Source organism: Chrysoperla carnea, chromosome 2 (genome assembly GCF_905475395.1).
Source record: "Chrysoperla carnea chromosome 2, inChrCarn1.1, whole genome shotgun sequence".
Classification (NCBI taxonomy): Eukaryota; Metazoa; Arthropoda; class Insecta; order Neuroptera; family Chrysopidae; genus Chrysoperla; species Chrysoperla carnea.
Genome location: NC_058338.1, coordinates 56330091 through 56762444, shown reverse-complemented (window position 1 = coordinate 56762444; position 432354 = coordinate 56330091). Strand labels below are relative to the sequence as shown.

The 432354-nt window shown below is 28.5% G+C and overlaps 4 protein-coding genes and 1 non-coding gene across 5 annotated transcripts; 3 read left to right on the top strand and 2 right to left on the bottom strand.

Moving 5' to 3' along the window:
- Positions 1–3942: 3942 nt before the first annotated feature.
- Positions 3943–253725, bottom strand: LOC123292797 (neuropeptide SIFamide receptor-like). The gene is made up of 3 exons (XM_044873512.1): positions 253296–253725; positions 134460–134559; positions 3943–5020 (listed from the first exon to the last, which is right to left on the bottom strand). The coding sequence occupies exons 1-3, from the start codon at positions 253723–253725 to the stop codon at positions 4219–4221; spliced, it is 1332 nt and encodes a 443-aa protein (XP_044729447.1). The 3' UTR covers positions 3943–4218.
- LOC123291996 (larval/pupal cuticle protein H1C) lies at positions 94863–95892 on the top strand. The gene is made up of 2 exons (XM_044872493.1): positions 94863–94904; positions 95387–95892. The coding sequence occupies exons 1-2, from the start codon at positions 94893–94895 to the stop codon at positions 95702–95704; spliced, it is 330 nt and encodes a 109-aa protein (XP_044728428.1). The 5' UTR covers positions 94863–94892; the 3' UTR covers positions 95705–95892.
- An 18629-nt stretch (positions 253726–272354) lies between the features above and the next one.
- On the top strand, positions 272355–273425 carry LOC123293714 (radial spoke head 1 homolog). Its single transcript, XM_044874616.1, has 2 exons — positions 272355–272451; positions 272508–273425. The coding sequence occupies exons 1-2, from the start codon at positions 272401–272403 to the stop codon at positions 273399–273401; spliced, it is 945 nt and encodes a 314-aa protein (XP_044730551.1). The 5' UTR covers positions 272355–272400; the 3' UTR covers positions 273402–273425.
- A 5832-nt stretch (positions 273426–279257) lies between these two features.
- On the bottom strand, positions 279258–352729 carry LOC123292796 (cadherin-89D). Its single transcript, XM_044873511.1, has 19 exons — positions 352682–352729; positions 343514–343608; positions 323001–323131; positions 322776–322931; positions 321304–321412; positions 320150–320352; positions 318317–318445; positions 299432–299905; positions 294664–295300; positions 294340–294517; positions 292577–292856; positions 289954–291859; positions 289451–289806; positions 289165–289253; positions 288438–288521; positions 288291–288359; positions 286744–286956; positions 280089–280655; positions 279258–279576 (listed from the first exon to the last, which is right to left on the bottom strand). The coding sequence occupies exons 2-19, from the start codon at positions 343572–343574 to the stop codon at positions 279258–279260; spliced, it is 5961 nt and encodes a 1986-aa protein (XP_044729446.1). The 5' UTR covers positions 343575–343608; positions 352682–352729.
- On the top strand, positions 298999–299071 carry Trnaa-agc. The gene has a single exon. It is a non-coding gene; the product is annotated as a tRNA-Ala (tRNA).
- Positions 352730–432354: the final 79625 nt, after the last annotated feature.

Below are 432354 nucleotides of genomic sequence, written 5' to 3'. Positions count from 1 at the left end.
GTGCAGTAAACTTTTAGAATAAAGTTCAGTTATTTTGTTTCGTTACAGTTAATACTCAGGCGTTTTTTTAACTTTCAAGATTATTAATTTTTATTTACTTAGAAACGATTCATTTATAAATTAAAATCCAAGTATTTACGTACATTCGAATCGAAAAATATTGAGCAACTCTCGATAACACTATCCCTTAAGATTCAAATATTTGAAACGGACAGATCCAGTCATGTCGAGCAGAGATCAGCTTTAAATTTTGTCTTGGGAACAATTTACTTTAGAATGAAAAAATTACTTTAGAAAAAAATTGTTGAATATGTGTAGAGTAATAACACATATTTATTTCTTTTAGTGTCATCATTACTTTTTATAACCTATCTACAATTTGATTAATTTAATTATTTTGCAAATCTCAATTCCATTAGGTGCGCGTTGCCGAAAAATTTGTTTTAGTAAAGTTATTTGAAAAAAATTTATTTTAAAATTATTATTTATTTTTTTGATACATTTATAATAATATATGAACAAATATCTCTGTAGAGTTAGCCGTTGGAAAGCAGTGAAAGATAAATATTATATAATATAGCATTTTAACTAATTCCAACATTATTTCAAAGAACTTTTCACAGTTAGAATTTCTTATCTAGCGAAGACCGTGGGACTTAATAGATTGTATGAAGTCATTTGAATTAAGCTTTAAAGTTTTATTTAATACTAGCTGATGGTATCCACTTCGATGGGTTTAAAAGGAAAGACTGGTAAAGACCTACGTGTTACAGCCTTCACTTTCCTTGCTCTCATTTGTCCTCCTTCCATAATACTCGAAATAAGATTGTTTTACACAGGTAGGTATATATACCGTTTTTACATTTTTACGTTTACCGTTTTTACAGATATACTTAATTTATGGTTCAAATGATGCCCATAGATGGCGAAGTGAAATATCAGACTAAATTTAATTATTTTATTTTTCTTAAAATAAATATAAATAAATTGTAGCTCATGTGTTCGTCTGTTGTATGAGCTATTTTACAAACAAACAAACAACCTTATTTTCACATGGTATATAAGAATGATTTGCAGAAGTTCTGAAGTAATGTGACCCAGTAAATTTGCTACAATTTGCTTATAAATGAAAAGTAAACCAAATAGGTTGATAAACGAAAGTTAGGAAAAAATTTGATTAATAAAAAACATAATATTATATATTTTATTCAACCTATAAGATATGCAGTATTACGGGAAAAATGTTTAAATTTCCGTACATTTCATGTTTTATACATTTTCTTTAAGTTAACCTACACTAATGGCTCAGAGGACATTATATTTTGATAATAATTTTCCAAATATATAAAAATTTAAATCTAAAATCACTATAAATGTAGTATGAAAAAACTATATTATCTTTCAAACATGGAAATTTAAACAATTTTTGTCAAATTTCCACAAGTTGAATTTATTGAGTAATGGAAATTATCATATAATGTACAAGTAATTTCATGGTATTTCCTGACAATTATTTCAAGAGATATTTGTCCAAAATATGTTAATGAGATAAAATATTTTTAAAAATTGTGTGTACTTTCTTTTGATATGTTTTTGTAATATAAATGGAATCGGGATTTTAAATAAATAAATTAAATTTTTATTTTCAACATTGAATAAGTACTTTGACTGGATTGATAAAAATATATAAATTATTTTTCTCGATAGTATTTTCGAATAAAATGGTAAGTTGAAACATCACTTTGACATTATTAATGTTAAATTAACACAGTTTAACATCTGGTTGGACATTTTTGACAAGATGTTTGTCAATATCTGTAAAGTATTTATTGGTGACAAATTGATATCATCGAAGTCAAATTACTTTATCAATTGAAAATACTGAGTGATAAGTGTGGCATTATGTGGTTATTGTAAAAATATTTAAGCTTTATTTGGAATTATTTTGTTTTTTTTTTTATTAAATGTTGTTTAATTATTTTTCTACTAAAGTGCTAAATATTTTGTATTTTCTTTTAAAATTTAAGAGCAATAATACAAAAATACTTTTTCAAAGAACATTTTTTTGTTTGTTCAAGACACGCATAGGTGATGCATCAAAGGATTCTAGGGAAATTAATCAAGTAATAAAATATTTCGTATATTGTTTTATAAACTTTCTTCTATTTTTTTGTGTGATGTGTTTAAAAATTTTATTTCGATGATATATTTGGATGGTCCAAAGTGTATTTTTATTTTTTGTTTCTTAAAATTAAAAGAAAAAAAAGTTTATGATAGTGACTAAATTTACCATTATGAATTTTATCTATAACTATTCTTAAAATTGGATGGTTTTATTATTAATATACTGTTATTGAAAATGAATACTTACTTCTTAAAACATTACAAAGCATTATATTTTTATATTGAAAGGTGAAAAAATAGTGTATTTTAATTATTTTAATATTGGCAGCAATCATATTTTTCATTTGCTGTTATATTTAAATAGGTACTTGTAATTATTTAGCTAAATTGAATTACAAATTTTAGTTCCTGATCTCTATCCAGAGGTTTTTTTTTTGTATATATCAAAATATTCTAACAAATATAAAAACTATGAAACAGAATTCAAATAAATTTTTCATCAACCCGAAATGTTGCTCAATGAAAAGAAAAGTGCTCGTTTATTTAGGTTTTGTTTTTCACAGCCAAATATTTCATTTATAGAAAAAGATATAATACATTTATGTGTCTTTCTGAAGAAGATAATATCATAGAAAAAAAAACCTATATACAGTTTGTACAATTTTACAAATGCAAGTGTTTTTATACAATAATTAGTATGTATGGCTTAAAAGCTTCACATCCAAACATGAAACGAAAAATCATACTAAAAAAAATTAAAATCACAATCTACTAATACGCAAACCCGAAGCGGAATCATGAAAACGATTAAGGGCAACATTTACGAAATAAAAACTAACTGTGTACACAGATAATTGAGCTAACATGAATATTTTTTAATTACATCTACCAATCACTAATTTATTATATTTTTTAAACCGAATTATCTTGATGTTTTTTTTAATTAAAAGTGAATTTATTTTTTTTCAGTGAGCAGCATCTTTTTTAAGTTGTTTAACAATACTCGACTACTTAAATGACTCAATTTATACCTTCGTTTTTTTGTTTTACACTTGTGGGGGAATGTAATTTTTAATTAAAGCTTTCTGTTACCAGCCGTTTAAACTCAAAATCATTACACGTACATTAGATAAATGATTTTTTTTTTATTATTATTTTATTATTTTCATAAAAATTTAATTAAACGGAAAAGAAAATTTATCTGAATTCTCTATAGTTTTTTTTTTTTTTTTTTAAATTTTTTAAAAATATTTTTTATTTTATTTATTTATTAACTCAACAAATTTTAACCTATTTTTTTAAATTCTATTTATTTTAATTTCCAAATTACATATATATTAACAAGAATATTTATTAATATGCAAAAATATTTATTTTTGATTAAGAATAATATTTTTATTTGATATTTTGTGCCATAAATGTGCGCTTCTGTATTCTCTTAAATTGGAGATATTATTTTTTATATGGTTCCAATTTTTTTATTGTTCCAAAATATGACATATATGTTTTGTAGGAGGCAATTTTAAAAAGGGGAAGAAAAGCCTACCTTCCAAAAATTTCAAAAAGTTACTTACTGTGGCACTATTTAAATATTACTTTTTTTCTAAAATTAGTCTAGTTATTAATGCAACAAAAGACGTATATTTTAATTAATTTATATAAGCGGAATGATCATGCAATTTAATAATTAATAAATATATGCTGCTCTATTCATATGAATTAATAATATTGATTATAATTGTTGAATATTCTTTTTAAAAATATGTAGGTATTTGTTTTTACTTATCGATCGTGTGGGTCCTTAATTCCACCAGCAAGTTCCTAAAATAATGCTTTCTAAAATGACGATACGAGATGGTTTTTGTGTTGATACAAAGCCAAAATACATAACAATTAATATTGCACTACCAAAACGTGCGCATGATCCATAGTGTAATTGTTATGTAATATATATAATCACGGCCGTGTTCTCTACCATGAAGACTTGAATAATTAAGTCTTCTACAAATTTTAAAAATTATGGCCGGAGTTTAAAAAATATTTTAATGACAACCCCACATTATATGATGTGGTTCACAAATCCCTTCCAAGGATTTACACCCCCGTATTGTTACAAATATATGATACAGCACTGTCATGTATGGTTGTACAAGCTGTCACTGTGAGAGGGGGTTGTGGTGGGGGAATACGTCGTGTCGATGATGTATTGTTGTTATAATAATGTGATGATTTACGCATGGATGTTGATGAAGACATCATAGCAACTGTTTCGTAATAACGTAAGCGGCCACAGCAACGACGTGATTTAATGATAGCCATAAATCCACGACGATATTTCTTATTAAAGAATGCGTATAAAATTGGATTTATACAAGAGTTTGATGCACCCAACCATTGTGCAATCGGTGTGGCAATTGGTAAAATTTCTTCTTCCCATATTTCAATATCACCTCCAAACTTAATTCGAGCAAATATTACATACAATGGTAACCATGATAAAACAAATAATATAACAACAGCCACTAACATTTTAACAACTTTTACTTTGGATTTTTGTTGCATACGTTCCATTTGGGCATCTTTAGTATCGGATGGTATATGCCGTTTCCAGACTTTAATCCATATTAATATGTAACACATTGTTATTAAAATCATTGGTAAAATATAACATAATACTAAATTTGCAATTAGAAAGTATAATGCACCATTTAATGAATCAGGCCATACTTCTAAACATAATTGTATTTCAGGTGCATCACTAAATATTACCACTAAATCAAAAAATAATGCCCATGGTATTGTTGTAATGAATGATATTAGCCATATCATGATAATTATGTTCCGAGCGCGACGTTTTGTGATTTGGCACTTTAATGGCCACCATATTGCAATGAATCTGCAACAAAAAGAAAAATGAATATTAATTTATTATTTTAAATTCCATTTTTAAGAAACATCTTGGGAAGGGGTAAATTTATATTAACAAGTTTGGAATCATCGAACATCGTCAAGTTTTCATCTACTTTAGTGCGAAATATGATATGAAATAAAAAATTGAATGGTGGAGATCACGGAATGACATATGTTTGGCTAGTCTGAGCGGTAATTTTAAGTCATAAATTTAAAATATTGTTCAAAAAAATTAAAAAACACACTATGTAACTATAATTTTAAAATAAGGTTTATTTCTATGGAGTATAGGGGGATCGATATATAAAAAATGAATAATTAAAGGGGAGAGAAAACACCTCACGCTTTGTAACATTGAAAGCCTGTGATTGCTCAGAAAGAATAGCTTTTTTATTTTATGACTTATCTAGTGAAACAGGACTTTTTTCGAATATATTTTTTTTTGAATCTCAGCCAATTTTGATATTAGGAAGTCCGATAAAAAACGGAATGGTACAGAATTATATCAGGTAAAACTTTTAACATTTAACGCTTTTTATTTAATGAACGACTTTCAAGTTCTATGAGGAAAAATGTTTATAATTTTCCATACCCCAATTTTCTAAAAGATTAACGTAGAAACTTTGACATGCTTTTTAACATCCTATCAAATACCAGTCAAAATCGGTTTTAATGACATCAGTTTCAACGACGAACAGATAATAATAACACAAATGAAAGGGCCATCCAATCCTTATAGAAAAACATACATTAATATATCGGCTGTAGCGATCAATATTCATTTACATTATGAGCAAATATATCACTTATAACGCTCAACAGTGAAACAAAATACCATCGTAAAATTATTTTGAACTGTATAAATTTTATTTTGAATCTTTTAAACTTTATTTTGGATCTCATTAACTCATATATCGTTTATAACGACCAATAGTTATTAGAATTAGTCAGAAATAACGAGCAACATGTGTCCATATACACATAATTTCACTTTAATATAAATATATTATATATGAGTTAATAAGGTCGTTATAACAAGTTAAGTTAAGACTGTTATTACAGCCAAGTTTTCAACAAGTTACTAAAAATTTGAAGGTATTTCTTGCAATAAAAAATGTGCATCAAAATTAATGCATGTATAATGCAAGTATTTTAAAATCAGGGACTTCCTGTTCAAATGATGGTTTAGAGTAGCACACTCAATACAATATTTATATTTTTTGAACATTTGTAAACTTATTTACATAAAATCAATAGATTAATTTTGATAAATAACAAAAAAATTGATTGTCTTTTTATTTGACTTTGTATGTAGGTGAAATGAATGTAGGTAAGCTGTAGGCTATATTATGTAAATGGGTTCCGTAACAATACTTTTATGATAAAATCATGCATTTAAACTCATTTTAGAATACTATTGAGCCCGAATAATGGAATTCTCGATCCTGATTTGGACACCTCATGTATCAATTGTTAGAATCCGTCAATAAACATTTCAAAATCTATTCTGATAATTTTCATATACATTTATTTCGAAATGTAACGATTAATAATCTTTTTTCTGAAATTTGAGCACCATGTATGCTCAAATATACAAAACCAAAAGCCCTTGATTAACTCCAAAAGGTTAGTTTTAAACATAAATTTAAGTTTATATACCTACATAGATTTTTGCTGAATAGTATGTCTCACTCTAAAATATGTAACATTACCATATTCTTTATAAAAATTTAATAGTAGTTTTACAAAACTAATAACAAAACAAATAAAATAAATTATAATTGCTCTATTAATTATTTTGTAAATTAATAATAAAAATTGTATTTCAGTAGTAAATACCTCTATTATTTTCTATGGCCACTTCCGAGGTCTATCCCTATATATATTATAAATGTGAAAGAAAGGATTTTTTTTTTTTTGTTACGCTTTCACGCAAAAACTATTGAATGGATTTAAATGATACTTAACAATAATAAAGCTCATACATCAGAATAACACATGAGCTATAATATTTATAAAGATATACTTAACAAAATTAAATTTAACCTGTCATTTTACTGCTCCATCTATAATTGTTATTTTAAACCATAAATGAAAGATTTCTGTAAAAATGGTAAACAAGATACAATTCATGGCCATCTGTTCTGATATATTCAATGAATAATGACTATTTTACATTTAAAATAACATTAAAAACTGTACATATATTTTACCTGTGAAAAAAATCCCTACCTCTATTTCGTATGTTATGGAAGAGGGGTAAGTGAGAGCAAGAGAGGCGAAAGCTATAACACGGTGGTTTTTACGAGTCTTGACTTTTAATCCCAGCGAAGCGGGTGGGTATCAAGCTAGTTTTTATATACGTTTGTGATATAAACAAACTCATAATAGACGAAACAAAATTAGATTCATCAACAAAAATCTTTATTTATGTCAATTATTTGGAAATTATTTTGATTCGTACGAACAATATAAGGATGATTCCCACTTGTTTTTATAAAAGAATGTATTAGTAAATGTTAAAAATATTATAAGATTGCGTGCTAAGTTTAAATAAGAAGAAATGAATGTACATTATCGCGGTCAATACGTTGTCCTGGTGGTCAATATCAGACATTTTATTCCTATAGCAACTATTTATTTCAATTTTATATAAAAAAAACTCAAGATTTCATTTAAATTATTTTTATTTTTTACGTGACCTCAAATATTGCCAGATGAAGTTGTAAATAAGAACGAAAAGTTGCAATATTTGACAATTTAACATTTGTTTTTATTCACTGCCCAAGTTCCTGATAAAGCCCCATCACAATTATTTATTATCATGGATGAAAGTAATTTTTCCAGTTGTTTCAATGTAGATTAAAAGAAAAGAACAAAATTAAAAAAATATTTTCCTCAAAAAATAGTATTGAAACTTAACAATTTTTGAAACATATTTAAATCCTTTTAATATTTTCGGTTTGAAATTATGAAAATAGCGCTCGACACTAAATGGCATATATTAAGACTCTATTTTTGAGTTGTTTTATCGAAGCCAACCTTTAAAAAACAAAGTACATTTTTATAGCACACAATTTAATTTAAGTAGTTCGATCTTTTAATTCTAATTTAAAATAATTTATATTTAGCAAAAATATAAAGTCGAATCAATTAAATTGTACCTTCTATTAGATTCGAAAACACACTTTAAAGTTAAAAAAGTTGGCCTCGATAAAACAACTCAAGTATAGCAAAAATCGAAGAAGTTGTGACTTATATTGGCATTATAGATATGTCACCAAAATATGTTAATTAAAATGAAGAGAGTAAGCAAGACATATTTTTTTTAAATTTTTGAATTCTACGTTCTTTGCAATCCAAAATGGCAATTTTTTAGGACAGTTCAGTCTTTTTTACGGGACAAGCTGGATTAGTTTTTTATCTTTTTTTACACAAACGGCACTGCTAAATGAAAATATCTTCTATCAAAATCATATAAATATTAACAAAAACGGTACTTTATTATATCATTCATTTGGATAAACATTAAATTTTGATTTATTTCAACTTTTTTACACAGTATAAAAGTTTACTATTAGTTTTAATAAAAAAGCCAGCCAGAATATTGTTTGGTAAAAAGTTTTTCTATATAAAATATTAATCCAATTTTTAATTTAAAATATCTTTATTTGTTTATATTTCTTGAAGATAACAAGAAACAGGTGTAATAATTTTCCACATTTATAAAGTATAATCTGATTCCAACGACATTCAAATTATTCATTTTTATATAAACTCTGCACTTCCGATTTTATATAAACTAATTAAACTTGAAATTTCTTCGAAGAAATCCACTTTCCCCCGGTGAAATATGCTTCGTTGATGAATATTGACATTAATTTTTAATGTCTATTTTATCATAGAGTTCTAAAAAATTGAAAGTCTAACATTAAGTTTTGAACTTCCATTACTAAATTTTTTTTTCCAAATATTACACTAATTTCGGTCGTGGTATTAGCAACGACAAAATTGTTAGGCAATTATATATTATAATACTAAAAGGGCATGAAAATGATTAAAAAATTACTTAAAATGATTATAAAATCTGAAAATTTCACAGATTTTGTCGGGAATGCGTGCTAGTAAACGCAGTTAACGCAAATTCTCTCATATGCCAGACCTACTTCATCCTTTTTATATCAAAATTTTAAATATTAAGAATCCAGCTGTTTTAAATCCAACTTGTTCGTGACGTTGTTAGCTCTTATACCGTAAAGCATTTTTATTGACCAAAAGTATCACCAAATCAATACATAATATATTTATTAAAAATGACGGTGCTATCTTTACATAGATTTAAAAACAGGTACAAAACATAATTTTTAAGAAGAATGCTTGGCATTAAAGGAAGTATTTACTATAATAATAAATATATAAACAGAACTTAGTAACAAGCCAGCAATGCATGTGAATATTACCGTATATAAAGGTGTACTATATGGAAAACGCAGGTGATATAGCATTCGTAGAGACATACATACATAACGGAAAACTAGGACAATTGAGGTTGTATATGCTGTTTCCAGGTTGTTGTGCTGCAAGATCGACGACCGGGTCAGGGCCGAACGTACGTTCATTGTAAATAGACTGTGTCTCAGACCACACTTACCACCCATTTTAAAACTGGAAAAGTGATTATCTCAAAAAGTACTAATATTTATTTAAAATAATCGGATACGATCTATTGAATGGCTTTTTTTCAACTTCAAGATGTATCCCGAGTTTCAGATCGGAAATCTTTTTTTAAGTATTTTTTATTGCAGTATTTGATTTACGAAAATTGCACGCATTTCTTACCATCTGTGTCACACAAAACTGGAGATATATGTATATATATTTTTTTTAATGTGTGATCTGAGACATAGTATATATAGGGTAACCTATTTTAATCGATGGACCCAAATATCTTCTAAAATATTAACACTACAAAAAAATGTTTCTAACAGAAATTATTCAAATTAAAGTGGGACATCATATTTTGGCGATTGATGTGATCGGCGTCTTCTGGGTCCTTTAATAGTTAACTCAGATTCTTAACAGTATGAGATAGAATAACACTTTAAATTAGAAAGTTGATCCTTATAAAAAAACTAACATTTTTCATGTAAAATATTTATTTTGAAAAATCGTTGGCTTTCGGAGCTCGCTCCGTTTCTAAAAATAGAATCCTCTTGACTTTGACCCCTGGCTACAACAATAAAGCCAAATTTAATGTAAAAATTTAATTGTAAGATCAAGACGATTCTATTTTTTAGAAACGGAGCTAGCTCTAGAAGCTAACGATTTTCGAAAAAATGTTTGAAATAAAAAATGTTAGTTTTTTATTAGTCTCAACTTTCTAATTTAAAGTTGATTGTGATGAAAGTGGGTTAAATTTCGAAAAATTTACAAAAGAATTTGCTATTTTATGAGGAATACATTTCTATTTTAAGTTACTTCTGGTCAGAAGTTAAAACATGTCCAATCGATCCAGGATGGGTGATTTACTAATAAGAGATTTCAAATTTCATATTCCATGATATATTTTGGAGTTAAGAGGGTGGGAGAACGTACGGGTGGATTGAGACACCCGATATAAATAAATATTATAACAAACCGAAAAGTGAAGTACTAGAATAGGAATGCATGCATCATCATCATCATAATCAGCTAACAACAGTGGAAAGAGAAGAGATAGACGACGAAGGAGAGTGAGAGAGTAATAAGTTCACCAGGTGAATTGTTGTAGTCGGTAGTACTACTAATGGTGGTAGTGTTTATGTGTGTATGTGTGTGTGTGACCTGCGACCTCGTGACCTAACTCTGACCTCATTACAGGTGCATCGTATGGTTTCTTCACCGATCGGTTCTGTGAGTGACTGAGGAACAATGGTATTGGTATGGGATAGAGAGAGTGGTTTAAATCAGATGGATGGAGTTGCTTATGTGTTTCTTGTGTTTTAGCTTTCTGTTTTATAATTATCTTACTTTTTTTTTTGTTAAATGTTATTTTTCACATATTCTTAAAAATATAATTTTTTTCTTTAAGATTACTTCCTATAAAGAACTTGCACTATTTTCTTAAAGTATATTTAGGTAATTTTTTTTAAAATTAATAATATCATTTTTTTTATTAATTATTAATGAAAAATAGTTATATTTTTGAATAAAAGAAACGGTAGTGACGTATTTACATCCGTTGAGGCATTGAACCAATCGGAATCACGCAAAATTCACATTTTTCAGCTTATTTCTATTACATTACAATATATTGAAAGCAAGTTAAGAAACAAATCATTTGTCATTCTGCATATTATTTATCATTTCTCCATGCGGTGGCGTTACAAAAACCGTTTTTTTGAATTGTATTACATGAAAAAACATTTAAAAAATACTTTTATACATGTTCTCTATTAAATCGAGAATACCGATTAGAAACTGACTTTGACTACTTTTCTTACATATCTAGATACAGAGATGGGAGATTTCCTAGATACAGAGATGGGCATAATTCGAATAAACAATAATTCACGAATAATTTATTCGCAAGTAGTATCCGCGAGTAAATTGCTCGACCACTTTTAAAATGACGGATTTATTCGGATAAATCCACGTAAAATATTTCAGGTTTTGTTTTTTTTTTTGTTGATACAAACAAAAGTCTTTTGTAATTATTATTTTTTGAGAAAGTTTAATAGGGTATCAATTCATTCATTACAAATTAATATATTTTAACTATGTCATTTTCAATACAAATTAAAGAATTCCAAAGAAAAGTCCAACTATTAAAAGTTTTGTAGTTTAGTATATATATTTAAACTGTACTGCTTGACGCTTACCAGGTAAGTTTTCTAGAAAATGTTATCATATTTTCCAAAATAATTCTTTGAATGCATACTTTTATTGTCATATCGTTTGAATGGAAAAGTTTATCTAAGTCATGTGGTGGACGACCCGATCATAGTTTTTGAATATTTTCGGACTCCGATGATTTGGCTTTCCAGATGAAAATATAAGCGATGAAACCACTATAAACCCCAGAATAGGTAAAATTTCCGTAAATGCCTACAAACAATTTAAATTACCGTTGACAGATTTTTATACTTTCGTATGATTAAAATAAAAAAATGTCAAGAACAAATTTTGTAATAAATAAAAGAAATAAAAAAAATTTCTGCCATTAAATTTGTATTCGTACTTATACAGAATGTTCCATTCATGCATTCTGTAATACGACGTATACAGGATAAATAAAATATTGAATAAATTTTCAAATAACAGTTGTTAATTTAAATTTTATTTTGGACTTTCGATGTTATCTAAAAATCAACTCGAGCTCGTAAATGTAAGAGATAAGCGATTAAAGATCACTTTAAGATAGAAAGTTGTTTCTCATAAAACAGCAAATAACGAAGAACTTTCTAGTAAATGAAGTAATCTTCTATCTTTAATTATTTACGGACTTGAGCTGTCATGTTAAGGGATTCCCTTTGAGTTCAACAACATTTGTTTGAAACATTTTTCAAATCAAACTTAACCCACAAAATATTGCTTATAAAAAGGCGGCTACGAACTTTTGGAACATACTGTATAAATTTCATATTTTGTGTATAGTACTTTTGTATACAATTTTTCGTATATATTTTTTAATATTTTTTTGTGACATAAACATTCTTTATCATACAAATAACACTCAACAAAAATAAACTTACTTGGCCTAAGATTTGTACATTTTTGTTGTCCTGAAAATACGAGAGTTAAATGTTATATATGAACTACGTTTTATAATAATTTGTCACTTTAAAGTTATTCACTATGCGTTTGTACCTGTACAAGATTTACATATAGTTTCTAAAAATAATATCATGTCGTACGTACGCATAATAGTAGAAAATAGTTTTTCTTATAAGTCACTCATACTAGACTATTTGTACAAACTGTAGGTGCTCAACCGACAGGTGAAACTAAATAAAAGCTTTTAAAGTATTAAAAAAATTATGTCATTATTCTTAGATAATTACTACAAAACTACAAAAAAAGTAATTAATATTTTAAACAACTCGCTGAAGGCACCATTAAAACATAAGCTTAAGTACTAAGTCTTATTTTAAGTTAAAAAACCAAGAAACAGATTTATTTTACACTGTTTCGACAAGCGAATACTTGACTAAATAATTTTTTGATTCTGTTATTTTCTTTAAGAATATAATTTTTAAGAATAAGAATTGCTGTTTGGGGAAAAACATTTTTTTGTTAGTTTTGTACTAATAACTTCGATGTAAATGTATTTGAAAGGGGCGCGTCCTCGGTATACGGAAGGGAACGGGTAAATTGAGAACAACGCCAAAGCTTGACAATATAATAATTTTAGTAAAATTATCAATCATTTTGAATTCCACAATGATTTACCAACCAATAATACAAGCTTGTATAAACGGCATTAGTATTCCTAGAATACGAATGTAGGTATACAAAAAAAAAAAAATATCTGTAATTGAGAAAACACACTTGAACATATAATAAAGAAATAAATAAAAAGAATTCGTAATCAAATGAAAATCAATTTTCCAATACCTTTATCTTCTCACACATATAAACCATTTTCATTTTCTTCAGAATTGTAGTAAAATCATTTGTAATATGATTTAAAAAAAAAAGAAAATGAATTTATTCATTTGCAAATGAAAATAATAATAATAATAAAAAAATCCAAAAGTGATTGGCGCGCGAGATAGAAAAATGTAATAAATTCAAAGTTATTTTCCTGTTGTTAACGGAAATTGATAGAAGAAAAAGATGGAAATGAACATCCGACCAAACTTAATTTTATATTGATTACATTTTTTTTATCTTATTGCTTGAGAAAGTCATTGCCATAACTAGCTTATAATATTGACATCTGTATTTGAAGATTGTGGTTTGTTAGTTATTAAGATGTATGAGCCAAAGCATGGATATATTTTATGACATATCACTGATATTTGTTTAGTCCTTATTACCTTATTATCCGTCTTCCAAATATTTATATAAATTAAAAAAGTAAAAATTTGTACCTTTCTAGTATTCATTCGTCTCTTTTGAAAAATTCTTTTAGATTAATACATTATAATGAACTGATTCTGGTTTAATGAGAAATAATAGGATAGAGGAGGAATAATAAAAACAGAAAAAGAGCGATAAGTGTCGTTGGACACCTGGCGATAATGTACCTTGGTACATTGTAAATGTAGCGCTTACTTTTTCAATTTACAAGATATTGCCTGAAAAATTTAAGATATCAATTTTGGAAGTCAAATACTTCTTGGATTCCTTAAAGAATTTAATAATGTAGCTACTTTTAGTTTTTACTGTATGAATTCATTGTAATATTAATTTAAACAAGTGAAAACAAACCATTGACTGACTTAATTGACCATGTACAGGCAGTGTTGATTACACATTCTTTTGTTTTATACGCCATGTAAGTAAAGAAAGATAAACAAAAAAACAAAAACATGTATAGAGGTACTGTCGTGTTGGATGGCTTGTATGATCGATAAATTGTACTTTATCAATCTTTTACCATTCGAAAATCAGGAAAACTGACACCAGTACTTTAATTATATATATTAAATGCACGCGTATTTATTGACAGGATATTGCGAAATATTTTATTGAAATTATGAATTAATATTCGATTGGATCAATATTGTATTCTTAATTATAAATGACGGAAATTTTATATTATATATTTAAGGGATAATAATTTTAAGGGAATGGTTGATGGCCTAACATTTTAAGGGCACAACCGTACCTGTATATACAGATACATATAAGGTTTCAAGCCCTAATTTGCGCCCTCACTGATTAGCATTGATGTGAACGAAAAAATGTTCCAAGCAAAAGTTGTTTATTTTTTTTATAAGGAACATTTTGTATATTTAAACTTTTGTTCTATCTCTAACGGTTTACCCAAGGGCCTATATTGCTCATTAACACCCAATTGGCCTATATTAGCTTATTTATGAACTCGACCTCACTTTTTACGTCCTGAGCACGCAATGAAAATTTCAGCTCGATATCTTTTTTCGATTTCGAGTTATCGTGTTCACAGACGGACAGGCGGACAATCGAAAATGAACTAATTAGGTGATTTTATGAACACCTATACCAAAATTTTGTTCATAGCATCAATATTTTTAAGCGTTACAAACTTCGGACTAAACTTAGTTTACCTTGATATATATTTAACATATATACATGGTTTAAAAAGACATACTTCTTTAGACGTTTTTTAGTATACTTTTTTTTAAAACGATATAGATTTTTTTAGGATAATTTTCTGAAGCCAGCGCAAACAACTGCAAAGTACACCCAACAATTGGCTCTTAAGAATCAATAAATTCTAGGTTCATTTATCGTGGCTTTTATTAACAATACTTAACAAAAATTTCACCTTTAGGCTGTAACATTGAAGATAGATTCAATAATTTGGATATTTATTTGTACATATCGTGCACCATTTAGATATAATAAATTTTGTGTGAAATTACATTCATTGATACTAACAGATTGTTGATTTATTGGAATGTGATGCGAACTAAAATTGTATCCTGTTAATTTTGATAACGTATTTTTTTCATATGAAGAGAACCTATTTTTTTATTGTTCATAACATTCAACAAATATGGGGTAAAATGTTATACCTTCAAAATAATATAGGTACTCTGGATCAAGTCCGTCAGCATTATGTATATTATGCTAGATTTTAAACTTAATAAAAAAAAAGAAAGAGAAGGTAGTTTTAACGTTTAAGGTAGAAAAAAATGTTTCCTAAATTCTTTGCACATCGACCTCAACAACGTGATGAATATTGAGAGAAGCTAAACCATTCAGCCGATCTTCTGACATTGTGTCGCTTTGATATATGATTTGAGACGACGTAAAGTTGAAAAGAATAGTTCCTTCGTCACTGTTGTCATAGGCAATCTGCCAGAACGCATTTGGAAGAAGTATTTGGTAGACATTTGGAAACATGCATTGTTAATATCGAGTACTTCGAAAGACGTAAACAACAAATTTATAGGTACATAACAAAAACATGTAATATAACTATATATATTAATTATACGATGTACATTACTTATAACAAACAGGTCAGGAGCAATCCAAAACCAGGCATAGTAGTTCAGCCCTAGGGTACAGGTTCCTCGTCTATAATCAGGCTTTACACTCCGTTCCTATCTATTTTTTAAATCTATGGGGGAAAAGGTTGTAAGTGCGTTTTATCAATGCCACTTAGAAGAAATTTAAAACAACAAAAAGAGCTAAAGCTGTTGTGGGACTACGTTCTTTTCGCTATAATTTATGTTTTTTAATTAACCTATGAATTATAATTGAAAATTTAAAAAAAATGTATTGTTGAGGATGGGTTTTGACCTGACAGCCTTTCGCATTCTGCCGAATGCGCGATAAGGAACACAGTTGTTGAAATATGAATTTCAAGTAATTTTAACTATTTTAGTTAGGACTGTATTTTTAGTAAGAATCTATGTAACCAGATCTTCAATGAATTTTAGCGCTTAGTCGCCAAATCTAAGAAGCAGTAGCTCCGTTTCTTTAGGAGGAAATTCGCCAGAACCAGTAAATGTACATTGCGATCCAAGGTACGAAACGCTCTCATATAATAAGAATACAATGATTTATGTTATCTTTCGATGTAATTTTTATATGTATTTAATTTTTGGTATATTATATATGGCTAGTTCATCCCTAAATAACCACTGCTGTCTGTGTTGTTTGGACACTGATAACACAAAAACTTTTTTTTTAGTGCGTATGGTCATATTCATTCATTGGCTTCGGTACATTTTCGTTGTTGAATTGAAACCAAAATGATAGTAAATTAAAGAATTAGGTGAATGACATTTTTTTATTTATTACCTGGCAGTGCCCGGATAAGTTTCATTATTTGTCATTACTGGAGAAAATTCATGTTTTTCAAAAAAATGAAATATGTCGCACCAATGTTAGGCTTTGGGATATTTTTTTTTTGATCGGAAAATTCAAGTTCAATTCGTATGATAGTTTCATAACTTTCTAGAACATTATTGAATATTTTAAAAATTTAAATATATACTTTGACTAGTACGCTTTGCTTATCAAATCGTGAATCTGTTTTAAAATATTCTACAACACTTGAGGCTTATTACAAAACTAACACATTGAAGAGATATCCCCAAATCGAACCAGTTATTGTCCCTATCCCTATATATATTATAAATGTGAAAAGTAAGGTTGTTTGTTTGTTTGCTTGCTACGCTTTCACGCAACAACTACTGAATCAATTTGAATGAAATTTGATAATAATATAGCTCATACATCAGAATGACACATAGCTAGCTATAATTTATAAATAACTTTTATAAAAAATTTATATTTATTGTTTTGAAATTTCATAAAACGGATGACGGAGATAAAATTTATGGAGATCCGTTCAATCAAGGTTATCAAACATGCTTTTTAGATTTAGAAACGAAAATTGAAAACTGATTTGATATATATATGCTTTTATCTATGTAAAACAATCGAAGAAGTGTGCTTTTGATTATTGCACATCATTGAAAAGAAGTAGTTCAAAAGAAATAATCATTTTTAAATAATCCAAAAAAAATTATTTGTTTGACGGTTAGTTTTAATCCTATTTACTCTTTATGAATTTCCATTTTTTAAGGAATAGTTAATATGTTTCTATACAAATTAGTTTTTTGAAAGAAGTATCTCTGACACCCTTGGTTAAACATATGTCCATAAATTGTATCTCCTTCACCTTGTTTATTTGATAGTATTTTATTTCATTTTTAATAGCCAGTTATTTAAGGGCAAAAAGCGGGGGAAGCTGGAGATAAAAGTACCCCATATACAGGTTAAGAACCTTTTTTTTTGGTTGAATGGCTGGTCGAAAGTTAAATATTTCAACTTGTCTTGTCCTCGTTAAATAATTTCATTTTTTTTTCTAATATCTCTCAAATATTTTTATTGAAACTAATATAATTTTTATGAAATATAAAATTACCATAAAAATAATACCTTTTGTTCTTCCAAAAACTAGCTTTGACAGAAAACTATATTTATGAAGGTCAAACTTAAAACGTCCATATTAAAACGATATATAAACAAGTATATTTCGTATGTATGTAAATGAAGTATTTATTATAAATAAATTTTTACAATATTTAATATTAAAATATTATATTTCATATTTTTCTTTGAAACGAAAAATTGAGGAAACCTTCAAATATTTCAAGTATATTATCCTATTCACATATTATTTCTATCTCCTTCGTTCATATATCTGTATCTCTATCGTTGTAGCAAGCTCAAACAGCTTTTTTTAAACAAAGACTATTAGTCAACAAAAGAATAAAGCCTGAAAGACGGTATGTTATAGATCGGTAATGTAAATTTCATCTAAATTATGTCGTAATTGTCTGGAGACATGAACCATTTGTTATCCAAAAACCAAATTTCATTTTCTTTTTTTTTCTTTTCATATATAATAATGAATATAGTAAAAGGTATGTATAATGCTTTGTATAATATATGTATTACTAAGTAGAAATTATCATTTGCTGTAATATATGGTTTGGTGTTCATAACAGGTATTAGCGAATTTCCTTCGAAGGAAATGGAAGCTATTGATTTTGTACTGATTTTGGAATTTAATGGACGTCAATAATGACCATCGTTAAAATTTATATGTAAATACATTTGTATTTATACGTTTTAAATGCTTTTAAATAATTAAATTTCAATATCCGTTATCGTAGTAGCTTATTGAAGAATCCGAAGGGTGTTCAGAAAACTTAATAAGAAGTCATAATATGAAGACATCCAAATCAAATTGGAGAAGGACTAATCCCATTTTAGGAGCAATGTTATTTTAGCTATAATTTAAGTATTTTTAATTTAAAACAAGTGAAAACAAACAATTGACTGAGTTAATTCTTGAAATACCTTGTATAGACAGTGATATTCCCATAAAATACATGCTATACAATTTGCGCATAAATTGCGCTCTCACGGGTAAACAGTGATGTTTACGAAAAAATGTTTCAAACAAATATTGTTTATTTTTACATTTAAACATTTTTACATAAGGAACTTTTTTTTACATTTAAACTTTTGTTCTATCTCTAACGGTTTACAAGATGGGTCCTATGGACCCAAGAACCAATTGACTTATGTTGCTCATTTACGAACTCGACCTCACTTTTTACGTCCTAAGCACGCTATAAAAGCTTGATATCTCTTTTCGTTTTTGAGTTATCGTGACGACAGGCGGACAGACAGACAACTGGAAATGGACGAATTAAGTGATTTTATGAACACCTATACCAAAATTTTGTTCATAGTATCAATATTTTTAAGCGTTACAAATTTGGGACTAAACTTATAACGTATACCTTGGTGTATTTCATATACATGGTATAAAAATTTAAATTTCTTTAAAATAAGAAATAAAAAAAATCTTTTGACGTGAATAACTTTTGACTTGACAATCTCCCACAAGAGGAGCGGGCGGCACCATAGCCAAAATACCATGGTCTCATTGAGAATACTATTAATATTTCAAGATAATGAACAATAAAAATGTATGGGTCGGTGCCGGATAATATTTTTTCTAGCCCCCATCCACCAATAACGCGTGTCAAGGAACATAGTTCCAAAATACATCACTTTGTATTTATACTTTGCTATTATTTATCTGGATGTTAATTCCACTGTAAGATTGTGTTACTATGAGCCGTATTTGAAAAATAGAAATATTGCATAGAAACAAAATAAATTTTACTGTAAATCATTCATGAACATAATAAGTCACTGGATCAGAAATTTACTGATAAGGCCATACAGACCCCGGCTGTTCATTATTTACTGGGTGAATATTCATCATTATATACATAAATTGTGTTAAATAATGGTATGAAATAGGTTCAACGTACGTTTAAAAAAAGCTTTCGAGTAGAAAAAAATGGAATAAGGGTATTTTTACGTTAGATACTATTATAATGTTGACAATATCTAGAGTTTTCTTAAAGCCTCTTCATGTACAATTTCTGCTTATCTATTCTTTGTCATATTTTTATGAAAATATAGACATATGCACTTTATCGTAGGTCGGAAAAAAATAATTTATGGCATCCCCAGCGGCCTACTTTAGTTCAAATAAGCAAAAATTCGGTATGTAGGGTTGTTTACTTGGAGAGTGGATGTCATAATATTATAATTGGGGAATGGTTTTACACTTTTGAGGGAATTCCTAAGGGGCAACCCCTTTTCTTGACGATTTTAAGACTTTAAATTTTAGTACAACCTTATCAAATTAAGCAAGAGTGTTGATAAACGGTATATAGTTTAGATTATTATCAAGGGTGTGCCTTGTGTAAGTGCAAATCCAGTTCTCCTTTTTTATGTCAAAATATTATGATTTTTCTCAGTTTATATGGATTTAAACTTTAGTTCAGCCTTCCCAAATTGAGCTAAAGGGTTGAAAATCGGTACGATTTTGAAGGGTTGATTTAGACGATGTACTTACCTTTTGTAGGTTTTAACTTTAAAGCCCTCGTTAGCGCTATTCTATGTAGATAGATTAAATATCTAAATAAAACAGGAAAAGCAATGGAATATTCTATTTTACCAAAACAAAAGCATCTTTAAATCAGAAGAAAAGTTCGAGAAGTGTCGTGGGACACGAGGTAGGGACTATTTTCCTTTCTTACTTTGGTACATTATAAATGTAGCGCTTATCATTTTAATTTACAAGGTATTTTTCTGAAAATTCAATGTATTAATTTTAGAAGTCAAATACTTGTTTGATTCTTTAAATAATTAAATTTGTTTGCTACTTTCAGTTTTTATTGTATGAAATAATTGTAGTATTAGTTAAAAAAAGACATACTTCTGATTTAGTTGTCAACCCAATATGTGAGTACATTACTTTGGTCTGATCAGAATATTTATTATGACATAACATAAAAATTCCATTGTACTTTAAATTATCTCTGTTTTCTTTAATTTCTGATAACTTTCACAACTTAATTTTTTTAAATGATACAACAAAAAATACAAATTTACATTTTCAAAAACATTTTTGCAATTGTCAAAATTCATGGCAATCTGAATCGATTTTAGTTTCCTAGGTAACTTAGATGTCGGATTTTAGTGTCTGTTACAGTTTTTTTGGGTTTTAACTCCCAACCAGCAAACGTAATCGTGCAAATAACCAACAGAACCAGCAAAATATCGTGCGATAAGGAACATAGTTTCAGTATGTAATGCGGGGTTATATGACTTTAGGATGGAGCTCCGCTGCTCACAATTTTTTTTATTTTGTATTATGTCAGTCAATTCCGCGGCGTTTGTTGTAGGTATATTGTATATAGTTGTTATACATATCATCTTCCTGTCAAGATGTTATTTCTTTCACCCCAAAAGCAAAATCGAAAATTTTATGGTCTCTGTACAGTTTGAAAAATCTATAATGTATACAAAATGATTACTTTTAAATTTTCTCATTGCTACAATCTTCTTCTTACATGTTGATGCTTTGATTTTTTCCAATAGTTTTAGTATCTAAAATATTATAATTCAATATTTAGAATATTCAGAATTTATTGGTCTACGCTCTCTAAAGGTTGTATAAAAAAAACGGTATAATTTATGATAATAACGTTATACGTAGTACCTATATTAAAGGTGTACATCAGGCATGGGCAAATGTGACTTAGAGAAGTTCATAACACTTCTGTAACTAAATAACGAGCAAGACAGCGACAACCTAACCAGTTTCAACCAATAATACGAATAAGACAGAGACGAAATTTTTTTTTATCTATCTCATTACTATTGAGGTAGGTAGAAGAGTCGTATAACCGTCTCGCTTCCCCCTCTATGAGCAATGCGGTCTTGCATAAAGAGACACACAATAAAGTTTATGGCACTTAACAAAGTTATAACAATGGTGACTTTGACTTAAAATATCTCGCCTATGTTTCATTGAAATTTTGAAATTTTTTGTTAGGTTTTAGTATTCCTTGTGTCCATTTTACATGAGTTTAAGAAAACAAGGTGTTTATATTATAATCTCACCCGGACGGTCTCAGATAATAAACATTAATATTAATTAAATTATATAACAAAGCCGCGTATCTTAGAAGCTAAATATTTCGGTTGAATAAAAAAAAAAGATAAAACCTTAAATTACCTTAAGGTTTTTTTTGAGAATACCTCGATTAATCTTAGTCTAATTAAAATTTCTAAAATCAGCGAAGTTTTAGAAAGTAAAATTTACCATAATTTGTCTTCATAGCTTTCTTATCCAAAACATTGCATTTTCATTATTAAAAAACATTTTTATGAAAATAAAATAGTTTCAAAACTTACAATATCTCTAATTTCATTCAAAAAGTTTTTTTTCTTGAAAGGAAATGGAATAAAATAAAATTCTTTAAAAAAATATTTAGATTGTTTTTTAAAAATTGTCTGGTGGTTTGACTCCTCACTGATATTTTTTATCACATTTTTATAAAGAAAAAAATGTACATTTTTTATAATATTAAATAAATATCACGTATTTTCAATTTAATTCAATTCGTGGTGTATAAAGATAAAAAAGAGAATTTCGTTTCGTATAACGTAGTGTATTTTCAGGTGAAAAATGGCATATGAATTTAAATTTAATTTTGTGAAACTTCCGACACAGTGAATATCTTTTTATAATATACTTACATGATGCTTATGTGTGTAGGTACAAGATGATTTCACTTCCTTGAATATTCTAGGTATTAATAGAACGAATGCATTTAATTTTTGGTTTGTTTAAAATTTAGGTGAAAATGATACTGATACAGTTACTAACCACAACAAACAATTTATATGCTTCTATTTATAAGTACAATAAAAGCCCAATTGTTATTACGTCCCATTATTGCGAAGATTTGAGTGAGTCTAAATTTTTAATATGTCCCGACTGTTAAAGTCGCTTTGAAAACTAATGGGCTTGTTTTTTTCTTTTCAGTTTTTATGTAACGTGGTCGGATTTTTTTATTTAACACTTTTTAGCTAGGATTTTCAATGATTAACGTAGTTCGTCGACTTGCATTTTCAATTTTTGTATGTATGTTTGATTTTTTGTGGTGCTCTAGGGACTAAACGCGTGAGCCTTTTTTAGTGATTCTGATGTATATCGATTTAAGGTATTTCAATTCCAAAATATGGAATTTGAGATTTTATTTATCCATTTGTCATCCTTTAATACGTCTTTTGTGGATTCATGTCAATTTTTTGAACGAGTTAGGAGAAATTGACTACCAAAGCCAGTTTTTTTTAACCATAAAAGGGCACATTTCTCATAAACCGTACAGAGAATCGATATGAATTTTTACCAAAAGACCTATACAAGGGTGATTAATTGATAAAATTTTATTATAATTTTCATTTCAACTCTTTAAGGTATTTTGATTAAAAAATAACCCATGATATGAAATTTTATTTACCAAATAATCATTATTTTATACGTCTTTTGTGAAAAAATCATGTTTATTCTCTGTAAGGTTTAGGAGAAATTAATTATCAAAGAAAAAATTTTTCATTTTTATGCACAGTTCTTAATTTTTGTATGATTTTAAAGCTTAAAACTTGAGGAATATTGATAAAAGATTTTTATGTATATGGTAAAATATTTTTAAAAGCATACACCGTCATGTAAAAAGGGCAGTTTTAAAAAAATAATTTATCGTAAGCCGTATAGAGAATCAAATTGAAATTTATGCAGAAAGCGTATTAAATACTCATTAATTGCCACACAAAATTCAGTTTCGTAACACTTTCGTTTTGGTATCGAAACATCTCTGTAGCCGAGCGTTTTTTGACATAAAGTATACATACAGACATAAATACATGAGATGATAAAAATATTACCACTCTTTTGTGTCAAACGGTTTAAAAAAAGGATAGTTATTTCTAAACATTTGTACTGTGTTTTTGAATTTTGAAAGAAATAAAATTCAATTTTCTAATTTTTTTTTTCAAAACAATCAATTTCAATTTAACGTAAAAATTTTACAAAAAACATTTGATTTAAACTGATGCCTATTTCCTAAAACTTTAGCAGTGCCAAGTTTTGTTTGAAAACATAGCACCGGTTGAATCACCTATCAACTAGAACTCATAGTGTAACTTTCTCTATCGAATATCATACCTAAATCTATATGAATGCCTAAATCTATGTAAATCATCTTATCTAATTCCGTTTACACCTTTATGATAATAATATGTGATGAAAATGTATATAAAATATGAAAATGGGTTAAAAAAGCACAATCGACTTCGTCTAATTATTAGTATAAGGGAAAACTTTATAAGCATTATTATAATATGTATACTAAAAAGAAAACAAACACTTCATCATATTATTATAGAATTATGGGAACAGAAATACTAACACAGTTGCAAAGCCCTGTTCAGGGACGTATTATCACCATAAAATACATGATACATTTTTGGTAGCTAAAGGAGTATCATGTTCAAAGTGTAGTTTTTTTCGAAAATATTATTTTAACTTAATTTTTAGTATCTTTAATATACTGCTTAACATCTCATTCGCTAGACAATTCGAACTTTCTAAACAAATACTATCACAAATCATAGTCTCTTAATCACTTTATAGGAAAGGAGCGGATTAGCAATGGCTCGCTTTGCACATAATATAGGTGTATTACACTTAAATCACTTAAAAAATAAAGGAGCTGTTTGACTTGACCAGCTTGACAGAAATAAAAGGTGCAGCTGACGCTCCGCCCTTTGATTTAAGAGATCAATTCTCTTCTCACGTTATAAAACAAAATATCACGGGAAAAATGTTCAAAATACGTCCCTGTATTACATACTCTTATATTATGAATATATTTTTAAAAATTTACAACTTTTTTGGTAGAAACATAAAGGTAGTTTCATATTTGCATATGAAAATAGTATTCGTTAGGGGCAGAATAGAGCTGCCGCCAAAAGAAACAAAATATTAAACTAAATATTGAATGGTTTTTGTGAAATAATATATGCAATACATTTAGATATGTGATATAACTTTTTTTTATGCGAAACACAAAAATGTTACTTGATTAGAAAATTGACAAAAAAAATTGGGGAATAATTTTGATTCCGATTTGGATAAAAATCTATTTCTGCAGCAATTTTGATCCCAAAATTGGATACGAAAGTTTCTATGTATCCCAGAGATATCATTAAACAGTTATTTGAAAATCTTAACAAAAAAATTAAACTTTAAATTAAAAATCGAAAAATCAAACTCCGTATAGGACTAATTTGAACAAGAACAAAGCAAGTCTACCTGGCAACATTACAGGCAAGACCTATTATTGGAAAGATTTCAACCGATTTATATTTTGAATGGTCCCGACTGTTAAAGTCGTTATATGTGTAGACTACTGGACTTGTTTTTTCCTTTCAGTTTTAGAACTATGTTTCTTATCACGCGTTTAGCAATTGTTGCCTAGATCAATAAAAACGACCAAAACTTTTTTCAATAGTATATTATCTTTCCCAATATTATCTATAGTGACCATGAGCAACGGTCCTCAAGGAAGATTCTCAGGTCAAAACCCATACAAGTAAGTAGGTATTTTTTTAAAAATATTTTATATACATAATTAATAAGGAAAGGAATATAGTTTTTTTACAAATACTATTTTTTTATTTACATACCATCCTCAAGAAATATTCATTAATGTTATGGAGGTATCTATAAAAAGTTTCTTAGAAGAAAAACCTATTGGACGCGACTTGACAGCCAAGTCTCATATTTCCAATCCTTTTGAAATGGCTGTCAAAAAGGCATAAGCCAGACGTGGGCTCCAGGTCTATAATTTGTTAACATAATTAATTATAAAGTATTTTCCTGCACACCAGATATAAAAAAAATAATTTTTCTTAGGGTGAGCACTGCTAATAGATATTAATAGACATCAATGAATTTTATTTAATGTTTTATTTCAATGGCCACAATTTAGGATCAAATATCACCCCCAAATTTATTATTTAACAGATAATTACGATGAATAACAAAGACAAAAGTAACACTAAACCATATAAATCGTATGAAATAGGAATAAATTTGCAATAAACAAATCGTTATAATATTTTATCTTAATTTTATAGAATTTTTTTATGATGCCGTAAAAAGGTTGTAAAAATCAAATAACTTACAATACCATGGGAAAATAAAAGTAATGTATATATACCGATGACTTTTGTTTTTAATAACAATTTTATGGAAAATTTAATTTCATACTATTGTAGTATCTAAGATATAAATAAATTAATTTTGAGTAGTCTGATACACAGGTTAAGAGTAGTCTGATACACATTTTAATTCTTTTAACACTCTTCTTAAATATTAATTGGTGGGAACAAATATTTATAAAGCGAAGCGGTTTTCCAGATAAGAATGCTTAAAGTGACAATTTAATTTCAAGCCCTGCCCTGGTTACTTTTATTTTTCGAAAATCCTGTTAATTTGCGCAATTTTTATTGCTCACACTTAGGTACTTTTTCGTATTCCACTATACCTGGGTGTAAACAATGAAAATTGGGAAAATTAACATGATTTTCGAAAAATAAAAGTAATCAGGGAAGATAGAATTTTAGTACCTGTAACGCATACAAATTTTAAATAGACAAAGTAAAGGGTATAATCGCAGTGCTTGAAATTCAAATGTAACTTTAACCATTCTAATCTGGAAAACCACTTTTCTTTATAAATATTTTTTCCACCAGTGATTATTTAAGAGTGTATAGAACCGTCTTAAAGGTACTTTTTAGCTTGTCACCACCGCTTAAAAATTGCCAGTGTTTGCCGTGGCGATAGAACAAAATCTAAATTTATAATTAATTATTCGAAGGGAGGTAATAACTTATCGCATGACTCTACTGTCGCGAAAAACAACTATATCATTAAGCTAAGCAAATAAAACTGGTTTATGTGCACTTTATTCATCTTGTAATTTTTGCTTAATTCGATGTTTTCTCTAAATAGAGGCTGTACTTCAAATATAGTTTGGGAGAGCTATGACGGCGGAATAAATCAGGAGGTTCTTGGGATATTGCAGTTTTAAGTTTCAATAAACTTTCCACTTTTCTAAAAAGGGCCTAGTAGTTTATGAGCTAGTGACTTTAAAATTATATATGCCTCAAATTCATTTGAGATATTAATCAAAATAAAATTTAAAGAATTATATGGTAATGAAGCTGCTTGGGAAAAATCGAACGAAATAACTATGTGTAAATTTTAATTAGAAATGATGCCCTACTCTTCATTTTGCGCCAACATTAGATTGGATAAGATCATGGCCGTTGCACAATTGGCCGAGGTGAGAAAATCCCCACAATTATAATTTTTGGAAGATTTTTTGGAATGCATGGACACCCATCATCATTCAGTGGGAAGATATACATCCCCAACGACATGACGAGGAAAAGGATTATCTATTTGACAATATTTTGCAATAAAATCATGTCGAAAAATTCTTAAATTATTATTCCAATTTATTGAGATTAAATCTCTATTGCGAAATTATTCCAATTTATTGAGATTAAATCTCTTCTTTGATTGGGTTTCAAGCTGCCCTCCATAACAAAGTATACATAACAAAATCATTGAGGAGGTATCATCTTTGAGATATCTAGGGACACTAGTGTGAAATAGTTGCGACTCGCCGAAGGAGGTACTATCAAGAATTGAACAGGCCAGAAGGACGTTTATCGACACGAAGAACTTTTTTATAAGACGTGAACTAGACTAAGGTTTTAGAATTCGAATGCCACTTTGTATTCTCCACCCTCCTGAACGGCTGCGAAAGCGGGACCCTCAACCCCTCGCTAGAAAAGCGCATTGAAGCTTTCGAAATGTATGTTTATAGGAGAATACTACGGATAGGCTGAGTAGTATTCGAAAGAGTAAGAAACACCGTTCTCAAACAAGTTCTTAATAGAATGTAGAAAAACAAGGAGCTGATGCAAACAATCAAAGACCGTAAGCTAAGGTATATTGGACATATAATGAGAGGAGATAGATATGAAATACTTCATTTGACCATCGAGGGAATGATTCAGGGGAAAAGGTCAATGGAGAGAAGGCAGAATTCCTGGCTCAAGGACCGATGGCTCAGTAAAACATCATCCGAAATCTTCAGAGCAGCTGTGTCACGACTGACTACTGCCAGTTGGATCGCCAACGTTCGAATATAGACGGTGCAATAAGAAGAAGATTGGGTTTACGAGACCAATATACAATTATTCGTGGACCAATATGTTTGAGAACCTATAAAATCTCTTTACTTCCTTTAATGACATCTGATCGAATAAAAACATATTAAGTGAAAACATGCGTAATATACCGACACGGTATAGAATTAGGAACAGTTAAATTAACAATTTTATTGTGGTTCGTTCCACTTAAAACGTACCAATTCACTGTACAAAACCATTCATTGATTTGATATAAAAGTCAAACAGACATGTATTAGACATTAAATTATAGTTTAAATAACTGAAGTAAATTAATTAAACTTAATTGTTTGTCAAGTTTCATGATTACTTTGTGTGATAAACTACTTACTTAGACAAAGTGGTTCATCGAAACGAAAACAAGAATCAAGCAATCCAAATTCTCATATTGAAAGAACCTAAGGATAAAATATACCTACGAACATTTTAGATCGTGACTTGAGTGTCCATTAGATCGTGACTTGAGTGTTTATGGAAATCATGCTTTTCGATTTTCGAGTTTTCTACGATTTTTAAAAAGCCATATATCTGCTACCTAAGTAGAAAAGATGTTATACGTAACAAAAATTGGCGATCAAATGGAACGAAGTTTGCATCCCTTGAAAGGTTTCAAAATTGTAGTGAAATTGTAAAAAAACCGTCTGAAATAGTAATTTTTAAACTTGCCGTTAGTTGCAAACCATCTGTGCTTTTTTGTTGTTATACAGCAGAGAAAAAAAATTGTAGAAGCACATGAGGACCGAAAAAAAAACTGAATTTTCGTTATTCCAAAGTTAATATTGTGAACTCTCAAAAGACAAAAAAATGATGATGTAAATTTCGCTATATTATGGAATTATGATTTATTAATGATTAACCGTATGGGCACGCTGAATCTAAAGAAAGCACCGCACTCGAATATTTAGCTATGCATAACATATATTTAAGAATTTAAAATTAAATTATGCCAGTAAATGCTCGAGCTTCCGGTATATAAAATTTAATTTTTGATTTTTTAGCTACAGAAGAAAATTTTTTAGTACTTCAGATATTCACTTCTATTCGATCCACACGATTATTATCAATTTGTTTTTGGTAATATTATCCATTATTGTTTCAAAATAAAGAACTTTTTTGTGAAATATGGTTTTGAACAAAAATTTATTGTTGAAATAAGTTTTTTTTATTAAGCATCAATAAATTTTTGTAAATTTAACTAAGAAGAAAGCTTTTAAACCTTAAATTAAGGTGGGGTGATTACGTGTACATTTTGAGTGAACCATCTTGTGTGGATTGTACAGAAGTGCGTACGTATATCCTGTGAGTAAGATAAAGAGGCAACTATCCACATATTTTATGATTTCAAAATAACGTTTTGATAATCTATATCTACACTTAAATTAAATAATTTGGTTAATTAATTTGGTTTTAGCGGAGAACATCACATAAATAATTTAAATGCATCGTACAGAATGTATCATTTATTAAAATGTTATATATTATACTTACTTGCTTTTATTTGAATCCAGAAAACGGTATATGAGATAAGAGTAAGGTTGTATTCTATGAATGAACTTTTTGTGGATTAATTATGGAGAATTGCAGTAAGAAGTTTTTTGTTGTTCTAATCTAAAAGAAGTTCTAGGTCATCTAAGGTTAAATATATGTATTTTCCATATACAGATTATTTCATCATTTAATTAAGGCTATTTGCCTTTTGCAGGTCAAGTGCATATTTTCTACTGAGCACCCTAGGAAAGCGCCCAAGGCCTCGCGTTGGACGAGGAACCCGATCTGTCCTCTATTTAATCGTTTTTTGCAACGGTCGCGGTCGTTCCATTCTACGCATACCTGTGAATGCTAAGAGTACTTTTCCGAATCATATTACAATTATCTATAGATAATTTTAAAATATTAATTAATATATTAATGATTTTATTAATCACCCAGAACAGGAACAGGAGAACAGCAGCCCTATGATCTTTATGTGTCCGAGGACTCTTAAAGGTTTCTCTACTTGTAATGATTTGTTTTCTTCGTATGTAGGGTAGACCGAGGCTAGTTGAGTTAGTTTTTACTTTTACGGTTATAGCTCCTTAATTAACGACAAATCATATTTATTTGATGCATATATCAAACAATTCCGATATCTATTATAATTTTGGAACAAGCTAGCTTTAAGTGACGATTGTCACAGATACTCAATTGACCTAGGACTAGGAGGAACTAGGGGGTTAGTTGAAATAAAAGATTTACACTCAATAACACAATATACAGTAAAAGATGTACACTCAGTCTTTCAACTTTAATGTAGGTTTGGATTAATCAGCAATAATGTATCCAAATGTAATAAAAAATTACCTTTCTTTAAATAACAAATATACACTCACTGTCAGAAAAAGTGCCACAGTTAAAACATTCTAAGCGTACGCATCATATGTTATGTTATAATAGTAACACTTAGAATGTTTTAAAACGAGCATTTTTTGTGACATTGAGTATACGTTTCTCATAAGATACAATTCCATAACGAATAGATATTAGATATAAACTGTACAATACATTTTACAAGTGAACAAAGTACCGTATAACAATAATAAATTATTTCTGTAAGTAATCAGAGAGTGAATTACGGTATTAATCAACAGATTTATTATTTTGACCTTGAAACTGAAATTTGTAAATTTCAATCTAATTTATAACTAACAATAAACCATACATACATACATACATACATACATACATACAATCTAAACAAAATCTTTATATATGTATTTAATTAATGTAAAAGTTAATATAATGATACTCAAATACTAATACTCGGTACTGCCTCTATAGAATTACTTTGAGGCTTCAAGTACATAACCTTTATTTTAATACAAATCTTTGGTTGTTTTTACAACAATACTATTCTGTTTTAATATCATAATGGATTAATAAGCTCTTTATTTGGAGATGTATGTGAGTATACACTATGTTCAAAAATGACCAGATCAAATGAAGACTTTTTAGAGAAATAATTTAAATTTAATAGAATTTCTCGAAAAATTTTAAGCTTAGTTGAACATTTATGGTTATTTTAATTACAATGTCTTGGCTGAAGAAGTCCTTGATTTAAATAATAGATTTTTGGTAAATTTATCGTATTTACGTAAAGATAAGAAATAGTTACGTAAACGTTTGCAAAAATTTACGTCCTTTGTATATAAGAAAAGTATTCGGGCTGCTTATTAATAATAATGATGAAAAACAGCAAAAAATTTAGAGAAAAAGGGTATGTATCGCCGAAAAACATATGTATTAGTACAAAAATTTATTTTTGATTTGTCTTTTATTTTTGAATTTCGCATGCTGTTAATACAAAAAAAATCTTGGCGGATATTTTTTTTTAAATTTCATTTCTTTATTATGGCGATAAAAATACTTAGTTGATTTCAACTTTAAAAATACTTAGTTGATTTCAACTTTATGAAATTGTTAACAGGTGAAATTTACAAAATTTAAAAAACCCCTGATAAAATTTCGGGTACGGAACCCACAACGAATATTTGAAACAAATTTAAGAACTCTTTCTCCATAAAATTAAGTTTTTCCTTGGAGACTTCTCTAAACTGAACCGATTTTGAAGATCTTCGCCTATTTTTTTCATTGTTCCGGGTACGGAATCCTAAACTCGCACCTAAAACATCGCTAGGAATACTCTCAAATAAATTACCTTTCAAACTTGCTTCATCCGTTTAGACGCTAGCATACTACAGACAGGCAGACTTGCAGACAGACAGATAGACACATACACACATAGCGATCAAACTTATACCACCTGTTTTTTGGACCTGGGGTTAAAAATATAGACTTCCAAGTAGTACGGGAAAGTTATTTTTCCATCAAAATTTCAGAACCCCAGGTTTACTGGCGTAAAAATGCTACGTGAGAGTCGCTATTGATTAACAATTCATGGATTTTGTTTGTCAAATTCAATAAATTGGAATGAAAATAGAGTATTGCTTAAGAAAATGATAATTGGTTGAATCAATTTTGATACACGTTGCACCTAAATTGCAAGTGTACTTATAATCTAAGGTTTGTTATAATATATATCGAGCAACGCAATGGTCGTTTATAATATGCTAGATATACTTTTTATCACCAAATGTAAATGAAAAAGGATCTAGAATTAATGTCCTATGTATGTACATAAAATTACTTTTTGTTTTTTTTTTTTTCAAGGTTTTCAAGAACTTAGTTTTTATCGATTTAAACAACCTTACCGGAAAATTTTCGAATTTTATTGAGTAAAACTAATCTTAATACTTTGAGCTCTGTATTACCGTAAGTACTTTTGCAAAAGCTTAGCAGCTAAAACGAAATGATTGTAATTTAAATACGATTTTAGTCAAACTCTCCCAATATAGGAGTTCAATTTTTGTATTTTCTGGGTTAAATTACTCTAAAGTGTAATGAAAAAAAATTTTTGTCGATTTTTCTGGAGATATCTCGAAACAAATTCATCAAATTATCTGAACGTCGTAATTCCTCTGAATAATAGAGACACGAAAATCTGGTAAATTTGGAGACTGAATGACATCTGTCTGAGTTATCGAATTGATAATTTGCTCCAGGGAATATTCTTCCAATCGTTATAGGGACTCAATGTTTGTATTTTAAGGGTTCAAATTTTTCTAGAAAACGATTTTTATTCAAATATGGGAGAAAATTTATTAATCGATTTTTTGATAAGAACTTATAGACCTGTAAGAGATCCTTACATCTGAGAATGCAATGTCGACTCTTGAGAAAAAATAACGAATCTTTTTTTTTTGGAATATGCTGAAACTTAATAAAGTAAGTGTATAAGATAATTTTGATCTAAAAAATAGAAAAATCAAGTTCATAGACTGGATGAGTAGTTTTTGAAATATCCTTCAAAATCCTGTATGAAAAGTTTTATTCCGAACTGGTTCTGGTAATTTCTTGAAAAAAAAAACTTTTTGAGTTATCGCCTAGATTAGTTCCGGCAAGAACCGAACCGCTCTGGGATGTCACTCCTCTTGATCGATGTTAGCAAATCTCAGAAGCTATTTTTTTTTATTTAGAGAAATTTACCTTAAAAAACGTTTTATCGAAAATCTGTTAACAAATTTGCAAGGAACTTAAAAATCGGAAAACATTTAACAAATTTTTTATTTTTTTGTAGGGGGTAATTACAACAATTTCCCTCTCTGGGTACGCAGTTGGATGCTATTTCTTGAATTTATCTTCAAGGCAACCAAAAAACTTACAAAACAAAAGTGACATTGATGAAGTAAGACCTGTCAATATTAATTAAACGTTTTAGGTCAATGGGCTAGTTGTTTATCTAAATACCATTTATTAATTATTAATATTTCTTGTATTATGTACCTACCCATGAAATATTACTTTATGTTGCATCATCGTCATTCGATTAAAAACAATTGAAAGTAAATTTTTTTTATGGACCTTAATGTAAAAAACTCTTGAAAGTGAACATATGTTGTGACATTTCAGGGTAAGGATAACAAGCTTGAACGTACAAAAAATACTTACACGCAGTATTTGTTCAATGATTTCCGTAAACAGATGAGCATACTAATACAGCATAATAGATTACGAATGATCATTAAATGATTGAACAATAGTTTATGTATTTTTTATGTATCTTATGGAGATTCAATTAATATATAAAAAATAATTAATTGAATATCAAGATAGCTAGTGATTTAAATTTGGTGATGCAAGGCAATATAATTAATTTTAATGCGTACGCTAAGATGTAAGCAGACTTATGAAGCTATTTTTTTAATATTTCTTATTTGTTATTCAGTAATAGGTACATTCAAAGATGCAAAACTAAGGTTTTTAAATATAGACTAGCATGATACCTGCCCGCTTCGCTGGGTTTAAAAGTAAAGAGTGTTAAAAGCCGCCGTATTAAAGCCTTCAACTCCCATGCTCTCAGCAATCCCCCCTCAATAATTCTCGAAATAGGGGTAAGGATTGTTTTACACAGGTAAAATACATGTACAGTTTTCAATTAAAAAAATGTAAATTAGTCAGAATTCATTGAGTTTATCAAAACAGATGGCCATGAAGTAATTTTGTGAACACCTATACCTAGTTTTTTTGAAGCATCAATATTTCTAAGCGTTACAAATTTGGGACAAACTCATATACTCTTTCATATATAGGGTATCCTAATAAAATTGGAAATAAATTAATCACAGTAACAATAATTTTAATTGTGAAAATTATTTCTATTGAAATTAACTTACCACAACCGTAAGTTTTCCAAAAGACGTCAAATCAAATCAAATCAAATTAAAACATTTGACAATTTATCGTTACAGACAGTTAACAATTTAGAAATAAAATACTATTTAATTTATAGAGCTTTTCTACATTGTATTTTGATTTACAAAGTTTTCCCTGAGTTGGTCCTTCGAATGTAATGACAATTTTACTTATCATCACAATTTCAGATGAGAATACTTTTCTTTTCTGGGATCATACTTTTGCACGTAATTTTGTTGTAGTCGAGTTTTTGTTTTTGAACTTTATTTTATTAAATAATTATTTTTTTCCTGTAAAAATATACTAAGTAAAAGTGACAATTTTTACACAAAATACACAACTGTTCCTTATAGCACTACCATTCAGTTTGTTTGGAGTAACCAATAAATAAATAAACATAATAAATAAAAACACTCTTAAGATTTAGGTCGGTGATTTTGTGTTCTACATTCATTTTATTCTTGAATTTGCAAAAAAAAAAAGATCGTTAGAAAAGAAACTGTTGCAATTGAGTCAGACAAAAAAGGTAGTAGAAAAACCCTATTACAAAAAATATAATATTTAGATATTCGAAACACTTACGATTCGAAAATTCAAACAAAAAATTATTTCCAGAGGCTTCGAGTTGTTGATAAATTCTGCCTAATTACGTATAAATCCTATCCAATAAGGCTAATGTGGTTAAAACAAAGGGAAAAAACTAATCTCAAAAAATGATACGATCGTAACGGAAATAAATAAGAGAATATCCCTGTAAATCTCATTTTCGCTGATTCACAAACGATTAAATCTTTTAGGTTACGTGTTTCAGGATTGTGGTGACAAATATCGCATCAGCCCTTCTGATAATCGGGGGTAAAAATAGTAAAACTACAACATGGAAAATACTCAAAAGTAATATTTCAAAATAGATAAATCTTCTAATCCGCATGTTTTGAAAATAATTTTTATGTTCTTATACAATTTTTGGTATCGGAATGTAAATTTTTTATGCTAGCAACGAGAATACCAGTTCTAGCATCCTAAATGAGAATACCAGTTCTAGTGAAATCATTCGCTGTGTTTTTTTTATCATATTGTTTTTATTATGTTATAGTTTTTCTATCTCCAGATGTAGGACGGAATTTGTAGAATGTATGATAGATAATCATTTGGTGTTTATTTTCTCAGTTTCCTCTCTACTTGGCTGAATAAAATTTGTACCAATGTGTGTCGTTTACTACTATGTAACATACAGAATACAATTCTTCAATCACAGCAACAACACATCGTAAAATATCTCTGAGCTCAGAAAAATTACATATTTTGACAGTTCTTATCTCTCAAATTAAAAACAATTTCTTTTTTTATGTTCAAAAACTAACACATCAGTATCAAAACTATCAAGAGATGTCGACTTCTGCGGATTTTTGAACTCTTTTTAACTGGATTCAAGGTTCGAAATTCTGGTCATACTAAAAAATCCAAACTTAAGTCTACAAGAAATTTGTCCCTCTCCTTTCTGGCAACTCGGTTACTGGTATTGTGCTGAGACACTACAAAGTCTAAAATTAAATAAAAAAAAAATTATAAAATTAAACTCGACTGCATTAAATAGAAACTGAAAAGGAGGAAACAAGTCCAGTAGTTTACATAGCGACTTTAACAGTCGGGGCCCATTAAATAAAGACTAACTCAAATCTTCCCAATAATGGGCCCCGACTGCAAAGTCACTTTGTAAATTATTGGACTTGTTTCTTTCTTTTCCGTTTTTATTTAATGCAGTCGGGTATTTTATTTAATAATAATTTATTTTATCTTTGAATATTTTGCTACTTAGGATTCTACGCTTGGCATGTTTTTAGATAGGATTATTGACAAGGCAAAGCAAAACCAAGTAACGTACTTACATAAAGTCACTCAGAAAAATCTATTTAAGTTGACAGTCACACACAAAACAGCACAATAGAGAAGAAAAGGAAATAGAAAAGTCCACAAGTTCAAGGTCACCAGATTTTTCGAATGAATAAAGATTTAGGGAGACACTATAAGAATTATTTGATTCGTCGTATATATTATATGTTTCGGGTAAACTGTCATACCTTGGATCATCACTTGTATATTTTTTAAACCATTTTTCAAATTATAAGTACTAGCGGAAATAGTCTCCTCTGATAATATCATTAGTCCTACACACAATGTATTTTCTTTTAGAATTTCAATTTAAAAGGTTATCGGCATAAACTTTATTTTATATTAATAAGAGAACTTTGATTTTACTTATTAAAATCATAATGTACCATAAATTAATTAAACAAGATTGTACCTTAAAAAACTCTCTTTGACACGTGACTCGTACAGTTCACTCTAGAGAAGAGCATCGTAGAACGCATATGATTTGGTTCATTTTTTCATTTCATGCTTAACACAGAATAAAGCATAAAAAATTCCAACAGTGAACAAATGCACATGGGTAATCAATCACATGGTATCTTTTTTTCTGATACGTAAACTTTATCTTTTTAAAATTTCTGTCATCTTCAGGGTCGAATTTAGAACGGGGCCAGCGCGGTCATGACCCCAGAGCCCTCAATTCAAAGGTTGTCTAGTGTCGTTCTAAATAAGGATCTCCATCAAACTTTGGCCTACAAAATCTAAATACAGTCCTGGATGTCTTTATATAATTACAATATCTTTCAATAAACTCGATAATGATTCAAGATACAATTCCCTCAAGGCACAACACCATACCCCGCTATACAAATGCTTTTGTTTCTTAATCTAAGTACGAAATCCAAGTTTACTATGTCACGATATGTTCAATTTGATTCACCTACATTTAAAGCTTGAATGTTCATTCTTAAATTGAAATGGGCATAAGTTTAAACAATGTTTTATAATCACGACTGAATTAGCTAATTAAGAATAGAGTTTGCACTTGTTATATTTACTGGTTTATATATTGGATTTATAGCATAGCAAATAAATCACAGGAGGTTATAGTTTTTTCTTAAAATGTCTCTACAATTGTCTAAAGCAGTTCGACTGGCAGAGATTTTCTTGTAAATGAGAGAAGTGCCGTACGTTATCTAACTTGAGATGTGCGTTAGTAAAATCTGAATATTCTATAATTAAAAAACTAAATTTTTGTTAAAATTACGGCCTACCTAAATTATTTAAATGGGCCAAACTGTGTAGTATTAATAATTTATTCATAAAATATGAAAAATGATTGTTTTAAAGTAATGTCAAAATCAGTAGTTTTTGAAACTTTTTTCGGGAATGTACACTAATAAACGCAAAGAACATAAACGCTCTTAGATTCCAAACGTACTTACCTACTTGATGAAAAGTGTAAACTTGATGAATTTTGAAAGCCCTACTTAATTTCAAAAAGGAAGAGAAAGATTAAAAATTTTGCCGTCCTAAAACCAACTTTCCCGATACGTTGCTAGGCTGTAATAGCATTAGTCAAAGAAGAAAGGAGAAGATGTGGATTTTAGAATTAAGAGTGGAACATAAGACTCGCCAATCCGACGTCTTGGGCTTAGAAAAGGAAAAATACAATAGAAAATTTATTTCTCAACTTTAGTATCTCATGTCCTAAAGTTGAGTAACGTTCACGGAGTTTAGCTACCGAGTTCCCAACATTTCTTACAGTAACCTTAATACTTGTTAGTTTAAGTGTATGTACAAAACCCCAACTCGTCAAGTTCAAATTGAGGTTTTATGTTTAACTTACCTCCTAAATAAAAAGAAAGAATGGCACGAAAACAGACTTATAAGAATTCATTTATACATAAAAGATATACAACTAACCAAACCCAGTTATTTATTGTCCAACTTAGATAAAATACATTTTGTTTAATAACATTTGTCGTATTAATATAATACTCTTGTGATTATAGGTATCACTGTTTGACATCGCCTTAGAAAATATACTAACTGGTAATTGGCATCAGAGTGAGAACCACCTCTCCAAGATGATTGAGAAGGATACTAAATGGCGATACATGATTATTAATGCGCATGTGTTAATATACAATATAATATCCTGGCGCGTATTTACAACATAATAACTGCCATATAATAAATATTATTTAATAATAAAATTTTACTAACCTGTGATACATTTCTACTTTAAAATATTACTTCCAAATAAAACAATTTCTAACCATTTTTTAGAACTTTCATAGAAAATTAATTAAACAAACAGTAATTATTGAAGCAGCTGACTTCCGTCAATACGATCATGCGCATTGAATACCATGCTCTGTTATTCACTTTCTCTGCCAGGCGTTTGAATATTGCGTTGTTGTCTTTGTTAATCTTCTCTGTGAAGCAAAGATGTACATACTTGGTACACGATGGGTCTATCCTAGTAATAGATGATCTAAGGACATCAATACACACAATACGTATAGTTCTTATATTTATTTGTGCGTATACAGAACGAATTACTGTTCTTGTTTATTATATCTATTATTAAGAATTTATATGAAATAACCTAAACCCAAAAACTGTAATAACTGTTATCATTCATGTCAAAGAGGGTCGCCATTTGAATAAATTTATATGAAAAAAAAATTAAAGCTAGAAAGTTATTATATTTTTAGTGAGTTACAATTTATTAATGATATCTCATATACGAAAGCTTTATGATACTAATAAGAATTTGAATGGGCTTTTTAGCCTTGACCGATTATGATTTCACATAAATATTTCTAATCCAAAAGAATTTCAAATTAGGAAAAAGTTACTCATTTGATTTAGCCCTTGTAATTAACTTCTATTTTTCCAAAATGGTATATGTGGTAGAAATTTTGTTTTCATATAATTTTATCCTTTCGAAATTCTTTAAACTTGTCCAATATATCTTTCTAAAGTTTTTTAAATATATTTTATTGTAGTCCCACAAAAATTGTGAGAATTTCTCTCATTACGAGAAAGATGTAAACAAAAGAAAATTTTCGAATCTGTTCGTGTTCTATAGGTAGGTATGTCGCTATTCAATAACAGATGCGAACTAAACCACCATGTGTGTGTGCCTCCACTACGAAACAGAGATAAATGAAAAAGATAATTTTATAATCATCGATTGAGCTAATCATCGATTCTATTTTACAAGTTCATTCTTCTCTCTCTATGTAAATATCTACCTATATCTTTCACAGAGAATTGACAAATCAATTATTTTGGTATTATACCGGGTGATTCAAATTTTCACGGTACTATTTTAGGCGTGTGATCTCTATCCAATCATAAAAAAAAAGGTTACCATCAAAGGGAGGGAGGGTTAAATACATTAATTCAACAATCGTTGTGACATTCAGAGTGACTGTTGCTTCATGTTTGTTGATTCGGTTCCTAATTTCTTCCAAACCCTCACAATATAACCCCAACGACGATACATTGAACAATTGTGATGATCATTTAACGAATCCAGAGACTGAATTTTATGAAATTCTTCTTTAAAAAAATTCAAGCTGGACAAGTGCCAACTGCAAATTTGAAACATTCTGTATTTATAAAATTTGTATGTATTTCAACATTAAATTATAGAAAAAGGTTTTCATACCTGATTGAATCAATTATTGATTGTGTATTTGAAATATATTTGCAGTTTTTTAGTTAAAAGCATATTATATTGAAAATTGTTAAACAATATCATTAAAAATACAATTTTATTTTAACAAAGTTAAAAGTGCACGAAATACATATTTTAAGAACAAAAAATTTTACGTGCTGAAAGTTTAGTTATAGAGAGTTGCACGGATGTAAAATAATATGTCAAGTTGACATTCAAGATTAGGAAATGGAAAATAAAAATTTAAAGAACCCCATACAAATATTATTTTGAGGTTGGTGCATTAAGAAAACATCCTTGCTTAATTGGCATTCATGTTTTTTTTTCACACTTCCAAACCAATCAAGCATTAATTCAAAAAATATTATGTGTATTATTTTGTTTATTTTGTAATTCGCTAGTTTTATATGGTATTCTAAAGATTGTATGTATTATATAGGTATTAGCTTTATACCCGCCCGCTTCACTGGACTTAAAAGTAAAACCACCGCTTTATAGCCTCCATCATTCTTGATCTCGATTATCCTCCTTCCATAACACTTTAAGAGATTGTTTTACGCAGGTAAAAGTACTTATTAAATTGTAAAGGAGTCATACTTCATGGAGAATATCAGAAAAGGTGGCCATGAATTGTTTGACATTTACTATTTTAAATTACAGAAATTTACATTTACAAAAATCATTAGTTTATTATCATCATTTTGAACCATAAATTAAAGATTTCTGTAAAAATTTTAAATAGTAAATAACAAATTAAATTTATTTATTTTTATTTTTTTTAATATAGCTGTATAAAGTAGAGCTCATGTGTTATTGTATAGAGCTCATGAGTTATATTGCCGTACAGTTATATTAAAAACCATTCGCTAGTTTTTGAGTGAAAGCGTAACAAGATAACAAAAAAACAAACAAACAAACAAACATCCTTACTTTCACATTTATAATATATAGGAATAGAGATAGGGATGAACGTATTTTTAAGATGATTATTTTTTATTTTTTCACTTATTTTGAAAGGCCTGACGTTCTATAAATGCTATGTTTAATAGCATTTATGGCTTTTGTTAATGTCGGTAAAAATAAATTGATGAAATAAAAAAGATATTTTTTAATACGGCAGATTTAACAGAAACCAATGTAGAAATTATTAATTAAAATTACTTACTGTTTCGAAGACATAATTAAGTAATGGACTCTTACCTAGAAAGAAAAATAAAATTATTTGAGTTTTTATTAAGATAACTATAATTTAAGGTAATTCTAATAGAAAATCTGTAAATATAATTTTTCGAGCAAAATTTGTAGAGGATATTCTTTCCTATAATTAAAATTAATCGCTTACCAACTATAAGAGAGAGAGAGACTGAGAAGTAGAACGGACAAACAAGATTTCAAAAATTCGGTTTTTCTTCATTTTCTCAAAATCTACCGTTGAAACAAGAAAATACCCACTTATGTTAGTCAAAATTTTAAATGTAAATTGAATGAACAAAAACATACTAAATTTGGTCCAGTTACCTCGATAATTTTCTTAAACTAAATAAAGATTGCTTAAATTTGCAGGTATTTTTGTTCTTTTAAGACTTTTTCTTTTATTTCTTTATTGTGTAAACAATTTAAATAATGCAAATGTTTAAATTAACGACTATAAAGATTGAAAACGAATGGTTTTGTCTTATTCTGTATTCCAAGTCAGTATCTATTACACCCGTTTTGAAATATCATTGTGTTGGTAATGGTAATACTCATACATGGTATATTCATTATAATTAAGAATTATTACACTAAAACAAATTTTATTTTGATTACAGTAATAACAAGTCACTAAAAAAGGTAATAAAACAAAATCATACACCCATAAAATTTCAACAAAAAGAACTCATTATTTTACGATGAAGAAAATAATTCGTTTACGCGCACATACAGAAGATGTAATACCTACTACACATAATATAGCCTTGATCAAATAAACTGTGCCTATCTATAAAATAGGTAAAATTTTTCGAGTGTAAAATAAACTAGGGGAAATATAATAAAAAAATTTCGACTTGAATGCACAAATTTGATAAATTTGCTGATATGGTAGGCTTAAATTTTAGGCTTTTATATATGAAAATTACCTTAAGAAAAGACTATGGACCATCTAATCTTTTGTTTTCACCGTGTTTCACCGCCAATTTGTAAGGTACTAATTCAGGTATTAATTCTTAACGTGTCATTACATTTTTGTAGAAAACAGAAATATAAGTAAAACAAGTGAAAACAACCAACTGACTAAAATTAATTCTTGAAATACCATGTATAGAAAGTGTTGATTACTCTGTCACATTACGCATACATACATGTCACACATAAATAACTGATATTCCCATATAACACATACTATACGATTTGCGCATAATTTGCGCTCTCACGGGTAAAAAGTGATGTTTACGGAAAAATGTTTCAAACAAAAGTTGTTTATTTTTATATACGAAACATTTTTTATATTTAAACTTTTGTTCTATCTCTAACGATTAACAAGATGGGTCCTACGGACCCAAGACCCAATTCACCTATGTTGCTCATTTACGAACTCGACCTCACTTTTTATGTCCTGAGCACGCTATAAAAATTTCAGTTTGATATCTTTTTTCGTTTTTGAGCTATCGTGGTGACAGGCGGACAGACGACAGACAGACTACAGACGACAGACTGACAGACATACAACCGGAAATGGACTAATTAGGTGATTTTATGACCACCTATACCAAAATTTTGTTCATAGCATCAATATTTTTAAGCGTTACAAACTTGAGACTAAACTTAGTATACCTGGTATATGTCATATACATGGTATAACAATTTCTGTTTGAATTTGAATGATATAAACTTGTATTACTCTAAAAAGTAAATTATATTTTTATCTTATATCCTAAAGGCCCATGCTAAAATTTTTCCAGTGAGTACAGGTGAGAATATGAATGTCACACCCCTTGTTATCTGATCCCTGCACCAGCAAATATGCAAAGCGTTTCTGGATACTAGCTCTAAATAAGCATTCTCTGCGAATTACATAAATGCCCTACAGAAATAAATCCGGTAACTTCGGTACCGAAAGTTAAAAAGACTGACGCCATAGTACATAAACTTACTTTTACATATCTTTTTCAACATAATTGCTGGTGGGTCAATTTATCCGAAAAATTTTATGATTTGCTTGTAGTCTATTAGTCCCATGAGTAAATCTGTAAAAGCTTTAAGCTTTAAGGACATTTTAAATTGAGCGTCTCAAGCTTTTACGAGAAACTATTAATGACTATTTTTTACGATCAATTAAATATTCTTGAAAAAAATGCACACATCAAAATACGGTTTAAGCCATCGACAAAATAGTAAGCGTTACACTATTTCTATTATTTATGTCTTAATATTGTGTAATCATTCGGTTTACACATGCCACGATTTCCAAATAGAAGATTTTAATTAAGAGACCAGACATACAAACTGAAAGATCAGTTAGTTTTTTTAAATAGTCATGAAGAAGGAATGCATGCTCACAGAAAATCGAAAAACTAGACCAGTATTTCTCCAATCATTTGGAAATCTTTTCAATTTGTTTTATTTCGACAGTACTAATAAATTACATATTATTTATGTATGTCAACAAATAATTGATATTTTAAATTCAACGAAAAAACGAAAAAAAATTGAGATAAAAAAAAACTAATTTTATTTTTTCCTTACACACAAATAAACGAGACGAACGGAACGAAGAAAAAATCATTTAAATTAAAAGACCAGTTTTTTTTTTGTATATATACCCATCTTTTTAAATGTGTTAAACAAGAAAATGATATTTTCATGTTGAGCATTTATGTAAGCAAGTCATGTACATATGTTAACAAACAATAGTATATATAGTAGTGTAGTAGGCCAGGCAAGTGAAATGTTTAAGGACTAGTTCAAGGCTATATGGTTTATTTTTTGTGTTTGTGAATGTGTGAGTTTTTAAGGATCCATAGTGGAAAACACAATCTTTGTGTAAAACATACTGAACACAATATTCGCATTGAAATCTTATATATCATTACTCTAGCATTTTTTTTTCCTGTCCAATCCTTATTTTCCTTATTTATTTATCAAATTCCTTGATTCACTCCTGATTTTCAAGCTTATTATGTCTAGGTATGACGAAAAATTTACTCTCGGTCTAAAAATGTAATACTTAAGAAAAAACACGCTAGACAAATCATTCATAAATTTATGAAATAAATTAAAATAACAAGTTTATTAGGCAAACATGTTAGTTTTTACAGATGTTCTCTTAATACTCTAGACATGATAGAGATGATAAACAGATAGAGAACGCTAGCCTGTAAGTGGATGCGATATGCGTAGTGAGAGAGAAGGCTACTAGTGAGTTCCCCTGTGTCTTTGTTATAATCATATGTACATTGTATACTTATTATACACGATAGTCAGTATATTACGTATAAGTATACATATTAGACAAGGACCCAGGGGAACTCACTGAGAGTCTTCTCTCTCGCTACGCATATTGCATCCACTTACAGTCTAACACACTTCTGGCGTTCTCCATCTGTATTATCTGCTATGCGAGACATATATTACTCAAAATATTACTAGGCAAACATGTTAGTTTTTACACATTCTCTCCTAATACTCAAGAAATATAGGTAATTACAATTTTGAATAATTGTTCTTCTACTAATAATTTAAGAACTTTTGACTTATTTCACCACTTTTCTACTAAATTAGTTGTTTGTTCTTCTTAGTGGAATTCGGCACGGGTCGAGTTAGTGTATATATAACAAAAGAATTGCTCATATGTGCAGGTTTTTGTGTGTAAATAGAATCTTTAAGAATTAAAAAAAAAATGAATTTGTTACTATATGCTCCAAAATTTGTTTCCGAATTCACTAATTATAATGTATACAATGAGTGTATAAAGTAAAGTTTTATGATGAGCTGTAAAGATAAATGAGCTAATGATTGCCCAGTGTTTATGCGAGTAGGCGAGTCTAATAATCCACAAGATTTACATAAATTAAAAATTCCCACTTACTCTTTTTGATCACGATTGAAATACATTATTTTTTTTATATTATCCACATTAAAAGTTTGATTTTAACTTTTTGTTGCATCCTAGTTCGAAGGGAGCTGGTTTTCATTGTTATTTACATTTGAAAGCTTGCTGGGGAAAAACTGGTAAGTAACTAGTTGCAGATTACTACGTTGTTGATTTTATTAACGCGTAAGCTGGAAATTCAATTTTTAATCACTTTATTGAGCATATAATAACAATTACACGTTGGAAGCTCGATTTTAGTTTAATTTAGGTCTATGCCAATGTTGACTAGCAACTTCACATCTCCGCCTTGATATGCGATCATAAACGTCTGCACAATTTGGAAGCGTTGTAACAGCACAAGTATATTTATGATAAAATGGTATAAATCATCTGCCAGTTGCCTGCGACTGGAACGAGTATTGCCAGGGGTGTTTTAGTTAAATATAAACTATAGAAAACGAAAACATCAGATGTTTTCTAGTTCGATCTCTCTTGTGGCTCAGTTGCATAAAGCGTAACCAAATCCCTTCACGGTATGCCTAGGGTAGCGGGTTCGATTCACGCCGTCACAATAAAAATTAATTAAATTAATAGTTGTAGTGCATGAAGGAAAAGCCTCTAAAAATAATTGAGGAGCTGATAAATGAAATTATCATTTGATTTTTGGGGTACCCAAGCACTCGGGAGCTCTGTGCTTGTGACAAGTCGAGTCCATGCCTACATCCAGTCCCGATCACAATGGTCCTTATGGCCTAAGCGGGTTTCTTGTGGACAGCTAATATAACGTAGCCTAACCTAGTTCCTTTGATTAGGCATTAGCTGTGAGCCTCAAATCGTATGTAATTGGCCTTTTCGTTTTAATGGAATACTGTGAATGAATTACATTCAAATTTAAACAGGATAATTATGAGCTAAATTACAAAAGTCATTTTAAAAATCTATAACCAATTAAATATTATAATTAGATAATACGAGGTTGACACGACACAAAATTAGATGAATCCTAAATAATTAGTTTATTCTAAATAAACCATTTACAAATTGAGAGAAACTATGTGTATATTAATTTTAATTAGAATAATGTATACTAACACAGAACAGTGTATTAACATGTGGCGTATATAGGGAACTAATCGACTAATATTGTTATAGGTACCTACATAAATAATGTAATGTAAAATTTTATTACATCAATAACAGTGCTTTACCTATCTAGTCCCAGCATCAGTGGCGTGCATTACAGATAGACAGAAAGACACTGCCTACTCTACATAATTCACACAAATATGTATAATCTGGTTCTGATATCTAATATTATTTATCTACTATCGACAAACACAAACTCTGAACGGGTATCATCTATAATTCTATAAGGCATACAGATTATGCCAACTTGTTCATTGAATTTTAAGTAACATCGCATTGCGCTGCACTAGCGCTGCGGAGTGCCTCCAGGGTAAGACACGAACTAAATATGTGTGTTACCATTCATAGGCATACGTGTCAACGTTCGTATAAATATAATATAATGCTACGCATTTCAACGCATAAATAGACATTGTCTTTTACAACACGACAAATTACGACATTTCCAAAGTAGCGTCGTTTCTTATTCATTTAAATACACCTATATTAAAAATTTGATTGATCAGTTCGTCTTATTATTTTTACACTGATTCGAGACGAATGTTAATAATTTTGATTTGTTTTTGGATATATTATCAGGTGCTTAAGAATTTAATGTTGATAATAGAGAAAAATGTATAATATTCATTGAAAAACTTGTTCATATTTTGTGTGCACAGAAAAAAACATTATGCATTTTTAAAACTATCCTTCGATAAAGTCAATCGTAAATTCAACAAAAAATAATCTTAGTCATATTATTGGCTGACAGATTGCAAACACAGCAATCGGTTGTTTTGTTTCCTTTGTCTACTAAGTAAGAAAAAGACTTAGAAGTTTCCCTTAAATATCGCATCATTGGAAAAAATCAGTATACTCACACCACCATATTTTCACTGCTATTATTTAATTCTAATCTTTAAAGTCAATAAAATGAGCTAATCTATGGATATTTGTGGTTACAAATACCTATATCATTATTTACTCGATGAACAAAAACCAACATGTAGTATTTTTTATTATATATTATAGTAGCTTTTAAAAATTTCTGTCTCCCCTGTCTTAAATCTTTGTGCACGCCACTGCTAACCACATTCGTCGAAAAAAGACCAATTAAAAAAAATACATTTCTATCGAAATCTTTTTATCTTAAAGTATTTATTGAAATCCCTAGAATTGAATTAGACTATTGCTATTTTTATTAGTCTATCGTTTTTTGGTGTCTTTGATCTTACTCTTAGATATACACATAAATAAAGTTCTAAAATCACTCGGGTTATGTTTATTATAGTTAAAATATTATTTATTTTAAGCCCTTACTAGTTTTGTATGTCCTCTTAAACTTAATAAAATGATTATAAAATTTAGTATCTTAAAGTGTTAAACCTGATAAAACTATATTACTTATGAAAATGTAATTTGTTATCTGAGTTTAGAATTTTGAGACTATATTTTTTTAACCATTCAGCACGGAAGTCTTCATATAGACAAATTGAGAGTTCGGAAGTACTTTTATAAGAACTTTTTTTGAGTATATGTGGCAAGTAAAAATTATATATATGTGCCCATCTCAGAAGTCTTGGTTTTTCAGCTAACTTCAATAAAGTTTCTCTTTTAGGTGCTTCAAATTTTATAGGCTTCTCCTTTCAGCCAAAATGAGTGTGCGGGGAACTTAACCAACCCTTTTAATAGAAAGTATGAGCTTTTAAATATACTAACATTTTGTATGATGCGGAGAGACAGAAGTATTATTGTATTATTGTCTACAAAAAATATTGAGGAAAAAAGGCCATAAGTTCCTAAATGTTAAAAATAGATTTGAGTGGACTATTTAAAATTCGGACGAAGTGGAGACGATAAACCGAAAATTGATTTTTGTATTGGCAAAATGTGAAAAACGTAAAAAATTAGTAAACCTAATTGTAATTAAGAAGGATTTACTTCCTCATCCTATATACATGGATCAAAGCTCGAACCTACATATCAAACTTTTTAAATACAATGTATAAAAAATACACATTTTATATGTCTATGAAAAGTGAAAGAGCTATTTAGGAGATAGAATCCAATTCATATAATCACTCTTTTTTGTATCTTACTTTATCATCGCCAGTCAAACCAAGCATTCGAGGTCGATAGAATGACCATGAAATGTGATGTGATACATACACGAAAAAAAGCATTGTAAATTATCTTTTTATTCGATGATAACAGTTGTACAATGTCCAAAGTGGACACATGTGTTATGGACATATAAACAAAAATAAAATCATCAAGGAAATATCTTCATCAAACAAATGTTTGAAAAACGGAAAACTACTACAAGTTTTGTTGTAATTCTACATCATTGGTTCATTAAGTAGTGAGAGTGGAGAGAAAATCTACAGAATTTCGTGTGGAAGTAGTAAACATATAATTTTGAAGTAGGTACCGATTCCAATCGTTAATTCCCTTGGGAGTTATTACACAATTATTGGAATTGGAGTTACTTTTATTTTTAATTTTGTTGTGTGCATTTTTCGTGGGTTTTAATTTTTACACGAAATTATTTTGGGCTTTCTAGTGCGCTTACGTTTCCCTACCTTCATAAGTAATAAACAAAGTCAGTTACACGTATGAGTTCATAAATCGCTGAATTATTGAATATAAGAATCGGTTCACATATAAAAGCTATGTGTGGTCATACATTTTGCCTGAGCTTGCAATAAAATATTGCCACATCGGAATCAATTGCTGTTTAAGAATAGCAGCCGAAATGCCGACTAATTTAACTTTATGAGGTCGTCAAGAGAAGCCAATCCGAGTATGTCGATATTCTTATTGTAAGAGCTGAACAGTGGAGGCTCATCGTTTCTTCCTCTTCTTCAATTTGACAGTTTCTGTAGAAGTCGTGATAACACTGCTTGGTCCAAATACTGGTTACTGTAGTAGTACTGCAAGGCCCAAGCGTTTAGCATACTTGCCTTTAAGCCAGTGTTCTGGGTAGTCGATACAAGGATTATGATATTTTCGGATTATGATATTTTTTATATCTCCGGATGTCCCCTGATCATAACTGCCTTGTAGTAACACAAGTACGCTTTTTTCACCGCCTAATATTTCTGTTTCTCAGGGTGAATCACTCAGAAAAAGCTTGCAGTTCTTAAAAGATACTGTTCTTACATATGATCTCTCTCTTACATAAGATCTTGCTCTTACATATGAAAATGCTGAAACTTAAAACAGAAATAGAAACTAAATAATTATATTCCGCAATGATGGAATACAAGTAACAAGCTTTGATTAAATAATACTTTTTGACAAAGCAAAGTCGTATGCATGTATGTACATTAGTTAGAAACGCAATCGCAATTATTGTACTTTAGTGAGAGCTCACCCAAAGCGGGATTTCAGTATTATTTTGAAGGACAAGTAGATTGATCTTAAGTATTTTTATGTCACTTGAGATTGTCAAAAAGGGAAATTTTATTGTTTCACGTTTGGGGGCTAATAATTTCAGACATCATACGGAAGTACAAATGTCCAGTAACGAGGTATAAACCATGATAAAAGATAATCTACTATAATATCAATTACATAAAAACAGATCAATCGTTTTTTTATCGATATTTACATTGCTCTTGAGGCCGTATAATCTTAATTGAATAAAAAAAGTTCCGTAACCACATAATTGATATTTTTAATGGTTATAGTCGACTATTTGTGGGAACACAAAATGTTACATTTTATACTTTAAATGTCTATATTTGTGGTTAAAAATAAACCATATCCATTGTGAATTTATTGGGGGTGAATAGCATTTGAATTTATTACAAATTATACAACTGATAAGTAACAACAGTATGGTAGAGATATATACGATATAGTAATGAAATTTAAACATAACAATAAACCATTTATTTCTCCATATAATATTATTGGAAAGGAAAAGTTTTTTTATTGAAATGTTTTCACTATTATTCGTATCCGTGGACCACAAGAATTTCCTTGAATACTTGTAATGTATGCATAATATTAAATTTACAAATATATAATAATTATTTAACGATTTGGAAAAATAAAATTGTATAACATTGATTATATCCTGTTAGGCCGATTGAATAACATTATGTACGGAATGAAGATAATACATGATGAATATATAAAATGATTTTTGGAAAGGAGTCCAGTGACGTGAACTTGGATAACTGAGAAAACCCTGAAGTAGAATAAAAAAAAAAAAAAAAACTAAATATTCACAGCCGCGTGTTGAAAAGTATTTTTTTTTTATGAAAGCACTGGAAATTTAGATATTTTACTCTTTCTAGCGTCGCTACATTTTTGATATTGTGGTGCTTTCAGGTTCTTACACAAATATGCAAACGTGTAATGATTTTCGAAAAGATAATGGTGACTAATTGTCTCTAGGCACTCAAAAATGACATGCAAAGTTCCATTCTGTTTTGTTAAAGAAAACAGTGCAATGTTTCAAGATTAAACTTAGTTTTAACCTCCTTTATTTTATATTTCGATTTTCTTAAAATTAATATTTCAAAATGTCTCCAAAAAAAGAAAATTGGAATCCAATCTAAAACTAACAAAACAGCCAGCATTTTGGCCTCTACTCACACAAAGAATTATATGTATATTGTAGAATAATGTAGAAGGAATAATGTCTCAATTAAATCGACCATGGCCTTTTATGTTTCATATTTATGAACTTAAAACTGTTAAAAGAAAATTTACAAACAAATGAAATTTACAAAATATAAAAAATCCCCGTCAAATTTTTGGAACCCTAAACTGGCACTTAAAACATATCTTAGAAGACTCTTTATTAAATTACCGTTTTCTCAAAAGTTTTTTCTAAACTGAGCCAATTTTGAAGATCATCGCCAATTTTTTAGTTTTTTCGGGCACGCAACCCAAATTTGCATGTGAAACATAGCTAAGATCACTCTCCATTAAATTACTTTTTAAACGAAACCAAAATAATCAAAATCGGCTATCCGCTACGATGCCACAAACAGGCAGACACACACACATAGCGATCATACTTATAACACCCCCTTTTTTTAGTTCGGGGGTTAAAAATCACAGTTTTCATATGATATGAAGGTCAAATCCAGACTTGTTCAAGTATTATTTAAAGCTTTTTGCCACTGAGTGTGAATAAAAAAAAAAGTGTTATTGGATTTTAAAAAACGATTCTTTATAGTATATAATTAGTGTAGTACCGCAGGATATAAAAAGCAAGTAATATAATTTTTCAATTTAATGTTCATCCATTTTTCGAGACCTATGCTATTTGATACCTGTGGAACCAAATATCCTGGAGCTATTTAGTTACTATCAAAGAGAATCAATATACGTTCTAGAAATTCGTTGTAGTCTGCTATTAGTTTACCCTACAGATATTGAGTAGGCCTTTTAAATATGCAATACAATAATTATGCATACATTTTTTTCTAGAGAGATACCCACCCGCTTCGCTGGGTTTAAAAGTAAAGATTGGTAAAGATTGCTCTCGCTTATTCCCTTTCTATTACACTCGAAATAATGGTAAGGATTGTTTATTTTTTTAAATGTATAATATTCGTAATTATTCATTGAGTATATCAGAAAAGATGGCCGTGAAGTATTTTATATTGACTATTTTTACAGAAATCTGTACTTTATAGTAATGTAAAATGAAATTAATTTTAAATTTTTTATTTTTATTTTGTATTAATATATCTTTATAAATTATATCTCATGTGTTATTCTGATATATGAGCTATATTGCTGTACAATTTCATTAAAAACCATTCGCTAGTTTTAGCGTGAAAGCGTAACAAACAAACAAACATGCTTACTTTCGCATTTATAATATATAGAGGTAGAGATTTCCATGTCAAAGAATAATAATAGTACTTAATTTAAAAAATAAATTTTTTTTATTTTTTATACCACATTTCGATAAAGCTCGTTCTCTCAATATTTTATAACTATATTTTTTATCAGACGATTATTTGGAATTCGCCAGTTGCCACCCCGTGTAATATAATTATTATTCAAAAACCAAAAAAAAAAAAAAAAACATTTCCCACTAACATTGAAATTTTTCATGGCAAACAAAACCAGACATAAGAAAAAGTCTAAAATAATATTATATTGTCTTTGTTGAAAACAACAAATTCAATAAACAACACACAGACTATTAAATTTATTAAATAATAATTTTTATCAATAAAGTGTGAAAAACCTGTGAATTGACAGCTGTTCTATTTTTATATAAATATACGGTCATAATAGTAATAATAATAATAATAATAATAATAATGATAATAATAATAATAATAATAATACAGCCACATTCTGAATATATTTATCTATTTGAATCGGATCACGGTCATGGTCGATTGTTTGTGTCAATGTGAAATCGGCAGACAAAAAGACGTCAACAATGGATCCTTTTTGTATATACTTAATATTTACATTGTGCGCTCTTTCTCATAGTTATTATTCATTTTCTATGTAAATGCGTTTTTACAATCAATTTTCCTCAAATATTTTCTAAGCAAAAAGTAAACAGTTTTTTAATCGAAATTTTCTTGTTCAAGTTATAGTTTTGTGTGTTTTACAAAACGTCTCGCATTTAAAATATACAAATTTTAATTCGTCAATATTGCTAGTTATTTTTTCATCAAATTCACCAATTGGTATTTGTCTCCAGTTAGTATCTGGTTTTTGGCTAGAGAAATGGTAGTGGAAGAGTTAGAGCTAGTGCTACGAGGCAGTCTCGTCTCGCAATGAGGAACCAGACGAGGTAAATTATTCCAAAAACCGAGGTGAGAGGAGGGGAACTGTCCCAAAAACCTCGCAATTCACTTCCCCAAAATTTTATTGAATATTTCAGGAAAAATATTTATTTATTAAAAATGATATTGAATACTAAATAAATGATATACAAATTAATAAATACTCCAGAAAATTTTTTAATTATATTTTTGTTTATTATAAATATTATCGAAGATAATAAATGAGAACTCTAGGATATGTCGAAATAAATTTCGATTTTTGTGCAGTCCGCCACCAAATTAGCAAAGAGTAACATTCACTAGCTAATTCTTACTGATGATGACTACTTGGTAGTCGAAAATACGTATTTTAAAAATACAAAAAACTGATCTAGGAATTGGGGCAAAAATCGAAATTTATTTTATATTTTTGTTGTATAATTATATAAAAAAATATAATAGGTATAACTTAAGTAAATAGAAATTAGAATTGTTGTTTATTTTCATAATCTCAATATCTCATTCAAAAGATATCCTATCATTTTAGTATTGAGATTTTATAATTAAAACATACAATGCGACGGAAGGAGAGAGTTTGATCTAAATACCACAGTCGTGTGCACGACGGTGCATAATAATTTTATTTTGTTACCAAATTTTTTTTTTTAATTCATTCACTGTTTTTATTCCAGGAGTCATAAAAATTTAAAGAATAAGCAACTTATATTCCGTGTTTTAAAAATTTTTATTTCCTTACTTCGTATCGTATTCTGTACAAATTAAATCAAAGATTTTAAAAATTTTACCTGGGCTGAGGCGAAGCACTGAGATTGATAAACTGTGAAATTCGAATGATTGAAAATAATGATGAAAAGATTTCGATGCGCTGGGTCAACTGGGCCAAACACAAAAATTATAAAGGAAAAATGGAAACTGATCGACTTGAATTTCCCTGTTTGAACCAAACAAGACTTTGAGGAGGAAATAGCCTTGTTGAGAAATTTGACTAAATGGCACTGTAAATAGATTGATTCCTGTCACAGCGGCCGTGAATACTAAGTATAACTGCAAATGTTAGGCCTTGTATAAGTATTTTATATCAAAGTTTTCACCCAAATAAACTTAATTCATGAAAATAAGTCATATGTGTTTCTTAATTGAAGTTTGAATCATGAAATGACTAAGTATTAATTTAACAACTATACTAGAAAAAATTATAACGGTGAAAAATTCTCTTACTCGTTTATTTAATAAAAGTGATGTCGCGTCTTTCGATGTTTTGTTAAAGGCGCCTGTCTTACTAGCCGTAAATATACTTACCATGAATGGGTATGTTGTACAAGCTATGTATGTATGTACAGCAGATCAGAATACAGATTTGTGAAGTATTCAAAACAGAAATGTGTATAAAGAATGCTGATATTCTTCACTCTTTGTAAAAGCTATACTTATATATTTTAACAAATCTTGTTTATTATACATATGCTACCGGTAAAGTATATATTGCTGGCATTTCATAGAATGTCTAGCCATTCTATGTAATAATTGGTCCAAGTATAAAATAATCTATTTTTAACCCCCGAATTGAAAAAAGGGGTGTTATAAGTTTGACCGTTATGTGTGTGTGTCTGTGTGTTTGTGTGTCTGTGGCATCGTAGCGCCTAAACGGATCAACCGATTTTAATTTTTTTGGTTTCATTCGAAAGGGAATTTAACGGAGAGTGATTTTGCTATTGCGAGCTTAGGTATCTATATTCGAAAAAAAGTAAAAATAGGCAAAGATCTTCAAAATCAATTCAGTTTGGAAAAGGCACGAAATATAAATAATTACTATGAAATAAAAGGTCAAATAAACCTGGTTCAGTTTATTTCGAAAAGTGAAATGGTAAAATAATTAGGTAATTTAAAACAATAATTCAAAAGAACAAAGTCGACTCAAATATTTCAATTTTAATTAAAATATTTCCAAAATTTTGTCTCCAAAAATTGTAGCTCTCTAAGTATCTTTTTCATTTCATGTGATGATCCTTGCCCATCACTTTGATATTAATTTAAGAAGGAGTCGTAGCCCCTAACGGTCGAATCGACTCGAATGAGACCATTTTATAACGTTTAATATAAAGTTTCCAAAAATCGGTTTGCAAGGAATAAATCGCATTTGTCGGGCGTTTTTTAAATTTTGTAAATTTTACTTGTTATACGACTATCAAGTATCTTGTCTGAAGATGAAAGACCACAGATTTGTGATCAGCCACCCAGTAAACCCCTGGGTCAGATTCTTACAGCAAAATGTTTATATTATAATTTTAGCTCAAGTATAAAATACCTAGATTTTCTGTAGAATGTCATTAAGAAAACAGGTTTCTAGAGTATAAAAAAAGAGACATGAATTGCAGATCATAGATCATGGGATTTAACAGTGTTATATTTTTTAATTCGGAATTTTTGAAATCCAAAACTTATGTCAACAAGTCCGAATCCTTGAAGCAGGCAATTAAGAGCTGTATCAACGAAATTAAGTTACATTTATGCAAAATATTATAAATAAAGTATGACAAAAAGTTTATGTGTATCGGAGAAGCCCTGGAGTTTTATCCGATAGACTGCCAATTTTACCAGATATGCTATTCTACATTTGCTATAGCTCTATACTGTATACTTATAATTAAGCTTTAAAACTTTTAATTAAGGTATATTGTAATATGCATTTTCAGAAGACCCAAACTTCAAAAAAAAATTTTCTTTCAGCTATGTGCTCATTAAATTAATTCTGATACCTTATACCTTAATATCAGAACTACTTCTTTCGTTAATTTTGGATCAGAATTTATTTGCATTTCTCAATCGAATAGATTATCAAATCTTACAAAATGGACATGCAAAAAAAAAAAAGAAAAGAAAACTCATGTTCACTTAACCGCCTTTTTATAAAATACCCAAGGCTTCTATAGATTACCTTATTATGTATATTGTCGGCAACACAAACGTATATCAAAATATGTTCTTTGGAATCCTTTTTACATAACTCGCTTAACGTTAGTAATATAAAAAGACAAAAATTGTTAAAATATTTCTTATCATAACATAAAATTACTTTTTACATAAACAATTGTGAAATGTGTTATTTTATTATTTCTACAATTTTTTTTATTATAATAAAAAAACTTTTAACAAAAAAAAACCGACTACTATTCAAAACAATTTAATATGCACTAGCTACAATTATTTTTATTTTTGGAGTCGGTGTCAACCAAGGAAAAAACTGTGACAGAACAGTTTGTTACATTAACTTGATTGACATTGACTCCAAAAATAACAATAATTGTAACTACATTATTTTTGTTACTTTTTAGTACATATTAATTTTTTTTGAATAGTTTTTTTTGAAGTCGGTTTTTTTTTATAAAAGTTTTTTTATTTTGTGATTTTTAGTGAATACAAAGTACACAAACTAATTTGTCACTAAAAAAGAACCATCGAAATCGGTTGGTGTGATATTGAGTTATTCGTTCATTTGTCGCGCACATACTTAATACACATTTAAGACTTATATGGTTTTCTAATTAATGCCATTGCCAAAACTGGACATTGCATACATTGAATGATTGGGCCACATGATAAATAAAAGGAGTGAATTTTTCAAATGGTTGTGCTCGTAATTTATTATTGATCCATATATTGTAAAGCTTAAATGAAAAAAATTCAAATTGCTAGTGGTATCCAGTTAAAATATATTTTGTTTGATTCAACAGTTAATTTTTATTTATCATCTACTAACGAAAAATATACTAATTCATCGAAAACAATTAACTTTACAAAGAATTAACTGAAAGTAGAAACAATTGTTTATTAATGATAAAATAATTAATTTCAAAAATAAATTTGTTACTTAGAAGAAAAAGAAAATAATAATAATTGAAAAAAAATTTTTAATAGCTTCTTATAATAAATTATTGTTTCAATCTTCTCTTTTATTTCGATTGTTAATGATATATAAATGAATACATATAACCTGAAAAATAAAAATAATACAGAAAAAGAACCATCTTCTTTTTCTCTTGGTAGCACAGCATTTCCTTTTAAAAAACAATCCAGAGAGATAAATAAAAAAACCTTCATTCATGAATACGTCTAGTGATAACCTACATTTCTCACTAATATAAACGTTTTATAAAAATATACACAAAAGTCTAGAGAAAATCAATGTCACGTCATTGAAATAATGCCTTTCACATTTATACGTAAAACAGAGCAAATAGTTGATATGAAAGAAAACGAAAAAATAAATAAAAAATAAGACAGAAAAAAATTGACAAAGAAAAAGAAAAAATATATCGAAGAAACAATGAATATATCAAAATCTTTTGTATTATTTGCATGTTGAAATTATTTATGTGTGATTATTTTCACTGTTCATTTAAACTTTGTGTATAAAGAGCGGGCGCTGGATGGGCTTGAGTGTGCAAAATATGAGTACCGCATTTTGTCAATTGATTCTTGATCAGAAAAGCTCATAGATTTATATTCTGCATACCCCCCCCCCTCCACAGAAACAGTTAAATGACATTTTTTTGAATAAAGTAAAAGTTACTCTAGGTTCTATGGGTCATTAAACGTCAAAAAGACTCTTTTGTGATTTTTAAGTAAACTTCTTCGTTTTCGAGATATTTAATTTCGAGATAGTTTAATGTTTGAAAAACTCCAAAAAAGCCACTTTAAAAGCTGAAAAACTGTTAATATCTCGAAAACGAAGAAGTTTACTAAAAAATCACAAGAGAGTGTTTTTGACGTTAAATGACCCATAGAACTTAGAGTAACTTTTACTTGATTCAAAAAAATGTTATTTAACTATTTCTGTGGAGGGGGGGGGGTATGAAAAAATTGGACCAATGGGGTTTCTGGCAGGATCCAGAATATTAATCCATAAGCTTTTCTGGTCAAGAATCAATTGACAAAATGCGATACTCATATTTTGCACACTCAACCCCATCCAGAGCCTGCACTAAGAACTGCTTGAATGGATTTCACATAAAAATACATAGTATTTTCAAAATATAAACAATTCGTTCATATATAAGTGCAACTGCATAATTCCACCATCTAAATGTTGTTTTTCATAATAATAGGTATAGTATCCTGTAATTTTTAATTTTCTATCTCGATAATTTTAAAAAGATCTTATAATAGTTTCGAACTGACAGACAGCGAGGAGAAAGCGAAGTAACCAACACGTAATATCAATCTCTCGATGAAAAACTACGAACTTGTGTTAAAAACCAATGTATAAAACAGATGCATTTATAAAAAGGCGTTTAATTGATTTTGTATATGACCATCTAAATTTCACAAATCATACGCTAATTACCAAATTGTTTATGTACAAAGAAATTGCGTTTCATTGGAAAATTCCCATGTTTACTATATAAAATGATGAATGAAGTGAAGGATGTAACATATCTTCACCAATGTGTTCATCAATTTTACTAATTTTGATACATTCACATATAAACGTTTCGAGAATAGAATCATATTTCAGAAATTCCAAATATTCATATTTGTTTACAACATTAATTTTAAGGCTCTTTTACACGATTCATTTGAAATTACTATCGTGTATTCAATATTATACGAGGTAATATTTATTTGGCATGAAGTGTTTGAAACGATATGTTGCTCTTTCGAAGGTCCCTTACAGAATAATTTTCGTTTTATTTACTAAGACGTACTGTAATAAAAAAGTTTCATTGCTTAGTTTAACATTTTTAACACGTTAATTTTCTGAAGCACAATAGCTTTAAAAGAAAATAAACAACTCAAACACGAGCCCCCAGAATTGAAAAAAGGCCATGTGCTTGAACAACGGGACACCCAGCTTTGGGACATCTATATTGGCCCATGCTTGGATCATAACTGGGCAATTGACTTCGGCTATTTCTATGTTTAGCCAACCTTGGACCAAGAAAAGTTAACCCAGGCTCGACCATTGCTATGATTTGCACAGATTGGTTCAAGGCTGGGTGTATCAATTTTGGACTGAGAGATCAAGATCAAGACTGGGAGATCCAGCCTTGGGCCAACCAATGAGTCAGGATTGGCCCAAAAGTTGGCGACCCAACTTTGGTCATATCTGTGGTTTGATTATATTGATCAAAGACTAAGCAGCCCACCTTTTCTCGTACCTGTGATTGTCCACTAGTAGTGCAAAGATTCGACCATTCCTATGAATTTGAAGAGGAAGAAAGAAATATTCTTGGAGAGAGTTGGAATTGGTAAGTGCCAAGAAAGTTTAAGCACCCTTAGATATTTTTTAGTAGTGCAAACAAGTCTTTATCAATGATACTACGATCACGTCTATTTTAGACAAATATTATTATTCAATGCACAATAATATACAATCATAGTCGACATATTTGAACGCCACAGATATTATGAATGTATAATGAATGAAACCTCACATGAAACGAATTAACTTTAGGAATTCATAAAATTGAATTCATTTAGGCTAATTTATATTACGTGACATGTATTATTTCTAAGTCATTTTGGAAATACAAAAACCTATGTCACAGTTTAGTATATCCAGCTTTAAAATTTGGTAATGGAAAAATTGAGCTTTTAACAGGGGATAGATTCATGAATTTATGGAAATTGAGGTTTATTTGGAGTCTCTATGGCTAATCATAGAAGTCACATCGTTATTAATATTTTTTCCTTGTTTAAATGCCTTTTCTTTCCTGTATCTGTTTGGTCTAAAATTCGTCAACTGAAACTTTTTCTCTGTTTTGTATAAAAAACATTACTAAAATCTCTTTTCAAACATACCAAACTTGAATTAGTTGATGCACCAAACATGAATGAAATCGTTTCAATAATTGTGAACTGGCAGGTCAATCAGAAACAAATACTAATTGAAAATAAATTTTTTCATCCGCGTTTATGTGTTTTTACAGAATTTTGTATTATTTGTGTGCTAATAGTCTTAAATTTCTCCATCATCTTTTAAAATTTAGCTACCCGTTTTGTATTAATAATCTTAGGGAATTAATGATATTGATGCTTGCCGTTGACAAATCAGCGTTCAAAATTCTTTGTGCCAAATTTTCTAAATTATCTAGGAAAAGCAGTGATAACGACGGTTTTTAACACGATTTAATTAGCTATAGTATGTATTTATATATCTATGCATTTACGAATCTATTTACCAATGTACCTATGTAACGGGATCTTTGAATGTGATTTTCACCCACTTCAAAACGTTGGATTGAATTGAATCTTCGAAAATTATCAATGCTCTATGAAAATGCAATAATTTACTCGATTATCTTGACCAGCACCTTCAGTATTAAAGATTGAATTAGAAAATCTTTCAAAAATTTGATGGTGGGAGCGCAGATAAAAGTAGAAAATAAATAATAGTATAAAAAACACGTTTTGGTAACTAGCTGAATTGAAAATAGAAAATATTTTTTATAATTTAAAAAAATATATATAATTATTAAGAAAACAATCATTTATCGTTAAAAAGTGTAGGGTGCTTTTGAAGATATTTTAGAAAGACTTTACTTTTACCTGTATCTGTCAATAAAATATTTACAATAATTTAAATCTAGCACCCACCCTACTCTTATTTAGTGTAGTTACAAAAGCGTGTTTTTTTTTTTTTTTTTTTTTTTTTTTTACTTTTATTTATTATTTTAAACAGGGAAAAAATGAGTCTCAAGCTTTCAAATAACTGTCGGTACGGCCGTACCACTTCTTTAGTTCTTTTACTTACATAGAGTAGTGAAGTTGAAATTTTTTCCGGTTTGATATGTAACTTCATAATACGTTGATATAAAACCATGTCATTCTAAATTTATTAATAATTTATGCAAACAAGATTATTTTTCATAATACTTAGGTACTTATAGATTACCTAGTCATGGAAACACTTTTTTACATTGTGCTGAATTGTTTTTAACTATTAATTTCAATCAACTTTAAGTAAAATCAATTAATATTGTATTACATAAATTGAACTATTTTATTGAATATAGGGAATAATGAAATATAAACTGCTAACTTTTTATCTCATAAACTGATGGATTTGAAACTGAAAATTTGGTCTATTGTTAGAAAGGATTAATTTAAAATTTTATAATAGAAAGCAAAATTTTAAGGGGGTACATTCTATTCTCATTAATAATAAAGTTTTAAGAATATCGATAGATAAATCATCAAAGACAGTTGATGCTTTTTACATTGCTGTTTTCTTCAAATATGAGATATAAATATTTCTATTCACATATGTTTTTTGTCAGTCTATAATATCTCTCCCATAGCCGCCTGATTTTGACTTCCTTTCCACTGCTGCTGCTACTACAACTCTTCAATATTCCTTTATTCTTCTTCAATTTTTGGCAATATTCTATCGTTCTGAATGAATTGTGACCTTAATTCTTCGTAGCCGTACGTTAATTTGAAACAACTTTCCAAAGAAACAGGGTCAGAATTCATTCAGATCGACAAAATATTGCGGAGTTCGGAAAAAATTATAAACTCTGAAATACTTTATCTCTGAAACTATTGGATCTACAGCGACATCGTGAATCATCGTGAAAGGCGTTCAAGTTCACAAACTTGACTTATTCATTGGGCCAACATCATAAAAAAGTCTGCTAAAAATCAGAACTACCAGATTTGGCGTAAGCTCTGATATATAAAGTTATGTTGATAAACTTGAAAGGCTTTACTATTTACGGAAACTATTTATTCTACAGAGACAATTCTAGTCTCATATTAAAGTAAATTTAGTTTCCTTGAAAAACGTCCCAAAAAGTATAATCAAAAACTAGTTCTTTCAGGTTATAATCGCCACAATGTTTCTAAAATCGTTTTGAAAATTGTTTGGCGCTCGAGATCATAAATTTGAATTATTCATTAGGCCAACATCATAAGAAAGTCTGCAAAAAAAACCGAACTACCGGATTTGAAGCAAACTACCCCGTACTTTCAGACACGCTTGAAAATTTCAGAGTCTATTGTTAGAGTCGTTAGGTCTGTTGTTAGGCTAACAAATTTTGCTCTGCAAAACTTTTCAAAGCCAGGGGCAATATTATTTTTCATTTTTTATTCAATTATCTTTATAGATAACTCTATTCGCTCCGAGCGTGAATTTCGTTTCCATGACAACGATACACTACTTTAATTATAGAATTAATGGATGCATATATAATTGTGTGGATTGCATTGAAAACTTACATTTAAAATTTAATATTCTTGTTTCACAAATTTAAATAAATAATTACGATAATTAACATTTGAAAAATAATATTTGTACAATTTGATTTCTTATTTTCACAATTTTTAATGCATTAAGTTTAATTAATTAGTGTTTTTCAATCATTTTAATTTGACAGTTTCTATATCATTAACATGTAAAGAATTGCAAATTAGTCATAACAGCCCACTTTATCTCCAAAATTTTTCACTTAAAGCGCTGGCATCGATTTTATTATCCCTACCATGACTACGCACACAACGAATAGAAAAATTTGCATTTTTGTTACTGAATAGGGTTATAACCATTCTAATAACACTTAATACATCATGCGATTCATATATTATGCCGGAAATGAATAAAAAGGAGTATATTATTATTTTGTGTAACTTCGTGTGCTATTTATAATAATTTTTTTTTATGATTTGACGTCTCTACGAACCCAACTGTTGTAACGGTCGTATACTTACTTATGTTGTCCCATTATTACTGCCATTATATTGATTAAAATAAAAATATAAACATATTTTTATTAATGATGTGGATAGAGCAAAGTTTCGTGAAGGTTACCAAAATATGAAAATATGTTTCAAGGTTTTCCTTAAAATATTCGTATATGTATATGTGGTGATTTGGTGAATGTGTGTGAATAATAAGACGGGTGAATTTTATGTTTTAAGAAAATGTAGTTGTTGTTGTTGTCCGATGAAAAGATTTAGTAAAAATTTTTTTCTTTAATCTCTTGCTAGCCCTTGTTAAAAGTGATCACAAATTTTATGGCGGCTATAATTTTAAATCGATTGAAATGAATGATGCGTCGACTTTTTTAAGACCATGAATGTTGATAGGGACAACATCGGAGGAAAAATGAAAATATTTACCAAAAACAAAAATAATAGTCAATTTAAAGTCATACAAATTATATCCTGCTTAGCTGTTTACGGTTAAGATTTTACAGCTCTACACCCGTCCTTAAAATATTGGAATTATTCAAACGTCAAAAATCAGAAAACAATAAGTTCGTAAGTTTTTCTCTCGTTCGATTATTTAGGTAATAAAGTACATTCAGCTGAGACAAATTCTCTAAGCCAACGCAGCTTCATTTGTTGGGGATTTTTTTTCCCCATTTAAAAGATGAAAAATATTACCAAAAATTGAATTATGATTATTCTATAACTAAACCCATATTGCTTTCATTATTATTTTGGCATATGTTCATTTTTTTTTTCTTTTTGACATTTTATTTATAATAAATCACAAAAAGTTACTTTACTTTGAAAGAAAAAAAAATTGTACAAGTGTTGTTAGTAAATTTTCTTGTATTTAATTATTTATGAAGAGTTGTTTTAAAAACTTTTTTTGCAGAAACATTTTTTAATTTTTCTAATTCAATTAAAACCATTTATAATTTAAAAAAAAAAACAGTATTGTTTTTGCAATACTATTTTTTAAGTTATTGATAGTTCCACGCTTGAAGAAATGAAGTGAGTTAGTATAGCCCAAAAAATCTATTGCGGCATCCAAGTTTTAACTAGTTCTAGTATATTAATAGTTTGTGTTAATATATCTAGAAACAGTTATCTAAAAAGAAAATTTTATTTAGCTATTTATACTTGGTTATTTCAAAATTGGCGCAGCTCAAAATTTTTTAACGACATATATTTAAATGCTTCTTACTGGATTTCATTATGGCATACTTATTTATTACCTCTGTGTTTTTATTGCAAGGAAGCTTCTTACTACTTTAAATTCAACGTCCCTGCCAAATCAATAAAACATTTCTATTTCCTAGCATTATTTATTAAATAACTCAAAAACTTATTTACAAAATAAAACATTTCCATTTAAAACAAATTTCGTAAAAATCCATTAAATAGACTTTATTTTTACCTCTTCAATTATTCTATTAAAGTTATTTAAGTGATTAAAAAAACTAGTAGAATTAAAATCAAACTATTTCTTTGAAAAAAGAAATTGATTTTTTAAAACTTTCATATAATCTACCACTTGTGGAATCATTTTTCAAAAATTTGAAATCTAATAGAATAAACTCGCGTTTAATTTTATTCGATTTCCTGCATAAAAAACAAAAGTTTTCCTACTGTGTTAAATATAAAATGAAAGTTTTGTGTCTATTGTAATTTAAATTAATAGATAATTTTCCATATATATATTTCCTCGTCAAATTATTACCTCATCATATTTTCGTTTCCACAGTGTGCTAAAAGATAACTGATGATGAATGGATTTGAATAAAAAATCATTTTACTATACAATTTTTCAATACGGTTATAACAAAGGATTGAACTAAAAAAAACATCAACTTTTTTAAGACCATGAACGCCATGTAACTACAATATACAGGCTCAAAGTGTTTCGAGATCGTGTTTAGGATCAATATAGATATTTTATGAAACACTAGCTGTGAACCACCCGCTTCTCTGGACAACTTTAATTTTAAATACAAAGATTATTGTGTAAAAATCTTCACTTCATATGCCACCACTTACCCTCCTTTAGTTCACAATTTTGTTTTACCTGTAAAAATATCAGTGTTTCTCTACTACATGTGTAATACATAAAAGTTATCATCTTGAATCACTCTATCTACATCAAAATCCGTTGCGTAGTTTTAAATAATAAAGCATACATAGAAACATAGGGACTGACAGCGGAAAGCGATTTTTTATACTGTTATGGCAGCATCGTGCACAAAATATTTAAAAATGAACCGTGGTTTGACAAAATAAAAATGGTCATAATGATAAAAAAAGCATAAAAACTTGTTGTTTATCCGACAGTTGCTTGTATATTTAGAAGGCTTACCCTTGTCATTATGTATCGAATCGAATGAAGATTGTATTTGTTTTGTTACTCGTTATTTTTAGAAGGCTGCAAAAATTTAAAAGAGAAGGTTATGTCATACATATATCGTCCGTAATAAAAAACTTTTTCGCTTTTTTGTGCTTTACTATAAGGAGTAAGAAGAAAAAACGACATAGTATTTTTGTTTCCAATTTCCATAAAACTCAGAAGGTAACTTTATCCCAAAAACAAAAAATCAGAGATCGACATAATGTAAAAGCAAAATATCGATGTATTCCATTTTTCTACTTTGAATCTGAAATGCTAGATAAATTTTGGAAGCCAGTAAGTAAATTTTTGGAAGCCAATTGGGTCATATCAGATTTTATGCAAGTCGAATTCATGCAAGAGTCATCATCAACTTTTGTAGCTGTTCACGTATTTTACAAATTACGTATAATCGAGCTTGTTTGGTTTTCAATAGTTAGATACTACGTATTAATCTGTACATAGAGGCCGAAAAAGGTATAAAAGAATGAGTTTGAACCTCTGTTTTCTAGAGATTTAAATCCAAAAAGAAAACTAAAACTTAAAATAGTGTTTTTATCAGTTTGAACCTCTGTTATCACAAGAATAAACCTGTCCTTTTATGTATTTTGTAACATATGTGTCATTGAAAATATGGTCCAACAAATTTTCTTTTTATTTATTTGTATGACTCGGCTTTTGTAATAAACTTTTCATTCACAATTGTTGTTGTCTATATGATCTTTTTTTATGACGGTGTTATAGCCGATAATGAAAAGAATCGTTATCCAGCACACAGGCGTCGTTTTAAAATATTATTGTCACAAAATCGGGATAGGGCAAATCAATTGATACTTTTTGTGTCTTCAATGGGAATTGATTTTTGTTGTTGTCGAGATAAGAAGCATTGAAGAGTCGGAAAGTAAAGAGTTTTATAGAAAACATAGTGATATTCATCAGCTTAAAGTTTAAGAGGTCGTTCATGTGCCACTAGAGGGAAATAGTATGTCAATTTTAAATGAATTTAAATGAAAATTTTATGAAATCCTGTAAATTTAGATAATAGTTATTTAAGATACAAGTGAGCAAAGAACATTATTAACGCAACCATGCGAAATTTGCATAATGAATGTGTAGTTCCAGAAAACTGGAATATTAAAAAAGTGGCTATAGAAACTTGTTATTAGTTTTGATTTTGACAATAATTTAGCTAATTTTATTGGTTGAAAACGCATGTGGTAATTTACTATTTATCCCACGCAAAAGAGCAGGCTAAGTGGTTATCTCATTATCTCATGGACGCTGATAATAATTGTTTACTTGACCAGAGGGACCAGGATATAGGACAGATATAATTTATAGTTGTAAAATTTACAATATAAAAGTTTTTAAAATAGAAAAATCATACAATTCAAATTCAATCGAATTGTTCTTACGACGTTCCAATCTAGTTGTAATACATGACAAAGTCTTGTGTTTTTGTGATTAACACGCTGTCATGGCTAAGTCACTGAAATGTTATTCGAAATTAATGGGAATCTAATACTACTATTGCATTTATTTGGACACTTAAACAAGTGAATTTAGTTATTTGAATTAGTGTGAGGCATCAGATGAGGAATATGTGAATAATATGTTGTATTCTTAAGACCTGTCAAAATAATCGATCAATATTTGATATAGATCAAATTTTAAATGTGAAAGCCCTAGACAACTTATGTTAACATTCTGTATTACATAATTCGTAAAAACTTATCAAATATATCAATTATACAATTTAAAAATCCTTGAATAATCTAGGTCACGAATTAAAAGTAAATATAAATAAGTTTCTTAATCATTAATCATTTCAACAGATCAATGAGTATAGTTGCCATTGTAAATAATAATAATTCATTTTTTCTTTAAAAAATATTCTTAAAAAAAATATTATATTTTAAAGTAAATATTATATGTAACAGATGAAAAAGAAATAAGAAAGAAAGTAAAAACATGAATTTTTGTAATTTGACCTTTATCAGATTAACTTGTTCATAATTCAAACATCTCTAAAAAATATATTTAAAGGTGGTATATTGTGCGTAAGCTATAAAATGATATGACAGTGGTTCCCGCCCACATCTAAACAAAAAGCAAAGAAAACAAAAAACTTGTTTATTATTATATATTTTGGTATTATATTTCTTTTATATTTGCTGCCTACGATTTTTCTTGTTGTTCCACCAAATTTTTCTTTTCATCCTTAAGTTTATAGGTATAGGATCAGGCGTAATTATTTGACAGGCATTTCAAAACTGTTGAAAATTTGAAAGCCTGTTGTCAAGTTCGTGCCTTATAACTTTTTATTCTAGGAGAAACTTCTCCATCAGGGGACATACAAAGTTAATAATTGTGCAGAAGCTTAAAATTTATCAATAGCCTCCTGAAAAACAAATCTGAAAATTTTACAACAACCCCTTTGGCGTCCAACCGTAGTGAATAAAATCGAGAGATGCCGTGGGAAACTTGGTAGGTAATATGTTCTTTACGCAGTAATTTTTGCATTTTTAATTTTAATTTTTTTTCTAAACTAAAATTTTTTTTAAAATTGATGAGTTTTGACCTCACAACCTTCCGCATGAGAAGGTGGCATCATAAGCAATACACCACGACCTCATTAAGAATCCAGTTAATATTGCTAAAAGATAATAAACTATAAAAAAAAGTGTCGGAGTACTTCCAATAACTGCCAGAAAATGCTCCATGCCCTGGACCTATTATATAATGTTTTCTGTTTTTAAGTGAATGATCTTCCAGAGACAGAGAATGTAAAAAGACATTTGTGAGTATAAAAACCAAGCTGGAAACTCTGAATGTCTTAAACACTCACATAACTGTCAGAGTTATGTAAATAATATTCCTGTAATTTAAATATTGATATTAATGAATATTTTTTAAATTATATTAAAAGTATATTATAGTTTGTATTTACAACTGACATCATAAATCAATTTTCTATTTTTTTACAGCAAATAGTGTCTATTTAATTTAAACATTACTCGTCACAGATAGGTATTAAATTAAGGTAGAATAATATTGGACTTTATATGAAGATTTCAACCCACTAATGTCACAAGTATCAAACATCACCTTCGATAAAATAGCTGATTTTTGTGTATCTTTGTTGGCGCCTGACCAATTAATTCATTTTTATCGAATTAATTTGATTTAAAATCAGTTTTTAAAACAAAACAACAAAAATTTAAAATTGTTTTTTATTTGTGTTTTTTCCCAATTTTTGACAAATCATAACGTCTCTTTTCTTATTTTTAAAATTTTTTTACAAATATTTAGATAATAAAAAAAATACATCTTGATTCCTTGAGAGACAAAAAAATCAAACATTGTAATTTTTTTTTTGTACAAATCGATAAATACAGGTGATAAGTGAAAAATATGAAAAGTATTAATAGGTTCATAAAACTTTTTCAAGTTATATATCATTCTCGTTAAATTTCGTTTTTGGTCATAGTTTTTTCTCTCATTTGAAAAAAAACTGTCCATGAACTCGAATATAATTTTTTTTGTTTTGTTTGTTTTTAATAACAATTTTTTCATCAATCTATTATTTTCTTAATATATTACAAACCTTTTTAATAGGGGTTTGCGTGTACTGAACTGTTAATAATCTTAACAAAAAAAAAAGTTCTTTTAGTAATCTTTTGTTTTTGAATATGTGAGGTAGCTTTCCTGTGTTGCTTTCGTTTCAAAAGAACATACAAATATCACTATATATTTTACCAGTTTTATTTTGGATTTAACATAAGGCATTTTCTGGTTATCTATTTAAGTTTGTATTCATATGGAAAAATTGAAAAATGTACCAAAGTATCAATATTTTTTAAAATTTTCCAAACGACAATTAAAATTAACAAAAACTTGTTCTGTCCCTAAAATTGTACAAATTATAAAAAATAAAAGAAATAATTATCAAGGGTTTTTCCCGTTTATCTAAAAGAAACAGGAAGTGTTGATCCTGGGAATCCTCAGAAAGTGGTGTCGTTAAAAGCAGGTTCTATATCCAAATGAAATTATAGATTACGTTATATAACACTATACGTCTTTCTCAGGAAACCCAACCTTTAATGCTCAACAGAAAATGAGGTATTTTAAGTTGGGGGGTACAAATGTAAGCTCTGTGAGCAGTTTTTTTTTATATGTCTCGAAAGTCCTTAGCAACTTTTTTGCTGAAATATTTCTTCATCGTCAGATACAGAAAAATTTTTCAAAGAAAATTGTATCAAGGGTCTTATGGGTACCTTGGGTTGGGCCTTAACCTTGAAGGTCCAATAAAAAAGATAAAGTATAGCTCTTTGTCGTTACAAGAAAGAACATGATTTTTTCGAAACAAGAATGCAATAGAAATTAAGTGTATAAATCTTTCTTTGCATCAAAATTGCTTGAATGTTTTCAAATCATTACATAGTTACTTTGGAGAGCTCTTTAAGATACCCTTAATGAGCTTTTTATCTAAAACTTTCTCAAAATCCAAAATTGGACCTAAACTTCATAATTTTGTTAGAACTTTACATTCAATTTCTGTCGAACCTAAATGGTCGACTGTTTATAAGGAACAACTTTGGCCATTATTCCCATCTCAAACCAGTAACGAAAACTTTTAATTAGTTAGAGATAATCTCTCACTTATCTTGGAGGTGAAGGTCCAATTGAAGATAGCTATGAGATGCCCCGTTTGATACGAGCAATTTTTACTTGAAACATTTTTTCGGTCTATCTTTACTGAAAAGGAAGACCTCACTACAACACAGTGGCTAAGGCTTCTGAAAAAATACAGTATAAAAGCTGCATATACCAAAACCAAATTCCATTGTCTTCTTTGAAATTAATAGTAATTCTTGATAATTTTAACATGGGATCTGCACTAATAAGTTGTAAAACCATCTTAAACTTATTTACAACATAATATTATTATATTATGTAGTTAATTATAAAATTGTAATTATACGTAGCAGGTACTTGCACTACCTACATATACCAAGTAGGTATATACATAGTAGATAGGTAGTAGCTAGGTATATAAACATATTAGAGTACACCTTAACGTAAATTAAGTAGTCATATGTGAATATTTCCATTAAACTATTTTATGTGGGATTTATTTAGGATAGTTAACTATTCATATCACCTAAGAATATACTCATATCATGAACCACTATATGGAATCCTCCTCTAAGTTGTTTTCCTAATAAATTATTAGTCAGTCAAATGTGACCAAAATAATTTGTGCTAAATACTTAACGTTTAATAATTCGTATACAAAATTGTTTAAATGAATCATTTCATGTACCCATGATGCTGATGTTTGTTTAATTTTTGCAATAATTGTTTAATTTTTGTAATTGTTGGTATATATTTCGCCCAAGTTTGCATAACTGTTGGAACTATGACAGGTGCTGTCATAATCAACTTTTCTCTCGTTATCAACCTTAAAAAATTGGGGATAAAAATGGCAACTTTTGCAGGGAATTCGCCGAGGAAGAAAATCGATAGATTTTCAATGTTGATGCATATCACTGGAAAGCTAGCGTTCTAAACTTTTGAACGGCTTAGGTCTTCTTAAAGAGTTGGCGGAAATGTACATCAAGATAATAATGAGCTCCACAAGAAGCTGTAGATGCTTCAAAGTGAAGATTTAGTTGTGTGTTTTCTTACACAGTATAAAACGATGGACTTCAGACTCCAAATGAATATTGGAATGGTCGACCAAGGCATTGTACTATAAATATTAGTTTAAAAATCTGTTAATATTATAAATGAGACTTTAACTCCAGAAATTTTTCAGTATTTATACCATTACATTAATAAATTTTAAGAAAGTAAAGATACAAAGAGTAAAAACTAGAAATAAAAAGATGTGTGCAGTTATACCACTTTTAATGCAAGTTTACAGTCGTCTTTAATTTCAATAATTTTAGTAAAATACTAAAATAAAATAATTCTTTTATTCATCAACATAATTTTTTACTGACTTGACATTAGCTCCTTAGGTACCGATTCTTTTTTTTGAATTGGATACTCTTTTATTCTTTAGTGTAGAACTTGGAAGATTTTGTCTGCTAAAAACCACATGATTCTAACAAAAGATAAAGATAGAGTATTTTGGGACAGTTTTGATTGCAAAATTGTAATTTCTCCCTCAATATTCAAACTAAACACTCTCGAATGCAAACTATTGCATCTTTTTAATTACTGTGGGCATTTAAAAAAGTTTGGGTTGGTGGCTCTTTCCGTTAAAATTAAGGTTTTCTGGGAGTGAAGTTATTCCGCGTAACACAAAAGGGGTTGTTTGCAGTATTCAGAAGTCAGTTGATTTCCTATAATATTCAATGCTTACATACTTAATCTTATAATTGAATGGTCGGACGCATAACTTAGGATTTGGAATCGTCTTACAACAAAAACCCCGCCATAAATATAATGTCTACATTTATATATATATAGCTCTGTGAGCATTATACATGTGTGTCGTATATTTGTATTTTATTAGGTGAACAACAATGTGAAAAACGTTTTCAATAAATGCTGATCACGTAACAAGATTTGTTCGTAAAAGTACACCATAAACTTACTTATATAAGTATTTGTTAAGAACAACACCACCAGAAGTACCAACTAATAATATAAATAAAATCTCCTATACTTCTCTTAATTCTACTAGCAATGTTTAAAGACTATAGTTGGAATCTTGTTAAAAATTCATAGAAGAATTAATGACATTCTTCAAGTATGGGAACTCTTTTTTTACGGGTTTTGAATCAGTCTGAATGTATACCTAGTTACGGTAAGTAAGTAACAACGGTAGAACCATAGTTATTCAAATGTCATTTTCCTTAAAATAAAGATTTTGCCATGCTTATTCAAGTGGCATTTCTCGTTTTCTTTAAGAAATTCCAACAACAATTTAAATAAATTTTATGATTAAATTAGTAAAAATCATTAATTTTCTTAAAACTTAAAAGCTTATTTTCATTATTTTCTAACAAATATAAAAAAAATGTTTATTGAATCACTATGGTTCTACCGTCTGCAACTTACTAAAATTAGTATGTTTAATCAGTATGAAGTTCGTAACATGTGAAATTTGCAAAGTATAAAAGTCTTGAACTTAAAAAACTTACGTGTTTAAATCAGAATAAAGATAAATTTTTTTTGTAGAAGAGCGGAAATTTTTTACTGTTATGTACGCAAAATTTAAATATAATAAATTTATTATCCATGAAAAAATGTTTTTTTTTGTATGCTTTCTAGAGGATTGATGAAGGTAAGTATGGTAATAAAGAAAATTGAGTTCTCGGTCTTGGCTCCGTTAACGTCGCGGTGAAAATCTTCTTTTTGGATATTTGTGTTATTTTGTCTATCATATATGACATCATTATAAGACCATTTTTTATGATAAAAGACCAATAATTATATGTAAAAATGTATCAGGAGGCCTCCAAATGTTGAAATGCTGAAGAGCTTACTTATGTTTACTGTACCCTACATATATTTTGATCCATTGACATAAATGGCTTACTTAAGCGTTTTCCACCTATATCACTTAATCCAACCTCAAAAATAAATACCAATATCGAAAAAGTTGATAATATGGTATAGAAGAATTTTGAATAAAGAATACAAATTTTATTGTGGATAAAAAAATTAATTGGTATAATTTACATATCTATGGTATTAAATAAGGATTTTGGAATAATTGGGTAACCTTTTAAAGCATAATTTCATTTAACCAAAAATTATACAAGTATTATTATTTTATTTAATGTTGCTCTTTTGTTCTTTGCTATTTGGACAGAAGTTAACAAACAGCAAATAGAAAACAGTCTTTTGAACTGAAAACAGTATGTGAATTATAAACCAAACTTTTTATTTTTACCCAAATAAGAGAATTTTATACTCTTTAAAATTTTTTTTTTTATCTGAAATATTTTTTGATATGTTGAAGCCGAATCGACAAGTTCATTGAATCGGTTTTAAAACAAAAGTGATTCAATGTTAAATCTATTAAAGCATGAAATATATTTTTTTAAATATTTCGTGCATATATCATAAAGGGTAAAGACGGAAAAATTTATTTTCTTATAAATAGGATGTAGGAATGAAATTCGTCTTTCAACAGTGGCCAGTTGTGATGATTAATACGGGGAGTCTTTCGTTCAAAATCACAGCCATTGTAAAACGATTTGCAAACTTTTTAACTGTAAAACATCTGGCGTGGTTTTAGTAACACAAAAACTGTCTGACAATCCTAATTTATATATTGGTAAAAGGACATGAAAAATGATTTTAAAAAATTTTCTTAAATGATTGACATTTAGGCAGTTTTTTTGAGATTGCATACTGGTAAAGGTAGTCGGCACAACCACGCTTTATTCCTACCCCAATTCAATACTAAAAAAAAAATAAATAAAATAAAATCTAACCACCTTGAAATCAATGTTACTAGCGCTTATACCACTACATCGGACATTCAAAACAGTTTTATAAAATTTTTGTAAGATTAGTGTTTTGTTGGTAAAACATTATTTATTAGCTAAATACGAAGGAAATAAAATCAATGAGTTCGTTAGTTGAATTTATGTCTAATTTTATTTTGTATTCGTTAATTCAATATATTTTTATATTTCAAGTGTAAATGAACTTTTTTCCTTTCATTTCTATCATAATTTAATAAGGTTTTTATGGTCAATGATAATTTGTAATATTGTTATTTTTGGAGTCGGTGTCAGCCAAGGAAACAACTCTGACAGAACTGTTTGCTACATTTTCTTGGCTGACAACGAATCCAAAAATAACAATAATTTTAACTACATTATATTATTGTAATTTTTTTACTTTTTAGTGCATTTTAATTTGTTTTGGAAAGTTTTTCTTTTGAAGTAGGTTTTCTTTTTGTTCAAAGTTTTTTATATTTTGTGATTTTTAGTGAATATGAAGTACAATAAGTAATTTTTCATTAAAAAATGAAGCATCAGAATCGGTTCGCCCAGTCAAAAGTTCTGAGGTAACACACATAAAAAAATATAGTCGAATTGATAACCGCCTCCTTTTTTCTTTGAAGTCGGTTAAAAAAAACATAGTTTTCTTACAACTTAAACATTCAAAATTTAAGATATGAAACAATGGAACATAATTTCTTCGTCTTATATGTATAATTTTATCAACACGTAATAAGTACAATACAATCGTTGAATAAAACTCTTATAGATGGTACTTAACCTAACCTTGATCAACACACACTGATGAAGAAGGTTAAGAATTTAATTCTTGTTTATGTGACTTTGCTCCAATTTTATAAATATATTACATGGCTACTTGTAAATATATTGTAGGTACTTAAATAATACTAATAAAAAGATATTTTTTAATGATTACTATTAATTATTATTATTTTCTATTACTTATTAATAATTGAAAATAATAATAATTTAATAAAATTTATTCATTTTTCATTAAAATTATTATTCACGAGATATTAATAATTCAAATTAAACAATTACCTACATCAAAATTATGTGTTTTTAACGCATTTTTAAAAAATGTCACAATGTTGATTAATATTTACCTACTCTATTTATAGCACTGTTATGCCTTATCATTATGCAATTTTTTATAAATATTAAACTACTATCGATAAAAACGTGTTGACCATGGTACATGAAGGTTGTTCCATAGAACAATATCATAATTTACCACCATAGGGCACACCTTAATATACTCAGAATCACCAAAATGGTAAAGGTATACCCATAAAGTTTCTGTGACGGAACGTCTGATATGATCTGTACTTCCGGAGAATAATCCTGGAGATGAAAGTTAAAATGTATATAGAGTGGTTTGTTCTTTTATATAAAATAGCGTTCTTACGCTTTTGATCAGAACGATTCAAAGAAGATTTTGGGACTGGTTTGAAAAAGTTTCACAGAAGCCATTTTTCTAGTCATATTGGCACTATAAATATAATATATGTGAAGGTTTGATCGCCCGTAGCTCGAAAACTACTCGTTAAAAAGTTTTGTGGCCGTGAGAGTTTTTGATCAAAATGATCAGAAGAACATTTTGGCGACAGTTTGAAAAAGTTTCAGAGAAAGCCATTTTCCCAGTCATATAATAAAACTATAATATATATTGTAACTAGCGGCCCCGACGGACGTTGTCCCGTAAAAACGTAACTCCAATTCATGAATACCTATACTACGTTTAGCCTGTCCGCTAAACCCATCCCGCTAAACCCCAATTTAACTCCTATTTATTGGAGTGGCCTCACCTTCTACCTTTTGCCTGACCTTTGATAGTAGAGCTCGCTGCGCTCGCATATGGCTCTAATAAATGCCTATTGACAATACCTGAATACTATTAAAAATACATAGTACACATAGTATACATAATGTGATATGATTTATATGCGCTCCCACCATTTAATGAAATTTCATTTTTTTGGTACGGAGCCCTCAAAAACAGTTGTACTGGACCAAATTGTAAATCTAAACCATTCTCTAATCTCCACGAACACACACAAAAAATTTCATCAAAATCGGTCCAGCTGTCTAGGAGGAGTTCAATTACATACACACGCACACAAGAAATATATATATTAAGATTTTGATCCGTTAAAAATTTTTGTGGTCGTGACAAACAAGAACTTTTTAGGGTGGGTTAGAAAAAGTTTCACAGAAAGCCATTTTCCCATGTAATATTGCGGGGACCTTTGTCACTGTCTCTTATGTAACAATACAGTTCCATATATGAGGTATTTCAAGCTTTCAGCATTATGTAAAATGTACGACCGCATAAAATTTCGCCTTCCACATTTTGAACTATCTCTATTTTGTTTGAGTATTTAAAACGACAGACTATATTCTGCTATTTCATTATTTCAGAATCATCCCACCCCATGTGATATAAGCTAATTGGTTTTTTTTTGAAATTATACTTACAATTTCCAACCGAAATTTATAATAAAGTATGTCTACCTAATTAACATTGAAGCGTACTTTATTATTGGATTTCATCAAATGAAGTTGTCAACAGTACACTTAAAGTGTCCGACTAAGGTTTTGATCAATACCTGTAGTTTGAATTCTTGCTCAGATAAATTATAGTTAAATGTATGATACCTTCCAAATTTTATCAATAATTTTTTTTCTATTAGATGTTTTTTTAACTTTTTAAAAAAGGTACAAAAAATGAGCAATACCAATCAAAACTTCATTATTACGGTACTAAAACTCGTGCAATTTACTCCTGACTTTCTTTACTGTTGTTTATATCTACCCATACCCTAATAACTGTATATTATATTTCAAGAATAATTTCTTAATTTTTATAATGACATGTTGTCTGGTGTATTACTTTCATTTATAGCATGGAAACGACAGGTAGGCAATTTAATTAATTAATATTAGTAAGAAGGGAATATTCGAATGGTGAAATTTATCATCTTAAATGAAAATTATTACAATGAAATCCTGAACAAAATATAATATTTCATTAATAATATTATGTTAGTTTTACGAAAAGAAGTTCACCTTTACCGAAACATTAAACGCGTAAACTATAGGGATACTGACTTCAAGGATACCTACTAATATACATTGTTATAAATAATATATTATTCGAATTTTTTTTTGCTAATAAATTATATTCGATGGCGCTGATGGTGCTTATCACCTTTACACTTTACGTTCGTAGTAATCATTGCAAAATAACATCAAGATTTGTTGCAAAAAAGGCAAAACCTATGAAAGAAAGTTTAACTTCTTTATATATACATTTTTATAAAATTTACTAATAAAAAATTTTAGGATTTGCGTTTAGGTATTAAGAAAACCTAAACGAAATGATAGAAACTTTAAATATACATAGTATTTAGAATTTTTCTCCGCAATTTTAAACTTGTTTCGGTGAGAAAGGAGCAGATTGTCAATTTCCATAAACAATTTCTTAAACATTCTAACTTACCTCCTGAAACTAGTCTCTTTATCAGAACTCAATTGTACATACCATTTATTCGTGATTAGCTCACTAAATTCCATATAAGTACCAAATTTCAAGCAGATTCGGAGAAAGTAGACTGTTACAGTCGAGCCGACAGACAGGCAGAAACATAAGTGATTCTATTATGGTTCCTTTTTTTCATGTTTGATTTTAAATTGAGATGTCGGTGGATTTATCTTTGATGATAAATTGAGATACAGTATACTTAATATTGAGAACTTGAAACATCTGGTAAGTTGATAACGCGGAAAATAAAAGTGGAACTGTTTTGAACTGCCTGTTTGGTTAATATTTTGTCAGAAGTAGGGTGATGGTAATTTCATTAATAATTTTTTATGTTTTTCTTTTGTTTTGATCAAAAATAATATGTATTTAATAATAAGTGGTGGAAAGCGTGGGTATTACCTTCCTTCTGTATTAGATCCATTCCCATTTCCACGTTTGTATAAAAAACCATTATAATATCATAAAAACAATGATGGATGTCTTTTTATTAATGTTATAATAATGTAAAAGGTTTTTTTTTTGTGCCGTTTTGATAGAAAGTTATAATTTTCAACCCGAATTTTTTTTTCTTATTTCTGGGTTGAAAAGGTTGGAAATGAAATTTGAGATATTCTTAACTTGCTCCCGTTGTATGTATACTAATTTTTTCTCGACGGAGGCGGAAAGCGGCAACTTCGTTTAGCACAGTGGAAGAAAAGTGGACGCTTTGGACCCGAAAAGGAGATCGAATTAATTTCTATATGAATCATACCAAAAGTTTTCTGTAAGTCTACTATTAACCCATAAACTGACAGCTTCGAGGAAACTGAAAAAAACCTATAAAGTAATATGCTTATTAGACTAGGAGATGATGACAGAACACGTTCTCCCATTTTCTTCTGCATGCCTTTTTAAGAATTAATAATTAACTCTAAAATATGAAAGATAGAGGGGTTATTGGCAGCTGCACGCAAGATTCGTTTTTTTGATAAAAAATGGTAAGAACCGTTTTCGAGATATGTAGAAAAGTACCTTTTTTATACATTTATTAAGTAATCTTATATTTTAATTTTATTAAAATTTTTAAGAAAAGCTGTGTGTGCACCTACTGAATATTTGATTTGAGTAATTTTGCACTGTCGTTGTGGAAAATAAATTTTATTCTAATTCCCTGAATCAACAAGATATTGATCGGTCTTTAGAGATCATTCCACTACGATTCGTTTTTCTTTAAATATACATAATTTTATTAAAAGTAAATTGAATATTATAGGTATTTTTATAAACATAGGGTAATGTTTAGTACCAAGAGATGCAGATTTGAATCACATTCGACTTTTAATCACTACTAATAAATAGAGTAGTTGAACAAATGGTTTTGTTTTTGACAAAATGAAAAGACTGCATATAAGTACAAAGCTTTTTTTATTTTGCATAATAATTTGAAAGTTACATAAAGTTTTAAAAAACTTTTCAAAAGAGAAACGAAAACGCTCGAAGAAAAAATTTTCGTAAAATATCGTGTGACGTAATAATTTTAATTATGAATAGATATATTTGTACACAGGCATTTGTATTTTAACATTTCTACGCTACGAACATAGCACACTATATCTTAATAACGTTTGTAATCCGTGAATTCTTTTGTAAATTTTATTCATTTTAATTTACTTATATTTAATTATAAATAGTTTTCTTGACGAAGAACTACTTCGGATCAAGGAACGTTCTTTGCTGTATCACGGATACATGATAATAGATAGGTACCAAATTTTATAATTTTTTTCCCTTTTATTTAAAGAAGAGGATGCAAGTAAAAGGTACTCGTAATATTTTCAATCACGTACATTGCACGATGGTTATATCGATTATAAGTACATCAGAGTATGTAAATTTGATTCCAGGTACTACACCTTCACTTACATTATATGAGGGCTTTTAATATAATAATATGATCTCATACTCCTTACAAAGTTACATGTTGTGAGAAAAGAAATAGTTATGTTGTATTATAATATGCAAATATTTTTTAAGGAATTTTATTAATTAAAAATTATTCTAATGATTATACAAGTTTTTACTTTACAGGCTATGTAATAAATAAGATTCAAAAGGGAACCACAGTAGTAAGTTGCTGTAGCCTGTGGTATACTCTTTCTAACATTAATTAAGTTTTAAAAAATAGAATTTTTGGAATCAGAGAACCTTGAATCGAAAATATTGGTACAAAATTATTTATCACTTCAGGATGAAAATATTATACTTGTTTATCTATATTAAATTCTATACTTGTACGTATATCCTATTGATTAATTTTTTTAAATTATGATTTCAGCGCCATGACGTCACAAATATCCAACATCATCGTCGATAAAACAGCTACAAAGTTTTTTCCTAAGAAATTCTTTTGCGTCTGGCTAAGTGAATCTATTTTATCGAATTCAATTGATGTAAGATAAAATAGCAGTCTTTTGTCAAAATATATTTTTAACACAATAGAAACAAAATAACAAAAATTGACATGTATTTCAAAATATATAGAAAATTAAAAAAATTATACAATTTTAATTCCTTGAACACAAAAATTAACATACATTAAAAATTTTTTTAATTTATTCATAATGTGAGTATGTACAATTTTAACTACTGTCTATTGATGTTGTTGTAAATAACAGGTTGTTTAAAACAACCAGTGGGTTCTTATTAAAGACGCTTATTAAAATCTCTTTGCTGGAAAACCCAAGATCAATCAAAAATTTTTATTTAGTTATGCAGCATGCCATCAGAATGTTCTCCAAAATCACAAACTAATGAATGAACAAGTGATTTATATTTTTTTTATCAGGCTGACATAATAAAAAAAATACATATATAACTTTGTAGGTCAGATTATTATAACAACCCACCAACAAATACATATAGCAGCGGCGTTTGCGTTGCTGCAATTTATTAATGTTGTAGAGAAATCATCTTTTATAATCATAATAAAAAAGTAGGGTAGTGATATTATTATTATGAATTGTCTGATAAAAAGTCGTTATGAAAATAGTGATATTATTATTATGAAAATCGAAATAAGAAATTTTATCAATATACTTGTTGCATTTTGGGATATTTCAATATTTTAGGACCGATTTTAGTGTGTCAGAGGCAAAATTGTTTTCGCATGAAACAGAATGAAGTGTTTTCATGATTATACAATATTCCGCGAGACTTCGCTACTATTATATTTTGAGTTAACCAGAGGCACCACCTTCAGAAGAAACCCCAAATTTTGTTAACCTCGCTCAGTTCTTTGAGTGAACAGTAGAATAAGATAAAACTCAATATATTAATTTATGCCCATATACTTTATTCTTTTAATAATTAATTTAATTGCCAATGTGATGGGACTAACGAATAATATTTGATGTAGGTTTCTTCATAAATGGAAGAAAATATGTCATGTAATATTTTTTCATAGGTTCACAAGTTTTAATTTATAAAATTCCAAAAATATTGTTAATCTAATTTTAAGGGTTATGGTGGTAATTTGGTGCTGCAACCTTTGTATAAGTAATTAAACGTTCGGGTAGACAATGATGTGTTAAAATACGAAATGGAACTGTCAATTTATTTATCTTGCTTTTGCTTATATGTCATTTCAGCAGAAAATACAAAATCTGGAATTTCTCGGTTGATATAAATTAAATGGAAATATTTATCAAAAGCAAAGATGTAGAAAATAAACAATATACTACAATTCATCATCCAATTATATTTACTGTTTAACAATTAAAAAGATTTTTAGAACTTTTTTTTCTTAACAACCTTGAAAATTTTATGGATTGTGTCAGTATACAAGTGAAATTTACAAAATTTAAAAAATCCCCGACATATTTTTCGGCTACGGAATCCTAAACTCACATTTGAAACTTATCTAAGAACACACTCTATTAAATTTCCTTTTTCCTTAAAGCCTTTTCCAAACTGAGCCGAATTGGAAGATCATCGCCAATTTTTTGTTTTTCGGGTACGGAACAATGAATTCGAATTTGAAACAGAGCTAAGAACACTTTCCATTTATTAACTTTCAAAAAAAATTTAAAAAATCAAAATCGGGTCATTCGTTCAGGCGCTACAATGCCACAGACAGACAGACACACATACATAGCGAGCAAACTTATAACACCTCTTTTCTAGTTCGGGGGTTAAAAATAGAAATATTTTTCAGAAACCAAGAACTACAAAATAAATTTTAAATTTATTGATAAATAATATTCATATATGTATATAATCCAATTAAATCAGAAAAATATTGATCTCGTCTATAAAGGTCACATTTACCATGGTTTGTTATTATTATTATTATTATTATTATAGTGATATGATATCGTGACATTTCCAGGTATGTCAGCCAGACAGCCAGATGGATGTATCGTTGAAATGTTTTATACCATAATATACTAGGTACTCTATATTTTATATTATAATTTTCATTCAAACGTGATTTGTTTGTAACTAAATCAATAATTATAACCTACCTCTATATGTATTTTTCTAAATCTACATATATATAGGTGGAATACCACTTACTTTGGGAAATTTGGAAATTTAACGGATTTTTGGAAGTTTAACTCCTAAGGTGGATAAAAAGGGGATGCAAGTTTTCATATGGAAACCCCATAAAAATAATTTTATAGAAAAATATAGATCAACGTTTGCTATAATGTCCATGTTAGTAAGGTTTTTTTAACTTTATCATTCATATTTTAAGCCATAATGAATTTTTCTCCCAGGTAAACATTTCAGCGAAATATAACTTTTGTAATGTTCGAACTGGAAATTAGAGGGAGACAAATTTGTAGTTTTATTAATAAATCTCTAAACGATTTATATTTAGCACACAAAATTAATAATTATTACATAAGTACAATATTTAAAATACAACTGATAATTATGTTTGTGTATATAATTAAAAAATTATATTTAGAGCCCAAATATTTATTATAAATATGGAGCCAAGTGTCGTATTTGACAGTCATTTCAAACTAGCTGGAAATTCAAGAAACTATTGGAAAGGTCGTGCCTTATATCTTTTTTCTTTAGGAACTTTCGTTTACACTTTCAATCTTTCAAGGTGCTTGAAAAATAAGTAATTGCTTAGAGGATGATCTTATAAAAAGAAAATCATTGAATACAAATTTTCATTTGATCTGACACTCGAAATCCCCCATGTTGCATTTCAAATTTAATTGCAGAATTGATGAGCACTTATAACTTTTTAAAAGAGAAGTAAAATTTCTAGTCGTTTTGAAATGACTGCCAAATGCGACGCTTGGACCCAGATCTATTATGATTTATTATTTTTATTATAATAATAAGTCTTTTGCATTCACATCAATCAATAAAAAAATGAAATGGACATATCAATAGTAGCTATATTTACAAGTTCCAATGTTAAGATTTATTTATTTCGGACATAATTAGTTTTAAAAACTGGGGGCAATGATTCAATTAAAGGTAATTACTTTTTTAATGACTGTTATCTTCTATAAATAAATTTGAATAACTAAATATTTTGATATTAATTTTATTTAATTTTTCTGGGCTGAATGTAATGTAATAGTTAAAGGTGCTTATTTTTCAAACGAAGATAAGCGCCACTGAAACGAATTATACATATGATTCTTATTTTAGTCAATTATTTGAGGTAGATAAGCAAGAAGCGACCCGTCCTGGCTTAGCACCGTTGAAATGCTCTAAAATTATCACTGTTTCTCTACTATATTATGCATGTATTATACATATAAACCTTCCTCTTGAATCACTCTATCTATTAAAAAAAAATCGCTTAAAAATTCGTTGCGTAGTTTTAAAGATCTATGTATACACCGGGACAGAGCATACAGCGGTGAACAACTTTGTTTTATAATATTTAGTGATTACTGTGATAAGTCTGGTATCGTGGCCGACTGTAAATATATTTTCTAAAAATATATTTTCAAACGTTTGCCTAGTGCAAAAAATAAAATATGACTAAATAAGAAATTTTCACCGCGGATCAATTAATAATTAATAGCGGTAAATAATGAATCATTTGTTATTTTTAAAAAAATATTTGTTTTAATACTTGAGGACAATACATTCGTCACGATTGATTACTGGTGAATGCATAAAATAGCCTCTGATTATTTAAAAATCACGACTAAAGTTAAATAATTTACAACATGAAATTATTTGCTTAATCATCATAATTTCATACCTGTAAAAAATAATTGTGAGCTGTATGACCTCTGTCAAAACATTTTAATTTATCTGATAGTTTCAATAAAATTAAAGTTTGTTACTAGTAATTAGTTGTTAATCAAATTCTTCTTAAAATCTATCAAGAAACAACCAATGCTTCAACAAATGCCTTTCAAAATATTCTGACAACTAGTTGGCTACTTGGATAAGATGTATTAGCCAGGACACAATGTAACTTGAATAATTCTATTATTTTTAGGCAAATATCACTATATTCGATTTCAACGCTAAGATGCCAGCGACACGAGTAAAAAAAACTTATTTTTAGTGTTTCATAGGACTTAAAATTTGTTTTTATTATTCATTTATAATGATACAAGTTGACTATTCTGTTTTATATTCACATTCCATCTAAATCATTGCTTAATGGTGCGTATTTTGTTTGGCTGTAAGTAGGTTTTAAGCATAATCTAAATTGTTAATGAGATAAGGTTAGAAAAGACTCATGTACATTCAATCATCAACATAATGTGCTACGATACCACGGGTAATTTGTAACGCGAACGCACTGAATTTTATATTTATTTTCGCCTTTTTATGGGTATAAAAGTATAGGTTGCGGTAATATAAGTGGGAAAAAGAAGTCTCATTGATCCCGAGCCTTAAAAATATCAGTTTAAGCTGATTCTGGAGGCTCAGAGAAAATGACGCCTGGAATGCAGTTTCCTAGAGAGGACGGTATATATTAATTGTTAAAGAGAGTTCCATTCAGTACAATCGGTGCAAATATTCCTATGAACATGAAGGTCTGATCTATACTACATAAGGATCTTGTACCATGAAGCAAACTTGTGTCATGGTAAAGACGTATCGATAGTTGTTTAATATTTATCATATCATATTTTAAAAAATGGTTTCAAGACACATAAATGTAAAGTTTTATCATTGTTATTATAACCTTTTTGGTTTTTTTTAGTGTGAAACTGCGGATTGTTCTTTATTACCAGTACAGAAAGTAAAATAAAAACAAGAAAATTTAATAAATAGAAATTAGGTACTAATTAATTATTAATTATACATAATATTAATTTATAGGTATTCTCTAATTTTTATGAACTAGAAAGAATCTTTTTAGTAAAATTTAAGTAGATAAGAGTATTAATCCCTGATCAGGGACAACCTTGTTGTGAATTGAGTATCCCCAACTCCAGGCTACTCTTGATTGTATTATGATATACATTGAATTAAATACATCACTTAACTTCCTATCAATATAATTAATTACATTGATAGTATTTAAAAGCATGCTAATTATAAAACCACCAATATTTTAAATTAAACAATATTATTTTATACGCCACATTTTATTATCTCTAATATAAAACCAAAAATATTGATTGCTGTTTATAATTTATTTACGCGTAATTTATTTTTCATTATCATTGATGATCAATATTGTTAGATAATATTCCAATCATCTCTATATATTATAAATGCCAAAGTAAGCATGTTTGTCTGTTTGTTTGTTTGTTACGCTTTCACGCTAAAACTATCAAATGGTATTTAATGAAACTGTACAGAAAATATAGATTATACTTCAGAATAACACATGAGATATAATTTATAAAGATGTATTAATAAAAAAATAAAAAAATTTAAAAATTAATTTAATTTGATATTACCATAAATTACAAATTTCTGTAAAAGTAGTCAATATAAAATATTTCACGGCCATCTTTCTGATATACTCAATGAATAATTACTATTTCATACATTCAAAAAAATAGAAAACCATATATATATTTTACCTATGTAAAACAATCCTAACCATAATTTCGAGTGTTATAGAGAGAGGATAAGCGAGAGCTATCTTTATCAATCTTTACTTTTAAACCCAGCGAAGCGGGTGGATATCACTCTAGTTTTTAATAAATTGATTTTGCAATGACATATTAAAAAAGATTTTATTTAGATTGTAATTAAAATAAAAAACCCGAATGCTTTGAATAAAATCTGAAAAGAAAAAACAAGTCCAATATTTTACATAGCGGCGTTAACAGTCGGGGCCCTTCAAAATCTTGGCCGGCTCAAATCTTTCCAATTATCAGTCCCGACTGATAAAATCGCTATATAGACTATTGAATTTGTTTCTTTCTTTTCAGATTTTATTTAACGCATTCGAGCTTTTGATTTTTTAATTTTATTTTAAACTTTTTAGTGTCCCTGCACTATAAAAAATCCTCTTTTTATACTATATTAAAATTTTAAAACTAATTTATCATTCCTAATTAAATTTAAACATATAACTTATATATATATATATATTTATTTTTGTAATCTTTTTTAATTTCCTTTATTTTGACACTCTGCTCAATAGGTTTTGTTAATTTTTTTTTATTAACGTATTATTATTTCGCACCATCACTTTGTTTTGTTTTTTCATACACCTGTCTAAGAACACTTGGTTTTTGAGACAAATATAATGATATCTTAAATGTTGAAATCCATTGAGCTGTTTAGAGGATACGAGGTAATAAAGAAATTTACAAACAAATAGACATACGTTCATACATACATACATGCAATATACGCCAATAAAAGCACGTGCGTCCAATGGTGGCATGCAAAAATTTGTCACCATCACCACAGTTTTTACTATTGCAGAATTATTGAAATTATAATCGAATCTCTGTTTAGTATGTCATTATAGTTATAATTGTGTAGGTCTAGCCTTCATATTGTTAGCTGGATAAGTAAAACGGTAAAATAGACGGAATTGTACCTAAAACAATGTAATCTGTTTATAAAATATAAGATATAAAGAATTTATTCATATGAATACTTCAAAAGGTGATGTAGGAATTCAAAGTATCCTTGTTACAATTTTCAAGAGGTATTAAAATTTTCTTAATCATAATTATATTATATATCATTTACATTTTACTGCAAAAACAACACTTATCTTTTCATAATCTTTATTTAAAATAATTGATTTTAATAAATAAAACTATGATTTTACGCCCACTTATACTAAATCATTGTATATATTCTTCAATGTACAAAATGATAAATGAAATTAATTTTTTCATTTGATATATAAAAAACACCAATTTTTAACACTGTATGCTATGCAAGTGCCAATAATACCTAGAAGACAAGGTACCTACCTTGAACATTCTGTAGTTTCTGAAAATTTACTGGATAGTATTTGTATTGAATTGTCCTGCTCCATTTCCTACTTATTGCTTTATTGTTTCATGATTTACACTACAATTTTAATGTTGCTGCTGCATATGAAAAGTCTTAGTAAAAACAGACTCCCTAGTAAGTCTGAAATTTTTATTATCTGAGATTTATTATTTGCTTTTCAATTTTGCTAACTTTTTTCTAAAGTGAAACAGATCTTTAGTTCTAAGATCTTTTATATCAAATTAAAATGTAGGATAAAATTCAATTTACTTCACTGTTTTTAAAAATTTATCAAAGTCGGTCGCATTTCTTAAATGGTAAGCGAATGTAGGACTTATCAAACAAATTTACTGATTCATTTTGTACATCGCTGGCACGGATTTTGTATGGTAAGGTATTACTGAAAATTAGAAAAAAAATACAAATAGTCTGTGATATGAGATATATATCTTGATAATATGATTAATGTCGAATAATGAATATGTAAATATGATTTGCAAATACATGTTTTTTTTCAAACTTTTGTTTTTATTTGATCTAGTTTTCTCTACAATTTTAATATTTTATTATTTTACCGGTCACACTTTTTTACACCAAGAAACAGGCTTGCTAAATTTCCGGTGGCCATAAGGAGACACTTTCCGGTGGCCATAAAGGCACAAAACATTCATTTTTTACAATACTTATCTCTCTTAATAATTATGAAGAAACAAAGGATTCTACCAAAGTAAAATAATATAAATACCATTTGACCGAACTTGCCTTCTCCGAATAAGTTGTCCATTGAACTATTTTATAAAAATATATTCAAAAAAGCGTTATATATCAGGTAATAGTTACTAAGATTTTCTGGGCTAGTGAACATTATCCCTTGACGATTTCATTCCAATTTAATAATAACATTATTCATCTGTATACTCTCTACCAAATGTTTACCTAATACAAAATCGATGGATGTTAAAATGATTGTTTCCTTTGCAACACTAACACATTAAAGGTTAAAAAAAAACAACGTGGAATTTTCAGGATACAGGTTTTTAAAACCATTTTCTTATAGTATCTATATGTATCTATGTATCCATGTGTGTACCAGCCGCAAAATAACAATAATTCCACATAAATAGCATGTTGTAGTAAAGCGTGATCAGATAAAGAGTAAAAAACCGATAGAAGATATCAATTTTTAATTTTGAAAAAGTAGATATACCATCATTGCATTTACCACCAGCTGGCGTGATTGATTTGTGTCGATTGAGGATTCTTTAAAATAGAGGTTAAGAGAGTTTGTCCCTCTTATGTGTCTGATTATGAGTTAGAAAGTTAATAGCTGGTGGTATTCCATTCGGTAGTAGTAGGTTTCCCAATATGTGAATGCAATACGTTTGGTTTGATCAGGATATTTATTACAACATAACACAAAAATTGCATTGTACTTACTTTAAATTATCTCTGTTTTCTTTAACTTCTGATAACTTTCACAACTCCATTTATTAAAATGACCAAACATAAAATGTTGCCAGAAAATACAAATTGACAGTTATAAGAAGATTTTTGTATTTTCTCAAAATTAGTGGCTAGCTGAATCGATTGACAAAGTTTTAGTTTTCTAAGTAACCTAGATGTCGGTTTTTTGTGTCTGTTGCAGTTTTTTTCGTTTTAACTCCCAAACAGCAAACAAATATCTTGCGATAAGGAACATAGTTCCAAAAATAGTGTCTAGGCTTAAATAAATCTTATAAATCTTATGTCTAGGCTTGAATAGTTATAAGAGACCCATTCGGTTCATGATTTAAAATTAGAAGTATACTCTGTTGAAAAAGTGTTAGGTTACACTTGTATCACTCATTACTGGTACATATTTTATCTCGTTACGATAAAACCACTTCTAACAATAATTCTCACAATGTGGATTTACACGTTGATACTTTTATATCTGCTTATCCGTTATTAACTAAATATCTACACTTTATCCGTTCTAAACTAAATATCTATAACAAAGCCAAGATAAAGACCGTCATAGTAGACAAGAGATGCAAGTAAAGCTGGTGTCGAGGGGGTTTGATAAGTATTAATGGTTTTATAAGAATATTATGCGGTTATATTTATTTTTAAAGCTGGAATTTTTCCAGGTTAGCGATATCATACATACAAATGAATTAAAATAAATTTAATTTACACAAAATATCAAATGATTTTAATCATTTTATTTATATTCCATTAAGTTTGTGTTTCGGTCGGATTAAAATCAACAGATAATATTGACCTCTTACCACTAATTTTAACAATCCAATGAAATTTTTGTAGTGTTTCAAAATATCTTTATTGAATAAAAATGGAGTATAATATGGTTTCAGGCTTTTTTTTGTTGTTAAATAATTAACAATAATTTTTATATTGTTTTTTGAAAAAAAGGAAAAATTTGTATTAAAATTTTAATTATACCAATAAATTAAAAATAGCAGTTACGAAAGATTAAGATATAATCACTTTCTTCCAATTGTCTTACTTCTGTGTACAATCAGACGAGATCTTCAAAAATTATCTTTACTAAATTGTCTCTGTTCAATTTCTTTATTGGAATTAGTATAAGTTGGATAGCTTTAGATGGCTGTATATACTTTTTCCTATAATTTAATATAAGTAGGTACTATTTGACAACGATAACGATTTTTGTATTTAAGGTTTTGTAAATATTTTTTTTTACCTACATGTTATAGAGACAGACATTATTTAATTGTAAAAGGTAATCCGCCAGAAGTATTGTGGGTATCGCCAAACAGTATAGACCTGACGCCCATATTGCATTGGCTCGTCCCCCATAACTATTGCTAATGTAACTATTCTCTCAATTCAGTATGCAGTATGGCGTTCTAAACAAAAATATAAGTACTAAATATAAGTAGGTACTATTTGACATCGATAACGATTTTTGTTTTTAGAGTTTTGTTATTCCTTTTTTTTACCTACACGATAAGACACGATAAGAAATGCATAGCATTTATTACAATGCATAAGGGTAATCCATCAGAAGTATTGTGGGTATCGCCAAACAGTATAGTTCAGTACACAGTATGACGTTCTAAACGATACTAACATAGTAACATCCACAAAAACTTCCAAAATATTTGTATTACCGTTTGTAGAAAAGAGTATCAGTGGTATGCTTAATTTTACAGAAAGTTCTAGATTTTGCAGGAATGTTTCAAAATTGTTTAAATATTCTAAATTGCAATTCAAAATATTCAATTATATCAGAGAATGTTGTTGAGCATTCCAAAATGATCTGGGATTTTCAGGAATGTACTAGAATGTTCAAAACTCCTAAGAATGATTTGGAACGTTTGATGTTAACGTTCTATGAAAATATTAAATGTTCGAACATGATCTTGATAGGGTGCAGTCGCTGATAGTTTATATACAGATGTCATATGGAGTTCATATCAGTTTGCAAAAGTGACAAAAACCTTTATTTTTTAACAAAAAGAATATTATGTAAAAAAAAAATAACAAAAAAAAGTTATATACGCTAAATTAATAAGTTATTAAAAATTGTTTCTTTTACAAAATTATAATAATTATTAATTTTTCTTAAGGAGGTCATCTGGTGATATATATGATATTATGTATTAAATATATCCACTTAAAATGATAAATATTTTGTTATGTCTTGATGATGGTCATTACCTATTTTTCGAAGTTTGGTAATGATGAAACATAACAGCCAACATATACAACACACAGACTCCCAGACAATCATTTTGTACCTATAATTATTTTTAAGGTATATCATGTTAAATATGTGTACATTTTTGTTGAAATTATTGAAGGTTTTTATTTGAAATAAACAAGTTTATATACAAACCATGTATTCAAAAAGTTTATTATTTATAGAATGAAAAATTATTATTGACAATTAAAAATATAACTCATTTTTTTCATTTCCTAATATTAATTTAATTATCAATAAAGTTTAATATTAGTAGGTAAATTACCATGTTTTTATTATTTAAAACTAGTTAAATTTGGGTGTAAACTTTAAAAAATCAAAGATGTATATTATTGCCTATATAAATAAGTATGTTTTAATAAAGGTTAATACGAAATTTTTAGTTAATACTCAAAGTAGTTTCTTACCTATTTAAAACAAAAAACTATTAAAAAAAATGAGACTGATTATTCATAAAGCGTCTATTTACACGTATTTTTTTTTTTTTTTTGGAACATTGAAATTGACGAAAATATGAACAACTTAAGATAACAGAATGCTGTAATACAATTAAAAATGGGTAAGCAACTTATAAAATTCTTAAATTTCTTTTTCATCTTACTAAAAAATTATCCGAGACAGCTACATTTTAGGCAAATCAGAATTCGAAATAATTAATTTTCAAACGTAGGTATAATTTTTCAAGATTAAAAATAGCCATCCTAGAAATATTTTAAATGAGCTTTTTGATATAGTGAATTCAAATCAAACTTTGTATCTTTAAGAACAGTCGCATACCACGAATATCGGTTTACCGACGTTTATATGAGACAGCTATTTAAACTAGCTGTCAAAAAACAGAATAACTTAGACAACTTGCGTTATAACATCTTCTACACTCATCTCACTTGATTGCTTAAACTTTGTTGCTCTAAATTTCAGCTACTTAGAGCAATTATATTTTTCCTTAAAATAAAATTAATATAAAATTATTACCCCACCGATTTAATAATGAAAGGAAAATAAACGTCTTTGTTCTAATTATACACTGAGGGTAAACTAAGTAGCATTTACTTAGTTTTGGTATTAAGCTGTTGAAGTTAGTCATTGGAAAAATCGGATTTAATTCGCTTAGTTAGAGCTGCCGATTAAGCTGGCAAAACAAGCACTAAAAAATAATAATAAACAATTTACCAAAAACAATGTTTTGCATTAATCTAAAAATAAATTATAATTGAAGGTCGATAAATCTCTCTAATTATATGACGTGTGTTATAACTTATTTGAATATACTAACAAATGTAAATTTTATATATTTTTGTTGACTACTGTAATAATAAATACACAAACAAACAATGATCTATCAATGGAGATTTTATGAGATAATATTAATAATAATTATTATAGTATTTTATTCTATAGGCCAAGTAAATCATGTGTGTAGTATTTTATATAGTAGGGGAAAGTGTAATACCTATAATAAAAATTTACAATTATGCGTTTCTAACAGTTTTTTTTAAATATCGTAATGGGCTATAAACTAACTATCGATTAAAAATTGTTCATATATATGAACCATATATGGCTCACACTATAATGTACCATGCCTCACACCCTTATGTAACTAGAATCACCTCCAGCCATTGTACTTGAAGGTGTTCTCTTCAACATGCGATCGTTACAATTCATTCTAAGGAACAGCTTGATAGAATGTTTATTATTAAAACATTGAAAACCCCCATAAAGCATAATATCAGTTGTTAGTTTCAAGGAAGTACATACCTGTGCGTATTTGAAACTTTACATGCTCAAATTAAAGCGTGATGTTTAAAACTGAAATATGGAATAAAACCTTACTCTCTTTACTCCCCACTAACCAGTAAGTTACGTTGAGTATGATTTATAAAACAATATGCATTGACAGCTTTTAAATAGCTAATAGAATCAAAATTATTTACTTTTTATTGTTCATTTAAAAAAATTGAGTTGTGAAAGTTATCAGAAGTTAAAGAAAACAAAGATAATTTAAAGTAAGTACAATGCAATTTTTATGTTATGCCGTAATAAATATCCTGATGAAACCAAACGTATTGTATTCACATATTGGGATGCCTACTAAATCAGAAGTATGTCTTTTTTAAGCTTATACTACAATTATTTCATACAATATAAACATAAAGTAATTAGCTATAAAGTTAAATTCGTTAAAGAATCAATATAATTTACTATTTATATTGTGATAAAATACTCTTTTTCCCTCATGACTCAATGTATGCAACGCTAGGTACTACATCTTACCCTATATATAAAGCATGTGTGAATATAACAGTAAACTATAGATTATATCAGATGGCAAATATCACCATTGCAATTCATAACTATAATAAGTAGAAGTTGATCGGATTGAATTGATGGATTCAAAACAAAGCGAAAAAAACTATTAATTGACAAGTACACGGGATAACTGACCCTTGAAAAATGAAAAAAAAACTCGATAAAAACAGGCAATAAAATTCGTGGAAAACCATAATTAGTAATTCGTGAATAAATATTCCAAGAAAAATTGCAGTCTCCTAATGTAAACTATCAATCCTTGTTAACAGGTATTTAATCTCTCGCGTTCCTTATTTTCACGCCTTTCATGGGATATTTTTCTTAATATAATTTGAAGGCAAGATTACTTTAATAAGAAAAATCTTGAAGTCTCTTTTCTTATACTCTGTATGTATGAAATACAATACCAAGGTGTTCTAATTTAAATCCCAAGTTTTGGCGCTCAGAAATATTGATGCTACAAACAACATTTAGGTATGTGTTCATAAAACAACTTAAGTAGTCCATCTCTATTTGTCCGTCCGTCTAACCTAATGTTCGTTCATGATCATCATAACTCTAAAACGAAACAGATATCAAGCTAAAATTAGCGTACTCAAGACGTAAAAAGTAAGTTGGATTTCGTAAGTGAGCAACATAGGTCAATTGGGTCTTAGGTCCGAAGGACTCATGTAGTTAACTGTTTAAAATAGAACAAAAATTTAAATATAAAAAATGTTCTTTATAAAAGAAAAGGACAATCTTTGGCTTGACATATTTACGTGAAAATAAGACCAAATTTTGGGTGTCTATTTTCTACAAAACTGTAAAACATGGGAGTTAATAATTTGCAGGTAGTTTCTGGTATTGAGAAAGATTCTCAAAAAGAAAACCTAGAAAAACTTTCGAAACTTTCGAAAATCAAAACCATAGTTGTTGGTTTTTCAAATCTTTTAATTTATTAAAAGAAATGCAAGCATTGATATTCCACACTGTCTATACAAGGTATTTCAACAATTAACTAAGTCAATTGTTTGTTTTCTCTTGTTATTAATTAAATTTCGCTTCATATCTGTGTCACAAGCTTCTTCTGTTTCTGTTTCTTTTTTTTTTTTTAGATTGTTCTGAAAGTAGTTTTCGTCTCATGATATTATAGAGAGAATCGTTAGTAAATTGGATTTTGGCAGAGAACTTAACTAAATTCTACCTACTTGTAAGGAAAAACTTTGAATTTTTTAACAGAAAAACTTTAAGCTTGCATTTCCGTATATAAAAACTAAGCCGATTAGGATATTATATTTCCATTTCCCTTTACAAACTCTATACAAGTGCGGGTATAATTCTCTTCACAAATTGTAGCGGTTGTAATCGCACCGCGTACTTATTTACCTATAATTTTCTAGTTTTTTCTTAATTTATTTATTTGATAAAAATAGATCACTTTCAATAAAGTTTTAAAAATTTGAAACGAAAAGGAACTTTATACAAATAGAGTTCTTGAAAAACTATTTAAGATAACGATCAATGTGAATAATTATTGTCTAATCGATACAAGGTCGTAAATATTAGGTGTTAAAACAAACCTAAAACCATTTATTAATCGTAATTCATTTCCAATATATATATTACTTCGATCATTCTGTAAGGTTATGTAAAGTGAGACCACATTTCACTCTTATTATAGTAAAGAGCAAGTGAAATAAAATATTTTGATTTTGAAGTGGCAAGGGTTTTTGATGTTATTATTTATAATAACAATAACAATAAATTAATAAAACATAAATAATTCTTAATAAATAATCTCTTAAAAATATCTATCTATTACAATCTATCTGAATTCAATTCAAAGCTATAAGAAAGAGTAAATAAATATATAAATTTACTTTATTTATTTTATGGGAGTAAACAAAATGCAAATTATTGAAATGAAATCCTCCAGACATCTTTGGTAACAGCCTTCCTTGAAATAAGAAAAAATTATATCAATTTGTAATATGGTAGGGATATTCAAATTTTGTATATAAACGTTGGTCTAATTATTGTTAAATCATACTAATTTACAACTTTGTAATAATAATTTCATCTTGAAATTTCAACAAAAAAACCCAATTTTCAAAATGTTCAAACTTGTAAGTACCTAATTAATTATTTCGTATTTTCATATTTCAAATTTTATAAATTTTTCCTTTCGGTAAAAATTTAAATTACGGAATTCTTAAAATTTTGCTTTATTTTATGATATTTTTTCGAGTATAACCAACTTATCTGTCTTTGACTTAAAACTAAAAACAGATAAGCTGATATATTTTTTAAACGAGCGTTAATATTTCACATTTTGAACACTTAAGGTTCAGAGTGAGTAGGTTAGATTGATACAACATTGATTTTTTCTGAGGATGTTTTCTGAGGATGAATTTTTCGGATTTTTGAAGCTAATAAGTTGAACAAAATCGATTTTAAAGTCTTAAATTTAAAAAAGAGAACGCACTTAGCGATAATATAACCTCTACTATCACGAAAACTTCATTCAAGAATATATGCCAGATCATAAATTAACTAATATGAACGCAATTATTTTTAAGTATTTCTAATTTGTATTGTTTATTTTCAGATCGTAATTGCCGCTATCTTCGGTTTGGCTGCTGCCGCTCCACAACCAGGTTTTGTTGCTGCCGCTCCAGTTGCTGTAGCTCCAGTTGCTGTGGCCCACTCAGTCAGTAGCCATGGAACCGTTGTCCACCACCCATCTCCAGCTGTAGCTGTACATGCTGTACATGCCCCAGTTGTTGCTCGTGTTGCCCATCCAGTAGCAGTAGCACACCCAGTAGCTGTAGCTCACCCAGTAGCTGTAGCTCATACTCCAGTTGTAGCCGCTGTACGCACACACCATGTTGTCGCCGCACCAGCTGTTGTTGCTGTCCATCATTAGGGCCTAACCATGAAAATTTGAGACGTCATATTGTACCTTGATTTTTTATACACTACTGACATCAATTACAATGTAATTGATGTAAAATATTTAAAACATCGCTAAAACTGTTGAAATCGACATTGATATTATCGATAACGATTTTAAATGCCATAAAAAACCATAAAATATAATTTATTTCAAATTAATTGTTCAATTTTGTTATTTGATACCGTTCCTATTAGCTATTTATTTCTCTTTCAGAAACTCTTCACAAAATATACTCAAAATTATGTCCGAACTCGAAGATTTGTAATAGAAAATGGAAATTTTGACGAGATACTAGTGAAAAGTGCTCAGAATAACATATTGGTCAGGGATTGTTTGACGAACGTGAAATAAGTGGTGTTCCTCGGGTTACCTGTTAAACAATCATGAGATAATAATCAGTTGAAATTTTCCATATAGGAACATACCGCAACTGCAAAAGTGAAATTTCTTTTCCAATAAGATTTTTAACGTTTCGAAGGCGGTTTCGCTTAGTTAAAGTGATGAAAGGATAGTTTCTTAATTGAATTTAATGTTTAAAATTCGCAATATAAAAAATTATAATGTGTTTTCAGCAATATAAAAATATTTCCTGTGTTTTTAATTTTGCTTGGCTTTTGGTGTGTCAAAACTTACTTTCTTGTAATGATGTCAAAAGAGTTTTAAAAATTTTCAATTTATTATTACAATAATTATTTAAATTAATAGATTTCCATACAGTTTCAACCTTGTACATTTGGCTAGACATACTAGACATACATAAGTACGTACAGATTTTATATACGATTGAAACTTGGGTTTGGTTTTATTTTGGAGAACTTGATACAATATTTACTTGGGGAAATTTTTTAAAATGTTAATTTACTGAAAATGTTTCTGTTTTCTCTTACAAAAATTTAAAGTTGCAATACAAGATCAAAATTGATTAATATACTTTTTTTGTCGGCTTAATTGTAATGTAAATTGAATAGCAAATGTAAAGTTGGAACCCTTTGAACAAAAACAACTTTTTTGAAATTGTTTGATTGCCATAACGAATTGTGGCCTTTTTATAGCCATCATTTTAAGTCAGGTATAATAAATGCTCATTTGCAGCATATTTTTTTGCATTTTCTATCATGACGATTTGAGGCGTGTATTGTATTGCGCTACGATGCCACAGACAGACATACACACACAAAAAGCGATCAAACGTTTTATAAGTTTGATCGCTATGTGTCGCCTTTTTTTAGTTCGAGGGCTAAAAATGAGGCTTGATTGAAGTCCGTATATTTTCTTCCACCAGCTTATTGGTCAAGTATGTTGCAAATAACGCGTAACATAATATCATTCAATATTTTTATTGGGTAAACAAACACCCTATATATATGGTAAAACTCAATAAGAATATATAAATAGTCGTGAATACACATAAAAATAAAAACACATAAATATTTAAAAAGCTAAGAAAGGAATGTGTCTAAACAATAAAAAGTAATGGGAATGCGGAAAATTTCCAAATATAGAAATAAAATGCTAGACACACATTCCCCAAATACACTTATATTATTGTTATATGGTAACAAAACTAAGAACTATTATAATATAGAAAAACTGTTCATAAATTTCAACAACTCTTTGTGCACTATAACAGTTGTGTAGACAAATAAAATCCTATTACAAATGTAAAAAGACGTGGTGGATACAGTACTTAGATTCCATAGATTCGGGACATAACTTTTTGATTTAGGGGTGGCAGTCTTTTCGAGGATAAGTTCATAGAATATTATATATAGAGAACGCGTGGGATCTACCAGCCTGTAAGTGGATGCAATATGATAAATGAGAGGGGCGACTGTCAGTGAGTTCCCCTGTGCCCCCGTCATAATCATATATATATTTTATTTGAAGTAGCGTTGACTTTTTTATATCTCTATGGTTAGCTTAGATTTTAGCACAAGTTTGAGTAGCACACACTTAGAGTAAAGATCACAATACAGTAATCACTCCTTCAAACCTTGATAGGTCGTCAAAATATAGATTATTCAAGTGGGACACTTTTGAGCAAAAATTCGACTATGTTTGGTCTACCATTAAACAAGCCGAATGAATTCTCTTATAATATGTTATATATTTATTCTTGAATAGTTTTTTTTCTCATGGTTGTTTTCTTATTAAACACTAGCTGTACCCCGTCACACTTCGCTGTTGGGTATTATGGTTACATGGAAATAAATGAGAAGTATCTAGTAAATTTGATTGAAATTCGAACCCCCGATAAAATAGTTTACAGCTTCTAAATTGAACTGATTTTCATGTAACTTACAGTTTTTAATATACACACAAGCCCTTTGGCATCCGCGCAAGATCTTCTGCTTACGATTTAAAAGATGGGCGTCTCAGTTAAATAAAGTTACAAAACTTAGCCGGTTATTAATGAATGGCTGAGAAAAATAGCGCTTCTCGAAAATTCAAATATTAATAAATTTATATTTTTCCAACTTATGTCTAAAATTTAAGATTTATGTCACATACAAACACATATAATTTTAGGAAAAGTTAATAAAAGGTTTTTGTACACTTTATAATGTACAGTTTTCATTAAAGTTTTGATTTCGATTTTCAAATCGAAAACAATAACTTTCTACCAGAAAGTGAATATAATAAATACATTGGGTGTCGTTTACAGTATTTTTGTTCACAGTGTGTTTTCTTCGATCTTATCAAATGGGGACATTGAACTTGAAAAATATTTTCAAAAACGAAATTCGCATTATTTTCTCTGTTAAAGAAGATAACACGAAAAACTTCAAAGACATATAAACTATAGTATTTTCTACTCCTTTTAATAAATTTTGTTTATTTCTGGGAGGAAAAAAACAATAACATATATAATTTTGTGCATATAAATAAAGCTATAACTTGAAAATTCAAAGAATATCCCGTAGATAAATCTTGAGATATAAAAACCGAGCATAAGTTCCCTGAACAATTTTTGTAGTATTTTTTCTATAAATCATTTTGAAAGAATTGTACTCATCCTAATTTTCCGTTATTAGAATCGTTTCCTAAAATTTTTCTTTTTTTTCAATAAATCTAAAAACAAATGTTTAAAAAATGTAATTTTAGATACTTATTACCTCGATTATAAAAACATTTACTGTAGATTTTTAGTCATATTTTTTCCGAAAATATAAACATTTGCATTGTATCGAATTCCAACTGTGAGGTATAAGTGTGTTTAATAAATCCGTTTCATGAGCCCCAGATCACGATTTATAGGTTAGTATATGGTGGCCGAGCATTGCTGGTAATTTTTTGCTTTTTTGATAAATTGTGTTTTTTTTCGATATTAAAGTTTCCGAGATAAAACGACGTTTTCTAATAATGAAACCTAGCTAGATAGATTTTTCACCCCCAAAATCCCCAGCATACTAAATTTCATAAGAGCATCTTTTTCAATATGATTCCTGGTGGGTGATTTACTGAAAATTGCACGTTCTTATGTGTGCTACGTATTTTAATAAATACACATATTTTAATACTAGTTGAAAATAATTAAATACAGTCCGTTTTCATAGGAAGTTTATCAAAAAATCATGTGGGTGAGATGTGTTAGAGTTGGGCATTCCATTCTTGGTGAGATAGTATGGAATGTTGATCATTGGTGGTAGATTATGTAATGTGCTACAATTCGTAAAAAATGTTGAATGGTGATGTAATAAATTGAGCTGTGCTACTCTTCGATGTTGTAATGAATTCTTTAATTTCAAAAGTTGATTTTTCTACAGGTTTCACCTATAATTCAAATAATCGATTACTTGAACTTTACATAAAATTTTTTTTATAAAAAATAAGTTTAACAAATAATTATTGAGTATAGGAAGCTATAATAGTTCTTTTGTTTTTTGGATGAAATCGACACCAAAGTTCGAAATATATAAACAGACGTGTGGGTGTAAATATCATAGTAATAATTCGTTACATTTTGATTATACTTGCGTGATAAACAACTCATTAGGGAAACCATTTTCATAGTCCATTCAGACCAGTTAGGTATTAAAACAGTGATAATGAAACTTTTTATGTTTTTCATAAATATATATACGTCTTGGTGGAAAAAAGTAGAGATCGATTTCCAAACAAACAGTACCCTCGAATACACGCGGACTATTCAAAAGACGATTTTGTCGATGAAATTATCGGATGAAAAATTTTTTATGTTTCACCCGATTGAGAGGGCTATAAATATGCCCTTGAGATTAGTATAAAATTGAATATACGCTCTCTAAAGCGTTTCAGGTTTGAACTCTTATAAGTTTTTAAAACTTATAGTTCTTTTGTATCTGTGGTTCTATATAATCATTAAGAACTATCGAATTCATAGTTTTAGAAATTTGAACTATATAAGAAATATTAGGTTTTTTCTAGCATTATATCATCGAAAGAACTGAGGCTTTATAGCAGGTCTAGCTGTATTTGATAGAATGAACAGAATTGACCGATTATCATAGTGGCTATGTAAGAATTAATTTAAGAAGTAAATTAGGGATGGAAAATTTTTTCTGATCTACAGTTTTAGAACTGCTGTATCCTAACTTTTAACGTACGAAATGAATAGAAAATATAAACAAGCTCACAATATGAATAGAAGTAACTCCCAGTGGAAAGAAATTTATCTAAAAGTATATGGCAGAAGTGTAAATGAAATTCATTTAATACAAACAAATTCTCGTTGCGTTGCGCATTACAACAGTGATACGCATATGCGGTATTTTTTGAACGTCTTTATTTTAGCTTTCTCGGTCATACTTCTTGTATTAATTTTATTGTATATAATAAGCCTAAAAATATAATTCTACCGAAGTATTTAAATTTTCGATTTAGTACGAAAGAAATTGATATATCCTTGATGTTGAAAGAGAACACAGAATCAGTTGATGTCTTTAGACTTTAGGAGATCCCTGAAGAAAGAGAGGATCCCTACAGAATAAAAATTAATTCAGTTAATAAAAAAATGTAATAATTGTCATTTATGGATAATTGGAAGTTGTGCTTACAAAACATTTTGATTTATGATGCTAAAAATGTTTAGCAATTTTTTTCAGCTGTTAGTTATTTTAAAAGTAAAAGCACTCATTTATTGGTATTAAATCCAATCCTATTTGTGAAGGGTTTTGATTAATAATTAAAGGATAAAAGTATGGAAGCTTTGTAAATTGATAAATTTTACTTGAAAGAATAAAAATAATAAGTAATCTCGATGCACCAATATTACTTGGGATAATTTAAATTTTGCACTTGCAATGAAATTTGTATGAACATATGAAATTTATCGACAGTATTAGTTTAAGAGCCGTATTAATATAGACCTTCAGCCATCTGCTTAGCGAAAAAAGTTATTTTTTATGAAATATAAATTAACCAATATCCCTGCAATGGGTTGCCTAAAAAAATCTGGTTCAGACTACCTTTAGTAAAAATACCAAGAGTAAAATTTTTTGAAACTTTACGCTAACTGGCTAGACTACTTCTCGATAGTAAAAAGCATAAAGAATATGCAGCAGTTGAGCTTTGTGCCTCTTTTGTTAATTCATTGAATCGCATTTCAAAATAAAGATAGTTATATTACAAATAGGGTGGTATTTGATTATCTGCGAAATGTTGATAAAAAACGACGTTTGAAGGTCTTTGAAGTTTTGATATTTTTATTAAAAGTAGTCTAGACCATATTTTTGAAGTAACTCATTGCAGGGTACTATTCGTACTTCCGTTTCTAATTTACACTTTATATTCGTTGAAAACAAGCATGATAAAAATAGTTTTTATTCCCGTGTAGCGAGAAGCATAAGTATCTGAACTTTTCATGATTGCTGTTGTTATGTTATATTTCTCATAGAATTATATAATTTTCAACGACAAATTATTTTGTATGCATGTTGAAAGTATACTGTACAGGAGAAAGAGTTGTAACGATCAAGCCACTGCCTAGGTACGTCTGGCGCAATTCTTTAGTTTTCCGACCACCTATATGTTCAATTTGTTATCTTTCAAGCATAGAAAATTTCTCATATCTTTTCATTCCATCGTAAGAACAATTTACTGAAACCACATTGACGTCTCTCTGTAAGCGTGTTCGGCAACATTTTATCGTTCACGTTTTGTCACGAAGGAAAGGTAATAGAGATCTCGAATTTGCGTCAAGTTACGTTGCGTAATATTATCAAGATTTATTTAAAAGATTGCAAAAAAATAAACGTAAAACTTGCATTTTTCTGTTCATATTAAGAAACTGGAAATTTTAATAGCTAGTAAAGTTGTTTCACTGAAATAATAATCTATTCCGTAAAACTTATATTTATAAAAATCATTACGAATAAAATTTATGAATTTGTGTAACGTTACAAAAATAATTTTCGCAGTGCCGGGTCTTGTTCTCAGTACCTTCATCATATATTACACTATAATAATTTATATTGCAGTGTAAAAGGCAGTTATGAAAAGTTATTTTCAGCAGCTAGGAAGTTGTAAGTGTGGACCAGCACTTGTTTGTTTTAAATTTTCTTAAGTCATAATTATTATGCAGTTCTCATGTGGAACTGCAATTCCGAATAATAACGCAATAAAATCAACAAAATTAAGATTTTTATTTCATTCAATCCTTTTTCTACATTATTTCAGCAAATATTTCACAAATTTTAAACCAGAGGCTATTTTACGTGGTAATTACCTTGATAAGTAAATTTCTTAAACGGTTTTTTTGTCTTCTTTCTAATAAATTTGCAATGAGTGTATGTATGATAATGTATGAGAAAAATACTTATTTTTCCATGCATTTGCAGCAAAGTCCTCATAATTTCACTAATAAGGTATTATCGTTAATCTAAAATAAATTATGAAATTTAAAAAAAGCTAAAATTTATGTTAAAATAGACTTAAATATTCTGATTTCGAGTCATAAAAGCACATTTTTCTTTTAAAATATTAAAATTAAAAATCGTAATTTTTAAACTGTATATCACGTGACCTAAAACGCGGGCAAGCCTTGCTGTGATGTCATATCGGTATGAGCCATAGACCATCAATTAGTTCAGTGTAGGCTGGGTATAATATATCCATGGATAATAAGTATTTATATTTATTATAATCAGATGTCTATGAATATATCTGTCAAACTTATTTGTGTTATTTCGTAAAATGATACCGGTATTACGTCATCAAATTGGATGCCCGCGTTTTTGACAGTTTAAAAAAGGTTTAAAATTTAATTTAAGTTTTTGGCAAGAAAGCGTGTGTATTTTTCCGAAATAAAGTTTTTGTGGCTTTTTATTAGCAAAATCAACATTTTCAGGTACTTTTTCAAAAATAGTAGAATACCCTATTTCTCAGAATTTCACTTATTATTTTAAAAAAAGGTCTGGATGTAAGCCAAAAGTATGGCAAACCCTGACAACTTTCCATATAGCATTTTGTAGACATAATACTCAACAAAACTATATACTCATACATTATAAGACAATAAGAATAAACATAAATATATGATGAAATTACTTGAACTGTTGTTTATTTTAATATGTGAATTGAGTAAGTATTATGTATATGCTTTGATGTGTGGCGGATGGTATTTGTACGAGTACAAAGTATACACACAATATTTGAGACTCATTGAGAGCATATAAATGTTTTGAATATTATTAAACATATTCTAAATCTATATTGTGTTGGAAAACAGAAATTTGGTGTATAAAATTGTTAGGTATACGCTGTTCAAAGTGAAATGAGCCCGAATAAGAGAGACAAGATGCATGTATGCACACAAATCTACATTCTCACTCAAATAGTCTCATTTTGTTTGGAACCATCTATATATTTATACTGCTTCAATCAGCAAGAAGTAAAACAATTAATATCAAAATTTTTGTTCAAAAAGGTAGGCTTAAAAATTAGGAAAGAAATGGTTGCATAATGGTTTCTCCTATTAAAATTGGTAACTATATATTTTATAGCAACACGGTTTTATCTCACATTCGTACATTTATTCAAATTTGTTTTCTTCAATGCTTGCGAAAACGGGAACTGAATAAATTAATGATAGTAATATGCTTGTTAAAGGTTTTTCTAGACTCCCCTAAAAATTGATATCAGACCAAGTCACAGCAAAAAGTGGCCTGGTTTAGATAGAATGATAATAATTTCAAATTGTGACTTTTAATTATTCATACTATAATTAATTTAAAAATTAAAAAAAAATAAAATAAAATAAAACAATTACTCCAAAGTTTTTAGCTTTCAGTTCTGTCGGCAGTCCCCATGACTGACTGCTCAACATATTTTTTTGAAAATTTTCTGTGCTTTGAATTGATTGATTTCCTGTATGTTTGGTATCTGTGTTTTGTGGTATCAGTGAAGAATCAGTTAAAAATTAGACTAACATTGTAACCAAGAGTCTGTTATAAATCTTATTTTACAGTGTTGATACTTGGGCAAAATAAGCTCTGTAACACTCATGCCTTAGACGAAATCGATAGAAGATAATTTTTTATGAATTGGTATAAGTACACAAACAAAATATGTATAAATAATGGTGTAGTGTAAGGGCCGAGGCCGAGATCTTCTTTTTTTTGTATGATACTCGTTAAGGATCTGTTTGATTTTATTATTTCGTTTCAAATTTGCAACGTTTACCTGCGATTGTATATTTATCTAGAGAAAATTTTTAGAAAACTTTTCCTATAAACATGAATTAAATCCTATATCTAGTAGTAGTATTAAATGCACGAGTATGTGTGTATACTTTTGAAAGATATAAAATATTGATGAGTACACAAGCTATATAAATATACGGTTTTAATGTTTCATTTTTCTTTTTTCACTCACTAAAATATGTATAAGTTTGTAAAGCTTTAGACGATTTCAATACGAAAAGATAATCTACATTTACCTGTATACGTTTCAATGTCTGGCATACTCATTCATCCTTTAGGTGGAGAGTACTCTAATATTTCCACAATGTAGAGACTAAGTATTTTTCTATGCAATAAATTTTTCAAAACTTATTACTTTTTCTTGTAAAATAGGATCTTTTAATCGCAGGTCAGTACTAAAACTAAAATTATTTCATTCATTTCACGCAAAAAATTTATAAATTATTTAACATTAAAGTCTTAATATACCTATGTTAACACAAGATTAGTACTCCGAGACTCTCTTATATAAACGCAATCTCCGTAGCATCTGACGCTTAACTATTCATTCAGTAGCTCAAAGAGTAACTACGAAAAAGTACCCCCCCCCCACACACACATTTAGTATAGCATTTGGATTTTGGTTAAAATTTGTTGACTGTTTACACAGGACGTTAATATCATCCCGATCAAAAGTACAATCGAGCGGATTCCGTAATCAAAAATTAATTTGTCAAATTGACCCGAGAAAATTATTATTATCTAACTCGGAGAAAAATTTATCGAATTTTTGGAAGGGATTTTATCTGTAACTTTACTGCCGCATTAAAAAAAAAAAACGTCTTTTTTGACTAATTAATTTTGGATTTTGTTAACAAAATATATGTAAATTGAAACTCAGTAACAACACGAGACGTTAAGCAAATGCTAGAGAGTTTGAAAGTAGTTATCAAAAAATTGAGATGTAAATGACTTTCTTTTGATATAAACGACAATATAAACGACAAACAAAAATAATCGTTGATAAATACGACAATCGAAAACCTCGATTTCTATTAACCTGGTACTTTGACCGTTACGCTTTAAACCACAACTATCTTAATGAACAAACCAACCTTCATCAATTCTTCAAAAGGCAGGTAAATTGTTCCTTCATTTGGTAAAAAATAAACCTATATCAAGTCATTCGATGTAATATTCATTCAATTTAAGTGGGCATTGAAAAGTTTGGTAAACTTTTATAACTATTATTTTCCCTGGAAATATAAACCTAAAAACTGTTTCGAAGGTCAATGGAGCGATTTATAGAGAATGTCTGTTATATATATATCATATATATATATATGTATTTGTATTCCCAACGTTTGACCTTCTATACCGGCCAACTTTTCTTCAAATGAGCTGAAAATCGATATGTATAAATTTATATAAGGTGGATTGATGTTATTATGGAGTCTCGTTTTTGCAATTTGAAGGAGGTTTATAGGAGTAAAATAGCTTTTTCGATATGTTTATAACTTCGCACACCTGTAAAGTTTCTTTAAATTTAGGTAGTGGGTTTTAAATTGGTGTTTAGATTCGGCTAGTTTCAAGGAAGTGCTCTTTGGTATCAAATTTGGTATCGTAGTTTTCTACGGACGGATAGACGTGCAGCTGGAAATGGACTAATTAGATGATTTTATGGATACCTATACCAAAATTTTATTCGTAGCATAAATATTCCTAGCCGTTACAAACTTAGGACTAAACTTAGTATACCTTGATATATATATTTCATATATACCCTGTATGTAAATATATATTGAGGGGGAAATATGACTTTAGTGATGGAGCTCGTGCTGCCCACGTGTTTTTTTGTAAGTGGTTGTTGTAACTATGAGAAGTAAATACAAACTAAAGTATAAATGTGGAAAGAAACACAAACACAAACACAAATAGATAGATAATTTCACGGTATCTAACACAAACAGTTAGACAAACGAGTCCAAATGAAGTTAAAATTACTTTTAATTACGTACATAATAAAAATGATGTCAAGTGCGTATACAGAATAATGAATGTAGTTAATACTGCTATAGTAGCAGTGTACCTTTTGCTATAGTTCTTAATATTAAATGTATCTATCTATTATAGTACGGAGGCCAGTTGCGATTCGAAACGTTTTCGTATTCCTTCGTATTGATCTCAAAGTTTGAGAATGAAAAAAGTTAACATTAATTATTTATATCAATTTTTTATAAAAAAAATTGAATTTCTTTATATTAACAATTTGGATTATATGTATTGATTGATATTTTGTTAACGAACAAGTCCACTTTTCCGCTCAAATCGTATCTTCTAAAAAAGTAAGTTTTAACAATTCAAACATTGGTCGATTTATCTAAATTTCAATTTTCTATAAACTTCAATTTATTTTTTAAATTATCCTTATTTGCTAACTTTTTAATGTTCGTAGGTAGCTTTTATAGGAAGGAGCGTGTTTTTCGAATTTTTCGTATATTTGTAAAAAACTTAAGCTTTGGTTATTTTCACTAATGCGAATCTTTCATATTGTTTATTCTGCTTGATACAATTCGGTAAACAATTTCGATAGATTATTCAATTAGGAACCAGAATCATTTCGAAAAATATTGTGTAAAATTATCCTACAATCATATCATCAAAACCGAAAATTTTATAGTAAGCAAGAAAAATAAATTTATATATATATAACAATCAAACATCTGCACCAAATTTAGATTTTTTCCAAATGCTTTTCTATGTACAAAATTGGTTTTGGTGCCCAAAACATTGTGTTAATGTTAATGTAATTAATTTCTAATTTATTCAAAAAAGCATTAAGAAATTTGTTGGGTTAGTGCCGTTTAGCTTTCGACACATTGTTTTAGTATGGCGCAAAACCTACTATAATATTTAAATATAGTTTATAAATATAATAGCCTGTTTTTTTCCGTCTGCATGATATCTTCCTCAATCCAATTTACCTCTCATTTTATAGCTTATCGTGCTGGCTAATAACGAAAAATATACTGACGGTGTAAAAATGTACTGCTTAGGAAAAAAGGCTAGAGAAACAATACTAAGATGTAATTATGTGAGTAATTAGTAATATTAGATCTATTAGATCTGTAGAGCCACCCGGGTCGAGCTAGTTTCATGAATTTCGTTAATCCCATTACGTTGGATTTCTAATGAAAGTTAGAAAGTTGTAGTACATGTATAAAGTATAAAACTATATTTTTTTTCGCCATAACTTTGTACTTATATTCTTCATTCATTAGTCGTTTTGAACATTTTGTTCTCCAAATTCGGAGTCAGCTGGTCGACAAAATACCATTGTTGGCCGTCGTACTATTAGCGTAATGGCCACCGTCTGTCTGTAGTGTAACTCTATTATATATTATGTAATAAAATGAATCTTTCCACTTTTTCTTTCTTTTAACTAGTTTTTATAATTATTTTATACTATTATCGTTGTAATACAGTTAAGTTAGTTCACTGTCTTACCTTTATTATCACAACTTTAATGTGTGTAAAGGTAACACCACAAATGATTAAAATTGTTTTTTACATTATATTATTTTGTGCAGACCTGAACACAAAAAAATTCGGTTTCAAAAAAAAAAAGAACTATTCCAAAACAAATTATTATGCAATAAAAAGTAAAAAATGACGATAATATAATGACGTTACAATTATTGCTATTTTTGGAGTCGGTGTCAGCCAAGGAAAGAACAGTGACAGAACAGTTTGCTACATTGACTTGACTGAAACCGACTCCAAAAATAGCAATAATTGTAACGACGTTATATTATCTTTTTTTTTATACTTTTAGTGCATATTAATTTGTTTTGGAATAGTGTTTTTTTTTTGTTAAAAGTTTGTATTTTGTGATTTTGAGTGAATCTGAAGTACACTAACTAATTTGTCACTAAAGAATAATCGAAATCGGTTGCCGTGATATTGAGTTATTGGTCCATTTGTTGCGCACAAACTTAATGCAAATTTAAGGCTTATATGGTTTTCTCATGGATGCCATTGTCAGAACTGGACCAAATTAAAATGGGACCACATGGGAAGCATCAGGTTTCAAATAAAAGAATAATAAAAATCAGTACACCCAGTCGAAAGTTCTGAGGTAACAAAAAAAACAACTAATTGAGAAGTTTCTCCTTTTTGAAGTTGGTTGAAAATCATTTCGCTTTGTATAAAGACACAGATTTTGATAGTTGTATGATGACAGCGAACAAAACGTTTTGTGTAAATAAAGCTAGGTATATGTATAGCTTATTTTCCAGAGAAAACGGTGATATAAAATAATGGCCGTAACAGGCTATGAAGGTAAAAGCAGGTAATAGTAAGTCATTGAATATAAAGGACAACAATTTCAAGATTTTCAAGGTTATAATTTACAACAAACATTGAAATGAATAATTGAAAGTTATTTTGGGCCTTGAAGGGCTTGAAAGTGTATATGGTCGATATTTTTTATGTACCGAATGTGTTTGTCATCAAATTTCAAATTATAAGGAGCCATAAAAAGAAAGTTTTAGGTAGTATAATGCAAAATAGTTTTAAATAGCCAATAACCAACAAAATATAGATCAAAAATTAGCTATATAGCTCAAAAATTAAATTAGTTTCATAGCTCAAAAATTATACTTCAACAAAAAACAAACTAGTTTAACAGTTCTCAACAGTTTCATTATCCTGATATACATTTTTCACCAAAAATATTCCTTTTTTTTAACTTCCAAATATGCCAATGTCTATAAAGTTAAAATAAAAGCGAGATGATCTCAATCTACTGAGGAAAAATATTATCCCTTTCAACAAATTTTTATTCCCCATCCCAAAAAAACAACAACACGAATATAAACGATTTTCATCGAACAATTGAAATATTAAATAGTCAATTAATAAACATTACTTACGTCAACCAAATTTATACTCCTAGCTGTAGGCCAAATATAAATACACAATGATGCATATGATCCTTAGAAGTGAGATCCAAAATTTTCTGATTCAATTTATTATTTCATACAGCGTAATATTTGTTGAAGTTTTACCCACATGAAACGAAAAAATTGTAGACATTCTTTTGGAGGAAATTATTTCAATTATCCTAAGGTTCTCATTAATTACATTTCAAAATCCTTTTGAGGAATCAAAACAAAACAAGGATTTTTCCGAATAATTCGTTTGATACAAGTGACATTTACAAAATTTAAAAAACCTCCGACAAATTTTCGGTACGGAACCCTAAACTTGCTTTTGAAACATATCTAAGAACATAATCCAACAAAGTACCTTTTTTTTAACCCTTTTCCAAACTGAGCCGGGTTTGAAGAACATCGCTAATCTTTTAGTTTTTTTTACGCTCTCCATTAAATTACGAAACAAAAAAAATCAAAATCGGCTCATCCGTTTAAGCACTACGATGCCACAGACAGGTAAACAGACAGACAGATACACACACATAGCAGTCAAACTTATAACACCCCTTTTTTTAGTTCAGGGGTTAAAAATAGCGATAGACAAACAGCCTTGAATAATAAAAAAACACATACTTATTCAAAAAGTATAACCGAACATAGTCGCTATAAATAAATAATATCTGCTTTTTTTATATAACCTTGTTTTGGGACTAAAAAAATCAGTTTCAAAAATTTTCTAATCCTATAAAAACAGATTTTTAGTTTACTTTTAAATTAATGTTAAGTTAACATGTTTTCTTCGGTCTGACTCCGTTTGTTCCAAATTTTAAAGTGCACAGCTAATTTCAGAGAATCAGATAATTTTGATTTTGATTTTCTCATTGCAAGCAACGGTTTTCAACGAGAAAGCTCATAAATCTAGATATAAATATCCGAAAACTAAGTGTCGAGTAGGTAAACCAAAAATTCAAAAATGTATATGCCAATATAATAAATGATAAACCTGTCTTCATTCATGTGAAAATACATTTCTAAAATTTTATAAAATAAATTAATATTATATTTTATCAATTATAATTTGTTAAAGGATTTTATGGAAAGGCTTTTGTGAAAATAAATTGTTACATTTTAAATTCATTTTAGTTACATCGTTTATAAATAGTACTAATTAAATTTAATAATGAGATAGATATATTTTAGTGATCCATTTTATGTTACCATTAACTATTTTCCCAATGACTAACTATATTCTGAAGCTTTAAAAAATCATTTTGAATTGTAATATGTACTTTTAATACCTACCATGTGTTACAAAAATAATACGATAATCCATTATACGAAATTTTGAGTTCAGTTCTTTGATAGTCATTAATTTTAATCATGTAACAGCTACAATGCATTTGAAACATCACATACGCTTTCGGCTGCTTATAATAAAATTGCCTATTTCTAAACGAAGGTCTTTCTAAAATGCATTCATTCAACGTGATCAAAACTTTCGCAAAACGAACTTTTGATTTAGAGTCCACACATACTTCCATCCATTAGTTCTCTTCAGACTTTTTTGTGTGCCACATTGTATTGTAACTAGCTTTACATTAAATCGTGGTATGAAAAGATCGAAAGGACTGACTCATTAATGATTTTTCGTGAATATGTTTCAAGGGGAAAGATATTTATCTGTAAAATTTGATCAATATATTCAATCATCTGCGCTAAGATTAATGGCAAGTTCCACTATTGTATTTGAAATTATCATGAATATATTTTCGTCTATGAGTAGTCCTATCTGCTTACCGTACCCACCAGCAAAAATTAAGTTTCTTAATGATCAAATCGTCAATCCTAATAACAGTTTTTCCAAGGTTTGTAAGAGAAAAATATTATCTTCATTAAAACCGCATTAAACAATTTCAATGATATAGATTCTCTTATATATTCCTTGTTTTTTCTCATGATTATTTTGTCTTCGAATAAAAAGGAGAAATAATTTTTTTTTAGTTCATCCAAAATAAAAAGAAGCAGATAGAAGTTACTAATACGTTGTTGGAGATAAGAGCAGATAGAAGCTTCCAAAACTTTATGTTTTGAACTGCAGAGTTTTATTTAAAATTAAAACATTTATAGAAACTACTTGGAAAAAAGTTTAAGACCTGTTAAAGTTTGGACAGAATTTGCAATTTTTTGAACAGAATTTGCAACATTTTTTACGCTCAGATATAAAAACTTCTCAAGGGTCTCATCTTGAAGTCAAACAAAATACGTTATTGATTCACTTTCAATTTAGTTTTTGTGTATAAAAACAAATAGTGAGAAGCTGGCTTTACACTTTTATTGCCAAGGAACAAATTGTATAATAAACAATGAGAAGATGGCTTTACAATGTACTTTCGCATGTCAAGGAACAAATTGTATAAGAAAATATAATACTGAAGTATTAACGTAAAATTGCTAGTCCCATTTATATTGTAAATGTAACTCATTTTTAAAACAAATGTACAACGACCACAGTTAATAATCCTGATTAAATCCTTATGCTCAAGAATATATAACAAGCCTAATTTTTCCTACTACATATTAAGTTCAACGAACTTTTTCCTTTCCAATTTTTCCATTTTCGGTTTTTTCGTATACACACAACAAAATAAATGAAATATTGTTTAAGTTGTGGTTATTTGATAGCTAAAGCTAGTCGCAAATGATTAAAATCTCACTAATTTAATTTTCATGTTTATATGAAGAGAAAAAAAATCACAAAAAATAATTGATTGAAGAAAAGTAGATGGTTAGTAACCATCGCGCTAATCAAATTAATACATTTATTTTGTGAGATTCATTAATTTTTTTTCAATTTTCTCTATACCATATTGTCAGCCATGTAATAAATTGAGATTTTTATGATTTTTAAGGTTATTGCCATGATGATTTTATCTAGTTGGTTTTTATAATTTTGCTAATCATGCAAGAAAAAGGGCTTCTAAAAATATAAAAGTTTAGGAAACATGAGCAATTACGAAATTTTCATTACTTCGTGCAACCCAAGAATTCGAATCTCTAACGTTCGGTGAAAATTGATTTTTTGGGTTTGGAAGAGAGGCAATTTAGAAAAATGTTTTTTTTCTTGAAATTGTATTCAAGGGTAAATATTCAATTTTGAATAAAACGGTAACATTTTGTCTAGTCTGTGATATTAAGATTAAGTTTTTTTTTATATAAAGATGTTTTTATTCGACGCATGAAAAATGCAAATTGAATTACTATCCGATAGTTCGATTTAAAAAAAATGGCTCCCGAAAAGCCGAATACCACCTCTTCAAGCGATTCGATCCTCATTATTAACCGCATAAAAGGGTTTACAAAAGGTTTTTCTCTAGTATTTTTAAGACAAAAACCAATTTTCAAAAGTAGTAAATAGTATTCAGTTATCGACGAAGCGTAGGTTTTAGAAGAATTTTCAAGGTAAAGGAATCGGTTTCGTGTATAAGAATTTATTTTATACAATTGCTTTCGGATATCAATTATTCTGACTTTTAAAGTTATTTATACAATCATTAGCATGTTCCAATATTCGTGCACTATTTGTGACGACAGTGTAAAATACTGAGACATTGTATCTACTACATATTATTAATACACACACACACACACACACACCTGCATATTTAAGTTGTTTTTTTTATATTTATCTTAGTAACAACAAGATCAAAAATCGTTTTCGTGGTACCAATTCTCCATAAAATGATATTTAAATACATTATTTTTGAAAAAAATTCCAAGAATCGTTTTTGAGATTCTATATAGACAAGTATCGTTTTTTCGGGAAGTATATTCAATGTCTACTACATCCAATTTTTGACAGGAAAGTATGCATGAAAAGTCAAATAAAGAAGAATCAAGATTGAAGATTGTCAGATTATTTGCCGTTTTCACTTTTGTTTCTCTTCATTTTTTCGGAACAGAAGAGTACATGACAAATTGAACTTACTACTACCGCTAAATGTATAAATAATGTTATTAAAATTATTTTCAAATATATTCATAAATTATAATTCTTCATACAACATACAATGCTTACATATACAGAGTGAGTCAACAGAAAAGCAAGTCTCGTAATTTACGCATTTAATTTTAAAAATTCCAAATGTTGTGTTAAATATAGATTGCGTAATTTACTTTTTTTATACAACTATATATGTCGTCATAGCTTCCAAATAGATTGAGCAGGCTAAATGGTTTTCAAGCATTAGTTTTATTTTTTGGTAAGAAAACACGTAATCCCCATTACCATTTACCAAGAAGTAATCAAGTTTTTTACATGGCCAACATTGTGTTATCATACTTACTGAGGTTTGTTTTATTCTTGACTACTCGAGCTCCGCCTAGGCAAAGTAGTAAAATTACAACTATGTCAAATTATGGCCAGTGAATATAGATCAGATTATTTTTATTTATTATTTAAATAGAAAAATTGATGAATGTCGCGGGACACCAGGTATAAACCTTGGTACATTATAAATGTAGCGCTTACTTTTTTTATTTACAAGATATTTTTCTGATAATTTAACGTAATAGTTTTGGAAGTCAGATACTTGTTTGAAAGAATTAAATTTTATAGCTACTTTTAAATTTTACTGTAAGAATTAATTGTAGTATTAGTTGAAAAAAAAAAACAACTTTTGATTTAGTAGTCAACTCAATAAGTGCGTACGTTGCGGTCGGTTTGATCAGAATATTTATTATGACATAACATAAAAATTTCTAATCTCTATTAGCTTTAACTTCTGATAACTTTCACAACTCAATTTTTTTAAATGATAAAAAATACAATTTTGACAAAAAATACAAATTGACAGTTATACAAATATTTTTGAATTTGCTCCAAATTCATGACCAGCTAAATCGATTGAAAAAAATTTAGTTTCCAAGGTAATTTACATGTCGGCTTTTGGTGTCGTTTTTTTGTTGCCTTTTTTCAAGTTTTACCTCTCAATCAGCAAAAAAATCAGAACGATAACGTGCTATAAGGAACATAGTTCCAAAAACATTTTTAAGCTTTTTTTTTAATGTGCTTCCTTTGTGTTCGCATAATTTCACAGCCCACCTTGTAGAATGTCAATGAACTCAATTGTTTATTTATTATGGTGGAAAGGTTTGGGTTTTGTATATTATAATGCTAAACTGTCAGTTAGATTGGTTTTATATAATACGCTTTTGTGTGACATGTATCAGACATACATTTTGCCAATGTGAATGTATAGGAAAATGGAATTTTTGACGTACATAATACGCCTATTTTGGATATAGGTATTTATTATGATTGTACAGTCACGAAAGCAGAGCTAATTCCACAATGTATTATATAATTATTGTTATGATAATATATTAGGAATATTGAGATGAATTTTATTTCTTTGTTAAAATTTTCTACAGCAGTAGTGTACAAATTTTATCAAATATTTAAGGGTTTAAAGAGCGATCCCCACATATATGGGGAAGTTTGTAGGTTTCTCGACATATTTTTTTTATGAATTACCATATATTCACATAACAGGGAGTTTGGGCCCGTTTGATAGTCAGCAATTATTATAAGTATTATTTTTAGATTATTATCATAGCTGTTATGCGCCAACCTTCGAATTTTACGCGCAACTCTAAAACAATACAACTTACCGAAAAGCGATATCACTATAAAGGTCATAAAATAGCAAAAAGATCACGGAAAAAGTGCTAGAGACAAAATTTTGTAGACTCGCCAAAAGGAAGCCACCATCGAGTTTCAAGTATGAGTTGATTATTTAACAAACAGGCTGCTGTCACGCGGACTATTTCATGTTTTTTGAAAAAAATATTTTTAACTTCCCAGTTTAGGAAGTTATTGTAATGGTTCCGTTTTCGAATTGGAAATTTTCAACATATCTTTACGTTTCATGGTCAGGACAAGGCATTTTAATGCGTGTGTGTGTACGGACATATGTATGTATGTTCGGTGTCTTTTTTTCCGGATCGATAACTCACGAACAAAAAATGATACCGACTTCGTTGAGGTGTTGATCGAAGCCATTAACGGCATAATGATAGATTATCATAACATTCAATCGAGTTGTTTCTAGTCGGACGAAATTTTTATTTTTTATTTTTGTATAACTCTTTGCTTTACTGGAAAGTTAATCGTGTGGTCCTCAATATTCGCACCCGACCCACCCTTTTAAGAAAAAAAATTTTAAGCTCTAAGCTAATTAATTCTCTATTGCTTGTTTAATAATCATTTGTACTAGTTTTGGAATTTTTTTTGTGGATTCGTCATTGTACTGTTCCACCGTAAAACATGATTTATTATTTCGAAAAAAATTTAAATAAAAAATACTTAAATAAGAACAAGCTTTTATTTTACTTTTCTTTTAAGAAGTAGAAAAATTATTTTTTTTAGGGGTCACTCATGCATGACTATTTGTAAGAGCTTGAGGTGCTCAATATAAAGATCAACAATGATTTGGAGCACCTCAATGTTTGTATGTAACTATGTTTTTTTCGGGTGGAATCTTGTAAGTCAATTTTTATATTGAGCGCCTTAAGCTTTTACAAATAGTCATGTATGAGTGACTCTTACAAAAAATTATTATCTACTTATTAGTACAATAAAAGCTTGTCCTTATAAAGTATTTTTTATAAAAATTTTTAATTAACGACTAAAAAAGGCATGTATATAAAATATGGTGGAAGATATGAGAAAATTAGGTCGCTACTTACCTTACCATGCATTGTCATCCAAACTAAGCGTGCATGCAAAATTTCAGATCAACCGAAAACTTGGAAGTCAATCAAATTTGACTTGCAAGATTTGATTACAGACAGACAACAGGACAGGTAAAACTAAATAAAAGCTTGTAAATTATACAATTTATAAGAACCGTATACACTGACATGAACTCAATAATGAATATATCACTATATATTATAAATGTGAAAGTAAGCATTTTGTTTTGTTTTTTGTTTGACTATCTAACTTTGCCTATTAACATAGAACACATGAGGTTAATAGTCCAACTTCGCCTAATGGGAAATTTACACATCAGGCTCCTATTAAGAGGAGTGGTTTACAAGTGGAGCAGCCAGGAGGAGTGTAAAATCTGTAATACCAGGGAAAATGAGACGCTAGAACATTTTATCCTGAAGTGTCCAGTTTTAGCACATTTGAGATGCGCATATTTGGGAGAGGTAGTCAACAAACAATCATTGAATCCACTAGCCGAATTGCTTTCCCACTCTGGACCTAATGAAGTCAACAGATTGTTCTTTTTTTGTATAAATGCCTTAAAGCTTCGAGCTTTTTTTCTAGAAGAATAAGAAACTAGCATCTGTGTTGTTTCAATTGACTTTGTGTTTAATCAGGGTACACGGTGCTGTGATTGTGATAGTGTCTTTTATTGTTATCATTGCTATTATTATTATTATTATTATTTTTATTATTATTATTATTGTTATTGTTGTTATTGTTGTTAATGTTATTATTGCTATTATTGTTATTTTTACTGTTATTTTTGCTGTTATTGTTATTATTATTATTGTTATTGGTATTATTATTATGTTTTTTTTTCTCGGATGATATTCCTTGAATTTAACTTTATACTTGTTATGTTTTATTTTCTTATCAAACTCATAATTCAATAATTCATAATTCAATTCAATCAAATTTTATATTTATTTTTCTATTTAATTTTTAAGATTAATATATGATTGTGTTTATCTTTTTTTTCTTTTTGCTGGTCTTTTTAATCAAGCAATAATAGATCTTTTTTGTATAATAAATGTCATCCCCTGTAATAATCTAATGGATTTAAATACAGTAATTTATTATTATTATTATTATTATTATTATTGTTTTTTGTTTGTATGTTACGCTTTCATGCTAAAACTAGCGAGTGGTTTTTTATGAAACTTTACAGCAATATAGCTGATATATCAGAATAACACATTTACTATCATTTATAAAGATATATTTTAAAATGTTGATTTATGGTTAAAATGCTGATTATAGATGGAGCAGAACTGTGATCATCACTTTTAACCATAAATTAAAAAATTCTGTAAAATTTAAAATTGTAAATATCAAACAAATCATGGCCAACCATATTGATATACTCAATGAATTATAGCTATAACATTTAACAAAATTAAAAACTGTGTATATCAAGAGTGTATGGAGGCTATAAAACGGTGGTTTTTACTTTTAAGGCCAGTGAAGCGGGCGAAGCGGGCGGAATCAATTTAGTATTATATAAAACAAATTGTACTTCAGACAGGTGTCTATTTTCTATTCAAACTAATTTTATTTACAACAATAATAATACCTACTATGTTTACAACAATGCATTGTGAAATGATTTATAAGGCATTTGTAACGAAAATTAGTTTTTATTCTTATAGAAGAATAAAAACTAATTTCGTTTTTCATCATGTATCACGTTCGTAAACAGAGATATGGAATTGTACATATTACAAAATGAAATTAAAAGTTTTATTTACCCATTTTAATTGGAAATAAATATTAAAAAAATCAGATATATCAAAATCGATTCGAAAATGTTATTTAGTAGTAACCATGTAGTTCTGAAATTTTCTTTTTGTAATAGACCGTAAGCCTATAATGAGGAAAAATTTCGAGTCTCTTTGCATGGCAGTTGCAAGATTCATGAAAGTAGTTCTGTTTGTCGAATTTATGGAAATAAATTTCAACAAATTTTTGTAATGTTTTTGATTAGTTTTTGACATTACAAAGCACAGAAACAAATGATAGAAAATTTAAAACTGTCGGAAAGTGTTTCAAAAAAAAAATTGCACTCAATTTTTCAATCCCTACGACGAATTTCGGAAAAAATAGCAACGGAAAAAATAGACCGAAAAAAGTACCCAACTGACAAAAATGCATTCAAGATTACATTATTAAACATTAATAAAATCGTAAATTTCTTTCATTAGATTCGAATTTTTATTCATGAACATATAAATAACTAGCTGGGAACTACCCGCTTTGCTGGGCAATATCCCCACTTGCACCCCTCCCTCCACATTTCCTTGCGTTGGATAATAGTTTTGCAATGTACACGTCATGCTCTTTTATTTGATACCCCACTTAGGTATATTTGTAAATATTCGATATTTCCTTCCCACTTTCTCGCTACACCTTTCTACCCTCCGAAGGTTAAAAAAATCTTCTAAATGTAATTTAAAACATTCTGACCAATTTTTGAACTATTAAAAGCCATAATTGAAAAATATGAATTTTTTATTCATGAACACCCCCGCAACCCTCCTTGTGGGTGGAATTTCGTAAAATCCGTTCTTAGCTGACCTCTACTTGGCAAAAGGAATATTCCTGCCAAATTTCAAGTCTCTAGGTCTTATAGTTCCAGAGATATCGTGATGAGTGACTATCTATCTATATCTATAGAAAGTCTCCTATATATATAAGATTAGCATTTTCATCCAATGAAACTATTTTTCATTTTAACAAAGAAAATATCGGGTGGATATCGTTTACGATAATATCGCCGTTTTTTGTAATAGTGGGATAATTTTTGAACGCAAGGGGTAAAAACTTCAGAATCCAGCCAACCTCTCTATAGTCGACAAACTCAACCCTATCAACTCGTAATTTCAACAATACATAGTTATCAAAAAAAATTTTATTACTCAGATGTGTTTAGTATATATACTTCCGGATCTATTTTTCCGGGTCAATTTTTTTCGTCGCTAGTTTTTACGATCTTTTTTTGGATCTTTTTTTGTCGCTATTTTTCCGGGAATATTTTTTTTGGATTATATCTCCTACGTCATTTTCAAACTTCCTTCCATGTGTTTCAACGAATTATATTGTCAATTGAGTGCAATCTTAACATAAATGAATAAAACAAAAACAAAAATATATTAGAAAAGCACAAATTAAGAAAAAGAAAAAGCAAATTTCTCTCATCTTATTTTTTCATCTCAAAATCTCATTTATTCGTTTTTATTGGACTTAAATAATTAATTTCGCTTCATTATCAACTCACGGTCTATATTCACTTGCAAAAATGATGTTATAAGTTTGAAACTTACCTAATACGACTGTATGATTTATCTGTGGCATAATTTCTCCCAGAATGTTAGTTTCTATATTTTGATTGTTAGGCGTATTTAGCTTTCTAAAAACCTTTACAAAACTTGAAGAATCATAATTTCTATTTATTTTCCCGAAAAGTTTATAGATTTATAGATTGTCTGATACACAGCTATATCTACTGTCAAGATTTTTAATCTTTTTAATATTACCGAAGTGTATAGAATCAATATGTGAGTAAAAGTAAATAAACAATTCGAAGCTGTCCCCAAATTTGCAAGCCTAGTTTTAGTCTTTTGTAATTTAGGAAAGATCTCTAAAAACATAAATTTGAGTAAAGTCGATTCACTTGTTCCAATTTTGAATTCTACGACTTTTGGAATGCAACCAATTAACTTTTATACTGCGATCGGGGTACTGCGAATGAAATTTTTATCGTGTACATATTGGATTAAATAACTTTACGAATTTCTTTTGAAACCTGTATTGCTTTGAATTCGAGTTACAGTTTTTTAAATTCATCCTATAGAAAACAAAAAATGAAACAAAAATGTTATAAATAAAAACTTCCATCTATCCCGTCTGTGGGTATAACCTAACCCGTTTCTACCCAGGGATAGAGTAGATAGATAAATGTGTATATAACATAAAACTGAATCATTATATGAGCATAAATAAATCACGTTTCATTTTTCATTTTGTAGGTTTTTATTTGATCCAGAGTACATATAGTTTTGGGTAGTAAACGGTAGTATTTTTTACTTACTAGTGATATATCTTACAAACCGAAAACATTTAAATTTACTACAAATTTTAAAAGTTAAATATTCCTATTATGTACTATTAGTTTCCTGATAGAAAATCATTATATTCACCTTGAAAATGAATTAAAAATTTATTATTTCTTAACGTTTTGAGATCTAACTGTTGGGCTGATTCAGCCAGCATTTTGAAATATGAGAATATAATCATCTTTGTAATCTTGAAATGTTTAAAATCTGATAATATTATCAGCATAGGCTAATTTTTATCTCGAAAAATGCACGGCTCCTATGGAATAGCATGCAGGAATCGTTTTTTATAGGGTTTGTAATAGTTCGTGAAATGAATTTTAAGCGAATTTTTCTCAAGAAGGGTTGATTATTTTACACAGTAACGATAAAATCTCTCAAAATCTCTTTTAATCGCAAGTAACACCACTCTCTTTTAATCACGGGTAACACCACGGGACTTAGCTAGTTTTATATTATTTTAAATGAATAGAAAATTGTAAAATTTTGTGAAATTCTGCTAAAAATTTAAATACACCATATTATTTTTTAGAAATATCGATTTATATTGCCATCGATGGCCCATGTATAACCGTGCTTTCACATATAACCGTCACTTTTTAAACTTTAAATATTCAACAAAATTAATTCGTCAAGAGTTAGTATTTTTTTAAAATTTCATGGTCAGGATAAGGCATTTACTTCAATTTGGAGAATAAGTATGTACTCAATAGATTGAAGTCATTCCAATTGCCATAAAAAAACCATAACTAATATTTACGATAATTAATTTTATAAATTTTCATATTTTTCCTAGTGTCGGGTATTGATCCTAGAACCTCTTGCATAGAAAGGACGCATTTATTCTCTAAGCTACACATCGATGTTAAAATATTAACTACCGACTGCAGTGGTTTAGGCAGTTATGGAAAGTTACTTTTAACATGTTGGAAGTTGAATGTATAAACAAGGGGTCGTACTTACACGAACGGCCTGTTTGTGTTGCATTTAGACTCAAAAATTGTCTAAATAAATTAAAAATCCTTCCTTGACCTATATTTGTTGACTGTGGTGTAGACATACATCGTTTATAAACTAATTTTGTTTGATAAGTTAAGGTGATATCTCCTACAATAGCAATATGTCGCTGATATATAGTAGCAACCATATCAATCACATTATATAGACAATAATAATAAACTTAGTTCACTAACAACAAACTTCACCAATTATACTAAAATATCTAATAAATCTTATTTCATTGTCTTATTATACGTAGTAGAAGTTTGTATAGGGTAATGGGTAGTACCTCAGTCATTTATATCTAGATACTATTAGATTAGATTTGAGTTAGGAGTGAGTCCTAGAATATCTATTCTACTGCGATCAGTTCGATCTTGTTTACTTTCTTTGATTCGAAGAAGCTCCACAAACCCTACTTCTTATTCCTATTACTGGGCGGCACTTCATTTATTTCACTTGAGAGAAGATCAGTCCATTCCAAAGGACGGTGTCGTTTGAGAGACTTTAGCATTCACACAGAATGTGTATTCAAGTTTCTTCCTCATCCTAATAAAATTTTCAAAAATCGCTCCCAGTAAGAAGACCTGTAAGTATTCTTTGTACGCTTTGAAGTCGTATTCCATTTAAAATTTTATTAGAGCTTTTGCATGGTCTCAGCCATCATTAATTTTCCAGGTGTAGTTAGACTCTTGTACCATCGATTCATTTTATTTATTTTTATTGTGCCACTTAATCGAGCGCGGACATCCACACACCCCTAGCTTAAGCTATCATATTTTCATGGTGTGCCCTTCCACTCCCCATTATAGCAAATATTTAAATACTTTCACATTCCCAATTTTTTCCCATGTATCGACCACTGTTCCTTCACACTTTGCTTAGAGCCTTTACTGATTATAAACATTTTTTTTTTGACTACCCTGTATATTAGAAAAATATTCTAAAATACATGAACGTAAATTTTTATCAGTGATACTACACTCCCCCCTATAGAATATATTATATTTATTATTGACCAGTTCAGTTCAGTTTTGTGTAAGTGTATTATTATTATTCAGGTATTCAGGTCACTTCAATTTGTTGAATTCACCTAAATATTTCCCTATATTTAGAATATTATATATAATATAAACGCTGAATATCTGAAATATTAATATTGGTCAAAAGCTTTTAGTCAAGTTGCTCTCGTTGTCCATATATTTGCCTGCTATCTATTTTTCATTTGAGATTTTGAATTAAATACTATTCTTCTTCAAAATTATTCTTCGAAGAATCAATCGTGGTCATGATCCTCTATTTTTTCGATTCTGATGAAAATAATATTGCTGGAATTGTTTAAAAAAAATTTCAATGACTTTTATCTTTGTGGAAATATTAGGAGTCATAACTTCGCAACAAATGCTATAATTTGCCCTGATTCAAAAAGTTGTTGCAGCTTCCAAATTCCACGTAACTTTATTTCAAAGAAATTTCAAAGTGTTATTTAAAAGTTATTAGAAACAAAATGACACCTAATAGTTTCTTTGGCATGTGGACTAAGAAAATAGTTGCAAGTAATTTACTGGGGATCTTGATGTTCCAATAATAGTCAAAATACTGCGCAAAGCTTATATTTGTCAGTCTGAAATTGAGTTAGAAAAGAAATGAATGGCTAGGTTGAAGATTTATTGACTGAAAAAGAATTTTTTTTGTTTGATACAATTTGGCAAGGAAAATATGCGTTAAATATTGAGTAAATATTTAAGTTTCTAATGATTTTAAGTTTGAAGGAAGTTTTCTCTGAAAATTTTATCACTGCGTTATCTCCACGGCAACATAGGATTCAAGACAACAACAACTCGCACAATTTGGTATAAGTTTCAAAATAAACTAAGGAAAATACTGTTTTTAACACGCTTTTATCACCTTCATACGCATGTTAGTATGTTAGTATGTTAGTGACCCTCTTCAAAACGTCGAATTAACACGAAATTGGGCATACTTATCAAACACCGATGACAATAAAATAACTATATTTGATTATTCTGATCATGATTTTCAGGATTATTGATTCCCATACCTGAAAATATATACATTTATTTGCGCTCCCACCATATTTATACAGAATTTTAAAATAAATAAATAATAGTCTAAAAAATTAAAAAACACAAAATAAATAATAGTTTGAAAAGACTAAAACACGCAGACTGAAAAGGTAGAAAACAATTACATGAAACTCAAAAAAATCATTTTATCCTAAAAAAACGCGGGGTGCTTTTTAAGATATTTTTTTATAATGACTTTACTTTTACAAATATCTGTCTATAAAATATTTACAATAATTGAAATTTAGCACCCCACGCATTTTTACGATAAAATGATTTTTTGAATTTAAAGAAATTATTTTCTACTTTTTACTTCAGCTAGTTACAAAAGCGTGCTTTTTAGTTTTTTTTAAACTATTATTTTTAAGTTCTTTCCAAATCATCTTTTACATTCATAATTTGAAAGAACAATTAATTTTAAATACATGGTTAATGTTATATATAAATGAAATGACAATGAATTTTTATTACTATTTTCAAAAATCAAATCAACTTTAGATTTTTCCTTCGATTTGATGACAATAACGTGATTTATTTTATATGTATTACGTACAGAAAGTTATTGAAGGTCGTGAAATTGTTTAACAGCAAATTTATTTTTATAATGTCGAACATATAGTAAATGTATATCAGTACGGTAGAAAACAATATTCATTATATTGAAACGAATTTAGATTGAATTATAAGTTATTTATCCTTTAACGGATAGATAGATATACGGAGGAATAGAATATATTTACGCGAATACAACATATACCTTCAAAAAGGCTTGACCTACTTTTCTAGTTGTCTTCATCTGTTACAGCTGAATGTTAAGGTCTAAGGCCTGGCGTGGTATTTAGAAACCATTTCCGAATGATTGGAAATTTGAGAAGTTGTTAGTTGTTTTTACCTGAAATTTTGAACATATCTAACTACTTTTCATTTCGGAACAATTTTGGAAGTGAAAACTTCTTTATAATGAATATAATATAATTTTTAGTAAGAAGTAAAACTTCTAGTTTGGTGACGTGATATACATTGAAATCACGTTTAAAACTCATGTTCACGACCGATCACTGAAGTTAAGTAATACTGGACACAATCAGTACTTCGATGTGAGGCCGCTTGAGAACATAGTGTACTGTTGCCTTTTATGATAGTTTTTTATACCCATTTTATTTCGTTTATATACAAATTAGCTTCCGTATGTTAATGGAAGTTCCAAACTCGAAAAGTTTTCTAAAGGTTGACTTGAAATTTTGACAGGTCGTTTCATTTATACTCAACAGTGTTTGTACATACTTTGCATCTAAAAGTTAGTCCGCTAATAATTAATGTCAGATAAAGTTACCTGGCCGGGATAAACTAATATGTTATTAATTTTAATTTTAAAAATAAATATGAAATTTTAGTTATTCATACTATAGATTAGGTTAGGTTATATTGGCTGTCTACAAAGAACACACTTAGGCTATAGAGCCAATTGTGATACCGTATATGTGTACCGTATATTACCAACTCCGTATTGTGATACCGTATATTACCAACTTTCCGCTGATAATTTCATTTATCAGCTCCTCAATTTTAGAGGCTGAGTGCACCTCTTTCATGCATATATACCATACACCAGCCCATCACAACTATTATTTAAAATAATTTTGTTACGACGGCGGTAATCGAACCCGCAACCCTTAGCATACCGCGGACGGTATTCATTACCCCTATTACCAACTGAGTTGCATTTTTTTAGTGTGGGTAAGAAACCAGAGCTCCGGAAAAAATGATGCCACATTTTTTTCAGATCTAATGTTTTTGAAACCTCATGTTTAACCCCTGTCTTCGAAATATCAGCCACATGAAACTTCAAAATAAACCAAAACAAAATTTCTCCCGCAATTAATTCTGGTCTTTCAAAAAAAACCTGGTATGAGAAATTAGTGTAAAAGATTTTTGCATAATAACAATTTTTGAAGACTAATGTGAAAAATAATCTTTTATTGTTTTACAGATACAAATTCAGTTAATCAAAATAAACCAAGGGAGGAATTTGAATGGACTATCACGTCGAAATAAAATTCACCGGCCATTGGTATTTAAAAACTCGACTAATGGATATAATATTCCTATGTTCATGTTCTGACATGACTCTAAAGTACTACGTTGGACCCAGGTCCTAGTAGTATTTATTTGTACTATTTGCAAATTTTAGACATTTGTAACTAAATGTATATAACAATAAACATTCATTTTATGTTCATACAAGCTACTGATCATGCAAATGGTGTTACTAAAAACAATAGATTTGCTGGTGTTGTGAAAAAAAATTCTAGTATACTCCAAATGGATTACCATTAAGGTTGATTTTATGCAGGAAGGGATTTACTAAAAATTTATATGAATTCTTTTAAGGTTTCCATGAAAGATTACTTAATGTATTATAGAGGGGCAGTGTTGATTGAAAAATTTATTTTTGAGTAGAAAATAATGAAAAAACAAGTGAAAACAACATATTGACTGAGTTAATTGTTGAAATACCATGTATAGACAGTGTTGATTACTCTATACATGTCACACATACATACCTGATAATCCCATATTAATACACACTATAAAATTTGCATCTAATGTGTGCACTCGTGAGTAAACAGTGATGTTTATAAAAAAATGTTTCAAACAAAAGTTGTCTATTTTTTTATAGGGAACATTTTTTCATTTGAACTTTTGTTCTATCCTTAATGGTTACCAAGATGGGTTTTACGGTCCCAAGACCCAAATGACCTATGTTGCTCATTTACGAACTCGACCTCACTTTTTACGTCCTAAGCACGCTATAAACATTTCAGCTTATCTCTTAATTATCTTAATATCTCTTTTCGTTTTTGAGTTATCGTGATGACAGACGGACAGGCGACAGACAGACAGACAGACAACCGGGAATGGACTAATAAGGTGACTTTATGAACACCTATATTACCAAAATTTTGTTCATAGTATCAATATTTTTAAGCGTTACAAACTTGGAACTATACTTAGTATACCTTGGAATATTTCATATACAAGGTATAATGGTATTACAAACACACATCCATTTGTCATTTAGCCATTTTGCTTTAAAGTGGGCTTAAATAAAGGCGGGATGAAATGCTTTGCTTTTGTCTACTAAGTCTTTTAAAATTTTAAGAGGCGCGTTTTTAAAACGGTTAAAATTGAGTTCTTCTCCTATATACCTGAATACAAAGCTCACTAAACTAAATTTGAATGAAAGATCAATAATAAAAAAATAATAATGTTTACTTGAGATAAGATATTCCTTGAAATAAGTGAAATGGTCAACATACCCAGCCATTTTTAGTTTTTAAAACTTAAGTATTCGATGAAACTGTTCCACTAAATTACAAAAAATATAACCATTTAAAAATTGGATGTATAATATTAAAAAGGTATAATCGATGTTGGTTGCAAAACTTAAATCCCCGATGTAACATAAATTTTTTACACATTTTCTTGGTTTGTCCCAATTTTCGAACAATACTTAAGGGAAATTCTAAAATAAGTACGATCGACTACAAAACATGGTGTTACGGGTCTTTAAATATCATTAACAGTTCAAATTTAAATTAGTTATAGTCTTACAAACCATTTCCTTGGTTATTATAAACGTATTTTAGAACATAATTTTTAAATCACAAATATAAAAATAAACAATTTCTATTTAAAAGTTTTCGTTCCGAACTCGTATTTATATACCCAAAATATCATTTAATTTTAACAAAAAATGAACTGTTACTTGAAAGTTTAATATTTTGAAATGGATAGGCTTTTGCAAACTGTATCTAGAAGCTAGAACCCAAGAATAAATAGGGGATTGAAAGTTCAATGTTCGATGTTCGACATCCACTGTTTTGTCTGATATAATACTCAGCTGTAAACACCTGCAGCTTTATTCCCGCAAGTACTGGTTTGAGAAAAAACTAGAATTAAAATAGATACCCGGTTGATATTTTTAGTTTTAACACTATTAAACAACTACAAAAACCGGCTGCCTACAATAGAATTGTGATATTAGAAAAATGGTTTTCAGCAGGCAATGAATAAATGGAAGCAATTAAAAATAACTTTTAGGAATTAATAAAAATTTTCAAAATACTCTTAAAATGTATGAACGACGATTTTATGTGCTCAAATATTGCAGATTTGTTAATATAGACGCGGCTCTTAAATTAACCCCACAGAAAGAAATCCAATGGCGTATTCTTGGCTGAACGCACGCACAGTATAGTATTTATATCAACTTTCTCGACAAGAGTCAAGAAACTTAACTGTTTTGTTTTGCATGAAAAGTTGATTTTTGGTGTAGTTAGATAACCACTACATCACAAACAGGTCACTTGAGTTACCTCAACCTCGACCCCCGCCTGTTTTGCAAGCCGCAATTTGTCTGCTCTTACGGATGCATGCAATTAAGTAAGGATTTTTTTTTATATTGAAGGCGAAGGTTTGTGCTTTATTTATTAGTATTTAATGATAATGATTGTATTCGTATACTTTAATATTTGTGGTTCATATTTGCCGTAAAAAAATATAATTTTTTTTCATTAAATTTATCATACTAAAAGCTTTTTGTGACAGGTTTTTTGGTCAAAATTTTGTCTAACAAGCCAATGTTAAGTATTCTTCAATGTGTTTTTAAGATAGCTTAAGGCAAAATTTAAAAAAAGAAGCAGGCAGTTTTCCAATGAAACTTTGTAACATAAGACAAGAAGTGGTTCAGAAGCAGAAAAAGTTAAAAAAATTGAAGTAGAAAATGACATGATTGGGTTTGAAGATAAATATGATGAATAAGAAATAAAGGTTTTTTTTGCATCAAAATAGTCTTTTGATACAATTTTGAGCATAAAAACCCTTTCATTATATTTTGTTCAGAAATTTGATATAAATACTTCACTACAATGATGCGAAAATCTTATTCTGTCTCCAATACCAACAGTTCCTCGCACTATTGCAAAATGATGCCAAGTGTTCGCTCACTTGAACGATTAACTTGGACACAATTTCTTACATTTCTTACAGAATTATTACTTCTATAGAACACCTTTTCTAATACAATTTTTAAAAGTTAACGCACAAAAAATTACGACTCTATAAATTTTTCAGCGGGTTTTCTTTCTCGACCATTGAATAAACATAAATAAGTTACCAGAAAAATGCCAGTAACAAATAAACTAGAATATCTTCTTTATTTACACAAGGAACGATTACACTTGACATTTTGATGTTTTTCCGTAGAGTAGGTATATATATTCGTTACCTATACATCTACGGAAAGTATCAACGGTGTGAACCGTGTTGTGTTCACGTATTAAAATATGAATTTATTCGTAAGGAGTTTGAGTTACATAAATTTTGTAGAAAGAATTGTATAACTTTCAAAGAATTCTTCTTCTTCTAAGTTGTACAAAACTTTTCATTTTTCATAGAAATAGTGAAAGTATTGAATATTTTACTCTGTAGAAATATTATAAATTATAAAAACAATTCTTTTGTGTATAATTGACATTAATAATAATGCCTTTTAAACGCTATTTATTGTGAAAGATATCAACTACACCAATTTTTCAAAACTTTTGGAAAACGTTAAACTCCAGAATATAAACCATTAGTTATATTATGTTAGGAAACATTGCATGAAAAAAAAATTGTCCTATAATGACAACATAATCAATGATATAAAATTGTCCTAATACTGTTTGAAGTGTCGTTGTTACGGCCATTAAATTTGTATTTCGTGACGCGTGGCTATATATTTCGCGATTTGAACAGAAAAAAGGAATGGCAAAATACAGTTAGCCCTTTTGAATACTCTAAATAAGCATAATATTGTAGTTATTTTTATAAAGCAACAAATAAATTTTGTTCAAAACATTTCTGATTTATGGTTTATATTATTGTAAAGTTTCATTAAAATTCATTCTGTAGTTTTCGAAACAACCCAACGTAGCCAGCAGGTAACAGCTAGATCTTAAAAGATTTAGATCTCCCTAAAATGTAATTTAAATCAAAACACTAAGGAGATTAGAAAGAGACATCAACTTCGATGGAAATCACTCCCAAGGTACTTTTTACCTCTTTTTAACCCCTATAGGCGATGAGTTTTAACAACAACAACAACAAAAAAACACATCTTTCATCAATTCTCTTAAAGAATGTTTATGCTAAATTTTACTGTTTTACATCGCCTTGGGAATGCCTGCTTATCGGATGCCTGCGTCATACAAAGAACACACCGTCCAACGATCAGCAGTTTAGGCTGTGCGTTGATCCGTCAGTCAGTCAGTCATTAAGGACCAAGCATTTTATATGTAAAGATTATGTTCCAATATAAATTCTGGCTTTCTCTTTTCAAAAACTCAACTACGAACCTGAGCTATTTTTATAACCCATATACACGTAACACATATAACCGTATAAAAAAATTTCGAACTCACCACCCAATATATTGGCTATATTTTTCATCAAATAAAGAAATACAACCAACCGAATTTGCGCGAATTTAGATGTTTTTTTATAGAATGAAAAGTCGGTAGTAAACATTGCTTTTCTTAGATAACTCCGCGGCTGTAGATACGCTATCTGTGTTTTTTTTTTCTTAATATATATATTCAGAAACATCGTTAAAAAGTTTGAGTGTACGTTTGGAGTATGCAATGAGTTCAAAAAATATTGAAAATTGCTTACTAATACCTTGAAAAATCCTTATTATCCGTTTAATAGAAAAATGTGGTCAAATTAAAGCCAAATTGTGAAAAATAGGGGTAACTTAAATTAATTATTATACAGTTAGTAAAATCTTTAGACAAAACCAAATATCTTTGTATAACACCATTATAGTTTAAAATGATAAAAAATACTTGTGCAGTTAAATTTATTCTTGTTGAAATAATTTATTGAATAAATTGAGTTGATAAAACTACTCAATGGTAATTTTCCAAGAAATACGAAAGCTATGAAAATTCAATCCAACTTGTTTTGATTGGTGAACAAAATATAAATTATACGATAGGTGATTGTTGCAGTTATACAACATTACTTGTTTTTCGAATTTTGTAACTATTTTATGATTTTCGAAACATTGTAAGTAATCAGTTTAAAGATAGTTGACTCGTAAATACATTTTTCTTTAGAAATTGATGAAATCTGGTAAAATGAAACAATTCTAACCAGTGACGAAGAAAGTGCTTAAGCGATTTTTTATGAATATTTATTTACCATGAAAGCACAATTTGTTTTCTTGGGTTTTCTCTAATTTTTACAAGCTTTAATTTGGTTTCACCTCTCCCGTTGTCTGTCTGTAATCAAATCTTGCAAGTCAAATTTGATCCACTTCTCGGTTTCCGATTGAGCTGAAATTTGGTATGCATATTTAATTTGGATGATAATGCATGGTAGTGTTGTCGCGTCCAGATTATCCCACCTTTTCCATCATATTTGATATATTTACATTTGTTTTAGTTTAAATAAAAATTTTTAATAAAAAATACTTTTTAAGGGACAAGCTTGGTTATGTTTAACTTACCTTATTGGTGATTTATTTGCAAAATAATGTAAAAATTTGTATCGATCTACTCTAAAAAGAGTGTTTAAACGCATTGTCGGATACGTAAATGTGTAATTTTTAGTAACCGTTTGATAATCGTTACTGAATTATTATTTAGTGTTAATATTATTTAATGTTAAGAAATAACTGACGACCTTTAGATAAATCTAGAAGTGATATAATTTAAACAACGCTAAAATATGACCAACTTGCCATTTATATAGATACGAATTTATAATTTACATTTTATCACCGATTTTCAAAAGCTAACTACCTTAATACGCTAGAGAATTATTAAGTGAATTCATTCTCTATTTTACCCTTTTCTTGGCATATTTGAAATGATTTTACTAAATACAATATTTTTAAAACATCTATCTGAAAAATGACAGAAACAATTAAATTACTATAAATATGAGCTTATCCACGTGCATAAATCTCATATCTGTTTTCTATCTTGTATTATTATTTTAAACATAAAAATTATTTGTTTTACAATAAATTGTTGCATGTAAAATATTACATAGACAGTAAATAAAACTGTCTGCATGCAAGGATGTAAAAATTGTGCATTGTAGCGAATTATATAATTCAAAATAATAAGTGGATATAACGACTAACAAAATTAAATGATTCAAAACTTAGGTTTCAATAATTTAAATGCAGAAGTGTTAATTGAAAATAATATTTATTTTTGGCGCGGGAGATTCAAATTCAATCAAATTATTTTATCAATTGGAAAAAAACTTAAAAAATATATCAACTATATAATTGTATTTTTTTATTCAACTATCTTCGTATTAGAATGCTATACGCATAAGGAATGTTCTTAAAATACAAAACCTTATTTTAATCGGTATATATTCGATAAAATGCTAGAATGTTTAAGAAGTTTTATACTTTCTATTATTTTGAATATGGGAAAAAAATTAGCTCAGATATAGTCTTAACTTGATTTCCTAATGTATAGTTAAAAAAAAAAGAATACGTTAAAATGTTTTAAGAGAAAATTATGTCAAAAAGCATGTTAATAATTCATTAATTTAAAAAAGACTAAAATAGTCGCCTGTATTTGTCATGAGTTTCAACTAGTTATAATAAGATAAAAATAATTCAGTACTTCATTTAATTTTCACAGGCGCTTGTCTCCTTTTCGCATTTCTATCTTAATCTTGAATAATTTTCTTTAATAAAATGTTGTGACAAAAAAAAAACCAAAAGTTTATAATCTTTTAAATTAAATTTATACTACAAAATACTGGGTAGAACTGTGCGATTTTAAAAACGCTTTAAAACAAGCACCTATTAATTTTTTCGAATTATTTTTTTTCCATTTTAAAATGTATGAAAACATTCTTGATAGTGATTAATAATTTGAATTTTTAAGGTAATTGTATTTGTAATTGCAATTGCAATATTTTTGATTAAATAGTTATTAATTTATTGAATATAACAATTGGGACTTTTACTGTGGTTTTACCGGGAAAGAAGTGTTTCAGGAGATCAACTCTAGAAGGATAGTCACCAACAGAACGAAACACTAAAAGAACGGAACTGACAATAAGTGGTTCAAATTTTGGAGAATGAGACCATTATTGAAGTTATTTTTTAAACTCAGATACATTTAGTTAATTTTCTTGAAGGCTTCTTTTCTTTTAATGTAATTTAATAATTTAAGGAAGTTCCCTCACCAGTAATAGAAAAAAATAAATTAGTAGAAAATGATCCAAATTTTTAGTATGTTGTAGTTAACGATACATATTATTAAATCAAAAAAAAATTTGAGTATCTTATCGATCAATTAAGAGAGTAATTAATTAATTAAAAATACACTAAATAACATAGCATGATATGAGGATGGTATGTTATTTAGTGTATTTTTAATTAATAAAAACTCTCTTAATTGATCGATAAGATACCCAATTTTTTTTTTGATTTAATAATATGTATCGTTAACTACAACATACTAAAAATTCGGATCCTTATCTACTAATTTATTTTTTTCTATTACTGGCGAGGGAACATCCTTAACTTGTTGAAAATACAATTTATAATTCACTTGAAAATATGGTTTTTGTAATTTTCTCAGATGATTTTCTTATGTATTTTGAATGGTTGATAAAAAATATAATTAAAATTCATGAGTTTTTGTATCACAGTGTTTTGAATATCGCACAATTCTCTGCCCCACCCTGTATATACTCTGAATAGTTATAGCTTCTCATTCGAAGTCTTTTCAGAACATCAAATATTAAAAGTTTGTCTTATTAGGTATATTTGTATATAGTTAGAAAGAATATGTACATAAAATGTTAAAATAATCAATTGGAAAAGTTTTCAATACGAAATTTTCTTTTCATTTGGATTTTGTTTAATTAAGGTCGTATATATCATACAAATATTTCAGAAAAAAAGTTGTTTTCAATTTTTTTGTATTTTATATCAAAATTTGGAATATTATTTGAAGTAATTCAACTGAATTAAATATTGTCACCGTAGTTTTTCATTATAATTAATAAAGTGAAATAAAATTGCAGATGATACCAATTTTCTTGTATTTATTGGCTTACGTAGAAGTGTAGTGTCTAAAACGGAGGAGATAATGTTCTAGAAAGTATATTGAGATGGTTACCATTCAGATTTAATACCTCGTGGAAGTATATTATATTTTCAGTTTTATTATTTTTGAAAAAATAAAATTTCCCATACTCCAAATTGATTTTATGTTTCAGTATATACACAGTGGCGGAACTATAAAATTTCCCGAAAAAACAACCAGGAAAATTTATTCAAAATAAATACATTATAGGCTAAACATTTAGATATTTAAATAACTGAGGTTACAATTTTCAACAAACAAAACAAAAACAGTTTTTCACATCTGCATGTTTTTTGAGATAATATCTTAACAATTGTAGCTTGATTTGAAATTTATTTAATTTTTATGACAATGTGGTAGATAATTTAATTTGGTGGAAGTGGTTGGAAAAAAAGACTAAAGTGATATATCTAATAATTGCTAGCTTCAAATTAAAAAACAAAAGTTTTTCTAATTAGGAAAACACGATTTTATTCAATGTAAAAACATAAAAAAACTAAAATGATAATAAGCACATCTTCAATATTTTTAAAAATTATTTTGAACTTTTTCTAGCATGTTGAATTCAGTTGTTTCACTTTAAAAATTTAAAAATCTGATTTGGTTAACATTGAAAAACTTGGTAAAATTTATCCGTTTAAATAATATTTTATGATATAACATGGCTATTATTTGCAAACAAACGCCGACTGGAAATCCTTTTTTACAAACATTTATATATATTTTGAACCCTTATTGAATTGATTCTACATACGGGAAAATGTATTTGATAATATGGTCAGTTTCGATTTTTAATTTTATGATCTGTACATTTTCGGGCTCCGCCTGCTAATGAGATATGTTGGTGACGCCACAGATAGATTTAACAACACTTAATAATTCCTTTCTAGAGGATTTACTACTTTTATTACGATCAAAATTTTAAAATATATAACACAAAAGCAATAAAAAACAGTTTTATTATGTTGTTAATAACTTACCTATCAACAGATACAGCAATTAAACTGTATACAGATGCTGCTACTGAAACCCCTTGAACATAAGGAACCGTTTTACACATTAACCAACCGAGTACCCAAGCTGCAAATAACAAAAAACAAAAAATTTATCAATTTATTATACAAGATACGTATACATAAAAAAAATCAATATCACTTTCATTTAAAATTCATTAAAAAACATTAATTATTTAAATGGGTGTTTACTTAAAATCAATAAAATATGTATGGAAGCTGTGATAATGTGTAATATTTGCATAGGCATTATTATTTTACTTACACACAAGTATTATCCTTACAGTTAAACTTCTTTATAACATTATTTGAATAAAAAATAGAATTGAAACAAGATTTTTCGATATGTTCATCCTCGTAGTTCAGAATGTTCCCTCACTTAAGCTGATGCAGAAGCTTTTCTAACTTAAAATATCAAGTAGCAGTAATTTGGATTTATCCCTGTTTGATAAAAAAAAAAACTTCCGTACATTTTTTTGAAGTAAGTTAAAAATTTGGGATGTAGTCCTTATGTGGTCTAACAATACTGAGCAAGGACATTACAGAGAGAGTTGGACTTTTATGGTCTGGGTTTTACACCTAAGATGTTATAAAAAACTAAATCTTATAATTTTATTTTTATGGCTCTAATCTTTACACAAGTGAAATTTACAAAATTTAAAACCCCCGACAAAAACCCACGCACTCGAAACATATCTAAGAGCACTCTCCATTAAATTACCTTTTTCCTTAGAGCCTTCTCCAAACTAAAAAGATTTTGAGGGTCATTGCATATTACTACTCTACCTAAGTCGCACTTGAAACGAAACCGAAAAATCAAAATTGGCTTATCCGTTTAGGTGCTACGATGCGACAGACAGACAGATAGACACACACACACACACACACACCTGTCAAACTTATAACACTCTTTTTTTGGTTCGGGGATCAATAAAATGAATTAATGGAGTATTTGTTTAAAATAGTGATTTTTATACCATACATATATGAAACATATCAAGGTATACTAAGTTTAGTCCCAAGTTTGTAACACAAAATATTGATGCTACGAACAAAATTTTGGTATAGGTTTTCATAAATCTCCTAAAAAGTCCATTTCTAATTGCCTTTCTGCCTGCCCGCTTGTGATCACGATAACTCAAAAAGCGAAAAGAGACATCAAAGTAATCGACATGTAATAATATCAAGGTATCAATTTTTATAGCATGCATATATAACTTAAAAAGTGAGTAAACAAAAATTTAATTGTAACAATGATCGTTATAAAAAAAAAAAAAAAAAAAAAACCTGAAACATTTTTTCGTAAGCACCAATGTTTACCCGTGAGGGCGCAAATTAAATACGTTAAATTTATACGTTAGGAACATATATTATGTATGTGTTAGTATACTATATGTATACTATACTTATGTATACTATATGTACTGAGGAAGTGAGAAGAAAGATAATCTTATTATTTTGTGTGTAAGAGTAACTATCGTTCTTTACTTACATGACGTAAAAAGGCATACGTATTTCAACAGTTAACTCAGTTAATTGTTTGTTTTCACTTGTTGAAAGATGAGTCCGCGAGTGATTGATAGTTTTAATTCAGAGTAAAGTTGAAGAGGCGCTGCTTATACTTTCAAATTCAAACAAGAACTCATAGAATATCTTTTATATGATTACTCGCCACTTCATAGGTGTAAATAGACACAAAAATGGTGTATAGAGAAAAGGCCGTAAGACGAAAATCTTTGCATGAAGTATATCATAATTTATATACTTTTATTGCTATAAAATTCAAACAATACGATTGTGTTTGACGTTAAAGTTTACTTTCATCATACAAATTGACTCATTCCACTTCCAGATTTGATTGTGTATATAATATATAAGCCCGACAACGACAAGTACATAAATACGCACATATACTTGATAGAGAACGTCGCACGCTAGAATACATTGAAATGGTTCCAGCTTTAACGTAAATTTAAAAAGACAATAAACGTTATGATTCATTTATGCAAATAAAAAAAAAAAAAAAAACAAAAAAAAAAAAAAAACAGGCAATTGGTTTTTATATTCGTATCAAAGAAAAATAAAATACAGAAAGTATAAACTAAAACATATCAAGTAATATGAATCGTTGTGTCTTTTTTTCATGATTACTTCTCATGTGTAGATTTGTATTTAGTTAATGCCATCTCGGAAGTCACACTGTAGCTTTTTTTGTTTTTTCATCTCTTTTAAAAAAGCAAGGTCACCATACCTCCGCAATGAATAGGTTAGGTTAGGTTAGAGTGGCTATCCTGGGGTGGGACATACTTTATACCCTAGGATCCGTTATGATGCTGAAAAAGAGTTGGCCCATCCCCGGCCACTACTCCATGAAATATTTGAAGACATTTAGGATTAACAGGAGTGCTTTAACGTCACCGGACTTCAGGTCGGAGAGATCGTGGGAAGAGCTGGGCAGTGGCAGAGAAGATAAAATATCGTTTCTTCCTCCTTCTCACTGTGACAGCTCCTGCAGTATTTATGATACACTGTCAGGCGTTCAGCGTGCCTACAGCCTAGCCAGTGCCCTGTAATAGCCCCAACAATTTTGCTAATAGAGGCCCTTGGATTATACTCAGACCATATCTGTCTTGTGGTATCACAAGTACGTTTCTCACTCCATCTAAGATTGGCCTTTTTTTTTAAGTCTACAATGAATAAATCCTGTTTGAAATTATTTTCGTTGAAAGTCACAATCGAGTACTAGCGACGAGCGTTATTTTTTTCAGAATTATGAATCAAATGTTTAAAAATTAATATCGGATACTTGGTTTTGAATTGTGGAAACTTTTATCTCGCGAAATGTTCTCGTACGACGAAAATGAATTCGACATTAATTCTTTCATTTTAAAAACTTATAAAACCATTACCCACCCAATACGGGGCGGGGTGCTACAATAAATCATCCCCAACATCTTTGACTAAGCTCGCTCTTTAACTAGATACTTGATGATGTTCGAAATAATTTGCATAGTCTTTATTGAATATTAATATTGTCATTTTTCTCAACTACATAGTTTAAAAGCTTAAACAAAGTGCTGGCAAAAGATTTGGAAAATAGTATTTGGCAATTGTTTTTTATGAGACCGAACGAAAGGGATCAATTTTCTTACAATCGTCCTAGAGCACAAACGCCTGAAATTTATAATTGTTTTTTAGAGAAATAGAATCTATATTATTGTTAATATTCTTCTTATATTCTCCAAATAATTCAACGAAAAAAATATCTGCAATATTCATTCGAAATGTTTTCTCAGCAGCTCTTCTAGCATTTTCTTCAATAAATTAAGCGTCATACGCAAAATCAATTTGTTTTAACTAATATTCACAAGCAGGCGTAATCATAAAATAACCACACGCACATATTGAATAATAAATATTTGGAGTTACATTTTGAATTTTGATTTTCTTACATATCCCCTCTTTATTAGTAATTCATTTCCGGTATTTTCACTGCAACATATGTGAATATTTATATATATTTAAGTACGCATTATAATTTTTGAAATTAGAAACAGTTAAATATAATACGGATTGAAAGTAATTTCCAATAATTCGATTAAAATAAATTTTGTACTTTTTCGGATTCCGAGCGGACTCATCCCTGTCATTTTTTCCCTTGTTAAAAATTTTACTGCTTTAAAATTTAGTTCTATGAAATAATACTTAATCTCGATGCGTCAAACTATTAAAAGAGCTTAATCCGTGGTTACTCAACCCATGTTAACAACCCAACCCAATTTGGAAAATATAGTATCTATGCGAGTATTAAATGACGAAGATCCAAAACTTCTCTCTTTTTGAATTATTCCACAGTTTCGCATATCCGGGAAAATGTGTCGACAATTTCATAATTATATGTACTAAATTCACGTTTTCCTTGTCAATCAACGTATAACTTTCAACATTTATAATACTTACGATATGGAACGAAGCTTTGCCTATGAATTAGCGTAGCCTATGGAAAGTTATCCAATTTCCTTTTGGCCATGGCTTGTGCACAAAATGTAATGTCAAAATAAAACATAAATGTTACTTTTATTGAACCAAATAAAGAAAAGGTTTTTTTTTTGTCGAGTTCACCGATAATATTTTAATGATGACATTAAAGCATTTATGATAATTATTATGAAAAATAAATATGTTATTGAACTAAATATGCAAAGGAAGGATCTTTCCAGCCTTTTTTGTGTAATTAAAAATAATGATCAACAAAAATAAAAAATAAAAGATTTTCAATTGAAATGATGAGTATTATTATTGTATGAATTGCTGGATATTGGTTGCTATATTCGTTTCGTTTTTAGGTATGTATGCCATCATACCATTGTAAATGTACTTGTACATCAATTCAAATGCTATTAAACAATTTTCTTTTAATTCAATTTCAATTTTTCGTGTCAAAAGAAAATACAGACTGATCAACGAAAAGAATATTTTGTCCAAGAAGAGATATTTTTTGCAACTCAAATGTAGAGTTTGCTAAACCGCACTGCCGTTTAACAACTTTAAATTTTGCTCCCCTCCAATACTTGTCTACGACGGTCAGTAGTTTTTAAATTGCTTCTGTTAAAAATCCTACGTGCATTGACGGTAAATATTCGTTTTAGTGGAATTAAAAGTAAATTTGATTATTGTTTTTTTCTGAGGATTGGCTCTAAATATTACGCCAGATATTTTCTCCCAAAGAGACTTATTCTTGCTTAAGTTTGAACTCATTTCTTCCATAAAACTAATCGATGAAAAATAGAACAATCAAACATCGAATAGCTCTTCGATTGTCGTGTTTAATATTTCGTTGAATATTGGTGAATATTTCGAGCCCAAAGTCGTTAATTTTATTTCCGCGTCTTGTTAATAAGAATGCATCCTTATACAAATTTCTTGAAAAATAGAAGGTATCTGAAGTATATATATTAAATCTAAGAATTTCGAAAACATCTACTACAAATTTTCAACTTCTTGTCTGTTATAGTTTTGGACAAAATGGACACCAAAGTTTTGTCCAAATTTGTACCTTCACGGATAAACAGTGATATTTACGAAAACAATGCTCCAAAGAAAAGTTGCTTATTTTTTATAAGTTTGCATTTAAACTTTTGTTCTATCTCAAACGGCTTACAAGATAGCTCCTTTTTTATTTGATTGAATGAAAATGCACAATTTTAAAATTGGTGTATCTCAATCAATTTTAAAGCTAGATGTCGAAAAAAGAAACAAAAATGTTCAAAATTAAATGAGCTGGAACTTTTATTAGTACTTTTTTCATTTGATGCACAGTTTTTTTTGTGATTTGTAAAAAACTGATTAAAGCTCCCAACTACCTCCTAAAAAAGGGGTTTTGCCTCCCTTCTCCTGGGACGTCGATTTTTTTGTACGAAGTTTTTACCTAGTAAACAACCGTGGAAAGTTTCAAAGATGCAACACTTTTACCTTTATTATCATGATTTTTTATTAAATTCTGTTCTGCTATATTCATAAGAAAATTTTACGTAATTTCGTGATAGGAAGTCAAGAACAAGGAATTGATAATTAAAACAAATCAGTATTTTTCACATCTCACAAAATTATAAAGAAAAAACCTGCTAAAAACAAAGAAATCATTATCATCCAATTTATTTTAATATTTGGATGCTATATTTAAAATATTAAGATGATTGCATAATATCAAATAGACGGACTCTCAGTTTTTCAGCATTATTACGGGCCATTGCTTTTACAGAAAATTCTAGATATTCTTGATTAGATATACATTTGTCAACTCCTTGGAGGCGGCAATAATTTTGTTTGCAACCACAACCAGCAAAACAAAATTTACAGATTTTGTTACGTTTTTGCTCCCCACAATACGACTCGCAACGTGTACAACTTACATAATCTTCGTTTGGGTCTTTTAAGGGACAATCTAAAATAACAAAAATAAGAATAGGTATTATGGAAGTTTAATAGATAATAAAGACGTAAACGATTTGGAAAACTATAAAACATGAACGGCTTTACGGTTTTTCATATCGGTTACAAAATACTAGGATGAAAATTTTAAAAAATCATCACCTTCCGCTCAAGAAAATTCCAGTTTAACAAAAAATAATCTATAAGTAAGTGAATATAAACAATTTATTGATTGAATTATTGAAAAGCCCTAAACAGACATCAGTGTTGAATATCAGTGCTTGTATTATTTTTATAAAAATGATAAATTTAAAAAAGAAAATATTGATGAGGGCTAAAATGGCGGCCATTTTGTGAGTGTAGTATATGTATATGATTGTAGTAAATGAATATGATCGATCCGGGCTCAAAAACTGTATTGGTCCAATTTTGCAAAATGAGATGTAAAATATTTGGTAAATTCATACTTGAATTTCCATCATCATATCATTTTTTTGCTTAATCTTATTGTTTTATATACTCACACTTTAGAAGACAAGTTTTCATTTCCCCTGGTACTATATTCTCCTTGAAACCGTGACATTCTGGCGGTTTATTTCTAAGCCTTGTATAATTTTTTGGGTCAAATTCGTCACCGATTGTGGCCGTAGCCATTAACGTAATACATAGACAAAAACGAATCATTGCAAGATTTTTAAGTTCTGAAATAATTTTATTAGAAAAATGTTGGTACTCTATAATCTTGCATAGCTTATATTTATAGAAGTACTATAAACAAAAGTTTTTTATAAATATTATTTAATTAAGAAAAAAACTAATTAATAATAAAATATAATTGTATACGAAATTTATAAATAATTATTTCCAAATAATTCAATAAATTCATTTTGACGATTTGATTAGATCACGATAAAATGATTGATTTAGAAGAAAATTAATAAAATGATTTGTTATGATTTTTGAACTAATTTACTTCTAAATCAATTGAAATGTAACTGCACTAAGTACGCGATATGCCCAGGTTAGGGGATTTGATATCATGGGCATGAGCTGATGTATAGTGCGAGGAATATGCATCAAAGAGGCGTACTTAATCTTTCAAAATAATTGAAGTGCTCAAATAATCAGCAAAAAAGTGGTTAAAGCACATAGGGTAATGTAATTGGATTTAGTCCTCCAAGTGAGCAGAAACTGACGGAAAAGTTCTTCATTCTACATATAATCATTCTACATATATAAATTATTGCACAAATAATGGAATAACAGAATACAGTCTGCCTTTTTGCATGCTGCATAGTGGGTTCATTATGTAACACCTACGAACGCATTAAATTTGCTTTCCACAAAAGGGCTATTTGCTTTCCACAAAAGGACTCTATTGTGCTATGCCATTATTTTTGTTAAATAACTAAATCCATATAGTTTTAGGCATGAATATTACAATTTAAAGTATTGTTATCGAATAGGGAGTCTTTACAAGAAATTTAATCATGTTTTCCCGAGTCCTTACATAAATTGAAAATGTTTCAACATAATATTTTAAATAAAAAGGCAAAATTATCCATTTTTTCAAGAAAACTGTTAATTTGTGTCTTTATAGCAAGTCAAAGGGCTTTCGAAAAGCTTATTACACTTGTGGGTATAATTCTATAAAATTTTTATTGATTTTTTCTCATTTTTGTTGACATTTCGTAATTATGTGGACCTTTTCAGTTTAACACATCCATTCAATTTTTACTAGGTTTTAATTTTGGATAGTAGTCAACTTCTCTGACATCTTCCTTGAATTTTATGGCAGTCACTTCGAGATATAAGTATATTATCAATATGTAGGTTTAAAATCGCCTATAATTACGATCAAATACATTGTGTCTAAAAGCATATAAAACTTTTTAAGTGTTTAAAAGTTTTAGTTTATTTGTTTAAAGATATTTTTTGGTCCTTGATAAAATGCGTTATTGAATCTGCTGCCACTTAAAATTGAAATAGGCAGCCAAATATTTTGATGCAAGGTCAGTAGGTATTATGTAATCATCATTCAGTACATATTTATCATTCTCTTAAAATGGATTTTTAGTACTTTCAAATAAAATACAAATCCTTTCAAACATTCATCAAAAATATTAAATGATTTATTTATGTTCATATGAAATGGTAAATATAATTTGATACTTAATATCCCACATATTTTAATACAAAATAGGAGAATTATTTTAAATATATAAGCACAGAGTTAAAACATTTTTGAATAATTTCAAAAGATATATTATAAGAGTACAAAATTATTTTGTAAAACACTGTGTATTGGGTAATGTGAGTTTGTTAAATATTCAAGTCGAAATAATAAACGAAAGGGACTCTTACACTTATATTTCAATTATTTTAATGGCGTTTGAAATCCTTGAATAGTTTTTTGACATAGTACCAAAGCAAATAAGAATCACTTTTTAACCCTCGAACTAAAAAAGGGATGTTTTAAGTTTGACTGCTATGTGTGTCTGTCTGTCTGGCCTTAGCTATGTTTCAAGCTCGAGTTTAGGGTTCCGAACTCGGAAAAACTAAAAAATTGGCGATGATCTTCAAAATCGGTTAAGTTTGGAAAAGGCTTTATGGAAAAAGGTTATTTAAACTAGAGTGTCCTTAGATACGTCACAAGTACGATTCCGTTCCCGAAAAATTTGTCGAGGGTTCTTAAATTTTGTAAATTTCAGTTGTAACATAAAAGGTCTAAGTGTTTTGTTACGAATTAACTGTGACGATAATCTGTCATCTTAAAATTAACACGAAAGGGCTTGAAAAATTTACGCTGTATTTTAAATCGAAAGGAGAAGGCATTGATACAATTGACACAGAAAACAGTGCGGTGACAGGGCTTCTAATACCCTTTGGAATTTTTATATCCGTTGTTAAGAGAAAGTTAAAAAGAACTCAACTTTTGTTACATATATAGATTTTAATTTACTTATTTTAAACAGTTAGACGGACTTGAATGCGGTTTTGTGCCTTCAATTTGTTATGACGTTAGGAAACTTTGTAAAAATATGCAATTTGCATTAATAATATGCATTTAAATAAAAAAGTAAATTCACAATTCGGTTAATAGTGATCAAAATGATTATAAACTAAGAACGCTGAACATATTGCGACAGAATTTGTCTCCAAGATACTTGGCACCCAGAGTGAACGGTATCCCTGTTGTGTCCTAGATTTACCGTTCACTCAGTGCACACTGTTCACTAGGACGCTAATTTTGAAGCAATATTCGTGTTCAACGACCCCAAAAACCCCCGTGTAATGAATTTGGAATCATTTTCATCGCTATTAACCGAATTGTGAATTTAGTAATTTTATTTATATTTAAAATGCATATTATTTATGCAAATTGCATATTTTTAATTTCTTACAAATCAATTTAGGTCACAAAATTTCCTGACACCCGTAACGAATTGAATGTACAAACGCGCATTCAAATCCGTATTACTGTTAAAATTTCCGAACTTTGGCCGTTTTTAGTGTTTTGTTTTCGCGACTAAATCTTTATATGAACTCTCTGTACAAGATTTCGTCCCACGAAATTTTGCTATGTATAGCTTACTTACATTTCAACCAACCAAAAATGACAGACAATGTGCCATTTAAATGATAAATGATTCCTCAACAACAAACTATATATACCACACATTGAATGTCATAAATAATTCACATGGAATATGTGCTCTCTAGCTAGAGTACGAGAAGCAAGAGAACGATGTAGTATAAGTACTTTACAATTTTATTTTTGTATGTTTTATCATTCTGATGTACCATCTTCTTGTTATTTTGGTACAGTAGGAATAGGTGTAGTACCTGGGATCAAAATTGTCGTTCACGTGTTTATCAAAACCACATTTAAAATATAACAACTAGAAAATATAACAAAATTGAATATAAAATCATGGTAATAAAGAAAATATTCATGAATCTTTGAAATTTTCCACAGTTTTTTATTCGACTTCAATAACTTCCCACCAAAGAGTCGACCTCTTCGGGGCGGCTCTAACCCCCTTTTTTGGGGAGACAGTTGGGAGCTTTAACCACTTTTTACAAGTTACAAAAAAACTATGCATCAAATAAAAAAAAATTTAATAAAAGTTCTAGCTGATTTTATTGTACATATTTTTGACCAAAATTGACCAAGATATGCCAATTTTAAAATGGAAGTTTTTTGCTCCTTCATTCAAATGAAAAATGATCCATCTTGTAAGCCGTTAGAGATAGAACAAAAGTTTAAATGTAAAAGTTATTCCTAATAAAATAATTAATAACTTTTGTTTGAATCATTCTTTCATAAACATCACTGTTTACCCGTGAGGGCGCAAAAACTTTGGGGTTCATTTTCTCGAAAAGTATAAAAATTTTTTATCTTGAAAATTTTCAGCTTTAACTTGTGGTCTTCTGAAACATTCTAGAAGAAATTACTGATTAAAACCCCCAACCGACTACCCTTCCAAGGCGGTTTGACCCATCTCTGAGAGGTCTTTTGGTACCAAGCTACTACAACCTAATAATAATCAACTTTAGAAAATTATAAAGTTGCATAATTTTTTTCCTTTTAGATATTTAGTTTCATTGTACTAAATGGAAATAGTCTCTGTTTATAGTACAATATTAGGCTTTCAGATAACAATGTAATTGTTTAAGAATACTAGTGATCAATGACCCATGATCATAATAAACAATGGGTCATAACCTAATGTACCCAAGATCATCACACATATTTTATTCGAAGGCGTTTTATTTAAAATGAAATCCTAAAAGTTCACTCTAGGGAATAGTATTACAGAACGTTTTTCTTATAGGCATTATCTGCTTTGTTATAATTTAAATTTTTCAAGGTTTTTGGAATAGAGAAAATATCTACTTTTATACGACGGACTACACGGATATTAATCCTGGCAAACCTTTCTTTTTTTGTAAATTGTTGGAAAATCGTTTATTCACCTAATTTTTTGTTTCTATAATTGTGTCTAAAAAGTTCCTAATTTTCATCTAATTCAAATTTTTTTTGTACTTTTTTAATGATTTGAATATTTTAAAAGAAGAATAATCCAAGGTAAAATGATCCTTGGTACTAAGCATTACCTTAATTCTTGTATTAAGGAGGAATGGGTAATATCACAATTTAAACATATTATTTATAAATAATAATTACAATAAAGAATAAATCAAATGGAATGACCTTGAATTACTTAAACAAAAAAACTAGGTCAAATATAAATAATAATATTGACATTAATTACTGTACATCAATGTTGTATTTTATTTTATTTTATTCTATATTTTGTGTCATTTAGGGAAAATATAGGATTTTATCATTTTATCCTGAAAGTATTTATTGAAGTAGTTATTTTCAATACATTGAATTTATTTATTATATTGATGAATATATTTTTAAATCAGTAATGAACCATTTTTAATTTTTATAATTAAGTATGATCGACTTTTTTGATCGATTGAGGAGTTTAATTCGTCATATTATCATCAAAAGTTGAAATATTAAATTAAAAGAAAAAAGTGAAGTGATTTGATTTCAAATTACTATGCTGTATAGCTCTTATTGGAGACTATAGAAAGTTAACTACGATCCCAGACCAAAAAATTAGATTTCCTGGTGTATGCTATGTACAAGTCGAGTTAAAGCTGAGACTTTATAGCACACATGCAAAATTGAAGTCATAAAAGTAGCTGTTTCCAGTTTTTCCCAGAGTTAAATGCGGAAAAACCGTGTACTTTTAACTAGTGGATCAAGAAAAATTTTTTCTTCTAAGCATAAACAAATATCTAAATTTCAATGACATTTATTTGATCTGATTAATTCAAAGATAAGTGAAACACCGATACCCGAAATACTATACCAGATGAAACCATGCGTGGTATTACATACGGTATATATTGTAGAAAAATAGATTAATAAATTCTGGTCGATTAATAAATTAATAAAATTTGAAGTCGTATTCAATTTTAAATTACTTTAATCAGTAGATGCACTAAGTATTAAATAACTAAGGTTTATTTCTTGTTAAATTCAAATTTAAAAAAAAATTGGCCTAGTTTTCACAGCAAGGACAATTTGGTGAATTGATGAATAATTGATTCGATTGAGCGTCAATTCTAAAAAGAATAGACACACAAAAATGGGAACACTCCACTGGAAGAGTTTCTACAGAGGAAAAAGTTGTAGTGTTAAGTGTCTGCTAACGACGCTATATTAACACGAGCATTAGCACTAAAGAATGCTCATTATCGATAGAAAATGTATCATTTCTAAATGAAGAAATTATTGTAAGGATTTGAATTTTTGTAACTTAAACCAAAAATACAAGCCTATTTACCTATCTAAAGATGCCACTTCTGACTCATCTTCGTATGGTGAAAATACGACAAAATAGACCTTTTTCATGAAAAACAGAAATGCTTTTTGTTAATTTTTTATGAAGGTATAGGTCGAGTAGAGCCTGTAACTCGAAAATTACGCATTTTTAACAATAAAAACACTATGAAAATATTGTAAAAACGTCACAATATTTGAAATAATTTAAAACGATTTTTTTTTGGCTCCACCGCACACGTGATCTGTGATGTCAATTCAACAAGCAATGACAATAAAACAGTGTCAACAGTCGTATTAATATATCATTATTATCAACTTTAAATGACGTCAAACCAACCTTTGTGTAACTTCGTGTATTTCCGGATCGTTTTCGCCAATTTGAATTTTAATGATTTTCATTGTCTGTTTTCTCGGTTATATGGCTCTAAAAAAATCGGGGGAAAAAATTAGCCCATTTATCAAGACATTAATTTTCATTTAAAAAAAAGGAAAAGAAAGGGAAATGTGAAAAAGGTCTATTTTTACTCTTTACATCAATTCTAAAAGACTTGAATCGCATCACCAAATCAAATGGTCAAATGTTATTGATTTATCGCAAAACTGGTTCACCGAAACAAGACATATACCTGTAGAAAGAACATGTATAAGAAAAAAAAATGTTACGAAAATGATCGGCTTATGAAAAACGTGATATTAATATAAAAAATAAGGACATTGATGGGAATGTTTAGAAAATATAAATTTAATATATTACCTTTTATTTGATCTATTCGAATAATGTAATACTCGAAAATAGAATACATATTTAGCTAGCGGAATTTGTAATACTCTTCATTCGATGTTCAAATGAAACATCTGACAAACATATCGTTTTTTTCCATTACATAAGAGATTCAATTGACTTCGAAACTACTTCAATTGATATAAATAATAAATAAGCTCTATAAGTAGGTGCTTATATACAGAAATACAGTGTACTTATTTAGACATTTAAAAGAGCTGAGATATCAAATAGATATTGAAATCAAATAGTAATATTTTTTGAGTTCCATGTTGGAAAAAGTATTTGGTGCAACAACCGTTGCCTTAAAGTAGAACGGACATATAGCGAGCTTAAACTGTGTTCAACAAATAGATACTATGAATCCATGGTAATTTACAAAAATACTGTACAAATGTAATGAAATTTCAATTTAAAAAAACCCACTCTTTCCTAAATATCTTAGTTATTCCAAGGATCCTACTTCTGCTTCACGTTATAATATTTTTTCCAAAATTGAGCAAATGCGAATGGAGAAGGTTTTTTATAGTTGGGCAATATCAACAAACTCTCTATGAGTGTTTTTAAATTCATTAATAATATTATAAACTGCATGTTGTTAAGTTTTCATGTTTATCGTTGACTACGTTCGATACTGGATATTTTCTTTATTCTTTCCCGGTCATTAGCTATATCTGACTGTGGCTAATATTTTAAATTGACTAATTGACGGTTTATTTATAATCGTGTAGCTTCTGAACAACTTGACCGATTCAGGTCAATTCACACAATATGATTTTTCAGTTGAATTGATAATAAATAGTAGATTTAGATTGTATTGATTTCATTTAAAACAATGAGTTTTTTTTTTTTTTTTTTTTATTTTTACTTTAACACATATCTATGAAATAGACAAAATCGTTTAATTTGACTAATAAAGATAATTTATAGTTTAGAATTTTAGGTACTTCATTTAAGTACTATTTGTATTCCACATCCTATATTGAGTCGCTTTAAGAGTGATAAAGGGGAAACATTTGTTTTTTAGTATTTCGTGCCGACTATCCTACCTATGGTTTTCTATGATTTTCCATTAGTTTTGCACAAAATTAATACCGGGATAATTCTTAACTAAGCCAGCCAAAGCTGCATACTTCCTCTTTTATTTTTCATATCCCTTTTTTAATAATTATATTTACATTGATTAAAAATGTATACAGGTGGATTTTATTATATATTTTCGTTCTCAGTTGTAATTTAACTGACCCGAATTTAAAGGTATTATCTCCAAAAGATTTGATTAGATCTGTAAGTATACCCAAGAGATTTGTAAGGACTTATCCTAATAGCTGAAAATGCGAAGAGTGCGAAAAAATTCATGGTTTTTTAATTTGAGCATCAGTTAATTAACTTTTTGAAAATTAATTGCATTTTTCAGGGAAACAAAATATTGACGGCTCATGTACAATCCAATATTTTTAACATATTGCAGATGCTTAGCATCTGATGGTTTTCCGAATAGCCTCATACTTGATACAATTTGCATTACGATCTGTTTTCTCTCTATCAATCCCAAAATATCTGTGCTATCTCCTTATGGTAATTTCTTTCATTTGAAAAACACATCCTTTGAAACGGAACCCCATCTAAAGAATACTAATTTGTGAAAGAATCCGACATTAATCACAGTTGTTTGGGAATTTAAAAATAAAAATGTCAAAATTATAAATTTATTTATATTTTTTGTTATTTAATTATTAATTCGTGAAAAGAGCACACAACAAAATACTGAACACAAACAAAACCAAATGAAGTTTTTTTTTCGTTAAACATATTTCAACCAACTAAATACAGGGTAAAAAAAGGGGTTGAAAAAAAGGAAAAACAGTAAACGTAAACATATCACCTCAAATGAAAATATTATCTTCATTAAATTCGAAATATGAATACTGGAAAAAAAAAGAGACAAAAAATAAACAACCAGACAACAACGGTAAATCTTTTTCATTTGTTTGCTCCTAAATGAATGTGACATATTTTTATATTTAATACGCCGACCATGGATGACGTAATAAACTCCTTCTATATATTCATTCCAATTATGTTTCACGGTTTTGTACAGGAAGTTTTTCAGGTATTCATACTGCCATAAGACCTATCAAAATATCCAGGTACTAATTCATAGTTACAAACGATTTGCAGATCAAAGCTTACTACGTCTAAAGCCTGCATTAGCCCAAAATCCAGGGTTTTCCTTACAAAAATAATTAGTCACGCAATTGACTTTAGACCATACAAAAACTTTTCAATAGTAAAGTAACAGTCGCGGAATAATTTCAAAAATAATGCGCATAAATGCTAAATCTCCGTCAATTAATTATATAATTAAACGCGATTTGATAGTCTTGTAGTTCGAATTTGTTGTTGTTAGCTATAGAAGCGTTGTTATAAGCAACTTTGCCGACGCAAATGATTTTTAACGAGTGAAATCAGTTGTATAAGCGGCAAGGTGGATTTTACATTTCATCGACTGAAGTGCTCTTTTGTTTAGTTAATTTTATGAATGAAGAACAACACTCTTTTATACATCTTTCATAAAAAAATAAACTCAAACTTCCCTTTTTACGAAGCAATGTGAGATACTCCTTCGTATTTTTTCGAACATTTATTAAAATATTCCCATTCATCGCCATTGCTCATAAATAATAAACATGAAAATAACATTTTTCGCTGTTAGGGCTAATAATTTATTTCAAAAGACAACATGGTGTGACATATTGACCTTTAAACACTGCCTTTATCAAACATAATTCTTTCAACAAATTTCGTTTCACAATCTTTTGATTTCTTTTTTACAGTTGAAGTTCATGGGCATGAATATTAAATTAGTTTTAGAAAAATAAAATATGTAGTTGTTCTTTATTAAGGTTTTATGATAAAAGATGATGTCGTAAAAGATTCTAATCCTTGCTTTATTTATTTGTCTATTTTTGATAGTTAAAATGATATATACTGGAATAATTTTAAATGAAAATATCGTAAAAATAATTTCTTAATTTAAATTTGTTTATGTAAAATTTACAATGTTTGGTACTTTTTATTGGTGGTTAGAATAACTCAAAAACGTGGAATTTAAAATTTTTTTCGGAAATACTTGCAAAAAAAATAAAATAAAGGTCGAGGCCTCTAGATCCAAAATTATTTTATTTTATACATATTGCAATTGTTGTTTTTTTTCTTGGCTTCTACTAACCATACACAGTATGTTTCTACAAATTTGATACTATTTGTTTGACAACATTATGAGCCTCGCTTGATTAAGGCCTTGAGACAGCAAAGAACCTGTCACCGTAGAACACATCTTGATAACCTGTAAAAATTTCACTAACCAAAGAACTAAAAATAACATAATAGGCCACATCAAAGACATCCTATGCGATAACACCGAAAACACTACGAAAGTACTCAACTTCATTCAAGACACAGGGCTCACAAGCCAAATATAACCAATATGTATTATTGCAATTACTTTATTTATTAAGCTTACTGTATAAATGACATTATCTGTTGGAAATACAGTATAATAAATATATTAAAAAAATTAAAAAAATTTGATCTTCGAATTTTGCACACTCAGTTCTATCTAACGCCTACTCTATTTAAAATAATTTGTTTTTAAACTTTATTTGTATTTGTATTTAAACTCAATCAATATTTTAATTATTATGGTATTAAGTATTTTCGACTAGAACAACCTTTGACCAGAATTCTTGCATCCCTGGCGTGTGTGATTTAAAGGTACACTGTGGTGTGAGTAAAATTTTCTAAAAAAGTTTCTTTAAAAGCTATTTTCGTAGTTTTTTTTTCTTGTGAATGCGTACCAGTATAAACGCAGTAAACTCAACCGTTGTCAAGTACCAGGCATGCAAATTCCTACCGAATAAGAAAAAAAATTTCCAAAAACCAGCATCAAAATTTATGTGACGTTGTTCTAGCTCTTGTACTCGATCCTTGTTAAAGAGAATATATGTAAAAAAATTTATATTCAAAGAATGCTTGATAAGCATATTTTCTCTAAATAATATTTAGCCATTATAATTACTTACTTTTATTTTAATAATAATTTTCCGTACGCCTAATATGGCCTAATATGGAGCACACAAACACACAGACACATACGCACACATGTCGATGCTAAGGTACAAAAACACCCACGCGTAGCAGATAATAATATTGTAAAATTCCGTATATGAAATTAAGCTTTAGCTAGCAGATATATTCATATACTTACCCTTATATGGTATAGTTATTATCCTAAATATTTGGGTCACTAGTATGAAACAGAGAAGACTATCAGATGCTTTATCATTATCGTCATCCAGGTAGATTACAAACACACATACACAGATATGAGTTTTAAGATAATACTTTTTACGTGTTAATCACATTTGTTGAAGGTGAAAGGTGAAATTAAAACGACTTAATATAGCAGAGATGTTATTTGATTGATATCTTGAAAATTCCCCTTTCGCTTTGTCTATAAGCGTTTCCATTGACTCAAATTTGATATATCACACAATTTCATTTATGATATTAAGAAACGCGTTAGTTGTACGTATATTGGATGTTTCAAAAATAGTGTGGCAAACACTCGTTTTTTGTTTGTTTTTGGAACCATGTTCCTTATCGCATGTTTTGTTTACTGGTTGGGAGGTAAAGCCACAAAAAGTGAAACAGACATCAAAATCCGACATGTAGGTTAGCTAGGAATCTTAAACTTTTTTAATCGATTCTGCTTGCCATAAATGAGAATATACAAAAACATTTTACTATCTATCATTTTGTATTTTTTATCAAAATTTATGTCTTTTCATACAAAAATAAGAGTTGGGAGCTATTAGAAGTTAAACATAATAAAAATAATTTAAAGTGAGTACAAGATAATTTTTTGTTATGTCATATTAAATATCCTGATCAAACCCAATGTAGGTAATGTACGCACATATTGGGTTGATTACCAAATTTGGTTTTATTGTAGTACTTTTTTTGATAAAATAATCTGGCAATATTGCAATGTCGAATATCAAGGTTGGCACTACTGTTCAAAATAGGACACAAATCATATAGAGCTAGTTCATTCGACATTACATATACATATCATTCATTCTCTCTGTAATATCTAACACAAATTGAAACAACTCTATAGCAAATTAGTATTTGGAGTGAATGTGTGTACTTGCAGTAAATGTGCGAATGTGAATTAAAAAATTCAACCAAATTTAAAATGGGAAGAAGAAATTGAAATTAGCTCAAAAAAGGTTACTTGTGATAAAACTTTAATTATTTTAGTTTATGAAGTATATTATATTCGGAAACAGAATGATAACTAATACATTTATTATTTGTAAGTGATAATTAATTGTGATAATTAAATATGAAATACAAAGTGTTAAAAGCTGTGATTAGTTTACTAATAAAGATAATTTGTCTTGAAAAAATTTATAATTATCAAGAAACTGATGTTCAATCAATATTTAATTTGATATCGCGGTGTTGCCCTTCTTATGTTATGGCGCAGGCAAGTCAATTTTTCATTATTTTTTTTAACTTTTGAACATCAAAATAAAATGACGTGATTTTAATGACGTTTGGTACAGGTCATCACCAGCGTTTTATCTGTATATCATTGGGTTTTTATAACTTTCTTATCGCTACGTCAATAGCTATTTACGTTTTTCTTCATGATTTTATCTAGTTTCCATATACGCTTATGTTGCTAACTAATGTTGTTAGCTAGTGCTAACTTTGGGAATTTTTTTAGCGAGAACTGTAGTCACGAGTGCATTACAAAAATGTTCATGTTTATAAAATGTTTTCTTATTTTCTTATCGTAAACAAAATGCCCTTACTTCCTTAACAGACACTGTAGAGCATGTAGTGAGATATTTTCAACTGGAATGCAATTAATTTGTGTCTAATAACCTACATATTATAGTATTATATATTATATATATTGATGACAATGCAAGCAGTTTAAGCAACACCTATAATATAATTATATAATATACTTATATGTATGTGTGGGTATAGAGTAAATAATTTGAAATCAGATTAACCTATAAACAGTAGGTCAGGTTTAACTAATTTATGCTTATATAACATATAAAGGCCGTGAGCCCATTATGTTGTAGCAAAATTTCTATGATTCCTTTTGTCTGCCTATTTGATGTTTCATAAAGTTTTTGTCAATAAAGAAAGTTGAAGTAATTAAGAAAAAGTCGATGAAAAGCATGAAAATCGAAAAATACGATATATTCACCACTCGACCCACGATTACAATTTCAAATTTCTTTTATCTTCTTAAAATGGTATACAAAAAGGATAATGGAAACTCTCGATTGTTGCTCGATTGTATGCCCACGGTCTAACATGTATTTTATTTTTGGTAAATTTCATTGTAATATCGAAATATTCATTTATTAAATTTTCAAGAGTCTCTTATATTATTCAGGATAATTTTAATTGTTCAAGGTGTCTCTCTATTGGAATATCAAAAAACACTATGTGCGATAATATTAGACAACATTGCTAGTTCTCAGACCCACACCTATTAAACTGGATGTTATCACCTCTTCGTTAAGTCTTCGCAATTTATTTTTTTCTTTTACCTATGTGGAACATAACATTTTTAATACAAGTTTTACAGAAGCTCGTTACTCTTGTCCATAATACACTAAGTACACTAAGTTACAGGAGATATTTTTTCAAATTTAAATATGTTTAGTCTAAAGCTCTAAAGTAAAAGTTTTAGGATATTTGTAGATTTAAGCGTTAAGTTATTAGCATTTTATTGTTAGCAAATATTAGAAGACATATCGGTCAAATAGTCAATAACTAAATTGTCAAAAGTGATAGGGAATTTAATTATCTATAATAAAGGGTAATTATTATTTTTGGTCTAAAGTGCTCAGTTACGGAGATATAGCCCAAAACGGTTGTTCTTCAAATGTAGGCACTTTGCTCATTCTTTAAGGTAAGGATTTTGTGCATTTACAATCCGTAATTTTTAAACCATTTTTCATTCAATTCGATATTTGACCGACAGAATGTTAGTTTTACGATGCACTTAAGTACATATTTTATTCGAAATTTGTCCATTACAATGAAGATTGAAGATGAATAACAGAAAAACACATAAATTTATAACTTATAAGTACTATAATTTTCCAATGCTATACATATTTTTCGAAAAACTAATGTACCATATAAATTACGGTTCTGTTTTGCCATTTATCATTACATATTTTTCAAAACATTTTTAAATGTACAGCAAAATATATTGAGTAAAAAAAATTGAACGAACAATTGAATGATAACAAAAGAAAATCATTCAGTTAAACTTTCATCGAATTACAACAACAACATTATCAATAAATGAATAGAACCTAGAATTACACACATAGAATCATCGTATAGTTTTTCGTGTTGTTTTTACCATAGATATTTATATCTATCTATATATCTACTGTATTTTTTTATTATTAAATCTTTAAATTATTGATGTCTTATCGAAACTCCCAAAAAGGCCGACTGACTACAGGCACAGGCTCTTCTAATAATTTGATTTATCGTTTATGTCAAGTATGTTCGGTAATGGACATTTATCAAGAAATACATTATATAGGTATATAAACAAACATCTGATAAAATAAAGATAACGGTTTTTTTCTTCGAAAGATACATAGCGTTTCGAAAATTTCAAGATATGCTGTTTTTTTCTCGCTGGTTGGTTATGTTTCAATTCAAACACAAATTTTCGTTTTTGAATCATGCTATAAAGTAGGATTTGAAGAAATAAAACTTCGAATTTTCTTTGTTTAGTCCACTTATATTTTGTTTTATTAAATATTTCAAAAATTTCTAACATGACGTGCTTTGTCTTATATAGTATAATACATTTCCAAGCGGTGAAGTATATTTCAATCATCTTGGTTTATATATCTGAATTCTGATGACGAATACATTAAAATTATTGTTATTTAATTTTTGACAATTTTACGATTTTATATATTTTTTTAAAATTAAAAACAAAACTTGTTGAATTTGGTAGCACATTACTGAAAAATACGTCATCAGAATTAAGATATATAAACCAAGATGATTGATATATACTTCACAGTTGGAAAATGCCTACATTAGACGAAACATGTTATGTTTCAAATTATTAATATAACAAATTTAAAAAAAAAATTAAGTGGACTTAGTAAAGAAAATTTGAAGTTTTATTTCATAAAAGCCTAACTTTTGGAGTTCCACAATTAATGCTTATAATGATTTTAGCCAGGTGTTCCTTGAATTGTTTCATCAAACTTTGTTTATTACACACGAAGACAGAAATTAAAAATTTTTTCAAAAAATAAAACCATTGAAAAATGCACAAAAAGTAATAAATTAAAGTTAAAAATTACTTAAAGTGTACCTAATTGCTCACAATGAAATTATTGATTGTAGTATTTATTCTAAATCTTTTTTAATTTTTTGTGCATTTATCGTAGGTTCTACCGTTTTCAAAAAATATATCGTATCTTGTTAAAAATTTGGTGTATTTCAGCAAATAAAATAATTTTGTTCATAACAATTTTATTGATTAAAGTCTTTATATGAAGAACGATGTACAAATTTTCTATTCTATTTTGTTTTTTTCTATGTATAATTAATGATGAAAACCACATAGTTTACAAACAAAAAATCGGATATAGTGGTGCTTATGTATTTGACATTCGTTTATAACAATTATTAATAACAATACTTAGAGAACTGTAGCTCACAAGATAAAATGTAGATATACACTGAAAGTCGCTTTTATCATATACTAGGCGTTACCCGCCTACATCGCTGAATACTTTCGATTTAAAAAAAATAAACCCTTTCCCAACTTTGTGAGTGACCAGTGTACCACACTTTACCATTGTGATGATTCTCAGAAATGCTGTGTTTTTTGAGCTTGACACCTCTAAAAATGGCAATTTAACCTTGTATTGATTATTTATGAGCACTCCTTACTTACTGTAAATGAAAGATTATGTGGTCTAAAAATTAAGTTAACTTTGTCCGACAAATGTAATAATACAGATTTGGTTGAGTTCATCTTCTGAAATACTTCAATTTTAACAGGGTATTGAATACTGATGATGACTGATTTTTGCGGAAAATTTTTGCTTTGTTTATCCAGATCGATGTTCGAAACATTTCCTGTTAACGGGGTTATGCTTGTTGACTCCCTCATAAGGGACAAACATATGGTGTTCAATAAATAGAATCCCTACTTGTATCGTATTAATAACTATTTGTTTATTCTATTGATATATCATAAATCTCAAAAATAACCATTTGGGTAAGTCCTTTTTCAAATCGTAAACGCAACTCAAAAGTTAGTTGGAAACGGTTTGAATTTTCTCTCTTACTTCAAACTTGTAATCCCATATATCTGTTTGAAAACTTTCTCCCCGATAATTTCAGCTCCTTAAATTATATGGCGGGAATTGAACCCGCTACAATAGTCATGCCGCGTACGGATTTGGCTATGCCTTAGCCAATTGAGCCACTGGAGTTTAATATACTTAAGAAAATAAAGTTTGTTTTTTGATACACTTTACAGAGTTACTTCCATTCAACAAAAATTTATTATTTTTGCATCACCTTGTGCGATAAATAAAATTTGCTATATCATCTATGTGAATATTGTATTTATCTTGAATAAAGAACTACCAGCAAGAACTATTTTTAAAGTTTAAATACCAAAAAAAAAGTTGTAAACGATTGGAGTTGACAAATGATCCACTTATGAAAATTGTTATATGCTTTAAACTCTAAAAATGTAATTTATAGTTTGTCATCATTTTAAATGCTTTTATAAAAACCAAAAAATTCAATTATTATTTATTAAATTATATTCTTATCCGTATGACGATGACGGTCGTATAGTAGAAGATGGATTTAAAATTCTTTTATATTTTGGTACTAGAAGGCAGTGATTCTTAAGCCAGCGCGTATATTTAAAATTTTTTTATTAATAGTACTATGGAATATACCTATTTTAATGTATTAGAGTAGGGAAATTTTTCAAACAAAAATAAATGAAATGAAAAAGGAAATCTTGAATTTGAGCTGGATATGGAGGATAAGCTAAAATTCACGTCGGACTTGTTACCGTGACGAAGATGGATATTTTAAATTAGAAGAAAGTTTTTGTCATAAAAAGCTTACATTTTTGGTTCAAAAAACTTTAAAAAAAATATCAGTTGGATTTTTACAATTGATTTGTTGCTGTTATGGAATTTTTGCAATGTGAGCATCGTATAATTTCAAAATTATTTGTTTCGAATTTTGCACTAAATTTCCAGTAGATTATATAATATGTGACTTCTCTAAAAAAATTATCTAAGCAATTTTTCCGATAAAATCAATAGTGCCAAGGGGTAGCATCGCGCCTTTTCAAATTTAAACTTATCTTTGACCACATTTACCGTAACAAATCGGACTGCTTAAGGATGATTGTACTACAAGTAAATATTTTCTTAGCGCATGAAAATGTGTTCTTGGCTCTAGAATATTTTAAAGAAGAGATAGTGAAAGTTTTTTGAAAGTAGTGAGACCGTTGACTCAATAAATATTTTTTTGTTATTATAATATCAACAAACGTATTTACTTCAGTCCAGTAATTTTTGTTTATTGTGTTAGATAAAATTATATATTATCGTTAATTAAATTTATCTCTCTGTTCATTCCGCCATATTATAGATTCATACGCTTATATTTCTAATTCTAATTATACCGGAAAATCATAAAACTGCTGGCGCTGTAATATTCTAGAATATTTATTATCGGTACCGGCTGTTGAGCTTCTTCCATTATTATTCCATTTTATTATTTACTTTAGTATATTAGTTTCCTATCAGTTCAATTTAATTTGTAATTTTTGAAGTTTATGTTCGATTAATAACAAATTTTATAAATATTAATGATGTAATTTGATAGTTGAAATTCTTAAGTTTATTTATTTTACCAATAAATATAATTGGATATTAAAATTTTCATCAATAATAGCTTTTATTACATAACATGACAATAACCCCGTTGTAACGCGTACAATGCGCTTTCCTTGTATGAAACTTTTTGTGCTAATTAAATATATGAGAAGTCTAGCACAAATAAGGAGCAGACTTAATAAAAAGCAGCTATAATTAATAAGATCCTGAAATCCTTTGATTAAATTTTTTTGGTTTTGTAGTTTCACATTTAAATTTTTGTTCTACCTCTAACGGTTTACAAGATGTCTTCTGGACCCGAGATTCAATTGACTAATTCTGCTCATTTACGAACTCAATCTCACTTTTTACGTGCTTTAAGATCTTATTTTTTACGTGCTTGATATATCCTTTTCGTTTTCGAGGTATCGTGTTTATGGACAGACAGGCAGACAACCGGCAATGAACTAATTAGCTAATTTTATGAACACCAAAATTTTGTTCGTAGCATCAATATTTTTAACCGTGACAAACTTGGGACTAAACTTAGTATACCATGCTACATTTCATATATACATGGTATAAAAATGATAAGTTACGAGTTTTCTTATTATCGAGGAAAATGGAAAAAATGTGTCTAATTTTATTATCCAAGGCAGAAAAGCAATTTTAATTTTATAATGAACTTAAAAAATAATTAAATATAAAGAAAATATAAAATTTAAATAATTTTTTTTCGCTTTAGTCTTATAATTTTATTATAAAAAATAGGGTATAAAATATTCAGCCATCCTTACTTGAAAGCCCAATCTAAACCTAATGAATTTTGCACCCCTTCATTAAAATGACAATCATTATTTTGTTGCGCATTTATTTATGAAATTCACGAAAATTTGAACTATTTTATTAATAATATTATAATGATGATTATGATAAAGATATCATAATAATGATAATCACGAAATATCCTTATATTGATATTTATTTCAATACGCATGCTATTATAATCATTATCTTTATATACTTAAGTTTTGTGTTTAGAAAAGTAAAACTAAAATAAAATCTGCCAAAAACTAATTCAAGGATTCTTATGTTATCATTCAAGGATTTATTTATTCAAATAAATAATAGTTAAAATTGCTGCTTTAATATTAGCATACAACAATATATACATAAAGAATGCTTTTTAAAAAGTTTCCACTCTTATATTTAAAAAACACGTACCAGCACATGTTTAGGGATAATAAATATATAACATTTAGTTTTTTCATACGCAGTCTTGTTGTTCAAGCAAGGGCCAACTTTATCTTGTTATGAAACTACATATTTGTTGTTGCGGGGTCTTGTTCTTTGTCGCAAAAAACACAAATTTTGTTTGAAAAATCTTTCTTCTCAGTGTCAGTTTTTGATACCTGAAATAACGGAATAAAAGGCTAGAAATTAGCATGAAGATGCTAAAAATGAGGTATTAAAATAAATACTGCTAATACATTCTCCCTAAAACAAGACCGATACGTGTTGTCTCGTTTTTTTCTTTTTCATTTCGTTTCTGAAACTTGAAGGTGGAGACTTTAAAAAAATCAACCTGTGAAATATATATGATATCGTACATAGTGGTTTCAATTGAAAAAGATTTAGAAGTGTAATTAAAATGATTGATTACAGTGACCTTATTTATTCTTTGTATAATTTAAAAATATACTTGGTAACTATTTTACATACATCCACGACGATACTCCTTTGTATAAGGATAATACGCGGACTTGGTTTTTTTTGCAGCTATTCTTGAGCTTCAATTGATTACATACTTTACACTTTAAACTGTATATATAATTACCCAACTGTCAAGGAGTGGTTATGTTTTTTGCGCGTATCTTGTATGCATGTATGTATATTTGTTTGTAAATTTCTTTATTACCTCGAAGGTATCCCCCAAACGGCTCAACAGATTTCAACATTTAAGGCATCATTATATTGGCCACGAAAACCTAACTAATCTTAGTAAGGTTTTTTTAAAAAAACAAAATAAAATGGCTAATTTTTGATTCGAAATACGTTAGTAAAAAAAAATTTACAAAACCTATCGAGTAGGGTATCAAAATAAAGGAAATTAAAAGGGACAAGAATAAGTAATATGTTTAAATTGAATTAAAATTTTATTATAGTCTAATAAGAGGGTTTTTTAACGCTGGAAAACCAAAAAGTCTAAAATAAAATAAATAATTAAAAAAAAATAAAAACCCGAGTGTGTAAAATAAAATCTGAAAAGAAAGAAGTTCAGTAGTTTGTATAGCCACTTTAACAGTCGGGGCTCATTAAAATCTAGACCGACAAAAATTTTCCTATTGATGGGTCCCGTCTGTTAAATTAGTTATGCAAACTACTGGACTTGTTTCTTTCTTTTCAGATTTTTTTTAATGCAGTCGGGTTTTTGTATTGTTTTAATTATTAATTTTTGTACATTGTATTTAAACTTTAAAGTGTTATTAATATAGAATGAGATCCACAAAATCGCATAAAGTGTAGTTTGTAAACAAATATTTCCCCGAAAGCTTCTACTACGTTTTATCATGCATCAGATTTCTTAGAAAACGACTTCCTAAATAAAATAGTGGTGCCACATATTCCATTTTTTTTAATTTGGTATGCAAAAGCACATATCGACGTTTTGATATCTCAGTCAATATTTAAGCAATTGAATATTAGAGTATAATAAGCGATGATTATGATGCCTAATTACAGTAAAATATTCAACCAAAAAGTAATAAATTTGATTATTTCGATAGAAAAACATTTAATTATTAAAACATAAATAAATCCATTGAAATAAAAAAATTAATTAAACGTAGTTTTTTTGAAGCTATTGAAGAAACTTTTACGTGACAGGTATAATAACACAGTTACTATATTTATTTCACATAAATTAAAAATTCTGTTTGTTGCATGCTAAAAAGATTTGTTTATAAAGTCAAAGGTCAAGGTGATAGGCTCTACGAAAAAAAAGTAAAAAAAAAAGAAGAACAACATATGTTGCTCTTTGTTTGTTGGCTTTAAATAGAAAATTTTCATTTAAAAATATGAAAAATGTGTAAAGGAAAGAACAAGTAAACTGACTCACACAAAAAGCAGTTGAATTACAATTATAAGGGTTTATTTATATTAAAAGTATTATGAGAATATATGAAAAATATTTTTTATTTTGAATGAATTTTATTTATTTCTTTTATGAATATGATTGTGAAGCCTTTACAAAAAAATAAATGCTCACATGACCTCCGTATAGGAAATATAATTAAAAACTTTTAACAAAAAAAAAAAAAAAAAAACCGACTTCAAAAAAAACAAATTAATATGCACTAAAAAGTAAAAAATAACGAAAATATAATGTAGTTACAATTATTGTTATTTTTGGAGTCGGTGTCTAACTAATTTATCACTAAAAAAATAATCATCGAAATCGATTGGCGTGATACTGAGTTATATTCGTCCTCTTGTCGTGCATACTTAATGTAAATTTAAGACATATAGTTTTCACATGGACCCTATTGTCAGAAATGGAACAAACTGAAATGGGACCACATGGGAAGCACGAGCTTTCAAATAGATAAAGAATCATCAAAATCGGTTCACCCAGTCAAAAATTCTGAGGTAACAAACATTAAAAAAAACAGTCGGATTGAGAACCTCTTTCTTTTTTATTTAAAGTCGGTTAAAAATTAATATTTTAATCATTTATTGGTTATACCTGTAGATTATATACTTTATCAATATTAGGGCTAAGGGCTAAATGGTGCACTTTATACCAAATCAAAATTTCAGAAAATTGGGAGATTATTCCAATAGATTCGACGATAAATATTTATTTTTTGTATATAAAGTAAAGAAAATTTATTTATAAGGAATTAGGTAATTTGTTTCTTTATAAATAATAAAATTTAAAATTTTAATGCATACATGTTTTTATAACGAACTAAAGGGTATAAAATCATTTTTACTTTCGATAACTATGAAAATACTTTTAAAATTGGAAACTGAAAACATGGGGCTCATGTAATTGGTAGAAATCGTTGCTGAAATTATGCTGAACCAGTAGATGCTGATTTTTTATGATGGAACACACCATGTTTTTCGGATCCAATCTTCCAAGTATTTTAATAGATATCAAAAGTAAAAATTATTTTATAGTTGTAAGTCCTTTATAAAAACATGGCCGATTAAAATTTTTTTTCTTTCCCTGTTTTTTTAGGGTTATTTGAATGCATTGTAATCCACTTCGGCGCTATGGTCCAAATTTCAAATCTCTACCTCATCGGCAAGTTAGTTTAAAATCAATTACAAAATCCCACTTGAACAAACATAAGCCAGTTAATGGAAACATGTTCGAAAGATGGATTGATTAATTATTTATGAATATCTATGTTGTATCAATATATACATTTTTGTGTTGGTTTTTTATTTCCGGCTTGCATCGCGTTATATTCTAAACAAATTGCTGCTGCTTTTATTGAGTACAAAGGACATAGAAACCTGAAATAGAAAAAAAATTTAAGAAGGGGTTCACTCAAAATTATTGAAAGAAATAGCAAGAGAAGGCTCTGCATTCAATTAAAATTTTTCAAAATATCTTGAAATGATTATCTTGTTTTCTTTAAAAAGTTTGTCGTAAAATAAAAAAACTGTTTTGTAACTTCCAGTGTACCTATCTCTAAATTTATTGTTTCATAGATTTCTCCTTCAAAAGCAAATTTTTGTAATTTTTGGACATGTAGACCTGCAATTCGAGTTTTGCCTCAGGCACTCCTGTATGTTTGTATTTTGGCGCACGCAAAAATGTTATTTCATGTTGGAGATTTTTTCTTTTGAATAGATTTATATATATGAACTATAACACAATTTGACATTTTTTCTAAGAACAAATCCATACAGACTTACATGCCACCTTTAGTCAAACTAGACCAAATCTCACTCTAATTAGAATAAACCTAGCTGTACCGTATTCGTATCATGATAGTAGCACAGATATTATAAAGAAATTTGAAGTCACAGCTCGTATCTGATAGTTTTTAATGATTAGTTAAATAAACAGTCTATTATTTTAGATAAAGAAAAATAAATAAGGTCCTTTATCTACTCGAAAATTTATCGAATACATGAGGATAAATATTTCCACATCTTATATCGTAACTTGTCGTGTGATAATAATTATTTAAAGTAATTTACAACATCATTAATATTAGGAATTTTATTCTCCTTTTATGTATACAAAACTCAATTATTAAATTTTTTCTTAATGCCAGAACCTCCTATCGAAAAAGGGATACTAAAAATGTTGATCATTAATTGAGTAATTATATGAATGGATGGTGATATAGTGGGTATAAGACCGAATAGGCGGTACACCTTCTGCGTTTTTTATTGCTATATAATGTAAACGTAATGGCAAGTCGTGGTAGATATGAATTCAAGAATTCATATCATTAACTTTCTGATTATTGTTATTGATTATACATTCTTGTTGATAAATTATTGTTTTTGCATAATAATCAATTTTTAAATTGTGGCAAATCAAATTATATTGTGCGTATCAACATATATTAAGATTGTTGGCATTTAAAAATTTTGAGCGCTTGTGCAAGGAAACGTCACTTTCTCTCAAATTTTGCCTGATAAAAAGTGATTTAAGATCCTCGTAATGAATCCAGAAAAAAACTGTCATACTGTATTATTACATTTACAAAAAGTTTTTTTTTGGGAAGACCATTTATTTTACATAAATATAAAAAGGAATACAGGACGTTTCTTTAATTTTAAAATCCGTTGTCCGATTTCAAAAATTTGATGTGGTACTGTTCATATAATCGATCTCTTGGAGGTCTTCCAAAAACAGTGTACGACGATTAGCAACATATCTCTTGTTTAGATTATCTAAAATTAAATCCAGAAAATTTCTTTTCTCGATAGATAAATACAAGTATTAATCCAAGGAATAGCCAAAATTATAATTTTTGCGTTGATTAACGCCTGGGGAAAATATCTATGCAGATTGGGTAAAAATTCGAAACCGATCGTTCGAGCCCTTTCGGAGAAATTTCAATATCATAAAATTAAAAAAGAAATCGAATATTTGTAGCGAATATACAACAACTTACTACCTAAAAAAAACATATATGGCTTGTTCGGCTACAAAACACAATACACACACAACCGCAATAAATTTTTTTTTTAATTCTGCCTATTTATCTTCATTTAAAATTGCCTGTTCCTTTTACGTTGTCACTTTTGCATTTATCTTATTATAGTCGATTTTTAACCTATTTTTGATCATTTATTTAAGAGATGAGTACGTTAAGGGAACCTAAACTAAAATACGATACGATAGAGTATATTATTTATACTCTATCATTAGTTGAAGTACGTCACTACTAAATATTTAAGCAATCCCTTTATATTATAAATGTGAAAGTGAGCGAATGGATTGAATGAAACTGCACAACAATATAGTTCATACCTCAAAATAACACATGAGCTGTAATTTAATAAGATATATTCAAAAAAAAATTAAATTTAATCTGACATTTTACTGCTCCATTTATGATCATCATTTTTGAACCATAAATTAAAAGTATGTAAAAATTAGTATGTAAAACTTTAAAATAGTTAATGTAAAACAATTCATGGCCATCTATTCCGAAATAATCAATAAATTATGACTTTTTTACACCTAAAAAATTGAAAACTGTGCATATATTTTAGCTGTGTAAAACAATTCCTTCGAGTGTTATGGACAGGGGGCAATTGTGATCAAGAGAGGTGGAGGCTATAAAGCGGTGGATTTTACTTTTAACTCCAGTGAAGCAGAAAACAAAATTTTTTTTTGCGTACATGATTTTGCAAAGGACTGTTCATAGGCCATTTCTTTCATTTGAGTAAAGATAGTCCCAGTCAAAAAACTTCACTTGGCTTTTTTAAACAGATAAACTTTTATTTCTGGGCTATATTACTAATGTTTAAAAAACAACCTCAATAAGAAACAGCTGCTATTAGAAAATATACAAACCAACACAAGTATCTTAATAATATTAAAATTTTTTTTAACTCAGTTCTGTTAAGATTGTGGGTCATCATGTCATGTGTCATACAAACACTTTCCAGTGTTCTTCAGCGATAAAATGAAATGTGAAGGTTTCTACAGCACACTTATAGACATACATGTACATTCTGTTAAAATAAAAATATACCTATTTAAAGAGTCTCAGTTATTCGAGAATTTTTTTAAATTAAAAACAAAGTATTACGCAGCGCAGCGCAGTATTTGGATTAACTATTACAATAGCCTCGACAAAATTAGAAAACCGAAAATTTAGATATCAGTAGTTGATATAGGACATCTGAATATAAACTTGTTTCACGACTTGCTGCAAGTTAAGTATGGCAAATCAGTGGGAAAATAAAGAAAAAATATTCATTTGGATTCGAGGATTTCCAATTCGAGAGGCTAAAGCAAACATTAAAAAACTAAATTTTTCATTTCAATCCGATTTTTGTATTTTTTGTGTTTTTTTCGAAGAGATATACCTTAAGAAAGCCGAAAAACAGACGAAAACACTTTTTTGCCTTTAAGTTTCCAATTAAATTTATTTTTAAGGTATTTTTGGTCAGAATTTAATGAAAATCTGCCTGTAAACTTAATCATACATACCGATTAACATATATGACTTTGCATGTTGCAAATTTTGCTCATTTTAAACTTTGATGTAATTAATATTATTTAAGAATGTAGACGAAAAATAAGAATAAAATTTTTCGATACTTGCCTTGGTTTACCAAATATTGAATAATTAAACAAAATTTTCAGTTTCGATATTTTGGAAAATACACCAAATATCGAAAAATTGTATTCTTACTTTTCGTCTTATATCGCAATTGAAAATATCAATTTAGGGGTATAATTTCCAAAAATCCTTTCCTTTGTTATTAATTATCTAGTTAATAAAGGCAACCAACTGTCCAAATTTCATCATTCTAGGTTCAGTGGTTTCATTTCTATGTTGATGAGCCAGTCAGTCAGCCAGATTCTTTCTTTATTCTTGTTATATATGCCTTGTTTACATGAAGTACCATCAAAATATAATGGTACTCGGAATAGCTCACTTCATATGGACGCCGCTATCGACAATTTTAAAAGTAAATTTTTAAATTCTGCGTTTCAGAACCTCTTTAAGACGGTTCTATACATATTTTTCAATGACGAGAAATCATTATTTGATTGGCGGGAAACTTTCCAATTTTTTTAAGACTACTCTTAAATATTTATTGGTGGAAAAAAATATTTATAAAGAAAAGCGGTTTTCCAGATAAAACGGAATGGTTAAAGCTACGTTTTAATTTCAAGCACTGCGATTAAACCCTTTACTCTATCGATTTGAAACTTGGATATGTTATAGATACTCATATTCTACGTGCCTTGATTACTTTTAAAATCCTGTTAATTTTCACAATTTTCATTGTTCACACTTCGGTAGTTTTCCGTATTTCACTATACATGTATGTGAACAATGAAACTTGGAAAAATTAACGGGATTTTCTCAAAATAACCATGGTAAAATATGAGTACCTATAGCATATCCATCCATACTTCAAATCGATAGAGTAAAGGGTATAATCGCAGTACTTGAAATGTAATTTTAACCAATTTTATCTGGAAACCCGCTTTTCTTTATAAATATTTGTTTCCACCAATGAATATTTAAGAGGAGTCTTAAAAAAATTAGAAAGTTTCACGCTATTGAAATAATGATTTCACGCTGTTGAAAAATGTGTATAGAACCGTCTTAAGTTTACATGTTATTTCGTTGGCAACTATTATATTATATGCCTTATAATAATATTTTTAAATGAGCATCATTACTCGTAAAGGCAACTCATTCAAATATTACTTTTAAAGCTTCTCTCATAAATTATACGTTTTTTTTTTCGTATTTAAATTATGAGTTTCATTTTTTTTATTATTATATAGGTCATGTTATGTTTAATGCGTGTACATATATTTATGTGCTGTGTAATCTTGTTATTTGTATACTAATGACGTACATACGTATTATATTGACATTCGATTTTATCGTCATATCTATAATAATATTCAAAAACGTTATTATAGTGACGTTACCTACTATATTTTGAATAGAAAAGATAGTATAAATTATTATTGGAGATTAAAATAACTGTACAGTGTGGATCATTTTCGATGGTTAAAAGTTTTGGGGAAAACTAAAATACAATAAAGTGTCTCAAATAAAAATTGTTGGTCTCAAAGAGAGTTTTCTCCCAAACAATTTAAGTTGGAGGTTGATATTTATTGTCATTCGAAAATCCCCTCGAACTCGATAGGAAAATGGCTTTTTGTGAAACTTTTTCAAACCACCCTCGAAATGTTCTTCATATAGTTCTGTTCAAGAAATCTGACAAAAACTTTTTATTGGATAGTTTTCGAGCTACGGATGAACGAAGCTACACATATATTACTATTTATAGTACCTATAAGATTAGGTATTACTTCTGAGTGAATTTTCGTTTTTCTAGGATTTTTAAATAACTTATATAAATGATTCTTATCGGAATGAATGTTAAAAAAATTTTATCGTTTTTTTTTTTAATATTTCTTAAAGGTTAGCCAAAAATTGTAAAAATTTACTTCTAAAGTTGATTTTAATTACGGTGTAAAAAAACGCTTACATTAAAGTCCTGTACCTAGAGATTAAAACCAATAATAAATGTGCGTGATTTAATATTTTTATAGTTCGAACCTTAGTTAACAAGTAGCTATAGTTCCTTAAAATGCAACTTTTAATACGCCAAGTATATAAGAATATATATCAAGAGAAAGAGTATAAGAATGTATATAAGAGAAAGAAAATGTATCTTATTTTAAGAACCATCGTGTAGTAGATACACTGTTTGTGAAAAGATTCCTAGAAGTCGTTAGTGTATATGGTTGATGTTTTTTTATAAATAAAATGCAATGAAAGTATTTCGATTCAAGAAAAGTTCTCTTTATCAGTGATTATGAATCGTGATAGACACTTAAATATAGGTTTTATCTAGCTTTTTCAAACATTCATATACACCAACAACAAATGAATTGAAGCTGCAAGCGTTCAAATTATTTTTAATAAAGATTATATTACTTTAAGCTTATTTCAAACTGTTAATAAACTTTACCATTTAATGGGCTGGCTACAAGACTCGAAGTTATTTGGTTCACAAAATAATGATATTGCACTTTCTTATTGCAAGAAGAAATTATTTAAAGATATTTTATCACAAGATGTTATAAAAGATATTAGACTAAGTGAAACTGAAGAAATTTGTCCAGACAGATAACTTTCCAATAGATGAAAATATCTTTCTATAACTACCTCAATCACTGACAAAATTAATTACTGTATTTTTATTAAAGTTTTTAATAAAAGTAATAATATTAATTCATTCTGACCAAAAATGGTGGTTGTATGAACTACCCATTATACTTATGTTTTCGTTGTAGGAAGTCCAATTAATTAAAGATCTTCTTGTATCTTCGTCATTGGTCAGATTCTTTAAATAAGCGGACATGATTTTAAAGAACACCGACAGGTGTTTTCTTTTTATCGGGATTTAATGTCTCTAAAATAAGAAAACTTTTGCATTTCTGGAGGCCTTTTTTATAAGGAAAAATATTTGAATTTGATTTGTTTGTTATCTGAATTAAAATTGGATTTCTTTGTTTTCTGCATTAAAATTTGATATCTTTGTTTTCGGAATTAAAATTTGATTTCTTTGTTTTCTGAATTAAAATTTGATTTCTTTGTTTTCTATGTTGCTTTGTTGCTTCAGTTGTTAGTTGCCAAAATACGCACAAATTAAATTATTAGCATAGTAGTTTATAAATATCAAAGGCATTTTTAATTTAAGTTGGTAGCAAAAAATTGGTTTTGTTAAACAAGTTTTTATAGTTATCTTAAAATATACTTGCTTATTTTGGTGGGTAAATTTTATTAATTACTTTTGATTTAATCATATTGGAACTGATAAGGATACATTTGGAAACTGATAAGGACTCAAATAATTATAAAAAAGTTAAGTACTACCCTACCTACTCTTTTCATCGTATAGAGACCAACCGAGCATAGTTTGTGAAATTTACTGTTTGTGTTAAGTGCAATTTATATTACCTGAAAGTTAACGATTTGATTTAATTCATTCTATTTATCGGTCTAATTTGTAAAAAAGCAAAAATTTGAAAACAACATCGTGCTTTATAAATAATTTCCAAACTCAAGATACTCCTGGTAGATAGTTATCATGCTTTGAGCAGTATGGACCATAGGGTCCGTTATAAAATCAGCAATCTATCCAGTATACTAATGCAAAAAAAAATACACTTGTGAGACTGGGAGGGCTTAAGATTTGCAATCAAACTTAGTTAATTTCTCAATTAATAAAATTTTTCGTTATAATATTACGTTTTTTAAACAAACACTGCTACTCTTACACTAATATACAACATTGTAATATAAGATTATGGTTCACTGAAGGACATCATCATTTGATCGTTCTGCCAAAAAAAAAAAACAATGTGCTATTATTATTTCTTAACCACAAGCAATGTAGAATGATATTACTGTGTAACATTTAATACATATGAAAAAAAATTTGGTTTTCCATGTCACACGACGACCTCTATATACAACTAAAAGCCTATTGACAAAAGTCATGTGAAAGGGTCTTACTAGTTCTTTTACGATGTACGATTCTGTCGCGATATTCGAATTAAACGATCCCAAAAACCTCCGGGTAGTGTGTTTGAACTGATTATATAACAAATTACCCTAAAACTCTAACAGGAATACCCTTAATCCTGGGAACTAGATACCTTGAAGACCAATTCTGTTACGATATTCGTGTTCAGCATCAATTAAGGGTACAAAATTTCCAGACGGTCTCACGAATAGAATGTAGAAAACCGCATTCAAATTCGTCTTACTGTTCAAATTTTCGAACTTGAGTACTTCGTTTCTGCGACTATATAGCTGTAACAGATATGGAATCGCTAAAATACGTTTTGTTGTAATATTAACAAAAATAGAGAATACAAAATGATTATGAAGCATCTGAAGCGCCATACTTCATGCTTAGAGACAGACTTTATATGGAGGTTTAAAAAAATTCAAGTGAACTATTAAAAGAAACAATAAACATAAATACTAACTTTTATTTCTTAAAAGGACATTTTCTATACTTACATGAATACAAAATATTAATACACAAAGTATATATTGATATCTTTTTTTGTATGTATAAGAATGTGTAGCCTAAAACTATTATTTTTTGATGAGACAATGAGCCTGCTTTATTTTACTCATTCCTAATTTCTTAGAATACAATTTTGTACAAGTCGTCAACCAAAAAAGTGTATTACAGAATAAAAAAACGGCCGAAAAAATTACACACTAACTAAGTTTTTTAAATGTGCCATAGCCTGTAATAATTCCGACGATCGTTCTACTATTCAACCATAGGCACTCTGCACCTACAGCAGGTTCCTAGCTTTTTACCAGTCAGATTAAGAACTAATTTAGATATCGTATACAACGCCATCACAACATTATTACAAAATTTGACCATAAAACCTTCAAAATAAACATATTAAATATTTATCTCTTTACGCCGTGACCCATTATTGGGAAGGTTTGTGCCAATCTTGAGTCGCTATGTAAACTACTGGACTAAATTTCCTTAATTATATACTTTATTTGAGTCCCGACACTAAAAAAAAACTCTGATTATAACATACCAAAGCTTTTTAAAGCTTTTTTAGTACCAATTTATTATTCTTAAGTAGATTTAAGCATATACCTTATATATATTTTTGTAACCCCATTTTAATTTTCCTTATTTTGATACGCTACGCGATAGATTTGTTGATTAACGTATTACTATATCGATCCAAAAATTCACCAATTTTTTTTCAAACATATATCTAAGGACATTTGGGTTTTAAGACGAATGTGACGATACCTTAACTGTCGAAATCAATCGAGCCGTTTGGAGGATACGAGATAAGAAAGTTTAACATACAAAGCGCAAAAAACATAATGATTCTTTGACAGTCGGGTGACAACAAAGTTAAGAATGGAAGTACAAACTATCTCTAGAATCTGCTCTGAATATCAAAAACGTTTACTGGATCTTCCGGTTCCCGTTCAAATGCATATATTTCATCAGGTATATCAGGTATTCATTTCAGAAATGTTAATAAAATTGTATAAAATATTGAATACCTAAAATTATCGCACAGACCGATGTCACGGCTTATAACTTAATACTGACAAAAATAACACATTCGAAAAGGTCAATAGCATTTTTTAAATTTAATCTATTGTTTTAACGTAATGATGGGTTACATTCTGTATAAAAAAAAGATTATATTATTCGATATTATAATAAAATTCTGAAACTTAATATTCCATAATTGTTATTACGAATATTTTTGGTTACACAGAGCGTAAAGATAAGAATTGTGAAAGCCTATTCAAAAGAATTGATCCAAGAAACATTGACTATATGATAATAGCATTTATAAATAACAAAATATTTTTTTTCAAGTTCATTGCTACTCCAACGTGTTTATATGACGTCATCGTAAAAGGACAACTATATTGACATCATCTACACAAAAGTGAAAATAGTGAAAACAAAACCTTGACGTCATGCAATTCTGTATTAAATATATTTTATTGGTACCTACTATTTATATGCCAAAAGATTTGCCATGGCATCAAAACAAACGTTCATTAAGAAACCATAATTTTTAATTAGGATCTCGTGAAGTGGTTAATTGCGCTATTAACTTAAAATTGATGAACATCGGTTTTGTATCCGACAACAAAAATAGAATATCTTACATCAAGTACGCCAAAAATCGTAATTTTAAGAGTATTTACAAGAGTATAATTGTATTTACAAGAGTATAATAAATTGGTGATTTGTAGATGGATATCGCGAAAAACGGAACAGATTGGATGTAAATCGAATTTTAACAATTATAAAGAAGAATGCCGCCTACATTATAGCTATGTAATCATTAGTTGTTGACTTATAAAGAGTCTTGGTTCTATTTGTTTAATGTGAAAGCACCCAATCCTCATGATTGTCAATTGTTCGCGCAATTTTGAGTGCGAATTTACAAACTTTTTCAGAATGTATATAGTTGGTATTAGCTTTGGTAGCTTGAAAACTTATAAAAATAATTAATCACCACAATCCATTTGGAGTTACAATTACCCTCGTAAAGTGGTCTTCAATGAACTGGTTTTTGTTTCTACTCTTACTTTTTAGAAACAGTCCCAATTCAGCGAAGTATTTTCCCATTAATGAACGTAACGTTTTGGCATACATGCAGATAAAACAAAAGTTGTTGCGTGCGCCGAAATTAGCGCATTCACTTTCGAACACAAAAACTTGTTTAGTAACAAACTCTTCACCAACAGGACTATACTTGTTATACTACAGCACAAAAATTGAAGGTACTTGGAAACCAATATCGTTCGCATCAAGAAAAATAACTGATACCGAACAAAAACAAATGAGCAAATGTTCTCAAAAATTACTAGTGCTTGCTTTTGGTATCAAAAATTTATGTAATTTCGTTAAGAATTGAAATTTTTACAATCAGACCAATTTAAATTCCTTACCCAATGCTACTTATTCTAAAAAAGAATATTTATTAAATCACAACTTTCATTATTTGAATTCTAACGAAAAATATACAATCGATATTTGTTGAAACGAAGAAACATTATCTTCAGTAAATGATTCAAACTCACTATACACCTTACAAAATTACTACTGAATCCTTTCTTAAAACCCACACTTGTTACCTAAGTGTATCCTCTATAAGAAACTTTTTACGTCGCCCCAATCTTTTTTACTATGTTCATTGGAGTTGATTTTTCTAGTTCCTGGATACTTCGATTCATCTCATCGAATTATTTAATATCTAACAACAGTTCATCAACATCACACATCGTCCATCGAGCACCCCTTTCACAGAAATCAACATCAAGGCATCACACAGCATAGGTACTGTTTCGGTGAAATGAGTTATGTATTTTAAAATTGAATTTTGTTGGAAAATAATATTAAAATTTAATTGTTTTAAAAATTATTTTTGATATTATTATCAAAATTGGGCAACAACATTTCTTCAATTGATGTAAATCGGGAAATACATGTCCATTTTTTCTATTGTAAGGAGAAAGTAACGTAACAACCTGGTGATTTACTTCTTTTTATTGATCTTATCGAATGATGAGATCAATTATATCTATAGTTACCATATCGTTCTTGTTTGAAGTCGGTTAAAAATGAACTTTAAACTTCAATGGACTTGTTTTTATTCCATATTTCAGGCCGATATTTCATCATTTTTTTTATGTAGGAACAAGATCCTACAAACTCTATTAACTTATTTGTAACAAAATAACAAATACTCAGCAGTGGACAATTTTTTTTTTAAATATTTATGCGGTATTTTCAGATTTATTTTTATCTCGTACACGAAAATGTTAATTAGAAAATTTCAGTCAGGTTTTTGTTTTTATATTTATCAGAAAATAATCCTTTTAAGGATGAACAAAATATATTTTATCGTTAACTCTCATGTGACAAACCATTTTATGAACATCTAGTTCATTGACCTTTGATTGGAAAATATGTATTTTTCTGTATATGCTAGGATATATTTTTGATAAAGTGTCGACATGTGGCGCATTTAAACATTATTTTTGAGTTATTCATCTCATATTTGGTTGAACTTATTTTGTCGATAAAATACATTATGTATTTTTTTATTTTGTAAAAAGATTTTTGGTATTTGAAGAACAGAATGCTAATATTTATTGCAGAAAAAAAATTAAAACGTATTCTAAACTAATTTTAAATATCTGCATGAGAATAAGGAACAGTAGTAAAAAATTATATTTCCATTATCCTTACATAATATTTTTTCGACCAACATTATATTTTTTCCTTCAACTTCCATTGCCATAACTTTTCTCTAGAACTGGTCATTTTGCCGGTATTTAAGAAAGATTAGAAAAACTTGAAGTTTTCACTTTTTGGAAACAACTTCGATATTTAAAGAGCCATATCTCAGCAACTATTTAAGAAAAACGACATTTGTCTCATTTTATAGCAAATTTGATATAATTTAAAAAAATTAATGATAACACTATTTTGTACGCAAAGAATCCTAATCTGGATTTTGACTCACAGAAATGTTCTAAAATTGATATTCAAAAATCAGTAATACTTCATTTAATGTTCATGCCTTTTTTATGTAGATTCGTTTTGCTTGATGTATAACACTACCAGGGTGGGTTTCAAATATTAGTCATCTAAAAAATTTAGGCGTTGATACCAAAGCTTCCGGCATAGCTAATTTAAGATAAAAACTCAGTAAATATATGAAAGAATCGTAGCATTCCATTAGTTTTCCCGCATTTTCACATTGAAAGAAACATTATTGATTACGAATTAACATATTCTAGACAAATTCATCCTTAAGAACGAAAACATTCGTTTACATAGAAGTTCCATAAACTTGATTAGTTTCTTCGAAGAATAATCAAAATAAAAATTCGCAACGCGGGCATTACAATAATTTTTGCTAAATACATCACCAAAACAAAAGCTCATTTCCAAAGAGAAAAATTTGTTAAATTTTGTTGGAAAATAAAAGTAATATCAAAATGAATACCTTTTCTAATTTTTATTATTAAAATAAAAATAAAAACATGAAGTATTTTAAACTTTCATTTAAGATTTAAATTCACTTTTCATGATATTGTTTTACATAAAACATTTCGTCTCAATGGTTCGTAAAAATAAAACTCATTTTCTTAATTAAATTTAATGAATTAACTTACATAATTTATAAATTTTCTATTAATAAAATGCATATTATATATTAATATTATAATTTCTATTAAAAAAAAATACGAATATTATGTATAATTAATTAAGAAAGAAAACTTTAAAGAAGATACAAGAGAAAAAATGAGAAATGAATGAAAAAAAAATTTACATACAGCGTGTCCAGTCACGAAATAAAGATTTTAAAGTTCTATTTTTAAACGCCGAACTAAATGAAAAGGGTGTTATATATAAGTTTGACCGCTATGTGTGTGTGTGTCTGTCTGTCTGTGGCATCGCAGCGCCTAAACGAATAAATCAATGTTGATTTTGTTGATTTTGTTTGAAAGGAAATTTAATAGAGAGTGTTCTTAACTATGTTTTAAGTGCGAATTGGAAAAAGCATATCCGAAAAACTAAAAATTGGTGATGATCTTCCAAATCAGCACAGTTTGAAAAATGCTCTAAGGATTTAATGGAGAGTGTTCTTAGATACGTTTCAATAGCGAGTTTAGGGTTCCGTATCCAAAAATTTGCCGGGGGTTTTTTAAATTTTGTAAATTTCACTTGTGTTTGATACAAGTGTGTACAATGCAAATGTTTTTCAATGCAACGTCGTTCATTTTTATAACATTTTTTTTGCATAAATGTCAGGCATTAATTGGATTTTACAAATATACAATTGGCTTGTGTCTTGATGTCGATTTTAATGGTGCGAAAGTAGATGATAATATCTGAAATAAAATTAAGATCGATTGATAAACACGAAATATATCAGCAATTTAACAACTTTACCTGTCTTTTTTTTTACAAAACAACTTTTGATATCTAAATAGCAGAAGTCTAAAAAGCAGTCGTAAGTTATGACGTCACCACGTACCATTTCCCTCTCTTTCCATTAAGTATATTAAATCTTTCATATTTTCGTTGTTATTGATGTTATCCAAACATTGCTTTCACACGGCGTTTTTGCTGGAAACGAGCATTGATAGAAAAAAATATTTTAGGACACGAGCCGATTGTAAACATTGATTTATCTTCCTTGATAAACCATAAAAATGATAAAGGAACTGCTCTTATAAAAATATCCTCAACTTACCTGTATTACTGTTCACACTATATTCATGCACAAACGTAGTTAAATTTTCATTTTATATTTATGTAAACATTCTTCTGCTTATTATTCGTCTTACTTCTAAGATTTTGTTTTTATATTAGTAATATTACGAATATTATCTCGTTTAAAAACTTGAACGTGAGTATTATTCTGAATAAATTATATTTTCCTTCATAGTATTACTGATTTACAAACAACTTTTATTTACTTTTAAGTTATTTTTCCTACGAAAATATAGACTAATTTACTGCACTGAAGCTCAACGAGTAATGATTAGTATATATATTTTTTTTACCGGCATACGGCAGTTTAATACCAGCCAGAACAACATTATAAACGGGGCGGTTCAAATTAAGCAATTTCAGAAATCTTTCCGGATTTTTTTCTAAGGAAATATAAATATATGAATTTTTAGACTAATTGAGTTAAAGTGTTCAAAATTTCTATAATAAGTAATTGCGTTGGTGTAAGTGCCTATTTGTAATAGCAACCTGCCAGCTTCCTTTCTTTTATATAAATATGTGTTCAAAAAGCTAAAAATAAAAAAAAACTGTTTTAATAAAAGCATCTCACAACAAAAGTATTTAATAAAAGATAAATATGACTTTAGTGATGGAGTTCTGCTGCCCATGACTTTTTTGTGTTCTTGAATTTTTGTTGTGTATAAGAGAATATTTCAAATATTTTGTTATTTTTACATTTCACATTTTAATAGAATTGAAATACATATCATTTTTACTGCCTAGTTTGCATGTCCTATATAGTCTGATTAACAAGTTCAATTTGGTGAAATATAGAAATAATGGTCGAAAAAATACGGATGATAGCTCTTTGGATTCGGAATGATGTCTAAAAAACTGCAAACAATTAATCTTTTTAAGTTTACAAAGAAAACGAAAATTCTGGAAAATTTTCTTAATAAAAAATTGTCTAACTTGTTGAAAAATTAACTTTAAGATATATTTCCAACCATAATAAAGAGTATTCAGAATAAAATTTTTTGATCCACTTATTCACAGTGAAAGCAAAAATGACATTTGGAATTAAGTTTTTGAAATAAGTTTAAACTTCTAGAAGAACTATCGCACTGAAATTTAATTACTGCCATTCGAAAGCTGAAACTTCGTACTTTCAAACTTTTGCATTTAGGTTTACAAAAGACAATAATGCCTCTTCCACTTTTCTATTTTGAAACTTTTTTGTCTAAAAGACTATTTTTCTTCATTGAGTTTTGGAACATGTAGTGATATCTCTGTTTCTGTTTTTGTTTTTGTTAATAATGTCCCAAAAAACTGTGAGCATATTTCGTAATTTAATTGTACAGCAATTTTAGCAATTTTTGTTAATTTCTAAAGTTCATAAAAATTTAGGAATGACATATTTTACCCCTTAAACCCTCCGCACAAATCGGGATGATTTTTGAACAATATATTTAAAAAGAAGGAATTTCAAGCTTTCGAATGATATTCAGATTCGTCCATTTTTCGCAAAGATTCAGCTGTTCAAAATTTGGGTAACAAGTTATAAGTAGAGACTCATTCTAAAACACCCCCAGACCACGATGTGTAATGTGCCAAGAATCAATTTCTCTCATTGTTTCAAACTCTGTATAATTTAACATTAAAAACAATTGCCAGTGTAGACAATGTAAAAATTAAACGCACACCTTGTAACTACTAACTAGGTTGCACAAAATTTACAATAAAATTATAATGTTGTTGTGCATTTCAGTCGATTGGTTAATATATAGCAACGGTGTGCTGCGTCCAGGATTCAAACAGATTGCAATATAGCATTGTATCTATGTATTGGACTTTGTAGGGGAAAGCAGTTTATATCGTTTCAGTTTTGAGTTAGACTAAAATATTTAGTTTGTAAAGCGGCTTACAGATTTGAGTAAAAATACATATATAGCAAATTTTAAAATCTTGGATATCTTACACAGCGAAATCAGATTTTTACAATTCCGGAGATAATTTTCTATACAGGTATATCGAAAAGAATATAGTCGATTATTTGGATCCACCCAAGTATTGATACAGATGTAATCCTGGCGGCGACCATGCTACCACCTGTCGCATTTTAATGATTTTTCAAATAGAAATCATGGTTGCAACAGAAAAAATTATTCGGACTCCATCATCATAATGTACAATTGTTATATCATTAATAGTTGCAGCTGATTGAAGACGATAGTCACATAAAATTTTTTCTTTTTGCCTAAATCAGATAGTTTATATATTTGTTTTTGGATTTGTTTTTGCTTGCATTAAACTTAATGATACTTGAATAGCAATGAAACGCTTTAGAGAATTGCGACTGATACAATTTGAAAAGTGGGAAATTTTTTAATGAAGAAAAAAGTAGCATAACATTCCTTAAACTTATTTAATAATGAACAACAACACATGTTTAACGCTTTAATTCGGAAGCAGCCACTGTAGCATTACTTAGTGTTGCAATACCTAAGAAAAATACTATTCTACGTCAAATCCAGAAGTGGTACGATATTACGATATAGCCAATTCTCCCCTATTGTATACCTAGAAGTACTTGTAGTTGCATTAATACATATATAAAATAGCTAGGTAATAGTTGAGTTTATAGGGAAAATATCACATCATGGGGTCGTCATAAGTTCATGAACTCCATAGTTTACGCTGTTGTGTCCTTGACCAATGACCTATTTTCTATTATATATTATGCACTGATAATAGTCCATATTATATAATCGTATACCTATATAATACCTATATATATAAATTGTAGGTTAGTCAGTCAACACTATACACAAAACACAAGCAAATGAACACACGAATTTGTGACTGGTTGCATTTTCTATTCTACGCCATATATTTGACCTCAAAAAAACATGTGAAATATAACCTAATTTTCTAGTGAAATATTCATTTGACTTCTCATATATATTAGATATATATATTAGGTATATTTTCACCTGACATGCATTTACATGTTGGTATAGTAATGTTTTAAAACATTGAAGATGGAAATGTCAGAGAGACCCTAAGACTATGAAATGACGCGATATCCCATCTTCTTCTCGATTCTGATGGGACTGTAAAGTAAGTCTCATTTGTGCTAAGAATAAGAAAAATTATTCGAAAAATCCTGTTGTCCATGACTAACAAAAATTCATTATCTATTTTCCGTAATGTTCACGATTTTGTCAGCTCTGGCATGTTAACTACGTTAGTAGCATAATTTGGTTGTAAGTGACAAAATGGTTGAAATAAGTGGCTTGTTTTCTAAGAAAGCATCGTAACTGTAAAGTCAATTTTCGATATTTATAAAATTACTACAGATATCGAAAAATGTTATTCTTACTTTTCGTCTTATATTGTTAAGTTATAAGATAATTTACCATCAAAATTGAAAATATATCATTTTTTTAAATTTGTGTTTCCACTATCGCTCTCATACATCCTTAATTAATCGGGCACAACGGGTATTTTTCCATAATTTATTAAGGTTTAACTTTAGTTTAAATAGTTTTTTTGTTAATTTCCAGCCATTAGTTTTCGAGAAATCTATGAAAACATATCATTCATCTACGATCCCGCTAAAATTTTCAGTATTGATTAAGACTTAGTTCAACTTCATATTAAAAAAAATCAAGCCTGTTATTGAAAATTCCCTTGGCACTCGTACATTCTCGTCAACAAACGAATATTTGTATAATAAACCATCATATCATCACAAAAAGTTTTGTAAAAAACGCACGTTGAAAGGAAGGGGAAAATAGAACTGATTACTCAAAAGGTTCTATGGTCATTCGTAGCCCAGGGTTCCTGTTGATCTTTCTTATTGATGTATTTTATTAAATATTAAAAATATTAATATTAATTGATTATTATAACTATTTTGTTAATATATGGAGAAATCAATACTCTATCATTTGATTTACTCCGTAAATCAGCTTGATGCACTTACTTTTTTACTATTAAGTGGTACGATTTTGGCTACTCTCCTTTTCTATCCTACAGTCTGACAGAGTGATAAATAAATATTGTATACACGTAACTTCACACTTTCAGTGTTTTATAAATTCCCTATTCTAAACGTTTAATTTGTTGGAATAATAACAACATATAAACTCTAATAAATTCTCTAGCACTATATATACTACTCCATTTGTTCATGAATTTAACCAATTAGCTTTATCCATAATAAAAGTAGTAAAACTATTATCTGCACACAAAGGCAGGGCATCCATGTTAATCTCTTATCAGTAAACATAATTTATTTATATGAAATATTATCATACAGAAAACATTTTAAAACATTGATTTAATGTAGATAATGCATTTATTTACCTCGATGATTTTTTTTTTTTGTAGAAAAGTTCATTGCTTTCAACAAGCTTTCGCACAGCTAGGATGAACCATATTAAAATTTTGAATGTAAAAATCAAAGTATAAAATTTTATATAATACAAAATATTTTTACCTTTTATTTTACGAAGGATTTTATTCAAGAGATTCTATAATAAATTTCATTACTTTGGCTTGGATACTGAATATTTAAAGAAAAATCTCCAATTAAATAGATATTGATTAGAAAACATTACTAAAACGTATTCTAGGTATAGGCACTTGTGAAACATTGATATCAATTCCTGACATCCAAAAGAAATTTACTAGGAGCTATGATCACGTTCTGCAAGATGAGTGATTTTAAATCTCAAGCTGTAGGGCTCTTATATATATTTACAGTCCTTTAATTATACCTTTAACACGAAGTTTTTTAGTTCTTCGATATAAAGTTAATTTTTGTGTTATAATTTTGTATATATTATAACAAAAAATTTTTTTTCTCCACTTATAAACACACATAAACCTTTGTTTGACACCTCCAAATAGCCGAAAATCCGTATTTTCATATTTTTAAAGTGCCAGACAACGAACACCCTGGTTTAATCGAGTATCGGACAAAATGTTTTTTGGATTTGTAATAAGACTAACAAGGCATAGTGGACACCTGCGAAAAGGATTAGTCGTAAAAAAATTAGCTTAATACAATTAAAATTAAATCTGGAATTGGATCTTTAATTCTACGATTATGCCCAAATGATCACCGCTGTAAATATACGGTCATCGTATATTTTGACAGGGCCGGATTTAAACGATGGTAACATCGGGGCCTCCACAAAAAAAAGCCTCCAAAAGATACGAACAAAGCTATCCGTATTCAGCATTGAAAGTGATTTACTTCGGGAGCTGGATTGTACCGAAATCATTAATGATTTTTCGACGAAAAAAGCTCGTAAAATTTCATTTGCATAACAATATATAGAGCCTAAATGGCCGAGCGGTCTAAGGCGTTAGTTTTTTGAACGTTGGACTATTTAGACTTAGGTTGCGGATTCTAGTCCAGGCAGCGACAGTGTGAACAATTTATAATTAATGGGAGTGCAGAATTGATCACAGAACGAAGTAACCAATTCCACCCACATCAAAAATATAAATGTAAATATGAATGTAATTTAATAAATTAAGATTAACAAATAATGATATGGGTGGTCTCTGTGATAAGTCGTATGTCATAAAAAAAGAAGTTAAACCACCATTATTTTTTTTTAACAATATAATTTAATTGGGTTGATTTCTTTTATTTTACGATATCCCTTTTGTTGATAGGATTGTGGTTGTTTCTTGTTTGAAAAATAATTAAGGGCCTCCTACTTCTTTTTCGCCCTAGATCTCCTATTGATCACAGATGATAATGTTTTGAATATTTTATTTCAACAAATATAATTTATTTACCTTACCAACTTCCTATTAATTAATTACCTAATCCTAAAATCCACTTATAGTAAATTTCATAGGTAAACGTTGTCGGACAAATATGTATACTTTATAGTAAACTAATAGTATACAGAATGTTTCTTATAAATGCAAATAAAAGAAAAAAAAATACGTTCGACATTTTTAATCTCGATCTTGATTATATTGAGATCATTTGAAATCCAACCAATGATTTTAACTGATTAGTGATGTGCAACCTATTTTAAGAGTTAAAGTATTTAGGAGATATTAAAAGCACAAATTGGATAACACTTTAACTTGGCTCGGTTAGATTTTTAATTTTAGAGTCAGCCTAGCCTTTTAATGTAAACTGTCTCTTCTTAAAGTTCGAAATAATATGACAGAACGACTTCGCAACTTATACTTTATGCCTTGTTTCGCCCAATTCAGTTGAATGTTTAGCAGGAAACAGTTGACATTATTTAACTGCATATTTGCGGTCCACCAGGTAGAATAGAATTTGTTAAATTCTTAGAAAATAAAAGCTTTATTTATATTAAAATTCTAGGTACATGTTTCATTTTTGATTATTCTTTTCGATTATTAGATTCATAACCAACAGTTTTGTAAGCTAAGTTAAGGTTAGGTTACGTTATATTGGCTTTCCAGGAGGAGCTCATTTAGAGAATAGAACCTTAATTTGACAGAGTACACCTCTTTCATGCACTATATACCAGCCAATCAGAACTGTTAATTAAACTAATTTTTGTTGTGACGCTGGGAATTGAGCCCGACACCCTGACATTGGATATGTAGCTACCCTGACGTTACTTCGATTGGTATGTCCATGACGTAAATAAAAAAATAAAACACTTTTATTTGTAAAAAATCAAACGAATACAAGTCGGTCTCATTCAATTTGATTCAACAAGACAGATTTAAAAGCAAATGAGCTTTTTATGAATTAATTTTAATTTTATAATTGATGTAGGCATGCCGGTTTATTTTTTTCTCCAAATATTCTTCCATTGTAAAATCTTTAGTTTCGAAAAAAAAACTTTTATATATGATAAAGTTTTTCCCATTTTTCACCCCACATCCTGTGTTTTCACTATATACTAGAATATTATTGCATTTATGTGCTGAAAGTACAAGGGATAAATATCTAATATTTATATGCATAGAGCAGTGTACACATAAATTTAACGTTGCGTTATATAACAGCTAAATAGTATTTATTCGTTGCTATACATTCAGGGTGATTTTTAAAAGTTTTCCATCCTAATACTTTGAAAACCGCTCATTTTAAGGGAGAAACGAAATTATGTATCTAATTTTTTATTCGTCCGTCCTGAGGTACATTTTTAAAACAGTTTATTCGTTATCCAAGATAAAGTAATTGCTATGTAAACATTTTTTCCTTGCCTCAATTTTATGCACCTGCTTAAAAGTATTTCCAGATTTCAGTTTCCATCCAGAAAAATTTAACACGCAAATACTTTAACTAATGTATTTGTAGCAATTCTCTTTTTAGTAATTTATAGGTGACAAAAATATAAGTTAAGAAAAAGAAAAGTAGCTTTTTTCAATAAAGAGCAAGAATCTAATTCCATTTAAAAAAAATAGCATAGTTGATCTATGTTTGAAATTAAAACAACCTCGTATTAGCAAAATTACTTATGAGGTCCAGTATTCAAAACGGCAGTCATATGTAGGCTTAAAAAAAAGGCATTTGTTTATCAAATGAGTTGATGTAAAAAGAGGTAACTATTTTTTATTAAAAGCCTTGTTGCGAATTACTATAGTTTAAGCCTTTTATTGTAGATCTATTTTAAGGCCAGCTGTAGCATGGCAAAATTATTTTTCCAAAAAAAAAACTTTCTACTGTATTCTTCTTAGAAATGCGTAGAAATATGTTTTTTAAGTTTGTTTTTTTTCATTTCGTTTTCGAAATATGAAGCAGGAAATTTAAAAAAATCACTGTGTATTGTGAGTCCTCTATGTTCCTACTACCATTTCTACAACTACCACTACTAGCATTCTAAACAAACTAACTGCAATATACGAAAGTTCAACGTTCTGTCGACCTGAGAGCTTCACAACATCGCACACAGTTACTGTTACTGCGCCTCCATGACCTCATTTTCATGCCATTGTACATATAATATGCTTGGTGCATAAGCTGCTGTTACTAACACTAAAACACAACCTGCTCTTGCAAGCTCTAACTCTGGCTACCTTATGAATGTATATAAATGTGAAAAAAGGATAGTTATATAGTATTTGCATTCAAACAAAATCACATGTTCTCCTTGCACATGAGAGATATGATGAATTATATTTTACATGCACATTTTTCTCCTTGTCTGTTTTTAATGTACATATATCTTTTTAAATCGATATTTTCTGTTTGGTTTTTTGTATATGTGTTGTTTATTTTTAGCGAATTTCCTCTTCAAGGAAAAGCAGAAATTGGTTTGGAACTGAAAATTTTGCAAGAATAAGCATTAGACATTCTAATGCTCATTGACAAACAAAATTAAAACGTATTCAATAAAAATAATATTAAGAGGTTAGACGAAAGACTATTTTATAAATTTTTGTTGTCAAATTGAAGTATTTGTAAATAAGAAACTTGGATAATATAATTTTACGCGCTTTTTTTATCTGATTATTTTTCCTTTGAAGATACATTTACGTCCATTTTCTCGCTTCGGTCTCGGAAGGAACTGATAAGTGTATAATCATTTTTCACTTCAATGAGAGAAAATGTTTAAGAGTTTTCCGTAGCACACAAACTGAAAATTCGTTTCCTATTTTCCCAAAGAGCTATAATCGTGTACTGAGATCGACCATGTTTCTCGAAGTTTAGTAATAATAACCAAATTTCCTAAGGAAATATAGTAGTTTTTTTGTGTTTAAAAGTAGTATGTCTGTAAAAGTGTTCTGTCAATTGAAGATATTAAAATGGTGTAGCTTGAGGCCTACAAAAAATAATGGTATAAGAGATACAAATAACGAGGTAAGATTGAAGGCCCACCAACACTTCACGATGAGCCACATTAAGCTTTCACTATTTTATAATATAGTAGTTAAATTATCGTCAATCTCACCTTTCACAGCGGATTAGTATTTTTTCTTTAGATGAAATTCGTTTAGTTTACACACCGCCTGTGTAACATATTTTTTTGTTTGAGTATATGATGGGGATGAAGAAAAACTTGCTGTAAATCTACCGTTGGTCTTGTATTTAACGACGACTACATATGCATCCAGATAAAAACGAGTGTATGTATGTTTGTTTATATTATGATAGTGAAATGAATTTATTTAGCTAGGTGTAATTGAGAATAATAGTTTCATTTGTAGGGGAAAAATGTATTCTTGAAAATAAAGAAATCGGAGTCTCCGAAAGCCGGAAAAGTGAGCTTTAATCGTTTTTTACAAGTTTAGACTATTACAACACTGTAGTGAGATTCATGCGGAAAATTTTGGTTTTCAGTATCAGGAGTAGTAATAATTCTATCGTTTTATTCGTAAGAGAATGGGTGGTAGTTTATCGATAGACAAGAAATCCCCACTAAGAATGATACTTGGACTGGTTGCCTTTCCCCGAGAATATACTATATAAAAACAATGCCACATTAAAGTTCTAGAAGTTCGATAACACACAACTTTTGGCTTGTTCCTCTGAAATTAATATTTAACTCGAAAAAGGGGTCGGAATTCTGTTCCTGACGCAACTCACACCGATACATTTCACTTGCGTAACAATCAAAATATGAACTAGTATTTGAATTGTGTTTCATAAAGCTAATCGCCCTTCACAACAATACAAAACTGGAAGTATTAAATAAATGACATGTAGGCTAGTCATTTTTATCCTTGATTTGAACCTAATTTCAAAAGGAGTTTTAAATTTGATCAACGAAGACGACAAATACGGCACCCCCTTCCCAATACTGTTGTATACACCCATCATTGGAATTTTGATTAATTCCATAGTAATGATACTAAAAACTTATTATTAATATTGTTCAACAAGCAACAAAAAACTAATAAATGTCAAGTTATAATAATTATTTACTGAAAGTGTAATTATTAGTTAATAATTAAATTATTGTTCGAACACAAGAATAATAATGAATCATCAAAGGCCATCCACATCATCAAGACAGTCACCACCCTCCAATCAATTAAAATTAATCAATCGTAATTCATATGTGTTAATGTTTACCGTGTGGTATAATTGGTATAATTATTATTTACATAAAATGATTGCAAAATGTGATTTATATAAAATTATTATTGGATTGAGTGTTGTTACAACATTAGTTGCATTTTTCTTGTCCGTTAGTGTTTTTCTTCAAGTAAGTTGGACTTTTAGCTTTCGAATACTTTAGTGAAAAAAGTATACCTTAAACTATGTCTTAGAAAACACTATCTTTTTTTGTAAAAGCGCTAAATCGATTAGCTGTTTCCGACCCATTCCTGCTGAAAGATTCTAGCTTCATAAAGCTGGAGTAGTCATTACTTTTAGGAAAAGTAGGAGCACTTGTATATTTTATACGGACGAGAAATGCTTAGGTTTATTAGCCTCACGAGCGGGCAGGTAGTTAAAAAAATTTTTAAATAGTGATTGAATTTTCATGTAAACAGCTAAAGCAACGATTATTTGTTAGGTTTAAAGTGGGTGTAGCTCGGGTAAAGTGTGTGTAATAAATAAGCTTGAAGTGGGTTGTTGATACATCCCGTATAATGATCTAATAAGATGTCAATTATTTGATAGTTTCTCTTTTTCAAGGCCATTTACAATCACTTCAATACAAATATACAATTGCGTGATGACTTTCACAATCGTATCCATGAAGAAAGTTTAAATATGAAATTAGTGCGTGGCAATGTTAGCCAATGGGTTCCACCAGATGCAGCTGGTGTGCTATACACCGCATACTATGATCCACGGGCGGAAATCGTTAAATTACACAGCTTTAGTCCGATTCGTTTAAAAAAACCACAATTTAATGTAATTGGTACAATACGCATATTTGCAATTTTTCCAAGATCATGGAATGGTATACAATTAATGTGCCATTTAAAATATCCAAATGGTAAAGAACGTATTGTGGAATCATCTGCGGTACATTCCATAAAATGGAATACAGATTATGAATATTTATCATTTTATGTGTTATGTGATGTGGAATATAATCACTATGGCAAATATATTTTACCACAATATGTGGGTTTAAAAGATCCATACACATATGAGTGGATTGGTGGATATATTTTACCTGTTATTTATCCAAAACGTATTAATGCTTATCATTATCCAGAATTAGATATAAGTAATTTAGAGTTTGCTGTATGTATTGGACCAAAAAATAGTATAACAGAATTGGGTACACAACATTTGGATGAATTTTTTCAGTACTATAAAAATTTTGGGGCAAATAAGATTTTTATTTATGGACATGATTTTGAGTAAGTTAGATTACCATCATTCATTAGCTGTTACTCCTCCACTTTGCTGGATAATATAAACTCTAAAAGAGTAGATTATTCTACAATCAATAGGATCTTACAGAAAAATTAAAAAATCCCCTATTATAAGATACGGTGATAGGCTATGATGTGTCATTTTCTCGATTAGCAAAAGCTTCTAATACTCGAAAAATTTACTTGTTCCGTAGCAGTTCATGTCTTTATTTCAATCCTCTTGTCCCTTGCAAATCCCATGCTCATCGTATTTTAATGCAACGTTCTACTTATAAGTCCTTCGATGGACATTGCAGCGCCAAAAAAGTATTTACCTCTTTCGAGAAATGGTTCATTTTGCAAATTTTTATTCATTTAAATCAACAGGAAATACTTTAAGATCTCTCCAAAATAGAAGCAACAAAAATCCTATGTATTGTTGATTTTCTAGGAACGAAATGGTATTAAGCCCTGTGATAAGGAAATGGATCCAGAAAAATCTTGTAGCGGTTGTTAATTGGAACTTAAAAGGTTATACATCCAAAGAATTGTATCATAAAGGCAATATTGCTGCATGGAATGATTGTTTGTATCGTACAGCATTATATTTTGGATACAAATATGTTGCAATATTAGATGTAAATGAATATATTTATCCTAAGCGAGAAAAGAAAACTATTAGTGCATTAATTGATAGGCTAACTAAAAAGTTTCAACGGCATCCGATATACTGTTTATCTTTAGAGGATTATTATGTTAGGCATAATGGTAACCTAAATAGTTTCTATTTTTATGTCCGATAGTGACTGATCGCTATTTAACTGTCTCTATATGGATTGTGTTGAAGCATCCCAAACGTCTCGGAATGAGTCGCTGAAAACTAAATAAAACAGTTCAACGCATGCTATATCTATATATCTCACTTATATATCTCAAATTCAGAGCAATTTCAACACATGGGATCATCTATCCAGTTATATAGAGATCAGTACTGGCAGTGCAAGAAAAAGGTGTGTCAATAGCCACAAATAACTTTTAAATAATCATAATGAATCAAAAAATAAGACTACTAGCAAAATTTGGGTACAGTTTATCTTTAAAAAAGTCATATTGACTTTTTAAATATTCCCTTTGTAAGTAACAGTTCGAGTTTGTACGGGGGCATAACGCCCAATTTACTTAGGCAATTTTAATGAAAATTATCTCTAAAATGCAGAAAACGGGCTTTACAAGAATGTGTTAATATGTAAAATATTCGTTCATCGATTACACTATTACAATTTCCTTGCATGTCCTAGATCATATGGATTTCCTTACAACAGAACACTATTGTTTAGCAAATGAAGTGCATCCTTTTGACTATTTACCAAATCGATATATTTTACGAGGCTTAGAAACTGCTTTAATAACTGATAATGAAGTTGAGAGTATTGATTTATCAAGCAGTAAATATAAAATTTATTTTCATTCAATTGTTTTTGTAAACTAACGTTTCCCATTAAATGCCATCAAGAAATAAGTATATGTTAAAAAAGGCTTTAGTTATTTCAAATATAGGAACGAAACTGGATCAAATGATTTAATTGTTAATAAAAAAATTTAACTACATCGAAAAGAATGTAATAATGATATATTTTACCCAGTCAATTACTAATAAATCATTTTTCATCCCTATATTTGAATTTACTGTTTTACATCATATAATAAAAAAAATGTACTTTTATGGCTCATATTAGTGCGGCTAGCTTTACAACCAATAAATACCTAGACGTTAGTTTAAAAAACCAAATAACTGATAATTTTTCCATACTATAAAGTAAAAATAGCAATATTTTTTTAGCTGAACCACAAGTCGATATACCAGCAAAAATTGCTGTCCTGAAACGGTATCAAAAATGTCATGTACGTATGAGCCACTGCCAATGTAATTTTAACTGGCCAAGATTAAACAAAGAGCGACAGTTCAAAATGCGATTGCATAAAGGTAAACTTCCGCCACTTCCCAAAAACCATTCCGATTATAAATTTAAAGGAGAATATGCAAATTATAAAAAAGTAAAAGATATACCACTGGTTGATGACGACTACGAATAGACTTAATCTTATAATGATTGACTTCGATTCCTGTTTATTTCGATTTTCTACAACTAAATGTTTATTTAACTAATAATTAATATTTATAAAATATGTGAAAAGTATATTTTTTTTAAATATTTTTAAATCTACCCCAAGGTTTCGTGCCACAGTTTGCACCAAATATACATAAAGTAGTATATTACGACTCTAAGCGAGGATGTTTGATTTCCTGACAAGTGTGATATAAAGGCCGATACAAACTTGATGTGTGAAATAAACCACAGTCGAATGATCGATCTAATAATGTGTCTTCTAAAAGTATTGTGTTTTTCAGTTACGATTTTCACGATTACAACTCTTCCAACTTGTTGAATCGTTATATCTCAGAAACAGTTGCTCTTAGGAAGAAAAGTATTGAGGCATTTTTTAGATTTAATTATCTGATCTTCAATTTCGTCCGAACTTCTTTTATGATAAAACTTACTGATTTGCTGAAAATCGCGAAAAACCTGTTTTTGTGACCTTTGAATTAGTCTAAATTTTTTTCCAGGTAACGGATCGTGTATTTTTTTGAGGGTGGTGTTTTCAACAATCCAACCAATTTTGAGCTCGGTGCCAATTTTTGTACCCTCACTCATAATTTTTGGTTTAATTTGACCGGATAACAATATTGGAACCTTACTTGATGAATTGATTCGAATCAAAATGTAGTTAGTACGAAAGATGTTTTAAATTCTTAGTGTACCTAACGGTTTGTTTTACAAAACTGTGACAGAATTCGTAAAGTCGATAATCCAATAGACCCACGAATTATCATACCACAAGCATACAAACATGCTTATAGTAGCTGTATAACCTTATTAGGTTTGCATATAGTATCTCCTCTCCAACAATAATCTTGATAGAATGAATTGAAACTTGAGAAACTTATTGCATCCCACCTTCGTGAAGTTCGTTTAGTAAAGCGTGCTTTCCTTATTACATATTATTTAATGTTAAACATATAATTTGTATACAAATTTAATGCATTTATATTATACAGAGTGATTTTTTAAATGTTTCCAATTTCAAAAAACCCGCAAACAAGTGTCCGCTTATTTTTAATTAGTTTTTATACGGGGTCGCCATCATGGTTAAACAAGGGTCAACTTTGTTTTTGTTTTAAATGAAACTACATTTTGTTGTCGCAGATTCTTCTTCTTTGCCGCAAAAACAACTTTGGCTCAAATTATTTTTTCCTTAACTTCAAGTCGTTTCATATTATTGCAATTATTCTATGTTAAACAGTTTTCAACAAGTTAAATTTCACCACCTAATTCTCATAATAATAAATTTCCGTATTCTTATTAAGGCTATTATTTTTTAGCCTTAACAACCGTAAAATTAATTGCCAAAAAATGATTTACACACAAAGTTGCTTTTTTGCGGTAAAGAACAAGGGTCTATTAAAAAAGTGTATACTTAGTTTTATTTAAAAGAATTTTATTATTTTTTTTTTTTGGAGCTTAACTTTGCATAAAAAACCAAATACAGCATTTCCTTTGCCTCCAAAAATGGATGACGCATGTTGTTTAATTTTCCATTCCATTTTCGAAATATAACAATAGAAAATTTTAAATTAATCATCCTGTAGGCATGCTTGACATATTACAACCCAGTCTGTGAACTGTATATAGTGTAATGTTATTTACACAAATTTAATTTAATTATATTAAGTGAAAAGTAGAAATATACAAATAATGATGTCTATATTATTCACATTCGTTTTGAATAACTTAATTGGAGTGGTTCTGAAATAGAAAAAAAATTGGTTAGCCTTAGAACATCTTTAAAAAGTCTTTAAAGCAAAAAACTGGGAGCTACAAAAAAGACTAAACTGTGTTACCACTTTGTTAAGGGTAGAAATTTGACAAGCTATTATCAAGGTCATAAGGCTATTTCCATTTTACAATTTCTTAGTAAAATATCTCAAAAACTAACAAATTCGGAAGTTTGTAATCAGTGAGCCTTTATTTGACTTTTTAAGGAGTAATATTTCTTCCATTATTAAAAAATTGGGCACCAATCACTTTTTCATTAGGTTAGGTTAGGTTATATTGGCTGTTCACTTAGAGCCCATTGTGATACCATATATATTTGTTTTACCACCTTTTCCATTGATAATTTCATTTTTCAGCTCCTCATTTATTTTGAGAGGCTGAGTGCACCTCCTTCATGCTTATACCATGCACTACAGCAGCCCATCACAACTATTAATTAAATTTTTTCATTAAGAATTGTTTGTGTTTTTATGATTACTCTAGATTTAGAAAAAAGACATTTTTACTTTTTTACTTATTTTTTAATACGCGAACTTACAAAAAAGGAACATCGCACTCAGATTGCTTCGATGAAAAGGTCTATTGAATGCAATGTGAATCGCCTGTAGATATTTTAATTGAAAAGTTAGAAACTATTTCTAATGTTCTATTTCTTAAATAAATAATAATTTGTTGTGCTATGGTAATGATTTTCATTGGAATAACTTAGCTAGTATAGGTTTGTGCCTAATGAACAAATATTTCGACTAATTATTATTATTATTATTACTATAATCAATAATAATACTATTAGTATACTTGACCAATATAACAGAAAATATTTTTAATTTTAATGACTGTACTATAAGAGATGACCTGTTGAAATAAAAGCCAAAATTACAATAAGTTAGTCTTTTAAATCTTTTACCGTGCTGTAAGGTGAAAGAGTTGAACGACTTAGCCAACCAGTGCATCGCAACCATTATTAAAAGAGATATCAAAGTGGGGAGGAGGAAATGATATCTCATCTTCTTTGCTACAATTCAACTCACCATTAGAAGATGGGTTCATTTGAGTCAGTCATTTTATAATGACCTATCAAATCTGAAGTCTTCTGACGTCAAAGCATTGTTGCTGTTCCAAAACAGCTCCAAATAGTGCCTGGAGATGGACCAAGCCACTATTCAATAAACACCCACCAACGGACTCAATTGTTAGGTATGTCTCACTCCAGAAGAGTCACTCTAACTTAATCTAACCTAAGGTGGAGAATAACAAATTCACTTTGGCTGTAAAATAAGGTCATTCTATAAGAAGCTTACGAGCTTAGTTTAATTGTATGTGATATTCCAACTCCCAAGCTGACTCGACGTTTTATAAGTGTGCGAACCAATAGCCCAGGAACTAGTACAGTAATATATACTTTGTAATGAAATCTGTAAAATTTCTTCTTCATGTAAACCGAGATATTTCCCAACATTGACCCAACAACATAGAACTTTCAACATGAATATTGATATGATAATAATTTATTTTTGAAGTTCAAGGTTAAATGTTATTTATACACAAAGCCACCATACGCATTGTTGAGTTTTTTTTTTTATTAATCCGACATAAGCTCAGCTCATCTATGCGATATTGTAAATTTGTGTGGGTTGTGTTTGATAATGTGAAAATCAAGTGCGTTCAATAAAGTGTAATAATCGGCTGCTATAAATGTCAAAGTCTTACGTGTGAAGGAAATAGATAACTTCATAGTCTAGGGTCCTTTAGGCTGATTAGTAAAAAAATGAAAACTATTTATAATAATTTTTATGGTTTTCACATTTTGAAGCATTCATAAATTATCAAGTTGTTGAAAGCTTTTGAGTCAATATACTACATTTAAATACTACTTTATAAAGGAAATTTACACCATTCCATTGTATTTTTATATGACAGAAAATGTTCTTTTACTTTTCTGTTTGCAGAAATATTTTGAGCTAAGATTTTCATGTCAACTCATAACCGGGATTCATTTTAATCATGTTGTCTCAGTAGCCCAAAAACCAAATCAATTTTGAGAATTCCTCCTAAAAACCTTTAGAGCCTACTCAAATAATTCTCAATCACGTTTACTTCGAAAAATAACGATTGTTTTTATGCTACGCAAATTAGATATTTACATCTTTTATATTACCGGAAAAAGAAGCAAAACTGAAACAAAACCCATAAATACTTTCAGAATTTTGGCAAATTTTAGGACGAGGAAGATTTTTAAGAATATTACACTACATCCGCCTAAAATAGTTTTACACGAAAAATGCCAAGGCAGTTATTTTAAATAAATAAAGCTCTAAACAAATTTTAGAACCATTGGATTCTCGTCGAATTTAACATGAAAAAAACAGAAATCCATACTTCTTAGAAGACATTGTTTAAAATTTTTAGTTCGCGGCTTTATATTGAAAATACCTTAAATTTAAGTTAAATAAGTAACCCATATGTGATTTATGAAACACTTTTAGTTTTGTATTGACATAAATGACGCATAGATTAAACAACAAAAATTTTAAATATTTATATTTAAAAGTAAATTTGAATGAAAACTAGGCTAGAAATGTTTTTTGTATGGGAATAAGAAAAAAAAAACTAAGTTCGCAAAGTTTTTCAGGTACGATATAAACAATTAAAAAATAAAGGATGGGAATTGAACAACATAGTTCAAAAAACTAACGGAATCTTAGTACCGTACATTAAAAGAAATGCAGCTATGCAGCTAATAATTGCATCGTAAAAGTATTAAGAATGATAAAGCTTTTCGTAACGTATCCCAAAACTATATAGGTATGTATGGTTTTAATGCCACTGTCTGTTCTATAACTATTGCAATCTTTTAACGAGAGTCATACAAAGTTTATAAGTATAGCTTTTCTGAACCAACAACCTGACTGTGCCCTGGATAAAATGATAATCGTAGCTAATAAGTTTTTAAGTTTTAAAACTGAACAAAAAAAAAAGAGTATTTGGTTAGAAGGGTGTTTACATCGATTTTGTTTAACAAGTTTTTTTTAATGTTTAACAAAGTGTAAAATTTTTAATTTTAAAAATAAAATTTAACTCCTACATTTTTATAACATTGGTCTTAGGAAATTAATTTAATGTGTAGATTATAAAAAATTACTTTAACGGAAAAAACATTTTTTGTAAAAGTTTAGTAATTTTTTCGTTTCATTCAATTCATTCTTTGAAAGCATAAAAAATATCCAATGATCGATAAAATCAATGAAACTCTACGAAGGCAAAAGTACCTACAATTCGAACCCATGAAATAAAATTGAAGAAGACTGATAATAGAAATACGGTATATGTTTGATTTAGAAAAAAATGATACAAAGACAATAACATTAGAATCCTAATACTCGACAAATATTCAAACAATATAATTCTATTTTTATTCTCTATAGATTTTAAATTATATTTACTAAGTTCAAATAATTTTTTCTACTTAAAAACATCGATTAATACAAGGCAGATAAAAACGGAACTTATTATAATTAGATAAGTTTTTATCTACAAATTTCTCGAAAACTATTAAGGAATCGACATTGCTAACAAAGGTTGGCTTAAATTCTTAATCTTTCGCCCGGTAAGAATATATTATTATGCATTGTATGACTGAAGAAGTAACTGTACAAACTACTGAAAGTAAAAAATACGGCTACAAATAATTCAATTCAACGAATTAATTTCACGAGCAAGTATTCAGCTTACATTCACTATATAAGATTTCTGATAATATTTGTTTTCGTATAGGCATATCAAAATTCACTATACCTACGCCCAGTAAATTTAATTTAAATATTTCTTATGTTCAGGAACACCCAAAGCATGTAATTCGAAAGAAAAGTGGATATTTGTATATGTATCCAACGTTTCAAAAGTGGGTCAAATACCGTTACAATTATCATTTCTCAGTTTAAAGTGGGTAGGTATACTAAAAATTCAAAAATTGATAGTTGATCGCTTTATGAGTAAAAACTATAGTTTAGTTATTTCTATATACAATAATTTGTTTGCTACAAAAATATTTTCAAGATAATCCTACAAATAGTTTCAATGAATAGGTTAGGAGAATCCATAGGCGGACATACGGAGAAGTTGACTGGCTGTTTCCCGTCCCTACACGGTTGAAACTGCCATATTTTTTAGTCTAAATCTCCTCCAAAAGTTTACCTCTCTATCAAAATCACCAATGTTGATGCACTTAACACAATGTCAAGCAAAATAGCACACGTCAACAGTTCTTCCAAAATTTGTATAATTTATTTTTGTAAAACTTTTTCATTAAGGTTATTTTATATATTATAAAAATTTTATTACAATATTGTTTAGTATAAATTTGTTCAACACTTTTTCTGTATAATAGATTCACTGCAGATTTAAAAATTACTCTCAATAAAACTAAAATAACGTTGTCTCTGTCAAAAAATAACATTTTATATAAAGATATTAGGCTCATGTGAATACAAGTACAATGATCGTAAAACATTTACGGCAAAAATATTACGAAAATTCGACAGGCGTTTGTTATATAACATCATAAAAGGCTCGTAGATTTTTATCATATTATTAGTTCTAAGTTCATAAGCTTATAAAGAAACAAAGAAACACATTTTTCAGTTTTAAATTTTGATGATGTAAGAAAAACATTTCAAATTTTGAAATCAGACAGGAATTGAAAAGCCATAATTAATCTTGGAAAACACACAATAAAAAATATCTTAAACAGGTAATTAAAATTAGGTAAGTATTGCATGAACTAAAATTGTTTAAGAAATAAAAAATTCTTTTGAATTTTAATTTCAAATACATTATCAATTTCTTTGAAAAATTGTTTTTGTTATGACTATTTACATTGCAAAAGCAATAAAAACGTTAAGATTTTATTTATACCAAAAATAATTGCACAAAGAGGAAGCTACAAATATTGTCTATGTCTAAAAGCATAATTTAAAGATACAACGGAAGAAGAGACGAATTATTAATAATGTTTTCATTTATTTCTTCCTAGAAATAAAGGAAATTACTAAAAATGTATTATTATTAACAAAATTAGTATTTCTACGCAATTTTTCTCTTTTGTTATCTAAATATTTCAAAAAATTATTTCGTGAAAAGTATCTAGTATTTGTAACATTTACTATTACTTATTTTCGTCTTCTCCAACGTGTGCTGTTATCTTTTATCATTCATTTTATCATTTGAATGACTGAGGTCATCTTTCATTCGAATTTCACTTAAATACAAACGTACCTCATATTTTTCAAGATATAAATGCATCATCAATACGTAGTATAAAACAAATAGGTTTTAATAGTTTTGTCTAATTTATTGTTAATTGATCTCAGCAAGCAGTTTAATTTGTAATAAAGAATTTTGAAAATAATGTTTTTTTAAAAATTTCAAAATTTTTCGTGTTACACGAGATATTCGAGAAATCCTGTTTGAGATTTCTCGCCGAGAAACCAGAAACCCTCATGTCTGCTCTATGATGAGATTTCTTAAAAGAATATTCTTGACAATATTTTACGGAATGGATGTTTAGATCAATTTATAAATTCTTCTCAATTTTATGGGTTTGTCATGCCGAGTAAAGTATACTGACCTTTTAAAATGTGTGTGTGCAATTATACTCCCATAAAAAAACAAAAGCTGTTATATTCAAGTACCCAGAGAAAGTTCAAATTTATCTATCTTTTCAAGTGTCATTTATTACGCTCTCTATCACATTTAATATCCATTTAAATTCTGTTTTATGCTTTTAAAAAGACATGTTTTTGTTTTATGTGAAGTTTATTAGGTGATAATGCTAAAAGATTTAATTGATACGTAAACAAATTTTCTACTTAACGTTTTTATACGCACAACAGAATGTGTCAACTTTGTAATAAAAATTGTGCCTATATGAATCTACATAACGTTTTTGATTCGAGAGATTCGACATTAACTGTCCTAGCCTTGTATTAAAAATTTCATTATTAATTCAGTCAGAGTGTCTGCCACTTTCGTAAGCTGAGGGGAATGCACATTTCAACCTATAAATAGACCGTGGGACACCAAGGTTTTTTTTAAAATTATGAATGCATACTTAAAACTTTGAGAGTGGTTTCCTTTTGATGTGTCTACAAAACTTTCCTCAACGATTTTTTTCTTGAAAAGGCTGCGTTTTCTAACTAGCATGATGGCGTCATATTTGAGTTATCGTTTTGAAAAATATACAAGCCCATCAGTGCAGTATTTGTGTCAGGCAAAACATTTTATTGTTTAATAATTGTTAATGTTATCAAGTGATCATATAGTGTCCGACAAGTTCCCTGCTGCGTTTGCTCAAAAGGATAACTAAAAACGCAGCCTTTTCAAGTAAAATTGAAGGGACAGTTTGGTAGACTCAAAGGAGCAGGAAACCACAAAAGAAGTTTGAAGTATGTATTTATTTTTTTTAACCGTCCCCACGGTCTAATTGCTTATAGAATCCGAAGAGCCCATGTTTTTCGCTTAAAATGATGTATGGATTGTCGATATCATATTTGGGAGGTCAACGAGAGGCGTATACCGTGTTGTATGTATGTATTGCTGAATTCGAATTTATAGTTAGATTCATTAGAGTATCTCTCCACAACAAAAGCGAAAAACACATCCAAACTTTCGCATTTTTTTTAATCCTTTATTTATAGCTCGAAATCTATGCATTTTTCGGTATATTTTTAAAGTAGTGAATTATTTTTAAAGAATAATAAATGCTGAGACCTATCTTAATCATAACTACCGGTTATACACGCAGTTTCAAAGCTTTATGCCTGAAGAGTTTCAAAACTTTATGCCCAAAGGGTAAAACGTATTCGTGATTTTGATAAGTACCGGTTCCAATCAAGGCAGACGATTATAAATAATACAAGTAATATTTTTTTTAAACAAATTCATTTTACGTCATCTTGACATCACAAAAAATGACGTCAGAATATTTTTTTCTATTCTTTCGTTATTTTGTTCGAACAATAAAATTGATCTACCCCTATATTACGTATATTTACTAATAATATGAAAAATGATTATTTTTCTTTGATATATTAATAGTTATACAAACGTATATAGAATACAATGAGCTTGTATTAGACCAGAAGCCAATAATTACGCAAAATTTCTATGATATATTTTATTCTGTCATTTAGAAGATTGAGGGAGATAAATTTTTAAAGAAAAAAAAAATGAAGTTTTAATCATGGTTCTTGTGCCGAATTTATGGAAATTGAATTATTTAATTTTTTATCAGTTTTCGTTTTGACAATTTTTTGGATGATCAGCAACTGTCAGAGGGGTTGCAAGATGAAGTGTCATTTTTCCGATTTTTCTGTTATTTTTTGGCGTTTATTGCGTTAACATACGTTTTTTTTACATAATCGGCAAGGCTAAAAAACCATTTGTGCTATCTTCCTCTTTTTAACTGTCTAAATCCTTAATATTTCGGTACGAAAATCGTATATATATTCATTTCTTGGTAAAGAAGTGCCTTTTTAACCGACTTTTAACCGAAAAAAGAGAAGTTTCTCACTTAGACTGCATTTGTTTTTTTTTTTTATGTTTGTTACCTCAGAACTTTTGACTGAGTGATTCGATTTTGATGATTTTTTTTAAAGCTGGTGCTTCCCGCGAGGTCCCATTTCAATTTGGTCCAGTTTTGACAATAGCATTCATGAGAAAACCATACAATTCTTAAATTTTCATTAAGTATGTGTGTGACAAATGGGCGAATAACTCAAAATCACGCTAATCGATTTCGATTATTCATTTTTTAAGTGACAAATTAGTAAGTGAGTGTATTTCAGATTCACTAAAAATCACAAAATAAAAAAACTTTTAACAAAATAAAAACCGACTTCAAACCAAAAACTATTACAAAACGAATTAATATACACCAAAAATTAAAAAGAATAACCATAATATAATGTAGTTACATTTATTGTTATTTTTGGAGTCGGTGTAGGCCAATATAATACAGCTAACTGTCCTGTCACAGTTGTTTCTTGGCTGACACCGACTCCAAAAATAACTATAAATTTAACTACATTATATTATCGGTATTTTTTTTTACTTTTTTTTAGTGCATATTCAATTAGTTTTGGAATAGTTTTTTTTTGAAGTCGGTTTTTTTTTTTGCTAAATTTTTTTTATGACACATTTTCTGTGGTAGAACTTCATCAGTACACTTTACACTATCAATTCCTCAAATGAAAGACAAAATAAATAATTAATATTCGACTTCATTATAGGCATACGGTCTATTTATAATGTGTTATAAATTTATTTTATATAGCTCACTGAATATCAATTACGTAGGTTGGTAGAAAATACATAAATTTATATGTCAAAATGTGTAGTTTTAATAATAAATAATCATATTTCTAATAATGATAATAATAAGTATATTAATGATACTACCACTAGTCTAGGTAGCTATTGGCGTATGAGTGAATAAAAAACTTTTTTATTATCCGGTCAACTTAATAATCCGAAGGTGAGTTCAAAACACCATCATAAAGATCACAAAAACAGGTTTTTCGCGATCTTCAGCAAAACGGTAATTTTTATCATAAAACAAAAATGGTAGATCCGATAATTAAATATAATAAATGTCTCAATACTTCTTCGTAAGAGTTACCGTTTCTCACTTGTTCCTAATAACTACATGAGCCTGCAAGATTTAACTATAGGGGCAGCCTGAAAAAGTTTTAATAGAACGTTTTCAGACTCTTAGTGTATATTCTGGCATATTCTGGTATTGCCAGGTAGTCTTGGCTAATATATTCCGAAGCGTTAAATAATTTTCTTCTCTACCACTTAAAAAATGTTACAGTTATGACATTTTTAAAACTTGTATTCGGGACAAGTCAACTGAAAGACTCAAAAGCAATATTTATAAGAAATAGTTTCTTTACTTACGCGCCAATACATTTTAGACTACACACAGCACTGTTACCATTTCATTTATACCAATGAAATTTTTATTGATATTATCTAAAGGTAAAAAAAAAAAAAAAAAAAAAAAACCTTGACCTAACATTAAAAAACATGTATGTTTGTTAAATTGTATATTATAGTGCCCAGTACATTACGATTAAGACGATTCTCAGAAATGCTGCTTTGCTAGCTTAACGCCTCTAAATATTTCAATTTTAGGTGAATGCCAGTCCTTGTAAATTTTAAAAAGAGAGATTAAAGTGTTGGAAATATGTCAACATTCAGAGCAATCTTGAGGTATGAAAGTTCAGAATCGGTATTTGATGCTCGTACGGCATGCGTTATATTTCTTTGCTGCCTCAATTGTAGCAATCCAGTAAAAATATCAAGTATATCTGAATATTGAAAACCTGATTGAATTACCTCAGGCATTAAAAAGCTCACACAAACACTTAGTCATTTAAAAATTTTTATCTAAAATTACGCATAATTTTGAAACAAAAAGAAAATTTGAAAATTTTTCAAAACCCTATAATAAGGTAATTGAGGCATCCAAAAAACAATGTATATTCGCGAAAGTTCGTTCTGAGAAACGTGATTCTAAGGCCCTTTAAAATATCATTAAAAATAAAGTAGGCAGTAATAAATCTAATGATTTGCAAATTGTAAGCTCGAATGGAGGGGGGGGGGGTCAATGTCGTTTTTTGAATTTTAGCTGCTGTTTACTTTCACGTCTCTATGAAATCGCCTTCTAATTTATTTCAAAACGTAGAGTGAGATCTAATTTTTGCCGTAAAAAACGTATTATTCGCCGTAGAAAACGGATCATATGTTCAACTAATTGAATCAAATTTAATATTTATTCTTGATCGTAAAATTGGGTTTAATACAAGGTTACATTTTATTTTGATAAGTTTTCTATCGATAAAATTGCGAGTCAAGTGAAAAACTCAAACATAGCAGACAAGATAATGTATATTCGAAAAATATATATAATAATAATAAAAATTTACCAAATAAAATTTTTTGATTTATTTGCAAATATGGAAATTACATATAAATATCCATCTACATACATACTGAATACAGTATGTTTATTTATGGATTGCCTATGTTGTTGGAATATTATAGCAATGTTGTTGCCAGACACTAATAAGGTGAACAATTTACGATTATATGTAATAAGCTTAAGATCTGTGTTGGTGATATTATATTCATTTTGGTTGTAAAAAAGGCAACTTTTGTTGTTGTTTTGAATTCTCCTTCGTGTTTGTCTGTAGCTTAAGAGAGTTGTGGATTTGAGGGTAGGTATTTGAGATACCGTGAAAATTTGTGTTGCACTTATTTTTAATGTATCAAAACAAGAAGCAGACTTGAAACATCGAAAAGTATATAAGTCTATTTTCGAGATACTACCCACTAGTAAAATTTCTCCAATTTAAAGCTTCAAGAACAAATATTTACGATGGTAAAGTTACTCAAAATTATACAGTTTTTATCAGCTCTTCAACCGTTATGATGGTGAAATTGGGCAAAAAATTCACTCATTGATTTTTCACTTAAAGTAGTAATCGATGGTAAGTAATATCATACAAAATATAAGTAATTAAGTTACGGAAAAAAAATAGTTGAACCAAATTTTTTATTTCATGAATATTTTCTATTATGAAACTCCCATAGGCTCCTCTTTACATGAAAATATTATGAGCAATCCAAAATTAAACATACTGTTTTGTATATGTGTACATAACGTACGTATTCAGTTTATGTTCTGATCGCTCGTTTTTCTATTTTTACGACCATACGAATAATGCCCTTGTTGACACATTTCACATATACCTTTAAATCATGATAAAAATTCATGTCATTGAAAAAAAAATCATGTTCAATCATAAGATTCGAGAATATTTGTAATACGAATGGAAATTAACACATAAAAAAAGAAAAATTTTTATTTTGAAATATAAGGAAATAATTGGCGCAAGTTCTGTCTTACAGTTACCTACGTCAATAACTGATTTAATTTGTTTATTCAAAAGTATACGAAAAGTCAAATCAAAACTTTTTCTGTCTGTAATTAAGAAGTTTTATCCACTACTATTACATAGTTATTCACTAATATCACTTTAGTACTGCAGCTACATGTTTATAAGTGCTTTTTTTGTTCCATTTATTACCTCATTTACAAGTGTCTAGAACTCGTTTTTCTCTCGAATTAGTCCTTTGTCCTATGAGTTTAAGATGATATAAACCTCAACCTTTTCACGTCAAGGAACAGATTTCCGTCTAAGATTAAATATGCATTGTTAATTGGAAAATTACACTTGGTATATAAAATTTGCACAAAAACGAAGAAATATTAGAAAATGTTAACATTCATTTCTAGAACATCTTACATATTGTAAGATAGTAAATACCGTTGTAAATATTTTACAACGGTAAACAAAAATGCTGTTTGAACGATTTGTAACGTATTTTAATTTTGTGTTTGCTTTGGAATATTTAAAAAAAAAAACGCGCTATATTCCCGATCAATTCTTTAGAGGTGCACATTTCTGAGATTTATCATACCCCTTCAATACTTTCCCAACTTCTAAACACAAGACTGAAGATCTTCTCTGAATTGCATGTTCTTGTCCACTTAAGAATACTACGAAACTATTAAGACAAGCAAAGTAATTGAGATCTTTCCAACCACAAGGTGCTATTTAATAGAAGTATCTTGAGAAAAGTTTCTTATATCTTAAATATTTTCTCCCAATTCGAAAAACCTCTATAGAAAATATATTAGCAGATAATATATCATCATGACTATTTCCCCGTACAATGCAGAGGGAATTGAATTTACCTCCATTGTCACTATCCCGTTCTGGCTTTACGAAATTAACTAATTTTTGGTCAGTGTTTTCTTGTCCTTAGACAACTTCAATATGTGTCCTCTGAAGAGACAATAAATTTCAACCAATTCTCATGTATATCAACATTTCCTCGGGCTATGAAACATTAATTTTGCTTCACTTTGTATAAACAAAATATTTATTTATTTTCGATCCGTATAACTTATCGTTTATTTATGCTTTTCTTTTCCAGTGGACGTAAATAGACTTGATTTGCGAAATGTGAAAAAATATATTTTATTTATATTACTTACGTATAATAATCCCGGTGCCTATCAGCATACATTGTTATTGATAAATAAATCTCTAAAAATTGATATGTAGAGCTAATAGAGAAAATTAATAATTTAAATAAATTAAAATCGAACAAGAAATACGATTGACTGTAACTAGAAATTAAAGATCGGCTATAGTATTAGACGTCAGTTACTGTGCTTATCATAAGAACTCCATTCTTAATTTGGTTTTGCTAGAAAGGGATATAATCAAATATTAAGTGGCTTCTGTCTTGGTAATTGTTATAGTTATTCCCTATTGCGCTTAGATATAATCAAGTCTTTTGTCTGTAAAAAGTCTTATAAGTGGGGCATTCCCTCACAGTCCTTAATTTGGCAAATATTTGCGTTTCTTTTATTTTACTAGAAATATATTAGAAAAACAAATTCAATTTTGTTTTTGCCTTAATTTAACTTAAACGAGATATCCAATGTTCGACAGTTTAAAAATTTCGAATTTCTGCACTTTTATGCAAGTTATCGGAAAATAGATATTGCCTTTTGTTCAGTGTTAGCCTCAATAATTTTTGGAGTTGTTATTCAACTATCCTCCTAATAAAAATTTTTTTTAATTGAAAAGAGACCTTTTCGCTTATAAGAATTTTTGTAGATAAAAAGGTTAAAAGTTATTGCTAATGAAGGTACATTTATATTTTTAGATACCTATTTATCACAGAAATTGTATTCAATGAACGGGCACTGGTGCTATAACAAAAACACACACAAACAAACACACAAACCTTTTCATGTTTGCAAGATATAAATAAATAATTTAAGAAAGAATATATGAATAAAAATCATATCTAAGACACTTACATAATATTCATATATTGTATATTTTTAGGGATTATTATGATATCAACAACTAAATGTAAGAAAATGATTTGATTTTTTTTTATATTACATAAATGACCTTAATACCATGCGTAGTACCATCTCTTAAACTTAAATTTTATTCGTTTTGATAAATAAACGTTTTTCTAGATGTTCAGAAAGTATTTTTAGATGATCAAGAGTGTTATTATTATACCTTTTACATTAAATATCAGAGTATATATTGAGTTCCAAATTTTATATACCCTGAAATAGAATACATTTGACTATATTCAGTATTGTCCCATAAAGTATTGTAACGCTTAAAAATATTGATGCTTCAAATTTTGGTATAGCTGACTGCACAGAAGCGCACAGAAATTCCGCAGTCCGCAGGACCTACCTATTCATTAAACCATAACTAATAGAACGAATATTTAAATAAAAAAGTGTTTCTTATCTAAAAATAAAATTTTTTTAAATCATTTTTCGTATATCTTTGTTTTTCCGTATGAGTGTAAATTAGGAAAAAATTTAAGTGTCTATTTTCCCGAAAAAAATAAAAGATAGAGAGTTTTATAATTTATGGGTAGTATAAAAGTTCAAATTATTATAAAAGAAACTATTGTTTTTATTACTGCATTTGTTATTTACCATACTTTGATTAAAACAATGTCGTTGTAGCAGCTCCAAATATTGAGTTTTTTTTTTAATTTCTGCATTGTGCGTTAGAAATGAACGTGTTTTACTGCTGAGCTTAAATACAATAATAAAAAATTGAACACCAAGAATGATATGAAAAATAGAAAATAGCGACTGTTAAATTGACTTTAAATTGGTTTTAGAGAAAATAAGGAATTTTTAATTTAAAACAGATCTGCAACTCTCTGAAAATTGTTTACCATTTTTGTTTTCTGAAGGTGTCTTTGTCCAGGTGGCTCTACACGTTACATTCGTATAGGGCCATCTTTTAGTTTTCATAATAATTTATCCATTTCAATGGTTGTTGGGGAAACAATATTTTAGATATTTTTAAATAAATAAACAATACGTCTTTCAAAATTCGTTTGCATGTAGTTAAAAATTCGTTAAGTTTTTTCGAGTGTATTCTCAATTGATTGAGTTTATTAACATTTTGTGGACCGTTTGTGTAGTGACTTTATGTTTTTATTGTGCCCCTGTTCATTCATCAATGTAATTTAGGGCTCCCCTAATTTAGTTTAGGTCGTTTAAGGTATGTTTATATTATTTTCTGAATTTTTGATGGTATGTACTGAGTTTATTTTAGTGTTCATGTTGATTACCTTTAGGTCGTGTTTACTTTTGATTATTATTGACTAGTAACGAACTAAAATGTTTAGACATTGCATTAAATGTTAAATTTTAACATACATAAAAGTAGTAAATATTTGTTAGTATGAAATGCTATTTTGTTTCAAATATTTCAATAAATTATTATTTTACTAATACTTGTTATATAATTTAAAAAATTTTACTTTATTTTATAAGAAGACAAATAAATACAAAAAACAAATTTTTAAAAATGATAAACTGAATAGAAATAATTCAAATGGTACATAATTCCCCCCATTTTTTTTTTAAATAGTTCACTTTAAGTGCCTTTCTCCAAGGGGCTTTTTGGACAACATTTGATGTTCAGTAGAGTTGCCTATCTATTTATGTAATAAATTATAATCTGTGTGTTGAACTGTATGTTAAATTTGTTTGAAAACACAGCTTACTTTAACATTTTTATTTCCAAGAGAATACTACTTCATATCAATTTCAAACCACTGTGTTGTTAACTTATTTAATTTGATATTAGCAACCTTTGATGAGGTCATTGGATCTTTTTGAGTTGATCTAAAAAGTAAATAAGATCTGAATAATCCAAAAACAATTGAAGATACAAAAATCAACTTAAATTCAGGCCATTGTACACTTTAATAAATGCAAGATGTTTACTGCTAGTATAGTAGAGAGACATATACTATAATATAACTATGTTACCATAAGTAATATTTCACTTTGAATAGCCCTATCAACCTGAAGTATTGAGGGAATCGCAACCAGTATGGGCCTGATGCCCATACTGCACTGACTCGTCCGCCATTACTATTGCGAATGTTACTAATCCCTCAATACAGTACATATTATGGCGCTCACATCATAGTCATTCAGGCATAGTCATATCCACAAAAAATTTCTTATTTACAGGGTACCAGTATAACAAAAATAATTCCTTTATAATCAAAGTATTTTTTAATTTAAATTTCCACCAAATAATTGTTATTTCGAATTCAAAATATCAGTATTAGGTGGTTCACCTTGATATGTTAGTTGAAGGGGTTCATAATAACAAATTATTTCATTGGTCGACAATTTTTTTGAACCACAATGTGTTAAAAGCAAAAAATAACTAATTCAAAACTATATACAATGTACAACAACAAAAATTATTGATTACTTAAACAATATTTACGATATACATTTTCAGTATTCTTTTGAGAGCCTATCAGTTTTGACTTACGATGTAGATCAATAAAAATACGTAGGTTATACGTCAAACTATACCTCAGTTCGAACATTCTTTAGTACGACCAGTTATACTCTAACAACTGTTCGCACTAAGGAATGTGGTTTTTCGAAAAGGAATAATGAAAATGTATTTCGGTTGTATTTTTCGACACATCAGGTACGATATTATTGCCTCTAAAAATATTTGCATAAGGTTTGTGAAAGGTAAAGCAAAATTAACTCCGACAAAGAGAAGATAAAAATCGTTCAAGTGCGAGTCAATTCATTCATTCACGAAGGGCTCCGTACCACCGGGCAACGTATCTACTTTTGTTAACGATACTTTTGAAAACGAAACAAGGGAGGCGCTATAATAATCAATAATTAATCAAATGTAAAACATATGCTTACTTATGCAGCATACGCTACAAGTATACATTATAAGTAAGCTATCAAATTTTCAAGACGGCCATTCTGAAATTCTCCATTTTTATTATGTTGTTATAGAGGCAATATATTAGTAGGTAATATAAACTCTGTAAACATTTCATTTGCCTTACTATTGCGGTTGCTACCCCAAGGGTAGCCAACGCAACCCTTAATATACTGAGACTGGTAAATCTGTCACTATCTTACGTTCTAAGTGTTTATTTTATTTCTTAATTTGTAATAATTTTTTAGAAATATTTTATTAGTTGTCGATTTTTCAGGAAATTTTAAAATAAAGTAGGTACAAGTCTTCTTTTTTTATATAAAATTTTTTAAGTTATTTTAACGATATTAAAATAATGATCAAACTGTAAATATGATAAATACTTTATCAAAAATAAAACACAAACATGATACATTTTAATACATTTCATTCATTTTTCATTTAAACTTTCATTAATAACATTTTAAATGTTTGCGGGTAAAAGGATTAGACCTTTTCAAATAACTGAATTTTCTCAGAATATGATGTAAGAAAGATTGTTTGTAATTTTATTAAGGTTGTATGGATGTTAAGGTTGTTTGTTTCTCAGATTGGCTTGATATAAAAGGATTGTTTTTTTCAATTTTTTTTACACAGGCTTCGATTGTGTGTGGTGAACAAAAATATGCATAAATTTCATTTTCATTTTAACCAAATTTTTAAAAAGGCATCAAAATTATAAATAAACTCCATGGACAATACATGTATAGGAGACAAACATAAAATTTTTCATGCAAAATCAGATCACTATCCCATTTTAGTACCTATCATGAGCAAAATCCAGAACTAAATTTTACATGTCAATTTCTATAATAACTTCTATAATAAAATAAAAGATTTTAAAACGAAAATTTTTTTTCAAGAACCTATTAATTACTGTGTTCAATTATCTCGTAGATACGCTAAACAAAATTTTTGGCTTATTTTTTGATACTTTGTGTATGACAGACTAAAGAGTAACATGCTATTAAATAAGACCTTAATATTTAAGCATTTCTAACCTTAAAAGACCTTAATATTTAAGCAAGTTAAGTTTGAAACATTATCGGGTATGTATAAAGGTATGACATATAGATATTTTAAATTTATATGTTACATATTTTATGTATACTCAATTGTACAAAAAATGCATCAGATTACATATAATATTATATGTAAAAAGAGCATTTTTGTGACAACCGTTTGTCTACTTAGAACTAGGTTACTGGTTCGAATCCAGACAGCGGCAGTGTGAGCAATTATAATTACTGGTGCGGCAAAATTGGTCACACTGTCGTCGCTTGGATAAGATCGAAGTAACCGACTCCACCCATATCATATATTTAATTGTATATAGTTGTAGATTAATGAATAAAAATATAAACAAATAATGGGTGGCTTCTGTTATGGACGTATATGTCAGTGAAACGGAGGTTAAGCCCTATTATAAATGTTTAATATTTCCACTGAGTAAGTGAGAAGAAAGATACTATTATTAATTTGTGTGTAGGCCGTCTTTCTTTACTTACATAAAGCACCTAGTTGTGGCCGCTCCATCAACCATTTTGTACCAAATACCTTAAAGTGTGCCAACTAAAACACCTTTACCCCTAAAGTTAAAGTGTGTTTGAAGTAGATTTTGAATATATAAGCTGCCATTAACTGATTAAAAGGCAATATTTTATTACATTCAATTCAAAGATTTTATTCACAGAACATTGAATACGATAGATATTTATAAAGTAATCATATCTGTCCAAAAAGGTTTCTATTTATTGCTATGTTAATTTGTTTTATGTGGACATAATCATATCAATTATATTATACTTATAAAATACCTCTATAAAATTATATCGTGATTAGAAACCATTAATTACCTTTTAAGTATTTTCATAAATTATTTGCAGTATAAGTCGTATAAAGATGGCATTGGTTAACTGAAATAAGGTGCGAAACAATTTATTATCCATATACCCAAATCTTCCGTTTTAATCTTCTATATCATTCACAATTCAAAATTATTTTCATTTAAATATCACGTCTCGAAATAAAGAGTGTCTAAATATCAAGCATTAATTGTGATGGAAAATACCTGTTTTTAACCCCTCAACTAAAAAGAGGGGTCTTACGTGTCTGACTATGGCATCACAGCTCCTAAACTGTTTCTGATTTTTCGTTTGTTTGTTTGAGGTAATGTGATCGAAAGCTTTCTTAGCTATATTTGAATAAAATGCCACCAGCTACCACTTTCCGGATCACAATTCAAAATAATTGGGGAACAAAAACTATCATTTCATTAAGGAGAAGCGCAATCTAAATACTTACCATAAACGTAGTGCAACTTTGTTGTGACAAAAAAAGAAAAAAAAATCAAGTGACAAGATGTTACTCAATTACGAACTCTACCTCACATTTACGTCACTAAGCACGCTATAAAAATTTCAGCTTGGTATCTCTTTTCGTTTTTAAGTAATCGTGTTGACAGACGGGCAGACCGAAATGAACTAATTAAGTGTTTTTATGAACACCTATACCCAAATTTTGTTCGTAGCACCAATATTTTTAAGCGTTACAAAGTTGGGGCTAAACTTGGTATCCCTAGATATATTTCATAGATAAATGGAATAATAATTGAGTTGTTCAAGGGAGAGTTAACAGCCTGATTTCATTCAACCATATACAGCCTGATCATATTTCCATAAGACTGAAAGTGACGGCATTGTATTAGGTCCTATGAACAATTCTATAGGAAATATGAAATATTATGTTTATGACATGAAACATTTCAGTACATTGGTATAGTTATTATTTAAAATGAGCTTTGTTATCAGTTATTTGTTACAAAAGTATATTAAATAATTAAAATTGATTTCCAGAAAACAGCTAAGTATCATATTTCATTTGTTGTATTTATTTTAAACTAATAATATTTATCATTTTTAAGCTCATGGTGCTTTTTCTTCAAAACCACCCTTGCTTCAGTACCCTAACAAATTTAGATGCATTGAAAAGTTCCTCGGAAAAAAATGGATTTTTCTTCATAAAATAAATAACTGCTGTGTAAATCCATTTTACTAAACGTTAAATAAATGTTAAATCTAAGAAAAGCTTTTCTAAAATTATTTAATTTCTTATCATTGTTTTGTGAATTGTTTTAAGTCTCAACGACTACCTCATAATAATCCTTTTGACTAGTATTATTGCTACACAATCTTCTCCTAATAATTGTGAGGTATTAACTATTAAAATAGAGAATTTAAATGACGAAAATCATAGTATTAAATAATATTTTGTACTATGTTTTGGAGTATATAAATTACGTATATATACCGGATGATTTATTCAAACGTTTACAGCTAATTTTTCAAAACAGATAAGATGATCAAAAACGTTAACGAATTTTTGAAGAAAAAACTAGAAATGTGTCTAGTTTTATTTTTTAAGGGTTTTCGCCTTCCGGGTTGAACAAGGCTCAGCATCTATTTTGATAAAAAAAACACGGTCAAACTAAATACTTTTTGAGAGGAGTTTCTGTTTCTTTGCCGCAGAGAAAGCAACAATTGTTTGAAAAATATACTATACTATAGTTTTTGGCATTAAAATTATTTGTTCAAAAAAATCAGAATCGTTCTACCTGGGACGTTTTTCGGAAAATAGAAGGAAACTAGACAAATTTTTTTAATTTCCTCCGAAAATAAGAAGACTTGTAATTTTTCGCTTTTTGAAATTCCAGTCAGTTTTCTAAAAGCAATAAACTTTTTTTTAAAAAGTCACCCTGTACTCGAGACAAGAGCTATTCGCGTACTTAAAGCGGAATCATTTAAGAATTTTTAGGAATGTTTTTAATTTGAATCATTTAACTTTTTATGTGTGCAAGCGTCGTCTGATCCAGATCGCGGCAAGTGTGGAAATTGTCCCCAAATGCTCATGTGAGTATGATCCATATCGTCTACACCAGAAACAGATAATTACATAAATTTTCCAAAACTGCCGTAAAGGCAACAACTGTCTTAGATGCTAACAAGTCCTGGTATCAATATCCAGCACTTTCCAATTTTTGTTTGATTATTCAAATTCTAATTCATAACATTAAATATTCATTACTATAATTCAATAAATATAAGTTTTTCAGAAAAAGTCAAGGGAAGATCATAAAAATTTAGTTTGATTTTTTTACTCTGAAGTTTCAATAAATTCTGAAACAAAAATTCATCATTTTCAAAAAAAAAATTAGAAAATTGCAAAAATTCGGGTAAATTTTTTTGTTTCAGGATTGAATAAAAGTAATTTTGTTGAGTCATTTTCAACCAAAAATACTATAAGTGGAACTCTCGAGAATTAGACAAGTCAATTCTCACATATTTACTAAAAGCGTACACGAAGGATGATAACCAGGACCATTTCTTCGAAAATATTGGCAAAAATTCGAAAAAAAAAAAAAAAAAAAAAAAAAAAAAACACTTTAGGTACATTAAAATGTAATGCAAATGATGCCATGCTATGGCTAATCCATTATGTCATTTCATTTGAGATTTCTCTTTCCCGAATATCCCCCACAACATTAGGAATATCATTTCAAATAATATTCTATTATTATTATTTCTATTTGAAATAATAATTTTCAATTGAAAGCTGATATATTAACTTTAAACTTCAGGGAATCTGTATTGTATGTATTTAAAATGATCAATGAAATTTGACAAAATACAAAATATCTTTGTGCTTTGTCACCTATTGTTTTAAACTCAATATGAAACATTTGGCAAAGATGTGTTTATAAACTAACTTTATTAACAATAAAGTTTTAATTAAAAAATATTTCAAACATATTATTTCAAATATAGAATCATATACATTGATTTAAATAATTAACCTAATCCATAATCGGTGTGTAAAAATTTCACTTTATATTTTGCACTTGATACATTTTTCTGGAACATTCGTAAGTTGATAAAGCAAACAATCATTGGTCACGTTTAGACCATAATTCCAATGACCGCTTGCAATGAAATATTCGAATAAGCCCTTAAAAAGGCGAAAATTCTCTGGTTCTCTTTATCTGCACGTTTTCAAGATCCATAAAGTTAAGGCTTGGTAAAAAGAAAGTAGTTAAGCATAAAAAAGCAACTGAATTTCTATCGGGCAAATTAATACTATATATTCTGGAACTGAATCATGTTATCGATATTTATGATACAAGTGGCGTAAGGGCATTACTATCGTACCCATGAGAAATTTGCTCAACGAAGCTTAAGTTGGGCAATCGCAGAAGTATGTTATTAATGCGTTATCACACACATATTATATAAAATTTTATCTACGATGTGAAAATTTTTAAAATGTGAAAATAAACGGTAATTTTAATTTAAATATGTCTTTAATAACTTATTATAAGTTTAGGTTTTCACCGAAATTTGGGTAATTTGATTTGTTAGAAAATGCGTTTGGTAATGAAAATACGTGCAGTAAAAACTATTTATCTCACGCAAAATTAGGGGGGTAAGTAGTTCTTATCTACTAATCATAGATAAAAGTGAAAAAAAAATTGATTGAGTTAATTGTTGAAATACCAAGCATAGACAGTGTTGATTACTCTGTCACATTACACATACATACATGTCACACATACATAACTGATATCCCTATATAATACATTACTATACAATGTACGCCTAATTTGCGCCCTCACGGGTAAACAGTGATGTTTACGAAAAAATGTTTCAGACATGACCTATGTAGCTTATTTACGAAACTCGACTTCACTTTTTTTGTCCTAGGCACGCTATAAAAATTTCAGCTTGATATCTTTTTTCGTTTTTGAGTTATCTTGTTGACATACAGACCGACAGACAACCGAAAATGGACTAATTAGGTGATTTTATAAACACTTATACCAAAATTTTGTTCATAGAATCAATATTTTTAAGCGTTACAAACTTGGTACTAAACTTAGTATACCTTGCATCTTACATATATGCAAGGTATAAAAAATGACAAGCACACTTAAATGACATTTTCTTTTTCTTTTTTATTAAAATAAGTCCGGGGTATATATATATTTTTAGTTTGATTTGATTAACTAGCAAAATGAGCATCAGTAAGCGCAGTACCACACCCGCTTTCTTCCTACTTTCAACAAGAAATGAAATATCAAAGATCCAGCTGTCTTTGAATAAAGTTTTTGGTGACGTTAAGCAGCTCTTAAACTGGTTTAATAGACCTATTAGATACTCCTATATATGACGGTTCTTTTTAAGAGTTTGTATATAAGTGGTCTTCTAAAAATGATATATTGACCCATATTTTTATAGTGTAACAAACTATATACAACATACATACAGCGCACATCCGCCCGCACTTGATACATTTTTGTAAAATTACCTTAATAATATAAAATAGAATGAAGAAAAAAAAATAGAATAAATAAATAAAAATTCAATAAATTTTTTGCCAATTTTATTTAAGTTTTTTTTTTATACCTATAAGAATGTAATACCCTTTTATAACCTACTTTTCAGTTAGTACAGTTTTTTGTCTGTATAATCTATAAGTACTAATATATTATACAACCACAACCTAAAACATTAAGGTATTAAATTTATTGATATCTGAAAACTTACTTCTACCTACCTAGTAGGTACCTACCTACGACACGAAGAATTATTGATTGAAAAAAGTAAATTTTATAAAATAATGTTATGGATAATTGAAAAAAATATTTTTTTTTTTTTCATCAAAAATCCAACATAAATTTGTCAATTATTTTTTCCTCAATACTTTTTATACCTTTTGAAATAAGTCCAATTGAAGTTTTGGATTCAGTCCCAACTAATTCAAAATTTATAAGCAGATTGAATCTTGAATGAGATTGAAACAAAAATTTCATTTAAATTTACATTTGAACAATTTGAGCCTAGGGAAAACTAAACCACTGGTTAAAACTGCTTCATATAATTATTACCACTTTCCAGAAATCTGGTATAGTATAGGTAGAATGAACAGACAACGTCATATATTTATGACAAACAGTGCAGTCAAATTAAATTTTATAACTTTTCGATAAAAATCCTTGGCAAAAGTTCGTAAAAAAATTCTAATTTACAAAAATTTTTTGTTTTAGGCTAACTTGAATATGACGAAAACGATTCCACTGACTAAAATCGGTTCGAAATTATGATTCTTGAGATAACAGCTTCAACACATAATTGAATCAATAAAATAAATTCTCACTTTATTAATTTGGATTTGAAATATCATAGATAATTTTCTACAATCGCGAATACAATTATTTGATACTTCATACTTCTGAACTGGAAAAATTATTCGGCCTGCCTTTAGCTTGAAAGCTTGAATTTTTTATTTAAGTTAAGAACCTAAATAAAATTATTTAATGTAAAATGTATACTGGCGTTTAATTTAATTTGAAGTTGTAAAAATTTCATCAAAATTGGTTTAGTAGTTATGCGTCTAAATGTGACACTGTGATGTGTAAATAAACGGACATGTACTTTTGTAATGTTTGTGAGCGAACAAACTAATATTTTACAGATTTATTAATTTACAAATACACTGTACAAAATCTTGGCCAGGGCGTCATATATTTTGTAAACATTTCTTTTGTAGGAATGCACTATATCGATCATGAGCGGGTTCATACTCCGATTCGCATTTGGCTTCTTTTCGGGTGCTGTGCTGTGCCCATCACCTTTTTGAGGGCTGGATACACGCTTGGCGGATTATAATATGAAGATTGCTGCCCAATAGCTTACAACTATTAAATCTTTAAACTCAAATATGATAAATCATTTTTCAATGCACTTTGTATAATAGAAATGTAGGGCTGACTTTTACTTCCAAGCATAATGGTTTTCAATGTTAAAAGATTCTATAACGTTAAAGTATAATGAAATCACTTTATTGATTTTCTAAATTAAAAAAATACTTCTTCTATATTACGCATTAGCACGCTGTAGATTTTATGCCGGGTGGTCCAAGTTATAATCACATAACTTCAGCAAATGCTCTAGATAACGATAAAATAATGATAATTTCTCAAAACATGTATGTCCGAAAAACCTCCTTTTCTTGATACAGAGTGTAAGGATTTTGGGAAAAAATTTACATTTGTGCGTATTACCAAAACGACTCTTTAGAAAAAATTCAAATTTGGTTCATAGAATCCTTCATCAGTTAAGACTATAGTAATTAATAATGAAAACCAGCGATGCGATTCTCAATTTCAATAAATATTAACGTTTAGCTAATATAAAGCGGACAATGTGTAGATAACCATTATTGATATAGGTATTATTAATTACTTAATAATTATTATTATTAATTAATCAATAAAAATGATATTTTAACATGTTGTGATTAGCAAATGTTGAAAGAATGCATTTTATAGTATGTTCTATAGATTCAAAAGTAAAAGAACTTCTACTTTTATAAACTAAGTCCCTTACATAACGTTAAAATTAAAGAAAAAATAGGCAGGCAAAGAGTTTTTATGTCTTAATTAAAAATTAATTCACTAAAATTTTCGTCCGCATACTCAAAATTACAAAAAAACCATAATTTATTATTGATAGTAATAAATACTTACTTAAATCCGAACAAAAGTGAAAATATAATAATTGATTTTTACATATTAGAACATTTATTTCTGTTAAAAAAGTAAATATTTTATTATGACTTGCGGGGTGCTATTCGATCAACCTTCTTTCTTTTTCAATCAAATCAGCGGTATAAAAAATTTTTTCGAAACACGTTCATGGCACTGCTAATTTTTTACCGCTGGTTTTTCGTTATTGATCACCAAAAGGTGTAAATCATAAAAGATCCTTAGGTCATACAGTGTGCCAAAATTTCAAATTTTTTATGCACCCGGTTTGGTTATTCTCCCAAAAATATCATTTTTTCCAAAATTCCAACATAAGTATTTAAGAAATTATCATTATTTTAACATTATCAACCATTTTCTGTTCTGCTGCTATAACTTTGACCGCACTGTATAGAAGTAAAAATAAATTGAATGTTGTATTCATATCGATGATATTGATATATTTTTTAAATTTTATTATGAAATTCAATTTAAATAATATTATTCAATGAACAATAACAATTTGGTGCTTCAAACTTTGTTAAAATATAACATGTATCTCTGTCTACCATAGCTCTACAGCTCTACACACAAATACAGTATGCTCAATTATCGTTTTTAATACTATATCCTTAGGGAAATTATTGTGTGCCTAAATGCAGGTGTCCATCAGCATGCATTGTCATTTATAAATATACTACTAAAAATTATTATAAAGCTTTATTAAATTTATTCTAACTTTTTCATTTGCGTGTTTGCGTGCATGAGCTTAAAGTTTACGTATTTCCATTTTTTAAGGAAGATAACTGAATAACAAATTGAAAAATCGCCCGACAAAATGAAAATTCTATTATTTTCTGTTATTTTCAAGTTGTTGAAGAACGGTTACCCGTGTTTATTAAGTTTCGGACAACAAAAAAAATTTTTTTAATATTTCTACTTATTAGGATAAAAAAAAAACTGAATATCAATCAAGATAAAGCTTGTGCGTGCGATCCAAAATTTTGCGAGCCACATGAATAATGAATATCAATCTAAATATTTAAAAATTACAATACAGCGGTTCTCATTTCTGACTTAGGCTCAAAAACGGCTTGACCGATTCGGATAATCCTTGTTTTGATATGTTCGTAATAAAAGCAGGAAGGAACCATAACAATAACTCTAAAGCATCTATGAACAAAAGGTAACAAGAAGTCAAATATATCACAATCATTTTTTTGTGATTCTGATCTTTGATAAAAAATACCTTAGTGATAAATATATAAATCACTGAAAAGTCCATATTCCGTAGACTGCTTAGGATTCACTTACACTCAAGTGCTCTAAAGAACTTCACTTTCAATGAAGTGCTCTAGCGAACAAAAAATTGAGAATTTTATTTTTCGGAGCGAAGAATAATATAGCTACAAAATCTTGCAATAATGATTTGGTGAATAGCTATTGTGATGCTATTCGAAATTCACATTTGTCATGATGATCACTGATCTCCGAGAGTACACGACGTTATAAGAAGGCGAATGGTATAGTAAGAGACATATTTAACCGTCAGTTTTTAGAAAACTTATACCTTCTTATGTTAAGATATTTTTCTATTAAAAAAAATTATATATATACAGCCAAACCTGGTTAAGAGACAGTTTTTTCAGAAGTTTATGACTAATTCGTTTCTTGCTAATAGAAGTAAAGGAGAGGTCTGTCTCATTTAAAGAGGTCTATTAATAACATTCAAAATATTGAGCATAAACATAGCAAAGCATAATTTATTGTCAAACATAGCAAATATTAAATTTAGGGTAGGAAAAACGACTCTCACTTATAAAGGTTTTTGTTTCTCACTTTTGGTTTTTGGCAGGTCCAAGTCCGGGACCCGAGAAACATTTTCACTTGTAAAGTTTTCTCGTTTACCCAGTTCTCTCTTAATCAGGTTTAACTGTATATATATTCAGATTTACACTGTGAAATGAAACAAGTACTCTTACAGTGACTTAATTGCTGCATAAAATGCTATATGAGATGTTATTAAATATGAAAAGAAACTCGACACACAATACAATCGTACATAATAAATATATGAGTAAAGTTGAAAAAACCTATATAATAAAAAGTATGATTATTACAGTTTTCTTAATTAAATGAAACACACTTTACATTACCCACGATTATCTTTCTAGTGTATGTAACACAAACAGCTGTAAAAGATATAACAGTTTGTGAATTTTCATATATGAAAACTAGGTCAATTCAAAATATACATCAACCAGTGGTGGTACTGTACAGTATTGTGTTTAACACAAGTTAATATGGTCGCTGTCATTCGAAGGTGAACTCGATTCTTTTGTGGCAATTATTTCTGAATATTCTCCTATACAACATAATTATTTGAACTCAAAATTATAACATTTCTGAGCACCAAGTAAATTTTTCAAGCATCATATCTCAAAAACTATTGGACATACGGAGCTGTGGGTTGGCTTCAATTTTTTCAAATTTAATATACTTTCAAAATGATAGTAGCAACTAAAGCAAAAGCACATTGTTTTTGAATTAAATTGCAAACAATGAAAATAGTCCGAGAAACACTTTTTTTGCTTGCAAAACATAGCTTTCCCTAAGGGATTCAAATAGCATACCAAAAAGCAGCTTTACATTGCGTTTTGCGATTTTAATGTAGAATATGACTGGCGTATCAGTCCTGGTGGTTGAAAAGGATAAACAGATATATCTCCATAGTACTGGTAGGAGCATTGTTTATTTGTCCGAGATATATAACAGTTTTTATGGTTTTTCCGCCCACTTGCACGTTAATGATTCGATTTGCATTCATCATAGTCTGTGTCTTCTCAATGTTAATTTGAAGACCAACTTTTTACTTTCAGAATTTAATTGTTTTAACATGATTTCAAGTTGTTCCACAGTTTCACTTATAAAAAATATGTCGTCTCCAAATCGAAGGTCATTAATTTTCTTTCCGTAAATTGTTAGGCCAAAGCGCTATCAATTTAATTGGTTGAAAATATACTGGAGTACTGCGTTAAACAGTTATTACACTATCAACTTATTCCATGTCTATTATGACAGGGCCAAGACGATCTAGTCTGTTATTAGCGAGGACCAAAATAATATGTACACATACATTCAAGTACACACACAATACGATTCTACGTACGTAGGGCTGTACGTACCTACGATATTACACCATCTGTCTTTCTCATATGCAATATAAATGGAAAGAGATACGTACACATTTTGTAGAAATGCTAATAATAATAATAATAATAATAATATGTACGCATGATTGAGAGAATGAGAAAGGTCCAGAAACCTAGAGAGTTTGTGAAAAACAACGTGTGTTCCCTGTTGTCGTGGATGAACTTCATCCCTTCTTCACCTATATATAATAATAGGAATATTGTAACAACTTGCTGCGAAAAATATAGGTGAAATAGACAGAGAAAGACTGATATTTGTTGTATGTACGCAGCAAACCACTATAAGAAGAAACTCAACTGGTGGAATACAATATGTATGTCTTGGATGTATTGGTTGTTCTGGCAAAATTTCATACGGGAAACATTAAGTATTACTCTTTGAGCAATTGGAGTTTTTTAAAAACAGCCGAATGCATTTGACGTCAACAGATTTTCATTGAGACTAAATTTCAAAAAAACTTAAATACCATCATTCCCAAGGTTAGGTTAGGTTAGAATGGCTGTCCTGGGGTGGGACACATTTAGATCATAGGGTCCGCTGTGATACGTAAAAAGAGTTGACCCTCACTGTGACAGCTCCTGCAGTAGTTCTGATACACTGTCAGACCTAGACGCTCAGCGTGCCTGCCACCTAGCCAGTGTCGTGTAGCAGTCGCAACAATTTTGCTAATAGTAGCCCTTGGAAGTGATATAAGACCTTCGAAACGCCTACGATTGTAATCAGACCACATCTGCCTTGTAGTATCATAAGTACGTTCCTCTCTCCATCTAAGATTGTTCTTTTTTGAGGTATCCTCTTTGAGAAGCAACTTGTATTTCGCAAACGGAACTCCAGAATGTACAAAATTTCATACATTAAGTATTACTCTTTGAGCAATTGGAGCTTTTTAAAAACAGCAGAATACATTTGACGTCAACAGATTTGCATTGAGGTATAGATTTCTAAAATAGGAAATGCCATTCTCATGGTTAAGTTAGGTTAGGCTAGGTTAGAATGGCTGTCCTGGGGTGGGACACACTTAGACCATAGGGTTGCCTGTGACTCCAAAAAAGACCTTTGGAACGCCCTTTTGAGGTATCCTCTTTGAGAACCAACTTGCAGTTCGCAAATGGAACTCCCGGATGTCTATAGATACTTGGACCTGGTAGCAATGTGCCTAATTTAGCAATATAGCCGGTTTCACAATTTCTCGGAAACTCCTTGTGGCAAGGTACCCATACCAGATTTACATTTATTTGTTCCGCCAGCTCGTTTAAGGACATTCAGCGATCCAGTGCTAACTTTGATCCTTCTCGAAGTATTGATAAATAATTGTACTGTGGCCATACTGTGCTGCAGATATGGTTCTCTTTTCTTATCAAAGTTCATTCGAAAATAGCTTAAGGTTCGCTCGTAGATGTCGTCGAGCGACAATATAGCTCAACGCTAAGAACAGTACAAATATTATAAACATTACAATTGAAATTATTATAAACAAATTTATTTTTTATCAGTACATGGTGACATTAACACAGTACCACTTTTTCTAAGGCATTCTATATAAAAGCATTTTGCAACAAAATCTTCTATATATATCCAAATGAAATATTACCATCTTATAGATTTATTTATCTATAGTTCTGTATATCAGTGATCGTTGGTGGGTGCGTTGTTGCATGTGAGAAAAATGTACGAAGAAAAACTAACTTTTTATTTTATTAGACAAAATCAAATAACTCTTTCGACATTTCGAGTCAATAAATTACATTGAGAATATCTCTTTTGAAATTTATTGCATAAACAAACCACGTTTTATTTGCTTTTTTTTGAATTTTTTTTTATTACAACAGTTGGTTGATTCATTCATTTCTGCGGACTATAATTTTCCAAATAGGTTCAAAGGTTGTGTTTAACAAAATTTACTACTATAAAAATTTTCGTGGTCGAAAACTTCTACTTCAGGGGCCATAAAAATCTTTTAATTGCACACCAAGCTTAAAATCGATAAATTTTCATTGATAACGAATGTTGAAATAAGAAGATATCATGAAAACAAATACAAAAATTATTTTATTTGGCACTCGAAATATCGAGGTTTTCGTGGCCTGATTCTTTCAAAATAGCAATTTTCAAGGTATCCGACCGCTTCTCTGAAAAAGTCTCTCAAATGTTGCACACGATATATTTACAATGCCTTTTGCTTCTAACGAATAAAAACTGTTTAATAAACCTTTTATTTGTCTAGCTCCCACCCGCCAAACATGCAAAAATAAACATAGTTCCAAAAAGTCGAAATTACAACGGCTCGGTATATTTTGCTTCTCTTTCATATTAAAGTATGTTATTCGGTTGTAAGGACTTAAATTCGATTCAATATTGTAAGGCCAAATGTTTCAATTAAATAATGTAGAATTTAGTTTTTTAGAATACCATTATTCATTATTATTCATTAAAAAAAATCCCTAGGCAGACATTTTCCCACAATGAATTTCAATGTTCGCCGAGTTGAATATACCATGAATATATTCATGGTATATGAAAAAATAAACATACATTAAAATTATTCCACAAATATTTGTTTGAATGGCTTAATAAAATTGAATGAATAAAATTGTCCAATACAATTCCATTGAATTTACCCGAAAATCCAATAAAAACATCTCATATCATATGACATTATAATTGGTAAATTGGGGAAACAAGTTTAGTGCCTACAGTATACAAATATCGTATATTGGAAGAAACGATAAAAAGAACTAAATCACTGAGGTCATATTTACCCTTCATTAGGTGCTTCTTATTATAAAATGCTTTTTATTCGAATGGGATTTTGGTTTTTCCCCGTTTTCTGAGACAGTAGAGGTGCACAAAGACTTTAACCAGTAAATTCTTGATATTTCAGCATTAAAAAGAGGAAGAGACCAAACGCATCGATAACGATTGTAATTTCGACCTACAATGATGAGTTTATTATACTTTATCGGTTTCTGTGTAAGTTTATTGGGAATGAGTCAGTTTAGTGAGAAATTTACGTTCAGAGCTCTAAAATAAATCTTCAATGATTATATTCTAGAACTCAAAATTCTCTGGAATTAAAAGAACGTAAAATTCTCTGGAATTATTAAGCTTACCGAAAAAATGATCTGATGATGAATTATAGTAAGCATTATGCCCTAAAACTATGCTTATTATAAAAATAAATTATCCATATAAAGGAGTTTTAGAAAATAATTCATGCTTCTCTTAGGACACCCCGTATATAAGACATTCAGAGCTTAGTACCCTTTTAAAGTGTTCTTCTGGCTACAAAACGGATTTATTGTACACCTCCTCTCCAAGTTAACCTTTGATACAGTGTATAAGTCTATACTTTCATGGAAATTTACATGATAGTCTATACTTTTCATGGAAAATAAATGACTAAAAAGTAATATTTAATAATATGTAAAAAATTCTGCAATATTTGTTATTTGGAACAGTTGTAATACAGCCATGACATATAGTGCACCGACCGATTCGAAGGCAAAACCAGGTCAGTAGCCGGTAATGTTACCAATCGGGTCATTACACATGCGCATTCTATTATCCCGGTTCTATTTTACAACTATATAGTATGTACTTATAATATATATATATATATATATATATATATATATATATATATATATATATAGACACTGTGGAGCAAAACGATCTATATATGTGTATTTTAACACAACGTATACTATAAAATATAATAGCATTCGCATGGCACGGCGCGGTGAGACGCGATGACAATATTTAGGATTCACAACACTCATATTATTATATTTATATCTTTATTTGATATATACTATATGTTAATGTGGTTATCTCTTTTTAAACCATATATTGATTATTTATTATTAACTGATGAGACACTCTGTCTTATACAATTTGGTAACGCTAGCCAGCGTGGCTACAATATTTCCACCCAAACCATTATATTCCTTACTATACGTTTTTACTATAAATTATTGTCTATTTCACTCATTTTAATACTTTTATATTATACCTTACGTTATAAATATCCTAGGTATAATAGATCGTGTGCTCATAAATAATGAAGCGAAATTTACATGATTATTTTTGCTCTTTTTGTAAAAAGACTGACACTTTTTGAGGATAGATAAAGTGAAGTTTGGTAGCAAAGAATTTTGATTTTTTAATCGTTGCTCGACTATCGAATTTATGCAAAAACGACAACAGGATATATGAGAAAATATGAAAATAAAAGTGCAACTGCCGAAACCATTCCTCCAGCTCTTTTGAAATTTGCAATTTTCCTGATATTGTTTTATAAATACCTCGTTATTAAATACTTTCTAAACGTTGTCAAAAAGCACGAAAATCGATAAACTCAATGAATAATACTCAGAATGTAGCAAAAAATATGCAAGAAAATTTCGTTTCATTATGGGCTCACGCTCTATACTATTGATATAAGTATAAAATATATATTGTTTTCTTTTTTCATTTGCATACCACTCCACCAATTTTATACTAAATCAGATTTTCATCCTCCGTTATTATTCAAATTATTATACACAAGTTTTTTCTGTTTTGTAAAAAAGTTCAGTTGCAGAGAAAATCGCAAACGTCTATAGGGTTTATATAAAATTAAAAGCGGCATCATTACTACAGTAAGTCACATTTGAATTGTATTATGATCTTAGAAAATTCCCACTTCTAAATTCTAATTTTTCCCTTAAAAGTATATTGAGGAGATAAGTGAAGTCGTGGCCTTAAATATCAAATAGCATAATAATCAGAATGCGACCAAGAGCGCATCTGCAAAAATGTGCTACTTTTACTGCATTCATCCTAAAAAATAAACAAATTTGTGTGAGATTTGAATTTGATGCTGTTAACTGCAAGATGTCTTTGCCCCGGATTGTACATTCAAATTTCTCGCACAATACTCGTTTACCATCTCAAGTTTCTGCCTTATTAAATGAGTTGCCAAAATGTATGCTACAACGACAAGGATATGGAAAGTTTGAAATAATATCTTTCTTTAAATTATCGTTAAAATTTATAGCCTAGACGTACATTCATCTTTCCATATTTTACAAACTTTCTATCTTGTATTATGTATTATGTAAATTTACTGTGCTTATTTTCCATGTTCCCAAATAATTGATATTGTTTGTTATATTGATTTATCATATTAATAATGTAGCTAAGCGAACGAACACAACGTCTTGTGTAAATTTATTTCTTTTCTTTGTGATTAATTGATTCTGAAGTGTAATACAATACTACGTAAATTATTATTTTAAATGCGCAACAGATACTTATTTTTTACAAAAGTTATTTATTAACTTCCCAGTATAAGAAGTTATTGTAATAAGTTCGATTTTCGAAATTGACTCTTTCAATATATATTTATCTTTTATGATAAGGACAAGTCATTAACGGCAATTTGGAGATAAGTATGTGTGTGGTCATTTTCCGAAAGGAATTTCACAGGATTCGGTCAAATCGTTTCGAGTTGGTCGAATTTTTTATGTGGACTTCAAGGTCGCACCTATTTACGGCTTGTTTATATGTATGTGATGGTCCAGGTTATGTAGAAAATTAGGGAGCTGATGTAGCGCCCCAAAATTAAAACAACTCGAGGTTGACTTTTTCGCCAAATGGCTATATATTGAAACACGGGCAAATAGTTACCGATAGACAAAACCTACCACGTTACACCAAATTTCATTGACCTAATTTCAAAAATTGATTATTTTTGGTATAACTTTGAGGTCATATCTCCTCTTTGATTGAAGAGAGGTTAGCAAAACTTTTGCAAAATTATTATCAAATAAATCCATTGCCAGATATTTATTTAGCTTATGCCAGACGTTGCAAGCGATTATTTCAGCCTCTCCGAAGTTAATTCAATGATGTAAGTTTATATCTGCCCTTGATTGGGCCTACGAGCTCCTAAAATCCTGATAAAATCTCGACGCAACCATTCCGTATGGATCTTTTTCATGCATCCCCGGATTCATAAAACATATTTGTAATTGTTTAAAATAATATAATTGTATTCTCTAAAATACACATACAAAAAGTCTTGAAAAGTAATTATTATTGGTGTTTATAATTTTATTATTATCATCAAAGTCATTTGCTCATGTTACTAAGAACATAAATCACACGGCTTTTCAGAAATTTTTCATTAAAAAAATGATTCCAGTGTGTGTTGGAAAACTTGTGAGAAAATTTGCTAGACAGATTTTAAGGGTAGCTATTATTTCAACTTTTGAGAACAGAAATTATTTTAAGACAACGGCAAAATTTTTTAAAAACTTTTAACCCCTAAGTAACAGCTGGAAAGTATGAATTGGACTTTTGAGTTGGACCAATTTTAAAAATTTGTCAGGTAGGTTTTTGTTTGAAATAGAATAGGTGAAAAAAAATTTAAGAATAAAAAGAGCTATGCGTCTGCGAGAAGTTTTGATCTACTCATCACGAACTATTCGAATCCATTGTTACCACTTTGAATAAAACTTAATTAACTTAAAAGGTCCTGGTGGCAGGTTGAATATATAAAATATCGAAGGACAATTTATGGTTAACCATGTACACTGTTAATTGATTAGAAAATTAATATGAAATTTATTGGCGCGACCGTTTGAGGATCAAGTATAAATATTATTGTATCTATTGTTTCATTTAAAAACAACGGAACTAGTTCCGTTGCAACATTGTAATGCAGTAAATTATAACATAAATAGTCTTTTAAATATATTACAGAATACAAAACGCGGAAAATAATATGACTTATTCCAATAATTTTGGCAAAGCATGGTTCTCAATAAATTATTTTGTAGAAAATCGTAAAAGAAAGTTGACAATGTAATTTAAATCTATTTATGCAAAGGGTGCAAAGTAAATGTAAAATGAAATGATTTTAAACAATTAATATTGTAACAATGCATGTTTCTAAGATAAGGGTGTTCTCCATACACTACCACAGTAAGAAACATAAGTTTTAGTTTTGGAACAATATTATATTATACGTTCTACTCGTTACTAAAACAAACAAACATATGCTAGAAGGGATTATTAAGATCAAAATGTCAAATAGTAACTAAGCTACCCAAAAGTTGTACGATTAGGTTGACAATCATGTCCAAAAAACTAACTGGATTGTTTATTACCTCCTGTTTTTTTTTACATACTTTTATTTAACGTTGCATATTGAGAGAAGATATTATTTAATTTTCTGATTGAAAGTTGTTATTTTAATCCGGAAAAACTTTATAACTTTATATTGACTGTGTGAGATGTTATAAATATAGGCTAATGGTTATGTTATGTAGAAAGGAATTCAGGCGTTCATGGATTTTTATTGCAGGAAAGAATAGAAGATGTGCTCTCAGAGTGCTATTAAATTAGAGGGTAGAAATTGAAGATAGGGGGTGAAAAAGCACCCCCTTTGGTATTTTCCAAATATCTTGTTAACTAAGGGAAATTTCAAGAAATAAGCAAATTCCCTCAGAGATTGAAAATTAACACATTTTTCTTAAAATCGAATATTGCATTTTTAACTTTTAATGAATTTTTATTTCGAAAACTAAGCCTTTAGAAAAAAAATTCTCAAAAGTACTATTTTGCTTAAAACTGGTAAAAAAATACAAAAATATTTTGTATAATTTTGTACTTTGCGCATCCCCCACCCCTTGTCGATTTTTCTCATTAACGAACTTGACCTTTCAAATACCCTCACATACCATTACCCTTCTTGATACCAAATTTTATTCAAATCGACCTAAAATTGCGACCGCTACAGTGTTTTCTTTTCAGACACATAAACGTTTAGATACATATATATATATATATATATATATATATATATATATATATATATATATATATATATATATATATATATATATATATATATATATATATAAATTTTAACGATGGCCATTTTTAACATCTATTATATAAGAGCGATGAAGAAATTTTTCAAAATTCCAACATCAGTACAAAAGCAATAGCTCCATTTCCTTCGGCCATTCGCTAAAAATTGATTCATGTCAAAACAGTTGAAAGAAACAAGAAAAAAAAGAAAAAATTTCGAATTTTTGTGGTTTTTTTGCTTTTTCGCCTGTATTTTTTTTTTTTTTTTTTTTGAGCAGAGATAGATATAGGCATTACTACAGAGAAAAGACATTACATTAAATTTCATTTTAAATGGTATGCTGAAAAATTTGGTTAATAATTGACTAAAGATGATTTAGTTAAAGATATAGCCATTTCAATTCGGCTTTTCTTGTGAAACAATGCGCGTTTTTTTATTATTTTTTATATGTATAAATTTTTGTTTGATGCTTAATAACGGATGTTACATGATGTATGTTTTTATAGCATAAAATAAATTTTTTGTATACGTAAACTTACCTATTATACATGGTTAATGTTTATGTATGTTAATGCATTACAATATACGCTTATGTATGTTAATGTATTGTATAGATAACCTACTAATACATATACCTATAGCTATAGATAATATACGCTTTTGATATGATTTGAAGTAAAGTAATTAAATGTAAACTTTTATTAATATATACGGGATGATTTACAAATATTTCTTCACACCTCCGTGCAGAAATTGCCAACTTTGGCCCGCTGTGCAAAACGAAGTTGCCGCTTTCTGCCTCCATCGGGGAGCAAAATATTATACACTTCAGGCATGCTTTACTTTTACTCCCTAGATGTGTAATATACTATTACAAGCTCCTGATTTGGCCATGGGTAACTTAATATTTTTTAGTTTAAAACCCCGCACCCACATGTACGGTTGCCTTCCATACGTTTCCAAAACGTTTGGAATACGTTTCCAAACGTTTGGAATAAATCCATCCGTTTGCATTCGTTCACACTACATTTTATCAGAAAAACCTAACTTTTCACGTTAGTTGAACCACTATTTCAATTTCACTATGTTCTATTAGGTAAAAATCAAGATAGGCTTGTGAGCTTTCAGGTTAAACTTGTAAAATATAAGTGTAAAAACAGTAAAAAAAAATTTTTTTTATTAAATTACTTTTTTCTTAAAATTTTGTCGGCAAGTAAAATTAACAAAATTAAAAAAGCCAACGACAAAAATGGTTTTTCCTTGTAACTCACTTCAAATTGAACATTCTCCATGAAATTACCATTAAAAAACTGCTCTTTTTACGTCAAGGATTTCAAAATTAATTTTATAGGATAAAAAACTTTTTTAGGATTATTTGCTTAGTCAATAAGGAGGCGGCATCTAACACTTTTACTTTTTTTAAGTACGTGGCTTGATAAATTTTCGATTGCGCTGAGATATTACAAGTGAAATTTAAAAAAAATTTAAAAACCCTCGAGAAATTCTTTGGGTACGGAAAACTATCATCTCGCATTTGAAACGTATCTTAGAACACTGTTCATTCAATTACTTTTTTCACAGAGTCTTCTCCAAACTGAATCGATTTTAAGGATCATGGTCTATTTTTTGGTTTTTCCGGGTACGGAACGCTAAACTCGTACTTGAAACATAGCTAAAAACACTCCCCATTAAGTTACTTTTCAAACGAAACAAAAAATCCATATCGGTTCGTTGATGGCGCTACGATGGCACAGACAGACACACAGACTGACATACAGACACACATAGCGGTCAAACATACCTTTTACTTATTTTAAGTACGAGATTTTAAAATTGATGTGTATTCTCTCTTTTTTCTTTAAAAAAAATAAAAGCAAATTCGAAAAATTTTTCTGTACCCATAATTAAAAATCTCGACTTTTTGACTTATTAAACCTTTGAATTGTTATAAATAATCCAACAAAATGTGAAATCGAGAACGAAATATAACAGCAAAATTAGCTTTTTAAACAGAGAAAGAATAATAATATTGAAGTTTCCATTATAAGTCACGAAAAAGTCAAATTAAATCATTAAATACAAAGCTCTAATAACAAAATTGTTTGTCATTTACCGAAACATGTATTATGTAAAAAAATTAAACAACTTGCGTGAACCATAACAATCGATATTATTTTATTATGTTCAATACATAACCAAACTTTCAAAGTTCAATCTTAAGCTTTTTAATTAGCTAATACAACAATATTAAAAAACAGGAACAAAGTTTTTATAATTAGAGACTTTTGTTGTCGGTTAAGTACACCTCTAAAGGAAATAACAACAAATTTTTTTTTATCTGTTTTTTCGCATTACTGTAGTAGTACCTATATCCAACCTACAACATTTCTATTTGGTAAATTCTGAATAAGGGAAGATTTCTTTCGAGGGATTCAAAAATTTCACCTGCTTTGCATATGACCCTTTTCTCAGTTGAGAGTTTTTAAAATTATCTTCCCAATAAATGTTATTTTCAAGATAGTTGTTTGGAAAAAAAAAAACTTTGAAAAAGGCATAAATATATTTCCTGTTCACATAAAAACTTTCAGCATTATATTTTTTAATAGAAAAATATCAAATCGATACTATTCGCTTTAGAAACTACACAGAGAATCCTTCAAACATGATCACCAGAAGTAGTTATTTTCCGATATCTTGGCCCATATTCTTTTGTTTATAGGACATTGCAGCCTTCACTTTCACCAACAAGTATTTTTCAATATCTTCATATTTGTTTTACTTTCTTTTCGCTGAATTAAAAAAGATAAATTTGGTAATGAGAATAATTGAAATTTTAATCGCGGCTCTTGTGTCGAATTCATGAAATCCGATTTTTGACAGCATCGTTCCAATACATAATGGTTGTGAGTTTGAAACAGAAGCAGTGTTGAAAAATGTATTGTTTATAATTGCAATTCATTTTCATTTTGTGTTGTGTTGTAAATAAGTTTCTTAATGTCAGATTAAAAAATCGTCAAAAACTGATATATCCAATATCCATAAACTCGACCGGCTAGGAACGTAAAACTCTAATATTCTTTATTTCCAAACTTTAATTTATTAATTTTTCAGAAATCATGTAAGATCACAGAATTTACGTGTCATTAAGGGCTCAGTTAAAAAAAAGATTCCTACAGTTGAATAGGATCGTCGATCGGATTATTATCCAAAAAATACATTATTTTGTTCATTCATACAAAATTTGTTTTGACGTTACTCACAAGTGGGAGAAGATAACATGATAATATTTATTCGAAATAATAATAGCTTTACAATTATTTTAATTTGAAATGTTAATTAATTTCGATACCACCAGAGGAATTTCAGACATAGAAGTTATATCGACTCCTACATCAAGCTAAAGAGTTTTAAATGAATAAATTACCATATGATATATAAACATACAACCAAACTAACTTGGTTGGTATAGGTTAACAAAAGTGTAAGCACAACCTCCTCCATTCAACACACATTGATTGTTTTTCTCGAAACTGGCTGGATAGCTATGTAAGCATAGCGCATGAATTGTAAAGTTTGCGAACATGCCGAAAATATACTACACAGGTAACACAAGAATTTATTATAATACACAGTAGTCTCGACGTGATTACCGAGACTGGAACTTAAATGTGTATCATTGTTATATTGTTTGACGGTAGGTGGGTAAATGAAGAGACGCGGAGGTCAGGGGAATGCTTTATTCGTTTTAATTTCCATCTGAATACATTTATTTTGTATTTTAAAAACACTCTCATTTTTATCCAGGGACTAGTAAGGGTTCAGTGTAGAATATATTTTTGATGGTTTCAGACACGTCTGATGGGTCCTACCGACCCACATACTTGTAAATGTACTTTGTTAAGCCAAAAACAACTTGAAGAAGCTCTTCCTTAACTAAGTCATTATCAAGTTATTTAAACAATTTTAATGAAAGGTTTCGATTAATTAAAAACAAAAAAAAAATCGCAAAAACCTCATACACAGAACAACTTCCAGTTTTAAGATGCCGTGGATGAGCTCAGATATATGATTATCAAATGGTTGAAACAATGGTTATTTAATGATAAGTTGATAAATTGGCGAGGAATTTGTCAGCTAGAATTTTTCTCGATGCCATTCCATCCAAGATACGCATCGGCCATTCCAGAATATTTTCAGAATGTTCCATCATGTAAATGTATCATTTCATTATAAATAAATATTTAATTTAAAAAATGCAAGCACAAAGTATTTCGAAAGTTACTAATAAAAAAATTTTAACACTTTAAGAAGAATTTATATTATGATGTAGATAAAGTCAAATGAAATTTATATTTGAATGATTTTGCTATTAATCAAAAGTTCAATGTTGACATCAGAATTTTAAGATAAAAATTCTTTATACATAGCAAATGTTGTTTACCAGTCGTTGTGTGTAAAACCGAATTTAAAGCCGCTTCGCTTTGTGGAAATATTTATATCGTGTCACAATTAATTCATTCTATATTCTTTATTTGTGTAATATTCCATTACCTTTAAGGTTTAATTACTCGTATATTATTTATACTAGATTTATAGGAACTTCAACAAGAAATAGGAAAATCACAAAAATGTGATTTTCAAAATTGAATTGTTGAATGTTTGACCCGTGGGCACCTCTCCGATCCAACGATGGTCAACGTGGTTTTTTTCTAAACGGAACTAAGTTTTTGAAGCAGATTCTGATTCTTTACCCAAAAAAATGAACATTTAATTTTACCGTTTTTTATGGCTAAGAACTGAAGGAATATTATAGGAAAAAATTTTTTGTAGGCAAAAATTATTCATTTTGCGATAAAAATAACAATTCTACAAAAAAATAATATTTTGATCATTTTTTGGTAAAACATGTTCTTGATTTAGTAACTTAATTAGTTCCAGAGAACAAAATTTTCAGACAAAAGTTTCTTTTTTGCGGCAAAGATTGAGAATCTGCAACACTGAAAAAAAAATTAAAATAATGACAATCTCATCCCGAAGTTGGCAGTTTCATATTGAAATAAACTAAAAAACTTTCAAACAATTTTTTGAAATAAACTTGATTGATCATTTTTATAATATATAGCATGTTTGCGTACATATATATATATCAACCATCAGTAGCGCAGTCGACACAGCAGTGGACTTAAGACACTAAAATCAATAGCAATTCATATGTCGCTGGTCAAATTCGACTCGAAGTAATCAATTTTTTTTAAATAAACCTAATAGCCTGCTCATGTGGTTGTGACAATTACACCAGTATTTTTTTATAATATTTATAAGTGGAAGAACCAATCACCAATCAAAAAAAGATTGTTTAAAAATATGTTGCATTTCAAAACAACAATATTTGTTTGTTAGACAGTATATTACTTTCATACAAACAACTCATGCATTTGTGTCAACTTCACCAGTCAGGACCGTACGGTAGTTGTATCGCATTCGTCGTCCTATTTGCCATATTTGAACTCGCGATGAGGTTGAGGCAATTTCATATCGGTTTGTAGTAAGAATTTTTTGTCAGGGTACAAACAGTTTGTAGTTCCAGTTTTTAAAATTACCCAGTAAGTATAAATCTATATTTTAAAAACATTGAATAAAAAGTAATCTTTATATATATTCGCGAAATGTCACTGACTGATTGAGTGACTCAGCTCGAGATCTCTGAAATTATACTCCCGATTGACTTGAAATTAAGCATAGTTTCTCATTTCGTAATATAAACACCACTCACTATGAGGAAAGATTTTTGGAAATTTAAGGTAGCGGAAAAAAGAATGGAAAATTGCATGAAAATCCGTTGTTTTGAATCCAATATTAAACCAATTTTAAAAATTATTTTAACTAGAAAGCTACATTGCATACAAATGTGGCAATGCGTGCTGGCGAATCAAGTGAAGATTAAAACGTCAATATGGTTTTTGTATTTAAAATTGTAGATGCCCAGCGCAACAGGAGGATATAATATCAACTTACTTTTAGTTAGTTTATTAACCCCCGAACTAAAAAAGGGGTGTTACAAGTTTGACCGCTATGTATGCGTGTCTTTCTGTCTGTGGCATCGTAGCGCCTAAACAGATGAACCGATTTTGATTGTTTTGGTTTTGTGTGAAAGGTAATTTAATAGATAGTGTTCTTAGCTATGTATTAAATGCCAGTTTCGGATTCCTATTTCACTTGCAAAGTGTGAAATTAGTACATTTGCTACTTGTGGCGCTAACTCTATTCTGCACTCAACGAATAACAAAAATATCTGGTGGCTTCTTGTTCTTGTTCTTGTATATATACATCATATGTTAAACGTGACATACATTGTGTATAATTGATAAAGTTTAATATCAGCTTTACTGGGAAATTATCAATTTTCTTATTTCCTGATAGAAAATTATTTTTTGCACCTTGAAAATAGAAAAATTTAGAATTTCTTTATGTTTATAGGTATTATAATGGCATTGTATGTATATACATTCTATAGATGTAAATATGTAGGTATATGCATTCGATAGATGCGAATTTGTTGAATTTTTATCGAAAATAAAAACAACTTGATTGATATTTTGAAGTCCACTTTCTGACGATAATTTGTTATTAGCGTTACCCAAGTAATATATTGCGAGCTAGTAACCATGGATCATTGATCTTGTATAAAATCCAAAATAAATAAGAGACACCAGATCGTTACGGTATCTCTACTGCGAAAATACAATTGAATAAAATTTTGCGTTAGTTCCTACTTTTCTTTGCCCATTGTACTTTTTAATTTCTGTTCCCCATTGTACTTTTTAATTTCTTAAAAAGAAAAACTATGAATATTTGGATCATTTGATGATTTACTGATTGAGTTTCTATATTTATTTCTTAAAATAGTTCGAACTGAACTTCACCAAACAAAAATTATTAAAATAGTTTTTTTTTTCATACTTAGATTAATATTTGTAGCAACGGCAAAACTGTTTGGAAATTGTAATTAATAATGCTAATAAGTGAAATTTACAAAATTTAAAAAACCTCCGACAAATTTTTCGGGTACGGAACCCAAGACTCGCACTTGAAACATATCTAAGAAGACTCTTCAGTAAAATACATCTCAAATGAAACCAAAAAAATCTAAAACGGTTCATCCGTTTGCGCGCTGCGATGCCACAGACAGACAGACAGACAGACACACAAACAGACACGCACACATAGCGGTCAAACTTTTAACGCTCCTGTTTTATAATTCGGGGTTTTAAAAGGATATGAAAAAACGATTTTTGAAAAAACTGGCTAAAAACTGAAATTTAAGCAATATTTTCGGAAATTCGCTCTAATAAATGCAACCGCTCTTGAGTGCCAGGCGTACAAGAAAACAAATATTCAAAATCCAACCGTCTTAAAATCATATTTTTCCCAAAAATGCACGCTCCAATAGTATACGCTACAATACTTTCGTTAAAATTCAGAATATATCTCAAGAAACCGCAATATTGTTTTTCATACTTGTTTATAATCAAAACAGTACATTTTTATGGAATTGAAATTTGCTCATGCCTTATTTTCATCAAATTACAATTTATTAAACATATTTTAGTATATATGTTAAAGTTTAGATGCTCAAACATTGATAAAATTCATCCTCGGGCATAAAATAACTTGAAACTGTGTACATTTGTAATAGTAATCCAAAAACCATACACCCATATAGATATAATGTTCACACATTATAGAAGACTAGGGAGGATGTAAAAGTAAGCAAAATTATGGTGTCCTACAAAACATTTTCCAAATTTTGAAGGTTCTCTCTTCTGAAAATTTCACGCATTGAATGCGCTGTTATTCGCTGCTATTTGATATTAGATGATTGTTTTCAAACAGATCGGTCGTTAGCCAAATGGGAGGTGGAACGGGGGAGTCGTTATCTCGAAAATTTTTTGTGTATAACATGAAAGCTGTTTCTTATGTGTTTTGTTTCCAAACTGCTTACATCCAAATGATTTGAAAGAAAGTTTTTGACTTAATAAACAATTTTTACACGGGAGGAAAAAATAGTCCAATCCCTTGGTTTAAGTCTCAATTGATGTATAAAATGATTTAAGTATTTTTATAAGCTGAATCAAATTCTTTTAACTTTGCCCGGTTGGTAAACAGCGAGACAAACTTCGAAATGATCTGAAAACGTTAGAGAGAATCGAATAGATGGATTTACTTCAATTCTACTGGGACACTCAAATTTATGCCCAGAAAGAAAATTAGTATTTACCAACCTAAACAGATTGATTTTAATAGCGTTGGGTCGCATTCACATGGTTGCTTGATCTTTTTTGCATGGATTCATTCAATACGTGCTTTTGAATGATTTGAACATCAATTAAAAATATTTCTGTGAATTAAAAAAAATTGTTTTGCTTCTGTTTGCACGAATACTACTAAGCTAAACCTGACATTAGATTGGAAATTTTTCTCATTTCCTTTAGTAGAGGAAACAATAGTCTTCGTTGTCACCTGCAACTGTCAACTTATCAACTAATCAACCGACAGTTATGATTTTTAAGCAGGTCAACTTCTAAACTATATGACTATGATCTATTATAATAATATGAAACTATTTATTTCGCTTTTAATTTAAAACCGTGTCTGAAAACTAATGAAAATTCCCTTGATGTAAATATTTTTTTGTTTATAATGTCAGTCTATAATATATTAAGAAAATTTTTTAGGAGGTACTATTTACTTAATAATTTATGAATTTTTATATTACGTTTGTCAATTTTTATTAATAGATATGTAATCAAAGATTATCTAATCACTTACGATGCCAAATGTCGTGAAGAATCATCCAAAAATAGAAAGAAATTCGAGTAAAAACATAAACATTTAATTAAATTAGTCAAAAAAATTATAAGGATACCGAAATAATACATTCTTACTTTACTTTATAATTATAATTGGATGAAAATTGGTTTTGTTGTAAATATATTTTCTTCCTGTAATATTTGCCAAACTATCTATACGTATATAATATTTGATATGTGTTTGATAATGTGTAAAATTTATAATCAAACAATAAACGTTCAATGAAGAAGAAGCAAGATTAATATTTATTATCTGTGTTATAATTATTGATGATGAATAAATATTATAGATACAGAAATTAAGAACATATTCGACATACCTTTTATTACTATTCACCTAATTAATGAATTTATTAATACACACTAGTAATAAATGTATAAAGTATGATATCCTGCATGTGCAAACATTTTTTGCATTATGAACTCTACTTCTATGGTTTAAAAATTTTTCAAGAAATCATCAATTTTTATTTTTCGGCCTTTCATATTTCAGAGCGTTACAAACTTCAGACTGAATTTAATATACCCCATGCATTCACGGTATAAAAATATGTGTTACATCTAGTAAGGTTTTATCAATAAAGGATCTTGGTTTTTACTCCCAACCAGCACACAAGTATCGTGCGATAAGGAACATAGTTTAGAAAATGAACTTAAGCTTTGTTATAACAATAACTTCGCGTAAACTAAATGGTTCTAGATCTTGTTAAGTTTAGAATTATGCTGTCCACTTCGAAATCTGCATCAACAAAATTGACAACACCCCGTATTTCTTTTTATACCATGTATATATGAAATATAGCAAGGTATACTAAGTTTAGTCCCAAGTTTGTAACGGTTAAAAATATTGATGCTACGAACAAAATTTTGATATAGGTGTTTATAAAATCACCTAACTAGTTCATTTCCTGTTGTCTGCCTGTCTATAAGCACGATAACTCATAAACGAAAACAGAAATCAAGCTGAAATTTTTATAGCATGATCATGATGTAAAAAGTGAGGTCGAGTTCGTAAGTGAGCATTATAGGTCAAGTTCCTGTAAACCGTTAGAGATAGAACAAAAGTTTAAATTTAAAAATGTTTCTTATAAAAAAATCAACAACTTTTGTTTGAAATATTTAGTATGTGTGGCTTTCTTTCTTTATTTACATGACGGAAAGAAACAAACGATTGCGTAATCAACACTGTCTATACATGATATTTCAACAAGTAACTCAGTCAATTGTTTGTGTTCACTTGTTTTTATTACCTATGATGTGTGTTTTTAGAGAGCTATCAAGAAGTATGGGGACAAAGGGTGTTTATTGATTTAAATAATGTTGTGTCCCACTTTTACTTACTAATAATAATATATATTAAATGTCAATGACCAAACCATTATAATAGTACAAAATTATCAGTTCATTTTTTTATTTTTATTAATATTAAGGTCAAATCGATTGTGAGTAAATTTAACACTAGTTATTGAATAGGTAGGTATATAAGAGTATAAAATCAATCATTTTTATTTGAATTGCTACAATTTAACAATTCATGTGTAAATCAAATCAAAATTTATTGCCGTTAAACTTGATTGCACATATAAACGAAATTATTTTAAAATTTGAATAAGAGCATATTTTTTCAATATGATTCCTGGTGGGTTATTTCACACGAAAAATTTTTGCATGCATTTCCATTCCTACTAATTATCTATCAACACTTTGTAAATATAACAATGACAGCTTTGTAAATATAACTGTGTTCTTAGGGCAATGTTTTGCAGAATTTTTTTAGCTAAAATCAAGAAATTTTTCTACATTTTTTTATTTTCAAAAAAGGAAAAAAATATAGCTTCCTTGGTTAGTTTTAAAAATGGCTTCTTGAAATATTGTTGCTTGTTGATGTATTCGAAATTGATTTTATTAAATATTTCATATGCCTGATAAAATATTGAATATTTTATAGTTTCTGTTATTGTATAAAATCGATTTTGACTATATATGCGCAAGTTTATTAGAAATACAAAAAGCTTTTAAAATATTAAAATTTTAAGAATATATTTTCATATGTGTATGAATATTTTACTTATTTCTTCCTCAAAATGTTAGGATATTTCACCTACAAATGTTTCTTTCATTTCATTAAGGATAAAATTTGCACTCATCAGAAATTCTTTCCATTTAATGATTTATGAAATTTGTTCTGGTTTTACTTACAGGACGACTCGGCACGAAAAATTAGAAGAACAACCTCTATTGGCTGTCATGCACTTATGATAAGAACTCGGAATTTTATCTGAATCATATTTATTTATTATTTCATAATTTTAAAAAAACTTTTAAATGCAGTGCCACTCTTATCACGCGATTGACAAATGTATGCTGAACAATTAACACATCATATGGTATAGACTGGGCAAGAAGACAGGACCGACATTACTACTTGACTATAAATATGCAAATACCACGAAATAATTTTTTCAATTTTTCGGTCTTTTTGTCATTGCAGTACACCTTTTTTTAACATTTATCGAAAGTAGGCATAGTAAATATACCAACGAGTAAGTGAGCCAAAATAGAACTCTTTAGGACGTGTAGTTTTAAGATAAATCACAGTTAAAAACTTAGCTTCTTTTTACTTAAATTAAATTTAACAAAAACTGTTTTCCGCGTTTTGTCTAAACCAAATTTGCAAATATTTTTATTTCCTACAAGTTTTACATTTAACTCTTTTCGATAGGATACACAGTTTAGACAGAAATCGCGAAATGCATCCCATTCCAATAAATCAAACCGACTGCATTCTTCGACAACATTCCGCTGCATTAGTACTGTAACGAACTTTTTTTCTTCTCATTTTTACACCTATTTTTAGATCTACATCCAAATCCAAAGGAGTGGACGAAAACATTTTGTGTTAATTAGGAATTATAATAAAAATTTTCACAGCCAAAACACTAAACTACGATTTTCGATGAAATGTCGCGATTTTTGATCGCTGTGATATAAATTTAATTTTATTCTCTAAAACTTTTTTTGTACATTTCCTTATTTTTTTTAATAGAAAAGAAAAACAATTTTTTTCGATTTTTTTCGTTTTTTTAGTTTATGTTCTGCACCAGCTGGAAAAAAGCAAAAAACCGCAAACTTTTTTCTTCTACCAGACCAAATTTTGTTTCGTGCATTCCCTGAAGTAACTGAACATTATTTCAGCACATACTGTGGTTATGGTATATCAACGAACCAACCACACTATAATAAAAATAAATTTTCGTGAGAGTAATTACATAAAAATCATAATTATACAATAATTTTATTACAAACATAAAAAGTTCTATAATACACACGCCTATACCTTAAAAAAAAACATCGTTTGCTTTTCTATACATCATATGAATACCTATTAGGTCTAGGGCAGGGTGTCGAAGATGCAACATATGAGACTCAAATTCAAGTTAAATGAATAACTGAATTAATATTTTATAACAAACAAGTAACGACACCCCCGATCAGCAATTGAACCTTAAAGAACAAGTACTACAACTTAATATATTCCCCGTCCTCCTTCTTAAATTCAAAGTATAGCCATTGCCTACTTTAAAAAGATAGAGAGGTGTCGTGGGACACCCGGTAGGAACTATATTTCTTTCGTACCTTGGTACATTATAAATGTAGCGCTTAATTTTTTTAATTACAAGATATTTTTCTGAAAATTTATGGTATTAATTTTAAAGTCAAATACTTGTTTGAAAAAAAAAAACTTAATTTTATAGCTATTTTTAGTTTTTACCGTATGAAATAATTGTAATATTAGTTTAAAAAAGACATACTTCTGATTTCGTAGTCAACCCAATATATAAGTAAATTACGTTTGGTTTGATTAGGACATTCATTATGACATAACATAAAAATTACCTTACTTACATTAAATTATCTCTGTTTTCTTTAACTTCTGAAAACTTTCACAATTCAATTTTTTTAAATGATAATACATAAAATTTGGACAAAAAATACAAATTGACAGTTATAAAACGATTTTAGCATTTTCTCAAAATTCAAGGCAACTGAATCGTTTCAAAAAGTTTTAGTTTCCTAGGTAACCTAGATGCCGGTTTTTGATGTAACCTAGATATTGATTTTTTTTGGTTTTATTTCCCAACCAGCAAACAAATATCTTGCGACAAGGAACATAGTTACAAAAACAAATATCACTACAGAATATTCTTCATAACCTTCATTGCCTTCAGCCTAAGATTGAGCATCAATTTGCAGCCGTTCTGAAATGCATGTCATGTATTATGTCTAGCTTTAGACTTATTGATGTGTACATATAATAATTATGTTCATGCATAGACGGATTTAGATGTGTTTTATAACAACACATTACTACAAACAATTTACTTTATGATATTGTTTTCCATATTATATTACAGTGTCATGCGCACAGTTGTGAAATTGTAAACAGGGCTGAGGAAAATTTTATATGCATTAGAATCAAACTTTAAAAAAAATATGTACATGGATTATTTTCCCAATGCATATCGGATCATAACTACACTATTTAAAGGACAACTCACTTTTCATATAGTTAATAAATGCGCCTTAATGGAATGAATCATTCTGGGAGGATGACTTTATTTCCAATATATTTCCTTGGCATTTTAAATTGATCGCCTTCAGATTTTACAAATAGTCATGTATGAGTGACACATTATTTTCTACTAACAAAAATTTGTTTTCTACTTTTGAGTACATGAAGAACTTGTCCCTAAAAAATATTTTTTGTTTAAATTTTTGTAAATAATTTTAAATGAATAATTGGACGGGTGTAAATACAATAAAAATAACTACAAAGAAACTACGAGTCGTAACATTTTGAAAAATAAAAAGGAAACTTTAGCTTCGCTCATAGTTTAAAGCAAAATTTGGTATATAGTAAAACGAATGTAGTCTTTCTGAAAATAGTTCTAAGATAAAATAAATTTTACCCCACTATTATTTTTCAAGAGATATTTTGTTCCCCCCGAGATCAAATAGAACACTTAAAAATGTATTTCGTTACCTACTTTTGAATTGCTTTAATATCAGTAATATGGTATGGTACTTTTAAGATTTTTCATAACCTGGCATTTTTGCCAACCCTGAAGAAATATTTTTTTTCACGAATAAGTTTATTAAAATAACTGTCGATTTTAATGTTTGCAGAATAAACTCAATACGGAGAAAATGTAAATTTTTCAAATGTTTTTTCACTCTGCTTTCGTTCCCAGTTTTACCTAAGGAGTTGAACAAATAATGAGCCGGCACGCACCCATGCTTTTTAAGTACGAGGCTCGGGAAACTTTTAACTCAATCCAATTGATTAACAAATTAAAAAATATAAGTCTGATAATCCACAAACTTTTTTAAGGCGTCAAGTTACGTGTAAATTCGAGGTCACAAACAAACGCTCACTGTTTATTGCCCAAGAAGACAGTTGAGTATAGTGGTATTAGTTTTTAAATTAGGTGTAGTACTTATTTTTAACCGACTTCAAACAAAAAAAGGAGAAGGTTCTCCATTCGACTGTATTTTTTCTAATGTTTGTTACTTCAGAACTTTCGCCTGGGTGAACCGATTTTTATTTTTCGATTTTCTATTTGAAAGCTAGTGGTTCCCATGTTGTCCCATTTCAATTTGGTCCAGTTCTGACAGTGACATCCAAGAGAAAATCACAAGTCCTAAATTTGCATTAAGTATGTGTATGACAAATGGACTAATAACTCAATATCACGCTAACCGATTTCGATGATTCTTTTTTTAGTGACAATTTAGTTAGTGTACTTCTTATTCACTAAAAAGCACAAAATAAACCGACTTCGAAAGAAAAACTATTCCAAAACAAATTAATATGCACTAAAAGTAAAAAAATAAAAATAAAATAATGTCGTTAGAATTATAGTTATTTTTTGAGTCGATGTCAGCCAAGTTAATGTAGCAAACTGTTCTGTCACAGTTGTTTCCTTGGCTGATCCCGACTCCAAAAATAACATGATTGTTATTTTTTTACTTATTAATGCATATTAATTTGGTTTGAAGTAGTTTTTCCTTTTGAAGTCAGTTTTTTGTTTGCTAAAAGTTTTTTTCATTGCTGTGTGAATTGCGAAGACAGCGTGTGGTGGATGGTTTCAGATAAAAAAATGATTTAATTAATAATTTTATTTGAATATCACTACAGACTCATTTGTTGCATATTCCTGTAAAAATATTTCTATGTATTGTTTTACCTCTTTCGGTATGAAAAAAAAAATGTTCTCATTAAAGCAGTAATTAAATTAATTAATTAAATTTTAAAAACTGAATTTTTATTCCTATAAAAATTTATTTCATTTTTTTAACAACACACCACAGGAATTTAAATTATTTTTACGAATAGATTAATTAATTAATATCTTCCTAGGAATCTTTACCAGGTTTAATGACATTTTCAAAATCCTCTGTTTAGAACGCTTTCCGTTGAATTAAAATTATTAAAGTGTGCAAATAGTAAACATTTAAAGATCCATAAAGACAAGCAAATTTTCGCATTACTGTTGATCCTAGTTTGTAATAATATTTGGATGAAGTAATAGAGCTAGGTGAACAGGTCACAATAGTATGGGAGAGTAGAGCAATTACGAACAGGATAAGGTTAAGAAGGAAAATTTGAAAATGTGCTTATGCTTGTGCTTATCCCATTGGTAGCCGGGCTATTATATAAAAAAAGATAACTTTTGAAATAATAGCAATGCTTCTTTTGAAATAGTTGTAATATATATATTTATGTTCGTGATAACCCCTTATCGATTCAAATAAAAAATGCACTGTTCGCAATTATTTCTAAAACATTTAAGCAAAAAGTTTTACGAAATAATTTGTGCTCAAAATTTCGGTTTGGCTTTTCGGATCGATTAGTAGAACTTCAACATATACTGGGAAGTTAATTATTGAAAAATTTCGAAACTCATTCAACAAATATATTTACTAACACAAAGTTAAAAATTAGTATAAGGATTATTGTTATTAGGTTTGAAATTGAAAATAAAAATTAATTATATGTACAAATTACAAGAAAAGGTATTACACATGTATTGTTTTTCACTGTGTGGAGAAAATAGCTTCATTCATGCAGAGCTATGTTCACTTAAACCTTATAACGGTTAAACGAACGCCGGAAAGCAGGTCTGGTCTGGCTATATATACATAGAAACCCATACACACTAATAAAAGGTTTTTCATACAAAATGATTGAATTTTCAACTTAAATAAAACAACATGAGATATCAAAAAAATTATTTTGTCCGAATGTGTGATATTTGTTACCCACATATCACGAAACTTCATTGAGAGATGCATAATTGTCCGAAAAATACAATTTTAAAGTTTTTTTGGCATTTTGAGCACTTTTTTGGGTGAACAAAAGTCATTGATCCCGCGTCATCGTGACCGAACGTGTCATCGTCACCGAATGCTCCATACATAGCACATTGACAACAACGTTTCTCGCCCGATCACTGAAGTAAAGCAGCATTAAGCACACTTAGTTATAGGTTGGGTGACCGTTTGAAAACACTGTGTGTTGTTACCTTTTATTATTTATAATAGTTTTTTATACACACGTTAAAAATTTTCATTTACAAATTATCAATTTTTAATTATTCGTTAAAACTAATGAAATTTTTTTTAAAAAACCAGTTATTAATAAGTTTTTGGTTTTCACTTTCGTCGACAGTCTCCATGACTGACTATCTTATTAACCATGAGATGGCTGGCCTATGACTGACTATATATTATCTCACAAACTCTCATTACCCAATCCTTACTTTTCGACGACGTTCGCATGTTGTGCGATTATTTACTGAACCGATTGATTGAAAGTTTCTGACCGAAAGATAAATTTTAGACTCATTTTGACGATATTAGCCAATGAAAATCATGTGGTGTATGGTAAGTAGCTCAACCTAAATACTCATTTCGGTAAAAGAGCTCAATGATTTGAATGCGTTGTTCCGTATTTCATTTTCCTCAAGTTTCTAATATAAATTACCTATATTGCCCTGCCCAGCGAAGCTACTGGTTACATTTGGCTGTTATCATACATCACACAAAATATTCTTTCAAGTAAAATAAAAAATTTTGCGATATACATGAAGCTGTTTAGTTAAAATTTAAATTTCTATAATTTTAGATGAAAAACCCTTTATATTTGCAAACCTATATAGGCATTTTCAAATATACTTTGAATTTATTTAATAGAGAGATTTGTATGACAAATTTACATAAACCCTTGTTTCAGTTTGCCTTAGAAAAGGTATAAATTATGGATTACTACATATTTTTTATGTTATTGTACACTTTTTTTTTTTGTTTTATTTCTTGTATATGAATCGATGTTCATGTTCTCTCTTTTCTATTAAATTGTGTTGGGCAAGGAGTTATACCCTTACGGACTTCAGGCAAAATTTCTACTTTTCTCACTTTTTTACTAAAATACGTTTGCAACAAACCTCGATTTCCCTAATGTAAGTAGAAATTGTAATTCACTTATTATTTTAATAGTTATGATTAATTATACATAGTTAACTACACAAAAAATCCTACACACATTAACGAAATCCTGTTTTTTATACATGAATTTCTTGCAGATTGTTCAAGTTTTTGCATTTTCTGAGAACGGAGAGTTTGCTTATGATCTTGTACCAAAGGAGATACAGGGCACTTATGGATATCGAACTAAAAATTATTTCATGTTTCGAGGTGCACTCAAAAACTATCTATCAGAAAGTTAAAAATAGAATTCCCCATACGATAAAACCAAAAATATTTACCTTCAAGAAATAAATATTAGTCTAAGAGCCACTAGAAGAAACTAGTTTAAAACCAATCCGTTCCCGTAGTTATTTTTTTAGAAATTTAACCAAGTATATTTTTACCCGATTGTAAAGGAGCGATTATGTTTTTCTAGCGTATTGGGTGTATGTATATTTGTTAGTAAATTTCTTTGTTACCTCGAATCCTTCAAAAGGCTTTATGGATTTCGACAGTTATGGTTTCGTTTTACTCGTCTTAAAAACCCAAGTGTCCTTAGATGGGTGTTTGAATAAAAATACAAAATGGCGACTTTTTGGGGAGAAATAGTAGTTCCTTAATTAAACAAAATTAACCAATCCTATAGAGTAGGGCATCAAAATAAAGGAAATTAAAAGGGGCTTACAATAGTAATAATGTATTGTAATAATAATAATAAAGTGTATTGTAATAATAATATATGTTATATGCCAAAATTTCATTAGAAATAATAAATTAGTTTAAAAGTTTTGCTAAAGTATAACAAAAGGAGAGAATAAAATATATAATAATTTAAAAAATCCAAAACCCGAATGCGCTAAATATTATCTGAAAAGAAAGAAACAAGTCCATTAGTTTACATAGTGACTTTAACAGTCGGGGCTCATTATTGAGAAGATTGGAGTGTGGCTGTTAAAGTCGCTATGTAATCTACTGGACTTTTTTTATGATTTTTGTTCGCCCAAAGTGCTCAACTTGCCATAAGTTTTCACTTCAATAATATTCCAAACTTTTAGCATTTTACTATGATGTAAGACTGGGTAGACTCGAGTTTTTCACTTTTCTAGCTTGCTTATTTGGTCATATTAAGAACGTCCGATCAGAATTCTAAATCCCCATCTTAATTAAAGAGTAAATGTTGAAAACAGACTTGCTCTCAAATCATACATGTATAACGCATAGAATCATATTAGACGATTTGAATGAATGTGTAAATATTATGTTATACTTGTAAAGCTGACAGGAAAAAAAATATGATATAAAAAAATTTAACGAGAGTGAGAGAGCACGATGAACATGATGCTAGAACTAACTTTTAAGCGATGGTTGACATACTATTCCCTTAAGTGGGAATAAGATCCTTTTTTAAATTCAACAGAAAAGTGTAAGAATTAGATTGGAAACAGCTTAAGTGTTTGTCATGTTATATATAATGTTAATTTTAGAAAATAAAATTTCTAAAGAGATATGTAGTTAATAGAAAAAATTTTTCATAAAAATAAAATTTTACTGAATTTGATTTTTAAGGAATATAAGAGAATAGACAATGAAATTTTGCATGGATATAGATCGGTTGTTATTTACAAGAATTTTATGCCAATTGAACAACTATTTATATCTTTCAGGATTTTTGAAGTGAAACCTTCTTTTGGCACGTTGAGCACTTTGTAATTGAAAAAATTACGGCTTTCGCGTCATCGCCACTCTCCGTGCATGCCACAAAAAAAAAAAAGTTTGTTTCAATTGTAGTATGTCTATGAATTTTTTTTCATATTTCTCTAATATGAGGCGTTTGAAAAGAGAGACCGTATATGTAAGTAAATAAAAATGTTTTCACATAAACTAAAAAACAAAAAATTACTTTCTATAATGGCCGTGAAAGACGAAGTGCAAGTGTCTTTTTTATGTGGGCAGTAAAGTAACAGACTATGAGTAAGGAAAAAAGTTCGAGGCAGGAAATAATTTATTTTAAGAAATTATTTACATAAACCAACTCTATTGTTAAAAAATTAAATATTTTCTAATCAAAAAATTCAAGACATATAATAATTTGAAAACTCGAAAAAAAAAGATTAAATGGAATGAGACTTCATAATTATCACATTGTGTTATCTCACCATGAAAGCCATGAAAAATATTTGCGTATAATGCTTATAACACTTGGATAATACAAAAAATAACATATTCAATGTAATAAATATCCTTTTTAACCGACTTCAAGGAGATACATGGCAGAAAATGAAACAGAAGGTATCTGTTCTCTCGTATTAATTTTGATGCCAAATTTTTGGAAACTTGCATATCTACAGATTGCTTCTTTCTTTCGTCAAACAAAGATACGTTTCTTTAAGTATGATCTGTTTAATAAATTTTTATTTTGTTATAAGAATATAAATAAAAAGTCATTGTGTCTGGCACACGACGAAACAGACGTCCAACAGACGTTTTTCTAAAGTGTACGACTGTAAAGTGTACAGTCGTACACTTTAGAAAATGAACATAATGACTACCGGTGACTTTAACAGGCGTTGAATTTACAGAAGTATACAGATGTATATAGTGAAACCATAGTAATTTACAATAAAACTCTTCTTATGTATATGAATATACTGTCTAATGAAAAACCGTCGATTTTTTAATGGTCTGGACATACCATAGACCACTGCTGCTTTTTATAAGATTCAAAGATACTTACGACGATACTGGCAGCATGTATTTATGTTCGCACAATTGGTACATGTGATCAATTTTAAGAAGGCAAAATTCCTAAATAATTCCAAAAAAACTTGCCAGTAACATTATATATTCAAAAAGTTTAGAAGTGTCCCATTGAAAAACTTTTGCAAATTTTCTTTTCGTGTCAGTTGTTTTCTTATTTTAATTTTTAAATGGTTGTTTTTTTTTTCAAGAATAGGTATATAAACGCCTGAAAACATTTTAATATAAATTACCCAGGTAAGGTATATAATTATCAAAGATACTATGCATACTAATTAACAAAACAGAAAATTGGAGAAACGTAAGAAGAAACAAGAAGTAGATAATATATAAATATATTTTTAGTGATTTCCTCTCGAAAATATAGACTTATGTACTGTATTGAAGTTGTACTGTATTGAAGGTTAACGGAAAGGGTTAAGAACCATTTCCCCCTTTTTTATACAACTCTTTTGGTGCGGGATTTAAAAGCTTTGTCCATCTTCACGGCCTTTAGAAGTGCAGTTAGAAGGTTAAAAATTTATATGTATATTTTTATTATTTTACTAAAAAAACATCTACCATTAATAAACATTAAAGATGTAGGTGCGCCAGGGCAATTTTGGATAAAATTTCAGAGAGAGAGGGGGTGGGGGAGGTTGCCATCCACAAGTGAATTTTTACATGTGAATTTGATCTTAGACGAAAATTGTTGAAGATGTTGAAAAAATTTTACACTTTTGAATTTCACAAACATATTCTCAATCAAACGTGCAAGCGCTGGTTCAATTTTTGATTAATGGCTTTTTTTTCATATGAAGTAGAGCTTAGTATCAATCAATTATGAAAAGTAGGCATATTTAACATTGTACTTATGGAAAACGGTAGATGGATGATATGTTTTCATAGATTTTTAGTAAACCAAAACTAGTTGGTGAAAATTAAAAAAAATAATTTAATTAAAGTTAAAACCATAAAAAAACCCGTTGTGTCCGACTAATTAAGGTATGAGCACGGTAGTATATAAGATGAAAAGTCAGAATATAATTTTTCAATATCTGCAGTAATTTTCAAAATATCGAATTTGTTTAATTATTCTTATTTTTCATCTACATTCATGAAATTGTAACAAAATTCATCCTCAAAGTTTAATATAAAGTACAAATAATAAGTCCCAACTTGCCTTCATACTACCTTAAATAGGCAAATATGACTTTAGTGATTGAGCTCTGAAGTTCAGGAGTTTTTTATATCTTATACAAATAACTGAATTTATATGAGAGATAATATGATAATTTAAGGATAATACACTCTTTAAAACGTTTAAAATTAAAAATAGGTAATATAAAAAAAACTGAAAAGGAAAAATCATGTTTTTGTTTTTACAAAAACTAATTCGTGATTTAATTTTAGTTTTACAGGTTTTATTTTTTGTTATAGATATTGATTTTTAATGTTGTTTTTTTGTGTGTTATTTTCTAAAATTAAAAAGTGAAAATGGGTTGCTAATGTATATTTAATAATTTATTCAACCGTACATTTATAAAAAGAAAATATATAGGGTGATTCAAGCTGTTTGTTAGTTCATTGGTTTCGCTCTGATTATTTCTCATCACTTTTTTTTTAAATAATGTGAAACGTGATTTTTTAAATCCTCAAAATTTTCTAGCAAACGATGGAGATTTTTGGCATTTGGTAATACAAAGAATTACTTCCTATGTAATAAGAAGTAATCTTAAATGTGGGCTACAATTGATAGTGGATCACAAATCTGGTACTGCAGATTTGTACTTTTTGGGAGACTAAATACTAAACTTTAATTTAGGAATTCGTAAACAAAAATTTATTTAAGGGATTCGTATAATAAAGTTTTAGATGGGAAATACATTTTTGCTAATATTCGAAGGAAAAATAAAAATGATAACAGAAATTGAACAATAATTTCTTTGATAAAATAAAATAATTTTCTAAGAATTAAGGTAGATAATAATTTTTAATAGGCTCCGATGGATCTGAACATTTTCATAAGTATAAATCCAACATAAACGGAAACAGAGTGTTCAGCTAAACCCTCCAATTCTCTACGATAAATCATTATAAATTACTGTTTTGGAAATTAACTTGAGCTTGTAAAAAAAAATACAATAAAACTTAATTTTTTTTAAAATTATTTACAAACGAAAAGAGAAATCAAGCTGAAAATTTTGTAGCGTGCCCATAACGTAAATGAGCAACATCGATTGGGCCTTGGGTCTGTAGTACCCATTTTGTAAACTGTTGGATATGGAATAAAAATTTCAATGTAAGAAATGTTCCTTTAAAAAAAGCATCACTATTTAACCGTGATGACAATTAAGTTATTAACATTTTATATTCGCAACACAATCGTGTGATGTATAAGTCTGTGGCTTTCTAAGAGTGACTATCTTTCTTTACTTATATGACGTAACAAAAAACGATTGCGTAATCATCACTGACTATACATGATATTTCAACAACTTACTCAGTCAATTGTTTGTTTTCACTTGTTTCATTAGTTTTGAAACGCACTTTAGTTGAAAGAGTTGCTTGAGAAACCCATACATTTTAAACTATTAAAAGTGATTTTCGATGTATTTTAAGAAACTAATAATTTAAAAAATACATTCGACGAAAATTTTAATGTAAATTTTAGCCCTTACAAAAAACTTGCAGAGATATATTGATAATTATGCATCTTATGATTTGAACATCATTTTTAAATTATAAAATTATATTTAATCAACATCCTTAACTTATCATTAACTTATCATATTAGATCCTTGACTTATTGTCCTTAACTTATCAGATTAAATCAGTATCCTTAATAAATGAAACTTCAAATTTAAACATGTGATGCAAAATTTGCAAGAAACATTATAGAAATTTGAAAAGTTGTTTTTGAAAACCTCCACAATTAAATAGAAAATTTAAAAATAGTTTGCGTGTACTTGTAATTGTTCATCTCACCCAGACATTGTTTTATGTACATATTATTTATTATTATCATGTAATATTTTTAATCAATTTACATTCTAATAAATATATTTTAAATAAATAAAATTATACATATTATAAAGAAACAAAAAGTGAAATAAAAATCAATTTCATTTTCAAGAAATATGGTAACAGAGAGTTATTCGCACACACAAAACATGGCTAAACGCATACTCATACACCATCTCTGGTGCGTCGTCGTGGGTAAAAGGAACCATTAACATTTTCATTTAAGTATAGAACTATGCGCAGTCAAATAAATTAACATTTCCTTGTATGTTTCGCAGGAAAAAATTTATTCTTATGACACATGTATCTGTCCTTGAGTATCAAGTTAAAAAATGTTATCCATTTCATGATTTCACGTGAATTATAATGATTTTGGTGTGTTATAGCCTAAAATTATTTATTTAGCTAACATAAATTTGATCGTTTTTCACTCCAAGAATAACTTATCTTTTTGGGTAAGGATCAATCATTGCATTTTTGTATATTAAGTACCTATATATATATATAGACTTTCGACAGGAAGCAGTTGATATGTCCCGCTAATTTGAATTTTACGAGTGCTAGGGAAATTCTGGATAAAAGGTTTGTTTTTTTTTTTATATGAAATGGACTAAGTCTAAATCAATTTTAAAAACTTTAGGTGGGGAGGGGGATGTTGCCCGATTAACATTGGTCTTATGGTAATACGGTAGATGGATGATATGTTTCCATAGATTTCTCCAAAACTAGGCGATGGAAATAAAAAAAAAATTATTTAAATTAAAGTAAAAATCTTAATAAAATATTGAAAAAAAAAAAAAACCGTTGTGCCTGGCAAATTATAAATGTATGAGAACGGTAGTGGGGATACAAATTTAAAAAATATATTTTTTCGTTTTTGATGGTGAATTATGTTATAACTTAACAAGATAAGGCGAAAAGTAATATTACAAATTTTCAATATCTGGAGAATTTTCAAAATAAATTACCTCAGAAAAGAAAACCAAGGCTGATTCTTACTTTTCGTCTATACCTATTCATGAAATTGTAAAAAAAATTCATCATCAAAGTTGAAAATAAGATACAATTGGCGCTCGTTCTACCTTAACACGGCCATTTTTTCTCGTTTTAGACGAAAAACAAATCATGGTGGATAAAATACTTGTGTGTTTGTAATTTTTCAAAGCTCACACGATGACTAAAAGAAATTCTTTCTCTTGTTCATAACAGAAAATCGCACATATATATATTTTGGAAAATATTTGAACTTATCAAACTACACAAAATTTCTACAGAACGTATAAATTAACGGTTATATGAAAATGTATGTTCTAACAATCTTTGTACCGAATTTCATTTTGAAAACATAATCCGCTTACTTTTTATAATCATAAAGATTATAAGATAGAACATTAACTAAAGCAGAGGAAGATACTTCCATGAACGTATATCAACTAAATTATTAAGTAACAGAGTGGCTACTAAAAAAAATCACTTGTGATTTTCAAATGCCACATTGTCCAATACAGAGAGGTATTGGAAGGAGCAATCTTTTTCTTTTGATAAATTTGGAAAATATTTAAATATGAATTTATATTTTGGTAAAACAATCCCTTACAACTGCATGTAAGAAGTACCTTTTTCATCCAAATAAAAATGTGATTTTTTGAGAAAATAGTAACGACACACTATTTTCCTCAAAAACTTTTGAAGAAAAAAAAGGAGTTCACTTTCCTTTTTTTTTTCAAATTACTCCGAATTTAATTCGAAAGCGGCGAACTTGTATGCCATTAAGAACATTTTTGTCTAAAGTAAGTTAGGACACATTTTTTAAGCGACGAAAAAAGAAAACGGAAGAGTTGACGCGTATTGTTTTTTCAATGTATACCCTTAACTTTTGACATAGTCTTCTTTTATGGAATAGGGTATCCTCGAAGTTGGTTCCATATAAATTGGGAATAAAAATTCTAAGGGTGGGAAATGGGTGTGATTTATATGGTTCACTCACAGATTTTAATGCTGAGTTGTTACAAAAATTCACTTCAAAATTCAGAAGTATAAAATAAAAATTTGTTGCAAAAAATAGAGCCGGCGAAAATTATACAAAAAAGTAATAAATAATTTTATAATGAACCTGCTCAAATTAATAATTTCTTAATGAGCAATTATACGTTTTCAAATCGACGCTAGCCATTCCTTTAGCTAAAAATTGATTCATTCGCCTCGATTTCAAAGCGTAATTGCTCACAAAGAAATTATTGATTTGAATCAGTACTCTATTAAAATTATTGTTAATTTTTTTTCTTCGGTTATATTTTTGGAAAATTTTTTATATAGATATATTACAGTCAGTATAAAAGACATGAGTCATGGTCTGAGAAAACGGGGGTTAAACCCTATTATTTTTATGAAAGACATGGATATCAATAAGAGAAAGAATTACTTATTTCAGTGAATTCTAAATAATTATTGAAGATAATAAATTTAAAGGCTATAAAATCGAATACGATTCGTTGCGCTTGTTGGGTCGCTTAAATTTTGTATGAAACTAAAATTTTAATTTATTATGAAAATAATAATACTATGGCTATTAGGGGGGATATCAGCCATCATCAAAATTCTCTTAAATAATTATTCCCCGCTAAGGTAGGTACACCATTATTTTCTTCCCAATTTTGAAAACCTTTGGCAATAAAACGAATATTTTGAACTTGTGTTTACATAATTTATATCTGTTTGATTAAAATAAAAAATGTCTTTACTTACGAACAAAAATATTGGACATTAATGTTGCTGGTAGACAAAACACAATGACCAATATATCAGCAACAGCTAAATTAACAATAAAAAAGTTTGTAACGGTTCGCATACGGGGTGTACGAAATACAACAGCGATTACAAAACAATTACCAACCAAACCGAGAGCAAACACAAACAAATATGCAACACAATATAATATTGTTAAACCCATCGAATGTCGATACAATAAATCAGGCATTAATTGCTGTTCAGTTTGATTCATTGTTGTTGTATTTAAAATTAACGTTGCACTATTTGTTTTAATACCATATTCAATAACGGCGGCAACACCACCTTTATGATTCGATTGTTCATGCATTGGTATTATTTCATTTGTATCGGCGGCTGTTAATACCGGATTTATATTCACCATATCCAATATTGAATTACCAATCATTTCGACAAATCGATTATTATTTATATTATTGTTAAAATTATTATTATTTAAATGATTATTAATATGATGATGATTTGTGGTTAAATTTTTTCTAACTCTTGTAAAATCTGTAACACTTGATGTAACTATTTCATTATTAATACGTTGATGATAATTATTGTTATATTCTTCAGAATCCGGCATACGAAGTGATGCCATACTATCCAATAATTTTTGTTTTTAGTATTTAATCCGCGCTGTGGAACAATCACACGGATTTTTATTATTTATTAATTACAAAAAACATTTAAAAGTTTTATTACATTTATAGAAAATTAAATTCACATTTAAAATATTACACTAAAGTTTTTTTTTTTTTTTTAATTTTTTATTGTTAAATTAATTAATTTATTTATAATCACTAATTAATTTTGTTTTTTTTGCATGTTGTTTGTGTCTGTGTGTGTATGTTTTTTTTTTGGCGTTTGTGTATCGCACGGTACGGCGTTCAAACGTTAAATGATATGATGCAGCCAACAATTGCTATCACAAGGAAACGCGACCAGCTGGTGGTAGTCGAAACCTATGGTAGGTATAGTAAAATCGTATATATGGTATATATGTATGTAGTATTTTAGAGGGTTGTACGATAGTAGCGTATAGCAGCGTCGCTATCTCCAACTGTTTGCGTGGGTGGTTTAGTGTGTTTGGATCGACGTTTGTTTGATACATTACGGAACACTGTATATACGCTATATACAGTGTGAACCAAGTTATAATTACAGGACTTCAGCTAATGGTAGAAAACGATAAAATTGTGATAGCTTCTCAAAATACTTATAGTCGGAAAAGCCTTGTTTTCGAGATACAGAATGCTGAAATTTTAGAAAAAAATCACATTTTTGAAAGTATTTTCCAAAATGGGTGCTTAGAAAAAAATTAAAATTTTGCGCACAGTATGACCTAAGAATCGTAATGATTTAAAGCATATGGTGATAAATTACGAAACCAACAATGAAGACTTTTAAGATCCAAAACGCTATTTCGAAAATATTAACTTACGCCACATGACTTCATTGAAAATTAAAGAACACTTAACGATATTGGATAATGGAACACAATTAAATCATTAGTGATTCCCAGTTCATACTTTTTATCAAATTTCTTACAGCCGTTTAGACAATACTAATAAAAAAGACATTTTTTTCAAAATTACAATATCCTGTAAAATTTTTTTCTATTTTCACATATCTACCATTTCTTAAGGTCATGATGTTAAAACTTGTATTATCCTGTTCTGATGATGACAGGGTGGGTCATTTTAATCTATAAACGCTAATAGCTCGTTTTGTAGTTAATCAATCAAAAAATAACTTCAACAAAAGTTGTACAGTTTGATGGGGGACATCTTTCTGTACAATTTTTGTACTAGTTCTGACACATTGGACCTAGTTCTTCGGGTTGCTTTAGTAGCCAATTTAGTTTCTAAACCTTAAGAGATAGAATAACACTTTTAATTATAAAGTTGATCATCACTAAAAAACTAACAATTTTTGTTTAAAACATTTTTTCGAAAAACGTTAGCTTTCGGAGGAAATGAGATTTAAAAATTTGTCATTATTGCGTTTAACCGAAAGAAAATACGCTTAAAGTTTATCGATAATTGTAGGTGAAAGTCATCGACAAAGGAGATAGTCCTCTGTTGCCCTTGAAAATTTTTGGATAAAGCAATTTTCCTTAATTAACGTGTTTTCTTTCGATTAAATGCAATTATGGCATATTTCCTCCGAAACCAGACGATTTTCGAAAATATGGTTGAGAATAAAAATGCTCTTAATCAGGAGAATCAACTTTCTCATCAAAAGTGTTATTCTATCTGTTACCGTTTAGGACCTAAATTGGCTATTAAAGCAACCCGAAGACCTCGGTGTCAGAACATGATATCCCCCATCAAACTGTACAATTTTTGTTGAAAATTATTTTATTTTTGGATTGGTTAACTACAAAAATAGCTATTAGCCGTTATAGATTAAAATGACCCACCCTGTGTGGACCGGGTGTCTTCGAACTCCCATACACCACACTTAAAATCCAAAAAATGTTGCGTAATAGGAAACTGAGAATCTCAAAATAGTATACGATTGGGCATATTTTCTGCATTTCCTTTTAACCGGGAGTGGGTTATTCAAAAACTTATTTTTTTAGTTGATAAAATATCAGCTAATTAGAAAGTTTTTCTTAACATTAATAAGAAACTTTTTTTCATAAACGACAACATATTAGAAATCGATTATATGTAAAAGTATGAAAAAATATTTTTACTCTCAATCATGTCGAATGTATTGTTGTTTCGTAAAAAATACATTTTCGATTATATTGTGAAGAACAAATTCTATTTAAAGGCTCTATAAAATTCTTGGTTTGAAAAATTTTTGGTTTAATTTTAAATTTTTTTATGGAATTCTTTATTGAAGTTTTCCTAGATTTGAAAAAAAAATTTTATCCTTCTTGAAGTTAAGAAATATTACACTTTTTTTTAAAAGAAAGGCGGAATACGGTTTTGCTAAGTCGTAATCGAAAAAAGTATGCTGTAGATTTTTTACTTATTTTTATGTGTAGAATTCTGTATACCCTTTTACGTATGTTTGAAACATTCTGTATTTATAATTGTAACAATTACATTGTAATATAATTATTTTTTGTTTTACAAGCAATAACCATTTATCACAACCATCATTTTATAATCCAACAACCTATAAAAATTTGTTTCTAAGCTTTTTTTCTCAAATAGAATGCAACTATTGTAGTTGATCATGACTAGTTAGAAGCTTTCGACCCCGATTTTAGGAAGGATAATCAAAAAAAATTCAAGTAGGTTCCTTTTTCTAACATGTACCCAATTCCACAAAAGTCATCAGCAGTTAAAATAAGCGATACTAGGGAGCTTAATTTAAGTCCACTTCTTTCAATTTTGTTACACTTCATTAGCTGTCTCTACTTTCTTGTCGCAGAATGTGAAACTTTAAATGTCTTATGAATAAATCGGGCATGACATATCGATTGGACCCATTTTCAGCTTCCTCCGCGACACGCGTGCATGTGTAAATCAGATGCAAATACAATGTGATGACGTAAATAATAGGACATAAGGCTGGAGCGCTAGTTGTAAAACTACTTATTTCTCCCGTTTGGTTTTGTATCCTTTATTTGATATACATTCGCTTTTTAGCTTTTAAATTTAAAAAAAGACTGTTTAAAGCTGTGCATGAGCTTTTTCAAATGTTATATCGGTTCTCTTTATAAAGTTTACAAATGGAAGGTATCAATTGGCAATTATCAGAAATAAGACGACTGTTGAGGTCACACGCAACAGGTAGAGAATCGTTTTAAAAAATTACTCATAAAGATAACGTCCATATGAATAATTACTGTTGTTTATATCTTATTTTTATCTAAAAAATATCTGAAACAAATGCTAATAATTTTTGAAACTTAATTTTTGTCTCAATCTTGCCGCAACCAAAGATTAAAATTGCAAATTTTGAGCAAACCATGAAATAATCGATGTTTATAACGAACACCTTTTTCGTAATAAACTTTTTTATAAAATCCTGTACCTCCATGGGTGTAAAATTATGGGGATTTTAGCTACAAAAAACCCTACATTTTACACCTATGAATTGTTTAACTTATAAAAGTCACTTCACCATCCAAATCGCGATTTATCTAAATCGTGCTATCCGTTCTAAAGTAATGGAAGAAAATTGATGTCAAAATTGTAAATTCAATAGCGCAAACCGCGAAACGGAGCAACTTTTACTTCGGCATGTTTAGCTAAATCGACTTCTAGCAACACCCTGTATAAAGTAATTTTGACCCAAAAAATGCAAAAACTTGGGATCTTTTGGGAAATAAAGAAAACGTTGGATCGATAAAAGCATGATTTACATACATCTATTTAACTGTTGAGTCTTCCCTTTTTTTGCTGCGGCCAGACACGAAATCAAACACCAAACAATAACGAAAATAAAAAATTAAAAGAGTTATTGTTTGGTGTTCGCCTTTGTACCTGCGACCAATACCAGCATTATATTTAAAATAGCAGCCTATACAATAAAGATTTTTTTTCGTGTGTTTTAGTGTGAAATGTAGAATCTTCTTCTAAAGTTTTCCTTACCCAAGAAATTTTTACTTGGGTTGAGCAAAAAAAAAATTTTTATTTTATTAAAATATTTTTCATCTAACTTAAAACGTGTTCAGAACATTCAATATGTTGACCTATTAGAAATACGATAATTTAAGTTTTTAAACAGTTTTTTTTTTAATAAAATTTCGAAAACTAGGTTACTGTTTAAAAAAAATTGTATACAAGCAATACTAATGTTTATATCAAAACTTGATGTTAGGTTAGTTTTGTTGTGATATAATAATTTGTTCGTTATAGCATATGTATATATATATATAATACTCCTCCTACATGGCCAGTTAAGAGAGAACAGCCCGACGTAATCGGAAGAGTGACAATTATCATTACTTTTTGTTTTTGTTTACTTTTAATCATGAATACGATATTTATCATGGTCATAATATGATACATACAGCGTAAACTAAATATTGACAAATATCTTGGCTAGTAATCTTAATTAAAGAGAATTGAGAAAATACACTCGAACCAGGATTCGAACCCGGACTTCTTGGATTAATGTCAAGCGCCCTACCAATTACGCTATTCGACTGCTAGAAACGAATGCAATTTTTTCAACTCATTGAATTTTTTTACTTTGTTTATCCTCTTATTTATTATTATTACTTTTTGTTTTTGTTTACTTTTAATCATGCATACGATATTTATCGTGCTTATCATTATTATTCATTATTTACTTTTCGTAGTTTTTGATATGTCGTGTGTTTATATTACAAACTTTACTTGATTTATAGTATTTGGGATCGTAAAATGTAAAAAAGAATGCCCTTTAATTTTTATGTGAACTCGACCAACGACAAGCTGAATAAGATTAATTTGCATAAGAAAGTACTGCTATTTGTGAATAGGGCTATATTCTTGTTATAGATTAATTATCGTTCAATATATACATATGTTGTTGCGCAAATCAGAAAAATGGAACTGTTTGCATTTTATTCTCAAGAAGTCTTATATTAAGAGTATTATATTAATCAATGGGTCCAAATATAGTGCGCTGGCCATGTAGTAGGAGTATTATTATATATATGGTTTATAGGAACAATGTAATAACATAAGCACTATTACTAAGCTACATTTAATAGCTTTGTCAATATAAATATTTATTTGTACAAAAACTAAGTTTTGAAATGTGATAATTGAACCGAGTTGGGCGAAAATCTTTTGAAAAGTAGATGTGCAAAAACATCAATAAATATACGTGTTCAAACATTAAAGGTATATGTTACTAGCCTAATCCATCCGCTTCGTTGGACAAAATCCATTTTAGCAACAACTTCTACATTCGATAACAGAAACACTAACTAACAACCGCAAATGAAACCTCCGACAATCAACCTCTGTTTTTTTAGACAAACAAAAAAATCGAAAAATCAAACTTATTAAAAATAGTTCTAAATGCACACTAACAATCTAATTAACCGTGAACTAATTCAAGCGAAGTTTCGATTCTTTTTGTCTAATTTTCATAGCATAAAGTTAAGATTTTCAAAAAAATAATCTGGCAACAATGATGGGATAAATCTACGGGATTTTGATAATAAATTTTGGGATAAGGCTAATTTTTTAAATAGGTTTTTTTCACGCTTTTTATCTCTATATTGTTTTCTTTTGTGACGCTTTCTTGAATGTCCCTGCTTCTATTGGTCGAATTGAGAGGAATAAAAAACAGGAATTGTTTGTTAAAAATTTATGCATCGACCTTGTTTGCTATCGAAGCCTGAACATAACAGAATAACCTCAAATCTGAAGAAAACCGCAGTAACCTCATATTTTCAACTTTCTCTGGTAACTTTGAAAAAAATGAAGGAATTGAGTTTCCGTTCTGGAAAAAGACGTAACTTATGATCATAGAAAAGGTTGGTAAATTTTTGTCCGATACATAACCTATTTTTGAGAAAAAGGAATTTTTCTGAAAAATTTCAACAGCTCACACAGTTCTGGCAAATTATCGGATTATTTTGTTTTTTTTTTTGTTTTTTTTTTTTTAATTTGATTGTTATGTAATTTTGGATAGTGCCAACGGTTTTTTCAAAACCTAATTATGAGCCGAAACATTACAAAACACAAATGCAAAAAACTCGGAAAAATGCATCATCATACTCAAAAAGGCTGACAATCAATAAATATCATGTAAATTTTGATTCTTTGCTTTATTATGGGCTCACGGTCTATGAAGTAGCACTTTAAAATGAAATTAATTGTATTCTCTACACTATTATTACGTACTTAATATTACTATAGTTTACTATTTTATCTGGCCTTTAATAAAATGTACATATATTAAATTGCGTAGAATTTAAATCTAATTTAATTAAAGTTTAATTACATATTAATTTAATCATCAAGTTTCACTTATGAAGAAAATATTAAAATATTTACAGGCCACACAAATTGTTTCTTTATTCAAGATAAATTAAAGTAAATACTTCTCACACAAGCTGTGGTGAGTATGACCATCAGTTATCTACCTGTGTATCAATGTTATATTTCATCAGACTTTTGAAAACAAAAACTAGGCAGGTAAAGCGTATCGTAATTATCGTATAGAAAGAAATAAAAGACTGAGAGAGAGCGTTACTTAGTTTCCACTTCTTCCTATTCTTATTTTGCTCTTGTATAAAGAACAAATTTTTCAATATATAGATATTGTCTACATCCACAATTGTCTTTTTATAAAAATTGGACCAAGGCAAATTCAAATGAAATGGAAAAGTATGTGTCATCGTGATCATGTATTTTAACTAAATACAAAAGTTTTTTTCCAAAAGGCTTTACAAAAGCTTTTAACCACAATAAATTTTTTTTTTAATAAAGTAAAGAAAATTTTTTTTTGCTTCATTGACAAATAGATAGTAAATAACAAATAAAAATGTATTATGGACGTTACACGACCTCTATGTAGAGTTATACTCTTTTATATTTTCGATACATCTATAAATGTAGGTACATTTAACAATTTTGAGTAGATACTATAAACGCACAAACAAGACTAAAAAGCAAATCCAACCAGGTAGAAGTATTGCAACGCAACTTTGATGACGAAATTATCTACTAAAGCGTGGTTTTCTTAAGAAAGTGATGATAAAATCTAGAGAACTATAATATATCCGGTACGCCAATTATGTCACTAAAACTTTGCCATCAACTACTTCACGATTTATTTTGCTCGCTACCTAAGTCATTGATTTCTTTTTAGAACCAAATTATTAAACGAATTTTTAGAAATTCAACTCGTAAAAACATATCTTAGTAGAGTAAATCTGTAAACATTCATCTTCAGGCAATTATCAGAAACGAAACTGATTAAAATCTCCACACACTAAAAAAACGAAGTAGTCGGTTATGCTTATATATTGATGGACGGATGCCTTCAATGTATGTTCCGAGGTTCATACTTAGTCGCGGACACAAAACACTAAAAACAGTCAAAGTTCGAAAAATTTGAATAGTAAGACAGATTTGACTGCGGTTTTCTGCATTCGATTCGTTAGAGCGTCAGGAAGTTTTGTGACCTAAATTGATTTATAAGAAATTAAAAATATGCAATTTACATAAATAATATGCATTTTTATACCATGTATATATGAAATATACATAGTATATTAAGTTTAGTTCCAAGTTTGTAACGCTTAAAAATAATGATGCCAGGAAAAAAATTTTGTCATAGGTGTTCATAAAATCACCTAATTAGTCCATTTCCGCTTGTCCGTCCGTCCGTCCGTCTGTGGACACGATAATTCAAAAACGAAAGAAGTTATCGAGCTGAAATTTTTACAGCGTACTCAGGACGTAAAAAGTGAGATCAAGTTCGTAAATGAGCATCATAATTGAGTCTTGGGTCCGTAGGACCCATCTTGTAAACCATTAGAGATAGAACAATAGTTTAAATGTAAAAAATGTTTCTTATCAAAAATTAAATAACTTTTGTTTGAAACATTTTTTCGTAAACATCACTGTTTACCCGTGAAGGCGCCAATAAGGCGGAAATTTTATAATATGTATTATACTTGATTACCAGTTATGTATGTGTCACATGTTTGTATGTGTAATGTGATAAAGAAATCAACACTGACTATGCATGGTATTTCAACAATTAACTCAGTCAATTGTTTGTTTTCACTTGTATACTTGCATTTTAAATTATCTGTAAATATGCTAAATTCATAATTCGGTTAATAGTGTTGAAAATGATTCCAAACTTGTTACTCGAGGGTTTTTGGGGTCGCTTAACACGAATATCACAAAGTCGATCTGCGAGGTACCTGTTGCCCAGGGTAAACGGTATCTCGTCGTATCCTAGATTTTTCGGGAAATTCGTTATATAGTAAGTCCAAACTCTGAACATGAACGACGCTGAACACGAATATCGCGGCAGAATCAAGCACCAGGTACCTGGTGCCCGGGGTGCTCAAATTTTTCTAGGTACACTGGTCACCAAGTATCTCGTAGACCAATTCTGTCAAAAACCCTCGATTAACGAGTTTGTACTGAAATAACGAATTTCCCCAAGAGGCGACGAGAATACCGTTCACTCTGGGCACTATGAGGATAATGATCAAAGTGATCTCTATTATTCTTTGAAGAACGGAGGTAAAACCCTATTATTATCACCATTATTATTTTCTGTATACATATGTATGGATGTAAAAATTAGTATAGTATTTTAGAATAATAATTGTACAAGTTAATTTAAACTTTTATATGTATTCAATTGTTAATTTTTATGGAGTATGTTACTGGGTTAAGGCCAGTTATTACCGCCAAACAATAAATTCTATCTCTAAATAACTAAACAAGTGAACATACAATATATAATATCGTTATATAACATTTATCTATCTCTATATTCTATAAATGTGTTATGTTATAACCAAACATATATTATACAATATATGTGTGTTATAGACCGAGCGACTTTACCAGAAATAATAGAATGGTAGAATATAGTCTGCAGTTTTAAATATTAAAAACTCGTGAACAGAAGAGCTTCAACAATAAGGTCATATTTTTAGGATTAATGTTTTTACAGATATTCGAACACATTTACAAAGAAAAGTACAAACAGAGTTGAAAGTTGACTATATTAAAATGCAAAGTCATTTAACAAACTCAACTCGTTTCCAAAATTTTAACCATCTAGCAATTTTGATTCTAAAAAGCCACAAAAACATTATATTTCGATATAAAAGACGGATAAGGAGACTGAGAATTTGATAGTTACACAAGTGACATTTACAAAATTTAAAAATACCAGACAAATTTTTCGGATTCGGAATCCTAACCTGGCGCTTAAACATAGCTAAGGACACTCTCCATTAAATTACCTTTCAAACAAAACAAAAGAAATCAAAATCGATTCACCCGGTTAGGCGCTACAATACTACAGACAGATAGACTGACAGAATAACTGACAGACAGACACAAAATAGTGGTAAAACTTATAACACCCCTTTTTTGTTCGGGGGTTAAAAAAAGTCATGCTTGACACTAACTTTCCTAACTAACCAACGTACCAATTTTCAACCTGCTAGTTTAATTTTGAATAAAAAAAAACATCGAAAAACAGCTGTTTTCCGGGGATATCAACACCAAATTGCTGAAATCAGCCAACTCTTTTATAGTATTTTCATCTGATAAACAACTCTGAGCACTAGAACTGGTCAATTGTAGTGGAATAAAAATATATAAATATATAAAATTTATATATAAATAAAGGCTTTCTATAGATAGGAAAATATAACTTGAAATTTACGAAACTGAAAATTTTCACCCGACATATAACAATTTATTTTATGAATTTGTATAACGTATAACAAATAATTTTCCTAGTTCCGGGTATTTAACGCCTCTCTGTATAATACTAATTAATACTACAGTATTTTAAGTAGTTAAGGACAGTTATTTTCGTCATCGAGGAAATTGTGTGTGTATACCAAAAGTGTCGCACTCAAATAAACACCTCATATTTATTAGTGTCATTTATAATCGCTTGTTAGAAAATTGGCTCGTTTTACCGTAATTTTCTGAAAACCTTAGCGGTTATACAAAAAAAAAATTATGAATATTTTAAAAAGTTACTATAACGCAAGAAACTTTTTTCTTGTATAGTATTATAATAGTACCTACTTTTTTTCTAGTATAGTATAAGCCACGGAATCATGAATAATAATTAGAAATAAGGTCTTCATAGCTAAAAATTTAAATATTTGAAATGAAAATGAAATAAGGAAGTACTAGATTTAATCGATAAAAATGAACGGTAGTATGAATTTCAATACATTCAGCCTGAGCTACTCTATGACACTCTTAAGAATGAATACAGACATGGGTAATTTATGTTACATATAACATACGTATACGTAATATCTATCTTCGCCTACAAACAGTATCTGGCCACTCTTTCTGAGACTCTACCCTACTTCATCAACTTCAATAAATTGCAACAGAGTTTCAAAAAATAAAGCCCTCTACAACAAAAAACATTGATAATTTACTTTTGTGTAAGTACAATTTGTAATAGAAGCGAATAGTAAAAAATAACAACTATGTAATAGTATAAATTTCACTTTCGATATTATCTTCGAAATAAATGTTATAAACTGAAATCAAACATTTTTACTATTTTTACTTTCGGAATGTTGATATTTACATTTTATAACTATATGTTATAGATTTAGTCGATTTGGTTTTTTTGTTATTGTTGCTAAAATCATTTTGTTACTGAAAAATCGTTGGCAAATATTATATCAATTAGTCTGGGTGCCCATTAGCTATATTTACATTGATAAATAAACTATAAAAACTATCTTATATCAAAATATATACGTGGAGCATTCTCTTTCATATGGCTCGGAAGGTTTGTCGATTGTTCCCAAAGGCGTGAATAACAAATTAAAAAAATCTTGCCCAACATCAACTTACATTGCATGTCTGTTGCCGTAAAATTTATAAGTTGTCATCTTCTTTTATCTAGTGTTCGACAAAACGACATTTTTCAGCGTCTCCCCAATGGAATCATAAAATCGAAAACGTATTCGTCGAATTGAAACCTGCGGCAGCGATTGAGATCTTTCCAAGTGGCGTGAAACATACTGTCCCACTTACAAGAATTATCGGAAATATAAAACTTGTTAGGCTAAGAATAATTAAAGGATAAACTGATTTCCAGGGATGTATTTATCAATGGCAATGTATACTGATGGGCACTGAGACTAATTTTGATAACGTCAGACCAGAATTTTATATGTATAATATGGGAAAATAGGATGTGGGCAGTACACATGACTTCCTTATATGCTTATAAATTAGTCCAAAAGCAGATTTCTATTGAAATTCGGTATTCAAAAATTTCTTATGTTGCTACATACCAGAAAGTTTTAAAGAGGAAGTAGGCAGCTGTTCCCAATCCAAAACTTCTAAGCCTAAACATTTTTGAGTTTTACAAAGACTCGATAATACCTACTGAGAAGGTGCAAGAAGGTTTTTGACTTTATGAATAATGATATATAAAGAAAATTTTCGATAACTCTACGTTCAAGGAAGTACACAAGAGGAGGTGCACTGATATCCGAAACTAAGATAATATAAAAAGAGGTATTCTAATCCCGCAATGCATGATGGGAAATATGTCCAGCGTTTGACATATTAACTGTCAACTAATGTACTTTCATACTAACTCCCATAACAATAATAAATAAATTTTATAGATTTTTAAAGTATTCTTAATACTGAGCATAAGTAAATTAGTAATGTAAAATCAAAATTAATGTACGCATATGTGCACTTCGAGAACTAAAAACCAGAAGATTTTGGATCTCTAGTTGCACCGTTATGTCTTTAGCAAGAATGTGAAGCCGTAAAGAAATGAATTTCCCCAAAATGCGTATTTTGTGGCATGCAGAAAAAATAAATGACTGTTTTAGAAGTTGTTGAGAAGTTAAGTTTTTTCAGAAATTGATAACTGCCTCACTAGAGTGTTTTAAGTAAGCACAATTTATTGCATCTGTGCATTAGATAAAGGTACTAGAGAATTAATTGCTCTTTCACATACTTCGCAATCAGAGGACGAAACAAATACTGCCCCACCACAAAGATAATACAGTCCGTATTTTTAATTTCTATTATTTCACAATTATCAGGTATTTCAATGATATATTGTGTTTCATCCACTAAACAATAAAGCTCTTTAACTTTTTTGACACAGAAGTTCGAATATATTTCTGCTATTATTATATACATTCGAATATTAGAATATACGTTTATCAATCTTATGTTAATTTGTTTTTCTTCGCTAATTATTAAAAAATATATTTATCATAATGCGAGTTAGTATGATTAAAATACCTGTCTTTATATTATTTTATCCGAAACTAGCTAAAATTGATAACAAGTTATCCAATACTTAGTACAAGGTAGTAGACAAATATAAAAAGAACGATATTTTTATGTAACAGAATTAAATTGCAAAATGTTGATACTGAAGAACACATTTGAAGATGAACATTGCGCGGATATGATGGTGGTTGTAGTAAGCATATAACAGTATATTGAACACATAATATAATGTTCCAATATATATTTTTCTATTTAGTTTTCTATCTATAAACTTATACTACTGCATTTATACTTTCAACTTACCCATTGTAAATGTTTCATTCAATTTCCTTACAAAGGGTGCACCTAAACATGATAAAAAGTACGGACATTTCTTAATAATATTCGAACAAATATATTCTTCTCAAAACATTTTCGAATCAAATGAAAGAAAATGGAATATGTTAGACGAATATTTGTATATCTTACTATAAATTTTGGGCAAGTTATTAAAGTACAGGTTATTGATTCAAGGGATTAGTATGCCAAAATTTGACTATTTAGATGTGCTACACGAATATATGGATATCTCACCATAAATTTTGGGCAAGTTATAAAATCCAAAATCAAACTGACCAAATTCTTTGCTGTTTTTGGATTTAAGAACGGAAATTGAGGGAAATCAATTTTTCTTTTATAAAAGTGAATGATATAATTTGAAAGTAAAAGAATCGAGGTACAGATGAAAAGGGTAAATAGAACAGAACAAGTTTTCCAGTGGTAATATTGTATTGATTAAAAAATGATTTTTCACTTCCGGTCACGCTTTTTTAATTCTAAAAGACTAAGGAAACATTTTTGGATCAAAGAATGCTAAAACGAATCAACGACAAAGTTTCGAGGGTTTGAATATAACACATTTTATAAAGAAAAAAATGTTCGTTTAATTGTTAATATTTTTGCTTCCATTTTGATAATTTTACTGGCAATAGAACTAAAATTTTTAAATTAATAATTTCGTTTTTTATTAATTATTAATAAAAAAAGAGTTATATTTTTGAATAAAAAAAACGGTAGTGACGTATTTACATCCGTGGAGGCTGTGAGCCAATCGGAATGCTTGTTATTTTATCATTTTTCCGTGCGGTGGTGTTGCTAAAACGATGTGTTGACGTCACTGGCGCTTAAATTTATAGTTTAGAAAAACCATGTTCAATTAAAAATTACATGAAAAATCAATTTTTCAACATTTTTTTTTTTTAATTTTTTCTAGTAAACTTTGGAAAAAAGTTCTCTATTGTTTAGAAATATATTGTAACTGGGCCTTACCCTTAAAAATAAATAAATAAATATTTGAATTGTACACCATGAATACGAACAAAACCCCTTATTTTTTATATATAATCACTCTACATACGTATTTTTAAACATAAAATAAAAGATACTATCTTTTACAAGTAACATTCAGAATAGTTGACTATTGAAATTTTTCTATTCAACACCAAAAAGTTCGATACAACTAAAACCTATTCAAGTTTTAGAGTAATGACAACATAAACACACATTCATACTATTTATTAGTGACTATTCGCACATAACATATTCACTGCACATTTACAGATCGATAGTGTTATTACAGATCGATAGCACAGAATTTCAGTAAAGGATCGATAGTTTGAAGTTTTCGAAGTTTGGGGTTTAATTGGGTGTAACCTACGTTTTTCAGAAATCCTTCTATAACAGATTCATCCCACTTTATTATTTTTAATTATTATTTTATTATTCTAACTACATCCATATAGAGAATTAACTTTTATGATGTGGGTGGAGTCGGTTACTTCGGTTGTCCCAACGACGACAGTGTGATCATTTTACCGCCTCATTAATTATAATTATAACTAATCAGACTACCGCTGCCTAAATCCGAGCCCACAATCCCCCAGTCAGTAGCCAAATAAGTGAAGTCGATTGGACTTTAACTCGCACGGCCACTGAGCCGGTTAGAATCGATAAGTTTTCAGAATGTATTAGTAGATTTAGTTGACAGGCTATCATTTAAGGCGGTTACAATGGGAAGTGTGATATAATTATGATATCAGTCAAATCTGGGTAACACTATATAAATTTATATTGGGAAAATCATAATGCAACATTACATGCAATTTTGACTAACGTTATAAATAATTGAACTTTTTTGTCAAAATAAGTGTTCAGTTTGAGCTATTTCCTGTGCACTACATCATTTTTATTGGCTTTCATCGTCAATACAAGACGGTTATGTTTATCGTTTGGCAAAAGGCATTTAAAATCAGTCGGTACAGAAAATAATCAAACAAAATTCGAATGTCAACAAAACATGTAGCTTAATCGAATGCCTTTAAAATTACGCAACAACAATGCCAGCGATGATATCGAATTGAATCTATGCGGTCCAGTAATCGAAAAATTATATTTAATGCATTCGCATACGCTCCTCCCAGCTAAGCTATGGTTGATAAACAAAAATGCTATAAAATATTTTTTTGAATAAACAAAAATTTTAGTTTACCTCGAACACAAACTGTTTAATTTTGGTTTAACGTTCTAACATTTTAATTCGAAAACACTACTTTATCTGCTCAAGATTCTTATAGAAAAATGCGAATAATAGCCCATAGCACAGTGGAGTATTTATACCAAATTTCCGGACAATTTATAATTGAAGGGATTTTTATGCCAAAAATTGATAAAAAAGACTATTTAGATGAAAAAGTACCTATTAGTCATTTTCGTCTTCAAACCCAATTATTTAATTTTTTTTTTTTTTTTTTGCTTCTGAGCCACTTTTTTTCTTATCAATGCTTGCTTTTGTTTCCACGTGCGGTGATTTATGAATTATTAGTTACAAATTTTCTGCGGAAAAATGGAAATTTTTCAATGGAAAACTGCTTGCTTTTTTTTTTTTGCTTTAAGTTATGTTAGTCCTTATCCTTTTCATGGTTTTAAAAGAAAAAGCGCAAGATTTTTTTCATATACATTTTAAAGAATACTTAAACTTTTCCCTGTTAGAAAAAAATTTGCGCGAAAAAACCTGACTCATAAACAATAAGCTTTGAGTATCATAAATTTATTATTAATTGCACCAACAAACCCAGTAAACGTAAATTGAATGGCACGGTAAATTGAGAGGGACAACAATAATAACATGCATCCGTAAAAGCAGGTAAATTGCGGCTTACAAAAGAGGCGGGGCGAGATTGAGGTAACTCAAGCTACCTATTTGTGATGGAGTAGTTATCTAAATATACTAAAAAACAACTTTTAATGCAAAACAAAAGAGATGTTTATTCTGACTTTTGTTCGGAAATTATGTATAAATACTCCACTGTGCATAAGTTACGTTAGCTATGTTCTGAAAATCATGAAATATTTTACCAGTAATCATTCTTACAATAAAAATATAGTAAATAACTTTGCAAAATAATATGATCGTTGACAGCTTCTAATAAAATGACGGAAATAATAAAATGCTTGTCGAGTGACAATAATTATTGAAATATAAACATCATGAATAGAAATCTATTGGATTTACACAAATTATTTCAGTTGAATTCACTTGACACTCTCTACTGTTTGATTTTCACACATAAGTCTGTTACAGTACCTAGGTGTACATTCAACCCAACCAAATTTCCTTTTATCGTATGTAAAATAAATATGAACATATATAAAAAGTTTAATGCCCTTTTCATACATATGTCGTAATCGCAGAGTAAATGGAGTTATTTCTAATCTAACTAATCAGATTATAGCCTTACTGCCACATTATGTAAAGTATTTTCAGTTCTTGCTTAATGGAAAACTTTTGAACAAAGAGTGTAAAAGAGAGAAGCACCCTATACGATCAAATTTAAAATAGTAGTATACGAAATTCAGCGCCTCTACTGAGTAAGGTTTTCAAACATAATTGTTAAAATAGTTGACCCTCACAAAGTAACCAAACTTAATATGGCCCCTCAAAGGTCAACAAGCTTAAAATTTGAACGCCAATAGTTGAAAATTATTTAATATACTCTTCTAATTTGATAAAAATAATGCAAGCATTGGCACTTTCTATACAGGGTATTTTAACAACTAACTCACTTGTTTAAAATTATTTTGAATACTTTTTGAAGTAAAAATTTCTGTAGGTGTGTTGGGCACCTTTGGGATGGAGAAAAATCCTTGAAGACACGTGGCGGGAACGCGTGACAGTAACGGTTGATATTGAACGCTAAAAATTCAATTTAGATTCAACCTATATGGTGAATTAGTGGTATCGCTGCTGGACTGTGAACCAAAGAACCTGCGTTCGAAACCAAATCCTATCAAAATAAGTTTATTTATTTAATGGTATTAAAAAAAACAACAGCTATTCCAAAGTTTTAAGTTACACTTTTGTCTACAGTCCCATGACTTTTTAGTTTCTTTTAAAAATTTGTTTAGGTATAAGAGAAAATTTTCATGTGTGAAATTTGAAAATTTATTTTCCTTTTTCTGAAAAAAGTTTTACTCGCATAGGACCCTAGAATTGAATAAATATTAACACTTGTTTCAAGAGGTCAATGGTTCGAAAACATAAGCTCGTTTTCACCAGTCTAAAGTATGAAGGATGATATCGTAAGTATGCGAATAAATTCGGGTAGCGAGATTATACACTGATCATATTTAACTTCGGCAGCACACGAAAACCAGATAAATACAGCATTAAGTATATTGCATGCACGTATAAGTTATCGTTAATGTATATGAAAAGCAAGAAATATATATATATATTACAGTTAATTTTATACTTTCTAAAGTGATAATTTTATTCTTTTCACTTAAAGCTGGTAAGGAGGTAAAAAAGATAGCGAGCTAGTGTTGCTTCTTAGTACGTATACATTTTACAACTCATCCTCCTGAAAGAGTATCATATGTTTTTTATTTCCTTTTCATATAAATAATGATTACAAGTATTATACATTTTGTATAAGAATGTAACATTAAAATATTACATGCTCATAAATTATAAATTATTCCTATAATGGTATTATTCTTTATGAAATTAATACATCTCATACAGGTGTACAATATGAAAGGTTTCTGAACCTGGGTCAAATAATTTAATTTCGGATTGCTTAAAATGCTTTTTCTGTCATAATTCATGATAAGGAACATGCACTTATTTATTTTCAATGAAGATAAAAGTGACAAGTATACAGGGTGAGTCATTTTAATCTATAATCTAATAGAAAAAATTTAATGAATTGTTATTATTCAATAATTAACTTCCCAGTATGGTAAGTTATTGTAATGAGTCCGATTTTCGAAATAGAAATTTTCAACATATCTTAACATTTCAAAAAATGATATCGACTTCGTTGATGTGTCGATCGAAGTGTATTAGCGATAATATGCTCTGAAAAGAATTTCATAACATTCGGTCGAGTTTTCATTTTTTTTTTCTTCAATTTTTTTATTTATAATGCTGGGAAGTTGCGGATCTCAAGGATCGCACCTGACACTACCTACGGCTTGTTTTTATTTGACATTCACTATCCGTTTGTGCGTCGTCATGATACGGACAATCTAATAGAAGCCAGCGCTTCCAGCGGTCAATTTTGGCGTTAAGGTGGCTTTATTGCTAATTTTCAATTTTTATATATTAATTGTAATACAAATGTAAAATTAAAATTATTGAAAAATAACAATCAATTAATCTTTTTGCATTAGAAATTGTGAAAATAAGAAATGAAATTGCAAAAATAATATCTATTTGTAGAATGTAAATTAACCCAATCACTTATTTAAATTTGATAGAAAATATTATTAAATTTTCAATGTAAACCGTATATACAAACCAGTGAGTTATATACCCATCTATACAATTATACATATAAATAAAGTAGTGTATCGTTACCAAGAAAACAACTCGCGCACGGTACGAATACCAATTTTCATGTAAACAATTGAAGAATGGTCATATTTTAAATTAAATGTGTGATTTATTGAATATTTCATAAAAGAGTAATGCATGTGCACACAATATTATGTCTCAAGTGATTGGACTATATAAATATGATTACGATACATACCATAACCATAGAGACCAGTCATAACAGAATTATTGAACAATTTTTTTAATATATAACATTTTTTTTGCCTTCAAATAATTTGCAATGCTAGGATTTGAAGGAGAAGATGGTGAAGAAGGAGGCTATCCTTATGGAGTAAATTTTCAAAATTATGTAAAAATTTAATATATTAATCTTATATTGTAAACTAGGAATATGAAGGAGGTCGTGATGAAAATTTAGATCGACATGGTTGGGGTAGTGCTTTACTTCCAAACAAAGACATTTACGAAGGTAATTACTTCCATGGAATGCGCCAAGGTCAAGGTCTATATGTATTCCGAAATGGAGCAAGATATAACGGCGAATGGCGTAAAGGAAAAAAAAGTGGCTTAGGTGAATTTATATATCCAGATGGTACTCGTTATTTTGGCGATTGGAAAAAAGATTTAAAACATGGATTTGGAGCTTATTATTATATTAATGGTGATACGTATGAAGGTGCTTGGTATAAAGGCAAACGTGATGGCTTAGGTACATATACATGGGCCAAAGATGGTACAAAATTTATTGGCACTTGGAAGGCAGGTCGAATGATCGGTCCAGCTAAAGTTATGCATCCCAGGCATGTATATCATGGACCTTTTAATTTGAATTTACAAAAAGGATTTGGTTGTTTTACATTTGATTTAAAAATAATGCAACATGGCTATTATATTAATATAAAAGATCCAGCTTTTGATTATTTGGGCGGTAGTGAAGAAGAAGAACTACGTTATGAAGAGGAATGTTATGGCGAAGAAGAGGATGGTATGGTGCCATTGCCAAAAGGTTTAATTCCAGTATGGCGTGTGAAATCAATTACAGAATATAAACCAGAATTATTACCACCAGAACCTGTTCCTGTACCTGTAGATGAATCGGTTGAATCTTTAATAGAAGTTCCGGAAGTTGAACCACAATTGGTAACTCCGCCTGGCTTTGATGTTGATTCAGGAGGCGAAGAAGGAGCTCATCATATTTACGATGATCCATTTGGTACTGCTAGAGGCTTGTTACCAGAAACCTTCTTTTGCCCTGATGACGCTGCTGCCACCATTAAATAAAAGTGCTTTTTTTAATAATATTTAGAGTTGTGTTTAATAAATGGCTAAAAATAAAAATTACCTATGTGATTATTTATTTACTGTTTTCACCATGGGTAAAGGAAGTTTTGAAATATTTAGAGCTACAAAAATTATGGTTAAAAGAACTGTTAAAAACTTGTCGACAACTCCAAATGCCAGTAAATATATAATTTTGTTTACCATGGTTAGCGTTACCACCTTTTTTGAAATAGTTAAGTACAAGCATAAGGGCAATTTTAGATTTGGGGTTGAAAATATTTGTACCTCATTTTCAACTTTGATGATGAATTTTGTAATAACTTCATGAATGTAGATGAAATGTGCCTTGTTTTTCGAAATATCGAAAACTAAATAAACAAAATTTTCAATTTTTGATATTTTGAAAATTATTTCAGATATCGAAAAATTTTACTCTTACTTTTCATCTTATATTGTCATGTTATAATATAAATCGCCATCAAATTTGAAAATGTATTTTTTTTTTTTAATTTTGTGTCCCATTACCGTTTTTACATCCTTACTTAGTCGGGCAGTTTGTTTTCAATAATTTATTAATGTTTTAACTTTAAATAATTTTTTTTTTTAATTTTCACTGACTAGTTTAGGAGAAATCTATGAAAACAACCCAACTAGCGTTTTACCATAAAACCAATGTTAATTAAATTTGCCTATTTTTGAAATCATTTATTTATTTAAATAATCGAGCAATCCCCTCTAAAATTTACAGACTTGATTTAGACTTAGTCCAACTTCATATAAAAAAATCAATCTTTTTTTTATTTATAATTGTCTTGGTGCTCGTACATCCTGAAAAAAAGTAAATAGGTATTTGTTGGTACTAAGTAAAAAAGTACTAAGTAAACCTTAGTAGGAAACTATTTAAATAAACTTTGTGCTAGCAGTCACATTTGATCCAGCCCAAAACATAAATTACGCTTCAATGTAAATAACAAAGGCGTATCGAATTATTAGTGCGGTTGGCAAAATAGATAAATAATATAACTGACGTCTTATACTTTTGCGTTTGCAAGACCTTTGAATTTTAGAATCCAATTTCATTCAGTGAAAAACCAATGTTTCATTATAAAACTTATTTAACCCATGTGTTATTCTAACTTTTCTCCGGAATATTTTCAGGGTGTCATACAAATAATGTTTTACGTAATTTACACGGGAATTACGTATATCGAAGCTCGTTTTTAAGTGGACAAAAAAGCAAATTCAGGGAAGTTCGATCACAAAGATACCGGAATTGTGATATTATTATCTTCAATATAATACACAACAATGAACTTTTTTAATTAAAAACTATGGTGTTTATATAGTAGACAGAGTTACTTCTTGCTTAATTTATTATTTATAATAAAATTTACTTAATTTATAATTGTAATTTACTGTAATGTATCCGTACGTATATTCTTCAAACATCAGGTAAATCTTTAAAATTATTAGTGAATGAACACAATCATAGGGTTGGCCAAAAAGCCGAAAAACCCCAATGACCGTGTTAAATCGACAACATTAAAGGCATGACCGACCTGTGGATCAGTAAATCAACGTAGTTACAGGTTTACTTAAAAAATGAAAAAACTGCAGGCAGGCTCGTGCAAGCACGGCCCCTTTAATGGCATGAGCATTAAGTTCGAACATGTTTTGTTTTGGAAACATTTGGTCGAGGGAATATAAATCGAGAGACATATTCGAAGATGTTTTGTTGTGGTTATAACGGTGGGGTTGTTATATAACGACCTGTCAAACTTTCAAGTCAATTCATCGACTGTTTTGCAAGTTTTGCGGCAAGAAACAAATGAAAGCTAATTTTTTATTTATAAAAAGATAATTATTTGACACAAGATTATGAAGGCCCTCTAGTATACTATACTGAGGCTTGTCTTTCGCCCTAAGGCTCCTGCTCATCGAGCACCAGTGCTAAGTTTTTAACGCAATCATAATTATCGTTGGTACTTCATGATGAGCTTTCTTATCTCTCTGACCTTATGTAGTGTGATTTGATTTCTTTTTCCAGATCAAGATCCAACTAAAAAGACAACGATTTCCGAACGATGACAAGTTATAGAACGCCTGCACCAATATCATCAAGTTTTTGGAAGACTGATGGAAGATTCAGATACATTATTTCATATTCATGTTAACGTGTAAATAGTAGGGGCCTTTATAAATTAGAATTTTCTATAGATATATATATATCTAATTAGCTTCATGAGAATGGATACTTTATATTGACTACAGACCATTACCTACCAAGCTAAAACTATAATGATAAGTTTTTGGTGGGTATTAAAGCATAATAATTCATATATAGAATATCTCTCTGTCTCTTGAAAACTCCTTCAACAAAAGACAACATTCATTTGTCGCTAAATATCAAAAGCTGTTGATATAGGCAAATAAATGTGAACACCCTTAGGGCACAACATTTTCTATTCTATATAAACATTATTCTATACAAGTTTTACTACACAATAAAATAGCACAAGGTCAACTTCTACTAACAACCCTACTAAAACTATTGTCTTTGACTACTAGTAAGTAGAATGAGTTTAAGATGTATTATGAAACAAAGTCATACATCTTCTTAAACTGTTCAAATTGTTTATAAAAAATGACATTCTCACAAAACTTCATGTATAACAATGTTACTCTTAACAATTTGACACTTTCCTTGTGTGTATAAAAGCAATAGATGGAGAGCTAACAACAGATTTCTTCGTACAATATAACATATTTTCTTCTCCCTTTTCTTTTTGGTTGCTTCTTCCCATCGACGAGAAAACGTTTTGTGTCCTAAAGGGGAAAATACATTATAATTTATTTATTATCGTTACAAATCTACGAGCGGGTAAAATCAGAAGGATTGGCTCAGAGTATACACATTATCTTCATATGGGCTGCATCAACCTAAAACTGCTGCAGTAATGAATTATGCAGTCCCCAAACAATCTTACCAACCGCGATATTGAAAAATTTTGCAAAATTAAGTATAGTATGTCGGCAGCTTAAAATTGATGTCGGCAGTTGAAATTTGAATACTCATTTCGTTTTGCTGTTCTGATAAAATGATAAATCGAAAAGAAAGGACAAAAACTCATTTTTTCTGTTTCCTTAAACCCTTAAAATTGAAATTTTTCGTGTGTCAGGTTACGTTACGGGCATGCTTTTTTAGCATATTTAGATCAAAAATTTTATTTGTATCTTATTTATTTACTCGTAAGGATAATTAAAAAATGCAATATCACTAATAACATTGAAAGTTAATACTCGTGACCTATTAAGAAAAAACATAATTAAGTTTAAACTTCATTTTTTTTTAAATTTCGTGCTGCTGCAATAACTCTTTTTGAAACCCTTTTATCTTAAATCCGGTTACTATGCCTACCATACAGGGAAATACTCATGCAATATTGAAAATCTATCAAGATACTCCACCAAAACAGATCAAATAAAATTTTAAAACCGATTGAGTTTTTTGTGAACAGTAAAAGTATTTATTTCGACCAACTTAATTTGAAGACCTTTTCTTCTGCTATTGATTACCAAATTTCATTTTTCTTGTTAAAAATGTATACAAAATCTATTTTCTATATTTTTATGTGGGTAGATATATTTTTTAAGCTTTTGAAATTATCTCGAAATTCGTTGCTGACTCTTATTCTATTATAAAGTATAATAATATTTCATATAAATATTTTGATTTCGTGTTTTAGTTTGGGTCTGTATCATGTGTTTTAGAGCTTTTTATACTTTGATTTGCTAACAGTAGTAGTCACCCTTTTGAGAAATTGATTAACTGACAACTTCAACTTGCTCGTTAGAATTAATATCAATCGAAAGTTTATATTAAGGTCATGGACGAAACATCAGTACAGTGTAAATAAAATTTGCGTTAATACCTCGTGGTCCCGTTTCTTATGATATCTTGATTAGATAGCGTTTGCAGAATATCAAATCGGGCTGTATTCGAAAATTAATTTATAAGATATAAGAGCTTTAAAATGGGAAGAAAGTTTACTAAAATATTTATTTTTTATTTTACATAGTATTTTTTATATACAAATTTCATACATTTTGGCGTAAAAAAATAATTAATAAAACTTAATATAATAACAAGTTTCATCAAAATTAAATAAACTTAACGGAATATTATATTAGGCTTTATTAACTTTTAAAATGACTAAAAATCATTAAATATTATTTAAACAAAAAAATTATCCATAAAAATCTTAAATAATAAAACCAAAAAAGTTTTTTTAAATAAAACGTTTAAAAAATTAAATTTATATTTTTAAAATGGTAACTTTTTAATACAAAATTTTTCACAGATAAATTATTTTTTCTCTGTTTGAATTCTTGGTATAAACAAACATTTATCGAACATTAATAAATTAAGCGTGCAAATTATTTATTTTATTCGACAATTTAAAATTAATTTATCGTCAAAAAACAATTTTTTTTAATTTTATTCGAAATATGTCAAATCCATTCGATTATGTGAAAAATATTCCGAATAATATTTGGTTGCTATGAACATATAATTTCTGTAATGAATATCAATCTGAAAACATAATGCATTCAACAGAAATCATGTTAAAATCTTGAAACTTCACGCTTTTTTAATGCTATATTAAATCATGTTTAATACCACAAGTATAACTACACAACTCCTCTTTAGATTGTCCAGTATTTCTATTTACAAGTGTCTCAATTTTGAAATTTAAAACAAAAATTTCGCATTTTTTTTCGCATGTGTTTTTTTAAATTCTCTTTTAAGGAGTATTTTTTTTTTTTTGCTTTTGTAATTAAATGATTCTCTAAGAGAGAACTTATTACAAACATGTAAGAAAAAATATTAATAAATATTTTTCTTAATAATTACATATAAACAAACAATTAAAGTTTATAACAATTGATTTCGCTAGAATTTTTGAAAATTTAAAAAAATACATTCCACCTAAGCATCGAACTAAATTTCAATTATTTCCAAAAACTAAGCCTCGTCTCCCCTACCGTCGAAAATTCTCTTTTTAACCATCTACGTAAAATAGATTCTGAGAAAAAGTCTTAACAGGCGGACTCTATGGTGATTTTACAAACATTCTTTGAGAACACAAAACGCACGTGATTAAGAATAGACGTTGATTTTTAAGCATGTTTGTTAGAATTGTAATAAATAACCCTCTATAATGTTAAAATTGACAACAGCAATTTAATGTTAAGAAACCTACGTTAAAATTCCGATTAAATCGATATGTCTCCTAACCTTAAAAGAAAATAATAATTATATTTTAAATTCCAAAATTGACACTCTTTCACCGATGAGAAAGTAATTCTCGAAAAGCAAATTTAATTTCTCAGGCTTCTGTCATAAAAAGCGATTTACTTTAAATGTTCTTAAAATCGTCGATGGCAGGCCTAGATTTACATATTGGACCACATGGGCGATGGCCCTAGGCAGCAAATTGATCAAAAGGTCAAAATATTTTTGCGGACAAGTGAATTTGATCTTAGACATGACGAAAAATGTTAAGATGTTGAAAAAAAATAAAAATATATAACAAGTCTAAACTTGCCTTGACACTCGTACTGTATTAGAAATAACTGAAAAAAAATCGTCTTTTTTTTTACAATTGCCCAAGGGGGCTCTTTATGTAAATCCGACCTTGATCGATGATAATAGAATTTCAATAATTAATTCAATTATACTTTACAACGTTTCAAAACTAATTATTGCACAAATAAAATGTATAATTTTTGGTTTAGGTTACATTTAGGTTTGTCTATTTTAAAATTAATTTTTTAACTTTTAAAACATTTCTATTAGTTTGGTGGTACAGGACATGCAAGAAGTACTCGTTCACTATGCCGTCTTGGTATGGCCACTGTACCCGTTGGACCTGTTGCCAATAACATTGTTGATCTACCACCGTTACTATGATGACCTGAATGTATAATTGGCATACGATGTATCATTGGCGTTGAACGCATAATATCATCCCGAAATGATTGATGTATCCTCTCAAAATGATGATCATTTGGTGGTAAACTAAATCGCCGCCCAGACGATGAATACGACCTGTGATGTTGTGTCATTGGACATAAATCACGGTGCATTGATTGTAATGAATCTTCATAGCTGCTAAAATAGGAAACATTAGTTAAGTTTAACGCAAAGATGTATTGATTGAGAGTAGGGAATTATTTCACGGTGACAGGTATTTTCATTTTGTTCGAACAAACATAACTTGATCGATTGCGAATTAATCCAATCAAAAATCCATATCCTAACTGAAAAGGAGATAGAGCAAAGGATATTTTGCCAATAACATCGTATAAAACTGAAGTTAGAGCTGAATAATAATTCTTTGTCAGCTTTTATTTTTCCAAAATTTTGTTAATTTTCTCAATTTTTTACTATTCAAATTTAGATAAAGTGGAATAAGAAAGAATACCTAGTGTGAACAATGTTAATTTAAAAAAATTAACATGATTTTCGAAAAATAAATTATCTTCACTTTTTATGGAAGAAATATTATAAAATACTAGAGTACAGCAATCTCAGAATGTCTTTGTTCAAAATAGAAGCATCATTTTTGAGAGAAATTGAAAAAGGAAGAAATATCGTTCGTTAATACAATTAAAAGTACTTACTTAGAACTTTCCTCCGATGAGTGTGACGTCGATTGTCCACAATGACAAAGATGTTGTGCATTATGATGATCATGTGCTCCGTCTACGATCCCAGAATCCTTTCCACTAGAATGTAGCGATGCAATTGATGTTTCCATACCAATATGTTGACCAGCGCGTACAGCACGATCTATAGCACTAAGGCTACTACGACGTCCGGCTGTTGGTATATTACCTCTGATAATACCACCATACTGACCCCTATATTTATTACTATTGTAAAAATGTATATCAGTATTGGAAGATTCATTAAATCGTTGATGATGTGCAGGTGTTTGTAATAGTCTTGGTTTACCACTACCAGGACTATTAGAATGGTGGGATTCAATAATGTATGAAGGATCGGTTTTGGTCGGAGTTGTATATTCCGATAGCATTTCACCATACCGAAGTGGATAAAGAGAATTGGTTGAAGGTGGTTTTATCAAAGTACCAGAATCTCCACCAGGTGCTCCCAAAGAATATCCCAAAGTTGTAGAAACAGGTCGGTGATGATGGCTATTTCCAAAATATTGTCCAGATGCTTTTCTATAAGGATTGTCATAAAAACGAAAAAAAAGGACTTTGTACCATAAGCTTGAAATATAATTTACAAAAGCAAGTGTCTTTTGAATAATATGGTGCTTTGTACCATAAATCAAAAAGTGCTTTTTTTAAATAAAATTGTGAATTTGTAAATCTTATTTTTAATGATGTGTGAGTTTTAAGAAATCTTTTAAGCGCATGTTATTTTAAGCATGTCCCTTTCAATTTTATATGTTGGTAAATTGGTTGCCATTGTTAAAAAGGCAATAATTTTTGGCTTAACAAAAACCTTACAATGAAAGATGATAACAGATGTAACTATGATTTTCTAGTTTATACCGAAAGTATTAAAACATATGAAATATTTAACAAAATTTGTGGAAATTTTTACTAACAGTGACGAATATCTGGAAAATTTTATAAAAGTACCTATACTAGATTAATTTGTTTGCGTTGTCTTATGCATTAATGAATTTCTACACGCTAAGAAATGTTTTTACCACAGTGTTGGTATGGTATATATAATGGTAGAGATAGCTGATAGATACTTCAGTATCTATGTGTTATCATAAGTATTATTTCAGTATTTGAATAGGGCTATCCACTAGAAGTATTGTGTGTATCGCCAACCAGTTATTAGTTGATCACAAATAAGTGAAGAAAAAAAAATTCTATACTTCCTTTCCGCGCCCGTAATAGCTAAATACGAATAACCGGAGACAATGTTTTTAAAACATTAATGATTAGCTTCTTGCTTTATATCTAGATTCTATGAACAATTATTGTTAAATCGAGAATCGAGAACAGAAATAGAAAATCGATTCTCATCAATAGAAAATCGAATAGTAGAGAAAATCTTATCACAAAAAGATAGTGGAAAACGATCACTCATAAAATCTGTCATTAAAAATGAGTCTAGGCGTATAAATATAATTAATTTGGAGAAATTTATTTGCCACATTTTTAAAATTCAAACAATATACAAACGTACTAGTGATGCGACGAATATTCGCATGATTTTAAACATTACCATTCGCAAGAAACGCGATGCGAATTTTTTTCAAATGTTTTTGACAAAAAATATTAAATGCTTTACTCATATTTTTCTATCACTTTTTAATCACAGTTAAAGCTGTTGGACAAATGCACTTATAGCAAGCTATCTTCAAATAAAAACTAACTGAAATTTGCTTTTAATGAACTTATACGGTGTGTTTTTAATGGACTTATACGACGGACTCTTTTATGCTAATGAAGAATTATACCTAGCAAGTTAATACATAACAATTTTTGAATGTTTTTTTTTTTTTTTCTTTTAAAGTAAACATCCGCATACGCTCTTGTACGAAGTACAACATTCGTCCCATCACTAATACCTACATACAAACTATTATTGAATAAAAATGCGAAAGAGGATTTATCTAGAAGACATTTTTTAACAAAAATAATAATGAGCTTTGAATTATTCAAATCACTATTATAACATTTATATTCATAGAAAACTTTTTCTTCACTTTTTCTTTTCAGAAATGTACTCAACTAAATGTTTCTTAACTGGATTAAAACTTCTATATGTGCGTCTTTGTGTGTGTTTTTTACGTTAGTTTACCAGTGTTTTTTCTCCATTTTGTGTATACAAAACCACAACTGATTACACAGACAGTATTATATAAATGTGCATTCAAAGAAGTTTAATTTTCATTAAATTTTTTCTTCAAAAAATATAAAAAACGACATTATTTTGTACCTTTTACATAACCAAGAGTATTTTGATTTTTTGTGAGTAAATTAAGATAATATACATCAACCCAGATTCGAAGTGCGGACGTTCAATTGCTAGACCTATGGCTACGGATTACACAGCTTAATTTGTAACATCGATTATTTACAAAACAAGGTCATATGCAGTCAAACTTTCACTCCGAATGGTGGTGACTCCTTCAAGGGGAGTAGGTGAAATTCTTTCCAATGAACTTTATACAGTCATACAGCCACGACAAATGCGTCTCAAAACGAGAGTTTTATACATATGCTTCCTTGAACATTTTAATCATATCGGTCGCTTAGCAAGAAGAATTTTGTCTTTGTGTGAAATTTTATAACATAACTTTAAGTTTAAGTTAACTTTTAACTTATTGAAATATTAGAGTGACATTTTAATGAAATATTAGAGTGAGATATAAAAAACAAAATACATTTTAATTAAGTGATAAAGTTGTGGAATCATAATTGGTTCGATTGTCGTCTCTAATTTTTTTTTAACAAAATGCGTACAATAAGAATTTCTCTACAGTGAGAATTCTCATAAACCTTATTCAAAAATTGTTTTAAATTTTATTAGTGCTCGTACAAAATTAAGAAATGTTATTTTTCTCAATAAAAAGGCTTGGTGTAGTTATTTAGCCAACTAAATATCAAAGTAAGTAATCACTGGTTTATTCGTTACTAAAGTAAAAGGTTTACGAGTGATAAAATTAATTTAAACAATTGGTGTCTGAGATGCCATTTTTTTGAGATAGTACCTATTTTAACAGTATAAATTTTTTATTTGTCGAATTGTTCGGTTTGACCCGCGAAGAGAAAACTTTGACTAGCATAGAAACCCTTTTGTAACCTTATGGACGGCTTTGAATATGTTATGGGTATTTATAACACATAAAATCAATAGATGACCTCAGTTTTTTTTGTTGGTTTGTCTTAAAATTTAAATAAATTTTTACTATACAAAAAGCTCTTCAATTATAAGCACAGCAACATAATATTTATTAATAATTTATGTTAAACAAAATAATAAAAGTATTTTAATTGCTGTGTTATAATTAAATCGCAAAGCGTGAATAATGTACAGTGTTTTATGACTAATTTAAAGCTTGTAATATGAATTAAATTACATAAATGATAATTAACCTTCGCGTTAAGAAAGGATTATAGCTATATGGATATTTTAGTGGAAACAAAATCAAATCCTTTCAACATAATCAAATTCTTGAATCAAAATTTATTTATTGTTTAAAAATTTATTTATTGTTTAAATGCTCAAAGGTCTAAAAACGTATTTTTTAAAGATATTGGAATAAAAAAAATATCTTCGATTTTTTCCAATTTTTTAAAGAGGATAGAAAAGTCATAAAAAATCTCAAAAGAAACGCGAACAACACTAAGTGTGGACTTTAGGGAAGGTTAAAACCTTTAAGTAAAAATAAGGAATATCATGTAACATGCAAACTCACCTCTCTTCGCGTTTAATCCCAAGGGTAAACAGATTTTTATTATTTTACTAATAACTTATCAAAGGTACTTAATGAAAAGTCTAGAAATATTAAATAGATTTGTAAATCCGTGATTCTTCGAGGCAGTACTGCATCTTAGTCACTAGACGATGAGTAATTGTCGTAGAATTCTTCGTTACCGAGCGCGCGAGGCTTTTCCGAAGCACCTATTTTTGCATTTTCGCAAATTTTAAGGACCTTGTATTATCATATACTTTTTTTACAAATATATACCATTAAAAGCTATAATTTGAGAACCAAACGAGTTTTCTACAAGTCATAGACACCGAGAAAATAAATGGCGAAGAATGCGATAAATTCGAGTTTTCTCTTGAAATTTCGAATGGACTTTAACTTGTCTCATTTTTTTCGTTTTTCTAGCGTTACAACCACTTTTTTTTTAATTAAAAAACTTTTTTCGTCTTGTTTTTTTGGCAAAAAAAACAAAGTATTATTTCTTAAAAACTACAATTTTAATTGTCCGGCGAGGGCATGTTTTTATAAATTAATCGAAGGTTAATCATCATTTTTGTTTAGTGAAAATGTGAGATGAATTAGCTGATGAAATAAAAAAAGCTGCCATTCTATGATGCACCAAGTTTTATTATTAATACAATGAATATTTGAATACAATAAATATATTTAATGAGTTTTACGGTAGTGATATGAGTTTTTGTAAATGATAATAAAAAATTAATATAATTAATATAATTATAGTTAGTGTATCTATATCAAATGCAATGAATTCAGCTAATTAAAGGGTTAGTTTTGAAATATAACTACTAAGTACGATTTGAAATTATCGAAATTGTTTCATGGCTTCAAGCAAAATATCATGAATACACTTATCTATTAATAATAATACGCAGTCCCACGCCTAAAAAATTTATTGATTAAATCACCGTTGAGATTTTGTATTTGCGTTCTTTATGCCCTTGTGGCCAGCGCCTTTCATAAGAAATTCGAGGTAACAGAATATTATTTTTTTAGATGATCGGAAAATTTTTGAATACAACCCCCCTCCCCAAACTTAAATTTAAAGATGTCCTTTTTATGGGTATTTTAAGAGAAAGATAAACGAATAACAATTGCAAAATCTGTGTGCTCAACCTGCAATAAAATGGGGTATCCATTAACGGGCATTGCAATTTTCTGAGTACCGAGTACCCTGTTATGTTGAAGGACCAAATGATTTTTCAATTCTTATTCCATTGCTTTTCTATTAGAATAACAAAAAAACCAATATCTTTAAATTTAAAAATGGAGGCAAATCATCAAATTTTAAAAGCTGTGAAAAGGAATCGCGCTACAAATACAGTGGAACCCCGGTAACCCGGCCCCGGCGGGTCCGGCGCCCTCTGTAATCCAAATTTTACTCTTTTGTAAAAAATTTCGGGCTATAATCCGAAAAATTCGATAGTTCGACACTGCTCTATAAAACGTTTGTCGAATTACCGGGGTTCTGCTGTTATTTTTTTTTATGTAAAACGCTGACCGTAAGGGCATTAAGAGCACGTGTACAAAGTCTCAACGGTGGTGATATAATCAGTAAGTTTTTTCGGTGTTGACCTGCAGGCTAAAAAGATATATGGCATTTTATCGTGTTGGAAATAATTTTATATTTAGTATTGGAAACTTTTTAATGTTATTAAGTGATTATAATTAAATTCGCTGTTTTTTTTCTGGTTATAAAATTGAGCAGATGGTTAATAAAGATTATAAAAAATGATCATAATATTTCTTGGTTGTTCGAATGCAAGTATTTATTAATATAGGTCTATTTCAATAGAAATGGGGCTTAACTGAACCTATCGTTTGGGACAGTTTTTGTCCAGGATATTATGAATTGTAATTTAAAATCTGGAACCATAAAGAAAGAAAACTGATTAATAATAGTTATTGTTAAAAAAATTAATATCAAAGAATTTTAATTATATTAACAGAAACAAAAATATGAATAAACTACGTTTAAAATGAACATTTATAAATTTTACGCATTTATAAAAGTGGGAGGTGTAATCGTGTTTTATTTCGAGGATATTCCCATGAGATTGATGGTTTTGTGGTTTTTATAAACGCCTCCTAACTTATACCTATGTACGTAATTTATTATTTTTATAAAATTTCAAAAATAGATATTTTTCTGATTATATTATTAAAACGAATTGTATCACTATAATACGGAAGTTGTATTTTCAAAATTTTCTTGCAAAATTTTTAGATCTTTTCAACGATTCTAATATCTTACTGGTTGTGAACTACCCGCTTCGATGGGTATCACTTACCCTACTTTTGTTCACAATTTCCTTTGACCAGTGTTTCTCTACTATATTATGTAGAGATGTATTATACATAAAAATCTTCCTCTTGAATGAATCATTCTAAAAACCGTATCAAAATCCTTTGCGTAGTTTTAAAGATCTATAAGTATACATAGAGACAGACAGCGGGAAGCGACTTGGTTTTATGGTATGTATTATGGCGTGAGGGTTCAAACTAAAAAGTTCCTCTTTAAACCATAAAGACTTTTTTAGGATAATTTTCTGAAGACAATGCAAAAAATCGCAAGTTCGATACACCCAGGTTCGTTTATTATATATTAAGTTTATATGCTAAGGTCTAATTCTACCTGTTCTATTTTTTATAATCCTTGTTAAACTTCTGATTGATTTTATAATCTTATGGGAAAGGGTGGAATTAACCACCACACCTCCTTTATAGTTTTTATCTCTTAATAAAAAGAATAAATGCAACATTTCCAATAAAACGATTTCTTATTTTACAAATTAAAAAATATGGCAATTGAAAAATGATATTCTTACCTACGTTTATGACGTGTACAACTTATACACAATGCTGCAATAAGTGCAACAACAAATATAACACATCCTAAAATAATAACAATTACTTCTAATGTTGATAAAATGAATCGTTGATTCTTTATTTGACTATTTGATTGGACACCCATACCAATATCAAGTACTTTATATGGTTTTAATTGACGTTTAATATCCACTTGCTTTTCATGTAAAACACTAAAAAAACAAAATCATAAAAAAATTGGTACTTACAGAAAATTCATTAATTATCGAAGGATAAAACGAAATGTTTATCGTCTTAATTCCGGCATTACAAAAATATACCCTCATCTACTAATACGGAATTCATGTATTTTTTTTCAAATTCATTGCTTACACCGTAATAATATAGTAAAAAGTATAAATACTGTTCATTAAGTGAAAAAATATTTCAAATAGAGAATAATTTAGAGATTTTTAAACGTAATCCCTTTGGCGCACTCTGTTGATAACGTATTAATATGTGATCTGTCAGTTGGTGACATTTCATTCTATTGTTTACTACAGGTGTAATACCCACGTATATAGTAATTATAGTATATATTCATGGTAATACCATACAAAATATAAGCAATTAATACCATACAATATGGCAAGCCACATACTATGACGTCACGTCCGTTTTAAAATTTCATTTTCCGTTTTATAAATTTGAATTTCTCTCACTGAATTTGTACTTTTATTAATTAATTTTCACCAATTAAATTAGATATAAATTACTAAAATGCCCATCCAACAAACTTACGGGAAAAAAAAACTTAAAACTTGTGACCAAACTTATTCGTAGTATCAATATTTTTAAATATTACAAACTTGGGACTAAACTTAGTATACCTTGATATATATTACATATATACAGGGTATAAAATGTTGGGAGACGTAAATGGTGAGAAACAGTGAAAGATTTATCGCTAAATGAACGGCCAAAGACAACATTAGCTGGAGGGCTAGTTAAGGACAAAATTTTGCATTCTACGTATTCGGCGTACTGCTCAAAATCTACTTTCTCAATTATCAACGACATTCAATAAAAATATTTTTTTTAAAGCCGTCAAATTAAAGTGAAAAATCAAAGCCACGCAAAATTTACGTTAAATTTGAATAGTTAAACAGTATTTTATGCAATAAAGGCTTAAATTAAGCGATTGCAATATTACATAGGTATGAATTACATTGACGGTGTAACTCAAATCAGTGATATATTTGCATCACGTTATTATGATTCCCTCACAAAATAGTGTCAGTTTCTCCAATCCTGCAGATAAGGAATTTTAATAAAAAATATGACTTGCTAAAAGTTTTTAGAAATAAAATTAATTAGCTGCAAATTAGTATCAATTTGCCAAAAACATTCAATAAAATCTAAACTATTGAAAATTATTACACTCTTCAGTACAATTACGAATATTTTATCATTAATAAAGGTTTATAACAATGGGACTAGCACTAATGGCCCCTAATGGGTATGTGCGTCATTTTATATATGTATGAGATGAGTAGATAGTACTTACCTTTCGAGTTGATTCATATCAATTATCACATTTAACAATGGATCGACAGCGTACAAAAACATATCAGTTCTAAATAAATTTAAAACAAATTATATTTAATCTCCAAACAAAATTAATTTTTTTAAATATGGAAGTAGTAAAACTTACGCAGAACTATCAACCAGATTATGTTCTGTGTGTGGTTCCAATTTTCGGATTCGAACATCGTAGCCAGTAACATTATATAAAGCCCTGAAATGAAAAACGATTGAATAATAAATGATGTAAATGTCAAAAGCCTTTTATAAATACACTCTTTTCGAACATGTTGTCTTCCTACAATATTGTAAAAAAGTTTTGGATTAAATGCACGGTAAGTATATAAGCTTGCAGTAAAATAATGTGTAATTTGTATCTCTACTGCACCACTCAACTGTTTCTCATATAATATATAGTGTACGAAGAGTTGTTTAAAATTTTGTTAGTATACTTATGTTTCTTTAACCACAAAAATCTAACTACAGTCGTTTCTGTTCAACAATAAAATTGATTAAGTGTTATTGTATCTCAACAATGAAACGGTCAATAATTTTTCTTTTTTAACTCAGAACACAAAAATGTTCAGTAAGGTTTTATTTAAATTTGTTGTTAAAAGAACGACATTTCTTGTACTATCCTTGTTAATGATCCGAGCTTTAATAAAGTTTATCTCGAGCTAGAGGCAGTCAAATTTTAGTAGCATTAGTATTATAATACCCTTAATAAGTATAAAAATATTAAAAAAATTTTTGCACTATCCCCATAGCGAGGCAACCTTAAATAAATGCTGTAATTTTTCCAGTTTCCAATTAATTAAAACAAACCGAAAATATTTATTAAAATTCCATTGACTTACAAAGTAATGTTATCCATACTTTTTTCAACATCCATTGGTTGACTTCCCATAACCATTATTAATTGTTTTTCTTCATCCAATACGTAAACCTACGAAAACGGTTATTGAATCAAAATTCAAATTTCATATTATTTGTGCTTCAATCACACGAGTTCCATACTAACAGTTACGCAAAAAATTAAAAGCAACCAATAGTCTTAAACTTACACACTTTACAACTTTATTTTACACTATGAAATTCTAAATCGACCCTCGTGTGATTAAATCCTCAATAAGATAAACTTACAAAAACATTTGCAATTGATGATTTTCCATCATCTGCACCTCGACGATCAGTGGCTTTAACATCAAATCCAAAAACTCTGCCAGCGTCACGTGCAAAACTTACAACTGAACGCACTTGACCAGTTAAGGGATCAATTGCAAATCGCCGTGTTTGATCATCACTTCGTCCAAGTATTTGGTATCGTATTTCTCCGTTTAATCCAGAATCGGCATCGGTTGCCTGTAATCTCAAAATCTGGTATCCAAAATTAGCACTAGATGGTATTGCTGCAACTATTGGCCGTCCATTTGTTTCAAATTTTGGAAAATTATCATTTAAATCTAATATTCTTACAATAACTTTTGCTTCATTTGGATCTAAAAGGAACAATTAACATTATACCTTATTTTAAGACTGATAGTGAGAGAAATATATTTATAGACTACTTAAAATATTGCCTGACCTAAATTACTTTTTTCATAGTTGGAAACCCTAAAAATGATATCGAATAAAACATAACTTACGTATTTCTGATAAACGCTCAGGGCCAATTGGATATACCATTTCCATTAATCCTCGTCCAGCTTTATTTGATTTATCAACACGAACAATAATTTCATATTTATCAATTTGTTCACGATCTGGACTTTTTATTAAATATAATGTACCATTTTGTGAATCAATTTTGAACATTTTTAATATATTTTTATTATCATCAGATGGTACTACAATATTATATTGTAAATTCATATCTTTATACTCCTCCGTGATATTCAATGTTAACAACTTCAAGGGTACTTGAATATTTTCTTCAACTTCTACTTCATAATATCTATGCGAGAATACGGGTCGATCAATGTTACGTATCAGAACAGCTTGTTCTTCGTCTGGGATATCAATAACTGATATAATCAATAAACATGTTGAACTTAGACTGGGTGATCCTAAATCAGAAGCAATAATCGTAATATTATATGTATTTTGTAATTCATAATCTAACTTTCCAATTGTGGTCACTACTCCTTCTTTGGAATCAATTGCAAATAAATTTTCATGATTCTTTCGATGTGGAATATCAAATAGTAATAAACCATTACCATTTCCAGGAAAATCAGAATCATTTGCAAATATTTTTGTTACAACTGTTCCAATTTGACTATTCTCTACCACAGTGGCAAAATATATTGGAGTTAATTGTACAGCTTCAAAATTATGATTCGGAATAGTTGAAGATTCAGGATGAGGAGTTGAAATCAATTTATCATAACCATAAAATTGTGGCGCATTATCATTTACATCTAGAACATTTACTTCTACATCAACAAAACTTCGTAATTTTGATTCGCCTGGAGCATTATCTTCAGCGACACATGTAAATGTAAATCGATCATTTATTTCTCGATCTAACTCGCCATTGATTGTTAAAACGCCACTTCTGGCATTTATACTGAATGGTAAATTTTCATAATCGGAAATTGAATATGAAATATTTGCATTTTCACCAAAATCACTGTCTACGGCTTCAATTGTACCCAAAATTTTATTTGTATAACGCGCTTCTAATGCATCAAAACTATACCATGGTTGTTTAAAAGTGGGTGCATGATCATTAATGTCTTTAACAGTTAATCGTATTGTCACATTATCAGATAATCCACCATGATCTGTAGCAGAGATATTTAAACGAAATTCGGTTTCAGCTGGTAAAGTTCTTGCGACAATTACTTCACCAGTAGTAGGTTGTATCATAAAGAATTGTGTAAGAATTCGTGGTCCAATTTTTACCGTAGCATGAGATTGTTTTATTGTTTCTGATAATATATTATATGTTAAATGGGCATTATCACCAAAATCTCGATCGTTTGCTAATAAACGAACAATTGGTGTCCCAATTTGTATATTTTCTGGTAAACTTATTAATGGAGCAAAATACATGACTTGATTATTTGAATTCATTGTTAAAATATCAGTGAAATTATTTTTCGCTGTTGTTAAATTCGCATGCATTTCATCGTATTCAACTAATTTCACACCTTGATCCGGTAAAATAACCATTTGTAAGAATGTAGGAGCATTATCATTTTCGTCTTCAATATTTATAGTTAATTTCACTTCAGAACTTAAACTACCCTTATCACGTGCAATTAATCGAAAATTATACACAGGTTTTGATTCTCGATCTAATCCGTCTTTGGTGCCCTTATAAATTATTTTACCAGATGTTTGATTCACTTGGAATAAATCTTGCCCATCGCCAAACAATGTCAACGTAAATTGAGCATTAACTCCTTTATCCTTATCCGTTGCATTGATTAAATGTGACATCTGTACTTCAGTATATCGTGGTGAATTTTCTTTAATTTTACCTTCATAAAATGATTGAGTGAAAATGGGGGCGTTATCATTTTCATCATCAACATGTACAGTAACCTTTAAAGAAAAAAACAATTTCCTTAGAAATTAATTATATTTAAAATGAAATAATTTATATGCAGTGTTTTATATTTGTTCTTCCACAGCAGAACGTATCGAAGCTTCCTGATTTAGGAAATTGTTTTATGAAAATTTATATAACGAGTTTAAACTGAAAATAAAATATACAGGGTGTTTTATATTTGTTCTTCGGTAAAAGAACGTATCGAAAGCTTCCTGATTTAGGAAATTGTTTTATGAAAATTTATATAACGAGTTTAAACTGAAAATAAAATATACAGGGTATGTCAGAATGACCGCATACGGATAATATTAGGTTTTCCAGCTAAGAGATACTCTATATCTATTGTTTTTATTGAGAATCCTCATCTACGATAAACAATCTGTTGTTCATAACAACATCAATGCACATCAGTAGTTTTTAGACACTTTCGTGGCATACGCAAGTGTCAAAAAATTAATTATGTCTCAATTTGGTAAAAAAAACAGCTGTTTTATCGGAGATGAAGGTTGATATTTGCGACACTATGGTACTGAAATCTTAATTCTAAACCCAATAGTGTTCCTACTTTGGTCATAACTTTGACGAAATTGTTTTTTTGTTCTCAATTGTGTTCTATTGTGAAAATAATAGTTTCATACTTTTCTAAAATATTTTTAAAAGAATTCGTAATTCATGTATTTAGAATTTAGACAACTTGAATGAAAACTTACTTGATAAATACCAGCTCCACTTAAAAATCCTTTGTTATATTCAGCAATTACAGTTAAGCGATATGTATCCCTTTCTTCACGATCAAGTCCTTTTTTAGTATACAATGTACCATCTTGGGATATCGCAATATAGTCAGTCACATCGGGTTGATTTGCAATTACAAATCGTAACGATTTTGATGTTGTGTTTTTGGTCATATTTTGATAAAATAATCGTCCAATTAGTGCTCCAGACATATTTTCACGTACTCGAAATTCAATTGGTGCTCCGCTTGTGCCTCTACAAACACATTAAAAATTATATCATAAAATCTTACTTTCTGTTTAGACAGAAAATTAAATATCAAATTCAAGCTGCCTAGATAAAGAAGCTGCGTTCTCGAAAACTAAACTATTAATCGTCATTTGAGCTCCCTTTTTTGAGTTTACAGTATAAATTATAGTACCAAAATTGTATGTTACTTTTCGATTTTTTCCATAGGTACTTATCTTTAAAAAAGAGCAAAAATTTTTTATTTCGGATTATGTTAAAACCCCGAATACAATGTAATTTTCACTCGTAAAATACGAATATCTTATTAAAATGAAAATTGGACGAGTTCCTGAGATGCAATTTTGGATTGGATTATAATCTCGATTAAAAGATAATTTTCAACCACAATATACGAAAATCTGATGCATGTGATAGTTAGACGAGTAATTTCCGATATATAGCCATAAATCGAATACTGACACACTACCTCGGTGCGAGTTAAGGCTACGTCTCGAAAACTTTAAGTCAATTCATCAAATGATCCTGATTTTTATATTTTTGGGTTAAATTTGCCATATAGAATGCGAGGTTCATCAAATTCTGATTTACTTCCTTAAAAAAATTAATTATTTATTTCCAATTTCGATGAATTTAATTTGATGATTTGACATGCAATTTCTGATAAAGAGAGAGTTTATGCGATATCCTGATAACTAGAAATCTAAACAAAACAGTAATCTCATTGAAGCAGTAATCAAATCTAATTATATCCTTTTTTATGAAATGTATCGTTTTTGACCATGTGGTAAATCGTAAAATCTGACTAGATAAAATAGATAATGTACGACTAATGGCCACCGAGATGGTTGTGGTAATATCTTAGTCGTGAGGGTATATCTATCCACACATTATGGCGAAGAGCTTTGCCCGACAAGTGAGATGATAAGTAGAAAATGAACCAATTATTCAACTAAACTACAAAATTTATTTATATTAAACTGAAGAAACAAATAATGACGTTCCTACATATATATGTCTCCTAAATTTATTTACAAGCATAACAATGTATTTCTAGACCATTAATGGATTCAACCAATCCATATTCAGAAGTTTGTAAACAGAATGTCATCTATGAGAGAATTCTGAAAGCAAATGAACCGACATTGCTCAAATAAGCATCACTATCGTCGTTTTACTACGCAGAGACTGGTTACAAATTTATGAAATCAATAAAACTTGTGATAGTCTCATGATAATGTATACGTAAGTATAAAATTATTCGTATAGATGACGCCGTTGTGTCTCTGTATCTTTTTCAAGCAATCATATAGTTGAAAAACTGTTCTCAATTTGCATAATGTATACAACCGTTTTTAGCCGTATAAACCGAGCATACAGCTTCAACTTCTTTCTATTATTAGATAAAACTATTCTAATTCAATCTTTCAAATTCATTGTATCCGCGAGATAAAGTTAATTTTGAACATTAAAATATGTTATCATTCCTTACTTCATTAATATTCCTCGTTCATCATCGGGATCCACAACATGGATGGTAACATTTGTAACCAAAGTTAAATCTTTTTCGTTTGTAATAACCGCTTCAAAATCATAAAGTTGTCTATGAAAACGGTCCAATTCACTTATAACGGTAATCGTTCCAGAACGTTCTTCCACAGCAAAGGGTACTGAAATGATCAAAATTATTTATTAAATATCACTTCCTGAATTATGAAATTCATTTGAGATTTCATATTAGTGAATAGAAAAATTCCGATTAATTAAATCATTTTTACTAGGGACTAATGTAAAATTATTAATTTAAATTCTTTACCTCCATCATGGTAACTGTGCAAGAGATCATATACCACATTACTTTTACGAGCAGCTTCATTAATTCGAATCTGACCTACACTGGTACCAATACCTACATTACCACCGACCCAAAATTCATACGGCGCTCCAACGAAGTCTGGTAAATCATCCTCAGCACGAAAGCCTGGACGTATAACATCAACAGTTACGACTGCCAAAGAAAAACGACGCTCACTTGGATTGGCTGGTTGATCTGATGCTTCGACAAATAATGCATGACGTCCTTCAATTAATGGTACATCCGTTACGGTTATTCTTCCAGTTTGTGCATCGATACCAAATGGTAATGGGCCTGTTTTATTTGATGTCTTTTGTAAGTCATACAATACCATCCCATTTCGTCCTAAATCTGGATCAACAGCTTTAACTGCACCCACAGTGTAACCCAATTTAACATCATTATTGATTGAAAATTCATATAAATTACTTGGAATAAACATTGGATTATTATCATTGGCATCAAGTAATGTTACATGCACAGTGACTGAAGAGGAAGCATTTCCGTTAGTAATTACACTTTCCTCTTTTTCTTTTGCATAAACTTTCATTGATAGGGTTTGTTGTTTTTCACGATCAAGAACGGATTGATCGCGTACCTAAAAATTGCAATAAAAACATTAGTATCATTAAAATTATTTCAATATAGCGATATTGGCGAAATTTTTGAAAGTTCCGTATTAGAAAATTTGTTTTTAAATTTTAGAAGCAGCTATGACTCTCTATCAGTCAATCTGTTGGCATTGCCTAAATGAATTATATGATCGAATTTTTCATCGGTAAACGATGAGTATAAGGATTGTACTTGGCGAAAGGATTGAAATATGACTATATTAAAAGAAATATGATGATTTTAAAAGTGTTCTGTTAATCGAAATTATGCAAGAAGATGCAATAAGGCTCACGAAAATGTATAGATTATGGCTATGAGTGGTCAAGTAACAATTAAGGTTCTAAAACTGGATAACGAATTTTTCGATTAGTTATTCACACAAATCTTTTATTTGATTAAACATTAGCTTCTTCTCATTTTAGTGAACACTAAAATACTTTTTCATCTTTTTACTGCTTTTCATGAATAGTAGCTTGAATTACATATCCCATTGAGTCGAGGAAACTTGATATTCGTGTTTTTACTTTATTTTATTGCGAGCTAATTAAAAGAGTTTGCGATTAAAGTATAGGGAAGTAATATTAGTTGAAGTATTTTTCTTAAATATTCATTTTTTTTCAGATATAAGCAAAGTGGATTGTTTTGGACTTTTCATATTATAATAAAAACAGCTTATTCAAGTTTTATTTCATTTTTCAAATCCATAAAACTCATATGAATAATTAAAAACATTGCGCCGATGAATTAATTAGCAATTGTTATATCTTTTTTTTCTACGCAAAATCTAACAGTTTAATGCAAATGACTAAACAATATAAAATATTTTAATAAATATTTGAATTAATTAATTAATGTAACACAATATCTATCTATAATTCTTTATAAATGCACATGCAAAGTTATGTTTGATAGGATCCTTACTAATTCTATAAATGCGAAAGTATCTTTGGCTGTCTGTCTGTCAATATTTTGGACATGAAAATAGGCTACTTAAGTTTTAAAAAAATTAATGTCTGAAGTGGTGAAAAATAAGAAGCAATTTTTGCCGTGTTTACAGTTGAGGCTTGGTTATTGAAAAAAAAAACACGATACTCGAAATAGGTTTGTCTTGAAAAAATCGTATTAATTACGTTAAAAAACTTTAGATTGTACTAATCTATAAGAATTCTAGATTTTGCTAATCATTATTTTCAATTATGCACTGTGCCCTATTTGAGTTTTATTTATTTTTATTTTAAGGGGTCGCTATATAATTTAGGTTCTCAAACTTAATTTACCCATGGCTCACTTTTAGAATAATTTCTTCGCCCATCACTACTCTCCCCCGCACTATGTACTAACCAGGTCTATATTTAGTAATTTTGTACCTGTGGGTAGTTGAAGAATTTACTTGGTACGCAGTGTTTTTCCATACCATACTTTTCCTACACACTGTTTAAATTTAAATGTATCCCCACGTAAGCTCCCTCAAGTATTTATCTATTTGATGAATATTCGCCGAACTTTTTCACCGCTTCGATCAAAGTCTTCGCGTCCGCAAGAGAGCGTCATCTCTTCTAACGTCCCCTAGAAACATTCCCGCGCCCACAAGATTGACCACTTTGAGGAGAACTACTATATACAGCAAGCTAAACCATCTCTCAGACTGAAGGTTTCGCAAGGAACTAAGAGGATTAACCGAGTCAAAAATGTGGATTGAGGGATTGTATATTAGATAAGAGGGCTTAGGAGGTCCTGGGTATTTTGAGTTGTAATAGAATTGGAGGGTCAAGGACAATGGGCAAAGTTTATTTATTTGTATAGTTTTGTATTTCTAAACATCTTTGATATTAATTTTAGAATAATTTTGAAGAAAAATGTTACCGTCCAGCGAAGTAGGTAGATAACGGCTAGTTCATTATAAAAGTAAAACATTTTTGCATTATAATAAAAATAATATAAATAAAAGTAAAAAATATTTATGAAAATATAAATTGTACATTTCTAATAAAGTAAAAATATTTTAATTGTTCAAAGGATATATGGTTGACCAGCTTAAATAAAACTCTTTCACTTCTAATTATAATTACTTACAATTATAATTAAATTAAATTACTTTATTAAATATGTGAGAAAATAAATAACATGTAATAAAAATATATACGCAAGTTATTTTTTCAATAATTTTTATCATTATAAGCGAACAAAATTTAATTGAAAGCTTTGGCCTACTTTATTCATGATTTAGAGTGGAAAAAGGATATATTATATTCTCTCATACACAGTTAAAATAACAACACACACGAATTCCTGTGAACAGAAGGTATAAATATAAGATATAAGAAGGTATAGATACAGAAAAACGCATGTTGTTTGGATTCAAGTTCGAAAAAGATCTGAAAAAAATATTGAATTTGACCTTCAAAGCTATTTAAAAGTCGATTAAAGCTCGATACTGATGCGAGATCGAAAACCACTATAACTTTTACCAAAAAAATAACTAAAAATTTTTGTTTTTTTTTTCGAAATATGGATAGATTTAATGCCAAAATTTTCTTAACAAACAATTTCTACCAAATCTGTTTTAATGATGAAAAATGTATAAAAAAAACTGTTGGCACTTTTATAACGAACAACTTTATAATTTAGAGTGTTACTCAATCTCTTATCAGTTACGCAATCTAGTTGACATTGCGCATCAAATTCAAATTCAAGGTCGTTTTAAGATGGCTCTAAACTTCTGCAACGTATACAGCAAATTAGAAACCTCCCAAATTAGCAGTGTTTCTCTACTATATTATGCATGTATTATACATATAAACCTTCTTCTTGAATCACTCTACCTATTAAAAATACCGCATCAAAATCCGTAGTTTTAAATATCTAAACATACATAGGGACAGACGGATAGTGAGAAGCGACTTTGATTTATGCTGGATTCTTTCAAATGTACTTATATAGTTTTATCTAATGATTGCACGTTATTGAGTCCAATCCCGGCAGTTCAATAAAATATAATAGACCCACAAGTGCCACCCACAATAATTATTTACATGTAAAGATGTTAAACTAGTTTAAAATATTTTTATAAAAATTTCATAAAAGAATGTTTCCGTTGAAAGTGGTACTTCCCTAATAGTATTTATTGATTCACTTCTAGACATAATAAATATTATAAAAACATCGTTATTAATACCGATGTATAGTGCTGCAGATAGATCCAAATTACTTGGGAAGTATAATCAAAATTCAAATTACTTAGGGAGTATTCTCTTATCACTGTCTTTAAAAAATCTCCACTAATCGAATAAAATATAATCACATAAAAATTCTGGACCATTTGAATTACCACTTTGAGTGCGCACCGAACGCAGAGGCTCAGTAGCTAATATGTTAGTTTAGAAGTTATAAGCCTGCTTCGTTTTACCTGCTGAGGTCGTTTTACCCTCCTTATAATCAAAGACATCACTACAGTAAAATTATTGAGAGGGCACAAAAATGAGGCCAAACAGATGAGATACTACTGGGCGCTATTAAAGATTAATATTATTACTTTACTATTTTCGTGAATTGACATTTTGGATTTCTAGCCGCAGTACTATACTATTACAAAGGAAGTGACTTATTTTTAGATTCAAATGCTCTTGAATATATTTTAAATCGAAAGTGCGTTAGAAACTATTCGTTTGTACATTTGATATCAACGGGGGTGTAGCTCAAATGGTAGAGCGCTCGCTTAGCATGCGAGAGGTACCGGGATCGATACCCGGCACCTCCAATGTTTATTTTAAATCAATTATTTTGTACACATTTATTATATAGTTAATGATGTGAGTTATTTGATGCATTCGTTTGAAAAATTTGTTTCTGCTCATAAAATGAAAATTGTTAATCACCTAGATAGTAAGCAATGGTTTGGAGATGAGAAATGTTGAAATTTTTCTTGATGCTTTAGAGAAATATGGATATAAATTTTAATATTTCTATTCCGATGTATCTATACTGTTTAGGAAATATCGATTTGAGTATTATTAATAGTGACCAAAAAAGCGTCGGTAATCAAGACGGAATTTATCGGTAGGTGATTTCCTACTTTGTTTTATCGAATATAAAGTTATATTTAGTTTTAAATACATACCGTTAACCATCCAGTTCTTGAATCCAAATTAAATGCACCACTACGATCACTTAGTACAAATGCAAATTCACCATTTTCACCTTGATCACGATCATTTGCTACAACTTGTAAAACACTAAAACCATTTGGTAAATTCTCTACAATTGATATATTATAAAAATCAACTTCAAATTCCGGTAGATTATCATTAATATCAATAACTTCAATTTCAACTCGCGCTAATGCTGTTTTTAATAAATTATCGATTTGTGATGCTTGTAATTGTAATATGAATGTATTTCCAGGAAGTCGTGTTTCCATATCTAAATCAATTTCTTTTTCTAGAAAAAGTGTGCCATTCTTTGGGTCTAATGCAAATAAACGTCGTTCATTTCCTGCCACAATATCATAACGTATTGGTGCATCCAATGCAATGTCTTGATCGTATGCAAATATAGGTGGTTTAAATTTTAATTCTTGGTGTATTTGATTTCCCTATAAAAAAATAAAAGAAAAGTTTAAATATAATTGTTTAATTGTTTAATTTAAAAAATTTATTTAGTGTACAATCTTTTGAGTCCACAATTAATTGTGTAGCTTTTAAAGTAAATGCCAATTTATGGGATGTTTATGGGTCTTAAATATTTCAAGATTTGGTCGTGCAAATGCAAAGTCTGTTTGTAAGTGTTTCTTTGATATTACTTAAGGATGTACGAGCACCAAGGCAATTTAAAATAAAGCTTGATTTGTTTTTTATATATAATTGGACTAAGTCTAAATCTATTCTGAATATTTTAGGTGGACGGGGGGGGGTTGCCTGATTATTTAAATAAATAAATGACTTCAAAAGTAGGCATATTTAACATTGGTTTTATAGTAAAACGGTATATGGATGATATGTTTTCATAGATTTTTCGAAAACTAGTCGGTGGAAATTTAAAAAAACTAGTTAAAGCTAAAACATTAGTAAATTATTGAAACAAAAAAAACCCACTGTGCCGGACTAATTAAGGATGTACAAGCACGGTAGTAAGGACAAAATTAAAAAAAATATTTTTTTTCTAGTTTGTTAGTGAATTATGTTATAACTTGGCAATATAAGACGAAAACTAAGAATAAAATTTCTCGATATCAGGAGTAATTTTCAAAATATCGAAAATTTGTTTAATTATTTTGCTGTCAATATTTCGAAAACCGGCGCAGATATAGAAAAATTTTAGTCCTATTATAACAAAATTCATCATCAAAGTTGAAAATAAGGGAAAAATAATTTCAACCCTAAGTCTAAAATTGCCTCGTACTAACATCATTCATTTCAAAATATCTAGTCTGTCATGACAACAAAGCTGCACTCCAAAAAGGTAGTTTTAAAAATACTTGACAAATACAACTTTTTGTCTTGACAAAATGGACATTATTTGTCAAAAAATGACGAAGATTTACGTATGCTTTATATATATATCTCTTTACATGTACTACCATTAGCATAAAATATTTAATCTCAACAAAAAAGCCCAAAAAATGTAACCTATGTTTTACTTTGTTGAAAATATTATCAGAATTTAAAGATAAGGAAGGACCGACAGATCGCAATGAAAAAGTGACTTAAAACCAATCAACATAAAAAAGCATATTATTGAAATTTCTCAGTTTGAACTTTGACTAATCAGAGAGGCTAATAAAGGCTCAAAAACCATATCATGGAGTTCCATAAATTAAAGCTCAAAATGGTGTCAATATCTTTTAAATGCCACAGCACTTTTGTACAGAACATTTTTTTCATTTTTGAACATCAAAATCATTGTTTATTTTTTCATTGAGTCATAAATTTTGTTTTAATAAAGATGTTGAATGTTGATTGAGAGCGTGAACTAATTTTTTTTTGTAATTATCCATGTAAAATAAATGTAAAAATATTTAATATATCTAATAATAAAGAATTAATAATTGTTTATGTTTATTTCTAAATATATTATCATTTTCATAAGTAAAGAGTAGGTACATGTACACTAAGTAATTATTATTTAAAATAATAATACTAATTAAATAAATAAAAAATTATTTTTTAATTATTAAACTGATCATCATATTAATAACTTTAGAAATAAATATCATGTTACAGTCTAAGTGTTCATTCATTGTTTTATTAAAAATAATACTTTTTAAGGTGGTTGATGCATTACTTAACTATTCCATCAGACGTAGATTATGATTAGCTATATAAGTTTTTCAATCCAATGACAATTAGTTATTATAAACTAATTTCTAAACATTTTAGTTTGTGAGTACTAAACTTTACTAAATACTATTGAATACTACAAGTGAAATTAACAAAATTTTAAAAACCCCCGAGACATTTTTTGGGTATGGAAATCTAAACCCACACTTGAAACATAGCTAAGAATATTCCCTATTAAATTACTTTCAAACGAAACAAAAAATTCAAACTGGTTCATCCATTTAGGTGCTACGATGCCACAGACAAATGCACAGACACACAGATAGACAGACACACATACCGTCCCAACTAATAATGACCTTTTTTTGAGGGTTAATAAACATTAATTTTCATTAATTACTCTTTCATTAAATTAATAATATTTTCATTTTAATGAAATAAATAACGTACAATATTTAGACAAACAGTTCAATAAATGTTTCATCAAGTCTTATAATAAAATAAAAACCCGACTGCCTTAGTTAAAATCTGAAAAGAAAGATACATGTCCAGTAGCTTACACAGCGACTTTAACAATCGTGGCCTATTTAAATCTAAACTGGTTCTAATCTTCTCAATAGTGGGACCCGACTGTTAAAGTTGCTATGTAAACTACTGGACTTGCTTTTTTCTTTTCAGACTTTATTTAACGTAGGCGGGTTTTTGAAAAAAACCCTCTTATTATTCTATATTAAAACTTTAATTATTCTTTATTAAATCTCGCAATATTAGATAGGAAAATGGTTTTCTGTGAAACCTTTTCTAACCCATCCTAAATTGTTCTTTGAATCATTCTGATCAAAAGCTCTCACGACCAGAAATATTTTTAATGAGTAGTTTTCGAGCTATTTTAGAAAGGGTTAGAAAAAGTTTCACAGAAAGCCATTTTCCTATCTAATATCCCGGGATCCTTTGCCTATTGTATTAATATAATGATAAAATTACGATATTATAAATATTTCCACGAAGTGGTTTTAAATTCGATTCTACATGTAACAAGTAGTAATTTATAACACCAACAACCTAAGTATGTAATGATATAGAATTTAAAAGTTTCATAGTAATTTGAAACTCTTAGTGGTTTATAATTTGAGAATAGGGTCAAAGTTACTTTGATACATATAATTCAAAATGTATATTAATGTATATAAATGTATATCAAATAGGTATTAATGTCTCTATTGTTGCGGGTAATAGTAATAAATATTTTCAGGTAAGGTTCAATTCAATAATATATACTAGAACAAGGCGCCGGTGGCATATCTGACTGGTTCGGATTACGCAAATAACTGATACGCAAGATACTTAACAAAGTATTACAAAATACCAACGTGAAACACATTGTTTATTACTTCAATATAAATGTAATTGTTTTTTAAAGCTATTCAGGGCTAACTCGCACGAGAATAAAATAAACAACTACAGGCTTCACAGGCTAAATTTGTCTTTAAATAATCATTTAGGAACCACCGAGAAGTTTCATTAATTTTTTTTTTTGTCATAAATTCATATATAAATGAAACAATAATTTATCTCAAGTATAATTTTCTTTTAAATTAGTAATTCCTTTTTTTATTAATTATTAATAAAAAATAATTATATTTTTGAATAAATAAAACGGTAGTGGCGTATTAACCTCCGTTGAAGCTGGGAGCCAATCAGCTGAGAAACAAATTATTTATCATTATTCATGTTATTTTATCGTTTCTCCGTTCGATGGAGTTACGAAAGCGAGGTGTTGACGTCACTGCTGTTTAAATTTATAGTTAAGAAAAACATTTTCAATTGTAAAATTACATGAAAAATCCATAAAATAATTTTTTTTATTTTTCTTAATAATTAATAAAGTAATCTTTCGAAAAAAATAAATATAAAAAATAAAAAAACATGTAACTTCTCTACAAAAATGATCATATCATACTTTTTCGTGAATGATTACTGTACTTTTAATCATCTTTTGATAACTATCTGATGACCAGCGTTGTGACCAACATTTCTAGCTTTTAATGACATTTTTATAAGCAGCGTGAAAACTTTCAGCTATTTTCCGAGGTATAAACTCTAATATAATAAAATTATGAATACAATTCAATATACAGTTTTCAAAACTTTGAAATTTTATTTCTTTTGGATATAATAATAATAATAATAATAATATTTATTTATTCTTAAATTTTTTACAAAGTACATAGAATATAATCGAGCCCTTGAAATCAAAAATAAAACACACTTATTAAAGAGGTAGATAACATAAGTTTAAATTCAGAATAATAATTTCAGTCCTTTTTTTCACCCTTTCAAATATTTTCATATCTTAATCCTAAGACGTCGCTAAGGAAGTGAGGGGCACTTGCCCCTTTTTCCTCTATGACTCGAATAAATTAACAAAATGCGAATAATGTATTTTCCCATGCATAATTTCCATCCGCAAGATCGAGTTTTGCGTCTGCGTGATACTATATCAGTTTTTGCCCTTGCGAATCTTTTGAATTTGATTTGATTTCTTTTAAAATGTTTAGTTCTTCATTTTACAGCTATAAATGTTATCTGGTCACCATTCCTACCCTCTCAACTCTGGCCAACTTGTTTTATATGCTTCTTTTGCTTTCCTTTTTTTTTGGGAGATGATTGATTTTATATAAAGATTTGAGACTAAATAAAACCCGTCGGAGAACTAAATCAATTAAGACTTCGCACAATATTCATTTAACACCACCGTGTTCCACATAAGTAGAGACAATATCTATTAATAATAAAGAAGTGAGTATACACGTCAATATTTGTGGCATTTATTACCTCGATATTTATGATATATGATTTACTAGAGTGATATCCATCCGCTTCGCTGGGTTTAGAAGTAGAGATTGATAAAGATTGCTCAACATTTCTCTCGCTTATCCCCTTTCTATAACACTCAAAATAATGGTAAAGATTGTTTTACACTGCAGGAAATATATATGTATGGTTTTTTATTTTTTTTTTAAATGTATAATAGTTGTAATTATTCATTTAGTATATTAGAAAGATGGCCGTGAAATATTTTATATTGACTATTTTTACAGAAATCTGTAATTTATGGTAATGCCAAAATAATATTTTTTTTTTTTTTTTTTTAATTAATATATCTTTATAAAATTTATGTCATGTGTTATTCTGAAGTATGGGCTATATTGCTGTACAGTTTCATTAAAAATCCTTCGCTAGTTTTAGCGTGAAAGCGTAACAAACAAACAAACATGCTTACTTTTGCATTTATAATATATAGAGATGAGGAGAATGCCATCATAATTGATATGTGTCAATTAGGTAGATACCTATATATCAACCGCAATAAAATTGTATTGTAAAATCATCGTATCGATAAATTTTAAAAAATTAATTAATAATAAAGTTAATATGTAATTAAATATAATTATTGTCAATATATAATAATATCTTATTACAAATTTATTCAAGTCAATATAAAAATTAATTACAAAAAAATAATAATTTTATATTATAATCATTTGTGTTTCTTAAACAAAAAATGCTAATTAACCTTTTGTGCTTGAGTAATGGTTAATTTTCATCTTTATGTATCTTTTTGGGTTTGTTTATCTCTAGATAGTAGTTTCCAACTTCCATCTACTCTACTAAAGAGTAAAACACTTAAAACCTGTCTAATGATACTAGTACGAAATTGAAACAAGTGAAAATAAACAATTGACTATGTTAACTGTTGAAATACCTTGTATAGACGCTTTTGATTACGCAATCGTTTGTTTTTTGACATCGTGTAAGTAAAGAATGATAGTTTCTCTTCAAATAAAAAGTTGTTTATTTATTTATAAGGAACAGTTTTACATATAAACAAACTTTGTTCTCTCGGTTCTCTCTAACGGATATAACTAGATTGGTCCTGCGGATCCAAGATCCAATTGGCATATATTGCTCGTTTACGAACTGAACCTCACTTTTTACGTCCTGACCAGGCTATAAAAAGTTGAGCTTGGTATCTCTTTTCATTTTTGAGTTTTCGTGGTCAAAGACGGACAGTCGGCAATGAACTCTTTAGGGTGATTTTTTGAACACCCATTTTATGAATAGTTTTTTATACTCATTGTATCTTAAATATAATTTATGCCCAAGAATGGGTGAATAATCCGAAAAATAGACCGAAAATTTTATAGGCCTGAATTATTTTTTGTTTAATTCTGAAGTTTTTAGCCCTTGCTTTAAAAAATGGTATTACACAAATTTTTTTCGGTCTATTCTTTCCGGATCTATTTTTTTCGATCTTTTTTTCCTAAATCCAATGTTTATACATGCGTTGCATGACGAAATTCTCACGAGAACGAATATTTAAAAACAATTGAAAAAGCAATGAAATTCATACAAAGGACGTCGCAATATTAGGTTGGAAAATGGCTTTTTGTGAAACTTCTTTTAATCCACCCTAAAATGTCACTTGGGTCATTCTGATCATAAGCTCTCACGACCGCAACAATTTTTAACGAGTAGCTTTCGAGCTACGGGCGTTCAAAGCTACGAATATATTATAGTTTTAGAATATGACTAGGAAAATTGCTTTCAGCGAAACTTTTTCAAACCGCCCCCAAATCGTTATGATCAAAAACTCTCATGACCACCAACTGATTAACGAGTAGTTTTCTAACCACGGGCTATATAACTATAATATATGTGAAGCATTGATCGCTCGTGGCTCGAAAACTACCTTTTGATCAGAACTATTCGAAGATCATTTCGGGGGGGGGGGGGTTTGAAAAGTTTCACAGAAAGCCCTTTTCCTAGTCGTATAGGTACTATAAATATTATATATGTGTAGCTTTGATCGTCCGTATTTCAAAAACTACTCGTTAAGTAGTTTTGTGGACACTAGAGTTTTTGATCAGAACCATCTAAAGTATTTTTATTTACCCTCCTAATAATTAATATCAGACAAAGCTGCAGCGAAAGTGTCCGGGTTTAGCTAGTATGTTAATAAACTCAATTTTCAAATTTTGAAATTTTAATTATTCATTTTTTAAATTTATTTAAAATTAAAAAAAGTACAGCCATTCCAAATTTGTATTTCTCTCAGTAGTCTCCATGCCTGCCTATCATTTTTTTGTGAAATTCTATTTCGCTTAGTCCTTACAGGTCGTCTAATTTAACATTATTTTTTCAATGTTAATTATTTGTTACTTTAGCTTGATACTTACAAGTCATGGCGTTAAATAATATAAAATTACATTATAAAACTAAACTCTTAGATTATATAATATAGTTGTTTTTACATAACATTCTGGTACTTACACCGTTAAATGGTGAATCAACTTTATTCACTAGAAATGTATGTTTACCGTAAGCAGTGTATGTCTGTCTATGTATAATGGCCAATGCAGGTATATACCTATAATGTAGTATATCGACAACTAGAAGTGAGAAGGTGGTGAACCATTTATTATAATCTTGTAAGATTTTACTTCCTTACTTGATACTATAAAGTTGCTTTTCTGGTTTTATTCACTGTCATTAACATAGGTGAATGCATGCAAAATATACAGGATGTTCAGAATTGTATTACGAAGAAGTTAATATTAAATGGCCACCACTATTTCCCCATTTACCCTCTTTAGCTTATTTATTCCACGTCTGTTGCCATGCAAGAAGAGCTTAGGAATCGGATCGTGGTCTAGTATAATCTTATCTATAGTGATAGCTTCAACAACAGTTACTCTGAATCTTTGAATAGTCCAATAAAATGAAGATTTAAACTACAATCAAAATGGAAGCCTGAATTTTTGAATGTAAGTTCGTTTGGACATAAATTAAGTAAAAAAATCTTGTTTCGGTATCAGTTTTACTTTGGACAGAAACCTTGAAAATATCGCGCATTGTTCGGCTGACTTCGGGTGAGTTGTGACTCGAATGTGATCCGACATCGTTAACTGAATTGGCCACTCGGTCCAGTGTGATCCATCCAAAAAACTACCTGCTAAGATTTAGTTGAGCGAATGAAGTAGTCAGTTCATACTTTTTTCCGCTTACCGAGCGAGGAGTTTAGTCCATTCGGACAGGTAGTACAGGGTGGTAGCAAGTTTACAATTTCAAAATCAATTAAAAACGAAACTTTCAGGAATGTACATTTAATCCAAACTGCGTTTTAATTTAATCACAAGTAGGATTTTATTTTCAATAGTTATTTTGTAGATATAATTCATAATAGAATAATAATTGGTAATTAATTTATGTTAACATTGACATTCTCTCTTAACATTTTATGCATTTTAAATTGTATGAATATCCTTAATTGTTTTATTTTTATTTGATTTTTAAATTGTGTGTCAACTGCCAGACTTTCATTACATGTAAAACGTGTTAACTATTTGTATAATTATAAAATTTTTTCAGTAAAAAAAAAATTTTTAACATATTTGACAAAAAATTTGGTTTTGACCAATACTGAGATAGGTACCGAAGTTTCGATTTTAGTAGAAAGCGCTGATTCAGTCGGACACTAATTAATATCTTTGGGTCCCGCTATCTCGATATTAAAAGTGAATTTGAAACATTTATGAACATATATGTTTATTTTGTGCTAGAGAACACATACTTTAAATAGTGCCGTGCAATTTTGAAACACCCGACATTTGACTAATAATTGCAAAAATTGTGTATATAACTTAACAAAATAAATTGAATATTAAACTCGTTTGTTTATTATAAAGCGCTACGAAATTTTATAAGAGTGAAGTTCAAAACTGTAATACAATTTTTGTTCGGTTACCGATTATTGAAGTAAAAATAAAAAAAATATTTCAAAATTTTATTTAGAAATTAAATAACTTAAATGCTACCTAAAAAACTATTTCTATACATTAATAAATAAATTCATTGATTCTTCGATAATAATAAACATGCAATCAAAATAAAGCGTTATAATCAATAAAAATGATTCATAATTTCCGTATATTATTTACCAATTTACAGTATTATTAATTGTTTTGAAATATCGATCTTACAAATAATTATTAGCTTTTATCGAAAAAAATATAAATATATAGGAAATAAATTAATGTTCAACTACCATTTAAATATACATTTCTATAATATTTTTAATATTCAGGATTCCGTAGCCATTTAATGGTCAACTATATTATAATTAGTTTCCAAAATTTACAATACTGTTATTCTGGGAAGTATAAATATTTTGAGGGCTTCAAAAAAAAAAAAAAAAAACGATGTAGGGGAAATTGGCCTAAAATGATCGCTCTAAGAAAAAATTTAATTTATAGGCAAACTATTCGATATATATACAACGTCGAAATATTTTTGGTTTCTTTAATCAAGTATTACAATATAGACATGTCAATTACTTTTATGTTTAAATTTTTAGAACTATTTAATATTTAACATAATGGATTGTTTTGACCTACCTTGTAAAAACAGTGGGTAAAATGAGTTGTATTTTTTCCAGTTCATATGAAATATTAACTGTTCTTTTACATTACATCAAAGATTAGTATGAAAACAAAAATCACTGGTAAAATCATCTAAATTATCACATTTAACACCCGTTACTGAGGGGGGATAATTTTATCAATTGTAATTTAACACACAAAATAATGATTTTAGCATATATAAAGGGGATCATTTTACCCGCAACGACATAATTGAATATCGTCATAAAAATTGACCTTAAGATTTATTATACGCCTATCAAATTTGTTCTAATATTAATAAAAGTCAACAGTAAAGTAACCATCCGGCAAAAACTAACACAAAAAAAGAAATTTTAGGCTTAAAATTTTCCTTACCATTGATCATAAGCAGTAAAGTTAATATTTTTGCTATAAAACACAATAGCTTATACATCGCCATAAGTCTTTGTTGGACGGTTAATTTGATCTTGCGGAAGCCATCTATCGATAAATATACTAGATGGCTTTAATGGATCACTTAAAACAACGAATATGCACCACTTTCCCCTAATAACGGTTTTAACGACAAACTGTATTTGTTCTATAGTTTCTTTCTGTCTTTCTATTTATTCATTTTTTATCCAGGAAAATACAAGACGATTCCCAGTGAACCACGGCACTGGGCCAGGGGGGGGGTTACAAGTTACAAATATTGTTCATTAATTAACCGTTTTAAATTATTTATAATATCATATAATTCGTATTTAACATAAGGGCCGCACTCACATGAACAGCCTGTTATTTCTATTTCCAATTGAAATAAAAAACACTTTTTACAAGTGAAAACAAACAATTGACTATGTTAATTGTTGAAATACCCTGCATAGACAGTTTTTATTACGAAATCGTAATATAAGGAACATTTTTTTACATTTAACCTTTTGTTCTATCTCTAAAGACTTAAAAGATTGGTCCCACGGACCTAAGACCCAATTAACCTATGTTGCTCATTTACGAACTCGACCTCACTTTTTACGTCCTGAACACGTTGTAAAAATTTCAACTTGATCTTTTTTTCTTTTTTGAGTTATCTTGTCAGACGAACAGGCAGACACACAGATAACCGTAAACGGACTAATTAGGGTATTTTATGAACACCTATACCAAAATTATGTTCATAGCATCAATATTTTTAAGCGTTTCAAACTTGGGACTAAACTTAGTAAACTTGATAAATTTCATATACATAGTATAAAAATTATTTATCGAAATTAAACAGCACTCTTGAAGTATAAAGACGGTACACGTTTGCCTATAATTAAATAAAATTATATAGACACAAAGACTGAAATATAAGTATTCAATTATTACCAATTGATAAACCCATAGTATACATTATAGTAAAAAATATATATTTTGTGATTCAATAATAGAATAATATCCTGTTAGTAATAACTTAAATAATTACAATTATTAGACTATAGCTAAGAAAGAAAGTATTAAATTATTTATTATTCAAACTATCAATTATTAAAAACTAAAAATATTATGTCATATCAAAATATTAATATATATATTTCTTTTTTATAATATTATTTAAAATAATAAATATTTGTTAATAATATTATTATTTGTTATAATTATTTTAATTGCTTACTTGTGTCATCGATATACCTAGCTAATAATTGTCACCTCTACATGTCAGTACTCGGCTTTAGGAGTCTTTTAGAAATACTTATTGATTCGTAACCAAGAAAGTTCTCAACCATTTTTATATACCGAAAACATATAGATTAGCCAACTAAAGTATATTCTTAAAAAATAACTGAAAGGAATGTTTTGATTTAAAAATGCCTTTTCTTCTATTGCTAAAATAAAAATGAAATAGAAATCGACACACAATTAAATGGCGTCAACACTGTATTGATCTTGCAAATAAAATTGTCTTTAAGACTAATCACAAGATACAAAGATCGCGAAATAAACTTAAAATATAAGTATTCGACTACTCTCTAGCCAGAAAAATGGGTCTGGGAACCACTCGCACCACTCGCATCAATTGTTATAGAATTCCTCCAAAAAAATGTCTAGCCTTGTCTGATAATATTCCTTCACGTTTACATCGAAACATAAAAATTTTAAATTTTTTTCGTAAATCTCACCGTCAGTATAAAATTGAAAGTGTTCGATATATCGTTATTTAAGGCGTTTCGATAACAAAGCAATATGTTATCAAAAATCTGTAATTTGAATACGTCTTCTGAATAAATTTCAAGTTAGTTCTCTGTACAGTTTACCAAATATTAATTATTAAAAACTGCCGATTTGACATAATAAATGTTGGTTTTCCGTCAATAAATGCTTTTTAAAATGTTACCATTTACATAAATAAACTTTGATCAATATTCCTCAATTAGTCAAGTCTCATTATTTAATAATTGAAATAAAAGTGTGTACCTATAAAAGTAAAAAATCGATGTATACTCAGTCAAAAATAAACGTAAAACTTAAACCATTCTGAGTGTTATGACAATAACAATATATGTGATTCTAAATAGTTATACAACTTAGAATGGTAAAACCCTTTTTTGCAGAGAATCAATATGCATTTTTATCAAAAGAATTTTAAATATTTTTATCATTTTCATTTTTACGGTATTGAAATACCTTAACTTATATTTAAAATTGATTCAGCGAATAAAGATCAAGAATTTCATAAACATGTACAGTCTTCTTTGCCCTAAAAACTGTTTAGATAAGTTTTGTTTTGCATCCTTTAAGCGAAGTGCAAATAGCGTAAAACCGAATAATCGGAGAAGATTATAAAGGTATTCTAGCAATTATTGTGGATGGCGTCCAGTTTTTTTTTTGGGCTAGGAACTGGCCTATACCTACAGCACCTTGCCTACAGTTAGAAAAATAAATGTTACTTTTCAAAATTTATTTGTCTGTTATTATGAATAGCAATAAAAACAGTCTGTACATGGAGGTTTCTGATTGTCTATAACAGATTTTTAATAGAAAGATGAATGAGCAAGTGCATTGACTGACATTAATAATAATCTAGATTGATTACATTTACATTTAAGTGTTTTGCAAATAATTTAGATTAATTCATAAGCAATTCTTCAAAACTAAAAGTTTATTGACAAATAATAAATGCATCATTTACTTCAAAAATTTGTAACTTAGTTATTTACTTAAAATATGTATTCAAATTTTCATCGGTAGGTATATATACAGGGTGATTTGAAACGGTAGGTATATAGGGTGGGTTATTTTAATCTATAATGGCTAATAGCTCGTTTTGTCGTTAACCAATCAAAAAATAAGTTAAACGAAAATTGCTGAGTTTCTTGTGGGACATCATTTTCTGACATCAGATTTGACGCAGTTCTTCGGGTTTCTTTAATAGCCAATTTATATCCTAAACGGTAAGAGATAGACAATCACTTTAAATTAAAAAGTGCATCCTCATAGAAAAACTAACATTTTTTATCAAAATCATTTTCTTCGAAAATCGTCAAAATAAATCATTATTGCATTTAATCGTAAGAAACACGCTAAATACGGAAAAATGCTTTAACCAAAATTTGCCAAGGGCAATAGAGGACATTCGTCTGTGTCCATGACTTTGATCTACAATTATCGATAAACTTTAAGTGTATTTGCTTTCGATTAATTGCAATAATGGTATATTTTTAAGTCGCATTTACTCCGAAAGCTAACGTTTTTCAAAAAAATGTTTTTAACAAAAATTGTTGGTTTTTTTTATGAGTATCAACTTTTTAATTTAAAGTTTTATTATATCTTCTACCGTTTAGAATCTAAATTGACTATTAAAGTAATCCAAATAACTGGATCCCCCATTAAAATTTAACGAGCTATATGGAGCTGTTAGCCATTATAGATTAAAATAACTCACCCTGTATATGAAATAATTCTTCAAATTGGTGATAGAAAATTCTGCTTGGTACGTTTTAATGAATTTACTGTCAAAATTAAAGCTCGTGTAAGGAACCGATGCATTAAGCTGTGCAAACAACAAACATTCAAGCTCCTGAGCTTGCCTCGGAGGGAGGAATTTATTGTCTTCAGGAGCAGCCGTGGTACATAATATGTGAGTGATTCCTTGGTGGTAGAGGCTTGGTACCGGCCGCGAAAAGCTGAATTGTTTTTAAAATTTTGTTGAATGAATTGCCTCCGATAGATTGCCCTGTATTCAGATTACTGTATGGAATATCTGGTGGGTGAAACAAGAAGAAAAATGGAAAAGTATTATGATAATGAATTTTGAAGAATATTTTAGGTATTTCAAGATAGGATAAATCACTTTAAATTAATCGAGTCGTCAAACCGAAAGTTTAACATATTCTAGACAGACAGAATTTTATGTTTAAACCCTACTCTTATTATATAAAAAAACTTATTTCCTTTTTTACTTTCTTTATTCTTATCAGTCACAAACTGTCATAGATTCTAAAAGAAAGTATTTTGATATTGATAAAAAATATAATAATAATTCATCCGCCCAACATTAGTTATGTTGAACCATTATATCATTTGATTCACTTGTTAATTACAATTTCTAACTACTAAACACTAATTATAATTTATAAATAATAGTAACCGTAGTAAGTCTTGGTCTTATGTTACAAAATAGAGTGTTGTACCTTGATGATAATGTACCATGTAGAAACATCTTAATTTATTTATTACCAGGTGGCAAGCACCCCAGAATGCTTAGCCATGTGCTCTTGTTTTCAAGCTAAGTAGAACTTTTGGACAAAAAGTAAAATTTTCTGATTTAACTGATTATTTATTTATAAGTTTGTTGAGGAGTTAATGCCTGACCAAAAATACATTAATGTAATTTGGATAAAACGAACTTCCTTTATTAGTTAGTAATTAACGGAGTTGCTTAATGCTACAAATATTTTGGCCTTTGAGATACGTTAGCATTCCTCGTATTCCGGAGCCACATACAGACAAATTAAAACTGTTACATGACTCTCAGAGATATGGTTGCCTAAAAAGGTTCCCTAGAGTTTATTGTAATGATTTCCTAGTGAAGAAAGTATACCCGGATACACACGATGGGTGTGAGCACGAAGGTGTGACTCATGGTAAATTATGATCGTGTGACATGAATCGCATACTTTTGAAATTAAGATATACTAGTTTTTAACGAGAGTTATTCAATATTTACATTCTTGAAAATAGTGTTTGTAGGAATAAAAAAGGTGTATTTCATAGTCTCGCCATATATGTGTGAACTGTACGAAATTAACAGAGAACTTAGTCGGGTGTAAGTAAAAAAAAATTTTCTTGTTTGGATAGACACATTTATTTGAATGTGTGGGTAAAAATAAATATGTATATGTTATAAAGACTTTTTTGAACTTTTGTTTTCTTTTTTATATATTTTTTAACTAAATAATAAAAATTTAAAAACGTGAGAATTTTTTCTAAAGTAATTCTTGAAATTCTTAATTTCAATAATCTCGTACTTTTTCTTTTTGAAATAAAAGCAAAACTGTTTTGAGAGTCAAAATTATTCTATCAGGCTATGAAAGTTTAGAAAGATACTATAACTATAATTGCGATATTCTTTTGCAGGAAACTTAAACGATTTATTTAGAAGGTGGTGATAAACTGATGACAATTTATTTCTAATGCAATATACAAATAAATGAATATAAATTATGATAAAAGGTACAACACTCTCTCGTAACGTAAGTCTTTAGATGAACCAAAACTTTATAGTTTGACAACAAAGCGAAAGTCATAACTAAAATATAACTATTTGATATTAATGATAAATGAACTGATATAGTAAAAAAATAAATAAATTATTAATTTTTTAATTTCACTTTTTTTCTTTCAAATCAGTAATTTTATTTTGATTTGGTAGACAATTTTTTATTTATTAATAAATAATTTATATTTTATATAACATTATAAATAATATAATATGTTGAATTATTAATTATAATTATATTTATCACTGTTGCTTTCATTTAATAAGCATTTTGGATTAAAAATTATTTAACGGAAATTATTATTTAGATGATTTGGCCATATGGCTGTTCTTACTTTAATTTTAATTGAAATATTTGTATCATAAGTTAAAGAGATTTGCTTGTTATTTATTACATATGAAATAATTTTAATTAATTCTCGGAAGTTGAAATTTTTTTACCTCGTAATGTTCAAATAAAATCTGTATTTATAAATCTATATTTTATATCAGATATTTGTTAATGTTACGATCAGAAATTGATAATTTCGAAAAATAATTAAAAGCCATTGGGTCTTGGAAATTTGAATGAAGATTTTTTTTTTTAACTGTGTATTTTAAAAAATTATGGTGACACGCAGTAACACAGTAACACACATAAAAAATGGATAAAAACGTCAATAACGTATGACAATGTTCGAGGTCTTGTTGAATTTTTCACAGTCATAAGCAGGCATATTGCCCTAATAATAATAATACAATATCAAAATCACTAATCAATAAAATAATAAGCAGATGAATTATGTGTTAATAGATTTTAAAATGCCTAAGGTTCATAAAAAATACTTCCTTATAAACAGTAGGAACGATTTAACTAACTGTAATATCTCCCTTCAGGGATGTAAATAACAAAATAAAAAATTAAATCACTTTCTTCTAACACAACATTTAATACTAATATAAAGTAACTTTCATTTAAAAAGAAATTAATGTGTGCAATTATACAAAAATATGTGCTTCGTAGACTTTAAAATTGTTTTCTTAAAAATATAATTTTTATAAAAATGCATATTATTATCATTTTTATAAATACCACCACATATTTAAATATTAATTCAATTTAATTATTGTACTAAAGACCATGTTTCGTTTGGTGTCTTTTTATAATAATAATAGAAAAAGTCATTATTTGTGAATTAGACCTTTAATAATTTAATTCGAAACAATTTTATTTTTGTAAATTTTTTCATGTAAGGTCTATCAAGTTAGCAAAATTAAAGATGACTAAATATGCACCGCTATAAAAAGGCTAAAAATAGTTTAAAAAAGTTTTTGACGGTATCACAAAAATTCAATGACATCCAATCTTGCAGGTAATTTTTATACCATGCATATATGTAATATGCAAGGTATACTAAGTTTAGTCCCAAGTTTGTAACGCTTAAAAATATTGATGCTATGAACAAAATTTTGGTATAGGTGTTCATAAAATCACATAATTAGTCCATTTCCGGTTGTCCGTCCGTCCGCCCGCCTGTGGGCACGATAGCTCAAAAACGAAAAAAGATATCGAGCTGAAATTTTTACAGCGTACTCAAGACGTAAAAGTGAGGTCGAGTTCGTAAATGAGCAACATAGGTCATTTGGTTCTTGACCTATGGGTCCGTAGGACCCATCTTGTAAACCGTTTGAAATAGAACAAAAGTTAAAAAAGGTTCCTTATCAAAAAATAAACAATTTGTTTGAAAAATTTTTTCGTAAACATCACTGTTTACCCGTGAGGGTTCAAATTAGGCGTAAATTGTATAGTATGTATTATATATATACATTAAAGGGTGTGCCAGGAGCAACGGACATTCTTATTCAATGTAATTACTTAAAAAACAAAAGACCAAGCCATGAAAAAATTAGGCAATCTATTAATCTGTAACTGAAACTGAAAAATTTACCGCTTTAAAAGTCGGCTTATGGTGAGCTCTTTTTCATAGCTTATTAAAAATTGCAACATAAGTTAACGTATAAACATTTTCTTTGCTAACTTGAGAGATTTTTAAAACAACATAAAGTTTAAACAAGATCATTTGCATATGTTTAAAATTAAAAGTAAACAAGTGAAAACAAACAATTGACTGAGTTAATTGTTGAAATACCATGTATAGGCAGTGTTGATAACTCTGTCACATTTCACATACATACATATCTGACATATTTAACTGATATTCTCATATAATGCGCAAGTGTTGATGCGCAATCGTTTGTTTTTTTTGACGTCATGTAAATAACAAAAGATATTCACTTTGATATTCCTATATTAATACATACTATAAAATTTGTACCTAATTAACGCCCTCGTGAGTAAACAGTGATGTTTACAAAAAAATGTTTCAAACAAAAGTTGTTTATTTTTTTGTAAGGAACATTTTTTACATTTAAACTTTTATTCTATCTCTAACGGTTTACAAGATGGGTACTACGGACCCATGACCCAATTGACCCATGTTGCTCATTTACGAAATTGACCTCACTTTTTACGTCCTAAGCACGCTGTAAAAATTTCAGCTTGATATCTCTTTTCGTTTTTGAGTAATCGTGACCACAGACGGACGGCCGGACGGACGGACAACCGGAAATGGATTAATTAGGTGATTTTATGAACACCTATACCAATTTTTTTTTTGTAGCATCAATATTTTTAGGCGTTACAAACTTTGGACTAAACTTATAATACTATGTATATTTTATATAAACATGGTATAATACTATGTATATTTCATATATACATGGTATAATAAGTATTTAATAAAAAGTATATGTATAAAATTTGTAATATAAAATAAAATTTGGAAAAGTGTAAATTAATTGTTTACAACTTTTATTATACGTATCAAAGTAATTTATAATACAAAAATTTTTGGGAATTTTTCGGGATAATATTTAAATCTCCGCAATATTATACCTAAAAAACGTATGTTGGTTGACACTCAACTACCAACACATGTTAAAGAGAAAAAATACCTTGATTTATACAATACCGTAAAGTTCGATAAAAGTCAAACATTTAGACGAATTCAAAAATCATTTTTGAAATCTCAAATGAATTTACTATATAAAAATGGAACTTACACTTATATTACTTAGCTTTAATTTAAATTTCGATTATTTATATGTAAACTGGCACGAATGGATCCATTCGTCGAATTAATTTCTGTTTATTCGGAGGTATTAAACTCCGGTAGGAAAATAAATTATAGTTAAAATAAGTATGATTAAACATATATTTTTTGTTTAGAGCCAGTGACCCTAACACTAGTAAGGAAATTATTTTTATGGGATGCTTTTTTGCTTAAATTACCAAAAAGTTAAATGTTATATAAGGTGTCTCATAACGACTGCATTCTGACGAAATACTGATATTGATAATACAATTCTGAGCAAAAATATCCTTAGATGTTTTATAATTAAGAAGATCAACGATAGTGATAATCGATATATAATTCAGATAAAGGAACGTTAAAAATGTTACATTTAAAAGAAAAATCACTCACCGTAATGGGATAAAACTCCAAAATTTGTGTTTTGTAAATATCTTGAGTGAATTTCGGATTTAAATCATCATTATCCAAAATTGTAATCGTCATTGTTGTATTCGTACTCTTCGAAGGTGAACCTCGATCCTACACAAAAGTAAAACACCTATAGAAAATCAAATTGAAGTAAACCAAGGGAAATTTATAAAATTTAAAAAAAAACCCGACAAAATTTTAGAGTACGGAACCCTAAACTTGCACTTGAAATATAGGTAAGAACACTGTTCATTAAATTACCTTTCAACACAAATAAAAAAAATTAAAATTGATTCATCCGCTTAGGCACTACGATGTTACAGACAGACAGACAGGCACACACACATAGACGTCAAACTTATAACACCCCTTGTTTTTAAGTTCGGGTGTTAAAAATGCATTATAAGTATCAGAAGGTCTTATAAATATGAAAACTTATTTTAGTTTTTTCGTTTTCAAGTGTTTTTTTTCCTTGTGCTCAATTTGTCAAGGAATGAACTAATTGGGATATAAACTTATTTGGCAAAAAACCTTAAGTTGAAAAATATTATGCACGAACTATGCATGTCCCAAAATTTCACCTTCAAGTAATGGCACGTTCAAAATCTACTGTTTTCATTTGAAACATGGAAGGAAATTAACTGCATCTAAAAAATCTAAAAAAATTACGATTCCAATGTCTTTTTATTTTGAAAAAAAAATTTTCAACAAAAGTTTCAATTATTCAAAAGATGATTCATTCCTAAGTTTAAAATAACAATTTGTTGTGGAGAATGTAAATTGCAAGGGTATCTACGACCTTAAAACGTTTTGTTTTTTCTTTTGATTTCAAAACAAATATTTTAGTGTATTCACTTAAACTCGTCAACAAATTGAGTTCATATTACCTAATTAGGTTCGGGCGTGACTATATAAACATCCTAAATTTTTGGATAAAGAAAAAACCTTGAAATAAAATAAAACATAACCCATATGTAAAACACTTAGCATATAACATAATTATTTAAATATTTCGTCAATCATCATAATTAATAATTAATTAGCAGTATTAAAAATAATTAAAAAACATCATAATTTTTGTGAAGTTCTATGTAGGGTAAAGTGTAGTACCTCGTTCACAATGTAAGTATCATATTTCTTATTTTTGTGGGTTAGGCAGGAATAAATATAGATAAGCGTGAAATAAGTACAGAAAAGAAGTTTCATTCACTTAGAATCATACAGTACCAGTTGAAGGCGTTACTTTACGCTTAGAGTAGTGAATGCCTGTTAGAAAAACTTAAAAGATTTTCGATGTTTCAATCGCATGCATGATTATACGAAGATGTTGCATAGAGGCAAATGTAAACATTAAATGAAAAGAGCGCCTTCAAGTATAATAGGTGGGGTTGATTCTAGATTCATTAAGATGTGATCAATGGTACCTTATGGTTGTATACCATTAATAAGAAGTTTTTATCCATTCATCGGTAGATATTTAACATTTAAAATCTCAAAAACTCAAATTGTACCTATGGGAATAATAGTGTTATAAATAGAGACTATTCCATAGTTATATGGCAAGAAATGGACATCAAAATAGGCAAAATCACTGGTACTACATTCTACTCCATATAATAATTATATTTTATAAGTTGACATAATTTTTTTTAAAGTTTATGCTAAAATGCATATCATAATTAATAAAGATAAATAAATAATATTATAAAGGATATCCTCTATAATGAAATCAAAAATTATTCAAAAATTTTGTGTAATTACTTAAACAATAACTTTTTAAGTGTGTAATTGTATAATAAAAACAAAAAGTCATACTGTTGCTGTAATTGTTAAACGAAATTCACGATCTCCACTATCATAATCCAATGGTTTCTTCACCACAAGTAATGCACGGTGGCTGCTTTCAAGTGCAAATCGGCCTCGAGTATCACCTGCTGTAATACTATATTGTACATCTGAATTTGGTGTATTTGGTTTATCACGATCAAATGCTTGAATGCCCCGAAATATTGTTAAACCTGTGTAGGTACAAGTGTTGAAATTAAAAATGTTATTTAAAACAATAATTATTTACTTAAAACAATCAGAATCATTATTTAATTCTTATACATAATACTAAGAATAATTAAATGATTCTCGAGCCATTCTAAATGTATGTGAATTAATTTTAAACTTAGAAGGACTAAATTCAGTCATAGTCTAGTCGATGAATTCAAATTGGTGAAATATAGAAATACTGGTCGTAAAAATACGTGTGATTGCTTGTTGGATTCGGAATGATGTCTAGAAAAAAGTGTAAGAAGCGTTTTTTGGCACAAAAAAAATTGCAAGTTATAAACAATTAAAGATGAAAAAAAGGTATTTCGTTGTTCACCAATATTTCCTAAAACATTAAGATTCTTATAGAGAAGGTAATTTCAAATCAAAAACTCCTATTTCCGAAAATCTATCTCAGTGCACGTTATTGAATTCGCTTAATTTCCACTTTTACATCTTTTACGAATTTTAGCTCTTTATTTCATTGATATGTTAATTTCTGAATGAAACACCCAAACAGGCATAGGAAGGAATTTAAATAAAAGCTTGTTTTCTTGAATATTTTTTTCATTTCGTTGAAGCATTATTTGTTCATCCTCTATTTTGATTTAAAATTCCCGTTCATCCGTTTTTCTAGTATCGTAGAATCTCGATAAATAACGCGAAATAGACTCCTTAAGTCATGTAAGAAATACTTTTCTTTAAAATATATAAAAATTATTAAAAAAATATAACAGGTTTAAATATGAATGCTGTATTTTTCAACCGGTACCAAATTAATGGTCTTAACTATCTCTTGAAGGACGTTACATTTGACTTTCACTGCAGTTCGATTTGAATAAAATATTTATAATTTTTTTTAATAATTCGCAAATTATACAATCTGATAAGTATCTGATTATTAAATAAAAGATTATTCCAAAGGTACATACCGACTGGTGTTAATTCATCGACGGTGATATGATACGGAGCGTCAATAAATGTTGGTGCATGGTCGTTAATATCTTCTACATAAACAGTCACCGATAAATACGAGGAAATCTATAATTAAAAACTGTAATATTAGTATCTACCTACCATTAATATAAAGAAAAGAAATTATCTATAAATACAAAAAAAAATTAGCAATAATAATTAAATCAATTGATTTATAATTTAATAATGGTAAATATATTGCAGATCACTGAATTTTATAAATGCAATTATTATTATTTATAAAAAGCATGATTAGTAATGTAATGTTGTAAATAAATCATGCGAAATATTTGAAGAAGAAATATTTTACTTTCATCTATGAGCGTAGTTATCAGGCTTTAAGAGGGAGATTCATAGCATAAGACCTTCATGAATTAAAAAATAAAAACTTCCTTTCCTGCAGAACTTAAGATACGAATGAACGTAAAATCGATGATTAACTGAATAAAATGCCAACTTTATTTTAAAAATTCCAGAATCTTAATTGGTGAAATATCGCTGATTTGTCATGTTTCCAGAGGCACATAATAGTATGACTTGTCCGCAAAAAGATTGATCATAGAATTCCGCCTAGCTTTTATAATTAGCTAGAAATTGATATAATTAATTTAATATTATTGCATATGTAAAAATATTAAGTAAATTGAATTTTGCGACTCTATTGGCCAGCAAAGTCAGATTGTACTTGTTTGTAGTAACTATTCAGAACACAGGACTGTATAGTTCCTTTATAGAAGGTTCTGAACTTCAAATTGCAGTTCATAATTTTCTCAAAAATTATGAACTTGCAACATAATTTTTGAGATGCTTAATTGTGCAACCAAAGTAATAACATCAAATTGTTTTTTAATTTTTTCTACATTTCTAGAACTAGATAACAAGTGAAAACAAATCATTGATTGAGTTAACTGTTGAAATACCACGTATAAACAGTGTTCATTACGTAATCGTTTGTATTTTTACGTCCTGTAAGTAAAGTTGTTTATATATAGCAGGACTGTGGTGTCACACCCACATAACTGATATTTCCATATAAAACATAATACATAGGTACATTATTTCCATATAATGTTCAAATTTATTTTGCGCCCTCGCAGGTAAACAGTGATGTTTACGAAAAAATTTTTCAAACTAAAGTTGTCTATTTATTATAAGAAAAAATTATTACATTTAAACTTTTGCTCTATCTTTTACAAGATAGATACAATTAATGAAGTTCTTTCGTGAAAGCTTATTCCAAAATTTTGTTGATATCATCAATATTTTACGCGTTACAAACTTGGGTCTAAACTTAGCATGCCTTGATTTCTTTCATATATCCATGCTATAAAAATAATATTAATATAAAATTTTTAAACTCACAAAAAAAGTTAACTACGCTCATGTTTATTCATTATGCAATTGATTTTGAATTAATTATAATATTTACCGTATCATCACCATCGTTATGCTCACAAACAAGGCGAAATTTTAACACATTTTGTGGATTATCCCTATCTACTAATTCTTCTAGCGTATGCGCTAATCGAACTGAAATTGTTGTTTTATTTACATTATGATATGTAAAATATTGAATATCTTCTTTCTGCAAATCATTAAAATACATAAAATCAAAAACTTTTCCTTTTGGTGTATAAATTTAATACAATTTTACCTTATCTATTGGCTGTATCGTTAAATTTTGTTTTGGATATACTTGTACTTGTAATACTTCTCCACCAACTTGTAAATTTTCAGGTACTCGAACAAAGCGTAAATATTCACCTACTGGATAAAATTGGCAACCTGAAACAAACAAAAACAATGGCTATCATAAATAAATTTATCAAAGTAATATTAGTTTAAACTCATAAATATTTTTTAATTTTCACCTGCACGATATAAAATAAATTTGCAACCTCTCCAATTAAAGTAAGAAAATTTAAACTTTGCATGTAGATTAGATATAACGGTTGAAAATTTTCAACCGAAGCCTAGTATGAACAGTTTTTCTGTATAGTTAAATGAAAATTTCCGGGATGGTCGGACTCAATCACTTCAGGTGAAGAATTTCACTGGACATGCAGAAAAGTTGGATTTAAAAAATATTTACTAGTATGCAAGATATGAACGTTTCAAATTCGAAATAAAACAAAGAGGAAGATACCCACTAGTGGTATCATACATGGGTATCGCCATAGGGATTACATATAAAACTTTCTCAATAGGGATTACATTAAAAGGAGATGGGAAACCTTTGAATGCAACCTTTGATTGCTTATTCGTTTTATAATCAATTTTAATTTCACTTTCAAATTTTGTCATTTCACTTTCAAATGGAATCAAGTCTAGTTTTATATTTTTATGGGTAATATTGCCAATTCGACATCAGGATTATTCTCTATTGTAAGTATTGTTTAGAAGCTTACGTTTCGACATACAAGCATTAATTTTTAAATTAGAGAACGTAAACACCTTTAAGAATTTGCTTTAAAAATTTTTTTTTTATTCATTAAAGAACACATGGTTTTGACTGGGCATAATTCCCAAAAAAATTGACAAACGGAAACCTGAATTTGTTTTAACGTAGGTACTAAAGCGATATTTAACGATTTCCTTTCAAATTTTTTTTAATCTATAAACTAAACAATCAAATTTTTCATGAGAGCTTTCTATTTTCAAAGATTTAAATGTGACGTTAGGTCATTAAGTTCCTACATAGACTGAGCATCGCCTATTTTTCCGTACAGTTAGAGGTGTGCCAACATCTGAGGTAATTCCTTGAATCAGTTAGGGATATTTATTAAAAAACACATTTAATAAAAGAATATAGGGATATTTACCAAAAAAAATATACATTGAATGTCAAATTTTCATATCACAAAATGTTTTTAATAAAACATCGCGATTTTACAGAACTTTTTCGCTTTTTGACAACAACACTTTGTTTTGACATTTTCACACCAAGATGCCCGCCAAGATGGAATTGGCCCAAGCAATTACCTCAGATGTTGGCACACTTTAAATCGTTTGCGATCAGTCCATGTTCTTAATGGTCTAAGAATGTAACTTAAGGGCAGCGTTAAAAAGACTTAGATTAACGCAGAAAACCCTTTTTAAGTCAAATTCTATCTAGATTATGAAAAATTCAAAACAAAAAATAACTTTTATTTTGTCATTTCTCAGTACAATTTCATGGAAATGCATTAGTAACTTTCAGAATATGCTCGCTTCTAAAAATTAAAACAAATGGCAGTGTAAAGCCATAGTTACTGGAACTATTTGATATATTTTCTTGTTCATCCATACAAATTCCTAGTATTCGACTTACAGTTACCATATTCTTCCATATTCTTACCTTTAAAGTTCATTGTATTCTATTTTATATATAAAAAAATGAATATAAAATACAATTTTTTGTTTTGCTATAAAGTTATATTAAAATATACTTTTGTTATTAATCTCTTCAATTGAACTAAACTGGATGGACGTACGCGCATTAATTTAACGCTCTGGTTAATGTTTACAATTTTCACTGAGCATCGTAATGTAAGTCTTCTGTAGAATAAATAGTACAGTACTGAACATAAAAATCGTTTAAACAAGAAAGAAATTCGTAACAATATCATTACAATAATAGTCCTGATGTCGAATTGGGCATATTACCCACAAAAAAGTAAAATTAGACTTGATACCATGACAAAATTTGGAAGTGAAATTAAAATTGATTAAAAAACGAAGCAGTTATAAGCATTCAAAGATTGCCCATCTCCTTGCTAGGAAAACAAAGTTTTATATGAAATCTTTATGGCGATACCCACATAGGACGTGACTAGTACCTTCTTTGTTTAGTTACGAATTTTAAAAATTCCTATCTTGCATACTAGTAAAGATTTTTAAAAACCAACTTCACTTTTAAAATATTGTAGTTGGTAAAATTTACTCTTCGGCTTTTTTTTTACAATTACAAAAGCTTTAACGTGAAATAAGGACTTGTTAATACTAATTGTGTTATTAGAAAGAAAGACGTTTTTTGTGAGATTTGATTTGTTATAATTATCAATATCAAGGTTGTGCATCGGGTATTTACACCAGAAGTAATTTTAAAGTAGTAAGAGTAAGTTTGGAATATTATATGAATCAAACGGTCATATCAAAGGCTTGGAGGCATAGATGTCAGAGCCCTTGTGCTTTGGATGTAGGTATGTTTTTCTTGATCTTGACCACTATCAAAGTTTCTATATGTCGAGAAACTACACTTTCTAATATCAAACAAACATTCAACGCGTTATTCTTGGAACTGCACTTTCCCTATAATATAAGACAAAATTTCATTTACATGATAAGGTTTGTTAAAAAACGCGATAATCCTTTCGTGACCCTGTAACATCCTTTTATTTTTGGTAAATCACCAAATCAAAATATTATCGAAGGTAAAAAAATAATTTGATAATCAATTCAACTTATTTAATTTAATAATAAAAAACATAACGGAATAATTGACCCATGTAATTCAAATATCATTACTAAATTGATTTAAGTAACATCATCAGACATTTTTTATTTAAATTTATATCCAAGAAATTTAATAAAATTTATTATAGGCTTCTGGCTTCTCATAACCTCCATGTGCACATCTCCATATAAAGATTGAAATCTGCATTGAGAGTTAATAAAAGTGAAATATTTTGTGTTTATTATGAAAATTTGGTTTACAAAAACGATCTTAACGTAAAAATGAAAAAAAAAATCGTGCTTGGATAAAAGACAAACCAAATTCGAAATGTAAAAAAGACTTTCTTTCAAATATTAGTTCATGATTTACCTAATTTTTTTGATACAGAAAAATTTTCTTTTAGTTTTACAAAATTAGATTTTACATGTCATTAGACACAAATGTTTACAAATATGAAATTCTCAAAAAGGCATATTTAGATAAAAAAGTTAAAAATAATTCTATTTTAATTTTTTCACAATGAAAACTCTTATTGAAGATGTAAAGACAAAAAATAATTGAATCTATCTTGTAGGAAAAATTATTTTGCTCTGCAACAACTGGAGGATTAAAAAAGAAATACGAATAGGCCAAAACGGGGTTTCAACAGGCGTTGCATAAATAGATATTAAGAGACCACACTAACTTACAACAATACTACTAAAATGTATGGATAAAATAGTTGTCATTCACAACTAAGTTTTTTTAATCTTCTTTTTATTAATTATATTCTTTTTTCACACCCGAACCAAAAAGAGGAGTGTTATAAGTTTGACCGCTATGTGTTTGGTGTTTGTGTCTGTCCGATTCAAATAGATTTTGCTTTTTTTCATTGCGAAGGTGAATTTAATGAAGAGTGTTCTTAGCTAAGTTTCAAATGTAAGTTTAGGGTTCCGAACCTGAAACAACTAAAAAAGCGGCGATGTTTCAAAATAGCTTGACTTTTGAGAGATATGCAAGAAAAAACCGCATATGTCGAAAGTTTTTTAAATTTTATAAATTTCACTTATTTAAGATTGAAGTCTGATAATATTGATTGTTTGACGTCACCAGTGATATTCTTAATGTAGAAGCTATCTTATATTAAAGAAGAATTATATACGAAAATACGGGCCTATGCTCGTTTACTTATTTTTTCGTTATCGTAACGAGCATTCGAGTAGGCAAACCGCATTTTTTATCTTGTTTCAATGGCGCAATTCTATTTCGTCTTATTTGTGTCGTAATTTTTTTACATATAATATAGTAACAGTTTTAAAATGTCTAGGAGTTATACAAAAATTAATACTGTTCTGATACATAATATTTATTATACTAGTAAACTGTAATATGCCAGCTACATATTCAGTTACCTAGCTGCATTATGAACGCACGTGAAGTAATTTTTATTGTAACAAGTAATTAAAATATTTAAAAGAAATATAATTCTAACAAAACCAAAATTTTTCTTAAAAACCATATTCTAATGAACAGTTAGGTAAACTTATCATATTTCATAGTTCTGTATTTTTGCTGTTTTAACAAATGAAAATAAAAACAGTTTTTTAAAAAAAATTCTTAAAAATTTTAATTGAAATGAAATTATTTGAATAGAATTTTGTCCGACCTAAAAAGGATATTTCGGTATTATTTTTAGAATTATATTAAAATACTATCTCAAAAATAGCTTGTATGACACTATCACAACACAACGTTTTCACGCTGGATGACTGACATAATTTCAATGAGCGTACGCACATAAGGGCGATACGTGTCAATGCGCTTCGCCACGCATCAAGCCACTTATTGGGCGTGCCATTTTGTTGCATAAAATTAAATAAGTGAAATTTAATTTAAATAAAAACCGAAGCAAACAGTAAATCTTTAATTACATTCAATTTCTTTTATTTTTAATTGAAAGGGCACCGTGTTGATTTTTTTCTTCATTAATTAATTAAAAACACCCTGTTAAGCAAGGTTGTTCAGTTATTTCGCCCTTAAACAAATATTATTTGAAGCTATGCCACCTGATTTTAAAAACTTTTAATGTGAATTAAAGAATTTATTCTTGGTCTGATCGATTCGTTTGGGCATATTGAAAGATTATTTGATCGAAAGTACCCTTAGCTATGCTTTAAGAAAATTTAGCCAGCCGTTTGAAGAGCATCGCTACTTTTCTAAATGTTTTAGGATCGGAGCCCTAAACTCGTACTTAGAACACTTTCAAACAAATTACCTTTCAATCAAAAACATCATCGGTTCATTCGTTTAGGAGCTACGATGCCACACACAGAGATACACAGATTCACACATTGAACCTATAACACCCCTCTTTTTAGTCGGGGGCCAGAAAGTGTAATCAAATATTGAATGAAACGAGCTGAAAAATGGATCGGAGTAACAATTATGATTGGGATTCCTTTCTTCAATACTTTCAATTGCTACTCTCATAATTTCCAATCACCTTACTTCGAAAAATAACGATTTAACGATCAACTAATTTATAACAACGACAAATTAAATAAGTCAAAAAAAAACAATTGACTGAGTTAATTGTTGAAATACTATATATAGATAGTGTTGATTACGCAATCGTTTGCTTTGTTAAATCGTGTGAGTTAAGAAAGATAGCCACTCTCAGAAAGCCACACATACATACATGTCACACGCACATAACTGATGTTTACAAAAAACGTTTAAAACAAAAGTTGTTTTATAGAAGGAACTTTTTTTACCTTTAATCTTTTGTTCTATCTCTAATATGTTGCTCATTTACGAATTCGAGCTCACCTTTTATATCCTTATAAAAAAATTTAGCACGATATACAAATTTCAGCTTGATATATCTTTTCGTTTTTGGTTATCGTGTCCACAGATAGACAGACAGACAACCGGAAATGGATTGACTAAGTACTTTTTATGAACACATATAGCAAAATTTTGTTTATAGCATCAATATTTTTAAGCGTTACAAACTTGAAACTAACTTAAGCATACCTTGAAATATTTCATATATTCATGGTATAAAAAAAAAATTGTGAGATAGTGTCTATTAGACAAAAATCATCGTAGATCAAATTGCAAATCCTTTGTCAAATGAATTTCGAAATTGAAACCAATAATATCTTTATATTTCGAAGTAAATGCAAATCGAAATAAAGTTTTATAATTAATTATTACCAATATATGAGATATTATTGAAGCAATTTGTTTTCAAACAGGATGATAATTTTTAGTCAATGATTCTGTTTATTTAAAAAAAATAAATAAATATGCATACACAATTATTATTGTAAACGGATTTTAATTTAAATTATTGTGTATTTATAAAACCACAATAAACTATTGTGAGTGAAACGTACTCAACCATAACAAAATGATACTGCAATTTTTTTCCATAAATTCTTTAAGAATATGCAGAGGATGATAACATATTATTTTACGATCATAACTATACCATAGCTTAAACAATCATGGGTTTTATAACATTATATGGTAATATTTACTGACGATAAAAATAATAATTACGCACATTAAAACTTGAGGGCAATTTTTGTAAAGTAATTTTTATGCTTAACGACCGTATTATTTCATCTGAATATTTATTGTTGATTGTTGGTATTTAATCAGTTAATAAGACAATTTCTTAAAAAAATAGACTAGAGCTTCTAGACAAATAATTTTTGCAGACGCTATAACCGATCGATAATACAATCAAAATCAATAGGATATACCAACGAACTGGCTGTGACTGAATTTTATGAAAATGAAAGATCCCGACTGAATCCTTATATAAACACATACCTACATGAATAAATCGACAATAACGACCAACTCATATTAACTAAAATATCGGTTATAGCGACCAATCTTCATTGGAATTAGTCAGCAATAGCAACAATATTCACATAATTTCCCTTAAATACAGTGTGTTGCATTTAGGATGAAGACATCTTCATATTTTCGTTATTTATAAGAACATAAATTTGAAATTTTGCACTGTCATACAGAGCGATGGGTCACATTTTTAAAAATATTTGACCGACATCAGAACTTTAAACTCAACCTACTACAAATTGACAAATAAGGCCGATTCTTAATATTTTGTCTAATGTCAGAGTTAGAGATATCGAAAAAAAACATTTTATTTCATAATTTTGGTCCACACTCATAATTAATTATTACAAGTTGATTGGAATATTTGAATGCATAACACTTTGAAATTATGAATTTTCCCAGTTTTTACATTCCATAGCACTATTTACAAAAGTTTATTTTTTAATTTTATAACTAGTGTGTTATGGAATGAAAAAAATTGGACAAATTGATAATTTAATAGTGTTATGTATTAAAATATTTCAATCAACTTGTAATAATTATTAGTGTGGACCAAAATAATGAAAAAATTAAAAATGCGAATTTTGTCTTGAAATTCGATATATTATGGGTAAAAAAAAAAACTTTTTCTAATAACTTTTTCGATATCTCTAACTATCTGGCAAAATATTAAGAATCAGCTATATTTGTCAATTTGTAGTAGGTTAAGTTTATATTTCAGATTTCGGTTAAGTATATCTTAAAAAAATGGGATCCATCACCTGAGTATGACTGTGCAAAATTTCAAATCGACATTCCTATAAAAAATGAAAATATGAGGGTGTCTACTTCTTAAATGCAATACACTGTATAAAAATGTACATATCGCTTAATCGATGAAATTTGTTGGTCTCTCACGGTCGCTCTAATCGATTTTGACTTTATACTGTTAGCAATTTTTCACCATCAGTATTTCAAAGAAAGTGGACTTAAAGTCTGTGGGTTGTTTAAGCCCCGTTTAGCCATTTGTACCCAAAATTTTTTGAATATATTTGCAGACATTCTTTATAACAGGATGGAGGATGCTCCCTAAAATTTTCAAATATTGTTTCTAATAAAATTCATAGTACACATTTAGTAGATGAGGGTAGATATATATAGACATAGTTTAAAATGTACTTCGTTTCTACCGGGTATCCTACGACATCCCCAAAGTGCTTTTTTAACAGGCATACGATTGTGTTAATTAAATTGAAATAATAAAAATTCTTATATTATAGTTTTTAAAAACTTTCTTCTAAATAATTAAAATGTATACTGAAATTATGATATGATATAATAATTATTTTGTCAATAATAATAATTATTAGTACTAATAACAGTGATGACAACTTTTAAATTTCATTTTTAATGTTTAGTTACAAAATTGTTGCAAAACTGAGATAAAAAACATTCTACTATAAGATTTGAACCGTAAGATTTGAACCGTATAAGATTTGAAACTGGGCCAATGAAAATAAAATAAGTTAAAAGGATCAATTTTTAATTAATTTCTGTCAAATTGTAAGCGTTCGGAAGCTTTTCTTAGCAGAAGCATAAAATAAGACCTTTTGAAGAATGGTTTTGGAGAATAATATTTTTCAAAGGATTTTCTTATGTTATTTATTTTATTGTTTACATTATCTATTATTAAACGACGCTTTATTATTAAAAATTTTTTTTGTGATTTCTCAGAAGACTTTTTTACGTTTATCCACAGATTTGTTCATCTGTAGGTGTTGAGAAACTCAGTGATGACCTCAAGCACTTTAAAAAAACCAGCAATTGCTTATGGATCGATTAGACCGTTAATATACAATGAAATGGAATAACTAGACTATATAATAGATAATAGTTTAAAAACACGCTTTTGAAACTAGCTGAACTAAAAAGTAGAAAATAAATTCTTTAAATTCAAAAAAATAATTTTAAAAACGTGGGGTACTAAATTTTAATTATTGTAATAATTTTATAGGCAGATACTGGTAAAAGTAGTCATCATAAAATGTCTTAAAAAGCACGATCTGCTTTTTTACGATAAAGTGATTTTTTTGAATTTAAAAAAATTATTTTCTACTTGTCAGTTCAGCTAGTTACAAAAGCGTGTTTTTTAGCTTTTTTAAATTATTAATTATTTTGTGTTTTTTCATTTTTTAGACTATTATTTGTTTAACAAATATTCAGTATAAATATGGTGGGAGCGCAAATAAATGTATATATTTTCAGATATGGAAATCTTTAATCCTGAAAATCCTGATCAGGATAATCAAATAAACTTAGTAAATTATTATATTGTTATCGGTTTTTGATAAGTATGTCAAATTTCGAGTTAAACCTCCGACGTTTTCAAAGGGGTAAAAATCATGTTCAAAGTTAACATACTCACATACGTATGAAGCTAATAAAAGCGTGTTAAAATAGTGGGTTATTTTTTATTAGACAGTTCATCCATGTATTGGAACAGCATTGTTGCAAATTACTATGGTTTCTTAATATGCAACCGGTTTTCGCATGGAAAATGATTTTCCCAATATCAGATTTTTTATTGATTATTGAAAGAGTAGCTATAGCGATCTGGAATTTATTTTCTTCTCTACTCTCAGGTTGGTTTGAGGTGATTAATTCACGATAATAAACTTATTCTCCTTTCTTAAACAGAAGATTGCTACTTTTACAGTCACAAGAGAAGCGTCTAGCTAGAGGAACTATGTAATTAGTGATACCATTAACCTGACATCCATGATATACGCTCGAATTTGTCAGAAATAAATGTCTAAAATTAAATTTATTGTTCTCAACAGGAAGACATGTTTTGCAATTTTTATAAGTAAGTATTCTAATTTTGCGAGATGACTGTTACATCATATCATTTAATAATTTGCAATTATTTAAATGAAGTAGCCAATAAATAATAATTAATCTGTTTAATATTTACATGATAAAATAGGATCTTTCTTGTGTTGTATTACCCACCTAGGTCATGGGACTTTGTAAGCTAGCTTTTTCACAGGGCCATTATTATTCTTGTTGTATGGTTTTAGTTGTTGCCACCTTTATACCTTCAATTGTTGTTTGGTTCTTTCAGTATAATATTATATATTTATTTTTCCTTTAAAGATTATAATCTTCAACAATTTATGTACATTCGACAATGCATTATTGTTTTAACATAAACATTATTTATAATCATAATAATATAATTTAAAATAATTATTTTTGTTATAATTATTCATCATTTTTTTGCATAAATCATTAGGAACTGACATTTTAGATAGGTCAGATGCTGTGATGTGTTCATGAACCTTTGCTTGTGCTAAAATTCTAAGGCGTAATTTTAGCATTTATGAATTATCGTGTAGTTTTTAAAAAATCGTATTCACATTTTTTTTAAACAACATTTTTTTGATAAACTAATAAGATATACATCAATAATTTTAACCGATATTACTCATTGTACCCTGTATACATGAAATATATATCAAGGTACACTAAGTTTAGATCCAAGCTTCTAACGCTAACAAAATTTTGCTATAAGTGTTCATAAAAACACTTAATTAGTCCATTTCAGGTTGCTCGTCTGATGTCCATCTGTGATCACGGTAACTCAAAAACGAAAAAAGATGTCGAGCTGATATTTTTATAGGGTGCTCAGGACGTTGAAAGTAAAGTTGAGTTTGTAAATGACCAATATAGGTCAATTGGATTTTGGGCCTGTAGGACCCATCTTGTGAACTACTAGAGATAGAACAAAATTTGAAATATAAAAAATGTTCTTTATAAAAAATTAACAACTTTTGTCCCAAAAATTTTTTTGTTAACATCACTGCTGATCCGTGAAAGGTAAAGAGTTGAAATTTATGAAAGATAGACAGTTGAAAATTTGCAGGTGTAATTGTGTTGGTTTTTTAAACTTCTCGTTTAAAAAAAATAATGCAAGCACTGATATTCAACACTTTCTATACAGGGTATTTCAACAATTAACTCAGTCAGTTGTTTGTTTTCATTTGTTTATTAATAAATTGTGTATTCAATTTTTACAAATATTCATGATTACATAAAAGAAAATCTCGCATTTTCTTGGATTTATCCAAGTAATAAATCTAACAAAATCGAAGTCGCATACGTTTCAAAACTACAACAATCAATAAAAACTTCCATGTACTAAATTCACGTATTAGTGATCAATAAAACGAATCTTTTTTACTTCAATTTATTTATTTAAAATTGGGTTGATGATTATCTATCATTATAGGCAACTATGAAATTTGAATTAGAGAATAAATAGAGGATTTTTCTGAAACTGTTAATCTTTTCTCGATAAGATCTTTTGAATTAAAAAATATTTACAAATAATTTATTTTTAAATTTAAACTACACCGTATTCTAAAGGTTGTACGGCCCATGTAATGATAAGAATATGAATTTTTATTATCTGAATCAATTGATAAAATTAAAGTTTTGTTATAAGTTTGAAATGCCTCAAAATATTGATTTTACGAACAATATTTTGGTATAGGTGTTTATAAAATCACCTATTAAGTCCATTTCCGTTTGTCCATCTGTTTGTCCGTCTGCTTGTCCGTCTGTGGATACGATATCTCAAAAACAAAAAGAAATATCAAGCTGAAGTTTTAGTGTGCTAAGAATATAAAAAGTGAGGTAAGTTCGTAAATGAGCAACACCGGTCAATTGGGTCTTGAGTTCGTAAGACCCATCTTATAAACCATTAGAGATAGAACAAAAGTTTAAATTTAAAAAAAGTTCCTAAATAAAAAAATAAACAACTTTTGATGGAAACGTATTATTGTAAACGTCACTGTTTATCCGTGATGGCGCAAATACGGACACAACTTTGGTGTTTTCCCCGAAACTAAAGGAGATAGAAAGTTGAATTTTCAGGTAGCCTCAACAAGTGGTTCTCGAAAAACGAAAAAAAAAATTTAGATGATGCTTTCGAAAGTTTTTGAAATTTAAAAAAAAAAACAGAATAAATGGCTATAATTGTGTTGGTTTACAAACTTTTCTAATTTATAAAAGAAAAATAATGCAGGCTCCATTATTCAACACAGAATATTTTAACAATTAACTCAGAAAATTATTTGTTTTCACTTATTTAAATATATATTTAAATGACTATATTTTAGTAAAAATTATTTATTAAAAATTGATTGCTTATGTTTTTGATAAGGTATAAAATTTAGACGATCATTAGATCGATCACACAATATTTATTCATCTCCAACTGAAAAATTGTCTTAGTTTTATCTGTTTGTGTATCTGGTTAATCTTAAAGATATGTTCGATGATAATTAAATTCACAATGGAAGCGGTTGGAGAAGTAAAATATATAATTTTTCTGCATTTCCATACTAAAATTATAATAATTTATATCATTTGATTTATAAAGATTTACCGTTTTATTTATATAAATGAAAAAAAAAGAAAAAGCAATTTCAAGTATTTTGTCACAACGTAAAGATCAAAATTTCACTGTCTATGTGTCAATTAGCTTTCTTTTCTAATATCGTGGATTACACAAGATAAATTTTCATTTCAATATTTCAATAAAATAAATGCATCTCTCTTCACAATAAAACAGATATAAACACTTTTGTCATAATATAAAAATGAAAACAACTTTATTGTACATATTATTAAGCGCTTTTACTTTTACTATTATAAATAAATCCATCGTATTATCATATATCATACACATGTATTTTATAGGTGACAACAGATCATAGGTATTGTAGGTATAAATCATAAAGTTCACAGTTGAATTACTAATTATTATAATTTATCTATCGATATTTTATGAAAATTATCAGTGGCGGATTTAAGAAAATAGACCCGAGTGGATTACCTGGGTTTCAGTGTAAAACTATTAGTCTAAGATATGAATTAGGAATGTTACTTTTTATGAAGTATAAAATGTTAACAAATATCCCTGCAAATGGGTTGCCTAAAGAAATGTGGTCAAAACTAATTTTAGTGAAAATATCAAGAAAAAATCTTGAAATTGAAATTTTTCTCTGACTTGCATATCATCTATTATCACTATTCTCGCATATCTATAAGTTGAAAATATTGGCCATAATAAAGTTTACAATCTTTCCAAGTTTTGATATTTATATTAAAAATAGTCTTGACCATATTTTTTTAAGCAACCCATTACAGGAATATTTGTTAATATTTTACATTTCATTAAAAATAACTTTCATTCGGTAAACAGATGGGTGAAGGTCGTACCTAATTCGGATCTTGTACTATATACTTTCTATAGAAAAACTGAAATAATTCGATCAAAATTCAAATTATTTGAAATAAACTTAAATTATAGTAAATATTTCACTCATTTAAAACAATGGATTGAGGAAAAAATAGACACAAAAAAATATAAACCGAGAAAAAAAAGACCCAAAAAAATTTCTGTAATAGTGCCCCATTTGTGAACGCAAAAGCTAAAAACTTCAGAACCCAACGAAGACTCCTCTATAGTCGACAAACTCAACCCAACCAATTCGTAATTACAACAATACTCCGGGCCTATAAAAATTGATATATATTTCCGATTAAACAACTAAAACGACTATTAAAGGGATTGTTTAGTTATAGTCGCTATATATGTTATATTTTAAGCGATATGAAAAATGTCGCTTGGATCTTATTTAGTGATTCTTTCACTGAAATCATTCTTCTTAGAAGTTAAATGAAAGCGGTCGTTGAAAGATAAACAATAACATCAAAGATACGTGTTAAAACACCTTAACCTGAACTTAAAAAAGCCACCAAATGAGCCTTTAGAAACATAATAATTACCGTTAACTAAATTATACTAATACATATTTAATAAATTATTTACGAAAATGAAGAATCACCAATCATTAAAAATACTTCCAACCTCAAAAAAGGGTGGCAGCCTCTATAGTTAGTGAAATAAATACCACGATACTCGAAATAAAATTGTATAGTAAGAAATTCTATTTAAATAATACACTTAAAAAACATACAACAGACTGACATTTCGCTAAATATCGATATTGTGATTGCAACGCAATCATCGTTAGTAGCAAAATTTATTTAGATAACACACATTACAAACATTTTAAACAAAATTAAAAAAGGCTTAAAGTTAATACGACTTAAAATTGAGTTAACAATATCGTTACCGAAAACTAACCCTAGGTGGAATAATCACATAAATATTTATATTTGCGTACTATCAGGACATTGCAAATTTGGCGCAATAGACAATTCGTCGTTACAAGCAATGTCGGTATAACTCACTACGATTTTACTCGTACACGAAAAATACTTAATTAATCAAGGAAATTTTTTATTTTAAGGCAATGCACATAATTATGCAAAATTTTACTGCCGTGATAACTTTAAACTGTAATTGGAATCTAAAGGATAATTATCAATGGTTTTAATCTGCCACTGAAAATAACTTTTACTTAACGGGATTTACGATACTATAGATATTTTTGTTCTACATGAAAATAAGTGTGTCACTCATTAGAATTGGATAAGTTAACAAAAGTTGTAGTGTTAAAGGTAGCTGTAGCACATCTTGCGTTTGTTTAAAAAAAACTTGTTTTAAGTATATTTTATTGATTGTATTCATTTATCTACTAATGTACAATACTATCATAATATGTATAAGTAACGCTCAAAATGTTGTTGTTTTTACCATAGAGTATTCATTACAAATATAGAGATTTAATTTTTTCAACATGGATTTTATTAAGCTGATTTTTATATCATTTATTTGTATATGCAATGTATCAAGGTATACTAAGTTTAGTCCCAAGTTTGTAACGCTTAAAAATATTGATACTATATGAACAAAATTTTGGTGTAGGTGTTCATAAAATCACCTAATTAGAACATTTTCGGTTGTATGTCCGCCTATCTGTCAACACGATAACACGAAAACGAAATAAATATCAAGCTGAAATTTTTATAGCGTGCTCAGGACATGAAAAGTGAGGTCGAGTTTGTAAATAAGCAACATAGTTCAATTGTGTGACATAGTTAACAACAATACTGAATGTAAATACACAAAATCCATACAAATTTGGAGGGCGGGAGTGCCGCTATTATGAGCCTATCATCATTAGGCCACAAACTAGGCGTATTAGGCGTAATAACTTCAGATATATTAATTTTAGAAAAAAGTTATTAATAAAAGCTATAGGAAATTGGTATATTTAAGTTAAGAAAAGTTATTAGTATTTTTTTGTTTAAGCAATTAGAAGAGGTTTCGGTCAAAATGATTTTTAAAGTAATACAAACCAGACCATCGCATCGATGATATCGAATCCGATCTATGAGATCGAACTATCGAAGTATATTTTACATAAGCACTGGTATTTTAATATCACACACACTAAGATCACAAAATAAAATTTATGTAATACCGCATACACAATAATTTGTTTCATTACAATTTAAAGTTTGCCCTTCAGTTTCCGATAAAAACTTTTACATACACGAAGAAAGAACTTCTGCCAAATATGAAAATAGAAAAATACAAAAAACTATCACACAAAAAAATACTTGGGCAACATTTTACTAATATAACTAATAAATTCTCCCCTTCTAAGTACAAAGTGTAAGAAATGAAGTTCAACCGAAAATGACTACGAAAATTTTATCGCTGATATTGATAATATATAAATAAAACTATCAACAATTTTTTTTTCTGAAGCAGTGAAGGTAGAAAATTGAATTAAAAAAATCATTTCAAATTCTCTTTTCAGTCTTATTGAGTAGTTCAATCTGTCAAATCCATGGTTCATGATGACTTGCTATGACTGAACATAAAATGTCACCGTATATAAAGACAATTTCTTAACTTATTACAGAATTGTTAAATAATATTAACAAACTTTCGCATTTCTACCTAATCTTTATTCATAATAAATGTTGAATCAATAATCTGTTACTTTTGCATAATTATTAACTTGATCAATATTTATCTATACACAGTATTTATGTTCAATAGTCATCATATCATGAAGCATCATCATCAGCACGCTGGTATCCATGCATTTAAAACAAGTTATATGTCAATTATTAAAAGATTTATGGAAATGATAAAAATTAATGAATATCTATTTGAAATTCATAATTAATTTATGGTAATAAACTCACGAATACTTTTAGAGGTCAAAGAAATTTGTATTGAACTGCACCAAAGAAAACAAAATTTTATTTTGTTAAATCTATGGTTTAATTATGCTGAAAGTATTTACTCTTTGGCCTTTGTTTTCTAACACATTCCAGATATCAGATTCCAACCAACAATTTCATCGCATACTGAATTAATGCCTGGCATTAACTTACTCACTTAAGTCTGATGAGACAGATTATGGTCGTAAAGCCCTTTCTGAAAGCATTTTACATAATTATTGAAATGAAAACTTCTTTAGCTGCGTTGAGCGATTTTATTACAAAAATTTGATTATTTGTTCATTTATTTCGAGAAGCCGATAAACCAAATGAGTCATTGAGGTAATTTTGGTTTTAACTTTTGAGTCCATTTTGAAATTTTTTGATTATTTACTTCGTTGAGATTATTTTATACATGTTCTATACATACAGATGAACAACTTCGTGCAAATTTCCGGCAGCGGCACGTTCTATTTTACGGAAACAAATTTTTCAACAAATGTAAAAAGGAAAAATAATTTGGTATCCGGCAATTTCCGTTTACTGCCACAAGGATCAAGGTTGAGATAATCAAAATAGCCTCGCTTTTAAAACTCCTTTATATCGAGGAAAAAATCTCTGTTAATCTTTTGGAATATATAGATACAAAAGGTTTGAATAAAATGAGGATCTTTCTAATTCAAGAAATTATATTATCAGCAGAAACCAGTAGCATCAATTGTATCTGAATTAGAAATTACAAACAAATGAACATTAACTTTTACGATTCATAATTTACGAGCTATAAAGAAAGATATTATTGTTGGTTGGCTCACAAATATAAACAACAGTTATAAATCATTAAACTAAAATGATTGCTAAAAATTGTATGATGTGTTTAACGATAAAATTGTATTTGATAAGCATTTTTTAGTATAGGGCATGGTGACGTCGTCGCTTTCAAAATAATTTTCAGAAAATTAATTTAAGTTTAAAAAACCAGGCGAAAGAAATGAAAAATAGTGCATTCAATTGATAAATATCATCAAAAAAAAGTCAAACCGTGAAAATCTTAACCAATATAATTCAAGCCTCCCTTCCTAATTTTACCTATATAGAAACGATAGCTATAAATCATCCTTTTGGGTATCAATTTCATAATCTGCTTGACGCTAATCACATGAACCTAAAGTTTAACCAGTAGTTTAATAGAATATGAACGGCTCTGTATGGCGTATATCCTGTGATTTGATCTGAAAATTTATGATGTGTGGGTTGAAAGTGAAAAAAATTTTACACTTTATATTTCAAGTGTTTGCTCACTGGTGACTCACAGAACATCTTCTGCTAAGCTTATGATTACAGCACTGGAATTTATGGGCAACACAAGCATGGACTTACGATACTACGAACTGCCATTTGAGGGAATATTTGGACATGAAGATTGACTGACAGACTAAGCGGGTAAAAGATACTGTGCTCATGAATAGACAGACGTAAGACCAAGTAATTGTTGAATCAAAAAAATCAAAAGTGAATGTTTAAAGACGGTGGAACTATAGCAAATATCTAATCTGAATGAATAGTCCCAAGATCATTAATCACAGAATTAATTACTTATCAAAAGCTATGCTGTTGGAGTAAACCTTTAAAGATGAGGAATCTTTGTCATTTAAGGAAAAATTTTCCTTTGTTATGTTAACTGTGTAAGTGCTAAAACGATTTTAATGAATTTTTAATACAGGAATGTCCAAATTGGATGAAGCTTTCAAGTGAGAGCCTACCTTTAAAACCGAGTCATTCTAATCTAATCATCCCAAAATTATTTGGCAAAAGAGAAAAAAAAGTTTTACAGTGTAACTAACGTCTACTCTATGTATAAACTTTTTACTACATCAATTAACTGAATTTGTAAATGTTTCACCTGAACAATGTCAACCTTTTACAATAATTTAATAAAATGATAAATCACAAAAGGAATATCGAAGCGTTATGATAATAAACATTATATACCTTTACCGATTTACGACAATACTACAATACTTTCACTAAATAAAGGAAGAGTACCATATGGTTGAGTTTTAAATATTATGAATTATTTATTAATTATTTTTATTAAACACTTTAAATAAAAAAATACTTTCTCTGTTTATTTAAATCTAAAATAGTCTTTAATTGATTATGTTTATACTTTATGTTATTGAAATAATTATTATTTTGGTTATTTTAGAGTTGTGTACTTCTATTATTATTAAGTATGTGTATTTGATATACATATTTTTTACAGCATGATCCAGGGTCAGTCAATAGTAAACAATTACATATAAATTGAAGAGCGATTACATCTACATTTCCCCTTTAAATTTTATGCACCAAATTATTAGCCGGATTCCGATTATAAGAAAAAGTTTGGTAAGAAACCTTTTTTGTAAAGTGCTCAATTTTACGTTCCTTAAACTAGTTTTTCTGAGCTGAAAAAATGAACTCTGCTTATCAGACACGGAACAAATAGAAAAGACTAGTTGTGATAAAAATTAAACTAACAATTAGCTGAATTTAGTTATATGTATTATTTGAGATAAATTTTTTAGTAGGTATCTGATTTGTTAGTAAATTCCCATTAGCACTGTGAATATAAATAATTTAAAAAAAGAGCGAGAGTTGCCGTAGTAACCCGGTAGGACGTATGTTCTCTTTGCTATAGATTATGTATTTTTTATTAAAAAAATTTATTGGCGTGGATGAATTACGACCTGACGATTTTTTGCAAAAAGAGGGGGCACCATAGCCATAATACCATCGCATCATTGAGAATACGATTAATATTTCAAGCCGATAAGTGATCCGAATGTGGCACATCCTATATATAACCAAAATGAGTGGAATATTATTTATTAAAATTTATCAAGACATATGGCACGCTGTTTTACTTTTAAAATTAGAATAAATTTTATAAATTTTTTACGTAAGTTACCAGAAATTTATGTAAGCATTACTCTCCATTTGAAAAGTAATATTTTTTGCATTTGAGTTGGAGTTGGATTAACTTAACTTTAATTCACCATGGCAAAATTTTTATGTGATCGACTACATTAACTGTCTCTAATAAAATAACACAGGCCTTTATTTAAAATAAATTACATTATTTTTTACTGTGCTACTTATAGATTTCTACCCAGAAACTGAGTATAACATAAAATTTTTTTATAACATTAGGTTTTCTTTCAAAACTGTTTTAAAATTCGAGAAATTCAGAGGGATAATAGGGGGAATGCTGGCTTACTCCCAGTCATGGATATTCTCAATTGATCGAAGCAAAACAAATTAATGAAACTTGATATGTTTATGATAAACCAAGCTGGGAATAGAAGATGAAAGCGAAAACACGCATCAACAAGAAGAAGAGAAGTTTCAAAGACAAAAATATTAACTCTTTTCAAGGATATAGAAAAGGAAACTGACTGTTTCTCAAAACTGGAGATCGAAATGATCGTGACGAAAAGAAATAAATATTATTCATGGATTTAGCACCCTATAACCCAATAATTTACCAAAAATATTCTATGTAGTTGGAACCAAAATCTTTTATGTAAGCCCGTGAAATTATTTGAACGATTAATTATTATTTAATAAATAAAAAATTAATTGATAAATTTTGTATTAATAAAATTTAACTTTATTAGATTCAAAGGGCATGTCATACAATCTTCCTTTCCACTCTACCATTCTGTATATTAAATAAATTCTGGGTTTATTTAATAAATAAATAGTTAATTTATTATTTGATAAACTCAGTAATTTTTGTTAATACATCATGTAATTTTAATTTCGATTACTTTTTTCTTCTTCAAAGTTATTTTTTCAAATATAAAAATGAATGATTTTTATAAAAAATTAACAAAAGTTTTTATTTAATATTTCGTTTATGGCTTTCGTTACACAGTTTTTCTTAATGATTAGTTTTGAATTATAAGGAGGGGTTGCAACTTAAAAATAATGTTTATTTTTGGTACAGCCGTAGAGAAATTGAGCAAATCGATTTTACTGTGTTTATTCAGTTAAGCTCTCTTTATGTTAAGAAATTATTTCGGCGGTTTTCAAGAGTTTAAGTCAATTTATAGGAGTTATCGTCCCTAGTGTTCATTAATTTCTATTTACGTACATTTTTAAAGAAAAAAATAATCATTCGAATTTCTTCTTCTAAGGAAAGAATGCATATATCCGAAGAAATAATGCAACAAACTGTCGATTTTGTTAGTAGTAAGACGGATTGGGATGCGGCTTTTTAGCTTTTAATTCGTGAGGGGGCGTCTACAAACTTTGCGAACAAGGATGTGGAAGAAATGAAAATTAATAAAAAACTTTATAAAATTATCGATGGAAATGAGTCTTATTTTGTTAGTCGGAGATTTTGGGGGCCGCTGAACTCGAATAACAAAACAAAAATTGCTCCCAAGGCACCTGGTTTCCAGGGTGGGCATTATACACCTTGTATCTTAGATGGTGGCTTTTGCATACAAGTTCAGCGAGCGAAACATAGTATAGCTATTAATTAATTGGAACTGCAAGTTAATTAACATTAATAATCGCTAATCGAAGGTTATCATCATGAAATTGTAGGTAAAACGAAGTTCGCTTGGTCATGTAGTTTATACTTATATACTTATATACTTATCTACTTTAAAAGTCTTTTTGTTACTTACCATATACTACTGAGTTTATGGAAATTACAGTAAGCGTGATAAAAATTGTAATAAAATTCATTTTGAAAATCTGTCATCCTTGTCTTCCGTTGTGTCTGAAAATAAAACACAAAATATTAAAAAACTTCTCACTTACTTTTGTTTATACAGTCAAAATGAATTATAACGACATGGAAGGGACCAACAGCTATGGTTGTTAACTTTTCCAAAACAAATTAATATGCACTTAAAAGTTTAAAAAAACGATAATATAATGTAGTTAAAAGTATTGTTATTTTTGGAGTCGGTGTTAGCCAAGGAAACAACTCTGACAGAATAGTTTGCTACATTAACTTAATAGCTGACACCGACTACAAAAATAGCAATAATTTTAACTACATTATATTATCGTTATTTTTTTACTTTTTAGTGCATATTAATTTGTTTTGGAAAAGTTTTTCTTTTGAAGTCGGTTCTCTTTTTGTTAAAAGCTTTTGTTATTTTGCGATTTTTAGTGAATCTGAAGTACAATAACTAATTTGTCACTAAAAAAAGAATCACCGAAATCGGTTGGTGTAATTTCTTGTCGTGCATACTTAATGTAAATTTAAGACTTTTATGGTTTTCTCGTGGATGCCGTTGTCAGAACTGGACCAAAATGAAATGGTACCACACGAGAAGCACCAGCTTTCAAATAGATAAAGAATCATCAAAATCGGTTCACCCAGTCAAAAGTTCAAACATAAAAAAAAATACAGTTTAATTGAGAACCTCCTTTTTTTTGTTTCAAGTCGGTTAAAAAATTGAAATTGCCTTTACACAGCTTGCATATCAACAATTTATAAATCATTTTACATTATTAGTAAATGTTCGGCCGTTTATTCACTAAAAGAAAGAAATACTCTCAAATATGACTTGATCTTGCCTTCTTAAAGTTAGAAAATATTTTTTTTTTTTTTTCAAATCAATTTTTTTAAGTTTTTATTTTAATTTTATGCCTACCATTTGATGATGTGAAAGTTTAGATTTAATAATATTAAATTATATATGTTATATGTTGTTTGATAAATATTTTAAAATCATTTCATACTTATGAAATAATAAAATTATGCAAATATGTTTGTGTTTACATATTTTGCGTGATGTTACAATTCAAGAAAATCACGAATTTCTAAATAACATTAATTCATCAACTATAAAGGATATTATTATTTTCACTCTATTTGTAATAAAGAAATTCTTATTTATTTTAATTTCAAATGAAAAAAAAAAAAAACAAATTCTCCAATGTTCAGATTTCCTATATCCTGGATTTCAATGATATAATATTTTGTGAGGTTCAAGTTTTCCACATCTTATCTAAACATGTTTCCAGTATTAAAAACCCGAAAATCAACTATTCGTTGATAATTTTGATAAAAAAGAAATACTGGTGTGAATCTCTATATACAGGAGACGTACATGCTCCAACTAAGCAAGTATATTACAGGGAAAAACTAAACTGAGATTTTCTATGTTTACATCAAAATGTAGACTTCAATAATTTATAAATTTAAAATTTAAAGAATCCTTCGATCTAAAATCAGGTTCCTAAAACGGATTAACCGAGTAATTTTTTCGAGAGTGATACGATGCCATGTTTCATGAAAACTTCTCAGTCGTTAGACGATCATCACCTTTTTTCTAGTGGTTTGGAGTACAGAAGTATAAGTTCGTACTTGAAACATATATAAGAACAGTCTCGATCAAATTACCTTTCAAACTTTTAGGAAGTACGATGGCAGAGACAGAAACACAAACACTCATTCTTGAATTGAATTGTGAATATAGAAATTTTCGAAGTGTTTTATAACTTAATGTATTTGACGGTAGACAACATCACACGAAAAAAAAATTTTTTTTATAGTGTTGGTAAGAATTTAGTTTTAATTTTACTTTTATCTCTAAAATAATTAATAATAAAAGTAGTCGTAAAAATTGTAAATAAAATATTTAACGATTTATAATAATTATTATTGAAATTAAATATTAATAAAAACAGGTAATTTTATTGTTATTAGTACTTTTTATTATTATAAATTTACACGCCTATAATGGAAGTAAACTAAATATCTGCTACAATAGAATGGAATTTGTTTGCTTAATGGAGTAAAATTTCAATTTAAGTCTAAAATAATTTTAGTCACTATCTTTACGATTACGGATAATAGATGCTGGCACAGAAAAGGTTCTTTGTATAATGATTAATATACTTGAAACTTCATGAGTCGCACTCTTTTGGCGAGTCTACCAAACTCGCGAGTCTTCGAATGAGCATGATAACGGCATATTTAAGCTATCGGTTTAAAAATTGCGGCATGGAATTTGACGGACACTATAACCGCTTGATAACATTATTTATAATTATTTAACAATTAATGAAACGTGTACCATGTATATATTCAAAAACAAAAATATTCAAGTACGGCATGTTCGAGGTGGCTCACAAGCTCATCGGTGCAGTACTTTTGTTGAACAAATAATATTATTCTTAGGAAAAACTGCCCAATTTTAGTGCGACTACTATTTAAATGTTCTTTCCTAATTTTAATTAACGTTTACTGTTCATACAATTCAAAGATTGAAAATATTAATAATTTCATCAACAACTCGGGCTTAGAAAGGCTAATCTGCAATGAATAAATAATTTCTAACATTGAAAAGATAAATTAATTTGTTAAGGATGAATAAAATCGATTAATTTAAGATACGTGTCTTATTATTCTTGCTCATTACACTCTCATATATCTATTTTTAATCGTGTATGTTACTTTGCGATTAAGAAGTGTGAAAGTGTGTCGAATGGAATTTGGTTTGAAATAAATATTAAATAGTAAAATAGTAAGATTACCATTTAAGAAAAGTGAAAAATGTAGCTAACGTAGAATATTGTTACCAAATTATCATTAGCTTGATACCTCCCGCTTCTCTGGGTTTAAAAGTAAGGACTGGTAAGGACTATCGTGTTATAGCTTCCTTCTCTCTTGCTCTAACTTACCCCTGTTCCATAAATAACATTCAAAATAGAGGTAGGGATTGTTTTACACAGGTAAAATATGTGTATAGTTTTCAATTTTTTTTAAACGTGAAATAGTCATAATTCATCGAGTATATCAGAACAGATGGCCATAAAATTGCATCATGTTTATTATTTTTACAGAAATCTTTAATTTATGGTTCAAAATGATGCTACTAGATGGCTCCTAGTGAAATGTCAGACTTAATTTAATTTTTTTAATATCTTTATATGATGTATACATATTATTGTAAAGTTTCATTCAAATATATCAAAAACATTATGTATTAGAAAAATTTCGAAAACGAATTTGAATTCAACACCCCAAAAACTATAAGAACATTTCTACGTTATCAATGTGACAAAAAAAATCAAATTTTGTCGACCAGTATGTGAGATTATTATAAGTCAAGTGCTATAAATTTATATATAATATTTATTGATTATTTGTAAGATGAACCATTTCTAATTCGATCATAATTGTGAGAAATTTAAAATTTTGTAAATTTTTATTGTAGGAAAAAGATAACACAGACAAATACGATTGCTAGACGCAAGAAAATTTTGCTTAGGCGAGAGATATTTTGTTTGTTTGTTTGTTTTTCTTTTTTTAAATAAGAAATGAAAAAAAAACATGTTCTTAGGGCGAGAAGAATTCCTTGGCCCAAGAAGAAATTTTTTATTGTGAGAAGGAAAGTTTTATTTTCTGTTTTAATATGTTCATAAAACGTAAATAGTTATGTTCATAAAATAAATTTATTGTTAGTTTTACATTGATGACAATTACCTTCATTTTTATTGTTATAAATTTTCATTTCTTTTATAATTTATCTTTATTATTTTGTTAATTATTATTTAATTGACGGTAATATGACAACAAATTATTGAAGGTCTATTTATGCTCCTACAGGTACAATAGACATTGAAAAAAATTGTTATTTATATATTTTTAAGTTCATAGCAAATAATATACTTTAATAAATAGTAACTTTTTTTGGGTAGTGATGATAGTTAAAAAAAAGCTATTTGTGAAGTAGTCATTTTAGTATTAAAAAAAGAATTCAAAGTAAGAAAATATAAGACTCCGACAAAATTTGGAGGTTTCTGATTTGAGGATTTTCAAATATTTAAAAAAATCAATCAAGATTCATTGTAAAATATTGAAACTTAAAACGGAATATACGTATCTGTGGACGTAATAATAAAATATTCCAATATTTAATATGTTTACTTTAAGGTATCGAAAAGATAATTCCTCAAATAAAAAATTTTCTTAGAATTTGTATGTTTTTATAATATAGGTAATTCAATAAAGTGATATAATACCGTTTTTTTACTGTATTTTATTGAATATAAAGTGTATAAAATTACAAAAATCCGTTACCTATCTAACAACTAAGTAGTTTATTGTTAACAATATATATTGACATGATAATATAAATTACTAAAATCATTGCTTTATAAATATTAATCAAATTTAATTTAATTGAGTAAAAAAGTAATAGTTTTTTTAATTTTTATTCCATACTTGTTAAATCTTTGAGATTTGTGACAATACCACTTAAAAGGGGAAGTAAAATTGTATAATTTTTTATCTGTGTAAAAGATGCTTGTGATGAACACTATAAGTAACAAGAAAAATTGTCTGAAGTTTGGTTGTTCAAAAAACTTCGAACGAGGTGAGGATATATGTTACGGCGAGTTGATTCTACTGTTTTTTTTCTACAATCCAGTTTTCAATTTATATAAATACTATTACATAACTACATATTTCAGTCTTGAATTATTTGATTTTTCGTATTTTTTAAAAATTCATTAGTTTTAATTCACGTAAAATACTTGGTAATTTTTGTTATCTTAAAATCGTTTAAATTTCTATGTACATGTCACCGTAAAATTATACTTTCCGTCCAATTGTAAATGGGCTACCAAAAATCATTCGAACACCCATCTAATCTACAAACTATTAACAAAATTATGTTAGGTTTAGTTGGTCTGGATCGACTTTACTAGATAGTTTAAAATCTGACGGAAAGTAGAATATTACGCTAACATATATATATGGTGACATATTATAAATCTATATGTGTTTATAAATTGGAGGACGATATTACCAGTGAACGAAAAGATCAAACAAGTATGAAATTTTATGATTATCGACAAATGTCAAGATGATTGTTAGATCTATAAAAATTGCCAAGTTTACTAACAATTTAAATGTATTTGACAGGGCCCCGTTTAATGTAAAGTAATACAATTATTGATATCACGATCCTCGTGATTATACCTACCATTTGATATGAACGATGGCAAATAAAGGATTCATTTATTTATAATATAATATTTAAGGTAAACACTCCGAGATTGCAATATATTTAGAGATTTACAAAAGTTATAATTTGCGCGGTAACGTTTCGGAACGATTAACTATATAACGAATAAGATTCAAAATTAGACCTAGTCAAGCTTTCAAAAAAATACTATCAAAAAAAATAATTATTCAATTCTTACATAATGCGCACTGAATTTTGCAAGTAAGACATTAATGTAAATAACTATACTTTGTCTTATCAAAAATTGATGCGACGCCATAAATAAACTAATGAATAAATTATGAATTGTGAAAACTCACTAGCGGCTAACTGCGGCTTCAACACTTGACAGTATAAGACTAAAAGTTATCTGGAGGAATTTTCAAAATATCGAAAACTAAAAATTTTGTTTATTTATTTATTTAGCTTTCGATATTTCGAAAACCAAGGAAGATATCGAAATACTTTATTCTTATTTTTCGTTTACATTCATGAAGTTACAACAAAATTCATCATCAAAGTTGAAAATAAGGTACAAATAATATCAACCGCAATTTTCACTAAGAGTGAGTTTTTGGTTTATGGGTCACCTTTTATGCTGTGTATCACCGTATGGTCCTAATTTTCCACATTAGTTGTATGTCAATTTAAGTTTATATCTATTAAAACAATTTCCTTGTCTAAATAAAACTAATAACTATAATTATATGTGTAACAACTTCAATATCAATGTCAAACAGTCACAATTTATTTATTATACAGTTTATATTTAAAATGATTTTCATGTACCCAATATATGTGCTTGAAATACAAACATTATACGATGGCATATATTAATAATGTTGTAACTGATTGTCTAATCGTCATTGTGTTAACGGGCAAGTCATACAACAAAGATATTTTGAAGCACATGCACAAAAGTATATTCAACTTAAGTCTTACCGATAATCCCTGCTAAGCCCGACCTTTAAATTAGTCGTTAAATCGAAAGTATCTCCATGTTCTGAGCTGTTACTGTTGACTAATCCCAACAACGATTGATCCCAATAATCGACATGAAAGTAAATAGCGTCCAAAATAGAGTTTATAAGGTTCAAAATAGTAGATTAACTGAATATTAAGGTATTTCGATAACGAAAAAATGAAAATAATCCAAAAAATATTAACAGAAATTAACCCATCCAAGTCAGTTTTTTAATCCAAAAAGGACACATTTCTCATAAACCGTACAGAGAATCGATATCAGTTTTTCAGAACAGACCTATAGAGAATGATTTATTGATAAATAACTTTTAAATTTTAAGGTATTTCGATACCGTAAATTGAAAATGATACCAAAGATTTGCATTTTTATTTATCAATTATAATAATCCGTTTATACGTCTTTTTGAAAAAAATTCATATCGATTCTCTGTACGGTTTAGGAGAAAAAATTAGGTATCAAAGTCAGTGTTTTTACTCAAAAAAAAGTTTTATCCACAGTTCTTAATTTTGGTATGATTTTAAGGGTTAAAACTTGAGAAATATTGTTAACAGTTTTTTATGTGAATGGTAAACCATTTTTAAAAGCACTTATGGGCTAAAAAACATTTACTACGACTTCTTAATACCATAATGTAAAAAGGACTGTTTTTAATAATTAATTCATTGTATAAATCGAACACTTTTTGGTAACACTTTCGTTTTGGTATCGCAACACCTTAATTGAAAAAATGTTTTTGTACATGCATTGGTTGTCATACCTTATAGCCAGTATGCCGGTTTATAATTTCAATTAATAATGCTATAGCCGATATGTTGTTATAACCGATCTTGTTATAGCCGATGTTTTCAAATACATATGTTTATATTTACGGATTTGGCCAGGAGCTTTAATTTTCGTTGCTATATTCGGTTCGTCGTTAAAACCGATATCATTATAACCGTTATTAATAAAATTATAACCATTATTTTCCACTTTATAGTTAGTTTTTATTTGTTTTAGTCTATAATATATTAAATATAGACTGCCACACTATTGAAAAAATGTATTTATAGGCAAAATGCCATATAGAATTTTCTCTTCATTCTAGGCTGACGTCCGTCTAAATATCCGGTAGTGACGATGCTACTTGACTATAAAATTTGGAATATGCATCACTTATGAACTCGAAAGTATGATGGAATTAAAATCTACGCTTATTCGTAACAACACTAATATAATATGTTTAATTAAATACATATATATAGGTACATCTTTGTACCATAAAATTAATTAGTATTTTTTTATAACGACATAAATTAATAAAAGAATAATAAAAAAAAAAATTTTACAATGTGGTTATTTATTGTTTTTAAATGTCATTTACTAATAGAAAATATATGTTTCAATTACATTTAAAGTGTACAATGGATTTCTTTTTAATTACGAATACCTATACAGATAATTTTTAGTAATTACAATTTTTTTAATTTCTACTCAATTTTGGAAATTAATTGCGTTTATTTTTTTATAAATAGTGCATTTATTTACAATTTTTTGTGGTCAGTAAGAAACAATGAAATTTTATTATTTAAAGGAAAATCCATCTTAAATTTGACGACTTGGTTTTCTTCTTACGACGCTTTTTAAAATAATGGTGTGCTTTAGTAACCACTAAGTAACTTCCAGATTGTTTAAATATAAAAATAATTTGTAGATTAAAAATAAAAGATTTAATTTTCGATATTTTGTAGCTACATAACAATGCATGTTACAACTTAAAAAGAGTTTACACTTTTAAGCGCTCTACAATTTAAACAAATGAATAAACTGAATTTAATTTCATTACTCACTTTTCATGTATTATGTTAAATGTGGTCTTTATAGCCTAAGTATCTTAAGCTTTCGTGCAAATATAGACTTTAAAAGATGATTCGGAAATTAAAAAAATTTGTAGCGCAGGGATTAAAGGGATTCTATATAAAGATTCCCTCTTAAATGATTAAAGAATATTGTATTTTTAATTTTTCAAGAATTTCCATTTCGAAAACTAAGCGCCTAGAGAAAAAATTACACGAGTACTTTTTTGCTTAAAACTGATCAAAAAATACAAAAATATTAAGAAATTAAAAATTTTATTCTTTGTGCTTTGAAACACATCCTTGATGTTGTACTTACAAAAAAGTTCAGTTAAGGTATTTCCAACATGTAAACACTTGTTGACCGATTTGGCATATTTTTTTCACTGAGTCAGAATAATGTTTTCTGTGAGATATCGAAGATGCAGAATTTTTGTCGTTTAGATCGCGAGATAAGCAGCTGCAAAGTTCATGACTTCGAGGGTGAAAGCATGTAAAACAAACTGTCGTCCCAGTCATTTTTTACGATATTAAAAAATTCTCTCGACAGAATTGAAACAAAAATTAGAGTTGAAAAGAATATTTTTAGAATATAAAAAAAAATGGCAACACTTGGTTCAGTTTTCGAGATATTAATTTTGACGTAAATTGGGATTTTTAGCATTAATTATCTCGACAAAATTTCTGAAACTTTGGAATTTAATAGTAAACCCTATTCTTAGTCTGTGAAAAAATTCGTTAAATTCTGTCGAAAAGTGGGTTTTAGCACAGTTTTAGCATAGGAACTGCAAATACCATGCTGAAAAAAATAACTTAAGGTTCATAACCAGTCGCTAATTATATTAAGATAACACAATTTTAATAAATATATTTCGAGTTATTGTTGCGCGCAAAGTTGCTATATTTTACATAGGTTTTTTATGGTTATTTAGTTCAACAATCATCGAAGACAAAAGGCACTTATGAATAAATGATTATAAAATGAATAAAAAACATAAATACCTAGAAAAATATATGATGAAAACACCATCCACATCAAAAGAAATTATCACAAAATCAAGAAAAGCATTTCGATGAAAAAATAAATCCTAAAAATGTTATTCACAAATTCAAAAAACTCAATCACTAAACGCACAAAACAGTTGATAGTAACATTAACTCAAAACTATTGAAATTAGTGTATTCATAATTATTTCTCAAAACACGTGTTCATGTATTTTTTTATTCCTCGAGCACAAATGTAAATAATTATAAAAGAAATGAATTTAAAAAAATCTAAACTGATTGTTGGTATATATTGTTGTTACGGATGGTTGATGACTTCACAAGAATCAAAGCGACTGACTCTTTTTAACGCAACTGGTTTTTTAAACTAAAAAAACAAGTTAATAAAATCTAAGTAATAGGTAAAAACCATCATCATCAACATACAACAATTTACTTTTGTTTAAACTTCTTCGTGGAGTTAAGCTATGTGTACGTTTATAGTTGATTACAGTACCAACAATAATGTCTGTATATGTATAAGATGGTACTTACCATTCTACAACTTTTTGATATGCTTATTGTAGGGAAAGGTAATGGTAAAGAAGGTATTGCCTGACCCTCTTCCGCTATAAAAAAAAATAAGCAATGATTTAAAATCAACAACTTATACTTTCTGCATCGATGATACTTAGATTTAAATGACCTTTGTAAGGTACTAGCTGACCCGGCGAACTTAGTACCGCCTAACAGTCGATTCTTTATTATTTTTTTTAAATACTTATTCTGCTAATCGGGACACCGGGTCAGCTAGTAAGATAAAAAAAGAAAGTTAATAAGTCAACAATTTACATTTGTGCGCCGCCTTATAGAAGGCATATTTATTTAGTAAGTCACAAACACACAACAATTTTTTTTTTAAATTTGTAGCTTTTAGATTTAGTAATATTATAGTACTGGAGTAAATCTAAGCAAAAAAAGGCTGTTATATGGATTGAAAGTTCGAGCAGCGAAACTTTGGGGTTTTTCTTTTCACATCAAAATAAGTATTTTTTGAAATTTTTTACTTTCGCGGAGTGGTGCAACATGTCTAACCAACAAAATGGCGTCAAAAATGGAATTTTTTCAGAAATTTTATCATTTTTATTTTATATTCGCAAGAGGAGACATCGGTGCATATCCAAATTTGGTAGGTTTGTGGTCAATGTTAAGAATTTGATAAAAGTGACGCATTACTGTATGATTTCTCCTAACTTGTTCCTTAGCTAAAAAGTGATTTCGGACTTTAGTTCTAAAGATAATAATGGAATCGCTTAAATAAGAATGGAGAAATTTTAAAACAAAGATAGATTTTTTTAAAGATATTTTCTTGGATCAAATCTGGTAGAAAATATAAGAACCAAAAGTATGTCTTTCTAGAAAATAATTATTTTTTTTTTTTAAATTCGAAAAATTTCAATTTATAGGATTTAACTGTAATTGTTATTGAATACTGTTATATTTAAAATTATAGGGTCTATTTGAAAGTCCAAGGTGTTTTGTGAGGGGACGCTTACCACATTTTTACGCCTTCTTTAAAAATGTTGACCATTTCTAGACACTTTGACACTCTACTAGGTGTTATCTAAATGTTTGGGTAATGATTATACTTATTGAATTGTGAAAGGTTGTTTCATATCAACTATAATACTGTTTGAAAGTGTGTGGATAAACTTAATTACAATTATTACAAATTTTCTAAGAAAGTCAGTGCATATATTTACAGATCTATATTTAATAGATAGGTATAGCTTTTTTAAACCAAAATTGAATGATCTTATAATTTGATAAGTATCTTTATCCATTTTTTGGTTTGTTTAGATGTTTATCATCTTTGACTAATCAACACATCATAGAACAGGAGATAGGTACTTTTTATTCTAGTCATAAGAAGGGTAAAGAGGAAGCCATACTTCGTTTTGAAACATATTTTCATCAAAAGCATTTTGTGTTTGAGGAAAATATGTAGACAAACAACGCGTAGCACCTAAATTTTTTGGATCCGATGCATTAATATGATAAATAGGGCTTAAATTTATAACGTCAATAAGTACAGTCTTAGGGAGGTGTGGCTTATTGAGTGGCTACGTTATTGTAAATCTAAAAAATTTTCCGTATCTATGAGAGATAAAAAAAAAGCGAATAAGCAACAAAAACTCCTGTAGCCGATACACCAGATTGAGAAACTTTTAAAGATTTTCTGTACACAATTGTATTCTCTGTATCAATGTGTTTCTAGAATTTATTAAAAGAAAAAGCATGTAAAATATTATTCAAAAAATTTATTATTATTTTTAATTCTAAAAATGTCATATTGAGATTATTTCTGAGAACATCTCATGTATTATATACTACACATGCATACCATTCATACTGAAGATTCAATAAATACATAAATATTATCGAAAGTCGCGGAAACCAAACACTAAAAACAGTCAAAGTTCGAAAAATTGTAACAGTAAAACGAATTTGAATGCGATTTTCTGCATTCGGTTCGTTAGAGCGTCAGGGAATTTTGTGACATAAATTGATTTATAAGATTATAAAAGAGGTACTAGGTATCTCGGAGATTAATTCTGTCGATATATTCGTATTCAGAGACCCCAAAAACCCCCGAGTAACAAGTTTAGAAAAATTATTGAACTTAGTGCTTCGTTATATACAAGCTGATTAAAGATACAAAACGAAATTAATTAATTATACTCAATAAACACGAGACCCTGTCCATTATTCTTATTAATATTATACATCACTGTCAAATTTTGCATAAACCTCTTCCCAAAACTGCATACGTTTCTCAAACGGATTTACGTCTAATTCTAATTTTGGTTGTATTTTGAAGTAATTAAATTTATTTGGTTCAATTGGTAACCATGTCACATTTAATAATGGATCGCTTACAGGATTTGGATTACCAGTTTTTGCAAAGGTTGTCCATAATTTTACCATACGGTAAATCCCTTTATATTCTTCAGAGTTTAATTCATAGTTTTCTGGTGATTCAGCTTTGTTAAAAAATAAATATGCCAGATCGGACCCATGAACCACGTATTTTGTCGTACCATGATTTAATTTTGTTTGATAATTAAATTGATAAAAATATGTTGGGGCAAAATTTGCATGTAATTTTGCAAACTTGTATGTTTTTTGAACAATTAACACGTCTGATACATACTAGAAAGATAAAATTAAAATTTTAAAAAATTTTGCGATTAATTCAGTAAACTGAGAGTTATTTACCACGAAAAAAGGATCAAGTAATACATTTGATGGTGTTTTTTTCCCATAATATATCTCTTTTATCTTGTTCCCTAGATCGAAAGCATCTTCAGATTCTAAATCTATATTAATATCATTTGGTATCAGTACTCTATTATCTGTAAAATTTGGTTGTCCAAAGTAAAGGGCGCTCAAAACAATACCCTCATCAGTAGTAACACCAAAAAGCATGGGAATAGAAGGAAATTCACCCTTTTTTACAATATTTTCTGGCTTTTCAGTCAAAAAACTGCCATTTGTATAATTTTTTTCAATTGTGAGAGTATTAAATATATAAGTTTGTTTCTGTTTCGTAATCTGAAAAAATTGATAACAAATTGATTATTTTGTACCTAAACCAGATTCAGTGGTCAATCTCAAAAGAAACCAAGTGAATTTTTAAATAACACAGTTCAATTTAAATGATTCGATTTGTTAATTCCACTAAAATAACTTATGTATTCAGCTAATAATATTGAATCAATTAAATTGCATTTGTAGGCTCAAAAGGACACTTCGATCTTGAATTTTCAACAAATCCAAAAGAAAAATACCATTTTTAGTTGTTGTCTTGACTCCTGTGAGTGTGAATCTAAGAGTGAGCAGTCGCTTTCAAAACGAAAATAACATTCGAATTTCGCACCTAAATTATGCTTTTATATACATATACGAACCTTATCGTAATGGACTTTAACTTCTATAGCTGCCAAACTATTTAATAAATTTTCTGTTGTAGATTGATTAATACAGTTAACAATTTCATCTAAATTATCTGAAGGGCATTTTAAAGGATCAGCTAAGTCTACAAATTTTGTTGGTGTAGTTAATGAAAGAAGCCCTGCAGATCCACTTTGCGCAATAGCTCTATGGAATAATCCTTTGGCTAATGGTGATAAATATAGCAAGTTAACCGAAGCAGCTCCTGAACTTTGTCCAAAAATTGTAACTGAATTAGGATCACCACCAAAATGGTGAATATTTTTTTGTACCCATTTTAATGCTAATACTTGATCTTTAAAGCCCATATTACCATCAATACCATATTTAGGATCATCTACCGCCGAAAAACCTACAAGAAAAATTATTGATAAATGAATTTTCATATTATATGTAAAATCGATATGAAAGTGATAACAGCTTAGTTAAGAAAGTATATACATAAGCTCTATAATTGACTCATCGCAAATATCGACCCGAAAGTTGCCTATTATTGATTTTGCGGTGATTAATAATTTTTGGTTGCAAAATTACATAATTCCAAACGTTTTTTTTATCAGAGAGTAGAAATTTAAAACAAGGTCTACACCAATAACTTCCCAGTATACCTAATAAAGAGTTAAAAATATTTACACTTTTTTGATAGTTGAAAATTCGTGATAAAGAGGTTGTTCGATAAAAATTTTCGCAATGTAAAGGTTTATTTTACATTGACTCCTATGAGCAATTCAAGGGGATTACGAAGAATTTGTTAAATCGAGAAAGTCACGGTTGTAGTAAGGTTGCACTATATTACTATCCTGTTCTATATTTAATCTAGGTTTAAATGAATTATACAAATGTTTTCATTGAAAGTGAAAAATGATTACAATAGGGTACTTTCGTTAATGAAAAATAAATTATGAAATTTGATAAAAATTAAAATTTATGTAGAAATGTAGGTACTTAAATATTCTGTTTTTGAGTCATAAAAGCATATAATTGTTTTATTTTATTAAAATTAAACATCGTAATTTTTAAACTGTATATCATGTGACCTAAAACATCAGCGAACACTGAAGTCATTTCGGCATTAACCATAGAATATTATACATAGATAACGCGAGGGATGTGCTAGCCTGAAAGTGGATGCGATATGATGAATGAGAGAGAAGATTGCCAGTTAGTTAATATGTGTCCTTGTCATAATCATATGCCATTATCATATGATGCAATATCTAGTCAATGGCATATAGATTAGACAAGGAAACAGAGGAACTAACTAACAGTCTTCTCTCTCATTTATAATATCGAAAACTTTGGGCCATGGCGTTCTATGTATAATATTCTATGGCATTAACTGTCACTTCAGTGTAAATAGCTGTCAAATTTAATTGTGTTCTTTCGTCAGTGCATTTCATTTGTACCTATTTATTTATTAAAATGCAAATCATAATCACTAAGGACATGATAGAAAAGAAGGTAAAAACTAATGAAGGAAAATGTGAAAGAAGATTTTTTGTCAGACTTAAAACATGAAAATGATTTTGTTTGCAATAAAAATAATATGCTTTCAATACCAAAAATACTTAAACGGAATGATACTATTACAAAGACAATATCTTCGGCTATCAAAAATTCTGGCCCATATACTGATTGAAAAATACTTCCATATTCATTAAAACCTCCAAAAAAAAACACCATTACAGGTTTTAATTCCTCAGACTAAAATAACAAAAATTATTTTTCAGAGATATAAAAATTGTGAGAAAAAAAAATGTTTACCATCCTCGAATGCACATTCAAAAATAAGCAATCTTCGCTCTGTTCCAATTCTTTCAGTTCTGCCATAGTTGATATTATATTTTGCGGGCAAATTGGTCTAAGTTTGGTTGCATCATATGTTCCAGACCATTTTCCATTCGGTTCTGGTGCTTTGAAACGTAATGCACCAATAGGTGGTTTTGCAAATGGAATTCCTTGAAAACTATAAAATGGCTCATTTCTATAATCCCACGATTTTTTACCAATTAAAGTTCCTTGATCAATGGTTACTGTGACAGTTTCTTCGATAAAATTGTTTTCAGTATAATACTGAATAATTATAAATATTGCAACTAAAATCTAAAAAAAAAAGTGTAGGTAGTTTAGAAATTTTTTTTATTGTACTACTTGGGTGGGTTTTGACCTGACGACCTTCCGCGTGGTGGGAGCAGGCACTGTAGCCATAAGATCGATGCCTTGAAAATATTATTAACAAAAAAAAAAAAAAATCAAAAACTTCGAATTCACGGCCACTAGGCAAGTATCCAACCACGTTTTGGATTTACGAACAGATGATTTTTATTTGTTTATTCAGATTGTTGTTGTCTACCGACTCTGTTACAAAATTATATATTTGTGTTACGAACAGAAAGTATTTCACCATCCTACTCCCTGTCATGTGACCATATTCTCATTAAATAACGGTCAATACAGTTACTGAACTATATATACAAAATGATTATACAAGCTGTATCTCGATATCTTCCGTAATTTTTGCGTACGCAAAAATTACGATATGCGATTCGATTTTATTACAGGTACTTTTTTTTACACCAATACTTTAAAAAATATATCTTTGTCACAATAATTAACCGAAATGGGACCCAGCTACCTGTATTCGACATTTTTTAATATTTCTTTAATATCTTGTATTAAAAACTGCTGTGTACTTACCACCAGAAAAATGCATAATGTTCCCGTTATAGACACTAATTTGCTAGTTATATTTCTTTTCAGTTTTTCATCGTCGCTACTTTTATCAAATTTGATCATTTTGTATAACTTTAAAATAAAAGAGAGGTTTTCAATTTGAAATTCGTTTTGCTTATTTTTTTTCAGTAGATGCACAGTAAATACATTGTGGCAACTTTCATTGAATTTTGATTATTTTATAAATTTTTATTTCTATTTGATTTATTTATAGCAACATTAAAAATTATTTTATGTATTTTTAATACTTTTTAAATAACAATTACTCTTTATGATATTGAATTTTTGATTAGCATAGGAGATTGAAGCCATACACCCATGTATCAAACTTCGATACACGTCTTCCATAAAAGTATTTGGCAATACCTGAAATAAATATGTTCTAGAAAGTCCTCGATCTTTTATCAACCAATTAAATTGCTAATTTCGCATGTAAGGCATAAAAAGAATGTTTTCTTCTAAATTGATTTTTTAAATGCGCTTTTACCTTCTTTAACAAGTCATGTTAAAATAAGATTGAAGCATGCACATGTTTACTTTTTTTTTTTTAAATGGGGATCATTTTAATTGATATACAAAAAAATATTCTAGGCAAACTTAAATACCGATAAACATTTCAAACAAAAGAGTTATTGATAAGAGGCAGAAGAAAAGTTTCAATTATAAAGTTCTTATAAAAAATGCAGACATATTTTATTCAAAACATTTTTTCGAGAATCAAAATTTTTCGGATGTAAGACAATGCCAAAATAGGGGCGTTTCGCTATAAAGTAATACATACAGTGTGTTTTTATTTCAAAAGTATCCACCTTTATTAACTCAAGACTTTAATACCTCATTTTTAAGGACATAAAATTCTCTCTTTAAGATAAGATTTTTTTTTAAAAGAAAATGAATGTATATTTTAATCTTGTTGAATTAACGGAATGGTTTTCTTTTGTAAACTTTTTAAAGGTATGCTTTAATTTGTAAAAAACAAATAAATTAAATATTTTCGACACTTTAAATATACACAAATTTTTAATTTTATTTTATGTATTGTAATTTTGAATGAAAGTAATTTTTTTTTTCATTACATAAATATCGATTTCCCTGCTACACACCAAGTTACTCAGTATGTAATTCGCGGTTGTATCTTATAAATGTGTATAGTCATTATATAACAAAATCGTTTTAGAGGAGGGTTCTGTACCGTATTCATGTTGTAATTGTTTAAAAAGATTTGTAGGAATTACGAATATAAGACATTCCCTGTAAACTTTTACAAAATATTCCATTAGAAATATAAGTAGGCTTTGAATTCTAATCTTAAACTTGCAATACAAGGTTAAATTTAGGGCCTGTGAAGGATGTCCACCTGGGAGCAGGACGCCTTTATTTGGGGGATTTTTTTCCAAATATTTTTCGTTAAATGTTTACCTAGATTGTTTAAAATAAGACACCTGGCATAAAAATTACATGTCTAGTAACTTGTAAAAGCAAGTTTTGTTTGATATGTCAGCTTTAGATGAAAATAAATAAATCTGACCGTAGACTAACTGTCTGTCTGGATATAGACTAGGAAACACTTACACAAAATTCTTAACTATTTGTTAATAGATTGAATTATGTCGTAAGGGGATTAAAAATTTTGTTGCAGTCTAACCCTTTTTTTTAATAATTATTTTTCGTCTATTATTTGTTAAAGTCATTGTACCATACATTATCGCCGGCTCCATATAGACTCAAACATGCCACATTTGCAACGGTATGGCTGATACTTAGAGCCATCAGTCAAGTGTGACAAGGTGATTTTCATGAATGACAGGAGGAAAATGTTTTAATGGGTCGCCATACTGTAAAAAATAATTGAAAATTTTGTGTCAGACTCTCACAATCTCCAAGTCTATGATTCAATTATTATCAATAAATGTAAAAATAAAATAAATGATGGATTTAATACATAAATCATAAATGACATAATTTATTGTTACAATCCAATAATTTACCAAATTTTCAAAAATTTATTCATTTACAATTTCTTATAATATAATTTACAAATTTATTAATTTACGAATTTAATAGTAAATTAATATTTTCTTATAAGAAATTATTTTATTCACGCCTAACAACGAAATAAAAGTTTAAGGTTTGTCTTAAAAGTTACCCTAACTTTCCGGTTTAAGATTAAGGCTTCAAAACTAATTTACCTCTTCACTACTGTAACCTTCTCACTTCAGTATCCCGGACAGAAACATTTTACCTCGTGAACTATGTGAATGATCCGTGTAGTATCGTTGAAATGAAATTTTCCTATTAACAACGTCCTCAAATGTTTAGATCATGCATAATCTTATAAACCAAAATTCTGAAATTTGACATTTAATAAAATAGTCGCATTTAATCAAATCGAATTTAGAGTCACAGGTAAAAAAAAATGTTTTGGTCGTGGGACCCCCGTTAGGAACGAAGTTCCTTACGAAGCTGTGCAGAAGCAAATGTAAACCTTAAATAAATACATATAGGTAATCTGTTCAATCTGTAGTATCAAGTAGGCAGGGTTCCAAGACGTACATAATTGTAGTACCTACACGAATTTTGCCATTCTTGTACTATTTTCATCCCAAACTAGTTATGCATATGTATTCATAACTAGTTTTGAATATAAATAGTAAAAATATCTTTTTTCGTTTTTGAGTTATCGTGCCCACAGACGGACGGACAACCGGAAATGGACTAATTAGGTGATTATATGAACACCTATGACAAAAATTTTTTCCTAGCATCATTGTTTTTAAGAGTTACAAACTTGGGACTAAACTTAATAAACTATGTATATTTCATATATACATGGTATAATAATACAAAATAGGATAATATATCGTGGTTTCCATGGATATGACACACACACACACACACAAAGCATATGTCATTTTGTTACGTGACGGTTTTTGGCGGTTTGCTCACAATGGTAAGCTGCGTTAAAGAACTTCGTTCTAAATAGAATTGAGTTTATTTATTTTAAACTTTCGTAACGGAATCCTGATTCCACGTAGTAGAACATTTTTATTTTATACCAAAGCTGTAATCATATTAATTATGTGTTATATTTTTTTTCATATAAATAATTATACTAGATAAATAAATAATCAAACTTTTCATCTGTTTTGACCTTTTGGATTACCAATGTATATCATTTTTTAACCGCCTTCAAACAAAAAAAAGGTCGTTCTCAATTCGACTGTATTTTTTTTTTCATGTTTGTTACCTCAGTACTTTCGACTGGGTGAACCGATTTTGATGATTCTTTATCTATTTGAAAACTGGTGCTTCCGTGTGGTCCCATTTCATTTTGATCCAGTTCTGACAACGGTATCCATGAGAAAAGCATAAAAGTCTTAAATTTGCATATGCACGAAAAGAGGACAAATAACTAAATATCACGCCAACCGATTTCGATGATTCTTTTTTTAGTGATAAATTAGTTATTATACTTCAGATTTACTAAAAATCATAAAATAAACTCCAAAAATAACAATAATTTTAACTACATTATATTATCATTATTTTGTTACTTTTTAGTGCATATTAACTTGTTTTGGAAAAGTTTTTCTTTTGAAATCGGTTTTCTTTGTGTTAAAAGTTTTTTTTATTTTTATAATTATACCATATCGTATTTTATAAATGTATATTTTGGCTACAAAGTAAATAGGTACATATATTCTTACAGTCTATTTCTATCTATTTATTTTCGACTAAAAGTTATTGATATTTGAACTATTTAAGAATTGTATCGACCAATTTTCCAGATTGTGTGAATGTTTGATTGTTTTGAATGTTGAAGTTTTTTAGTTTTAAATTAAACATTTAAAACTTTTTTAGGAAGAAATTTTATTATACAAAAAACAAAAAATTTTTCTTATGAGTAGGTACTCAAACATGACTTTTTATGAAAACTTCAATTCATCTTTAATATTTTAAATGATAGTGCTCTCGGTTTTTACAACAAATTATGTATAAGTGACTGCTAAGAAAAATTATTTTCTACTTTTTATTACAATAAAAGCTTATTCCAAAAAAAGTATTTTTTTATTTAAATATTATAGTTTTAATGGTTATACGCGTCTTTCTATACACAGTTTAAATTATTACAAAATATACTTAATTTAACTCAAAAATTAAATCATTTTCTTATATAATTTAATTCAAATGATGTTGTTATTCGTTCGTAAAATGATGTGGTTTAAAAATATTTTATACAAAACACAACAAAAATACTTCCTTCAAACCTTAATTAATAAGATTGTATTTTCTTATTTAACTGACTAAAAAAATGTTTTGACATAATAATGAATATACAACAAAATTTTTTTATATTTATTGTGGTATAACATTGAAATACATTTTTATTTATTATTATTTTAATTATAATAATAGAAAGTCCAAAAAAATATTTAATCATAGCAGGTGGGTCCGTCTTATCTGCATGCTTATAGAAGTTAGTAAATATATTATTATTAAACACTGTGAAAGTATATCGTATCTGTTTATCTGTTAGCTAAGCGTAAAATCATCAGAATGTATTTAATTGAATATAATGCTATTCATGGGAAAAAAATTAAATGACCAGGACATTTATTAATCAATGGAATCAGTGCTCGATTAAGGCAGCGCATGGCCAGTAGCATTGGATGTATTTTTGTATTTTTTAGCCAAATAGTATTTTACAATTATTTTTTAATATTTGCTGATATAACGCCTCACTTTGTTATCGGCATACTACAAAACTTATTTTAAGCAAGTACCACTATAATCGCGACGAGCTGCATGTGTTTCTGGAAATCAAAAATCAGGACAATAATTTATTACGATTTTGGCACAAGGCTGATTCGGAATTAGCTTTTAATATTTTTCACTATAGAAGGAGAAGCTCCCGAGAAATTTCTTTTTCTAAATTTATTAAAATCTTCATATTACCAGTAGTGGTCTCGTAAAATACTGAGGTCATGCTGAAAATTGTAAATTTACTATACTTAAATTAATTAGTTGTAGTAATTTTGAAAAAATTTTCGACATAGCTTCCGCAATTGATGTTGCAGCAAATTCCATATTTAGTTCAACAAGTGAAATTTACAAAATTTAAAAAACACCGACAAATTTTTCGGGTACGGAGCATTAAGCTCACATTCGAAACATAGCTAAGAACATTCTCCATTAAATAAACTTCCAAACAAAACCAAAAAAATCAAAATCGGTTCATACGTTTAGGCGCTATAGACAGACAGACACACACACAGCGGTCAACTTATAACACCCCCTTTTTTTTGGTCGGAGATTAAAAACAAAGTTTTACAACAGATGGTAAATTTCATTGATAGTGAGTGCCAACCTTTAGAATTTTAACAACCCAAAATGACACTGACTCTACGGCCATTATCAAAGCAATATTTTTCATTCTTGTATTAGAACTTCTTCAGGGTTTCTAGGACAATGTATAATTATTATTCAATAACTTTTTTTTACTATTTGACACCGCTTTTTCAATGCCAACAATAACACAATGAATTACCAAATTCCATAATTTATTGCAGGAAAACAAATGAAATCATTTTTATAAATTGCTCATTAATTAGTGTAAAACATATTATTTAGAAAGGATATAAAAAATTTATTATAAATCATATTTCATTTATAATAGTCTTTTAATATATTATAACATAATTATTTATTACTAATGTGACAATGTCCTCAAATTTATATTTAATAATGGAAATTTAAAAAAAAAAATAATAATGTAAGAAACTTTCGATTTTTATACTACACTGGGAAATACTGACTTAAAATTTCAAATCATTATTTATGAGCTTTAAACTCCAATCGGAAGTATGGCGTCTTTTATTTGGTAGATTTACGTTATTATCAGCGCTATGACCGCTGGTTGTCAGGAGTAATCTCAAGACGATTAAAACAATTTGCTAAAGGAGACCTTTTTATTTGTAACAGGTTTTATTTAACTAGCTTATTTTCGTCATTCACAAAAATTGTTTATTTCCGATTAGACGTCATTCAGTGGCAAAAAAAAGCGTTTGGCGGTGATATGAAGGTAATTTGAAACAGTCGGAAAGGACTAACAAAATGGTTTTCTTGATAGTTTGCTAAAAATAGTTACAATCTTATATTGGTTATAAAAAAATGCTGTAGCATACTAAATTAAAGCTGGTATCAGTTGTTTCAATCATCTTGCTACTATGCCCCGAGATAGGCGCTATAACCATTATTTTTCTTTCAATAATTACTTTAACGGCCTCAATAAAGGTCAATTTTTAATTATAACAAATGATTTGACTGACTTGAGATTTGTGCCAGTATCTCCAAGATCTCCAAGTCTATATAGGTAAATTAAATAAATTACAAATTTGTCTTTGTTACAAAATTATTTTGCACGTTTAATTTTTGTTTGTTTTATGCTAATTAATTTTATATAAAAATCCCCAATTAAATAAAATTGATTTCATCTTTATTAATAATTTTATAATTATTTTAAGCAATTAATTTTCGATGTTCCCATAAAATTGGAATGTTATGTGGAATTTTTCAAGTCTCTACGTATATTCAATAATTAATTATTGATGTACAGCATGTTACAATGAAGTCAGCTAGAATATTTTTTAACAGTACAGGTTGTGTCAATAAATTTAAATCATTTTCGCCAAAGCTTGTATTTTCGCAAATGTGAAATACTAATAACACGTTCGGAAAAACAAAAAATTGAAAATTCTGAAACAGTGGCTAGAAAAAAAATTGACCAAAAAAAGAAAAAAGAGGCAAGTCATCCAAATTCCATTCATAAAATAAGTATATGCCAGTATATATATACAGAATGCTCGATTTACAGCAGAGTACATGCGTTAAGGAATGTATCTAAGTAAGAGGTATTATAGGTGCTATATTAAATTGCAAAAGTGACTTGTATCGTGGCTTATCTGTTTTAGTTCATATATTCAACTAAGAAACTCCCAATCTCCAAGCGTCTTACAACTATCTCAACGCACATCGAAGGTTCAACACATGTATATAATACCTCTCACTTAGATGCATTGCTGAACGCATGAATTCTATCATACTCCGATTTACATCTATGCCTAGATGTAAATCGAACATTCTGAATCAAATAAAATTACCTCGATGAAATACTTTTAAAAATTAAAATAAAAGATGAAAAGTTTGGTACTATTTTGATTTTATTACTTTTCCGTAATATATGAATATTGTAGGGTTGCCACCTCCAAGCTCTGAGAAGTCGGCAGTGATTGCCACATTGGTTTGAATGACCTATCTCGCTTTTAATATGGGAATTTTAAGTTACAAAATGAAATTACTTAATTTTTCAATCTACGGAAAATCGTTTAGGGCATTATAAGATAGGAATATACTGCTACATTAAAATTTTTGAAATTAAATGATACATACTCAAAATTGTAATTTTGTTTTATTGTTTTCCATTATTACAAACATTTTTTTAACCATATTTCACCATTCTTTTTCACTATATTTTACCATTTTGGAGACCCTTCCGTTCACATTTGACACTTCATAACTACAATTTGATATCTAAAATACATTTTCTTAGTTCATAAATACTAACGATTCGTATTGCTTTAGCTCTCGAATATTATCGCCATGAAGTAGGGGAAGGTGTCCTTTAATGATACCTACTCTCAAGAAACAAAGTAATTTATAGCCAAACCATTCGAGATATGTATAACATCGAAATATTTTTGGTTTCTTTATTGAAGTGTTGCAATTTTCGAATGCCAATTTCTTTTGATTTGTTCATATTTTTAGAACTATTCAATATTTCTCGAGAATAGTCGTTTTACTGACCTTGTAAGAATGGGTGGCTAAAATGATTCCATTGAATATTTTACCAGTTCAAATAAAATAATTGCTTTTTTACATTGTATCAATTCGATTAGTATGAAAACAAAAATCACTGGTTAATTCATCTTAATCAACAAATTCAAGACCCGCCACATGATGGGGGTTATTTTACCTATAATAAATTTACACACAAAATAGGGATCATTTGAACGTAGGTATATAAAAAGGATCATTTTACTCGTAATGACATAGGTCAGTTTTTATGAATATCGTCATAAAAACTGACCTGAAAATTTATTATACGCCTATCAAAATGTGTGATAATATATATCTATCTATATATATCTTATCATAAGCAGTAAATTTAATATTTTTCCTATGAAACACGGAATAACGTATACATCGCCATAAGTCTCTTTTGAACGGCTAAGTTGATCACGCGGAAGCCATTTATCGATAATTATTCCAGATGGCTTAAATAATGGTTAAAACAACGAGGGAATATTTTACTCTAAGGGATCATTATAGAGCACTTTCCCCCATATGTTCTTTTTAGTCACCTTACGTAGCCTCATAGGCATAAGCAATTAATTTACCATACGTTTTAAACAAACTTATCGAACTCGTATAACACTAAATAAAGTCAAGTTGCTCATTTAAATATCCAAGATGATTCGATAGCCAAGTAGGGTATTAAGTAACTTAATTGACAATAAAAATTAATCAAATGAATTAAATTATCATTATTCTCTCTGGCACAAATCTTTAGAATTATTCGACCAGGCTGATAGAAAAAAAAACTCATTTATGGTGTTAACTAAAAAAACTTAACCGATTTCAAAATTAGTTTAATAATTTTACCGTTACTATTAATGAATCTATAAAATTACGTTTAATTAGAAATATTGCGTCATTTCATATTTTCATTTATAGATATTCTATTTTTACTTTTAATTATCGTTTTTAGTCCTCGAGTTGGGTACTAACCATAGTGTTTTTCTTTTAAATTTTTATCAAACCCTTAAATTAAATAAACAATCATTTAAAAATTTTAGGTGAAAGATAAATTTCAAAAATAAAAACAATAAAGGAAACACCTAAACCAATCGCTAACAACACAAAAACATTTTCTAAATGACATATAGAAAGCACTAGATGTTCACGTTTACGATTTTTCGTATGAAATTTTCGTTGTATCGTTACATTCTTGTAATCATATAAAATTAAACCTGATTCATGTAATTGTACTAAAACCTTATTAACTTTGTCAAATATTGGTAAGCCTTTTTGGAATGCCATTGTCACTGTATGTGTGAAAAATGGTTTTTTAAAAATATACAATAAACTGTTCCCATTTTCATCCAAATATAAACGAGGTATTACATACATTAATTGTTCTTTTGTTTTAAGCGTGGCATAATCTTTTTTAAAAGCAACACGATTTACACAATCTAATGATAAATAGCATGTTCCAGCATTGCGTTCGATGAATCGAGATTCATCATTATCATTCCGTAATAATGATCGAATATTTCTACTTACACCATACTTTAAATTTGATTTTATTAAATCACTAACAGTTCGAACTTGATGTTGATAAATTGGTGTTGATAATATTTTTATTAAAACTGAATTCAGCATTGTTGATAGCATTAAATTGTAAAATAAAAAAATTATTAATAAAAATCCAACACAATATAATTTGAATGTCATTATATTTGTGTTACTTGAATTTCCAAAAATAACGCCCCAAATATTTAGAAAATATGTTGATGCACTATCCCGATTAACAATTTTATTTATTAGAATCCATATGGAAATTCCAGAAAATGTTGTAAATATTACACTGAACCATACTTCAGTTGAAAATATATGCTTTAATGCTTCATTTTGTGGTATTAATTTAGATGTTGGAACAATCCAATTTAATGTTTCTGTTGAATATATATTTTTGGTGCAATCAAAATCCTGGCATATTGTTTCGTTTGGTACAACCATTCCATACATGATATCAGCCTTGTAGTTTTGTAAATATGATAATGTATCGGTGTATGTATTATTTTCTTGTAATTTTAAGCCCCATGTTTTAAAGGGGTTATCAATATAGTTTATATTAAAATTTAAATGTTGCTGAATTTTATTCATAATTCGATATTCAACACCTAAACAAATGAACCAGACACATAAATTGTATATCCTGCAAAATTCTACAACTCTGGGTCAAAAATGTATTTTAGTCGATATTCGTATATGGTTACAAAAAATGGTGGTTATGGAGGGAGTAACAGCCTTCAAGTTTGTCGGTATTACTGGTATTAGTTTTGCACACATTGTTGTGTACATCAAAGTCTTGGTGATTAGTAAGATTTTTCTGTACACCTGCCTGTATGATTTTCATCAAACTGTTTTGGCACAATTACTCTCAGAAAAATTATTCGAACAATATAAAATTTTAATTGCTCTTGTACTTCTGTGAGGAATTGATCCCAATATGATTTTTCCATAAATTCACCGTATGAGTTATAAACATTTTAATGTTTGGAAAAATTCCAGAAATGTTATTTTCAAAGCTTAAAATTATTGCAAATAAATTAAACAATTGCGCTTTTCAAAATCTTAAAATCAACTTGGAACATCTTTTATAAAGCTCTGAGGAGTAATTACAGATTGTTTTATTTTAAAACCTCGATTTTCAATTGTTAAAAATTGTTTAATCGTAAAATAGTTTTTAAGGATGTACGATCGCCAGGGCAATTTTCGATAAAGGGCTTGATTTATTTATATGAAGTTGGACTAAGTTTAAAACAATTCTGAATATTTCAAAGGAGGTTACCAAATTATTTAAATAAATTTTGATGGTGAATCACAAATCTAAACTTGCCTTGGTGCCCGTACTACCTTAACTACAATAAAACTCAAATATATTACCTGAACACAAAATAATAAAATTCCATATTATAACACTTTTAAGAATTCATAATAACTTTACCAAATTAAACAACTTTTAAAAATACAAAATTGAGGTCTTTGAAACAATCTAAAAACCAAACAATCAATACTCTTCAGAACTTTATAAAAGATGTTAAAAAATGATTTTAAGACTTTTAAAAGCTCAAAAATTTAATTCATTTTTAATTTTTAGCTTTCCAAACATAAGAATCATGCTTATGATTCAATGGAATTATAATTGACTTCTAGGTTACCAAATACATTCACTTCGGCTTATTTATTTTACGAATTATCCACATGTGGACTCTATGCTTTCATAGGAACTTAAATTTTTCCCAGAATTATAGCTTTTTACATTTGTTATTGTTTTATTTATAGAACTAACCATCTATTTTATTCTTATATTTGAAACAAAACGGTGGCACATCTAATGTCATAATTCTATACGTTAAAAAATTATAATTTTTATAATATTTTTTTAGAAAAAAATTATTTTCCTTCGTTATATTATCATAAATTTGAGTGATTAGATCAATGGAAACATTTTGATCACGATATATTTCACTTAAATCATTATTTTTCCATGAATAAAAATCCACTGAAACGTTTTTATTAATTACACCAACTATAAATTTATTAATAAAATATTTTTTGAATAATTGTGAAACGTTTAATTTATTCTCAATTTGGTTTTCTGTTATAAATATAAATTTAGCTCTTGGATTCCATGAAGAACTATTTATAAAATTAAATAAATTGTCTTGTAAATCATGAAATGTTTCAAAATAAATTAAATAATTATTTGGACGCTGATAATAGTCACTTTTAATATTATTAAATATAATTATTGGACGATTTTTAAATGGTAAATTGATGGTTTCCATAAAAAATGAATTAACATATGTAAAATCATTAGGATTAATTATAGATTCGATTATAGTTTCCAATTTATTAAGAATTAAATATTTTTTATTACTATTTATTGATATATTATATATTAATAGATTATTATTTGAATGAATAAATCCATTGAAAACTATTAAACTAAAATACAATATTTTTGATATCATCTTTTTTAACAAGTATTTTCGCTAATAAAAATTTAAAACAGTCGAACGACCTATTCAAATAAAAATTTAACACGTAATATTTACAATTTTATCATAAGTCATCTTTTTAAATTATTTTTAAACAATAATGTGAATTTTGTATCCATTTAATTACATTTTTCGCGAACAATACTAAAGAATTGTATTTGTAGAAATATTTACTATCAATTTTCCAATGTAATTAGTAGTAAATATTTGAGTTGTAAATTTTTAAATAGTTACTAAAAGTCGTCTGATCAAATGATACGTCGCATCATAATTAAAAGTTGATGTGTCATACAGGACATATAATTTTTTTTCATCCAATTACTTCGCAAGATATAAGTTTGCGTGATAGGAAAAAAAGTTATATAATAATTATATTCAACTATAGCAAATTACACATTTAGGAAGCAAAAGTAAACAATGTCTCTGTGAGACATGTTTTACTGGCTCCCGTGGTGTACATACTATTTTTCTCCCCGACAGAGGCAGAAAGCGGCATATTCTTCACTGAGATAAGAAAAATACTGTAAGACCTTAATACTGTTTTAAGCTCGCGATGCGATTTACGAGCTCCAAGGTAATTTTAGTTAAAAAGTTTGAAGTCTAAATCAATTCTGAAAATTTTACGGGTGATGATGAATTATGCAATAACTTGACAATATAAGACGAAAAGTAAGAATAAAATTTTTCAATATCTGGAGTAATTTTCAAAATATCGAAAATTTTATTTATTTATTAAACTTTCGATATTTCGAAAACGAAGGCAGATATCGAAAAATTTTATTCTTATTTTTGGTCCGCATTTATGAAGATTGAAGTTATAACAAAATTCAGAAAAATCCGGTTTTTATTAGAAACATTTGTTAACCGTCAACTAAATGAAACTGAAAATGTTATTTTATTTCCGTCATGGATCAATCCGTCCTTGCCTCAGTCAGTTTTACTATCTTTTATTATACAAAGAGCCAGTGGAATTTTTAGGTATACGTAGTAAAAAAACACGTACAACTTAAAGTTGACGTAAATGGCGAATTCTTGTAGGCATTGAAAAATTTTAATCAAGAAGTGCTATTACAGCTTTTTCAAATTTGGATCGAGGTATGTCGGAATAATGATTAATTTATAATAGTTAGTAGGCGCAAAAAGAAATAATCAAATTATTTTTTTTCGATACAATTTCCACATTTTAAAAAGCCGCGAAAAGAATTTTCATTCGATAGATCGAGTTTTTGTTTACTACAACAAAAAGACCACAAGTGTTGTGGTCTTTTTTAATTAATAGCCAGGTAGAATTAATGTACTTCTGGTGTTTTTAATTTGTTTCTACCCAATAGTTTACTGACTGTAAGTCGATATAGGTATTATAAATTTTTTACGTTAGTACTATTACAATGAATTGCACTGTACAGAATAAATGGTATTTACATGTTATATTTTATTGATTTTTATACCATGCATATATGTAATATGCAAGGTATATATATATATATATATACTAAGTTTAGTCCCAAGTTTGTAACGCTTAAAAATATTGATGCTACCAACAAAATTTTGGTATAGGTGTTCATAAAATCACCTAATTAGTCCATTTCCGGTTGTCCGTCCGTCCGTTCGTCCGTCTGTCTGTGGGCACGATAACTCAAAAACTAAAAAAGATATCAATCTGAAATTTTTACAGCGTACTTAAGACGTAAAAAGTGAGGTCGAGTTCGTAAATGAGCTACATAGATCAATTGGGTCTTGACCTATGGGTCAGTAGGACCCATCTTGTAAACCGTTAGAGGTAGAACAAAAGTTTAAAAAATGTTCCTTATAAAAAAATAAAAAACTTTTTTCGCAAACATCACTATTTACCCGTGAGGGCGCAACTTAGGCGTAAATTGTATAGTATGTATTATATAAATTGTATATGTATGTGCAATGAGATAGAGTAATCAACACTATTTATGCATGGTATTTCAACAATTAACTCAGTCAATTGTTTGTTTTCACTTGTTAAAGGGGAAAACTGATAAATTAATTTTATTTTAAATTTAGTTTACACGTAATAAAATTTAAAAATACTTTTAAATTTAAAAAAAAAAAAATGTTATGAATTACAGTTGAGTTATTGTTCTCTATCACTCAAGATACTAGATGTGCCAAATATTTGCATATTTTTTAACATTTGCAAGAAGCTATACGAATGTTTTGCGAATGTTTTTGACACGAAAAATGTTTGATATGTAATGAGGAAACAAGTTATAAGATGTAAATTTTTTAAGTTTAATTTTTTGTTAGATTTAAATCCCACACACTTATACAGTTGGTTTTTAACTTATAAAACGGACTTTTTTACAATAATGAAGAATTAAATGTATTTGAAGAAAATCGCATTCGAATGTACAAACTACAAGATTCGGCACATCACGAGCATCAAAATAACACGTATTCAATGCTGTGTGTGAAGATTTCGCTGAAATGCACACATTCCAATAATGTTTTTGCAATGCTAAAGTTTATTTATGATGAAATTTTCCATTCAATTCCAGCAATCGGAGCGGAGCACTCCTTGATTTTATTGAGTCACTATTGTTGAAACTTTACTGTATGTATATAATTTTTGTTTTTGAACACCGTGCTTAAAACTATTTATTTCTGAGGGACACTAAAGTATAATCATTTCAAATATTTATGAACACTAAATATCAGGTATATCTGACCTGTTCTAAAATTTCGCTAGACCATCATTCTTTAAACCAAAATTTTAATTATATGCAGATTGTATTATTTCCAAGTAGCTAAATCATTTGATGATTTTTCAACAAATACTTAACTGTTCAATACCATTTTCGTTTCATAATTACCTTAACAAATCGAAAAATAATTTTTTTTATTTTATAGTATTATTATAAAAAGTAATTTACGGAAATTATTAAGAAAATCAATATAATAATATTATTTATTATTGGTTTGTATTTACAGTATAATGGTCGTATTTTTTTATTTTTAGGTTTTAAAATATTTTTATGGAATTAATTTTTTTTTTTATAAATTTAGGTAAGTGAAATAAAATTATTACCATTTATGTGATTTATGAAAAAAAAATTCTGATTGTAATGATATGATAAATACTGAATATTTATTTCTTTTCACTTTAAACCTTTCTTTCGATAAAGAACAGTCGAATCCGATTGAAAAATACAAAAGATCGTTAAATCGTTATTTATGGAAGTAAACACGAATGGAAATTATCTGATAAGGATGGAATTGTTCTATAAATAGTAATTGATTTAGCAAAATGAACGATAAAATCAGCGTTGGATCTTTTTTTTGAAATATTTACTTAAATATATAGTAATTAGAGAAATCAGTTGAGTATATTAGAAATTGAGTGTAATTCCATTTTAGGATATCTTTGCGAAATACACATAAAATTACTAAGCTAGATCATTCAATTTCATTAACTTTTATACCGATAAATCTACTTCTAACTTCAAGCGTGATCATAATTAGAAAAGTACTTATACTGGAGTTGTGTCTTAACTATTGATTGTATGCGTCTTAATGCATATGCCTTATTAATTAACAGTTGTTTTCCGTTCATGAAAATTTTCGTTTGAAAAGATGCTTTAAGGTTGTTACCACGGCTGTGGTAACTCTTCACACCACACTTTAAAATTTCAGTTCCGTTTTTATCTGCACTGACTTTCAAATACAATGTCTGACCCCAGACCTTCCATAATATAGTTATGCTACGGCCAGATTCGAAGACAAACACCATACAACAATAAAATTAGGCAAGTATTATTAACCGGGTATACAACATCGAATAATAAAGGGATTGTATTTATTTTGCGATATAATATGCTTTTTGGTACTTGCCTATTTTCGTTTTTGTTTGAATACTAGTCTTCGTGTCTGGTCGCAGGTTAATACACATAATAGTAAAAATATTTTTTTGTATTTATCTGTTTATCCATAATTTGTTTTTCATTTAATTTATGTTTTACATTTTAAATTTAAGTTTTTTTCTTATCTAAAAGATATAATCAAAGAAGTTTTCATAACGAACAACTAAACGAGTTAAATTTTTGTCTGTATGATGACGTGAGAAAGTGTTTTTTATGATTATTAAATAATTTTTATGTTTTAGGGGTGGAAAACAATTATATATTATTATAATATAATTAATATATTCACCAGTAAGTGTATTAACCTACGGCTAAGGAAGCGACAAGGGCCTTTAGGAATCATACAAATAAGTTTTAGATTAAAAACAAGAAAAATAATGAAAAGGAAAAAAATTATGATCACTTTTCAATCACAAAAATACATACACAAATTTTTATAAATGTTATTTTAGCTTGTCTTATTATTATTATGTCCAATTGCTCAGCATTTTGGATAATGTTTGAACTGATTTAACATTAGAAGATGTAAAGACATTCATATATTTGAATGATTTGTATAACCTGTAAATATTATAATATCAGCTAGGCAGACGCTATAACAGAAATGCAGTGTACTCGTCTGCTAATTGCCAATCCGAGCGTTTCCTTGTTGAGAATGTGAATGACAAATATCATTTTCAAAAATTTTTAGTACCTAATAGGCTCAAGTTTACCACTTGTAAAGTCTTGAATTAAAGTTTGTCTGCATATAGAATATGGCGACTGATTAATATTAGCTTAACTGTTTAATAATTTATTGAAAAAAAAAAAACGAACAAAATGTAATGTTTGTTTGTGCCAATTTTTTTTTACTAGTACAACTTTTAAAAATGTCAAAAAACTACTTTTTGGGCATAAATTAAAAAGTTAAAAACATAACAACATAATTATAGACTCTGGGATTTTAAGAGGATTCTCAGGCAAAAAGTTCGTCATTTTTTGGGCTACGATCACCTTATACGTCCTGAACACTCAGCAAGAATAACTTGGATGTATCAACAGTTCTGTCAAGCTAAATATGTGAAACGTTGGGACCATATCACACTGAATTACTCTAAAATACAAAATTAGTGAAATATAATATTTGGTATATTAATTAATTTATATGTTTATGTTTACTATACCGTAATTATTTTTCAATTTATAATACTTACAAAGGACTTGAGTCTCGGCTAATGGTCATGTTGAAGATTTTTGTACGTCTTAGCATTCTGATCTAAAATCAAAATGCAAATTACTATGAGTTATGAGCGTTACAATATCAATAATCGCCATGTAATACATATTCCTAATACATATTCCTAAACATATATGATTAGGACATCTTTAACTGCAATTCTATAAGTTTCTAGGTGCGAAAAACATTGTGAAACGAGAAACCCTTCTTCAACTTTATTTAATATTTAACTTTCGTGAAATCTTTCTGATTAAAGATTTTTTGATATATCCAATCTCTTTTTTGCTGTGAAAGTGTATATTAATCAGTAGTACAAACAGTTACTCTTTCTCGGCATACAAGTTGCATAGCCGCAAATATTAACAATAATCCTCTTATGAAATGTAAAAAGTAATACCTACTCTTTGTGAGTTATAGTCAATAAAAAGAAAATATATTTTTCAAAACATGAAAATGTCTCAAATCTATAGCGTGTGATGGTTTGATAAAAATTTCATTTATTTAACATGAATTCAATAGTTAAAAAATTAAAAACTTAAAAAACATGGAAAACGTGTTTATATCGAAACTGATATTTGTTTCGATTTATTTCGAAAGTATTAATATTTTTCAAGAAGAAACTAAAGACAAAATTAGTTTTGTAAGACTAATTAGATTCATTAAAAAGTTTAATAAGTTCTTTAAACCGTAATAGTAAAAATCTAATTTATTATTTAAAAAACAGATTTGTTTTACCAATACTTTTTTTTATAATTGATTTATAAATATAATTATATTACGAATAATTTTACATAAATCTAATTACCAATAATTTAACATCGTTAATCATAATTATTCATTAAGATGTAATGACTCTGGATTTATAAAACTTTTTTATGTTCTTCGCCAATATGGGGCACTAAATTTAAATTTAATATACTGTATCGACAGCAAATAATTGCCAAAATAAAAATTTTATAATTATTTTCAAAAAATTTCTTTATTGTTAAGAACTAAAAATATGATGAAATTATAAGTACATCTAAGAATTATAGTATACATATAAGTACCTATATGCTTTGAACGGGTTAAATGTTTTTAATTTCCATCTTCGGATATGAGGGCTCCTAAAAGCTGTGTCGATTACCCTATTGTAAGCATAGTTACAGAAAAAACAGTATCTTCTCGAGCTAGCTACAATAATTTTCGAATTTTGCTTATTTACATTTATCTACGCAGAGGCCCCGTGATCTTTATGTGCCCATTTTTTTAAGAATTTCATTATATACAAATTATTTAATATATAAAATGTCGTAGAAGCTACATCACGTTATAAAACGTCATAGAAGCGATATCACATGCAAAAACAATACTTTGAAATTATTTAATATATCATTTTTATCGTATGGTATATCAATTAAATTTATTGTCAATTAATTTTCAATTTGAATGATTGAAATAAATTATGATTATATGTTATAAATTTTTTACTTTGCCATTATAATACCATGTATATATTAAATATACATAGTACCTATATGAAGTTTATTCCCAAGTTTGTAAAGCTTAAAAATATTGATGCTACGAAAACAATTTTGGTATAGGTGTTCATTGAATCATCTAATTAGTTCATTTTCGGTTGTCCGTCCGTCCGTCCGTCTGTCAACACGATAACTCAAAAACGAAAAGAGATATCAAGCTGAAATTTTTACAGCGCACTCAGGACGTAAAAAGAGCAATACAGGTCAATTGGATCTTCACCTATGTTGCTCTTTTCATTGGACCCATCTTGTAAGCCATTAGAGATAGAACAAAAGTTTAAATATTCTTTATAAAAAAATAAGCAACTTTTGCTTGAAACATTTTTTTGCAAACATCACTGTTTACTCACGAGGGCACACATTTTTGATTAGATGCAAATTTTATAGTATGTATTAATATGGGAATTTCAGTTATGTATGTGTGACATGTATGTATGTCTAATGTGATAGAGTAAGCAACACTGTCTTTTCATGGTACTTCAACAACTAACTCAGTCAATTGTTTGTTTTCACTTGTTATATTATTAATTTGATTTTAACTGATATTATTTTAATCCATTATAGTATTACAATTGTATAAATATTTATGTAATTATATACATTGACCTACCTTAATTATTTTTATTTTATTAAAAACTGCACTTACCTACCTTAAAGTGGTTTATTTTTCATTTTTTTATACTTAACTACAAAGTAGAAATTCTTATATCCTATGCGCCTCAAAAATTTTATAATGGTTGTTGTATAATTAGTTACAAAAATGAAGGAAGAAATAAATACTCTGTGCATTTCTTAAAAATGGACTGGAATTGAAAAATTGGGAAAGAAGGGTGAAGTAGATAAGAGGGACATTATAGGTGGTATACACAGGGGAAAAAATTGGCAGTCATAGGGACGGCCGATAGAAGTGAAAACTTAGAACTTTTAGTATACAAAGGAATTTCATTATATTTGAATTAAAATTATCAACATCAATCTGGTTTTCACATCTATTGACACTCCAAGCAACAATTATAAGCATGTTTATTTGGTTTTTTATTATTTAAATACTTTACGAGCTGTAGATTATGACAAAATATAAATACAATTCAATTGGAATAACAATTAATATACAATAATATGATTTGCGGATATTATTTGTATTTATAAAAATTCCAATGTACTTGTTATATACGCAGCACTAATGTTACACAAAGCATGTCGGTAACGCGAACTCATAACATTTTCCCCTACCAAAAAGTGCCCAACGTTGCTAAAAAAGTTTTCACTTCAAAAAATTACACTAAAGAAATACGTTAGTGACATCGTAATTTAGAGTTAGACTTTTCTTATCACCTTCACAATATTTTATTGTAAAATTTACTGTTAACATTACAAGTTTGATAATGTTAATATTGTAATTTTTTTAACAAAAGTTATCTATATTCTATATCTATCTATATACAACATGTCTACTTAAGTTGACTACATATGGAAAATGAAATATGCATTATGTCCCTATACATATTTGAGTTAAAATCTCTTATTTCAAAATATAAAATACAAATTTTTAATAATAAAAAATTTCAATTGCAAATATCAAAACAGATAGTATTATACCAATTATTAAAAGTATGAATACAATTTGTAAATGTTCAAACGATAGCGTAACATCTTGCGTAGAATAATTATCCAACGATCTATTTGATTTAGCATGACTCGTAGCAACATTAATTTCATGTTCTATTAATCCAGTTTCATGCATTTGAAAGAGTAGTGTATTCACTTTTTCTAAAATTGGTAAACCTTTACGAAATACCAGAGATGTTGGAACTACAAGTAATGGTTCTTCAAATAGATACACACTTTTTTGTTTTTCATCTAAATGCCATACTTCTGAAAGAAAATTCGTTTGTCTTTTACCCATTACCGTCGCAATTTTTCTGCCATATGCCGTGTCATTTAAACATTTTTCATTTTGATTACAACTTATTCTATTTTGTATAATGGTTTTATACTGTTGTGGGTTAAAAAAACCTTCAAAGTAATGTGCACTTATGTCAGATAACAAATACTTAAAATTTGAGTTAATCATTTCGGATACAGATTTAACTTGGGGCTCATAAATTGGTATTGTAAAGATTTTAACCAGAACTGAATCAAATGTAGCTCCTAGGATAAAACTATACATTACACAAGTAGCAATTAAGAATCGAATACTAACTCTTTTCGAAGGAGGCTTGAATGTTGAAGAATTTCTTATTAATAACCCCCATAAAAATAATAATGATTTTGATGTATTTTCCTTATTTTTCGAACTATATATAAATATGATTGACACACACAGCAATAAACACAGAGTCAATATAATGGCATACCAAACTGAAGTTGTAAAAATGTGCTTTAACACTTCACTTTCCGGTATAGTTTTCGATTTAGGCACAACCCAATGTATTGCTTCAATTAAATGATTGCTAAATGTACAATCAAAATCTTCACATACACTTTTTTGAAGTACCGATCCTCCGTACATTATATCAGCTCCATTTAGTAAATATGCTACACTTCCAACATAGCTACCATTCCGTAATTTAAATCCCCATAAATCGTTTTTATTTTTGATATAAATTGTTGTCAAATTCAATTTTTTTTCAATAATTCGCACTATTTTATACTCAAGTCCTATTCTTTGACCATCAACTTCTACGTAATATGGAATTAACGTAACAGGAATTATCGAAAAGGTTTTAAAATTAAAATTAGTAAAATATTTTTTTGGAAAAATTTCCTCTACGATTAATGTTCTGTTATAAAATATTTGTAGTGTTAAATCAATTGAAGCATTTGGATTTTGATAAATTACGCTTAAATCATTAGTTTTCCAGGAATAAATGTCTAACGATACAACTTTATTAATTACACAAATTATAAATTGATTAATAAAATATTTTTTAAACAGTTTTGAAATATTCAATTTATTTTCGATAGAATTTTCTGTTATAAATATAAATTTAGCTCTTGGATTCCATGATGAACTATTTATAAAAATATTTAAATTTTCTTGCAATTGTAGAAATGTTTTAAAATATATTAAATACTTTCGATATTATTAAATATAATTATTGAACGATTTTTAAATGGTAAATTAATTGCTTCCATATAAAATACATTAGTGAATGTTAAATCATTGCGATTAATTGTAGATTCGATTATATTAATAAATTTATTTAAAATTAAATATTTTTTATCAACATGTAATGATTTATTATATATTAATAGATTATTTTTTGAATAAATAAATCCATTAAAAATTGTTAAAATTAAATATATTGGATTAGGTTTCATATTTTACAATATATTAGGAAAAAATTAATAAAAATTGGTACATATTGAACACATAATGTTTACAAAATCATTTTTAAAAATAATGTGTCTGAATTATTGAGTTTTTAAGGTTTCAAAGTATACATTTTTTTGAACAATGTAGGATTTTAATGCAGAAAAACTTACATTATTAGTGGAAATACCTAAAGGCCGATTATTTTGCTTCACTTAAAAATATATATAAAAATTGTTTTCTTAGTTAATGAAACAAACATTTACCTAGAAGGTAATATTAAATTGTAAATACTAACTATTGTGAATATTAAAATATTTTTAAAATTATCGTAATTATAAGTGTCATAAATTAATTTTTGAACGTATTTTATGTAACTAGCGTCCATTTTATATTTGAATTATTTACTTTAGATATTAAAAATTTTAATAATTAAGTTAAAATTATAGTTTGACATTAAGCAAATTAATAAAATATAATTTTAAATGATAACTATCTATTATTTTATCTATTTACATGAAAAATATTATTGTATTATGTATTTAATTATAATATTTCAATGGCTCTCGTTTTGAACACACGAAATTTTCTTAATACAAATGTAGGTATATTTTTATATCATGTATATGAAATATACCAAGGTATACTAAGTTTAGTAACGCTTAAAAATATTGATACTAGGAACAAAATTTTGGTATAGATGTTTATCAAATCACCTAATTAGTCCACCCTATCTGTCTGTCATATGTCGTCTGTCGTCTGTCGTCTGTCGTCTGTCGTCTGTCGTCTGTCGTCCCGTCTGTAATCACGATTACTCAAAAACTGAATTTTATTGCGTGTTTAGGACGGAAAAGGTTAGGTCGAGTTCGTATATGAGCAACATTGGTCAATTGGGTCTTGTTTCCGTAGGACCCATCTTGTAAACCGTTAGAGATAGAACAAAAGTTTAAATGTAAAAAATATTCCTTATAAGAAAATAAACAACTTTTGTTTGAAACATTTTTTCGTAAACATCACTGTTTACTCGTGGCAGCGCAAATTATGCGCAAATTGTATATAATGTGTTATATAGGAATATCAATTATATATGTGTGACATGTATGTATGCGTAATGTGACAGAGTAATCAAAACTGTCTATACATGGTATTTCAACAATTGACTCGGTTAATTGTTTGTTTTCACTTGTTATATTTAAATGTTGAATTGTAATGTGCAATTGGTAAAAATGTTTCAATATTAGGTATATTTTAATATTATATTTGAATTAGTGGAAAATTTAAAGAATATTTCCAAAGTTTGTAAAATTAATTCAAGATAGAGACACAGTGCTGGCTTATAGTATCTTGAAATCCAATATAGGTACATGCTTGAATACTTGTATCACAAACCTAAAAAAATACATAAACCTAATCTTAAAATTTAACATTTTATTTATCAATTATTCACTCGTTTATACATCTTTTGTAAAAATTTTATATTGATTCTCTGTACGGTTTATGAAAAATTAAGTAATCACATCGTTTTTACCAAAAAGCTCTTTTGAAAATTTTAATTAAATTACGGATTGGAAATCATAAAAATACTTTTCAAGAATTTTCAAAAGATAAGTTAGCAATTAGTTGAATTTATTTTCAACAGCATTCATTTTTCCACTATAGCAGAAATGTTCTATTAACGGCATGAGTTAAGACTACTGCGACTAATAAGCGGTGAATTACGAGCTAGGACTTTTGATTTTTAATCCATTTTTAAACATTTACTTTGCTAACTTCATTATTATATTATAATTATTTATAATAATTTACAACATCTTCTATTGTACAAAATATTTATTGTGTACATGTATTTGTAGTTGAACTACTCCTAAACGGATGAATCGATTTTTATGAAATTTTTTGTGTGTGTTCAAGTGGATGGCTTAGGTTCCCATTTCGGTCCACTCCAACTGTTTCTGAAGGTTCCGCACCAAAAAATTAAAAATTCATTAAATGGTGGGAGCGCATATAAATAGTAAATTACATTAATATTACAACTTACTTTGTACTATGTTTTTTTAATAGTAACGAAGTGTTATTTATTATTATTCATGTATTGTGAATAGGTATTAGAGCTATATGCGAGCGCAACGGGCTCCACAGCCGAAACTACCAACCAAGTCGAAGACCAGGAAAAAGTCCGAAGATCAAACCGTAGCCTACCCAATAGGTAAGAGTAAAATTTGGGTTTTACGGGCGGGACAATGTCTGTCGTTATTCCACAGAACAACGTATGTCGGTTCCACTAGCACATTATTTAGCCTTGGGTTAGTCAAAAAAGTGGGCAACCTCGGAATCTAACGGAATAAGCTGAATTTTTGTACAATCGTTTATATTAATTTTACCGCCCCATTAATTATAATTGCTCACACTTCCGCTGCTTGATTTCGAACCCGCAACGTCCCAGTAGCCGAATGTTTTAAAGACGATTTTTAGATCGTTCGACCACTGAGCCGGTATCGCAGTATACTCAGACATTAAGCTCACCAAGACGAACCAAAAAACTATCAAATTTAGATCTGATGCGTACCCAGAGAATTTAGAGTCAGAAGGCGCCAGGCGAATACTTGGTTGCGTGTTGACTTGATGAGTTTAATCTCGTAGTAAAGTTTTCCAGGATCAATTAAAGAACATGTTGTATATTGTATTCGTAGAGAGCACACCGTATGGAATATCAAATTTCGTAAAATCATGCTCATGATAATTAATTAAATTAAATTTTATATTTATATTTTGTGTATAATAAATTCCATTTTGTATCTGAAAAATTAAATAAAGAAAATAAATATGTTATAAATTTAACTATAACAGTTTTTGACAAATGAAATTTGTCAATTTGAAAGTTCACATAATATTTGTTTTCGTTATTGTGTTTATTCTACTTACTTTTTTCAGCTGATTCAAGGAAAAAAATTTTATTCAACTTATATTGTTACTTTTACCTATTCAATAAAAAGAATATATTTTTTACTTCAAATTCGACTATTTTTAGTAAATAATTGGTTTCCAACCCATATTAACTTATATTCTAAGAGTATGATTTAATGTTGCCGTCTGATGTCGTTTTCATCGCGTTCTCTACGAATAATTAAACTGTACTGCTCAACGTCTACACATGTTTAAATAGGTTATAAAAGTTTGCGATAACAAAGCTTCACATAAAAAGACTGTTATAGAAATCGCCAACCCGAATATTAAAATTATGAATACACTTTGTAAATGATCCATTGTAAGTACAACTTTATTTTCATTTGTAATATTGTGAGATATTAAGCTCTTGATGGCATTATATTCATAAGCAATCAATCCGCTTTCATGCATTTGAATTAATAGATCGTTAACTTTTTCAAAAATTGGCAAACCCTTTTGAAAAACAATTGTCAGTGGAATTATCAGCGTTGATTTATCAAGCAAAAAAAAACGATCTTCGTCTAAATTGTAAAAAATGGATATAAATTTAGTGTCGCTTATAGCGGCCATCGTAGCAATATCACCGTCAACACTAATTCGATGTAAACACTGTCGTACAGCCACACAGCTTTCTGTTCTTTCGGCTATTATATTACTATCTGGAATATTGAACTCTTTTAGAGCCGCTTTATAAGCATCTGTAAGAGCAAACTTTAGATCTGAGTCGATCATTTGAGCAAACGTTTCTATTTGTTGTTCATAAATTGGAATAGTAAAAACATTAATCAGCATTGACTCAAATGAAGTCTTTAAAGTTAAATTATATATGAAGAGAAAAAGCAAAATACATCGTATTCCATTTCTTTTCAATGATAACTTGAGTGGCGAAGAATTATCCAAAAATATTCCCCAAGTGTATAATAAAACCTTACTTATACTACCCATATTTTCAAGTTTGTTTATTCCAATAAAAACAAATATCAAGTATAAGAAAGATCCAATTAATGCATACCATACTCCAGCTTGAAACACATAACCCAGTACTTTGCTTTTAGGAACAAATCGAGCTTTAGGTACAACCCACTTTAATTTCAAGAATGCATACCCGCATGCTGTGCAATCAAAATTATGGCAATATAATTCTTGTATTACATTCCCATACATGATATCAACACTTTTGTCAAGCATATGTATAATATTTCCTACAGTGGTTCCATTTGATAATTTACGTCCACCATAGTAGGAAGTACCATTAAAATATTCCGAACTAAATTTTAATTGTTTTTGAATTATATTCATAAGGTTATATTCAAGTCCAAAACTTCTACCTTTGTATAATACATAAAATGGTATAACTTCATTCGCAATGATTTTATAATGAAAGAAACTAAAATCTGTAAAATTTCTCTCTGGAAATAAAAGTTCGTGGTTTAGCTTTAAATTTTTAATTTGATAATTAAGTAAATTTATTTTATATATTATAGCGATTGAAATATTTGGACTGCGATAAATTTGACTTAAATCGTTGTGGTTCCATGAATAAATATTTAATAAGCTATTTATATCAATCACGCAAATTATAAATTTATTAATAAAATGTTTTTTAAATAATTTTGAAATTATCAGCTTATTTTCTATTTTAGTTTGTGTTAAAAATATAAATTTAGCTCTTGGATTCCATGATGGACTTTTTATAAAATTCTTTAAATTCACTTCTAATTCAATAAAAGTTTTAAAATATATTAAATAGTTCTGTGGTCGTTGATAGAACTCATCAGAAATAGAATTAAATATAATAACTGTGCGTTCTTTAAATGGTAAATTAATTGTTTGCATGTAAAATAAATTAACAAACGTTAAATCATGTGGATTTATGAGTAATTCAATTACACTGTTAAAATTACTTAATAAGTCATTATATTTATTGATTTTAATACTTAGAGATTTATCTTTAATTAATTTACAAGATGTTTGAGTCATATAAATTATGATTACATATATTAACTTTAACTTTACCATTCTATTACACTAGATTTTTAACAATGATTGTTTTACATAATACTTCAGGCCGAAAAAAAATAAAATTATAATTTTATTCAAAAGATTTAATCGCAATAGTTAGAACCAACCATATTGATAAATTAAACATAATATCATTTACTTTTTTTTATTATCAACACATTCGTGTTGTAATAATATTATTGAAAAACAGTTCAAGTACTTTTTATTAATCAATAATACTTTTATTTACCTTTTATTTAATAATAATGAAGTTGTTGTCTACATAACTGAAAGCAAAACTGTATCTGTTATCTGCCAAAAGTAAATTTAAATCCATATTTTTCGGTTTCCCATGATGAAGCCTTTACTGTTAGTTTCAAAACCTCCATTTAATATAATAATAGCTTTTAAACGAACTTATCGTGCGATTTGCGGATAAATATTTACTGCTTATCTAAGGTTTTCATTTTATTTTTTAACCGACTTCAAACAAAAAAAGAGGTTCTCAATTTGACTGTATTTTTTTAATGTTTGTTATCTTAGAACTTTCGACCTGGTGAACCGATTTTAATGATTCTTTATCTATTTGAAAGCTGGTGCTTCCTGTGTGGTCCCATTTCATTTTAGTTCAGTTCTGACAACGGCATCCATGAGAAAACTACAAGTCTTAAATTTACATTAAGTATGCACGACTAGAGGACGAATAACTCAATATAACGCCAATCGATTTCGATGATTTTTTAGTGACCAATTAGTTAGTGTACAGTATTCACTAAAAATCACAAAATAAAAAAAATTTTTAACAAAAAGAAAACCGACTTCAAAAGTTAAAATTTTTGTTATTTTTGGAGTCGGTGTCAGACAAGCTAATGTAATGTTTCCTTGGCTGAAACAACTCCAAAAATAACAACAATTTTAACTACATTATATTATCGTTATTTTTCTACTTTTTATTAATGCTTATTAATTTGTTTTGGAAAAGTTTTTCTTTTGAAGTCGATTTCTTTTTGTTAAAAGTTTTTATTCATAAAATTCACATAAAATGACAGAATCATTATTTGATGTAAAATTAAAATTTAAAACTGAGTAACATTTCGAATGGACAAAATACACATAGGTATTGATATACTCTGAATATATTTTAAAACAAGATGTCAAACATCAATTTGATATAAATTCCAATATGAATAATTAATGTAAATTATAATTTTTCATAACCTTTGCATTTCTTTTTGTTTTTTTAACAATTGATTGCTTTTTATAGTACCTACGTCAACAAAATTACAATAAAAATACTTTATCGCTATAATTAGGCACATATTGAACCACTTCATTTAACTGTGTTATTTTTTTTATACCATATGTAATATATATATCAAGGTATACTAAGCTTAGTACCAAGTTTGTAACGCATACAATTATTGATGCTAACAAAATTTGGGTATAGGGGGTCATAAAATCACCATTTTCGGTTGTCTGTCTGTCTGTCCATCTGCCTGTCTGACAACACGATAACTCAAAAACGAAAAAAAAAATATGAAGCTGAAATTTTAGCAGCGTGCTTAGGACGTAAAAAGTCAGGTTGATGATTCGTACATGAGTAACATAGGTCAATGTCTTGTGCTCATAGGACCCATCTTGTAAACCGTTAAAGATAGAACAAAAGTTTAAATGTAAAAAACATTTCTTATAAAAAAAATAAACAACTTTTGTTTGAAATATTTTTTCGTAAAATTCACTGTTTACCCGCGAGGGTGCAAATAAGGCGCAAATTGTATGGTATGTATTATATGGGAATATCAGTTATGTGGGAATATTTGTACTTATGTCTGACATGTATGTATAATTAATGTGCCAGTGTAATCAACACTGTCTATAATTGGTATTTTAACAATTTATTCAGTCAATTGTTTGTTTTCACATGTTATCAACACAATTTGTGTTTAAATATTTAATATAAAAAAATTGACTATTTATTTTGTTAACATTATGTACTATTTTATTACCAAAATAATTTAATATTTTATTCAATAACTATTAACCATAGTAAAATGTCGTTTTGGAATAAAATATGGGTTATTTGGCTTCCCATTGGTAATTTAATTTAACTTTTTACAATTTCAATTTTAAATTAACCCAATAAGGACTAAATTTATCAATTCAAGTGAAGAATCCTCACTGGACGTGCAGATAAGTTGGTTTTTAAAAATCTTTACTAGTTTGCAAGATATGAACGTTTAAAATTCTTAATTAAACAGAGAGGAAGATGCTCACTAGTGGCGTCATACAACTTTGGTTTGCTAAAAGGATATGGGCCACCTTTGAATAGAATCTTTGATTGCTTATTACTTCTTCGATTTTTAATCAATTTTAATTTTACTTTCAAATTTTGTCATGGTATCAAGTCTAATTTTACATTTTTATGGGTAATATGGCCAATTCGGCATCAGAATTATCCCCTATTTCAAAAATTAAAAATTCCATACGGCTTCAACTCTTTAGAAACTAACTTACAATTATTGAAAAATATTTGTAACTAGACTTCCCCGGCGGACTTCCTTTTACCTAAAATTTATTTAATTGTAACTATTGATCAGCGATTATTAATCCTAATTAACCAACAGTTTCAATTCATGAATAGCTGTACTATGCTTAGCCCGCCCGCTTAACATAAATTTTGCTACTATGCCTTGGACAGGCCCTCGGCCTGGTTGAAGTCTTCGGCAGTGGAGTTAAAGCCTTCGGCAGTCGCTGCGCACGCATAAAGCTCTAATAAATACCTATTCACAATGCATGAATAATAATAAATACTACCTCAATAAAATTCAAAATCCTGTTCATAATTCTAGATAAATATGGTGGGAGCAAATAAGTATATGAGTACAAAATAGGGTAATATAATGAATTTATTGAATAAACATTAGTTATTAGCACTTCTGGATAGGTAAGGAACGTTTTAAAAAACTTTATCGAAACCTTGAAAACAAATTTTATTTGAAATCTGTTACTACTAACATACAATTTTTTATACATAAATGAGTAATAATACTCCATTTGCTAACAAAAGTTTCGTGGCCATGAAGGGTTTAACAAGAGGGTTAACAAGGATTTTTTATTTTTATCATTTCTTATGATTTTTGAACTGATACTTTGGAAGTTTTCACTCTTAGTCCCTTTTTTGAATGTTGCAAAGATGCTCATTCGATTCCAGATATTTAAAAATGAATTTATTTCTTGAAAATTGTATAATCTAATACTCATGTCAACCACTTTATGGACACAAAACCCTTTCGAATGGAAAATAAAGGCAAGCACATAAATTGTGACATAAAATAATTAAATCGGAAATGCTGATTATATTTTAGTAAATTTTAAGTTTTGTAGTTTATAGAAAGGACCCCGCAAGATTAGGTTTTTCTAATCCACCCTAAAATGTTTTCTGTATCATTCTGATTAAAAACTCTCACGGCCTCAAAAAGCCGCAATTGAAAAAAGTTTCACAGGAAGCCATTTTCCTATCTAATATTGTGAAGTCCTTTAACTACCCTCAAAACTTACAAGTTTGATCGGTAAAAGTAGATTATGACGAATTGCGATAAGAAAGCCTCATATAAATACACTTTACTACCCACTTGTAGTTCAATTACACCGACTTAAAAACCCATCAAACAAACTTAATACTTAAAAATCCATAAAATAAAGTATAAAATTATTAAATTTAATGCATATTAATGCATTGTCATGCAAAAATTTAATGCATTAAATATCATGTATAAATTGTGCATTATATTAGTAGATTCAAAAATGACAGTGGATTGACCGTACATAACTTTACGCATTGGAAATTGGAATATGGAATAACAACTTACTCATCAATAATTATTGATTTACGCTGAGTATGATTTATAAACGAATATGCAAATGTCAGTTTATAAATAGACAGTCAGAAGACTCAAAATTATATTTAAAATTATCTTTTTTTCTAAACAGATGGTTATTTTTATTTTTCATATTTCAGACTAAAGTAAAATAAAATTACAATAAAAATATTATATCGCTTTAGTTAGGACGATATGGAAAAACTAAACATTAAAAGTCATTTAATTCTGTTATCGTTTTTATCTATACAATTCATATTTTAATATTCAATGAATAACATTTGACTTTTTTGTTAACATAATGTAGGTATGTAAGAATTTATTATCAAAATATTCTACTCAAGAATTGAGTTATTTTTTATGGAACGTAATTGAAAATTTTATTCTACAACTAGCAACTATATTAAATCCATTATATATATTTAAGTTTTATTTTTATTAGCGTTTATAGAATAGCTTTTATGGAGTATAAGAAGCGTGAATTTCATAAATGAATATATCAGACTAAAAACTCTTAACCGTGGGTATATTAACGAATACTGCCCATATTTTCCATCCTGTATTTTTGTTGTTGTTTTCAAGTTGTATACTAATTAGAATCGAATTAGTTATCACCAATTATTTAGGTACCTCAATAGATGGTTTATATTATCAATAGTTTGGCATCAAGACGAAAAGGTGAATGATCGGCGAACAATTTAAGATGCGATGCCTAAAAACGTTGATTAATTTAGGTTCTTCAATAGGTAGTAAATATTAAAGATACTTCAAAAGTACTGAATCGATATCAATATCTCTTCAATAATTCCGATGCATTCTATATTAATTTAAATTTTTTATTATATTAACTAAAAATTTTTGCATGGTTCCGTTTAAAACATGTTCCTGAACGTAAAAGTGCATGTTGCCGGTGAGTAACGCTGTAAAATATTGTTTCAAACTAACTTTTATTAAACAAATACATAATAAAATTTCATCATATAAGCGGGGTCCAAATTAACAACAAATGTTCTGAGACATTTTCCTGAAAGCCTTTCAATTTTCGAATTAAAAGTTCGTAAAATAACCCAAAAAATGCTAGAAAAATGGTGCTTTCACCAATCGACTCGAACTAAACTCAAATTAACAGAATTTTTCTCACAACGCAACCTCCCGAAAAATCGGAAGAACTATTTATCCGATTTTCGAGGGGGGAGGGGTTCGTTGTGGAAAATGAAACTCTTAGAACTTTTCTGTTAATTTGATTTTATTTCTAGTCGATTGGTAAAAATCCCATCTTTCTAGCATGTATAAAACAGAAAATCGTTATTTTTGGTTGGTTTTCAGCGCGAAAATTATTTATACTCAATGACGGATTTTAACGGGTCTAAGTGTAAGAGTGTAGCTGGTCTCTTTTCTATAGCTATTTTAAAACATCGACATTTCATTATAATTATTTATTAGAATGCACTTAAGATACGTCTGTTATAAATGTTGAAATAATTTATAATGGTTTTAGATAAGAAAATTTCATATAAAAATGCCGAAATGGAAACAATTACCCCGATTAATAAAATTATAAACACACTTTGTAAATGGTCCATTGAAAATGGAACATTGTAATCGTTTTGATGTGTAATATTTGAGGATATTAAACTCTTGATTGCATTATATTCATAAGCAATCAATCCACTTTCATGCATTCGAATTAATAGATCGTTTGCTTTTTCGTAAATTGGTAATCCTTTTCGAAAAGCAATTGTTAGTGGATATGTAATAAGTGTTTTTTCAAGTATAAAAAATTTGTTTTCATTTATGTTGTAAAACATGGATATAAATTTAGTGTCGCGTATGCTGCACAATGTCGCAATATTATTTTCAACACTAATTCGAAGGATACATTGACTTATGTTCCTGCAGGATCCAATTGTTCTTTTGAGAATTCGACTATAATGTGGTACATTAAAATGTTTTAGAATTGATTTATAAGCATCTGCAAAAATAAATGTTAAGTCTGAGTCTATCATTTGAGAAAATGTTTGTATTTGTTTTTCATAAATTGGAATAGTAAAGACGTTAATCAGGACTGAATCAAATGAAGTCTTCAACACTAAATTATAAAAAAAGAAAAAAAGAAGCAAACATCGAGTTCCAATTCGGTTTAATAATAACTTCAATGTCAGAGAATTATCTAAAAGTAATCCCCAAATGTATAACAAAAGCTTACTAATACTCTGATTTTCAAGTTTGTTTATTCCAATAAATACAAATACCAGACATAAGAATGACACAATTATAGCATACCACACCTCAGCCTGAAACGCATACTGTAGCACCTTACTTTTAGGAATAGGCCTGGCCTTAGGAACAATCCAGCTGATTTCGACATATGCATATCGACCCGATGTGCAATCCAACTCTTGATAATATAAGTTTTGCATTAAAGCTCCGTACATAATGTCAGCACTTTTGTTCAATAAATGACCAACATTTCCTATAATGGTTCCATTTAATAATTTTCGCCCACCGAAATACGAGGAACCGTTGAATAATTCATAAGTGAATTTTAATTCCTGTTGAATTATATTCATAAGATTATATTCAATTCCAAAACTTTTACCCTTGTATAATCCATAAAATGGTATTATAACATTCGGTAAGATTTTGTAATGTAAAAAACTATAGTTGGTAAAAAGTTTTTTTGGAAATAAATTTGTATAACTTGGTATCGATTTATTATTTGTGTAATTAAAAAAATCAATTGTATATATTAAGTCTAGTGAAGTATTTGAACTACGATAAGTTTCACTCAAATCCTTGTTTTTCCATGAATAAATATTTAATGAAATATTTTTATTAATAACACAGATTATAAATTTAATAATTAAATGTTTTTTAAATAATTTTGAAATTTTCATTTTGTTTTCAATTTTGCTTTGTGTTAAAAATATAAATTTAGCTCTTGGATTCCATGATGGGCCGTTTATAAAACTCTTTAAATTCACTTCTAATTCAATAAAAGTTTTAAAATATATTAAATAGTTCTGTGGTCGTTGATAAAACTCATCAGAAATTGAATTAAATATAATAATAGTGTGTTCTTTAAATTTTAAATTCATTGTTTGCATACAATCTAAATGAACAAATGTTAAATCGTAAGGATTAATTGAATTAACAATTGCATTTATAAGATTATTTAATATGTTAGTATTATGAAAGTTTACATTATTTAATGATTTATCAACAATTAATTTACAATATGAATAGTTTATATAAAATATGATTAAATAAATTAACTTAAACTTTTCCATTTTATGATTGAACTTTAGGTAAACTGAAATTACAAATTTTATTCAGTTTACCTTCGAAGTAAAATTAAATTAAATATTCTTTATGTTTTCAGTAGAATGAATTGGATAGTTTACAAATGAGATTATTTTCAAAAATATTTTACGGTATACACTTGTTAACGCTTTTAAATATGAATAACGTTTACCAGTTTACATATTAACAGGCATAAATTTATAAATTTGAAGCATTTATTAAGATATTTTTGCAAATTATACATATATAGTACAGACGCCAGTAAGAGTTTTAGTGACACCGATGGCCAGGAATCTATTTTTCGTGATTTCAGCTTTCTAACCACTTGTCTACTTAGTGTTTGGTCAGTTCACTCACATTCTATTTTAGTGCTTGAAAAATTATCATTCATTCGATCAATTCAAAAAATAGTAGATTTACTGCTATTTAAGTAAAAAACTTGTACTAAATCATTGTATCCTACAAGTTATAAAAACCAATTTTTAGGCCAGTACCCCTATAAGCCAAAAAACGAGATTAGCTTTTTTTGGGATACAAACTGCAACCATGGGGAATGGGACCTTAATGTTTTCAAAAACAAAAATCAAAAAAAGTTGCACCAAAATTTGCCCCAAATTTGTTTTTTGAAAAATTTTTAAAAAAGAGACAAGTTTCTGAAAAAACTATTTTTGCTGATAACATGAAATGGGAAAGTTGAAGATAAAATTCAAAAATACGTATTTTGAGCTAAGATTCGACCCAGTATGTTTATTCGTTCTCTAGCTTATAATCAATTAAAGTTTTGAAATTGCCAAATTTTTTTCTTGGAAAGGGGTTGAGGGTGGGGTTATAATAATAGTATGAGAAGGAATCACTTTTATTAACTATTTATGATGAATTTTTGTAATTAACTTTTGAAAAATGCATTAAGCGTTAATTCTGCAATTACTTCCACGCAAATTAATACAAAAGTTTGATTTTTTGACAATTTGTCATACTTCGACCTCGAATTTTCGAATTTGAATAACTAATAGAAACAATTCGCCTGTTTGTTTTTGAAAACTGATGTACCGCTGCTGATAATTGAGAGGGTTGGCAACCAAAATAAAAACCCCATCAGGTCGAAGGATGACAAATTGTCAAAAAATCAAACTTTTGTATTAATTTGCGTGGAAGTAATTGCAGAATTAACGCTTAATGCATTTTTCATAAGTTAATTACAAAAATTAATTAAAATTACGTTTTTAGTTAATAATTCATTTTAGTTTTAAATTTAAATAAAAATGTAAAAATTGTTTAACAAGAAAATGCCCTAAATGTTAATTCTGCAATTACTACCTTGCAGGCAAGTTAATACAAAAGTTTGATTTTTTGATATTTTGTAGATATTTAGTCATACTTTGACCTGAGGGGGGTTTATTTTGATCGCTAACTTCCTGAATTGTCAGCGGCGGTTCATCAATTTTCAAAAACAAACAGGTATAGACCCGTTTCTATTATTAATACAAATTCGAAAAAAATATAAATAGTATATAAAAAATTCTACCTTCTCATACTATTATTATAGCACATACTTCCCCCGCCGTTTCCGAGACAAAATTTGTCAATTTCAATACTTCAATTTATTAAACTAGAGAACTGATAAAGATTCAGCGAAGTAAATAATTTTCAGTGTACCTTAAAAAAGTTGGGCTCCAAATTGGGGTACTAGCCTATTATTGCTTGTAAGTTTTTAGGATTATATATCTTTAAATTCGATAAAACTGCCTAGACATCATCTGCCTAGCTAAACTAAAAAATTCATAGAAGGAATTTTGTAAGGTTGCTATTTAATTCTCCTCGAGTTATCACGTATTATAGTTTATAATAATGCATGCGTTGTTCATGCATTATGTGCATGTCTACGCAACATCATTAAATTCTACATATGTATTGCATTACAACACGTAAAATAAATAATAAAACTAACTCGATAATTTTCCATTTTGTTAGCATGATATTTTCTTGTACATCCACTTCTAAAATAAGTACTGGTTTATTGAAGTAACAAGCAGAAAATCGATTTTTATTTTTTGAAGTACGGAAAAAGTCTTTTATGAACTTTAAAATTAACAAATAGAGATTACAAAAGCGTAGTAGTAATAGTGTACTGACGTGTAAATAAGTTTGTAAGAAAACATAGAAACTAATTTTACAACAAGTGAAATTTACAAAATTTAAAAAACCCCCGACAAATACGATTTATTCCTTGCAAAACCGATTTTTTGAAACTTAGCTATAAAATGTTCTCTATTAAGGCGGCTCGACCGTTTGTTTAAGGGCTACGACGCCACTGAGAAACATCAGTGATATGAAAAGGATACTTAGAGAGCTATATTTTTTTGGGACAAATTTTTGGATATATTTTAATTGAAATTGAAATATTTGAATGGAGTTTGTTCTTTTGAATTTTTGTTTTGAATTACCTAATTATTTCACTTTTCAAAATGAATTCAGCCAGGTTTATTTGACCATTCATTTCCATATTAATCATTTATATGTTAAAATTATACGTCATGCCTTTTCCAAACTGAATAGATTTTGAAGATAATCGCCAATTTTTTAGTTTTTTTGAGAACGGAACTATAAGCTCGCACATAGCTAAGAACACTCTCCGTTAAATTACCTTTCAAATGAAACCAAAAAATTAAAATCGGTTCATCCGTTTAGGCCCTACGATGCTACAGACACACACATAGCAGTCAAACTTATAACACCCCTTTTTTAATTCGGGGATTAAAAAAACATAAAATTATTTAGAATATACCTTTGAGTGTTCTCAAAACTCTGCTAGCGCCTACAGTAATATCATAATAAGATTTCAATAAATATTGATTAGGGAAAATCAATTATAGTCAATTTAAACTAAAACTGCACTTACTTTATGTAATTTTATTTTCTATTAACCTAATATAACAGCTAAAAAATAATATTTTTGTACGATTACCATTTATGCAGAATGAAAAAAAATATTTTTTTTTAAATAATTGATTAATATTATAAAATTGAATAATAAAAACACAAATTGCAGTTAACCATAATGAAAATAATACGTTATTATTGGCCAATTTTGCTAAAAACAATCAAAGAAATCTTTTCCAAACAATAACTTTTCAACATCGCTGAATCTAAAGCTTAACATAAGTACCTAATTATAAAACGAATCCCAACATAGCAAAGTTATATAAATATTTATAACATGACTCAAACATAAAAAAAATATTGTTTTTGAAAAAATTTTAACTAACAGTGTTTAAAAAATTCACTTTTTATTTTAATGAAATTAATTTTTGAAATCGTTAGTATAATTAATCGATTACTTAGTATGCAATTGACGCCTTCTAGAAATATTCCGGCCGCTGAGTCGGTTTTCGTAGAAGATTGACTTCTACCGACCTATGGTTTTCGGCGGACTTTTTTCTACTGAATTCAAATATAAAAGGAAATTTTTTCGAAATATGGTGCTGTAAATTTTTATAGTCAATTTTATTATTAAAAACGTATAATATTATTCTCTAAAATTAACCCCGCGAATTAATTTTTCAAAAATATTAGTTAGAATAAACGTTTTGTGAAAAAAACATTTTCGTTTAAAACTCTAAATTCTAATGAAAACAGGAAACTCAAAGGCATCTCATTTTCAAAACAAGGATCTAAACATTTAATTTAAGTATCAGCAATACCCAAATATTGTTTAAAAGGAAGTTACACCGGTTAAAAATCGTGAAATTTTACGACAAAATTACATGTAATTAATTTAAACGTGTGTAAAATTTTTTGTGCTAATGGCATGAATTTTTATTTAACTTTATAAAAATTATCTACGGTGTGGAAATTTTTTATGAACCGAATATTAACCGATTTTTTGCAACAGGAATACTTCGAATAAAAATACCATAATAGACACTATTAATCCGATTATTAAAATTATAAATAAACTTTGCAAATGCTCCATTGTAAAAGTAACTTGATTTGAGTTTTCTTTTGAAATATTTGGTACTAAATTTCGAACTTTTACATACTCATACTCAATTAATCCACCTTCAAACAGTCCAATTAATGCAAAATGAACCTTTTCAAAAATCGGTAAACCTTTTCGAAAAACCATCGTAAGTGGATAAGTGAGTATTGGATCCTCAAATATATAAATATTTTTAACAGCATCTTTTAACTTATACAAATGAGATATAGTTCTGGTACTGCCATAAGGTGATACTGTTGCAATATCTTGTTGTTGCACAGCTCGAGATAAGCACACATCCAAATCAGAACAGTATTCAGAATTTTTGACTATTCGATCATAATCAGGTAAGTTAAATTCTTTCAGAGCCATTTTATTAATATCTGCGAAAGCATATTTTAAATTTGACTTTATGAGATCAGGAAATGATTTTATTTGATGCTCATAAATTGGTACAGTGAAAACTTTAATTAATACAGAGTCAAATGATGTTTTCAAAATGAGATTGTAAATAAAAAAGGAAATTAGTAAGCATCGAATTCCTAATTTATTTAAAGGTAAATTGAGCTGGGAAGAATTATCTAATATCAATCCCCAAATATCCAATAACATTTTCATCGTGCTATCTTTACTCTCAAAATAATTAATTATAATAAACACAAATGTAATTAAAATTGTCGATATGATCATTGCATACCATACATAAGGATGAAACAGGTATTGTAGAACTTTACTTTTAGGCACAAGTCCAGCTTTAGGCACAATCCATTTGATTTGTAAATGTGCATACGCCGATGAACAATCAAAACCTTGATTATAAAAATTCTGCATCACAACTCCATGCATGAAGTCAGCACTATTATTCATTAGGAGTAAAATTCTCCCCACAATAGTTCCATTTGGTAATTTACGTCCACCAAAAGCCAATGTACTATTGACTACTTCAATATTGATATTTAAGTGTTTTTGAATCATATTAATTAGCTTATGCTCAATTCCAAAACGTTTGCCATTGGATAGTGTTTTATAAATTGAAAAATTGTAGCTAGAATAATATTTTTTTGGAAATAACTCGAAACTATTGTTGTTAAATAAATCAATTGTAGCTAACACATTAATTGGATAATTTGAATCATGATATATTCGACCTAAATCATTTTCCTTCCAAGAATAAATACTTAATGAAATATTTTGATTAATTACACAAATTATAAATTTGTGAATAAAATATTTCTTAAATAATTTTGAAACATACAATTTATTATTAATTGGCTCTTTGGTTAAAAATATAAATTTAGCTCTTGGATTCCATGTTGAACTATTTATAAAAATATTTAAATTGTCTTGTAATTGTAGAATATTTTTAAAATATATTAAATAAATATTTGGTCGCTGATAATATTCATTCAAAATTGAATTAAAAACCATTTTTTGGTGGTTTGGAAACATAATATTAATTTTTTTAAAGTAAAATACATTGACAAATATTATACTCCGTGGATTTATCGTAGTTTCAATTATTTTTTCAAGTTTATGTAAAATTCCATTATAACTGTTGTCAAAATTAGTTGTTGTTTTATTATCTAATAATAATTTACAATTTGAATAATGATTATAAATTATGATGGTAAAAATTAAATTTAATTTTATCATATTTGTTATTTTGTTTCATTGATCCGTAACTTAATTACTTAAAGTCATATTGCTTAGGGAAATATTAACCGGAAATATTTAAATTTATAAAAAACAATTGTAAATTAAATTTTCAGCTTTATTTCTGATCATATTTAAGGAAATGTCATATTTTTATTTATAAATCGAAAACCATCATTTATTCAGACATCGGAAATTTTATTTGCTATTTGATTTTGTAAAACAGTCTTCAATATTCTGGGTACCTATACATACAACTGCAATATGTTCTGAACCACAAATTACAGTGCGGAAATTCAATTTATGTTTTCTTAAATACACTATAAATTGTTAACCCGGAATTATAATTTGTTAATCCGTAATGAAACAATATGTTTGTTTCTTAAATATAATTTAGTGATATGAAAAACTGTTAACGTTTTGTGAAACAAAATTGATATATTTTGAAATACCAGTGTGAAAGGTAATACCTAGATATTAAAATTGCATACAAAATTTTTCTGACCTTTTATGATAATAAACATAAAGTACAAAAATCTGTTGATGTCACAGGGCATCTATAATCTATGGACATCTATATAATCGTCACAATGCATCCATAAATATAAAATCTCCAAATTAGAGCTAATTGTTTGTACATATTTATATAAACAATGAAAAAGTTAAACTTATGAAAGTGCTTCTAAGCCAAGCTTTTATTTATTACTACTAGTGAAGTATCTTTAATACAAAAAATATATAAGTCACCTATATTCAATTACGAAAACTGAGACCTTTTTAAATCTTAAATACAATTTACTGGACATTTTAGTAAGAGTTCCTCCAGCTTTTATTTATATTTCGGAATGGATTGTTCAGAGGAAAATTTATTATTCGGAAATCTGGCTTATGAATAATAAAAACGTAGTAAAAAGTTTGTTAGCAGTTTTCTTAACAAGTTAAGACTTATTATTACAGAAAAAATAGGTTGCCGTTTTTAATATTTATCACAACGCATTGAGCACCGAAAGTGAGAAGGGAACTGAATAAGGTTTTAGTATAGGCACTATGCTAAGTAATATTGTCAAAATGAGTATCCATCATAAAAGTTTCATTCTTTATTGGATAAGCAAAATTTTTCTTTGAATGAATTTTTATTTTTGTGTAAGTATACATAAATATTGAAAATTCTTTTTTTTGAGAGCCAAGGTTAATGTTAGTTAAGCACTATATGAAAAGTAAAAACCTGTATAGAATTGAATCATGAGTCTCTCCGCTATCTGAACAGAGCGTTTTATTCTCTTAGTCCACTGCAATTTTATTCTCTAAGCCACGTTCTTCAACTCATGTCTGTAATTGTTCTGTGTGATGGGCCATTTTATGAAGGCCTTGAATTAAACCTTGATTTTCGAAGTTGTTAAAAAATCAACTGATATTCATAGCCGATAGACACCCAGTATATTTCATAATACATCATTATCTTTCTGTATATAGAGGTAAAAAATCTTAAATAGCTACCATTAAGGTCATTTTATGGGTAAATTATTTTATTAATATTTTATGTGAATTGTTCTTGTTTTGTGATACGTTCGTGTTTGCATACTGGCATACGAGCTGGCAACGTCTCGAGGAAGTAGGTAAATTTGAAAAAGGCTAGTTTTAAAATATTTCTTTTCTTAATGAAGTAAGGTAGTTGTTTACAGACGCAAGGTTTTCAGGTTATCGAGAATCATACGTTAAATTATACAAAACATAAACAAACCAAGAAAAACATGTTTCCTATCACTTGGACGAAAGAGAGGTATCAAAATAAACAACGGAATTTTCGAGATGCACCCAAAAAAACTGAGGACCTATAAAAATAAAATAACTTGACCAAAGTTAAATGAATGGCGACGATTTAAATTTTAATTCGCCAGAACGAAAGAAAAATTCGAAATTCAACCGTCTTAAAATGAACTCTCGAAAACGTTGCCAGATTTCGTACTATACCATTACACAAATCTACACATTATGCAAACAAGATACTCATATTAACTTAAATAAAATCGAAAACCTTAATGCTATTTACTAAAATTCCATTATTCCTGATAGTTTATGCTTTATTCAAATAAAACAAAAATATAATATTTTATTATATTATCTAATAATAGTTAATTAAATATTTAAATAACTGTACTTTTTGTTAAATTTGCCCTATACCAAGACGCATATAAAAAGGACCAGAAACCTCCTATTCCGAGCTAAAAGCACACGTGGATAAATTTACCGTTGGTACTTTCTACTCTGGCCCAGGCTATCTTTCTCTCGAATGAGGGAGTACCTACGCATTGAGATAGGCGTCTTTTTTCTGCTATGTTCTACATTCGAGTTTCACGTCCTTAGTCCAAGTTATTCGATATATACACACCGACATAAAAAATGACGCACCGGTTATGTATATATATATATACATAACCGGTGCGTCATTTTTTATGTCGGTGTGTATATATCGAATAACTTCAAATAAAAACAACCGTTTCCTGAATATAAGGTAGTTTCAATAGTAAGTAAATTTTGTTTCCTTTTCAATTAATTCGGACCAGTTTTTAACTGACTTCAAACGAAAACGGAGGAGGTTATCAATTCGACTGTATTTTTTTTTTTTAAATGTTTGTTACCTCAGAACTTTTGACTGGGTGAACCGATTTTGATGATTTTTTATCTGTTTGAAAGCTGGTGCTTCGCGTTTAGTACCATTTCATTTTGGTACAGTTCTGACAACGGCATCTATGAGAAAATCATAAAAGTCTTAAATTTGCATTAGGTTTGCACGACAAGATGACGAATAGCTCAGTATCACTTCGATGATTCTTTTTTTAGTGACAAGTTAGTGAGTGTACTTTTAACAAAAATAAAACCGATTTCAAAAGGAAAACTTTTCCAAAATATATTAAAATGCACTAAAAAGTAAAAAAAATAACGGTAATATAATGTAGTTAAATTCTTGTTATTTTTGTAGTCGGTGTCAGCCAAGGAAACAACTCTGACAGAACAGTTTTTCTAAATTAGCTTGGCTGACACCGACTCTAAAAATAACAAGAATTTAACTAAATTATTCAGGTTTAGATATCAAATCTTCTAGCGACTGTTTGGTCGTATTTCAAGGAACGTGGTTGGTCTGCCGGAAATATTGTTTGTGTTAATTACACTTTACACGGAATCAAATGCAAATTTTTCAAAATACGAGACTTTTGAGTTCTGAGCACTCTCTTGACGATCTTCCACAGTCCCGTGCTCAAAATTTTTCTCAACAAACGACGATTATAGTTGCCAGACGGTGCTTGTAGGCCGCGGTATTTTCGACAATATGCATGTTGAGTTAAGACAACTAAACGGCTAATAGAAAAACAGTTGTGTCATAGTTATAAATTGTACTGAATTGACGGTTCAAAAATATGCCTCAATCGGTCAACAAATGTAAGTTATTGAATTTTTACATGCCGACATAAAAGATGATGCATCCTGTGTATTATTCGGTTTTTGCAGTACCGAATTTATCCACGGGGATATATTTATAAGTTCTTTATAATTCACTTAACTATATAAAATAATATTATAACATAATAATTTTATCATTAATTTAATATCATGCCTTAAATTTTAAATGAGTAATAGTTAATCATATTAGGTACTTATATAACAAAAATTAATTAATTAATTATTAATTAATTAAAAATATATAAAAGTAAATGATAATTCCTTTCGTTATAAATTTTGTATTACTAGCAAGATACCCGCCGCTTCGCTGGACATTTAATTCTATTCAAAAATAAACACTACCACGTTATAGTCCTCTTCTCCGTTGCTCTCACTTATTCCCTTCCATAGCACTTAAAATAGTCTCTATTATAAATCCAAACAAACAAACTCATTTTACATACGTAATATATGGCTGCTTCGCTAGGAAAATTATGGTTGCTTAGAAATAGATGAGGGTTTACGTATTTAGTAAATTTTATGAAATTTGATAAATCCGCAATAAAAAAGTTGACAATTTTTAAACGGCTGAACTGCCTTTCATGTAACTTACAGCTTTTAAGTGTATAATATATTATTACATATCATACCCTTTTATTTGATATCAAACTTGGGTATATTTGAAAATATTCGATTGTCAAAAATAGATAAAAACACTTCTTGAAGCTGGTGATATGTCGTGTCAAAATTTGAGCGTAGTCGATACAGAACTTTTTCAGTTTGCATGCGTCCCTTTCAATCCATATCTCAACCCACTACAACCCTTTTTTCGCCTATTTTAAAAAGTAGCCTATATCCTTTCTCAAGCTCTAGACTATCTTTATCCCAAATTTCATTTAAATCGGTTCAGTAGTTTAGGCGTGTTTGAATAACATACAGACAGACAGGCAGTAAGTATAAGGATTAAATAAGAGGATTAAATAATAAACACAATGTTGGAATGGTAATAAAATTGTCTTTAATATTGTTTTTTGTTAATTTTCGTTTATCAAGTTATTTAAAATAGTTGTTTTTTTATTATAACAAGTGAAATATACAAAATTTAACAAACCATCGTCAAATTTTTCGGAAACGGAACACTAAACTTGCGCATGAAACATAGCGGAGAACACTCTGCATTAAATAACCTTTCAAATGAAACAAAAAAAATCAGAATCGGTTCATCCGTAACAGACAGACAGGCATACACACACATAGCGGTCAAACTTATAACACCCCTTTTTTAGCTCGGGGGTTAAAAATTCACATATAGGAAATATTTAAAATTACACATGTGCACTACACATAGATAATCAATTATTTGAATGAGTATCTTTTAATTTCGTCGGTAAATTCATCATCAGAATAGTTTGGTTTTGATTACTATTCATAAAAATCAAAAAAGAAATCAGAGATCAGAATCAGTAATTATTTAACAAAATACAAGACCTCGGCCTCATTGGAAATAATGTTAATATTTCAAGATAATAAACTATAAACTAAAGTATGACGATCGGTGCCGGACACTTATTTTTGTATAGTCCCCATCTGCCGAACGCGCGTTAACGAAAATATTTGGAAATTGTATTTGAATGTTATTGAATACCCAATGTACCTGTTACCATAACAAGAGAAAAAAAATTATATTTTAACCTTTACAAATTACCTGATATCTCGAAAGAACCGGAAAGCTAGAGCCAGAGTTTACTATAGAGGATTGTTAAAGCTGGTATTAATAATAACAGCTTTGGTGTCATACAAAAAGTAAATAAAAGTGAAACTTGACTATATTATAGGACTACGGGATCAGTAAAACTATTCTGCATGAATAAAATACCGGTCAAAAGAAACTCAGATATAAGTTGCAAAGGTAACCTTTGGCAGATTCATACCCCGAAAATTATAGTTCAGAAATTTATATTTATAAATTCTGTAAGTCTATTTATAAAGTCTGTAAATCCGAATCATTATTTGAATCAAGAATCCATTGAATTTGATTACTTTTAAAAATTTTTATAGTATTCATTTTCTAACTATAAATTTTATCTTTCGATCCCCCTGGTCAACTAGCTGGCGATCCATACATATAAATATATCATAATTAATAATATATCAAATACTAAATTCCTGAATCGATGAAGAAAATCAAATTGCCCCTTTACTTTCACAGAACGCATTTTGAGAAAAATTTCTCACTTTCGCTAAAAACATTTCTAACAAGAAAACTAAACTTGCAATTAATAAGCCTATACTTAAAATAACGAATACTCCTTGTAAACTTTCCATAGTAAAGACAACTTGGTTTGAATTCTGTGATATTCCATTTTTAGAGAAGAAGCTCATACATTTTTTGAATTCATAAACAATGAATCCATTTTCATGCATTCGATTTAATAAATCTGAAACTTTTTCATATAATGGTAAACCTTTTCGGAACACTATTGTAAGTGGGTATGTAAATAGTGGATTTTCTAATATATAAATACTTTTTCCAGTTTCATCTAAATTGTAAAGATAAGAAAAAAATTTAGCTTCACTGTAAAATGTAACTGTCGCAACGTCACGATCATAAGCAGTTCGTTTAATACATTGAAACCTTTTTTCACAAGTTTCTAAATGAGTTATTATCGTTTTAAATTCGGGATCCGAATATTTTTCTGATTCGGACCTCATCTTTATACCCATGGAAATTGCAAATTTTAAATCTGAATCGAAAAGTTCTGTAAAAGTTTTAATTTGATGTTTATAAAGAGGAATAGTAAAAACTTTAATCAACCCTGATTCAAATGATGATTTTATGATAAAATTATACATCAAACAGAAAATGAAAAAGCATCGGATACCTATTTTATTTAGACTTAACTTGAATGGTAAAGAATTACCAAAAATTAATCCCCAAATATATAAAAATATTTTCGAATTGCTATGTTGTTTTTCAATATTATTGATTCCTATAAACACAAACGTCACACTTAATGTAGCTGCGATTATTGCACACCACACTTCAGTTGAAAACAAATATAGTAGAACTTTACCCTTAGGAACAAGTCCAGCTTTAGGTACAATCCAATGCAGAGTTTGAAATATAAATGTATTATATAAACAATCATACTTTTGAGTAAGTATATTCTGTAATGCAACTCCTCCATACGTAATGTCTGCACTACTATTCTGTAAATGTGCTATAGTGCCAATAATACTTCCATTGGATAAATTTCCTATAGGAAAATCAAGCCGAGTGTCTATGAATTCTGTTGTGATTTTCAAATAATCTCGAATTCTATTCATAATGTTGTATTCAAGTCCATATCTTTTACCTTTCAATAAACCATAATAAGGTAAACGTTCCACTGGTACTATTTTATACGTCATAAAATCGTAATCAGTAAAATATTTTTTGGGAAATAATTGATCATTTTGTGAGGTCACGTTTGTAAACTTAAACGAAGCTGTTAAATCAATTATAGAATTTGAATCTCGATAAATTTGACTTAAATCATTATTGTTCCATGAATAGATATCGAAGGAAATATTTTTATTAATCACACAAATTATAAATTTATTAATAAAATGTTTTTTAAATAATTTAGATATCGTTAAATTATTTTCAATATAATTTTTAGTTACGAATATAAATTTAGCTCTTGGATTCCATGATGAACTATTTATAAAAATATTTAAATTTTCTTGTAATTGTAAAAATGTTTCAAAATATATTACATAATTATTTGGCTGATAGAATTCAGTAAAATTTAAATAATTAAAAATTACAATTTTACGATTTTTAAAAGGTAAGTTAATTGTTTTCATATACAAATAATTAATAAATGTTAAATCATGAGGATTTATTGCAGATTCAATTAAATTTTCAAATTTATTAAAATATCGATCACAAATATAAAAGTTATCATCTTCGAGAGACGAAAATTTTTTTATTAAATTATTATATGCAAAACTAACATAGATGATCATTATTAAAATTACGTAATGCTTTAACTTCATAATAAATTTACAAAATTATTATAGTTATATTTTAAAATCAAGTTAATTGAATAAATACTGAAATACTAATAAGCTTTTTTATTAATAAATTCTATTCGACTTTGTTCGTTACAATTCGATTCGATTGTACCCCTATCCAATTATGTATAAATTATGCATGCAACAAATATTTGTATAATTATTCATGTTTTAAAAACATTAATTGTTAATGAAATATATTATATTTTGTATTAAATTGTTTCGTAATTTATCACGGTTTTTCTTTAAACTTATTCGGTAGACGTCGCCCTATTAGCTCAGTTGGTTAAGGCGTAACCAATTCCGTCCGCGGTATACTTAGGGTAGCAGGTTCGATTCCCGCCATCGCAACAAAATTAATTTAATTAAAAGCTGTGATGGGCTGGTGTAGAGCATGTTATATGCATGAAGGAGGTGCACTCAGCCACTGAAATTGAGGAGCTGATTAATAAAATTATCAACGGAAAGGTGGTAAATCACATACATGATATCACAATGGACTCTTAGGATAATAGCCTAAGTGTGTCCTTCGTGGATAGCCAATATAACCTAATCTATACGGAAAACCAACAAAACATAAGATCGGTTACCATTAACGTGGTATGTGATAGGCCACGTTACGTTCAATTTTGTTTATTACCAAAATTAAATCCAAACAAAAATAATCATGGAATTATTATAGCTCTTGGCATAAGATTTGTATTTTGTGCTAATTATCTCCAGCAAAACGACACACTTTACTCAAACGACACTTAAAATTTAATAAATTTTATTGATAAAATAATTATATTACAATTACAAATTACTAAATTAGTCAATACATTAAATTAAATTAGGTTGTAAAATAACATAATTTTGAACGATTAAAATACACAGTTTCCCAGCAATAACTAACTCACTCTGCAGCAAAAGGTGTTCCTTCTTCTGAAATGTTCCCTTATCAGAAATAACCTTGTTAAATTCACACAAAAACTGCTTCTAAACAGATGTCTCGATGCAAATGCTTGAATTTTATTTACAAAAAAGTTTTGAAAAAATGTCTGTCTGGAGGATTTTTGAAAACATTTTCCTGATTACGTTAGGGGTTTCTTTTAACCCAGTTGAAAGTATTAATTTTTACTAAAAACAGTTTGAAAATACAAAATTAATATCCAAAAAAGCATTTAACTTTTTCTCCCAAAAATCTTAACTGATAAAAAATTCCTTCAGTACATATGTGTTTTACTAATTTTTTTCCTATTTATACCCCAAGTTTAGTTTCATATATTGTTCTATGTACGATTTATGACGATCTATTTCACTGACCTTGGAATGAAAAAAGTGCGCGTAGATTCGACTATTGACTTTTGGACGGACTTCAATATTTTTGATTTTTGAAGTCGATTAATAATCTCTGATATTCCACTATTGGGCCTGAGTCGACTTTATAGAAATTTAGCAATTTGTACATAAATTGTTTGGTATATCAATATTTTAACGTAAAAACATAGTTTTTATGTTTTAAAACGAACAAGGTATGAAAATACTGAAAATTGACAAGTTTTATTATTATTATTATAAAAATATAAACAAATTATAAACTGAATCATGTTTTTCAAATTTTATGTCAAAAGCTTTCTATAAACAGTAATAAAAAGTTATCAAAAATCATTAATCAGAAATAATTTAAAAAAGAAACGTTTTTAAAAAGAACTAGAGGTGTGGCGGCACACCCAGTTGAAACTATGTTCCTTTTTTATAGTTTATTTATAAGATAATAAATTTCCTCGTTACTTTCACATAACGTTTTTTGATAAATATTTACTCCCTTTCGAGTTTAAAAACATTTCTAACAAGAAAACTAAACTTGCAATTAATAAGCCTATACTTAAAATTACGAATACTCCTTGTAAACTTTCTATAGTAAATACAACTTGGTTTGAATTTTGTGATATTCCATTTTTAGAGAAGAAGCTCATAAATTTTTTGAATTCATAAACAATGAATCCACTTTCATGCATTCGATTTATTAAATTAGAAACTTTATCATATAATGGTAAACCTTTTCGGAACAATATTGTAAGTGGGTAGGTAAACAGTGGATTTTCTAATATATAAATACTTTTTCCATTTTCATCTAAATTGTTAAGATAAGAAAAAAATTTAGCTTCATTGTAAAATGTAACTGTCGCAACGTCACGGTCATAAGCAGTTCGATTTACACATTGAAACCTCGTTTCACAAGTTTCAGAATGAGCAATAATTGTTTTCAATTCTGGAACGAAAGTTTTTTCTGTTTCTGACCTTATTTTTACTTGCTTTGTAAATGCAAATTTTAAATCTGAATCGATAATTTCTGCAAAAGTTTTAATTTGATGTTTATAAAGAGGAATAGTAAAAACCTCAATCAATCCTGATTCGAATGATGATTTTATGATAAAATTATACATCAAAAAGAAAAGAAAAAATGTTCGGATTCCTATCTTATTTAAACAAAACTTCAATGGTAAAGAATTACCAAATATTAATGCCAAAATATATAACAAAAGTTTCGAATTGCTATGTTCTTTTTTAATATTATTGATTCCTATAAACACTAACGTCACACTTAGGGTAGCTGTGATTATTGCACACCACACTTCAGTTGAAAACAAATATAGCAGAACTTCACCCTTAGGAACAAGTCCAGCTTTAGGTACAATCCAATTCAGAGTTTGAAATATAAATGTATTATATAAACAATCACAGTTTTCAATAAATATATTCTGTAATGCAACTCCTCCATACGTAATGTCAGCACTATTATTCTGTAAATATGCAATAGTGCCAATAATACTTCCGTTGGGTAATTTTGCTACAGGAAAATCAATTCCAATGTCAATGAATTCTGTAGTAATTTTCAAATAATCTCGAATTCTATTCATAATGGTGTATTCAAGTCCAAATATTTTACCTTTCAATAAACCATAATATGGTAAACGTTCCACTGGTACTATTTTATACGTCATAAAATCGTAATCAGTAAAATATTTTTTGGGAAATAATTGATCATTTTGAGAGGTTACATTTGTAAACTTAAACGAAGCTGTTAAATCAATTAAAGAATTTGAATCTCGATAAATTTGACTTAAATCATTGCTGTTCCATGAATAAATATCGAAGGAAATATTTTTATTAATCACACAAATTATAAATTTATTAATAAAATGTGTTTTAAATAATTTAGATATCGTTAAATTATTTTCAATATAATTTTTAGTTAGAAATATAAATTTAGCTCTTGGATTCCATGATGAACTATTTATAAAAATATTTAAATTTTCTTGTAATTGTAAAAATGTTTCAAAATATATTACATAATTATTTGGCTGATAGAATTCAGTAAAATTTAAATAATTAAAAATTACAATTTTACGATTTTTAAAAGGTAAGTTAATTGTTTTCATATACAAATAATTAATAAATGTTAAATCATGAGGATTTATTGCAGATTCAATTAAATTTTCAAATTTATTAAAATATCGATCACAAATATAAAAGTTATCATCTTCGAGAGACGAAAATTTTTTTATTAAATTATTATATGCAAAACTAACATAGATCATTATTAAAATTACGTAAAGCTTTTTCATAATAAATTAACAAAATTATTATAGTAATATTTTAAAATCAAGTTAAATGAATAAATACTGAAATGCTATTAAGCTTTTTTCCAATAGGTAAATTCTACTCGACTTTGTTCGTCTCAATTCGATTCGCATGCACCTATCCAATTATATACAAATTATTCATGAAACAAACAAAAAAGTACAATTATTATACATATTTCAAAAACATTAATGGTTTATGAAATATATTATACTAGCTTCATACTCGCTCGCTTCACTGGGCTTAAAAGTAAAAACCACCGCTTTATAGCTTCTCCCTCTCTTGATCTCACTTATCTTCCTTCCATAACACTCGAAGAGATTGTTATACGCAGCAAAATATAAGCACAGTTTTCAATTTTGTTAAGTGTAAAATAGTCATAATTCATTGAATATTTCAGAAAAGATGGCCATGAATTGTTTTACATTTACTATTTTAAATTTATACAAAAATACTTAATGTATGGTTCAAAATGATGATCATAGATGGAGCAATAATGTGTCAGAATAAATTTAATTTTTTTAATTTTCTTTTTAGATTATATTTTTATAAATTATAGCTCATGTGTTATTCTAATGTATAAGCTAAATTGTTGTACAGAAAAAACTCACTCAACAGCAAGAGGTATTTCCTTATCTGAAGAGCTCCCTCATCGGAAATAGCATATCGTTTAATTCACACAAGAACTGATTGTAAGACGGATGCTCGAGTTATATTTAGAAAAAAGCTTTGAAAAATATCTGTCTGGAGATTTCTTGAAAACATTTTCCTGATTACATTAGGAGTCTCTCTTAACCCAGTTTTTGAAATCTTCAAATCCAAATTTGTTAGTAAAGTATTACTTTTTATTTAAAACCGTTTGAAAATACAAAATTAATATCGAAAATAGCTTTAATTTTTCTCTCCGAAAATATCTTAGTTGATAAAAATTATTTCGGTACATATGAATTTAACTAATATTTTTACGTTTTTGTATTTATTTTTATACCACAAGTTTAGTGTCATACATTGTTCTATGTAGATTTATGATGATCTATTTCACTGACCTTTTTTGATTCGATTCCATTCAATATTTAATGTTTTATAAGATGAACACGCGTGCTAAAATTTTAATAAAATATTTATACACTCACATCAATATAAGATTATACAGAATATTTGGACAAAAATATAAAAAAAAGTAATGACATAAATAAGTTTTAATTTTTTTTTTATATACTTAACTTTATTTTTAAAGAGTATGCGCAGTTATGCTATAAGTTATGGATACGGACCTGTATTACAATAAAATAAGTTTTATTTCAAATAATAGATACTTTAATTTCAACATACTTATTTATTTTCAAATAATTGTTTTTCATCATAATAATTTTTGTTTTAAAATAATTCTTTTTTAATAATTTTATTTCAAATATTTGGAAATAAATTACTTTACTTTATTACTTTACCCTGGAAGTTATCAAACTGGAATTTCAAAGCACTATTAATAGGCCATTTAATGGTATACGACACCCTAATATTTTCATTATTTATAGAAATGTCGATTTGAAATTATGTACAGCCATACAGGGTGATGGGTCACATTTTTAAAGATACTTAACCGAAATCTCCACTTAAAACTCCGCCTACTACAAATTGACAAATAGAGCCGATTTTTAATATTTTGCCTAGCGTCACAGATGGTTGGAGATATCGAAAAACTATTAGAAACAGTTACTTCTACCAATTTTCATGATAAAATTTACATTTTTATTTTTATTGTTCATTATTTTGGTCACTACGCAAAATTATTACATTTATTATTTACGTCTATTATTATCAAGTCTTTTGAAATATTTGAATATAGAACTCTATTAAATTATCAATCTGTCCAGTTTTTACAATCCATAGCACACAAGTTATAATAGTTTATTTTTAAAATAAATTGTAATAATTTTGAGTAAAGACCACAATAATGGAAAATATTCTAAGCAACTTTTTCTAATAAATTGTGAAACTTTCGATTTTCGGACTGATCACAAGAACTTCCTCTTTCCGAGAAATAAATAATAGCTACAATATTTTATTGGTTTGTGGTTTGAGAATTATTGAAGGTAAACTTTTTGAAAAGATTTTAAACAAATTTTCTATGGTGTGATAGTTTCTGTGCCCATAAACGATCTGTTTTAGATCGATGTTTTAATATGTGAATTTTGGATACCACAAATACTTCGTACAAAAATACCATCATAGATATCATTAATCCAATAATTAAAATTATGAAAACACTTTGTAAATGTTCCATTGTAAATACAACTTGATAAGAATTGACTGAATCTGTCGAAAATTTGGATCCTGCATTGCGTACTCTTCTTAATTCATACTCTATTAATCCACTTTCACACATTTGTGTTAATAGCTCCTTAAATTTTTCATAAATTGGTAAACCTTTTCGAAAAACCATCATAAGATGAGTTGTGAGTACTGAATCTTCGATTATGTAAATACTTTTAACAGCATCTTGCAGCTTATACATGTGTGATATAGCATGAACGTAACGGTATGGAGAGACTGTTACAATATCACGAGCTAGTACAGCTCGAGATAAACATGTAGTTAAATTCAAACAGTATTCAGATTTGTCGATTATTCGATTATAATCATCTGAATTAAATTCTTTAAAAGTCATTTTATGATCATCTGTAAAAGCAAATTTTAAATTTGATTGTATGATATCAGAAAATGATTTAATCTGATGTTCATCAATTGGAACGGTAAGGACTTTAATTAGCACTGAATCAAAAAGAGCTTTCAAAATTATAATATAAATAAAAAACGAGATCAATAAATATCGAATTCCGAATCTATTTAGTGGTAAATGGAATTGCGAAGAGTTATGTAAAAGCAATGCCCAAATATGCAATAAAATTAGAATTGTGTTTTCTTTTTTTCCTGCAATATAATTTATTGCAAGAAACACAAATAATAATAAGACTGTTGACATGAAAATTGCATACCATACAGTGGCCTGAAATAGATACGCCAGAACTTTACTTTTGGGGACAAGTCCAGCTTTAGGAACAATCCATTTAATTTGCAAATGTGTATATATCGACGAACAATCAAAATTTTGAATAAAAAAATTTTGCATTCTAACTCCATACATAATATCAGCACTATCGTTCATTAAGTGTAAAATTCTTCCCACCACGGTTCCATTGGGTAATTTCTCTCCACTAAAAGCTGCCATACTGTCTACGTATTCAATATTGATATTTAAGTGTTTTTGGATTGTAGCGATTAGCTTACGATCAATTCCAAATCGTTTGCTATCAGATAAAAATTTATACGTCACAAAATTGTAATTTGAACAATATTTTTTTGGAAATAATTCAAAATCATTGCCGACTTTTTTACTTTTAAGTAAATTAATTGTAGTTAGCAAATCAATTTGATAATTTGAATCATGATATATTCGACCTAAATCATTTTCCTTCCAAGAATAAATACTTAATGAAATATTTTGATTAATTACACAAATTATAAATTTATTAATAAAATATTTCTTAAATAATTTTGAAATATCCAATTTATTATTAATTGGCTCTTTGGTTAAAAATATAAATTTAGCTCTTGGATTCCATGTTGAACTTTTTATAAAAATATTTAAATTGTCTTGTAATTGTAGAATATTTTTAAAATATATTAAATAATTATTTGGACGCTGATAACATTCATTAAAATTTGAAATAAAAATAATTTTTGTATGATTTTGAAACATAATATTAATTTCTTTTAAATATAATACATTGACAAATGTTATATCCCGCGGATTTATCGTAGTTTCAATTATTTTTTCAAGTTTATGTAAAATTTCATTATAACCCTTAATTGATATATCATTTTCTGTTAATAATGTACAATATGAGTATTGATTATAAATAATCATTGTAAAAATTAAATTAAATTTTATCATATTAGTAATAAATTTTGTTTCATTGCTCCATAAGTTAATTTTCCTCATACTATTGTGCAACATTTTCGCAGGCATTAACTAACAATCTATTTTATTTTTCAATGAGTATACGCACTTTATATCACGCTATAGATATAACTTTTGAGTAAATGGTATACTAATATCCGGGAAGTAAGCAATCTTTATTAAAATGTTTACAATTATAATGAATGCATCGGTAATGCACCAAAGTACTTTCATAAAGTTAATAATTCATATGATAATAAAAATTTAGGTAAATTTACATTATTATGGGGTAGTACGTTATACCGGGAGTTTTTTATTTTATTCAAAAAATAAGAAAAACTATATCAATTTTTAAAAGTAACAGAGCCTCTAGAACTAAATTATAAATAAAGAAACTCGACTTTTGAACAAACCTAATCACAATTAAATACTCTAGTTCATACAGCTTCTTACGCCAATCTAACGCCAAATAAAATAAACCAAATATATGGCTTCGCCTGTGAAGTGTTAAAGATGAGGAGCTTCATACTAGACGAGTAAGACCATTGTGATGACCAATTCGTCATGAAGTTTGTTCAGGCTTTGATATTCACTCTATACTCATTCTATTATCTGTTATTATTTTACTTTTTATTACTCAAAAAAAAAAAAAATCATTGAGAATTTTATTGTCTATTCATAAACTTCAGCAAAATAATTCATTTAAAGTGGAATTTTAAGTGTGAGTGGTCTCAGCGAGAATATTGATTCAGCAGATGTTGACGAATATTGAAATGTTAAGGAAGAAACTAGCTGATAATCATATTTTCTCGTGTCAAGCAGAAGGTGATGCTGATACATTAATAATACAAACGGCAATTAATATTGAATCCGAAAATGTAGTCGTTGTTGCTGAAGATATTGACTTGTTAGTTTTGTTAACAGCGTTAACACCTCCTCATAGAAAAATGTATTTTCGTAAATCCGCCAAAGGAATGGTATCCGCCAAAATATATTCTAATAAAAGCCTTGAACAAACACTACCAATGTGTAAGAATCGTATTTTGTTGTTACATGCAATAAAGGGGTGTGATACGACTTCAGGGTTCTTTAAAATAGTAAAAATAAATTCGCTAATTTGTTCGAAAGTCGTAAAGATTTGCAAAATACTGACGTCGTGGATATTTTGCAAACCGGTATTTTATGCATTTTATTATTAATTATATGATGCTCCCAACAATGAAGATATATCAATAAATTTCGATGTCAATCGTTTCTTAAGGCTATGCAAGTAAAAATACCTTTGTCAACTTGGCCTCATCGATACCTACACGGGATGCTACTCTTGAACAAATAAAAACAGTGTATTTACAAGTACAGTTGTGGAATGGACATCAAAAATTGCCGACAGAATGGGGATGGAAAGAAAAAGACAATGCATTAGTGCCAGTTACGATGAACCAACAACCAGCTTCTGAAAATTTATTAAAAATGATTTTTTGTTAATGTAAAACTGGATGTGGTTCTGCTTGTGGTTTTAGAAAAAGTGGCTTAAATTGTTCTACAGCATGTTTACATTGTAAGGGAGTTAGTTGTTTAAATGCTCTACCATTGATACTTATGAAAGATATCGAAAATTAAATACACTCTCTTTAATTCTCTTCAATTCAAATTCGCTTTAATTAATAAAAATAAATAAAGCTGTAAATGGAATGTATTATACTAGAAGTAGCATCATTTTCATGGGACAGATACAATTATTGAAATACTCTGTAATCACAGCGTAAGCTCAATCTTAAGGTATCTACTGCTCAATTGCAAATAAATGAATGACAGGAAAAACATGATAGACGGAAGGAAAATATGACCCACTGATTTCGAATACAAGTAACTTAATCTATAATATTGACTTAAAAACACAATACAATTTGATTAAAAATAAATTTTATTCAATATCTGCTTAAGGATGTACGAGCACCAGGGCAATTTTGGATAAAAGGTTTGATTTATTTTATAAGTTGGACTAAGTCTAAATCAATTCTGAATATTTTAGGAGGGAATGGGTTCCTCGATTATTTAAATAAATATATGATTTCAAAAGTAGGCATACTTAGCATTGGTCTTATGGGAAAACGGTAGATGGATGACATGTTTTCATACATTTCTCCAAAACTAGAAGGTGGAAATTAAAAAAAAACTATTTAAATTAAAGTTAAAACCTTAATAAATTATTGAAAACAAAAAAAAAAACCGTTGTGTCCGACTAATTAAGAGTGTATGAGCACAGAAGTGGAGTCGCAAATTTAAAAATATATTAACAATTTTGATGGTGAATTATGTTATAACGTCAATAAAAGACGAAAAATTTTATTCTTATTTTCCATCTACATTCATGAATTTATAACAAAATTAATCATCAAAGTTAAAATTAAGGTACTTATTATTTCAACCCTAAATCTAAAATTGCTTGGTAGTACCAAATTTATCATTTTCCCCTAAAACCAAGCCTGTAAAAATCACCATCTGTTCAGATATCAGTTACAAATAAATCTGAAAAACTGACAGAGTTATTAAATTTTACAAAAAACGTGAATATCTTAAAATGAATGCCACATTTTTAGCACAATAATGAAAATTACTTTTGAACGTTTATAGAACGGGTGTCTTTAGACAAATAAATATTAAATTTTGCCAATAAAAGCACCTCAAATAAAAACACCAAAAATGAAATTAATAAACCTATACTTAAAATTACAAATACACCTTGTAAATTTCCCATAGAAAACACAACTTGATCTAAGTAGTCTTGTGTTTCATTTTTGGCGAGCAAATTTTCGAATGTTATGAGTTCATAAGCAATCAATCCACTTTCATACATTTGATTTAATAAATCAGAAGCTTTTTCATTAATTGGCAAACCTTTTCGGAAAATTATCGTAAGTTGATAAGTGAGTATCGGTTCTTTAAATACATAGATACTTTTTCCATTTGCATCCAAATCAAAAAGATACGAAAAAAATTTAGCACCATAATAAGTTGTAATTGTGGCTATGTCACGATCATAAGCAGTACGATTTAAACAATGAAAAACTCTATCACACGTGTCAGAATTAGCAATAATTGTTTCAAGCTCTGGAAGTAACTTACTTTCTTTTGAATTAACTTTTATAGATTTTGCAAATACAAATTTCAAATTTGAATCCATTAGTTCTGGAAAAGTTTTAATTTGATACTCGTAAAGCGGAATCGTAAAAACTTTAATCAATACTGATTCAAATGATGATTTTATGACTAAATTATACATCAAAAAGAAAAACAAAAAGCATCGGATTCCAATCTTATTTAAACAAAGCTTGAATGGTAAAGAATTAGAAAAAATTAATCCCCAAATATATAACAAAAGTTTCGAATTGGTATCTTCTTTTTTAATATTGTTGATTCCTATAAACACAAAAGTCACACTTAAGGTAGATATGACTATTGCACACCAGACTTCAGTAGGAAACACGTACGCCAGCACTTTGCCTTTAGGAACAAGTCCAGCTTTGGGTACAATCCAATTCATAGAGTGAAATAAATAATATTTATATGCACAATCGTACTTGTTATTAATTACATTCTGTAATGCGAGTCCTCCATACGTAATGTCAGCACTATTATTAAGTAAGTACGCAATACTGCCAATAATAGTTCCATCGGGTAATCTTCCTCTACCAAAATCAAACGAAGTGTCAATGAATTCTGTAGTGATGTTCAAATGATCTCGAATATTATTCATTATGTTATATTCAAGTCCATACCTTGTGCCTTTGTATAGAACATATAATGGTAAATTTTCTACTGGTACTATTTTATACGTCATAAAATTATAATTAGAAAAATATTTTTTTGGAAATAATTGATCATTTTGTATAGTTATGTTTGTAGACTTTGTAAACACAGCTACTAAATCAAATGAAGAATTTGAATCTCGATAAATTTGACTTAAATCATTGATCTTCCATGTATAAATATCGAAAGAAATATTTTTATTAATCACACAAATTATAAATTTATTAATAAAATGTTTTTTAAATAATTTAGATATCGTTAAATTGTTTTCAATATAATTTTTAGTTACGAATATAAATTTAGCTCTTGGATTCCATGATGAACTATTTATAAAAATATTTAAATTTTCTTGTAATTGTAAAAATGTTTCAAAATATATTAAATAATTATTTGGACGGTACCGATGGTAAAATTCAGTAAAATTTGAATAATTAAAAATTACAATTTTACGATTGTTAAATGGTAAGTTAATTGTTTTCATATACAAATAATTAATGAATGTTAAATCATGTGGATTTATTGTAGATTCAATTAAATTTTCAAATTTATTAAAAAAAGTTTTATCATATAAAAGTTTCTTTTCTTCATTATATTCGATTGATGGAAAATTGTTTATGAAACTATTATTTGAATAACCCACACACATCATTATTATTATTAAAATGATTCTAAACATTTTCTTTAATAATTTATATAATAACAGTTTTAAAATCAGTTATATGTTAAATTTAAGGATATTGAAACTATAAAAGCTTTATTAACAATAAAACTTTTTTTCAATGTATTCACTCTACCTAATTATTATATTAAATTATTTATTAAGCAAATAAAAATATAAAATATTGTTTATTTAAGTTGCGTGAGAATTATTGTTAACAATGTTTTATAAAATCAACCATTACAGGAAACTATTTTCTTTTTCCCGTAAAAAAACCTAAAAATACGTGTAGGTACTACGCATTTTAAATATTTTCATTTTATATGTCAAATTTATGATGATCCTTGTGTATCGAAGATTATGGCAACTATACTAGTGGTTACTCAGTTAGTTAAGTTTGTATAGTGTTGACCCGGCAAACCACAGTTTTCGATCCCCACTAGAGTGTATATCAGACATGGGCGAGTTATTTTAAGTCAAAGCCACCATTGTTATAACTTAATTGGGTGCCATAAACTTTATTGTATGTCTCTTTATCCAAGACCGCATTGCTCATAGAGGAGGAAGCGAGGCGGGTATACGACTCGTCTACCTATCTCAGTTTCTCTTATAGTGATGAGATAGGTAGAAAAAAAATATTGTCTCTCTGTCTTGTTAGATTGTCTCTCTCTTACTCGAATTTTAGATACAGAAGTATGAGTGTCTTCTCTAAGCCATATCGTAGTATGCTTCAATGTCAAATCAAAGGAAACTGTTGTCACCTTCAATGAAAGGGTAATAACCCTGTAGGACCCTTTACTAATAAAAGATGAATAGACATTCATTTTCAAAGTTAAAGTGCATGTATGGCTAAATAGATTTCACGTATTTTTCAATGTTGATCTTCATATTGAAAATTAGCTATCATTGTTTTGAGTCGTTTGCTATCGGAATTAAACCTGTAGACTCAATATGTACACAAAATATCGATGCAAAAATATCCAATATCCAATATGTACCTACCTGCTAATTTAAAAATAAAAAACATCTTTTCTTATGATTACGATATCTTGATTTCATTACATACGTTATTTTTAATATATTGGATTATTGCTCGTAAATAGTACTTTTTTTTTTTTCATTTTACTTAGGATAACTCTAAAAAATATTTTGATTATTGTTTGTTATTCAGAAGAATGCGCAATTATTTATTTTTTTACTTTTTAGTGCATATTAACTTGTTTTGGAATATTTTTTTGAAGTCGGTTTTTTTTTTTCGTTCAAAGTTTTTTTATTTTGTGATTTTTAGTGAATCTGAAGGACACTTAGCTAATTTGTCATTAAAAAAAGAATCATCGAAATCTGTTTGCGTGATATTGATTTATTCGTCCATTTTTCGCGCACATACATAATGTAAATTTAAAACATATGGTTTTCTCAAGGCACCATTGTCAGAACTGGACCAAATTGTAATGAGACCACACGGGAACACCAGCTTTCAAATAGAAAAAGAATCTTCAAAATCAGTTCACCTAATCGTAAGTTTTGAGGTGACAAGCATTAAATAAATACAGTCGAATTGAAAACATCCTCCTTTTTTTGAAGTTGGTTAAAAAATAAAGTTGAAAATACTCTAAATACTCTATTTTAATTTTACCCAAAAATGAGCTGATGCATGATTTCGGGTTTTATGATTTTCCATTTCATTTTCAAAACATAAAGAGAAAAAACTTTTTAAAAAATCATTCTGCATGGAATGTATTTTCTTATAATATATAATTAGGTACCTATAATTTAATTAATCATTAAAATAATTCTAAACTACATTTTCAAAATATTTTTATTTGTGAATGACAATTTTTCATAAAATAAAATTACACTTGATAAAAATAAACCAAAAATTAATAATTTAAAACACACTTTCTAAGTGTTCCAATGATAATACAATTTGTTCTGCTGTATTTAGTGTACGAAATATTTTTAGAAGATTATGCATTAGATTGATACCCGTCCGCTTCACTGGGCTTAATAGTAAACACCACCTTCTCTTGATATTTGTTGTGTACGTAGTCATGGTAGGGACAATAAAATTGATGCCAGCGCTTCCAGTGAAAAATTTTGGCGATAAAGGAGGCTGTTATGACTAATTTGCAGTTCTTTACATGTTAATCTTATAGAAAATGTCAAATTAAAATTAATGAAAAACATTAATTAATTAAACTTAATGCATTAAAAATTGTGAAAATAAGAAATGAACAAATATTATTTTTCAACTGTAAATTATCATAATTATTTATTTAAATTTGTGAGACAATAATATTAAATTTTCAATTTAAGTCATAAATGTAATCCATGCAATTATATATGCGTCCATACAATTCTATAATTAAAGTAGTGTACCGTTACCATGAAAACGCCTCCTATAAAACTCACGCACGGTGCGAATACACAGTTTTCCGTTTTGTTAAATGTAAAATAGTCATAATGCATTGAGAATATCAGAAAAATTGGCCATGATTTGCTTGACATTTACTATTTTAAATTTTTACAGAATTCTTTAATTTATGGTTCAAAATGATGATTATAGATGGATCAGATCTATGATCGGTTTATCGATTTATATGACCGGTTGTTTATTTTTTGTTAGGGGACATTTTTTACATTTAAACTTTTGTTCTATCTCTAACGGCTTACAAGATGAGCCCCATGGACCCAAGACCCAATTGTCCTATGTTGCTCATTTGCGTACTTGACCTCACTTTTTACGTCCCGAGTGCGCTGTAAATTTCAGCTTGATACCTTTTTTCGTTTTTGAGTTATCGTGTTCACAGACGGACGGACGGACGGATAGACAACCGAAAATGTCTATACCAAAATTTTTTTTGTACCATCAATATTTTTAAGCGTTACAAACTTGTGACTAAACTTAATATACTATGTATATTTCATATAATATACTTGATATAATATGTATATTTCATATATACATGGTATAAAAACGTATTTTATTACTTGTCCTTTTTTGAATGACTCTTGTTACCGGCACAACCCAGTGTAACGTCGAAAAAATATCTACTTATTGTACATTCAAAATCGTGGAAAAAAGTGTCTTCAAGAATTACAACTCCATACATTATATCCGCACTATTATTGATTAAAGGTGTCACAGTTTGATGTCACCCAAATTTGTTTTAAAACCCCATAATTATTATTTTCGATATATTCTACATTAAAATTCAATTCACTTCGAAGTATGTTCATAATTCTAAATTCAATGCCATATTTTTTATTATTTTTTTCATAAAAATATGGCCATGACTCTAACAGGAATTAGTTTATCCGTTAAAAAAATTAAAATTTGAAAAATATTTGTCTGGAAATAATTTTAAATTTTTGTTTTGTTGAAATAAATTAATTTTAGTTATTGAGTCTATAAAAAAATCTGGATTATTTTAAACTTCACTTAAATCGTTAGTTTTCCATGAGTAAATATCGAATGAATCATTTTTATTAATCACACAAACTATAAATTTATTAATAAAATGTTTTTTAAATAATTTTGAAATATTTAAATTATTTTCAATATAATTATTAGTTAAAAATATAAATTTAACTCTTAGATTCCAAGATGAATTATTTATAAAAATATTTAAACTGTCTTCTAATTCGTGAAATTTTTTAAAATAAATGAAATAATTTTTTAGGCGAAGGTAAAATGCACTAAAACTTTTATTGAATATAATTATTGAACGACTTTTAAATGATAAAATAATGGTTTTCATATAAAATAAATTAATTGTAGATTCGATAACGTATTCAAATTTATTGACAATTAAATTATTTTTACTACAACTTAATTGTATGTTATTATGAATTAATTGATTGTTTGAATAATTGACGCCATTTATCAATATTATAATAAAGTTTAATAATTTTATTTGCATGTTTTACTTTACAAGTTTGTTTACATACTGCCTGTGTCTACAATATCAGTCACTTTTTGCGTAAGTAAAATAGCATGACAGTTTTATTTAACAAATTCATATTTTTGATTCGTCAGTATATTTGTTAGAAAATTGCATGTATTTTAATGGAAAAATATCACGAAATGTAAAAGTTCACCTAAGTAGACTTATGATTTAATAAAATTTATTAACAAAAAAAACCATGAATCGCTGTAAATATTTTGTCTATTGTTCCTAATTTCATACTAAACCCTCATCTGATAATTTTTGTCGAGGACATTTTTTTTTTTTTTTTTAAATTCGTTTCAAAGCATTTAGTATCCAAAAATCGAAAAAAATGCCATCGAAATCAGTAGAAGAGTTTAGAGTTAGAAGAGTCTTTCGGAAATCAATTTATATACCCCTATATTAGACTCCGCTATTAATGAACCAAATGTTGGTGTCAAGTACTTGAATGCCTTTTCCAGGCAGTGAAAAAAGTGGTTCAGACTATTCAAACAATTAGAAATGAATATCGACTCTGGATGGCCACATGGAAAACAGAATGTCAGATTAATTCCGCCATACCAGATTCGGTAGCTCGTCTCATTGAAGAATGCGAGCAAGATTTGTAGCATAACTAACTACCGCAGAGAGGTCGTTTTCTACACTTTACGGGGTAAAATCTTGATTGCGTGCTCCCATGGGACAGGAGAGATTATTCGGGCTTGCTTTCCTAAACATCTTCAAAACGATGACATTATCAATGCTTTCGCGAAAAAATGACGAGAGCTTGAATTTGTTATTTAAGTAAAGAATCTAAATAAAATTATTTAATGTAAAATATATACTGGCGCTTCAAAAATTTCAACTGGCGCTGCAAAAGAAATTATATTTATTTTGATTTTATTTAAAAACAAAAATAACAGTTTTTCTCCCATCATGTTGCGGCCAGGCACGAAAGTGAACACCAAGCAGTCACGAATTTAGGTAAATATCAAACAGTATTTTCCTTGTTGCTTGATTTTTATCTTCGCGGCTCACCGCAGCATTAAAGTGCAAACAAACAAAAATTTAGCCAATTTTGTGATTTAATCAAAGACTTCTAAAAAAACAAGCCGTTCAATTTAAATAGATTCGCTAATGTTTTTACTTTGAAATTATCAAATAAATCACTAAAGTGATTTTTTTCCAGATATATATATGATTTTCTCTACGGAATGAGTAAATATGAGATATTCAACAAAAATATCCATATCATTTTTACTTCATACTGGGGTGAAATCAGTTGATAAAAAAGATTTTTTGCCAATTTGCAAAAAAGCATACATCGTTTTCACTTCGAACTTCACTTAAAAATTATAACCTGTTTCATTAAAATCGCACCAGTTAAACATGGTGCGTGTTATTACTATTGGTTGCGCATAGAAACGAATTTAGTCCCGCGCGTGGAGGAATTATTACCTCTGTATATTTTTATTATACTAATTATATGAGCTTTCGCACAAAAATTTCATAATTTATTATTTATTTATGTAATAGCATTGTCTAAATTTTCACCTTTTATCATTTACAGGCAATATTATTACATAAATGACAAAATAAAATCGCATATAAATGATGTAATATAAAGATTTTGATCTTACAAATATTTCCGCAAACCGCGTAAAATTCAATTTGTACGCAGCAAATAGCATTACATGCACAGATAATAATTTATTACATAAATAAAAACTATAATCTGTGATTACATGCTATGAGTACACTAAGAATGTATTTTTACTGTTGAAAATATATCAGAATTGAGTAGCCTTCTTTTCAATTATACTACTTAGATTATTTACAATATTTTTTAATTTTAGTCTTTTTTTGTCCAACACAATTCAACAACAAACACACAAAATGCTATAATTACTCCAATATAATATAGCTCAAAAATATTACGTAAATGTGTAAACGACAATCTTATATCATCAGAAAAAGTTTTCCATTTTCTCACCCACATAGTATTGCTAAAATGATCAACAAGTCTGTCTTCCCTCACGATTAATCCATATTCCGTTAAACGGTATAACAAGTTGTTAATATCATGATATATAGGCAAACCTTTACGAAATATCATTGTAATCGAAAATGAATAAATATTTGAAGTAAGGCAATGTATTAAAGAACGTCCATTTTTATTCAAGTAAAACATTGGTATTAGAAAATTAGCTTGCCTTTTAGTTTTAATTGTGGCATATGATCGATTAAATGCTACACGATTTAAACATGTTGTACTAACATCACATTCTTGAGCATTTTCCAAAACCGTCTTAGCGTCTCTAGACGAATCATGTAAGAATATTGAACGAATATTTTCTTGTATCCCATATTTTAATTTCATCCTTATAATATCATGTAAAGAATCAATTTGATACCCATATCGTGGAATTGTTAGCGCATCAATTAATTGTGATTGGAAGGTTGTTGATAACATAATGTTATGAAATAATCCAATCATTAACAACATTCGAAACGAAAGAGTTTGATATTTGTTTAGAGGGTTTACAAAATTGCTAAACAACACACCCCATAATGTAAGCATACCTTTAGAAATATCTGCTTGAAATTGCACGTTAGTAAACCAGGCCCATATAAACAAACAAAATACAGTCGTTATAATACAGCAGTACCAAACAATCGGTTTTAATAAATATTGCAATGTGTCCTCTGGTGGTTTGTATTGTGCTGCTGGTACAAACCAATTAACACTATCGGATAAATAAATTGCTAAAGTGCATTCAAAATCTGTGCACACTGTATAATTTGGTTGTGCCATTCCAAGCACAATATCAATAGTTTCATTTTGTAAGTACCGCAATAAATGTGTATAATTGGGTCCAGTCTTTATGCCCCATGATGTACAGTTGTGATCAATATATTTAAATGTAAAATTTAATCTATACCCCAAATACTCCATTATTTTGCCTTCGATACCCGAGTAATTATTTCTTGCACTTAATTTATTAAAATATGGTAAAATTTGTAAAGCACCAATCTTAAATTCATAAAATTTTAAATTTGTATAATTTTCATTTGGAAAAAATTCTTTAGTGGTTAATCTCACAATTGGTACATTTTTTTTAAAGTAAATATTTGATAAATCCTTATCATTCCATCCATAAAACTTTGTGTCTTTATCAACTTCATTGAATTCACAAAATACAAATTTATTGATAAAATATTTTTGCAAATATAATGATAAATTAATTGTATGAGATGTATTAAAATATTGTGTTATAAATACAAATTTTGCACGTGGATTCCATGATGAATATCTTTTAAATTTGTTAATTTTTCTTATTAAATCGACTTCAGTATAAAAATCAATTACGTACATATTTGGTTGGTTTGGATATGCATTTAGTGTCCATTTTTCTGTTTTATTCACATTTAAATTAATAATTGTGCGTCTTGCAGAAATGTATTCTAATATTTGCGTATTTATATAATTAGAAATATGCACAAAAATAATTTGTGATTGTCTACTTTGTGTAACAACATATTCTAATTGTTTTAAAGCTGTTTTTGATACTTGATTTGGTTTTAATAAATTTATAGCAGCCCTATCACTTGTTACATAATTTGAACAGAATATTAAAAATATATAAATATATTGTAAATATAAAAATATTTTATTTTTATTAAAATGCATATTATAGTGCAATTGTATTTGTAAAGTGATGAGAACCTTTTTATTAAAAATGTTTTGACATCCTTTAAAAAATTTACAAAAATGAATAATCAGATAAAAAAATTACAATCAGATAAAATAATAATTGTTTAATCAGATAAAATTGACATTTTTATTACATTATTTAATGAAAATATTTGTATTTACAACATTTATGATGATATATGTTTTGAGGTGTGTTTAAGTTGTCTAGTATAAGTCATCTATATTCTAATTTTATTGTTACCTTTTAATTATCATAAATTTTTAGGATTCTGAAGTTTATATTGAAATCGACTAGGGTGCCCATCGTTAGAATTTTTATTGAAGTTCAATAAAATTTCAACCCAGAACAGTTGATAGGTATCTTTAAAATAAATACCGGTGAGGCTGAATACACAAAAAATTCGTAGCGCATGAGCTACGTTAGCTAAGCGAATTCTCTCAAAGATTGGAAAAAAAAAATTACAAATCTTTCTTAAAATCGAATATTGCATATTTAATTTTTCAATAATTTTTATTTCGAAAACTAAGCATCTAGAGAATAAATCACAAGAGTACTTTTTTGCTTAAAATTGATTAAAAAATACAAAAATATTATTATTTTGAAAATCTTCAAAATTTTGTACTATACCCATTTGTTTATCGGTCGATTTTTCACATTAACGAACTTGACCTTTAAAATATCAAAACCCTTCTTGATACCAAATTTTATTCAAATCAGACTTAAATTGCGACCGCTAGAGAGTTTACAGACACATAAACGTGTCTGTATTATTATATTACACATCTTTTTTCAGCACTTAACAATTGATTATCTAGAAATTTATTAATTTGTTAATGCAATAAATCCATTTTTTTGGCAATTTGGAGTGAAACGAATGAGTATGACTTTCTTTGAATTTTTATTAGCTATCGTTTTTTTATTTACAATTGTGATGATAGTGATGATGGAATTTTGAAAAAATTTCTTCAAATGTTCATCGATCCTACCTAATAGATATTAAAAATGACCATCGTTAAGATTTATATATATATATATATATATATATATATATATATATATATATATATCGATGAACATTTGAAGAAATTTTTTCAAAATTCATTCATCACTATCATCAGCACAAAAGCAATAGCTCCATTTCCTTCGACAATTCGCTAACAATTTTAAATAAAAAAACGATACCCAATAAAAATCCAAAGAAAGTGAAACCAAGTCAAACTTATTCGTTTCACACATTGAAAAAAGATTTGTAATATTAAGAACATAGTACCTATAAGGTAAAAAAATTAAATGCTATGTGAAATACTTTTTTGGAATTTTTGTTTAAATATAGCAAAACAAGGTGTAGTACATGCAATCAAAATTTATATTTTTTATTTTCTAAATCCATGGATTAAAATGTCACAATGGAAATATCATTTATATCATTTATATCATATCCTCTATTTATATCATTGTTATTCCCCAACACTATTAGTCGCGGAAACGAAACACTCAAAACAGTCAAAGTTCGAAAAAATTTGAACAGTAAGACGGTTTTTAATGCGCTTGGTTTTCTGCATTCGATTTATTAGAGTGTCATCGAGTATTGTGACCTAAATTCATTTATAAGAAATTAAAATATGCAATTTGCATAAATTAATTAAATAATGCAATATAATTGCATTTTTAATTAACCATAAATATACTAAATTCACAATTCGGAAAATAGTGATGAAAATGATTCAAAACTATTCGGGGGTTTTTGGGGTCGCTGAACACGAATATCGCGTTAGATTTGGTCTTCTTGGTACCTAGTGCCCAGGATAAACGATATCCTCGTCGTCTTCTGAAGTTTTCGAAAAATTCGTTATTTAATTGGTCCAAACTCGTTACTCGGGATTTAACCAGGTTCACCAGGTACCTCGGGGAACCCAAAAACCTCTGAGTAACCAGTTATTTACGCAAATTGCATATTTTTAATTTTTCACAAATGATTTTTGGTTACAGAATTTCCTGGCGCTTTAACGAATGGAATGCAGAAAACCGCATTCAAAATTCGCCTTGCTGTTCAAATTTTCGTACTTCAGTGCTTCGTTTCCGCGGTTATGTATTTTTTCCGCGGTTATAAATTTTTAAAAACTATCGATAAAAACTTGTGAACCATACATAATACATGAATTGAATACATGGGGTAACATTATAATGTATCATAGTTTGCAACCCAATATACCTAGAATAATCCTCATCGATTGTATATGGGGAACTGTAGGGAACAATTTAACTACACGTTTCTTTACAAAATTTTTAATGACTCGGATTGAACGAGATTTCTTTTTTAACTTATACTTCGCTTATCTATATATGGAGCCCCCTAAATCAAAAATTAACAGGAATATATTTTTAAAATTTAATGCATGCATATTACCATTTATCAATGGTACATTATGTTATTAGATTCAATGTACATCACTTTGCGCATCATTTAACGCTATTATTAAAACTGGAATGTTGTATGGAAACTTACTCTCCACTAACCAATCATTTACGTTGAGTAAGATTTATATTTATTCGAAGACAAAGCCACATTGATAATAATCTTTTGTCTATTAATTAAAATTTGTCTATTTATTTATTTTTGTCTTATTTGTTAAACCGACTCTAAACAAAAAAGGAGGAGGTTCCCAATTCGACTATATATTTTTTTTTATATTTGTTAACTCCGAACTTGCAATTGGGTGAACCGATTGTGAAGATTTTTTTTCTATTTGAAAGCTAGTGCTTTCCGAGTGGTCTCATTTCAATTTGGTCCAGTTTTGACAATGACATCCATAAGAAAACCATTTAATTCTTAAATTTGCATTACGTATGTGCCCGAAAAATAGACGAATAACTCAACATCACGCTAACCGAATTCGATGATTCTTTTTTAGTGACACATTAATTAGTGTATTTCAGATTCACTAAAAATCACAAAATAAAAAAGTTTTAAACAGAAAAAACACCCACTTCAAAAAGAACAATTATTGTTATTTTTGGAATCGGTGTCAGCCAAGTTAATGTACAACAACGGTTCTGTCACAGTTGTTTCCTTGGCTTACACCGATTCCAAAAATAACAATAATTGGAATTACATTATATTATCGTTATTTTTTTACTTTTTAGTGTATATTAATTTATTTTAGAATAGTTTTTTATTTTAGTCGGTTTTTTTTTTTTGTTAATAGTGTTTTTTATTTCTAAAAGCTTCAATCATACCTAATTGTGGAAAAAATTGCAAGCCAGCTCAAATTTCTATTTTCTGGGTGAAAAATATCAGAAAACAACAAATAGTATGTATGACAAATGATCAATAACACAACAAAATCAACTAAGCAAATCTTTTACTTAATCTTCGCTACTTTTTAGTACTTTCTCTCCTTTTCCAACACAATTCAACAACAAACACACAAAATGCTATAATTACTCCAATATAATAAAGCTCAAAAATATTACGTAAATGTGTAAACGACAATCGTACATCATCTGGCATATATTTCCATTTACTGTTCCAGAGAGCTTTAGCAAAATGATCAATAAGTCTATCTTCCTTAATGATTAATCCATATTCAGTAAAACTGTGTAATAGTTTATTAATAGGTCGATATATAGGTAAACCTTTACGGAATATCATTGTAATCGAAAATGTATAAATACTTGAAGAAAACGGATGTATTAAAGTGCGTCCATTTTTATCCAAATATTTTATTGGAATCAAAAAATTACCTTGTCTTTCCGTTTTAACAGTGGCATACGATCGATTAAATGCTACACGATTTAAACATGTTGTAGTAACATCACACATTTCGGCATTTTTCGTTACAATTGATGCATCCTTAGTTCCACCATGTAAAAATATTGCCCGTATATTTTCTTGAACCCCATATTTTAATTTCATTCTTATAATATCATGTAAAGAATCAATTTGATACCCATATCGTGGATTTGTAAGCGCATCAATTAATTGTGATTGGAAGGTTGTTGATAACATAATGTTATGAAATAATCCAATCATTAACAACATTCGAAATGAGAGAGTTTGATATTTTTTTAAAGGGTTAACAAAATTGCCAAACAAAACACCCCATAATGTTAGCATACCTTTAGATATATCTGCTTGAAATTGTACGGTAGTAAACCAGGCCCATATAAACAAACAAAATACAATCGTTATAATACAGCAGTACCAAACAAATGGTTTTAATAAATACTGCAATGTATCATCAGGCGGTACCAACTGCGCTTGTGGTACAAACCACTTTACTTTATCAGATAAGTACGTTGCTAAAGTGCATTCAAAATCTGTACATACTGTATAATTTGGTTGTGCCATTCCAAGCATAATATCAATAGTTTCATTTTGTAAATATCGCAGTAAATGTGTATAATTGGGTCCAAATTTAATCCCCCATGATGTAGAATAATGATTAATATATTTAAAAGTAAAATTTAATCTATATGCTAAATCTTCCATTATTCTGCCTTCGATACCAGGATAGGTATCCATACCATTTACTTTAATAAAATATGGTGCAATTTGTAAAGCACCAACTTTAAATTCATAAAAATTTAAATCTGTGTAAGTTTTTCTTGGAAAATAGTCCTTAGTAGTTAATCTCACAATTGGTACATTTTTTTTAAAATAAATATTTGATAAATTCCTATCATTCCATCCATAAAACTTTGTCTCTTTATCAACTTCGTTAAATTCACAAAATATAAATTTATTCATAAAATATTTTTGCAAGTATAATGATAAATTAATTGTATGAGATGTATTAAAATCTTGTGTTATAAATACAAATTTTGCACGTGGATTCCATGATGAATATCGTTTAAACTGATTTATTTTTATTATTAAATCAACCTCGGTATAAAAATCAATTACGTACATATTTGGTCGCTGGGCATATGAATTTAATTCCCATGTTTCAGTTTTATTCACATTTAGATTAATAATTGTACGTCTTGCCGAAAGGTATTCTAATATTTGCATATTTATATAATTAGAAATATGCACAAAAATAACTTTTGATTGTTTACTTTGTGTGACAACATATTCTAATTGTTTTAAAGCTCTTTTTGACACTTGATTTGGTTTTAATAAATTTATAGCAGTTTTATCACTTGTTACATAACTTATAAATAGTAATATTGAAAATATACATAAATATTTTAAATAAATTTTATTATTCTGCATTTTTCAAAAACGAATAAACAGATAAAATTGAAGTTACTAACACATTTATTACATTTAGGAAATAAATTATTATATTTGTATTTACACACAATATTTTATATTGTGATGATATGCGTTTGTGTTGCTTTTAAGTTGTCTAATAAATTCATCTATATTCTCTTTTTATTTAACCTTTTATCATATTTTTTAGGGTTCTAAAATTTATAGCAATTCAATTGTTCGAGTGATTTAAGCTACTGTCACAAGAATCCCTATACACTAATTTAGCTATTTCCTGCTTTCGTGAAACCTCTATAAATTAAACTAATAATTTGCACATCCGCTGTTAGACAAGGTATAGATCAGTGATTTTGGATTGTAAAAATACAAAACCTATAAAAAAGCGTAGATGATTCCAAACAAAAGTCGTTAACATTACTAAATTTTCAACAGGGTAATTCAAGCAATTTCCTCACCGTGTCCTGAAATTTACTAGTGATTCAGTAAGCTAAGAATATATCATGCCAAAATACTGTTCAATTATCTTTGGGTCAAAATTTCTGGTTTGCCCCTCTCCCCTTGCGTTGAAGGCTGAGTACGTCCATTAATCCGATATGCATTTTATAACTGTATAATTTTTAGCCCTCAATGTGCATATATACGCCTACGACCGTACAATTTTAGTAAAAATTCACGTGGGTACATAACTTAAATATAAAACATGCTAAAACATACAACTGACGGAGTAAATTGTAGAAATACCAGTGTTAAATATCAATGCTTCCATTATATAGTAAACTAGAAAAGTTTAAAAAACCAACATAATTATGGCGGCCTTTAGTCCGCCATTTGTTTTGGTTTTCTCAAATACTTTCTAGAATCTTGTTTCGTTTTTTGAGGATTTTTCACAAGATCACTAGTTGCAGCTACCTGCAAATTTT

Coding starts and splice junctions, on each gene's coding strand:
- LOC123293714 (XM_044874616.1), top strand. CDS start 272,401: ATGCTAGGATTTGAAGGAGAAGATGGTGAAGAAGGAGGCTATCCTTAT. Junction 272,452..272,507: donor AAGGAGGCTATCCTTATGGA/GTAAATTTTCAA, acceptor ATTGTAAACTAG/GAATATGAAGGAGGTCGTGA.
- LOC123292797 (XM_044873512.1), bottom strand. CDS start 253,725: ATGATTGGTAATTCAATATTGGATATGGTGAATATAAATCCGGTATTA. Junction 134,560..253,295: donor AATGTCCAATATTTTTGTTC/GTAAGTAAAGAC, acceptor TGTTATTTGCAG/CTTGGGTACTCGGTTGGTTA. Junction 5,021..134,459: donor ATTGCTGTATCTGTTGATAG/GTAAGTTATTAA, acceptor TTTTTGTTGCAG/ATTCATTGCAATATGGTGGC.
- LOC123292796 (XM_044873511.1), bottom strand. CDS start 343,574: ATGAATTTTATTACAATTTTTATCACGCTTACTGTAATTTCCATAAAC. Junction 289,254..289,450: donor CATCAATTGCAAATGTTTTT/GTAAGTTTATCT, acceptor CCGTTTTCGTAG/GTTTACGTATTGGATGAAGA. Junction 288,522..289,164: donor AGTATGGATAACATTACTTT/GTAAGTCAATGG, acceptor TTTTCATTTCAG/GGCTTTATATAATGTTACTG.